General features: G+C 37.1%; 1 protein-coding gene across 1 annotated transcript; it reads right to left on the bottom strand.

Annotated features, from left to right (window-relative positions):
• Positions 1-73,263: 73,263 nt before the first annotated feature.
• On the bottom strand, positions 73,264-343,553 carry CNTN5 (contactin 5). The gene is made up of 23 exons (XM_072858415.1): positions 343,526-343,553; positions 342,853-343,119; positions 329,120-329,243; positions 323,637-323,812; positions 276,523-276,618; positions 254,538-254,741; positions 231,957-232,059; positions 216,583-216,764; positions 209,386-209,522; positions 207,303-207,432; positions 204,956-205,106; positions 141,881-142,008; positions 140,777-140,952; positions 126,925-127,045; positions 113,040-113,198; positions 112,465-112,614; positions 101,608-101,678; positions 98,235-98,469; positions 85,717-85,826; positions 77,272-77,458; positions 76,673-76,785; positions 75,083-75,251; positions 73,264-73,367 (listed from the first exon to the last, which is right to left on the bottom strand). The coding sequence occupies exons 1-23, from the start codon at positions 343,551-343,553 to the stop codon at positions 73,264-73,266; spliced, it is 3,321 nt and encodes a 1,106-aa protein (XP_072714516.1).
• Between the last annotated feature and the right edge of the window lie 233,163 nt (positions 343,554-576,716).

Consider the following 576,716-nt stretch of genomic DNA (forward strand, 5'->3'; position numbering starts at 1 on the left):
AGGACTTTGGGACCTCTTCTGTATTTCAAGAACAGATTTTGCTAAAATACTGCCCTGTTGATATGTCATCAGGAGCTATTTTACTGTGAAGACATGCCTTACTCTGACGCATGAAATCCCTGTGATGGCAAGAGCCTCTTGTGCAGTACAGGAAAAGTTCCAGCCTGTAGCTGTTGTCCTTTTTAACTCTCTTTATATGGGTTGTCTTTAAGTGAAAGCTCTCATATTAGCGTCTGCCATGTGGACTTGTTTTGCCAATTCCTGTCCTTTTTTAAAATGATCTGTTAATATTTTCAACAACTTTCTTTGCATATTTGAACTTTAAAAACCAAGGACTGTAAAGTTAGGAAATCCTTATTATTTCAGAAGTAGTGTTTGTCTCTGGAAAGGCAAACCCACTTTTTTTCCTTGAATGGATTTCATCTATTACTGGCAGCTGATTTCTTTTTTGAATGGTCTTCCTTTGTTGTTGTTGTTTTACTATAATCTATATACTTTTGCTTTGTACATTGGAATCCTGCCTCATCCTTAAGTGGAACATTTAATAAACACTTTGTGGTGCTGTTTTCTTTTTTTTCATCAGAATTAGTTCTCTTCCCTTGGAAATGCATTCGCCAGTGAAGGTCTAAAAGCAACAGATAGTTCTTCCATTGCGTCTGTCTTTTGCAAGTTTGGAGACCTAGACATCTAATTTTCAACTTGATTTATAAACTGTGCTGCTGGTAGTGAATTTATGGACATTGCCTCTTTTAGGCAATGTATTCTTGGATTCATCTTGCAAACTTCTCATTTTCAGAAATAGTACTTTTTTTCAAGATCCTTTGTGTTGCAAAGAAAGTTAACACTTTCCTCACAACGCAAGATGTGAAACTACAAGTGATCAATACTTTGATATGTTGTTTTGCTTTTTGTTTGCTTCTGCGCTTTTCCTCTCAATTCTTATGCCTGAGGAAAGACCTTACATATGAAAGTTCTCTGACTTTTTTTTTTTCAGGTCTATTATCAATACTGAGTTTGTCTCCTTCAAAATTAACTTCTTCATTGGGTTTTTCTGTGATGAAGTCAAGATTTTGTTTGTTTTCTTGATTTCTGACCTCATTTTTATTTACTGACTTGCTAAGAAAAGGCTGGGCTTAATGCTGGCCTAAAATTCTCTCTAGTTACAGTCTCTTCCTCAGTGTTTGGGGAGACAGTGTTGATGTTTTCCTCTCTTTGATGCTGGAATATCTGCCATAAATCTGTTGATAGATTAGTGGATATTCCCCTGTCAGTTAGAGAAGAGCATCTTTTCTTTTCTTTTTTTTTTTTTTCCTGAAACAGCAAGTTATTGCTTCTAAAATCTTCAGAACATAAAGTAAATCAGTGAAACAAGATTTTTTTTTCAATATAAAAACTTCAGATAAATCCCAGTGGAACTGGAGCAAATGAAGGGATTAACTATTAGGGATTAGCTATTTGCTAATTAGCTGTTAATAAGTGATAAATCTTCTCTGCCAGCATGTATATCATCTGCTTTGATAGCTTAGGGAGCACACTGGAACAAGTTGTTCAACCTGAATGATGTCATTGCTGAATAGTACTTGTATTGCAGCTAAGCTAGTTGAAGATTTTCAGGTATAATTCTTTTCTTTTAACAATGTACCTGGCTCTTACAAACATTAAAATTTTTAGTCAGAAGTGAAAATTTTGAAATATTTTGGAAAAAAAAAAAAAAAAGTGGAGGTGTCTAGGAAGAACCTTATGGCACAAGAATGTTTTGGTTTTCCATTTGAAATTATTTTATTTTGTGAATTATATATACAAAGTTGCAATCAATAAAATGTTTTGATTTTCCTGCTAGAAAATGAGTTGACCAAACTAAAGCCAGGAACTTTTTGTGGAGAACTGTAATTGCAATGATTTTATTTTTTTTTTTTTTCTTATTATCGTTGAAATATACCTGTTGCATAACATTCTGTATTGATGATCTCTATGTCTCAATCTTTGAAATAATTAAGAATGTATCAGGTCTCTCTCCTATATAATTGAAAGAACTGGTAGGAAAGTTGCTATTATAATGATTAAGAATTATGGAAATACAGACCAAGAACAAGCTTGCTTCTTAATTTACAATTAAATTTATGCATTTCAAACAGATTTGGGAGCATTTTCAATACACTGAGACTGAAACGACTTACACGGAGAATGGATTGCACTCTGGGGGATGTAGCTGGTAATCAGTGCTCAGTATTGTGAGAGGATGGATAGACGCAGAAGTTGATTGCTTACTCAACCAAAGTTCCTCTGGTGGTAATGTCCTCCTAGGTACAGGGAAAATTATCTTTTAAAAGAAGTAAATTAAAAGCCATGGTATGCTTTTGTCTGCCTCCTCTTACTATGCAGAATTAATACTTTCAAATAATTTTGCCAAAGTTCAAATGGTAAGTAGTGTCGGGACTGTCAATACAGTACACCACATCAGTTACGGAAAAACTTGAATGAAACTAAGTACCACAGTCTGTTTCTTTAAAACTTTGGCCCAGTTCAGGGAGAAATGTAAGCACATACACTGATGTAACTCCTGGTTGACCCACCCTTCCGCAATCTCCAGTTCTTCCTGTACGTGAGGAAAGCAAGGAAGGAAGTTTCACTGTCAGACTCTGTGTATACCACAGACATGTTGGTCAATGCAGCTAATAATCAGATCCCCAATAAACCTATTTTATCACTAGTGACCCTAATTTCCTAGTCCAAGGTTCACATTTTTCCCTTCTCATATGAGTTTTGGCAGAAATGTTTCTACCTAACAGCATATAACTTTATAAATTGAAAATTCCTCAGTCTTAGCCTGCTGTTTTGCTCTGAGCAACAGGGCAGTCAAATAAACAGGCAAAGCACTGGAAAACTGACAGACACAAGATTCATAAGGGCAAGTTCAAGTGCTCCTCTAAAACCAGTTTGAAAGCATCGTTAATCATGCTGGGCGCTGAGCCAGTATAAGCAACTAGTTGCAATTGTATTCCTCATTTTAACAGAAAAAGATGAACTTTTCTCTGCTTTCCTCTGCGTGGTTCTTTGCACTGAAAGTACACCCAGCCTCAGCTAGAAGTCTTCCGTAGTAGATTAGAAAAGGGAGACAGCAGGAGGTTTTAAAATGATAAAATGAACATATTTCAGTTGTTCCACCCTCCCCTTCATAATTGTTGAATTACAAAGGTATTCTTTCCTTAGAAATATATCCCTTGCTTTGATTGTAAAACTAATGGCAAGCCTTTCTTCTACTAAGGGATACTCTACACACTATGCACACAGGCAAAAGAAAACCAAAGTAGATCTCCAGATTATCCATTCCTCTACAGGAGGTTGCTAAAAGGACACACTGCCTCTACCAAAACTAAATTTAGAAGCATTTCTGTGCACAGCTTGCATTGTCCCCTAATGTTAGTTTACCAATGCCTCAAAGATCTCACCAATCAAAATTACACTGAACACTTGCAAAATGAAGTTGCCAATAGAAATTTCTTGTGTGGTCTTATTGCTCCTCCCTTGCTCACTGTAAAACGGGGGAGCAATAATTTTTTTCCCCCTATAACGTACTGCAGTGATCTGGGGATTAATTTATGCTAATCAAGTCCTTTGAAGATGAAAAATGCAATTCTTCAATTTTATGAATGTAGATTTCAACTTTATGGATGTAGGTTTAGAGGCCTTCACTTCTCAAGGACTTTCACGTCACAAAATTCAGGAAGGATGTACTTTGCCCTTTACGTAAATACTTATTTTATGCTCTTTTCATCCAAAGTAAAGATTAATTTTGAAGATTTGTATTTCAGTGCATAAATTTAAATAAACTTGGGATTAAACCTGGGATTCTAGGAGGACCATGTATGTCATCCTCATTTCTATGGGTTCTGAGTCTTGCTATTGCATGCTTCTTTGTTTAGTTCCTCAGCTACAGACAAGAACAAATGTGTTCAGTTTTCATCTTGAAATGAATACCAATCTCCTCAATTTAATGCAATTTTTATTTAGTTCAAGGTGAAGTTTCACAGTGGACATTTAATTAGATTATGAGGCATCTGTATTAATTTTTAACCTTTGCATCAGCAAAATATGTTTCATGGAAATTAGGAAGTATATCTTCAAGTCAAGATAAATGACGGAAAATGCCTCATTTTGTACCTGGAGGTGCTTGCTGGTGCATTATGATCCCAGTAAGAAAGGTGCTCAGACTCTGTAAGGTATCATTTAAAAAGCTATTTATTAGAGTTAAGACTACAAGAAGAGAATAGTATAGGTAGTCTTATGTCCCTTCAGATGCTTGAAACCCCAAGTGGCGTAGCATCAAATGGGCCTCCTGTCCTCGCACAGCACGCCGTACAGACACCATCCATAGAAGAGATTCTCCCTTTTTGGTCCTTTGAGCTACTCCTCGTTTTCTTACAAGGAAACAACTCCATTCATCATTTCTACTGTCAAACAGGAGGGATGTTCACATCAGGACTTATTGCTGCACTGTTAGGTAAAAGCAAGGCCAGGCAGGTGGTGTAATTGCTGATGCCGAGTGGGAGCTGCCTGCAGGCTCCTCGGTTAAAATCAGCCGGTTGTGTTTGTTCCGCAGCCAAAATTTGTGCAGCACAGGCCTGAGGGCTGTGCTGGTCGTGCAGGTATGTGGTCATGCCATGGACAATGGTCAAGCGGTCAGGACCACTACACCACTCCATCATGATATTTTACTAAGTAAGTTATATTTTAAAATTGAGTAAGGATGTGTTGATACCTCTGAACTCCAAGAGGCTTTTATTTTTCTCTGTTTCAGGGATAATAGGATAAATCAGGTTCCAAATGGGAAACCCCAGGGAAGCTGCTTGAATTCCTTGTGAAGTCCACAAGCGATTTGTTAGGTAAACAAACTGTAAGTGTTCTTAAATCAGTTATTCAAATACAAGGTGATTTGTAAAATTAAAAACTGCAAATAAACTGGTATCACAGAGCTGGTAAACCACATCATGTATGACCAACTTTGGCAGAACTCCTGTGACATGAATGCAATTACTTTATTTTACATTTCAAAAGCAAAAGAGAAAGAACGAGGCAGAGAAAGCAACTAAAATGAAGTGAATGAAATATAGTTAGAGCTGATTATTGCATTTTAATTTTTGGTGGCTTTTAAAATTGCAGCAATGGGGGCTCCTTCTTTGCCCTCCAATAACAAAACATCAGAAGTAAGATTATAGTAATTCATGACAAACAGCGGGTATGAACGTATAATGGAGAGTTAATGGAATATTTAGGAAATAAGGAGTACAATGCAAAAGTAGTAGTGCAATGAACACTTCCCATTTCAGAAAGAGTGTGGGCTGAACACTGAAGATGCACCTTAATTATGCAAAGTACATTTCATTAGTTGTTTCTTCTCTAATAAAAACACATACCAGTGTGTATATCTATCTAAAATCACAGTTTATCTTATGATGAGACCCTCTCACCAGGCCTTCTAGTACTGTGAGGTTCCCCCTTAATTCTATTCTGTGAATTCTCATCTAAAATTTGTTGTATGCACAAGATGTTGTTCTTTATTGTATAGAAATAATTCATATCATGTTCTCTCCCTCCATCGTTTCACACATGCAGAAGCAAGAGGTCTGTGGGGGGCATTAATGCTTTGTTGTTTTCCACACTACTCACTGCAAGTAAATTGCATTAACTTGTTATGTATTCTGCATAGAGTTCTGTATTGTGCTCCATACACCCAATGATAAGAACAAGATGACCACTGGTAGCTAGTCTAAACACTTCTCCATGTTTGACGTGGACGTAGTGAACATTTCTTTCTTTTCTCTTCCCTTTCTTCTGTATATAGCACATATGCAAATAATTGGTTTTCCTTTTCATTTCTGTAGTACTTTTAATAATATATTTAAGCACTGATCAATCAAAAATAATCTTTCTAAAAGCTCTATATACTGAAAATAAGACTGGATAGTTCTTCATTTTTTTCCCATAGCAAATTGCTAAACTGTATTGTGATGAGGCTACACTACAGTATGAGAAAACACCAAAATGAAACTCTGCATGCCTTATAGAGCTTTTTCCTGGGTAGAAGACAGGAATAATAAACCTTTCATAACTGACACTAGTGATTTTGCTGAATACTTTCTAGCATGCATGAGCCTAAAATATGGTTGAAAACAGACTAAACACCTACAAAGAATAGAATATATTAGAATGTAGTAGTCTTCTATACTCATACTTGGCTTTATGGGAAAAAGAATTGATAACATGTTCAAGATCAAATATGAAATAAAGGAATGAAAAATGGGTAAGCTCACAATATATTTAGACTTAAAATATGTACAATCTGAAGTATTTTTTTTCTCTTTACTTACATTTAGAAAAAAAATCATTCATCTTCAATTGGACTTGATCTGAATTTCTATATTTGTGTTGAGAGACAGCATCAAAACCCCATTAAGCCAGCCAGTTCTAATCATAATATTTAGAAAGCTTCAATGCTAGCAATGTAGAGATTCACCTCAGCCAGCTTTAAATATGTGAAAGATGGTGTTTAAATCTGAGCTTGTCACCCTAGTTGCCTTTGCAGTCAGTGGAAACTAATAGATGCCTCCAGAGAATGTCTCATCTGATCTATCGAGACCAGAGAGGGATGTCTTATATTATGTTGTGAATCACCCCCTGGAAGTGCCTCTTTCTTTCTGTGGCCCACAGAAGGAGCCTGCAGCGACTAGTTGAGATTTAAACCTCCAAGTTAGAGTGAATGGATCTCTTTCCACGTTACCTATCACTGCAGGACTATGATGTTGAAGCTTTCTGTGGAGTTCACAAGCTATTTAGAAAACAAAGAGCTGTTGACAGAATGACAGAGCTTGGGTTTTTAATGGATACAAAAGGGGAAGTAATTAAACAGAGCCTTCTGCCTTCTGTATCCACTCTTCCTTCCCAGTTGTACAGGACTGAAGCATATTAGTCATAGAGATTCCCTCCTGAACAACTTATCTCCCTTACTTCAGTGGCCAAGGAGGAGATAAAAGGGGAAACTTTGGTCTTCTATACCCTGTAAGCAGCTGGCAGCCTCAGGAGGCACTCTTTGTCTCCAACATGATATTTTGTAAAGTTTGATGTGGGTAATACATACTGCTTACAATATGAACCAATGAGAATTTTTTATAGATATGTAATATAACTACATATATTACATTAAAAACCTATTTTAAACTTTAACATCTTGGTATCTGGAATTTTAAATCCTTTTATGCAGAACAAGAAAGTGTTATATTTCTGTCAAAAGTATCACAAACAAAACAATGTGTGAGAAATTTCATGAGGAAACTCTCCAGATATAGTTTTGCTTGTCTAATTTTGTATTTTGGAATTGTTTGTTAGGTTATATAGATACTTTGGCCAGGATAGCTTCAGGTGTTTATGTAGGAAAGCATAGTTTAATATTTCTGACCGTGTTTACTATTTGTGTGATAAAAACTAGAAGTAGAAATAGTAGTTATTTGATGGCTTTTCCAAAGGTAAAATGCTTTGGAGTATATTCTGTGTTTAAGATTCTATTTATAAATATCATCTACAAGTCTGATAGATATATAATGACTGTTTTAATTCATGGTACTATGATGTTGGTGAGGCCATCCATTTAATAGTTGCCTTTAAACCTCCAAATATCAGTGTCATACCTGTCCGTAAAATTGTGTTGCCCATGATTAGTAACCCTTCTGAACTATTTTCAAATGGACCTCTAGGTACAGCCTCCTTGTTAACAGCGGAATACCAGTGTAACAAACTCATGCTAACTAATAAATAAATTGCATCAGATTAAATTCTGGATTAGCAATGCTGAAAGGGTTAAAGTCGTGGTGAACTTAATGAGCTGCAAAGAGAAAAATCTGTGTATTCTCTTAACTACTTTCAGAACAACATACAAACAATTCTTCCCAGGACACCAGAAGTAACATGGGCACAAGAAAAGCTCTAATGTCCTTGGATGACCTTTGTGGTTATTTGTGCTGTTAGTCACTCTGCCTGAAATTTCCAGCACTTTAGTGTTATCCAACACCTGTCACAGAAGGTGATTTGGCTTTACCTGCTGACAACCTTCTCATGTTTCTGTCTTCTCTGAATTTTAGAATGAGGTGGAGATGTCTGGGACAATTCTGCATTTGTTAGATTTATATCTACAAATTTTCTCAAATATTTTCTTTCAGAGGCTTTTCGGCACCTGGCTCTTCTTCTGGAAGATTTTCGGCTTACAAATGTATATGCTAAGAGCAAAAATAAAATTTGAATTAAAGATGTGGAATTTGGTCCTTAAGTTGGAGGTTTTTTTAAGCAAAACTGTTATTAACTATTAAGATTCCATCTTGCAGATTTAATATAATTTCCTTGTTGATGTCCCTACGTGCTTGCATGTTACAGCCAAAATAGGTAAATTCACTTAATTCTCATGTTCCTTGTCTTTTAAGGTTATGTTGAGTTCTGATTTGAAGAAGTCCTCATCAGACTTTTGTGTTTTAATTTTGTTTTGGGATGGTCTACTATTTTTTGTTCCTTGCTTGCATGTTGGTTAAGCTGTTACTTCCAAGAGCTATTTTATTAGCCACAATTACATCTTCCGTGCTCCTCCTGTGGAGCAACACAATGCTGTTGTTGTGTCCAAGTAGGATTTTTCTTAAAATTAAGTGAGTGGCAATGTCAAGCAAGAAAGATGTGTTCTTGACACCACTTAACATTATGTTGAACCATTTGCTTAAGTCTGAGCTTAGTTTGAGGTTGCGATCTTAGCTGGGTGTAAGGTCTAAAGTCTTAATTATGTTAATTACTTACTGGCATATTACTATATTTCAGTGTGTTCTGCAATGAATTACAATGAAGGCAATGGGATGCATTTTCAAAATCTAATACTTTTATGGTAAGAGCTTTTTGCTATTTGCTTCACTCGTTGGTAATTGTGTTTAGGATTGATATCTGGTAAGCGTAGGGCCTGCTGGGTAGGAACACCGCTTGCTACTTCAGCTCCCACAGCTTCAACCTGACCTTTTTTTTATTTCGATAAGATAAAATGTCACTACACTTCATCAGTCAAACTCAATGTGTATTAGGTTATCACTATTCGGTTTGGTTTTAATTGTTTTTTTAAAATTAAATGGTATGTTATTCATTACTGAGTCAGACTTTCTTCCTTCATAATTTATTTAAAAATATGGTTTTTAAGAGGGGTTTTGTCGTGCCTACATATGCAGTGACCATGTTTTCATCTGCAAATATCCTTTGTGTTAGGTTTGCGGGTATGCTGTCACTTTGTATTATGCTGGGTATTCTAGTGTCATGTTTGTGCAATTCATTTATGATTTTCAGCTTTTCTTGTGCTGTGGTCCTTCCAAGACTTGTTAAGAGTTCTTTAGTTGCTACTCTCTTTATTTTTTTTAATCTGAGTTGAAGAAAGCTTTTCAAGGTTTTGGTGAAAAGAGTTTTTGAGCTGTGACTTAAACTTGTTTGTTGATGAATCCTTATATCACATTGGTTTTATAGCTTTTTCATTTCCCTATTATTTCTCAAAATTAAGTTAAAAAGAAAAGAAAAGATGCTTGACAAGTTTCTTTCTTGTCTTATTTATGCAAGTTTTAGATCTTCTTGTTGGGAACACTATTACAATTGTTGTAATCTATGATAATGTCATGCAGAAAATAATCCATATCGTGTTAATGGTGATTTCTTTGAATCCAAATGCTGTAGCTCTCTGAATTATGCTTTAGTTTCTCTGAAAATTGCTTTTGCTTTATATCAGCTTTCTATTATAGTGGAAAATTTATTTTTCTTGAGTTAGACTTTTAATCATATTGCACATAAATTAACATCACCTCCAGATGTTCTAAGGGGCAGATTTAAGTTTCCTTCAAGTGTCTAGAGCATTATCGCTTTTCTTCCGACTCCTGATTATTTTGAGGTGAGCATGTGGGAAGAATGCTCTTCCAAATGTAAGCCTGATGCTAGCCACAATTTCATTAGTGCTCTACTATTTTGATTTTGAAAATGTATGTCCATTTTTCCTTCTCTCTATATTTATCTATCTTGACAAAAGTCCCTCATTGCTGGCCTTAATGTTCTTGGGAATTTTGTCAGTCCAAGTTTGTAAGCAATTGTAGAATTAACCTTTGATCTCAACTGTGTGTCATCCTTAACTGTATAACATTGTATAATTACTGTTTTCATGTAGCGTGTTTAAAACCTGGCTCAGAGCAATTGCTGTTAACTGACGTTTGGTCTATCAGCAATTTTTTCTGCTTTAGAAGTCATAATTAATGCTACTTGCTTTGAGTGCTAATCCTCTAGCCTCCTTGAATATTTTATGACTCTGTTTTTGTTCTTAAATTGCTCTTTGTCTGCTCCTGGCCATTGACATGTGCCTATTACAGTGATTTAAAATTACATTCATCCAGTTCTTTTAGCAGCAGCATTGTATTGTTGCAGTTACGGTTGCTGTTCCAGAAATCTATTTTCACAGGTTGTTACACCATAATAAAGGGCTTTTTGGAGCCCTGGCATTCCAATCAGCAATGCTTGCCAAGGAGAGTAGGTTGCTTGGTATGCATTATTTTTAAGGGGTACCTTGTTATATTTCTGTAACTTAATTTTTTATTTTTTTTTATGTATGGCCTGTAGCACAACTCCAATTTGGATGGCCAATGCATTATTTTTAACTTTACTTTAAGATCTGTTCAGCCCTATCGCGAGATAGGACTCCTATAGGCAAAACTTAAAGTGTCATAGGATTCCCACCAGAGTACATCCAGAGAAGAAATGCACTATTATATTTTGAATTATTTTTGAAATATCATGACGATTTTTTTTTCCTTATTTTTCTGCTTTTTACTGTCTTGTAATTTCATTTGTGTTCTGCATCTTAAAGTCCTGAACTGATCTTCGAAATCAGTGCCCAGTGCAGCTGCACTGCCTTTTCAGCTCCCCAGCCCTGCTGCCAGCTAGGTACCTGTTTGTTATCTAGCTCAACTGCTCTAACTTTCATGCTGTTATCCGCTGAGTAGTGGGGTCATGACTTCTTTGCTTCAGACTTGTCCCATACATTCTCAGAATTCCCTATTGCTGGAATTCCTACTACACTGAGAAAAAAAAATAATTGCAAAAATAAGTAATGGTTCTGGTTTTCTACTGTATTACAGAGCAACTCGGAGGATTGAATGCCAGTCTATATCTGATAGCCCTCATATGTGACCAGTTAAATGACGAGCATTACAAGCCCATTATTTTTTGTAGCACAGCAAAGAAGAAGTATGGCCGATCGTGGTCATTGAATATCCTGAGCCAACACACCAACTCAGGCATTTCTCTTACCAGTGTCATCTGAGGTGAATATCTCATTTATCAGGGAAAGGCTGTAAAGGCAGGAAGTGATAGAAAACTGAAGACATTCTATATAAATAAGTACTTTAGATACCAGATATCTTGAATTTTCTGGGTTTGGAAAAATGAAATTGTTGTGTTAGCTAGCAGTTTGGTAATACTGAATGTTTTAAAGTTACCTACTATTCCATACTAAATTTGATACTGGAGGCCTGGAAAATTGTTAAACAAATTCTTCCCAAACTGTGCTGCAGAGAGGGTCTATCTTCTGGCACAGTTTTATAATAAAGTGTATGTTAATAATTCTACACTACTTTTTCACTGTTGACTAAACTGCATATTTGGATACTCTTTCTAATTAATATTTCTCAACCAGCATATTTAAGAAGGATTAAAAGAACAACTAACATGTCAAATACAGTGAGTTATGAAGACTTTAACTTCCATTCTAAGTTGCACCTCTTCTAGTCCCTAATGATGTCATATTTATACATTTCTTGATAAGCTCTGTGAGAAAAAAAAGATTAGTATATTTAAATGAAATGGAGAGGAAAGAAGATCAACAGAAAGGTTTTGAGTAAAAATGAAATATAATATATAACATTTTGTCCAACTTTAATGTCCCATTTTGCCTGCTGGATCTGTATGCTAAGCACAGTAACGTGGGACAGGCCTCTCTAACGTATGAGTTATTCAGATTTACATAATGAGATGCATGCGCCTGCAAGCTCATGTATCTATCATCTGGTCTAGCACAGAGTTAACAAGCCTACACTTAACAGTCCTGCTTCTCTGGTTCCACACACTGCATTGGGAACCTCAGATAGGGCCTGGATTGAGCTCCAAGAAAAAGGGGCCTAAAATGGAAGTGTACATCTTTAATTAATTAATTTCATTGGATTTACCACTGTTTTATGTTTGAGTGGGAGCAAAGTCATAACCTGACAGTTTGAAAATGATGTAAAATGGGAGTTCAATAAAGGCTTTTTCCTCTTGGCCACCAGCATTTAGAAACCCTGTTTCTCAAGTATTTTCCATTTTGCTTGTTCATGTCTCAGATTAGACAACCCCAATGGTGAAACAGAAATAAAAATGTCAACATTTTAAAAGCCTGAGTCCTTAAGAGATACATAGGTTTATATTTTGTGGTGCTAAAATGTTCAGACCGGCCAGGTAGTTTTATTGCTTTCTTCTTGGGGACAAATAAATCAGTAAGGAGAGCACTTATAAAAGCACTTTAAAGTAGGTAAGATCATAAAAAGGTAGATAGCTAGTTTTAGCATTTTATTTATTTTACAATAAACTTTTAATGGTTTCTGTTGGTTTAAGTTATTTTGAAAAATACCCATTTCACTCATCTCCCTTTTTGTTACTTTAGTTTAGTGACCTGAAGAACAGAAATAAGAACTACCAATTTAACAATTTTTAAGAAATATGACTCAATAAGACTAAGCATGTAGCATTTGCATGTCCACACAAATAAAAAGAAAGAAAAGAACCTTGTGGGAAAGAGAGACCTCCATCTATTTTATAATAAATTATATCTTTCCTGAAAAACTTTGCAATCTGCAGCAATTAGATGGGTTAATCACTTCTGATCTAGAGGCATCTACTGACATGATTAATTTGACTGTGATTAGCAGTGCTAGAAAGTGCACCATGAATAAAGTATATACATTCTGAGTGGTGTTGACTTAGGCTGTTTACCATTTTAATCCATTAGTAGTTGGTTTTCCTAATTATCTTGTGCATAATATTAAATACTCTAATTACTTGCTGAAATAGCTAGCTGAACTTTACTTCATAAAATCTAACATGCAGCGTCTAATGTATGTAACTATTTTGAAGACTTAATTGTATATATCCAGAGAAGTAGAAGTGGATACTGTATTTAAATATGGAAAGCGTACTAATAATCTGTGTACGTTCCAAACAAATGTTCTTGCTTATGAAAAGGTAGGACAGTTGTGGTGTGAGGAGCCATAACTTGATGTGTTGCAAACCTGCTTCTTCTAGGTAGGATCCTCAAATCTACCCATGTTGTAAGAGTTTTGAAAAGATTCTCTGTGCTGTGTCTTGTCTTTCTAATTGTTTCATATTGGATGTCAAGAAGACAAGTCTGATGTTACAGTAGAAGCCTTCATGACAGGGCAAATTAAAAAGACAGCTCTCATCAGAGATTCTTGTAGAGACCCAAGGTCCTCATCAGTTTACAGGTTTTGAAAGCTTTGTTTAAGTAGTGACTGACCTGAATCCTTTTCTCTGTTCAGCAGACTCTGATACCCTCAAAGAAACAAATTTTAACAACTGAATTGTCAAGACATAGGACAGTAGTCTCTGTCAGATTTCTTGCAGTGTTCCAGTTACCATTAACAAAAATATAGATTCAGTTTGCATAATTGCTCTTTAAGACTAAAAGGAGATATTCATTGCAGACGAAATGGGAATAGTTCATACAAAAGACCACAATTAACTAGTACTTGTAATTAAAGAACTTTAGTATTCACTGCCAACAACTGAACAAGCCTATTTGGTCTGCAGAACATAGGCCTTCAAAAGCTTTTTCCTTTCAAAAATCTGTATTCTTTCTCAAAAGCAGATAAGCCTTAAGATATCTGTGACCACAGCCTACAGACAGAATCAGTTCCTAAAATTTGGGTTGCTATGAACTTACTGGTTGCTGTATGACTGAAACAGATAGATCTCATTTAGCAATATAATATTCAAAGACAAGACTGAGGGCCATCAAGATTCACTAAGGACTAATTTGGTAAATATCCTGAGATGGAGTAAATCAGCAAATTCATTTAAATCATTGTTCAGGATCTGATCTTCCTTCTTTTAGCTTTGCCATTATGCTATGACCTAAATATTTTATGGGTTGTGTCCTAGTGGATGGCATGACTTCAGGGTACCTTGCTTGGACATAATGTTATTCATACAGAAGTCCAGATTCCTCCTAGTTATTTTGATTAAGTTAGCAAAAACTATAAAGAACAAATCATTGTTCTCAATCTGCAGTCATGTTCCATTAAAGGTTAAGGAATCAGAACCCTATGGTATGATTACTACCGAGATATTTACTCTCACGATGAATATACCTGCAGTGCATAGATCCACAACAAACCAGAAATAGAAGTGACCTTTTTATCAGTGTTGCCAAGGGTAACATTTCAAAACATTCACAGCAGGAACCTAAATGATCACATATTGCGTTATTGGGGAATTCAAATATTATTGTCCAACTCCCTACAACATGAAGATAGTCTTCATCGGATGAATCAGTTTCCTGTTTCTTTTTTTAAACTCCTTCTCTCCTTTTGCCTAGCAGCCTGCCAAGTTCTGAACACTAAAAATTACTATGTCTTTTGCTGAAAATGTTTTTCCTGCCTTTCCAATACGAGTCAGAATTAATAGTTTACCCTGAGTTAGCCTCAGTTAGCCTTATTTTCCTATGTTTAATTGGATAACAATCACAGTTTCTTTCAATATTGCAGCCTTCAAACCTGCTTTAAACTGTGGTTTAGAAATTCCTTCAGGATGAGTTCTGATGGCATAAAAATCAGATTGTCCAAATACCTTTGCCATGTACTTTAGATTTGCATGTCCCAGGAAGACTACCAATGTGTGCCAGAGCTGTTTGCCAGTATGTGTTGCCTTGTATTTGAAGTAAACATGTTTTTTGACTGGCTTATAAACAACTATTTTCAAAAATATGAATATACTCACTATTCTAAGATTATGCAAGGTTTGTATCTGTAGTCTTGCTTCTTGCATGTATAGAATGATAAAAAAACATGAAGAAACTGTAAAAGTCAATTGACTGCCTTCTGGATAGGACTGATCTTTTGAACCTCTGTTTCCTCCATTAAAAAAGGAGAATAGGAATAGTTAAAGAAATAGTTAAGTACAGGCAATGCTCCCAGAAATATTGCAAACTGTTCCCACCTGCTTTACATCCCTCCCTTAATTTAGACTGAGTTGAATGGGATCACAACTGGTATTTTTTAAAAGAAAATTGTGATCAGGGATTTGATTAGCAAGAGTTGTGTGTCTGAGGGTTTTTTTCCCAGAAAAAGGAAGCCTTTACATGATACATAGACTGTTTCTGGAGAACAGATGTGGGGCCTAGAGAGGTAACCCAGGAAAAAAAAGGTAGATGTGAATAGCTGTCTCAAGATCATGCCTGTGTTGCCTGTAGAGGTGCAAGCCATCTCTTGTTCTGTCCCTAAATCTAGTCTTCCCAGTTTTGGAAGCCTGTTGCCACATTCTGAGACAGAACGGAATTTATACTATGGATAAATGGCACTGATGAGATTTGTTTGGGCTTAAGAACTGAGATCCCTTGTGAGTTGTAATCAATTGTACATAGAAGTGTGAGTGTATGGCCTCATCATTATCATTCCAGTGATCTTTGTTTTTCCTAGTTATGTAGTTGGGAGTGATTTATTTCAAAATAATTGCTGAAAATGTTGTATAGAATTTGGATAAACACAATCCATCTTGTGTTCTACCACAAAATTGTCTGTTCCCTTTCAATTTAGCATTTCAAGTAGTTTTTGAAGTGTGACAGTTAGTTTTTAATATATATGTAGTCCATGTTTTAATAAAATTGTGTTTACCAATTCTGTAAATATTCTGCTAATTTTCTAAAGCAGGGTAGCATATACTAAGTCAAAGACTTTCTAAATGTCTATTATGTTCTATAAAACTACATTTATGAACCAACCTTGTAATTGCACCTAAGGATGAAATCAGTTTTGCTCTACAAGTTCTTTCTTCCATAAAATCATGCTGACTGGCATTAGAGATATCTTTGTCCTTCAGCTGGATTGTAAATTTGATGTCCATCAAGTTGCTAGGCTTGGGAGAAGAATAATTGGTCCTTTGCTACTTAGGCCATCCTGTTCACCTTCTATTAGCAGTTTCTTCATTAACATCAGAGATTGTATTTTTTTTTTTAACTTTCCAAGAATTCATTGGTTTAATAAAACACAATACTTTTAGTAATTGGCACTCACTGTCCAGACATTTTCTTGAACAATTATGAAGGATATTAAGGCAAATAACACAAAACAGCTGATTAAAAAGTGGCTGTTCCTAATGTAGGTGTTTAACAGTCTTCTTGGTTAGTATCTGTTGAATATTCTTTCTGTGTTATTATTTACTATTTTATTATCTCCATGGAGAATCAGAGAATCATAGAATCATAGAATGGTTTGGGTTGGAAGGGACCTTCAAAGATCCTCTAGTCCAACCCCCCCTGCCATGGGCAGGGACATCTTTCATTAGATCAGGTTGCTTAAAGTCCCATCCAACCTGACCTTTAACATTTCCAATTATGAGGCATCCACAGCTTCTCTGGGCAACCTAAGCCAGTGTCTCACCACTGTCATTGTAAAAAAAATTTTCTTTATGTGCAATCTAAATCTATCCTCTTTCAGTTTAAAACCATTGCTACTTGTCTTGTCACTACAGGCCTTGATAAAAAATCTCTCTCCGTCTTTCTTATAAGACCCTGTATATATTGAAAGGCTGCAATAAGGTGTCCTTGGAGCCTTCTCTTCTCCAGGCTGAACAACCCCAACTCTCTCAGCCTTTCTTCATAGGAAAGGTGTTCCATCCTTCTGATAATTTTTGTGGCCCTCCTCTGGCCCTGCTCCAACAGGCCCATGCCTTTCCTGTGCTGGGGACCCCAGAGCTGGATGCAGTACTGCAGGTGGGGTCTCATGAGAGCGGAATAGAGGGGCAGAATCACCTCCCTCGACCTGCTGGCCATGCTTCTTTTGATGCAGCCCAGGATACGGTTGGCTTTCTGTGCTGTGAGCGCACACTGCTAGCTCATGTCCAATTTTTCATCCACCAATATCCCCGAGTCCTTCTCTGCAGGGCTGCTCTCAATCAGTTCATCCCCCAGTTTGCATTGATATTGGGGATTGCCTGGACCCAGGTGCAGGACCTTGCACTTGGCCTTGTTGAACTTCATGAGGTTCACATGGTCCCACTCCTCAAGCCTGTCAAGGTCCCTCTGGATGGCATCCCTTCCCTGAAGTGTATCAACTGCACCGCTCAGCTTGGTGTCTTCTGTAAACTTGGTGAGGGTGCACTCAAATGTAATAATGGATATATTCTATAATTAGAATTTCTCATTACCAATATACTTTTAAAATGTTTATTTTCCCTCAAACTCTATCTTTAGATTCCTTTTTTCATATTTTATTTTGCTGCAATTCATGTTTTCATAATTGGGCAGACTTCGTGAAGGATCTTCAGAAAAACAATGGTTGTCTGAATATTTTTCTCAAAGCATTGTGGACTGTTAAGTTAAACCTGTTCAGTAAATGTTTTAACTTCTTGAGTTTATTCCATTTGTCAAGCATATTACAATGATCAACATTCTTTCCTTGTCAGACTTTTTGCACATCAAGTCCAAAGTATAAAATTAAAGTTGCATGAAGCCTTGATTATATTTCCTATCAATCACTCAGGCTGATTACAGATTCACTATTATATAAGGCCAGTCATTTTCTAGTCTAGAGTGAAAATAGGGATTTTGTATATGTAAATTCAAGTATGAATGAATGGTATTCTTCATCAGAAAGTCAATACCGTTGAAGTGTAAACTTTCATTATCTGTTTTGATTTTACATAGCTTGAAAACATGCCACCTTCTCTTCCCACTTAAGACTGGGTAATTTGTGCCAGCATTATGTGACAGCATTATTCATCAGAGCAAATTTAACACCAAATTGTTAATGAATTACAAAACACCCCTAAAATAGTAGAATAAAAATGAAAGTTTTATCTTGGATTGACTTTTGCCTTATCTAAGTGATTTTATTTTACTTTGTAATGAGCTTTAGTCTCATCTAATGTTTCAAATAAATAGTAGAATAGCATAAGGTAGCTGTTATCACAATAGAAATGCAAACTTGAGAGTGCGATAAGAAATGTATGGTAATTATTATGCTACAGTAACATAAGCCTGAATTTTAGGATTCATCATTTTTTTAGGTTCTTAGGTGAAACCCTTATTTAGTTAAATAGCTCCATTGATTTAATAAATATGAAGTACGTCTTGTACCAAGTTGACATCTTTTATACTTAGCTGACATTTTGTGTTAGGGAATGAAAGAAAGATCTTTTTAAAATCTCCGTAGATAAATAAGAGAGAAAGAGAATGAGAAACTGTCATAATTTCCTTTGCTTCACTCTTAATCTGACACTCTTAATCTTAATCTGACAAGCTGACATTCTGGCAGCTTCCTCAGGGATGTACTTGAAGCAAGAAAAGTTTACATTGTGTCAGGTGCTGTGCATAAAAAAAAGTTGACCCAATTCCTTTTAGCTTTATAGTATACTTTTTTTCTTGTAAAGAAAACAAACCAATTTTAATTGTGTGCATTAGCATGTCTCTCTATTCTTACTATATTTTATATTTCTAATGGATTGTCATATTTATCACTTCATTAAAAGGTTGAGATCATTGCTTAAAATAGAAAGGGAACCCGAATGATTGATTCAGGCATCCAGTGCTGAACAGACTTCTGCTAGATACAGATTTTACAGTGTTTGCTTAAATCTATCTATGGTAGCTGAGATGGAGCATACCCAGTCAACATTGCATAGCCTTTACCAAATCAGAAGAGAATTAAGATGTATTCCTCAGTTTTCCTGATGTCCTTCTTTTAATTGGGCATTGGCTGCAGCAGGAATTTATGACGGAAACCTTTGGAAAGAATGAGATTGCATTTATAAATTGCAAAGTGCAGATGCAGTGGGGACGTACTGTATTTCCTCAGAGACAGTGGCTGGTCTTATGGAGAGGCCTTGGACCGATGCTATAAGAAGCCCAGTGTCCTGCCCAGACCTTAGGCCTGTGGCATGGGTATTCTGTCTGCAGCCCCATTTGTTGCATGGACCTTGGACATATGTCATAGCCTTGTCTCTAGGTCTTTCTCTGGCTCGGTCTACTGCTTTTTCTGACTGGACTTTTTGGATGAACCCTGGACCACATTTAGTGCTTGATCGTGTCTGAAGTGCACTGCTGTCACGGATGGAGTGATGCACTTCACTCATAAGAGAGAAGCAAAAATATACTTTACTGATATAAAACAGTGAGTTAACAAGGTTCAGTGCTAAATGCAACAGTGGTTTAATAAGGTTCGATGGCAAGGTACACTTGATTATTTACTGCATAGAGGACAAGACAAAATTGTCAGGAAGACCATTCTGTTGAGTCATCATGAGATTCAGAAAGGACACCCTTGCTTTCTAAACTCCTTCTCAGAGAGGAGTCTAGGTGCACCTGGATCCAATCCTAGTCCCAGACTTGGGCAACGATCTATGTCTAAAGGATTATATTTGCACAATCAATCCTTTATATCACTTAGCTAAGATTTCAGTTTAACATGCTATTAGTCACTTACCGAGGATCTGTTGTGGCAAGGAATCTCTCAGACTCAAGGAGTAACCTTGAGAGATGTCCCTAGTCAAGGGGAGATCCTGGCATGCAGCCCGCTGCCATGCAGGAGAGCTCAAAGGGCTCTTGGGCTGCTCACTATTTATGGGGGTAAGATGATTGACCCATAGTCATATTTGCATTTTAGTTTCTTCACTGTGGTTAGGTGGGTGCATCGCACAATAGCCTTTGCCTATTGTGTTGTTATCTGTCTGCCAAATCCACTTTGAGCCAGATGCAGCCATCATGACCAGACGCATCCATTATGACCGCCACTGGTGGTTATCGCTTGAGCAGGGTTATGGGAGATGAAGGTCAGGTTGGTGGGGGGAAGCACACCGTCACAACTGCATTGGTGAAGAAACCTCTTGTTATCACCATGCGGCCTTGCTCAGGTCTTGCGGGACTGTGTCCTGGTCAGAGAGAGCACAGCTCTGACCCTCAGCTCCTGGGCTGCTCTCCTTCATGGAGCAGCTCTGCTCTTGCTTCCCCATGCCACCACCACCCACCAAATCCATATCTGGAGGGACAGACATCTGACAACATGGCTAGTGCTTAAGCAATATAAAGCACTTTTAACAGAGCTCTGTTAGTTTACAGCATTAGTGCATAGAGCAACATTATAAGATACAAAAAGATAATAGATATTCCATGGAAAGGTAGTGTCCTTCATAGCTGAGATTCAAAACAGAAAAGAAATTGGGGGGATCTCTTTGATATTTGATTATTCATATATATGATTTCTACAGTTAGGTGTGGTTGTCCATGCCACTGTGTTGACTGGTAAGAGTTATGCTCTCCCCCTCATAGAAAAGAGACCCACTGAAGAGATCTAGGTGTTGGTGTTATTATTTTCTTATTTCTAGCACAGCAGTGAGGTCATGAACATGAAGTTCTAGGCACAGATATGAAAATGCTCCATGTATCCAAGAGTTTATCATCTGTATATAGAAGGTACAGAAGTGTCCAATGTGTAAAGAATGAAAGCTGCTTCCTCAAGGTCACCTCAGATTAAATTCAGATGAAAAGAGACTACAGAATTCATTAAAGTTGTGCTTTATCTGCTGGGCCACGTTGCTTCACTCAGAAATGCATTGGAAGTATAGTACAACAATAGTGTGGGAAACAAGAAAATGAAGTTATTCAGCTAGTGGATATTTTAAAAGCATTTGAAATACATTAGTGACAGAATTGGGTTTAAAAGCATCAGTTTCTGTTTTACCTGCAGCATTTGCACAATCAGTGCTTGTCTGCCTGGATAATTAAAGAAGTGTTAATGGTACCAATTAAAAAGTGAGAATGTGATTTATTGCTCTTTGTTAATTTCCAGGTCAGAGGAGATGCAATAGGAAAATACATATCCAGCAATCTAAAGACAGTTTAAACTGAAATAGTTCTTTGCAATTTAGGCATTTAATTAAAAGCTTTAAAGTTTAATTAAAAAGTTAAATCATTTGTCTATTTCTGCGAAAAACCCCAGTGCTTTTGTGTTTGGATCAATTATATAACATAAAGCACAGTGAGATAAGTATACGATTTTCTGGTCTGAAGTTATAGCATTTTCATGCATAACAGCACAACACATAAAAATGTATTCAGGGTACTAGAAGCAAATAGATATATTGTTCTATTAAGCATAATGTGAGAGTAAGTTTTAATCTAAAAGGATATTTTTTCTTTATTTTTTGGGATGGTACAAAGACAAAAAGCCTTTTTTAACATAGTGAGAATAATGAAGAGGAAAATTAAGTCTTTTCTATTATACTTTAAACTTTCAAAATAACAACTGTTTGCATTTATATAGTGGTAATAAACATTCAGCCAAACATCAGAGAAGAATACTAAAGAATGAGACGTCAGTGGGAATTGTTTAAGTAGCCGTGTTTCTGAGGTCATATTTTAAACAATATTAAGTAGAAGGATTTAAAATTCAGAAATACGTGATTTCATCTCATAACTTATGCCTACCTTTTCAAAAGGGCTGGCAAATAGAGTAATAGACTTGTGAATGTCTCAGAAATTCAAAAATCCTCAGAACAAATACAGTGGGGAGTAGAAGTAAATAAACTGTGGCTAGAAGTAAATAAATGCCTACTCAACACTCCCCTTTGAAAATAACAGGAGCTGCTATATATTATTAAGAATAATTCTGTTCTTTAGGCATATAAATAAGAACAAAGTTCTTATAAACTTTTTTTTTCTGTGTCAATGAGGAAGTGTTCATTTTGATAAATACTCTCACTGATGCCACCTGGTCATGGAGACTGGACTCTTAACCTGAGCAGTGTAGATAAAACGTCTGATTGATAGAGTGCCTAGGCACTGAAATAGTGTGTGCTAGGGACCACTCCTGGTAGGCAGCGTGGACATGACTGATCCAGATTTAGTTCCTTCTACTCTATGTAATCCTCCAGTACTATCCCATCAGGCTGTATGCTCCTAGACTGTCTTGCTGCCTCATGTCATACTCCATTGTAATCAATACATAGCCTCACTTTCATCTTATAGAAACATTAATTTGATCAGTTGTCACACAACCTTCACATAATTTCAGACATTTTCAATTGACCCCCTCCCACCCACCCCCCAACAATAAAAATAATGTCTTCTGGTCACAGGGACTCCACAAGGGGTTCAGAGGAGACCTAGAGTCAAATGTGATGGAGCCAGGCTGTGCCACTGGCAGGGTCCGAGATCAGTCCCTGACCCTCTTTTGTTTATGAGAATACACATCTTCACAGGTAAGATTCTGGAATGCCATCCTAAAGATTTACATCTGATTCCTGCTATTTCCACAATCTTTTCTACATGACACTAGAAGTTACTTCATCCACTTCTTTCTCTACCTGCATTCTTTATTTTATGGCTGTCCAGCTAGAGTACTTTAGCTAGAGTATTTGAAAAAACTGTCATACCTGAGTATAGACAGCTGTTCTTTGAGCATCTAAAAATCAGTCTAATGTGTTTTTTGCTAATAGATGAGGCATGTGATAAAGTTCCCAAAGTAGGGCCTTCTTCATTTGTCTGTGCCCAATTTCTCCATTTATAAAATAGGATAATTCCCTTTTACCCTCTTCAAATGACATTATGAAAATGTAGTTTTATTAATAAAGAGCTCTATGTAGTATCATTAAGAGCTGTAGGAGCATTTGACAATACTTTTTTTTCAGAGCAAGGCTTGAATCATCTACAGTAATATGGCAAGGCAGTATGTATACACAAATTATTCAAGAACAATTCATTAAGTAATCACTGATAAAGGCTGGGAGAAAAAAAGTGCTGTATGGATGTCTGTGCCAAAATAATGCGTGTACATAAATTGGCTGAATTAGGACTGCTAACAACACCACTAATTGTGGCATATCCTAATTTTTAAATAAAGGTTGTTAACCATTATAACATTTACAAATGTAGTTTTGAGAACATAAAAAATATGTGCCTCCTACTTTTTTTGGAGAGTAGCACAGGTATTTTTCCATGGTCTTTTTATTTTTTTGTATCGCTCAGGCTCAGTGTAGAAGAAACTTCATATAAATTGCATTAAGAGTGCATACCTCAACTTGTAGAATATAATTATTAGGCTGTACTTCAAAAGAATGATAGTCCTACACTGGTGAAAATAAAAGGTAGAGTAATCAATGCCGATGATGACTTTTATATGCAAAAGCATAGAATCTACTCAGATATTGTTGACTATGAAATGCCATGAATAGGCTGTGAAATGTGTATCATAGGTGCTATGACAATAGTTCTCTTATCTGAAGGTGGTTGTAAAAATCTGAAACAAGTCTTACTATGTATAAGCTATAAGAATGAGATTGGATTTATATAGCAGTTCAAGAGTGCGTACATTTTATAGATGTTATAACAGAAACATGTATGAGGTAAAAATGAATCACCTGCTTAATTTTATCTACTGTCAACATCAAGATTAAAGTGTTGTTTTAAAATATTCATCTTCCCTGTAAAATCTGTGACTAAGTGACTGGAGTTATGTTTTATATATGCCTAATCCTAATTTCTCTGCCTTTTTCAAGCAGGTTAATTATATTCATGGACCTTTGTCACATTATTCACTTGGAAGGCCTTGATTATGCATTACGCATCAGCATTTCATAACTCAACATCCAAGATAAGCACTGTACTCAAATGTGAGATGGCATTAAGTCTTAAAGCTCTAAAAATATATGTGAATCATAATATGAGGGTTTTCTTAGTTCGAAATAACTTATCCAGCGTCGAGGTAGATTTTGCGTTCTATTGCATCGTTCAAAAATTGTTTTGCATAGAGTGCTCATGGCAGAGCTGATAATGAAAACAATGCTGGGGATATCACAGAGTCACAGAATCGTATAGGTTGGAAAAGACCTTTAAGATCATCAAATCCAACCATAAACCTAACACTACCAAGACCACCACTACACCATGTCCCTAAGCACCTCATCCAAACGTCTTTTAAATACCTCCAGGGATGGTCACTCAACCACTTCCCTGGGCAGCCTGTTCCAATGCTTGATAACCCTTTCAGTGGAGTAAAATTTCCTAATATCCAATCTAAACCTCCCCTGGCGCAACTTGAGGCCATTTCCTCTTGTCCTATCACTTGTTACCTGGGAGAAGAGACCGACCCCCACCTCTCTACAACCTCCTTTCAGGGAGTTGTAGAGAGCAATAAGGTCTCCCTTCAGCTTCCTTTTCTCCAGGCTAAACAACCCCAGTTCCCTCAGCCGCTCCTCATCAGACTTGTGCTCCAGACCCTTCACCAGCTTCTTTGCCCTTCTCTGGACACGCTCCAGCACCTCAATGTCTCTCTTGTAGTGAGGGGCCCAAAACCGAACACAGCATTCGAGGTGTGGCCTCACCAGTGCCGAGTACAGGGGCACAATCACTTCCCTACTCCTGCTGGCCACACTAATTTTTGATACCAGTCAGGATGCCATTGGCCTTCTTGGCCACCTGGGCACACTGCTGGCTCATATTCAGGTGGTTGTTGACCAACACCCCCAGGTCCTTCTCTGCTGGGCAGCTTTCCAGCCACTCTTTCCCAGGCCTGTAGCGTTGCATGGGATTGTTGTGGCCCAAGTGCAGGACCTTGCACTTGGCCTTGTTGAACCTCATACAATTGGCTCCAGCCCATCGATCCAGCCTGTCCAGGTCCCTCTGCAGAGCCTTCCTACCCTCAAGCAGATCAACACTCCCGCCCAACTTCTTGTTGTCTGCAAACTTACTGAGGGTGCACTCGATCCCCTTGTCCAGATCATTGATAAAGATATTAAACAGAACTGGCCCCAACACAGAGCCCTGGGGAACACCACTTGTGACAGGCTGTAATCTGTAATCAATAAATAGATTATTTTCCTAGGAGTTAAATTTAAGAGAACCTTTCTCAATTTATCACCTAACAGTAAGCCAAGCTAAATGTGTTTGGACACAATCATGTAGAGCACTCTATAGGTTAAACACTTTCTTTGTCTGCATGGCATTCCACTAACTTTGGTATAGACAAATTTAGTCCAGGGAAGTTGAGAGTTCCTTTCTGTTAGATAATAGCTAGATAAAAAATGACTGTGCTTGGATCTCTGTATAGAAAATAGCCTGCCAGTTTTCCCATTCCATATAACAGTTTACAGACTTATCAGGCTATATGCTAAGTGCTGGGGAAAAAAAAAGCTGGTGTGCAATAAGCAACTCACTGAACTTCTGGCTACTAGATTGGACACAGTAGTTTCTTTACTGTCATCATCTCTGTGAAATTTGTGTTGGCTGGTGTTTCATCATCTCTGTTGATCTCATGTCTTTACGTTCAGACAGTAGTATGGATATATTTCTCTAATTTCTCCTCTAAAGAGCAGAAGCCTTGAACTCTGCTGCTGCACTGAAAGAAGTCAGAAATGTGTGGATATTGGCACTTTACCCGATTTATTCCAGGGTTGGCCCTGGAATAGTTTACCTACTATTCAATATTATATCGATTGCTCCAAAGTTAAAATGTGCTCATTTAACTTCAACCATGGAATCCAAGATTAGGTTTGTAATGGGTGTCCCTTTACTGGATGTAAATGGCAAGGGGTTAATGTAAGACTGTTGTACTAGTGTTGCCATATTGTGGGGCTACCTGCTTAGTAGCTCAGACTAAAACACTCCAAATCCAAGACATATCTAATCTGTCTGTTTAGCATTTTTCTCTTGGTTATTATCTTCTGTCACATCTTTATCGCTTGCTTTTAAGGGCTGATTACTTTACCCATATGATAAGTACCTTCAAATTCCAACATTACCTGTGTTTTCAGTTAATGTCATACATTCTGGTGAACCTGTAACTGGATGTTTCCATGTCTGCAGTGCTTCAGGTGTCTTGTGTGGACCTTTATTAGTCCTTGGATGGCAAAAGAAGTCCTGCTCAGTGGCCTGTTGCTAATCTGCTGATCAAGTTGCTCGAGTACATCATTGTTTCCACTGCACAGTCACAATAGTTAGGCTGCCTTTCTAGCAGGAATGTTACTGCCGTTGTCTGCAACTGGGACTCCGGCTTTTCGCCGATGAAAGCAGTAGACATTGAACTTGGTCTAGAAGTAGATGCCAAATAGAGAGAAACACCTAAGTCAGGCAGATTGGATTACCTCCTACTGGTTTTCAGAAAAATCTTTAGATTCTGTGCATTATCACTGAAGCTATTTTCAGTAGACTGCATTGCCCCGCTGGGGCAAAGCTATTAAAATTTTCATTTAAAAAAGTACCTAAGTTAGAATGAAAGCCATACAAATGCTCCTTTTCTAACCAAATCCAATATATAAAATCATTATTAGCATATAGTAGAGTAGCATATCTTCCTATTAAAACAGAAATAAGAAATAACTTCCTTTTGGAAAGATAAGCTCCAGGGTTTACATGCATCTTGTGAATTGCTTTTTGTTGTTGTTCGTATTTGCTTTTTTTCTGCATTGTGACTCACAGTTAGAATAAATATATGTTTTGCATGCTGTGTTCTTGATTGTGCACTCAGCTTCCTAATAATAGACGGTATACCAGGATAATAATGGTAATGTACCAACACTCTAACACATTGTGTGTAGGTGCAATTAACCATCTACGCAGATGGGCTATCAAACTGCTGTTCTGCATGACTGTTGTATAATCAGATATCTTATAGGCTAACATGGCCTTAGCTCAGGTTAACAGTGACAAAGCAATCTTCTTAGCCATTGGGTCTCATAACAATGTTTGGGCATGTGGAGCAAACAGTAAAATGGGTTGTGTTATTAAGGGCTGGAACAGCATGAAAGGAAGAATATAGTGAGTTTCAGGGAACTGTAGGACAAATTATGGGAAGTTCTTTTGTGCATCCAACACTTAGGATGCCTCCAGGAGGTGACAAGATGATAGACAAAGGGTGGTAGGATGGGTAAAAGCAGAGAAGAGAAACATGCCTTTGTCCTTGCTGATATTAGTGTTCCCAGTAACTGGCCTCTTTCTTTGTATTCCATAGGATGGAATAGATGATTAAATTGCATGAAATTTCTCCTATCATGGGTTCAAACACGCCCTCAAATAAATAAATTGTGCCATTTATATATGGTCCTTGCCTTTATGTTGTTGGTTGTGCAAGTTCCTCTGCTGTATTTTTGATGGCCTTTTTTGAAAGCTGGTGCATGTAGTTGTGATCAGTCTGTTAAACTGTGTTTTGAAATAAATAGAAGAAATCATGAAAGGAACAAGTCTGAAAGACTTTTTTTCTGTTTGATTTTTGAATTTATAACTTTTTCCTCATAACATTTTGGTGACAGGGAAATGAAGGTAAGATTTATGAGTTTATTGCCAAACATAAATAAGAACAGCAGAGGGTCTGTTAACAAACTGAGTAGAGCATTCAGTGCTAAGCTTAACTGGTAAATTAGTGGCAGTAGCAGCAGAAAGTCACTGCTCTGTGCCACAATGAACTGAAGAATTAGTTACCCTTAATATGTGTACCACTTCTTAAGTACACCTCATGTAGAGAAAGAAAATTCTGTAATGGATAGCTTTCTCAAGAATTCAGTAATTGCTTAATAAAGAAAATTTTGTTATGGATTTTCCTGTGAAATTACCAATACTGTTATGTGCTAGAGTTAGAATACCAGATTAGATGGATCATTTCTTTAATTCAGCATACTACTGCTTCTGCTCTTTGAGAAGGTCTACACATCTTTGTTATATCTGTAAATCATTTAATCTTATGGCTTCAATTTTTACCCTCAAGAATATGCATGAATTTTTTATATCAAGTTCAGCCTCAAACACTCTATACAGATGTTACATAGTTACTTCAAACTGAAATGTGTTTTTGTATCCCTGAGGTATCAAGTGAAAAAGTCAGAATCTGCAGTTCTCTTTCTTTTCAAGAGAGAACTTCTCACCACCACCCTCACGGACTTTGCATCTGTGAATAAGGTCAGTTGAAGCTAGAATGTTAGCAGAATACATTTAACAGGAAGTGTCCTGATGGATTTCATAGGCTTCTTTTTATTCTGAAGTTGTGACTCAGTAACCTTCTTGTGACTGTGTCTATAGGAGCTATTTTATCCTCAGGTTTTCCTTTTTAATTAAAATAAACAGAATTATAAATAAAAATTTATATAAGAGTTTTGAAATGTATATTCATATATATTATAATACTTTACTGATAATTATAATCAAGAATACATTGGGATTTCAATCCAATGGAAATATATATCACCCTTCAGTATTATTTCTGTGTTTTCTGTAATACCAGATAAAGAGTAACAGCAGCCTTTTTTAGACAGGAGAGAACAGGAATGCAGTATTGTATCCTGACCCCAAAATAGACCTTAATATTGCTTTAATATTAATGAAAGTAAATAGCATTGTGAATACCTTTGCTTAGGTATTCTTAGAAAACCCCAATAAGGCTTAACGTGGTTTAACCCTGGTAGGCAGCTAACCCCGGTAGGCAGCTAACCCCCACAGAGCCATTGCTCACACTCCCCCAGTGGGATGGGGGAGAGAATCGGAAGGGCAAAAGTGAGAAACTCACAGGTTGAGATAAAGACAGTTTAATAGGGAAAGCAAAAGCCACGCACGCAGGCAAAGAAAACCAAGGAATCCATTCACTCCTTCCCATGGGCAGGCAGGTGTTCAGCCATCTCCAGGAAAGCAGGGCTCCATCACGCGTAACAGTTACTTGGGAAGACAAACGCCATCACTCCAAACATCCCTCCCTTCCCTCTTCTTCCCCAGCTTTATATGCTGAGCATGACATCGTATGGTGTGGGACATCCCTTTGGTCAGTTGGGGTCAGCTGTCCCAGCCATGTCCCCTCCCAACTCCTTGTGCACCCCCAGCCTCCTCGCTGGTGGGGTGGGGTGAGAAGCAGCAAAGGCCTTGACTCTGTGTAAGCACTGCTCAGCAATAATGAAAATATCCCTGTGTTATCCACACTGTTTCCAGAACAAATCCAAAACATAGCACCATACGAGTTGCTATGAAGAAAATTAACTCCATCCTAGCCAAAACCAGTACAATTCTGTATATGAAAAATAGTAAAATACCTTTTCCTCATCTCAGGCCACAGCTTGCTGTCTTTCTTTCCTAATGCTGTTCTTTGTAACATACAGATGATGGATTCCTTCTGCTGTAACGCTTCCTAAAAGGTCAGGCAGTGCCTCACGGCCTCCTTGAGGGGCCTGGTCAGTCAGGAGTTGTTAGTCTTTTTTAGATGTAGATAAAATGTTAAGCCAGTAGTATATACTGTGCTTTATACTTTTTAAGTTCTTCTGGGGAGGAAGCTGTGTTCACCTGGAGAGTATGTACAGATCTCAGAATAATCAGCCATGTTACTGTTTAGATTTCGTAACTAGTATAGGTTGTAATAACATCATACAAATTGACCTCAAAACTTTTGCTCTTCCTGAAAAAAACACATTTTCGGCACCCTGTTCTGGAATGACTTCTTCCTTCTTCCTGATTTCCCTGAAAATATTAAGGATTCCCTTTCAAATTACCTGGAGGGGAAAAAAATAAGGATTGTCTATTACAGCCGTTAATAGCCTAGTTTCCAGGGAAGCCTATGATTGTGTGTCTGACAGGTGCTGAGTTTCTCTTTCCATGTTTATAATGCAATGACTGGTGTGGAAAATTGTGTTCATAAGGGTTGATTCACTGTTTATACTTCTTTTACAAAATTCAGCAGTCATTCTAGGAAAGCATCATTGTTAAAGTGTTTAAGTGCCCAATTAACATTAAATTATACCTTTGCCTCTTTAAGTTGTTGAAGGAAAAGTTAAAATGTGTCTTGATGGCCCATAAATAAATATGTGGGGGAAAAAAAAAAGATTTCTGTCAGTGGTAGTCTCTTTAATCTGTAAACTAGAAGTGTAACAAAATCCCACAGCTGGAAGCTAGGTACAGACAAATCCTGACTTGAAATGAGTAAGGATGATTAATCATTGAAACACCTAGGGATGAGGGAATACTCTGTCACTTGTAATCTTCAGATCAATATTGGATATCTTTCTGAAACAAAAGCTTGAGTTTAGCTGAAAACTCTGGGCTTGATGCAAGAAATCCAGTAGTGGTCAGGCTATTTTGTATTTTCCTTTTTTCCTTAATTTTATGAATTTAAAGGATGTAATCAAAGCTAAATGGGTGCTTAAGTATATTTTTTTGGGGGATATAGGAGTTAAGCATAAATGTTTGAGTAGTTCTTCTGAATAAAGTCTTGTTCTTCTGGTATGGACAAATAAATGTCTTTATGCTGTTGTACAATTGTCAAAATAACCTTTTGAATCATATATTGATGCTGACACTACCGTCACCAGTACTCTAATGAATTTTCCTTTTGACTTTATTAACTGTGCTGTTTTGCTTCTCAGACACGGGGACTGTAGCTGTAGCTAGTTTTATTACAAGAACCAAGCTCAGACGTGATTTCAGTAAAGCTTAGCAGCATAGTCTTTCCACCTTTTACTAAGTTGTTTACTCCTTTCAATGTTTTATCATTTTTTTTTAAATTATATATTGGACACATTTGATAAAGATCCATCAGACAGCTAGAAACTCACACTGGCTACTTCCCATTATTTTGTTTTTCTTTCTCAGTACCCTGTACCTTTGATTTCATCAGAGCAACTGTTTTGTTTTTCTCCTCCTTTCAATAGAGGATTTCTCTGTGGATAGCACAATGTAATGTGTCCACATTGGAATTCTCTGATATTCTTTGCAAGCTGTTAATAAGATCTGCAAAATTTGTTTATGGCACAGAATATCTTTTGTGCCAGTGACACTCATTTCAAAGTCAGTAATATTTGCTCTTCGTTTATTACAAGCACAGAATTTTTTTTTATAAGCCAGGTTTGGAAGGGGGGAATACAGCTACACTGCAGTGGTCTTATGATCACAGAATCACAGAATCGATCAAATTGAATGGTGGGGGAGGGAAGAAGTAACTGAAGTTACTAAGAAATAGTCATAGAAAAGAGAGAGACAGGAATCTGGGGAAAAAAAAAGAAAAGAAATGAGACACTGATAGCAAAATTGGATAGCAAATGAGACACCTGGAAATGGAAAAGACCTATCAATATCATATTATTTCATTCCTCTGCTTGTAATATGATATTTTTTCTGAATATATAACGTAATATCCCCTCTAATATAATTTTAAACATAAAATTATGCTTCCATCTTTTACTGAAAATATTTGTACATTTTGCCCTAAACATATGAGTCATTTTTGCCATTTAATGACCTGCATGATGTTTATAAACCATTTCATAACAGGATTCATATCAGGAATGTTTCTTGCTTGCAATCATCCTGTAGTAATTCTTCTCACAGCATCTCCATCTTTATGTCAACATGAAGCCAAAGGCAAAACAAAAAGATATCTGTGAAAGCTGCTCTGAACTAGGTATGGTCCAGTAAGTTACATGTTTTGAATTGAGCTCTACTTTTATATATGTCTACCTGTTCCTCATCTGTAAAATGAGGTAACGGTATTGTCTGAGTTCATAAAGTGGACACCTATACATGAAAGACTGTTACATGCTCAGGTGTAGCAGTAATGAGAGCCAGATGAATGGGTGGGCTCTGATTGTATGGGCATGGGCGCTTGTATAGAGTCAGAGGATGCACGGTATGTTAGTGACATTAATGGGATGCACCTGAGTGCACGGCTGTCTTTGGACATCAGCTCTGAACCCATCATAGTGACAGTTCAATGACAGAATTCAGGCACTGAAATACTCCAAGGAAGAAACAAGCTGCTTTGGATGATCTCTGCAGATAGTCAGCCATTGCAGGGCTTTTTCCTTTTTTAGCTATTTGCATTTACAGTGAAAGTTACTAAATATATTAAAAATATGAATTTGAGAGTTTAAAAATTTGTAACTTTCCTTTTTATATCAGTTTATTGCAAACTTGAATTATGAATTCATTAAGAATTTAATTTTATACAAGCTTCTAAACATCTGAATGTTGATGCTTGAGGTATAGCCTTTTGTTTGTGATATTCGTAAAGTTACAGTTCTGCAGAAAGTCTCACTTTTATTGCTAAATAGTGTAAAAGTATCATTTTAAAGGATGTTTTAGAAATACAGAGGACAAATTTACCCCAAAATTTTGCTTATAAAGTGAATTGTTGTAACTCTACTTGAAAGAAAGTTCTTTGGGGGGAAAAAAAAGCCAGTACTTTGATCATACTGATGATATAATATTTACTGTCTCCTATCCTACTTTTCTAGTGCTAAAACGGACGAGAAGATAGTTTTAGTTTAACTTATAGCAACTGGTTGCATTCTAAGGATATTTGCATGTTGCTGAACATGACTATACAAAGGACAGAACAGAAAGATTTTCCCTTGGCGTAAAAAGTGATTTCCCTTTGCTGAAAGGCATGTTGTTTGAATAGTCCTGGGTCACATTCAGAGACTGTTTGTAACATTACGTATTATTCTATAATAAGTTTGGTGGAAGATTAATGATAAGTATTCCCAAGTCACTTAACATTATTTGAGAATCTGAAAGTGTGTTATACTTGATTTGTCCATGAACAGTGAAAAGCATTTCTTGAAACTGGGAATACTCAGGTTCAGTGTTAGGAATTCATCACTCCTATGTGACCCAAGAAACAAGCGTAATTTTAAGGGAGTGAGCACTAGCATGGCCCATTTCTTTTAGCTGTAGTAACTCTTAAACTAAGGGCAAAGATCTACTAACATGAATTAGCTTCCATTAGGAAGCTACACTATACATTACTGATGCTCTGATTTTATCTGAATGTCAAATATCATATCTTCACCTCCTTTTCACCTTTAACTTCTTCTTTTGTTATTTAATCACAAATCATTCATTCATTTCCTTGCAGAGGAAATCCTATTATCTTTCACTTGAATTGTAATTTTAGCAAATGATTAGTGAGGTCTGAAACTAAGGTATTGTTTTTGGAGGAAGAGTCACAGAGTGCCGTTCATACCACTAAGCTCAACACAAACATTTAGACATCTAAAGTCTAAACATCTGTATCTGAATTAGTTATCCAGACACTCTTTATATTCAAAAGAAAGATATAAGCATCTTTAAAGAGACAAACCACCTGGCTCATTTTATTCATCTACTGTAGCAGGAGATCATATCCTCCTTTTTTTTCTCTATTGACTGTAAGGGGAGTCTAGAAAATTCTCACTGCTTTAAATGTCTACAATATAGAAATACAAAGTTTGGTGACATGAATTTTGATCATTGTGTCTGAGAAATGCTACTTTCAGATGCATATACTTTCTTACAGAAAGGGTTTTAAAATTAGATCTTTATAGATGAAAATATTGTTTGATAATGGTTTGTAACCAAAGAAAATTATGAATATTCTTCAGTTGCTTGCTATGTTATATAAATATTGTGGTATTTTGGGTTAAATAGCATCTTCTCACCTAAATATTGTTCTAGCTCTTAGTTATGCCTTTGCTAATTTTTCTGAGTAATAAGAACGGAGAGCTTAGGAGGGCAAAGTAGGAAAATGCATAAACATTATTTTTAAGAATAAACAGAAAGAAGGCATACTGTCTCAGCAAGCATGTTACTAAGCCAGTGACAGTGAGTTAACTATTAGCTAAACACATCTATATAGATTCAGGATTTTAAGCTGAAGCATAGGAAATGTTGGCTTACACTTTTCAACTAAGATGTAGTAATTTTGAAATGTAATAGATATTTTTGTAGCATAGTAAATATTTCAAAACAGTTTTCAGTCACTAGAATCAGGTGCATGACTCATTAAGAACAAAACCAGTTAGGACTCAGTTGCTACATCCAATCAGTCTAGGTGTTCCTCGGAATAACTGTACCAGCCGTCCATGGCAAGGTGTTGGCAGCGAGGGGCTGCAGGGGCCTCTGTGAGGAGACCTGGTTCCATCCAGCTCCAACAGCCCCACTGCAGGACATGGCAGAGCCCCTCAGCCAAGATGGTGATGCCTCTGGGAAAACATATTTAAGAAAGGGCAAAACACTGCATGGTGGTATGAGGGGTGAGAAAAAATGAGAGAGAAACATCTGTGCAGACACCAAGGTCAGTGAAGAAGGAGGGGGAGGAGGTGCTCCAAGTGCCGGAGCAGAGATTCCCCTGCAGCCCGTGGTGAAGCCCATGGTGACACAGATATCCACCCTGCAGCCCCTGGAGGACCCCACGCCGGAGCAGGGGAGAAGTATGAGGAGGACATAGCAGCAGAGAGGAGCTGTTATGGACTGACCACAACCCCCCATTCCCCATCCCCTTATGCCACTTGGGGTAGGGGGGGTTGAGGAGACAGGAGTGAAGGGGTAAAGTTGAGCCTGGGAAAAAGGGGTGGGGGAAGGTGTTGTTTTAATTTCATCTTTGTTTCTCACTACCCAAATCTATTTTAATTGGCAATAAATAACATAAATTTTTCCCAAGTTGAGTCCGTTTTGCCCGTGTTGGTAGCTGATAAGCAATCTCCCTGTCTTTATCTCAATCCCTGAGCTTTTTCATCCCATTCTGGCCCCCTGTCCTTTGAGGAGGGGGAGTGAGCAAGCAGCTGGGTGGACTTTTGGCTCTTAGCCAAGATCAACCCACCACAGAGAAGATATGACTATCTCTTTGAATAGGATATAACAATTAAACAGGAGAGATTTTGTGGATAAGCCAAAGGAAGCAATCTGTTTGATGCAAGGTTCATGTTGTATTCTGGGTGTAGAAGACACAGAACCTGTGTTAAGGTTTGAGCGTGTTCAGAATTCTGCAAGAGGAAAGAACAATATTGATTGTGACAAAACAGAAGATTAGTTCTATTGTTATGTCAAGAGATGAGATACTGGATAGGAAGATGTTGCTAACAAAAAAGGAAGAAAAGATACAACCATGAAAAAGCCAAAGTATAAAATTGCACTGAATTTAACAGAAAAGAACAGACTGATGAAAATAATACCACACTGTAAATGAGATTGTTTGCTTAAGACAGCTGGAACAACTTATTTGTATCGCAGGATTTGTTGAGCATGAGCAGCAGCTCTGCCCAGTCCTGGCTGTCCTCTAAACTATTGGTACTGTCTCATTTTTATCAGTCTATCACAGAAGGTTCATTTCAAATTGTTTCCCCATCCTTCACAATGTCTTTTTCCTCCATTGATTTGAGATCAATTTGGCACTTGGTCTGCTGATTCCTATGAGGCCAAATCTGTGGCAAAAAAACATTTTAATTATATCTTTCTAATCGGTGAACTGGCAGGAGGTTGTTCAACTTGTCTTCTCACTTCTGTTAGTCATCCATCTTTACTTTCCAAAGGACTGGTGTAACTCTCTTGAGACACCTAGTCTCAAATCAGTCAATATGCTGCATCATTGCTTTCTTAAATCTACCATACACTCTGTACCTTTCAACAAGATTGATAGGGCATGAGCATGATAGTTTTGGACTTTGGCTGTTCTTGAGGGCTATAAATAAAGGAAACAACAACCTATTATGTTCACCTCTTCTGTGTGTAAATACAAAGAAGCAGAAGAAGACAAGTATCTACAATGCAAATGCATACGCATATATTTCTATGTGTGGGCGGAAAGCTATGCAGTGACTTAATTTATGAGACCTAGGTATTTACCTTGTGGGCTGCAGCAGGCTAGATGGTCTTATATATAAAGATCAGCACTTGAAAACATGTGTTTAGTCTTTACCCTACTGTGGATTTTCTAGGTGGCCTTAGGTAAATAACTTTTGGTCCAGTTTCTTGGGTGTAGATAGCTAAGTAAAAGCCTGACTTTGAGATGTGTTTGTTGCTCCCAAATTCAGTGGGAGATTTGGTAGTATAAATGAAAAGGCTACCTAATTATGCCTAAATATGCATATGTGTGTCAGTTTTAAATTATTAGCTTTACATTTCTGTGCTTCACTTTTGTTAGCTGAAAAATGACATAATAATAATAATAATAATACTTACAACACAATATAAACATGAAGCTTTTTTTCAGTAATATTTCTAAACTGCTTTGAATCATATGGAACAGATACGTAAAAATAGATAAACAGAGAGATATAACCTACAAATCATACTGATCCTATTGCCCTGGTACTGTTTACTGCCCTGGTCCCTGTCCCACTGGCCTGGTCCTGGTTATCCCACCTACTTGGTCATGGTTACCTTTTCTAGAACAGGCTGTTGAGCAAAATAATTGGGTAGCACTGGAATAGGCCTGAACAACTTTAGTGCTCTGAAACATAGCTGGTTATCATTCTGAGAGCAATTTTGGATTTTGTAATTTTTAGGATATTAATCCCTTTACCTCCATTAAAACTCATAAGAGGACTGTGAACAATGAAGTGACCCAAAGTGTGTAATACATCCACAAGATAAATCTGATCTTGTATAGAACTGTTCCAGTCACTTAGGTGGAACCAGAATATGCATCCACATGACCTTCTGATGAAAAGCATGTTTTAAAGTTTTTATTAAAGCAAAATATCTGCTGCAGTTCTTCAGGCCAAATGGCAATGTTCTTTTAGTAAGCTACTGTCTGGTAACTGGCCTTGTTGACTTAAAAGACAGTTCACAGCCTCATCACCACTTGGTTCTTAATGACATTCCTACTCTGCTTTCTTACACAGCTGATTTCCCAGGAACAATTAAGTAATTATTTTACTACTCTGTACTATGCCTTCTGTGCTGTGGTAATAGACAACAGGCTTCCTCTTTCTCCGCAGTGTATGGGATTGTATCTTGCATATTGTGCAGTCCAACAAGTAAGGAACTATGGATAGATTTGACTGTGAAAATAAGACCCAGGATCTCTCCCTGGGATCATCAAGGTTTCAGACTCTCATCTTTACAACTCAGTATGTTCCCATACGTTCCCGCACAGTTGCCATTGAATTATGGCAACTCAAGTGCTCCAACTCACATACTCTTTAAAATCGCCTCTGGTCTTTTCCTTCTTGCTCAACAATAACTCCACTCTGCTTTGCAGTCTGTTTTGTAGGTCCCCTATCCAGTAGGAACTGTCCATCAGACTTTCCTTCAGATCTCCTATTTCATTGCAAGTCAGAGCTTCTTTAGCATTTTGCACCAGGCTGAGAAAGAAGTCGGGCAGCCCTCCTCGGAGGTCCAAAGGGTGTGTTGTTTCTAATCCTTTCACCCCGATCCATGCCATTCTCTGTTCTCAGGAGGAAAGGAGGTCTGCCAAAAAGTCTGCAGTTGCCAAACTAAGCAGTTGGTTTTGGTTACTGTGATATACCTGTATAAAAGAGAAAATAATAATTTCTTAAACATCCAATGGATACAAAACCAGAGCTATGAAAGAAAGAGCTGCTGCCTTAATGCAAAAATGGAATAATTTATTAAGACATAGTCTTAATTCTCTATAAACTCACAGATCTTGCTGTATGAACATTGTGACAACTGTGTCTCAGCAACATTTTTTCGAGGCAGTAATGTGAGCTCTGATAATTGATCTTGAACAGATATAGGTGTGGTGATTTAAGATGTTATCGCTACAGTTGTCCATCTTGTTTTTCTGCCAGAGGAGACTGTCTACACAGCAGGGCAACAACTGAATGGATTCAGCTTTTCCAGTTCATGGGCTTAGTATGTGAACACAAACCAGCCTCACCTGCTGAAGTCTGCTAGAGCTTGCCAGTCAGAGCATGAGATCCTTGCCTCAAATGCCATGAGAAAAATCAACATGAGTTTGGCTTTGTGGAAGAGTAAAAGTGACATGATCAGTGGCCACGAACCATTAAAGCCTAATTTATCTGTGAAGCAGTCCTGTAGGATTCCTGGCAGGAAGCCATCTCATGCATTGACTTCAGTGGAGATTTAGCAGGCATAAATTTGGTACTCCAGGAGCACTTTTGTGTTTGGGATGCTAAAATATTAATGTTTCTAGTATGAGTACTTAAGGTCTACTAAGCACTGTAATTGAACCACCCTAGTTTGAAAATTAGGCTCACAGTAAAACAATTACTTATAGATAGTGAAAAAACTAATGATATCTTAGATTTCATGCAGTAATATAGCTATGCTTACAATGAACTTTAAAAACATTACAAATAATGAGCTACTACACCATCTTATTTCTGGGCAATGAAACCAAGATAAACGTATTTATTTTCTTTTGCCAGTGCCTCCAAAATCAAGCGTAGACAAATTGTCTTTAAATCTCTCTCCAAGTACATTCTGGATACTCTAATTTTTTTACAGTATGGTTAATCCATAAATTTTAAGCAATAAAATATAAAATGAACTGGCTTTCTGAAAAAGGTGTCTGACAGGCCAAACTGCAGCAGATTGCGGGCTGGCAGATGTGGGCACATAGGCAGGTCTACATCAAACAGTTATAATATGCTTGCTTTTGTGTCCTCATCTGAAGCTAGATTCACAGGGAGACAACTGATGTCATTCCTAATTAATCTGGCTGATTTACTTAGAACAAGGAGATTGTTCAGAAAGATGATTCACTGCATTGGCAGTATTAGTACAAAAAGCCCTCTTGCTATACAGAGAAATCTCTCTGAGCTATCATAATATGTGGCCAAATTGTGAAATTTGCTTGTTTTGAGGGTACAGCATGACCTGCAGATCAACGTACTTTACTGATTTTCTCTCATATGTTGAAAACAATCTGTGAAACTCTGCATTGACCTATTGGCTATCTCATAGCATCAAACCTGCTGGGTGGACCTCAGTTCCTTCATCAAGGCTCTGGATTAGGAAAATTACCTTCTGTTGAAAACACAAAGTTAACTTCAAAAACATGATTAACACACAAACAGATTTGAGGAGCTGCTGACACACTTAGGCATTTCATATATAGTAGTACACAGTGGGAGACGTGATGTAATCCTGCTGCCTGAAAGCTATATATTTTTCATATCTTTTTCACAACATAATTTCTCGCACCATGCCATCATTTTTTAATGTAAAGGAAGTGTTATCACATATTTCACATGTACAGCCTGCAAGTTAACAATACAAAGACTTGTCATTCAGCAGCAATGTGGGTCTTTGTATGCCAAGGCATTATAAGACAAAGTTAATTCTGGGGGCCCCTTATCCATAGTCTCCGTGCCTGTGATTTTCCAGGTCTCTAATTCTCATTTGCTGTGGTTAACTGTCAATTAAGAATTAAGAAGGCTTAATTTTCAGTGTATTTGTGAACAGAACTTTTTGTTTAAATCTGGGTATTTTCGACTCGTAAGAAAGGAAGCCTAGTACCATGTGTACATTTAATAAGTCTCTGTTTAAGTAAGTGGCTACAACTTGATCATCTCCAAGTGTGTTGCTTAATTAAAATTGTTACTTTGGAGTCATTTATACTAAAAAATTCAGGAATAGCGACTCCTATGTCTCATTCTTGCATTTATGTGACTTAACCTTTCTTTTTAACTCTAGTGGGCAAAGAGAAAGTAAAAAAAATATTTTGCCATTTATTCTTTATAGGTCTTGCCATAAATACTTCAGAATTTTATAGTGGAAGAGTATTTGTTGATATTGTTGGATTGTTCAAGTTTGAGGTCTATGATTACTTTTCTGATGGACATATAGATTGTACTCCAGGGCATGCAGCAGTATAAATTAATTTAAGTTTATATTCAATACGTATTAAAGCTTTCATTCAATATGTATTAAAGCTTTGACTACTCTTCTATTGCAAGTCACAAGTTTAGCTTAAAATCCAATTATTGCTAAGGAATTTCTTCCTTAAGTAACAAGTTTTAATTGCAGTAAACTTATGCTGTGATATTTCTATTTTAATAGAAAGTTATTTTGGAAAATACCACATCAATATGGTTTTCCTATTCTGGGATGCTTTTTCTGTCATGTGGCAGATGACTCAGTGCAGTTTGTGGAGTCTTACAAGATATACCCAAATGCTTAGACTTCTCAGGAATGCAGTGAACTGACCTAGTAGTAACTGGAATCCTAGTAAACCCCGCTTGTTTGCGAATGTTAAACTAACGTGAACCTTGACCACATTTTCATATCATGTGCTTTCATTTCATCTGGAAAAGCCTGTGAGTGATGTGATCAGTCTAAAGGTTGTTCTCTGGTGTACAAAGATTTTATCACAGTCAGGAAGAGGAAATATTACTTTCTCACTTTTAATTCCAACAGCAAGAGAATTTTGTACAAGAAATATAGTGTGTGTAGCTGCAAGGCATACTTCATTATTCCTTCTATACTTACATTTCTCCCTCTACCCCAATAAAAAATGCAGGGCCTGCCAGCGTGCACATTCCTTTGTGAGCAGCTGTGCCTTTCGCAGCATCACGGAAAAGACTCCGCGCTCCCTAGAACTTAACAGAAAACAACTAGCTCTCTGCAGAAAACAACCATCTTGCCTCATCATTTCATTATATCCTGACGCAACAGGAAAAGAATCAAAGTTTTCCTCTTGAGTTTTGACTTTTGCAAAACTAAGTAGTTGGGTAATGCCCACACAGATGGTGATATTTCTTTGCAAAGTGCAGTCTGCATATCTGTGAGGATGTCAGAATTATGAGAGCTGAGTATTACATTTTATTTGGAAATCTGTGGGCTGATTCCCCCTATATTTGTCTGTGTGGCTCTTGGAAAATAGCTTCTTCTGGAAGAAGGTGCTTTTCTGGCCGTGATTTTTCTTCTGCAGAAGTTGTTTTGCAGTCGATGCAAATGTATATCAATGTATATCACTGAGATTGAGGTGCCTGCCTGGATATATATCTGGATGTGGCACATGAAAGGTTTTATTTGTACTTGCATATTTTTGTCAAGTGGAGAATATGGATGGAGGTCTCACAGAAAAAACCTGTTACAATCTTCACACTCTGTTCAGTGGGGTGGTGAGGCTGTTCCTTTTACGTGGCAGGAGGCAGAGGAGCTTGGAGGCACCAGTGCCTGTGGAGAATACTAGAGATCACTTTTTCCTCTTTTGCAAACAAGTTTGAAGGAAAAGCATGCTTCCCTGAAATGTAATCTCTTCCAGCCCCTGAGGCGATAGCGGTTTGCTGCACCTTCATACGGATTGCTGTCTAAAAACTACAGTATTGTTTTAAACATGAAGAAGCTGATTTTTGTTTGTTTAGTTTTCAAAACACTGAAACAAATTCACCTTAGTGTTAACAGACTAAAGTAGGCAGAGCTCCAGGAATTTTCATCAAGGCTGAATTTAGCTTTGTGGGAAATTCTCAAAATATGTTCAGAGGAACACAGCAGGTGTGGAGTACTTATCTCTCACTGGCTTTCCCTGGTTTTACTCAGAAAGTCTTCTTTCTTGTCTGAAAGTAGCTCTGAGAAATCTTCATACAGTGTGAGTGTGGTATATTGTGAACGTGGTATATTTCTTTCCATTTTCTGAACGCCCATCAGTTGTTTCAGGCCATAAAGTGTAACTCTTGTTAGAACTACTTTAAAATGAATGGCAATTATTTTTCATCAAACATGTAAGAAATACTAAGATACATTCCAGCGTGGGGGTAAGTAGAGAGGAAATGTTGATTAGTAAAGTATTCTAAATTGACCAGACATGAGCGGGACCTCACAAATGGAAGCAGGTGAGTATTAGCAAAGCTACAATGCTACAAAACGTGATTGGAATTAGGGCATCAGCCTCACAGACAACTTCCCAGGATTTACATTTCACAGGACTTCAGCTTTTCAGTTCTCCATTCAGAGGTATGTAACTGTCAGCAGACAGCACTTATTTATAATGTGTAAACGGGCTTTCTATAGAAAATAGGAAAAATGAGGTTTAAAGTCAGGTGCAGAAGAGATTAAGGGGACTACTTTAAATCAGTGTAATAGGTGGGGTGGAGTCTAATCTAACTAAACTTAATAAAAAGAAAGCTGAGGGCAAGGGTATGACAACCCCTTCCCTATTCTGGTTTTAAGCACCTCCTGCAGTGCTGTCATCAGTCTTTCCCATCTACTGTGGGAGTCAGTGCTCAGTGGCTATTGCAGTCACTCACAACATGGCAAAATTGTGGTTCAAGTGCTTTCCTTTCAGAAGCAACAAATTAGGCTCTTATTAGCCACGACGCTAATAGTTTTGGTGGAAAAAGATGAAAATTCTGATCTTCATCAGTGAATTTGCTGCACTTAATGGAAAAAAAAAATCATCCTCTCTCCCCCCTGGCAATATTCTGGTCCTGAAGCCACAGAACTCCGCTCCCCCGTGCAGTTCTGCCTGGCATGTAATGAGTCTTTGCCTCTTCTGAAGAGCCGAGTCACTCCAATAACACAGATGGATTCACGGCATCTACTTTATGTGTTTAGTTGTATATATTTAACTTTGGAACATAATCATTCTGTACAGGCTTCTCTAGAGATTGTTCAAAATAAGAGTCTGTTTCTGTGTCCAGATCAAGCACATGTAGAAAATTGAGGGAAAAAATTCAACCTCAGTGATACTAAGGTGCTTTGGAGTGTGTGCCATGTTAGCAGAGTTTTAGAACTTGTAAAACTCTGCAGTCCTAATCATAGAATGTTTATGTCAAAAAATGAGCTATAGCTAGCTTTAAATGTTTGATTTTCAATGAAAAATGCTTTTTTTTTTTTTCACTTGCACCAGTTTTGTACTGGTATAACAGCACTGTGGTGGGTTGATCTTGGCTGGCTGCTAGGTAGGTGACCACCAAGCTGCTCTGTTACTCCCTCTCCTCAACAGCACAGGGGGAGAAAATATGATGGAAGAGCTCAGGGGCTGAGATAAGGACAGGGAGCTCACTTACCAATTACAGTCATGGGCAAAACACACTTGACTTTGGGGACATGAATTTAATTTATTGTCAATTAATAACACAGTAGGATAGTGAGAAATAAAACAAAACTAAAAGCACCTTCCCCCCGCCCACCTACTTCTTCCCAGGCTCAACTTCACTCCTGACTCTTCTACCTCCTCCTCCTGAGCGGCACAGGGGGATGGGGGTTGGGGGTGGTGGTCAGTTCATAATGCTTCGTCTCCGCTGCTCTTTCCTCCTCACGCGCTTCCCCTGCTCCAGCGTGGGGTCCCTACAACAGGATACAGTCCTTTGTGAACTTCTCAAGTGTGGGTCCTTCCCACAGGCTGCAGTTCTTCATGAACTGCTCCAGCATGGGTCCTTTCCACAAAGTGCAGTCCTTCAGGAATGGACTGCTCCTGTGTGGACTCCCCTCTGTGGGCCACAGTTCCTGCCAGAAAAGCTGCTTCAGTGTGGGCTCTCCATGGGCTGCGGCTTCCTTCAGGGCATGTCCACCTGCTCTGGCGTGGGGTCCTCCATGGGCTGCAGGGAGACAGCCTGCCTCACCATGGTCTTCTCCACGAGTTGCAGGGGAATCTCTGCTCTGGCGCCTGGAGCACCTCCTCCCCCTCCTTCTTCACTGACCTTGGTGTCTGCAGGGCTGTTTCTCTCACATATTCTCGCTCCTCTCTCACAGCTGCTGCACGTCGTTTTTTTACCCTTTCTTAAATATGTTATCACAGAGGCACCACCAGCATTGCTGATGGGCTCAGCTTTGGGCAGTGGCGGGTCCAGCTTGCAGCTGCCTGGAACTGGCTCTGCCCAACACGGGGGCAGCCCCTGGTGTCTTCTCACAGAGGCCACCCCTGCAGCCCCCCTGCTACCAAAACCTTGCCCTGTAAACCCAATACACAGCATTTACTTTCATACAATTTCATCAGGTGAGAAACTAAGATAGAGAAGATGAGAATCAAGTCATAAATATTTTTATGATAAAGCTCCCAATTTTTAACCTCCATTAAACCCTTGACATTTTATTTTGTGAAATTGTTTTATGATTGCTAATGTCTTTAATGGCTATTTGCCATTTTTCTGGAGTCTGACTTGTCCAAATTTATTTCTCTGTCCATAATTTTAACTGCTAGTTACTTAGAGCAAACCCTGTGAAACATAGAAGGTCGTTTTATAGATCCACTGTTCAGTTTGTTTGTGAAAGTGATTGGCCTGGTTACGAGTGAGAGGTAGGAAATTGTTCTCCTGATGTAAAGTGTTATCAAATGACCATTTACAAGTTGTGGGAATATACATTTTTATTTGATTTTCTACTGTTAATCATGAATGATCAGGGGAAACCTTGATTAATTTCACAAGTGCACAAGTGTTAAGTGGGGGAGAAATATTAAGAAAATGTGTTTAAGGGACATATATACATTATAAACAAAAGGATTAAAATTATATTGTGGTGATATCATCACTATATTTGTTGCTGGGCTTTACTTACTGGGTAATTTATTTCTCACATGTTGTAGTGCCTATATGCTTATGCATGAGGAAAAACAGGGAGAGAAGAGGTACTCAGATGAATGAATTGGACGTACTGTATTCATCTTCACTGATGATTCAAATCAATCTAGGAATGCCTATTTGAGATGAATGGTCACGTCACATTATTGTGGGCTTTCTAACCTGCCAGGTGTGTGCATTTTGTTTGGGCACTAATAATTAAAATAGACTGCAACCTCTGAAATTCTGGCTACAGAAACAAGCTATTGTAAGATAAGCTATTGAGTAGATACAGCTATTAGATGTTGACTTCTATTGTGCATGGTTTTATCACATAGAACTGTATGACCTATGGTAACATAAGTCCCTTTTATTTATGCAAAAGCTATCTGGCAGCTAATATTAGGCAACAGAGCTCCTGTGAGTAATTCTCACTCAGTGGCTAATGTCCTGTAAGTTTCCAGCCTAGCTGATGTCACGGCAATGTCCTCATACAACCACAGTAATTTCTTTGTATAACCAAATCAATGTTTCTTCTCCAGTCTCCTTTAGGTTCAGTTACCTCTTTCCCTCTTCACAGTGACATTGTTATGTCCTCCATTTATGTCTTCCATTTATGTCCCACAGCTACACAGGTACATGCCCCCCCCCTTCTTTCTAAAAAAAAAAAATTTCGTTACTGCATCGTTAATTGTGTCTCGTAATAGTTTGTATTGTTCTAGGACGTTGAGCATACAACGCTTTCCAGAAGAGAACTCAGAACAATACAGCGAGAAACTAAAATCTGAAAGGAACAGGAAAATAGTTAATCTTAACTAGCTGTTTTGGGGTTATTGTCCAGTGAACTCCACCCTGCCTGTAACACTCTGCCAGGATGTAATATCCATTCATTAGAGATCTGTCACACTGAGTCCTCATTAAGATAATTTTTTGAAAGGATTTTCTCTGGAACAGTGTTGCTAAGTATCTCACTTGCGGTGTAGTGTTATGCTTGCTGTCCTTAGGTTTGCCCTGATGATATGACAAAAAATCAGGCCTCTGTCTGATGTTAAAAGTAAAAAAGAAGTTGCTATTTTTGATCCTAATTACGTGAAAGAGACAGGGAAAGGATAAAAAACCCTGGTAGACTTCTCTGACAACTTGAGTGTCTAGGGGAGGCAGTACCTGCTGGCATTACCATTAGCAGATGAACCCAAACCCAGAGTGATGAGTTTACTCATCTTTTCCAAGTGTCTGAAAAAATGAGAAAAAAAAATTTGGGTGTGTTATCATCTTATCTGCCACAATTGCTAAAGGTTTCCCAAGCAAGAACAGATTAGAGTTCTATGCTTGCACAACATGGGGAGTTGAGCATGAATATGATGGGTCTAAAGTTTCTCTGTTATATGTCTTTCCAGACTCCAGCAGGAGCTATGACAATGTGCTACAATTATACATAGAAATATGAGTGTAAAATCATTTAATCTCTGCTCAAGTCTATATTTTGCCCCTACTGGAGATAAAGACAGATAGGAGTTCATATACTTACAATTCTGTGCAGTACAATATGCCATATAAAACAGCATGTTTCTTAAATGTTTCCTCATATTTGCTTGTTCTGGGCCTGAGATTTACATGAAGTTGTGGATACGGTGTGGTTGACTGGTAGTTCTTAATTTCAGCTTTAAGCATAATTACATTGGGTACTATGTACCCAATAGTCTTATGTACAGAGACTTTTGTTCCAATTTCCACCTCTCCTATCCTTGCCCTTTTCTTTTTCTTTTTTTTTTTTTTTTTTTTTTTACCATGTATGTGGTGTTGTGTGTTGGAGAATGAGTAATGATTGTGTAAATGCTGTGTTAAAAATTCTTATGAAAAAATATTGTTGTATATAATGGCCTTTGACATCTGAACAACAACTGATTAAATGTGACATAGGACTAAGGTTAAAGATTCAATTATTTTACCCATGAATAGCTGAAGCATTCATGTGATAGTTATTAATTAGAACTGAACCTAGACCTTCAGTTAAAAAATGACAGGTTCAAATATTAGAATAAAAAAGCCAACTTATCTGTAAGATGGTGGTAACCCATGGGGATCACACTTTCAAAGGACATACATCAGGACTTCACAAACATCAATGTATTATAAGGGCATCCTGGCTTTAAATATGAAACAATAGCTTTTTGCTCTTGAGTGTGTGTGTGTGAGAGTCTCTTTTCACTGTCACATATTTTTCTAGCTGATCCGTTTCAATTCTTTGGTGTTTCAGCTGTATAAGGCTGCACCCTGTATGCATGTCTACATGGCAGATGCTTTTTTTGATACTTTCTTCCAGAGCCTGCTAAGTCAATGTCTTTCATTTCACACTCCTGTGTGCTAGCTAGTCCCCCTGGATGCTTCTGCATGCCCTTTTGACTTTATTTTAGGACTTACTGTTTCAGCTCTTATTTCATCTTTTTCTGCTCCCCAGAGAGGCTTGGTTTCTTTTCTCTCTCTCAGTATCTTTGTACTCATCAGCTCTAGTCCCTGTGGCATTTGCTACATCTGATAAGGCATTATTTCCATGGAGCTACTATATGGGATTTGGAAATGTATCATCACAAAGCACAATAATGAAGCTGACTGTTTAATGCTCTTTACAATGACAGCAGTTGGCTTCATGTAGTTTTCTATGAAATTAAACAACAAAATAACATAGAAAAAAGGAAAATACAGTAGAGGATTATCAGAATAACACAGAAACAGCTGAATTTTAGATCTGTATTCCTGGTGTTGGAAAGATTAATTGAAAGGTGATTATAGGTAATTGTATATGTTGTTCATATGTTTGGGAATTAGATGTTCTCTCTTTAATTATGAGTACAATAACAGCCTAGTGACATATGTTTTCCCTGTTTTCCCTTACATATCCACTTAAATATGTAACAAACATATTTCAAAACAGCAGCTAGTACTTATACAGCATAGACCAACTATTGCCCCCGCAGACGTGCAAACAGAACATGCTGCATTTCATCATACTTCTGTACTGACTGCTTTCCAGACCTTTGTACTGTAGACCAGCTCTAGTGCTTCATCTTAAATTGTGAGAACAATCTTACAATCTACCTGAACCCCATAAAAACCTGAAAAGTTGTCAGACTGTAGTTGAAAATGTTACCAATGGGCACTAAGCATGCTTGCTTGGAAAAGGGAAGGGCTTCGGTTCATCCTGAGTAGAGAAGAACCTGACTCTGATTCAATGGGCTGCAGTAAATAATAGTTCTTTGTGCCTCTTGAAATAGCCATATAACCAGGAGTGAGTGTCCTGGAAGCCTGATAAAAAAGCAGGCAAAGAGGAAGTTGGTTCTGCTGGATGAGCTCACAGGGCAAAGATTAGTCTGTAGAAAATTAAGTTACACATTTTTTACTTTGAACTAGCTCTAGTCTGGCCACATAGCCTGTGTTAGTGGAGGGAGCATATTTGGGTCAGTCCTGAAGTGCAAATTCTGATTTAGTTACATCTGAAGGGAGTTTAATTTGTGAGCTTTGAGCCTGCTCCAGGGCGAGAACTGAAGAGCATTAAATCAGCATGATCAGGAGATTCACTTCAGAAGTGCACTCCCAATCCAGACTAAAATGCTAATGTAGATATACCCTTGGACTCCTAAATAAGGTGGTCTGGGTTGTCATGCTGGTGGCTAATTTCTGTGGGTTATAATGCACATATTATGCATAAGATGTAGATGGTCTGGATCTGAAGATATGCCTTTATCTCTGCTTTGATACTGTGAAGCAGAATAAGACTCTAATCCCAAAGGAAGCCTCAAAGCAAGTGAAATGTCAATTCTAAATAATAACAGTAAAACAATTTTGATATGAATTATTTAAATTACAGTGTTGTAAATAGAATCCAGAATGTGGAAAATAGAACTGTAATTGGGTCTAGCCAAGCAGACATCAAGATCTGATACTTACTCATCTGCCTGAAGAACTGGAATTGGTGTTGTCAGTGTTTTTAATAGTGGACAAAGATCCACCTCTCAAAGAACATCAATACAAATGGAGCAAGATGGCAGTCATGTCAGAGAGTTTACCACAGAATTTAATTTGAATAGTAAGGAAATCTCCACTTCCTACATTAGCTCTGGAAATGATACCAAACTTCAATTTTAATTCTATCTTAATGCCACTCATTTGCTTAGTTCATATTTTTTAAGTAGCAGAGAATTGACTTTGTGAATGAAATTTTTGATTTGCCATTTTTTTATTTGTATGGATGAAAAGATGAATCTTGGGAACCCACATATACCTGTAAGAGTGGCTTTCAACAACTTTTTCTATATTGTAAATTTCTGTAAATCATATTTTCATATTTTTAAAATATTTTATGTTTTTAAGCAGTTCTGTCCCAAAAGCTCTGGATTAAGCAAAATTATATTAATCTGAGCAATTTAAATGGAACTAGAAGACCAATGGATTAAATTATACAGTACAAATGTTTATACAAGAACAACACATAATACAGCAAAGCACGTGAATGCTACTAACTTCTCTTTTTACAGAAGTACTGTCCAGGGACCGCATCTCATTGACGTCAGAAACATCAACACCGTAAAATGCAAGTGTATCATGCATTTTTATGACCATATTTGACATAATAAGTTTTTAGGTCTGGCTTCTGTGAGAAAGGGTTAGTCTATATTTGTAATTATTTTGGTTTTTTTCTTCCCAGTTTGTTCACTCTTTGGTACTGCAGGGGACATATTTGTCTTGTATAGGTGATTGAAGATGATTGTCTGCTTGGACAGCAGACCTAATTAATTTCTGACACCAAGGCCATTTACAGTATATAGAAAAAGTTGAACACAAATAGACCACAGGTTATTGTTGAGGACAAGAACAATATATTTCCTGAGCCAGGGCTTAATGCTGTGAAACAGAGTTATAGTATATTGGCATTTTCCAATTCTTCCCTTGAATTTTTATTCTACAGACTCAACTTTCTTTGCTGAACTCCCTGCAGGAAGCTGCAGCTGGGGTACGCATTGAGCAAAACGTAAGACTGCAGACTTTTTAGTTTGAGTTGAGTAATAGCACATGGCTGTAGTTTAGACAGGAATGATAATGTAATGGAAAAGTGGAATCAGACATACCAGTGGAAAAAGCTCAGTTATACAATTACTACAGAATTTTATTTGATGCACGGTAACTCACAGGTAACTATTTTATTACAGTTAGCCACAGATAAAGAAACATTAAGCAAAATGTTACCTCACCATTATTTAAATATATATGGCTATCTTCCAGGTGGAATCTCCTTAATTTAGCTTTATATAGATTTTAAATTATCTTTCTAGGGCAGAGACCACTTGGTCAATAATTGCTTGGTGACCTTTCTAACCTTAACTCTAGGGACTATTTTGTTGCTATCATTTTGTGAGGAAGCAGATTTTCTACGATGAACAGTAGAAATGCATAAATTCAAATACATAGGCAGATTTGTCTCTAATCCTTCCTGAGTAAACTCTTTGCTAGAATTTTTCACATCTAAAGATAGGTGCAATAATGCCTCCAAAATAGGGACATTTCAGTGGTTGTTTAAATTGATCACATATTTAACATTTTAAATTACCAATAATTAAACATTTAAGATCTCCTTATTAGTATTTATTTGTCTGTAATATTTTCATATTTTCAAATGATTATTTATAAGTATCTACAGTCTGTGTGTAGAAGCGATATGTTTAATCTCTCATCCTCTGTAAGACTACCCTAAAAGAAAAATTGCATTTTTATAGGTATAAATATGAGAAATTATGTCAACAGGTAGCAGTTTAGAGTACGCAGTATCACTAATAGGGTTCATAGGATTCATTAAAAATGTCATGCCTTGAAAGTGGCTCCTGGTATGTGACTTTAACTCCAGTAAAATTAAAGCCTCTGGCATGATATTCTGCAGCTGTTTAACAATATTCAGTAAGACTATAAAAGTTTAAGATTGGAAAGAAAAGAGGATGTTATGCCAATAACTGATTTTTATATTTGTTAGCTGAATAAAAAATATTTTAGGGCTTCTGCAGAATTAATTTCTTACCTTCCTTAATGAAATGAGAGATTGAAGTGTTTTGTTTGATGAAAAAGAATTCCGTTTAATCTTTCCTCAACTCCATATATATTAATTTTAAAACAGATTTTCAAACTCTTGTAATGAAAAAGTGAATTATTATATTTAAAAAGTGCTGAAATGAAAGGTCTTCATTCTTTGTTGTATATGTCTATTTTGCTGAATCTGTGAAGTTTTTGTAGGTGTTGTGGTTTAACCCCGGTAGGCAGGTGAGCCCCACACAGCTGCTCATTCAATTTCCCCCAGTGGGATGGGGGCAAAACTGGAAGGGCAAAAGTGAGAAACTCGTGGGTTGAGATAGACAGTCTAATAGGTAAAGCAAAAGCCGCGCACACAAGCAAAGCAAAACAAGGAATTCCTTCACTCCTTCCCACGGGCAGGCAGGTGTTCAGCCATCTCCAGGAAAGCAGGGCTCCATCACGTGTAGTGGTTACTTGGGAAGACAAACGCCATCACTCTGAATGTCCTCCCCTTCCTTCTTCTTCCCCCAGCTTTTATTCCTGAACATGAAGTCATATGGTATTGTGCTGGTTTTGGCAGGGATAGAGTTAATTTTCTTCACAGTAGCTAGTATGGGGCTATGGTTTGGATTTTGTCAGTTGGGGTCAGCTGTCCCAGCCGTGTCCCCTCCCAACTCCTTGTGCACCCCCACCCTACTCGCTGGTGGGGTGGGTGAGAAGCAGCAAAGGCCTTGACTCTGTGTAAGCCCTGCTCAGCAATAATGAAAACATCCCTGTGTTACCAACACTGTTTTCAGCACAAATCCAAAACAGCACCATACAAGTTGCTATGAAGAAATTTAACTCTGTTCCAGCCCAAACAGTACAGCAGGCACAACAGTCACTTTCCACTATGCTCAAGACTTTGTGACTCTCCTCATGTTTGTGCCGTCTCCAATCCCAACCTTGTGCAGAGTATGCAAAGCACTTAAAAAGTTTATTTCGTTGGATCTGTGCCCTGTCACTTTGTTCCTCGAAGTTTCAGCAATAGAAGTGACTGATAGAATAGCAGAAAATGCAGTTCTTTTCCACTGTTGCATACTAGGGTGATTGTTGATTAGAAGGCCGTGGGCTGGACAGTCTTAAACACTGTATGTGGTGTAATGGGGCAGGTGCCTGCTGGACAACCCCTCCCAGCTCTCTCAGTGGTGCAGTTCAAGTGTGTAGCATCTTCTGTGCCTGTGACAGTCTAGAATTTATCTAGCAATCTGTGTGCTATCACGTTCCTTGTCAGTGATAATAAAACCTGTCTTGCCTATAGAGGATTTCCTAATGAAGCACGGAAGGCAATACAAGCAAAGCCTCTGTGCATTGGTGATCATTCAATAAATCACAATCATAAAAGGCGAGGAGGTAGCTCGATTTAAACATAGAGAATTCAAGACTTTTATTCTGCTGTCACTAATGCAGTAATTCCATGTGCATGCAAAGGTGCCATGATGCTTCACATTGTTAATTTAATGCTACCATTTAATGAATAATGTAATAGTATTGTACAAAACAGTGTAAATTGCCATAATGTCAGGCAAATTGCTTCAGGCTGATCTGGTTTACACATGCCAAACTTCATGAAATTCTTTTTTTCCCCATCCTTAAACTTGATATATTTATGCATGGATAGAGTATTCCTTGTATTGTGCTTTTTGTGATATTTTAGTGAGGGTTTTTTGCGTTGTTTCCCTCACTCCAACCTACTTCATAGAAATATCTCAAAACAAACTGTAAATATGAAGGTGCCTGCATAATGCTCCTCCTGATGTCTTATGTATGGAGGCAGAAGTCCTATAATTCCTGGCAGGATTTATAAAACTTAAGCAAACCCATTTCCAATACGTCAGCTGAGGACTAGCTATGGCATTCCTATCTTTCAGTGACATTGGAAGTATTTTCCAAAGTCTGATGGGGTATTCTGCACAGTGCAAGCAAAGCACAAGGTAGGGGTGCTACAAACAAGCATTTTCCCATCTGTGAGTTCCGTAGTAGCCTGCTCTGACAGATGTACAGGCTATTTTTTCTTTAGACTTTCATGCCCATTAAAAGTGAAGGGGAAGGATTACTAATTGCACTGAAATATGATGAAAAGACTTTAAGAACAGCAATTTCATTATGTTTTTATAAGAAAAATAAATTGAAGTCCAAAATGAGTAGAAAAAGATTGATCCTGACAGGAGATTGTTTCTGGAGAGTGCTTCTTACGAGTGCATTTGGGATCCCAAAACTTCCATCCTTACATTTTTCCAGAAAGGCAAGTAATAATGGAGGAGTTTTGTATATGTTGTATATTTTCCATTATTACTCCAACTCGTGTTCCAGGAAACCTGTACAGGACTTGGATGTAGTGCTAACAGAAACGGAGAATTTGCACAGTGTGAGTAAAGATCTCAGGATTTGGCCCATGGTCTGAAAGAAACCTCGTAGCTTTGTGTACTTTAGCTGAAGGATATCTTTCTAAGAGCACAGCTTACCTTTGGGTATAATGACACCATTTAGCTACTAGCTTGTCTTGGGCCTGCTGCAAAATTCTCCTTTGTAGAGCTTAGGAAAGGATGGAGGGATTTAGAGGGCAAATGGGTAGTACAGTGTGCTTTGTATCAGCCTCAGTGTATTTTTATATGCTGTACACTGTGGGAGAAGAGCAATGGATGTCATCTTTGCTTGTGACAACTCTTTCCTGAAATAAAACGACTAGAAGACACCAATGCACAGTGGACATTCACCCTGTTGGGTATAGTTTATCCACATGGTTTGTCTGGGCTCTCGTTCTCCCTGGCAGATGCAGGCAGCCACTTTTTCAAGAGGGAAATTCTCCTCTACAGTAATTTCTGCAAGCCACTAGGAACCATGCTTTTACCTAGTTTACTCATCAGAACAAGTGCTTATAGGAGCTACTTTGCGGGGTAATCCTCACTGCCTGTGGGGATGCCAAGTCGCAAGGAGAAGTTGTAAAGGATCCAGAGAAGAGATTTCAAATCTTTTAATTTAATTCAAGACTTCCAGCCTGCTAGGAGCAGAAAGAAAAGGACATTGTCTGAACATTCTTTAAAATGTGTTTTCTGTCTTGAAGCATAACTTTTCTACTTAACAACAGTGGGACATGTAAGAAGTTTGACTCTCCCACTGATGTATGGCTAGCAAGCTCATCCTTCAAAAGCTTAGTTTTCATGTTAGTCTGGGCTGCCTTTTCAAAGTGTGCCACTTCATCATCACCTGCTGATTTGCAAAACTTGTCTGGTTGAAATGCTTTCTTTAACAAAAAGGAACCTGTATTCCCTAGCAATGGCCTAACGTGTGTTTGCAGTTGATGATATTTATAGAAAAGGTTGAGAAGTCTTTGAGAATATTCTCATACATTTTCTGTAAGAGACAGATGAGAAAATTTGGTACTTAACCAAAACTCAAGCTGTTTAAACTCATTTGAGCTAATGCCACCTACTCCTCACCCCTGAGCTTGTGTATGCTCACACATACATATATATTTTGCTCATTTATTTAGATCTAATGTTACTTTTTTGCAGACTTATCTCTTGCAGAGCAGTATTCTAGTTCTGATAACACTTGAAATAAATGAAGGCTGTTCCCTTAGCAACTGCCAGCTGAATTACCTTAAAATGCAGTGGGAATAAATAGAGTAACTAATATTTGTTGAACGTCTGGGGTTTGTGAAATATTCCTTTTCATAAATCTAGTAAATGGGCTTTTGCTGAATGAAGGGTGGGTTTTAAAATGATGTGTTATTATTTTGATGTGCAGTGTAATTTGTTCACTTGGATTGGGATGTCCTGCCACTTTGCAGCTGAGTATACTGAGAAAAATTCTAAAAGCCAATTTAATTTTTTCTCCCATTTATTTGTGATTTATGTTTGTTTTTTAAACAGCTCCTTATACCTGAAGCCATTCACTTTAGAGATAACTGCTTATATTACACTTACACGCTAGCTTCATTCTCTTTCCTCACTTTCTATTAATTTACATGAAAATTATATTTACGTTACTTGGAGGCCAGATCCAAAAGAAAATACCTCCATCTTTTGAAGCGTGTTAATTGGGACTGTGAACTCTTATTTGACTTCCAAATTCTTTGGACATGTAGTGAATCTTACTCTATTGTTTGCACAAAGGCCTTGTAAAATGAAACCTTTTTTTGGTTGTTCTTTGACACTTGCATAATGAAAATAAATAATTATGAAACAGTTCAGTTTAGGGGGGAGGTTTCCTCTGACTCCCAGACTGCCGGTCAGTTGGATGTTGCTTGGCTTTCTGCCTCCTGGAAGGCAACACAAAATCTTTCTGTTGCTGTGTTCTAGTTAAATGTGGCCAAGGCAATGGTCGGCATGTTTATTCCTCTGTCAAAAAATCCTAGTAAATTCTGACTGGAGGGAAAAAATGATCAAAACATCATGATGCAATACAATAACTGCCACTAAGTAATTTTTAATATTAAACAATTTTTAGAAAATAGGTGGGAGGTACAAAATGCTTGAAAAACCTTACAGATGGAACTTCTTGGGGAATCTTTCTTGTATAGCTGAAAGACCACTGAAAGGACAAGGGCAGTACTGCTATGCTATAAAACTAATCCCAGTAGTTATTATACATCAGTATGTTGCATTCCCTGGGAACAGAATAAGAGGAAAAATATGGTAAGCTGGTACTTTAGAGTGATAAAAGTAGGTATATACCAAGCTGCTCTGAGTTTATTGTTGTGAAAGCAAGTAAGAAATGTGCAATTAGAACAGAGATGATGAGGCTACCTGTGCTCTAGTTCTTTTAGAATTTCAATCCCTGCTTCAGAAAATTCTCAGAGGATGTCCGTCATGAGCAACGAGCCCTGCTTTTATGGTAGAAAGGCTTTTTTGGGTTGTGGGTTTTTTTTTCCTCCTGAGAAATACAGCTGTTCACAACTATTTTTCCTCAGAAGTGTTGGATGACTTTTTAAATATAAAGATATACATGTACACAGTGGACCCAGGTGATCAATAATCTTGAAAATAAGACCAAAAGCATTAAAGTGAACCTGAGAATCTAGGGAAATCTAGTATAGAAGTGTAAGAACAGTTCAGATGTGTTCTCCAAAGGGTTGAGGGTTTCATGCCTATGTATATTGCTTTATTGCAGTCTAGGTGGAATATTTCAAAGCCAAGAGCTGGATGAGACAGAGGCTCCCAGCCAGCTTAGAATGGAAATTGCTGTGTGAGAGGCTATCTCCTGGCAAAGAAAGCTAATGCTCTGATGGGTCCAGATTTCCTTAAGTGATATTAAATTGGGAGTTTCACAACAATAAGTACTAGTATTATGTTGCTGGTGGGTCTGAGTTACATGACATGAATGCAGGCAAAAGCTGTTTTATAGAAATAGGCATAAGAGTTAATTTATTTTGCTCCGAAAAAGCTTTATCTTAATTAGGCTGCAAAACTCACTCCCAGTTAGAATAATTTTCAGTTATTAAATGAAAAAGCAGAAAACATTCATCTATTTGAATGACTAAATTTAAAAGCAGAGTAATACTCTCTTTAGTAAAGTGTTGCTGCAGAATACCAACAACTGTACTGACTGTGTCCATAACAATCATCTGCACTACTGATCATTAACTTCACAATGAGTAACAGTGCTGATTTATTTAATGAACCTGCAGGTAATTGTTGTTTCCTTTACTAATTACATCAGAGAAATGAGACCTGTTAGCACTGAAATGGCTTGAAATGCTTAAGCAAACCTTTCTGAAGGGTAAAATGTCTGGCTATTTTTGTCTTACTTTCTGCCCTGAGATAAGTTTTTTGTTATTCCTCTGCTGTTCTAATTAGTAAGAAAACCTCTTTTTCATCCTTTAAATAGTGAACCTTGGATATATCATATGCTTTAGTATTCTGGGAAATTCCCCCACATAATTAGAACATACTGCTTATAAAAACTAGAACACTTCTACTGTGTTTACAAGGTAAAATTGTATAGGAAAATATTTAAAGTCAGTCTTAAATCCTGAAATTGTTGAAGCTGTATTTTCAAAAGCTCAGCCTAGTGCAGTACAGCTCTGCTGTTCCCACTGGTGAGGCAGGTCTGTGGTGAGACCTGCTGGGCTTCTTTCTCACCTCAGAGCTCTGCACATGGAAACAGGGCTCTTGCAACTTTTCTTGGCTTACACAGATTATGGGTTGTAGAGATGAGAAGACCATGGCCACTTAATCTTAACTTTCTGAGAAGAACAAATCATAATATTTGCTCCAGAATTTCCTGTGCAGAAACCTCAACTTCTGACTGTACCTGAGTACTGTACAACTGTACCTGAGTACTTACCGGTAGGCTTCTAAGCAAGCTGCTTCTCTCTTGTGGAGAGTCCATGAGACGGCAATTGTTCTAGTGTTTATTCTTGCTTTTAGAAATGTATATCTTGCTCATAATCTGATTTTGTTTAACTTCAGCTTCCAACCACTGAATCATTTTATGTTCTTGCCTGTTTTATCTAACATCACAAATTGCATTTCCTCTCAAGTCCCCTTGTACTTAACCTACTAAAGTGCCAATGAGGATACAACCAATTTTACCTCATCCTTGTTCAGGAATAACTTACTATGAGGACAGGCTCTTCTGTTATAGTGGCTATACCAAAAATTCCTTAGGTCAAAGAGAAGTGACCTAATTGCCAGGGAGTAGGAATGACTGTGAGTTGAAATGTTTACATTATGTGCGATATTGGTTTCAGTTCCTGCTATCACAAATACTTGATTTAATTGATTGTTGATTATTGGCAGGGCCTAACATCAGGACTTAATTCTTCCTGTCTGAGCTATTAGCATTGAGAGTCATGCAACAATAGCTTAATTCCCTTGTAAAAATGTGTCATGCATAGTACACTTTATGCAGAAGGGCTTTTTGAGCAAATGCCAGGCTGTTCTGCCTACATCATCAGAAGGGAAAAAAGTCCTTGCAAAATTAGATGTCCTCATGATTTGAATTTGTTAACTTCCAAAAGATGAGGAAGTTCACAAACAAAGGGTGGAAACACAAAAATCAGAACATGTGGTTGAGGGGAGGGAAAAATCAATAGAATACATTTCCAGAAGGCCTCTAAGTTCAGTTACCATCCATATCAGGGCAAATGGCAGGATCCTACTTTCTGGGCAAGCGTCTCATGCGAAAGTCTACATTCCCTGATGTCGCTGTGCCATAGCTCCAAAGCCAAACCGCAAAAAAATGTCCAAGCACTTATTTTACAACTGTAAAATACCTGGTAGCAGAGAGGAGAGTAGAAGTCATCTTCCCAAGGCAGAGTTTCATTATGCAGGAAGCTATTCTACCACATAATGAGAGCCATCTCTTGGAAAAAGAGCACTGACCACAAAGGTCTTAGCAACCTGCTGCTGGTATTATAATTGAAACAGGGCAAGCTTCTTTTCCACATTAGTGATAACTTTGATGTGAAAGGACAGAATGATCTTAACTTTCTCTTGCAATTTATAAAGATTTTAAGTTGAATGAACAGGTCGTGTTAGTCTTTTCATTTGTCCCCTGTTGTCTTTCCATGCTCTGAAAAAACAATCACTTTAATTGAGTTGTTGGCTCTCAGAGCTCCTTCTGCTAACCCAAGCGAACACTCAGTCACTACTCTCACCTTGCCTTGGTCTAAAACTGCTACATTTTGCCAATTATTTTCTTAAGGACTACAATACATCTTTTCATTTCATTATATCAGGTGTCTGGAATGCAATTTAACTTTAAAATATGATCATTACTGAATCTAGTTTTCTCTGAGCTGTGAATTGACTTAACTGTAAGTTTTAAAGAGTTATGTTTTTGAAAAAACTTGTCTTTGTACTAAATTGAACTAAAATATTTTTAACTTGAAAAGAAAAGTAATTGCAGTAGAAATGAAATAAAAGATTTGAATAAGCATAAAGCTATGGGATTAAAAAATTGAAAAAATGTCTGACTGCACATCTACATTAAACAGCATGAGACTGGCATGACTCATTTCAAGGCATCTAAGATCTAATGAGCATCGAGTTCTGAGGTGAATATTAACAGCTCAGCAATACTTGTGGGAATGAATAAATGTACATTATACTTTTAATCTAAAACTCTCAAACAGCATTACAAATAAATACTTCCTCTTTTGCAAAAGTGATGCACAGAAAACTGCATATATTTTTAAGTAGACCATTATTTAATCAGTCACTATAGATGGTGATCCTGATATCTTCTTAAGAGTCTTACAAGGTAAAATACCTGTCTTTTACACAGACTGTGCTATAATCACGTTGGGCTAGTTCCTGGATAAGATGCTATTTTTTCCCCCATTTTAATGACAGAATTCTGGAGGAGTGGTTTTACATACTGCTGTGACTACCTGGAAATATTTCCTTCCCCTATCCTCTGCCCTTGTGTGTGTTTTTGAGGGGAATATTACTATAACAGTTCTGCCTTCTTATATAGAAACAGCTGAAGGTAAGCTCATCTCTCTCTCAACATGGAGCTGGTCACTTCACTCAAGGGGAAGAAATAAATTCTTCCTGTGATACTCATTTAGAAATAGAGAGCTATACCAACCAAGAACATCCCAACATGAATTTCTCATAATCTTTCATAAATTTACAATCTCATGTGCTTTATATAGTAAATATAATTTCTACACTCCATACCTTCTCTGTGTGCCACCAGAATTTGATGTTACAGAAAACTACATGTTCAAAGGAGAGGTGGAAAGGTACAAAAAGGCCAGGAAATAAATTCCTGTGTGTTGAATTTCCAGGCTTCTGCCTTAAGGAGAATAATTTTTTTCTCATCATCACACGTAACTCTCTTCCCTCTCTTAAACCTCCCAGCAATAAAACAAAGCAGTAGAGCTTGAATAATTAGGAAAGAAGAGTAATCTTTTTTTTAAAAAGAGAAATGAACTTTACCCTGATATGTAAAACCATAAAATTTCCTCTTGAACTGATTTTATATGCTAGGAACCTGTTTGCTGTTACCTATGCATCAGAAGTCTTTGCACCCAATTATAGGATATAGACTTAGGATCTTTGCAAGGTCAGTGTGAAAGATGCGTTAAAGACAGATAATTTAAAATTTTCTTCTGTGTGAAAAATCATCTCTGCCTAAAATGGGTTCATTGTTACTCAGAATTGGGCCTTACTTGAAAACTTTACAGAGCTCACTGACATTTCCTTTGAAGTAGAACTATTTTTCAAGTTAATAACACAACGCAGTGATACACAAATCGCAGCTTATTTTACATATCTTTCTGAATATTTCACTTTTCTAGTAGAATTGTCTCTCTATACCTGGAGTGCACTTATAATAGGTATTCTTATAAATGATGCTGAGTATATTGCCTTATAAATTTTGTCACATTCAGCAAAATCATTAATATTGTACAAGGATTATACCATTAAAAACATACTTTCATGGAATGAAAAGGTTATGAAAATGAAATGTCACACACTATGATTTTGCCTTAAAGATCCTAGTCGTTTACACAGCACTCTAGAATGGTAGTATAAAAGAGAACAGTCTTTCTTTTTGATAGGTTTCCTTCAGAAGCTGGAGTTTCACATTTCATACAGCATGTTATGTACGGAAATCACTTGGAAAAGGTCACCATCTATCCTAGTCACTTCTTGCTTAATTAGGCACTGTAATTTCATGCATTAAGCAATGCTGTTTTAAAGGAATTTAGGGAGACATAAGAACCCCTAATGACAATGTCAACTGGTATTTATTTAGGTACATCAGACATGTGCACAGACCTGCATGTGTGCTTGACAATGAATGCGAATTGTATATACAACCACTACATCACAGAAAAAGAAGTTTTAGACTCCTACTTCTTTGCTGCTATAATATATGGAGGAACCCTTGGGCTGAAATACAGACACTAGAAAACCGAATGGGACACTCCTTTTAGCTAGAATAGGTACAGATCTTAACTGAAAAATACAATGGCAAATATGCCCAGTTTGAACTTGAGTACCAGAGAGAAGCATCAGTCTGAAGGTGTGAGACATGCCGACATGATTGCTGAGTGTTGGAGCAAATAAATGATTTCAGCTTAATGTTTCACTCGATGAGTGCTATAAAAACTACAGGTTTATACAAGTTAAGGATGAAAGAGGCCACAAGTATTTTAGACTATTCTGTAACTTCACTTTGGAAAATTTGTTTGACCTGAAACATGCCAAATTATTCAGAAAACTGCATAGAATACTTTTGGAAAGCCTGAAGAGAAGTGATCTTCTTTTTTTGCAGTGGAAAATTATATTTCTTTGAACTTTGGACAATAAGAATTTTTATTCTTTGCTTTGCTTTTATTCTCGTTTCAATCTGTTGGGTTTTATACATATCTGTCTGGGCATCAGACTGTCAGCTTTATGTGATGTTGCAATACAGTTTATTTATTTTTTTAATATAATTTCAAATGTTTACTGGTATGGGAAGGCCACTTTGGAAGACCATTTTATGCATAATTTATTTCTTTGTTAGAATGAATGCTCTGGTATGTAGTCTTTGCCATGGCTTTGTCCTTAGTATACTGACTTTTCCCTTTAAGATAACTATCTCACTGATGGATTCTTCCACTCTCCAGATAGAATTAACTCTTTTCCATCTCTGCTTCTGCTGAGTTCCTTACAAGCATTCAAGTCAAAAAGTATCATTTAGGTAAATTAGTAAAATTGTAGAATTAATTTTAAACTTAAACATTACCCAAATTTTGTGTAGTTTCGGCTCTTTAAGATATACTAACATTTCAAATGTAATGAATGCCTTTGTGCATATACGGAGAGCTTTTTTAATTCAGTGGCAGCTTTTCACTGTTTTGGACAATTTTATAAATGTTGGCTAAGTGAGAAGTAGTGTAGCACATCTCTCTTTTGCATGCCTGCATAATGTAAACACAAATATATTTAGGTTGCACATGGACCATTCTGAGATATTCAGTGGACAGTCAGGGAAGCTGCTGTTCAAGCAACACATCTGAAGCTGTTTTCCAGGGTTGCGTTGAAAGTAAAACCTTCTAAGATATTTATTCTCTATTATGAAAAATGAACCCTTCAAAACAGGTTCAGTATTCACAAGCCTTTGAAGCCCACCTCTACAGTGTGCTTTAGGTGGGGTGGGCATTTTTATTCCCAAAGCAGGTCATGCAAGGCTATGCAGGAGCTATACAGCTAAAATGGAAGCAGCTGCTCCTCAGCAGTTGCTCAGGTTAGTACAGTTACTGAGGGCCAGAATGAAGGTCAGGGTTTTGGCTTCAGTCGGTTCAGGATTACTGGTGGGTGAAGAAGTCTTCAGGCACGGAAGAGGCCATGAACAGAGGGAGACTTTTATTGGCATCTCCTTCCTATGATCAACAGTTTAGAGTGAGATGTACAGGCGACAAGGGCAGGAGAGCTGGCAGGCAGGATCCCGTAGGAATTCTGTGTGTCTTCCATTAATATTTAATAATGGAAGAATGGCCAAGAAACATTTCAAATTCACCAGATAGACAGGAAATTCAAGTGAATTTCTTCTTTGCTGGAACTTTTTTTTTCAGGCAATATTATGCAGTTTCCGAGATTCACAATTTTGTGCTTTGGTAGAGTGGGGTTTTTAAGTTTCTTTTATTGTACTTTCCTGCATTCATTTTTCACTCTTGTTTCCACCATATTTATGATCAGTGAGATTCCATTTTCCTATTTGGGTTACCCTTAATTGACAATTTGCATTTATATTTAGGTGCTGCTGCGGAGATAACCCAGTTTTTGAAAACACTGAATGCAATATTTTTATTTATATATGGTGCTTCCTGGGAATGATAGCTCAGTGCCTGTCCTTAGGGGCTCAGGGAACAGTTCAAACACTTTTTCTTTTTTTTTAGCCCTTCTGCACCTATGCTAGCTTGAGAGGTTATTTCCTTCCCTCCTGGTTTTCACTGTGCCTCTCTGGAAGCTGTTCCTCCTTTAAATTTATAGGGTAAGTTGAATATATGAGTTGCTCGTTTTCCCTAAGCAGTTAATTCAAGATTTTCATATTAACTTGCAGAATTTAAATAGAATTTATTTGTAACTCAACTCTTGTGGGCTGAAGTGAACCCATACAGATGCAAGATGGAAGAAACACTCAACGCAGCTCTATTGACCAAGTCTGAGATGGTGGCCCAAGATCCTGCAGTCCAGGAGGAGCTTTGCCCACAGTTCAGTCAATTCTGTGACAGGCATGGCAGCCTCCTGCAAAGCCTCCCAGGTTTATTTTGTATCTGAAGGGGATTTTCTCTGATATTGAACAAGCTAATATGTTAAAAATATGGACCAATATACTAAAGCAGAGTCCTAACTGGAACTGAAACTAAGGAACTAAAAAGAGTAGCTGAATTGCCCATTTTTCACATATAGATATTCTGTGCTCTGTTAGTAGCATTTCAAATTACCTCAAGTGATTCAAAATATCATCCATTTTTTTAATCCAGGGGATCATCAAATGTATTTAATTTCTGAATGTCTCTACAGCCCAGTTAGTTGAGGTATACAATGGCTCTAAAAACTTCCAGAGCAGACCACACAGCCTCCAAAGTCACTAGGTTGCTTAACTGTGAGTCAGCAACAGCTTTTCTGAGGCTAGTTTAGCTCAGCTATAATGCTTGGAACATCTGGGACCACTAAAAATAAATTTGGGTTTTTTTAATGGAATGAGCCAAACATACATTTTATGTGAAAACACCCGGAACAGTTTGAAAAATATGATTCATTTTCTTATAAACAGAAATGTAAAAGTTTAAAACGAAAATGTCAGTCATCAGATCGAGAAAGATGTCTTCCTATTTAAATAAGCTGCAAGTTGAATGCAAAGCACAGCAAGACTTGTATCAATCCTTAAAAAGTGCTAGTGAGAGCTGAATGCCAAATAGCTTCCCAGGAGGCACGTTATGCTAATCACTATGGCAATCAGTTATTTATCATTCTTGCAGACATGTATTTTCCATTTACGCTAACAGGGTGGTTGATTGCATTTTGTTCATTAAATGGGCAGAGTCAAAACTGGTCTTATAAACTGCTGTTCAAGTTAATTAGTGAGTATGTGTGTAAACTAAGTTTTAAAATTATAACCTGCTTCAATAAGGCATCTTTTCTACAGGTCATGGTTTAACCCCAGCCGGCAACTAAGCACCACACAGCCGTTCACTCACTCCCCCCCCAGTGGGATGGGGGAGAGAATCAGAAAAGTGAGAAAACTTGTGGGTTGAGATAAAGACAGTCTAATAGGTAAAGCAAAAGCCACGCACAGAAGCAAAGCAAAGCAAGGAATTCCTTCACTCCTTCCCACGGGCAGGCAGGTGTTCAGCCATCTCCAGGAAAGCAGGGCTCCATCACGCGTAGTGGTTACTTGGGAAGATAAACGCCATCACTCCGAATGTCCCCCCTTCCTCCTTCCCCAGCTTTTATTCCTGAACATGACATCGTATGGTATGGGATGTCCCTTTGGTCAGTTGGGGTCAGCTGTCCCAGCCATGTCCCCTTCCAACTCCTTGTGCACCTCCAGCCTACTCACTGGTGGGGTGGGATGAGAAGCAGCAAAGGCCTTGACTCTGTGTAAGCACTGCTCAGCAGTAATGAAAACATCCCTGTATTATCCACGCTGTTTCTAGCACAAATCCAAAACATAGCCCTGTACTAGCTACTGTGAAGAAAATTAAGTCTATCCCAGCCAAAACCAGCACACTACATTATACCAAAATCATTCCACTTATTCAGCATAAAAGAGAAAGTAAAAATGCTGCATTTTCATTTCCTCCATTCTCTGATGGTCTGGCAGTAAATGTGATGTTGTTACTCATGCAAGAGCAAGAACAGATATTTGCTTTTGCTCTGCTGTCTTACCTAAAACTCTCCCAGGCTCTGTGTCTAGCTTAAGAGATGGTGCAGGGATAGGAAGATCCTTAGTAGAGTTTTGTGTTCGTTCTTTTACAGTCTTCGGTTGATTAGTTATTAGCAGGTAAGAAAGATGGCCTGCAAGCACTACCATGAGTTTACAACCTAAACAGTAATAATTAAAACAATAATAATAATAATAATAATAATAATAATAATAATAATAATAAGGTTTTAAAGGCAATCAGTGTTGGAAATGCTGAACTTTGATTCTGGAGATCCAGTTTCAGCTCCTACATTTTATTTCCATGTGGGAGGGGTGGTTTCATTATCCTGGCTACGTTCACAAGTTTCCCATGCATGTTTGTGAGTGTCCCTTTGTAAAATAGAGGCAGACATGTTTTTTCTTCTGTCTACCACAAATGATTTAAAGATCCAGCTGAGAATTTCACAGATCTCAAACACCTTTTCTTTCTGACTTGTATCATGTCTCTGGGAGCAGATTTGATTGCTCTGGCCCTGGGAATAGGGGATATTCTGAAATAGCATCTTTTCGATATTGGAGCTTTTTGTGTGAGTAGTTCAATATTCATTGGACAGATAAAGTAGCATCTTTAACTTGAATTTAAAGCACTGGGTTCCACAGTTTCCAAACAGGAAGAGGAGGAGGTCTGGGAGTCAGTCTTTCACAGACCTTTTAGTGCTTCGTCCATTGCACAGGAGACAACAAGAGAAGAAAAAGGTGGGGTGTGATAGCTTGTTATCCATTGCCCACTTGTCTCCAAACTGAGGAGTCCTAGTTCTTTTAGCCTCTTCCCAGATGGCAGATGCTCTAGATGATACCCTTGATCATTTTAGTTGTCTTTCTCTTTGCTATCTCTATTATGTCCTTTTTGTGCTGTGGAGATCTCAAGTGCACACCATTACCAGTACTGTGATAAAACCAAAGCTTTGTCTTGCAGACACGTGTTGTTTCACCTTGCTCTCAATAACCTTCCTGAGGATACCCAACTTTTACTGCATTCTAGCAGCTGCTATATGGTGAGCCTTGAGTTTCTGACTCCCTTTGAGATTATTCCAAGTCCCCTTTCCTGAGTTTCACCTGTCAGTTCCACACTCGGCATGATGTAAGCACAGTTTAGATTTTCTTCACCTCACATTCATTGGCATTGAAACATACTTGCTGCCTTTTTCCTCCCTCACTCTGTTTTGTGCAGGCCTTCTGGAGTGCTTCAACATTATCTGCCATTTAATTACCTGGAAGGGCTTACTATCATCATGATTTTGAGATTTAGGTGTCCGAAGGAGATACAAGGTGGCCAGACATCTCTCACCTTACTTCTGAGCTCTGTAAAAATGGCAGCATCAACCACAAAACAGACAGAAAGCTTGTTACTCCCTTTTCCCAGCTGGTATTCCTCCTCTATAGCATCTTGCCAAGAGCCTTGTGAAAAGTCGTTGTGGCACTACAGATCCTACTGTACTGAAATTCAACAAATTAAGGTGGGGGTGCAGGGGAACAGACGTCCCACCTCCCCACATCATCTGGATGGGGAGGGTTATGTGAGTCCCATACCTTCATTTTGGGTTTGGCTTGTTTGCTGGTCTATACAAGAAGACCTACTGGCTTCTGGGACTTTTTTCCCCATATTTTTCTCACCTTTTTTAGATGTTTACAGTATCTTAACAGCTGTACTCATTGACTAGAAGTAAGAAAGAGTTCAGCAGCCATTTAAGAACAGAAATGCCTCACCACCTCACTGTAGTTCAGGAAGGTAAATATTTTCTTGGTGGAGGGAAGAGTTGTGGGAGTAGCTATGCCTTGAGCAAACAGAGTATGTCTGCCAATATGCTGTCACGTGAAGGTTTAAGGTGCTGCAGGTCTCTTGTGCTGAAGAACTTTCAGTGTCGTAGCTCTTAGTAAATCAGAAACTTTCAAGAAATGTTTGGGTCTAATAAAAAATGATCCAAAAGGAAAGACTCTACCATTCTGCAAAGCAGACTTGCAGAGATCCAGTAATATTCAAGCCATTTATGATCTAGAAATCTGATGAAATTTTTGCCACTGCAAGCCTGTTTCTCATGCTGCAATAATACGTTCAGTCAGCAACCTGCCAGCTTTATCTCCTGCATTTAATGGCCACAGCTTTTGTGAAGAGCATTAAAGACTGATATTTTCTTTTGTGGGTACTCTGGGTACTCAAATGCTTTTTTTATGAGAAATTTGTAGCGATGAAATTCCTTTCACTTCCCATTCAAAAGCTGTGGGATTAGCTTTTATTCCCTGAGAAAGTCAGAAAATGTTGACAGATAGCAAACCAACACAATGGAGACCTAGCTTAGATTTTTGGGTAATCTAATGTAATCATTCTCAGATCGGGAAAAATGCTTCCTCTCCTGTATGATTGGAAGGGAAAAGGCTTACCCTTTCAGATGGCTTGTTGGAAGGCAAACACTGCTAGGTCAAGATGCTGGGTGAACTCCAGGCCATCCTCGTGGGGAACTGTGCCAATGGATTTCCTCCTCCTTTTGTCTCTCCTCCCCACCCCACCCCATACACACACGTACCTTTTTGCACTTTGTCACAGGACAAGGCAGGGGGAGGAAGAAGGGGCTGCCCAGGGACTTGTAGGGCAGGGTGAAGTGCTTTTTCATCTCTGTAACAGCGACAGGAGATACACTCATTGTACCCTGGATTATTTCTGTTTTCCTAATAGAACTTAAAATAAATGTAGTATAATCAGAAAACATCAAAACTTTACTTTTGAGCCTTCTCCATGCTAGAAAAGGAGTAATAGCAGGCTTACGCATTACCTCCGCTGATCATCTGACAGCCCATGTATTACAAATTAATGGTCACAGCAGAGTGGGCATTCATTTTTTTCACCTAAAGCACATGTGAAACTTCTTAATTTGAACAAACATACATATAAAATGTTGTCATCACCTAGAGTGACTCTCTCCAAAATAATGATAGATTTGGATGTATATATTACTGTCCTGGTTTTGGCTGGGATAGAGTTAATTTTCTTCCTAGCAGCTGGTATAGTGCTGCGTTTTGGATTTAGTATGAGAATAATGTTGATACCACACTGATGTTTTGGCTGTTGCTAAGTGGTGTTTACACTGGTCAAGGACTTTTCAGCTTCCCATGCTCTGCCAGGTGACAAGAAGCTGGGAGGGGGCACAGCCAAGATAGTTGATCCAAACTGGCCAAAGGGCTATTCCATACCATATGGCGTCATGCCCAGTATAGAAACTGGGGGAGTTGGCCGGGGGGCAGCGACTGCTGTTCGGGGACTGGCTGGGCGTCTGTCGGCAGGTGGTGAGCGGTTGCATCACTTGGAATTTTTTTGTTTTTCCCTGGGTTTTGTTCCTCTCTCTTTCTTGTTATTTTCCTTTCCTTTTCATTACTATTATTATTATTGTTATTATTATTATTGTTATTATTATATTTCAGTTATTAAACTGTTCTTATCTCAGACCACGAGTTTTCTTACTTGTGCTTTTCCGATTCTCTCTTTCTCTTTCTTTCTTTCTCTTTCTCTTTCTCTTTCTCTTTCTCTTTCTCTTTCTCTTTCTCTTTCTCTTTCTCTTTCTCTTTCTCTTTCTCTTTCTTTCTCTTTCTCTTTCTCTTTCTCCTCTTTCTCTTTCTCTTTCTCTTTCTCTTTCTCTTCCTCTTCCTCTTCCTCTTCCTCTTCCTCTTCCTCTTCCTCTTCCTCTTCCTCTTTCTCTTCCTCTTTCTCTTCCTCTTCCTCTTCCTCTTTCTCCTTCTCTTTCTCCTTCTCTTTCTCTTTCTCTTTCTGAGTGAGCGGCTGCGTGGTGCTTAGTTGTTGACTGGGATTAAACCATGACAATTACTAAAAATAAGGGATTGAGTTATACAAAATTAAGCAACTGAATTGAGGCTTCTTTTCTAAGTCAGCCAGTCACTCCACATGGTGAAGTTTTAAAGGAATATCAGAAGGACTACCCTGTTTTACTATCCTGTCTTAAAAAGTCCTTTTTGTAGAAGATAAGAGATGGTGTCAGTATGAAATGGAAATGCTTGCTCAGCCAGGCATCAGAGCAATGCAGCTTAGAGTAAAATTGTACTTGCTAAAGCTCTGACCCAGATATGTTTCAGATACTTTCAGTGTCTTTTTATTCATGTTTTCTGTTACTGAAAGGAAATTGATGCATTTTCCCATCCTATTTTCTGTATGAAAATCAAAATATGCTGAATACCTTTATTTGTGATTAACATGTATAGTGCCTGCTTTTGCTATTCATCTTGATAACTGTCTCTTTCAGGAAGACTCTCTTATGTTTTCATTCTACATTTTTTTAAAATTGATGAGTTTGAGCTTAAAAGTGAAGAAAAAAAAACAAACCACATACCAAACAAGAGGATATTTTTCTCTAGCCAGACATATCTATTTCATCATAGTAAAAGATGAACCAAGACGCATCACAGATTTCTTTATCAGTTTCTTCTGATGACGAGGTAGGTTTCTTATACAAGCTGGGGTGCTCAGTTAATAGTCTGACAGTAGAAAAGGAGCACAGGAAGGAAGAATAGCTGTGCATCTAAACATCTGTGCCAGTTTGCTTAAGCAGCTGACCCCTCTAATAAGTAATGCGAATATTGAAATTTCTAGCGTACAATTTTCCACAGACTTTTATTCTAGGCTTATGAGTCTTTAAGATATATATACACTATCATTATCTTGTTTAAAGATAATGTATTAAAAAGATGTACCGCAATAAAGGCAAAGTCAGTGCTCACGTCTACCTTTATTGGAATTGAGAAAAAAGTCTTAAAGCAAACTCAGGGACTGTATTTTTGGAAGCCGCCTGTGTGAAGGCATGCTTAGGGAGGCTGTTTGTAATAGCTTAAACCCAACTAACCTCCTGTAATAAAGTGCTGTTCATTTTCTCTTATCCCTGACATTGTTTTGCTCAAAAGCGTAGGAAGTAATTAAGAAGGAAAATGTCTTTCATCTTCAGAGGAACTGGGATGATGGCCATAAAAGGGCAAGAGTGGGTTGCAGTTTGGTAGAAGTTCTGATAGGATATGGATTTTCAATATGCACAGTTCTCCATGTCAGCAAAAATAGGTCATTACAGTTTTCTGTGACATTCATAACTAATTTAATGGAAGTCCTGATATAATATGCTATTTAAGCCATACCCATTTTGTAATTGAAGTCTCAGTTCAAATGGTGACTGTGGCAATCAATTTTTATTTCCAAAATGGGCTTTTTGACTTCGTACTGTGTTGCAAAGTCATTACCCCTATAAATATGCATTTCATAAAGAAGTGATTGGGGATTCTTAAAAGCTCAAATAAAACTATGAAAAAAGAAAAATATTTGCTATAATTGGGTCATCCATTATTGCATTTTTTCCTCCAAAAGGGTATGTATATTTTTGAAAGCTTTTTTGTTGTGATTTATCACACAAAGTATTTCAAGTAGAAGGCAAAGCAACTAAACTTTTCAATGGAACATGAAATGGCCACGCTGTTCTTTTGTGCCTGCATGGCCATGGGGTATCAGTGACACCTGAAAGAACGTTATACATGCCAGAGAGGTCCCAGAAACTATATAATACTTCAGGTGGCTTCCTTATAAAGCACTTCTTTTCATGATTCTTTTTTTAAAATGCAGAGAGCTTTTATCTCTGAAGCTAATTTGCAGACTTACAATTTTTATCAGGTATAGTTTCATGTTAAGAGTTCCAGCTTTCTTGCACCTTTCAGTTACTTAATTATAAAAGTAATATCTACCCAGGGAAACCAACACATATGTGAAATTCGAAAGATGCAAAAAATTTTTTTGATTTTAATGGCTGCATTGTCCACATTCACTATTGCAGATTCATCATTTTCTTCTTGAAAGTCAGGTAATTAAAAGGTTGGTGCTGTTGGAATCCAAAATGTTTGTGTCACCCTGTCCTCTATGAATACAATTCAGGAGCTGACAGGAGATAAGATAAAAGTCAATAAAAAGAGAATTATTTATTAAAAAGATCTAATGTTACAAGAACAGTACACAGGAACTATTAGATTACTGTGTCTTCCACATCGTATATACCATTATATATAGCATATATACAGATTGTATACAATATATCTAACATTTTGATATGGGCCGTGACAGTACCTTTCTTTTGGTCTGCAAAACAGATTCTTTCTAATTATTTTTTTCCAAACAGGTCTTGTGGCATTATACAAAAATACAGTCTCCTCAGTGACACTAGACTGCACTATTACAATCTTTTACATGAAAAAGGAAAGAGCTCTCCATTGCAACTAAAAATAATATGTCATGATAAGGAAACATCTTCTTCTACAAAGTAACAAATAGGTAATACATAGGTACTTAAACATTTAAAACATGTTTATTAATATATTTAAGATGCAAAATACATATTCTGTTCATGTTGAATATAAAACATACCCCTTTTTGTCCCTGCAATACAACTACATTACCTGATGGTATGTTCAGTATTTCTATCTGTATCTTGACACTAGAGATCGCGATATAACTAGATGCAGCTCTGTCTCCTTATCAGACTTTAATTCTTCTTATAAAGCATAGCCATTTATTGTATTCAGACAGTTGTTTGACCAAAACGCCACCAGCAGTGACTGTAGCCTTTTTGAATACTCTGAAATAAACTGCATTGGCAAGCAACTGTGTAAAAAATGGAGGAAATTATGCTTAACTAATTTATAAAATAGCCATTTTGCTTTTTGGTTCATCACTTTATTCTTGTTTATTTTAACCTTTTGAAAAACGATGGTTTGCTAATGCAATTTCTCTGCACAGTAGCAATGCTGTTGTTTTACAAACCATAGCATGTAGTTATTTTCTATGAGTTTGCTCTATCAGCAAGGTACATTCCACCTTCCTTTCTTTGATCGCAAAGGCTTTTCCAGAAGCAGAGATATAGAAGGTCTCCTTCTGGCTGTATCTACAGTCTATGCTCAGCTAGCTATCCTGCCTTTGTTTTCCTAGCAACATGGTCACTAAGTAAATTTAAAACCCATTTTTTAGAAAATTATTTAAAATATTAGTGGGTAATAAAGATTTGAGTTGAACCATCTCTGAAAAATTTTACTGATAAAATATTCAAAAGAAAAATTTTAGTCCTCAGTCAGCTTTTTACCTGCCAAGCACTTGATCTGTGTTGTGCTTTCTTGGCTACTATTTTAAAGCTGCAAAGAAAGGGCACAGTTAGCATGTACTAGCTAAATGCCAAGTACTGTTTTGCTAGTGAGCTGGCAAAATAACAGCGTTTTAGACCCAGAACCCATCAACTAAAATAGATTTGCATCAAAACTTTTAGAGGGATGGACAGCTAGAAGAACTATGCTATTAGGACTTGCCTGTTAAACTCTTTTGACTTGATTTTTCCCAGGCAAGGGAATGTTCATCCTAAGTGCGATCCCTAGAGACATCGTAGTAAAACAGCCTCTCTCATAACACCATGCACACCGTAACTGTACAAACACGCACACCATATACACTGGGGATCATTCTGATTCAGGTGCCAATATGCAGAAAGGCCTTCCAATGTAGAAAAATTGGCCAAATTGTCTATTGAGTGAAAAATTGTTTGGTACAGCAAAAAGTGGGGATTAAAACTGATAGCACACAGTTGCTACAAGAATAATCTCTAGTGAGCTATAGAAATAGAGCCAATTAGCTAAATAACTGGTATGATGCTCAGTAGCACTTATCCCAGTATTTTTTTCAGACACGGCATTCTCCAAAATATATCCTACTGGAGTCTGTATATATGTGAATGATTACATTTCAAAAAATGCTAATATTCTCTCCATAATATGCTTTCATATATACTTCAACTTGATTACTAAATATATAAAGCACACAAAGTTACTAAAAAATGGACCCAGAGGAAAAAAAACAGTTACAACTGAGAAGTGGTTCGAAAAAGTAGGTTTATCTCCTTGCATTGCTTTATTTGTCTACTTAGCAGCCTAACGTATACCATGTTTAAATGTCCAGTGGAGTTTTCATTGCCATATGCATTAGGAATAGATTTTCATTTCCTATTGAAAATAAATTTTTGATTCATTTGACATTAAATCATGTGTTATTTGATGAAATAACTTGTTTCCTTTTAAGTTTGTGTTTAATCATTTTCCGTTTACCTTGCAATAAAATAAATGGCTTCTTTTCTGCTCCATTTTGCCACTTTCTGAGTGTGCTGTCTAGTATTGTATTGACAATTCTTTTTGCTAATTAAATACATATTCATACATTTTCAGAACAAATTTTCTATACTTTTGCAGTGGGCTGGGTATCTAAACTATATTTTTCTCTCTTGTCAGTTGGAACAGCCAGCCATAGGGGATGCAAGAAAAGTATTTGACAAAGCTGTATCAAACTTTGTTCTATATTTTAAAAAGAATTTTTTTCCAAGCCAAACAGATGTACTGTACTAAACACCACTGTTTAAACACCTAATGATACATGACTGGGGTCACTAAAATCAAACATATTAAAAAAGTAAAGTACATTTGACAGAAATTATGTTTCCTTACAAAAGTTTATTACATACAATCTGCATATTTTTGGGCCAAGAAGTGTCCCCTCCCCAGAGGACTTTTACAAAAAATTAAGAGAAAAAAACCTGATGAATTATTGACCGTGTCTCCAACACTCCTCTAAGTGCACCACAGGCATTTCTATGGGTCTTTAAGCAATAGCTTGGGTTTCCAGTTTCTCCACGCACATAAAACTCCATCCCTTGGTGTCATCAAGCTAAAGCAAACAAATAACAACAACAACAAAGTCTGCAGTCTTCACCATGAGGCTGAAGGAACCATCAGTGCCAAAAGCAATGTTACAGAGGACGAGGAAGTGGACAACACATGTAAGGTGGATTGAGCACTTGTTACTTTCCCTCCTGAAATGAAAAGCAAAGGAATTAAGGCACAAACGATGCAAACAGTTCTCAGTACATTTAGGTACTAGATTTTGCCCCAAATTTGTATTCTATTATGCTCAGCAAAAGCCTAACTTTTAGGCAATGGATTACCTTGTGAGAACTGCAATAGCAAAATAGGCTCCCTATACAGACATGAGGAAATTGGGGATTTTATGATGATATCTACAGAAACTCACATGCTGAATCCTCATATTCAGTCTGAAAATGAATAGGAAATTCCAAAAGGGTATGTGGTTTTATGCCTTAATCCTCAAAAAGAATTAGGCTGCAGAAGATGCCCTGAGTCACAATCATAAATGTTCTTCGTGAAACAAGGAATAAAAGCTAGCCCTTGATCTTGACGTTTGTCCAGAGGAAAAAGTGGTCTTTTGCCCAGTGATGTTTTTAGATCACAGCAGTCCCTTAAAAAGCCGTGCTAAGGGGAAATATTCTATGGGCTGGCACTGGCAACAGATCACAGGAGGCGAAGGAAACCAGACCGGGTTTCTTTGGACCACAGTTGTCCTAAGTGGAACTGATCTCTTGTGTATAGTCTAATCAAAAATATCAAGTTAGAGGGAATGAAAGATTTTGTGGCCTAGAGTTATGGCTCAAAAGTTACATGAAACAAATATTCCATGGAGTAGGGGTTGGTGTCTTCTGCATTCTGATCATAGCACTGTAGTTTGTGACTAGATGAGAGCTGAAATTTTAGGTCTAGATTGAAGTTTCAGGCTCACACCTTTTGGATAGTACTCCTTAAGGACTAAAAGCAATGTTTAGTAGAATTGTAAAGTGTTAGCAGAAAGTTAGAATTAAGATGCCTCATTGTGTTTAGGCAAAAGACAATCTTATTTTCTGGTTGTTCTTGCCACTAATCTTTCTATCCCTTTCTTACCTGTGTAATAATGATACTTTAAACTCCCTTTCTTACCTGTGTAATAATGATACTTTAAACTCTTTCAACATATTGCAGTAACTGAGGAAGTAGAAGCTATACATCATCATTTACTTCATGATAATACATTAATACTGTAATACTTTAATAATTTAATAAAGTAATATCTACTCAAGGGAGTCAATGGAGTAAGCTGACCAATTCAGCTTATTCTAAAGCAGGCACCGACACAGGGTTCAGCTGCCTAAATGGATGCCATTTTAGCTGGGTTAGATAACACACCCCTGGCTGGTGATCCAGAATGATGTGCGTATCCTCTAAGATCTGCATCATATCTGCCAGCTCTGTGCAAATGTTTGGGATACCTTAGGACATCTCAGATGTCCTTATGTGCCTATGTCTGAATATTTAAATTCAGAAGATCAGCTGAATTGCTGTCTAGGCTCCACTGTTGGTCTGTATGGATTACATCTCAGCTGACTATAACGCTATTTGAGACACCTTGTGCACGTATAGACATCTACAGCTCAATTAGTTTTCCAGGTGTTACCTTAGAAAGGGAGAGGTTTCCTGTAAATCCTCTGTTTTGTTCATCAGCCCCACATGGATGCCTCAGATACTCTTGAGCATCTCAAATGGCATTAGATACCTTTGTTTCAGCATAGAACTGAAAACTCTGATTAATGATTTTATCTAATAGCTAGAGAATTGTGAGAACTTTTTTTCAGGTAGAGAATAATAGAGTTAATGAGCACTACTATAATCACCACTCTTCCAAATATAAGTGTAACCTTACCTGAAAAAGATGGAACTCTGATCTGGGGACTCGCAGTCCCATCCCCTCCTTCACTGACTGCACAGACCTCAATGATGTAGACACCAACATCAGGAAGAAGTACCACCGCAGAGGTTTTCTGTGTTTCTATAACTTGACTGTTGCTCTGGCCTTCTTGCCTAAATAATACCTATGGTCAATAAAGTAGACAGCGGTCATTTGAGTTATATACCAGACATTTTGTGTAGATAACACAGTCACTGAAATGTTAACTGTTTCATGCTTTCATTAAGGATTTCTTGACATTACATCTGAACAGTCATCTGCTTTTACTCTCCCCTCCCCCCAATGGCTTCAAAACATTAATAGCAAAGTCTATCAGCAATTAATGAACGTGAAAGGACATTGATTATAATCCAGAGAGAAGATATGGCATTTGCCCACTCCAGCATTAGGTGTTACACAATTTTTTCCTCCAAACTTTCTTCTAAACGCATTTTGGGTTCTGTTTGATTTGAATTATTTTCCCCAAATTCATGTAGATATTCACATTTTTGGCTCAAGAACCCAATTTCAAATGTAAAGAAAATGCCCTAAATAATGTCCTTAGTGTGTTTACCTTAGCTGGCTAAGTCAACTGAGAATAGCTCAGATCTGTCCCTGCATCTCAGTATTGAAATATGCATCTCATTTGAAACTCAGTACAAGCTTATGGCACGTGGGAGGAAAGCAAGTGAGTACATAGCTGTCTTTTTGGTACCTCTGCGTAAGTTTCTGTTCCCAGGCAAAATTGAAAAGGTCAGAGAGGTGTAAAAAAGCAAAGTAGTCAACTGAACTTTTTCAGAATCTCAGCTATTCTGATAGAAGTTAGAGCAGTTTCTGGTTTATTTGAAACATTTGACACTTTCTGGGTGATATTTCCTGATGTATCAGAGGGAATATCAGATTGTAGTCTATAGAAATGATTGTATATATGCTTCAAAAAAAAAAAAACCCCAACAACCACACCTCTGTAAAAACATTTAAATAATTCTGTTTTGTTTTAAAAGATTGCAGTGAATTCCACTGCTTTTTATGACGTGTTATTTAAGAGTTAATCTGGATTTTACCCTTTAAAACTTCAAAATTTTAAATACCAGATGTTACCGTCACTGATTGTTGAACATCACCAACATGATCACAAAACAAAATGAAGTATTTGTGTTTCTGCTCCATAAAAATATTAATTTTAATGTCATTTTAAGATGCCTCATTCTTCTGTATTTCTCTAAATCCTACTGCAAACACAGTTAAATTGAAGTGTTAGTAGGAATTTCATTGCGGGCTGGTCTTATTAATAGCCACTTCTGAGTCAGATATTATGAACTGATCCCCTGAGATACAGCTTACTCAGTTTATAATCAGTAGTTGAAAATCACAACACAGAAAATGTTGGGACACTTCACTCTTTTCAATTTTATTTATTGCTTTTCATGGTGAAAACTGATTGCAGACAGTCTGTATAGCATACTTTACTTACACAGAAAAACAAGAAAGGGAAAAAAACCCAGTAGGGAAGACGAGCAGTCATTTGGAAGAGAGAAAGGTGAGCAAGGAAGGGGAAGCACTGACCTTGTATCCCATTACATCAGATTCATTAGCTAGAGGTCTGACTGGCTCCCACCCAAGAGACACATGAGAGCCATCCTGTATCCACATAATATTGCTGGGTGCTTGGCTGGGAGCTGAGGAGAAAAAATAACAACATGTACATAAATACAGTTTATAGGTAGTTTCTTTAAAATCAAAAGAAAAGTATTTCAGTCTTTTCTTTCTGAAAGAAAAATCTTTCAGTCTTCAGTACATTTACAACTGGTTGTGTTAGCAGGCTCCCAACTCTAGCTGGAATTTTAAAAGAGGTTTTTTTGCACCAGAATTGTCATTTAATAGATTGTGGTGTATTTACTCAGCCTGCCCCATAAACTCCACAGAGATTATGAACTTGAATTCTTTTCTGTCCCTTCTTTGTCAAAATGCCTTGTTTTCTGGGAAGATAACCTTTGTTATGAATGCAAAGTCATATGAATTCATGTCTAAATATCAAAGCAAAGCCATGAATCAAAACTATACATGATTACTGATTATTATACACTCTTCTTAAAGGAAAACCCAAGAGGGTAGAGGTTGCTCCCTGACTTCTCCCTTTGAGCAAAAGTACTGAGATCACTTACGGGACTTCTTGGTTGCTGCACGCACAGCAGTGCTAGGTGGTCCATACCCTGCAGCATTGTACGCCCTCACCGTTAGGTGATATAATGTGTTTCCTTCTAATCCTGTCAGGAGGATGGATGACTCATTTCCCTCAGTTTTGACCTTTTCTGCTGCTTCTTCCTGCTCCATGTCCTTCCAGTAACCAACCTGCCAACAAGTGACCAAATGAAGGATTAACATAGGCATCTGGGAAGCTCATACTTCCACATGCTCATACTTGTTATGCTGTGGAGGGTCTTTTTGTCATTTCTGCCTTTTGTCTGATCATCAAGCCCTTTTAAACACGTGGGACTTGCAGCCTCACCTCAGAGCCGAGCAATGCTCACTTCTCCAAAATGGTGAGACTCAGAATATCGTGGTATTACCTGAAGCATGTTGAATTTCTGTGTACTGGCATGAGGAGACGCAACTACAAGACAGAAGAGCAGAGGATGAACATTGGCAGGAATTCAAAAGTATTTCAGAGAATTCAAGGAGAGCTCATCCTCTGCTAGGTCACCCTGGAAAGCTCTGACTGCATCAGTTAAGAAGTGTTGTGAGAAATACTCCTTTTCTGGCCCTGTGCAACTCAGAGCCGCTAGATACCTTATCAGTGTAATGAATAGGAAATGACAGAACACTGAAGGAAATCTTTCATTCATCTCAAAAATCTTATCTGAAGAAAAAGAAGGAAGTAGATTCAGTTTTAGTTCTTGGATATGAACAGGTTTCTGGTAAATGCAATTTTGATAGTATGTTTATGCCCTTCCTTTTCAGACATAAAAACCCGAAATGATCTTTCGTGATTCTTAGTCCATATTCCTGGTATCTGCACTGAGTTTATCATGATCTCAAAGAGGTTAGAGGGCTGAGCTAGGAATTTGACTAGTCTCTTTCCTCAGAGACCAAGTATTTGCAGGGCATAACTGGAAAAAAGGAGTACTGCCTCTTTTTAATGTATCTAGGTGACCTACACAAGTAAGGTAATTCTCATGGGGCCCTCTTTTCCCTAACGGGAGATGTCGCTAGTATGCTATTCAAAAACCTATATTCAGCTTACCATTATTCATGCTGAGACCTACTTGCATTTATTCCACATTTTGACCTTTTCTGTGAAGTTGGTTATTTCATAGTAAGTTATTCATATTATATCTGGATAACTTTTCCTCTGAGAAAAAGGTCATGGACAATACAGCACTCTTGTGCATGTATCCCAGAAAATGGCGATCCAAAAAAACCAAGGGGTTCATAGGAAAATAAGTCCAAGCAGTACAATGCTGACCTTTTATAATTGCACTAGGACTGCCATTTAAAAAAAAAAAATCTAGAAAGACCTGGCTGCAAAAATATACATTTGAGGTCATATCTTCACTTGATTAAAGTGGCTCTGTTAACTTTGATCGAGGATACATCAGTTTGTGCCAACTCAAAGTCTACTCTTTCAATTGTAAAATTCATGTAAATATCTTTTTTGTGTGCCTGCATTATCTCATGTTAAAATGTTGATGCTTTAATTCTTAGGTTAATTACAGCTCAGATGATAGCAAATCTAGCTGTAGTCACCACTTGTTGTTGAAATAAGTGTGATTCACTGAGGTATTTTGCTAGCTGAATGCTTGACCAACCCTGTTGGTATCTGAAGTAACACCTAGTCACATCTTTCTCGGAAAGAAAAAAGAATCAACAACCATTTATTCACACACTAGGATTGAACCTCCAATGCTTATTATCTCTTGGGCAGTCAGATTCCTTTCATTTTACCTGCAATGCATCTTTACAAACTTGAAGCTACAGGGATGAGAGCCACATAGTATTAAGCACTGTATGAACAGGTAGTGAGAGGCAGCACATGTCCTGGAGACCCTATCATCCAGTTAGTGAAGTCTGCTGAGCATCCAACAGGGAAATGGTCAGAAAGGAAAAGTGCCCAAGGTTACACAGGTGGACAGTAGCAAGGGTGGAAATGCAACTGAAGTAGTGAAATCCTGGTTCTAGAAAACCAGGAGCAAAATTATAAGTAGCTCAATAGGTCTCATTGTGGTAGTTTATTCACAGGGCACACCATGCCTCATGTGAATGCAATGCACAAGACAGTAGATAGCCCCCAGCTTTTGCACTGAAGCTTTTTTTTAGTATAAACGAGTTGTGAAAACCTGATTTTCCAAATACTGGTATTAGGACTAAATAGATATTAAAACCTGATGAGTGTGGAAGAAAGCTAGGAGCATAACTCGGCCCTTTTGATATTTTTCATGTGTTTGGAAATGCTCTTCACCACTACTTATGTGGCATTATCAATTTAGATACTAATTATATTTTGCACATGTTAGGTCTGCAAAAATAACTATATGGCATGGTCCCTACCAGTTCTGCTGCACCACATGACAAAGGTGTTCTCCCTTGGCAAAGGGTATTCTTGTGGGAATTAATATACTGTATTAAGCAGCGAAGGCATGAAATGCAATTTGGCAGTGCTTCTATTTCAGTTTCTCCTGTACTTCAAAGACCTTAAGTGTTTGGTCCCTGCTTTTAAAATTCCCCTTAAAGTTTTGCCAGGTGAGTTTGGACTTTGATCTCAAAATATGCCTTTCCCTTTCTTTCTTAATGCACACATCCATTTGTTGATGGCTAAATGAACTAAAGGAAAAAGTGGTTATAAGAAAAAAGAACTCCAATGACTATTGACTGAGGTTGATGGTGGGGGAACTTACGTCAGTTTGAACCGAAATGAAGATACTTCTGATGTTTAAAAGTGCCGGACATATTTCTTAACACAGAAGGTTTGTTTATTTACACTTCTATGTATTTGTTGTTTTTTTTTTTAAATCTTGCTATTTTCTGTAACCTTAATTTATAGTGCTCAGAAGTGTTTTACCACACTTAGAGTAGGGTTCATTAATGATAACTTTGAATCTTGATACAGCATGAAGAATAAATCACAAAAGAGTAGCCTATATTTTTAAAATTAAAGAATAAGGCGGGGGGGGAGGAAGCATTTGGTCTGTTTAATGTATTATTGTTTGTAAGGTTTTAATTTTTGCTGGGCTTTCTGTGTTTTTTATATGATTTCCACAAACCCATCTCTTTGAGCTGGAGAGAAAGCAATAATGATATTTAAACAGCTGAATAGAGGAGGTGCAGGAACATACAAGCTGCTTTGTCCTGATCGTGGGTTAAGCAATTGTAAAAGTAAACCATCACGTTAAAAATACGTTTCCATCTAAAATTTTTATACCTCTAATATTTACAGACTACTTCCTTGAAGTTTCATGTTAAAAGGTATCTTAAATCGTATTACCCTTTTTCCCAAATTGGTTTCTAGGGCATGCATAATAACACTTTTGTATAAATTAATGTGATCTAGTTGCAGGCCCTCTTCTCTAAATTCAGGAGAGTCAGAGTTATTGTCTGGATACTCTTTCTGTTGGCCACAGAGAATTAAAGCTACAAATCAGGCATTTCAAGTAAGAGCCTAAATTAGATAGGATGAATCAAAGTGGACAAACCCACAAACTTTCCTGTGCTCTCTGAGTCTTTACCAACATCAACAGTACTGGCATAACTGAAAATGAACTTGAAGAAATATCAGAATACAGAAAGTACTAGGGGAGAAAGAGCGGTGAGATGAAAGAACTGCTGCTATCCCTAAAAAAAAGATTCCAATTTCATAAAAACTGTTTTAATTATCATTATCAGAAAACCTATAAGCTCCTTGAACTGACACACTGCAGTCATGCAAATGTTAGTGCTGGCACAACTGCAACAGTAGAACCAAGCACTTGGGACAGGAGAAGAGGTGCTTTTTGTATCACCTGCTGCTGCTTTTTGTATCATGTCAAGATATTGGTGTGACTGTCCTTCAGAAAAGATGAGAGATTCCTGCAAAAAGCTCAATCAACCTCAGTTCCCTCCGTCTCACCAAAACAATTGCTGACTGAAAAGAAGAAAACACTGTTCAGTACTCCTAAATTCTGGGGTCTTCTCTGGACTAGCTTGCATCCTCCTCCTCTTTTCTCAGATACTCTCTTCTCCCACATAGTCCTGCATGCACACGGGACGAAGACTGGTATTGTACCTCAACCTTGAGGACTACATAAAATATCTAGTCATATTTTCTTATGAAAAATCAATAATTATCTAGGTTTCTGATTTTAGGTAATAGAAAGCCAGTAGTCTTATAACAAACGATTCGCGACACAGATATTGCAAAGGGTATGGCTCTCCTGAGGCCCTCATGAGAGATCTAGAGTGTGATCCATACCTTAAGGACTTGAGAAGCGGTAGTGCTGCTGTGCTATAAAATGCTGCTTACAGTCTTCAGGATTGTAGAGTGGTTTGAATTAGCATATGAGTAACTTTGTAGGCAAAATTGACTCACATATGAAACTATCCAATTGCTAATTTTCTGTTTAGGAAAATTCATTCATTCCAAAAGTGAAGTCTGGTAAATTGGTATTCAGGCTGGTGAAACACCAATTCCTCTTTTTTCTGTCTCGCTTTACCAGCCTCTGGTAGAAACATCCATATATTCTTTCTAAATTACTTCAAGGTATACTTCACTAAATTAAAAAAACCCACATTCCAGTACCTTGTAGACATTATTTTCTGTTCCATTGTAAAAACAGATAAAGTACATCCAAGAAACAGCAAAAACTCTGAATATTTCTCTTTGAAAAGACAGAATATGACATAAACAAGTTATTATGTCAAGTAATCCTCTCTGAAAATGGCATTCAAGAATTTATATTTTTTATACTTTTTTTAGGTTGCAAGTTGATCTTTTGATTAGGTTAGTTAAGCTCCTATTCCTTGAGGGAATTCCAATGAAAAAGACATGAGCTTTGTGATCTGTACTTAAGTATAAGCCCTGGTTTTCTGGAAAAGAAAAAAGAAAAAAAAAAAAAAATCTGTTCTTCCAGCCAGTAATTCTTTCCCTTCCCTACCACTAGTGAGTGACAAAGAAAATACTGCCTGGGGCTGAAATAGATTTTATAACCTTCAGGTTATGGATTCCAAACAATAAGTATGAACTACACACTGTATTTTTCTACCATTCTGACAAAGTTTTGAAGCTACTTCTACTTTATCAGAGTGTTGCTGACATATATTTAGTAAGGTCGGGTGGACAGCTGACAAATCTGTACTGAAGTCAGGAATAATATGTGCTTTGGAAGATGCAAATGAGTACAGCAAACCTTGCATAAAACTCATGTGACATAACAGTTAACGCTGCCTTTCAGGGATGACAATGTGAAATTGGACAAGTTACTTTGCCTTTCATTACTCCTTAGTACGAAGTGCAAACAGGGCCGGAGTGAAACTGGGTCACTGCAAACTTGTCCATATGTAGTAAATATTCTGTCACTTTTGTTGATTAGAGCCCAAACATAAAAAAATATCCCCCCCTTTTATAATGCTATTGCTAAAAAGCCAGGAAACGTGAAGACCGTGTAGGTGGTTGTCACTGCTGCAGTGACCACAGGCAGAATACAAATTGAGAGATGAAAAAAGAGTGGCTAGGCAAATTATTTTGCATTCAATTTGAATTGAAGGCAACATTTTATTTCTGGTCCACAATAATTCTACATTAGGAAAAAATTGTTAAAAAAAAGATAAATAATTCAGTTTTTTATCAAAGTCACTGGATTTCTTCTGTGCATTATCTATTTGCTATTTGTGGATTAAGGGAGTACTACAGGCTATGTTCTGCACTGTACTACATATGATAAAACTTTCAAAATCAGTTTTTAAATTAAAATAGTGTTCACAGAAGCTGAAGAAAGATTTTGTTTTTTGGGGGGGCAGTTTAGCCCCACAGTCTTGCTATACAGAGTCCTTCCTTTTTGCACTGAGGGGATGCTTTAAAGAGAAACTGTCAGTATGTTAGCATAATTGGGCTGGTAGTGTGGACTTAGTGTTCCTAAGTGAATACTGTAATGCACTGACTCACTCTACTGATCCTATAAGTCATTATCTCCTTTTTGATGAAATCCTTCCCAAAAGTGGAACTGAAAAGATCTAGCAATACCATCCTCGGATTGCGTTCTGTCCTGCTGAATCATGCAGGACAGCAGCATTTACTCTTCTGTTTATTGAGTAAGGGCTGCTCTGATCATAGTTCTTCCTGGGAATGAGGACAGAAAAGAGCAAACCACTCCCTGAAAGATTCATCTGTCAGAAAGCAGGCAGAGAAATTCTGTCTAAATGAACAAAGAGGGAGAAATGGCGAGGGGGAGAAAAAAAGCACCCTCCTCTCTCCAGATAATAGTACCTCAGAAGGCTCCTCGAATTCCCTCATGGGACAAGGTAGAAAGGAGCGGTGAAATATTTTTATTTTTGTATTTAATTTTTTTTTTCTGTCAGCTGCAGGTCCCTGGCTTGAGATATTTACTCTGTAATCTTCACAGTAGAGTCTTAAAATTGGTGTACAGCACAGTGAGGAGCCAAGTTATTAATAAGGTTCAATGTTAACAACCCCTGTTGTATCAATAACAATTTCCAAATTCATTCCTAAGAAGTCTAAGAGAGAAGTAGAGCAGGTGAGTGTTACAGTTGGGGTCAGAGTATGCTGAACTCCGAGGGTCTAAACACTTTCCAAGACAGGAAGACCACCTCTGATACAAAGAGAGCCCACTGTCCTACCTGTAACAGCCACCTATCACTGGGACACATCTGTAGAACTAAGGGAAGTGTTATATGACAAGCAGGAAAATGCCAAATACATTCAAGTTATGAAAGAATAAGTTTCTAGAGAAATAATTTTCACTTTTAGACAGAAAATGTATTTTTGTTTAAAAAATATGTAAAACAAAGTTAATAGAACATTTTGAGAATCAATGTGATCGATGAAATGAAGATAAGAGTAAAAATAGTAGGTGTAATTTTAAAGACATCAAGATATCTGAGAGGGTGTAACAAAACAGCCACCTTTCTGAAGAGAAAAAGAGAGGGTGCAGTGAGTTAAGTTATTTCAGAGGATAAAAGACTGGCCTGGAAATTGAAGACAAAGGTTAGTAGCAAGTGGAACGCTTCAATGTGGAGAGGGATAGCATTTGCAAGGTGAATATCATCTCTATCAGACACAGTTTTGTTCTCTTTATATATGGCAGTTCTAAAGGTAAAACAGTTAGATATCACTTGCTGCATGAAGCAAGCCATGTGCAAAGAGGTAAAAACATGTTTAAGGTAAGGAAGAAGTGGGGATAAAGTATAAGAGAGCTCGCAGAGTTCAGCATGGAGATGTATATGGGAAAGAGACCTGGACAAATGTGAGACCTGAGGGGACACATCATGGTCACAGCCTGCTTGGACTGCGCTGGAGAGCAATATGGGAATATCTAAGTATCAAGAAGCTACAGCAAATCAGGTAAAAAATACTAACTGACTGTGTCTAAGCTGTGGGGTAAACATGCTGTCCTGGTCAAGGCCATCCAGCCTGAGGCTGTGCTGGAGAGTGTGGTGGCTCTAGTGCTGCCTGGGCAGTTATGTTTACTTCCTAAGGCCATCAGTGATGGTCACTAGCCCCCAGGTCTTGTCTGGGCAGGGAGACACTGTGCTAGTAGGTCACAAGATGTCTTTAGACATCCATATCATTGGTATCTACCTCAGATCTACATCAACTTGATTGCCTCAGATCATCATTACTGTAGAGAATCAGGAAAGAATCAGCACTCTCTAAAGGACTAAAGCATGTCAAATAACTTGCACCCCAAAATCAGTAAATTGAGTCTAGCTGAGCTATTTCATGAGGAGCAGCATAGCCTAAACCACAAGGTCAGGATAGGTCGTGGTGACCCCAAAGGATAGGTTTAGTCCTAGATCTAATCTGTTCCTGGAGGTTTGGATTGTAAACTGGATCCAAAGCTACAAATGGATCCAAAAGTGCAAGAAGGTCCATTGCCAGGGCCCATTCTCTTTCCCAGGTCAGGAAGGGCTGTCTCTAAGCAGAACTTTATTTGCGGACGGTATGGCTGCTGCTTCCCCTCCTGACATCCAACCTTTTATGATCCGCCCAGCAGATGTCCCCCGGCCACTGCCGGATGAGAGCACATGGGTGGCAGAGGCTCTTTCCTTTCTCGGTGTTGATTGCTCTCAGTAAATAACTAGTTTGAACTGGTCACTTAGAGCTGGAAACAGTCAATACCTAATCTTCCCTAGCCTATGAAAGAGGCATGCTGGGTCACTTGAATTTTTTCAGCTCTTTTTGAAGTGTCAAAGAGATGTTATAAGAACTGGTGTTGAACAGTTTTCAAGCACAAATAAATAAAAGATGTTCCGGTGCTACAGCTGTGACCGTTGTTCTACAGCTAGTCATATATATGCTAAACCGAGCATAATTTCTGTTGAAGTTTCACTACTGCACGTTAACAGAATGCAATGCTAGCAAAAGCAACAAGACTTCTCATTATGATATTCTGTGTTCATACCTCAAATCCCTGTGGTCTTCCTAGACTTTCTTTAATATGTTTCCACGCAACAAGAATCTCTGATACAGACAAACTCGTAGCTTTGACATCGATGGGAGCAGCAGTGGGTTCTGTATTAAGAAAAATTGAAACAATAAACCTCCACTGTAACAGCTTGTATTTATCAAAAACACTCCATCTGAAACTGTCATTTACTTCCTTTATTCTACTTTAATACTCACAAGAAGGTATGACACTTACGGGGAACATGAAAAACTGAACAAGATGAAGAGATTATTATTGTTGTATTTCTTTATTTGTGTCATGCTACATCAATATCTCATCACTGATGACGGGCGCAGCAAACTGTGACAGAATCTCTTGTTTATGATTCTTAAAAAAAAACTTTAACATTTGCAAATGCCCCCCTCCACACTTCCCTTTCATAGCCCTTGATTAGCCTAACTTCAGCAGTAAATGGAGCATTCATTCTCTTCCTGGCTTTTTAGTGCCATTCTGTCAGCTCAGGATGAGCGATACCTTGCTAGGGTGCTCAGTCAGTCCTGCTCCGGGGTTATAACGAGTAACAAGTGATACCCAGAGCTGTAGTGAAATGCTACGTAAAAGAAATTTTAGAAATTTAAGTTATGTCCTTGAAGTCACAGGCACCAGTGTCTGGGGCATGCCATGTTCTCTCTGATGTGAAGCATTTACCGATTTAGGCCTGGGATGCACACTTTTCTAAAGAAGGCATTAAGACCTAGGCTTTGTCCCTCTGGTTAGCTGTGTTGTTACTGTTGGCCCTATGTCCATGTTTCTATCTCCATGCTATTCATAGGACACTCTGCAGTCCTGGCCTTCTGGTTATCTGGAGCAGAGGACCCTCCCTGCCCTCCGACCAGGGCGGGTGTCCTTCGGTGCTGCTGGGCGATGGCCAGGGTGCACACTGGAGGCGTAGGGCTGCAGGATGCTTTACGTATCACACCTGCACAGAAGTGTTGCCACAGGAACCTTTTACTTTGCACTTTCATATCATTGAACACTTTACAGAGGTCCAACTTCTTTCGGTGGCTGGGAAGTAATCTGGGTAAACGTACATAGAAATCTGCCATGACAGGCCATTGAGCATACCACCAATTTGTATCACCAGCTAGTGCATTGGGAGTGAAGAGTGTCCAAAAATTGTCACATATCAAACTCAGACATGAGTTAAGGAATCCTTTGGATCTTTTGCTTTATTACCTAAATATTACTGACAATTTGCTAACGACAAGCTGTGGAGACAAGCCTTGAACACAGATACAGTAGTGGTATTTCTCCACCATTCTGGTGTAATTCACTTGCTCAGCAGAAAGGTGAATTCACATTCCCCTGCGGTCGCAGAGCCTGTGATTTCTTCCTTGGCCTGATGTTCCTCATTACATTTCTAATGTGTTGATCTGCTCTTGAAGGGCAGGCAGAGGTCCTGGCTTTTATGTTATAGAGAGGCACATCAAAGAGCTTTCTAAAATAATGTTTTTTGGGGGGCTCATTTAACAGGGTTACAGAAAAGGCGTTTCCTTATGAAACAGCCTGAGTTAAAATGATACATTTTTCTCAGTGGTCAAACTGCCTTAGTAAGATGCCTAGTATCAGTCTTGACTCATTAGCTACCCTCCTTTCTCTGATCATATTGCAGGCATTGTTCTGGCACTGCTGCCCTACACTTTGTCTCTGACATGGCTCGTATGAATTTTTCATCCTTTTTGATGTCAGATTTTTAATGTTTGCAGCTCTTTTTGATCTTCTTTTTTATTTACTTCTAAAGAAAAGAAGCATTTCTGATGTGATGCAAAATGGTGTTCACCAACAATGAATATTTCTAATAAGTATAAAATATATATGGAACTTTTCAAGTAACAAAGAATAAAAAAATATCTCCAGGAATAAGTGAAATGATATTCTGTATTCAATACTGAAAAAATTGTGCTATGAAGAAATATATTCCTCATAATATGATTTTCTGTTCGATAGTTACACCCTGCTTTCTATTTTATGTACTACTAAGATTTTTGTGACAAAAGCTATTTTCTAGTTTTTCTATTGTTGAAGCAATTACCTTGTTGTCAGAAAAGATTGCAGTGGCATAAATAATTTTAGATGTACACAGAATGTTGGTTGGCAGCCTTTACACTTTCTATAAATGTAGAAATCATTTCCTCTTCATAGTGTTCACTAGGGGTGGTTTATGTATTGCTCAGAATAGAAACACAGAATATTTTCTGATGTTTTTAAAAATTGTTTTCAACAAATGCAGTAGAAATAGTTTGGATTTTTTTATGTGAAGAAAATGTGTTTCTTACATATCCAGAAATTATTCACTGCAGTTTCACTGATATTAGAAATTGACAATGTAAGTGTTCAGCAAAAGAACAGAAATTATATATTTAGGAATAAGTTATACTATAACTGTCTGAAAGTTTATGGAGACTAAATAGCATTTTTTATTGATTCAGATAAGATGAGGACCATATAATTTCTGGTGATATAATACAGTCCATGGTTCACTCCAATGTCATGCTTTATTCTGTGTGTCTAAAACTAATGGTAAGTTTGACAGGTTCATTAGGTTTTTCTATAACGGTCACTGATGTTACAATCATATTATTTTCTTAATATCTTGGCATTATGCTAAAGCTATTGGTGTCTGCCTGAGGTCATACTGATTTGAAAAAAAAGGGCCAGCGTCTTTAATGGTCCCTTTAATATTCCCTGATTGAATTAAAGATGCAGTGCAGCAAGTTCTCAAAAGGCTGTATGTAATGTCCACAAAACATTGCCTTTCCATGTGCTGCAATCACACTTTAAGGAAACATGTTCAATCTGTAGGTCTTTGGGATGGCTATAATAAAGCAGGACAAGGAATTACACTAATTACATTGATCTGATGTTCAGAGAGGGGATCCTGAATTTTGATACTGGTTAGTTACTAGCCTCATTGTGTTCTCCCTATTTATGACCCTAAACTGATCTGTTTTTCTGAAATATTCATCCTTAAAGATTTCCACATGAATTAACTTAAAAAAAAAAGTTCAAGGGCCTATTCATGTTTATGTTGTTTTAACTCTCCTGTGGAACAGAGCCTCAGTCAGGACTCCTCATCCAATCACTTAATATCCATTCACTTCTCATTTTGTCTCCAGAAAGGATTTTTACACACTGCCCTAATTCAAAATCTGAGCTCTCATTTGAAGCTAAAAACCTCAGCCTGGGTAATTGCATTATAACTCCAGGCAATGCCACATAGTTGAGATTTCGGGCCTTCAGTCAGGACCCATGACTGTGATAATTCCTTTCTGTGAAAAATGCACAAGAGATCTATCAGAAGGAAAATCATGAGGAGTCATCCCTCTGGTGTCAACCTGTAGGTAAAGAAAGTGGTAGCATTTGCTCCCTTGCTGGAAATAGCCAAAATCTTCCAAATCAGGGGACCTCCAGTAAACTGTTTCCATTCCTGAGAAAAGCCAAGAGTCATTATGCTCAGCTCCACCTCTCAGCCTGTTTGATGTGTGTCCCTGGTTTGGGACTCCACCAGATCTGTGGTGGCATGGCTTCTTGCAGACTTTCTCCAGAATCTTGTGCTAGAAAGGGAAAAGTTGTCTGATTTCCAAAAATGAGATGACTGGTTGTTTCCTGGACAGGCCCTTGGACTTCTCACTTTTCCTCAAGTCCTTTCTATTTTCACCTTCTCTCTGACCAGGGTCTTTGCAGAGGACTTTAAAACAGAGAAAAATTAGAAGGATGAGGAAATGAGCTAGCAGTGAAGCAGTGATCAGGCCTGCAGTGCTGGACCTGGACCTCTTTTATGTAGTGGTGAAGTACCCTTACTTGTCAGGTAGAGCTTCTGAAGCCTAGTCCTGTAATGCTGCTCTGCTGCACGCTTGCTCATGGTATACATCCTGCTGTGGCTCTGCCTTCTCCATGGAATAACCCAGGTTTATTACACAGTGGAGCGTCAAGTGGGAATAAGGAGCTGCCTTATTCCACGAAGGCTTTGCCTACACGTCACCTACACATGGCTCGCTCACCTTGGCATGCAAGTAGAAGTTGTACAAGTAGACTGATAAAATTCAGGCTGTGTTAGATTAAAAGTTCAGAGGATCATTGCCATCTTCATGAATATAAGTGGTACATTTCCACCAAGTGATGTGGCAGCCAGAGTTATCCTCAGCACGGGAGGAGGGGATATGCCTATTATATTGATTGCACATCTGACTTCCTATGGGGACTAGTGGCATCAATAAAAGGAATGCTTAATAAACTCTTACATGTCAGGACTGTGATTTCATTCTTTAAAAAATCAGTGGAGACAGCTCTAGCTGAACTTTTACAGGATCTAATCCAGATGGATCAGCTGGCAGAAACAGGAAATAATCCACTGTAGTTTACAGCTAATATGCCAATTTATTAATTTTCAGGTTCGCCTAAACACCAAGGAGCTCAGCTTTAGCTATGAAATGAACCACAGGACTTCACTTCATGAATGTAAGATTTTAATTAAAGACATAGAGGCTATATTTAGAAGTGTGTAATTGCATATTCTTTCCTCTAAATGAAAAGGAAAAGGTAATTTATTTGTTTAAATAAGGGCCCAGGGTGAAAAGTGAGGGGAGATGGGCCTAACCAGAACAGTCCTTCACTCTGCAGTGTCTTCTTTAATATCACATCATCCACTAGCTGGCCTGATGCAAAACTTCTTAAAGTTATGAAGGAACAAAATTGCAAAGGCTGTTATATGGCCCTTTGCCTTTCAGATAACTGAGAGCTTTGGTTCTCCATTGGCTCAATGAATTAGTACAAATCCATACAAAGCAAGAACAAAAGCTCTGTGCAGTATCTTTGCGTCTTGTATGTATTAAAGAAGTGCATCTGGGGTCCCTCAAGAGGTTTTAAACAGCAAGACTGAGAGTCTTCAGGTTTTACCTTGTACTGCTCAGGGCTTTCTTTTTCATATCTAGAAGTTTTTAGTAGTACTCACTACACTGTTTATCAAAATTATAGAACTTTCAATTTTCGTGAAGGTAATTTCGTCAGGTGCCTGAAGGAGAAGATAGATACTGAAACTAACAGAAATGATTCTGTTTCTCCCATTGTGGCAATCATTAAAAAAACCTTTATAAAAGACCTAATTCATCTTGAAAGCAGTTGAGTTCCCTGTTTCTCCCAGAAACTTATTTCTATTTCCTTTTATATTCTCACCTATTTCTATACTACATGTATTCTAATTCGTACTTCTTGTGCTGATAGGCTGTGCCTATACTTGTAAACTAAACAGGGACAGGGAGACAAGGCACCAGCCTGAGCATGGACATATAGTTGTCCATAGCATGAAATAGGTAGCATGATCCATGGTGAAGTACTGACTGTGGCCAATTAGTGCTGCCCCAAAATACGCCCAGGAATATGCTGGTGCCTGGCCAGGGATGGAGAAGGGATGGTTCCCAGAACATGTATGGATGCAGCCACAGTCTGGAGAGTGACTGTTCAAGTGTGCAGATGTGAACCCTTTTTGTCCAGTTGGCTTCAAGTATAAAGAATGGCTGGCTTGTTTTATTTGCTAAAAAAAAAAAGATGCTGCATCATTGTCCTTTACCTTTAAAAACTCTTCATCCCTAATAATTTCCCTGATTTGCAGACAGCATCTTATCCAAATGCAGCTTTTTTTTACTAGGACGAAAGAAACAAGCTCTTCTAGTTTCTGCTCATTTCCTGATGATCCTGTTAGTTCTTTGTACCTGGATAATCTTGAATTCTTTGTTGAGCATGAGCAACCAGAACTGTAGATAAGATTTTAGCAAAGCTTTGTGATAGTCTTATCAGAATGATACTGTCCTGGTTTCGGCTGGGATAGAGTTAATTTTCTTCCCAGTAGCTGGTATAGTGCTGTGCTTTGGATTTTAGTATGAAAATAATATTGATAACACGCTGATGTTTTGGCTGTCGCTAAGCGGTGTTTACACTGGTCAAGGACTTTTTTTTTTTTCCGCTTCCCATGCTCTGCCAGGTGCCCAAGAAATGGGAGGGGGCACAGCCAGGATAGTTGATCCAAACTGACCAAAGGGCTATTCCATACCATATGATGTCATGCCCAGTATAGAAACTGGGGGAGTTGGCTGGGGGTTAGCAATCGCTGCTTGGGGACTGGCTGGGTGTCGGTCGGCGGGTGGTGAGCAGTTGTATAATTTTTTTTGTTTGTTTTCCCCTTTTTTCCCTCCCTTGGGTTTGTTCCTCTCTCTCTCTCATTGTTTTCCTTCTCATTACAATTCATCATTATTAATACTATTATTTTGTTCTAATTATTAAACTGTTCTTATGTCAACCCACGAGTTTTCTTACTTTTGCTCTTCCGATTCTCTCCCCCATCCCACCGGGGGGGGAGTGAGCGAGCGGCTGTGTGGTGCTTAGCTGCCGGCTGGGGCTAAACCACGACAGTCCTGATACAAGTTAAAACGTTTGAGTCTTTCTTGTGTGTAGGTTTTAGCTACTAGGTTCCCATATTGTAATGGACTGGCTTGTTACTACTCCTTATGTATTTGACCTAGCACTTGTATGTCATTCATGTTCCTTTTCCTCAAGTCCTCTAATTCACATTTTCCCTATGTATTGACAGTGCATCCTGAAGTTGTAATAATAGCAATATCATAACCAGCTCTTCTATTAGCATTATGAATATTAAATATATATGATTTAAGACTGATCCTTAAGAAATTCTGCCAGTAACCTTCCAAGCCTTTTGCAAGTCTGGTGGTAAAGGTATTTTTTTTCTGCACTTGTACAGAAATACTTTTTTTCTGGATAGATAAATTAATTTTTTTTTGCCAACTATTATTTGTATTCATTATTTTGGGATGGAAAAGATCTTGCCCCAGGTCCTTGAGCATATAAAGAGGACTAGCTCTCACCATCCATGGCAGTCATTAATAGAAAAACAGATTAAATTTCATTTATGGTACATTTTAACAGCAAATTCTGCATTGCTCAAATTGGAAAGGGTTGAATTTCTGAGCACTTGACAATACCAGAAGTTTTCACTACAGATGTAAAAATTTGCACTTTCAGATTCTTATTAGCTATCCTGTTTATATCATCTTATTTATTCAAAATAAATTATAAATTATTTCATTATTGTTGTTCCATTCCTTGGTTATCTTTAAGATCAATCCCTTATTTACTTTACATTTTTTTCCTGCTTTATATACTTTCCTAACTTTTAAAAAATCTTTTTTCACCTTTATTTTTGGCAATACTTGTGTTATTCTTACCCTTTACATTATTCGGATTTTATTATGTATGCTTTTTACTTATTCTGAATATCTTTTAGTGGGTACATGTCTAGATCCTCAGATGTAATGTACTACCTTAGAAATATACCATTTCTTGCAGTATAAAGTTCAGGTAGATTTTACAACTTTGGCTCAGAGACATTCCAAAACACTTTCATTTCTAGTCTCAACTGTTAATTCCGTCTTATTAAATAATTTCCTGCTATTTAATGACGACTTATTCCACTTTTATTTGTTATGATCAGCTTTTCTGTAGTGTCTTAATTATTCATCAAAACTAGACTATAGTACCATTATGTCTTCTCTGTTAGTCAGTACTGGATAAAGATCTGCTAATTATCACAGCCGGAACACAAGGACATTAGTTGTATTTACTATCCAAGCTACTCTGAGCAGCTAAATTCTCTCATAAATAACAGTGTCCTGTAATATTTATCTAAAATTGGAAAGGTCTTTCTCAGCATCCAAATTTATCAGGGCCATCAGCAACTGACCTCTAGTTGAACTCCCAGTTTCTTTAATTGTCTTTTTCCAAAATGACGTGGAACCAAAGGGTATTGGGTTTTATCCAAACACTGGTTTTGTATTTCCTGATGTGTTATCACATCATCAGCATGTTATGACATCCAACCATTTTTACTTTTGTTTTGTCTTTCCTATGTGGCTCATACTTTGTCTAGTTGTGCTTGCTAAAGCAAGCCTACCTGGCCATCACTCTTATCAGTACAGCCTTTTCCGTCTTCTTGCAATCATAACTTTACGCTCTCATATTTCCTTCTCCATTGCTATATTTCTGATTTTCCCAGTTTTCCTCTTCCAGTGAATTAAAACCACACACAGAGATTGCATATGATTTCCCTGATACTGAAAGCTTGTATTAGTAGTCTTGGCATTCTTAGTCCCTCAGGTTTTAAGTGGAATGTAGCCATCAAGAAAAATCTTCAAAGAATATATAAATGTTAAAACAAACAGTGCTTAACACTGCTTTTGTTCATTGTTTTGTTTTCAATATCTTGTGCCTTTACAATTTTTATTCTCTATAGATCAAAATCATCTGTGCCTGCACTGAAGTTCAGTGCTTTGTTTCAGTATGTTCTAGCATGAATCTGATACCATTTCCTGGCAGAAAGTACAGAAGATTTCTCCCTGCTCTCTTCATGTTCCTTTTCAGGCTCAGGCCTGCACATGACAACCTTTCTTCTGGCAGGCAGCCTAACTTGCTGTGCTCTCCATGTGCTCTGGTGTCTCTTTCTCTTATTAAAGGGTTCCTTTATGAAAGGCTCAGGCTTGTGTTTCCCTGGTGCTGGAACATGTCTGTTGTGTCCTTCTGTTCTGCCTTCTTATTGAAGATAGTTGTGCATCTTTTTTTCTATCCTGCATCTTCTGTGTATCATCCTCATTCCCTCTTCAGAACTGGTCCCTGGCTCTCATCATCTCTTTTACTTCACTAAAACATCTGACCTCTCTTTTTCTTCTTCTCTCCTTGATTGTTTGCTTTCTTCCTTTCCCAAGATCTCCAGGAAAGACTCCTTCAAACTTTTCTACTGCATTAAGCCATCTTTTCCAGAGGGTCACATTTGCTTTTTTTCCTCCTGGGTTATCCAGCTAGTTTTGTACAGCCTTTTTATCTGCTTCTCCATTCTATTCTCTATTCCTCCGTTACAGTCATCTGCAACTTTAGCTCCCGGATAGTCTCTCCCATGAGCTCTATCCTGGTGATGTTTCCTATGAAGTCAAAAGGCCAATGAAGGAGAAGAAATGTCTTAAATTATCTATAACCAGTCAGGCTTTTTCCCCCCTTCAACTTTGGGTTATCAATCACCGTCATTGATCCTTCAGCAACCATTGGTATCATATTATCTTCTAAATATCTGACTTAGAGACAGAAGGATTAGCCCCTCTACTTATGAAAAAGAGCTCAGTGATTTGCTCATGTTTTCTGAGATTCTTTACTCACTGGAAGGTCATTTTTTTAAGCCTTTTGCCTCTGTCAGAGACACTTCATGTAATCAGAGGGCAGTCAGTTGTGTTCACAAAGGGGAACATCTTACTCAATACCACCTGCCAAGCTGCTTGCCTAGGCACAGCTCAGAGCCACCACAAATGGGCTCTGAGTATAGATCAGAGAGTACACAATATGCAGTCACAGTCACACAGAAAAGAGAGATGCATTCATTCTTAATAAATGAGAAATGTCTTCCTTGTTCAGAACCTGTCCTATTGAAACTCCTGTTTTTTTCTGTGTGCTTAGCAGAGGCAACAGGTTTTAGACTTCCTTAGACAAATTTGTTATGTCAGTAAACAATTGTAGATCCATCTGTAGATGTGGGGAGCCTTTCAATATGTAACATAAAGTTTCTTTAACTTTTAATAATTTTATCTTAGACCTTTATTCTAGATGTTTGCAGAACTGAGTGTGTGAGGAAAAGCAAGTCAGCTAAGGGTTTGCTGGATCAGCCCTAGGACCATAATATATTGTACTGTCAATCTTTATTTAATATCTCCTCTTCTTCAATAGAAATCCTTGAAAAAATGTGTCTTCAGTTGTTTAGTTCCTTAAGTGTGAAAGTCCATGCCTCTTTCAAAACCAGTTCCCCCGTTTTTCATAGCAAGCTGAAATGTCTATTGTCCTCAGTCTCCCTATGGCCCAGAATTTAGCTGTAATAAACTGTTTCATTATTCCTTTAAATTTTCAGTATATCACCTAGGGTTATTCTGGAGAAAAGCTTTTTATAAATTAATTTTGCACTGTATTGTTACAGCATCGCATATTTTTTCCTCAAATATAAGTCTTATAAAGTATTTCGCCCCATAGAATTCCTCTTACCAAAGGAAAGTCTAATGTACAGACACATACAGAGACTGAATTAGGAAAGCTATGATGGGTGGGGACTTTCAAGTAACTGAATTATAATCAGAAAAGTTGGTGTCTAGAGATGGTCCTTGGGAGCATAGAGAGAAAGTTAATTTTCATAATTCTATTAAGATGATTTGTAAAGTTCATATTTTAAAAGAAATGTTAGAAAAATTGATTTATATATTACTGATTATTCCATTTCCAGTCTTGTCCAAATAACAAGCAAAGGACTACTTATTACAGTTCAGCGTTCAGCTTTTGTTAAAATAGCTTTTGCTATTTCAAAAAAAATCCATTAAGGTTTTGTCTCCCTTCCCTTACAAAACTCTATTTTTATTGAACTTTCTGATTAGAGCATGAAATTGTTAAATAATAAAAACATCACCATCGGTCTCACAGTATCATTTTCCATTGTGGAAAAGGGAAGTCAACTGTAAAAATGTCCTAGTTGTACTGGGCAATTTTTAAATTTTAAAATGTAATTGTTTTTATAATAATATGAATAGTTGGTAATGCTGTTCCAAACAGTGGAACACAAACAAATTACTGGAACTGCTTTTAGCAAAAACATCATTTCCAACCTCTATAATTACTGTGAGAGAATATTAGTAGATAAAGTCTGCTATATCATGGCTCCAAAGTTACACATTTATTGTGGGCTAATATGGAAGAGCATTTAATGTTTTCCAGATTCACATGAAATACCATTATCTTCATACTACATTTTTGTAGAGATAGCATGACATTCCTCCCATCTGTACTAGGACTGTACTTTTTTTATTCTCTTAACAGGAGATAGTGGGATAACTCAAAGATAATATAGTAAAGAAGAACTGAAGTATAGGACTTCCAGTAATGGAGCTGCTCAAAATATTCCCGTGGATAACATTTATTTACCTTTTGCGTGTATGGAAATTTCCATACACCGGCTCCTGTCAATACAGAACAACTTCTTTTACTAGTACAAATTAGTCTTTTTTTTTTTTCCCCACAAAATACTGTTGAGAGTTATATCAAGTTGACATAGAAATTTTCAAGAAACATTTTTCATTTGTTCTTCTGAACTAGTCCTATAATTCACATTGAATATTTGGACATTAACATAAATTCAGAACTTTTATACTAATAAACTAAAAAAGAGAGAAAATAATAGAAAAAACTGAATAAAAATAAGAACAAAATTGCATTCTGTGCACTTTTAATGTTCATAAACCAGGAAATGAATATTCATAAGTGAATTTATTTAGTCTTTGACCTGTTGTCTGATTGACCCGTTAAAAAAGTATCATAAACCTCAGAAACATTAGAAAATATCAGCCTTTCTTTGCTCATTGTTAAAGCAGCTCAACTTAAAGTTAAGACTACATATTTCATATTAGGGATGAACCTTCATTAAAAGAGATTTTTTTTGATCAGGACTGAGGTATCTTGAAGTCTATTCCTAAACTTTGTAATTGCTTTCTGGGTAACCTTGGCAAGTTAGTTGACCTCCTTCTCTGCAAAACATGTTTAATGTTACTTAGCACTTCTGCAAAGAATTTTGAAATTTAAGATTGAAAAAGCATGGTATAGCTTGTGTACATGAAAAAGCATGTGCAGCAGTACAGCAATAAAATCAATCTAATCTAGCACATTCCAATCAAATTTGTCATTATCTTGAACCCTTCGAGCCCCATGTTGGGCACCAAAAAGGACTGTCGTGGTTTAACCCCAGCCAGCAGCTAAGCACCACACAGCCGCTCTCTCCCTGCCCCCCAGTGGGATGGGGAAGAGAATCAGAAGTGTTAAAGTGAGAAAACTCGTGGGTTGAGATAAAGACGGTCTAATAGGTAAAGCAAAACCTGTGCACACAAGCAAAGCAAAACAAGGAATTCATGCACTCCTTCCCATGGGCAGGCAGGTGTTCAGCCACCTCCAGGAAAGCAGGGCTCCATCATGCATAGTGGTTACTTGGGAAGACAAACGCCATCGCTCCGAACGTCCCCCCCTTACTTCTTCTTCCCCCAGCTTTCTATACTGACCATGACGCCATATGGTATGGAATATCCCTTTGGTCAGTTGGGGTCAGCTGTCCCAGCCGTGTCCCCTCCCAACTCCTTGTGCACCCCCACCCTACTCGCTGGTGGGGTGGGGTGAGAAGCAGAAAAGGCCTTGACTCTGTGTAAGCACTGCTCAGCAGTAACTAAACCATCCCTGTATTATCAACACTGTTTCCCGCACAAATCCAAAACACAGCCCCATACTAGCTACTGTGAAGAAAATTAACTCTATCCCAGCCAAAACCAGCACAATAGGACACATTATATAAAAATAGCTTAATATAGTTCATAATATACAAGTTAACTTCATGTTGAACTGACCTCCTTCAGCTGAGCAGATGACCACAATAGGGCTGAAGGGGCCATCTCCTTTGTTGTTGTAAACACCAACTTTCACCTCAAAAGGAGTCAGAGGTGGCACACTTTCATCTCTGTAGATGAACTTTGAGGCATCTGAAGATGTCACCATTTTTTCCTTCCAGCCACGTGTTCCATTGGGTCTGAAGGCTACAATATATCCAAATCCTTCTCCATTCTGAAACTCTTCTGACACTGGCTAAAAAATAAAGTTCAGGTAATGATCAGATGTGGTTTTACTAATTTAGAAAGCAGTCACTCAGTGGCTGACCATAATCTGGTTGCTTGTGTGAGGGTGATCCCTTATATTTGCATTATAGGATTTTACTTATCATGCCTGGGAACACATAGGGACAATTGCTTCTGAAGAGGAACCTTGTAAGAGAGTTTCTTCACCTGATCACCATAGTTAGGTCACTGTCCTAGGACTGAATAAGCTCTTGGGCTAGAAAGATTTTTTCTTCTATATCTCCCACTTTCTGGTTAATGCTTTAACCAGTGGTCTATTAATAGAATAGACCAGTGACCTTGTTAAAAATATAGAGCAACGTATTGTTAAGGGCTCCTAAAATATGATGTGAGTGACACTTACTACAGTGGGACTCTCTTAGGTTTTAGGTGCCAGCCTGTCTAATTCCTGTATCCAAATGGGGTGTCAAGTCTTAAGGGTGAAAGTCTAGGGCTCAATCTGAGACTTAGGATATAATGTTCTAAATCTCAAACAGTCTTGGTGAAAAAAAAAATTTCATTTGCTTTTCTCTTCTCAGAGGATCTATGAAATTACCCACTTAAATTGGGACACATCTGCCATAAGCTGGCAGTCAGCAAAGGGATTTATCTGTTGAGAGGCTGAGCACTGCAAAAGCTAAATCTTACATGTCCAGCTCAAGGAATGGAATTTTTCGTGCTAATTTACTGCCTACATTTCTTATAAAGTCAATGGACTACTTTGGGAATTAGGTTATGTTTAACAGCTGTCAGCATATTAGGCCTATGGGAAATGCCAAAAAAAGGGTGTCTAAACTCCCTCTCTTGAAGTGCTCATCCTAGATCAGCAGCTAATGAACATGTGAATCAGAGGAGGGGCACAGGGGACACCGAATCCTCTCCCCTCCACGTTGCAAGTGAATGTCTCAACACCAGGCACCTCACTTGCAGACACCATTTTCTACCCATCCTTCTGAAGCTGTGCACTGCACATCCAAGAAAAAAAATATCAGGACTCCAAGGACAGAGGAGGCAAAAACAAGACAGGCTTTGTAATCTGGTGATTTGAGTTGGAAAGGAGGAGCCTTGCATCTCTTTGCAATAATTATGGAGTTGGCAGTAGAGAGTTGCTATAAAAAAAGCCAGAAATACAAGAGAAGTAGCAGAACCCTTGTATTTCACTGCAAATGCTACATACAGAATCTGTGAATTAAAGTTGTGTGAATAAAATTTTTTTGAACCTGCTGAGTGTAATTCAGGAGCCTAGGTAGGTTAGGCTTTTCCTGAATTCCCAGAGACCCATATACCATCTCAGTATCTCTTCAGACTTCAAAGTACTTTGTTGAATTCCTATTGCCTGTGTAAGTCCAGTAAGACTTTTTTGGATCCTGCAAAAGCACAGACTGACTGTGCTGGAGCTATGCTAACTTACACTGTGGTTGTTCCTTGTGGAAATGCAGTGGCTACACCAGAAAGCACAGTAGTCTGTAGTGAGTTGTTGGAGTGTTACCCAGTGTGCTAGGATTAATTCTTTAACAGAAATTTCAACACTGACTTTTAATTGCATGTTTTTGTGTGTTTTGTTCTCTTTTTACCATTTCTTGAAGAGACAGTGACTATTATTAGAAATGGTAGCAATCTTTCAAACAATTAAAAAATGTAAATATGCCCCCTTCACAATTTATATTCGACACAGATGAAATGCCATGTTGTTTTTGTAATCTTAATTTGATTAATGACTTTATGCAGTTTAAGAGGTATGTGAAACAATAGCGTGTTGAAAGTTTTAACATCAGGAAGAACAGCACTAGGTGTTGATAGAAACAATGAGTTAATCAGAAACAAGGGGGAAGGATTGACACCTTCTGCCTTAATGGCCGTTTGCACTCCTTAGCTATAAGTGAAGAAGCATCAGCTGGCTTTTCTGGAAAACCAGTCAATGTATACTGAAGGTTATGTTATGGTAATTCTAATTCTTAACTGTCTGTTGCATCCGTACTGCAGGATGGGACACCCATGGGTCTCTGGTTTCTTTTGGAAGAAAACTTCCACTCTTGACAGAGAGGGAGATAGAACACACTCCAGTAGTCCCCCACTCCAGTCACCTGGGGTACACTATAAACACACTTAATATGAATACTACATACTAATATATCATATTAGGGACTGGGATTAGGCCAGTTTACATCAGATACAGTTCTAGCCACCTGATGTTTTTGTTTGGGATTCAGCAAATTCTCTCCCAATAGGAGAGATGTTGCTGTTCATAGTTATAAACTATAAAGCAAACTGAAATGAGCTCTGTCTCAGCTGTCTCAAGTAGCTGGTGTTGGAGAAGGCAGATGTGCCAACAGAAGATAGCCTCTTCAGATGTCCTAAAATTTGCCATTTTAAGCAGTTAGTCAGAATTCTGTATGTCTCTTACCATCTGAATCTCTCCTCAAGTTGCCTAGGCTAAAACTTTTTTCATTAAAACCCCATGTCTTTATCAGACAGAATTTTTCTTCATTTTTTATATATGTATGTGTGTGTGTGTATATTTTCTGAATCTGAAACTCTTCATGATGAATCTAGAAGTTTTGAAAACTCCTCAAGAAAAGTCTCTGTTCTACTTTGTTTATGATTAGGAGAGAAAGCAACTCCCACTCCTCCAATTGCCCACTGGCATGGTTATCTTGCAGCACAAATATCTTAAAATAAAGGTCTATTTCACGTCTTTAGTTTTATATTTTTATGAAATACTTAAAAAAATAATTATTTCTTAATTTAAGATTAAAAAAAGTTACCAGGCTTTCCTTCTCTTCCCTTAGCTATTATTTCATCTGGTGTAGCATTTACATAAGATCCAGAAGAGTCAAATCAACCCAAGCAGTAGATCAGGAAGAAAAGACTGATGAATTAGCACAACTTTTGAGCTGCTGCTAGGTGGGTTAGATTCACCATAATGCCCTCTACTCAAACCACATGAAAATGCACATTACTTTGAAACTTTAGAACATATTTAAAGAACAGTATTTTGTGTTCATGTCTTGCCAAGATTTGCTGTAAGGAAACCCCAGTACAGTACTCTTTACTTTGCCCTCAAAGAAGTAAGCATGAAACAAAACCTTTAATCAGAAAAGTCCCTTACCTCCCACGCTATTACTAATTCATGTCGCCTTCCACTTCTGCCACTTACATTAGCTGGAGGTGTCTTTGGAACTGTGAGCAAAAAGGAAAAAAAAAAACCAAAACAGAATGTCCAAGTTATTGAAGTTTTCCCCATAGTAATAAGTTGCCGCAGAAGACATGAGGCTGTTAAATCAGAACAGAAATAACAAACATAGCACTCTGTGGTAACGAAAAATTGCTCAAGTTTCATTTCAGAGAATTCCACAGTCAAGCTGGTAAACTCAAACAAAGCTTAAGCTGAGAAGAAAAATAATATTGGAATAAAAAGCTGCTTAAGCACTATGTCTTTTGCAGATTAGTCAAAATTTCAAGGCACAGATCATCTAAGAGATAAAACAGGGATTATCTTGTTAACATTTGTATTTTTCAAATAGACAAAATCAAATGCCAGGAAACCTGACATATTTCGGACTTCAGGTAAAATCTTAGGACATAAATAATATGTCTCTACTATTTCCCAGGTCAGTAGTGATTTAGTATGTTTTAGTTCTTGTAAATCTATTCTTGTATGCTTTATCAGGGAGGCAATTTTCAGAAATTTTAAAGTAACCATCCTTAAACACCCCTTATTATTTCTTGCAAAATGCTGAAAGCAGTACTACCCACAGTTCTTTAAAAACTGAGGCCACCATTATAGCTTTAAAAGCACATACGAGCAGCTGATGAAATTCCTTAAAAGAAATTATAACTATCATAATCAGTGTGAATTGGGTTATCATATTTTGTAAAACATCAGAAATCTTAAATGTTCCATTGTAATTGTATAATTTTTTTATCTTACTTAGTGCCTCTAATGAAGATCCTAAAATGACTAATATCTTGAGTTTATTTACTGTGAGCAGGTAACGTTTACATTCTCTATTTGATTAAATATGTCCTAAGATATACACTTTCTCTTTTCTTCCATACAGCAGTACATAGGTCATTGGTAGAAATGTACTGTGAGGCATTAACTGTTAAGGCCTTATTACATGCTGTTTAGCTTATTTATTGAGTTGCACTGTGCCTTTGAACTATACAAAGAAAAATACATTTAAATAAATGTACACAGTCCTCTCTATTTCCTGTGTTGATCATTAACAGCTTAAGTTCAATGAAAGTGCAGTTTTTACTAGATCCTGGAAGTTCACATAAAATTTCAGAATTCGTTTGTGTAGTGTCTTTTTGAACTCTGAACTCCCTTTTAAAGAACATAAGCCCAATTCTGGTTTTTCTCATAAATGATGCAAACCCACAAAGCTTATGAATGGCTTCTGATTTACACTGTTGGAAATGGGGTAAGAGCCCTTTTATCTGTGGTTCTTACCAGACTGATAGGAGAGATTTCTAATGTGTGAAACATCTCTCTCCAATAAAGCTGGGTTCATCTGGCAAACATGATGCCTTCGACTTTCTCCTTCCTTCCTTCCTTCCTTCCTTCCTTCCTTCCTTCCTTCCTTCCTTCCTTCCTTCCTTCCTCCCTCCCTCCCTTCCTTCCTTCCTTCCTTCCTTCCTTCCTTCCTTCCTTCCTTCCTTCCTTCCTTCCTTCCCACTATACACTATCTTTCATAGTTACTCTCTGCTGAAAGCTCTTGACTTCTGTATAATCAGATGATCGAATTGCTTTGCAGTTTAACTTTAGGTAGTGGGAAACCAGGTATCCAGGCGGAGCTTGTAGCCCAGGCTCCTCCAGTGAATGAGAGCTTTGGGGTGGTTCATCCCATCCAAAGGTAACTGTCTAAACAATGGGCAGGATTGTTTAGACTTTAATGACTAGAGACATGAACTAGTTTAAACTAAGACTTAAGTCTTTACATGGCAAAAAGTTACTCAGATTTTCCTTTCAGAAACAGAATTATACAATACTGAATGCTGAGGAATTGTCCTCTGGTTAAAAAAAAAAGAAATAAAAGAATAAAACCAATTAGCGTGTAATGCTGGGATGGATGTTCCACAGTGAAAAGATGCAGATGAAGAATCATCTGCCAGTTAATTAACATGCAAAAATTATAATGCTATCTCTAATGGAGCATATTTAAACCTTGTTTAGCACCCATTTTTCTCTTGCCTTTCTAAGGTATATTTTGGTTAAGTTATAAAGATAAATGAAGTTTTTATGTAGGTGCCATGTTAGTGATGAGAAAGTATGCTGTACTGCTTTGAAGCATCCAATGTGATGGACTTATTTAACCAGCAATGTCCTCTTTCTAGAGTTTTCTTGTTAACAGCTTTGCAGACTGAAACCCTATTTAAATGAATAAATGTTAGAACAATAAAACTGTCAAAGCGATGAATTTCTTTTGCACCAAACTAAAATGTACATGCACACAGCAAAACTCTCTCAAATGAATAACCATTAAAAGAATAATTGTGTCAAAGGAATAAATTTCCTTTGCACTGCACCAAAGCAGAGCATACACAGTTAGAGGGGGACATTTTGAAATGAGTAACTGTTAAGTGAAGAAAACTATTAAAAGAAAACATTTTTTGCCAGGCACTGAGGTTATATATTAGCAACCCTTTCAGCAGCATCACCTTTATATCAGTGTTATATCTGAATTTACTCACTCATAGCCTAAGTTTATTGCCATGCAATTAGTGACTGCCCAATCTTTAAGCTGTTAATTCTCGGCAGTGACACTCATGGAGATGCACTTGCACCAAATACGCAAGTATGATGACTAAACTTGGCTCCCGGACACAAGATCCATGTGCCTGGGGGACAAGGACATTAGGACCTCTTTTCTTTAGTGTTTATCAAAGCTGAGAAATTCAGTATTGATTCTTCTGAATAAAACCACCCCAACTAGTAACAAAGAGCTCTTTGCTGTGTTAATATGTCTCATTTAACAAGAAGATGAGAGAATGTCACCTACTGGAAAATGAATCACTCCTTGGCTTAACACTGGTTCCTTAGGATCATAAAACGTGACTATGCTTAGCTTGATCATAAGTCTGTAACTCTGATCAAAGCCTTCTCATTAGCCCCTTTGCCAGCTACCTATTCTCACTTGTCTTCTGGTTTATTCTTAGGCGATAAGCTCTTTGGGATCAGGTCAACTCTTCTTTTCTTTTGTTTCTTCAGCCACTAGTAAGGTTGGGAGTTAAAAGCCAGGTCTCTCTGTCGTTCTGGTAATGCAAACAACAAATTGTACTAAAAATGTGTTCTGAAAGACATGGTGACTAGGTGTGGGTCACAGTAAATAATGGGTGTATGCTGGCACACGTTGATGTTGAAATCTCCACTTAAAGCAAACAAACAGAAATCTTGAAAAGACTTTACCAGGAGTTTGATTTGAACAGAAACAGCAGGATTTGTTTCTTATTGTTTTCCATTTTCATGGAAGTACTGTGATATGCTGAAAATGAAAATGAAATTAAACACTATTAAAACTTATCTCCCCTAAACCAAACAAAAAAAACCTTTAACATTTTCTCTAAGAGCAGGCACAAAGAATGTAGCCTTCAGCAGCCCTATGAAACATTTGACAATATGCTTAAAATATAAATGAAGAAAAGGTGATACGGAAAGGTAAAGCTTATACATGAAGCCACGGCCAATTGTTTAATAATTCATGTGTATCTTATCATCACCAGCTAAATATGCATGAAAAGCTGTGTTATTTGTTTAGGACAAAATGTATGCCCAGAACTGATGTTGCTGAGGGCTTTCTGTATGGGAGCAGTGGTTATAACGTGCTGAAAAGTGCCGACAGTGCCACCTACATATTTTAAATCTGTATTTAAATGTAAAGTTTGGGGAAGCTTTTGGAAGTGGTAGGTAATACCATAGCTATGAAACCATGAGCATTTGGGGTAGATGTTAGCTTTCCTTCCAGAGTTCCACTGTGTCCAACATTTTGAAAACTACTCTGTGCTTTAGAGTGCTTAAATAAGGTTTTTTTGTTCATAGTTTTAAGAATTCCTCTCTCTTCACTCTGCATGTCTGATGGATTTGCTGGGGTTTTTTTAAAATGAAAACTGTGGATTCTGGTAGACTGTAAAAGTGAGCCCATTCAAAGATTTTGGGTACTCACTTTTGGGCAAAATATTGAAAATTATTAAATATTTCACTTCAACAGTATAACAAAAGAAACATAGCCATTTGTGTTTTAAAAAGAAGTATAATTTGAATTTTACTTCAGTTTTATTTAAAAATAGAAAAATTAAAACTGGAAAGATAAATGGGAATATTTTGTTTTGAGTTGACAGATTTTTAATTTTTATCCAAAATTATTATTTTACTTCTAATTTGTTAAAGAAAATAAATTCTGCATTTTTTTAAAAATCAGTTTTATTCTCCCCATTTTTACTTCAGTGAATGAACTGAAAAAATCTTTTAAACTGCTTTAGCTCTAGATTCCTTTCCTTATAGAAAGGAAAATAAAATGTCACAATGAACCTAGAAAAACTGAAAGTACTTGAAAAACAGTTCATCCTCTTTTTAACATTCCAATTTTGTAAATAAATTTTAAAAAATGTTACTGAATGGATAATTAATCATTTAAAAGTGTTTCTGGTTTGTCTTTTTTTCAAGGAAATGTCGAGTGGCTTTTTTCAGTTCTGTGTGCTTTGTTTATTGTGAAGAGAAATGACAGATTCTTAATTTTGTAGTGTGTCTTAATTTTTGTGCAGGACAAAAGTATTTAGCAGCCAAGATTATAATTGATTATAGTATCGTTGTAGAAACATGTAGCTAGATTTAGTCCCTATCCTTCAATTTTGCAATCTGAATAGGTGAGATAGAGGGAAGACAAAAAGAAGCAAGAGCCTTACTAGCCTCCTGTTTTTAGAGTAAGAAATGCTAACATGAGCTGCCCAAATTTCCAGAGAGTTTTCTGATAAGCAGTTGAGTCCAAATTTCCCAAATCCCAATTCCATAGTTTAATTACAAGTTCTTTCTTATTCTGCTTGAATCCTGTATTCATGGAGATATTTTCCACATGGATATTTTTTGTATAAATTCTGAAACATCTTGTCAAATAAAGCAAAATTAAACAAAATGTTGATATTGCTACACTTTTTGGGGAGATGAATTATTAAACTTGGCTTTAGTCCTTAAGAAAATGTTTGCTCAAGGTACAGTTGCAGTTATTTATTTCGTTTAGGTCTTTTTATACCTTTCAAGATACAGATGTACTTTAAAAACCAACTCTTCTTAGCTGTGAAAAGGTATGGGGAGGGGGAAGAGTTTGTCGCCAGCTCGACAGAACTTCCTAATGTGAGGACCAAAGCAACAACACATTCAGCAGATTTCTCTTCTCAGTTGTTTTCCTCTGTCTGTCTGTCTGTCTATCTATCTTTCTGTCTGTCTGTCTATCTATCTATCTATCTATCTATCTCCTGCAGTACACATCTGGGAAACAGAGGGATGTTAAGTGAAAACCCTTTCACTATGTGAAAGGCCAGCCCTCGAGTTCTTGCCCTCCCAGGAAAACATTTCACATCTCATCTCTTCAGGAATGAAATGCAAAATGTGCCAGCATCTCAGAAGCGGATGATACACTGCATTTGACTATTGGAAAACAAGGATGCCCCAACTGGTCTCAGGATCTGCGCTTCTGTTATTCTCATTTCCTCTGTATTTTTAATACTTGTAATTTAGTAGGAGATGGAATTCAGTTCTGTTCACTGATAATGGTGTCATGCATGTCTGTGGGACTCAGTCTGAATAGCCTCCAAATCACCACATATAGGGCTGAAATCTCAAATGCTGTGGCATATATGCCAGAGAACCAATTCCTTAGCTTTCCTGTTATGTATGTGTTTTAGTAGCACACACATTTGGATTCTTTGTCAATATATACTGCCTATTAGTTAGAGCCTGCAATATTATGTGTTAGTAGCCTACTTGTTCTAAATATACACATGCAGTCAATGATTACTGTCTACATTCTCTTATTTTCTTTTTCCCTATGGAAAAGCACATTTTCTACAAAGGCTTTAGTAGCCCAGGTAATCATCTCCAAACGTCACAGATACAGCAGGTTATTCATTTTTTCTAGAGCAAAAATAGTTATGATAATGGGAAAAGCTGAAACTTCTTTTATACAGGTCACAAACAAATAAAACACCACCCCCACCAACAAGAAAATATGAAAACAAAGCCAGTAGAAAACAGGTAACTTTTTTCCTGGGACAGGGGCATTTCTTGTTATGCTATGAAGAAATTCTAGCTGAGAATAAGGGCGACTTAATGGAAAATAAGTAGTTATTAAAAATAAAACCTGTGTACAATCTGCTACTAATAGAGTGCATTACATTGTTACCTCATAAAATCAAGTTTGCATGCATGATTAGCAGGTTAAACTTTGACTCTACTCAATTTCTCTCTCCCCATGTTTCCCCATGAATAGATAATGTAATTGATGCTTTGCCCCCAGGCTTCAAATGCCCGACTGCCTTAGTGGAATGCCAGACATGTTTAAATTCATGTTATTGGCTCTTTTCACCTTGTGGACCTGTAAAATATGTATCAAGGCTAGAACTGACAGAAATGCAGCAGCTGGCTATAAGTTAGATGTGCCAGAAAATTGCGGTATTATCCATTCCGATGAAAGTAGCTATGAAAAGCAATCATGTTAAATAAATATGAACTAAGTAACAAGATTAGGATTTAATTAGAAAATTAAAGCAAGTGGAAACCTGTTTATTTTTCTGTTGATTTCCTTATACCATCCCAAGTATTGCTTCCATGGGTATTTTTAGATAATGGACTAATATAAAATGTTGTTACTATCTTGGGGAAGAAGTGATAAAATAAGTGAGGTGTGGGGAGAGAAGACTTTAGTCTCCAGTCAAATTAGCTTGTGCCATTAAACTACAGATGCCGATTTCCATTTAAGTATAAAATAATGGAAGCAGAATGACACATTTGCTGCATCTGTAGGTTGTCTACACAGCTATCCTTCAGCCTTGTGGATCTCAACTCTCATCTGAGCATGAGCCAGTCACCTTCTCTGCTGGGAGACTGATCTTTCTGGAGTTTTACCCAGTGCAGGGGCAGCCTGACTGTTTCCACTTGTGGGGCACATCTAACGTCACTGCAAATAGCCAGGTTACTCTGCCTGGGTCATGAGTAGAGAGGTTTATGCCATGTTCTTTCTGAAACACAATGTCCTTTCACATACATGCCTTTTAAGAATTGAGATCTATGATATTAGAACTGGAACCCATATTAATAGAGATTTTACCTTGAAGCTTTCACATTAAAAATTAGTAATAGAGAGATTCTGAAAAAGAATACATCACTGGGTAATACATAAAGATAGATATTAATGTGCTGATTTGGAAAACCATATACGAAACCCAATGACTACTATTACTAGCTTTCCTGTCTCTTTGACTTTGGCATCTGAAAACTATACCAAGGGTGATAATTCACGCATTCACTGAAAGAGCTGTGTCAGAGGACAGAGGTAAACAGGCTCGGGACTTTAGGAATATCTGGAGACCAGGAAAAAGTGGCTGCCCGAGTGAACCAGATTGTGAAGCCTCTGGCATTTCAAGAGTGCCACAAAAATTATAAGCAGCATGCCCTTTTGCAAAGAAGTATATCTGTAACAGGGGGTTTTTTTGTTTGATTTTTTTTTGTTTAAAGCAGAGTCCATTGTGTTATTGTTCCCACCTTACAGCTCTCTGCAGGTTCTAACAAATTGGGAAGTTATATCTTATTGTAACTCCTGTCTTCTCACTCCCTCTATAGAATAAAAAGATGAGACTGCATCTATCATTTTTATTAAAAAAAAACCCAACAAAACACAAAACCCAAAACCATTCACAACTGAAACAGTAACCAAACTTTTTCTTAAACAAAGGTTTTTTGAAATTGAGGTGATGACAACAGACTTCTGCTGTACCATGCTGTGTTAAGCAGGCATACCAAATAAATTCAGCTTAAATTTCTCTGAAGGCTGTTAAGTTGTTTTACTGGCACCTGTCTGGATTTTGATGTCGTGCTACAAAACACTCCCTTCTACGCACGACATTTGTGCAGCTGTAACTCTGGTAGCAAAAAGGTATTCCTAACTGGGAAGCTGAAAGTGCAAGTAAACATCTAGTGTGGCCTTTTTCCTATTTGAACTAATATGTTACTGATTTATTATTCAAGATGACCTGCATTGTTACCAGCTACAGCGCTGTTTATCAGGAGGAGCCCCATGTACTGGAGTATTTGGGGGAGATGGGAGTACCCATCATTGCTACTTGAGTTAAAGACTCTGTTCCTTCCGATGGCAGCAGCAGTGGAGTATTACCCAGAAACAAATACCAATCACCGGGTGAAAATACACCGCACACTGCATGCTTTGTCTGTCCCACAATTTTTTTTTAACTGATCATTATTATGATTTATTAATTCATTTTTGCAGAGGTAAAGCTGCAATGATTGTCCAAAGGAATATTGAAAACGGATGTGCATGAAGAAGTCTTTCACTAGAGTTGTAGGAATATGTTTTAGTAAATACAGCCTTTGTTTGGGGAACATTGGGAAAGAAGAAGAAGAAACCTAAAAAACATGACAGCTAGATGAAATCTAATATTTTAAAACTTCAGTTTGTGAGAAAAACATTTGCTCACAGCTTAAAAACATCTGGTTGATTAAAATCCTGAACCATCCTTTCAAAAACAGGGAACATATTCATAAATCTGAAAGAACATAATCCCACGGGTGCAACCTATTACAGGATAAACTTTTTCCAGAATGGTTGTGTCCTCTCTGATTTGTACCACCTGAATAAATAGAGAAGTCGTTCAAACATTTGGGTCCAGCAGAATTTTCACTGCCAATGAAATATGGTACAAAATCAAGGAAAGAATAACGGTGGTTGAAAAAAGTTTTTTTTTTAAATTATTTGAGATTAAAGTAGCTCATGTTTTTTTATTTCATTTTCCCTTCCTCCTCTTAATGGAACAAAGTATATAGCATCTGAAGCTTCTGCTATAAAGTTATCGAGTTTCACAATGTGTGGGGAGTTTGCAGAAGATGAAGGGCAGAGTTGACAAGGAAGCATCCTTCAACATGCGTGAATGAGAATCAAATCACTTCAGTGCAGTTCTGTGATTGCACAGTGAAATTTAGTATCAGGTAGCAACTACACAGTTGTTTAAAGCAGAAAAAAATAAATATGTCTTATTAAAACTGAACATAGGTTTGTTAGACTTCATCTGAAATAGTGCATCCAGTTTTGGGTGCCACAATGAGAAAGACATTGATCAACTAGAGCAAGTCCAGGGGAGGCCACTGGGATGGTGGGGCTGGAGCACTTGCCTTGTGAAGAGAGGCTGGAGGAGCTTGGCTTGTTCAGCCTGGAGCAGAGATGGCTTTGGGGGACCTAACAGGAGCCCTCAGTGCCTATGGGGAGGTCATTGAGGAGACAGAGATGGGCTCTTCACAGGGTGGGAGGGCAAGAGAAAGTGGTCATAAACTGAAACAGGGGGAGTTCTGGCTGGATATATTGAAAGAAAAATCACAATGAGATTAGTTAACTGCTGGCACAGATCTGCAATCTCCCTCCTTGGAGGTTTCGAAGACTCAACTGGACAAAGCTCTGAGCAACCTCCTCTGAAGTCAGTTTACCCAGCTTTGAGCAGGAGGCTGGACTAGAGATCTCCCCAGATCCCCTCCAGCCCCAATTATTCAGTTGATTCTGTGGTTCTGTCTAAGAAAATCAGCCTGAACGTTCTGGTGTGCGTGTTTATGGGTGGCATATACACAGACCGGTGAACTATGGAGCTGAGGCACAGGATTAACATATCTTAAAAGATAAGAATTTTATTTCAGAATGAGAGAGGTAGACACATTTTGGCATTGCCACTTGTAATTCTTATAATCTCCCTTCATGAGAAGACAGAGTGCAACACAACTGCTGTATTCCTCCAGAATATTTATAACTACAAAATCAGTTATACTTTCAAATTGAAGTGGAATCTTTGAATTTGGCACTCTTTTATTCTGTATGATTAATAAATTACTTACAAATTATTGAGCTGAAGAAACATCAAACCAAAATCAAAACTCTCTAGGCCTCCTAAATAACAAAAAAGAACGAAGAATAATCTGAAAGTGTTCTGAGATGCAGTTCTCTTCTGAGGCTTTGTTCAAACCCTATCTCAATCTCTTTCTACCTCTTAAAACGTGTCTCTCTATCTGCCCAGGGATTTTTCTCAGATTCCTAATCCTTCTTTACCTCCCTTCATTCTGCCCAAGTTACTGTCAATGATTCCAAACTTTGAGAGACCACTGCAATTTTCAAGAGACCCAAATAAAATATACAACGTTTTTCCTGGGCTCCCACAGTACCATCCCAGTCAGAAATATAATGAAATTTCTTTAAATACACTAACAGTTCATGGTAGAGTGTGAATGACAAAGAAACACTTAGAGGACAAGGTATTTCAAATTAAGCAGCTTCCCATGGCTTCCCTATCTTGCTGAAAAAAATTCTGTGCACCTTCAAGGAGAGAAGTTATGAAGAATAAGGGGGGCGATGCTGCTTGGGAGTGGTTGTGTGAAGAGACTGAGAAGCAGCCTACAATCGAAGAGCAGTGTAAGCCTGCCAAAGGGTAGGCAGCAATGGCTTAAGTGTAAGACGAAGAGTAAGGCAGCCCGGATGGAGTAAGACAGCAGGGAATGGGTTTGTTTGAAATTTCTGTAAATTAAACAATATTCCTGTAATTAAAACAAACTGGCTCCCCATTACAAAGAATATCACCCTGGAACAGTGACGACTGAACACACAGATGTGTTTCAGGGAGAAGAGAATAGTTCTATTATTATATTAAAACAGTTCTTTTCTCTGGTAGTCCTGGAAAATTAACCTTTTAATCCTCTTCTTACCTGCTTCATTGGTTCTGATCACTCGTGATGGTGCACTTGGGTCTCCGGTTCCAATTTTGTTGGTTGCTACAACTCTGAACTCATACTCCACCCAAGGGTTCAGTTCGACAGCCATAGCAGACTCCATGTCACCACTTATCACATCTGGAACTGCAGACAGTAAAGAAATGTGGAAGTCACTCAGAAATCTGAAGGTCACATGCAGTGTCTCAATGGCAAGTGGACTTTGTGATACAACACGACCATTAGAAATGATAGACATCAAGGATCTAGTATGTCAGAAATCACAGCTGGGTTTTTGGCACTGTGGTACTCCTGAAAAGACACAGATTGAAGGATATAGGGGAGAGCTTTCTGCTTATTCACAGATGCATCATGGCAGGTGTCTTTGTGTTGTCCTTTCAGAGCTGTTGCTAAGTAACACGAAAGGAATGAAAAAGAAATATAAAAAATCAGTGCTTTTAATTTATCATTGTTCTCTTAAGAGTGTCCGTTTCTGCAGTTGCCAGTGGTTACTATTGTGATGAGCAGGAGTTTTGAACAGTCTACTTGTGCTGTTTGAAAGTTTTTCTCACCTGTTTTTACGGTCTGCCAGCCAAGAGAAAATGGACTGCGTGCTTGCAGGTTGTAGAGGGAGATAGGGCTGTGATTGTCTGCCCCAGGACTCCAGGAGAGTGTTGCTGTGGTGTCTGTAATTTCCTCCACTATTACAACCCCTGGGGGACCAGGAGGACCTAGAAATAAAGTGGAATAATCAAACAGACCACACCATCATCACGGATGAGCAGCTATAATACAGGAGACACATTCTGTAGGGACCCGGTGGAGTTCAATATCCATGAAATACAAGGGTTAAAATGCGCACTACTACATCACGGAGATACCTTATTTCCATGATTTCTGCTGGTAAATTGTGATTGTTTCTACTCTTTAAATGCTGCGTGGGTGAGTATCAATTAACGTGTCAGAGTGACAGCGGAAGAACTAGAAATAGAAACAGATTAAAAAAAATCTTCCATTATAATTGTTCTGAACCTAAAATTAAAGGAAAAAAAGAGCAACTTCAAGAAGCATCCAGGCTAGACTTAGCAGCAGCAATCACATCTTCTCTTTGTGTGAGACTTGTCAGCAGGAAAGACAAATAGTGATCAAAATGAAGCACAGGTGGATGTGCTTCTTGAAGAACAATAATATTACTAATAACTGAATCAAGAACACAGCATTCATCCTTTTTCTCAAATTCACTCATTCAGGGAAACCGCCTGGATTACTATCCTGCTGGAAGTCCATTAACTGTTTGATTGAAAGCTATTAAAACCAAAACAAAACCCAAACCCAAATATTTTGAAAGCTGATAATTACTATGCTTCCATTAAAAATAAACAAAACCCCACAACTTCTCACTTGAGAAATGAAAGGATTATTTATTCCACTTAGCTGCACCAAATGAGAAAATGTTAATCACCATTTGTATAGGCCATGTGACTGATCCAATAAGTGAGGTCTCTGGTAGCAAACATGACTTTGTAAAGAAAAATGTGGCTATAACGTCCCACTCCCACCCCCAGTTTTCTTCTTTAATTCTTCCTGATATTGATATTACTGGTGTTTGAAAACATTTGCACTTGCCAAACTAAATTGGAGGCAAGGTTCTCCTGGTTCAGGACCCTCTTCCACAGTTGTTGTAACCAGATGTTTAGGAGAAAATGTGCATCTCTGTCATGGGTAAATGCAGAATAAACATCTCTCTTGTGGTTTCTTATGCTTAAAAGCTTATATAAGTCTTGAAGGACAAGACACAATACTTCTGTAAAATATTAATATTATTAATAGCTATAATTATTTATGACAAATCTGGATTTTCTTGGCATCCAAGACCCTTCTGATTCTTTTCCATCCTCCTGTTGTTGAAGGCTGACATTTTCCTTCTGCTCCTATACAGATGGAGGTCTGTGAAATCAGAAATGCGCTACTGGGCACTTTCTCCCAAAATGAAACTGCAGGAAGGGTGATGATGGAAAAACTTTATTAATAGAAAGCAACTGCTGCTACACTTTTGTGGGAGCCCAGTGCTGTTTGCATGTATCATGAGCTGTAGTGGAGCAGGTCCTTTGGATACCTCCATTCCCATGAGCGGTGGCGGGTGGTGCGGTCCCACTTGCTGAACTGTCAGAGTTCAGCACCTGCGGATCAGGGTGGCAAACACTCAGGTCTGGTGCCTCCATTTGAAGTGGCAGTTGTAGCCAGGATTTCTGCATTACCAAGCTCAGCATTATTCCATTTTAGTGCTACTTCTTGCAATTAAATCTTTTGCTGGCTAGAATCCTTAGCCCATGAGTAGAAACAAATTTATCTGAATATCAAAGGCTAAAAAAACCCATTAACTGAAATACTTTTAGTTGCTGGGATTTTTTGTAATTTTCAGCTGCAAACAGCTTTATATTTCCTTTGATATGCCTTCAACAAAAGCATGTTTGCATGAACTATGACAACAGTATGATCAGAGTTTTGTAATAGTTGAGCTCAATAGCTTCAGAGTGAAAGAGACATTGAATCCTTTAAATAAGAAAGCAATTTACGCTATTCACTTGCCTCTGCTTGGCAATGATCTACAAGCAACTAATTGACATTAACATGTTGAAAATATATGTCATTTAGAAATAATAGCAACAAAAAAAGACAAATGAATGTTTGAAATTCAAGGGATTCAATTCCTTCAATTCCAGGAATGGAAGGAATTCAGTAAAGATAGTATTATGGATGTATGATGGAAGAAGATTGTCTCCACAACACACTGCGGTCCTCTTCACAGGAGCCCAGGGTACAGCTCTGAGCTATAGGAAGAACAAGGTTTTCCCCTTCCATGGGTGGTGAGCAGCTTCACTGCTGGGAGTCTCTCCTCTTCCCTTGTTCTGCCTGCTCAGCAGGCTTGACTTTGCCGCTGCCAGTGCCTTCATTGAGTCACAAACAGTGCTGGGATAAGATGGTGCCCACCCTTGGACACCTTGTGACTCTTGGCCTTCTGGAGTCCCATCTTCATTTGCAGTTGAAAGGTCTTGCTTTTCTTCCTGGGAGAAAACATGGCAGAAAGATGTGTCCTCTGCATTCCTGCCTTCCTGACAAGTGTTTGCTGTTCTCTGGTGGGAAGCACCAGGTCAGGCCTTCGTCTTAGAATAGCAAGTCCTGGGGCTAATTTAATAAGAGGGTGATCTTCAATCTCCATCATCTATTGTTTCAGGCTATCTGTTGATGTAGGAAAATACTAGTGAAATTTTTATTTGTAGCCATGAGGGAAAGTTTAAAGGAAAGCTGGGATCTTGATACAATCATATGCTTTTACTGGGTTGGAGCCCTAGGCCCAGAATTATATCATGGTCCCAAGCACAAACAAAATTAAAGGGAAATATTTTAGTACTTTTCCTCTCAACAATATTTCTCCCATGCACACCAAATGTTATTAAAGAGTTTCTGGCCACTGTATTATAGGCAAAAGAACAAGCATCTTGCTTATATAAAAATATGTAAAATATATTTATGCAGACGTCTCCTGCTAAATTCTCAATATATTTTGTTGTTGGAGTTGTCTCATGTTTTTTAAACCTTTTAAATGCATTCCTAGTCATGACAATGTGTCATTATGCTTTCTGAGATGTGTGCTCTTACACAGTCTGCAAGATGACTGCGAAAAAGCATTTCCATTTCCAACAGCAGGCATTCTTGAAAGCGGATTAATAAAGGACAAAAGCCTCAGTGATGACAAATGTATGACAGTTAGCCAGGACCTGAGTGCTATGCAGATGTCACTCATTTTTGTAGAAATCTCATTAAATTTTATGCTTGGATGTAATCATTCATGGTGTCAGCCGTATGGCTAATGCAAAGAAGCTTTTCTCCCAAGGGCTGTGTTATTGTTCAGGATCTCTAAAACAATTTTTTAGTTCAGAATAGCCAATTGAGGAAAAAATGCACAGTCTGCTCAAATGCTTCTCTGGAAACTACACAAAAATGACTGGTCATAAATGCACTACAGTGCAGTCGACCTTCATAGAGAAGACATTTGGGGGCTGCGATAGACTCTTATGCAGGTCTAGGAGCACTGGAAACCCAGCGTTAAGGATATTAGTCAGTTATCTTCTTTCAGAGCAATTCCATAGATTGATACTTCATTTCAGGACATGCGTGACTGCATTTTGGCAAACTTGTTTTATGTGTCTTTTTATTGTTGGAATGATCATCCTGAGAGGTACTTTAGATTACTTGCTATGGTACAATGTTAATGTGAGAGTTCTTGAAAGAATATTACCAATAAGAGCTGTAGTCATTCAGTGAGGCAGTGCCCTTTCCCTGTATCCCAGAATGTGTGCTGATTTACTTCACTGCAGCCTGACCAGGATAATTCTTAATTTTACCAAACAACTAAGAAGCCTAATATGTAGCAGTTCATGAACACAGATTTCTTGACCTGAAGATTTTTCTTTCTGAATGACACGCTGTACTGGCTTGTCATCAAGAAGATGAGAGGTCAATAAAAAGAGGAAAAGAAAGAGGCAGTAACTACAGAATGATGGAAAAGGTGCTTGAGAAAACAGGAGCTTGATTGTTTCTTGTAGTGTAAGTCCCTTTTGCTGTGCCTACCTACAGCAGATGAAGTGTTTGCACAAGGTGGGGAACAAGAGGATGGAGAGAAAGTTTGATGTATAGTGAATGCAATGGTTACCATGTCTTTAGTGGATACATCCGTATCCCCATTCCCTCCACGTCTGGTGTACCCAAGTGGTTTCTGTAAGGTAACTACATAAGGGCCCTGGGCAGATGGGAGAGGTTATACCTCAACCAGTGGCAGGACAGATAGGGAGGTTAGACTCAGGGTTGAAAGGTAAGAAAGAGAAGACATTGATGTTCCAGTCTGAATAGTCTTAACTCATTCCAGGGATGAGGGTCACGAGAAATCGTTGGTGTCCCGCCTGAGAAAGCCTTTGGTGGTACATATGTAATTTTGTGCTCCTTTGCCCTGATGACTTCTCTGCCTTGTACAAACCTAAAAAGAGGGGTTTTGAGCAAGACAACCTTGATAGCTGCTGAGCGTTGTGAGCTCAGATGCCAGACTCCAGTACAGAGCCTCTGAGCTGGATCTTTGTGTAGTGGCAGTTGTGACTTGACACAAAATGTATGGACAGTGCAGGGAACATGAACTGAAATTTCACCTTAGGAGAAAAAACACCAGTAGCCTATGAATTGCATTGTGAATGACGTAACTAGCAGAATAGAATAAGAAACTGAGTTTTAGACATGCCTCTTTCATTGGCATGTCCTACTGACCACATTTAGCACTGTAGGGCATCACTTGCCAGTTGTCCCAATTCTGGTCCGCGCTGCCTCCTTCACTCTTTGCAATCACAGTGTCGGCACCAGCACTCCCAGAACTGCATGGGTCTCTTTCGGGCACTGAGTTTGTGAACATCACCACATCGGATTTGTATTTTTGTACTTGTTTCTAGGCACTTTTTTTGACTAAAGTTATAGGTATGAGTTAAGTTGACGTTTGTAAAAAAGTTTCTTAGACAGAACAAAGGGTCTTTTTTAAACTCTTAAAAAAAACATTTTTAAAGATATAAATCTCTTTCCCTTTCACACCACTGAAGATATTATCACAAAGGTCCTGTTGCAAGATCCGATTGCTGGAAGTGTTTTGGTCTGGAATCTGTGGGTTAAGGACTGATGCTCCAGCTACAGTAATATACTATCTTCTAATATTGTAAATGTTTCAGCTACACTGATATACTGAAAAGGGCCAAAGCACAGATCTGAACTCTAGCACTGATCCTATGCAGTATTATGTCATCAGCCAGTCCCTATCCTTATTTCAACCTTGTGCAGTTATGACTTTCCCAGGCAATGCCTTGGCACAATTAATGGACTACCATGGGCTGGGGCAGATCCCAACAGGCAGTTTGTCATGCCCATCCTTTTCTGAGAGGGGAGGGGGACCGGGAATGTAGCTGTGTGGATGGGAACTCTGCTGCACCCATTGGCCTCAGGGAGCAGTTTACTATTATGGACATATTCTGTCAGTCCAATTAATGGGGTCTGTGCTTAGGGCATCTTCCTGGCCTTTGCTACAGCTCAAATGTAATTTCAAGGACCAGCAAGAATCTGCTGACCTTGTTTACGTTCCATTTAATAATGTTGTGTCTGATGGCCTTTAAACCCAAGTGCTTGTCTTTAAGTTTTATTGGCAATATCACAACTGAAAGGAGCAGTGTGGTCAACCTAACCAGCAGTTCCTGCCTTATATTTGCTCCAGGTCAGTGGAGTTCAGAGGAAACATTACTTCTCCAAAAATATATCATAAGAGTGGATTTCTTGCTTAGATTGGTAGTTTTGCCAGTCTACAAGATGAATAGCTTTAGCCTCTTTTATTTTTAGACCGCAAAATGTGTACTCTTAAACTAGAGTTTGTAGTCACAAAGGCTTTCATCCTTTCACACTACGGGATTGCTCTCTGCTCCATTTCAAGATCCTACAGCATCCAGGTAGCTGTCTGATCTTAAAGCTCATTTTACTTACAGTAGGCATGCATGGAGCATTTGGTTAGCTTTCAGTGCACAGTCTTACAATACATGTTATACATTGTAGAAGAAAGCTGATTTTAATCTTATTTTTAAGGAATCTTCCTACCATGAATGTTGTACTAATATTTGTATAGTTCAAAGGATTTTAATTAGTTTTGTATATGCTAATAAGTTTCCAAGGGTGTACAGCATTGATGCAGAGAATTAAGAATACTGGACATTATTTTTTTCTTCCTCTAGAAAAGCACAATTTCTATGGACATCCATAACAATAAAAAACACATTTTGAGCAGTAAGAGTGAAAAAGATAATAAAAGCAAACAACAGCGAACAAACTATTACTAAAATACCCAGAAAATATCTGGCATCTAAATCTACTAAAATCCTTAAGTATAGACCAATGAGATAGTACTGGAAACAAAGTTAACTGTATTAATGCTTAGAGAGGATAGATCAATTTGTAACAGAATTGAGACCAAAAAATTATTTATCTTCGAGTTTCTCTTAAAACATATTTTATATTATGTATAAATACATAAATTTTATATAAATATATTTATTTTTTATTTTTATATAAATATATAAAGTATTAAAATTACTAGATGTGCTGAAACAATCTTTTACGTGATCACTGATGAATACAAGGAAACACACAGAACTAATTTCTCTGCGTTTTATTTATTCAACCTCTTTTTTTACAGAAGATGGCACTTTTTGTTAGCACCTCAAATTAAAAAATTAAGCAAACTTGCCTGGCTACTGCATTACTGTAGTTCCCTTGCAAAGAGCTAATGGTCTTTTTCTTTGCTATGCTCTCCCAGACTTAGTTACCTTGTAGTGTCAACCTTTGCTACAGGTTACGGTTTACACTGTTTACGTTGCAGAAAGTCAAACATTGAATAAATCATTTTGGGACTAGTACCCTTTGCTCCTGTGCAAAACCAGAGATCAGGCTGCGCTGTATCTACAACAAGTAAGTGGAGCAATCTGAAAGAAAGTTTGGTAATTTGGAGATGAGCTGGCTGCTCCATAAACTGTTGTAAGGCAGCATGCAATGCAGCATCCAGCATCTATCGGAGTAGTTTGCAATTAATGCTACTTACTCTCTTGGGTATAACGTATTGTAAACCAGCCTTGCAAGGGTAATTTACAAATAGGACTTAAATGATGGATTTATTTGACAACTTAAAGTTACTGAACCCAATCATTTATTATGATAAAAAGCTTTCATTTATTAAATAAATATTAAAATACTGGAGACTTGGTACCGTTGATTAGGCACTGAAGCTTTCACAGATGTAAAAAAATCCTTCAGCTTCATAACCTTGTATTCCTAACTCAGTCATGATGATCCTAAAAAGAAATGTGATGCAAATAACCTACATCAGTGTTTGTGGTGTCACTACATCTCTAACAATATAGAAGTTTATATAGGAAAAATCACTCACTCAATTCTAAATGTTTGAAGCACTGTCCCACACATCAGATAATAGTATCATGGTAAATTTGGCAGTGATCCTCTAATCTGCAAGAAACTCCCTGGTGTTCTTGGAAACTGCTGCTGCACCAGGAGTACCACTCACCTCAGTGCAGGCGACAGGGATCTCTACTCTTAACAGAATATAGGGAGCCTCACACTGATCTTTATGAAAGCATGTTAGACTCCTGTGTGATGTCCCCAACTCCCACTGTTTTTCTTTGCTGAACTGTACAGATGCTTTTCTAAGCCAGCTCTCCAAATTTGCAGAAGAAAGAGCAAGGAATATACAATAACTAGTTTTGGTAGGAGATTTTTTACTCAAGCTTTTCCTTATTGCAGCCTATGGCAAACCAACACTTCAAATGAGTTTGTTAGAAACTGTGTGTTTCAAGAGCAAAGGGATACCTTTTGCCAAAAGTGAATGTAAGAAGTAGCCTTCTGCTCTTAGCTATAAGTTCTGCTGGTGTTCTTCAAAACCTCCCTGTCTATGAGTAACAGATTTTGTACTGATGAATTAAATAAACACAAAGTGAAAACCACTATTGACCTTTTTTAATGTAGTTGATTAGACCAACATAAGGTAATAAAGTTTAGCCTCTTCACGGTGTCAACATTTTTTATGACAGAAGCATTTGGTGTTTTAAATGTCTCTACAGTGAAACATGGTGGAAGCACAGGATCATGAAGGACCTTTGTAATGAAAATATGAATGCACAGATTGCTTCAAATTTCTACAGCATAATGGGGAAATAAGAATATAATAAGCCTTTTTTGGAAGACAGGCTTTAAAAACCAAATTAACTTACCAAGCAGGCATTGTCTTGAGGAAACCTGACACATTGCTGGCTACAAGATCACCTGAGACATCTGTGAGATGCAAGTCTCCTGGCTGGTACTTGGGTGTTTGGTAACCATGTTTGTGATCATACCATTAGTGTCAGAACATGACATGCATATTTATCCTGTATTAGAGCCTTCTGCTATGGTAATCACTTCTTTGTGAAAAATCAGTATAGAGACAGCTCGACTACTGGTGTGCCAATGATAGATGGAAAACTAGCCAAGCTGAAACATTCTGCTATTCTGCTTCTCTGCTCCTTAATATTCACTGGAAGTTGAAGATCTGGGTGGAGAAGTAAAGGCTGGTAGCCAGACAAATCACGTGGCATGGGAAAACTATTCTTGGACTGATATCAAGAACAGGATTGACATTCATAAAAATCATAAATCACTTCCTCTTCTTAAATGGCTGATGACTTCTTGTGCTGGGGTAAACATTCGTTGACTGTGTAGCAAATAGCTATATTCTCCTGTAAACACCCTTGTTTGCGTGGCAAACGGCTATTCCGCACATATTTTCCTTGGGTGAGTAAACAACACAAGGCATAAATGAAGTGAAATCAGGCAATGAGTTGGGTGTCAGGAATGTAAGTTCATAGCTGTGATTTTTGTTATATTAATTCACTTCACTAAAACCGTTTCTTTGACCATCAGACATACGTAATTCCTGTTATGGGATTCCTCTGAAGTAGCACATTTGTGCGGGCCGGGTGCCAGAATAGTTACTACCCTATGTGAAAAGCTATTTTCTCTTCTGGATGTCCTTGAGCTGTATCAGCCTGCCCTATATGTCGCCTTCTGCTGCTACGGGCTCTGATGACTGTCTTCCAGAAAGTCTTAAGGCTTTATCACTATCTGCCTCATTGCCCTGCTGCAGGGCAAATCCAGTGCAGAGGGTGCATGCCCGTTATTTAGCTTTTCCCTTTCCCAATACACACTTCAGTGTATTGGCTTAAGCTGTTGACAGTGGTTCCCCTGAGGACTATGCTCATTTTTGGGCAGTAGGCAACTCAATGAAAGAAGCAAATATTCGGGTTGTTGGAGGTATCCTAAAGTGTGCCCTACACAGTCAGGCTCTCATTTCTTTGTCTCCTGACTTCTGTGTTCCTGGCTACTTTGCCTCAGAAAGGGGGTTGAATGCATCTTGATCCCACCTAAACTACTGTCTGTAGATACGGCATGCTCTTGAGGAGAGGCAAGAGTGATTTTGAGGCTGGGTCTAAGGCAGCTAAAAAGAAATATCCTACCTTGTACATGAGCACTACAGTTACTAAACTAATTGTAAGTGGTTGGCATCGCCTTTTCTGCCTTAAATCAATCCTGGACTTTGAGCTGAATCCTCTCTCTCATCCTCCCCATACTCAGAGTGTAAAGAACCTCTGCTGACTTCCACAGAGTCAAGGTGTGTATCTAGAGGGGATGGTGGATCTCAGATGGATGAATAAAAGGTCATGACTTACTTCTTCAGGTACCTAATAAAAAGAACAACTTGTGATGATGAATTGCAGAGAATTTTGTAGAACATGTTTTGGAAAGGAAATGCTTTTGCAAGTTAGGTAGTAGCCTACCTGAATATAAACAAATGATGTCAGGTACATCAGGACAGCAGTCCTCTGAAGGTCACTGGTGACTAGCATGAGACTACTGAAATACTTCTTATTCATAACCCATTCCAAGACTAAAATGGAAGACACTTAAGCTGGAAAGCTAATGTACTGCCTGACAGGTCTAGCTGCCAGCAGAACATCTCTTCCTAATGAAATCCGCATTATTGGTAGCATTAGAAAAATGAAACAGAAAGGGAAAAATAAATAACTTGGGCTGGAAAAACAGCATTTTGGAAGCAGAGAAATTACTAGGCACCACTAAAAAGTTATTTCTTACTTTAATATACATAATTTAATGACATTTTCAAAGCACTTAGAAAAAGTATTTAAGTTTTGTTTTGAGTAGCTGGTGCTGACAGAATTTGAAGCTTGGTTTTGTCCAAACATGGTCTACACTATCTTTTCATATATAGTTTTAAAGTGTTCCTGGAAGAGATTCACTAGATAAAAACCACTATGGAAATAACATTCGACATGTATTTCACTGCAACTTACCTAAAGTCAAGAACTCTGAGGTAGTGAATTTGAAAATGGTTTTAAAAAATCTATAAACCACTGTAGAAAGTTACAGAATAGAAACCTGCCGCTGCCTTCATTTCTTTGGTTGTTCACACACACATATATGTATGCATGTAGTAATCAATTCAGAAATCTTGCAGCATTAATTACCTCCTTGTAAGTAATTACACTCAAAAGAATTGAGATTTACTTGGCACTATTAATTCTCTGTTCTTCAGATTGTCTTTCGTTGGTGACATTTTTGAAATGTAACTTCTACTGTATAATGCAGGGCAAGGAAGAACAAGGGCAAAAATAATGACACAATTAATTCCCTGGGCTATATTCAAGGGATCTTCCAATAGAGCAACTAGCAAGTATGGTTTCAAAAAAGATAAAAACGGTTTCAGGATACTCCATGCCTTCTCCGTAATAAATGATACTGAGACATTGGAATTGCCTGGAAATGCAGTGGTGAGTGTCTGTCTGTTGAAGATCAGCATGTTAGTTATGAGCAATAGGAGTCCGCAAAGAGTTTGTTTCTCTTTCCCTCATCTGAAGAGGCTGCAACAAGGTATAGTAGTCTTCCAAGTCCCTTGTAATAAAGTTCTAGAAAACTGCCCTTTGACTTAAAAATAATGCACCAGTTGAATATATAATTCAGTATAAATTTAGGCATTTTGCTAATAGCAATAATTCTGATATTCATGAATATCTAAAGGAGGGAAAATTAGATTATTTTAATTTAATTTATTTGGTATGTCCAATTTATTTCCTGTAACAATGGTGCAAGCAGAACGATTTTTTGAGTAAAAATTACAAGGATATATTAAAATATCAGATGAACCTTACAATATAACTAATGATTGAAATGCTGTTGTATGCTGGTATGATATTATCAGCATTCAAGACTGGCATTTTCTGCAGAGGCAAAAGGAGAGAGAGTAAGGTCAGAACAAGGATGTGCTGGAACTTTGCTCATATCAGTACTTCTAAGAGTTCATAACAAAGCGTCTGCTATCTCAGTTTGGCCATGGACTGTAACATTTAAAACACAAGGATGTTTTGTAATATGAATAAAATTAAATTCTTTTACCTAGAAACTATACAGGAAATAAAGAATAATATAGCTTTGGATTTCAGACTTTACTGCATAGTGGCAATGAGTTTTCTTCATAGATGATGACTTCCTCTGTCAGGTGGAATTCTTCAGAGTTTACTGAAATATTTATTGAAATATCTGTTGCTGCTGGTCTGTTCTCTTAAGCAATGTCCGGTATCTCCAAAAGCTAAACCTAAAGTTTGAAAGATGCTGCAATTTGGGAACATCAGACAGTGTCAAACTGCAGACGCCTGAGAGCACTCTATAGACTGGGACAGGTGAAGAAAAAAGAATTAGAGGTACTGAAATGAAAATTAAATGCCTGTAACAGTATAAGGAGAGATAAATTAGATTCTACTAAATATTTTGGATTTTTGAAATGCTGAGGTCTATAAAAGAGTAATCATTAGCAACTTTGCACTGAATGTGCTTTAAACATTTTCTGCAATACAAAAGAAAACCATCCTACATTTTTTGGTGAAAGCAATACTGACACTGTAGGATCTTATTGCCTTCATTTGCATAAGTTTTACAGATATCTTAAGGAAATTAATGACTTCAGCAAACCAACCATATCCTATAATTTCATGAAAACTGAATTTTACATCAGGACAAAAGCAGTCACACAGTATAAAGCATTTTGTGAAAGCGATGCAAACATTTCTTACTGTATCCTATAATTATCCAATCATAGAAACAAGAAAAAGAGAACATTGTAAGCAAAGTATGTTTGAATTTAAATTCCATTATAAAGCAGTCATAGTTTTCTTTTCATCAGCAAGTTGGCATGGTAATTAGACACCCACATACATACATTCTGATACTGCTTACAATGCCCTTTTTTTTTTTCATCTCAGACCTCTTCCTCAGAGAAGTATTTATCTCCTACATCAAATTCAATAAACTCATTTACACAACTGGTATTCTTAAAAAAATAATTTTGTGGCCAGTCTGCAGTGTCCTTGATAGTAGTAAGCTAAGAGATTTGGTCACTTAATAAGTTCAATGGTATTAAAGTTGAGATTGCCTTGCCTATCCATAGAGCCTCCAGCTCCTGTCTGAGAGAGGTAAAGGTAACACATAAGGCCTTGTGTAACCCACAAGGATGACTCAGATTTCATAAGGCAGCTAAAATGGCATTATATGACTGTATTGAGGCAACTGAATACCACCATCCCAATAGTGCAATAGCTCATAGAAATCTGATGGTCCTCAAAGTGACTTTATGGAAATATTTAACAGCTACTTTCATGAAAATGTGAAGAGCCCTGCAGTCAGCCAGAAACATTCTTTATAATTTAAAGCATATATTTGTCCTAAAAGTGATGGATATGAACTTATCAAATCTAAAGAAGTGGTGGAATGTGGTAGAATAAGTATTTTTGAAAGATTATAATAGCTGAATAGCTTTGATTTTTTTTTTTTTAATCTGGAGTTTTTCAAATACTAATAAAATATCTACCTTGATTTATTCTTTCAAAAATTGTATAATCCGCAGTGAACCTACCCAGCTGTGCTACCTAGCAGGGATCCATCTATTTTGACATAGCAGCACCCACTGGTTGTATTGCCGGTAAGGGGCCCCTAACTCCCATCAGCTGCTGAACACACATGTGCATGCACACACCCAGAAGTAGTGCAGAACGCAGCAATACTCTGCTTAAGGGAATGCACATGTGGTGCTAACACCCTGCTTCACTGTAAGCTAACTGGTGTCCTAGATAGGATCTGGGATCCTGCAGGACAATGACTCTGTGTTCATGTGCATAATCAGGAACACTGAATGGCAGGTAAAGCAACTCAACAGGTTACAGGACTGGGCCTAAAGATGCAGTAAAAATTTGGTCACAATTCCATGTGGGAAAAACAAATTCCTGTCATATTAGGGGGCTTTTGGTTCATTGTTCATATCTATCATTTTACAAAATGCTGCATGGTCCCTCCTTATAGGAAGGGAATGAATATTCCTAAACTACTACACCTGAGAGAATGGCTTGGCCATAAGATAAAATGTAAAGCATCATATAAAAAAGCACAGAATCCATCATACCTACCTTACTCAGGCCTGTGAATGCTAATTGTCTACATTTTGACTAATCTGGTATACCTTTTGTGCTATTACCTCTCTTAAGACTGTACATCCATTAACCAACTGTCTTTAGTTTCTCATTGCCATATCTGCAGGTCAGTTTATGGTGAAACTGCTTTCAAAGACAGTAGGTTAATCCTAAATGTTTTCAATAGTATCAAATCTGAAGAATAATGCATAGCACAGATGTCCCCAAAGCCCACATATCTAAATTCCCTGGTACAATAGTTTCTGGTGATTGTGTTTTCAGGTGGCACCGCGAGCGTACTCACCCCTAACAAGCAGCTCTGTCTCATCTGACACGGTGTCCGCTGCAGTCTGAACCCTGCAGCCGTATCTCCCGGCGTGCATCAGGAGGATGTTCCTGATCATTAAATCTGCAGAGGACGCTTGCTGAAACAGGGATGAAGTGCCAGTTTAAAATTCAGTAAATCTACGTTCAAGGTAGTTCACGAAAGTGTTTTGTACAGTGTGAGAAACTCGTGACTGCAGCTTTCATCTTACAACATCTATGTGCCCTAATACCCTCTTTTGAGGATTATCAGAATACTGCATTTATACAATTATTAACAGGGATTAAAGGAGAGGATTTCAGGTTTTTCATAACTTTGACTTTGCTTAAAGCACACTGTGCTTATTTGCATGCTCAGAGAAAATGATTCCAAACTAGCACAAAGAAATTAATTAAGGAGATGGAGAGAAATATTTTGGATGCAATCCCTGGTATTAGAAAAGTCCTCTTAGAAATGAAGGGCTCTTTCTTCCTCTTCCTCTTCCCTACAATGCAGTGACATTTAGAGTATGTCTTGCTACTGTAATGAAATTAAGATAACTGGAAAGAGAATGTTGATTGATTTTTATTAACGCAGAGGAAATTAATACTAAATATGATTGAGGAAATATGAACAGATTCTCATTTTTCCTGTTGAAATCTGTATATATTTAAATCTGAAACATGCAATCCCTGAATGAGTGTGCACAGAGAACCAGGTCAAATTTTTATTTTTTAGTATTCTAGCCAACAGTAATGACAGTGCCCCAAAATTATGAGCAGAAAAGAGAAAATTGGGGATTAGACCGGCCTTTTGGAGGTTAAATGGCTTTTGCTAAGAATCTCTGTACTATTTCATAAATTCAAGAGATAATATTAGATTTTGCATGAAAAACCATTGTTATATCCAAACTTACTGGAGTCAATGAATGTTGCTCCATCAGATTTAGTGAGCCCAACTCCATAGATATTGTTGAGTTAATGTAGTCACTACTCAGGGACAGAACAGGTAAATGTGAACAAAAGTCACCCTGACCACATGGTGTAGCAATTGCAGTTTACTTTCTCAATTCTGTGTCCTAAAAATGCTTGCAACCTTTTGATTTAATGTAAGCACCAACAATCTTAGAAAATTACCATAAGAATTTTTGTTCCTTTCAAAGCATTTTTTTTCTCTTAATAGTCAAATGGAAATAATTTTAATGTATTAACCGAGGATAGACAAAATGTCCTGCAAATGTCTCTGAATTTCCTTATTATTTCTGTTTTGTACGATATGTGAACATACCATGTTATGTTTTTTCAACTTTAATGTAGAGTTTCTATAACATTATGTTATAGATTACATATAATTAATATTTTGGATATAATTATATAATATATAACATACAATTATTACACCTATACAATCTATAATATATAATGCATAATTTTAATAATTACACAAACAATAATATAGGATTTATAATATATAATAATGTATATAATATATTGTTGTATTATATAAAACACTGTTATATTATTCCACTATTCACTATTATATTCTCTAGAGTTTATATAATACTATAGATATAAAATATATATAAAATATATTATATCATGTATAGTACATTTTATACAATAATATAATATGACATAATGTAATGTAATAAATATGATACAATATGGTATACAACATATTATATATTTCTTATATTAAGTTATATTTACCATATATCATATATTGTATAGTGTATTTACATATTAATAATTAGTATATAGCTAATATAATATAATATAAATTACTGAATGTTATATATTATATACAAGTGTTTATATGCACCTCCTCAGTGTTTCACTTTAAGAAACATTTATTGAGTATAGGCAATTCCCTTCTCAGATTTTATTTACTTTGCTAACTTTGTCAAAGATCGACAGTCTTTCCTTGAATGACGTTCCCTATGTCATAATATTCCTGTGCAGTGGTTCTAATTTGAGTCATTTCGATCCTGAATAAGTAGAATTGTACCCTGCATTCAAAATAAATTCTTACTACGGGTCTACATATTGATAATTCTCTAACTGTGCTGGAAATAAGTCACTGACTTCACCTAGATTCATATTTGTCTGTTTTTTTGGCACATACTTATTCTGTGCTCAGGTAGTTGCACTCAGGTCTTTATCCTTCTCAGTCATTTGCAAGCTATGAGCTCCCACTTTATAACCAGTCATCCATATGTGCATGACCTTGTGCTTTGAAGTATTACATTTCTTGTCAGTTCCCATGTGTTATTTTCATCATCTGCTGTATTGGTGGTGTGTCTGATTTTGTACCATACAATTTTCATTTGCATACTTTTATCTCTTATGTTAAGGTCATTAAAGACAAGATGAAATAGAATTGGTTCCAAGATCCAATCTTCTATAATTTAGGGTTTTTTTTCTGGGTGGAAGAATTCCTTTTCAGCACATCTTGGCACACCTTCTTCAGCCAGTCTTCTCTTCATTTACATTTTTGGAATGGAACTTGTCATAATATTCCATCTAGCACCAAGGCAAAATCTTTACTGAAGCATATTCACATGCAAAGAAGGAAAAGAGAGATGGGACATCAAGGTTGCCACTGAGACCAAAGTGAACATGGGCATGATCTATAGCTTAATAACCCTGTAGATCTAAGAGTGTGAATACAGTGGTAGTGTTTTGCATTCTGAAGTGGCTTCGTTAATGATGTTGCTGGAGGGAAGATACTCAGACCAGTCAGGCCATAATGCAATTCCTATATTCTTGCTCTGGCGTATCAGAAATCACAGCAATGGAAAAGAATATCTGAGTACTCTGCAACTCTAAATGCAAAAGAAGAGCACTTCTACCAGGAATCAACTTCAGGATACAAATTTTGTAAGTTGTCTAGCACAGCAGCATTTACTAGCCATTGAAACATGGGTTGCTCAAGATGATTAGTGATTCTGGTACAAAGCCTTTGCTATTAGAAGGATAAGACCAGAATCAGTCCACATTTGTCCTCTCTTGAGGGTAATTTACATTTAATGTGTGTTTTGTTGTTAAGTGGGAGGAAAAGCATAATGGATAGCAACTGTCTGGTTTCATTGCTCAGGAGCTGTTAAAAATCTTGGCCGTCACTCTAACTTCCAGAGGGTTCATGACTGTGTGAATCCTAATGTCCTTATCAGGAAAAATATATGTATTTCATCTGCACACCTGTGTAACTGGGCAAACAAGCAGCAATTTAAAGAATCATTGCTCTAAGTGGAGAGCAGTGCAGTACAATAGATCCCCATGAAACACTTACATTTATTATAGCATAACAGGATGTGCAGCCAGCACTGCTCAGGCTTTGTGAGTGGAAAGAAATTAAACTCACTATGTTTAATACTGATGGATATATACTCAGACATTAGATGCTTGATCATGGGAAATAATGAGACATTTTAGCTTCCATTTAGATAAATAAGTAGGAGCTATGTTTGACCAGGACCTCTAAAAATACCATATTATTTACTGTATTTATAAAGTGGTGTTTATGAATTTTACAGACTATTCCAAGTCTTGGAAGATAGATTATTTTGTTGATCAGTTTATCCTGTAATCAGACGTTCAAGGCCACAACATGGCCTGGGAGGGTTAAACTCATGTACTGGCCTTCCAAATCTTAAGAAAATCTCTGCACCATGTCATTGCAGCTGCTGCTTAAATTTGAGCAATTACAATCCAGTTTAAAAAAAATGCTAAGCGGGAGTGCAGCAGAGACTCCATAAAGAAAAGTATCTAAGGTCAGAAACTTTGTCTTGTGCCTGTAGTCTTCACTCAGCAGAAAAAGACATAATGCTTAGCAAAAGCAGAGACATACCCTCCCCTTTGGGGAAGACAAAAACTGGGTGACATGGATGCAAACAGTGTAGAAAGATCTGTCATCTGGGCTAACATGAGTTGGAACAGCCTGGTGTATCAGCAACCATGTGGTCCCAATATTATTCAAAGCTGAAATTAGTGGTATTTAAATTTCTTTGTCTACATCTAAATTTCAACTTTATTAACAGTGTGTTTTTAAAATCTGCTTTTTATTCCACTAATTTTATGCTTTTCTGTGACAGGGCATATTTTGCAGCAAGTGCACTATTTCAAAGTAGCATTTTATTAGAAAAATCTATATTGCTTGGTGTTCTGAATATCACATATTACCCATTTAGCCAAGTATCAAAAGTATCCATATTTGTTCAGTATAAACTTCTACTGTGTGGAATATATCTTGTACTTTATCGAAGCTAAGGCTTAAAAAAAAAAAAAAACAAAACCAAAACAGATAGGTTTAACAGCCAACTTGTAATGATTTTAAGGAAAGCTAAATGTAACCTTCTAACCTTCAAGGCCAGAATCAGCTATGGACCTACTGTAACACTGAACACACTCCTGGTCTTCATTAAGCAGCAAATAAATAATAATACAGCTATCAATGCTATCTGTCATGACTAATGGTTCTCTCTAGGGCAACAAATTATTGTGCAATTCATATTATGCTCCTGAGTATCCCATTCATCAGGTTCTGGGCAGCTCCAGTGCTGAGTGCTGTGTCAATCTATTGTTCTCTTTGCTCCAGTGTGGCACGTTATCTGAGGTTATAGTTGTGTCTGCAACGCATCTAATTAGCTTTACCTGTAAGCTATTACTTGAAGTAATTTTGCACAGGAATCGGTGCCACCTATACATAGCATTTGCTTTTGATGTGGAGATACTTCCCCAGACTCAAAAAAGCTCCAAGGAACATGTAATATGCATGCTTTACTCAATGAGAATTACCTTGTTGGATTTGTCTTTTGCATCCATTGCCCTAATGCTGGGGATTTGCAGAGGAAAAAAAAAAGCCAACTTGCAGAGAACTTACTGTTAGTGTATTAATACTTCTTCAGCCATCCCACATCCCCACAGAGAGGAAGTTGTATGTGGATTTTTTCTTTTCCCTTTCATAAATCCTAAGAGGTTGTGAGTTGCTTTGCAGTAAAGTAACTTTTACGTATGGTTCTTCAAGTGAAGAGAATTACACTTATTCTTCCTGTGAGAGTGAGTTCATTATCTTGAGCCAGTTGCTAGGAAACCTCCCTGTTAATCTGTCCATTCATTTGCTGAGTTTTTATCTCTAAACCAAGGTGGTTCGTGCAGTATCCAACCTTTTCTTTTGAAGGCTTTGCAGAAGAACAATCTATAATCTGCCTGCATTTGAAATGGAGCTCACAGTTACACCGTAAAGCACTTTTTAAACATCTAGTAAGTCTCTTGTTTACTTCCCCCTACCTCTTCCATGGAAGAATTAAACAGTGGTTTGATTATTACACAGTTTATCACATATGTTCAGACTACAGAATCATATGGGGAAAATATATATGAATCCTAGGAACCTTAAATCATTCTCTTATCACTGTATCAATCCTAGCTTTCATTTAATCTGTTTCTAATGCTGCTCATTTTCCACATTGATCGTCATACTTCACTTCCACACTCCAACTGCAGTTCTGTGAACGTAGCTCTGATTTATCTTGGAAAGAGGGACAAAAAGGCAAGGAAGTTCAAAATACTGGGTAGTCAATAGAGATGATGTGCCCCTTGCAGCTCTCAGCTGCTGCACTGCAAAGGCCTGGGGTCTAGAAAGGCTGCCTATTATTGTACTGAGGATTCAGGTTGGGAACTCAACCTGGACAACATGCAGTGAAAATTGTCTCTCTGCTTGGGAAGAATATGTCTAAAAAGGGTAGTGAGACTGTCATAAATGATAATGATTCAACAAAAGCTTAAATCAATGGGAAAAAAAGAGTAGGCAAACACTGACTGCCATTGCAGGAAAACTTTTATGATGAAAGACTAAGGGGTGTTTAAGTCCTTTCTTTACTATGACTACAGGTGTTTACCGAGGCTTGCTGGCTGTCATCTAAATCTCTTGACAGTGAGAGGTGAAGATGCTTTCCTACAAAGTGGTTTCTATACAGAAGAGAATGCTTGAGAGGTACAAAAAGCTTGAAAAGTACCTAAACATTTTGTAAGGTCATATTCTGTGTAAACTGAGAACAGTAAAACAACGGTCTATAATTAAATGGGACTGAGATTTGATCCTAAACAAGAATGACCTGGGTTGTTAATGCTATCTTATTCGTCTTGAATGATTATTTAAAATATATGCATGTTTTTACAGATAACACACAAGTTAGGTGAATTCTTGACTCATACATTATTTGACTTAGCAAAATAGCCTTTATTAATAACATTCAGTCAGATTAAATTGAAAAATGATTTCACAGTTGAATTTTGATTGTTTGACATATTTGATTAGCGATGGAGTTTATTTTTGGTGAATATATCTGAAGCAAACTAATGATCTTACAGAATAACCTCATGGCAATTTTAGCTTTGTACCATCAACAGTAAGTGAAAAATAGCAATACAATAATTTTCTTTTAAATTATGCTGACAATTTATATGTGCATTATGATGGATTGTTGGCTTCAAGCCAACTTCTGTTCATAATACATTTAGGACAATTTAAGTGCCATTTCATGCAAATTCTCAGGTTTGAACACATCAACCACTTGCCTGTTTACTGCTTATGATGTTTACATATTGCAAATATTTAATCTTTTAAAAAGCAGCAGATTTCTCTGTTGATATAGTGATAATGGAAAATTATATTCTGAGTTCTGTCTTTTAATTATAGATGCACATTTGGAACAAAGAAGATTAAATTATTGTTATTGGTTTTGTTGTGATTAATGGTATGTGGTAGTATAATAATGGTAGTATAATAGTATCCAGGCTGATGCAGGTTGACTGAGGGATACCTGATAATACACAAGTTGCATTTTCCCCATCTATGAGAAGTAAAAAAGATGGTTTTCAAGGTTTTCAGGTTTGTGGATCCATAAGAATTATCCAGGGGAAGTGTGGACCCTTCCAGTGGCAGTATTTTTGAGCAGTTTGCATAGAGAAAGCAAGAATAATTAAAACAGTTGTTTTGGGTGAGCACTGGTGGTTGGGAGCAGATGCCAGAGGGCGTTGGGGTTTTGGGAGTGGATAGGGAAGACTTCAAAGTGCAGCTTGAATTGCTGCAAATGAGTTTGATTCATTTTATTGAGAGAAGGCAGAGGAAGAGATTAAGTTAAATGAGTATCAGATGTCAGGTAGTATGTCATGTACTGGAGTAGTTTTGTGAAATCTAGGGACTAAAGAAAACATAGAAAAAGTATTGAAAATGGGAAGGGATGAGAAAAAATAAGGGATATTTAATGGCAAGCTTCAGGACAGAGAAGCCCACTACACTCATGTTGCTAAATTCATGTTCTGTATCTGAATTGTCATTACCAGGAGAAAAAAGGAAGAAAAGACCAAATAATATGGGGTACCTGTGCTCCTGTTTAAAGATGCAGAAAGAGGGAAAAAGAGAGCATGGAGCTACACATATGATTTGAGTGGATGGGTGGTGATAGTGATGGATGATGACAGAAATGAAAGCAAAACCCATCTGGGACAAGTGTGTCACTTTGAGAAGACATCAAAACAGGAAGCATGAAGAGCAGACACGTGACTGAGATTTAATTAGTGTGCTGCATGAAGAATGTTGTCACAGCCTTACATGAACAGAGATTTATTAGCAGGGTCCATAGATGATGGAACACATCAACTCTAGCAAAGAAAGCTACCTAGGTGAGAAATAAAAAAAGCAAAGAGGAGAGAGAGAGAGAAAAGGAAAATGGAAAACTCTTCCCGGTGGCCAGCCAGAAAGAGTATTCTCCTCTTGAGGCTCTCCTCAGTGCAGTAGATGGTGATGAGGAAGATGATGATGAGGATTAATTTTGCCTTTTTTTTTCCTAGTGGTGTAACCTTTTCTTTGGGACCTACTCAAACTTCCTATATGTTAATGTTGATTGGAATATGTTAATTAAGAGCAGTTGTTGTTGCGGTTGATTGTTAAGCTTCTGAGCACATATATTGTTGGATAATATTTATTAAGTATTTACATGACCATTATCTACTTCACTGCACACTGTGATTTGGTTTACAAAACAAGAGACAAAGAAAGGGGGCAGGAGGGAGGGGTGAGTTTCAGGCCAGTAGGAACTTCTTCCCGTGAGACCCCACCATAAAAACACGATTGGGGTTTGCAGGTGCAAGGCCACAAGAACAAAACCAGGAGATCAGCAGTGTAAGAACTGCAAAGGAGAAATACTGCCAGGAAGGCTCTGGAAAACACTGCTACAACAGCTCGGGAGAAAGGTTGCAGAGCTGCAAGTGCAAAATAGACAGCAGACCTGCAAAAGGAAGGCCATAGTGTTAGGAAGGCTGATATTGATCAGGTGTTCAAACAATTGGCTGTGCTGTTATAAGCCAGATTAACACTATGCCAAGCAGTTAATGATGCATCAGCTGCAAGTAAACGGGAAAGAATGGACTGTCACGAAATATCTTTTATTTACCCCAAGATTTTTCTCTTTAGAATGTTTCTTGCAAACAAAGGTACAAAATACCTTAATAGAATAAACTAGTGTAAAAATTATCTGACTGTATTTCATGACTTTTTTATTACAATCTTTTTTAATAGTAATTGGTATTCAGGAATGTTAAGAGACTCACATTTTCCAAAATGCTCAGTTATCTCCTTCCTCCAAAGTAAAATTAAATAGGGGAGATGTTACTTATCATCTCTCTCCCTTACTCTCTATTCATAGCTAAAGGCACAAGCACTTGGGCACACCAGTTTACGTACTTGATTGATTCTAGGAAATGTTTAGAGTGTCCCGTTCTAATGCAGCATGCAAGTATGTCTATAAATTCAGTCAGTTCACTGGGACTGTTTATATCCTGGAAGTAACACATGGTAAAGTGCATTACTAGACCGTGGTCTTCACTGTGTTCAAATTTTGGTTTGTAGTTACCAGTCATGAAACACGCATTTCAAAGTTTTTTGACTAGAAATTCTTATTCCATTTTGTATCCTCCCTAGTTTACAAGAAATTTGTGTTACCAAAGACAAGATAAATTTTTTATTTTGAAACTGCTTCTGATCACACAAGTATTTAACTGCTGTAGCATGACAAATAGGCAAAACCTGGTAATGAGCATAGCACTGAAAAATCTGGAGATTTGAGTTGATGGTAATGGCTGTGTTCAGCCTCTTCCATCAGCAGGAAAGTATTGCAACAAACAGTGAAACAAATTGATAGCAATGAGGTTGATATAGCAACATTACTCTGAACAGAAATTCTCTGTGCATAAAGCACGTATCTTCTACAAGACTTTTGATAACTATTACTGTTTTCCTCAGTGTGGGGAGGAGGGAGGGTGTTAAATAAAACCCCTGTTTAATTAGCCTTGTTTGGTTTTATGTCCAGTAAAGAGGAAAGACATTATTATTAACAGCCTGCTGTTTTAATTGATTTCATGTAGTGTAGAACTTAGTGCTGCCTACTTAGAAAATGCTTAGGAAATTTTAATCTTAACTTCTAAAATATGATTAAAGTACTATAACAAACTAAGGAGAGACTTGAAAACGTAAGGGAAGGTGCAAAGTTATGCTCTCTCACAGGTTCTAGGTTATCAGATTGAAGTCTCCAGTGCTAGACAGTAGTTAATGTATTGTCTGGTTTGTATCTACCGGCCTTTTCTAAGTGAAACAGTAGATTTCAATTCAATTCCATGTGAACAAATGACCACTGTAAAATATAACATGACAAGTTGTGCTTATTACTTCCCGTGGTGGCAGTTTCAGTTAAGATCAAAGACCAAGAAGATATTGAGACTAAATCACTTTCCTGAGTCTGAAAGGTACTCATGCAGGTCAAGGTGAGGGACACTAAGGGCAATGCTGCTGCCTACCAGTCTGTGGATAATCACAATAAATCATTTTGCTTGGCTGTCATTATAACAGTATTGGCTTTCAAACACAAAGTTAGAATGATGATAGCTGGAGGAAAATCTACTCACAAAGTAAGTCAGATGTCTTTAGCTAGAAAAGGGATAGAACCAGGGCAAAATTAAGGTCAGTGGAGATCTTAGAAAAGAAAATTCTGAATAGAATTTTGAACAAGACTTCTGGATTTGGCACAAAGGACACAAAATCAAAGTTACCCTAATAAAAGCAAGCAGGTCTATATTTTCTGTCCTCAAGTGCTCACTGGTGTTGCTAGAATCTTGGCAATTCAGACTTCCATGCAAAATTGTTCCTATTAATTACACAGATTACACCTCACAGACCCTAAAATGTTATTGAGTCTTTTGGTAGACAAAGTAAAACTTTTCTAATGCCAAAAGATTCTTGCTATATGTAACTCTTTGCATTATTGTTCTGCTACCAAGTGTACTGTGGAATTATGCATACACAACATTTGGGATGTTTTCCTTTCCTAGAGTGCAGTCTGCAGCTGTCACTCCAGTGGAGTTTGGTCTCTTTTCTTTAATATTCCCTTCATTCACAGCTTTGTTCAACTTGACATCTTACCACACTTATCCTCTTGCCAGGCAAGTCCCTAAAGTACTTAAATTGCTATAGGTACTAAATCCTTGATAGCTCAGCAAATAACAGCAAAACCACTTTCAATTTGTATAAAAATTAGTTCTCAGTATGAAAAATGATAACACTTATTTTTTTGGTACCAAAGCTACAGATATAATTTAAAAACAAGGAAAGCAATATATATTATTAAGAGAAACTTTTCCTTTTCCTTTTAATTGTAATTGCTAGGGAGCATGCAATTTTAGCAAGCAGAAATTTATCTACAGCCAAAACAAATGTTACTTTGGTGATAGCTTTTATAACACTGCATTAAGCATCAGAATGTTCATCATACCTAACACCTGGGTCTGCCACAGTGAAAGTATGAGCAATGCAACCAGTGGTGAGAGGTTGACAATGGTTTTGTTATTAACAAAACCCATTTAAACAAATAAACAAAACCCAAACAAACCTGAACATTTTTTAATCTGATGAAGTATCAGTGGGTGCAGAACAAAATGGATGTATAATTCTATAACTTCATGCACACAAAGGATATTATTTTTCTTAAACGTACTGCATTAAAAAGCATTTTGTTTGGGATCAACTCATGCAATTTAAAAAAATATTTCATTCAGAAATGCAAAATAAGGGATATAGATGGAAGTCTATCAGATTTCAAGTTTTCTTCAAGTTCCTTTTTTCTGCATTCTTAAACCTGTGTCTTTATCACATTGTGTATCACTCCTTTGAAACTGGATAGGTTAATGGAGATTGCATGATAGGAAAACCAGAAGAGTTTTATTTTATCTTGCTTTCCCCTAGTACTTGGACATGCTTTAGGTTTTAATGAAGTAAAGAAATACATTTTCATCCTTTTGATTAATTTCACATGCTTATGTGGTTAACAGAAATGATAATGAGATACAATTGACAACATTCCACAAATGAGTAGTTACAGGAGTTATAGAGTTTTTATGTCAAAACACAAAAAAACTCCTGTATTACCACAATCGCTACTTTAGAGTTTTGCATGTCTCAACTGATCCATCTTCATTTCAGGACAATGCAAAAATCAAGATATGCCTTTTGGTGAATGGAGATCTAAGTATATTTTAACTTCTACTTCCAAAGAGGGAGAAGGATGTGTCATATTATGTTTCCAACAGCACTCAGAAAATGTCAGCGAGGATTGTCCTAACGAGGTTATGTTTTGGTATTTCTGTTCCGAAAAGGAGTGTTTCCCCCCATCCTGCCTGTAACATGTTAACAGGTATTTTCAGCCCTCTTCCAGTGGATCCAAGCCTACCCTTCCATTCTCTCTTTAGAGTGAAAACTGGAAAAGAAATGTCTTGACATTTAAATGAGTTAGGAATGCAAGTAAATGAAGCATGGCCTGACCATCTCTTATGTGAGCAATCTTGTAAAGGCAAATGAAGCTAGTCCAGTCTAAAAATATCAGGGTCTGATGCTTCATTTTGGTATTTCTTTAGAGTTGCATAGTATTTCACTATTTCAACACTGGTGTAACAGTGAAAAGGTAGGATCTAACTTTGCAATATTTTGCAATATATGCAATGCTTTCTTTTCAGCCTGATTTTATTTTCTGATCAGCTGAAGTTTGCTGTTTGTAAAAAAAGTGTGTTTTAGGAAAAAAAAAACCTGCTTGTGTGCCTCTGAAAAGAAAGATGTCAGATTTTTACTTAATAAACAACTTTTTTTTAATCCACTTAGTAATTTAGACATTGAGCATGGACTTCATTATGAGCGATTAATACAATTTTCACTTAGTAAAGTAGCAGTGACTCTTTAGCAACACAGTGAGAAGGAGGTCATAAACTCATACTAAAATAGCTGGTTAAATCTACTAGGTTTTGGCAAAATTTTAGTCATGCCAGGACAATAAAAGGAATCAGTAATTTCAGTGAGTTTTGCATGAATATTTGCCTGAAAATAGTCTCAGTATGTCATCTACCATGTTCTCACTTTTTGAATGAGCCTCACTATCAGTTTGAGGGCTTTCTTTGGTAGAAATGAAATTAATGAAGAATTCTTGTTGAAAGATCTACAAAATTCTGTTTTCATAAACCAAATGAAATTACATTAAATCAGCTTTACTTTGATAGGAGAAATTACTTTGGAAATTTCCTAGCCTGAGGATTTTTCCCAGTGATTAAAAATTCCCTTCAGCACAGAAGACGCTGAAATACACTGAGGGAACCATGTAGCACACTTTAGATTTCAAATTTTTGGAAATGACTTGAAGTTAAATTGTATTCACAGGATGTTTTCTTGAATCAAAGAATGTTTTAAAAAAAGAATGATAGTTTTCCTTCCTATATATTTAGTGCTGGATTTTGAGTATTGGACTTCCTCAGTTGAAGGTAAGCATGCTAAGAACCTTCACACTAAGATATACTTTACTAATGTTTTTCAATTAAAAAGCTTATTGAAGTAAACCCAAATTTTTAAAAAAAACCCACACCACAAAGTGAATATAGTATGCCTTCCATAAAGGCAAGCAGAAGAATAAATTGATTGCAGCTGACAGGATTTTTTAATGTAAAGTTAACTTCACTACATTGTACTTAAATTAGATACATTAACTTTTCAAATTTCCTGACCTTTGTGAGCTTCATTTTTCTCTGTTAACATAGCATGGACATTTGATTTACATTTCATTAGTGGGAAGATTGAGTTAAATGACTGTAGATTCTATTTCCAAACTTGTTCACATTAGGAGATCTCTTTCTACTTACAAAAGTTCAAACCATTTTACATGGGACAGGTTTGTATTACTTTATCATACTGTTTGCTCATATTAAATTGTTTTTGAATCAAGGGGTAATATTTGAAATTGGTATGCATATTTTTTCCATATGATTCTTATTGACTTAAATAACAGTTGCACAGCTAGAACCTACCTCATGCAGGGGAGTTGGAAAAGAAAGTCTACTCCTTGCTATTCAGATACTAAAATATGCTAGGCAAGTAAAAGCATTGGGAGGTGAGGGCATTCCAACAGCCATGTTATCTGAGAAGGACATCAATGCTTATAGCAGCATCCTTTCTATACCAAAATCAGCAGAAGAATGTAAGGAGGATTTGATTCAAACTACTTTCTGTTCCCTCACAAAGATCATCAGATGCCTCACTAATAATAGGTTGTATAAGTTTACATTTAATATCTTCTTGATTAAAACTACTTGAAGTAATTCTAGTGACCTGCAGTTTGCACCTCCTCTAGCTAACATTTCTTTCCAACATTAGTGAAATCAGTCATCTTTCAGTTTGGTCAGAATTTGGTAAATGGGAGACATGTAAAAGCATGCAAGTTTCTATCAGTTCACAGCACACAGATGACAAACGCATGGTCACTTACCGCCTTGATGCTTTCAAAGTGTCCACCTTCTTTTTCAAAGTCAATTGGCTGCCCATTGAGTGTCCAATAGAAAGTGACATCTAGTGTGCTGTCATGAAGGGCTTTGCAACTGAGGACAATGCTTTCTCCAACTGTTAACTCTATCTTCTTGGGAGTCAGCTCTATTCTTGTAGGTTCTTGAAATATAGAAAGATTAGAGACATTTAGATGGAAGCCTAGTTATAGTGTAAGGCCAAAATAATATGATTGAGTTCTGCTTAGTCTACTCAGAGCTTACATTTACTGTTTGTTTCAAATACAGTGTCAAATACTGAAATATATTCATAATGCACACTAAGACATGACAGTGGTGAACAGAAAGTACAGCCAGTTTCATGGAAGCAATAAGGCAGGATCCTAAACAACAACCTATAGGACGTCGGAGATGGATTAATTAATTTTATTAGTCTCAGAAAAAGCTATTATTTTTTTTTAAGGCTGCAGCACCTGGAATCTTGTGATTGCATGAAAATCTCAGTTTTGTCACTTAAAATAAAAAAAGATGTTTCCAGGCATACTAAATATAGAAAGAAGATTGAAAAATGAAGTCAAAAGACTTGAACACCTAAAAACAAAAACCACAATCATATAAGAATTCAGCTGAAAAGTGACAAAAAGGTGGTTTAGAAATTAATTGCAGCTCAGTGATTTGATTATTATTACTGTTCTAAGGAACTATCTTTCCTTAGATTTTATATTGATACAACATTACTTTAATCCTAAGATTTGTTCCCATGTGGAAAGAGGTAGGGGTAAGTGAGTTCCCAAAGCTAAAATATCTTTAAAGGGATATTGATTCTTTTACTTATAGAATTATTTATAATCTGAGTGATTTAATATATATACTAATTCTTCTGACATACTTGTACAATATAACAGCTGGAGTATGCAATCTGATGCAGGAATACAATGTTTGACCAGATGGAGGTTAGCCCCCCTAGCTTGTTGGAAATGCTTTTTTATTCTGCCTGTACAATGCTGTTGTATGGTTGGCTGGGGATTCTAAGCAATAATGAAATATTAGTAAAGAGAAATCATCATTATCATCAAAGTATTTTTTCATACCTTTAACAGATACTGATGCAATGATTTCTGCAGATCCAAATACATTTACACCTTGGCATAAGTACCGTCCTTCATCAGACTTGGAAGCATTCAGGATTCGCAGGCTCCCATGTGGAAGAATAGTTATCCTGAAAAGGATAAATACATAAATATATAAATATATCTCCCATCCTAGCAGCCAAATTCCATGATGATACCTTTTAGAGATAATAAATAGGATTAAGGACTGCTGCCTCTGTAGTAAGGGATGATAAAGATGATAACTGAATTTTCTTCTGTTTCAAAAAGGTTGTAATAAACCCATTTTACTCCTTCTACTTCCTTAATTCAAAAAGTTGTAGGGAGGCATCAATGGATTAGTATCCTTTGACACTTATCAGTGGTGAATTTTAACGAACTGTTACTGAAAAGTAAAAAAGGTGATTCTTCATAATTTGTCTTTAAAGTTTCACTGCTATATTATTGTCAAATCACATTTCAATATCAAGCACAGGGTATTCCATTTAGAAAAAAATGACCTTAAAAATCAAATCTGAGAAGAATGGGAAGTAAAATGTAAAAGAGGACTAGAAAAAAACATAAAATTAATTGTATCTGGTCAAAATATGATTTATGGTGTCACTACACTGTGTAGCATAGGGACTTAAATAATCTCTGCTTTTTTGTAGCTCAGCTCTTATTTTTTTTCTTGAGTCTTGTATGATTGCAGCTCCACTACATCTCTAGATAAGTAACCCCACTGAAGCATACTCATGAGAAATATTGTTCAACCATTTACATTTAGGAGTTTCAAATTTAGGCTTTTCTTGCACAGTATTAATCATAAAGTCCATGAAGCTACATAGAAGTGAAAATTAACACATTTTTGCTGTTCTAAAATGACAAAGCCCCTGAATTTATTGTATGTTAAAGCTGCAGCCCTGGAATAGCAGTAAATAATCATTGCTCCTTTCCTGACAGAGAACTACAAGCCTGAATGGAACACGACAACTCTTACATGCCATTTAAGCCAAGCCTTGCTTGCATATGTTGTATATCCTTTCCCAGGTTGGGTAGTGGTTATGGTTGTCTCAAAGGCCATGGGAGATGTAGGTTGGAATCCCTCCAGCAGGCACGGACACTGAAAGAAGATAGTCCTCAGCAAGTGCTTTCAGGTATCACATAGAAGTGGAGGAGGAGATGAAGGAGTGCTTCCTTCTCCTGTATTTTGGAAGTAAGGTAAGACCTCTCTTTGTGTTAAAGAGTCTAACTAAGTAGGTGGGTGGCTCTTCCCCAGCGATGGTTGGATTTTTAGATATACCTCTCCAGAGAGGGCTTTCTGTCTGTCAATGTCATGACTAGCACTCCTTCTGCTGGGAGTCCCCTATTGAGGCTATGATCAGAAATCATGGAGGGTACAATGTTGTGGTTTACTCCTGAGCAGTGTTTAACCAGGAGTAAGAGGCTTTGATCATCCTGATTAACAGGTCTGGGTTGGGCTCTTCAGCAGCCAAAAAAGGGAAGGAATTCCCTTTCTAGGCTGGACGTGTTAAAATGCAAAGCTGAGTTACCTTTGATTTAAACTAGGAGTGATTTACCAAAGGCTTAAGATTCAATAATGTGCTCAAACTAAATCACTAATATGAGATTGCATATCTTTTTTTTTTTTCTGGAAAAAGAATAATATCCCCTATTCTCTGTTTGTGAAAAATGGTGTTTTATTATCCAAGGTTTATAAACATTGTGGTGGAGAAAACAGAATTTCATTCCAGTGAAAAATGTACTTCTATTTACTTCAGATGTGAAACCACTCACTGCTCTCAGCAGAGACAGAAGAAAATAATAGCTTCAAAAGTGAATGGGGCAGAGGAAGGACACGTCAACTCTCAAATTCCCTAGTGCAATCTGATGATGTATCTCCCATCTTGCTCTAAAGAAATATGTATCAATATTTGAGTCACATTATTTGTCTAAAGGTAATTTTATAGAAAACATAATTATATTAAGCAAATGCCTCTGTATCAGAGTTTTGAGGTTTGGGTTTTGTTTCCAACAAATAAGAAGGCCCTGAAAGTTTATTATAATATGTCACACTTGCTTTAGGAACTGACAGGGATGTAAGCTTCCTTCCTTTCCTCTTGGTGTAAGTTTTGTTTTCCTATCAAGATGCTCCGTGATCAATGCTCTGAGGACATCGTATCATTAGTATGACAATAGCCTTTGCAGAACAGTAATAGTTTTCATCAAGATACTGTCAGCATCAGACAAATGAAAGGACACTCCTACAGTGTTTACAAATTATAAAAGCTTACACGCAGCGTATGTCCTGATATAAAACTGTTTTTCATTCTGAGCTTGGAGAAAAAGAAAGTTAGATGCATATGGAAGATTATCTAATGAATCTTATACATATTATCAGCTACATTTCTATTTAGCTAAAAGCTCTTGCTATCCATGAGGAAACAAGTAATGGCTCAATCGAAGGAATTGCAAACACATTTGCTGGTGAATTATTTGGCTCAGAAATTAATACTTTCCTTAAAATGCCTAGCATTCACCCATTCTCCCTTTTTTGTGATTGGGAAAAATGTGAGAGGCTGGTTATGATGGAAACTGAAATGCTTTATTTATTCACATAACGCTTGCTGAACACAGCAGGAACATAGACTTCTCCTCCTTCCCTGCCAATATCTCTCAGTCACGGAGACCGCCTGCGTAGTATGTCTACATATTTTAATAAGAAAATACTATAGCAAAAGGTTTTTTATCTTCATAAATAAAAGGGAAGCAAAGAGAGAAGAAATTGGGTTGGGGTAGAGTTAAGGATAATTCAGGAAAAAAACCCTGAATTATTAAATTAAATTATTATTATGAATAAATACATTATTAATTTATTGGAAACTGAGGGAAAGATGATGACAGATGAACAGATAGAGAAAGGATGGATGAGAGATCAAAGTGATAGTTTGGAGATTATTGTATTTATGTATAAGAAAAACTCATTGTAATCATATAAAGGAGACAGATGTTGTCCATCCAAGGACTGTTAAAAAATTGGCACATAGACTTAGTGTCTCTGTAGAAAAAAGTTTTCAATTGTCTAATGACATGGAGAAAAAGAGATGAGCATTAATGTCTTGGAGTCAATAAGCATGTTGGCTTAAGATCAATAGCAACAAAGATTTGAGCAGGACTTATTAGGAAAGAATAATCAAGATATGACAGGAAATGGACATGAGATAAAATTCAACATGATTTAACTAAAGTAAACTGAATGAGACTAAATTGTTATAATATTTAATAAGAAGAAGCATCTTCTAGAGACAATAAATGCAGATTTGATCTCCATGGGTTTCAAGCATGATTTTCATGCTGAAATTCACATGATTGGTTAAACAGGTTTAATACAGAAATTAAAGATGCTTAATAAACCGGTTAAACAGAAGAGAAAAAATATTTTTTTTGAAAGAGAAATGGTTCTTTGTACTATTATCTTACTTTTCATAATGACCGGGATACAAAAAGAAGGATGCTAGAAGTTTGATTAAATAAACAGTTCATTGACACAGCAAGATCAGCATGTCAAACAGGAGGTCTTTGATGACTCTGAGCACCAGGCTCATAGAAAAGTAGTGAATGTGGCTCAGAACTAACAGTACCATGCAGCAAAGGCAAATGCAACCCTAGAATATATCAGATACTATCCTGCAGCTCATTATGGAAGTATTAATACATAAGGTGTTAAGGAAACATAATATGGAATATAGGACAATTTTCTCATCAGTATTCAGAAAGATTAATTCTAATCGAGCTGGCACTCAGGAGGATCATCAAGATGACCAGGGAGGAAATAAAACCTTTTGTTCTAGAGGCTGTTTGTAAAATGAAAGCTAAGGTGTCTGCATGTGAGTTTCTATTTTACAAGTTAATTCATGGATCTTGTCAGTAGCCAGTGGAACCTCTATTAATAGTAAAAAAGTTTAGATGTCTAATTCACATTTTAGATATCTACACTCAGATATCTCAACCTGGAACTGAATCTCACCCTCAAATCTTGATTTAGTTCCCCAGATGTAAGTGCTTGTTGTGACCTGACATCATTTGAGGGACAAAATCCCAGCTGCCGTTCACATCAAGAGCATGACTTGGAAATTATTCTCCCCATTGTCCCCACTTGCTGTGGCGTTGGTTTGTAAAATGAAGCAGTCTGAGCACATGAACTTCAGCTGATACTAAACTGAGAGGGGTGCTTGAGGAGTGCATTGCTTTTCAGCTACAAATATGCATCCAGTCTGTGGAATGGGACTGGAACTATTCCAAAGAAAAACTCAGAATTAAGCAGTGTGGACAGTGTCAACCTTTTGCTGCTCCTATTGATCCATACTACCTACTCATATAGAAATAGCCATAAGGTATCCAAGACACCTGCACAGGGCTGACAAATGTGACAGGAAACCTATGACAGGACTTAACTGCTTACAGCACAGACACAGAGATTGCCAGCAGGTGTAAGTGTCTCTTTCTGAAGTTTAGATGTGAGCCAGGATGATTCTGTAGGACTCTCAAAGGGCAGCGGGAGTTTGTGTGGGGGTAGCTGAATCAAGCCCATAGTGTATTGTTAGAGACAGTCTAAAGAATGAAGGAATATAAAGTCTACTAATGATGGTGGTGGTGAGCACCAAGTGTGATGCTGGTCTTTGAACTTAAAACACCCACTTTCTCAGGTATCAATTAACCACAAGCTTCCCTGCATACTGTATGCCCATGAAGCTATAAAAGTCCAACAAATTAATAATGAAAAGAGCTAAATTGAAATAAAACGTGAATTTCAAAGTGTATCTGATATCTGTGTGTATTATATTTTTCCACTATGGTTTTATCTGAAATAGTGCAGCTGTTGGATGCCCAGCTTGCAATGCCTGTGGTTTTCTTGTCTAGAATATCAGCAAGTTTGGAAATACATATTAGTAGCATTTCTGTAATGTCAATTTTGTAATGACAGCACAACCCACTAAACTGGGTTGAGAATTGTTACAAAACCATAGAAGCATGAATGAGACAGTAAATTTTCTTCTTTAAGGCTTCAGGACTGGACTTAGATTGACATTAGAAGGCTGCAAAATACTCAGTAATTATAGTTTTCAGACAATATTTCCAAGTGATTGTTTTCACTGTAAAAATATTTGCAATCTATTCAAAGCTATTGTTCAGCAGTAACACTTAAGATTGGAAACATTCTTAGTACACTTGTTTAAACAAAAATGCATTAGCTCACACAGATCAGTCATTTCGTCAGTTTTGTTCTTTCACCAATAAAGGATGTGCCAGGGAGAGTAAGATCCCTGATAAAGAATGTGCTGTTTTATCTAGAAGGATGAAAGTTCATAGTGTTTTCATATGGGATGTTGATGTGAACAGAAAGGTGTTCTTTGAGACCAAGTGTCTGCTGAGAAGCTGATGGATGGAAGTTAAGCTCATAGAAAATGCTGGATTTTTGCTTTTATAGATGGCATTTGGAAGTCCTTTATTTGGCAGTCAGAAATGCCTTCTCTTAATCAGTGTTGACTGACAGAGAGGTAAGGAAAAGTGCTGATGGAGATGAACAGGGTGGAAGGTCCCCACAAATGTGAATAACAAAATTCAGATTTCTTTAAGCTTCATGTGATTTAGAGAAGAGGACTGAGTAGAATATGATACCTAAGAGTTGCTCATATGGGGAGTTTGGCAGGATTTTAAAGAAGTATCCTTTATTTTACAGTATTCTGATTAAAAAATAGCAAGCTTTCTCCTTCCTGCTGTTTTATGCACAGAAAACTTGTGCGAGTGACCGTAATCTTTGGCCTTATTTTGAGAGGAAGGATAAAGAAGTAGGAAATACAGTCATCACTGTTTTGGTATAAAAAAGCGAGGTCTGTTCTGCCCACCATATTGTTGTGGTTATTTTCCCTTTCATTAATTCTTAAGGAGAAATGAAATGTATTAGTAGTCCGGATACTTTAACTGCTCTACTGTCTTACAGACAAAATATTAATTCATTAATATCTGGTACCACCCACCATGGAAGTTCTCAGATGTTATTTACAGCCAGTAGAGGACATACTGGTTTAGATGGTGAAAATTCTCAGCTCTGTTTATCACCAGGGACAGTTTTACCTCGACCCCCCAGGGTCAGCATGTGCATTTATTCTTCCTATCACATGTAAAATCCGTGAGCAGACAGTTCCATCAAGATTAAGATAGTGAGAAGGGGAAACTCTGATTTTCATTCTGTTGCATCATTCATAGCAGATTCTCACAAACAGATGTCTTGGTGCTGTGGCTAGTAATTGTTTAAAAATTCTGCAATGGAGCCTGGAGTCTGGATGCTGAAGGAGCTGAGCAGTTGAGGCAGCAAAAGTTACAATTGCTACACAACCTTTGGGATTTTACTGAGGACTTGTAGCAGAGACAGTAACACAGTATCTGTATCTTAATAGAAATGAATGCCAGACAGCTTACACTTGGAGCTTTATATTCTTTAAATAACAATTACAGAATAAGAAAAAATAGAAGTCAATTGTGTGGCCATTTTTGGTGCAGAGGAAGAATTAGCAATGAGTAGTTTGATTAGGCTATACACACTTTCACCTTTCTCTGTTTTCAATTCATTTTTTCTGTATGGCATTTTAAATTTAAGTTTCATATCAAAGTCAATTTTTATAGGACTTTAGAAAAATCATCACAGCAATCAGGGAAGCATTACAGTTAGTTAAAAGCTTTGCAAACTTTAACACCTAGTAACTGGGTAAAAGAAAAGTGTAAGTTATTGAAGTGGTTAGAAGTTTTTCCCCTGCATTTCTCATTGGGGTCTAAAACCAGGAGTATGAAATTGGTTTGTGTGCATGTTGGAAATAAGAACTTTAAAAATGCAAATGGGGAGAATCTGCACTGACTCATTTAGCCTGTGGCTGCTCACAGTGTTCTGATCTGAGCAATCTGTCATTTCACATTAGCTTGGGTATGGGACCTGTCAGTATCTTTTAATGTAGATTACAAGGAATCGGGACAAGTATTTGTAAATAGTTGAAACCTTTATTTCTCCTTGAATGGCTGTGGGCTGTCTCATTTCCCCTTGCTTTCTCTTGCTCTTTCATAATAGATGTACAAGCCTAACTCTCACAGAAAATGGATGAGTTATTGCTATAGTAAAACCACTTAAGTAAGCAGAATGCCATCTACTTTATATACATTTTTTATATTATCACCCTAGATAGAGTCTTTTTATTTAAATATTGTTGACCTAATTAGAAATAAGACTATGTTTGGCCCAGTCCCTTGGCAAAACACAAAATCATTTGGATTTTCTTCACTTCAGATTTTCAAACATTTATAACGGTGCAATTCCTGTGTGTGATAGCTCAGGTCATTGGAATATGCTAAGACTTATCATTAATGTACTGCAAAATACTTCCAGCTCTATTTTAGTTAATCTATGCAAACTGTCTTAGGGCAGGTTTTTTCAAAGGAGCCACAACCATGCCTCTGATTTTGTCCTTGCCGTTTGCCGCACAGTAACATTTGTGCATGAAAATACACAGCTCTGGCCAGTGCAAATGGTGTCCACATATGTAAATATAATTTCAAGTGGCTGACACTAAAAGTCAGGTTTTGTTAACAGATGTAGCTTCTGTTCTAAGCACAGGGAATAAGTATGATTTCTGCAGTGTTGCTGAGCAGTAAAGGCTGGAAACTACTGATATGTCAGAATTAACATGGGCTCTTGGAGTGCTTTTTTCTTTGTACAAGTAGGCTGGTCATTATTGGTTTTAACGGTGCTTCATATTAATGACTTTATTCAGACCAGTACTTAAGCACATAGTTTGCTTTAAAGACTCTGTTAATAACATTAATGTCAATGATGATATAAAGGTCCTAAAATTTAAACATCTGCTAAGGTATTAAACTGAATCAGAGCTGAACTGTAAATGGAACAGTGGTTCAAATCACTAATCTATTACATACAGAAATTCAACAAACAAGAAGACTTTTCATTTATTCTATATTTTCACTGGTACACTCAAGTAAGAGAGATCATTCGGTACATTTTGAAAATTTAGCATCACTTTGCTAATTGGCACCTTGCCATTCTGCTCAAATATTTTGCCCCAAAATGTGTTTGGTCTTGTGTAAAGAATTAAAACTGGAAGAATTCCTCAGAAGATATCTCAGGTTAAGTGTCCTAGAGGATAGGAAAGGCCATTTAATGGAAAGGTCCATAGGAAAGGTCTTTTATGGTCTGCATTGTAGTCCAAAAGTTCTTTTAAAAGCTTGTATAAAATATGTTGCGTTTAGGACAATATATCTCTAAACATGCTGAAATTACTAAAAAATGATGAAAATATTCTTTTATATTTTTTACAATCCATATTGTATTCTTGATCACTTTAAAATTAACATCTATTTTAATATTTTAATATTTTTAATAATTAAGTGTATTTCCTCTTTTTTACACACTATTTCAATGTCAGAAATATTCTGCTACTTAGAAAAGGTTCCTGCTTTTCAAGGAAAAGTCTTTTATCACAATAATTTTTTCCATGTTCCTAAGTGACAGCAATGAATTATTAACTTATTCTATTTTCCTCAGAAGATTTAGAAATAATAAAGTGCTTGTAGGACTTCATAATTCCCTCAGGAAAAGAAAAATACATGAGAAAACTTTAGTTACTTTAAGATATTTCTGTGTTTCACTTGTTAGTTAGCAAAGCAACATTAGTACTCAAAGGCAGACTTGGTATGCAAGAGGTAAAATTCAAAAAGACCAGGTGCTTGAGGGGGCAGATCTTTAGCCACTGAAAAATACATAATTTCATTCAACTACATGGATCTATTTTGATTTATCCTAGATGAAGACACAGCTCAAAACATCCAAACTATGCTATGCTTGTAGTGTTAACATTAACTTCAGCAGTATAATATGAACAGCAGAAACTTTAATTTCATTGAAATGAGATTCTTGTAAATTTAAGACTGTTAATTAGATGTTTACATGGGAAGTTTTCATATGCTCAGGGCAGCAGTCATCTAGCTAAAGCATTATTATTGTAAGCTCTGTAATAACGTCCAGTCAGATGGAACCTGCTTTCCAACGATGATTCATCTTCTATAGCAACACTACTAGAATATTAACTGCAAGTGGTATTTCCATGTTACACAGCAATGAAATTTAATCTTTCCCATCTCCCTGAAAAACTATTTTGTTAGAGATACTGTTACTGCTTTCATGTGAATAGAAGAGTTGGGTAGATGAGAACAATTGACCATTTTTGCATTAGACCCCTGCTCTCAAAAAGAAAAAAAAAAAAAAAGAGAAGAAAACAATGTAGTTTGTAATAAATTAATTGCATCGTTTAAGACCACCCTGATGGAGCTGTTTTCTACTTTTTAGTGCTCTATCCCTTGCATACATAACAGTCAGTTATTTAAGTGTCAGTGGGAGCTGGATGCCATAATCCCAAGCAAGATGGCAAGGTACCAGCAGACAAAGTGTCTGCTGACTGCTTGCAAGGGAGGCTGACAGTTAAGAATCAAATCAGTGAGAGGGCTGTGAATCCATCCAAATTAGCCAGCATGGAGGTCTGAAAAGGATTAGGGCTTAAATACATGCTTTCTATGTCCCATTGATATAATGCATCAAAAAAACCCAAAATATGCATCCTCTTGTCTGTCATTTCTGGAAATAGACAGTAGAATGAGATGAATCTGCTCACAATATGTGAGGGCTGAGATAATTTTAATGATCTACTGATACATGCTCATTGTTAACATGCTCATGTTAATTTCTTACTTAATGCCTTTGAGTGCATTTTGCAAAACTGTGGTTTCAACCACCTCATATGTGTAATCTCAGTGTAGTTCAAAGATGGGACAGATGAAGATGGTAATGGCTGCCACATCCTCAGATCAAACTGACTTTGTTGTCAACTGGAGAAGCTCTAATTATATTTCTATCATACGGTAGGTACTACTAGATCCTGAAAGAATGAAGACTGATTGCTTTCGTCAGTCCCCTGCCTCTGGAAGAGTGTGCAAAGCCTACACTTACTGCATGTTTGCCCAGGTAGAAACCCTTTGGGTGGAGACTCCATGAGCATGATGAACATTTTGCTTGGATCAATAGCTACAAGTTTACTAGCTGTTTAGAAATTTCTTTATAAGATGCAATGCTCCTCAGAACTGCTGGCCTTCTAACCATTTCTGTTGTGAAATGGCCCCTATTTTCTCCTCTTCTAATAACTAGAAGGTCTCAGTTGGAGTACAGCCTAGTTTGAAACACTGTTTTTCATGAATGATACAGATCTAGAAGGGATAGAGTAAGGAAATTGAGTAAAAGAGGTTTTTAGTACAAAAATTACTGCTGAAAATGGGAAAGGAATAATTTTACCATGTTAGGTTTAGATCATTTTAGCTCTCAAAATAAATTTCCTGAGATGTTTGTGGAACTGTCAACATTGAGAAGCTTGGTAGACTGTATGTGACAAAAATGGCATAGAATAATACAGTGATAGAAATGATAGAATAGTATAATTGGTCCTGCTTTGTAGTAAGAGGTCGCCACCAGCTCTCTGGTTATTCAAATCAGAGATCACCATACTGTTAGCAATAAAGCGCAGTCCTTACTTGTTTGCTCAGTTCTGCAACAATTCTGAGTTTACCCTTGGAAATTCCAGCACTTCTTTCTTCTATCATCTTCACTGATAGATCTAGTGGGAAAGATCTAAATAATCTGTCACTACATCCAGAAAGAAAGCAAAGGATAGAGGCTAAAAGCTGTCTCATGGCTCCATATTCACTCCAGACTACTTCACACCTTGAGACAGGAGCATTTAAGTGGAGAAATCTGCGTGATAGAACAGACTTCACAAAAAATGTGAAAGTGAATGTGCACACCTGACAAGCAACCTTCCCTCTCTAGTCCCATGATGCTGCCCTAATCTAGCTCTGTGATGTAGTGACATTACCTATAGATTTCTACATTGTTTGCATCCAACACACTTCCTGACCGCGTCCTCAACGAGTGGTGTGCTTAAAAGTCAGTACCTCTTGTGAACATGTGGTTGTTTGTTAAGATGTTGGTGCAAGCCATGGATTCAGAAACCTCCATTATGAATAGCAGTGCAGACTAAAGGCTGTACTGTTTCTTCAATACATACAAAATTATCACAGGAACATTTGATCTGGAAGACAGCTTTTCTAAAATACTACCTTGTTTCTTATAATTGACAATTCTCTCTAATTGTGTTTCTCTTTTGATAGTAAACCTATGGGTTAACGATCATACTGACAGGGTCCTGCAATGTTTAAACTTTTACGAGGGATTATAAAAATATATCTAACTAAACTGTAAAGCTGACTGAGCTACATTAGCTTTCTTACATTTTGTGAAAGAACCAGTCTGACCTGAGGATGCAGACATCTTGCCGAAGGAGAGACAATCAGTTCAGTGGAGATGCAGTTTAAAAGCATTGACTCAGCACAAAAATACTTCTCGACTGTAGGAATTGTAAATGGGATTTTGACCATAATGGACTAGGATCTTACTGACACCAGTTTTCAGGTCAGTTGAGTTCATTCTGCATTCTGGAAGAGAATCTGGTACTATGGCTGGAAAACTAGGTGAAACAAGATCTATTTTTTCTAGAGTCACAAGGTGAAATACAGTCTTTTAACTGGGAAAAGGCAGTTAAAAAGACACATGTTCCCTCCAGAGAACTGTATTGCCACTAATACTAAGGGTGAAAAGGGTAAAAAGTTCTTACTGACAAACAATCTATTGATTAGGGTTGTTTGAACCTTAAAAGCTTTAGTTTACTTTGGAGTACCTTGCACTTCAGCCACGACTCAAAAGATTTTGATTACAAGTTGTAATAACAGTTCAGTAGGAAGTGCTTCTCTTTAAAACTGACATATCTATCTACAGCTGTATCACTGCGCATGAAAGAGAAGAGATGGAATTACCCTGGTGACATAAGTTATGTTCAATAGAGCATAAGAGCAATAATAATGATACAAGGAAAAAAATTCAGTGACGGTATCTGTGCTACTCTGCCAGGCTGCTCGCAAAGATGGTTCTTGTTTTAGACTGGGGTGCCCCATCATGCACAATGAGATGGTCATAGACCTCTTTGGGAGAAACACTGTGAAAAATAGGGTGCCCTCAGGCTCAGCTCATTTTGCTTTATGCACAAACCATCCATGCACAGCTTCTACCTCCTTCTCCCGATGTCTGTATTGCTTTTGCAATGATGGTAAGTTGTGATAGTCACACACTCTGGAGAGGACTAGGGAGCCAGCAAGAACCACAGAGAAGCTCTTGGGGCAAAGATGCAATTGCTAATGTCGTGATGCTGGATGCCCACATAATTTCAAGGATTTGTATTGCTCTTGCATTGCTCTTCCTGCTGACAGCCACAAGCTCTCTGATGGATGTGTTGTAGTGCCCCTGAGCTCATATTTATTTATCATGGTAAGTCTGGGTACACATCATTACATCCCACTGGTGAGACCACATACTCCCAGATGATACAGATGATCAGTTGTGGATTGCTAATTTCAAGATATAAACTGTCACGGTTTGCTGTGCCACACCACCAATTGACAGCGGGCATTGGAGAGGATCCCATATTGGTCTAGATGCAGCAGTGAATTGTTGTGTGGCATCGGCTGTGTCACACCTACAGACTGTGGCACAGCAGCAGTGCAATCATTCTCAGGTCTCTGCTGCTGTAATTGTAATGGAAAACTCTAATGCCAAAAACTGGCTCTTGTTTGCTATTTGAGAGTCAAAGCAGCATTGGGGCATTCATGTGGCACACAACTCCAAGACTTCCTGACCCTCTTCATACCAACAGCCTCAATAAATATGCATCTTCTCTCACCAGCACTGAAACCAGAACATGATACTTCTTCAGTGACATAATCTTCCCTATTTTCCTAAATTCTATTTGCTTTCTTCAACCTTTTTTTCTCTTCAATCTTTCTTCCCTAAATGTCTTTTCCTGCACAAAACAGCATGCTATGGCCTTCTTAACTGTTGTCCCACCTCCCTTCTTCTCTAACCTTATGTACAAAGTGCATTATCAATGACATTGGCATGGAGCTAGGAACACAGTATAGAAAATAGAATGAAAAAGTTACTGTGTCACTGGGGATAACCCACTGCCAGACATGCAGTTGTGTCATATAATTATACAGCTAGACTAATCAGAAAAACCCATTTAAGTTTGTATAACTGTAGCAAGCTCCCTTCTCAGGATGGCAGAGAGGAGTACTGAATCAACTCTCTGCTCACTATATAATTACATCTCACTTTTGCATATGGAATTATTTTCTATAACCATTCAAAAGTACTTTTATCTCTTTTTAATGACTTTACTTGTATACTCTGAATCTATTAGACCAGGTGACTACTTCCCAGGGACCTGGCAAGGCTAAGCTAAGTATCTAAAGCCAGTAGTGTGAATGTGTCCTTAAAGCAGATAGTGACAGATGGCATCAGTTTTGCCTGTCATTTTGTAGTTCACTATGTTGGTATCTCTCTTTCCCTCTCTTCTGAGGTCTGGGAACAGACACAGTCAGGGATCAGAGGCGATGAAAAGAAAGATATTTTTCCTAGGGATACAGAGAGGACTACACACCGAGTTTCTTGAAACCTGATGAAAGATCACTGAACTAAGAGCAAAACTGAAGGGCAGGATGAGCCTTCCAAGGACACAGTGGATGGGAATAATCTGTTTATAGCTTCACTTTTCTGTTGCCAAGTTTGCTTCATTTAAAAAATGTTTCTCGATTTTATTTCAATTTAAGAAAACATAGCTCCTGTGGTTCAAAGATTTTTGGTGCTTTAGGGGTGCTCACTTTGATGAAAAGTTGCAGACAAATCCTCAAAACTCTGGTTGACTCATACTCCTGTCACACTTGTGTGCATTCCTGCTGAACTGAGATTACACTTGTAACCTCATCCATCATTTTTTTCCTTAATTTTTGAGTGTTTGAACTTGGAACCTTTGCAGTGCTCTTCACATAGTTGCTTGGATATGATTATAGAGTTATTTATGAACTGCACAAAAGTAGAAGAATGTAAAGAGCAAATGACCTTTCTTTTAATTCAAGATTTCATAGCTTCTTCCAGGCAAAATCAGTAAAAGCAAAGACCTTTTTTATAAGATTATTTTATTTACTGCTTTTATTGAATGTGGAAACCTAAGCTGCCATTTAGCAGCAGGGTTGTGGAAGGGAACACAGTAAGACGGAGTCTTTGCTACAAGGATCAGGTAAAAATATCCGTTTGAGAGTGGGGTGTAGTTTAGAACCTAAAAAAAGGGGGAGGGGGATTGATCTTGATAAGGCTTAACATGTGATACACAGAAATATCTGTATATTCAAGGTGCTGCTTGACAGGTTCGAAGATCACATATGGACTTTTATTTATGGACATTTATAAAACACTCCAACCTCTGGGCTTATCTTTATTATGGAGTTATTTTGATTTATAACTTCAAATACTGAATCTAATAAGATTCCTACTCAAATACAAACTGTTGGTATGAATTGGAAGATATTTGAGCTAAAGCAAATTAGCTCAATTCAGCATCATTTTATAACTCAGTAACATTACCTTTTTGAGTCCTCTACTACCAATCTTCCACAGCTATTCCTCATACCCAGAAAAGCGGCCTTTCAATACTTAAAGGGGGCTTATAAGAAAGATGAGGACAGACTTTTTAATAGGGCCTGTAGTGATAGGACAAGGGGTAATGGTTTTAAACTAAAAGAGTGTAGATTTAGACTAGATATAAGGAAGAAATCTTTTACAATGAGGGTGGTGAAACACTGGAACAGGTTGCCCAGAGAGGTGGTAGATGCCCCATCCCTGGAAACATTCAAGGTCAGGTTGGACAGGGCTCTGAGCAACCTAATCTGGTTGAAGATAGAATCATAGAATCATTTAGGTTGGAAAAGACCTTTAAGAGCATTGAGTCTGACTGTAAACAACGGCTGGATGTTGTCCCTGCTCATTGCAGGAAGGTTGGACTAGATGACCTTTAAAGGTCCCTTCCAACCCAAACCATTCTATGATTTTATGATTCTATGAAAATAGGAACAGTTAGTGGAAAAAAAGAAAACAGAGTTAATTTAATGACAATGTAAAGGGCCATGGGTTTTTTCTCATACAAAAGGAGATGCAACGAATGCAGAATCAATGCTCAGTAATTTGAGTGTAGCTACTTTTGTAATCCAAGCAGGGAAGACACGTTCTATGCCTGTAGTCTGTAGCAGAACAAATGGACAGCCTGCCTCTTCAGTTGTTCAGCAGTGACACAAGCAGTAGATAAATCAGTTTGTTAATCAGTTGGTCCTAGTGCCAAACATGAAATAAGTATGGATTTGCAGTAATTATACTTGCAAAGGGGACATTAGTGATCACTATACCTGTGTGAAGAGTTTGGGACCTCTGAGTCATTTATGAACCGTGGTCCATTGACTGCTCTTTCACAGACTACTGTTTCTACCTAATTGGAATTTGCATCTAAAAGCTTTTCTTGGTCAGGCTGGAATTAGTTGTATTTATAATTTGTCTCTCCACATTTAGTATTTATTTAATCAACAAAGTAATGATCATCTAAATTACTAAGCATGTCTTACCTCAAGGCTTGATGACGGTTAAACAAAGGAATTCATTAAGAGGGAGATTATTGCCATCCTTGCAAAGATATGCAAATAACAGTGAAGGTACAAGAAAACTTTCTTATTACTTTCTGAGCAGTTTCTTGCAAGGACCAGGCACTTTTGTGAGTTTTGCATGGGGAGGACAGCAGATATTAGAAAAGAGTGGGGAAGGACAATCTGGGATGGAGAAGGTGACAGTGGTTCTTTTGCAGCCTGTACTTCCTCAGGAGGAATTCCAGCTCTTTTCTGAACTACTCTAAAATCTGGGCACTGTGATTCCAAAGTCACAATCAGGTTGTAAACTAGGAAGAGTATCAATGACTAAGTAGTGTTGAAATTAACAAAGAATAAAGTACTACACACTGGAGCCCTTAGGCAATGCTATCATAAAAAAAAAAACAAACCAAAGGGTGACATGAAAGATTAGTGTTTACTTTGACTATAAAGGAACCTTATAGCTGCAAGCTAATATCACATCTTCTACAATTATTTTAATCGCAAAATGAAATGTTTATGTTGTTGATATTATGCATCGTTATAAACTCAAAGCCCAAAGTTCATCGGAAAGCAAGGGTTTTTGAATCAAGGTATAGGCTTAATCCCATTAGACATTTTTCCGGTCTGGTTTCACATCTGACAGTTTGAAGATACAGTGTTTGAGATCTTGGTCAGGCTCACCTATGCTTTAATTCTTACAATTATGTGATCATTCAAGTTTTTTATTTTCTCTTCTTTTTTAGGTTCGCTTTAATCCAATTCTTTTTTTTCCCTTTAAAGATGAAATCGTCTAACTCTAAGAATACTTACAGAAGGCTAGTCTTTCCTGGAACACACATTAATGACAAAACCTTTGCTTCTGCTTTGCTTCTGCTTTGACTATAGAAATCTAACCAGGCTGTAGGCAGCACAGAAGCCTAACAGACCACTGGAGACGTTAATTTCCATGTTCACTTTTCGGGATAGGTACATTATGAAGGAAATTTTTGGCTGATGCTCTGCCTGAATTTCAAACTCAATCAGAATTCTGTAGCCCACTACTTGCTTGTTCATTATCACGATAAATTCTCAGATGCAACACTGGCCTTGCACCATATTCTTAGCTGTCATGGTACAAATGTGTGTTTAAAGTATAAATTATACTGGTTTCCTTTCCATGTGTGTGACAATTTGCATGACAGAAAAAGAGACAATATTATAGGATAATATTCTAGATATTCTAGATAATTAAGGTTTAGATGGTATTGAAGTATTCTAGAGATAACATTCTGGTAGATAACTCCATAGAATTAGCCATGGTTGTGGAAGGTTCAAATTTGCTACAGGATGTTATTTTTTTTCCCAGATTTCCAGAATTCCATGGGTTTTGAAAAAAATTTGAGTATATTTAGAACTGAATATGTCAAAAAACAGTTTTAATATTCAACTTTCTACATTGCTAGACATATAAAAAAAGTAAAATATCTAAGTTCTGGAACAGTCTAAGACCTAAAGTACAGTTTGGACATTCAGTCTAAGTACTCACTATGAGAATGGCATGAATGGAAAAGAATAAAGTTTGTGATCAAAGATAGGGACTTTAAAAATTAATTTGATAGGTTTTATCTGACCAAGCTTTGTAGCAAGTCACAAAATGGACTTCCAAATAAATAATGCCAAGCCTTACCTCCTCCCCTTTATAACTTTTACAGATCAATATTCCTATGTATGGAAATTTGTTTAAATAATTCATAGCTGCTTGGACAGAAATGCTAAAGTGCTATTGGAGTATTATTTTCATGGGCAAAAGGTCACCTGTTGGGCAAAAATCACCATCTTCATCAGAAAATATCAAATATTAGAAATTTAAAAGAATTCCATTTAGATTAAGTCTGTGTTCATTTTGATTTACAGATTGAGTCTTGTTTCATTCACGGCAATATGCCTCTCTCTAATTACTTTATTATAGAATTACCATTTTCATCTTTGTAAATGCCAAATGAATTAATCACCATGTCTAAACAATGAATATCTTGGCAATTAAATAATGACTTGCATTTCACTGTGTGTTGTTACAGTAGTTCTTGGTGTTCATGTTGGGACACTAGCCATAAGATTTCATTTCATTTGATTTAATTAATAGGAAACTGTTAAAATGAAATTCACAAATGTAGAAATTCAATTTGAAGGTTCATACGCCTGATCGAAGACAGCTAAGACATAGATAACTGCACATGAAAACAGATATGCTTAAAATGGAAACAGGGTGGATTGCTAAAAATATCTCACAAAGCAGAAGTATATTTAATCAAAATTTACTACCAGTAAAGGTTTTTTTACTATTTCACAACAGTCTTTTTTGGTGCCCAATGTGGGGCATGAACCCGTGACTCTGGGATTAAGAGTCAGGAATAGAGAGCTCGGATAGGAAACCCCAATCACCCAGGAATCTTGGAAGCAATTATGGACTGGCCAGAAGGCAAAGATTTTGGAATATCAAAAAAGGACTATTGTGGTTTAGCCCCAGTCAGCAATTAAGCACCACACAGCTGCTCGCTCACCCTCCCCGCCCCAGTGGGATGGGGGAGAGAATCGGAAGAACAAAAGTAAGAAAACTCAAGGGTTGACATAAGAACAGTTTAATAACTGGAACACACAAAATAATAATAATAATAAATTGTAATGAGAAGGAAAACAAGAGAGCGAGAGAGGAACAAAACCCAGGGGAGGAAAAAAACCCAAACCAGTGATACAAACACTCACCACCCGCCGACCGATGCCCAGCCAGTCCCCGAGCAGCGATTGCTGCCCCTCAGCCAACTCCCCCCAGCTTCTATACTGGGCATTACGCCATATGGTATGGAATAGCCCTTGGGCCAGTTGGGGTCAGCTGTCCTGGCTGTGCCCCCTCCCAGCTTCTTGCGCACCCGGCAGAGCATGGGAAGCTGAAAAGTCCTTGACCAGTGTAAACACCACTTAGCAACAACTAAAACATCAGTGTGTTATCAATATTATTCTCATACTAAAATCCAGAACACAGCACTATACCAGCTACTGGGAAGAAAATTAACTCTATCCCAGCTGAAACCAGGACACCATCCAATTAGCCAAAACTCAATATTAAGAGTTCATGACCGTCTTCTGTTTTTATTGGCTTTCCAATGGCATGGGAGGACAGACTACTTAATTCACACAAAGTTTACTGAGAGTTTAATTTTTTTTTTTTAAACAATTCTGAATCAGCAGATAGCTTTTGTGCTGGCTTCAGTGTTTTCTTACATAGCTTCAGCATGTTTGGTTTCAGAACAAGTAATCTAAAAGTGGATTTACTTTCTTGTGAATCAGCCATAGGAGGAGTTTCTGCAAAGCAAGAAAATTTCACCAGTGTAGGACACAGCACTTCCACAGGGTAGGCTCTATGCTGTGCATTTGACAGACCTTCTAATCTTAACAGAATAGGTTTGAACTCAGTGCATGTAAGGAGTGAAATTACTCATGTATCACAGCACAGGAATTTGGATGTATACATGTATTATTTAAAATCAATATATTAACATAAAAGAAAAATTATTTAATATTAACATACTAATAGAATTTTTCCCTAATGTATGCTTTTCAGATTTGATGTAAGATTAAGAGAGAAGTCTTCTCAGAAATAGCTGAAATATCTTAATTCATGAATGTAATAACTGCTTCCAATTTTTCTTTTATCTACCTGTCTTTGACACAGACATTTCCGCAGTTTCAAACTGGTAAAACACTGACAATTAAACCACTAGCATAACATCACTTTTTCATCATTACAACAACAAGTTCAATATTATAGTTTTATTATAAAAGAGCTTGATATGCAAAACGTCTGCAATATGTACAATGAAGATGCAGTCAGAATGAAGCACAGTGGGTAGCACAGTGGTAACGCATTAACCTGAGTGCTATAGACTGCTCTGTGACTCTCTCTGGAACTGGACAATCACCCTGTTAATTAATATAAAAATCTGGTTCTGGGTTGTTGTTATAGACAATTGATTACTTTTGATATTACAGAAAGCTCTGCTTCCAGCCCCCATAGTATTTCTTCTTTAATTTATATCTACGAGAATTCCTTAATGCTACTTTTGGGAGGAAATGTAAAATATTTCCCCTTTGACCCTGCCCATTCTGTCAAAACTGGTACTATTACATCTGTAGTTCAGCCAGACCACATGCATGGCATCCTGCTTCTATTTAATAGTCTTGATATTAGATCTTGAACTCAATGCATATGCCCTGGAAAAACTGCTGATGGAAAAACATTATGATCTTCATGTTCTTTATTGTCTTTCTACCAAATAGAGAATCCTGTGAATGTAGCTTAAATGTTTTTTGTAATCCATCATGTGGCAGCACCTGGTTCTATTTAAACATGACTTCTTGTAATAACTATTAATCTGAAACAATTCAACAGCTGATCAATGTGCAGAGACCCATGAATTTGGAAGACAAAAAAGACAAAACTCTTGCAGTAGCTGGCTGTGGATTTAGAACATCTGAAGAAAGTAATCCCAAAACTTTATTTGATTTTCAACTGTATTGTTTGGCTAACTAAAGATAGTCCTTTTCCTTTCCCTTGCCTTATTTCTATCCTTAGACCTTCATTGTGCAGCAACTCTGGATGAAGAATTCAGTCATGCAATAACTAAGAATGTCTTACAATACTTTCATAACTATTTGTTAAAAATATATTGTTTTTTCTTATTTTTCTTTTAATTAATGTATTATAGGTAACATACAAAGCCATCCATTTTCTCATTTAAACAAACAAAATCTTATGCACTTTATTATGAAAAAGGGAAGGAAGATAGAGATGGGGTTTACCATCATTCTTAGTTTTAAATATTTGTGATTAATGCAGATATATGGGGTGTGATCATATAAATAGAAATAAATTTCTACATTTATTAAACCTATTTTATCTCTATAAAGCACTGGAGCATTTTGATTCCAAGGCAGCTGTCTAGTTCAAGCTCAAAATAAGAGGAAAAGAAAAAATTGTCTGCAGAATTCCAATGTCTCCAATGCACAGATGAGTAAGAGCTGTACTATTGCATAAGAAATAAAAAAAATACCTCTGTAAGAAACTGATGAAGTGTATGCTCAAACATGAAAATAGAAGTGTCATCTTCATTTATTATTTTGAATAAAAAAGAAGTAATATTCAAAGACTAAGTGACCTAATTCAAATTCCCAACAGTTGTGTATAGATGATTTTGCCAGATCCAGCTGAGTAAACTGAATAAATCGTTTCTATAAAGTTAATTCAGTAACTGAGAAATCTGTGGGTACAGAACAGTGTATTTGTAACTGTACAGATAATGGTGACAAATAAGTCACATACTGAAATAAAATAAATCATGAGCAGTAATGAACAAAGGACTAAATCTTATAGCACATTAAGGGATATATCCAACAAAGTGGATGAGAAGCCATTCTGTTAGACATAATTGATCTAAACCCAAACAGATGACCATGAACCCAAAAGGTCGAAGCTAATAACAACATGCTGTGAAAAGAAAAGGTGCAGAAACATCAGGAAAAGGTACCTATTGCTTCTAGATTGGATCTTTACAAAACATTCATTAGCAAATGTGAATTGTTCTCTTTCTCTTCCTCACTTTCTGTATTTTCTAAATCGAGACATATAGTTAAGTATCACAGAGCTCTTAAAATCAGAATATCTCTCAAGATTTGACAATTAATGAAAATTCTACTATCATTCATTATCAAAAACCAAGACTCAAAGCTGGGTATGTGATTATTTATTTCTGTCTATAAAATACACAAGATCACCTATATTATTGTTTGTTCTGAGGTCTCAGAAATTAGAACATGTATGTTACAAATTTGTGTAGTAACTTAAATTCCTCCTGATACATAAAGTTAAATCCCACCCTTCTGGAGCTGGTTGGATTTTTTCTAATAACCATTGTGCAGCCAAATAAAGAAAAAAGGAAAAAAAAGGAAAAGGGAAAGGGAAAGGGAAAGGGAAAGGGAAAGGGAAAGGAAAAGGAAAAGGAAAAGGAAAAGGAAAAGGAAAAGGAAAAGGAAAAGGAAAAGGAAAAAAGGAAAAAAAAAAAGAAAAAAAAAAGTGATTTTCAAGTGCAGATTTCCATACATTTACAACTGAAGATAAACTGCCCTGAGTATGGCAAGATTTAGACAAGACTAGGCAACGCCAGTGACAGCCTTACTTGGACGTTCAAGGCTGCCTTTGGTCCTTCATCAGCTTTCAACAATTTGTCTCCTCTTGAAGTTTTGGGAACTCATGTCCCCATCTCAGTAGTGCAGGTTTTCCATACTTTTTCAACACTACACAGGTGGCAAGGACCCAGAGAAAGCATAAGAATATTATGCACAGCCAGTGATAGCTTGTTTTTCCTTTTGCTGCCACCTGAACTCAAAGGAATGTACCCCTGCCATGTGCTGTCATGCAGAAGACAGGTGGCCCAAAAATCCCTTGAACCAGCAGGTAATGGGTATACTAATGGAACAGCAAATACCATAATAATCCTATGATACTTCACTTTATTTTTTGTTTCATAAGTTATTTGTATTAGTCTACCTTTTGCATTTCATTTGTCTCCATTAATAAAAAGTGATAGAAGAAATCTAAAACCTGAAGTCCAGGTGTGATTTGTTCTGTACTCAATGGGAGTGACCTGTCAAAACCTTGCACACCAGTGCAAGCTGGTGATGATGTATCATTTGAAAACCACTCCCATAAAATGAACACTAGTACTCTTAAACTTTAATATTTTAAAAAGATAAATTAAAAACATCTTAGCAAGATTTGAGTGCAGCTTTGTGTTTCGATGTCTAACACAGCAGCAGGACAGCTGGGACAGCAGTGGAGTATATCCTGAAGGTAAAGGAGAGAAGCCTCAGTTAAATTTGTGTTTTTCTCCTGATTCCTTTCTTGTTTGCCTCCTTCTTCCCCTTTTGAAACTTATTTCATGTTTGACTGCCAGTGGAGGGGTGCAACTCTTCCTCTAAATTCATGGGTACTGGCTTCTTAAACATAAGGGGCAGGTTGAAAAACATTTCAGAAGGGAAAGAAATGGACAGTTTGAAGTTCAGGAAGGAGTGGTGGGCTGAAATGAAGAATTTTGGAGCAAACCAAAGACTGCTCATGGGTAGCTAGACAGACAGATGGGCAGACTGTCATTTATACTGTACTATATGTACCTGTAAATATAAAGAAGGAAAAAAAAGACTGGGGGCCTCTATGAGAAGTTTGAGAATAGCTGTCCAAACTTGGTACTCATTCATGCAACTAATATGACTGCCTCAGTGCTGGCATATCCTGAAACTTTCTCTGACTTCTGCCACTAAAAAAGATAAAGAGAAAACACACTGTGTTATTACCTCCCTCACCAGCCAGTGAAGTTTGTATGAATGTTGTGCTATCTAGGTGTGAATCCTCTCCTAAAAAACTCTCCATTATATATTCTGTGTTGTTCTAAAACCCTGGCTTGGACTTTTGGCCCCTTGCCACCCCCAAGAAAGAAAAGATTGCATAAAACACTGTATTCAGCTCTTTTTCTTTTCACAGTGTGCTTACATAGTACAGAAGCCTGTAACTTTGCCAGAGCTATCATTATACAATGTTGCTAGAAACAGCTCATGCAAAAGCAAACTGGGAAGAACTTCATTTTTTAACTTGAGACTTGGGGGAAATACCTTCTTTTGGTGAGCTCCACTGAGCTTATGGAACCTTTTCCCAATGACGAATCAACAAAACATGAAAAAGAGCATAGCCTCAGGCTCCAGAGAAACATATCAGAATCTCAGCCTGTAAGATTTTGAAGCTAGTTTTGAGCTGTGTACATAGAATATAACCTAATAGGAAAAAAAAAAAAAAAAGGTAGTTTCAGCCTGCCTTATTTGCAGTAACTTAAAAAAAATGCCATCTATATTGGGGCTAGGATTAGATGTAGACAATATTTATTTAAGGTAAGATTTTTGAAAAAAAAAGGTCTTATTAAATAATTAAACACTCCTCACAGAAAAACCTGAATAATCCACACAATTTGGCGCTATCAGTAATAACAATGGGAGTATGATACCCTTAGTACTCATATACCTCTCAGTCCAATCGACAAGGGAAAAATTGCTTCTCTTCTAACATGCCTAAATCCTTGATGAACAACAGATAATATCACAAGAAGTTCAATGCTATTTGACTGTAAATAGTTCCTTGTTATTCCAGTCAGAAAAGTTGAAGGAGGGGGGCTCAGCACATACAGGACAATGCTGCTGACTCCATTGCTTTAAGAAGATAGAAACTGGTAGATGAGACCACAGGCCTGCCTAGAGCAATAGTTCGTCTCTAATGGTAGTGTTTGATAAATGCTTTAGAATAAAAGCAAACAAATCTATCACAGTCTATTTCTAAAATCCACATGAGAGATTAAGCCCCGAAGCTCTTTTAAAAGTTAATAAATATAATATTTTCTTACAATTCAGATATTGTTATTCAATTAAATGTCTAATCCTTCACTGAATCTTGTTAAAACCTTAGTTTCTGTGATGGTCTGTTGTGATAAACTCTACAATGAGAAAATCTGGAATGGAACTACCACTATTTACCACAGATGACAATGGGCATGTTTATGAACTGCTTTTTCATCATGAAAGATAACTATACCAGATTGCATTCTGAACACAGCTGAACAGCTTGAACCAGAACATTTTGACTCCACTTTTGTACATATGACCAGAATTTAAAAAAAATGTTGACTCTCTAGGAATCTCAAAAATTACATTCCCAGTAAATTAATTTATATCTGTTTATCTAGACACATTTGTGCCCATGGGTACATTTTTTATAAAACTACCTTTTGAAGGAAAGAGAAATCAAATCATTCAGTGTTTTTGATAACAAAGCAAAGACAAGGACATCAGACAGGTGGTCATGCTTATAGTTCCCTTAATCCTTTCTTGAATGGCAGTTTAGTGCACATTCATTGTTGGCAAGATATTTCATGCAGAGAAAATCTACATCCCAACAGTAGTCGGCCAGCTGGACAGCTGAAGTGAAAAATGATAGACGTTGAGCTAAATGTTTAATGACTTCATGAGTACGTACTTAATCCAGTCAAGTGAACTTTGCCCAGCATCTTTTAAGGCAAAGCCATTGCAGAAGTCTGCCTGTGGTTTTAACTTTGCTACAATATAGTACTGTCCATGTGAGGAAAGTGAGTAGATCATCCAGGATTTTAAGAAAGAAATGTGAGAGCTAAAGTGTCTGAAGAGGTGTCTCTAATTTAGATGCTGCAAATATATGCCCAACTTCAATCCTGACTTTTTGAGATGACAGAGTTAGACAGATAGGCTTCCCATACTACCATATCAACAATTTTTAGCCAATACTTTATGTCACTCCATTAAAAACCCAATAATACCTCACTTCATATGATAAACGTTAGGAGAGAGAATGGGAAGAAAAAAACACGCCAAATCCAAAACTTTTTTCCATAGTCTTTCAGACTGATGCTTAGGTAAGAAATCCTACCCTATCAAATCAGTAGAGAGAGTTTTGGTTGGCAACCGAAAGAGACTACAAGAAGTAGTGAGCCACAGATAGTCAATAAAAAATGCTAGCCAGGGAATTTTATTAGAAAGTTGTCAAAGCCTTGGCACCTAACTCAGGTCTATGTTATTACTTTTCATATTCAGCAAAATACTAGAACTTCTAAATTCATATGAAAATTCAAGAACCAAAGTATTAGGAACGTTTTCCTTTGAGGTTAGGCACAAAACTGGAAGGTGCCTTTTTAACAATTAGGTTCGTAAACTAATCCAAAAAGCAAAGTTGTTTGTTCTAATCCTGCTTGACCCTAATGGTACTCATATTTCTGACACTTCTATAATGGCAAGACTCTAGAAAAAAAAAAAGAGGTGGTCAGCTCTGCAGTCTTCCCTGGAAGTCAAGGGACAGAAGAAATAATAGATATTAACACTGTAGCCTTTACAGTGTTAGCTAAGGCATTCTTAGTTGGTGAAATTTTGTTCTATATTCTGTGCAAAAAAGTTGTTCAGGACCGTTGAATCAATACGTCAACAGCTGATGTGGTTTGTGTCAGACTCAACATTGTGTTAAGTGTGTGAAGAGGACCTCTCAGCTTCTCTGTAGGTTCCAGAACCTCCTCTTCATGTTGAAACTTGATTTCTAGATCTTCAGTGTGGGGCAGTTTAGAAACAGTATCTCCAAGGAAATTCTACCCACACTCAGAGGGGCCTAATGAGATTTCTCTAGCTCAGTATAAGATTTTGAGATTGTTTCCTAGGGCTTGGTGCTTAAATTCGTATAGTTATATTCATATCACAGAATCACAGAATCACAGAATCGTATAGGTTGGAAAAGACCTTTAAGATCATCGAGTCCAACCATAAACTTAACACTATCAAGACCACCACTATACCATGTCCCTAAGCACCTCATCCAAATGTCTTTTAAATACCTCCAGGGATGGCGACTCCACCACTTCCCTGGGCAGCCTGTTCCAATGCTTGATAACCCTTTCAGTGAAGTAAAATTTCCTAATATCCAGTCTAAACCTCCCCTGGTGCAACTTGAGGCCATTTCCTCTCGTCCTATCACTTGTTACCTGGGAGAAGAGACCGACCCCCAGCTCTCTACAACCTCCTTTCAGGGAGTTGTAGAGAGCGAGAAGGTCTCCCCTGAGCCTCCTTTTCTCCAGGCTAAACAACCCCAGTTCCCTCAGCCGCTCCTCATCAGACTTGTCCTCTAGACCCTTCACCAGCTTCGTTGCCCTTCTCTGGACACGCTCCAGCACCTCAATGTCTCTCTTGTAGTGAGGGGCCCAAAACTGAACACAGGATTCGAGGTGAGGCCTCAGTGAGGCACAAAACCTGTGCCTCACAGGTTTTGTGAGGCACAAAACCTCATATATCAGTGAGGCACAAAACCTGTACTGCCAGTATGAGCTTCAGGGCTATGGTAACTCAACTCCATAGTTTTTGAAAGGTCTGGACCACAGGCAGAACACAGGTTCATCTGTCTGTTATGTAGATGAACTTTTGCTTTTGTTTTGTTTGACCCTGTTAAAACACAGGACATGTGTGTTCCAGGTCTTCTGAAACTCAGCCTGAGTGTGCTGGCTAGCATCTATTTTTTAGCTCTACACAAACCTTCTTTTGAGACCCTTCCACTGAACTTGGTTCCTTTATGACTGGTTTTTTCCCTTTATCACCAATATTTTATTTTGAGATCATTTTTTATTTGCTTATCTAATTGCTTCCTTCATTTCGTTTAACTGTGGTTATGACTTAGGCTTTCAAATATAACCTAATGGATTCAATGAAATAAACCAAAATCCTTTATCATGCATTGTTCACTTTGACCCCACTGTGCAGTACACTGGTTCATTTTTTATTCTCTAAGGTTCGCATTCCTGTTAAGTGATGTAGCAAAAATCAGTGAAGAATATAGTAATTATCTTCATTTGAATATGCACATTAATGACTGACAATTTATTCTTGTTCACTAGTAGCAAATGAGTATAGCTAACATTAAAACACTGCATTATTGCATTAAATCTGTGATTTTTCACAGAAACTCATTATATTCCTGTGTATTCCACCTAGAAGGTTTAGATTTATTATTTATGAATTTGATTCCTCCTTCAACATAAAATATTAAGAGTAGTTCTATAAGCCACTGAGGGAAAGAATTCATTTTACTCCAAGATGTGTACAATAGTAAAAAAAAAAAGAAAAGTAAAATAAAACAGTGGCAAAATCTACTTTTTGCTTTGAGGGCTGAAATCATTCCTTATTTCTCAGCAAGAACTTTAAAAAGAAACATATTTAGTTAGGTTTATCTAGCCACTAAATTATTAAATTGCTAAAATAGACTGACAGCTAAAAGCAGCATTTTTCAAGGTTTCTCTGTTTTCCCACTTCCATTATCAAGGTCATGGAGTGGATTTTGCTGCTGTTTGTCATGCTTCAGAAACACAGCGATTGCCTGATGAATAAAATCAGAAGAATGACAGGTGCACGGAGTCGGACCTTTGGAAAGGCGTGCGTACTTCATTTAGTAAGGCTATCAGCTATGCCCAAGGCTCAGATGACTGCAATGGAATTTGTCTTTGATCCAGAGTAGAGAATTGAAAGGACTTAAAAGCAGCATGCTTCAGTGCTGTCTTGCTGTCTGAAACTGCCACTCAACTCCAGCTCTTCCACATTCACGGTAATGACAAAGATAGTGCAACGTTTCACTAGCGTCTCCCTTCCAGTCTACAAGGAAGAGGATTGAACAGCGCTTTCAGTTAAATACCTCCTGGTAAAAAGTAAGGCGCATTACAGGAAAAAAAGCTCTGACTCCTTTATAGTCCGTGCCGTGTGTCTAGCAGCTCCATTTCTGCTTTATCAAAATTAATTCATCTGCTCACAGAGGTACAAAGGGGGAAAACCTTGTAAAAGGATTAACATAATCATATTCAAATGGAACTCAATTATAGACTTTGGCATTTATGGCCAAGTAAGTTCAAGGAAAACAAAAATGAACAGTTAAGACTGGAGGTAGCAGCACTAGGTAGTATCTTCCACTTCTGTCAGTATTGGTGTATGTTAGCGTCACAGGCTGCATCAGCTTAACAGGTAGTGAAGAACCAGTGAATGCTTTGAACCTCTGGTTATTTCTTAGACTAATTCTTTAAGTAGTCTCAGTGCCAACCTGATGCCTATCGTGCCCATGCAGGTAGCCTGAGCTCAGTCAGCCCCCGAGACCCCAGCTGTTGCACTATACGGCAAAATCAATGTCACATATTGTCCTGCGCTGTGCCAGTCACTACAGTTCTGAAAATAAACGCTACTACTGCACGCACAAACACTTTTGAAAGTAATTGTACATCTTTGACTTTGAATGGAAGGGCTCAAAGTAGAAGAAACTTAGGAGGCCCTGCCTGATCTTGTCTTCCTTTTCACATGCCTACAGTTCTGTGGATTCGTAGGGTACCACACCGACATCTCCTTATCTGCACCATGTCAGAGGGCTATCAATCTAACAGTATCACTTATGTCAAAAGTAATTATGTGCTTATGTAGTTATGCAAGGAGAGATGCAAGAACAGAGTTGCAATTAGAAATAAGCTTATAATAATGTCAATATCTATCATTAAACAGATTTATTAATATATATTGGTATTATTAGCATACATTTAGCCATACAGTACTCAAGACTAACCCTCTCTAGTCACAGAAATCAGTGGCTTAATTACTCTTAATATACTTAGGGCCAGGATTTTACTTTTTATAACATATTTGATTGCTCATTGTCTAATACTTCCTTTCAGGAACATTTAAATAAACTCTTTATAGACCTATAATTTCAATTACAGTCTACATAGGAAATTTTCATATGAATATGAAAACATATGAAATTATATGACTATAATTTCAATTATAGTCATAAAATACTGAGACAAGATGGGTCTGAGAAAATATCTAATGCCAAAATCTGTTATGAACTCTCTTCAGAAGAATAAATTAATAAGAATTTTTTTTCGTTGTATCACCTCTCATAAAGCATTTCAAAAAGACAGAAACAAGCTGTTCTATCTAGAGCTCCTCAACTGCCGTCAGGTAATTTTGAAAGTGATAAAATATGACATTAATGTGATTAATGCATGCATTTTGTAGACAAAACAATTAAAAATAAAGCTAAGTATTAGCTAAAATTCATGGTAATTGCAAACCTTCATTAACATTGCACAGCTGAGGACATTAGATAAAAGCCTTAAGAACTGCTTGCTTTTCAATCAAGCCCCTGCTATTGCATGTTTTGTAAATAATACTTTATTATCAACTCACAGGATAGTTCCTAATGTCCTTAAATCACTTAAAATTTTAATCTAGGCTGTTTTCCTTAGTTTGTTTTTCCATTAAATATAAGAACAACAGAGGTGCTATCTGTTGAGAAGTGCTATATTTCAATGGCGATAGAGAAATCTGAAATGGTTATTATTCCTAAGAAAACTGATAACATCAAAACAGAAGCAATCTTGTTGCCACACTACTTTAGCATAATGAAAACTGGCAGAGCATCATGTGTTGTGTTTTAGAGCCTGAGTGGAAAGATTTCCCTGCTACCTCTGATTGATACTGGAGATCCATCACTCAGTACAGAGGCTGAGCACAGCTCATGTATTTTACTGGTATCTTATTCCATCCTTATTTGACAAGGGGTGAGATAAACACAGTGACACATGAACATAGTACAAAACTTGAAAGTATGCTCTGTGGTTTTTAGGAGTTTGTGTTCATTTGTCTTTCCCTGCCCCCCCCCCACCCCCCCCCCACCCCGAAGGTGTCCTGGTTTCAGCTGGGATAGAGTTAATTTCCTTCCTAGTAGCTGGTATAGTGCAGTGTTTTGGATTTAGTATGAGAATAATGTTGATAACACACTGATGTTTTAGTTGTTGCTAAGCAGTGCTTACACTGGTCAAGGACTTTTTCAGCTTCCCATGCTCTGCCAGGTGCACAAGAAGCTGGGAGGGGGCACAGCCAGGACAGCTGACCCCAGCTGGCCCAAGGGCTATTCCATACCATATGGCGTCATGCCCAGTATAGAAACTGGGGGGAGTTGGCCGGGGGGCAGCGATCGCTGCTCGGGGACTGGCTGGGCATCGGTCGGCAGGTGGTGAGTGGTTGTATCACTTGTTTTTTTCCTGGGTTTTGTTCCTCTCTCGCTCTCTTCTTGTTTTCCTTCTCATTACAGTTGATTATTGTTATTTCTGTGTGTGTTCCAATTTTTAAACTGTTCTTATGTCAACCCACGAGTTTTCTTACTTTTGCTCTTCCGATTCTCTCCCCCATCCCACCAGGGGGGAGGGTGAGTGAGCGGCTGTGTGGTACTTAATTGCCAACTGGGGCTAAAGCACAACAGAGGGCATGATTATTTAAGAAAAATAAAATAGGACAATTAAATAATTTTGAATGGACAGTTTAATAATCTGTTAATATCACTCACCAATGCATGGTGTTCTCTCCTATATCATACGACAAAGTACAGCTTCACATGTCCCTCCATTTTCATTTGAACAGCAATCATCTGTGGCACTATGTTACAACCCTTAAAAGGTAGCTAGGAGTTTGCTAGAGTATTTGGAAGTACAAGCATTTCCCAGCCTTGAACAAAACAAGTCTGAATCTGGATGGTACTGCTGCTGCAGAATGCAGACCTCCTCTGAAATAACAGTTAATTCTTTACTTACTTCTGAATTTCACTAATTCTTTTTGGATTCTCAGGATAATTAGTCAGAGAAAGAAGAGAGTGGTGATTTTACTTTGATAGGTCACACTTATGAAAATGACACTGGAGTACTGCATACATCTTATGTTTCTACATTGTATTGTAAAAAGACAATTTTTGGAAAGAATTCAGAAAAAAAATTCAAGTGAAACAAGAGCTAGGGAAAGCATTATATCTTGAAAAACTTGGAGTTCCATCTGCTTGGTTATTTTAAAAGACTTATTTCATAAATCTTTTGGGGGCAAGTGAATACTAGGTCCCAAAGAGTCATAACCTAGAATGGAAAGGAATTAAAAGTGCAAATAGCAAGAAGCTACAGACAAATAAATTAAAATTAGAAGAATTAGAAGAATACATTTCAAACTGTGAGAGAGATTAGCTGCTGGAAGAAAACCCCAAAAACTACCAAGGGAAGAGCCAGTTTCCCATCTTTTTATGAATTTGTTTTAAATCTAGGTTCCTTTCTAAAAGAAGACATGCTATAGTCAAACATGCTATTTGGCAGGGAATTAGGAGGCTCTGAGGTGTAAAGCAATTCAGACTAGATTATCTAGCTGCCCATTACAGTTCTAACCTCTATAAAACTAAGAAATATTCAGTTATTGTGTTCTTTTTGGCTCTTCTCACTAGCATTGACAAAAGAGCATATGGCTGGCTGCCGTTAGATGTTACACTGCATCCAGCAACACACTTTGGAACGGGACATCATTCCAACTATGCAGCTTCTTGTTTGAAATGGATCATCTCCTGGAAGTGATGTGAGGCATGTGAAATATAAGTTGCTTCTTTCATGTTTCCATGAATGCAGAAGATCCCTCTTGTCTGTCTGTTGCCACTGGATTTACGATACAGAACGCATTGAGCTATTGTAGAACCTGTCCTGAGGTAGCAGAAATTATAATTCCTTGGATCTGATAGTTTCTATCTACCTGTATAGTAAATAGCTCCTTTGATACATTACAAAGTAGAGTACAGCAAGGTTTGTTCGATGTTTTGAATTACCAGAAAAGCAGATCTGGACTGAGCTGATAAAAGCTCTTTGTTCTATTTCTCTTTGCAGTAAATCACAATACAATACTCAAGACAGTAACTGTGTCTGATGTCAGCATGTTTTGCCTTCTTTCATAAATATATAGTGTGCTAAAATTTGCTGAATAGGCTAATTTGGTCTATCTAATATTTGGTTGTATACAAAAAACAAATACATCTAATAAAAAAATACAAAAAGAAAATCGTATTTGATAACTAACACAGCCATTTCACTAAACAACAACAACATCAACAACAAATCAGAAGGTTAAACTCAGCCTTACCTAGCTTGGAGTGAGGTAACTGAAGACATTGAGGCTGTATTTATACCAGGCCTGGGCATGGACATTAATGTCTGATACTACATGATAAAGCATTTGCAGGTTTTCTGACTGATAGAAGGATAATATAGTTGTGCCTGCTCATGTTTCTTATAGACATTGTGGAAGGTTTTTATATTTAGGTAGTGAGAACATATACAACATTTAAAGGAAAGGCAAGATACATTAAGGTATTATGGAACATATTTCATTCTCATCTCAGTGGAATCAACTGTTTATCTTCTGACGGAAACAAAAATGTGTATAGGTAGGATATATAGTACTAGAAAGCTATTTAACTGAAGGTAGCCTTGTTACATATGTTTCCTTTTTCTTTCAAAGGGACTTTGATGGTTGTTGTGGTTTAGCCCCAGTCGGCAATTAAGCACCACACAGCCGCTCGCTCACCTTCCCCCCTGGTGGGATGGGGGAGAGAATCGGAAGAGCAAAAGTAAGAAAACTCGTGGGCTGAGATAAGAACAGTTTAATAATTGGAACACACAAAAAAATAATAATAATGAGAAGGATAGAAGAATAATGAGAAGGAAAACAACAAGAGAGCGAGAGAAGAACAAAACCCAGGAAAAAAACAAGTGATACAACCGCTCACCACCTGCCGACAGATGCCCAGCCAGTCCTCAAGCAGCGATCGCTGCCCCCCGGCCAGCTCCCCCAGTTTCTATACTGAGCATGACGCCATATGGTATGGAATAGCCCTTGGGCCAGTTGGGGTCAGCTGTCCTGGCTGTGCCCCCTCCCAGCTTCTTGGGTGCCCAGCAGAGCATGGGAAGCTGAAAAGTCCTTGACTTGTATAAACATTACTTAGCAACAACTAAAACATCAGTGTGTTATCAATATATCAATATAATATTATTCTCATACTAAATCCAAAACATAGCACTATACCAGCTACTAGGAAGGAAATTAACTCTATCGCAGCTGAAACCAGCACAAAGGTTTATCAGTAAAATGGATAAAAGGAAAAGACCCTAACGTTGTTGACCATCCAAGCCAACAAGAAGTTAATATATGCTATTTCAAGTTACTAATATTTTTTAAAAAAAGAATGCCTTTATAAAGTACTATATTTACTGGGCAAGAAGGATTCCATTGATGAAAACCAGCATTTCTGTTCTATTCAACAAGGAACTTTAAGCTTTTGAGAAATTGATAGTTTTCAGGATATACATGTCCTCTTTTCCAGTTATCTCTATTTATTATATGTAGTTTGATTGCATCCATTGTCTGGTAGTATCCATCATGTGCTATATATACCTTTTCTAAGAGTATATATCACTGCTATCTTGGGCACAAATCATCACTGATATAAGAGGAAAAGCAGAAAGTAAAAAGCAGGAAGGGAAAGCTAGAACGTATAGCATACACTGTGTTCTCAGCTGTTGACTTGAAAATAACCTTAGAAGACGAGGAAGATACTAGCAACGCTAAAAGGAAGAAGACACTAAGAATTTCTATTCTTTTAAGGTAAGAAACTTATAATCAAAATGAAACCCCATTTGTACACAGAACTTCAAATAAACTCTGATTTTTTAAGTAAAATTAACCAATGTATTAAAATACTATTTTAATTTAATTGTAGGCAACATGCAGAATGAGAGAAAGTATATTGCTGTGGTATTATCTCTTTTGAGTATGACTTGTATTGGCAACAGCAGTATGACAAGTATTGCTATGATATGATTTTTTTTTTTTTTTGGAAAAGACATAGAAACAATGAAAGTTTCCAACATTTATGGTAGTTTCCCTTTAGCATGATGTTTATCAGAACATCAATTTGAATCATATTTTGTCTATGACTGTGATCAGATTTGTTTGCCGATGATAGCAAACTGAGTGAGGAAGTAGACACTTTGGAAGGGAGAGCCACCCTGCAGGAAGATCTGGACAGGCTGGATGAGTGGGCTAACAAGAACCTTATGAAGTTCAACAAGGACAAGTGTAAGGTCTTGCAGCTGGGAAAACATAATCCAGAAGTGTAGCACAGGCTGGGATCTACCCGGCTGGGGAGCAGCTCTGTGGAAAGGGACCTGGGGGTCCTGGTGGACAAGCAGCTCAATATGAGTGAACAGTGTGCTGCTGCGGCAAAGAAAGCCAACAGGATGCTGGGTTGCATCAACAAGGACATCACCAGCAGAGATAAAGAAGTCATTGTCCCACTCTACTCAGCACTTGTCAGGCCATACCTGGAATACTGTGTTCAGTTTTGGTCCCTGCTATACAAAAAAGATGTGAACAGGCTGGAGAGGGTCCAGAGAAGGGCCACAAAGATGACCAAAGGACTGGGAAGCCTGCCATATGAGGAAAGGCCGAGAGAAATGGGGTTTTCAGCCTTGAGAAAAGAAGGCTTAGGGGAGACCTTATCACCATGTTCCAGTATGTAAAGGGTGGCCACAAAGAAGATGGAAACTCCCTTTTTTACAAGGAGTCACATGGAAAAGACAAGGGGTATTGGGTACAAGTTGCTCCTGGGGAGATTTGGATTTGACACAAGAGGCAAATTTTTCACAATGAGAACAATCAGCCATTGGAGTAATCTCCCCAGGGAAGTGGTGGATTCCCCAGCATTGGACGCTTTTAAGGTATGGCTGGACAGGGTGCTGGGCCATCTTGTCTAGATGGTGCTTTTGCCAAGAAAGTTTAGACGAGATGATCCTTGAGTTATTTTCCAATCTGGTATTTTATGATTCTATGATATATTTTATTTTAAAGTTAATTTGAATTAGTGCCTCTTTAAAGCAGTCAGTGCATACTGTCACTTCTTTGCAAGCATCAAGAACTATTGAAGAGTCTATTGCCTTTATGTGTATTTGCAACCATGCCATTTGTGACAATACAAGTGTTTATTCACAAATGTAAAATCTTCTTTTGATCATTCAAGATGGGCCACGATGAGTTCAGATGACACTAAGCACTCCATCTCCTCTGTCACAGAACTGTGCCATTCAGGAGCACAGTATTTTTCTTGACACTTGAAAGCATTTTTTTGCAGAGATTATTAAGATATCTGTACACTGTAAGAAAAGAAGAGACAAGGTTCACAGACATATTTGGCTTCTCTCAGCTGAAGTGAAGCATCAAATGCGTGAAGATGAGTGCAGTTTTCCATGTTTGTAAGAGCAAGAACTGCCTACAGGCTCGCCACACACAGGAAATCCCCCGTCAGTCAAAGCACCAGGGGAGATAATGAACCGTGAGAAAACCATCCAGACAAAACTTATGACTTAACTTGCTCACTTGCCCTGAGAAATGTGCTGAAGGGGCACAAGTGTGCTGCTCTGCAACATGCTGTGCAGTGGCCTTTTACAAGCGGGTCAGAGGACAAATTTTGGTCGTGTTATTTCCAGGATAGGAAATACAGGAAAAGATAATGAGGAAAAACAAGCATCGACTTGTAACCATAACAAAATTGTGTGTGGAAGGCAATGCCCGTGGTTTACCAACACTATAAGAAACAGAAAATGTAAGGATTATTGCCTCAAGAATGCTGCTACTTAGAATGCCTAATTTTGTTTTCTAATAACCTTCTTGTAATAATTCACAACAGTCTAGGGTCCACAAGCTACAGAAGGAGATTGTATCCTTTTTAGAAGATAAATGAGTGGACATATTTTGGGCTAATATGTTACCCAATTCTAAGTCTATTTACTGCATTTACAGTTCCTATTATAGCTTTGAACATAGATAAAATCAGGCAGGAACAATCCCAGCATATTAACTCACAAATTAGGGCCAACGACACAATCAGTGAGCTATCAGAACAAAGCTCTCCATCTCCTCAGTGGAATCCCACATGATTTCAGGATATTTTAAATCAGATATATATTTTTTTTCTGCAGCAGTTTAAAAAAATAATTAGAAACAGAGTTGTCTTATAGTTCAGGAAAACAGGAATTTTCTGCCACATATCCTGGTATAAGGTTGCACTAGAAACACTTGAATCACTTGAAAATAAATACCTTTAAGTTGAAAATGAATACTTTTAAAACTTTTTTTTAATTAAAGTAATGAAAAATATAAAGTTTAAATATTTTTTATCCGGCTCAAAATACCATAATGCCATAGTCTTTTTCGTCATATTTCATCCAATACAAAATAGAACTAATCTGTCCTGTGCTAGGTAGCTGTAACTTCTTGTTTGCACTACATGTAGGGACATTAGCCGAACTCTGAAAATATGATCTCAAACTGATTTTTATTTTGATGATGCTCTTTCCCAAACTCAGTTTATTCCGTTTTGGCAACATTAAGCCATACTTTTTTTTTCCTAAATGTTTGCTATTAATTTTATTATGTATTGAAAATTAATTTATAAAAGTACATGAAAGTACCGTGACAGCCTGGTCTGATTAAGTTTTTACTCCGCTTTGATCAGGAGTGACTAGGACTAGTGACCTTCCAGGGTCCCCTCCAACTGGAATGATGCTCTGATTCTATGAGTGATTAATCCTGAAAACCTCTGCAGAGTAAATTAGAAACATTATTCCCATTGCACTAGTCAAGATGAGGAATCCAAAGAGTTAAGTGACTTAGCATAATGGCAGTCCTTGTCAAAGTCAGGTTTTAGTCTGCAAAGTTCCCCTCTGTTCATTCAGAGACACAACAACACACACTGACACTTTAAGAATGTTTTACATAAAACTCAAAGAAATTAAGACTGTTTCAGATGATTACCCAGAAGTTTTGATCTCTATTGGACTGAAACTTTGGAATATGATATGTATTGAACAAGAAATAATTATAAGAGACTCTTGCAAGATCAAAGTTCCAAAAAAATAACTGAAAATATTCAGAGAGACATAGAAACACAGTGAGCTGACATCTTTCCTTTGCTGGAGTTCTGTTCCTAAATTTAGGTTGACTTTCTGTGGCAGAATCCCTGAAAGTAGTAGAAAGGTACATACCTCCTCCCCTCCCTTACGAGATTATCAAACAATCATCTCAGTGATTCTTGCTATAGGAAGATGCTTTCTGACTGGCACAGGGCATTTCAGCAATACCTAATCTAGTGTATACCTGTTTTATTAACCTTTCTTTTTTGTTTCAGTTTAAGAGCTGTTCTCTATGAACAGTGTAAAATAAACCTTGAAGACAGGTAAAGGGGCATTGGATTGCCTGAAATAGGTAGTTATTCTGTATCATCTGCTGTGTATTGCTCGTTCAACTCCACAGAAAAAAAGAAGAAAAAAGAAACCTTGATGGTATTTACCAAAAATAGTACATGCATCTCTTCTATTATAGTAGCAAGAAATAAAACCCCATTATTAGATGCATATAATAACGTATGTATATATACAATTAAAATATGCATAAATTAATAGGCATACTTATTATACATATTTATTATATAAATATAATATAGTTTATAAATATATATCATATAGTGTGTATGTAGTACATATATAATAATATGTACCCCATAACAAATACCGCAGAGTTTGCCACAGAGTGTACAGAAAACATTCTTTGTGGTTAACATACATTGCAGGTGTTTCATGTTGTAATACATGTGGGTGAGGATTTCTTATCTCTTAAAGTTTTTAATGAAAATTACTGTTTTGCTTCCTGTATTCCTGTATATACCACATAAGAGGAGATTTTCTGTAGTTTAAGGGTTAAGCTCCTTAGAAGACAGTTTTGTGGCACTTCTAATTAGTTCTGTATTTTTTGGTCATTCTGATTGTGGTTGACAGAGGTACCAGATGATTCCTGCTTTGTGCTCCTTCAGTAATTGTTGAAGTCAGTGATCTTACAGAGACCTTACCTCATTACTCCAACTGGAGGTCACATTACTGTTTTTCTACACTAAAGATCAGTACTGTACAGCTCAACATCTTAGAAATACTTCTATCGTATTCTAATTAGAAAATTGAGGAAATTAAACATATTGAGCCTGAATCTGGTAACATAGGAGGGAACTTGAAGGTAATTGGAAGAAGGTAGCACTACCACCAAAATATTCTCATTTTAACAAATGCCAATTAAAATCAAAGATATTATAAGCTAAAAGATATTTTTTCTTTAAAGTCCAGCAGCCTATGATTCTTTGTTGATGAACTTGGCTCAGTACCTAGAAGAAAAACAATCTCCAAATTAGACTAAAAGTATTCTGAACCCTTAAATAAACATATTTACATTCTATTTCAGCCTATAGATATTCAATCCCCACTTAATTAGGATAATGGTTGTGAAAATTTTTAGAACAATTTTATGTTGTGGCTATATACAGTTCTTAGCATTAACAGAAGGAAGGGAATATAAACAAAAAGAAGCTAAAACAACAGCAATGACAAAATCCATTAACTTCATACTAAGGCATGTCTCCATATCCAAAGGAGCAGTTGAATATGGTTGAAAGCAGTGTAATAGCTGGATTGGAGTCAGGAAATTTAGATCAGTGCCAAATCAATTACAGGTTGCAGGTGTCCAGAATTAATTAAAATAAATTGCTATAAATCAGGCATTAGCTATCTGCCATGAGTGGAGAAAAGCAAAAAAGAAAGCTAAAATAAAAAAGTGTTTTGTTTATAGCGAAATGTTGAAAAATATTAGAAAATAAATGTCAGAAAGAAATTTGTACATCGTTTGGCAGAGTTTTCATTCTAAAATCTGTTTGAAGGTCTCTTCTCAAACTGCACTAAATTGTGCTTCATTTTTAGAAAGGCATTTATACCAAATGACTTTGTTGTATCTGTTGTTTATACTTTCTGTGTTTAAGATTAGAGATAATACAGCTAACAGACATAAAAATAACCTGAATTCTGTATTGCACAGACAGAAGCTTCAGTGCAGGTAAATAAATATTGATTTATACTTGCAAGTACATAGAAAAAAAAAATTATATGAACAAATATTTAAGGATCCTAAATGTTAGCAACTGTATATATAAAAGTTATATTATGTAAATATGTATGAACATTTTTCAATATTATCCTTCTTTGTCATTAAAAATTGTTAATTTGTGAAATCATATCAAACAGATGGTTCAAAGGTCAGAAAAATTGCTGTCCTATAAAAATCCCTACAAAACCGTAGAAGTCCAATAACAAAAACAATATGTGGTGTGTTTTTCTAAATCTTAGAAAAACGATTGGGCAAAGTCAACTTCTACATCCACAAGGTTCCAAGGACAATGAAGTTGCAATGTACATGACACAAGTCACAGCAATGTTGTTTTCATAGGAGACTTTCCAAACTAAAAATGGTGAAATATATCAGTTTCCAGTGGTTCAAAGATCTGTCTTAACATCCAATACATCAGAGCCTTGCTTCTTCCTTTCTCTGAAGCTAAATTAAAATTTAAACTATAACTAAAAAAAGATAAAAGAAGAGCAGATAAAATTCCAGGAAGACAGAACAGAGAAAGAGAGAAGAAGCAGAACTCCAGACAAGTGTACACACTCTGCTATAAATACAGCAGGATGAAGAACATAGTATTAGGGAGTGAATAAATCTGGTTCTGTAAGCTTGCAGCCATGAAAATGAAGGTCTGTTTGAGTAACTGGGGCAGGAAAGTTGCTGCAATTTGGAAAGCTCTTCAAATAGAAAGATCTGTGCCCAAAACTATGTGGATTTATTCTCACAGAAAACTGCATTTGGTGGTGAGGTCTTGAAGATAGGATTTGTCTTATCTCAGCTACTTAAAAGCATTGGGCCTTGTCTAAACTACATGTCTGGTTCTCTCTCCCTATAGTGAGCAGACAGGAATAAGCATATCAGGGGACAATTCACATCACTAATCTTGGATGGGTATTTGGGGCTGAGTGCAGCACTCTCACCAGCTCTTGCTTTACTGCTTACCAAAAGACCAGATGACTGGCTTAGAAAAAGAACACATCTTCTGGATTACTAAAGCCTGGTGTGACTCAAACCCTCAATCTCTGGTGAGATAAGGGAAGCAAAACCTGTTTTGCCCAAAGTGGAGTGCGAGGCAACGCAATAGTCAGACACATGGCAGTTCCTGTGCTGATAAAGTCACATGTGCAGGAGACGTTGTGACCATTAAGCTCATGAGATTGCAGCTCAATATAGCTGTTCCTCCAAGGACACTCTCCTGCAGTCTGGGCAGAGACTGAGGGGGAAGCAATCACGAAGCTGCTGCTGCTGCTGATTACTTGCGTAAAACACATGAATACACTCAAATCTTTATGATAGGGCCACATAATGTCTGAATGAAAAGCTGGGCTGACAGTGGATATCACAATGAATCCAATGAATCCAATGCACTTTCTGATTTTAATGGACTTTTGGTTCTGATCCTTACTAGCATTTAAATAAGGAAATGGAAAAAAGTATATATATATAAAAGCACATAATATATATAAGGCTGTGTATCTACATATAATGTGCCTAGCATTTTATTAAAACAATTGTTGTGCTGTATTTTAGTCTTGATTGCAGACTACTCAGATGGGTATTCTATCAATAAAAACTATAGGGTTTTTTTACATCCTGTGATATTTAGTGAAATGTATTTTCTTAATTGATAGAGTTTATGAATGCAAAAGGGACACCTACTAGACAGGGCTTTTAATCCAAGATAACTGAAATGGAGAAAAATAACAAAAGAATTTGATGGAGAGGAGAGGATGGAAATTTGTGTTGTGCACAGGTGCAGAGGGTGAGAGAAAAAGACACTGGAGTCAAGAAAAATGAGGTGGCACTAGATACAACACCCCCAATGCTCACGAAAGCATCTCAAAACACAGTGTGGAAACTTGATGTGTTTGTGAATTGCATGCAGGGATGGTACAGGTCTGTAAACTCCCTCTGGCTTTTCCTGTGTCATACATTACACATGCAGTGCCTTCTGCCTGACAGAAGTGTCAATAAATTTAGTTACCTGTGTTATCTCGCAGAGAAGGGATGAGAAGAAAGCATTGTAAAAAGAGAGCTACCAAAAGCAGTAAGTCTAGTCAAGAAGCTATTAGCAATGAACTTCTTTAGTTACCTGTACTACAAATCAAGAGCCCAGCTTTTGAACTGGCTTTTCAAGTAACTTAACTAAAAACACATACACTTGTAAAACAAGGGGCTGACAGCTGAGAATGTGAGAAATCTGTAAAAGAGATGATGGAGGGAAGACTAACAACTCAACATTATAAAACGCCAGCTAGTAGACTGTCTCACTGAATCAGTTTAGTGGAGACACAAAATACTAGAAACCTTGTGACCGGGGACATGACTCTGGCCAATCTGGGGGTTTGTGTACTGTAAAACATCTATGAGTTTCATTTGCTTCTAGGTTTCTGGTTTGAAAGAGGAAACATTATATGACTCAATCCTGGGTACCAGACAGTCTGAGTTACAGCCTCATTTTTCTGCTAGCTTGTTTCACACAGCTCCCATTCACACCCCATCTGTTTCTCAGGGCATAATTTGGCCTCAGATCTTGTCCACCAAATCAAAGCTTCTTATTGTTTTTTAGAGACAACACACACAGAGGCAGATAGATAAAAAACCTGCATCGTAGTTACAACCTGCGCCTGAAGATTTTAATAAAATGTTGCAGACTAAAATGACTGTTCTCATATATCACCATTAATGTGGTAAATGGCTCCCATGACCCTTTGCCTGTCTGTAAATCACAAACTATGAAGATATACCAGGACGATCAGATCAGTCAGTGGACGTTTAATTAAGCACACAGTTTTTCAAGCTGCTATTTATAAACAAGCAGAAGTAATTTTTCTCCTGCAGTAGAAAATTAGACTCTAGATGAAGGTTTACAAATTAGATTAAGATATACTTTTTCTGGATTATACGTTTAACCAAGAAATGCACTTACGTTACCTCACTGAAAAAGCGCATATCAAATCCTACACTCTTTTATCGACAGTGTTTTGCATTTAAAGAGGATCTGATGAGAGCTTCAGCATGTATTGCAGAATTTATATTGTTTTCATGTGCAATATTGAATATCAATCTCACTAATCCCGCTAATAATACTTCAAAGTCTTTTATTATGCTGTATTTGTGTCTCACGACAAACAATGTGTCCCGGGACAAACTCCCAGTGCCAACTTTTCTACATGGGAAATATAAGCTTTTTATCTTGACTTCTGGAGTTTAAGTAACGAATTGCATTTCTTCCACAAAGAATGAAACCTGCTTACATAAGCATCATTCGTTGTACCAACTTGCATCCTCACCTGGGAACTGCATATGCTTGAGCAGTGCCTAGCACAACGGACGCTAAGACAACATTCATATCGAGTGTATTATTTGCAGATTTTTGGTAGCTGAATTGTTACAACAACAAAAATTTGTTGGGAAAGAACAAATGCAATTTTATTTGTTCCCTTCCTTTCCATTCAATTTTCTGCCTTTGTTTGCATCATGAAATAACCTTTTATGAAAATGTTGATCTCAATTCAGATGTTAGTAGATGAAGTTAAAGGACTATATATAGATCAGTCAGGTTATGTTCCGATGCCTTTTGGCTAAAAACTAATGAACCCAAGAAATGACAAGCAAGGTGGCTGTTCAACATTTGTGATCCTCTGATTTTACCTGAATTTAATTTTTCACCTTCTTTGATCTTTCTCTCATGGCTTTGAATAATTTGCATTCATTGAAATATAACATTTTTTTGCTATATAGACGTGGGATAGAAATCCCCTGGGATAGTTTTAAATGCTAAAAATAATCAGCTTGGATAATATTCAGTCAGACATTTCAGTTTCTTCATCATGTTTTGGGCTCAGCCTATGAGTCTTTCAATGGGAAACTGATATTTCCTACAAAATGAAAAAGGTGCCAGTTTGCAGTGCTTTAACTGTTTCTCGTTTTGGCTTTCTCTGATGGCACTTCTTTGCTCACGGACAGTTTATTGCTAAGAATGTGACAAGAGCAGCAGCTTGTAATTTGTCAAGACTCCCTGAGACTTCTTTTAGTTGCTTCAGTAAGTTTAATGCCTATCCACAGAGTCCCTTGTGTAGAATCCTTCCTATTGATCAAAATCCTCCACTTGCTAAGTGCAAAATCTAACTTAACAGTACATGGATAATAATGCTACAGAGCAATCTACTGCAGAGCTCCACAGAGTGCTGTTAAGAACCTGGGGCATTGATACTCATTTTTTCAATCACCTTGCTATGAGAACAATAGCAGCTGCAGAGAAATTTCTAAGCTTCCAGAATGAGCATTAAAAGTGTGGCAGGTGTTTCTTTTTTCCTAGCAAGGTTTCAACATCGTACTAAAGAACATTAAGCCACAATCTAGAATAAGAAGTTCCTGTCCTCAACATCTAAGGAGAAGGAAACTGCTTCTGAAGCCCAGAATCAAGAGCTTGAAAGCAGAGTACATTTGCCTGCACTTTTTGTTCACTGAAGAGCCACTTCTTTTGTTGGATGAGCAATTCTTGATCAATCTCAACATTCTTTTACCTTTTCCTCCATTTTTTGCTTGAAATGTGTATTGTGGAAATGTGAATGCAAATTTTGCTGTTTACAATATCACCAGTGAAATGCTTCAGTTGCTTCTGTAATTAAACTGTTAATTTTGTACTACAGTGAAGGCTCAGCTAGTTCAATAGATGACAGCAATTTTGTCACCAAATATTTCCTTTTTCAGATGCCTCTAAAACACAATTAATTATATAGTTTTGATACTTTCCTCTCCCTTAGGAAAGTATCTGCCTGATTTTCTTTTGGCTTCCGCATAAAAGTTAAGCAGAATTTTAATGTAATTATCTGTGTCCAGAGTATCCTTCCCTTCGAATCCTTCTCCGGTCTACCCTCCAGCTGTTCTCTTACCCAAGCACTTCCCAGATGGGGCTGATGGGGCAGTCTGTCTGTCTGCAGCCTCCTTGCTGTAATAAGGTCTGACTCTTCGTTACTGTGCATACTGTTACTGTGCATACTGTGCATACTGTCAGCATAGTGCAGACTGCTACTTTAAGAACTACTAGGAAGTCCCAAACAGAGAGAAATTTAATTGTCAGTGTTACGTTCTGATAATGCTTAAGTACTGAAAATATTAGGCATGATATTTAAAAATCATAAACTTCTCAGAGCTCATTTCTTTTTCAGTTTGATCAGTTAAGGAAGTCTGTAAGTCTGAAACAGTTGCAGGAAGAATCAGGTTTGGTTTTGGGCAGACATCTTAGAAATATTAGCAAACCAGCAAATGTCTCCTAAAATCATGTCACAGTTGGAGACTATAGTGTGGATTGAATAATAAATACTAATCATGGTTAATGTAGTTATTCCTGAACATGATAGACAACTGACTCTTTTTTCAACCTTTTTTTTTCACTGTCTTGATCATTCTGAATACAGGACCTGGGAGCAAAAGCAGAAGCTCAGTGACTTGATTGCAGATGAAACCTTAGGAAGCTACTCACTGGACAAAGGACCTGAATGTAGAGAAAACTGATTTTTATTAAGTCAAAGGTGCAAAAATTATAAGGAATTTGTATCTCCAGCAAAACTTGAGAAAAACTTACTGGTGGGAAAGGGCTCCAGAACTAAACTGGATAAATAAACAGTTTGAAAATTATCACAGAAATTGGAAAAGAGGTTATGATGGAGGCAAAAGGGAATATACAGAAAGGTAAACTACGTTTTGCTACACACTGAAAACCAAATGTTGTATTGCATAGGGAATTAAAGCAGGGAGAAAAAACAGCTATTTGGGTCATTTGAAAGGAAGACAAAATTAAGTCTCTAAACTACAGTATTTTCTCACTTAATGTCCTTCAATTCATATTGAATAGTGTCCTGGTTTTGGCTGGGATAGAGTTAATTTTCTTCCTAGTAGCTGGTATAGTGCTGTGTTTTGGGTTTATTATGAGAATAATGTTGATAACACACTGATGTTTGAGTTGTTGCAAAGTAGTGCTTATACTAAATCAAGGACTTTTTAGCTTCCCATGCTCTGCCAGGTGCACAAGAAGCTGGGAGGGGGCACAGCCAGGACAGCTGACCCCAACTGGCCCAAGGGCTATTCCATACCATATGGCGTCATGCCCAGTATAGAAACTGGGGGGAGTTGGCTGGGGGGCAGCGATCGCTGCTTGGGGCTGGGCTGGGCATCGGTTGGCGGGTGGTGAGCGGTTGTATCACTTTTTTTTTCCTCCCTTGGGTTTTGTTCCTCTCTCTCGTTGTTTTCCTTCTCATTACAATTCATTATTATTATTACTATTATTTTGTTCCAATTATTAAACTGTTCTTATGTCAACCCACGAGTTTTCTTACTTTTACTCTTCTGATTCTCTCCCCCATCCCACTGTGGGGGGAGTGAGTGAGTGGCTGCGTGGTGCTTAGTTGCCAGATGGGGCTAAACCACGACAAAGAGAATGAATCAAAGTATAAAAATGAGTGTTACTCTGAATAAAAGAGCCCTTGGAGTATAGGAGATAAAACCCGAAGTTACCCTTTTGGCTTTTCTCGGCTGACCTCACATCACTGAGAAGTTAACCATATGTACTACTAAGGAACATGCCTGGCTCTGAAGAGAAATGTATTCTCCATGGAAAGAAAAGCAACTGAAGACTGGTCCTCTGAAAGTGAAATCAGGTGATATGTTGAGGTAAACAGAAACATCTTTTTTGTGTATTTACAAAAATGATGAGCTGAAAAGGGGAATAGGACTTCCTCTCTGCAGTAACCTGGAGAGGAGCTGCCAGCAAGGTAGAGCTACCTATTGCTAGGCCATTGGTGCAATCAAGCATTTTGAGACCAAATGGATGACAGGGTGAGAATATGGTGCCACAAGTTCAAGACTTTTTAATATAGGCAATATGCTTTTTATGTGTTCACAAAGCTGTGTGAATGGTAGTACAGTAGATGTCACATAACTGTCATAAAAAAAGCACCACAATAATTCCCATGTGTGAGTTTAATTCCAATGACTTGGTAAAAGTATTTATTTTTTTTTAATTTTATGTCATTTTTCCTAAAATGATGCTCCGTTCCTGAAAGCAAATTATCTACATTTTAAAAAACCCACAAAAATCAACACACACTCGCAAGCAAAAAGTAACAGGCAGATAGGGGTTAAATTAAAATGGCCTAATTACAGAATTAAAAGTTAAAAAATTGAGGATATGATCTGCAAATGAACAGTGTTGCCAGTTTTATTACCCGGCCTATGTACAGTCAGTTTTATTACACAGTTCTCTACACTCTGCGGTCCTGTTGAAAGTGTCTGAATGAGTTTGTTTCAAAATTATGTTTATGCAGTGACAATTTTTTCATTAATATTATAAGGCAAATTACATTCAACAGAACAGGAAACCCCTTTCTAAGGAATAAATGAATTTTAATAAATAAGGATTCATTTACTGCTGTAGTTGCAAGTATTTCTTTTTATAGGAGTTTGTATGAGACACAAGGGATTCTCTTCAATACAAAATCTGGATTACACTTTCTGGTATATGCTTTTATCTGAGTGTCACATGAAAGTGCAGTTGAGCCATAATACAGAAGTCAAACATCAAGCAGGAATCATGTCTTAAAGGAAAAAGCACATGTGCTTAAATTCAACAGTCTGAATCGCGTGAGTCTTTTAAGCTGACATGAGAGTTTAGAAACCGCTGTGTATTAATGGAATATCAAAGAGGATGTGCGTTATCCCTGAGTGGGTATTCAGTGGACAACAAAGAACTACTGTATTGGCCTTGATCCTGAAAAGGGGGACAGAATCAAAACCCCAAACAAAACAAAACCACAACTACAATAATACTCTGTGCCTTGCATGCGAAAGTGATGAAGAGTTGAAAAACTGATTCAAGATAAAATGAATCACCACTAAGGGGAATATGGCAATAAAAACTTCAACTGATATACCTTTCTGAATGCTGCACTTAGCTCTTGAAGTACTAGGAATTTTAAGTCCCCATAAATGCTACTTTTCATCTGAAGGATATTCAGTACAGAGATGAAGTATATGGTGCCATTTATGGCTAATTGCCATTAAAACCAAGAACTCACAGTGAAAAACAGCATCTCTGTTGTCATATAACCCAGGCAATGTAAACACAGACGGTCTTTTACTTCCCTTGTTTTTACCTAGAAAAAAATGTAGTAAGTATTATAATTCCCATTACAAGGTTGTCAGAGCAAAATTAGTGCATGGTGTGCTCCAAGACATGGATTGTTCAGAGCTTACTGACACATGAAATCAGAATGAGGAGAAATGCTAGAACGAGGAGATAGGCTGAGAAAGATTCATCTGCAGCTACACAGATGTCAGTCATAAAGTCTGAACTGTTTAGTGTAATTTCTCCTGAATCCACTTAAGGTCTAAGGTAAATTAAAGGTACATTAATGTTAATAATTTTTTTAGCTTTATTTATTGGGAAGTTTACTTACAATATCAGCGATTTTCGTTTCTGAGTTGTAAAAGATTCTGTATATGACTGAGATAAATAGCATGTTATTTTCAATATGTCTGCTAGCAGCTTACGAACACATGGCTTTGGCACCTTGTTTTACTTTTCTATGAGAATGTAGGCTGCCTTTGTTTTGCAAAGAAAATAAGAGTTATCCATTATAGATTCTAAAAGAAGATTTTTAACATCTAAATTATATTTGTTATTTAGATTGTTGAAACAACCACAGTAGCATTTGTGCTGCAGAGAAAATAGAGTTCTTCAAAGAAATGCCCTGTTTTTTTAAGTTCAATACCTTTAGAATCCAAAAATGTTATTCATCAAAAGGTAAACTTTATGCAGAAATGAAAATTTTTGGATGGAGAAGAACAACTGGACCCACACTTCAGCCACAAGAGAGTCACTGATTATTAAACCTATATAAAGAGAGAAATCCAGGGTAATGCATGTCATTTGTTGCAGTGCAGGGTTTTGAGTCTTCATGTCCTACAGTCTTGTTTGTCTCTCCCATCAGCCTGCTGCAGGGCAGCCACTACCCTGCACAAACCTCTGTCCAAGTCCATATACTGCCTGATGCAGATTCAAGCTTCAGGTCAAACATTTACCAGAGGTGGTAAACTCTCTTCAGCACTGAGCTATTGCTGGCTTCACAGTAAAGGGATTTCTTTCCTTTCTTCCCCGATGAAAGAATTGCAAAGTCTTAGTTTAGCTTGGATTTATAACACGGGGTAATTATAAAAGATGATTTTATTTTTAACTTATCTTTTCTTTAGAAATATGAGGTGGACATGAAATGAAGTGATCAGGAAAGTATTGAGAAAGAAGTAAGTTGAGAGTATCTTCCCATCCCATAAGAAAAAAATACAAATGGACAATGAAAAAATCAGCTATAGAACAAACACAGTTCCCAAAGCACAGCAAGCAGGAACTAGCTGTTATTGCTATAGTTCCCATCTTCTTCTGAGAGCTCTTTCTGGCATCTTCTGGTGGCTTGCCATTGCTGGTGAGGGTTGGCTTCTGGAGACTTTTGCTTCTATCAGCTAACAGGAGGCTTCTGTTGGCTGTTTTCTGATTAGGGGCAGTCTGTGCTTTCTGTCTTCAGCTGACTGCTGTCAAGAAGTGACCCAAGCACCTCTTCAGCTGGTGCTTGAGGGGCAGCCATGTAACTGTTAGGCTGGAGTGCCACTAACAGAGACCTGGCAGTTGTTAGTGCAGCCGTGCATGCAGACTGTGAGACATCAGGGAGGACAGACAGGATATTGACAGGGTCTTCTCAGAGGCCCTGAAGAGACAAAAGCCCAAGCTATGTGAAACAAGAAATGAGGGTCAGGTAGAGACTACAGTCAAAGGAACAGTCGATGGAAACTCTTAAGATGGGGGAGACCGGAAAAGCATGACTTCATGCAACAGCAGGTCAATCTTGACCTGTAGATCATTTACACCTGTAGATCTGCAACTGCAGGACAGGCATAGTGCCCTGGGAGCAGCTGAGGAGGAGGAAGACTCATCAGAGAAGGCATCAAAGCCAGCTGACCCTGGACCAAGCGTTTGTGTAAAGAGGAAAAGTTGTGTGATCATCACTAGAGTCTTCTTTGTGTGTGTGTGGGCAATGAATTGGTTGCACTGTCTGTTTCAAAAGTCTGTAATCAGTGATATAAAATTCAGCTGGTGGCTGGCCACTAGTTGGCACCTCTCAGGGACTTATAGAGGGGCCACAGATGTTTACCAGTCTTATAAATGGCCTGTAGAATGGCAGGAAGTGCACTCAGCAGATTCACAGATGATACCAAATTGAGAGGGTGATAGATATGCTGTAGAGCAGGGTTGTTATTCAGGTGGACCTCAACAGGTGGAGAAAAGGACTGAGACAAACCTCAGGATCTTTAGTAAAGGTCTAAATCTGTAAAGAATAGCTGTGTGCACAAATACAGACTCAGCATGACTAGATAAAAGCAGGTCTGCAGAGAGGACCTGGGGTCCTGATTGATCCCAAGCTGAATATGAGTCAGCACTGTGTCCTTGCAGTAAAGAATGTCAGCCACCTTCTGAGCTGTATTAGTACAAATGCAGATGGCAGGTTGAGAGAGGCAATTCTTCCCCTCTATCTGGCACTTTTTCTTTTGGGATTGTGTCTGGGGCACCGAGTACAAGAAGGGCACTGACATACTCGAGTGAGTCCAGAAGAGAGCTACAGAGATGGTCATGGGGTGGAAGCACATGACATATGAGTAGAGGCTGAGAAATGTTTTTTGTTTCAACCTGGAGAAAAGAAAGCTAAGGGTAGATCTTTCTTTCTGTGTATATGCACCTATTGGAGAGTATTGGGAAGACAGAGCTGGACTTGAAGATGCATAGAATAAGAGGTAACAGACACAAATTAGAATATCTGACTAAATATAAGGAAAAAAATAATACCTTGAAGGTGTCCAAATACTGGAACAAGTTGACCAGAGAAGTTGTAGAATCTCCATCCATGGAGATATTCAAGACTGGACTGGACAAAGTCCTGAGAAACCTGATGCAGTTAGTCCTGTTTTGAATGGAGTGTTGGATTGGATGGTTTCTAGATATCCTATCCAATCTCAGTTATTCTATAACAGTCATGCTTTCCAGGAGCACTGCAATGTAACAAAAAAATACAAAATAGAAGAAAGAAAAGGAAAATAAAGAAAAGATCAATGAAAAAAAAGTGATATTTTGTTTATAATAAGTCTTTACTAACTAGCTCCTCATGGATACATATTTTGCTTTGGACTGGACTGTGAAAGACTTGGATTTGGCATTGTTAGTAAAGGATATAAGGATCCATTCACAGCAAAGAGGTACCAGAGATGTAGAAAGAAAACTTAAAAATATTGCTGATAAAAAAAAAAAGAGTAGAAAAGTAAAGGTGCTTCAAAGTTGTGTGTTACTATATCAGGAAAATAGAAGTTGTTGATGAGTCAAAGAAATTTGTGGATGTTCATTTCTGTAGATAGAGGGATAAGGAGATCAAGATAGGCTAAGATTATTTGTAGATTTGTTTGGGTTTTTTCTAGTCTGGAACCTATTTTTGCATTTTTTGGTGGGGGGAGAGCTGTCTTTTGATTTTTACTAGACAAGAAGCTTTGAGGAAAGACTCATTAGTTTTTGTATTATGATAACTTTCCAGTCAAGCTACAGAAAACCTTTTCAGTTCAAAAGAATGAAGAGTTAATGTTCTGTGGGTGAAAGGGCTTCTTTAGAAAAAACAAATATATATTATCACTTAGTATATGTCACTTGGCCTAGTAGTGACAAATGAACTACACCAGAGGATGTTCTTGGGGTTAGGTAGCTGCTGTACATATTGAACGGTAAAGAAAATTTTGAAGAGGAAAGGGAAGATGGTATGAAATTACAAAAAAACAATGATAAAAATATAACATTCATAAACAGTCACTAAACAGTCAAAAGTCTGAGAGATTCCTTTGAATAATGGTAGTTGTTCTTGCCAAAGAATCAGTAATGCATAGATCCGAAAATGTTGAAAGAGATCGTTCCTACAAAAACAGCAAAAAGGGGGAAGTGAAAGGTCTTTCTGCTCTATGGTTTGAGAGCTTTGTAAAACTGAAAGGCTTATGGAAGCTACATCAAACACTTAGCAGCTTCAGAAGGTGCGTTTTCAGATTCCTACGTAATCATACTTCTATCATACCATATCACCTCATTATATTGGTACAATACCATATCGTCACTTTCCACCAATATTAGACTATGTAATGAGGGGATTTTATGCATTGTGACCTTAAGTCACACATATTAAAATAACACACTTTTCTCATAGGTCTTCCCGAGTTTTTAACTAGAAACTGTAAATTTTTAATCCTTTAAGGATATTTCAATGGCTTTAGCACAGTTAATTTAATGACACTGTGGTAAAATTTAAATTATAGATTTCCCAACTTTAGGCTGATTATGTCTGCTGTGAACATAGGCAAAGAGATAATAGCCAATGAGCATAATACAAAAAGCATATTAGTGACTGTGTACAGAGACGACAGGCTATGGCGGCAGGGGAAGAAAAAAAGCATAGTATTATATTAGGTCCAGTGAAGTGCTACAGATACTAATGTTGGTGCTAGTTTTACTGAATAGTTTTTAATAATCTGATAAAAATGGCATATTAATTAACTTGGAAGATATTACTTGTTAAAGTTTAAAAACAGAAACTGCAGAAATAATTTTTAGAAAGGATTTAGCAAGATGAAGGCAGAAGGGAAGAGCAAGGTTGAGGAATGCTGGTTAAAAGTCTTCACGAATATCAAACGCCTCGATTGTTTGCTCTTACTAGAATGTTTTCTCTTTTTCCAGGGCTAGCCTACTAAGCAGAAGTCTCGGTACATTTTTAACCTTCCTGTGTGCATTACACTTATGATTCTTTTCCCTCTGAATTTCTTTTCATTTATTTGCTGTAGGGACAGTAGCTGTATTCAGCCACTGAAAAGAAAATGAGAAATACAGGAATCCCAGATAAGTATGTAATAAATCTGCTTCTATGGCAGTCACTAATGTCAGAATAATCTGATTTTCACTGATTTTACTACAAATTATGCTAGTAATTTGCCATGGCAAAATTGGTGTTATACACAACTAGATCATATTAGAAATAGTTTCTTTCACAGTGGTAAATGGGTTTACAATTTACAAGCAGTGAGGGACCATTCATGTTGTTGTTTTTCATAAATATTCTTAAATTCTCCCCTCTCTATCATTTATTAAAGAGAAATATTTAATTTAAAGTTCTTTTAAATTAACCCCTTGCCCAAAGGAGAACATGAGATTGATAGTGTTGAGGACAAGGAATGTTAGTTGTAATCAGTAATAGCATGATACTAATTTGTGAGACTAATCGCCATATTACTTAAAAAAAGGAATACCTTGGCTTTCCTTATAGATAAATTGGTATAAAATTTTAATGAGGAAATATGATGTTTTTTTTTTTCCACAGTGAAGCAAATCTGAATCTGCACAACTGCAAAGACTGATGTTCTACAATACTTGAAAATATGCAAAAGTGCAAACATGACAGATATCCCTTGTTCTGACCTAAAGTGTCTTTTTTGCTGGATAAGATGTAGTTTCATTGCTATATGTTGCTTAGAAATACGCCATTGAGACTGCTGATTGGATAGTAAGTTTATGGTTGTTTATGTATTGACATCTGTTCATAGAGTTAGACGGAGGCCTGAAAATCATTGATCTTGAGAGAGTCATTTTTTTATCATTGCTATGTGGATTAATTGTAGCTTGTTGTTTTCTAGACTAATGTAATTCTTTTTTGATACTAATCCCATTAGAAAGACAGTTTCCACCATACTTTTTTTTCTAGATATCAAATAACTTGTTTAAGTTTTTGTATACAATTTAATTTTCTGCAAAGCATATCTAACTTTTTAAAAAATATGCGTAGACTTCTTCTTCTTCTCTGGGAGAAATTAGCATATAAATACTGACAGTCCATGGATTTTCAAGACTGACAGACTGGAGAATGTCAGAATATAATGTGAGAGAAGATGCCAAATACATCACAAATTCCCTTTAAATTTTGAAATTTAATAATAAATTTCATAATATAGCTACAAAGATCACTAAATCTTGATGCAATAGGTGATAATCTGTTGAAAAGCCACCTTAACTAGTTTAGATTTATGACAGATAAGGAAGAATATTCCCTGGGAAGGTGGCTTTCTGGGGCAAAATTAATTTTAGCAGCCTGCATGTAGAAGATCTTTGTAGTCTCCACACAGATCATGAATGCTGACTACTAGATCTAACAAAATATTGAGCATCACTTAAAACGCAGTTTGCCCTTTACGGTGCTATAAATTAAAAGATACACTCGAAGTATATGCTCATATTTAGGAGTCTGACAAGATTTCTCAATCCAAACAATCGGGGTTCATTTCACAAATTTCCCACAATGCCTTGGGAAATTCTTCTTTAACATTCTGTTTCTTCGTAATTTAAAAATAGACTTGGTGCTTACAAACTTTAAACATTTTATTGCTATATGTTAACATGTCACTGAGCAACAGTAATTATTATTTATCTTCTCACTATTTCAGTGTGACTAATTCAGTGAAAATGCCCAGAGATTCTGGCTGAGGGAAGACTCTCATGTGCTGCACAACTCAAACAGTGATTATTTCTCTATCAGGGAAATAAATAGACATACTCAGTCCATATATTGAAGCCAGCTATCACAGAACTGTTTCCATCCTATTAAATGCTGTTAGCCTTTAAAACATGGTGGCAGCACGCAGACAGCTTAGCAGCAATGGCTTTTGGCATGCACAGACCCCTAAGATGCCTAAGAACTACTTGAGGACAGCTACTTGATGGAGGCTAACATCCAGCCAGGAACTAACTGCTTAATAACATAGCTGATTGCATCCCAGTGCAATCTCAGGCAACATTACAAGGCAGCTTTTAGTTTGCTTGTGTAGGTAAATCATCTGCCCTAACTGGTATACAGCATATATAGGCAGGAAAATGTGAGACTTGCTTTGTGTTCTGTCCTGGACACTCCTCTGCTGCGAGCACCTGTCTCGGTCCATGGCCAGTCCCTCCGATCCTTCCTGGGCTGCTCCGGCACATGCATGTCTGCATCTGTGTGACCAGCTGACAAGGGAAATGATCTAGCAAAAAACCAGCCCAGGTGAAATAAAGGTGCTATTTTTCATCTGAATCAGATCCCTAAATCTTTTGATTGTAAAGCAAGAGGCCTGAGATGAGGGAAGGAAATTTCAGCAATTTAGCTTTGTCACTGAAACCAGATCCGGCTGCACCCATAGGTACAGAAAAGCAAACCTCTTGTCTAAGGTCCACAAAGCAGGAAATGTTTCAGGCATGATGGGTACTCGACTGTTTCTTTAATCTTGTTCTCTGTAAGAGAACACGAGTAAAGAGTAAGAGTTGTTTAGGAGTGTGGCCAAAATCATTGTGTTGTCAAAACTCATGTTGTGTAATACGATCAATTAGCAAACGAGTGCTGCTTTTGAACAAAGATCCTTTTTTGTGAAGGGATGATCTTGCCATTTGTTTTTATTATTTAGTCAAGGTTATCATTGTTTCCCTTTTCTACTTTATAACCAGATCTTTAATTCCCATTATGAGCCTGCCATAGCTAAATTAGACCATGATTTATGCACAAATTGAAAAGAAGTGACTTGCGGAAGTCTCTCAGGAAGATAAGAGTTTCTGTCATGAAGTTTCTCTTTCTTAATGTCCTCAGCATTTTCTCTCTTCACTACTTTTTGATCATTAAAGTGCCACTTGGGAATCTGGGGATCAGCTGTTGGCATGAAGTTAAGTGTTTAAATTCCCAAGAACTTTAGATGAGGTTTCTATTAGGGACAAATTATGCTGAAAGTCATAGTCTGAAGAGCCTTAAGCAAAGGAAAACCTTTAGGCGTCTGATGACTTGTCATATTCTGCCTGTGTGGTGCACAAGTGGGCAGCTATTTATAACAACAGCAAAGAAATGAATCATAGTTAGAATCACAATTCATGAACTGTTTGCTCAACTGATAATTAGTTGAGTTGTGTAAGCAGATATTCAAATTCAAGGCATATACAGCAGATCAACTGTCTTGTGGTTGTTAGCAACTTAAAAAGGTTGAGCTCTTCAGCTTTTTCTTTTCAGCAGGGCTATGGGATATATATATATATATATGGGACACTTACAGTTCAGCAAAGAAATTCAATTGTATGGAAATACCAAAAAGCAAGGTCATACAGGGTGGGACTCAGCTCCCTAAGTATTAGTGTCTAGTCTGGAGCTGCCTGAAGAGGTCCAAAACATCCACATGTGCTTGATGGACACTACAGAGTAATTATATGAGACTCGCACTCTGCTGACAAAGCAGATGGAGGCCAGGGGGGTTATTGTAGGGAACTGCATATCTGTTTTTACACAATTGAATCCCATTTGAATTGAAAATTGGTAAGATATGGTGGAATACTTCTTCAAATATCAATCCAACGAGTGAAGAAGAGAATGTTTTTCTAAAATAATGTATACTTCAATGCACTGTTACCTAGACATACACTTCTGTATCAGAATCATGCATTATTTCACTAAAAAGAGTCAGTGAGTGCCTAAATAGCTGTATAGCAGTATATGAAGTACTGTATTAAGGAGAAAAAATATAAAGTATTGTCTTGAATACCATTCCTGGGAAGACTGGGATGTTTCAGTTCAGAGAAGTCATTTAGGATCTTGTAGATAACAATTTCCTTGAATATAACCACAGAATTCATTTGGTAGCCTGTGGGAAATGCTATTTGAAACTCATGAGTGGCCATTCTCTTTGGATATTTAACCGGGGACACAAAGTAAAATCTTCAAACTGCTTAATAATCTGCTCCTATAGTTGGTTTAATTCTGAAGATCTTTCTTTATTACCAGGAAAAAAATTTATGGTATTTTCACCAAAAAGTGGAAGGGTAGTAGACTGAGCTACTGTGCTGTCTGGGTGGCTGATCACACAGATGCAGAAAAGCTTGTGCCAGATACAAGTTGAGCCTGGTGCAACTTAGGGACCAATTGAAAATTACAGTTCAGAATAATTTTTCATCCATTTTACATACATACTTTCTTTTGTCTTCACAGGGAACAGTTTTCAGTTTAAACAAACGTTACATACCACAGTTAAATGGAACTGAAATTCTTTTGGAAAGCTACCACCATGATTATGAAGAAAACATATAATATATACCTCTGTTACACGCAAATACATGTTCATATTTAAAAACATAACACATGTACTAACAAAAGCACTTTATAAAATTGAATACAAATTTCACCTGCAAACTCAAATAATTTTTTTCTTGTTTCTGCTCTGAAACACCCTTCTTTTTCTTTTCTTCTTTGATTTTTTTCATAGCAATTGAGCTATAAAGCCATTAAAATAGGAATTTACAATGGGAACACTGACAGATCCTTAAATATAGTAGAGTGAAGAGCAAAACTGTAATAAGAACCTGTCAAAACTGAAAATGAAGGAATCCGAGACACCAGAAGAATATAAAAACATGTCCATTTCTAAGTTTTTGAATGATGATATTTTTAGATTTAAGTGCTCTATGTGTTTCCACTAATTGCAAGCAAAGTGTGACAGATGAAATATCTAGGCATACAGGACCACTACTTCTGTAGTTCAAAGACTTCAGTATTAACCTGAAGGTAGGTAAAAGGCAATAGTCTCAGGCTTCCCTGTGTCTGTTTAGCAACACTGTAGCCATCCTATATTAGTATTTGGAATTTAATGTCGCCATACACGATCTCTTTCTTCTCTTTCTTTTCTCTGATTTCTTTCACAGCTGCTGAATGTTAGAGAAACATAACTGAAAGAACACAAAATGATGCAAACTTAAGTAAAGGCAAAATTTCAGCAGCCTCAATTCACTCCCTCGTGTATTATGTTACACACAGCTTGAACACTTTGTCCCCTCCCGTGGATTTATTCTTCATTTAGTACCTATAGACGATGATTCTCAGTTAATGGGTACTGTTTAGTGTTTTCCTGTTCTTCATGGGTCAATGTGTGGCTTGAAATTTTATATCCACATGACTATGAAGACAGAATTTCCTCATTAATATTTTCCCATGTTTTTAATGCCTGATAGTTTCACAAATATTAATGTCTCCCTATTTTCAGTATCCACTAGTTTTATTTGTGGTATTTAAAGACTGACTGTCAGAGCACTTGCTATTAATATCCAGTACTTCATTGTTCAGTGTACAGCTTCTACAGGTTTCTCTATGGCTGCAAATCAGTCCCAATGACCTCAAGTGAGGCACACAGTAAATGAAGAACATGTCAGGCAGACAGTAACTTTGCTACATGGCAATACACAGTGGGCAGGTATGAGTTACTTGTATACTTACTTACTTGTATGAGTAAGTGAGTATGAGTAAGTAAGTATACTTAGGTGTATGAGTAAGTAAGTATACTTACTTGTATGAGGAAGTGACATCTCAATTTTATGAATTTTGGTGGTCAAGCAGGTTTGGGGCAGATCTGAATGGAGAATTTCATGTGTCATGGAAGAAGCATTGATGTTAATTCAGTATATGGCCATATTTATTATAGATCAGAGCCTCCCAGCTGGTTGACACACTGACTGACTGATACACATACTGATGGGAGGGAGTAAGCAGACAGAACCAGACTCTTCTCAGTGGCAATAGGCACAAACTGAAATACAGGCAATTCCATTTAAACATCAATTCCACTGAAACATAAGAATATCTTTCTTTCTTACTGTAGGGGTGATTAACTGGAACAACTTTCCCAGATAGGCTGTGGTGTCTCCATCCTTGGAGATACTCAAAACCTGACTGAACATGACCTTGAGCAACCTGTTATAGCTGACCCTGCTCTGATAAGGGGTGTTGGACCCCGTGATATGCAGAGGTCCCTGCCACTCCCAGCTCTTCTGTGATTCCTTGATATCATTCAGAGAATACAGAATAAAAAGGTTTTACCCACTTGCAATCAATAAAAAACCACCATGATGTCTACTGCAGGAATAGGGATGTTGAAGTTTGTGTCCTGGCCAAACCCAGGCCAGGCTATTGCATTCAAACTATCTAAAATTCCCTCTGCTACTTAACCTGCTAAAAGTTCCTCACCTTATCTCCAGAACTCCTTCAAACAGAAGTGGAATGCAGGAAACTAATTGCTCCATAGGAAAAGTGGCTGAATTGAAGTGGCAGGTGGAGTATTGTTACCATTCCTTTTCCTCACAGAAATGCTTAATATATTTAGGTCCTCAGGCAAAGTTAACCTTGGACCTAGGTAGATGAATGTGAGCAATTATACAATGGCCACAGAGAGATTGGCACTGTTGTTCTGCTCATGGTGATCTACTGTGAATCTGACCTTCGGAGACTATTAATGTTTTTCTGCAAAGCTTGTTCTGTCATGTGAAGGAGAAAGCTTAAACTGTGCCATACGGAAAGGGAGCAGTCAATAAATGCAGAACTATGTTACCAATGCATACATATATGTTTAGACATCACTGTATTTAGATTTTTTTAGATTAAATATTAATCTGCACACAAATTGAGATACACAAGAAACGTTGATAAAATAAACATTATTATTTGAGAAGCTTCAAAAGAAAAAGGAACAAAAGCAAAATAAAGCAACACAAAATTGGCACTATAAAAATCCTGCTTCCTCAGTTACCCATTTGTTGGTTAAATTGTGCTTTTTTTTTTATTTCTTGGTAGTCTGAATGGAGAAGAAAAAATAGGGACTGAATAGAGCTCTTTGCACTGCTAGTGTGCTTTTGAATGATTGTATTTTAACTATAATTAATGGATATGTAATGGAAATAATGAGCTAGAGTGACAATTCAATATAAGTTTAATGAGAAGAATATTTTAGATGTAAGAGAAAGAACAAAAACAGATGAACAAAGACTTATACTGCTTTTTAATACCTATGATTCCTCAAGCATATCTGTTTAAACATCAGCTATAGTCAGTACTAGAGGGGAATCTAGACAAGAAAGGTAGGTGACTTTAAGAAAGTGATGAAACAGAGATTACAGCTCATGGATTAATGGCTCATGAAAATTTGTGCAGTGGTAAATCATTAGAAAATACCTGCAATTTACAAAAGCCTGAACACAGGAACTGAAAGAATTTATAAGAAATGTTTGTCCAGAATTTAATCATTGACTTTGTTAGCATTACTCATGATTTATATTGATGTAACTGACAGCAGATTCTAGTCTATTCTACTGTGTATTATAAAGTTTACTGTCTACATAAAATAATGTTATTAAACATCACTTTTGTTTGATTACAGATTAGGAAGTATCTGATTGGAATATTTCAGAAGCTTCACAAAAATGTTTGTTGATCACCATACTCTTGCCCAGGGGCCCAATTCTTCCTATTTAGGACCTAAATCAAAGTTCCAACCAAACATTTTCTTACAAATCAAAGCGTAAACTTATTTTTTCAGACTTGGATCCCAATATAATTGACTTTTCTATAAAACCAAAACTACTTGTGAACTAAAAGATTCAAAAGTTCTTTACAAAATTCTTATGGACTAAAAAACTCAATGTTCAAATCAATAACCAGAGTACACATTATCACAGGCTGCCATAAATTACACACAGTCATCTATCAGCCTATGAGACAATAGAGAAACAAGTGGATAGGAAAGATCATTAACAATTTTAATTATTGTGAGATGACTAATGAAAATATGTAGCTTAAATGTGTTTCTCTACCTACACGACTCCCATTGCTATTGTGCTCAGGTATGTTTTAATTCCAAAATAGAAGTATCACAATAGCTTTTTTTTCCCCTCCTCTTAACTTTTAAGTGAAAATGCTGATGAACTTATATTTGTTTGACTGTATTAACAACTCACTGAGATAATGATATATGAAAGAGATTTGAATTTTACATGTAGTTCCTTTCAAATGTTGATAGTGATCATTAAATGTCCTGTATCAGTAAGCTTCACAGACTATGCCTTGTTCTTTGGAAGTTTTAATCTTCTGCATAGTAGATCTCCGAGACCATATATTTTATTTCATTAAAATGTGGCTTTTGCAGCAGGTCTTGGTCTTTACATCTGATTAATAGAATGAATTGTGAATACTTTGGAATCTTTATTAAATAAGTATGTTTCTATAGGAGTAATTTCATCAAATTTAAAAACATTTATGAGATTGTAACACTCAAAATGATACTTTTTGTCAGCAAATAGTTGTGAATATCCACTTTTTTTGCTCTATCTTATAAACTGGCCACTCATTCAGAACCCAGTTCAAAAGAGCTGTTATAATATACAGATGATTTCCAAGTGGAATCAAATGATCTGACTTCTCAAAATAATGATTGTTCACCAGGGAGAGCAAACCTAACATAGAAAGACTGTAAAGATGAAGACCTTGATTTGGATAATTTTTTCTAAGGTAAAAACCGACCAAGAGATGGAGCTCATGAAGGCTCTTTCCACAGTTATGTTGCCAAGTGAGTGGCTTTTGCCTTTTGAATGCATCTGAAACATCTGAGGCTTTCAGACTGCATTAAATTCCAGGAGCTAGAGTCAAGGTCTGACTGCAGTGAGAACTGTACCCAGCCATGAGTCCCACAGGAACAAACTCAGCCTTCTGCTCAGTTACAAACAGAAATGTCACTTGAGGTATTTCTGTCAACCAGCTTTTGGTTGTATGGAGGAACACCTAAGGAGGCAACACAGCTTGGAAGAGGTGGACCAGATGATAGCAGACCCACTAGTCAAGTGGAATTTCTCCTTCTCCGTAGAGAGGAAGGTCTCTTTTGTTTGGAGACTTTTCTAACAGATGTGGCTAAATGGAGCAAGTTCCTTTTCTTGGCTGGCAGATTTGGAAAAAATAAAACACAACATGCACTTGGTACAAGACTCTAGAAGAGGAATAAGCTGTGGCAGAAAAGAAAACAATATATTCTGCTGTTCTATCCTTGCCCTTCCTTATTATTTAATCAATGCTTTTTAAAAAAAAAAAAAATCTTTGATGGTTTAACTTTCTATGCAAACGCATTACATGACAGTTCCTAATTGTTTTTTGCTGGGACTTTAATCAGCAGTCTATGAAGAAAGCCAATTTTTAAAGTATATAGATGTTCTCATCATGTCAGATTATTCCTTTTTTAAAATGTTTTACACAGTTCCCTTCCAACAGTTCCTTCTCAGAGTACCCAAAACATGGAAACACACATACTACTTCCATTGATTTACACTTCCTTTCCAAAAATCACGATAGGCTTCCTCATCTCCTCTTCAAACAGACCCTGTTGTTGTTGTTTAAAGCATACCATACGTAGAGGGAGAACTGAATTCCCTTGAAACTGATATTCCCCTCACCCCCATCCCTCTATAAACAGTAGATGCAGGGGAACTGCTCTGAATGACACAAGATACTCCCTGAACAGCTGACTAAAAATTAAGTTGAACACAACCCAAGTCTTTCAAAGATTTGAGGTAGTTCAACCAGCTTTTTATATTCCATGTTTCATAATTTTCCATTCCAGCCTCTGTCAAAACAAGCAAGTATCAAAAGCTGCAAATGGCAAAAATGTAGTTCCAGATCTTATTTTTATGAGATTTTAACTTCAGAGTTAGGCTATGTTTGGACAGACATCAAGTAATTACCAAAATGCTTTACTGGTCTTGGATTAAAATGTGATTTACATGTGGTGATCAGAGAAACCACAGTGAGTTTTGTGGAGACGAGAGGAAAAGGTCATGTAGTGAAAACAGTTAACTGTGTAGCTACAGCATAGAGGCATCAGTCTCAGAATATTTGATATTATCAGCATATTTGCAATATCATTCTGTCATATCTTGTCAATATGTACTATACAACTCATACCTGTTAGTAAAATGTTGTATATCATGGTCTTTCGCTCTGCCCCCACAAAGATCCAATATGGCATGAAAAGTTACCCGTTTTTCCTTCTCAGAACAAAATGAATGGCATGAGATGAAACTAAAACTCACCTGAATGAAATGGCTTTTGCAGCTAATGAGGGCAGATGCGCTCTACTGCCTTCATCACTATTGTACAAATGAACAAAAAGGCCTTGCTTTTATCTTTTTGACTAATGCCATACAAGTCAGTTTAAGTGGTTTATTCACATACATTACCAGAAAGAAGATAAGATTGCTCTGTGTACTTAAAGACCATGTGCAGGGTGGCAAAACTATTCTAGTGTACAGACATGCAATCTTGTAAAGTGCAATTACAGCTGGCATTTAACCTGCAGTGCTTAAACTATGTTTAACGTACAGAGCTGGACGGAACTTATTTAATCAAACATATTCTGTTAAACAGATGTGCTGCTGAGTGGAGAAATTATTTGTGTAATTAAATCCCATAATGGAATCGTATTTTTCTTCTCTGAATCATTTTAAAGCTATTCTTAGACAGACTTCCATTGTGATCAAGCTGCAAATCTGCCTTATTAAAATTATTTCAAATGAATAAGCACATTTGATATTTTATGTGGTCCTGACTACTTCAGCCTCTATGCTTTTAGTACCCTCATACACTAAATGTGTAGTATCTCTACAGTATAACTGAAGCATTTTTGAAAGGAGTAACAGAAAATAGAGAAAAAACCAAAATAATAACTTCTTTTCATTTGTCTGCATCTCTGAACAATTTTAAGATTTTTCATTTCAATATTGTGGAAACAATAAAGTCACTACTGTCAGACAAATCAGCTTGACAAAATAAATATACCATACCCATGCTAACATGTTCTTGTCACTTGCTATATTTTCATATCATATCACAGAATCAAACATGCAAACACAGTATTTAGTTTACCGAACAGGCTTCTGACCTCTTACTCTCCCTTAACGCTTTGTCTCCTTTCTTCCAAGTGATAGTTGGCTTTGGAGAGGCTTGTGGCTTGCACTCAATGACAACTTCTTGGCCCTTGGTAATAATTATTGTTTTCCTCATTTGATTTAGTGGGAAAGTGGGAGCTGAAGCTGTTAAAAAGAAATACGTTAACTCTACAGAGAACAATCACAGCTTCCTGTTTCATTACATTCTACTAGAAGATTAGAATAACAGATTTGGTTTGGGGGATAGAATCTTCATTTTTGGCTTAGAAATTATTACACTGCGAATTAGATGGAATTTTACAAAATATTTGAAATCAGCAGCCAAGACTAGTGGCAGGTCTATAACTTAATCCAGTGGTGAATTAGTGAGATGTCCTTCACATCAGCATACTAAAGTAAGATTGCTTGTGAAATCCAACAGCTTTAGAGATTAAATACTACAGTTGATTTAACTACACCTTTTCCAAAATTTTTGGATTTCATAGATAACTTTTTAGAAGTAACTAGTTCAAAATGAAAAGAAGTTTAAATTCCACAACTATCCAAAATGAACTCTCTGGAGTTAATTCTTACAAAAAGTATTACTGTTAGAGAAATTTTATTGCTTTCCCTTTTTGTAGTCAGCTGAATGTTGAGAATTGAAAAGTGAGAACTTCTTAGAAGATATTTAACCACGTGCTGTTCTTAGTACTTCACTTTTCAAGAAGTCCCATTGATTACAATACATCAGCTAAGGCAATACATGTATCACAAAATGACACTAATTACTGTAATTTCACACCAGGAAAGGACAGTTGTTCTCAAATAATCTCATTTGCTTGTGTTTTTCTTAAACCAGTTTTGCAAAGCCAAAGCCCCCCCGCAACTATCTCAGCTACACATATAGGAACATATTACACTCCATTACCTCAAATATGTAGGAATTTCCTACCATTATTTTGGGTAATTTCCATACCAGAGCTATTTATATGGACAATTTATTCTGTTCTTTTCCCTTTAATAATCCAGAAAATTAAACACAACTGCTTCTTTAATGCAACATTATGGTTAAAATTTAACAGGGGTACAGTTTCACAAGTGACAAAATGAAAGGCTGATTTTACTGCAGCAACAGATAATGGCCGTTTCCAATATTAGAGAATATCAAAGAAAGTGTACAACTACCTGATATAATAGGTATATCTATTTTATAATAGATAGAAAAAACAGAGCAAGAGAACACTGTAACCAGCAGGGATCTCTTTGCTGACTGAATCACAAGTGACAAAGGAAAGTGATGGAAAGAGAGCAACCACTGACCGTGGGTTTTAATTTATGGCTAGACAGAAATATTTTCAAGAGTTATCAGTGAAATTCTAATGTTGGCCAGCTAGGAAATAGTGGAAATGTACTAGATAGATTATTCTTCAGAAGAACCAAATCTTAGCTCAAATGTAGTGTATTATTTCAGTAACTTCAGCTTTATTATTCATTTGACTGGGAGTTTACAAGAATGATTCCCAGGTGTAGGTTTTGAAATCGGCAAGGTTTGAGCGATGCAGAGACCTCTAATCTCTGATATGGCCATTGACTTACTGTGACAGAGACCTCTCTTCCAGCTATACCATACTCTAATAAAGATCATGAGACTCTTACAAGTCTGTCTCACTTAACCCCGTGGAATTCTTCTTATCAGTATTGTGCCATTGTGTGTTACCATAGTTTGCTTTAAGGAAAACTAGAGTGTTGGAAAGACATGCTTCAAGTTTTTCTCCACTAACTCTCCACTTCAACTTTTGAATAATGAAATTTTCATTGTATTTCCAGGTAACACTATGTAGTGTATTTGCTTTACTATGGGATGGTATTAGCTTAAGTATCTAATTTCCAGTATTCAATCAGTTCTGGTGACTTCATAGGAAATTTTTACATCTTTAAAACTAAGATCATGCTTAATTACCTTTGAATAATAGCCTTGGTAGAAATAATAATCTAGTTTTAACAGAGACTAAAATATATTTACTTTCTCTAAGTTTCTTCTCCTGCACTTATTTTTAAAGGAGTAAAAAATATTTTTCCATGTATTTGAACTGAAATAGCCTTATTTGAGAAATAGTCACAAAATGTAACTATGTCAGTAATTTATGAAGGAAAATTTTCAGTTAACAGAAGGACCTGTGCTCTCTTGAGCAACAAAGGACCCACTCACACATAAATAATAATAAGAAAAAGGAACCCACTTTTAACTGCTCTGCTAAGTTTGGAATGGCAGAAGCTGTTCCTTATCACAACAGAGCAAGAACAAATGTAATTATCAAAGGGAAAAAAAGGAACAGTCTGTCCTTTTTTGATAATACTCACCTAAAATCTTCAGCTCGGCACTGACATAAATGGTGCCATACTTATTTTCTGCTAAGCACTGATACATTCCAGCATCTGAGAGATTCACATTGTGGATCATCAGAACACCATTAACCATCTCAATCCTGCTCTGTAATGGAATAAAAAAAGAATAATTCTATAAAAGCAAACAGGCACTGGAAATTTGCTGTGCTATGAGCTTAAGGCAAAGGGACAAAAGACATTATTAAGCAAAAATAAAACTGAGCAACAAATTTCCTTGGGCTTACTTTTTTCTTGTTATATAACAAATGACAAGGATAAAGTGGATGGGGGAGGGCAGAAAAAACTCCAAAAATATTTAAAGGCAAATATTTTTCAGTGCAAGTTCACTATCTCCAAGGCTTGCTTTTGTTTGCTTGTTTGTGTGTTATTACCATTACATGATTTTTAAAAGCAGTTCATCCTGGGAACTTTGATGAGGCAAGAAGTCAGTGGTGGGTGTAACATATCTGATGATCTTCATGTCTCTAGCAAATATTTGGTTTCAGTCATGGTACTATTTTCACAAAAGTAGATGTAAAAGATTGCTTGCATGAGTAAGAGTGAAAGGGTCTAATCGCCTTCATCATTAGTGCAAATTTCTTATTTGAAAGGTCCACTAGTACAAAATAATTACCACAGCTGGAAGAGAAGGGGCATTAATAGCTGTTTATGGAAATGTATACTTCATGGAGCTGTATAATGAATAATTTGAACTGCTATAAAATATCTCTAAGTTTCATTATTACGGTTGTTGTAGGTTTAATTAAAAATTGATAAAGAACAGAGTGTTTGGGAATGCAGAGGAAACTGTGAAAAAAGTTCTCTCTTTTGTAAGCTCCCAGTTTAAACCAAAATTTAATTTGAAATTTCAGAGCCTGGTGCAACTAATGGTTTGGAAAATCAGAAACCCCAAAAGTACAGATGTTTAAATTGCTTCAATTTCAGGACTAATAGCTCCATCTAAAAAGGCAGAAATGGATAAAGTAAAGGCATATAACCTTATTTTCAATGCCTCACAGCCTCAAAAGTAAACTGTGTTTATGTTTCCTTTCTCATTGTTTGAATAATTGGATGATGTTCACAGATAGAAGCAACATTCTCTGAAAAGAAAGACATTACATCTTTTATATTCATAAATCTATTCTGTGAATTCATTTACAAATGGAGACATTTTGTCCCAGAACTGAGCAGCTGTATTTTAATCTGGAAAAATGCATGAAATAAATTTACAAAACTTTTCTGTACTCTAAATAATTTGAGACTATAAAAATGGTAACGTGCTGGGCAAAGCCCACATGATGTGGGCTGACACGTTGACGGTTCAATGAGAGAAATAGTACAAAGTGAAATAAAAGGCAGGCCACGCCATGAGTGGTCTTTTAAAAGGAGGAGAGTTTTATCTAGGTCTAATTCTAAAATATATCAGGTGAATGTAGCTAAGGACTTTACATTCTAGGGGTCTTAAATAGAGCATTTTTTAATGGTCTTGATGGTGAGTTCTGTTACGTGCAGGGAATTAACTGAGCTTAAAACTGATGAAAATATAATAGTCATTGTGCCTCTTATATTACCCTGCTAGCGTTTTGAAGAGTATGATTATGTACAAACAAAATGTGGTAAATAACATAACACTAGGGGAAATATAAAGGAATCTAATTCAGCAAACACAGCACTTCTCTGAGTTGTTATTATCTTTTATACAGAAAAAAATAGATACAAATAGCATAATACCACTATCTAAAAGAAAAAAAACCAGACATACTGGAGGTTGCTTAGATGTACATTATAGTACAATGGCAGATGCTGTTGCATACACAGCTCAGAAGGTCCCGTCTCCCAAATATTTCTGAACTACAGAGAATTACTGATGAATGCAATTTTACATTGCTTGAGATGGCTCAGAGGGGACATGCATAGAAAACCTGTCATATACTAATACTTAAGAAACTAACACAGAAAACAGTCATTTCTGAAGTACTTTTCAGTACTTTCTTTAACTGACTTTATCTGAATGAAAGGAGAAACATGAAACATACTGGTGACTCCTCGTCTAATGTACCTGTGGCCAGAGAGGAACTCCATTTTTCAGCCAACGATATGTGGGCCTTGGCTTTCCAGTGGCTTTACATTCCCATCGGAGCTGATCTCCACTGTCTAATTGAGTATCATTAAGTTTCTCCACCCAATGTGGGTAGGCTGCAAGAAAAAAAATACCATGCTATATACAAAGCATATAAACTGGTAAGTCTCTAGCTGATATGCAAAGACCTAATCAATTAAAGAGCTTAAATTATGGCCTTTACAAAGCTTAACTTACTCTCAGAAAGAAGCACATTTAAACAAACAATCAAAACCAAAAGAGGAAGTAATATAATTAACAAAACTCCATAACTTTAAAGGAAATGCTGTAATGGCACCGGGCAGTGAGCAGTATCATGACCAGGAATAGAAATCTGCCTGATTTAATAAAGGCCAATGGATTAAATTACAGTACTATATATCAATGCATTCATTATTACTGAATTTAAGAGCATATGCTTGGTAGTCACAATAGAATATTTAGTAACTTTTCAAGACCTAAGCTATTTAAATTTTGGCAAGGAGGTCAATCATCATAGACTCTGTTTCATGTAGTTTTCTCAGTTTACTATTTATTCAGCTAGGAATGACTGGGCATTTGGTAAGGTATTTGCCCATATTTTTGTTAAAGTGTCTTGGATTTCATTCATAGGTCAAGGGAGAAAATGATTTTAATGTTTTTAAGCACAGAACTCATGAGATTTCCAGCATTCATCAGGAACATAAATTACACAGTAAGTCAATGTTAAAACAGTCTTTTTTTAAAGGTAGACAGTTGTTAGGTGTATATGTTATCATTAGTACCTAAATTTCATGTAATATTCTGTTAAAAAGCAGGGAATGTTTTTTGCAGAGAAGCAGATCTTTAATGCAGCAGTCAATCAGATAGCTATGTGTAGGATCTTAGAAATCTGGAAAACCTTGTATGACTCAGTGAGGAACTGAGCGCTCACATGCAGAAATGAAAATGTATGTTTAAAAGCCAGCTTTTGGGTTTTCATACTGTAGCCATATCAATTTGTATAGCAAAAAGCATGATAGATGAAATTAATTAACTTAATGATATTAAATGTTGGGGTTTTTTTTTCAAATAGTAGAGAATAAGTACCTAAAAGGCCTTCACTGCTAAAGGAATGTAACATTTTTCTGCTTGGTATGAATAGAAGTCCAGATCTGTCACAACAAAGTCTCTGCTTCAAATGTTGGATAATTGATAACGTACTTAAACATGGGGAACCAAGTTTAAAAATAAATCTTTGAATCTAGCTGGTGTTTGACAGGTCACCAATCAAAGACGTGAGAAGATATGAAAAGGCATGACAGGTGACTAACTGCTTCTAGCTTACATCTCGTGCATGGATGATAAATAAAGAAAGTGAATGAGGTGTCTATCATTCCTAGGCAGAGAATAGTCTGCTTCAGAGTCCCTGACCAGACAGTTGTCAGAAGCTGGAAACTTAACAGAAAAAAAATCACTCATTTCCCTTTTAGTAGAGGAAAACAGATAAGATTGACCCAACCTCAATCCCAAACCCAAGACCGAAAACATCTGCTCCCTTATTCTTTTTATTACAGTCAAGGCAATGCATGACATGCTCCATATGTGCTTCTCTGTGCTGAATCACTTGATTCTTCAGTTATATCAGAGGGTCCCATTAAATCCTCAGAAGCAGTTTGCAGGAGTCTCTGCTCTCTTGTTGTCTACTAATTGTCCTAAAAATGTAATTCGATTGCATTGTATAGTTGATGTTGTTTTCTTTTTGAGTGTTCTGCTATGCACAACAGAAGCATGCTGAGAAGCAATTGCTTCCTTTGAAAATGAGTACGCTAATATGACTTTGGAAGATGTGACAGTTAAATGTGTAACTAAAAATTCATAAAAGTTAGCCAGTGGTGCCGTAAAATCATGCAGTTTCAAAGAAGTGCTAAACTGTTCCTATTTATATTTCATTCTTTTTATTATTTTGCTTTTCTGAAAATTCTACTATATGGCCCAAAGCATATCTAGTCTCATTTTTATATGTTGAATTTGATCTCATCATGAACCAGTGTTCAGAATTAGAGTGTGCACCTGTTTACACCAAAATAAAATTGTGTCCCCAAGCCTGGCTGCAGAGGTGTTCTCCTCAGTACACAACTGCTATTCCCTACCTTCTGTCTGTGGCTGTCTTGATAGCATAGTCATGGCATGGGTTTTCCTCTGTGACCACAAACTTGCAAATCACAGTGGTATGACTGATTGGTATTAACAAGCTTTTTTCATTAGTTGGGGTATTTCTACCCTAAATTTTCTCCTCATAGCCTAAATGGCCTTTGGATTCATAATTTTCAAGCTGTTGAACGTGCCATCAGCCAAGGCAATGACTCAGATTCCCACCCCTTTGAGAACAAGGTAGCAAAGCAATAGGTAGATGTAGCAGGAATAGAGCTAAATGCATGATTCAGAGAAATATTTTCATCACTTTTTGGCTTCCTTTCCTCTCTCTATATACTCCTTACTTTGCCACAGAGAGTTCCCTCTCTGCTCATTAGCACGGGACACTTGCCATAATATCATAACACTTGTTCTTAAACTCTGTCATTAATTTAAAAAGCGAAAAGTTTAACTGGATGTACAACCTCTGACTCAATGTATTATTTTCTTTATTTTAACAAAAATGTGTTAACATCATTCTGATATACATGTGGGCAAGGAAACTTCATTCCATAATTGCACTTAATTTTAATTAGAAAATATAAATTCTAAGAAGCATTTAAACAGATTTCAAAAGTAACAGGTCCTTTTTTCTTTTTATAAATGCAATATTCATCCTGGGGAAAAATGGGTGTTTGCCTGGTTTTTATCTGTCCAGTGAAGAGTTTTGGGGTGAATGTAAGAATAGAAGAATGTGTTTTATTATTCAGTAGTCTTTATGGATATTGTGCTATAGCTTTATACAGTGCTCCCGAGATTTTAAAATCACCGTCCAATTCCTGATTTATTTTATGCTGCATTTCTGCACCTGTTTATTCAAGGATGTCAAAATGTTTTACAAACACAAACTGGCAATAAATCTGCAAGCTTACAGGCCGGTTTTTATATCCTCTGTGCAAAATGAAATTCAGATGCCGAAAACTCAGCCTACTTTCTCAAATTATTAAGCAACTTTTTGACTGAAAGGAAATTAAGGACAAAATTTTCCATAGACAAATGACTTTGGATAGTGTCCTAACATGTGAATGAGAACAGAGTTTGGGGTGAATAAAATTCATTTTCTGGACACGAAGCCAATTGGGAAGTATACAGTAGGAGAAGAATAGGTAGCTATCACAGTGAGAAAGATAGCAAATTTCAACTGAAGCTGCAATTCTCACCACAAAAATCTCTTCCGCTCTAGCCAGTTTTACTACATGTATTTGGGGCTAACCTGTAGTGGCAGCAGTGGATTTTATTCCATACAGTTTTTATAAGGAAGTTATTAAAATGTTTTTAACATCAGGATGGTCTGTTACACTGCATTCCAGAATATTCCTGCCCTCAGCTGCTTGTTCCACTTCAGTGTTATGGCAAACCTCCCCTCCTGCTCTGGGTCCGGGAACTGATCCAGCCAAAAGAAAAATGGCCAAAAAAGTGGTTTTGTAGTCTGGTTCACACCACCACCCACTGCTGAACTGACACTAGTGAGTAGGTAACACAGAAGCAAACCCAAAAGGTTCAGAGTAAGAGAGGAGCAGGAATTACACAAACCAGAACTTACCATTGGGAAAATGTTGCTAGTCAGGATTTGTGGAGGAACTGTGATTACAAAAGGTTAATGACCAATTTCTCCACCCAAATTTTAATTTTTGTGCTGTCTTCTATTAATCAATTTGAGCTTGAATAGAAACTTACAGGATGAGGAGATCACTTGGTGAAAAATCACACCTCTCAAAATAGGTTGCAGTGCATATGAGGAGGTCTTGCATTATCAAAATTTTGGTTTTAATGCCTTTGTCACTTCTACAGCTGGATTTCCACTAAGTGCTGAGACTACAACAATCTGAAATTGTCAGCATCCAAAATACCACTTTCTGAACAACATCCAAAGTGTCAGCTGCATCAGACAGTCGTTGGATTGCAGCACCAGGTAAGAAATGAAAAATCACTAGTTTGTGATTAAATGTGACCAGACAGGCAGACTGGGTGTCCTGGGCTTTCTCCAAAATGCTCTGTGGTGACCCAGATCAGATGCAACTGATGAAGTGAAGAAGATTTAAACAGACAGTGAGTGAGTTCCTACAGAGATATGCAAATTGTAAGAGTGCAGTATGACACAGCTGGTCCTACAGCCTGCTCTGAAATTTTACAAGAAACCCCTGGTAAGGAATGATGGCCTACATCTGAATTTCTGAGCCAAAATAATAATTTTCTCCTGGAGGAATAAGAAGTCAGTGAAAAGACAATGAGCGTAAAGGTAAATAATTCATGTTGACTGTTGTTATGAATAAGAGGTACAGCAGGAAATGCTGTTTCAAGTAGTGCCCCCAAATCCTACCACATCAGCTGTCAGCGAAGGAAGCTGAGCATTTTGTAAAGTAACATTTGGCTAACCTTTGCGTTGCTCAAAACCTTCTTACCCGAATCCTCTTACACCCCTGGAAAGGGTTGTCAAGGTTTGTAGGCCAATGAGACACTAATGCTGTCTTCAGGAGCACTGAAGGCTGTGAGAGGCTCACTGGGGAATATTTCATCTCAGGGCCAAGAAAAGGCACTTGTAGGGGGCTAGTAACAGTTTGTGCTTCTTGTTCTGCTCTACTGGAGGTCATTGCTGGTCTCCTCCGTCTGGAAGCCCTCTGTTACCTGCTCTGACCTCGCTCCCTGCTAACGCAGATAGGTGAAACTCTGACTCAGATGTGGTTTTGACTTATCTGTAAGTCTAAGGTATAATAATAGACTTAAGAGAAACATAATAATATACTAGTCTCACATATCTGTTAATCAGAGGAATGAGACAATCTGAAGTAGACCCCCTTTCTATAATGTCAAAGGAGTTGTTCTAATATTATTGCAAAAAATGCCAATTAGCACAAATTGTGCACTATCCATAAAGACAGCGACTGTAAAAAATATAATTTTGACAATGGTGGAGAACTAAAAATTAATATTTCTGTCTGGACAGGGTAGAACAAAACTGACATAGAAAATGTTTCTGTGGACTCCTAGATTTGAGTACTATCTTTATTTCTGCTCAAAACAAAAATATGTCCAGGCTGATGAGAGAGGCAAAGTTGTGTAGAACACTGCATCATGTTTGCTGTGATTTTATGCCACAGGTCTGCAGGGTGCTCTTGAGGAAAAAACTTAATTTTCCAGCATCTTAGTTTCTCTCTTGAAAAGCACCTTTTATATTCCTTTAACTCTTAAAGAGGGAGGCAGAGATGGTTGCAACTCCTTTATAAGGTTCCTTTATAACTCCTTTATAAGCACCCAGTAGTTTCACAGCCCTAGAAAACAGCTAATAAGTGTATGAGCTGGGATACACCTTATAACTCAAATTAAATTTTTTTTAATTTCAGACATTTTAAGAAATGTCAAAAGAGACCAGGCATGCAGCTAAATGCTCCTGGTCCCCAGGTCCCTAGCAGGAGCTGCTATACTTTCATGGAAGTAATTGACAGTAACAATTTTTAATACTGGAGAAATATCGCTGGGGTATTGGCGGCACCCAGGAGGCACCCAGTAGGAGGCACCAAGTAGTTCCTGGGCTTCGACTGCTGTTTTCAGTAAAACCCTTATAAACCCTTTGCTGCAAGTGCAGTGTGGATGGCCTGTCCAAAACGAAAGGTGCAAACTACCACCTTTGCTGTCACACATTTTTTCCAACATACACCAAAAAAAATTGAAGACAAAAGCCTGCCCTTGGCTCTAGATGGATGAGAATGAAAAGCAAGGAGAGAAGCATCATCCAGAGATATGCTGATACTCACCAAAAACAAGGGAGCTAAGATAAAGACTTTGGAAAGCTGGAGGAGACAGGAAAATTGATTATGGACCTGGAAATATTGACATATGTGGAAAATAAACTACATATATGATGCCAGTCTACACTTATTTGATGAAACTGTGTAAGAAAGACAGAGAACTGTGTATAGTTAGTAATGGGGAGAAAGCACTAGGACCCATGGGCTGAAATCAAGAAAAGAAAAATAAAATTGATTAACACGAGAGACTCCTTCTTAAAGGTATCTATTAGCCTGAGGACCTGTCTAAACTGCAGCAGTTGGAATTCCACTGACTGAGATATCTGAAGACAGAAAACAATTCAGAGTCTGAAAGATTTGTTGCATGATCTCCTGCAGTAGACTTTTCCTGCTAAGTATTTAAGTTTGTAGGATTCATGGAATGATAGCAAGTGATGTAGTTTTAATTGATAAGAAGTAGGTGCGCCTCAAGCATACATTCAATATAAGGAAAACTTTGACTTGTAAACATTCAGGGCATGTCTTATATAAGCTTTTGTTTCTAGCCTCTAGGATGCAGTAACAATATTATATAAAATTCATGATTTTTGCTAAATATTTTTAATTTCAGGTTGTGTTTTTTCTTTTCAATGTGATGCGTGATTCAATTTTTTTCATGCTCACTCAAAAAACTTCTAGAAAGACAAACCCTTAAGAGAAAAATGTTCAGCACTTTCTGAAAATTAGAACCTTCAGAAATTCTGCATACCTAGATTGAGAATTTTTTACAAAAACAGAAGCACTTCTCCAGCTCTGATTCCTGTACAATGAATATGACAGAACTCAGCACCCAGGCATGGCAAGGGTGAAACATTAATAAAACTGTGATAAAAATCCTAAGATATTTCTAATATTGTCTTCTGACAGATACATCGTGTTTAGGTTGCATGTCATTGTTACATATCATATCAGGAGAAAAAAAAATAAACTTTTAAAATTATAGTGATACCCTTTAAAAAACATCAAATATGAAATTGCATTTAAGCCAGTTCTTGAAGGGAGTCAACTTTATTTATATTTCAGACTTTAATGTATTAATAAGGAGTACAAATATATGGCTTAATTCAGTAATAATTGTATTAGTATTTCAGAAGAAAGATATTTCATTTCTACTGGACCTTAGCATCTTTCACATGCAGTTAAAGCCTTAAGCGTGGACGAAGCATTACTGGATAATACTGTATGTAATTACACTTACTGTACACTTGTAGTTGTCCTCTGAAGACATTTCTTCCACGAGAGTTTTCAGCCTTACATTCGTACATGCCTGCATCCTCTAGCTGCACATTAGGTATTTCAAGCACAGCTTGGGATTTTCTCAGGCGGGCTTTACTTGGATTATGACCATTAACTTTCCTCCAAGAGATTGTTGGAACAGGGCTGAAATATTTAGTAAAATTACTGTTAGCACTCTTCCACTATTGAGAATATAGATTCTGTTATCTGGTAGTTTAAACACTTAATAATCTAAGTAGCAATAAAATATAACCACAATTAAGGTTCATATAATGCTTGATATACCTCACTTTCTGTAGGGAATCCTTAATAAATGGTTTGTTACATGGAATGTGTCTCTTTCATCCACAAGGGAGGCCAAGTTTTTATTGAGATCAAGTAAATCACTTGAAATACTCTCTCTAGAGCTTCTTTAGCACTCTATGCTTTACTCCTGAACACTTTCACTCAATAGGTAAAAGAAAATAATGACTTCAAAACCTGGATGAATTTAGCAAATTCCAACACATCCCAATTTCTCTGCAATGAAACTGCAGTTCAGGAGATCAGTAAGTGATACGTCCATCTAGGCGGGGGATTTCAGTACCACTGGATAAAATAAGTTGACCAAGGTTTTGGAGACCTTTTCTGTTGCAATATTCTTTAAGTTACAAAACTGATTGTGTAAGAAATATTTATTAATGGCACTACCATTTCTGACTCACAGCATTACATGCCTGCTCACAGGAGTGGAAGGGCTTTTCACTGTAGCTTGCTATCCCACACAGGTCTATGTGGAAACATTTACATTCGTACTAAGGGAAGAAATGGATTAGATAGTGTTTGCACTCATTCAATTTTCTTTTCAGCCCAAACACTCATCAGTCATTGTGCACCCATTGGGCTTTTTGGTACAGACATACATTTATCTAAATATGGCAGTGGATACTTAGGGAGGAAGAAAAGAAAAAAGAAAAAAAAGAACTGTAGTTATAAAATGTTTGATTGTGAGCTGAAAACTAGACTGTTCCAGGTATTCCAAAAGAAGCTTGGAGGACATCATAAAAGAAAATGTAACTGTTACATGCTGATAATTTTTCAAAAAATACTTTGTATTTATTTGAGTTGCTTTCAAGTCTAAGCTTAGATATAAACACAGTGGGATCTTGAGGAAGTTTAGGTGGGGAAAAGTACTTCATAGCACAGATTCAAATTCAAAGCTTCTATTAATTTCTGCCATTGTTTGCTAACTTCCACTTGCTGTAACTAGATAAAGTTGCTTTAAAAAACACCTCTCTCTCAGTATTTCAGGGTGTCCAATTTGAGACACAACAAATACATACATGGCAAGCAACCATGGGTGAAGCTCTAGCTATTCTTCAGCCAGTTAAAATCAGGCTGTGAGTTACTGCAGTTGTACTTAAACTTCCAGACAAGATGCTCCAAATTCTAGTACTTTACAGAGATTCAGAAAATTCCCAGACTTGTAGTTGGATGTCAGAAGGTTTCTCTAATCTTTTCTCCTGAATGTCACAAATCACTGAATTTCATTGAGCCTATTAACATAATTACTTTCACAGTTTATTTCTTGGCCAACATATAGTCCCATATGGAATGGTATCCACTGTTTATTTGAATATATCGGAAAGAAAAAATCATTGTTTCCCTTATCACTTTGCTGCACTGATTACTTAACCTGACAAAAGATACTTTATTTTGAGTGTGTGTGGATTCACCTCTGAGGCATAGTCCCTACAATACCTTTCTATTCTTTATCACTGCTCCCCCCAGAAGAAATACATGTATGGAAATCAAATCACCTCTTTTTTTCCTTAGTAAACAAAACAGACTGATGTCTTTTTCTTCAGTACTCCACTCATTAATATCTTTTTCTTTTTATAGATGGTTGTGGATCATATGAGCTCTTTTTTTTCCCCTACTGTATCACCATAGAAGCTTAATGCCTTGCTCATTATTAATCTTAAATTACTTTCTGTCTGACTGATTTCAAATTTTTGTGTCCTGTAGGTTTGGTTTGAGGACTCTTCTGTGCAGCTTGTATGGGTCTAATTTATAAGGTTTGCTTCCTATTAGAAGGTATTTTACATATTTTTCAATTAGAAGATTGAAAGAACTTCCCATTCTTATCTGACACAAGTACTTCAACCTGTTCAGTTCTAAATATGAAGAATAAACAGGATATTTCTGTCTCTGATGCACTAATAAAACTTACTGTCTTTAGCACTACCACTTATGATATTCCTTTCACATCCTTAGCTGCATATTTTGATTTGCTATACTTTGATAGCTATTTGTATATATTAGAAGTAGTACAAATAACAATATTAGTTTCTTTTTTTCCCCATTTATTAGCTCTCATATTTTATCTCTAATTGCACACTTCACTTTGATATTCAAATTTATACTCTTTCTTGAGTGACTTTCTGGAGATTTTGTAAGTCTTGTTTTGAGTTCAGCTTTAAGTGTAAACTCCTTAAATGCTTGTCCTCTTTCTATATGCAATATAATTATGTCATGATTGCTGGCTGCAAAACAGCCACCATGGCAGGCAAGTATTTAATTAGTCATTATTGAGCACAGGTCCACAGTAGGAATACTTTATGCTGGTACAGTGCAATACTACTCTGCAACTGCTGTTTTATGAATGAGATAGGTGTGCAGGTACACTGTTTGGCAAGGGTGCCATGCTTGTTGCCCATTATTGCTTATTTGCCCTTCAGCCGTACTTCCAGTAAAATCAGTGACAAAGATGCGTTTGCTCTATTGTCATGGAAGAAAGCTGGTTCTACTGAATAGAACTGATAAGCAGAATTTTTTCATAGTGTATATTTCTGAGAAACAATAAAGACATTACAAACTCTGAAAGTTGTCTCATTTAGCTGATTTAGCGGCTATGAGATTACTATGAAATTCATGTATTTAGAAAATTTCCTTTAAATTGCATTTAACCAATTTTTTTTTTAAATTTGCTTTCGTGTATGCTACACAAAGTAAATGTGTATAACGTGGCAAATACAGAGGAAACGTTCTCCGGGTCATTAGGAAACATATTTTAAAAAAATCACTTTTTTCTTCATCAGTATGAGGTAGTAAGTGGACTTTTTCAAGGAGATAAAATTGCTTTAGCTGTGTAGATTTAACGATTTCAAAGGAAAGTACTCCCAAACTGCAAATCACTATTCACAGACAACTTGTAGTTCTGTTTAATGAAGCTTCTTATTTTCCTTGCATAACTTACAAGTGAGGTATGAATTTTACATCTGAAATAAAAATATATCTATACCTATTTCTCCTCTGTGACTTGTGTGAGAATGAAATGAAAGAATGAAATATATCTGAGTGAGGATGTGAAAGAATAAAATTGTGTGACTGTTCTAGAAAACTCATAAAATCCACCATAAAAGCTAACTAACATATGCACATATTGTTCATCTTTTCAAATGATCCATGGCTTTTTAAAAAATAGAGCAATAACAGAAGTATCTCTAACATTAATATGAGTTTAATGTAATATGCATAATTGTTAAGTCTTATAATCATTATAATCCTTTTTTTTTTGTCTCAGCAGACTTCTTTGGGAATATAGTTTCCTTGTTTATTATAACCCTGTTCACATTCAACTCCTATGAGTAACTTTACTCAAGTTTCAATTGAGTTTGAAGATAAGTTTTCTCCTCACTTTTGGAAATAATCTGTTGAATATTACTGGTAAATCTTAGCAACGCTGACAAAAAAAATCCTATTTGATTTCAGAATTACCACCATTAAACTTCTCATTCATCTGAGCTGAAATAAAAGTTCTAAGAGGTCACTGGTGACTGTGATAGACATTACTGTGGGTTTGTTAATTTTGAATTTGAAGAAAATATGAGTTCTAGTTTTATTTACATCTAGAAGAGATTATAAGAGTAAATTTTCAGCAGTATATTATTTGGCACAAGTGCTATTGAATTTGTTGGGAATTATTCACAAGTTTCATTGGAAATAAAGTTTTGAAAAAACAATTGGAAGCAATTTTATACTTTTTTTTTTTGCAATTTCATCTGAAAAATAATTTAATTATATCTATAAAGCATACATTTATTTCAGCAAAGGGGTGAGGTGGAAATTAAAGTAATATCTGTATTTTAGAATACCTTTTCCATGGATCTGAGCTCCTAGTTTTTCAGCAATCTCTTAAGAATGCACAGGTTACTTCTTCTATTTTTGGTTGGTACAAATTGATGTGCTCTTTTGAAATATTTTACCTTCTACTGTAATTTCCATTCCTCTCCACACTATTTCTCTTTACCATGCATCACTGTTCTGAGCTGTGCCTTCAAACCCACAGGTTCACATCATAATATACCTTGAAAACGTCTGCATGCCTGTGCTTTTGAGACTAGAAAAAGACCTTTCTCCTTGTGCCCTCCAGCCTTGCAACTGTGTTAAATATCTTCTAATTATTACAGGATAATTTTGTAGGATTAAAATGTCGAGGAGCATCATGAAATTCTCTCCATCAGATACTTTCCAGATACGCCCATCAGCCATTCACATGATTCTACCTTTAGAACATCCCATATAAATCTGTTCTGGTCAGATGCAGAGATTTAGGAGACAAGATAATAACTTTTACTTTCATTTGGTTATTAAAAAATAGTTAGTAGTCATGAAATATAGCAGCTGTGAGTACTGGTGATTTAAGAATAGAAATAGAATAGAAGGAAATGGTGATGAGTTTGAAGCCTGTGTGCAGGAACAAGTCCAGGTCTGCAAGTCACGTCAACACACATCTATGACTGTCCTAAAAAGGTCTGATGCATGTATCAGTGTCATATACTAAGGTGGATGTGCTTTCCCACCACTGCTGGCTTGTTCTTTATGGCACAGAGCAAGGACAGCGTGTCTTTGCTTGGCTGCATGTCCAGCTCCATGTAATTTTCTTCACACTTTAAATCCTAACATGTTAGAACATCTCTAACATCTAAAATAGTGCTATGGATAATGATTCATTATCTATAATGATTCATTATTCATAGTCAATTATACTCAAGAGGCTTTCCTCTACTGATTGATCAGAGCCTAAACTGTTAGCTCAAACTTGATCCTTAACTGTTTGATAGCTAAAGTTAGGTAACATAACTGACACTTCTGGTGATTTCAAAGATTTTTCCAAATTCTTAAATTCAAGTTAATCATGAACACAAGAATCATTTGATTAAGGTGTAATCAAACAAGAGAACAGAAGATCCACAATAGGCAATGTATTGGTTTCACAAGCAGTGAGTAAAGGGGAAAAGCTATTCTACAACCTTTTGTTTCTCAATTTAAAAGTTAGATAATGGTATTTACTCTTAATGAAATCACAACAGCACAGCTAGATGATGAAGAATTTAATAGAAAAGAGCTGAACATCTCCTGTGGATTCAGTGTTGGCCACATTGCAAAATTCCATATTATATTTTTGTCATCATAGTGTACTGGATGCTATATTATGCGATGGAGGAGGTGTTGAGCTACTATCATTGTTAAATAAGGACAGAAGTAAGTTCTGTTTTTTCCTCATCCACCCAGTGACCCATTTTTTCTAGTCTCTATATCACACCCTACCTCAGCTTGCTGGCTGGGGGCACTCTGCAATAAGTGGACATTCTTCTAAAAAGTATTAAGACATAACAGGTAAATTGTCACCAGCCTGTGACTTGATCAAGGCTGTTGAGAAGAGAATCTGAAGCAACTTGAAAAGCGAAAGACATACATGACATCTGCTTTGTTAGTATGGGAGATAATACATGAAGAATCCACAAATTTAAGTTAGAGGAGACAAATGCTTTGAAGCAGAAAATTTGCCTGAAAAGTTGACATGCTTTTGGCAGGTGTTTGTATAGATTCCTGGGGCCGCAGTACTACAGTAGCAGTGTGCTTACTTGCCTTGTTTAAAGCTATTTTATAACTGGACTTTCTGTCATGTAATTTTGCTCTGTTTCAAACTTTTTCCAGGCAGAATTTCTGTAGCTGGCACATTAATCTAGGATTTCGTACCTCTGCTGTACAGATGTGGCCAGTGTATGTGTACAGATCAGTTCCAGAGGACTAGTTACAATGAGCCCAGGACTTCCAGAAACAACAGATCTATCATCAATCATGACACAAACAAGCACCACGTGTAAATCCAGTAAGTCTGGGATGTGCAAGATGGCTTTGAACCTGCTGATCAGCTACAGAGTTTGAAGACAGTGAGCGTGACGATTTCTGGAAGTGCTCGATTTGAGGCTCTTGTACCATACAGTATTATATGCATTTATTTCTTTGTGGGAAATACAACAATGGTAACTCTGGGGACCTACTATTGACAATTGCCAGAATTTGTTTCCTTGTGATGCTCTCAGCCTCTGATACAGAGAGAGAGCCTACATATGTGATCCTGGGTAATAAGTTTGGAATGCAAAAAAATGCTCCTCCATCTTTAAACCTAAAGCAAAGCTGTGTAAATTACTGAACCAAGTTTTTAGTAGCATTTACGAGTTTTCTTTGATGGTTGTGAGAGAGAAAGGGAAGGGATTGGTAATATTGCTTCTTCAGGAATGATGTTCTACTGACAGGGACTTGCAGTTTGGTGGGGTTTTTTCCCACTTTCCCTATGCCATATGGTAAAAGGAATTAACTCTAAATTTTTAGGTGTAAGTATGAAGCATTTAGTTAGATTGAGGCAGAATGAGCCCTGGGACTGCTACTTGAGATTTACCAAAGAATCTTTATTACATTACTATGAATGATCGCAGTATTTTTAACAAACAGAATTATAAAGTCTATGCAAGAACGAGTCCACTTTAAGGAAGGCAGAAATCAATCCAGCCTGAAAAATAGGAACAAAATCCAATCCTTGTCTAGCACCTTAAGACATAAATTCTTATTCAGTATGAGCTAAAAATGAACTTTAGACTGATGAAAGTCTTAGAAAGATTTATTTGACATAAACAATATGTGCTATCAAAGGAAAAAAAATCCTGGATCTATTCCTATCTTATATAACCAAACTCAGCTTGAGGATGCCATGTTCATGTTTAAAAAGGTTCCTTCCTCTCATCACAAGTTTATCTCCAGGGGAAAGGACATCCCTACCTATAACACTGACAAATGCTGTTCTACTGAGAGTGTTCATTTCCCTCTTGGATTGTTTAGTTATCAGTAAACTTTAAGAATATCTTCCACAGCTTCCAGGTCTGGCATCTGATAGAATTAACAAAATCTTTTTTCTAAAGTGAGAAGTGGTGTGAAGGGGCATGGAGGAACATGATTTTTTGTCCTATGGGACTTAGAAACATATATTTCTATACCAGTTTTTTTCTCTATCCTGCAGTTTGATTTTTGGCAAATAATTCTGTTTTAATACCCTGTGCCATGATTTCCCTGTTTTAAAAAGAGAAAACCACCATTTTATGTCTCTGTGACCTGTAGATTAAAAATAGAATATCTTGATAAGAATTTTTTTTGAGGGTGAAGGCAAATTACTACCTGTGGAGTTCTACTCTGTGAATTTGCTTAATACTCGACGATGCTAAGATGCTAGCACTCCTTGTTCCCCTTGTAATTATCCTGTATGTAGGAAAAACACTGAATATTTGAATCCCTAGTTCCAACAGGGAATTGGATGTATAGCACCTAGAATGATTTGCTCCATTTAATGCAAGCCAGGGATCTTGGCATGTCATTAAATTGTGAGTATCATAATACATTTAAAAGACAACTCAAAATTAGCTTCCTCTTTGCCTGTAAATGGTATATTAAATCTGGTTAGAATTCCTCAAACCTCCAACCTTCATTTATCAATGCAGTGATTCATCATGTCCTTTCTTACTTTGTTTTGACCAGCAGTTCCCACATAGGGGATAAAAATGTATGCGCTACTGTCACAGGATTCAGTGGAAATGAGGGCTATTAACATGCTCTGAATGTCCCTAGTACAGAATCAGGTTATCTGTAATATCAAAGGTGTTTCTGTGTGTCACCGTTATTGTGGGAAGAGGCAAGAACTGGTTTGTGTTCATGGAAAAGTACAAGGAGGCTTAATCATTACTGAAAGAGAATACTTAGAAAGAAGCAGCTGCTGGGACGAAATGGCCATTCCATGAGCTGCCTCTTGACTGCCACCACACTGTAAAGATCTGCTGGCATATCCCACAGAAATGGCCAACAGAACTGTCATACTTGGCCCTAAAAACAGTGAAGCCTGTTTTATATCACAGATGTTAGTATCATTTTATGCTCATGTTATATTCCCATGTTTATACCAAATAATACTCAGCTGCTGCTTGCCACCTTGACCCCTCACTCATCTCGATGCCCCTGCGATGTAGGTGCAGTTAACAGAGGTTAACTTTAAGTTTGTTTTAAACTGTGATCAGTGCATTAAGTTTGCTACTCTTTAGCATAATACCAGGGCTGGAGTGAGAGGTGGATTCACGGATTTGTATTAAGATTTATGTCAGAAAAGAATTTGATCTCAGAATAGAAATCCTCATGAGACCTTTTTTGACACTGGTTAGTGGGAAGGGGTCAGGTTATGGGAAGGTCTTGTCTGCTTCTCTTGACAGTTTATAGCAAGAGATGCCTCCTGCCAGGTCTGAAGCCAGGAAGAATCTTGCTGTCTACAAACAACACGAATACCATTTCTGAAACATTCTGGACCAGTATAAAATAGGTAATATTAGATTTGCCAAGATCAGCCAACAGAAGGATAAAAGTCAGGGAGAAAGGTATGGAAGACCTGGGGCGTAGTTTTAGCTGGTGGACTGAAAGGAAAAGCCATATTTTACAAATTTGAAGAGCAGAGGGGGTTAAGTTTTGTCCTTTGCAGTTAAGAAACAATATGGTGCAATGCTGGAAACTTCTGTTCACCTATGTTGAGGGACCAGATGGATAACTGCATGTATGAGTCAGAGAAGTGTGCAACCTGGATCTGTGAATCATTATAGGATTATTGTTTGTGAATTTTGTGTTCCTGGCAAAAAACACATATAGCTGAAGTTCAGAGGAAGAAAAGAAAGGAACCAGGTACTATAAAACCTTTGACCAAAGGTGCACTTCTTGGGTGCCTTTAACCTTCCTTCTCTTCTGAAATTACTCTCTTCCTCATTACATGGTTAGCCAAACACTGTCCAGACCTCACAGAAACATCCTTTTAACATGTGGACTTTCAAAGTCTATTACACCTGCGAAAAGATTTGCAATATCTAGAATCCTTCTTTATAGCCATTACCCTATGTCATTGTCTTAATGAACGACACCAACAAAAATAACTTCTTCAGATACTTCATGCAATTCTCCACAGTTACAGTCAAATGCCCTTCACCGGATCATAAACATTTTTTGTATCAATCACCAGCCTATCTTTGCTTAGATATCATATTCACTTATCCAAACACTTTTTGCTTTTATTTCTACATATTGAAAAATCTTCAGTAAGCTCTATCTACATGTACATAGTCTGGAATGAAAATATTGATAGTGACATAAAATAAATAATAGTATTTTTAATAAAAGCTTGAAGAACAATTATAAAAGTCTGTTAAAAGAAAATCAGGTCAAGGAGATAAAATAAAATCCTATATTCCATGGATGTAAAACTTTCAGATATGTATTAATCAGAATTGATTCAGAGTTCCTTGTTTCAAGAGAAGACTTTAGAACATTTCCTAGATTATGAATCACTAAATTTCATTCACTTGTGTGACTTAAATATATGTAACTTCACCTTATTTTTATTTTATTTTATTTTATTTCATTTAGAAAGCAAGATTTAAAAATGGACTATCAGCTGAGTTCTTGCAAGCCATATTACAGATGGGATGAATGTTTATGACTGAGCTATAAATCTCTTCAAAACAAAGTTTACAATAGAATTATTAAAGCAACATTAAATATAACAGCATGAACAATGCTTCTATCATAACAGCCTCATCATAATTCAGTAACAAACAGAAGTCAATATCTCTATTTTATTCTTATCTTTAACTAAGAATACTTCACAATAAAAACATACTCTTGACATTACTAAAGTGAAGTAAGCTAGCATTTAGAAAGAATATGGATATACTGTGTAGATGTTACTATCATACAGAAATAGCACAAGCATAAAACAGTCTCTCAAAAATACAGAAAAACAAGCATATGGGTTGTAAGAAAAATTGTCTGTCAGCACTGTTCTCTATTGATTCTTTTGATTAAAATCTCTATGTGTTGATCTATGTGGTCAAAAAGTAACCATAGTGAAAAAAAGGTTGCATAAAACTTAATTTTTTTAGCAAAACAATCCTTTTGGCAGTCTACATGGCCCAGGGACCCTATTTTAAAAGCAAAGATTGAAAACTTTGGTAGCCTACAAGTACAGCAATAACCCACATCCTCTAATTTGTTCTAATGAGAAATAAAATATGATTAGTCACTCAAAATTGGCTGTTAGCACTATCATAATACAAACTGTATATTTTTTTTTTCTCGCTGGAGCCAGAAAACCAATGAAGTATGAGGTTTATATGGAGAATAAAATAGAAGCTGCTGTATGGTGTCATGCACGACCAAAAATGCAGTGAGGAAAAGACTGAAGTGTGAGGGTCAGGTAGAGTGTGTGCATTATACACAATTTGACATTAAAAAATTCTGTGTGAAAGAGTGGGTGTAGAAGAATTATTTGAAAGGGAAAAAAGAAGTCAACTTAGAGTTATATGCCAGAAAAAAAAAAAAAAAAAAAGAGCAATATATTTCTGACACTTCTTTTTTCTTGCTTTCCTCTGAGGGCAAGGATTTGTGCTCATTGAGGAGGGTTGTAACATACAGGTTTTCATGCAAGCTCGGACAAACCAGTCCTATATCATTGTTCGAACTATGAAAACTTGTTCATTTTGAGGCTTTTAAACACCCCATATATTTCCATCTATGCCTGCTTTTAAGTCCCATGTTAAAATATTAGTATTAAAATCACTTATGAGACAGCTACACTCCAAATTCAGGATGTGTTAAAGAACGCTTGGATGGCAGTTGCTGGAAGTGCTTCATTAATGAATATGTTGCGTGGTCAGGACAGAACTTAAAGTCCTTTTACCTATCAATCAGCACCATTACTTTCATATTGTTTTAATGGGGAGCTAAATGAAGACATCAGAATTCTTCCTTTTAAAAAAGTACATGAAAAAAGAAATGAAAGAATTAACCAGTTGCCTCCAGATGTGCTTGAAGGAAAGTCAGTAATATTTGAGAGAAAATGCAAATGGCAACCTGCTGTGACAAAGCAACGCCTGAGAAATTGCATTTCTGGAGCAGCAAAAGCCAGGAATGCTGTCATCTGTGCAAGAGTGTCAGCTGGGAAAATCATGGCTTCTTCACCAGAACTTACCCAAAGAACAGGGTCATGATCTATCTTCCTGATTTACATAATAAACTTAAGTTCTGACATTGAAATGATGGACTTGTTAGAAAACCAGGATTATCTGGACTACAAACAACCACTTCATGTCCAATAAACTATTTTTTTTAATGTAGATGTTTTGAATTCTCCATTCAGTAAGTTTTAAAGGAGATTTTTTTTGTTTTTAAAATTATTATTTTATTATTCTAATAATGCTTAATGTAAATCTTAATCAGGATTTAACAATTATCTAAAAGAAAAAGATGTAGTTCTGTTCTCATGAAAAGTTGAAAAAATAGAAGATGTTAATACTTTGTTATTGCCAGTGTTTTTTTTAATTATTCTTTAAAAAAAAAAAATGTTCCTCTGTCTTCTTAGGAAACAAACAAAAATTCAAGTGTTCCTAATAAAAATGACAAAATTAAATGGGTGGCAGAAAACATATCTGTATGCTGTATATACAGATATGTATGAAACACAGATGTAATTGAAATACAAGTTGTGTGGATGTGACAGTGAATATGGCTATAAAAACAACCTTTCAACAAAAGTGGGCCAGCATAAATATCCAACACAAATCACAAAACATCATTAATTGCAAAATGCACACTCTGATATATAATACAGTAAATTTTATTTGACTCTTCTGTCTGTCATGTCTCCTGTTGTACATCAGCAGTAAATCATGGATACATGCAGTGATTTCTTAGCCAATAACTGATGTTCATTATAAGCAGCATTATCTAATACAATTAACATAATTTTGAGGAATTTCACTCCTGTATTACTTTGAATTCTTTAGCAACAACAAAGTGTATTTATAAGTGGCATCAGGTAACACAATATTTTCACCTGTAACTGGACCAGCTACATATTGCTTGGGTCAGAACAAAATCCTTCTCAGAGAATTTCTGTCTATCAAGCAATTAAGACATTTGATTTTAGTTTGGAGACAAAAGCTGCACAGCTCCAATTTATTTAATTCCTACAGCCATAATGACTGGCAGTTCTAAATAAACACTATTAATAAATCATTAATCTGTAACTAAAGTCTAGGCTCTTTCTGGAATGTTTGCCAAATGCCTACTTCAGGAAATCTCGCTGGAACATCTGTCATTCTCACAATTACAGCGGAGAGAGAAGAACGAGCATTTCAGACAGCTAAATTAAAGCATGAGAAAAACAGCAGCACGTTGGTTTTGAGACTGTAATAACTTCTGTTATTTACAATAAGAATTCAAAATGCCAAATCTCAAAATGTTAAATAAAGAAGGAACAAAATAGTTGCTCATTCAGTTTGGTAATGGGGACCCATGGAAGTGTAACAAGAAAAGATCCTTACAAGTTATCAGGAATAAGAGATGGGGACAAAAAATGAAAACGATGAATATGAATAGGAAATCTGATGCATTTCTACCTCCCACCTCAGCCTCCAGGTTTCAAACGAGGCCTGAAATGTCATTCATGTAATTATTACCATATCAGGTTAAAAGCAATTTCAACTCAGCTGATTTGATTGTGCATTAATGGCTGCAAAAAAAAGATAAGGAATGTGCATGGTAAAAATAGCTGCCCATTACAATAGCAACAAATGGGGTCAACTTATTAGATAACCTTAAATTCTTTGATGGTTCGGATATTTTTGGGTTTTTTTGTTTATTGAAGGTTAACGCCAAATATGAACGTGGAAATAAGCTAATTGAAGCCTTTCCTGTCAACCTTCACCTTCCTTATGTGGCTGTTTGAGTAATGACTGACTCTTTTTGAGAGGGTTTACTAAATCTCTGGGTGCTGATGATGGAAGGTATCAGTAGCTGCGTTTCTTGCCTGTCAGTGGTGGCTGCGAAGGACAGACCTCCTCTTCACCGGAAAGTGACAGTTGACTTGTAATCTGTCAGCAACTGCAATTTAATTCTAGCAAAATGAAGAAAACAGAAGCTAACACATTGGTTACTGCTTCAGCCATAGCCAAGTGTCTAAAAGGGCCTTGTTGCCAACTATTGACCTGGCAGAAAATTGTTAGGGTTGCTGACAGGAGAGAGCCTGGAGCCACCAGCCTCTACAGAAGAGCTCTTTTCTTCCTATATTTCAGCATTTCAGAGTGTTTCTCCATTTATTGCTTTTCTGTCCTCTCTCATGTACCTCTTTCCTTATCTTTACTATATAAGACATAAGACTTGTGTTTTACCCTACAGGAGTTCTTCCCTCACATTTGCTTTCTAAACTACTGCTTACATTTATGTTGGGAATGAATTTGCAAAAGCCGCTGTCACTGTTTAATGGCTCCCTGTATGTGGGCTGTGGTTTCCTACATTTTGTTTGGACTGGTTTGGCTATGTCCTGCCTCTCTTTCAACTTCACTGGGCCTAAATAGATACAATTAAAGTACTTTGTCAGAATTTCTCTGTAATTATTTATGAATACTTTCTGCTGACCTGCTCACTGAGAGTATCTGGATCTTAGTCAAACAAGAAAAACAGGCAAGAAGGGAAGCAAATTTAAGGCATATCTCATCCAGCCAGTAAATAGGAACTGTTAAGAGAAAAATCTGAACAAAAAAAACCAGTGACCAGTGACACATGAAGGTCATTTTGACTATAAAAACATTTTAAAAGCCCTCTCAGGTAGTAGAGACAGACTTTGAAAGGTTGCTCTGGGAAACCAGACCTGCCAAGCAAGCTGGAGTGGTGATCCTCAGGAAAATAGACTACTGTCTTAAAACTCCTTTCCTCTTATGTTTTGTTCCTACTTAAGTAAATAAGTAAGAAGAATTGGTATGGAAGATACAGTACTCCTCACACTAATTGATTTGTGAAGTTCCTCCACAGGAGTTACAAAGACAAATCCTTCCACTATTTCTTAATCAAAGCCAGGCTGCAAGGAACCTGTATGTGCCTTGAAAAGCTATGAATGAGAAAACCAAGCAGGATATATGAATTGAACAGCATGACTTTGGGTGGTGGTGGGGATATGTCCAAAAGCAAAACCGCTATAAAAAGGAACTGAAAAGAATTTAATACAGTGAGATTTCTTTCAACACACCCCCCACCCCGAATTTGATGGGGTATTTTTGAAAAAAACCTACCCTTTATATTTGTTTATATCTCTCTAGTGAAACATCACTGAAGGAACACTTGTTTTTAGCTACATACATATATAGAAGAAAGAATAATTTATTTGAATCACTAAAATTGTTTCTTTGTTCTGTCTGACTATATACTACCCTTGCCACCCTTATTCTTGGCAACAATAATAATAGTGTCTGCCACAACAAAATTAAAATGTTATCAATTTCATCCTATATTCTGTAATCTGAACAGTGTATAGAAGTAATTTCACTTCTTATTTAATTTGTATGAAATAGCAAAGAAGTATTTCTAAAACCTTTCTCTCCCTAAACTCATTTATCAATAAACATATAAAAACCCCCTTGACATGACTATTAAATACCTGTTGTCTAGTAGTGCTATTAGGTCAGGTAGAAACTAGAGAATTGGCACTGCCACAAAGTGTGTTAAGACATGTTTAAAACATTGTGCTCTTAGCTTCATATATAAACTATGCATTTGGGGGAAAAAAAAAGCTACTAATCTTGTTTATTCTCCAACTATGATATTTTTGCAGGATAAACTCTAATTTACTGATTTATAGTATCACAGTGAATAAATGGGTGAGTCTGGTAAAATTTTCAATAAAAAAACTTTCCTTTTTTTGTTTATAAGAACGTTACTTTTCATTTTGACAGAGAGTCTTTTAAGTTGAATGAATTACTGTCCACAGAAATGTCTGGGCAGGGAATTCATAATTGGCTACTTAGTCAATTGGTTACTTTGAGTGTGCAGTAAGGACTGTCTGTGAAAATGAAATCCAGCAAAATAATGAAACCACAAATTAGGCATGTCACATCTTAATAAACAATGATGTCTGATTATGAAAGAATCTGTACTTACTTGCCAAGTGCAAAACACTCCATCTTAACAGTAGTTCCCCTTGCAGCTGTAACTGTGTAAGGAAAATGGACTTCAATTTTTGGTTCATATTCTCCCATCACACCTGGAAAATAAGGAATGTTTAAAATATGAAATATCATCAGTTTTCCATTTGTTGAGATTATCACAGGAAAACCCTGCGGCTTGCTTTTTGAACCTGCCCATCAGTAAAGCTAAGTAATTGATGGAGATGATAGCCTTGTTTGATCTGATATGCTCTGCTCAGGTCCAGTACATATTCTAAAATGCTCTTCAGGGTTACCAGCAGCACAACAGTGAGCTTAAGAAAAAGGATTTATTTTCTCAAAACCAAGTTAATATTTACATTTGGAAAGATTAAAGCAGGCAATCAATTTTATAAGGGTGAGAATTTTCACAGACCAAAGATTTGTTTAGCAGTGCAGTGACAATTATGACAAATAAATCATCATGTCATGCTGTGTTCAACTGAGCTTCTAAGCTCAGCAAGAAAAACTCAAATGATGTAAGAACATTTGTGTACCCAAATACAAACAAGAGATATGCAGACACATACAAAGTTCAGTTATTTCATTTCCAGTGACCCTTTTAATCTGGGAGACGATTAATTTTATCAGGACAACACACTTAGTACTGTAAGATTCAACTAGAAAAACATTCAGGAATGTGAAAAATGTAAACATTTAAATCAATAGAGTTATCTGGAATTTGCTGTGGAGTGACTGACAGGTTTGGAGAATCACAAGAGCTGAGGAAATTATAAATGAGCAGGGAAGGGAGACAGGTTTTATAAGGCCAGGTGAGAGGTTTGTATTTGATGTGACTTAGAGGAAATGTCATAATCAGAATGGCAGGAGAAGAATATGACTCTAACAGCTGTGTTCGGTTAGACAGAAGATGGAATACTGGGGTAAGTGATACTCAGGAACTAAAAGCTGTATTAAAGTAAGAATTGTTCAGATATTTACATGAGGAAAACGGAATAAAATCTGACTTGTGGGCACAGTAGCAATAAGACAAGTCTAGTCTAAATCTGTAAAAATCCGTCAAGAGTCTCCGAAGAATTCTAGAGCAAGCAAATAGGAACAAGAGAGGAAAAGAAAGGAGAGAAAAGAGATATCTTACGCAACAAAGAGAAAAGAAAAGAGCATAAGGAGGAACATGGAAGTAGGGGAATATGAGATTTGCAGCTGAGAGAAGACCAGCTGGCAGAGATAGATGGAAAAACAATCCACAACCTATTAGAGCAAAATATAATATATAAGGCTGAAATGGTAGAACATATACTTCTAGCTCTTCAAATGTTCCTCATGGGACTCAGGAGTTTCCAGTGGAGCTGTGTTCTCTTCCTCCTGTTGTCCCACAGGCTCCTGCAGCTTGGTTCTGGGAGGAAGTCTAAACATATATGCATTTAAACATGTCTTTGGGGGCTTAAGTTTAGTTAGAAAACCTAAATGTGTCTGATATGTGAATCAAATAACAGAAGTAGAAAGTGTAAAATGCTTTTAATTCAAACAATGTAATTCCATAAATAATGTGGCTTTGTAAGTAGCAGTAGATTTATTTTTAAAAAACATAATCATGCAAGTATTACATATACCAGCAATAGTGATCCATTTTTCCTCAAAAACATGACTAAATCAATGCTTTGACATTGCTTTATGAATTTGTGGAGAAATACTGCCCTTTGTATGAAAAGGCAAATTCTGAACCAGTTCTGCCATTAAAACTTAAAAGGTATTTTTTTGTAGAAAAAAGAAAATTAACCTTTGTGTCCTGGGTATTAAAATAAAGTCAGAGCATCAACCAAATTGTAGTCAATTAAAATTTTCCCTAGCCTAGACAGAAACCATTCCTAGTCTAATCTGTCACAAAAAATATATTCCCACTGGCTTGTACTATGTCAATAAATTTCATAATTTAATTACAGTCCTTGTGACTTCTTTTACTGCTTTCTGGCTTTTTTTTGTGATTATGCATACAAGTTTCTGATTCATCTCAGTTGAGTCATTCATGATTTTACAAGATATCTGTCAAATCCCCTTTTAGCTGTGTCTTTTACAGACTGAAAAATCCCAGACTATTAATCCTCCCTTACAGTGAATTTTTAATAAATGTGTGATCATTCCTAGTGCCCATGTTGCACCGTTTCAAATTCCAATCTATCATTTTGAGATAGGAAGATGAGAACCGCACAGTAATATCGAAGCTATAGATCTTTCTATCACAGGTTGTTTGGGGTTTTTTTTGTTTGTTTGGTTGTTGGTTTTTTTTCCTTATTGCTTTCCTGATGATTCAGTTCCATTTGCCTTTTTGCACTTCAGCTGATGTTCATCCACAATGGCACCCTAATCTCTTTACTGATAATATCTAACAAAGGTATTATATTTCTTAGGTTTAGGTATTATATAAATTTGTACTGGGTGGCATTATTTATCATCTATCCACTCTATTACCACAATATCCTTTTGCACCTCTTCACAGTTAGGTTTAATTTTAACTATCCTTAATAATTTTATATTAACAAGATTCTCTGCCTCCATGTTCATTTCCAGATGATTTATGTGTTGAATGGTGAAGTCCCAGAAAAGTATTCTGTGGCTTCACTGACAATCTCCCAGTTCTCCAAACTGATCAGATACTCCTACAACAGGTGGAAGATACTCCTACAACAGGTGGATTTTTTTTATCTATTGTTAACTCAAAATGGGGCTGTCCTTCAGCCCTTCTGAGAATTTAATTTCTTTGACAGCCTTTGATGAGTGACCTTGTCAAGAGCTATTTGGGATGAAAGTAGACAGTGTTACCTTGACCATTCCTATTCATATTCTCTCAGACTCTTCAGGAAGTTGTATACAGATTGAAGCATGACTTCCTCTTTAAAAGCTGTGTTCACGGTATATGACTGTATGGTAAGATTACTGTATGGCAATGTGATAAATACAATCCTACTAATTGTACTTCTCTATGTATTTTCTATCAAAGCACTTGACACAGAAGTCAGACTTACTGGTCTGTAGTTCCTCAGATGTTCCTAGGAGTCTCTTTTTTAAGAAAAGCACCTTTTCTACCTACAGTCCTTCGAGGCCTGAGGCCCAGTGAAGGAAAATGGTACATCCCGCTTCCTTCTGTATATGAGTTTGGCCTTGGAATTGGTTAGTACTTGTAATGTTAATATTTCTTCCAAAATTCCTTCTATTGAAACTTCAATTATGAGAACGTCAGTCTTGATAGGGGATCCTCCCTACGTTCCCTTGTAGTGAACACTACTGAAAATAGTTCATTTAGGTTTTGTGATGCAGCCTTATACTCCTGAGGTGTTCCTTTTAAATCTCTGGCATCTGTTGACTGTGCATACTTGCTAACACGTTTTGTGATTCAATGAATTTAAAATTTTTTTTTTTGCTTTTGTGTAAGACTTTGTTCCTGAAAATCATTGTGTTGAATTGTCATATGCTATTAAACATTTGCAATTTTTAGCCCTGAAAAAAATGCAACTTAAAATAGGATTAAATTATTCTTGCTTTTAAAATAATACAGTACTTATGAACACATCCGAGGGACAATATTATCTTTCAGATCTTATGTTTTTAACTTACATTAGCTCCCTTTAGTAGGTGCAATTTCTACAAGTATTGAATGGTCTTTGCAAGTCATGCCATCATTTCATATTCCTAATGAAATGCCAATCTACTAATGCTTTCTACCAGGTCCTGTTCTTCTGGGTTATTGTTACACTAGCAATTGACATGCCTGCAGCAACTGGCAGAAAAATGTAGAAAAATTACTGAGCAATTGCTTGATGTCCCTATGAAAATTAGGAAACAAAAGTCTATTATTGCAAAGGAATATTTTTCATCCTTATTATTTATGATCTTTGAGACCAAGGGGGCCATTACAGTTTCATAGACATCGAGGGAATTATCAAAGCCCTACCTTCCCACGTTACACTATAATCGCTTTGCTATGGCTGTTGTACCTCAAGGCTCTTTATCTTTCCCAGTTTCTGTTTTGGTCACTATGAGTCAGTAATGGTAAAAGAACCTCTATCTTCATTTTCATCAAGACTTTTGTTCACTTGTATCATCAGGTGCTAAAAGGAACCTGAACTTTTAAGAAATATCGAGGCCTTGAGTTATGTGCATTAGAATCAATCTCTCAGACTTACATACATGACTCAGAGGTTTGGTTAAGGCCATAAAAAATTCTCTCAGTCATTTTTTATTTCCAGTTATCAAACATGAAATATAACAATAAATAAAATTGATCAGCACAGAATAAAAACATAATATACGATTTTCAAGTGGCTAAGAAATCACAGAGCACACATGGTCTGAGCACTATAGAGGAATGGAGAGCCATTCTGAACGCTCCCATGCTCTGCCTTCCCATGAAAATACCTCCTTTTGGACAATATTTTACCTTCCCAGAGATGACCCCCATGATTCAGTCTTCTTTAGGCTAATTAGTTAGTTTACTACACTCCCTACTTCACAACCTCTGCCTTTCAGCTGAGTTAAGAACTGGGTATGAAAGTGCTGAATTTGTGATTGGTATGAAACACACCGCTTCAAAATAAATCTAATTAACCAGATCTTGATATTTAGTCTGAGATTAAAAAAGGGGTTAAAATCCAAACTTTCCTATTTAAGTAAATCTTACCCCAGGCTTTATTCTGAAACAAGTCTTCCCACCTTACATTTCCCAGTCTCTGGGTCTCCGCCCTTTCAGTGTGTATGAGAAGGAGAGCTCTCCACATCTCTATCCAGCCAGGGTCTTTCCTGACTGGGTGAAGTTGAACTGAGATGAAGCGCTAATAACCCTTCTGTTATATCTCTGATTACCAAAAAAGGCACTGATTCTAATGACTGAACATATCACAGGACTAAGCACAGACTGACCTTGTTAGAATTAATGGCTTGTTAGCCACACGGACAAAAATGGAGCTTAATATTGAGAAAAGAGATTATTTCCCTACCCCCTCCTTCAGATATTTTTTTACAACAATGCAATTATCACAAAGCAACTATTACATAATGTCCAACTCAGGTAAGGAAAAATCTTCATAAAATCAGGTTTAATTTTAATAAGTGTTTTCATTTAACAAGTTATTCCTCTGACTTGGCTGCAAATCTGTGACTTGGGCTCAAATCTCTGCTACCCAAAGTGTCCTATGAACCCTTAGCTACACTGTTTGTCTGCATTTTAGTTTTCCATCAAAAAATAGAGATGACATAATTCACTAAATCACAATAATGTGATAAACACTGATTGTGAGGTCTTCACATACCACAGGAATAGATGTAACAGGATTTCGAACATTAATAGATATTACTACACCTGAAAGTGTTTACATTATCCCCTGTGGGCCATTTAATGGAAATGGAGAATGGAATAAAGTAGCAAGATCAATTTCTGATTGTCAGTCCTTTCAGCTAGACACAACTGAAAGAGCTACAGACAGGATATCAGTCATTATCACTTTGAAAAGGACTGCTCTACCTCTTCCTTTAGCCTACCACTCCATTACTTTTACAACCTCAAATGAAGAATGTAGAAAAATTGTGGGTCTATGACTGTATCCACACAAGAAAAAATTTTGCCTTCATGGGGGAAAAAAAATCAGACTTCTGAGAAATCATGACACATCATCTTACTCCAGCTGTGGAGAGGCTAATGCTTCTGTTCCATTAGTCTTCCAGATATTAACTACTGTCTTGAATCTCCCAGAACATAAGCTTCCATGATGGCTCCTTAAATGCTTTCAGCTAAAATGATTTGGGTTTGTTTCAAACTGTTTAAGTAATAGCTCTTTAACTTACTTCAAAAACTATTTTTGAATGGAACAGATTACAGGAAATACTTGAATAAGTGGCTGATAAGCTTTCAAGACAGTAGCTAGAAAAAAATACAAGATTCCTGGCTAAACATCATCAGAGTGCTAGGGAGAAAATGAAAGCCAAAGATTTCCTATAATCAGGAGAAAGATTAGGCACAGATTTATACTTGCCATTATTTTTTTATTAGCAAAAGATACAACCCCCATAGTTCAGTGATTAAGAGTGTTTGCCTGAGAGCTTTGGGTGAAGTCCCTGATCTTAATCAGATGGTGTAGGAATGTTAATCCATTTCCTCTTACTGCCTGGATAGTGCTCTAATCACAAAATTATGGGGGATTCTCATTGGTTTGGATGTTTCTCTCAATTTCTGGGAAACCTCCTGAGGAGTGATGAACTTGTACTGATGCATAAGAATTTTCTAATAATTTTGCAGATCAGAAATTGAGTTCCCTACCACATTGTAATTATGATCTGTTGTGTGAATATGTATCCAAACACAAGAAAATTTTCACTAAGAAAATATGGCAGGAATATTCATGTATAATTTCTTCTCCTATCAATAATCTGTGATGCAAACTAGGGTTATCTATTGTGTGGGCCTTTTGGTGACAAATGAATATTTAGAATTTCCCTGAAGACCTGCACCATTAAATTTCCCCAGATATTTATTTGGAAGAGAGAGCCGTGAATACACACATTTACAATGACAGTAAATTCACAGCACAGACTGAATTAATTCAAATATAATGATGATATACTGATTGATATATTAATTAAAATATAATGATGATATATCAGGTGGACTATCTACTCTGCCTGGTGGCAGAGCTAAGAGAGGATGTAGGTAGACTAAGGAGCATCAGGGAGTCTAAGCAAGAGACAGGCTGGTGGAACTGCACTCTGACCTCCCAGAAACATGAACAGAGACAGCCACCAGAAAAAGCCCCTGATCAAAGGGATTCAGTATCCTTCCCCCACCAGGATGTAGGCAGGGACTTAAGGGGAAGCAGTGAGTGGAAGCAAGTCCACAAGCAGGGCAGCAAGCAAATGCCCTCCTTGCCCACCACGCCTCCCCAGTGCTTCTGCACAATAGATATAAGGCTCTAGAGGTGCAGGACCAGCCAGGGGACAATGAGGATTTCAGTCCATCTACACCAGAGGAGCAGCCAAGACCAGAAAGACATACCCCCTGTATTACTACAACCTCCACAAGGCAGAAAAGATGCATCATAGTTGGAGACACCCTGCTGAGGGGAACAGAGGGTCCAATATGTCGGGCAGACCCTTCTCATAGGGAAGTCTGCTGCCTCCCAGGAGCCCGGATTAGAGATATCACTAGGAAACTTCCTAGCCTGGTACAGCCCTCTGAATACTACCCATTACTGTTCTTCCACGTGGGAGGTAATGAAATTGCAGTACGTGGCCCAGGGAGATTAAAAGAGACTTCAGGGCCTTGGTATGGTTAGTGAGGGAATCTGAGGCACAGGTGATTTTTTCCTCCCTCCTTCCAGTTGTGGGAAGTGACATTTGAAGGAACAGGCGGACCCAGTCTATTAATACATGGCTCCGTGACTGGAGTCAACATCACAATTTTGGGTTTTTTGACAATGAGGTGGCCAACACGGCACCAGGTTTGATGGCGTCAAATGGGAGCTACTTTTCTTAAAGGAGAAAGAGGGTCTTTGCCCAGGAGCTTGCGGGGCTCATTGCCAGGGCTTTAAAATAGATGTGAAGGGGGAGGGGGAACATATCAGGCTTGCCTGCGGCAAGCCGCAGGAGGACACACAATGGTTAGAGGGACGGGGTGCCAGTATGGGCCCTCAACCTGTTGCCCAGGGGTGTGCTGGGGACACTGCACCACAATCAAAGTCTTGTGGAGATGAGCTGGGGGCTCCTGAGGTAGTAGGAGACAACAAGAAAACTTCCGTGGAACACCTTAAGGGAAACAAGGGCTGTTCCACTAGGAAGGTGATGTGGCTGACAGCCCAGCTGAAGTGTCTCTACACGAATGCACGCAGCATGGGCAACAAACAGGAGGAGCTGGAAGCTACCGTGCTGCTAGAAAGCTATGACCTAGTTGCCATTACTGAAACCTGGTGGGACAAATCCCATGACTGGAGTGTGGCTATCAATGGCTACAGGCTGTTCAGAAGGGACAGGCGGGGAAGAGGGGCCGGGATGTTGCCCTCTATATCAGGAAATGGATAGAGTGTGAAGAGCTGTCCCTGAAGAATAGCCATGATCAGGCTGAAAGCTTATGGGTAAGAATTAGAGACTGAGGCAACAAAGGGAACCTTATGGTTAGTGTCTACTACAGGCCACCTGATCAAAGGGAGCCTACTGACGAAGCCTTCTTCCTCCAGCTACAGGAGGCATCGTGCTTGCAAGCTCTTGTCCTGCTGGGGGACTTCAACCACCCCAACATCTGCTGGAAAAGTAGCACAGTGAGCTGTAGGCAATCCAGGAGACTCCTGGAGTGCATTGAGGATAACTTCTTAACCCAGGTAATAGACACCCCTACCCGAGGGGATGCGATACTGGACCTGTTGGTCACCAATGCAAGTGAGCTCATCAGTGACGTCAAGATTGGAGGCAGTCTGGGCTGCAGTGATCATGCATTGGTGGAGTTCACAGTCCTGAGGGATATGGGATGGGTAGGAGTATAGTCAGGACCCTAAATTTTAGGAAAGCAAACTTCCAGTTCTTCAAGGAGTTAGTCAGTAGGACCCCCTGGGAAATGGTCCTCAGGGACAGGGGAGCAGAACAGAGCTGGCAGATCTTTAAGGATGCTTTGCATAAAGTGCAAGAGCTCTCAGTCCCCAGATGCAGGAAATCAGGAAAGGGAGACAAGAGACCAGCATGGCTGAGTCGAGACATGCTGGTCAAACTGAAGAGCAAGAGGCAACTGCACAGGCAGTGGAAGGAGGGACAGGTAACCTGGGAAGAGCATAGGGATGCTGCCTGGTTGTGTAGGGATGGGGTCAGGAAGGCCAAGGCTCAGCGGGAGCTAAACTTGGCAAGGGATGCAAAGAATAACAAGAAGGGCTTCTACAGGTATGTCAACCAGAAAAGGAAAGTTAAAGAAAGCGTACCTCCACTGAACAAGAACGGTGACCTAGCATCAACAGACGAGGAGAGGGCTGAAGTACTCAACAACTTTTTTGCTTCAGTCTCCTCTGGCAGCCGCTCTCCTCACCCCTCCCGAGTCAATGGACAACATGTTTGGGACCAGGGGGTAAAGCCCCTCCCATTGTAAGGGAAGATCAGGTTCATGACCACCTGAGGAACCTGAACATATATAAGTCTATGGGACCTGATGAGATGCATCCCAGAGTCCTGAGGGAATTGGCTGATGTAGCTGCCAAGCCACTCTCCATGATATTTGAAAAGTCATGGCAGTCAGATGAAGTCCCTGGTGACTGGAAGAAGGGAAACATTGTGCCCATTTTTAAAAAGGGTAGAAAGGATGACCCTGGGAACTACTGACCTGTCAGCCTCACCTCTGTGCCTGGGAAGGTAATGGAACAGATCCTTCTAGAAGCTATGCTAGAGCACATGGAGGACAGGGAAGTGATTCGAGACAGCCAACATGGCTTCTCCAAGGGCAAGTCCTGCCTCACCAACCTAGTGGCTTTCTACGAGGGAGTTACCACATCAGTGGACAAGGGAAAAGCAATGGATGTCATCTATCTGGACTTCTTTAAAGCCTTTGACACGGTCCCCCACAACATCCTTCTCTCTAAATTGGAGAGATATGGATTTGATGGGTGGACTGTTCAGTGGATAAGGAATTGGTTGGATGGTCACATCCAGAGGGTAGCGGTCAACGGCTCAAGGTCCAGATGGAGATCAGTGACAAGTGGTGTCCCTCAGGGGTCCATACTGGGACCAGTGCTGTTCAATATTTTAATCAATGACATTGACAGCGAGATTGAGTGCACCCTCAGCAAGTTTGCAGATGACACCAAGCTGAGTGGTGCAGCTGACACGCCAGAAGGACGTGATGTCATTCAGAGGGACCTGGACAAGCTGGAGAAGTGGGCCTGTGTGAACCTCATGAGGTTCAGCAAGGCCAAGTGCAGGGTCCTACACCTGGGTTGGGGCAAGCCTCGGTTTCAATACAGGCTGGGGGACGATGTGATCAAGAGCAGCCCTGCGGAAAAGGATTTGAGGGTACTGATGGACAAAAAGTTGGACATGAGCCAACAACGTGTGCTTGCAGCCCCGAAGGCCAACCATATCCTGGCTGCATCAAAAGAAGAGTGGCCAGCAGGTCCAGGGAGGTGATTCTGCCCCTCTACTCTGCTCTGGTGAGACCTCGCCTGCAGTACTGCGTCCAGCTCTGGAGCCCTCAGCAGAGAAAAGACATGGAGCTGTTGGAGTGGGTCCAGAGGAGGGCCATGAAAATGATCCGAGGGCCGGAGCACCTCTCCTATGAGGACAGGCTGAGAGAGTTGGGGTTGCTCAGCCTGGAGAAGAGAAGGCTCTGGGGAGACCTTATAGCAACCTTCCAGTACTTAAAGGGGGCCTATAGGAAAGATGGGGACAGACTTTTTAGCAAGGCCTGTTGTGATGGGACAATAAGCAATGGTTTTAAACTAAGGGAAGGCAGATTTAGACTGGATTTAAGAAAGAAATTTTTTACAATGAGGGTGGTGAGGCACTGAGAGGTTGCCCACAGAGGTAGTGGAGGCCCCATCCCTGGAAACTTTCAAGGTCAGGTTGGATGGGGCTCTGAGCAACTTAATCTAGTTGAAGATGTCCCTGCTCTTGCAGGGGGGTTGGACTAGATGACCTTTAAACGTCCCTTCCAAGCCAAAGCATTCTATGATTCTATGATTCTATGATACCCACCACTACGTCCCGACTGCAGCAGAAATTTTCAGTGCATTGGGAAGACTTTATTGACTCCGCTGCCATTAATCTTATTCTAAATGGAAGGACCAGCACCTGCTGTAAGTCTCTAAAAATTTACTGTGGGAATGTTTATTTTATGATAACTGTCCACAATATTCCTTCCACTTAGAGATCTCTCAGCCTAGTTTTGAGCTATAAATTTATCCTTTGAGAAGCCCTAAAAATGGTAATGTGAAATTGCATTCTGCAACGCACTGAACACTAAAGTACCAACAATGTTTTCATATGTTACTCAGAGAGCAAATCCTATCACATATCACTGGATAGAAAGAAGTTTTTACTAGAATTTATCCTAATATCAAAGAAAATTTAGTAATTCAGTTTCTGGGAAAAAATACCTTAATGAATACAGCACAAGAAGGGAACAAACTCTTCTTTAGTTTACAACTAGGGGATAAGATGTTCATGCATTTCTAATTATGGAGGTATAAATGTAGAAGAAGGTCACATTTAACCAAAACAAAATGTTTAACTAAAGCTTAAACAAAACTTTCCTCTTCCCACTTTAAAATCCATCTTTATATTATACTCCATTTCACTAGTCCAGCAGTTACTCTCTGAACTCTGTCTAGAAAGCCCTTTCTAGAATAGTACTCCTATCTTGAAATATTTTAAAAATTAGTTATTTACAACTAATAAATGTTGTGTATGTATGTCATACATACACGAGAGCTTTCTACCTCTCTGAAACAGCGAATACAACTAAAAGCACTTCATTTTCAATTGAAAGCGGGTGTGTTATGACTGAAGTAAAGGGAACTGGGGCCAAACCCTAAGGACAGAAAAGCAATGAGGTAAGCTCAGAATAAGCAATGAGGGGAGCAGTGGTATTTTCTCTAGTTCTTCAAACTAGAGGCCAAAATTTCTAGTCTACAGTTTGGGCTGCAGAGATCTCTGTTTACCTGTGTTTGAAAACATCAAGCAGTAATTATGAGCAAGATTGCTGGCTCTCTCTATGTAGAAGAGTCTTTACTGAGTCATAGCCTAGACTTCAGTCCATCAAATTTCTCACATATATGTAATTTAGCATCTAAGCTCTTCTGCTAAACCCAGCACATCTGGCATTGGATGAAACCAAACGTCACCCTTCAGACATTCAGAGGTGAGTGAGGGCATCTGAACGGCTTGTATACAACATTCCACTATGAAGATTTGTGCCTATATAGTTGTATGGAAACATGATATCCTGATTCCATGATTTCACTGACTATGTATATAGATAATTTTCCTGAGCAGCCATACACATCAAGAAAAATCAGGACTCCACTACACTAAACAACATGCCCTCTTGCTTGAGAGGCCTAAGAATATGAGTCATCAAAAAGCCAAAAGAACTATCATTGCTTTTTTTGTTCCATTTTGTTTTTACAGGGGAGGAGATCGTGCTGAACTTGGCACAAGATACCTGTGGCAGATTTCTCTTAGGCATCACTGGCCAATGTTTATTGTTCCTACTTTCCAGTTGCCTGCTGTTCATCCAGGTCAGGCTCACAAAAGCTATTCAGAAACCTGGAAAATATTATTTAATTTAAATGATTAGGAGGAGGATCTAATTTTCACAGGGTTTTTAATTATCTTCCTGATGGCATGCTCATTGTTCTCGAAGAACCTCATTTCTCCTATAGTAAATGAAATAATTGTTTGTACTTCAAATATGACCTTAAGCTCAATTTTTCTTGCAACCTACATTGTTCTTTTACAGGATGAAAACAAAATATCCCCTTTCCAGTTAGGTACCAAAAGTGTCAAAATCGTTGCAGTGTCCAGAGGGGAATTTTTCATTTGGTTCTGATCAATTAGGACACAAAGTAGTGTTGCTCTAATATTTATTGCTATCTAATTAACTGGAAAGAGCTTCCTAAATGGGAAATGTTTTCAGTTGAGGCTCCTCATATAACCATGCAAATACAAGTACCTATTGTTTCCTCGATAAGAAAGTTCAAACTAACACTAACATTTCTCATCCATTAGCAACAGCTATTGAAATACCCGTTGTTTTAGACCCAACAGCAACAAATCATCCTTATTATAAACTTACTGCAGTCTTAACCTCAAGCAAAACTCCTGCTGTTCACAATCAAATTATTTCACTATGTTGACAAGAACACCAAACTGACAAGTCATTCTTATTTGAACATTATGCCATACCCTATGATTATAAAGCAAGCAGTCATTTGTGAATTTGTATCTAGGATCCTGAGACAGTAAGATACATAACATTAGGTATGACCATTCTTAATAATCTGAAACCATTTGCAACTATAAAGGTTATTTTCATTATCAATTTGCATGAAGTTTAATTTTGTCACCATTAATTAAAATATTACCAACACACTTCTGTCTGAAATCTTAATAGCTACAGTTTGATGCAATAGCATTCCTAATCCTGAGATGAATTTAGAGGAACATTTTTTCTCCAGTTCATTTATTTTATGCTTTGTATACTCTCTATATGGATCAGTTAACTCTTTCCTTTGTGTAATAGTTTCATAAATCATCAGGAGGAGAAGCAAAACAAGAAAACATGAGTGCAGAAGATGTGCAAGATGATACATGTCTAGAATCTTAAATTACTGTAGCTAATTAAAAAAAGCAACAACTTCATTTCCAGCAGATAGTGTTTCTATAAAATAGTGGGAAAACTTAGCAATTAATACTCCTTGAAAGAGGTTATCTTAACGGACCTCAAAGTAAACTAAACTCAAAGCAAACTGTTTCACAGTGTAAGAGCTCTTGTTCTACATTGAATGTTGGAACCTAATCTTTTCCAAACCTTTCCCATTTTCCTCCTGAAATGCTCCCCTGGGTTCAGCCCTTTTATATTGGCAAAAGACCACCCAGGATGCTTTATCTGTCCTTTTTTTAGGCTAAATCTTTTACAAATAGTGTCTTTGAACTTTTGTGTGCTGTTTGATAGTGCACTTGAGCCAGCTACAATCCCTATAAAACACTCTGTAAAGGATTATTGTATAAGAGCCCTCCATAAAACTTCCTGCCTACCTATAGATTTTAACTGAGAATTTTAGGTGGAAGGACCTATTACCTCAGACTATTACCCCCTACTGCTCTTCCATGTGGGGGGCGATGAAGCTGCATCACAAAGTCCTAGGGCAATCAAAAGAGACTTCAGGGCCTTGGGACGGCTAGTAAGGGACTCTGGAGCACAGGTCATTTTCTCCTCTCTCCTTCCAGTTGTGGGCAGTGACACTAGAACGAACAGAGGCACCCAATCTATCAACTCATGGCTCCGTGGCTGGTGTCATCGCCACGGATTTGGTTTTTTTGACAACGGGATGGCCTACACAGCAGCAGGTTTGCTGGCATCTGATAGGATTCATCTTTCTCAAAGGGGAAAGAGAATCTTTGCTCAGGAACTTGTGGGGCTCATCGACAGAGCTTTAAACTAGACTCGAAGGGGAGGGGGATAATATCAGGCTTGCCCGAGGGAAGCTGAGGGACGACGTGCCACGGTTAGAGGGAGCGGGTGCCAGTGAGGGCACTCAGCCTGTGTCTCTGAGATGTGCGGGGTACGCTGGGGCACAGCTGAAGTCGAACAGAGTTGAGCTAGGGGATACTGAGGCAGTAGGAGCCAAGAGGGAAATGCCAGTGAAACACCTCAGAGCACACAAGGGGCCTTCTTCTATGAAGGAGACACGGACAACAGCCCAGCTGAAGTGCCTCTACACCAATGCACGCAGCATGGGCAACAAGCAGGAGGAGTTGGAAGCCATTGTACATCAGGAAAACTATGATATGGTTGCCATCACGGAAACATGGTGGGATGACTCGCACAACTGGAGTGCGGCGATGAATGGCTATAAACTCTTCAGGAGGGATAGGCGAGGCAGGAGAGGTGGTGGCGTAGCCCTGTACGTCAAGGAGTATCTGGATAGTTTAGAGCTTGATGATGGTGATGATAGGGTGGTGTGTCTATGGGTAAGAATCAGGGGGAAGGCCAACGAGGCAGATATTGTGGTGGGAGTCTGTTACAGACCACCCAACCAGGATGAGGAGACTGACGAATTATTCTATAAGCATCTGGGAGAAGCCTCACGACCGGTAGCCCTTGTTCTTGTGGGGGACTTCAACCTACCAGATGTCTGCTGGAAATACAATACAGCAGAGAGGAAACAGTCTAGGAAGTTCCTAGAGTGTGTGGCAGATAACTTCCTGACACAGCTGGTGAGTGAGCCAACTAGGGAAGGTGCCCCGCTGGACCTCTTGTTCAAAAAGAAGGACTTGTGAGCCATGTGATGGTTGGAGGCCGTCTTGGGCAGAGTGATCACGAAATAATAGAGTTTTTGATACGTGGAGAAGCGGCGAGGGGGGTCAGCAAAACTGCCACCTTAGACTTCCGGAGGGTAGACTTCGGCCTGTTTAGGAGACTGGTCGACAGAGTCCCCTGGGAGGCAGCCCTAAAGGGCAAAGGAGTCCAGGAAGGCTGGACATTCTTTAAGGAGGAAGTCCTAAAGGCACAAGAGCAGGCTGTCCCCAGGTGCCGAAAGACGAGCCGGTGGGGAAGAAGACTGGCCTGGCTGAATTGAGAGCTCTGGCTCAAACTCAGGAAAAAGTGGAGAGTCTATGACCTCTGGAAGAAGGGGCAGGCAACTCAGGAGGACTACAAAGGTGTAGCGAGGTTGTGCAGGGAGAAAATGAGAAGGGCCAAAGCCGAGCTAGAGCTCAATCTGGCTGCTGCTGTAAAAGACAACAAAAAATACTTCTTCAAATACATTAGCAGCAAAAGGAGAGCTAAGGAGAATCTCCAGCCCCTAGTAGACAGGGGAGGGAACACAGTGACCAAGGATGAGGAAAAGGCTGAGGTACTTAATGCCTTCTTTGCCTCAGTCTTTAATAGCAGGGCCAATTGTTCTCTGGATACCCAGCCCCCGGAGTTGGGAGATAGGGATGGGGACCAGAATGGAGCCCCCATAATCCAGGGGGAAATGGTTAGTGACCTGCTGCACCACTTAGACACTCACAAGTCTATGGGGTCTGATGAGATCCACCCAAGAGTACTGAAGAAACTGGCAGATGTGCTCACCAAGCCCCTTTCCATCATTTACCAGCAGTCCTGGCTAACGGGGGAGGTCCCAGTTGACTGGAGATTAGCAAATGTGACGCCCATCTTCAAGAAGGGCCAGAAGGAGGACCCGGGGAACTACGGGCCTGTCAGCCTGACCTCGGTACCGGGGAAGCTGATGGAGCAGATCATCCTGAGTGCCATCACACAGCATGTAGAAGATAACCAAGGGATCAAGCACAGCCAGCATGGGTTCAGGAAAGGCACGTCCTGCTTGACCAACCTGATCTCCTTCTACAACAAGGTGACCCACCTAGTGGATGAGGGAAAGGCTGTGGATGTTGTCTATCTGGACTTCAGTAAAGCCTTTGACATGGTTTCCCACAGCATTCTCCTGGAGAAACTGGCTGCTCATGGCTTGGATGGGTGTACTCTTCGCTGGGTAAAGAACTGGCTGGATGGCCGGGCCCAAAGAGTGGTGGTGAATGGAGTTTACTCCAGTTGGCGGCCGGTCACAAGCGGTGTTCCCCAGGGCTCTGTGCTGGGGCCAGTTCTGTTTAATATCTTTATCAATGATCTGGACAAAGGGATCGAGTGCACCCTCAGTAAGTTTGCAGATGACACCAAGTTGTGCGGGAGTGTTGATCTGCTTGAGGGTAGGAAGGCTCTGCAGAGGGACCTGGACAGGCTGGATCGCTGGGACGAGGTCACTTGTATGGGGTTCAACAAGGCTAAGTGCAAGGTCCTGCACTTGGGCCACAGCAACCCCATGCAACGCTACAGGCTTGGGGAAGAGTGGCTGGAAAGCTGCCAGGCAGAAAAGGACCTTGGGGTGTTGGTTGACAGCTGCCTGAATATGAGCCAGCAGTGTGCCCAGGTGGCCAGGAAAGCCAATGGCATCCTGGCTTGTATCAGAAATAGTGTGGCCAGCAGGAGTAGGGAAGTGATCGTGCCCCTGTACTCGGCACTGGTGAGGCCACACCTCGAATCCTGTGTTCGGTTTTGGGCCCCCCACTACAAGAGAGACCTTGAGGTGCTGGAGCGTGTCCAGAGAAGGGCAACGAAGCTGGTGAAGGGTCTAGAGCACAAGTCTGATGAGGAGCGGCTGAGGGAACTGGGGTTGTTTAGCCTGGAGAAAAGGAGGCTGAGGGGAGACCTTATTGCTCTCTACAACTCCCTGAAAGGAGGTTGTAGAGAGGTGGGGGTCGGTCTCTTCTCCCAGGTAACAAGTGATAGGACGAGAGGAAATGGCCTCAAGTTGCGCCAGGGGAGGTTTAGACTGGATATTAGGAAATTTTACTTCACTGAAAGGGTTATCAAGCATTGGAAGGGGCTGCCCAGGGAAGTGGTTGAGTCACCATCCCTGGAGGTATTTAAAAGACGTTTGGATGAGGTGCTTAGAGACACGGTATAGTGGTGGTCTTGGTAGTGTTAGGTTTATGGTTGGACTCGATGATCTTAAAGGTCTTTTCCAACCTATACGATTCTGTGATTCTGTGACCACTGGTGCTGACAGCAACAGATTTTCTAAATGGAAAGAAACACTACTATTTTGGGAAAAAAAAAAAAAGAACAAAACCAACAACCCCCTCCTGTCCTATTATATATATATATATCTCCTTGTTTTCTTTTTTAATTAAAATAAGATTATACTGGGGTTTTTTAATCCTGACTTTCATCCTATTATTTTTTACAATGTTGCAGTGCGATCTAGGCACAAGAGCCAGACGAAACCAGATAAAAAGTGTTTCTTCAAAATACCTGTAACCCACGAAGGATGTATTTTTATTAGAGAAAAGCAGAGATTGTGGGAAGTCTTTTATTTTCAGTTTCATAATTACCCATCATTAAAATATCTTACTACAGTTTCAGAGGAGAAACAACATGTTTACTACAGGAGTAATGGCTGTCCAGGGACATTGCCATTTTATTAGCCTTCCCCTGGAGCAGCCCTCGTGTACTTTGATGTCTCTGTCAGTGCTATCAGTCTATGTATACCGCTAGAGATCAAACTTGATTTTGCCCAGACAGTTTGGCTCTGCTTGAAAAAAATCAAAGTAGGATTATTTCAGGTTTGAGTTCTGTCCTGGAGCATTAGGAGGAGTTCCCACAGTTTCCACCCAGTCTTGCATAGTTTTTATGGACTTGCACAATTCAAATATGAGATGTGACTGGGCATTTAAAAATATAAGTTAAAGATGTTACAATATAAGCCACATGAAAGAGGCAGCCTACAAGGTCGGAAACTCCAGAAAACCTGGCAGGATTAAGTCACAGCTGGATAAGTATTTTCAACTCCCATTACAATCCAGGTATGCTTTGTGTCTTCTAGAATTCAGCTCCATACGAATAAACACATTAGAAGACAAAACTAATAATGCAAGTAGGAAAAAAAAAAAAATCTGTGCATTTCTGGAAGGGGAAAACTGACATCATAAACATTAGGGTTAATCTTTAAGCAACTCTTTTTAATGCTAATTATCAGTTAATTAACAACTATCAGCATTCTTCAGGGATGGAAATAGTCTACGTCTGTGAAACTGTTGATTTTGCTCTGTCTTTATTTTTATGTATTATTTATTACCTTATTATCCTATACTGGTCCTTTTTATTGCTTAATTTCCACCATTGGATAAATTATTATGACTTCTTCCAAACTTTTCTTAATGTTGGGAAAGAGATCTTTAGATAACCCAGTGATGTTCAAAACAACGTATCTCAGAGTTCAACCTGAATAAGCACATTCAGAACAGATTCTTTCATGGAAAAGTAGAAATGAGCATCCTTAATGCCTTGATAACTATACATCCTATTATTATGTGAGAATATTAATCACATAGAATTAATCAATAGGACAGACAAGATTCAGTTCACAGAACTATGATGACATGGAAAAAACATTTGAAGGTCAAGGTCTGCATTCAGTTACATGAGAATATGTCTGGTCAGATACACTGACTTCTGTTGAGGTATAAACTAATTTGCTCTAGTGGAACAGAGTAGAAAGTATCCTCTGATGTCTGAAATTGTACAGGTTCTCTTTTTTTCTGGAAATTTCACAATAGCAAAGCCACTAGGCAGTATCTACACAGAGACAAAATGAAGAATTACTTAATTCTCTCCTGTACAGTAATAATGTTAAAGTTAACATCTTTTCAAGAGAAATAAAAAAAATAAGAAAAGGAAGAAAAACTAGAATGAAAATGTATGAACTTTAAATAAGTGCCTTATGCTATCAAGCATAAAATATTTTATACTCCCCAGGTTTCTATTTCCTAAATTTGAAGAGGTTTTCTGTTGTTTTTATTGGTCAGGATAATTTACTGCTCCCAATCAGCATCCAAGCCTGCAAAGAACCATTTTAACAACCCTGTTTATTATTTGTAAACAGTTATGAAATAATTCCTCAAAGTTTCTAATGTATTATAAAGGCAGTTAATGAAATTATGCATAATTTTTTTTCCTGCTAAAACTTTTTATCTCCTCGGATAGAATTTTAGAGTGTTTTTATAACCCAGCTTGAAGTGAAATTGAGTTGTATGAAATGACTGATTGTCAAGGGCATCTGAACAAATGAGGTATTCATTTTATTCAGAATCCATTGAAGGATTTCTTGATGTTTTTATTTAATTTGCTTCATATCAAGGAGCTAATTTCCCCTTTGAGACACATCACATAAGAAATAAAAGATTAATAAAAGCCCAGGAAGTTCCTACATTCTTGCAGAGTTTGACAGAAAGCCTTAATATTATTCCGTTTCTTCCTTATAGATAAATAGAGACCAATTTTGTCACAGGAGTGTTTTTCGTCACAAGCTGTCCAGTCACCTGGGTACAGATACTGTTTAAATATCAGAATACAAGAATGATGATAAATATGTCAAGTAGAATATTTTTGAGTTAATGATACATATGTCCAGAGAATACAGACTATATAAATTGTTTTATTTATATAGCGCCATTTGTAAAAGCTGTTTAAAACCACAAGCTCTTCCTGTGGTTTCTGACAAATGTGCTGACTGAGTAGAATAATGTCAGTTGTGATGCCAACCATTAGAACTCAGAAAGCTGTATGATTTTTAAACTTAAGCAAACATTTGAAAAGTTGAAAGTGATTCAGTTCATTTTATAATCAAAAAGCTTAAAAAGCCATATTTGAAATCATATAACAAAACTCAGTAACATAGTGTCAAGTAAATTTTCAGGTACTTGGTTGTTTGTTTTAATGCCATGCTTAATTTCTCACTTCCTTATTAGAGGCCATCCTCAGCTGCTTCTTTCTCCACAAATTAGTCTAATTTTCTTTAACTCTAATGAGCACCTCTTTTTAGCAGCTATATTATCCCATATTGTGGAGTATAATGTATATATATTTTTAAAATTCTGTCATCACCCTTTAATATTTGTCAACGGACAAGGCAATATAACCTAAAGCAATTTCTATATAGCAAGCAATATATATTCTATAAAGCAATATAACCTAAAGCAAAATCAAAAAGAAAAAGTACAGTACCATTAATGGAATATTTTAATTGTGATCCCAGATAGTTTTTAAAAAGCCCATATTACTGCATTCTGTGGAGGAGGTAAAACAAGGCAGATATCCTAAATAATAAATATGATTTAGCAACCAGAATTTTCCTGAATATGTTTTCAAGGTAGGTTTACGGAGACTGCAAGGTTAGGCAGAAAGTCTGGGTCTCTTAACTGAGAAACTTGCTCAGTCATACAGGAAAACAAGCAATTTACTAAGAAATACTAAGAACTCCACTACAGTAAAGGGGCTTTTCAGAAATCCCAACAGATAAAAATTAAGGCATGGAAGCCTGGTAGAAATTCATGCATGTGAAAAAATGAATCGGGAAATTGTTGAGGAGCAGTTCATCTATGTGCAAATGCCTCCCCAATACTCCAGCACAGTTCAGAAGGTTGGATTATCACAGTTGTATGACAGCCAGCCGTGAAACACAGATTTGCTTGAGGCTGGTATATACTACCCACTTGACATTTAAGAAAATCCGTAGTTTCCTTTCAAAATCCACAGATTTTGTTTCTTAGCTAGTGATGTAGACTGCTGCATTTATCCTTATTTACTCTCTCCATTTCTTATACTGTATTGTGTGCCTATGTACTGTTAGCACGATATGGATAATTAATCTGTTGAATTTCTGCACAAAACTGGAACCCAATAAAAGCAAGAAAAAATGTCATAAAGTAACAATAGAGCAAGATACGAATAACAAATACGACAATAAAATTCTATCTTTTTTTGTCAGAGTTCGAACTGGTTAAAAAGACAGTCAATGTTTGGGGTTTTTTAATTTTCAAAGGTTGATATTGAACAGATCAGGTCTGCTATGTTAATTCAGTAAAACTAAACACCTGAAACTCAATAATTAGCATAGGTACTAAACCAGCAAAAGAAAATAGGAAAAGATACAGTAAAACATGCAGCTTTTTGCTGCAGAGGCTGCATGCTGTGCAGACACAAATTTCAACTTGTTACGATGAATAAACATTAACTTAATTCCATTCTAATCTGTGAACACAATTTTTACTTACTATGTTAAACTAAGTCATCTGTGTTTAAGTCCAGCTTTTGTAATACTTCTACAACACAGGACTAGTCTTAGTCCTAGAAAAAGCTATAAGCAAGACAAAAGCCTCAGAGTCTCTTTCTCTCTCTCTCTTCCTCTCTTTCTGATTTATGTAAGTATGGATTCACATATGCTGAATTGCTGAAATATATTTCTGAAGAACTTAGAAAGCATCATTAAATGTGGAACATCTTGGAAAAAAGGAAAATATAGGCACTTATGGAATCATTAATTATTATTCTCCAAACCCCCATTATTTTGAAAGAAAACAAAACCAAAAAGCAATTATAATGTAATAAATATGAATCTTTTTGCTGCAAAAGAGCAAATAACATAGTTGCTTCTATAGGCAGATATTCCAACAGAATCAGAGTTACATATCATTTATATTGAAATGTCATACTGCTCCATAAGAAATATTGGAAGGTGTTTTATTTTGATTTTTGGGAAAAAATCCTAAGCCACTTTTTGATAATAAGATTTAGGTACTTATTTACAGAAAAAATACTGCAGTTATATGCCTTGATGAAATTCAAAACCACCTGGGTAACTAACTATCATTGTAATCAAAGCTATTGTAGTGTTCTTGGTGGTACGTAATCAGTGCATTGAATTGGAGCCTGGAAGTGTAACAGGTCTTTAGTACAGCAACAGGTAAAGTTTTAAGCAGTACGATGTCTGTTCAGTTGTCTAACCATGTGTGTCCTGTGTCATCTGAGATGCATGAATGTATATCTCCTGACATCCTGCTGCTGGTCTGTATGCCCTATGTGATATTTGCCAGTCCCCTGTGGATGCCTCAGATGCCCGAGGGTATCTCAGTGTGGCAGTGGCCACTTGCATTGAGGCAACTGAACTGAGCCCTAAAGAAAAGACATTACTGAGAAAGGAGATTTGCTTCTTTCTGTCAGTGACAGAGCACCAGAATAGCCAGAAGGAGTAACCGTTCTAAACAAAATACATCAGGAGGTGTCAGATTGCACCTCAGCCTTCGGATGTCTAAATATTCTCACTACTGTTAGATGTTTTAAAAGAAACTGTCTCCTTGAACACCTTTCCTTTGCTGATTGCTGCAGTAAATGCATGCATATATTGAAAAACAATAAAATCATGGTTCTTAAATTAACTAGAGTATTTTTGGCTTAGTATTTTTGCTTCCATGTGGTACCCAGAAATAATGCCTTTCTTACCATCGTTTCTCAGTGTCAGAGGTGTAGGAGGACTCAAAACTCTGGCATTTGTCACTGTGTTTTTTACCAGGCATATATAGCTGCCAACATCAGATGTTTGCACCTTGGAGATGTAGAGATTGCCTGTCTCCTGAGAGATGAAGCGTCTGCTATCTTCTGCCACAAAAGATGGGAATTCATTAAATACCCAGCTATAGATGATCTCTGAAAGAAAACAGAAAAAATAAGAGAAAGCAATTACGGAAATAATACTATGTAATGTTAATGGTTACACTCAATAAATGTTCATTACCTTTATTTAAATAATCTAGAAAAAAACAAAAGCTAAAGGCTTTTAAACTTTTTGTTTGGTTGAGTTTCTGTGTGTTTGTTTTAGAAGTCAAGAGAAGAATTTTTTTTCTCTCCTTGGAATTTTGGAACAACATAAGCATTGAGTCCACAGGACAGATTTAGTTCGAGAAAATTAATTAAGTTATTCAACAGACTCAGAAATCACCCATAAAATATTAGATAATTCCCTTTTCTAATCTTTCAGGTCAAGCCAGAAATAATATATAAAGCATTCTTTTCTGTACTTGTTCAAAATTTTAGTGAACTATAGGAAGATGCATCCTATAGAGCTAGGGATGACTCTGCCATGTGTGTGTATAAACAGTTTTTAATTCTGAACATCTGTTTTTAAAATCAGCAGATTCTAATAACTCTTCAACCTACCTTGCAGGTGTATTACCACACTACACTTCTATCTTCTTCTACATCTGATTCACTAAAGAATCTCAGAACCTTTTCTATATGCAGCTTAAATCCCTATGATCAATGAATAATTCCTTAAACCAAAGCTACCAACTGCTTTGCCTCATAATCTGATGGATCAAAGACTAATCAAAGTGATTTTTAATAAAGGTAATTAAAGCCAGTGCCTTGGTTCTCATTTTTATCCCACAAATCATTCTGTTCACCTGAAAAGTATATACTTTTCCCTTTATACTCATAATAATTGGCTGGGAAAAAAGATTATTTCCTATTATTCTGTATGAGATTATATAATGATTTATTAAAAACCTAGATGCATTAATGTCTCTGCATTAGAAGTATCAGTATAGTTAATGAGATTCTGATTTAGCAGGGAATTCCTTGCAGGGAATTATTCATGTGGAGTTCCACCAATTGAGACTTTAAAACCTTAACCCTATGTATACTTTTTACATGTTGTTCTCCTTTCAATCTTATCTTCCACTGTTTCATTTTGTCTTCACACTTTAAAAAAATATTCTTCACTACTTAAACTGGCACGTTAGCTGTAAGGCAATTTCTTCTCTAATCTCCCCTGTGTGATAGTCTTTAAAGAACTGTCTCCAAAATCAGAAAAGCCAAAGCTAGTTCAGGTATATAAAATCCCTGCTACTGCTCCAAGATGCAAACCACTCTATTGGTATAGCAAGTTCTAAGTTTTTAGATTCAAATTTCTTAGGGGACTACTCTCAGCTTCAGCAGTGATATGAAGACAGTAATTGCACCTATGTCAGTCTGGTCAGTCAGTCATACTTTTATCCCCACTACAGTAAAAATGTTTTCTTGATATGAAGTTAGTTGGAAAAGGAAAGGGTCAAAGGGGTGAGAGGAAAGGCCTCAAAATTTAAATTTTTCTGTGTGCTTTTCTGCTAATGATAGGAGAGGAACTGGTATAGCTGTTCATGGTACAAAAAGTGTGAAACACTAACATCCTAGCTAAATATATGCCATACCCAGGTGGGCAGTCTGACTTTAACAGTACAGAAAGCATTAGAAATTCCAACTGATCTGTCCTTTCTATCCCTGTGTTGTACCGTTCCCTGACATGGTTGTCAGAAAGGAATGGAAAAGCACAATGACTAGTTTTTTAACTGATATAAGCCAACAGTGCAAGTAGTGATGCAGAGATGCAGGATGTTCATGTTCCGGGTTAATTTTGAAGAAGTTCAGTCTAGTTTTGAAGTCAGATGAAAGTTTTCTTGTGAAAAACCAATGGTATCAGTACACAAATGCTATGTTAAAGGACTAAACATTTACCTGACAGTAGGGGAAGACTTCTCCAAAACAAGGAATTAAGCTGCACACATTGGCTTTTTGCTTAAAACCTTTTTTACATTTAATTGTAATTCTGAGTGGTTACACAGGACCCTGAGGAGTTCAGGGCTCAGAGAGTTCTCCGAGTGTTCAAAATTTCCTTCCTCTTCTGTTACATTTCAGGCAAAATACTAATTAGCCCAAAATATTTCTCTCTGAAAATTTCATTGCCACATTTTGCTATGATGTCTTATCTGACAGAAATGATTCATAGCGGTATAAAATTCTACAAAGTGATGATGCACATACAAGTTCAAGGAAAATGCAGAGGCTTTAATTGAAGACACCTGATACTAATTCAAATGAAAGCAATCAGTCTCACTAATTGCTTTGGCTTAAAAGTAGTTCAAACCAAATGTAAAGTAATCATCATTGTGGGTTCATTGGTAGTTCATGTAGAATAGAATTTTCTCCATTTATACCCTAAAAACACACACAGTTAATTATTCATTTATTAATTAGAACTACTACTAAGGAACGGATTTCAGGCAATAAATTTTTGTGCCTCTAAGGAAATAGAGTACTTAGTCTTTGCTGGTGCTGAATCTGGGGGAGAATACTGTCATTTTGTCACCTTCTAAATGATTTTTCTGTTAAAAATGGAGTGATGGATGAATGGGTACTGGGATAGGGTACTGAGAAAAAAGTAACAGAACTTCTGCCAGATCTAAGGGTCAGATCATTTATGCTATTAAGCTGCAGTTAATGCTTTTATTTGTGCATACCTACAGCATCTGTATTCCAGCCAGGAGCCCAAACTCTAAAGCACAGACAAAAGTGCTAACAGTTTACTTCTTGATCATTGTCAGCCCATTGACACTGAAGGAATTACTCCTATTTTTCATTTCTAAGAAGCAAAACCCTGGGAATACACTTTCAAATACCTGAAGACTTTGCACTTGAATGCTCAAATCTGGAATTGATCTGGAATTCTGAAGTTTTTTTGCAGATGAAAAGCCCCTTACACACTTTATGAAGTTTCTCTCCTATTAGACCTGGTTAATGAGTTCATCAGATTCTTAAATATAATTTTGAGGGTTATGATCATACAGTATGCATAGGCTTCAGTGGAAATATCTCAGGGAAACTCTGCGATTTCCAATGCATGCTATGCAGAACAGTCAGAAACAACCACAGCTGGCTTGGGATCTGGGGACCCAACAGTTTTCAGCTGACAGAAATAGATGGATGATCTTGCAGAAGTGATTTTACAAAAGGGTGTTAAGAGAATGACTACAATTATGGGAAAATGGGTGTACCTTGACATTGATCCATAGTACAAATGTCTCACACTTCTAAATTTGAAGCCATGTTAGAGGATGAAACATGCATTGGTGTTCATATTCTGGGGCTCTGAATGTTCCCAGTTTGTATGCCAGCAAAATTAAAACTTAGGGTTCTTAAATCACAGAATTCCTAATGAAGGCTGTCCAAGTACAAAACCTGGGGTTTTGTTTTGTTTTTTTCTTGTGGCAGCATCATGCATAAGAGAATACCCAAATGATTGCAATGACATATAAAAATAACTAATATTTTTAATATAGTCATTTTTATTTAAAGAGAGAATGATGGAGAATCAACATTTAAAACATTGCTGTCTATCTATAGACAAGTCTGTCATCTATAGTACACGCACAGTAAAATATTCTAAAACAACAGTGAATACGGTTACATTCCAGAAGTCCCACAGCAGTTCAGCACAGGAGCACATGTAATCTACAAGAAGGGAGGTTTGCATTTAAATATTATCTGAAATCCCAGTCTTACAAAATGGTAAACTGCTGAGTGAACTTTCTGAATTTCAGAACAAGAAGCCTCGGCCCAAACAGATGACACTAGGCCTATATGTACAGAGCTCACTGCAGTTGTTAGTGAACTTCAAGCCTCTATTTTCCTACAATGGTTTAGGTTAAAAGATTTTAGAACCAGCATCATTTGGCTAAGCACAAAGCACAAGTGTCATTGTATTAACTTTTTATTAGGAGACTAAATCCAGAGATGCATCTCAAGCCTGACAGGTAAATAATGATGACCTTCAAGAGATTTTGAAGCTAAACGTCAGTGCTACCAAAATCTAAATAAACCAAAATACAGCTGTAAAATCAGGAAGTAATTACCCCAGATATGAACCTTCTGAAGTCATCTCCTTTTGAGAAAAGACTGATTAAATGGTTTCTCCATGCTGTACTCATTTTGCTTTCAATAGCAAAAAAAAGTTGAAGTGAAAATAGGAAACTGTGAATACTGCATTATGCAGAAGTTTAGAGTATTTTTACAGAATATGTGCTGAGCTTATTTTTTATTTTTATGCCCATCTTTTTTAGTTTTAATATGACACCTATGCCAAAACCAGAAAGATGATGCAGAGCCCTTCCTGGAAATTACAGTTGACTGCCAACACAAAAGAAACTTTTACGTAGATAGTATTCATCAACACAAACAGAAACAAAGAGTAAAAAGACAGAGAAATTATGAATTATAGACACAGTTGCAAATTGGCATTCTCCTGTGGCTGGAGGACTCTTCTGCTGTTAAGTTTTGTTATAAGCAAAGTCTTGGTGTGGAAATGATTTAAGTAGTTTTGGTAACTGCAAAACTGGTATTTCCTTTTATGAATGACCAGCCTTGTTTACAGAAAAATGTCTCCAAGGAGTTTTGTATCTGTTTTCTGAAGGTCATTTGGAAAGCCTTCCAAATGTCCAATTTGTTTCTGTGTTTTATTAAGTACTTTTTAGTGGGCTATGTAGGTGAGACTCTGTGTCACTTAGTGATAAAGTAGTGAGAAGAGAGCATCTATGTCCCACCGAAACAAATTTATGGTGTGAAATTTTGTTTACTATAATTTCTTAAATGATTTTTGTAGATCTATTTCTCCGTTTCACAACACTAATTCCTAAACTGTCACAACATGGCGTACTTCCCATAATGGATGAAGCTGGAATACTGACATATCAGCATTTATGTTAGTGCTGTATTGTGCTTTTGGAGATATCATTCTAATGCAGAAAATGTCAGTACTATGGTAATGCAAAAGTCTTTCTGTCATTGTGGGTCAGTAAGAAATAACCCCTTAAGTATTGTAACGAGAGCTGTGCTGGAGGCATTCAGATAGCACCACATATTCACTCCTGTGTTTGTTAGTGCCTGAATGTTTCCCAAATTTGCTTCAAGGCTTTTCTCCTGAGAAATTGCTTGTTTCGTCCTTTTAACATGCAGTTTCTGGACAGCCTGTTCATCAGTCCTGTCAGCTAAGTGATATTTCAGGTGGCAAGTGAAGACATAACAAGAAAGTCGCCACACAAAGCCCTTGAAGGCCACCTAAAACACAAATGTGCAGTCCATACAATGGTTAAATATTGCATCTTCAAGGGCAAAGCATGCAAATACACATTCCACAATTGCATTTCTGTGGAGTTATGGTGTTCGTACAAGAAATAAGTCTGGTTTGTGTCTTCTTTCTGTGATGCAGTGGGAGATAGTACTCCATCTCGTCCAGTATTCTGTTGAGAAAATATGTTTCTCTTCCTCTGTTTCGAATTTCTTCTGATTACCCCAATTCCACAAGATGGCAGTACTTGATGAATAAATGGTACTGATGCCTGATGACAGCCAAAATCTGAGATAATCTGGGAGTTTTAGCAAGTCTGGAGAAGTTGCTGCTTCTCTTTTTTTTATTGATTAAAAAAGCAGCAAAAAGGGCATGCAAGATTACAGGCTGAATTTACTATACATAGCTATAAACCATGAAATTTCCATGATGGCTTTGCTTTACCATTCAGAGATATTTCATTTACGTACAATAAACTATCAGGAAAAATATATGCCTAAATCTCCCCTGCTGAAAATAGGAAACCTTGTTTTATCTCAAGCCCACTTTTAACCTTTATCATCACACTTGCTGTTTGGATATTCTGTGTGCCAACCACAAAATAAGGGTGCAATATGCGTCACTCTCTAATGATGGAGAACACTTCACATTCAGAAGGGGAAGGCTTCTTTTTAGCTAAGATGAATGATAAGTATGGGTTGTTCATCCAGCCTGCCACCACAACCAGATAAATAATTTTGGTGCATTTCTTTGTGCTCCTGTGGCTTATTATCAGTGCTCATTAATCCTCCAAGAAAATATTTAATGAAGGTAATTTATTTGTTGCATTGTAATGCACCCACATAGAGCAAACAGATATTGTCGATTTATCAGCTAGCAATGAAATTGCTTCTCTTCTGCTCTGGGGGCTCTGTATCTACTGCTCACTTACCTGAAACACAGTTCTACCAATCACATATTTGTCTTTGTTCAGATTTAATTACAGTGATAAATCTTCAAATATTTTCTTTCTATAACCATTCACACAGCCAATAACTAAAAGTTTGGTAGAAAAGGTAAGTGTACTGTCAGGACTGATCTTGTACTGGAGGATACAAATATTATATTGTCATTACCACTATAGTGTCCACAGCCAATATAGTCTCATTTGTACATTTGACATGTATGAAATGTAGCCAGTCATTGAAACGTGTAAAGACCGATGAAACCTCTTTCTTATGCATATGCTCTTTAAAGAGACCATATAGCATACAACAAAAATATGGCTTCTGGGAAAGGATGCTAGATTATTATGTGTATTTGATTGTCACTGGCATGATTTTCATATTAGAAAAAAAAAACCTGTTCCAGAAAGAATCAAAATATTGTGATCAAAAGGAACTCAAGAATACATGTCCTTCAGGCTCTTCTTTTGCCCTCAGACAAGATCAGATATTATCAGCCCAGTCTTTAAAAATGTCCAGTGAGCTAAATTCCTAAATTTAGATCTTCAGAATAAGCTATTTCATTGCTCAGTTAATAATTAGACAGTTTTCCTTAATATTTGTGTATATTTCCTTTTTTTTGCAATACTTTTTATTATTTATTCAAGTTACCATATTGAAAGTATTGAAAACACTTTATTGATGACCTATATTGAACTTTTACAGTTACAACAGAAGACCATTATCCTCGTCTGTATCAGGCTTCTGTTCTTGAAGCTAGATCAACCAAATCTCTTCAACTTTTCCTTAAGTCATGGTTTCAAATCCTCTACTTACATCTTATAATGTAGGACCCAAAGCTGGACATGGTATTCTATTTGAGACATTAATGCTATTGCTAATGGGAATAATAGTCTCACATACTCTATAGGTAGCAGTCATCTTAGTATGTCCTAGAACAGAAGTGTGCAATTTTCCATTCTATTAAGTATCCCATTTTCTGTAATAGCAGTATTTTTCTAAGGAAGAATGCTGTTTAATCCCTTATTTCCTTTTATTCTATCTGTAAATTTGATCTTCAGTAAATATAGTAATCTGCATTTTGCTGAATTTTGTGTTACTTGTTGCAAGCCATTTCTACAATGTAGTGATCCTTTTGGATTTTCATTCTGTACTCTGCAGTAACTGTAACCTCTTGCAGTTAGGAGTCATTCACAAATACTAAATATACCTTTCTTTTCACTAGGCTGCTCACACTTTCAAAGAAAAAAAAATTAAATTTGATAGGATTTGTTCTTGAAAAATCCGTATTGGCTGTTTCTTAACACCTCATTATCATCTTATTGCCTACAAATTCAATGTTTAATATTATGTCACAGTAACTTTGCAGGACTCAAACTCAGCTTGACTATGGGCCCTCGTGTATTTAAAAAAAAAAAAAGACATTTGATTTTCTTGACATATTCTGAAATAATTTTTGAGATACCATATTCTCAGTAACTTTTTCGTGTAAAGGAATTTTTAGACATACTGTAATTTCAGAATTTAAGGCCATTTTATCAATATATATTGTTGTCTTATGTAAGTAAAGAAAATGTGAAAATGATGTAAATTTATGGAAAAAAAGCTGATGGTGGAAACAAATTTGTGGGTAGGATTGAAAGAAGTTTTTCAAGGACGAAAAAAAACTGGGAAGAGAAAACTCTGACCACAAGGCAGACAAATGACAAATGGGAAGTTTTAAAAATCTTTTGAAAGCATATAAAAGAATTCTAACAACAGCTTTACTATTGATAGTCATCTATTATTAGGTAGGAATAGAAATTAATACTTATGTAGAAAAATCCTGAATGCTCCCTATAAATTGATGTTCTATGTTTTATAACATACCAGGTAATGCAGACGTCACTGTATAATGCTATTTTCTATGAAAAGCAGAAAAAAGCAGATGGTAAAAAGCAATGAAGTTAAACAGTAAACAATGAAGTAAAAATAGTTAAATAGTAAAAAATGAAGTAATACCAGAGGACTTGATTCAGAATTTAAGCATTAGCATTGCAGCTCTTTTAATCAATACTACCGACTTTTTATAGAACTATTTAAACATGTACGGCTAGCAGGAGTAGGGAAGTGATCATTCCCCTGTACTCGGCACTGGTGAGGCCACACCTCAAATCCTGTGTTCAGCTTTGGGCCCCCCACTACAAGAGAGACATTGAGGTGCTGGAGCGTGTCCAGAGAAGGGCAATGAAGCTGGTGAAGGGTCTGGAGCACAAGGCTGACGAGGAGCAGCTGAGGGAACTGGGGTTGTTTAGCCTGGAGAAAAGGAGGCTGAGGGGAGACCTTATTGCTCTCTACAACCACCTGAAAGGAGGGTGTAGCGAGGTGGGGGTCAGTCTCTTTTCCCAAGTAGCAAGTGATAGGATGAGAGGAACCGGCCTCAAGTTGTGCCAGGGCAGGTTTAGATTGGATATTAGGAAAAAATTATTCACCAAAAGGATTATCAAGCATTGGAACAGGATGCGCAGGCAAGTGGTTGAGTCACCATCCCTGAAGGTATTTAGAGGATATATAGACGTGGTGCTTAGGGGGGACGTTGGGTTTGATGATCTTAAGAGTCTTTTCCAACCTAAATGATTCTATGATTAGTAATTTCCAAAGACAAGAATTAGAGATAATTTTGTTCCAGCATTAGAAAGGGTAATCAGGAAGACCCACATTATTGTAAGTTCATCAGCTTCAATCTTAGATGAAATAATTCAATGACTGATAAGCAACTCGATTAATATCCAATTTAAAAAGTAAGATATAATTAACAATATTGGAAGAAAATAAATCTAGTCAAACTAACTCTATATTTTTATTGTTCTTTTTATTGACAAAGACAGCAAAGCTTCTGTAATGTATCTAAAATTCATATTTTATAAAAGAACATGCTGATTAAAAAGAATTGGAATAACCTCAAGATTAATTTACTGTGCATTGAAAGGATTAAAAACTGACTGCAAAGCATGATCAAAAGGATCAGTTCTGGAATTCTTTGTCCTCTGATGCTGAACATTTTAACAGTTAAAAACAAACCTATGCAGTTGTAATCACTGACCTACAGGAGATATAAAACTTGGCAGTGACAAATGTGCAGGACAAGTCACTGGTAAACTCTGATTTGGATAGCTTATTTTTATTAGAACCTTTTTTAATGACGGAAATATGTTGAATGTACAGTAACACAAGCTGATTATTTCTTATTAATTTGAATGAACAAGAATTCTGTGGTAATGACTAACTAACTATTGTACTCATATGAAAAGTGTGGCATTGGAAAAATAATGAGGATATTGTTTAATGCTCAGGAAAACACATGACTGTACAGAATATTTATATATGGAAATTATTTTCTCTGGCAAAATGTTCAACAGAATTTAAAGGATTTTTTTTTTCTCCTTTTTTCTCTTTCACACTTTACATCTCTCTTGTTCTCTGATCATGCTATGATACTTGATTTTCTCCACATTTTAATTACACTGGTGTGATAGTTACTGCAGCATGGTCTACTTCTACCTAAGTCTGCTTTAGGGGTGAGCACAATGAAAAGTCATACTCCAGAGCAGTGTTACCTGTAGTGAATCCCAGAATCCTGCACCCAAGTGGGCTGCTGCATTACATGGAAATTTCATTTTCTGACTAGTGCAACGATACCAATAGATTAATGCATTTCGAAGGCATAATGAGGACATTCATCACAACAAACAAAAAACCGAAGTAACGATAGGATGATGATTATCCAAATTGGTGGAATATTGCTCTGTCAATTGCAAGAGTGACATTATCTCTTTTTCAGCTGAGAGGTGAAAAATCTCTGCATCCCTAGCTTTCCTCTACTCATCATTTAGCAACAGAAGCTCTGTTAAGCAAATTCTGTAATTTGGCTGAAAATACTCACTGGTACTCCAGTTATGAGAGTATCAGTCTCTCAAGAAGTTTATATGTATGTTTCAGTTTGGCTTTTTGTACTTCTGAGAAAGAAAGCAACTTAAATTTGTCACTTTATCCCTCATTCACCTGGATTCCTAATGCCAGGAAGGATTAATAGTAGCAGAAAGATTTATTTAACAAGATTTAATTTCAGGCTTCTGGGTGTAGAAACTAAAAAAAAAAGGTACTGCAGTTCTAGTTTATACTTCAAAAACTCTTTTCTAACAGCCTTCACCACTCTTTACATGCAGTTGTTGTCATAGGAATTGTATTGGCAAAAACTGTGTACTTGGAGTCCATAGAGTCACCTTTGTATGGCTGCACATATTGAAGTTACGATACACCCCACTGCCTCTCTGCTTTATATTCTCTTGGTGCTAGGTGTTTTAATATAAATTTAAAGGCTTTTGCTGGGTCTATCTGCAGGTCAGTGTTTGGTGAATTCCACCATGGCCATGGCACAATATGATTGATGGGTCTTCCTTAGGCCTGCTCCTTTGTTCCTATGGTATTTATTATCCTAAGATCTCAGATCAAGGGCAGTACCATTACCATCACTTTTACATGGGAAAACTGAAGAAGGTGGAAGGAAGTGACTTCCCAGCAGTCATGAATCAGGCCATAGTCCAAGTGAAATCTCCACTAATACATATTTTTTTAAATTTCTAACATTCTTTCCTCTCCTCACCAGCTCTTTGTACATCTACAAGAAATGCCAAAACACACACACGAAAAGTTATAGTCAATGAATCCTTAGGAGCTGCGTAGATGAACATCGGAGATGGGTAGCTACCCCCTCATCCTCCCTCTGAATTTGATTTTCAAATGTAAAAAAAAAAAATTAGCAGTATACATCACATAATCTCCCAGATGCTCAAGGTCTAGTGCTCAGCTCCTTCTTGGTATATTTTCTAAGCTTAAATGCACCAAGGAATGGATCCTCCATTACATATTTCTGCACACAATGGAACATGTGAACATATGCTTCAGAGAATAACATAAAACCAAATTCATAGTCCCCAAAAGACAATTTTAAGTATTAAGAATGACAGTGACAGATGATTTTTTTCACCTTAATTAAAAAATAACTCAAAGTGCAGATGAAGAGGAAGATACATGTCATATTAGCAAACTGCCCTAGAATGCTGATAATGCTGTTCAACCATGTTGTACAAATAAATCACTACAAATAACCTCAGCAACAATCAATCATTTAAAATTTAACAATGTAGAGACTGTAACTCTTATCTGTTTCTACACAGAGACAATACACTGTTGAGTCCCTGTGCACATTGTTCTGCACTACTGGAAACCCAGTGAACTGCTTCCATCCATTTTTTATGTCACATAATTGTTATTTAGAGATTATACATAGCCTTCTGTTTTACTTTCAGCCTAGGGCAGTGTCCCATGATTATAATCTCTCCTCCTCAACCCCTTACAATAGCAGTCAAAGTGACACCTGATCTATCACATTATATATACATATCATATGGAAAAAGAAGATATTTTTCCAACTCTCCCTGATTTTTTTTTCCTAAAAGAAATATCATTATTAAAGTAATGCAAATAACAGGCAATTCTGCTCCCTCCCGTTCTAAGTACATACATAGTTTTCAGAAGACTAATTACGTTTTTCAAAGCCCTTTTCCTTTTAGGCATGTAGCATGACTTTGTAAAGTCACAAGATCTAGACTGTAAATCAGTACAATTTTATTATTTTATTGAAATTTTCTTTATAGATCATCCTCTGTTATGCTCTGTAAAATGGGTAGTGCTCCTTCCTTCCACATTGCATTTGGCAGAGCTGAAAATAGACTCTTCAGGATTGAAACTACATGGTAGTTTGCTGAACTTCTAAAGGACCTTGTGGTTCTGCAGGAAAAGCCAAACTGAGAAAAACTCTTCATCAGTATTATTTATATCCTTCTTTCCATTTTTCCCTTCTTCTTCCTGAATTTTTATCCCTTCATTCTCCAATGGAAGACTTAATTATTGAAAGAGGAAAATACCCTGAAAACTAACACTTCAATAAACCAATAAATGAAGTGAAATTTTCCAGTTACCGGTTCTCCACTCTAGGGTAATAGCATCAACACAACAGGAATTGTATTAGATGGCTAATGAAGTCATCAGCAATAATTTTAACAATATTGGAACATAGCATGAGAACACAGGAGATAGAAGTGGGCAATCAAATTATCAGAATTAAGTGTGGTATTAATTATTACATTGTTAAAAAGATGGCATTATGATCAAAAAGAAGTCTCTTTTCCACTGTTATTGCTCTGGAAAACATCTTTTGTCGTCAGAAGATAAAGGATGCACATGTGCTGCTGCACAGGGGTTTTGATTTGGCTGTAATCATTCAGATTTTTGTCTGAACTCTATGATATTATATCTATTCAGTCATTTTCTCCTTGAAAAATCCAAGCAATTGCCTTTAACGTATTTACTGTTAAGTTATAACTACCTTCATGCCAGTTACAATTGTATCTAGGAAAAAAGACCATAAATACAGCCAGGTATATATTTCTAAATAATTTCTACTTTCCCCTTAGAAAAAGAAAAATGAAAAATAGATATCCCAACTAGAATTGTTTTCATACCGCTTCATTTATTTGGAACAATCTTCCTGAACTGACTAAATAAGGCTATATGAAAATCTATGTCTCATTAAGCATTGTATCACCTCAAATGCTTGTAAGTTCACTTTCATATCGTACTTACAAAATAAGGAATAACTGACTCAGATCAGTTCAGCCCAAAGTTTTCTCCTTCTGAATCAAGACTGGCCTCCTAACATTTTCAGTAGTCATCTCTACCAGAATCACCGTTGAATTCAGTTAATCATGCTTAGTCTGGGAAGAGTTGCATTTTCTGAAAATTCCACTGTTTTCATCATTTTTTTAATCCTTTAAGATTTCCCCACAATGGTGATGCAGAGAAAAAGCTAGACTCCAGACCCTTAGAAATGAATAATTTCTCATCTCTTCCTCCTTCTTATGTTTCTTCTTGTTTCAGCTGTCTGATCAGCATTGTATTTCTGGCTTCTTCTCCTTAGCTACACTAATTAACGTGCACTCTCACTCTATTTTTTTCTGTGGTATGAAGTGGAGAGGTAATTGGGATTAATTAGGAATTTTCTATCTTAAACAAAATGGGCTTTCTGACATTTAACTAACTGACATGTTTGTAAAACAGTATTTTTCCAGCCACCAACTTAGTAAAACATCAGAACTAAATAGCAAATGGGTTCTAATAGGAAGGTTATTATGAGAGGGTCAGTTTTGTGAGGGCCCTGTACCTCTGTAACTAACTGCTGTATGCTACTCCAGTCTTAAATCTGTTAATGTTGGGCTCCTGCTATTTTAGAAGTTACATAGCCTGTGCCACAGAAAAAGTTCCTGCAACACCGTTTCCTACTTTAATTGGTACCTTTACAAGACTAGTTGCAGAAATATGGTTGCAGTACCATGAACATACATTTCTATTAAACCTGGCAGGACAATGCTGTCTTTTTTAATCACTAGACTGAGGGGTTCCTGATAGTTATGTCTAATTTGTTGGGACATCTCAGTAACAGGCTAGTAACTTGTCTCTAGGGAAGAGGAGCTTGCCCACTACAGAAACGTTTCATCATTATTGTCCCATTTGTCAAGCTGTAGACAAATAGCCACATAAGGCTGGTGCCTGAAAGGCAATAGAGCACGAGCCTGAGGGCCAGCATACTCAATGCATTTTTTAAATTAATTAATCTCCCATGCTTCCTCCCTCTTCTCTTGGTATCTCCTTTCACTTTGATTCTCCTGAACTGGCAGCTGGGGTAATAGCTGTTGACAATAGTGTTGCTGTGAAACTACAGCACGTGTCCTTTAAGCAGAGCCCTGTCAGGGCTACCCCTTCATCCGATATTGTGCGCTGCCTTAATTGGCCAAGGTCAACCAGCTTTCTCTCACTACATTTTCATGTAGAGGGGAAGAACAGCTCCATTGAGTGATCCAGTGGGTCTAGGGACATTAAACTTTCAGTTTCTAGTGTAGCTTAGTGTATTTTTTGAAAGACTTATTAGTGTTTTTAAGGGGGTGGGGATGATTTATAAACAGTGATAACATTTGGAAAAGTTTTTAAAAAAAAAAAAAAAAAAATTACAAGTTCCTTGGGAGAATTTAGTACGGTTGGACCAGTAATGCATTTCTGTTCATTTATTACTTTTCATATTATTTAAAAAAATAAAAATAAGAGAAAGTCTAGACTTCTATGTCAAGAAAGTTTAAATCAATAATAATTATGTATCCATATGCCTCTTATATAGACATTGCCTAGAATTTGGGGCACATGCAGGTCATTAAAATGTAATTAAAATCTAATAACAACACATTGCCAACAGACTGAGAGTGACTCCTCATTGGCAAACATAGCTTGTTACAATGCTACCCTACAGAAAATTCTATCATTTCCAAACTCTTAAATTTCATATCCTCAGATGCATGACTTCAACAAGATTGAGGAAGGAAAGCCTATAAAGTGCTCCAGGGAAGTCAGCAGCAAAATTACTGGTCATGTATTGAGTAATGAAAAGACCATAGAAGAAAAAAAAAGAAGTTAATTGTGTTTGTTCATTCCATAATGAAAACTACAGGCATAGTCATCAATCAGTTGCACAGATAAAGAATACAGATTCCTATATTGAGCCATGTCAGGGGCCATGGACATTCACTTTAATGATAACACCCATGGGAATTAGCATTACTAGACAAGAAAGTTTGAAAAGCAGTCTAGTAAAAGTGATAAAGTAGGGGATGCAGGAGGTAAACATCTTTATAATTCTTCCAGGGAAAAATGTGAGTGAAGAGACGAGATAATCCTATGGAATTAATCCAGAACTAGGACAGGAATATAGAGTTTAAAGGACTGTGAACCTGTCTTGTAACACTTTTTTTTCTCCCATTATTGAAAAGCAAAGTTCAAGCTTCGTTAGCATTCAGTTATACTCAAATAAACACAAAAATATAGTAAAGCCTAAGAGGGAAGTGCAGGAACCCTCAACTTATGATAGATAACTCATTCAGTTGATATGTGTGGCTCTCAAAACAGTGTTTTTAAAACATTTTACATGTACATTATGATAATTTATATTTTATGGACATGTAAAGAAGTGATAGAGAAGTCGTGCCATCTTGTCTTCTATATATGACATATTAAGGGTTTATTAAAGAAACTTTTCTGTCCTGTACAGTTAGCAATCATTTTCTAATTACATTACTTAACTGGGCTGTTTCTGTTACTCAGCATCATGCTCCCACAACGAATTAAAGTGAGTGAAGAACAAACCATGGCATGCAATTACAAGAGAAACAAAACAGTTAAGATGTCCTGTATGTCTTCATATAGATTCCCTTACTACAGGTCAACTGTTCATTAAGTCTAGGACACATATTTGGCTTCCATTTTAACATTAATGTAAATCTTAAGGAAGAAAAACCCCAACCCCCAAACTTCAGTGTTCCTCTAAATCACTTTTGCTAGTAGAAGGAGAAGCATCAGGGTATTGGACAGTTCTACCTTCCAAGCAAGCCTAGCAGTTAGGAAGAAATGATAGTTATGTCCAGTGAATGTGAAATGTTATATTTGCCATCTCCAATTTCATACATATTAATCTCTACAAACTACTAATAGAAAGTACTGACTGATTAATACATTCTGCTTAGCTTAAGGGAGCGTGATGTTTGAAGGCATGACCTGTCCAGCTGTTGTTTTGGGAATACTGCGAGTGGCCAGCGCTTTGATAGGAACCAGCGAAACAGTCCTCCTTGTTCTCAAAGTGAGAGGAGAAATGTATCTTTCACCTGCACATTTGTGCTGGTTTTGTCTGGGATAGAGTTAATTTTCTTTATAGTAGCTAGTACGGGGCTATGTTTTGGATTTGTGCTGAAAACAGGGTTGATAATACAGAGATATTTTAGTTGTTGCTAAGTAGTGCTTATACTAAATCAAGGACTTTTCAGCTTCCCATGCTCTGCCAGGTGCACAAGAAGCTGGGAGGGGACACAGCTGGGACAGCTGACCCCAACTGACCAAAGGGCTATTCCACACCATATGATGTCATGCTCAGCATACAAAGCTGGAGAAGAAGAAGGAAGGGGGGGACATTTGGAGTGATGGCGTTTGTCTTCCCAAGTAATCGTTATGTGTGATGGAGCCCTGCTTTCCTGGAGATGGCTGAACACCTGCCTGCCTATGGGAAGGAGTGAATGAATTCCTTGCTTTGCTTTGCTTGCGTGCACGGCTTTTGCTTTACCTATTAAACTGTCTTTATCTCAACCCATGAGTTTTCTCACTTTTACTCTTCTGATTCTCTCCCCCATCCCACTGCAGGGGGAGTCAGTGAGTGGCTGGGTGGTGCTTAGCTGCTGGCTGGGGTTAAACCATGACAACATTGGTCTCTCCTGGAAGCAAATTATATAGCTTTCTATGCTAAAGTTGATTTGAAAAGTCAGACTTGAAAAAATATATCATAGAAAAAACCTGGATGTTACTTTACTGTTTAATACATACAGAACTATATTGATATTACAAATCATGGTCAGGAAGAAATCTCACCTGTAGTGACAGGTTAGCATGATGAAGTAGCATCCAGTCATGTCTAGAGAGAGATGGAGATTCAGAGATCTAAGTTCATGCAGGCTTCCTATGATTTTGAAGAAACTGGTAATGGCTAGATACACATAAATGCAGAAGTTCTCTAATGTTATGCACTGAAATGCCACTGTTAGGTGCCTGGATCCTGGGACTGAATCCACAGCCTTAAGATAACCTTGTGACCTTCATATATAAAGTTAGATATCTGTGAATTGCATTCACAAGAGCCAGCTTAGTAAACAGAGAGCCAGAGGGTATATGGATGCCTTCAAAACAGAATTTGCTGTGTCCTGCATGCAGATACCAGAGCCAATTGCCTGTAAACAAGCTAATGAGTATACCGATGGCAGGCCAGCCCAAACATAACAATCTTGTTATCATAACTAATTTGCCTGGAGAAGTCTACTCCTAACAATTCTGTACCTGAATGAGGTCATTTAGAGCCTGCCTCATTATTTCTGTGTATAATTTGTGCAGTATGGGCCTAACCAGGGGAGTTCTGACTAGAGAGCTACTGCACTTCAGTTGGACTTGGTTTCCTACTTGTAGTGGAGCTGCAGTCCAAAGCTGCAGTTTTAACGCAAATGCAGCTTTCAGATTCCTTTTGCAGACCCTGAGCAGTGAGAAGTGATTGGTTTGTGTTTACTTCCAAAGTGGTTTTCTCTGTATGTCCAAAGTACACACAAACAGCAGCACAAAAAACCTTAAAAAGCCATTATTTTCTGTGACTTTCTCCAGTTAATACGAGGACTAGGAAAGCTGTGTAGGAAGTAGAAGAACAGGGCAAAACCTCTTGGACCTTGGTAGAAAGAGTTTTGTTTCAGCAGCTTGCCAGTTTAGCAGCACACTATACAGACATCCAGAAGATGCATGTGAAGGACTGTGATCCCCAGAGCACTGGCATTAATCATTTTTGGTGACACATTTCTCATGAAAACTACAGTTTTATAACACTAAAGGGGAAGCATAAAAGATGCAGCCTATAACACAGCTTCCAAACGGGGTAAGATTAGCTTTGTCCTTTAGAAAGAGATAAAAAAAAGTTATAGTTTAACATCTGTACAGATGTTACATGTTGTGGAAAGATTATGTAGCAGTGCTCCCTCCAGACGGCAGCGTCCCTTTGAGGCAGGAGGGAGCACGCATCTGCCTTCCCTTGCGTGCATCAGCGCTGTTCTCATTCTAACAATGGGAATCGTCGTTCTCCATTAAGCTCATACTGAAAGCTTTGAATAAAAGCCTTAAAAAGCTCAGCTGAAAGTATTAATTCTGAGGGAAACATGTAAATCTGGATGAAATCTTCCATTCATTTTTAATCTCGCTATGGTAAACCTTGTAATTAAGATGATTAAATGACTGAATAAACCCCTATATTTACATCTTTTAGAATATCACAATGAAAAGCCATAATCCTGTTTATGGAAAAAAGCAGTAGAGGCCTTTTAAAATGGAGACATCAAACAAAGCTTGTTATTTACGCAGTTGGTAATTAATGAACCTCACTTAGCAAAGGTACCTAAGGGTTACATGTCTAGGAAACCCATCTTGGAGAAAAAACTCACGGGCAGTGAGGAAGAATCAAATTATATGCTTATGTAAGGAAAAAAAAAGGATAAAATGTTATGTTTATGGATGATCAAGTTATCCACTATTAATATATTTCACAAGGGGCAACTTAAGGATTTGCAACAAAAAAGTATTAGTGGAAAACCTTCTAGAGTAGACACATTAAAATGATACAGGACTCCCAATGAAGTCAGAGGCAGCATTTTTTTTGAGTGATCATCCAGGAAAAGCAGGAGGTGAGAATCTGCTGGTGGCTGTTTGTCATAAGGAATCTGCACAAAATCCTTTTTGCTGAACTTATTTTCCTTCACAATTCTGAAAAAGGGGATAGTGTCTCTCCCAAAAAACTCTCTCATTTTGCTGCTCAGCTATTTCTCAGAAAAAGTGACAATAACTTAACAAACTCATTTATTAAAACCAAGAAATAATTCTCTCTGAATCTGCACTGCAAATATTCTGAATATATTTCAGGTGTGCTTTTTTTTTCCTTATTCCCTCTGTAAAATATTTGGACAACAATCTAATGAAAACCTACATGAATAATCTATATAAATCACAAGTTTGTGCTTATTTGTTTGTTTATTGCATTACCTCTTGATAATATATCACAGCATTAATAAACAGAAATCAAGTCTGTATAGATATGAAACTTGTTTTCTGATTAAATTCTTGTCAGAAGAAATTGGTGTAGTATTTTTTCAGTCAGTGGTGCTTTGTAAAGACTTTCAGATTTTTCTAGAATTGTGTTCTGTAAGAATGGAATGTAGGCATTATTAAAACAAAAGTATTTACTTTATCTTCTATTTGAAAACATGTTAATAAACCTCTATCTCTTTTAATATAGTGTTCTTTCACTGTCATCTTTCTTTTCCCACAATGATATTGTCATTTTCTAAAAAGACTCAAACCTGAAATTCTTAGGCAAGTTTATAAGTAGTTATTGACTTTAGAGATTGAGGAATGGGGTTCTGTTGAAGGACGAATTGCTTACAAGGTTGTGGGGAATGATTAGGTTTGATATTGTATCATGGATTTATCTCCTGGGATAAGTAAGTGAAAATTATTTCTAAAGGTGCTGATCAATGTGAATAAACCAATATAGCAGAGCTTGCGGTATTCATCCACAAAAAATTCTCTGTCATCAAAAACACCCCCATAACTCATGGTCTTGTTAATGCTAGATGTTCACATATTTCAAACATGCTTTAAATAGTCTTTAGCTTAGATATATCCACTACAATAGCTTAATATTCACTTGAAAGTTTGTCTCCCAGGTGATTTTAAGGGTCAAAATTTCTTAGGACAATTTAGAAGAAAATACCATCTTTGCAAATCACACACAGAAACTAAAACAGAGTATCCAGAAACTGAATGCTTTAAAAAAAATAATTTAAAAATGTATTTTAGATGTTCCTGCACACAAATCCTTGAAGTTCCTCAGCTCTGCAAAAGAGTTTTGTAGCTGGAAGAGAAGTTCCATATTCGCTGCTTAATTTCAGAATTGAATACACACACTTCCCCCTTAAAGTTCTGCTTTTTCCAAAATTATTTATAACAAACTGACTCTGATCTGGCAGTCATCTTTCGTAATGTCTTGTACCTTATTGCCAGAGCTTCATGGAATGATTTATTGTTGAAATATCACCAGGTGTGGAATTTTTTGGAAGGCCCATGGAGGTAGCTCTTCTCCCCTTTCCCAGGAGACTCCAGCCACTGTACTAATAACATTTGCAGTCCCATTGAAGTACCACAAGGACTTACAGCCCCTCAGTACTTTGCAAATAGGGAGCTGGAGGGAAATTGCATGCGATTCTACATTAGGTGGTGAACAAAAGAAAGGGAGGCCAAGTCCCCTTCCCATTCAGATGAGGTTGTGTTTACATCTGCATATCAATGCAATTTTTCAGCTTTCAGTGATTACTCCTCTACACTGCAGAACCTTTCTTGGCATAGCTATGGTGACAAAATTATGCCAACAGGGGCTCAAAATATTTTTCTAGAAGTAATTTTCCTGCTGGCATAGCATACCAGTGCTCAAACAGTATAAACTAAACCAACTGAATGCTGTCTGTGAGCACAGTAGTTTCCACAGCAGGGGTTTTACTGGCCCACTGATGAAAATGAAAGATACCAGTTTTTCACCATCAAGGCAATGTGTGTATTACAGTAGAACATTGCATTGGAATTTGTCTAAATATAAGTTTAAAAGCGTAATTTTAGGGAAAAATTTATAAACAGTTTGATGACATATAATGTGCATTTTGTGGAATGATGGCTCTTACAAGGCGTATGACTACTTTGCTATTGATGCCCATCTATCCTTACACTCTCAGTTTGTTTGGGGAAATCAAATTCAGCTGTGGTGTTGAAACTATCTCTCACTTTTTCTGCCTACGTCTTTTCCCTCCCAGTTTACTTATCATAATAAAGCCTTAACATCACGCACTCAATTCCATCACATAGAAACTGTAGTGTTAACCTCAGAAATAGATTATAAAGGCAACCATAACAAAAGAATGTACTCAGAATAGGGACAAGCATAGTGATGGCCAGAAGATAACAAGTGTTAATTACATTGATAATTGTAATACAGCAATAACAATAATTCCAGAATAAATAGAAACTGAACACATTTCTCTAACAGAAACTCAGAGATTTTATTTTCTGCATCTCTTCCCTCTGCAATGTGACTTTTTCCAGGACTCAGATTTGGATGAACACCCCCCCCCCCCCTCAGAACACACCTCATTTCCCAAAGAGGAAAAGGATAGGCTATACTGCATCTCTTGAAAAACAAGATATTCTGTGTAGCATTGTGTCTCCAGGTGTTATATGGTATGCAAATAGAAAGACGTACTTAGCTATCTGCAGACATTGCAGGAGTGCCAGTTTGAAAAGCAAAAATGTAACCTCTCTGGAATACCTACACTTTCATTTGGGAATTCACAGGCATTTAATGGGATTTATGATATTTCTGACTTCTCGCAATGATGCAGTTGTACTGGAAACTTGGCTATACAGCACAAGGAAGCACTCAAAATCATGGCTGTACTACTGAAAACAAAAGACAATTTGTATTCAACAAATGTGTCTTGACACTGACATTTGGAACAATTTCTGAAGGCTTCTAAACTCTCAGAGAAATCTTCTGTGACCTCAAGGCAGCATATTCACCACCAGTAGCACAGAGACTATTGTTGTTATATTCAAGTTTTATACTGGGAATAAGACAATCTTGTAACAGAAATTCTGCTGCTATTCAGTGGCGTTTGCAGTATACAAGCTAAAATTACTCCTTTAGTACTCCAAAAACTGTCCTCAGAACAGTGGATATTCCCTTTTTGAAGTTCTGTGATCAAATACTCGTTGTATCTAAAATACTGAGCATCCAATAATGAGCATACCGTAAAGGACCAGTGTGCAAACAAGCTGCAGCCTACTGTACCTGGTGAATGAAGTGGAGGGGAGCACATCAGAACAACTCCTTGGCCTTCACGTACAGAGACAGCACTTCTTGTCCGACCGCTAAAATTCCCCAGATCTATCAAAAGAACAGAGCATTTTAGTTACATACCAAAGATTTTAAATTTTTTGGCTACTGTGACTTACATTTTATTTCCTCCTGTAAAGCTGACAGTTCCTTTTTTCATATCTTAATCTATAATAGGAGGGCCTTTAAAAATAAATCTATTTCCATTACAAAAAAATCCATGTTGCATCAGCACTTTATTACTCTTTTTAGTGCACTTGGATACAGTACCAAAGGAAAAGCAACAGACAATATATATACCATATACAAAAACATGTAATAGTGCTTTTATTTCTTTTTGCCATAGCCTGTTTGTTTTTTTTCACCAATAGAAGTGATTCATGCACTCTGAAAAAGAGAAATGGAAGTGGAGAGAACACCTTGGCTAACATCCAGACCGATGATGTTGCTAACATCATCTGGACAGTGCATGGCACCTTGTGATGAGAACAAGGGAAAATCAGCCACATCATTGGTTCTAAACCCAAATCTGGTCTACAGAACATTTATTATTCTTAAATACTTTCCTTCTGATTTCTCCGGTGTTATAAACACAATCCAGTTGTGGGTAAATATATTTTCCCTACAAAAGTTTCCCTCCAGCAGATGAATAAGGAACATTTAACTTTTTGTACAAAAACTTTTGAATAAGGCTCTAGGGCGTTGCTAAGAACAGTTCATTGTGTTTATTTAGAGACTCTCACCAGAAGATCCGATTACTCCATTTACCACAGGGAACACGACCTGGATTCACATTTGAGGTGGATAGCTGTGCTCTAGCATGCATATCTGTAGCAGAACAGATGTGACAGCTCAGTTTTGACATCAGACTGGTGCCTTCATCCATTCCTCAGTGCCAGCGATGCCATGTAAAGCCTTTATTCATTCACAGGTTTTCTAGAGATATTTCTCTGTGATGTGCATCAAGGGGAAGAGAGCTGCAATAAGGGTACCCAAAGATATCTTTGAAAAGGACACTGAAGCTTCAGCAGGGACTAAATGAGGATCTGAAATATGAATAGATGGGGCCAGTGGGAGCACCTCTCATTGACATTCAATGACCTATAGCTGTACCTGTTCATTTCTGCATACAGACCAAGGTGCTGGTATGAGCCAGACAGCACCGAACAGTTTGAATAGGTTGAGTAGAATTATTACTTTCCTAACTGCACTCAGCTGACAGTTCTCTGTCAGATGCTGAAGCTCCACATCTTACTCCATGCCTAGTAGTGCATAAAACTGAAGTTCAATGATTTTCAAAAGTAATATGAGTTGATCTTTGATGGATTTCATAATGTGTTTAGGTGCACTTTTTTAAGTAAAAAGAGACTTATAACCGTTCCAAATGTTTTTTCACATTTCTAAAAGATGTCTTGGGCATAGGCAGAAGCCTAAAATTTAAATGTATCTAAATTTGCACTGTCTCTGGTGAAAACAAATCAGTGTTCTCATTTCAACAATAGATAACATGTTTGAACAGAAAAAAGGTGGATGGGCTACAGTAGAATTTTAACAAATAATAGGGCAATATTCCTAAATTATACAAACTTTTGCTAGGCTATAGTTAATGAAATATTATATTGCATTTTAAAATAAGCCTACCATGGGTTATAATACAATCTGGTGTAATTTCACTTAAAAGCGTCACCTAGCGAATGTTACCTGATAGTATATTCTGCAGCAATGTAATTATTATTATTTTATGTCTAGAAAGTAGTGGGCTGGTATATCCCTGCATAATCAGTTGTTTTGGATGGGAGAACAGCTTGCAATGAAAAGTTTTCTTAGTTAAGAATGTCTGGATTTCACTTGCATGCAACTTTGGGTCTACAACTTTATGTATGCTTTGTGTTAAGTCCTGTATTTTTCTAAAAGGAAGCTGATATATCAACCAATATTGTCTGCAATCTATTGAGAAACGAATGCTTAGCTTTCATTTTGATGCACAATTTAGGAATACGATCATCTTTTTTAGAGCATTATAGCTGAGTCCTTGTAAAAACATTGTGTGTTTTTTTCAAGGCCAATTTTTCAGGCAAGAATGACACTGAATTTCCATTACATTGTTCTTGTAGCCTTCCTTCTCAAAAAAATGTGATGAATCTTCTCTGTATGGGTGTCCTAAAACATGCAGTTTGTTTTACTACTCAAATGCCTTCAAAGCTCCAGACTGTATGCACGAACAAACCTCAGTGAATTTCAAATGTGGACAAAACTTGAACTGGGGTGCCATGGCTTCAACATGTTTTGAGAAGGTGTTCTGAAACCAGAATAGCAACTCTGTGAGAAATACATAGGCCATTCCTCTGTGTATTGGAATAGATATTATCATAGCAGTACTTCCTTATCCAGAATTTGGAGGAAAAAACCAACCGATGTTGCAGACATCAGAAAAAGAGCTTTAATACTACTGACTACCTGAAACCCATACTGCAAGTCTGCTACATGCAATATAAAAGGAGATATATTTTTTTTTTTAGAAAACATTTGTATCAGGGAATCAAATAGCTGAATAAACGAAAATATTGTGAGTTCAATATTAAAAATTCATACCAGTGTGAGGAGAGATTCTCTGCAATTTAAAATCTCTGTGGGACAAGGAAGAAATCTTTTCTATTTCTAAAAAAAGTCTCTGAGATTTGTTTTCAGACTGTTTCTGCAATTTCTTGTAAGCCTGAAAATAAGTAATCAGAATTTTCAGAAACATTTTTATTTTTTTAAAAATTAAGAACTTCAGTCTTTTGATTTCAATTCCAAACTCAATTTGAAAGATTGAATTATTTTTAAAAAATCTTTAATTTTGGAAAATATTAATTATCTTGAAAAAACTTATAATTTACATATCTCTCCTGGAGGATAAAATATTTTAATTTTAGTGGAGATTCCTGTGTCTCCTAGGGTTATATATTTTCATCCTTGACATTAAGTTTTTAGTATCTGTGATGCACAACCTGGAAGCCAGTCAAGACAAAAAAAGGGAAATTTGTGACATCTCAGTTGTGACCTCTATAAGCAGAAGTAAAAGTTTTATAGTTTTTGCTATTTTTTTTCCTCAGGTGAATAAATGCTGTTTTCCAATTAGCTATAATAACTTCAGGATTTATTTTTCAAATTTCATGTTTTGTATGTGCACTGTGATGGAAAAATATTCTTTGTTTTTCTCCAAATGAAAAACAAGGAACTTTTTTAGTTAAAAATAAAAGTACTATGTGTGACTCAAGTTTCTATTTGTTCAAACCAATTAATTTCAAACTAAAGAAGGAAGGTAACAAAGAGCTTTGAATTTCAGCTCTTTTTGGCTATCTGTTTTTCTGAATTGGATTTCTTGTTAGCATACAGTCAAAAAAAGGATTAACAGGTACAAAGAAGGGATTTAGCTATAAAACAAATGAATGTAGGAAAGCTTAAAAGGAAGGAAAGGTGAAGGATCATGCTTGCAGTTCCCCCACGTTAAAATAGTAAGTCCAATATGGAAGAATCAAATGAAAGAGAAATTTAATTAATTTCCTGCAAATCTCAGACATTTCATATCTAGCCATATTGAAAGAAGAAAGACGGCTACTAAGAAAGTACTCAAAACCCTATCATTTTACTTTAAAAACTCTAAAAAAAATAGATTATAAAAGAAATTGTGGACACAATACAGCTTTAGTTTTTTAGGGGACTGTAACCTCTCACACAGCAATGTTGGCCATCAGTTCAGTATTCTTGCTGCAGTATAAACCTGTAACATGTGTGACATGTCAGACAGCCCCACACAGAATGAGTCTATCCTTCATATTATGATGATGTATATGGTTGATTGATAAGAAAATGCCTTTTTGTACTCCATAGGTGTTCATCTTATGCCCTGAAAGATTAGATTTCTTTACCTTTATCTCAGTGCTAGGGGCAAAGATGATACCTATTATATTATTTTCAAAGCAGTTCCTGGGGTTTTAGCTACATGACTTCCATACTCTTTAACAGGAGGCACAGCCTTGACCAATTTGAAAATGTATAGTTGTCAGTCACCATTTCTAATGTAAACATAGTGTTAGCAATATATATGCAAAACCTGCAAAGAACGTTTAGGATGGAGTGTGTGTGGCAGGAGTAGCTTTATTGCTAAAAAAATATTAAATTCAACAAATATTTTAAAGTGTCACTAGAGAACAACTTGTGACACAGGAGTGGTCTCCACTATGAAAGGGAAACAGTAGAGAAATTCCAGAGCTAGTGAAGACGCAAGACATTAAATCCAGTGGGTTTGGTGCAATGCTTTCTGGATGTCCTACTTATACTTCAAGTGTAATTAGCTCAGTGTAGTACTTGATCTTTGACAGAAGTTATAAGCTTGTGAAAAGCGTTCAGATCTCTGATCCAAAGCAGCTGCCAGGTAGTATGGCTGTCTCTGCAGTGGCTATCCCCATTCTTCTGAAAGGAGTTTCTTCTGAAGTACGGGTTTCTCAGAACACATATGTACGTATTGATGTGCATTGTGGAAGAACGACACTCACCACCACAAGAGTATCAGTTTAAATAAGACCCAACAGAAAACAAAACACTTCTGCAGAAGGTGAAAGGAGTAATGGAAAATAAATGAGAAAAATCTCAAGGCAGTCAAAGTAACAGAAAAGCTTTGCAGGACTAGCAACAAAATAAACAACTAAATAAAGGGGGAAATATACTGCCATTGACAGAAGGACTTGTTCAAAAGTTGGAGCAGTTTTTATCACTTAACAAACTTCCAATTTGCCTTCACTGTAGCTTGCCTTTTAGGCATGCACAGGAGGGATCATCCATTCTCTGTGTTCATCAGTTGGCTGCAGCTGATGGGGGCAACAGTGAAGGGGCAGGTTTTTGTGACCCAGACAACAGTCCACTGATGGTTGATATGAAATTAGGATCAAATTAAAAATGAAAAACAGATGTTGCTTTTATTTTAGGCAATTACAGCTTGGTAACCTAAGCATAGAAGCTGTGGAAGGCTCTGTAGTTCATTATCAGTGACTTAAACCAGCCAATTCAGTTTTAAAGTAGAAATTAGATTGGTGCAGAGAAACATCTTCTGCCAGCCCAATTCTGTGAGTTTAAACTATTTTATGTGCAAATTTATTATGGAGTTTAAAATGGACATCATGTGATATGTATTAAAATATTTAAAGACATATGCTGGAGATATCTAAAGTATAAAGGAGGTGATATTTTTTCTAATAAGGTAAAAATAGCTCACACAAGGTAAAATTGTTCTGTCAGGCCAAGGACAAACTTATGCATTGCATTGTCATTACAGAGAGGGTAGCCTTCCTCTCCTTGTATTTGAAAGACAAGGATAAGAAATAGACCTTGAGCTGGAATTGTAGCTCTTTAAAAAAGGTAAGATTTACAGGGGAAAGAATTTAATTAAAAATATGTTTTTCAAAATTCCATTGTAACCTAAATCAAAAACATGGTTTGACTGTACACTCTAAACAATGGGAAATACAAACGTTGTGTTTAATAGCCCATAAACATGGGCTATAGAAGAATGAAAGGTAGGTATTAAAAAGAAATTACATGTATGATTGTATGGGGAACTTTTAAATTGGATGAATTAAATACAATACTCACAGAATATCAGGATGTCCAAAGAAATTAATGGATCATTTTGTATCGACATACACCTATTTTCTAGGAATACCAGATTAAATAGGTGGAGTCGTATTATTAGAGTCACTCATTGGACCTAAGGTTAACTTCTTATACTGAAAACGTTAACTAGAAAAGGTGTGAAAGGAAGCTCAGACAAAAAGATTTCTGCCATGACAGAAACACCATCTCACCATAGTTAATGGGAAAGTATACATCTTGAACTTTTAAGAATCACATTACCATATGACTTCTAGGTGACAAAATAAGAGCAAGATTCAAGTACTTTAGAATGTATCATGCTTATTATCATTACTGCTGTTATTATTTATTACCAGAAAGCTTTTGAATCCTTCATGGATCATCAGTCTGGCATGACCAGAAAAAGGTAATTTTTTATCTCAAAGAAGTTACTATGCAAGTATATGACGAGACACAACAGAAAGAGAGAAAGTACAGAGAAGCATAGATGTATTCTAAGCCTGTACGCCAGCCACCCTGTGTCTCTGTACATCTGCAGACCCAGTGAAGTTTCAAGGAAAGGGGGTGGTTATACAGATGTTTTCAGGGAGTGCCAACCAAAGATGACAAGGAGCACAGGAGAAAGCTTAAAGATTCCTGCCTGAAAATGTAAAAAATTAAGAAAAGAAGACACAACACACTGTATTTTCTTATATTTAGATCAGCACCTTCCAGAATCTCTGTCAGATACTACGAAGCAGTTTTTTTCTCAGAAAAATAAAGAAGTCATTAAGGAATCTTTGAACAATGGTGGTCCTTGAGTGTGTCCTTGTAAAAAGAAAAGAATTTGCTTTCTACCATGCTGTCAGCATGAACTATAATGTATACACTATTGATTCATTAGCCTTGAACTAAATTTTCACTAGGAAATGCAGAGGAGTAGTTAACTAAAGAAACATTGTTTTTTCTGTCCTTAATAACATATTTTTATATATATGATTTTTATATATTATAACACTTCAAAAATACCTGGTCCTCTGCAGTCAGTAGTATTATCCTGTTTATTGTCCATCTTCATCTAGCTGTCTATGTCTAGCTGTTTTATCTTGTAAGTAGAGAACATCTTTTTGTACTTTCTACATTTCCTATGACAGAGAAGTCATGAATCCATAAATGCGGCTAATAGATGCTACCATAATACTACCATAATACTTAGCTTAAAAGTAATGATTAACTATTCTGGTGAAGATAAGAAATATATAGAACTATTTCCTAAAATGATTTATTGATTCTTGTATGAAATATAGCATAATAATTTTTCCTTTTTCATTTCCTTCACAAATTAGGTTATTATTTATAATTAATTAGTTCTTTTTAATTAGAACTTTTTATAAAAGGCAAAAACTAGAATTTGCCTCTATTTACTATGCCATACTTGTTAAAAGGGAATACTACTTTTCAATTAAAATATTCACTGTGATCCTACACAGATTTTATATAAAATATAAATTGATGTGCTTCTTCCACAGTTTTCTCTTGACCAGCTACTCATTTTTTTATATAATCTAACCGTTCATGGAAGGCTATCCCAGGAGTCTTATGTATATTGGGAGCTTTGAAGAATTTTTTTATTTTGTTACACCTAGTTTCAATACCATCAACAAATACCATTAGTATCATCAATAAAGCTTAATTCTTCCCAGAGCCTTGAAGAAGAAAGGGAATTTGTAGATACCAAAATCTCCCTGAACTTCACTAGGATTTCTGCAATCATAAATCCTGAAGTACTGGATCAAAGTGAATTAGAAGAAGAAATATTTACATGCAGAATAAAATAACAAGATTATGTTGAAAATTATGGAGCTGCTATATAATTCAACTTGCCATGTTAATTGCACGATGTCTGGGATGTTTGCGGTTAGAGTTGTTGATGGTTATGATTAATTAACTACAATCATTCTGTGTCTGTCAGGTTTCATCTACTCTCACAAGAATTATTTCAGCATGCTTCTCAGCTGTCTTTCATATCTGCATACTGCAATATCAAGGCAAAACACAGAACCAAGTGGAAATATTATAGGTAAGACTTTTTCATCCTTTCATTCCCTTCATGATCTGTCATTTAGGAGCAACAGCTAAAACCAAACAAATAAACAACCACCCTTAAGTAACCAATAAGAGGAAAGATTTTCAAATACAGTTGCCAACATTTAATCACCAAAATAAAGTGGGTCAATAAATGGTAATATTTCCAGAGCTTCTGAGCAAACAGATTTTCACTTGAGTAATATATGCAATGTATTTTTTTGTAAACACATTGTTTTACATAATGCTATCTGCATCTTGAGAAACACACATTTCTATTTGCATCCTTTTTAATACACCTTCCTGGCACTGAGTGGTATACTAACCTGTATGAATTCTGTATACGTGATATTGATAATTCTACTTTCTTAGTTCTTTCCTTTGTACTTATCAGTGCTTCTTCCCTTTTCTTTGTTTGCTCTTTTAGTCACTTTTTTCAACTAAATTAATTCCAAACATTCAAGGGTATATTGCGAACACCATTTAATTTGTTGTAACTTTCTTCAACTAGATGTGACTTTTCCTTCCTTTAATTAGTGACTAAAGATAGCAATGCCAGTTAGGATTTTGCATGATTAAACATGGAATGACTAGCACAGTACACTTTCTTATCATACAATGTCATATAAAATTGACAGCGATTAATCTCCTCCCTATAGTTTATTGGAAAATCACTACATAGGTGTTGTGGTTCAAGGAGGCATATATGTAACAGTGTTAGTAATACAGATTAAAAAACTTTTCTGACCACTCTGTGTGAACAAGTCATTAAGGATAAAATATTCTGTATTTCATTGAGCTAATTCATAGTAGAGAGTAAAACATTGCTTATATATATTTAATACTTTTAGTTCATGGGTTCTGGTCCCAAAGATAACATAATGGCTTCACTTCCATATGTACAGGACAATGTTGCAAACGTTTGCCTCAAGGATCCTTTCTCCTACATCTCTTAAGTTCAACCTCCGGCTTTGCCAAAGCTGCAATTTATCAGAAGAAAGGGTATAAACAGTTAAGAAATATGAAATTATTCTCATCAGGGAAAAGTGGCAAAGGAAGTAAGCTTTCCCAGGCTTAGAAGAGTGTGCTGAGCTCACCTAAATTAAAATCTTTACAACTTCCACAGCTTCTGCATTCAAGGCTATCTTGCTTCTTTTATACTACACTGACAGAATACCACTGTATTTCCATGACTTGTTTCATCTGACCTAGTTTAGATATCTAATTTAAGAACAGATTAATCCTACCCAAGAATTGATTATTTCTCTTTACTGACTACAAAGGGGACCTAGATTTACAAATTCAGGCAAAAACTTTTTTAACTTCATGGATATTTTTATTCAGTGGCATAAATCCAGCAAAGGTGGTACAGACAAAGACTCTGCAAAAAATAAAAGAAAAGCTTGCCCTACCAGCGTAGCTATTCTGAGGATAACAATGTAGAGATGTTTGATAATGTTTTGGTTGTTATTATTTTTTTTCTGACTAAATGATATTTTGCGTAAATGGAGGTTTTGTTTCAGAATTGCAAGTTATATGTGCATGAACTAGGACAAATATAATATCTGAGAACTGCTGTTCAGATCTAAGGCTTGGAGAATGGCATGACTGTCCAGATTACAGTAACAGCTGGAGGCTTGCAGACACCATTTCTGTAAGGTATGACATATCCAATTCTGACTCCACTCTAGACAAGTCATTTCACAGGGTTGACTTTTCACTAGACTATTGTGTATAAATGCCTCTATACTTCACTTCTGGTCTGTCATAAAGAAAAGGTCATAATCTCCCAGAAATTATTTATTTGCTCTTCTCTAAGAGTTGTGGTGCCCAATATGACCTACAAGTCAATTGTGACAAGATAACTAAGTGCTTGGACACATCCAAGGAGTAAATCTAGAAGACCTTGGTCTTAGCTGAACAGCTCAACTGGAAATGAAGGCCTTACAAACAGAGTGTTTCCTAGGTAGCAGCTGGTTGTTACATATGATGCCAGGTAATGTTTTTAATAAGGCAGTTTGTATTGGAGCATGTTATTCTGCTTAATATCAAGGTGATACAAGTCACTGCAAATCACAGTTTAGGATATAAGCATGTAATTGAACACCTAAGAGTCATCGAAGATAAATAAATTGTCAACAGTCAGCTGAGCTACTATAAATTACTGTCTATGTACTTTAACCTTTTCAATCTGTAAGCTAGAACACATCAATTAAAAGGCCTGTGAAGGTGGTTTGACCATTCATTTAACGATCTAATCTGTGGCCAATGAATGGCACACTATTTATTTATTTGTCATATCAGTAAAGTTAAACCTTCATAGAAGGTTTCATAATTTCATGAGATCTTGGCTAAAGCCATTTCATATGCTCTCTATATGCTCTCCCCTCCCCTCCCTTTCCTTCCCCTCCCCTCCCCTCCCTTTCCTTCCCCTCCCCTCCCCTCCCCTCCCCTCCCCTCCCCTCCCCTCCCCTTCCCTTCCCTTCCCTTCCCTTCCCTTCCCTTCCCTTCCCTTCCCTTCCCTTCCCTTCCCTTCCCTTCCCTTCCCTTCCCTTCCCTTCCCTTCCCTTCCCTTCCCTTCCCTTCCCTTCCCTTCCCTTCCCTTCCCTTCCCTTCCCTTCCCTTCCCTTCCCTTCCCTTCCCTTCCCTTCCCTTCCCTTCCCTTCCCTTCCCTTCCCTTCCCTTCCCTTCCCTTCCCTTCCCTTCCCTTCCCTTCCCTTCCCTTCCCTCCCCTCCCTCCCTCCTCCCTCCCTCCCTCCCTCCCTCTCCTCTCCTCTCCTCTCCTCTCCTCTCCTCTCCTCTCCTCTCCTCTCCTCTCCTCTCCTCTCCTCTCCTCTCCTCTCCTCTCCTCTCCTCTCCTCTTTGTTCTCAAGACTGTTATGCTTCTTATGAAAATGATATCCTACCTAAGATATGTATATAAGAAACTGAATTAAGACACAGATACATCAGTAGTACTACGCAGGTTGCCATGTAGTGACAAGGTTGCACAAAGAAGTAATCACAGTCTTTGTTTTAGGAATGTACATCAGGCAGCAATCCCTCAGTAGTTCATCTGATCATTTAAACTCCTTTATCATTTGTCACAATTATATATTATTGCCCATTGATCAATAGAAATAAAAGTAAAATATATTTTCTGAACTAAGTCAGTTAGATGCTCTGCAATATGGATTGATTTCTTTAAGCAATCTAATAATTGTTTCTCTTTTTAACTGACCTTCCTAGGGCAAAGCAAGTTACGACCAAGTATGTCCCAGCTGTAACAGTGACACAGACTTCTGACACTGAAACTATGCACAATCAAAACTGTGAAATCTGTTGGTTTGGAAGTTATGGGTAATTGGGTAGTATTACTACTGCAGCGGGGAAGAATAGCAGGACAGTTTCTCTTCTCATATGGACTGCTGACCATATAACATATGAGAGAGAACCAAATGTTAGACCATGCTATCTAAGCCTGCAGCCATACCTAACCATAGTAGTATGCAATCCTTTAAAAAAAAATCCTGAAAAGCAGATATTTCCATTTAAGTCAACTGAACTTGTTCACAGGACAGGTCTGGGTGTCCTACCGAGGAACCATACTTCCTCCTACATTACTACTAATGAATTACACAGCATTAGTAAGCCTTAAAGCCATGATTGACCATAATCACAGGCTTACATTTAGACAAAGATTTGCCACAAGAAAACACTGGGTTCTGTGATACAGGTATTGAGTAGCGTGGGCAAAATCAACCCCTGAGAGGTAAAAAAAAAAATAAATTTCAGGCTGGAGAGGTTTTGAGCACTGAATACATGAATTCTCCATGTAATAGGAAAACTTCTGTTAGAGGAACCTTCTGTTAGGAACTGCCTTTGTAGCAAGCTACCATAAAGCAGTTGCAACAGTTATTTGGAGAGAGTCAGACATAAAAGAGGACACGGGGGAAAAATGTTAAAAAGAAGTTTAGCCATTTCAAACATATGGTGTGCATTTGGTAGAGCAGACTAAATACATAATATGTTTCTACCACCAAGGAAAGAATCCAAGCTTCTGTAGTGAACATGCTGTATGAAAGAATTGAAAATTCACTTCAGAAAAACAGCAGTGTCAATGTGTCAAAAATAATGTCTGGATTTTATACTGAAGTGGACCAAATAATTAGAGACCGTGAAATGAAGACTATAAAGATAGCTGGTCAGATTTTAATATCATGAAATTATGTAAAGAATGATTTAGATATTAATGAATAACAAAGGGAAAAACAGAAAAAAATCTACAGATGAAGTACTTACAGAAAAACAGTTTTGGCAGCAATATTGCCAGATGATCACCAAATGGCTTAGAACAAACAGAGCAGTAACCTCAGAGGTGCTGAAAGGATTGTTCCTGAATATAAGGTATTAATTTAGAAAGGACTTGACACAACTGAAGAATCTTACTAACAAAAAATAATGAGTGAAATTCTGCATATGTGAGTCTGCAATGTTTCAGGAGGAATACCTTATTCATACCTGTCGGGTTCTAGATAGTTAACATTATATATTATAAAAGTAGTTTGTTTTCCCCTACTCCAGTGAGAGTTATAGTTGTTTTTACCAAAAAGGGCTGAATTTTTTGCTGTCTGAAAATCAGGTCCTTTGAAAATTTCTCTGTCACATAAGTATGATATGTTGTTCTGATGCCATACTTGTAAAAAGAGGTTGACAACTCTGAAAGGTTTAGAGAAAAGTTATGAGATTAATTTGCATTACTGAAAACATCTTACAGTGATAAATGCCTAAATCTAAGAAAAAATATTCTGATGAAGTTAAAGGTGAGAAAAAGAAAAAGGCTTTTCCATCATTTCCTTTTGTTACGGGAAAATATCTGAGCTTCTGAATCGGTCTCCTAGTGAGTCCAGCTGATCCTACAAATAAACATTATGTGATTGTTTAAGTTCACTCCTAGAAATGGTCCCCTTGAACTCAGTGGGTATACTCAACTGTTTTAAACATGTGCATAAATGTTTGTATACATTGGAATATTATTTTTAACATAGATTTCATACATAAATTGGTTGCATAAAAAATAATAGTAAACTAAGAGATACTCTTAGAAAAGGTGAAGAAGAAAAATAGTGAAGGCTTTTCAGTGATTTGTGGGAAAGAACAGGAAAATTATACCAGATTATTGCAGTGTTATCACTTTAATAATGATTGAAGAAATCTCATTTGAAGGACTGACGTTTAAGGAGATGGTACCTAAATACCTGAGGAGAATTGCATCCATGCTATCACTGTAATTTAATATAAACAATTTTGTTTAATTCATTGTAACCCATTTTACATGTTTCACACTCTAAGGAGATGAAATGGGATTTTTATCAGCGTAATTGCAAATTATTGACAAGAACAACTACAGTGGTAGCATACATTCATTTTATCCAAGTCAGTTAGTACTAAATATTACATGTTTCCAGTTAGCAATGCAAGCATGGATTGTAGGTTAAAATTAACTGTGGTTAAGCTCATTCCAAGTAAAAACATAATGTTAGAATATTTACGCTTACTGATTCAGATAAAATCATATCATAAATGTCTATGGCCTACCAAATATGAATCAAATGTGAGCAAACCTAAAATGAATGGTAGTGTGACTAAGTAATGGTGACTAGTCATTGAGGAGATTCCTATGTGATTATACTTTAAGGTAACAGTATAAAGTTAATGCTAAGAAAGCCTTTTCTTATTGATTTTTATGCAAATGATTTTGAATGTAATAGAACAACATTTCAATTTGTTATTCCTTTTATTTGAGAAATTTTTTTGCTTGGAATATAGATGAGTTCTTTCCTTCTAACACAGCACCACAAAAGCAATATTTGTGTGTGCGAAATTTTATTCTCAGTGTGGGGTTCAGTTGCCTGATAGCTACATCTGTGCCAGTCACCTGATCTTCCTTTAAAGACAATGCAAAGAAATAGACACTTCAAGGGCCTGATTCATTTGACCTATTTTAGATGTCAACTTGACATGAATGAATTGCATCCTAGTAGTGCAATAGATTAAGTAGGGAATCTAAACAATTAGATTGGTTGCAGCTGCCTATAGTGTAGGTATCTGACATTAAAGGAGAACAAATAAAGTGCATTTAGAGGCACTTTATTATTTCCTTGATCTTCAGATTGTTTTCTCAATATCATTATTTTGTCTACAATGCCTTGACAAAATGAATTAGAAGATGGCAAAGGATTCCTCTGATATATGTAAGAAAAGTAATAAAAGGCAAGTATAAAATCTCTTAACTGTGTTGGCCCTTTGTTAGTAAAAGGTGAAGCAACAGTTTTTTACTCTTATTAGTACAGCAGTGAACTAACTAAATTTTTAAAAGGTACACAGGAGATTAGGATATGAGTATGGTACTTTTCCAAACAATTTCCAAATAAAGGCAAATTCAGCCTTTAACCTCATAGACTTTCTTATTGTGGCGCTAATTGTATTGTAAGATACTGCTCCAGAAGGACAAAGATGAGAGCTTTAAATTTAAAACAACTTGGATATACACATTTAATTTTACACCTAATGTGTTTCTTAGCATTCTGCAGTATAGAAAATCTAAAAGTTACATGTATTAAATTTTACACTGACCTTTAAAAGAACTTTACAATGTGGTGAACCCCATCTTTTGCTTACCTGTTTTGTGATTAATGTACATATGCAGGAAAACCTTCAGGTCAATTTGCTGAGCCTGAGTGATACTTAGACAACCTAATCTTCTGCATCTTGGGAAGACACTTATTGGAGAAAAGAGGGTGGCAGAAGTGCCACCATCATAATGCTGCATTAAATGTCCAGGTTCAGATGACTAGCAGACTGAATCCAGCATGCATAAAAGCAGCTAGCACTTCATATTTATTGCTTGTAATTTCAGTGGAAGCAAAAGGCTTTCAAAATAACAAGGAAGGAATGGAAGTGCCTTTGTTATGCATCTACTTTACTGCATTGACTTTATAAAGAGTGTAGGAAACTATTTCTCTCTCTAGAAACACATGTAATGTCAGAGAAGCAATGCTTTTGGGTAAGTATTGATCTTAAGTAGACAACACAAAAGACAATTGCTATCATGTAAACCTGCTCCTCAGCCTCACAAAAGCAGCTTGAGTATTTCTGCCTGTTAAATCCTTCCTCTTAAACGACACCGTTATTTAAACACTTCCAAGTTATTTGAGTGCTTCTTAGTTCTCTTAAGTCAGAGTTGAAAAGGAACTTAATAGATACATATGATGGCATATATGTACAAAGGCTAGAAAAGCTTCCTAATTAAAAGTGGAAGGAGGATCGATACTTTTTTCTCGTAACACTAATTTCAAATGTACAAATAGTGAGAGTGATGGAAGATACAAGCAAGTTCTAAACTCTCAAAAGAATTTTTCCTAGTCGTGCTCTATTGAATTGCAATTCCATCAGTATGGTTTTTTGGACATGCCTTAGAAAATTGAAATACTCTCATATATTTCAGTGTCTATAATCAAACTATACAAACAGCAGCTGTTGATATACATACCTATCATAAATAATGTGAAATCTATTGCATGTGAAAGGATCTTATTTGTGTTTCACCACTTCACTTAACCCAACTATCTTATTATTTAATACATGAGGTTGCACTGCAGTATTGTTTAAGTTCTCGATGTCTTGTTAGACAGTATTAAATCTCTACTCCTTTGAATGCACTCTTATTGCTGGTCTGTTAGAAAGAAATTATTTTGCTCTCCTGTCTGCACTTGTCCTCTAAAATAATAGGTGAACGGGACTATGATATAATAAATATGATAAAGAAAATCCAAACTGTTGAACAAATACAGATTTGGCAAGTAAAGCAGTGAAACAGTGATTTCTGACCAACAGTCCTGGAATCCTCAGTGGGTCATGAAGAGATGTTACAGAAATGTGTAGCTGGTCAATAGAAGCCTATTGCTTTTACAAGCATTTGAATTAAACGCTTGAGGCTGAAGATGCAAGGTGGTCTATAACAACCTCTGAGAGATGGCACAAATTAATGCTCTGAAGTTTGGAAATAACATTATAGAAAAAAACCCAAACACCTGTTTGGTTTTTGCAGATTCAAGAGGCCAAAGGCAAAGGAAGTAGATACAATGTAAAATAATGTGACAATGGAGAATAATGTAACAGAGTGACCTCTCATCAGAGAACAGAAATCAGTTCTTTCAAAATGTTTAGTTTGAAAATTATTAGTCTTAATACAACATAAATAAGGTTAAGTCCATCAGCAGACCAAACAGAACACATTCACTGAAAATAAAACTATACCCATTTATGCCAAAAATTTATTTTTTTGTTCATTAGTTTGACATTACTTTTGTTTATCCCAGCCTTGATTTAGGTGCATTGTTTTATTGTTAACTTAACGGTTGTGTTCTTGGTCACTGGGATCACTGGGAAAATCAATGAAATTCCAGATTTATTTTCTCTACAGTTTTTCTTAAGTGTCATTTTGTCTTCTTATATTACTGCAGTGAAATTCTCCAGAAGACTTGTAAACCTTTCCTGAAGCATTTTGTAGACAAAGACAATGACTGGTCAGTCTTCTTATATCTTATAGACACTGCCTTTCAGTAGAGCTGGCATAGATGCCTATGGCACAGTGCCTGTAGAGAAAGCATGTCCAATACATCAGTTGTGAAGGGGATGCAAGTTCTGTTTGCCTCCAGCAGATTGCTCAATAGCTGTTTGGTAAAATAGCTGTTGTCCTGCCTTTTTCTTATATAATGTGAAATGTAATCTCCAGAATCATTAACTTTATGTAATCTTGGGGGAGGGGGTGAGAGAAAAAGAAGGCGGCGTTTGAATGTTTACATAGATCTTGGTTAAAGGCAAGTGTCTATGGCTCAGCTAGCCTCATCCTAAGCATCCACCTTAATGTATCTCAAGTATGAAAAGTCTCAGTGAAGGTTCACAGATCTTACTGTGTCTTTGTTTTTTTTAATCTTCATGTGTAAACAAGAAAAAGCAAAAAAGTGATGTGTTCAAGGATATACATATGTATGTATCTAAGAATGATAGTCTACACTAGTCAATTATATCAATGATGAGAAAATGCATACAGTTTTTGTAAGCATTCTGAGAAGAGCTCTGGTACACTTGCAGTGTGTAAGTGGTCGGCACACATCTTTACGATGGAATTATGGCTTGTCATTCAGAAAGCACAGAGCCAAACAACCTTTCAGGAGTTGTCATTCAGACCAATTCTGAAACTGGGTTCTTTCTCATTTGATTATGCAATATGAATATTTTTATGTGCAGATGATTCCAGCAAGCTCTCACAAGACTCTTAAAAACGTAAGTTTTCTGCAGATGAATTCTAGCCCATATATGGCCTCAAATTGCTGAGCTAGATGTGGAAGGTCAAGCTTAGTATGTCTTCAGATCTGAGAGAAAGGTTTCAAGTATGGCTCACAACAGCAAAAACTGGTGGAACAATGTAGGGCTCTTCTCTCCAGAAGGAAGAGCAGGACATCCTCTGTAGGTGCAACTCACAACCTTATTGTTAACATACAAATGTAAATTTGAAATGCAGTTTAACTACAGTGGCTAAAATAATTTCCATTTTCTCCATACTCTCTCTTACAGTAAAGAAATTTGCCCACACTTTCTGTATAGTGTGCAATGTTTCCACAAGGTATGCCTATTCTTACTGGTTGAATCACAGAAACAGTATCAAAAGGGGGACATAGCAATTCCTTTGCAATTCTTAATATAAGTAACTTCTGAAAGAACAAATGCAATAGACAAATACTATTTATTAGGTTCCCCTGTATGTTCTCTTATCCCCCAAACCTTGTCTGTGGCATTAATGTGTTCTTTTGTAAGTGAAGGATGGGATGTGCAGAAGGAGATAGATCTGAATCTTGTCATCCAGACGATATGTAGCAATCATGGTCAGGTGCTAAGCAGGGGAGAACATGTTCTCCCTAGATGACAGACATCAAGGTTTAGAAGGGGAAAATCAGGAGGACTCTGACTGCTTTTCGTTTGAGCCTGGGTGTCCTTCCATACCTCTACTGGTAAGCAGAGTGTTTGTGCCGGATCCAAAGATGGAGTGGCAGAGCTGCTTTCATCTTTTGTCCCCCTACAAGGAACTGTGGCTGATGGAGCCGGAGCTTTCATTGCAATTTGACCTTCAAATGCCACAGTGCTACACAACCAGATGACGCAAGTCCCAGTTTGTAGCTGTTTGTTTCTTTCCTCTTGCATCATATAAACTTATAAATCTGTCTTTCATTTTTTCGGGGCACATGTAAAACCACTTTTTTAAAACTAAAGCTGATATTTCTTGAGGATACTTTATGTCTTCTACCCGTTAACTATACATTCAGCCAAATTCTGTGAACCTGAAGAGACAACTTGTCATTTAGATACTCTGTCATACCAACAAGCTCACAGTACTGGGGGAAAAATCCCTTACTGTTCTCCTGCTTTATTTTGACTTTTTCCCATAAATAAATATCAGTTGCTGAAATTCCTAAACTAACAGCAAACCCCCCTTAATAATAACTTCAAAAATCTAAAGGTAGGTGTTTAATGTTTATTTTATGTTCTTCCTACAGTGAAGGACTCAAGTCATCCTTAAATGAATTTTCTGTATTTAAATCAATACAAAGAGGGTTTGTTTTTTTCTTCTAGTTTCTCTGTGTAATCCAAATTAGTGTCAAAGGGCTTTCTGTCAGTCCTGTCTCTCAGAACATGGAAATACATGTCTTTGCTGGCCTTCTGAATAAACTGAAAATACTGCGCTTCACAGCACTAACCCTACAGTAAATTTCACTTAAGTGCAGCAATATAGACATGTGGTGCTTATTGCAATACCAAAGTCAAAGTTATTTAACAGATGTAGGGACATATAGAAGCTGGAAGTCAGAGAGATCATAGGGTCAGAAGATAATTCAGATCAGAGGGGGCCTCAGGAGGTTGCTGGTCCAATCACCTGTCTAAGCAAGGTCATCCGGAGGGTTAGACCAGGTTGCTTGGAGCTTCATCTATTTGGGTTTGAAAACCTCCAAGGATGGACACTGTGCAACCTCTCTGGGGCACCTGTGCTACTGCCTAGCTGTCCTCATGGGGAAAATGTTTCTCTTTATAACTCTCACTCCAGTTTGTGCCTGTTTTCTCTTTTCCTCCTGGCAGTCACCATTTTGAAAAGTCTGGATCCATCTCCGTGTTAACCTCCCTATAGGCACTGGGGAGATGCTGTTAGGTCCCATGAAGCTGTCTCTGCTCCAGGATGAATAAACCCAGCTCTCCCAGTCTCTCCTCACAGGGCAAGTGCTCCATCCCCACAACCTTGGTGGATCTCCCTCGAACTCACTCTAGTTTATCAATGTTTTTTCTCTACTGGTGGGCCTGAAACTGGACACAGTATCAATTCGTCATCTCATGGAATAAATGGATCTTATCAGCAGGGACTGTTTCCTGCTAAGCCCTTAATTTTCATCTCTTAAACTTTACCCTATTACCACTGTAATTACTTAAAGAACATTTAAAATAATTCGACATTATTATTAAAACAATTGAAATAATTGAAATAATTTAAATTGAAATGCCTTGCCTCCATGTTTATAAAGAGGCTGCAATTTAGGTACCATGACAGAGTCAGTCAGAATCTCTTAAGGCTAAAAGCATGAGCCTCTACACTTGAGTAAATGGGCACCCTTTAACATTGACAAATATAAGGGTCTCAGGGGACAGCTGTGACATTCAACGCACTCTGGTGACAAGTTTCATTTCTATCAGACAAATTATCTAATATAGTCACTGTGTGGTCCCCGTTAGAGGCGGGAAGACACTATTTATCTTTGTAAGTTTAGATTTTTCTCTCATTTACATCAGCGAGGATTTTTATCAATATTATCTCCTCAGAAATCACGCTTGCAGTAGTCCATTTATTTTGTTGTCATGTTTTTGTCTAAATCCTTTCTGGGCATTCAACTCTTTCTACTGAATTAGTACCAAGAAATTAAAAACCCCAGGTACAGTAATACCAGAACGACATAGGCCCTCCACATGGACTGTCTCTCTAGAAGGTTCTGACAGTTCAATAGGTAATTACATTAAATCCTTTATGTACCAGGTCTCTATGAGCTGATTCTCTCATATACTTTGTGTCACTGAAATAAATGGAGTTATGCAAATATAACTCCACATGCAGATCAGTTTCCTTGTGCCTTTGTTATCTAAATAGGCAAAGCCCAGAGGGACAGAAGGTTAACGTGGGATATAAATATTTTCCAACAGCCTAATGCTATGTAAAGCACAGCGTAAGACAGACAAAAATGTATTTAATGAAAAGTGCTGGTGATAAAGAAAATAAACTACAATTATTAATCTGTTGAAACTGTAGATAAAAGGGGTCAAATTAATCCCTTATATCATTCCATTAACTTCACAGAGTATCACAAAGGGTAAATTTAACAATTGTATATTCAGCTGAGAACTGAATATCTAATTTATTACTTCGTGACTCTACTTTTGTGTCAGAATCAGTATTACTGAAGAGTAGCAAGAGAGTATAAAATACCCCTTTGTGAATGATGCATATATATGCAATGCTTACAAGGGGGAAAATATTTTCAGAGAATAATAATTCACCAAAAAATACTTTCTGGGTTTCAGATCTGAGTGCCAGCCAGACAAGTTACTGTGAAGGGACTTAGCTGATCACCAATATCTGAAGTCTGTCCTGAGTCAGCTACTGTTCTGTCCTGGTTTCAGCTGGGATAGAGTTAATTTTCTTCCTAGTAGCTGGTATAGTGCAGTGTTTTGGGTTTAGTATGAGAATAATGTTGATTGATAACACACTGGTGTTTTGGTTGTTGCTAAGCAGTGTTTAGACTAAGTCAAAGACTTTTCAGCTTCCCACACTCTGCCAGCAAGACGCTGGGAGGGGGGACAGCCAGGATAGTTGATCCAAACTGGCCCAAGGGCTATTCCATACCATATGACATCATGCCCAGTATAGAAACTGGGGGGAGTTGGCCGGGGGGCAGCGATCGCTGCTTGGGGACTGGCTGGGCGTCAGTCAGTGGGTGGTGAGCAGTTGTATCACTCATTTTTTTCCTTCGGTTTTGTTTCTCTCTCTCATTGTTTTCCTTTTCATTATATCATTATTATTATTATTATTATTATTATTATTATTATTATTATTATTTTTATTTTATTTTATTTTATTTTATTTTATTTTATTTTATTTCAGTTATCAAACTGTTCTTATCTCAGCCCACGAGTCTTCTTACTTTTGCTCTTCAGATTCTCTCCTCCATCCCACCGGGGGCGGGGGGGAGCAAGCGGCTGTGTGGTGCTTGGTTGCCAGCTGGGGCTAAACCACGTCATGTTCTTAAACACACGTAAATTAATCTTACTTTTTACAGCATGCAATGTACAGGAATAAGTAGTCCTACAATATACACAAGTTTTGTGCAGGGGGCTTAAAAGGTTTTCTATGGGCATTCTGGCTGGAGAGCACTTCTGCATTTTCCATTGGGTAAAGTATACTGACAGGAAGATCGTAAGTAATTTTGTGAAATAACTTGTTTATGTATTCAAACACTCTCTCACCAAAAACAGTGTTTAAAATATGTAGGCATGTAAAGGTATGCAATCAGCATTAGCACTACAGAGGAAAACAGCTCAGGAGCTGCTGCTCTGCACTGTATGCACCTGTGAGATGCAGCAGCTCCAGGTTTTGACCGCCCTCAGAGGCTGGAAATGAAGAAGAGCTTTACTTTGTACAGAGGCATGGCTCCAGCTTCTCTCTGCACATGGCAGCACCTTCCACATCTGCATACTTTACTTACAGAAATAATATACCACCAACCAGTATCTTCCATCCACCTAGGAAAGAGGAATTATAGTCACATTTTTCCCTGGCTTTGACCATTGTATGTATGCGTACAATTATCAGAAGGAGCTCAAGCAATTTCCATCTTTTATTCTTTCAATCCTCATCAAAGAGAAAAATGACAGCTTATGCTGCAGCCAGATCTTTTGCATTGTTTTTCTGTTTGGCGTACAGTACGTGTGGACAGCCAAATTTGAGTCACAGGTATCCAGCCTACTATTCATAGCAAATTAATTTGAATTCAGACAGTTAGGACTGGAGTCTGACTTTGGCCAAGAAACTTTTCCTTTCTCCTCCATAAAACTGTCGTAGAATAATTTAGGTTGGAAGGGACCTCTGGAGATCATTACAACCCTCTACTAAAGGCAGGGACCAGCTTTGATCAGGCTGCCCTGTCTGATCAAGTTTTGAATCTCTCCAAGGAGCCTCTCTGCCAGAAGAGTAGAGTTAGCAAACTGCCTCTTGGGGCCAGACAATTTAGGACTAAAATATTTGGAAAATAAAAATATATTACTAATAATTTTGGTTACATTAATGGCCACTTACTTCATGTCTAAATGTCTGAATTTATTTTATATGGTTAGACATGGCAAGGTTAGTACAATGATTGTCACAGAGAATAAATCAGGTATCTCATATGTAGTTGACTGGAGAAGAGCAAAAGTGCAAAAGTAAATTTCAGAGATCCCGTGAGTAAAAAGATGGTATGTCAAAGTCAAGCAGCTAATCAGACTACATACCTTAAGGTATACCAATAAATCAAGTTGTCATGAGTGCTCCTAATGAAGGACCATTTGTGAAAGTTTTACCTTTACTGTCTTCAGGTAGTATTCAGCAAGTGAATAACTGCCATGTTGCTCCCAACAGAAAATGCAAGAGAGACAAAAATATAGAATCCAATTTTTAAACATCTCTAGATACATTAAGAAGTGATAAATACAGAAATGACCATTGCAATCATCTACTGTAACTCCTGTGCAACATGAACTATAGGATTTCTCTAAATTAACTGCTGTTTAAGATAGACATCTCTTCCAGAAAAAAAAAAAAAGAAAGATTTGCACTACTTTCCTAGCCAAGTTCTTCCAGTGGTTATTTTTTTCTGCAACTGTGAAGTTGCAGCTTATTCCCAATAAAAAGTTTAGCTTTAAGTTTCAAATGCTGAATTTTGTTACTGTTTCACCTGCTAGATTGCAGAGGCCACTATGATTGTATTTTTATTGCCTATGTATCAGCGCATCAGTAGCCTTCCTTTGAAGAGCTAAACAAAAGAAATTCCATTTTTTTAGAACAAATTCTTGTTTTCTACTCAATCCTCCTAATCCTCTCCCATTCATCAACATCTTGATAACTTGCAGGCCACAGAAGGTAGAATAGAGAGATAGGGCAGGCCCCAGAAATGACAGGGTGGAGAGGAAGATCAGGAATCTTCACACTGTCAGCATGGACAGAATAACCTTGATTTTTGATTAGGAGCTCCAATAAAATGGACCCTGGAATAACTCAAAATAGTCATTCCCTTAGATGAGAAGTGTCATGGTCAAGGGGAGGCACACTGACATCAGAGGCTGATCCATAGGGTAATGTGAGCCACAAAGGAACAACAAAGAACATCACCCCAGGAAACCTTGTACAAAATCCTAAAGCTAATCAGTGCCAATAATACAAGATCTCTTTCACCTTATTAGACAAAGGAGCTCAAAAGTCCTGACCCTGCTAAGATTCAGATGTGAAATCCTACAGCTAAACAGAGAAAAGAAAATAAACTGCTGCTGAAAACTTACAATAAATTTTTTCTTGTGATTTTTTTTTTTTTTAAATCCAAAGGAGCTCTATGTGAGCAATTGAACTCCACGGGAAGATCTGTCTTCTGCTCACAGGTTATGTCGACTTCATGCAAGGTGGCAGAAGCTATGTGTCAGTCCAGTTCTTTGGTAATTTCTATAATTTTCCAGCAGACTTAAGCAGTTGTGATGACAGGCACAGAGTAAGCAGATTGCTCTGTAGCAGGAATAGGTGGGCTTTTCTTGATATTGCTCTCACAGGAATAGAAAGAAGACATTACATCCACTAATTCTTGGGGCATTTTTAATATCATTCTTAAAATCTTCATAAGAATTGCAGCTTTTTAACTCATCTAGCTGAACGTGGCAGGAGACAGTCTACTAAATTCAACATTTTATATCTGTTTTTAAGTCTAGATTCTAAACGAGTCACTGGTTTGTTTTCCAACAGTAAAGCAGTTTGTGGTCAAATTTGTGTAGAAGGAACCAGTCCCTTGGAAGTTCAGAGTAACCTCAAGATGCAATTGCAAAAAATTTCTTATGAGTTTCGTTTGTGAATTTCTTGAGGAGGACAAATCATTTAAGTTCACAAAAGCAAATTTGGAAACTAACAGTAGGAAATGACTGTTACAAGACTGCATATTCTGTGGTTCAAATCTCCCTCACATTACACGGTCTTCTACCAAAAGATATTGATGTGCTTCTCAGCCTTGGAATCTGCCCCTATTATCTGGCTCAGCTGCTGCTTTATAAAACCTTGGGCAAACATGGTCCAATGGACCTAGAGACACTAATAGCATAAAGAGATGGCAAATAAACCAGTCCTATATAGAGTGGCATTAAGTACCATTTAAAATCTCTCTCTATATGTAGATGTGTATATATATATGCATGTGTGTGTGTCTGTATTCATATTTATCAGCTAGATAAATATAAAGCATATGATTGTATTTTAAATACACATGTATGCATATATATGGCTTTTGTGACATTTAATTAGTTGATTAGCAACAATTTCAACAGGAAGACTGTTCACACTAATGTGAGCTCACATTTTGAGATCCAGACCTACGTGCATACAATATGATGTAGAAAAGAAAGGCAGTAAAATGCCAGTTTTAGGCTTCCTAACAAATTATAGCAGAGCTGAAAAAGTGGTGTTACACCATTGCACAAATATCTTTTACAGGTAGGCTGAAAAATCTGAGTTCAGACTCGGAGGAGCTGCAGGGAAGAGAATGAAATGATACATGTGGTATGGTTGCTACAGAGAGGTGAATTATCAGCTGCTTGCATTCTTTTAAGGAAGAATTTGAGATATGGAGCTCAAGATCATGGAAACAAAAATCCACTGGTATAAACCCAGGAAACATTAAGTTGTGCAAATTCTTGCAAACAGAATGGGGGTTCACACTCCTTATGACTAGCAGAGCTTGCTTTCTCATGATAGTTATGACAACAATGCATAGAAGTTCAGGATGAAAGGAAAATTATTGCAAAATACATTAAGAGACTGCCTAGTGTTACTTTAATGCTCCCAATACTGCTATATTTATTTAATACTTGGGGAAAAGCACAGTATGTACTGACATTGCTTGAAAGAATGAACAGCTGAAAAGTATGTAAGAATAGTGCTTTCGTTGTTAATTGGGGTTATTAGAAACATTTTTGCCTCAAGCTTCCTTTAATATTTTCTGGTGCCTCTGAATATGAATGGAAAGAGTGATAGAAGAGGTGGGAAAGGATCATAATGTGGTGAAGTAATGATGCAACTTTTTCTCTCTAGTCGTATTTGTAAGGGTATGTGGAAGGAGACTGTCTGCTTCTTTAAGGGTATCTAGTCAAAGACCTTTTTCAATGCAAAATGGGATAATAAGAAAAGGAGTAAGCCATAAACAAAACATACAGGGCAGTGATAAGAACCAAACCTGGTCAGTCACACTGATTGATGAGGGCAAGTGAGATTGTGAGACCATTTATTCCAGCAAGGTTATCTGATGGGGGACCTTGTCAACTGGGAAACTAAATGAAAAGGGGGAAACCAGAAACAACATCTACAGAGACACAGACCTGACCAAACAAATGTGGAGACAATGACAGGAAACAAACCTCACTAGTTACAGTAATTGATGGGCTATCAAGAAACCACAGGCATTACTTCCAGGAAGATCAACCTGGACTTTGCAACTGATAAGATTGTAAACCATGAGGACCCAGGCAGGGAGGGGTGCAGGAATGGGTAGAGCTGTACAAACCCATGGGGAGCGTGCAGGGGAATGGGGAACAAGGAGGAACAAAGATGAAGTAGACAGAAAGGGGTATAAAAGGGGTTGGTCACACATAAAACAGGGCTGCTCAATACGCTTGTCTGGCTGAGCCCTGTGCCTGATCACTGCAGTCTCTCTTAACTTCTTATAGCTTCTTATCAAACTTTTTCTTAACTATCTCTCTGCATAATCTTTCTCTCTCTCTGTCATGCATATGTGTGCTGCAAGGACTAAGTGCCCGCTACTGGTGAGACCTGTGTGTGTGTGAGTGAAAACTGGTGTCAGCTACTGGAGCCAGTGGGGTCTTTAACCTCCAGCCACTGGGGTGGCAGTGGTGTGTGTTCCCAAAACCAGTTACTGAGGGGTCTGGGGTAAGTGAGGTGAGTGAGGGGCTCTGCGCTGGCAGCTGGAGTGGGACCGTGGGTCACAGCCTGAGTCCCTGATGCCGGCTGCTAGGGGAGCAAGTCTCTGTATCTTCCTCAAACCTGGTGTGCATGGAGTGTGCATGGGTATTTACTAGGGACTAGTCGGGTCTGGACCAGGGTATCAGGAGGGTAGGGGGTCCATCCTGGTTCACCCAGGGGGACGTGTGAATGTGCAGTGCCTGAGGGATGAGTGTATGAGTGCTGCATGTTTGCCAGTGAGCATCAAGCTGGACCAGATAGCTAGTAGGGGACCTGTGAAATGGGAAAGAGTGCCTGGGATCTGAGCAGGTGTGGCGAGTGGACAGAAAAGCCATGCTGGTGCTTAAGGGATCTGAAAATGTGAGTGTGCTTGTGAATGTAGAGGATGTCGTGTGTGTGCCTGCACTAGTGACCTTCTATCTCTACCAGCTGAAGAGGAGGAGGAGACTTGCCTGTCTGTGTTTGTTTTATGTGAGTCCTGTGTGTAGGTGCTGTTGAAGGCAGTGCCTTGTCTGTGGCAATCTGTGTGACCAGCTGTGTCCATGTCCTCTGTGTTTCTGGGCACCAGGCTGGGCTCCAGCAGCCGGGCAGGACGGTCCTGGGCTGGAGCAGCTGGAGGAGGCGGCCACATTCTTAACATCCCTTAACAATATTATTTTCTCTATTCCTACCTTTGATGCCAAAAATAGGAATAGGATTGCATTTTTGCATTAAAAGAATATTTAAGCTTTTAACTCCTGGGAATGAGAAGTTAGGTAATAATTTGAGCAGAAGTCATGCAGATTAAATGCTAGGATGGCGCTAATATGAGCACAATACTCTTTTAAATGTGCCTTAGCTTTGCAAATAAAGAAAAAGAAGCCAGAATGATCAAGGAAGAAGTCACTTCTCTTACTCTGTTTGCTATGGCTACAAAGCAGAATTCTGGTATCATGTCAGTATCAGGCTAGTTCAAACAGCTCAGAGTTCACACACATTGCAAATCATGTTCAAGATGATGGATAAATATTGGTCAGTACTTTCCACTGAGCTATTTGCTCCCACAGTCTACAGCATAGAAACACTTGGATGTGGGACACTTTGCACATACTCTGTGTATGTAAGCCAAGGAATGTGATCTCCTATTTAGAAGCCTCTGCTGACTGTGCAGATCTTTGCTGCTTGCTAGGTCCATTCAATCGTTTTTCCATATTATCTCATACAATCTTTAAGCATTAGAAAAGCCCATACAAATTCCACTCCCCATTACATTGCCTATCTTCACATTTTGCATAATGTCCATTTCTGTTGAGTTTTTTTCAAAACATTCCATAGTGCTCTAGTGAGCCAGAATACCTATCACTTAAAGCACTAATCCTAACTTTTGCATGCTGTCTTTCTGAGATTTTTATTGCCCTGTTATCTCCTAACTTTAATTTGTCTTGTAAATCTTTCAATTGTTAATGATGTTTTCATAGAATCATAGAATGGTTTGGGTTGGAAGGGGCCTTCAAAGATCACAGAATCGTATAGGTTGGAAAAGACCTTTAAGATCATCAAGTCCAACCGTAAACCTAACACTACCAAGACCACCACTACACCATGTCCCTAAGTACCTCATCCAAACGTCTTTTAAATACTTCCAGGGATGGCAACTCAACCACTTCCCTGGGCAGCCTGTTCCAATGCTTGATAACCCTTTCGGTGAAGTAAAATTTCCTAATATCCAGTCTAAACCTCGCCTGGCGCAACTTGAGGCCATTTCCTCTCGTCCTATCAGACGAGAGGAATCAGATCATCTAGTTCAAACCCCTGCCATGGACAGGGACATCTTTCACTGGAACGGGTTGCTTAAAGCCCTGTCCAACCTGACTTTGAACACTTCCAATGATGGGGCATCCACAAATTCTCTGGGCAACCTGTTCCAATCTCACCACTCTCATAGTAAAGAATTTCTTCCTTATATCTAATCTAAATCTACCGTCTTTCTGTTTCCCCTTGTCCTATGACAACGAGCCCGGGTAAAAACTCTCTCTCCATCTTTCTTATAAGCCCCCTTGATATATTGAAAGGCTGCAGTAAGGTCTTACTGGAGCCTTCTGTTCTCTAGGCTGAACAACCTCAGCTCTCTCCGCCTTTCTTCATAGGAGGAGTGTTCCAGCCCTTTGATCACTTTCATGGCCTTTCCTCTGGCACCGCTCTAACACGTCCATATCTTTCTTGTGCTGGGGGCCCCAGACCTGGATGCAGTACTCCAAGTGGGGTCTCACGAGAGCGGAGTAGAGAGGAAGAATCACCTCCTTCAACCTGTTCACCATGCTTCTTTTTATGCAGCTCAGGACACAACTGGCTTTCTGGGCTGCAGGCGCACATTGCCAGCTCATGTCCAATTTTTCATTCACCAATCAAGTTTGATGATGATACCAAACTGGGAGGTGCTGTTGACGCTCTTGAGGAAAAGAGGCCTCGCAGAGGGATCTAGATAGATCACTGGACAATGATTAATGGGATGAAATTTAACAAGTCCAAATGCCGGATTCTGCACCTAGGTAACTGCACCAGAGTAACACTGGGCACAAGCATAAACTGGGATAGCAGTGGCTGGAGAGCAGCCCTGCAGAAAGGGATCTGGGGGTGCTGGTCGACAGCAGGCTCAATATGAGTCAGCAGTGTGCCCTGGCAGCCAAGAGGGCAAACCAAATCCTGGGGTGCATCAAACACAGTGTAACCAGCCAGTCAAATGAGGTTACCCTGCTGTATTGAGCATTGGTGCAGCCTCACCTCGAATATTACGTGCAGTTCTGGGCCCCATAATTTAAGACGGATGTGAAGGTCCTTGAATGTGTCCAGAGAAGGGCAACAAAACTGGTGAAAGGACTGGAAGGAATGTCCTATGAGGAATGGCTAAGGACTTCAGGCTTGTCTAGTTTGGAGAAAAGGAGGCTGAGGGGCAACCTCATTGCTCTCTACAGCTTCCTGAGGAGGGGAGGTGGAGAGGGAGGTGCTGATCTTTTCTCCCTGGTATCCAGTGATAGGATGTGTGGGAATGGTTGAAAGCTGTGCCAGGGGAGGTTTAGACTGGACATTAGGAAGCCCTTCTTTACCACGAGGGTGGTCAAACACTGGAACAGGCTTCCTAGAGAGGTGGTCAGTGCCCCAAGCCTGTCAGTGTTTCAGAGGCATTGGGACAATGCCCTTAATAACATGCTTTAACTTTTGGTCAGCCCTGAAGTGGCCAGGCAGTTGGACTAGGTGATCATTGTAGGTCCCTTCCAACTGAACTAGTTCTGTTCTGTTCTATTCTATTCTATTCTATTCTATTCTATTCTATTCTATTCTATTCTATTCTATTCTATTCTGTTCTATTCTATTCTATTCCCTTCCGTTCCATTCCGTTCCATTCCATTCCATTCCATTCCGTTCCATTCCGTTCTATTCTATTCTCCTGTGATGAGTGGGACTTTATTGCTCCAGTTCCTGCCTTGAGATTCAGGGACTCAAGAGGTGTGAGAAGAGCAGCTGCAAGTGTAAAACCAAGGCAAAAAAGTTGTTGAGTACCTCAGCTTTCTCCATGTCAATTGTCACCAGATACCCTGTCTCATTTATCGTGTTTATACAGTATCTCAAACAATTAGCCCTTAGTTTGTTGTGTTTGGCCTCTTCATTATTACAGAAAAGGTAGCAGCGTAAAATAATATTCTTCCATCTCCTCCAAATCTAGAACATGCTAGCATTTGGGAACAGTTACATAAGTGGTAATCTGTTTTCTGTTATACTTCAGTTATAAATGATACAGACCTTCAGTATCTTACTCAAAGTTCTCATGGGTAACAATCACTGGAAATCTAGATGACAGCTAAGCTGTCCTAGGTAATACTTCAGCACTATTGTGTTTAACAATGTGTATACAGAAGACAGAAAAATCACCTAGCAAGAAGTTCAGTGTGAATATCCTGGAACTGCCAGATCAGACCACACTGTTTCAAAGAGGAGCCATTTTTTTTTGCCAGTCTTACATTCCTCCAGGCAACTCTAGCTTCTGCACTTCATTGTAAAATGTTTCCACTATTTTTCTTTAACTAAAATATATTGCAGTACAATCTACTTATCGAGTCTGAGATTACTACAGTTCTTTCACACTTTCAACCTCTTTTTGTCTTAATGTGCATTCTTGAGATGAGAATGATGCAGTAGCATCAACAAGAGTTTCCATGAAAAAGGAAAAGAAAAATATAATTTATGTAAACTAGAAGTGTTCTACTTTTACCAAGTAAACTATGCAAAGAACCTGCATAAAAGTAAATAGAAGTTTTATAAATCAAACCTTAAATGCCTAAATGCATTCCCATTTCAAGCAGTAATTTAAAGAGATGAAGCAGAAACATCGTCTTTGCAGCTATTATAATTCAAACGTTGAAACTTGTAAACCTTTTATTATAGCCCTTTTTCAAAATGCCTATGCTTAATGTAAGAAAGGTATTTCTACTTCTGGTAATTTGTGCTATCAGAGGTACAAATGGTGAATGTAATGTTACTCCCTGTAGGTATTTTACCTGTAGGCTATGTCTATAAAATATAGAAAAAATAGCATTTTTGTAACTACTTCAAACTTAATTCCAGGTATCATATCATGTAACTCTTTCCCAGCCTGAGTGTTTATTCACAAACTGATGTGCACCTCAGATAACTTATATGAAGTCAGCAAATGAGAACCTTCTAATGGCAAAACAACCCATGGATACAAATTCCAGACTGCATGTCCCATAGATGTGATAACGCAGATCACATTGAGGTGTGAGATGCTCACTAATGATTTAGTTTGGGAACCAAGTCTCAAGATGTTGCCTTTTGGCTTCCGTCTTGAAAATCAATGTCACTGGTTTCAGCTGTCTCCTTCACACAGAGACAATAACTATTATCACTGAAAAGAGAGAAATGTCTTTAATATACAAATTACCAAATTTCCTGTGTTTAAATCTCTGCCTATTTATTTATTTTTACCAGAGTATTGCCAGGAATTTGTGTCAGCAAATTACTTAAATGAAAAAAAATCAAATTAAGAGAAGATAGATGTACAGGTAACCATAATGAGAAGATATTTGGAAAAGTTTTTTCAAAAAGCCACGTTACAGTTTCTGTGATATTTTTTTCCTGTTCTTGAGTTCTACAGCAATTTTTTTTTTTCAGTTCAGGATCAAAGTCTGATACTACTATTTTACCCGCACTGGTTTATGAGAATGTGCTTTCCAGCTGCTTTGAGACTGTTATAGTCTTGGCCCATGTGTGCCAATATCGCGGTGCTCACAATGATCAGTATATCAAAACCTCGTATGAGTTTGCAGCTCACAAACTGTTAATTCCCCAAAAGGTGACCCAATTTGTCAAACAAAATGTCTGCTTGATTGAACTAACTCCAGTATAAATATTTCATCTCAGTATTAAGGTAGATTTGAGCAAAAACAGAAGCAGAATCCTCTGGAATCTAAACCATTTACCAAATGAAGACTTATCTTCCAGCATATTGCAGCACTGACCTAGTTTGCATGCATTTTCATAGCAACAACAGACATATCATTAGTCTTTAGTTAAAAGATATAAATCATAATTGCAATCTGGAAACAGTATCTGCTAAAGTGGGTGAAAGCATTTTAAGACCATTAAGAGTGAAAGCATGGAGCTACATGACAGACATCATTTACAGATTTTTCAGCTCTTAAATCACAAACAGTATTTCTTGCTTTTAGAAAGCATTTGGTTTGCGTTTTTTACATCAGTGACTGATTCACTTGCCTTGACTGTTTTTCATTAACTGAGGTAAGAATAAACAAGAACATATATGCAATGTACTAGAAAACCCATCATATTTCAGGATACTCAATAACATTAAAATAAAAAAAAAGGAATAAAACTTGGCAGCCCTGACTCACTGAAGTAGACTGCTGAACACTGCCTTCATTACAATACACTGTCACAGAGTGCTCGGCTCTAAATTAATAAAGTCTGAAGACAAGAATTCTTTGTAACTGATCTGGAAAGCTTGGCTATTTAAAAATAGAAACCATTATGTATTTTACTGATCTCCAAAAATTTTTGTAGGAAGCAAAAGGACTGCAAAGCAAGCTTATTAGATAGGGTTGCGAAACAATTTATTGGATGTACAAAACAACTGATGTGAGGATTCATTATTATTTTCAAATGGAACATCTCCTAAAAAGATGAGATGAGCAATTTTAGGCACTGGTATGTGTCTAAATGTCTTACCTAGAAAAACACATGTACTCTCCAAAAAATACTCTGTCTGGTAAGGATCTCTCCATCTTTCTCTGCATACCATGTAATTTCTTTACACAAACACTATGTTACTTCAGAAGATAATATATGACTGCTTTGAAAATGAATGATAAGAGGCCTCCAGGAAAGATGGGGAGGGACTCAGGGAGTGTAGTGATAGGACAAGGGGTAAAGGTTTTCAACTGGAAGGGGGTAGATTTAGATTAGATATTAGGAAGAAATTCTGTACTGTGAGGGTGGTGAGACACTGGAACAGGTTGCCCACAGAAATTGTGGATGCCCCTTCCCAGGAAATGTTCAAGGCCAGGTTGGATGAGGCTTTGAACAACCTGATCTAGTGGAAGGTGTCCCTGCCCATGGCAGGGGGGGGTTGGAACTACATGATCTTTAATGTCCCTTCCAACTCAAACCATTCTATGATATGATTGTATCAAATCTTAAAAATATGCAATTTTCATTATTCTTATTACCTCAATTCATAGAATCATAGAATATCATGAGTTGGAAGGTACCTATAAGGGTCACTGAGTCCAATTCCCAGGATTTATTTTATTTAAATTTATTTCAGTAAACATTTTGTTTAAATCAGATAAAGTACCTGTGATGCTACAAAAGTAAACATTTGAATTTTATTCCCTTTCCTTCAAGTTTGAACAAATTTTATCCATGCTTTAGATCTATGTCACTTAAAAATACTCAGTTGAGTTTGCTCCCAAATAATGTGGGAATAATTTTATATGCTAGTTTACTGTCTGTCTTAAAAGGTCTTTGTAAAGTATGTTCCTTTTGACATTATTGGTCTGATACAAAGTTCATTTAAAACAGTCAGAAAACCCACAGATTTTAGGTCTGGATAGTTTTTCCATTGTCTCTTCCATTTCTAGTCTCTTTACCCACTTTTATGTAAATATTTTCCCCAGGGAAAAATATGTATATGTGCGATAGTCACACATTTAGGAGTGTATATGACACAACAGCAAATAAAGGTAAGCTTCTGGGCTGCAAGTGAGTCTCACTTTAGGTCTAGGTGACGAGGCAGAATGTGCATGCCTTTGTCATCAGGTAGGTACACTGAACAAGGATGATTTATTGGCTGTGGATCAGGTCGTTTAAGGAGAAGCTGTATGGGAGAGCTTGGGATGGAAGAAAAGGAAGGAGTTTAGACAAAATAGCACTGCAACACTGTCAGTTTCACTACAACTTCATCTGTGGCCTTACCTTCCTCATCAGATTATTTTCTTATAACTCCACTTCAACAACTGAATAACTATAACAGAATATTAAAGACCTAGTGACATAGCTTTCAGAAAAAAACAGTAAGATCTTTATAATGGCATTTCAGTCTTGGTACTGTAAGTGTTTTGTAATTTTGCAAATTTATCAGTATAGATATATTTTGTAAGAACAGTCTTATGCATAAAAAAAGTAATTTAGACTTTTTGTTTTCACAATGCTGAGTCAAGTTTTACCATGTCTAAGTAGGTATTACATATACATATGAATTGCATATATTTTTAGTATAATACAAAGCCAAACTTGAAGTATTCGGTGTAGTAAAAATTATTGTACTTCACTATAATAAGATTTTCTTAACCAAACTGTACAAAACAATTTGATATTATTAAAAAAACGTATTTCATTGACTCCAAAACATATTGCTTTGGAATTTTATTGTGAAAGAAATAATAAAAAGATCAAATTTGTATTTTAAAAATATGAAGTGCTTAAATGTCCTGTGGAACTAGTATCCCAGTTTTTAAACATCCTTTGTTCACATAGTACACAACTCTGTACATTTCAGAGAACTTTGACCAAAATATGCGGCAAACATCTTTATCCTGAATGCAATGCCAGTGACTTAGAGTGAACTGCTGGTGATTGTGTTTTGCAGGATGAAGTACTTAAAGGATTGGCTCCTCTGTTGAGATTGCCACAAGGCAATCTCGACTTGAGAATACTTAGTGTCTTTTGTTCAGCTAGCTATGATTTTCTTACCAATATTCCAGTTCAACTTTTACATTCACTGACAGATTTTATCTATGAAGCTTCCACTTTTTTTAGCAGATATGATTTTAATGAGGTAACAATAGTTTTAAGAGTTAAGTAAAAATTAAAAGAGGTGCCACTTCCAATATCACATTAGTACACATTACCAGACCTTATATACCAGCAGTGAAACAAGCAAAGAAAAATCTTAAAAGAGTTCTTATCCATATTTATAGTTTGTCATGGCTAGTGATGATCATAAATTAAGATTTTCTATATTTCCTATGCTCCAGTTTAGATGGATCAATAGCCTTTCATTTGTAAACTGTAAAGGAACATAGTAGGCAAGGACAGGAAATGGAGAAGACAGTAGCACAGTAAAATGGCAGTGGAATTCAGATGATGTGACTGAATAAAGGCTATCTTAAAATCTCAAAATTTTTCATTCACCAACCAGAACACAGGTCACAGTTAATCACTGTTATGTTAATGAGGAGTGAGGCAGATGGTTGGGACCTCATAGTAAAGACAATGTTGATAAATGGCAAGTATTTAAGTAGAAATGCCTTTCCAGGCAGAAATTTATCCAAGGAGCACTTGTTTCATTATAGTGTGTTCTGCAGTAATGATTTAATAATTTAAAAGAGAAAGTACCAGCTACTGAATCATCAGTAGAACTTCCTACTCAACGTACTGTAACAGTTTGCCATTCAAAGCCTTGACCTACTTTGCTTATGAGAGCTAATGGAGTAACAATTTAAGTTATTTAGCCTGAAGATATATTGAATTTTTCTAATTAAAAAATTCATTCTGTCAATGGATATTTGTACTGTCAAGAAATCCATCCATTATTATAAACACAACATGTAGCAACTACTGTGATTAAGGTGGCCAACACTTTCCATTAGAAGATCCTGTTTCAGTTACTCCCAGTTTTAGTTAAAAAATAACTAAATGTTCATTTACTCTCTTAAGGATGCAGAAGGTTATGGATGGAAAAAGCACACTATAGAAGGTATTGAATAAGGACAGGGAAGGAAACCGAGCTTAGGAGTCTGGAATTGGGAAATATGAGATAGAGAAACTGCAGGCAATGAAACAAAATGAGCACATGGAGACTAAAAGAGAGCTAGAAATATGTTACTATCCTTTTTAGTCAAATAGATGCTTTCAGTAAGTAAGGAAACCACAAATGGGATCAGCGGCCTAATCGATAGTAGGAGAGAGATCAGAAACCAGATGCAGGATTGAGATATGACTGATACAAAGTCTGAGAAAAAGATTGGTCAGTGATGAATAGGAAAGCGATCAGTTCTGGCTCTGCTAAGCACTTGGGAAAAGCAGCTCCTCCTGAGCTCACGTACAGCTCCCCAGACTACTGGATATTTTACATTAATCTCTTATGTCTTAGTTTTCCATTTATAAAAAGGAGATAGTAATAACTATTCACTGCACAGGGACACTGTAAAAATAAATGTATTAATGTTCATGAAGCACTTGGATGCTGTAATGATGAGCACCATAAAAAGCTTCTGAGGAAATTAATTTTGTCTTCAGAGTAGGTTTTGAATAGTCTGAATTAATGAAGGTGGGGGGCTGTGAACTGAACAATAGAAAATAGAACACTGTTCTGTAAGTGAGCAGTAATTTTTCTGTGACCTGAAAGAGTCTAGGGGGTCTAATGTAAAAAAAAAAGTGATCGTGTGACAAATCTGTATTGTAGGACTCCTGCATGCAAGGTGAAATTCAGATTGCATAGACAACGATAAATCCCTCATCTCGTAGCTTGGATGTTTGACCTTGCAACTCTAATAAAATTCAGTGTAATATTTAATGTGTAGTTAGACACACAGTGTATAAGTTTCTGACTTAATGCATTGTCTTTTAATTAGTGTGGTGTATGGAGTGGGTAGGTGGGTGGGCTCAGGATTTACATATTTATAGAATCCTGAGGGCATTTTTACATATTTCCATGCTTGATGAGATATAGGGCTGAAACCTAATTAAAGGGTTTGTTTTGGTTTTTTATTGTTTAGCTGTGTGTGTGCATTTGTATACAGAGACAGGTTACAATATATTTTATAGAGAGGATTTGCTCCTTTTTATGTATGTACCATGTTCTATGAAACCAACTTCTGTTATCTGACTTTTAAAATGAGTACAGAAGAAATTATGAACTTCTGGGTCCTGGTGTGCAGATGTAACACATCTACCCAGTGTCACTGAATTTAAGACTATCATGTTTGGGGACTTGACATTATCATCACATGGTGGTCATCAGAGGATGCTTTTAATGTTACCATTGTCACTGGTGAGAAATTATGCTTTGAGCTTCTTTTGATTTAATCCTCAAAATAATTACAAGAAATGCTATGCAAAATGACAGTGATATTACCACGTTCATGACTTTGAATGCAAAACATTACAAATAAAATGTGTAATTATTACAGTTGAGAATACAACTTCTATGTTGGCAATACTTCCCATCTTCGTAGCATTAGATAATTTAATTAATTTTATAATTGTGCTCTGAACACTAGTGAAAAGATCAAGAAGAACAAAGGACAAATTGGCCCTGGAACTGCACACTGTTCTGAAGTTATATCTCTGAAGTACTAAACTTTATTAATAGAACTCCTAGATGTTGTAGGAGCTTCAGCTTTTATCCACTAGTACGTTTTAAGTGTGGATTGACTTTTACCTTTCTTGTCTTCTCCCATCCCCAAACTGACTACATATCTTTCCTTTTCTCGTATCTCATGCTTCATATGGAATCAGCTATATAAGCTATTCTGTCCTTATGGAAAACCAAAGAAAGGCAACCATTGAATTTGGGGTCATATGTAGAGTAACTTTACTTCTGTCCCATCATCTTTTCTTATTAATTTTTATTAAGCTAGCTAAAAAGCTTACTGTATTTCTTTTAATTTCCTTTGTCAGTCTAACTCAGCTTGACTTCTGCTAATTCTCACTTTATCCATATGTTTCACAACCTTCCAGATGTTGTTTTCTTTGATGATCGATCTCCTTCATTCATTGTAGGCTTTTCTTAAACTTAATACCGCCTCTGCAGTGTTATTAACTCAGCTAGAACTTAACTCTGTCCTAGAAATTTCCCCCCCTGAGTTCCAAAAGTATTATCAAAAGTGACTCCACTGCTTTTATATTCAGTGTTGTTCTGAGTACGTCAGCTTAAATGCCCTGTCCACTTCTCTCTTCTTCCCTTCCAGCCTTGTGCTGTTCTCTCCCTTGTGCTATCACAAGTGCCTGTGCACCTGCATTTATGTACAGAAGAATAACCTGTCAGACAAGTTTATTTCTCATCCAGATCAGGAGCCTGATCTGCTTCTCAGGAAAGCCACAATACAGCTGTGTCAGGATAATGGAGGGAGCATAGTGAGGGCACGAATGCCACAGTAGTATTACAAATACCATGCAATAAATTTCAAGTAAAACTACACCTTCAATTTGAAAGAAGTAGAGTACTGCTCACCACAATCTGAAACACCTGGAAGGCTGTAAGTAGAGAGATGACATGATAATTGCAAAAGTCAATCTGAGTTAGAGCTTGCAAAGGAAATTTAGAAAGTGTTGTCTGGTCTTGGCACAGAATTCTCCTTCAGCCTTTTAAAATTTCTCCTATTTAGTAATGCTACTCTTAATTATTGTCATCTATATTTAAATGCCAAGACTAATGGTTCATTAGCATGATAGATTAGATTGTGAAAGATAGGTAAGTAGGTTATAGGCAGGTTAAACACCCAGCCTTCCAGTCCTGCAGAGAAATGCACAATGCTAAAATGAGAAGTCAGTAGATGTACGATGCATCTTTAAATGATTGCTGTAATTCTATTTCAAACTGTGTCTCCCTACATAGCTGATTTCTATTAGTGCTTCCACAGAGCACAAAATATAAAATGTATTGTTTAAAGTACATTTTCAGAGTTGAAGACTGAGCAGAACTTAAACCTCAGAATACTTTTTTGTCATCAAAACTTACGTAGCAATAAGTGAACTTGACAAGATTAATAAATCTCATTTCCATTTGAATACTTTGAAATAATCATAACTTTTTTGGTGTTTGATGGATATGACGATCAATGAGGTTGAAGTTATGCCTAGGTGCAATTCAAATGGAATGAGATAATAAATGTTGCTCAATGAAGTACATCCAGAATTGATACCCTTTCTTAACTAGTAACTTATTATAAAGAGAGTCAAATTTGCACTGTATTGATGTATAATCCCTAATTAGGGATCTGACCTTAACTTTTCAAGCTGCCTTCATTCTAATACTACCATGCAAAAGAACAAATGTTTCTGGGTTGCTGCTTTAGAGCTTCCTGAGTTTTGTCTCTCAGCTTTGTAAAAATGCCCCTCTCAGGCTGAGGTAGTGTGTGATTTCACCACAGAAAAGCCAAATGGATGATGTGAAGGAATGACTTAGTTGTTTTTAAGGACACACTCAGAGTAACCAGCTTCTTTCAGGAGAAAAGGAAAGTCTAATATTTTTGCCTTACAGAATACCTCTGGAACACAGTGCTGGTTAGTACGGTCTTCTCATATTCCTGAGTGTCACCCTACAGAAAGACTTCATGTGTAGCTGGGATTCTTCAGACTTAATCTCCTATCTGAAGATGTCTTTCCCAAGTATTTTATAACTGAAGCATCAAGATGCAGACTGAGAATTAAGGAAGGATGGACACAGACTAGACCAAAAATTGAGTAGCTTTGTTTAGTGCTTTTTAGGATTAAAATTTTTCTTAATTTTCTTCACATAGTAAAAGTCAAAAAATTACATTATTTCAGACAACTATGGCATGTCTGATTCACATATTATAGATGCAGTGTATGCATTTCCCCTCCTATGCTGAAGAGTCTCCATTCAAGATACTCAGACTTTGTCTATACTAGTATAGTGAAAAGTATCAAGAAATACTCTCCTGCACTGGACTTTCATCACAGACACTGTCACAGTGTTAGAAGTGTCCACAGGATTCTTTGGTGGGACCACAATCTTCTCCAAGACAATTCTTGTCATATTTTGGGTGTTAGCAGGAGTGACTAGGGGCCATTCCCAAAAGACATCTGTGTCTTGGAAGATAAAAGAGTTTAGAAGTATGGATGCAGACCTTTCCATATGATTTGTTCTCAGTGCAAGGGAATGTTTAATTTACTAGCATAGACAAAGAACCCCTTTTGGAACTGACAAGATATTGATTCAAGGCAGCAGAGAGAAGATAAAGAAGAATTTCCCCACCCTCCTCTTGTCTTCAAGGAAAGAAAGCATTTGCTTTTGTAGGTAGAAAAGAATTGGGTTTCCTCTGCTCTTTAAGTGATCTAATACAGGGGGAAGGCAGTTGTTCTTTGAATGCTGATGTAGCAATGGGAAAATAGAATCTTACTGCCGTTCTCAGACAGCTTCCAAAGCAGAACCAAAGGGACAGAAATACACATAGCAAGTCTACCAGAACTCTTAGGTGGTCTTACGCTATTATAGACAAGTCACTGTAGATAGGGTCAGGAGACCACTTCTGAAGACATGCTGCATGCTTTGTGTGGAAGGGGAGTTCCAGGAGACAAGGTGTGTATTTTTTTTTCCTGAAGCTTTCAGTGGATATCCCTCCTGAATACAGTTGAAATCCCATAAGGTTTACTGTCTGGCAATACTCATTAATGGTCTGTTGGGAAATTTGAACAACAGATAAACATTCATTCATTTTGCCATTCCTGTCAAAAACAGTGGATGCTGTCTTCACAGTTTTAGGTGACCTCTCAAGTGCTGATTTTATTTATTTTTCCAGACTTTCTTTCTGACTTGGATGAAAGATTCACCTATGTAAAGCAAGGTCAAAGGCAGGTTTTCATCAAAGATTCACCATAGCCACAATGATGAACCCAGATCTATCTTTTCCAACAGGAAAGCTTCTTTGAGAACTGCTGGATAAAAGGAGTTGTAATGAGCTCTGCTATTTTTAAGGCATGAAGTTCATTATTCTAAGCTATTTATTCACTTTAAGAATGAAAGGATCAAGAAATGAATGGCAGAAGGCTTAATTAAACCTATTATGTGTCTGTCATGATGACACTACGGTAACAAATCCATACAGACTGTTTCAACTCTTGCTTTAGAAATCCTCATGTTTAACAACAACAAAGAGTTTAAGCATGTGCTTAATTTTAAACACGTACATCATCCCATCAACTTCAAAAAGATGATGCAAATATTTTAAGATGAAATTTTTTTTAGACTAGGGCCAAAGTTCTTAGCATCTTGCACCATTGAACTTAGTTGTATAAGCTGAATATTTGTATAAACAACAAAGCAAGTATCACTACAGCTAAAATTCAAATAACTTGGTTTTCCAAAGTTGAAATTAAACAACAAGTTCTAATTTGACTCAAAGCTTTGTTTTTTCACTATTTTTATATGAAAAAATACATATCTTTCAGTTTTAAATCCCTTCTGATTCTCTTAACAAAAGAAAGAGCTAGATTTGCAGAATTGTAAAGTAGATATGTGTAAGTGGTTTGAACATTTATGTGGAAAACTGTGGCCCGGGGGTTTGATACAAGTCCTACAGTCACTGAAGACCTTAGCCTTGAAATCTCATTTTGTAAGAAGGATCTCACAGTCTTTCCTTGTGAAATTGTCCCACCTTGCACAAATAATGGAAGAGATAGGAAGCAGAGGCTCCACATCTGAACTAGAAGTCAGATCCTTTCCTTCAGTAAGATAACACAATTTCCTCAGTCTTCATTTAGCTGAAATTCTTTGTGGAGTGTGACACAAATTCATATTCATCTCAGGTTCACTGCATTATATTCTTCAATTAATAAACTATTTATGAATAAAATGCAACCAGTCCTATATACAATGAACTTTTTCTGTCATATACACCTGGTTTGCAGGTGTATCTTGAGCATGCATTTCCCTCAAACAGCAACTTGGAATTATGCAGAAAAAAATCCCAAAGTTTTATAGTGCAAATCGCTATTGGAGCTGTAGCTATTCTTAACCAACATAGTAATATTCTTCACATTGCTATGATGGTTTCAGAGCAAAGCAATGCCCAACTTGGGCTGTATTACAGGATGATCAGGGACATTTTAAAAAATTAAAGTATGACTAGTTGCATTCTGATTTCTTTTCCTACTTCAGCTTGTTCTCATTTTTCTTTTATAGTATTTAATACTGTTTAGCTTTGTAAGGTTTAGAAGCAAATATTGATATTGTAATGCAATCAAACATTTTGTTACATTGCATGTTCTCGAATTAACATGAGAAATCAAGGTTTTTCTCATGTCTAGAGGGTTGTAATTAAATCAACTCTTTACAAATTAATGCTAGGAAATTATGGAGTGAACTGACAAAGATGTCCAGGGAGCATGATGGCAAAAAAGAAAACATGGATCAGTAAGCTCATTTCTTAGGACATGAACTCGTTAACAGGCTGTCAGAATTGTGCCATGATGGAATGGGCAGTGCACAGGCTGTCTCCCCAGAAAACTATTGATTTATATGTCTGTATCATGGCTGACTTCTTATTCTGTACATCACTGGACAGTCATGGTAGCTCATCAATTTGAAAAGGACTTTTAAATTGTATCTAATCAATACCCTTCTCGCAGATTAAATGAGAAAATAGATTTAATAAAAAAAAAGGAAAATGATACAAAGAAGCTAGTGACAATCAGATTAATAAAATTGCAGTGAGGAGTTCCATAAATGACAGGTGAGATGTTATTTCCCCCTACCACTTCTGTATTTTTTTTAGCCCAGGCTGTAAATATCACGGAGATGGTAGGCTTGTGAAAGGTTGAATAATCCACAGATAGAGAAAAGCAATTTTGTTTTGTGACCTAATGGAATACAGAGATTGTACATGGCAAAGGTAAGCACGAAATACATGCACTGCTGTAGCCAAAGTTGTAGCACACTGTTCCAAAGAGAGGCTGTGGAACCCAGCACAAAAATATGCAGCTGTTGTGCAGTAAGGCAAGTAGATTTAGTCAATTTGGAATCTCTGTATTTTTTTCAATTTCCCATCAGGTTCAAGTCACTTATTCTTTTTTATCTCATGTACAGATGCCGAAAGTAGCCAACAATGAGAAATTAATATTAAAGTTTAATTTTTAAATCCTCCCTTTAGGTTACAGAAATTTCTAACAACAGAAATGAGAGGAGATAAGAGACCAAACTAAAACCATCTAACAATGTATGTGTACTTAGTGCGTAAGTTACTTCATAAAATTTTTACACTTTGTTATTAAGTTCCATATCCTCAGAACAGTTTTGATGTGCACTTCTTTAAAATTCCTAGATGTTCAACAAAGTTAGGTTTCTGCTTGCAGCAACTGTAAGTTTGCTATGGTTGCTTTGTTTGGCTGATGCTCTTGCCTTCATATATACACATTTTTTCTTAATGCAGTAAAAACTTAAGCTAGAAAAACTATCTTTCCCTTTTCTGTTTCCATTGACTGCAGAATCTTTAAAGATGTGTTTGTGATTTGAATAACTCTTTCATAGAGCTAGCCATACACAGAACTACAAAATTCATTAACATTAAGATGGGCTAAAGGAATTCAGTAATTATTCCTCTAATGCTCTTACATTTTAATGAGCTGATTAGAATCTTGTTAAGAAAACAATATACTTCGTATATGAACTATTCCTTGTGATTGTGGAGTATAAATGACATTTGAAGCTGTAGCAAACTGATAGCTTTTTATCTTTTTAACAACTTGCTATGAGCAAACTTCTGAAATGTGACTTTAAACATACGATTTTTGTGAATCAAGATTCTGATTTGCCTGACATTTTGTCAGTGTTATCTTTGGGATTTTTTCCCCAATTTTTCTGGTAAAATTCTATTGAAAAGAAATTCCTGGCAAATATTTGCTTTTATTGAAAAACATATTTCTCCTTAATTTCTGTTACAGCATGGGGGGTTTTTATCTTTTTTTTTTCCCCTTACTTTCTTAAAATAGCATAAAACAGCATGACCTTGGGCATGAGAGATCATAGGAAATGCAAAGAAGAGAGAAAAATATAACTTCTTCTGTGTTTAAATCTTCATAAATATTTGCTAGTTAATAATTCGATATTTGATAGTTTAAAGTTTTGAGCAGACCTTTAACTGCACATAACTGGTCTTTCCACTTTGCTCCGTAAAAATAGCCAGTGATATAGGAGGCTATTTCAAATGTTATATTTCTGAAGATGTATAAAATAATGTTCATTTTATATCTCTTTCTCTTTCAAATCCAAAGACATTGTATAAGTATTTCAAAGTCCTATTGTAATTATGCACACATATTTAAATGATATAGTACATAAACACTTATATTTGTAATGCATCACCAATGCTGAACTACATGATAATAACCATAGCAACTGGGCTTTTGGCCATGCATTTGCGAGAAAACTAAGAGCCAATGCAATAAACATGTTCTCCTTTTTCAAGTTTCGTGATATTTTGCATAGGCACATTACAGCACATGCTTTTTCCTGTAACACAGTGTCAAAGGCTTTGTTTAATGGTCCCTGTTGTTTCCCTTTGAGCTGTATGCCATTTCTCTCTTTAATTAGAACAGCTCTTACAGCTGCAAAGATGTAACTATTTTGCACAGCAGTACAAACCATGCATTCAAGCAAGTCCATAAACTTAATTTTTTAAATTTTTCTCTGAAAGTGGTAAGTTTTTAAGCTTCTGAAGTCCATGTCTTTCAGTGAAAAAAGAGAAACTGAATGCCATTATGTGTAGCTCTGTATCTCATAATCAGAAATGCCTTGGTTTATCTTTGGGATTATAAACTACCCTTCAAGCCATTAGAGCCCAGTAAAATTGCAGGGCACCAATTACTTTAATTACTTTAAGGTTAAGACCTTTCCTTACAAAAATCTTTTTCAAGGCTTTACTTTCTGTCTTACTGAAAATAACTGGAGACTTGCAAGTCTGCTGTTAACAAGCAGTACTATAAAATGTCCTACTTCAACTATACTGAAATTTTATCTGACAGTATTTCATCACAAGCATGACATTTAAAAAATTCTTATATTTATTTCAGCGTAATGTAAGCTAATCTCTGTCAAGCCCATCTCTACCTATCTATATAATGCTTTAGAGCTCAATGCTAATTACTGTATGAACATAGTCTATTCTAAAGACCATTTAATTGTATACTACCTCACCCAAGGTTGTTTTCAGGTAATTAATGAATTTAAATGCAAGAAAAAGAGATATTAATAAATGAGATGTTATATATTACTTGGTTAAAATATCTTAATATGGAAAATTTCCTAATTTCTTTCAGAAAGATTGTGATTACACAACAGAAGTTTTTCTAGATACGAAGTAAGAGATCTGCAAAATACTATGTTTTAAATCATAAAACCATCCTTCATGCTGTAAAGATCTTCCCTTTAAGCATCAGAAAAGCACATTTCAGTTTCCTGAAGGAAATAAAGAGTATTAGCACTTTGGGAACCAGTGTAAACTTTATATAACCCAAGATATCAGGACAAAAGTATTGTGTTCTTTGCTTCAAGAAAATTTATCTGAATAATCTGGTCAAATTCAGGACAGTGTCTTAGATATTTTAAAGCTGAAAGTACAATGAAAATATTTTAAATTTACTTTGGATCTGACTTGTTAACACATTTCTGTGATATAAGCTTCTGATAGGTTGCTATGAGTTTACAGTATGGTGACACCAATTTATACTGTGAGTTGCTGCATGATGCAAATATTGTTTCAACAGGACCACATCAGCCATTTAATATCAGGGATTTGAAGAATTAAATTAAAGAGCAGAGGAGTGTCACGCTACAAAGAAGTTGAACTACAAATACACATTGAACTTGAAATTGCTCTTTTGAAGGGGTTGCTCACAAAATTCTAAAAGAACTTCAACAATTATGACTCCCTATCCTTTTTGAAAGATTTATATGTGCCTATAACAGCTTCTTCTCTGACAAGTTCTGCAGCAGTTTGCTACACCTCAGCGCTTCCAGCTAGTATTCCTCCATTAACCTTGACTGAGAAACTTTCATTACAATTCCCAAGTAAATACTTTAATGAACAGAAATCGTATTCAAGCCATTGTAGTATAACAACTTTGATACCTGCAAAAGCAGGTGTGTAAGCTAATAATAATTTTTAAATCCAATAAAAATAAACCCAGCAAACACAACCTCTTCTGTCTTATTCTTTTTTTTACAACCTTATCTAAATTTGTTTTATGGAAGGAGATAATATTGTAACTAGAAGCACATGGGTCCTGAATGAACTATGGATATAGCTACTGAAACTCATAGGCTTTCTCTTGTTTGAGCTTCAGCTCTCACTTTCTTTTTATTTTTTTTTCAGATGGAGGTCAAATGGCCACCTGTTAGCCATGCTCCTGAAATGAGAACAGAAATCTGGGGTTCAGAGCTCTGGATCTACCTATATTTACCAGTTGTCAGGTTCTCTAACCAAGTGATTTGTTTTATGACAGTTTTCTTGTCTAAAAGATAAAATGTAGCAGAATTTTCTGAGAGCTATGTTTTAAGACTGAGTTCTGATAACACTGTGATAAGACCACTTGTACAATGTTTAGAGTTTTAAACATACTGCCCTGGCATGAGGAGACTTTGACAAATGTCAGTATTGTTCCCAGCTCAGAAGTAGGTGGACACTGCCATGATTTTGCTAACAAATACTTTGATAGGCTCTTGATAGATAAGTCTAAAGCTATAGATTTGAGAGGTCTGACTTTACCAGGGAGGGGTGGATAAAGGGAGAATTTCAGACCCCACACTATCTCTGCTGAGTTCTCCGCACCACCAGATGTGTTAGTAGACATGCAGGTAGGCAACTTGTCCTTAACCCCACTGTTTTCCAGTTGTGGGTATATGAAGATCTGCCACATGTTTCATGGTAATGTCCTATTTTCAGCAGGATCTGAGAAATTAGGATGGAGTTCTTTTTGCATCCCTGCCTCTTAAAAATGCCTCATGGTAGGATTTAACTAGATAAAGCACTAAAAAGGTGTTGGTTGCCTTCCTGTACAGTGCTGAAGGGAAGTCAGGGTTGGAGGTAGAATATCTGAAATTCTGGCCCTGTTTTTCCTGATACTATGTTTGAAAAAGAGCATGCTAGAGATAGAGCACATGCCTTTACTCGGGATCATGAATTGTTGATAACTTCTGGAAAGCATGTTGTAGTGAAGCATTTCAATAGCTGTGACATTTTCAGTTTCCATTAACAACTACAAAAAAAATCTCGGTCTCATATGAATGCATGCATGATACATATGCATAAACATGGACATAAAACATGTATATTTATATACATATATACATACAAAACTATGCTCACACACACATAGTTGTAGGTGGAGACTATCCTACAGATATATAGGCAGTTTATCCCACTCTGTTCCTAAGTTTACAGTTCTTTGTCTCCTGCACAGGCACTGTGGCAAAATTATACATGTTTCAGGTAACTAGCAATGAGTGAAATATATCATTGCGAAGTATTCAAGTACATCATTAATGGATAGCATTTGGCATCACGTACTGGAGTTATTTTCCCTGATAGTTAGTTCTATTTTAAAAGTAAAAAGGCCATAGAAAACCACTTTCCCACTAAGCATTTTATTTCTAATTTGGAGATCATAGTCCAACAAAGTCAGTGGACAGTGTAACTTGTATAATGTATTCAAATTACAATTTAGAGCCTTATCAAGCAATGTAAAGATCTGATTTAATCATGTTAAAAAAATCGTTACTCACATGCAAACTGAAGAACAGCCTCTCTGCTTAAAATACTGCCAAACGTGTTGGTGGTTAAACACTGATACTGTCCAGAATCCTTCATTTCACTGGGGTTGTTGATGATCAAACTTCCTTCTATTAAACTGAAGCGATAATCACTTTCAGTGTCGATTTCAGTTCCATTTCGAAGCCATCTTAGGAAAAAAGAAAGAAACTCCTTGAGCATTTTATGGCCAAAGGAACCCATCAAGCTTAGTATACAGAACCTGACAGCCCGGGATGCTGCTAAGGAGGACAGCTACTCAAAGATACCCTCTGCAGTAACCCGTCACTTTGGCAAAGCTTTGGATGGACGTGGTCCTCAATGCGTGCCTGACAAAAGCTAAGCTTTGCTGAAAAAACACAAGTAAAACAGATCTTCAGTCTCTGAAGAGAAAGCATATACTTTGCTTTGCCTATGCTGAATCAAATTAGTAACTTCTTTTTTTTTCTTTTTTTTTTTCCCCCCAAAAAACTATCATCCACAAAGGCTTCAGACTTGAAACCTGGAGAACAGATACAGCCTTTCTGTCAAAAATACGACTTTGACCTTGCTTATGATAATCACAGTTTCCATTCATGTTTTATCATTAAAGCCTTAGGCCCAGATGAGCTTAGAGAATTCGTAGAGCTGAGTCTGCACTGCAGGAGAGCAAGGAACCCTGCTTTTCCCTTCTTGCACCATTTGTTCTTCGCGGCCCAAGAAATGGAGAAACCGGATTTAAAGACACAAAGTAGAAGAGCAAGGCCTGTGAAGAGCAGGGAGCCAGCCTGATGTGCACAGGCTCTTATGAAATAAAGGATGTTGGCAATGGACAGAGGCACAATAATATCAGCTGGGCCAGGATACACAGACTGGGACAGGAGAGACTGGAATTAGCTGGCAGCTGGTCAAGGGTAATGGTTGGCAGCTACCAGGTAAATGGAAACTAAGATCAAATGAGGAGTTGGCAGAGGGAATGCTAAGTCTGGGAGGTGTTTGGGAGTGAAATGAGAAGCCTCAACAGTAAAGACAGGGATGGGAGTGAAGATAAGGTGGAACAAGCCAGGCTGTAGGAAATACATTAGAAAGTATCACCTGAGCCAAAGCATTGAATAATTCCCGAATGAACTCTTCTTTTTCTGAGGTTTCAGAAGTAACCTAAGAGTTTCATGATTTTTCTGCTGTGTGAGTGGGCTTTAGGGCTTGTTTTGTTTTTTTGCCCTGGATATTCTCTGCCAAAAAGCCTCACCCCTCTCATTCGTCTCCAAAGACTGAAACAACAAACCCTGCAATAGTTCACTGGCTGCAAGAGAAGATTGTGTGTGGTAGATTAATAGACTCCAGCGCTTTGGAATAACCTCTGAGGGGGTGCAATATCTCAATTAAAGAATAATAAATAATCCACATAAGAAGACTTTTTAGATTTGCTTTTGTGTCAAACTATATAGAACATGAAATTGTTACAAGAATGCAAAGAAGAGATAAGCAGTGTAAACAGGTATGGCACAGTTATTATGACGCACAGATATTTAATTCATTGCTGGTTCGCAGTCATTCTGCAATTTCACAGTTGCCTCAGGAAATTGCCAGGCACTTCCAAGCTTTGCCAGGGTTTAGCAAAGACTGGAAGATCTTGGCAACATCTAGATTCCAGAGGCAACTTTAATGAAGCAAAATGATTATTAGTTCACCCTATCTTGTTAAAATTCATGATGAATGAGGTACAGACAGCAGAATTCAGCTGAAGTAGCTCCAAATTTCTCTTAATCCAAAGGTCAGAATTGCCAGAATTAAGATGAACTGTGAAACTATTATTTTTCCCTTTTTTTAATGATTGGACTTTTGATTGCAGAGGACCCCTGCTTCACTTAATATAAGAAATGAAACACTGTTGACAATATCTTTATATTGCAAAAGATATTAGGGAAATGTTGTGAGATTCAGTACACTTTTAAAGAGATTCATACATAGCAAAGCTAAAAAGAAGAGGAAGTTTTCATCTTGAACAATTTATTAATGATTTAAGATTTGAATGAAATCAAAATGAAAGTTAACTTTTACATATATATTCTTATATATATATATGAGAAATAAAAATGCAAAATTAATTGATCCAGAAATGACGGGAGATTTAGATAAGGAAAAAGTCAAAATTACATGTTTTGGCATTTCCAAATAGGAATGGACACAAAATTCAGTTTGCTTTAATTAGCTGCCTTCACTTAGTTTCATTTTCAGCTAAATTCAATGCAAAAATATGTTTTTATAATGCTGCCCCAGAACTTTGGATCTTGATGGCTGCCTGCCTATATAACTTGGTGTCCATCCTGAATGACTGTATTCCCGTCATATAGTCCAAGCGCATTAGAGGAAAAGCAACATGAATTGTGTGACATGTTTTCTTCTAGGTACCCTGACTGACCTGGGAGGACAGAAACTCAAACAGAATACTTAAAAGGTAACGAACTGAAAGGGAAAATCAGCTACATTTTTCTTGAAGGCAAGTGACAGATAACATTTTAAAATATTCCAATTTGGCTTAAGCAGACAGAAAGTAATTTTTAAAAATTTTTTCCACTGCCTTTTCTATCAGGAAATGATACTGACAAAAAATTTATAACCAGCTTATATGTGTCGTAAGTAAAATAGGAAACGCAGTGTTTCACAATCAGTGAAAGCAGTGTAGTGAAGCAGCATCTCAGGGAATTCTGCACCTGCCTTTAACTCAGTGGCAGTGGTGACCTGTGAGATCCCACAGGAAGCTTGTGAATATCTGTATTCCTCATGAAAGGTGTCTCAGTTATGTTCTTCATTGTACGGGTCCTGACTTGTGATACTAAAGTATGATTTGCAGAAATGCTGAGCAAATGGAATCAGTTTATCTCAGGGGCTGATTCCCTAAATCAATGCATCTAGATACCTTAATAACTGGAACCCAAGAAGTTAAAAATTGTTATTTCAGGGTAGAGCTTGAACTAGGGGAAAAAAGCTCTTTGCAAGGAAGAAGAAAATCTGAAGTGATGTGAGTATTCTCCGTTCTGCTAAAATGAAGTAATGTCCTAGCAAAAAAAAGAATTTGTAAACATATGTCATAAGTTATACAGACTAAGGAAATGAATTAAAATGGCAGAGACAACTTAATTTTAGAATTTTTGAGTGCTTTAAATGTTCTTTTAATGTATTTTTTTTTAAAAAGAAGAGTTGTACTGTGCTTTGGTTTTGGCTGAAAATAATTTTTAGTAGCATGGGTCTCACAGCCCATGTAAATAAAGATCTCTGTTGTCCAGTGCTTGCAGATAATAAGACAGGGTCTTTGGTGATACGGAAATATCCCTTCTCCTCACTATTTCATATGCCAAAGGTTGGGCAGTGACATACAACAACCTTTGTCTATCTATAGCCTATTTTGAGGCTAAATTCCCTCTGCACCTGCCCTGGAGAACAGTATATTCCTCACAAAGTAATTTATATTGCTTTTCCCTTCTCCTGAATAGTAGTGTGTATTGCATATGCTGTACAGGCAAGTGGCAGGAACAGGAGGAGGAGAAGTTAAACTGTTAGAAGCTAAGCTGTTAGAATTAGGCCTTTCGGATCAAAGCTTTCCTTGCATGAACAGCAGTCAGGACAGTTTGTTTATGAGGCTGATGAAACCAATTAATCTCTGGAGACCTGAAGGAATGGATATCACAAAATCATAAAACAGCCCAGGTCGGAAGGGACCTCGAAAGATCATTTGGTCCAATCTTTCATGGGAAAGGGGGCCTAGATGAGATCATTTAGCATCTTGTTCAATTGCATCTTGAAAACCTTCAGTGATGGGGACTCTGCCACGTCCCTGAGGAGGTTGTTCCAGTGAATGGTTGTTCTCACAGTAAAAAATTTCTTTCTTATATTGAGATGAAACCTCTCTTGTATGAAACCTCTCTTGTATCTGTTGCCCCTTGCCTTCTCCATGTGGCTCCTTGTGAAGAGAGAGCCTCTATCCTCTTTGTAGCCGCCCTTTAAGATATGCTGAAAGTCTGTATTTCTTGATTGCATTTCCACTGGGAAAATACAAAAAATGGTTGGACCAAGAAAGAAAGGAGATGACATCGGTTCTCCAAAGAGAAAATCTCCAGAAGAATAATGAGTTTGTCTGGGAGGGCTGAACATAGGGTTCCCCTCTTTTGGTGGGAATTTGTGCCTTTTCCCTATGGTTGCATGCTATGTTTAATGGACTGATAGCACTTTAACAGTGTGTGGAACTAATATACATATTTTTTAATCAACAAAGTAAAAAATATGTAATAGAAATTACACAAGGAATGTAATTAAGGAAGAACATAACTTTCATCCCACATGGTGAGGAGTTCATGCAATTTGTTTGACGAATTTCTAGCCGCTTATTCCTTATCCCATGTTACATGTTTTAGTCATGCCTGTGCTGTTTGGGAAGGTTGTGCCATGCATCAGATCCATTTAATGGCTCACATCTGTTGCAAAGAGACAGATTCAGTGCTATTGTGATGGGGATATCTAAAGATCGTACTGCCTCTGAATTTCTTCCAGCCATAGAAATGCAGGCTTTGTGATTCAAATAAGTCTAAGGAGAATTCATCCAGAATGCTAAAGAATGCACAAGTGAAATAAGTGTAATATAGGTAAAAAATAAAATGCAAAGTTGATGATTGTCACCTATGACAAAACACAATGATAACAGTCCTTATGTTCCCTTTGTAATTGAAGAATGACTCTATGAAAAAAGATAAAGGGTGTATGGAAAAAATAGTCAACCATATGTTCCCCCAGCCCTCCTACATCACTTGTAATTTGTATAAAATACAAGCAGAGTCAGATATAGCAAATGGATAAGGTGACTGCAACATACTGTTCCCACCTGTAAGTAGGCACCATTAATAACTGAACTCTCAGACTCACAGGTGTGTCATAACAGATCTGTAGAGTAGATATCTGTGGCATAATAGTCCGTATGGAAAAACAGGCAACAGGCAATGGTTGCAAAGGAATAAAATGGTGGACTTGGGAGTGAAAAGACACCAGATTTGGCTCAGCCACAGTGCAATACAGTATCCTGTATTGCACAGTCATGTAATTTAATGTACCTGTTCTTTACTGCTTTCCCCATAAAATGGGATAGTATTTTGTAGCTTTATAGATGTTTAGAAAAAAAATCAATTAAAGATTTTGATCTTGTCAGCTGTTACAGACACAAGTCAAAAAACTGGACAAAAGGAGTCCCTCCACATGGATAGATATGACGCACAGAGAACACAATTTGAGACCACATATCGCTTTGCTTTTATTCACTACTACTTATGTTTCTTGCTTATTGAGAATCAGAAAAAGCATTCAATCAGGAAAGCCATTTGTGTCATGGAGCTGTTTCTGTTATGTTGTTCTCCAAAGCACACTGACTCTCAGAGTGGGATTGCAGTGGCTAATATTCTGAAAACTAAAACCAATTTTCTAAAACAGGTACCTGTATGTGGGAGTAGGATTTCCACGAGCTTGACAATTCAGAGATACTTTCTTCTCCTCAGAATCAGTTGGAAAAATCACATCATCTGGCTCTTGTACAAACACCGGCCCATAATCAACACTTTCTGTGGAAATAGAAGTGCTACAGTTTAGGAAGTCTGGATAAATGTAAGTGTATTATAGCTTTTATAAAGTGAGCTTAAAGTATGCAAAATTATGTTTGTTTTCCAGAGGTTCATATCACATTACTTCAGATGCTATATTAAAAAGCAATAGTTAAAAGAAAAAAAAAGATAAGGAAGAAATATTACTAAGCTAACAATAAAATATTTAGTATGATTTAAATGTTCATCATGCCTTAAAATGGCTTTCTCATCAGACATATTTTGGCCTGGAGTCTAATGAGCATCTCGAGAGAATTAAGCCAGCAAGAGGAGTTAAATCTGCTTATAGAGAGCAAGGTAAACAAAAATTTTCCTGCTGCTTGCAGCAGCTTATCTCACAAAGAAATAAGACACAATTTTCCCCTTTATGTCAAGGAGTTGCTAAGAAAAAACACTCGTAAAATTAATGGCAGCAACTGGTGGGTACTATTAAAAAATAGATAGCAAAATCTGACTTTTCATTTTCCTCTACTGTCTTCTCTAATTTTGGCATGTATCTATATCTTCATATGAGTTTACATTTCTGAACAAGAAAAGCTGGATAGACCCATAGAATACATCTATGATTCCAATTCATTCGTATTGTGAAGAGGAAAATGTAACCTTCAGAAAAGTAAAAGGTTCCTGATCATGTAGCTCTGAGCAACTAAAATGCTCACTGTGCACTAGAAGACTGTGGAATTTTAATCAACTTAGACTTGCTCCAAACTCTTGAATTATTTAGTCCCATACTGCTCTTAGAGCACAAGCCTAATGATTTGGGTGAGGGGAGATAGCTACATTGTCCTACTACTTGCAATGAAACATATGGGAGCAGTGTTTTCTCTGTCAGTTTTATGGTTTCATATGTTCATGTTATAAAAGTCTTCCAACTGGTAATGAGGACAGCATGACGCCTTAAGCAGTTTATAATCTCCTGATATATTTGTCCTATCAATACCAGCTTGAAGTAAGAAAGGTGCATCTGAAGACTTTGGGTTTTGGTCACTGACTTATAAAAATTATTTACTGCATTGTTCTACCAAGTCCACACAACTTCAACTGCATGTTATGGGTTCACAGTTTTGGAAACTATGACCTTGTTCATACTGCTAATAGTTTCAGAAAGTTTGGGTGGACAGGCAAAGGAGCACAGGACTATGAGTCTTGGTACAGAGAGGAAAGTCGTGGAGCCTGAAAAAGGATGAGAAACATGGGAGACATAGGTCATAGTAATCTAGTTTTGCAATGCAAATTTCCATGTCCTCAAATTCGGTGACATTTTGGGTTTCTCAATTCTTTTATTATCATACAGTGAAAAGACCACTTGAAAACCCATTATGCTATTCAACCTTCCTTTTTAGTGACTGTATACTTATTACACACTTAGTTTTTTGTCTTTTTACACTGCTATTCAAATGCAGATTTTGAAAACACCTTTATTTTCAGGTATGTATGCTTCTACTGAAATAGATTCAAATAATTAGCCTGCCAGTTTGTAAAGGCAACAAATAAGAGCAGCAGCAATTAGTAGTTTCTGTTTTGCATCATTTTCAAGTTTATTAGCCTTTTTTGTAGGACTGTGTAAAGGAGTGTGGATTGCTGTTCTGCATATTTACATTACTTCCATGTTTAGGTACATTACTTTAGTTGGGTGTATCGGCAGAAATATATTTTCTGGGACAGATATCTGCATTATTTAAAAAAACTCAACCACAATAAGTGATTTCTGATATGTGCTTATATTATTGAATTTAAAATAACTCCAGTACTAAGTTTTGAGCACTACAGCTGAGGCTGCCACAGGGGCAATGGAATCAGCTGGCAAAACTTATTTTAAGAAAGGAAAATGTGGGTACAAAAACATTGTATGGATTGTTTCTTGTAATTTGGTTACCTGCTTCTTACATTGTAAAAGAGAAAATATTAATCAATGTAGGCGTAAACAATCAGAGCTCTCATCAAGCTAGAGTGTATCAAACCCAAGAATTAATTAATGAATGCAAAGCTAAATCATGGGTTTAGATTTAGGTTATTATTCCATGCAGATTAGGTGTATGGATAGGGAGTATATTCATGAAGATTAATGATTTTATCTTCTCCCTAGGAGTGACTCTGTGGATAAAATATAATGTCATGGTCTAGGATTGTTGGAAAGAAAAGAAAAAGATGCAATGCTAGGTAGGTGCTGGTGTCACTAGCAGTACAGGTGTTCTTTCTACTGGTACTATCTGCAACAGTAATATTGAAATATTGTATTGCACTTTCATTTTGGAAAAATAACCTGAACTCTTTAGGTGGAGGCTGGCATTCTTAAAGGTAGTGGCCAAATGGATATATGTGCTATGTGGAATAAGAAGAACAGGTGTTACTTCTTGTCCTGGTTTCAGCTGGGATAGAGTTAATTTTCTTCCTAGTAGCTGGTATAGTGCTGTGTTTTGGATTTAGTATGAGAATAATGTTGATAACACACTGATGTTTTAGTTGTTGCTAAGCAGTGTTTACACTGGTCAAGGACTTTTCAGCTTCCCATACAGCTGACCCAAACTGGCCAAAGGGCTATTCATACCATATGACGTCATGCTCAGTATAGAAACTGGGGGGAGTTGGCCGGAGGGTAGCAATGGCTGCTCAGGGATGGGATGGGCATCGATCAGTGGGTGGTGAGCAATTGCATTGTGCAACACTTGTTTTGTACATTCTTTTATCATTATTATTATTATTGTTGTTGTTGTTATTATTTTTACTATTATTTTATCTTCCTCTTCTATCCTATTAAACTGTCTTTATCTCAACTCACAGGTTTTACTTTTTTTCTGATTTTCTCCCGCATCCCACCGGGGAGCAGGAGGGTGAGCGAGCGACTGTGTGGTGCTTAGTTGCTGACTGGGGTTAAACCACAATGCTTCTGCCTGCAGTGAAGACAATGGTAACGGAGAAAGTTCAGTGCATGCAAGTCATGTTCCTAAAAGATGAAAAGATGTAGTTAGCTGCTTATCTGCATTTCAGATGGAGTGTGGAGTACCAGCAGAAATTATTTGGAGACTCAGAAGCAACACAATAATGAATGAGAAGAATGTTCATTTGTTTGTAGCTAAATTGACTAAATGAATTCTTAGTTAGATCATCTGGACTGCAACAGAATAATTGAAGAAAAATATCTACTCTGAAGAGACCAAAGCACTTGCTGAAAAGACAAGACTATATGTTTATAAAGTATTAGGCTTAATAATGAGGTGATTAAATAAAATGCAATGGGGTATGATATGTGATATGCAAGAAATCATAACAGATCACCTAATGATAATATCTTCATTTAAACTCCAGTGACAAATTTGAAACTGAAAATCTTAAGTGTTCTATGCCTCCTCTCTTTATTTCAAAAGCAATGAAAGAAACACACTGCAGACACAAATATTTCATTTAAATATTTTAAAAAATATTTTAAAACAATTTTTTCAAATTAAAACACAGGCTGGATTATAACTAAAGAGAAAACTTTTAATTTTCTTATACATAAGGTTAATAAAAGCTCAAATAAAATGAAGCCTTGTGAAGGCTTCAGTAGTTGTATCAATGATGGGCACATAGTTTAGCCAGCACTTAACATCCCGTTAAAGGTAATGGAAAGTCCTGGACTCTTCCAAAATTGACCTGGAACTCCTCTGGAGGCTTACTGTATTCTTCTTTCTATGTAGGGAGTTTAAAGCTACATTGAAACTGTAGGACTTGAGAACATTCCCCAGAAGCCAGCACACACTCTGCTACTGGTGCTGTTTCATGGTGGGATGAGACTCAAGGGTGCAGACCTCATTTCACTTCCCCTAATACAGATGACGGAGGTAAAGTCAGTTGTGAGGCACGCAGAGTCATAGTATGAGACTGCAGATCTGCAAGACTAGTCAGTCATGGAGCCAGGACCGAGGAGTGAATTGGACTGAATGGTGACCCCACAGCCTGAAATCTCTGAAACTGAGCGATGTGAATAATCACTCTAAATTTAAGTAATTAATCCATTTTCCTAGAACAAATTAAAAACCCAAAGGTGTATGTGCATGGCACCACTCATAATACAGAGACTTCTAACATTGCAGGATAAAAGCATGAACTTTCAGGAAAAAGTTTAATAGAATCTTGGCTGTCTTCTGCCATCTTACCAACTTATCAGCTGTTATTTAAAGTCACAATTACTTATTAGCACTTTTCAACATTTGCATATCAAAGAAGACACTTAAGGAACCATAACCTTAATTTATAATTTAAAACATTCAGTTCAGTGGTAAATGAATTGAGTTGATATTCAGCATTCAGATAAATAGCTTCAAATTTCTCCTGGAAATTCTGTAATCACCATACTGCTTCACAATTTTCAATTTGTCCATACTGTTTAATTTTGATTCTTGAATAACACCATGTCTTCTTCACCTTTTATTCTGCATGTATTGTTTCTGAGGCAGACATGCCCCCTGAGAGAACAATGTGCACACTAAAACCTGAAGTGCTTGGAGAAAACATGTATCTAATGATCAGTATGGGATTTAATAAGCCTTCTGAGGAACAGGTGATTCTCATCTATCACTGCTTTTAGGGACCGGAGATTTTAAGTAGGTGGCAATGAAGTTCAACAGTTGAAAAGTAGACACGGGTTAAAAGTTCACTTTTCAATAACTTTGGTGTCATTGCCAATCTTGGTACATTACTTGATTCAGGAATTCCAGGCTGTATCTGTGTTAATATCAGCAGCGAATGCTTAGGAGAGCTTGATGTTGTTTTGCTTGAGGATTCCCAGTCTGAAGTGGGTGACCACGTGAATTTCACCTGATTATAACTGGGAATTTATTAATTTCTCTTTCAAGAGTATTGCATCACTTATTAAACACATATTTAGTCACCATCAAAAACCTAGATACAATTTCTTCAGTGTACAGCATAACTGCACATAACTGCATCAGTCTCCTCTTTCTGATGAGGGTCTTCCTTGAAAAATTAATCTCTGGGCCTTACCACAGTTTGATCACGAGCAGTTGTAGCAGTATGTTCTTTGAGACCTTATGCTAGACGCACAAGTAACCAAGGTGAGGGTTAGATTTTTAGATGACAGTAGACATGGATGATTGCCAAGGAAAAAGAGAAAAAAAGGGCCTGATTATAAAATCCACTTGAGCAGCTTTACACATATGAACTACTCCACAGAAGCAAACAGGCTTATATATGTGTTCAAATTTTTACACGATTAGAAACACTAACCATTTCAGAACCACATAGCAGAAGAGTTCATAGCTAAAATGACCACCACTTGCCCTGTATAGCTACAGTACGTACAGTTCAAACAGCATTACTGCAGTACATTACATACTGGGGCAGGTTAACCTTGGCCGGCTGCCAGGCACCCACCAGCCACTCACTCACTCCCCCAGGGGAGAAAATGGGACGATAAAGCTCCTGGGTTGAGAGAAAGACAGGGAGATCCCTTACAAGTTACTGTCATGGGCAAAACAGGTTCAACTTGGGAAAACTTATTTCCAGTTAAAATAGACTTGGGTAGTGAGAAACAAAGACAAAAATTAAAGCAACGCCTTCCCCCCACCCCACTGCCTTTTTCCAGACTCAGCTTCCCTCCTCCACCCTGACTCCTCCTGGCCATAGAGCCGTCATGTATGACGCAGGATCCATGTATGACGCAGGGAGGTCTCTGAAGTGGCCTCTTGGGATCAGGCCAGACACCCCAGGGTGTCTGAAGTGCACTGGAGACCCAACTTAAAGCACACGAATTAATCTGTACAGGGTGCGCAGTTCCTAACAGATAAATACCCAGTGCCATTTGGGAGGCTGTGGGGTGCCCGAGGACCCCAGGCAGAGCAGACCAGCACGGTGCCACGTTCACACCAGCCCTGCCCTGTCCTGGTGTGGCGGCCGCAGGCCAGGAGAGGCTCCTCGCAGCGCCTGAAGTGACACTGCGGAGACTGCTCCCAGACACCTGAACCCTGCTCTCTGCAGCCAGGTGTGAGCTAACCGTCCGTGCACGGAGCCAGCGGACTTCTAGGTGTTACAACTGGGATTAAAATAAGCATTTAGTGCATTTTTCCCAGGTCCCGGGTCCTATCTGCCAGTTTCATGTATATCCATAGGATATTGGGCTGTAAGACACCCCAAGCGGCACTAGTATGTAAAACGTGAATTGCTCCCTAGTGTTTAGATATCACATTTATTTGTCTGCACCCTCATGCTGAGCTCCACCTGCCTTTACCCCAGCCCTGACAGCAAGGAGGAGGCCCGGAGGAGGCCCAGAGGAGGTGGGGTGGGACAGGACGGTGAGGGGCTGTGAGGTGACTGCAGCCTCGGGTCAAGAGGCTGTCCACAGACAGACAGGGGTGACAGTGGGCTCTCTATGTCGGCCATTTATCCCATGGGCCTAAGTTGTGGGGTTTGTCCATCCCACTGCGTTTGAACAAGGCTGAAGAGTGACAGCCCTTTTTCCCTGGGCAGCCAAGGGCTGGGCCTCCCATCAGCCCTGGCTCCCTCCACTGATGCGGTGGCCGTGTAACAGTGGGCAGAACGCTGCTGCCGGCCGTGTCACAGGGGGTTGGTGACACAGCCGCCCAGGACCGGTAGAGAAAGGGCTGTGTGGTCAGACGGCCCAGGCTGCAGGCGTGTGAGCGAGGGCTGAGGCGAGAGGCCAGGCAGGGAGGAGGGCAGGGAGGGGAGGGGAGGGCTGCTGGGCCCGGGTTGCCCGTGGCGCGACAGATGCCGGCTGCTCCTCCTTTGTCTTCCAGGGCTGCAGGCTCACACAAGGACAGGAACACACCATGGCGCGCTCCCGTCCTCGGCCATGCAGCCAGAGACGTTCGCTACCTTCTACAAGGACGATGACACTAAGTTAAGGCCTCAAGACTCTGGCAGAGCCCTGGGCAGCCCTTGCCCACGGTGAGCCGGGGTGCCTGCCCCTTCGCTTCTTATCCTGCCTTTTACAGACGCAGGCCCAGACAGCAACAGGACCACACCATGGCGCACTCCCGTCCCCTCCCTCCGCAGACACTCAGCCAGAGATTTCTGCAGCTTTCCACAAAGCCATGGACCTAAGCGCAACCAAGCACACACAGCCCCAGTCTGCACCGTGCCAGGGTCCCACAGGCAGCTTGAGGCTCCCCACAGCCATGGACGAGGGCAGCCCCACACCACCCACCCTCTCTTGTCTGAAACAGTCCTTGAAATAAAATTTTCTGATTCATGAACCATTGCCTGGTTCTTCTGGTTTGTGTGGTCTTTTGGGGGAAACCTCCTGGGCCTTTCCTTATTATATTTAATTTATATATCTTTGTATATGTGCATATATATGCTATATATAAATACACATCTTTATACACGTGTATGTTTTCTGATCCCTTCAGGGGATCAATTTATATCCAAAAGCATCAGGTTTGCTTGCACCCATGTTTTAACTAACAGTGACCCAAGCTCTTAAACAAGACAGTCCTGTGTGAGTTTTTTCTTTTGAACTTAAGCAGGAGCATAAAAGGAGATGAATACTTAACATACATATTAAGCATATGCATATTTCAATTTACTATTTCAATTTCTCAAGGGAAATATTTTTGTTTCTCACACAGGCTTTTACTAAAACAACAGTTTTCTGTATCTAAGTGCAATGAGACCAGTGATTTATTATTGAGAGGCACGTATGTCTTGGGATTACAGGTATGCATTGCAACCAAGCAATGTAACAGCTAGTTTGTGGTCCCTTTACAAATTGTAAATTGCCATTTTCAGTCTAGGCCATTGAAAGCACTAAGCACTCTCATTAGGATTTACTATTTAAACTGGTATTGCCCAGAAAGGCCAGGATCTGGAAAACATTCCAAATATTACTAAAATCCCTCTTTTTAAATTCTTGAGTATTCTTGAAAGTAGTACTCAAATATTCTTTGAATTGCAAGGTTGTCCTTGCAGCAGATTTGCACTTAGAACATACCGGAGTGTATGACTTAGTAACAAGTATTTAAATCCCCACAGGAATGGAAACTGGAATCTGTGTATCCTGCACCTCAGACAGTAGGCAACATGTGGTTTCTCTCTCTTACATACAGAGATACTTTCGTTCTCTCCTTCAGTTACTGATGAAAAAAAGATCAGATGTTCTTTAGTTCTTGCTCAGCAATGCAAATACCATGAGAACAAACTGCAGATGAGAATGAAGTTTCCTGTACTTTCAATTCTGTAGTAACTGAAATAGTGTCATTCCTCAACACTCAGCTTTCTTGCCGTGATCCTTGATATAATTCCAGATCAATAAACACACTGTGAAAAAGAATGAATTCCTGGAACCCTGGGAACACAGAGGTGGGCAGGAAGGAAATATGACTGTGTTCAAAGACCTCCACTGAAGCTGCATTGGCAATATTATTTTTAGTCTCTGATAGTTCTGTGTGCTGTACTTTTAAAGAATAAAAGAAATAATGTTTTTTAAAGTGTTTTCTTAAATCATATTTTAAAAATATAATTGTCTGCAGAAGGAGAAGGTGTAGCAAATTCTACACTGCACTGTCATTAGTGTAGTTTGACCGCTGTCTGCAATGTTACAGTGCCATTCAAGCTATATGACTGGCATAAATAGTCTTCTTGGTGCCATCTTCTCAGTCTGAGGTACTGGTGGGAGGAAACAGCTCTTTTCATTCTGGTATTTTTCACCCAGCAGACAAGGTATCTGAGGGGATATGCTCAGGCAGCATGTGAATATGGGGGAAGGAGGTATTGCTTGAGGTCTTCTCCATTTCAACTGCTCATGTCCCTTTAGCAGCACTGTTTTTAACTGCAGGTGATAGTGGTAGATGGCTTTGCTAATCCCTCTGAAGGTGGACTAGAGAGATCTTTAGAGAAACTATTTGTTTTCAGCTGTTATTCTGACACATTGACAAAATTTGTCCAAATGGCAGTTGGAAAAAGGGTGATGGCAATTCTTTTTTGAAAGCAGAGTAACTCAGCAAAATTTAAAAACCACAAATTTTTACAGGACTGGGAAAACAATGCTGTCTTATCTCTCTACATTTTTTTTTGCCCATTTTTCAAAGGCCTGTTGAACCCATGTGGAGATAGAAGATTTTTCTAAAGAAAAGCTACAAGATACTGTAAAATGATAGAACTTCTAAAGTAGCCTAAAAGCAGGGGTCACTAACTGATCCTCCATCCTAAAATATACATTGAAGTCTGTATACAGACCCTACCCAGAAAAGTACCTGCTTGACCAAACCATATTCCATGGACCAAACCATATCCCAATGATCTGTCAGTCCTAGTCCTATTAATATGTTCAGGATATATTAAGAAAGTTGCAGGAGCTGCTGATAAGGCTATATATGTTGCTGAAATGTGCATATCATCAGAATTTATTAAAATAAAACAAAGGTGTTTCATTTCAAATTGGTCTGACAAAGTGAAAGACTTTTTGGTAAAGGTGGATCAGGTTTTAGTGCTGCTCATTATCAAACTCACTTTTGAATGCCTTTCTTTCCTGGTTTGTTTTCAGTTTGTGCTTGTTGCATGCATTTGAGGTGATGACTCTAGAGGATCTTCTGATTAACCTTTGTTACCATGGAAACAAACAGTGTAACCTGTTCAATATATTCAGAAAACATTGTAGATGTACAAATAATCACCCTGCTTTCAAAGAAAACATATTGCTTTCTTCAACTAAAAGCTAGAAACCCTCCTTTTTTCAGCTTAAACACTGAAAAAATGTATTAACTTCACTGCTAATATTGATTTTACAAGTAGGTTCTATAATATAACGTTTCACTTAACACCTAAGAAATAAAGAATGACTATCCATTTTAATATCCCTATAATCTGTCAAAATATAAAATTTCCTTTAATATAATGAAAAAGAAAAAACCCACTATTTCATCACAGCAAAATATGTTCCAATGATTAAATCTGTGTGCAACAGATTTTAACATTAACAAAGGTGGCTTCAATTTACAATAATTATTTTGCATATATAGAAGCAGAAACACATATATGTATATGTATGTATGTATATACACACATGCATATACAAAACCCATTTATTTTTAAAACTATGTTTCAGTTAACTTAAAAGTCAAGAGACTTTGAGGACACTTTCCTTTTGACAGATAAGTTCGGACAGATACACACGCCCTGAGGTATGTACATTGATTCTAGTATGCTGCATGCTGGAACAGTGTACAGTACATGTGTGATTGAGTTTACACTGCAAAGGAGATAAAATTATTTTCTCATATTTTCAGAATTATCTTTTCTGAAGCAGATATGTTTATCTGCTTATTAGGCAAGCTAGGACAAGTTTTTCCTGTTGCTTGAAAATGGTTTCTCTGTTCTGTGGCCTGAAACAAACATATCTGTTCTAAACTTAGTTTATATTACCTAAATGTCATGCCACACTAATCAATATTGCCCAATATTTTTTGTCAATGAAAAATTTTTAGTAGTTTGTGTCTTTAATTCAGACTGGTAAATGCTGGATCTAGCAGATGTTGTGGAATCAGGAATTCTCATTCAACAAAAATTAGATTCGGATCTTGCACATCTTGAGGTTCATTGATTCAACACTTTCAGCTGTGAACTGGACCCTGTTCTTTATTTTCTTCTAAAAGATATCAAACCAAAGATGGAAGGATAAAAAGAGTCTTTATTCAACGTGAAGTTAAATTATCTTTACTGCAGCATTTCCAAAAGTTTTTGGAACAGTAAGAAAGTATGAGTTTGCAGTTTTATGATTCTTCAAGAGTATTTCATTAATAATTCACTTTCTATGCACATTCTTTCGTCATGACTTCACACATTGATACATAGCTTGAAGAGAAGGACTGTACTGCCTTAACTGCATGTTTACACTAAGTAATTCTATACAGTTTAAATTAAGCAGTGAGCTACAGCATAGTTCTTTTATTTTGAGATATCAGGAAACACATGATGAATTAAGAGTGCAAATTAAATGGCATAAAGTCAGTATAAGCAGATCTTTATTAGAAGCCACGTCAGGCCTCTGAGCATGGCTGCTGGGAAATCAAGAAGTCGCTTGAGAACCTGCACACTTAGGCAGCTAATAAAAGTATTTTGTTTTTTCTTATGGCAAACCTGGCTCCTGAGTGTATGCCATATAGTAGATGTTTGACTTATGCAAGTTCTCAATCGTAATAACATAAAACATGTTTCCCCCCCTCTTGTTAATGTGCTCTCACTTGTAGCAGTGGTCATCCATGAACACACATGAGCACAGAGTGCTGTAGCATTTTCTCATTTAGGAGGCCCTGGCATATAAACACAATCACTTAACTCTATCACTTATCACATACCAGTTGTAGGAAGATAACTAAAATATCTTTCTTTTGAGAGCTCTAAAAACTGAAAAGAAGCCTTAAGGCCAAACCAAAATCAAGAAATGTAGTAATTTAAGTAAGTGGAATCCCAGATGATTGAGACAGTGAACTTATTTCTGGTTTCTAAATATCAAAGATATTATCTTAAAGTTATTAATAGAACTGAGAGAGGTTTAGAAAATAAGTTGTGTTCAGCTGCCATAGCAGATGTGTTCTTGCCCTCTTGGATGATGCAGAATATCCTACCTGGTCTCCTGCCATGGAGTCCTGAATCCTCCCATGCCAGAAGTATGCTGGTCTTTTCTAAGTCTTGTTTCATATCTGTGTTTGTGCCATGCAGGTGCTTCAGATAATCAAGGGCTTTTAAAATATAACTCAGGTGCCTCAGATTTACTTGTTTCTGCAACTGTCTACACAGCTGGATGTACAGAGACCTGTAAGTGGTAGAGTAACTCTCCTAGGACTGTTTTATGCAGTCCTTGGAAGAAAAAGTTGCAGTCCTTCTCTTCTGAGTCAAGTGCACTGTTCATTGTGGCTTATGAGTTATGGCCCTTTTGAAATTTTGTCTCCAGTCAGTGGTTCTTTACTTCCTGCTGCAAAACAGAATAAGCTCAACTGCAGAGCTGGAATGTGGCCCCCATGTTTTGAGGAGATTTCATGATTGCTGACCTATATCAGGTATGATCTCAGCATACCTCCTGGAAATGCCAAGGATTTAGGTGGTGGAATGCTTACCCTGAGGATCCCCATCCCATATCTCATTTTCTTAGAATGAGACAGGCATAAAATTTTCTCAGCCTTCTCAAAGTAAGGATATAAGCACAACAGTCAAACTTCACATCAAATTTAAACACAGTAAGCTGCCTTTTTGCCAGCTGGTTTTTTCCCAATAAAACATGATGGAAAAATCAAGGTCAATCAGGGAGAAGATGCTTTATAGTTCCAGCTTGTACTATATTATTCATAAAGTCTGTATTCTTTTGCCTTGCAGCTACCACTTTCTTCTCCTTCAGTCTCTAGACATTCATGCAGTTGAAGACCAGGATAATACACTCTGGTTCTAATCCTGAACTTTGATTTTCACCTGCACATATCAGGTTGCCTGGGAGGAGTTATCAGTGTCTGGTGCATTGGTGATAACTGAGTTTAGTCTAGTCACCGCTTACAAAGAATATTGCAGAGGACGGACAAATATAGAAACCTGGCCCAGTTCCAGAAATGCTATCAAACAGAATTTATCTGCTTGCATGATTCAAATTGTTTGTGTTCTAGATCAACCTTAATTCAAGGAACATATTTACACTTGTATATAAGCCATTTTTGTTCACAAAAACACATGCATACACCATTAGTTTTCAATACATGCAAAGTATTTTCCAGGGGAAAAAAAAAGACTTTACTGAGAGGAGCAGTAATCCTGTAATCACAGTTATTATACTGCATGAATGTTGTTGAACTGTGAGGTATTAATGATGATTTTTTTCTCTGTTACTTCCTTAGACTATGATGTTTAAATATCCTCTAACCTCTTCTTCCCTTCCTCTCCTTCCTTCCTCCTTTTCTTTCCTTCTGTTTTTCTTTCCATCTTTCTTTGAACGTAATTCAGATAAACATTATCACTAAAGAAATGGTATCAGAAATGTGGCTCCTTTAAATGTAACCAAATATGAGAAAATGCGTATTGTTACTATGAATTATTGCATTTAAAGGTAGATGACACCATATCACACTGGTATGTCTATCCATGCATACATGTGTGCATGCACGACAGAGTTGACTATACAGAGTAGGTAATTTAGAGAAAAAGTAGTTTTATAAGATCTACTATTCATGTTTAATTTACATTACTATCATTCATGATTAAATTAGAAAAACTCCAAAGAGAAAAAAAATATATATAGAAGAGGGACTGACATTTTACTGCTTTGCTTTTCAAATATGCAGACATTAGTTGAATAGATGAAATTGTGCTGTAATGGAATTTCAAACCACTAGTTTGCTATTTTCATGTAGCAAACGCTGTATAAAACTATTCTGCATAGGAACCTTTAAGAAAGAATGTTTTAACTGGTGACTTTAAGGTTAATCTGAAGAATCTAAAGGGAAAGAGGCCCGTTTCTACTTTGTGATGTTTAATAAAATTCAAAATTATGCCTGAGAAATACTGAAGTAAGCTGATAAAAACTTACTGCTTTTGAAAAAATTTTCAAAGATTCAGAGAGGGAAACTCAACTTACCATCATGTTTGAAGGCCTCTGAAAAGTGGTAGAGGTTTGTTGGGGAGTGATAATGTTGTGCAGCTCCTCTCCAGCCTGGTGAAGATACGCTTCCTAATGAAGGACTGCTTAATCGTGGTCTGTTCTTTGAATTAAATGAGGCTAAAGATGAACTACCAGATTTGATTCTTAGAATAGCAGCATATGAAGTGGGGAGACCAGGAACAGCTTCTGAATACTCTGAAAAAAACCCAAGAAGTGAACACTGAATAAAGATAAAATCTATCACTTTTCAAAAGAATATTTAGTTATGCAGTAGAAAGTAGAAAAGTTTTATTTGTAAAAGGAGTGTCAGAGATGCCCCAGACTCCACGAGGGACTCGGCTTCCAGACAGAACTGGGTAGCAGCATAGACCTCTGAGGCAGAAAATTCCCCTGTAGTTTCAACACAATATAAAATCAGGTGGTTATTAGATTTCTTACTTATAGTAATATGAGTTTTCAATATTTTAAATTCTATTTCTATGACCCTAAGTCACAGCAGAAAAGTGTCTGCCAAGCCATCTTCTTTCCTTCACAGCCTTACATTACTTTGTATATGCAGTGCAGAAACACTGGTTGAAGCTAAATATGGTCCTCATTTCAACACTACTCTGCAAATCAAGTGGGCTAGCTCAAAAGCCCAAGAGCCCACTATGCACAAATATCTTTCCCAAAGACATGTACGTGCCAAAGTCACCTCCTTTTCTGTCTCTGCAGCTTCCCTTTTTTTCCTTTTCTGCCTGTACTTAAAATTTCAGTGTCTACAAATAAAAAATAGTGCCCAAATTTTTGGTCCCTGTACAATACCAAATATAAGAGAAATAAATAAACCATATTATTATAATAGATTAAAAATATTACTCAGGAGCTGCAAAGGAGGTGAGAAGAATATTTAAAAATACATTGATATAGATGAGCAAAGGGAGTCAGACTGCATATCAAGTGCCTATGAAGGAACTGATTTTTTAGGGCACAGTGGAAGTGGCTGGCAGAAAAAAGATCATTGTTCTGTCATCTCCACTGATGATAAATATTTATAAATTGGACATTCTTCACATTGACATAACATGAACAATGAAAAACTATGAGTGTTCAAAAGCTTTGAATAGCAGCACACTCAATTGAAATAAAATCTCTTTAAAATATTAGGTCGTGGCCTTGCTGGAGAGCTTTTGGAAAAATATTCTAACCATAAATATAGTTTGAACTATTTTATATTTCAAATGGTTTAAAATTAGAGAAATATGCATTTTACTCTACGAAGACTGTGACAGTGAACGCTTAGAGTCTTTCAGGTTTAGGAAAAGGTCATTTCAGTACACTATTTATTGTCTCTGATCCGATGTTAAAAATGCACCTCCTACCTTTTAGAAGAAGCTGGAATTTGGCAAAAGCAGACGATCAGTATTTTAAAATTACCATTTTCATCTATGCAAACTCTAAATATACAGATTATGTGATGATGCCGTATCTCATTTAAAATTTGGATTTAAATACAAGTTTTGTCAATCAGATGGCAAAGGCACAAATAAGGAGAACTCTGCTTTAAGTCGTTTTTCACTCTGGTCTCAGAAACCATCTACCTTATTATTTGCATCATGCTGTTTTGTATATCATATACATAATATCAACTTTCCTGGCCCACAAAGAGAGGGGAAATAGAACATCATCATGATAAATTAAAATGTTGTATGAAAATATCTCTTATAGGACCTCTTGAAACATTACCATTGGAATATAAATGTGATTTCATAAAAAGTATCTTTGATTGTCTTTCAATACATTCCTTCAACATTTTGCAATATTAATGTATTTTAGTTCTTTTAAAGTAATTTTTTTCGGTAGGGTGAAAGTAAAGTAAAATTTTTCCAATTCCAGGGGAATATTGAAAAAAATCTTTAAAATTTCATATTAAAATCTATTGCCATTAAAATAACTTTTTTTTCATTCTGATTTCCCTGAGGTCAGAATCTCAAGGTCATTGAGGTTTCTTGAAGAAATTTTTGTATTTTCGACTTATTTTGGTCTCACAAAATGCTAATTTATCTTTTGAACAAAAATATTTTTGGCCTTACAAATATAAATGATTAGAGATAAATGAGCTGCGGTGGAAATGTCCATGTTTAAACTTATCACATTAAATGCTTAATGAAGAATGGACATCTTCCTCGTGAGCAGAGAAGGAAGATGTTCCCTGGGGAATATGGACATAAAGGAAAGGGACAAAACTCTCTCTAACATAGTCTACATCAGAGGATGGAAATGCTCGGTGATGAACGTAGCAGTTCTGGTGGCAGGATAGCTAATTAGTTGTACTGTAAGTGGGCATTGGGCACTGTGGAGCTCCTCAGATCCTCACAGCTCAGATCCTCTGATATCCCCAGGGGTGCCGATACCCTCCCTGGAAATGCTGCAGGAAATTTGGAAATGGGCAGATTGGGACACAGTCTTGTTTTTCTCACATGGAGCTGGGATGTGGACAGATTGTAGCTGGTAAGAAGGATGCAAGGCACCATGCACTCTTGCTTTGAAAAGACACCACATCCCTCTGTCTTTTAAATACACACATGTCCTTCTGCTTCTCACCCAAGGTGAACAAATGATCTGTAATCTACATGAGATAGATGAGGAAGCAGAAAGAAAATGCTAAATTAAAAAGTGTGGTGTCACAGAACTATTCCTGTGTATATTTTTATACATAACTAATCTATTTTGTAATTCTAACTATAATTCTACATACTCTGTTTTACAGGATCCATTTCTACAGCTTTTAAAAAAAAAAAAAGTGTAAACAGTGGTGATTGCTGTTGGGAAGACATTCCTCCAGTGTGCACACAGACATAGAAGAAATACACACTGGAAGGAATTTTACTTTATAATAAGAAAAATGCAGACCTGCCTTTGGTCCAAACTTTACAACACAGCATAATAAACCTTAATAAGATTTCCAAAGGAATCATGATTGCAATCACATATATAATGAATGTACTGTTTCTTGAGTATTTTCTGCAGATACAGGCACTTTTTTATTTTCAGCATGCTATTTTAGCTCTATGCTATTTTCCCTATGGCAAAGGACATGGATTTGGGACAACTTTATGTCAGTACTTTTTCAGCAAATGATAAATACTTTGTGTGACTGAAATATAGTATTACTAGGATGTTAAATGTACTATATGCCACACAGTAGTAAAACTCTAATGTCTGAAGACCTTTTGAACTATGTAGTCTGTTTGTTGACAACAGAAGGTAGTTGCTTAGATGATGTTCCTGAGTATATCAGCTATTCTAGCTTGAGAAGATTCAAATAATTATTCTTATGTCATTTCACTGGGAAAATTATGAAACAGTCTTCCTTGATGGGTAGACAGAAAGGCTTCCTTGCAAGCTGGAGCGTCTGAGCTGTATACTGCTTCTTTTGCAAAGAAATGGAGATTAGCAATCAGAAATTAAATACTAATACGAATAATCCTGATTCTTAGATAGACCATTTAATATAGCTTCTATAATCCTATTGCCCTGTATTGTCAACTTGGAAAGTGGGTGGAGCAAGCACATGCTCTGAGTGTTTCTACATAAACATAGTATATTATAATTCTTCCTTTTGTTTTCACTATTAAATTTTTCAGTTCAATGACACACTGAGAACAAAATGCAGCCAGGCCCCTGCTCCTCTAGCAAGTCTGCCACTTAGCTCTCCTCCTTGCTGTGTCTCTCATTCTCTGCCATTCCCACCTGCTTCCATAAAAGTCTCTCAAACGATCTTGCTCACAGGAGAGGAACATCCTTCTACTGGGTTCTGCCAGATCTATCACCCAGCAAGCAAGTTAAGACAAATAAGCATCCTTCCTCCCTGCTGCCCAGGCACACAAGAGGAAGAAAAAGTAGTACGCATATATAAAGTTACAAACAAACACATAAAAAATTGTATCCTTCATTACACTTAATTCATTTACCACCAGGCCAAATTGCAGATTATACAAACATGGGAAAGCAAAATAACCATTAATCCTTTCAAAATTGTACTATGAAATACTTTTTCTTTTTACTCTTTTTAATTGGAAGGGCATGCCAGCTTACGAGACAAGGCATACTACAGTTCCTAGTAAGCTTGAGCTAACAAGTGCTCCTGACCTAATTAGTTTGGGATCAGACTTTATGTCATTAGGGTGAGTGCCTGGAACAGCTTCCAGGCAGAGGAATGCATCTGGAGGGGAAGGAGGTTTGAGGAGGTGCAGGAGCCAAACGTGAAGGGCTAAGCAGTAAGTGGGACTGGAAAAAGGAGAAAGTACAATAGAGAGACTCGCTCCAGGCTGCCTAAGTTTTGCCAACATACCACACTGCTATACAAAAGTAAATAGAAGACATACTGAAATCTCCAGTGGTATGCATCCTCCCTTTCTGCAGTAGTTTGAATCAAACTGCAGTTTTTGCTAATGTAATATTTCTCATTTTTAGGCTATGACTCTCCTGTTTCTTTGCATACATAACACAATAAGCTAATCCAGTAAATAGGATTCAACAACCCCAAAATAGTTTTAACAACTTCTTTTTGCCGAAATAGTACGTGTAGGCAGCTTGGTGAAATGAACTTGTTCTGTGCTGCCTCATCAAGTCAAGAAGACTGTAACTCTTTTCCCACTTAAAAAGAAAAATTATTTTAAAATTCTTTGTTATCTAGTTGAATGGGGAACACTTGTTCCACAGTGGTAAATCCCGTGTTTGAAAGAACAAAAGAATCAACATCTCAGATGGCATGAATGTAAAGTACCATGGGAAGAAAGAGAAGGAAAGGATACAAAAGTCACTCTACAGGCTGAAAAGGTCCTGCAGTAATGTCAGTATTACGCAAGCTGGTTTCTGACCTTTCGTGGTATAATTGTTTTGTTTGGCTGGGATTAGTGATCAATGTGAAATTTCATCCTGACTCTTGTTGCTCTGTCATGCTCATGGGGATGCTGTATCTGAGTAAAGTTTCTCTTGTAAGACATAACTAGAAATGGTTAATAAATTATACATAAGCAAATATTTCTTGTTTTGTTTACTGAAAGCCTGTAGCCTGTGATCATTACTGACAAGTAGAGAAGAAAGCATGCTTACCTAAAAACAAAACCTACTTCCTAGTCCAAACATTCACCTCCAGAGATTTAGACTTCTGAACTGCCAAGTTGCAGTGGCTTAATTAGAATATATTTTTATTGGAGTAATATTTACAATAAAATTATTCCTTGAATTTGGTTTAGATGAGACTTCTGAGACTTGGGAGCATAAATTTATTTTCCATTACTTAAGTACATAATTAAACTGCTGGAGAGTAGATGTTACTCTCTAATGTGTTTTTTAGCTTTACCAGTCTACCCTTTAAAATCCTTGAGAAATTCCATCAAACACCTATGGGTAGCTCTCAAAACTCTGCTGTACTTGAGCTTCACAATAAAATTATATTTTCCCTAACCTCATTCTTAGAAATAACTTAACTATTTGGAATGAAACATACAAAGGTTTTTCAGCTGCAAGCAGACACAGATAAGGATTGTATAGGCCCAAATGGTAAAGATATAAAGCAGCTAGAAACCAGACACAATAAAGTCAGCAGCTTGGATTAGCCTTCATAGTTCTTTGCACTAGAGCTACCAGATTTATAGTCATTTTAACAACAGTATGACAGTTTTAAGATAGACTATATATTTTTTTCCAAGTGCACATTTTCTTAAATGTGATTTCCAACAGCAAACTATGATTTGAATTAGTTTTGGTAACTTTTTAATGAATCTGTGCCAACTCATTAAATTATTCATGCATCTTTTATTATTTTCAGCACATGCTGCTCTTCAGCCTTTCTTTGGTCAGATTAAACACAACAAGGAAAAACTGCGCCACAGGTAATAGAAAAACTGTCTTCTGCTGATTGCTGAGGTTTTTTTCTTTTAGAAAAAACAGGAATATTAATTTCAAGATGATTTGAAAGAAGTTTACTCCTATAATTTGTAATAGCTATGTCAGGTTATAAATTTGACTTAATTTCATGTGTTCTGTGGGAGAACTAAGCTGACTCTGAGGGAAAGGGGATCTTTTCCCACAGGATGGCATATGCTTATACATGTTCCTTACACACAGTCCATGGGTACAAATATAAACCACAAATACTATCCTGTTATATTTTATCTGTCAGATTTGTTCCAAAAGGCACAACATACGTCAACATAGTTCCAACAATGGTACTATGTAATTTGACCAAAACACAATCTTTTTTCAAACAGAGAAACATGACAAAGCAAATTCACCATCCCCAAAACTGCTTTGAAACTGTCTTTGTAGTGTTTAAAATCTATGGAGAGTAAAGGATTCTGACTCTTGGGGTGATGTTTTGTTTACCTTCATTCCTTTTTTTTTTAAGTGACTCCTGGTCAGTTACTAATGCATTGACATTTCTCAACTATCTAATTAAAATGTAGTCTATCTTATAATACTTGCAAATGTGACCTTCATTTGTATATTTGTGCTAGCTAGCATGTTTAATCAAATGTCACTAAGAATGCTAACCCCTTTTTTTCATTGTAACTTTTAATTACGTTGTTTCAGTGGAAGTGTTCAGTCTTCCAAGCTTATGAAAATATGTGCCTTCATTCTGTAAACTGGATTGTACCACTGTTGCTCCTCAATTTTTTAAACAGAAATATATTTTCTCTCTTGTTCTGTGCCTGCACATCAGTTTCCTTTTAGACCGCTCGATAACTTATCGCTCGGCAATAAGCTGAGAGAGATGTAAGAATAGTAGGAAACTGTGTTGATAAGGTGTCCATCTAGGGCACCTCTTTATGAGAACTAGGATTACTACTAAAACACAGCAAAATGTCAATAAATTATGTTTTCCTGGTGAAATGAGATTAACTGTAACACACACACAAAAAAAGGGCAAAAACCAGTACAAAATAAAGAAAAAAGTGGAAGCCAGCAGATTTTCTCAAGAACTGGTTAGTGCATCTGATCCTCCTCTGCACAATTCCCATTGTGTGTGGTTTAGTTTATGTGTCAGAGATTTCATTTTAAATATGCTATTATATACCGATTATTACTCAAAACAACAGGCAATGAAACAACATATTCAGACAATCATCAAAACCAAACCAAAACAAACAAAAAGACTGAAACCTTCAATGGGAACCTCATTTTAAGCATCTGGAATCTAGATGTCTACATGTGCACTAGTGAGGCTGGGTTCACTTTACAAGTAGTGAAGAGGAAGAGGAACGTGGCATGTGATGTGGTGGACATGATCAGTAAATGGCTACTTTTTGCCACAGACTTTAAAAGGAAAGTAAGGTGAGTAGCTGAGATGTCAACATTTCAACTTGTTCAGATGTCCATTGTCTTAGTCCTCTCATCATAAATCAGTCAAGCTTCATTCGTGTCTTTTCTGCTCAAAATGTTCAGTTGTTCTGTGGAGGAGTAAAGATCAAGAGATTTGAATTATTTTCCAAAGTAGCAGTGGGGGATTATTTAAAAGCTGGAAGTTCTCAAGGAAAATATGCTGGTGGTCTTCATCAACCTTTTTCACCACAGATTTGATAGTATGGGAAAAGGAGAAAATTCATCTATTTAAGATGGTCTTTCCTTGGGGAAAGAAATTATTTTTGCCAGGTCTTTGGCCAAAATAAGTAAACCTTCAATCCAAAAATTGTTCTGTTGAACTCTTCAGTAGTCCAGTGTTCAAGGAAGGTGCACAATAATTTCATTTGAAAATCCAAAATAACCTCTCACTTTATGGAATTTGTTTTCTCTTAGAAACCTGGTCATACAAGGCAGCAAATTTGAGAACATAGAATACTATGGACAGATACGGAAAAAAAAAATAGGGGGTATGTTTTGTTTTCCTTTAAAGTAACAAAGGGAAAGTGCTTTGAAGACTTAAAGCATTGACTGAAAGATAGTAAAGAATATTTCCAGCAGCTATTAGCAAATGAATCAGCATATTTGGAATATTATGCTGTTAGAGCTAATCTAAATGTCATGAATTTTTATGAGGAATTATTTTGAATAATATAAAGATGCTTTTGTAGAGTTAGTCATTGTTTCCCTTCCTACTGAAAAAACAATCTATTTTCCATCTTACCTCCACTTCATACTCATAATGCAGCAAATAGATGACTCAATATCCGTTCAATTATTCCCACTTTGCATCCAACACATAACATCCACCAGATCAAGCAAAATACACTTTAAAATAGAACACTTTCAGCTACAGAATGCTTACAACTGCAGTAACAAAAATAATAAAAGTAATAATATATTCCAGTTATGGAAGAACATTCATCCAAAGTAAAGTAATTTTAAACTGAGAAAAGTGCTTTGAGATTATTGTCATATTTTTTCTATCAAAACACTTAATATTTTCTCTTTCAAAACATGCTAATATAATATACAGATTACAACTAGTTAGGGTATGTTTCCACCATAGCATAGGCTTCAAACACAGTGATTATATTCAGTAAGTGCTTTGCGCCTTTTTCAAATTCACTGAAGTCATGTAATGAAAAGTGCTTTTCAGATGTAAAAAATATAAAATTCTTCTTTGAAAACTCTTCTCATGGACTTATTGAAGGAAAATTTAACTTCAGATAACATCAACAAAACTTTATAATTTAAGGTATTCCGTCTAGCTCAATATTTATTACTTCTGTTTTGTGCACTCTGTTTTTGTGACCACAGATATGTCTGACGCTTTACCAATGTGTGGATTTTTTCTGCCTGTTTGTCTAATAAAAAGGAGTTTTAGGCCAGCTTTGTCTGAAAAATAACACTGAGGGCAGACAGCGTAGGTAGCTGAAGGCATCACTACCCTCATGCCATCCAAGAAAGAGAATGTAGAAATTAGCTTCTTCTACATGTCTTATGATCTTTGGCATGAAGGAGTAGTGTTACTTACTAGGTGTAATTTGTAGACATACATGAAGAAGTGCCCTAAGACTCCTAAGCAGTTTTTGTTTGTCATATTTTAGATATATTTATTGTCCTAATTCTTCAAGTATGTTTCATACAATATTTTTCAGCTCAAACGTGACATGTATTCTCTAGCAGGAAAGTATGGAGCGTTACTAATGTGAGATCCATAGATTAGCCTACACTGCATGCTTTTAATTGAAATCTTAACTTATTTTCCCCGTGGCTGATGATCATCAGAGTGAGCTGTCAATTCTGAATGTGAAGGGAGAACCAACTACCAAAGGTCAACTATTTCAGCACAAATCAATTAAAGTAATTAGATGGATAGAAATCCTTATTTATAGCCCTTCCTTCCTACAACGATATGCATATCAGTGTTAGGTGGACAATAATAGATCAAGCCACAGCAAAAGAGAAATTTGTAATTGACATTGTTAATATAAAATGCTTGATTAAATTATTAATACCATCATGAAAACTGAAGCAGTCAAAATCTTAATAATCAGTGTGCAAAGGAAACTACTTGCTGATTTTCCTGTCAATGGAAATGTGTTTACATTTGTAAAACCATGTTTATTTAAGAGATCAAATAGCTACTTAGCCAGAAAACATAATCTAGGATGTTTCTCACTTTTCAGAAAGGTTTTGAAACACATCCTGAACTAACTTGAAAATACCAGTTTGTCTGCTGCTGCTCAAACACAAGCTCTGGTACTGCCTTAAAACTACCAGATGTTGCTTTGAAAAGCCACTTTTCTGCTTTCTCCTATGTCCTTCAAACAAGGAATTAGCTTCCCATAAACATCTTTATTGCTATCTTATCATATTCCCCCAAAACTACACCTGAAAACTTGCTTTTTTGGTGATGCCAGTGCATCCAGGCCAGCTGGATAGCTGGTATGAGAGTTGTTATTGCTTTGTACTTTCTCACGTGCTCATCAGACTTCTTTGGTCTGTTGTACACAGTAACCTTGCTAGTGAGGACTATGTCTCATTGCTTGCACTTTTACTGTCAGTAAAACAGGACCCCCTGCAACCACGGATCTTATCCCAGCAGAAGCAGCACTGACTCCAGACTGGTGTCCTGTGGTGTTACTGGGGCAGTGACTGGGCTGAAATGGGGTCCTGGGCTGTGGGCAGGGTGGGGGAAAACCACAGGGTTGCTCAAGCCTAGCAGAGCCCTCAGGGCCCTGACAGCAGCCTCCCTTCCCAGCAAGGAGTGCCTTGCCCTGCGGAGACCTCAGCAAGGACCTGCTGTGGAGTGGTTTAGCTGCCGGGGGGTGGCACAGGGCTGTTTTAAGGGACACAGAACCAGAGCAGGGACAGGGACTGATACAGGGACATGGCAGGAGAGGCTTGGGACTGTGCGGGTGGATGCAGGCCACCCACGAGGAGTCCTGCCAGGATGGGGAGGGGATCTGGGAGCGGGGTCCAAGCCTGACCAACAACTCCCGTGGTTTATATGTTAGAAAGAGAAGCACAATTCAGCCTATGATCTTCACCATTAGAATGCAGATTTACTGACAAAATACTGAAACCAAAAAAGTTATTAGAGTATATGTATATGAAGGAAAACTGTGTTCATCTGAAAAGAAAGGAGGGTACTGCTTCAGGCTCACATCGCCAGGCAGAGCTTTTGTCAGGGCACAAGCACACTTCACTATTCAAACACCTTCCCTGTCTTCAAACCTAGGTGGACAGAAGAAACTGAAAGTTAAGAGAAATTAGCCACTTATTTAAGAGAAACTGCTGGAAATAATTTTAAGAGCATATTAGTATTTTTTATACATCATAACAAGTGTAGACATCTTTTCATCTATGGATGAAAGAATCTGTGGCATTTTTATCAAGCTATGGAAGTACCATTAACAATAAAGTCATAAGGGTTTCCTGAAGTAATGAAAGATGAATATAGCTTTCTGAGAAGAGATCATGTATTAATAAGACAGAAAAACTAGAATTTGACATGTTTATGTAATCTACAAATTAAGATTAGTTTGGAGAGGTAACAGTTGTACGCTGTATGACTTGTTTAAAGAATTTTGCAAAATTTCCTTTTATTATAAGGGAATGTCCAAGTAAACATAGCTGTACAAGTAAACATAGATCAAATGAACATTCAATGCAATGAGTACAAAAGCAAGAAATTCTAACAGTGCTTAATTAAAATAATAAAATAATCCACTAAAAGTTTGTCAATTAACATTTAGTTTTTGACAAGGATCAATTTTACGCTGACATAGAAATTTGTGGATAAGCTTTTGATTAGCACAGAGACATTTATGATTCACAGCTAAAGTAAAGCTTTCTTTAAATTGCAAAGTTAATTAAAGGTTACCTAGGATAATGTAAGTTTTTCTGTTCTCTGTAATACACATTCTTACATATTATCCCAGTTATGTGTGTTTATGTGTCCAGTGGAAGCAGACAGTCTTTCATCCCCTTTAAAATATCCATCTCCTGGTTCAAAGCATTTATTTATTTTTGAGGCAGCTAATGTATTCTTCCCTACCCTTGGGTCCTTCTCTACTGCTCTGTGGTTTGCTTTAGTGTTCACTAAATATTTTACAGTGCACTCTCCACCTTGGCTTGCATCTTTGAGACCTTTATGTGGCTTAGTCTTCCCTTAGGAATCCTATGAATTAATCACTGGATGTATTGTCAGTGTAAACAGCTATTGCTAGCAACTAAACAATCCTTACACACACACAGTGAAATTCATTCTGGTGCTCTGGACAAATACACTGGCAAAGCACTTCTTAAGCATTTTTGAGTATTTAAAATGGCACATAGGTCTACAGACTGTTAAGGGGGTAAGATTTTATGTTCCTTCTGAAGTGTTTTCAAAAATAAAAAGCAAATAAAAAACCCCCACCTTGTTATGATAGACATTATTCCACTGTTTTCCTGCATGGAAACAACAGTTCTATGAAAAGATGCATGTTGAAGCTTGTCTCTTGTCTTCTTTGTCTGAGATGTACTAATAGAGGTGAGTACACAAACCTTTGAAAACATCCCAAATTCTTCCAGTCTTTGCAATGAAATAAATTAGAGTGCACTGTGCAGGGATTTGTATTTGCATAGGGTAAATCCATAACACAAACGCATCTGCACACTATTTTCCTAAATTGGAAATAACTTTGTTGTACTAAACCCTTAATATTCCACAGTCTTTTGAGGTGATTCTTAATTCTTCTCCTCTGTATTCATAGTGGTTGTTTTTAACCACAGGATCTGGTGCCTGCTTGTGTGCATTTCCAACTATAAGCCTATAGTTGGTGAGCCTGGCACCTCAATGAAGTATTTGCAAATTCAAAGGAAAGCCATCAAAAGGATGCAGCCATAGAGACAGACTAGCAGCTCCTTGAAGGACACAGACCTGAGCTGTTCATACAGATCTTTATAATGGAAAAAAGAGAAGCTGTACAGCTGATCTCCAACAAAGTGCAAATTATTTAAAAAAATATTAAGAGTACTGAGATATTTCCCCAACACAACTGTTTTGTTACCCAGACAAAGCAAAAAGTGCAGTTTAATAAGGAGCTACCTAGTGGTTTCCTAAACTTTAGAAACATGATGATTTTAATTTTCAAGTTCAGCAATAGATTTTATGGATTTGGGGCAAAAAAATCAAATTATCAAAGTTTATCTCACCTAGAACTTCAGCAAACTAGTCCTAAATAGTGCTTCCATCAAATGCTTGTAGAAGCTACAGTCTGAAAAGACTTAACTTTGGCATAACGATGCCATATAAAGGTGAAAAAAAGGACTTGTAAGTTATGACAAGATGAAATATTAAGGTAATATTTATGGTTCTGTTTGCATGCAGAGAGATAACTTTCGAAGTTTGATTAATTACTACAGGTAAGAAAGAGCAGAAAATTGCCTATAAACTCAAAATAATATTTTAAAATATTTGATAAGATTTTTAAAGGAATATAGATGTCCAGGGTTTAGTCACATTTTCAAAATAATATTTAAGCACCCAGAATCTCATCTTAAAGTGCTGCTGTATACAATGGGTTTGGGACTCGGGGGATTTCTCCATTCCAGTCCCCTGGAGCCAGGCTGCTGTTGTCCTGTGACATGAGGTCCAGCCACTAGCAAGGCTGAGCATTTATCCCCGGTACAGACAAACGCACACATGCAAGCTACACAGTCAATGCTGGACATCAGTGGATCAACACAAACAGGGCAGTGCCTTTAGGGGCAGCACCTACACACCAGCAGAACAGATGTTACCCTCACCTAGGAAAACAGTTTGGAATAGGGTTTAATGGGAAGGCAGTACAGCAGCTGCCCCTTTTATCACAGAATCATAGAATGGTTGAGGTTGGAAGGGACCTCTGGAGGTCATCGGTCCAACCCCTCTGTTACAGCAGGGTCACCTAGAGCCGGTTGTTCAGGACCACGTCCAGATGGCTTTTCAAAGTCTCCAAGGAGGGAGACTCTGGGGAACCTGTCCTTGGTCACCCTCACAGTAAAAAAGTGTTTCCTGATGTTCAGAGGGAAACTCCTATGTTTCAGTTTATGCCCATTGCCTCTGGTCCTGCCAGTGGGCACCACTGAAGAGAGCTTGGCTCCATACTCTTTGCACCCTCCCTTCAGATATTTATAGACATTGATGGGATCCCCCCGAGCCTTCTCTTCTCCAGGCTGAACAGTCACAGCTCTCTCAGCCCTTCCTCACAGGAGGGATGCCTCAGACCCCTCATCATCTTCATGACACTTTGTAGAACTCTTTCCAGTATGTCCATGTCTCTCGTACTGGGGAGCCCAGGACTGGACACAGCACTCCAGCTGTGGCCTCACCAGTGCTGAGTAGAGGGCAAGGATCACTTCCCTCCACCTGATAGCAATGCTTTGCCTAGTGCAGCCCAGGATGCCATGGGCCTTCTTTGTGGTAAGAGCCCATTGCTGGCTCATGTTCAACCTAGTGTCCACCAGGACCCTCAGGTCCTTTTCTTCCACGCTGCTTTCCACCGGTGTGCCCCCCAGCATGTAGAGTAATGGTACCCTAATTGAAAGTCTACATTTCTCAGATCTTCTGAGAATTCAGTAAGAACATGCAGCTAGATATTAAAACTTAATCCTAGAATAAACACATGTATACAGAATACTTTGCTGTCAAAGATCAAAAGCATCAGTGTTTTGTGTAATGGGATTTAACATAAGGCAGAAAGGATTTTTTCACCATGGTAATAATATTAATTAATATTAGAAGTTTAATTAGCTCCTTAATTAATATTAGCTGCTTTCTGGCTGTGTTGCCCCCAACATATGTTGATGTCTGGGGTTTTTCCTCCCTAAGTGCAGGACTTTGCACTTCCCCTTGTTGAAGTTCCTGTCAGCCCATTTCTCCAGCCTGTTGAGGTCCCTCTGGATGGCAGCATGACCCTCTGGTATTATCAGCCACTCCCCCTGATTTTATGTCATGTGCAAACTTGCTGAGGGTACACTCTTGAGTCATCATCCAGATCATTAAAGAAGATGTAGAACAGGACTGGAAACAGTACTGATCCTTGGGGTACACTGCTAGTTACTGTCCTCCAACTAGACTTCATGCTTCTGATCACCACCCTCTGGGCCCAGCCATTCAGCCACTTTTCAACCCACCTCACTGTCTGCTTATCCAGCCCATACATCAACAGCTTCTCTAGAAGGATCTTATGGGACACAGTGTCAAAGTCTTCCAGAAGTCCAGACAGACAATAGCCACTGGTCTCTTCTCATCTACCAGCCATGATCCCTGGCATTAGCTCCTGTCCTCTCTATTTTCCCAGGTTTGTTCCTCCCCAACCTCCCCAACCTACCTCCATCCCTTCCTTTTTCTGCATTTGGCCCTTCTCAGAAACATCTTGTAACAGCTATACCTCCAATCCTGCTCAAACATCCCATAGTTTTGCTCTTTCCCATGAGACCCATGATGATCTTGTTTTGCTCCTTATCAGTTACAGTGTGCTGGCTGAGCCTCTCCATGGATACCCCTGAGAGGTTCCTTCAGTGGCCTATCAGTCAGTGACTTGAGACCCTGGGTCTTTGACATTGCTTCTGTTATCTACCTCCTCTTCATTAAGGTTTGTGTATCTAGGTATTTAATTTTATACTTTTCCTGCCTCTTGTCCTAGTGTTTTAAGGGTAGACCAGATAGCCTTACATTCCACATGTCATTACAGCTCATGTAAGTGCAGTGTATTTCCCTGGCAAGCATCTGAGAGTAATAGCCCAACCAATGTTTTTTGGGTGGGTTTCTCTTCTTCATTCACTATAGTGGGGCCTAGGAAGACTAGGCTTCCCAAATGTATCCTTTGGGAATATTAGCTTTATTCTCGGTGAAAGGCACGTATGTACCTCAATTAGGTTTAGAAGTTAGACTTAGATCAGCCTCAGGCTATTTATAATCATTTTATCTTTCCAATAACTTTCAGAAAACGGAAGGATCCATATTATAGGTGTCATAAATGTCAATAGCATATAGGTGTCATATATATTTATGGTAATTTATCATTATTATTTTTATTAAAATTACAGATTGATAGTATAAAGAGGTTAGCCTCTTTGAGCAAACTGGACAAGATATTGTATAGATTTCCAGTGACTGAGAGCAATAGTTAACAGATGAGAAGGCAAATATTAAATAAGTTACACAAAAAAGTTGGCAGATTATAACTGCTTTACAGATTATACATACAACTAAAAGATCATTACAAATAGACCTCACAATTTTTTCCTACAGGGTGTTTGAAGGAGGATGGAGGTCTGAAGTCTCTAATAAAGACTTACAGTCAAAATTATTTGACAATTAATATCATAACGCAGCCCAATGAAATCACAGAATCACAGAATCGTATAAGTCGGAAAAGACCTTTAAGATCATCGAGTCGAACTGTAAACCTAACACTACCAAGACCACCACTATACCGTGTCCCTAAGCACCTCATCCAAACGTCTTTTAAATACTTCCACGGATGGCAACTCAACCACTTCCCTGGGCAGCCTGTTCCAATGCTTGATAACCCTTTCAGTGAAGTAAAATTTCCTAATATCCAGTCTAAACCTCCCCTGGTGCAACTTGAGGCCATTTCCTCTCGTCCTATCACTTGTTACCTGGGAGAAGAGACCGACCCCCACCTCTCTACAACCTCCTTTCAGGGAGTTGTAGAGAGCGATAAGGTCTCCCCTCAGCCTCTGCTTCTCCAAGCTAAACAACCCCAGTTCCCTCAGCCGCTCCTCATCAGGCTTGTGCTCTAGACCCTTCACCAGCTTCGTTGTCCTTCTCTGGACACACTCCAGCACCTCAAGGTCTCTCTTGTAGTGAGGGGCCCAAAACTGAACACAGGATTTGAGGTGTGGCCTCACCAGTGCCGAGTACAGGGGCACGATCACTTCCCTAGTCCTGCTGGCCACATTATTTTTGATACAAGCCAGGATGCCATTGGCTTTCCTGGCCACCTGGGCACACTGCTGGCTCATATTCAGGCAGATGTCAACCAACACCCCCAGGTCCTTTTCTGCCTGGCAGCTTTCCAGCCACTCTTCCCCAAGCCTGTAGCGTTGCATGGGGTTGCTGTGGCCCAAGTGCAGGACCTTGCACTTAGCCTTGTTGAACCCCATACAAGTGACCTCGGCCCATTGATCCAGCCTGTCCAGATCCCTCTGCAGAGCCTTCCTCCCCTCAAGCAGATCAACACTCCCGCACAACTTGGTGTCATCTGCAAACTTACTGAGGGTGCACTCGATCCCTTCGTCCAGATCATTGATAAAGATATTAAACAGAACTGGCCCCAGCACAGAGCCCTGGGGAACACCACTCGTGACCGGCCGCCAACTGGAGTAAACTCCATTCACCACCACTCTTTGGGCCCGGCCATCCAGCCAGTTCTTTACCCAGCGAAGAGTACACCTGTCCAAGCCATGAGCAGCCAGTTTCTCCAGGAGAATGCTGTGGGAAACCATGTCAAAGGCTTTACTGAAGTCCAGATAGACAACATCCACAGCCTTTTCCTCATCCACTAGGCAGGTCACCTTGTCGTAGAAGGAGATCAGGTTGGTCAAGCAGGACCTGCCTCTCCTGAACCCATACTGGCTGGGCTTGATCCCTTGGTTATTCTCTACATGCCATGTGATGGCACTCAGGATGATCTGCTCCATCAGCTTCCCCGGTACCGAGGTCAGGCTGACAGGCCTGTAGTTCCCTGGGTCCTCCTTCCAGCCCTTCTTGAAGATGGGCATCACATTTGCTAATCTCCAGTCAACTGGGACCTCCCCCGTTAGCCAGGACTGCTGGTAAATGATGGAAAGGGGCTTGGTGAGCACATCTGCCAGTTTCTTCAGTACTCTTGGGTGGATCTCATCAGACCCCATAGACTTGTGAGTGTCTAAGTGGTGCAGCAGGTCACTAACCATTTCCCCTTGGATTATGGGGGCTCCATTCTGGTCCCCATCCCTATCTTCCAACTCAGGAGGCTGGGTACCCAGAGAACAATTGGCCCTACTATTAAAGACTGAGGCAAAGAAGGCATTAAGTACCTCAGCCTTTTCCTCATCCTTGGTCACTGTGTTCCCTCCCCTGTCTACTAGGGGCTGGAGATTCTCCTTAGCTCTCCTTTTGCTGCTAATGTATTTGAAGAAGTATTTTTTGTTGTCTTTTACAGCAGCAGCCAGATTGAGCTCTAGCTCAGCTTTGGCCCTTCTCATTTTCTCCCTGCACAGCCTCGCTACACCTTTGTAGTCCTCCTGAGTTGCCTGCCCCTTCTTCCAGAGGTCATAGACTCTCCACTTTTTCCTGAGTTTGAGCCAGAGCTCTCAATTCAGCCAGGCCAGTCTTCTTCCCCACCAGCTCGTCTTTCGGCACCTGGGGACAGCCTGCTCTTGTGCCTTTAGGACTTCCTCCTTAAAGAATGTCCAGCCTTCCTGGACTCCTTTGCCCTTTAGGGCTGCCTCCCAGGGGACTCTGTCGACCAGTCTCCTAAACAGGCCGAAGTCTACCCTCCGGAAGTCTAAGGTGGCAGTTTTGCTGACCCCCCTCGCCGCTTCTCCACGTATCAAAAACTCTATTATTTCGTGATCACTCTGCCCAAGACGGCCTCCAACCATCACATGGCTCACAAGTCCTTCTTTGTTTGTGAACAAGAGGTCCAGTGGGGCACCTTCCCTAGTTGGCTCACTCACCAGCTGTGTCAGGAAGTTATCTGCCACACACTCTAGGAACTTCCTAGACTGTTTCCTCTCTGCTGTATTGTATTTCCAGCAGACATCTGGTAGGTTGAAGTCCCCCACAAGAACAAGGGCTACCGGTCGTGAGGCTTCTCCCAGATGCTTATAGAATAATTCGTCAGTCTCCTCATCCTGGTTGGGTGGTCTGTAACAGACTCCCACCACAATATCTGCCTCGTTGGCCTTCCCCCTGATTCTTACCCATAGACACACCACCCTATCATCACCATCATCAACCTCTAAACTATCCAGATACTCCCTGACGTATAGGGCTACGCCACCACCTCTCCTGCCTCGCCTATCCATCCTGAAGAGTTTATAGCCATTCATCGCCGCACTCCAGTTGTGCGAGTCATCCCACCATGTTTCCGTGATGGCAACCATATCATAGTTTTCCTGATGTACAATGGCTTCCAGCTCCTCCTGCTTGTTGCCCATGCTGCGTGCATTGGTGTAGAGGCACTTCAGCTGGGCTGTCGTCCGTGTCTCCTTCATAGAAGAACACCCCTTATGTGCTTTGATGTGTTTCACTGGCATTTCCCTCTTGGCTCCTACTGCCTCAGTATCCCCTAGCTCAATTCTGTTCGACTTCGGCTGTGCCCCAGCGTACCCCGCACATCCCAGAGGCACAGGCCCTGTAACATCAAATGCCCTGTAACATCATCCCATCCAGCAGTGGGCAGTCACACGCCTCTTTGTAGACTAGTCAATGAATTATTACAGCCCCAAAGAAATTATCCTGAGTGCTTTGCCTAGTCTTTTCATAAAGTCATCGGGAAGAATTCCTATTAGGAATTAACAAGAATAAATACATGATATGATAATTATAAAGCTAGAACCAAAGCATGTTTTCTTATTACTAACAGCAACAACAAGTCTAAAGAGAAAATTATACCAGCAAGCAACGCTATTATAAATTTGCACGCAGGATTCTACTAAAATGTATAAATGCATTAGAGCCATCTATGTGGGAAACAAGTCTGCTGCTTGCTGCTGCAAGCATTGGCACTGTAACAGATGTAATGGGATTACAGTTGGAACCAGCACTGAAACACCATGAGAGACAAACTTAGTCCCCATATGTACATCAAGTGAATAAGCAATGAAAACGTAAAATACAGCAGAGAAAAATCAGCACAATTGATTATAGAAGTCACCACAAAGGACTTTTCTAAGGCAATCAGAAACATCTATTACATTTCAAATAGCATTAGTTTGCCAAGCACTTAGGGGAGTACACATGGGCAACAATAAGAAAAGACTTGTCATGTCTTGAATTGTTTTGGCTTTAGTGCTGATTTCCATTTCAAAAAGTAGTTGCCATTTTATAGACATGGAATATAGCAGGAATTTTTAAGTAAGGAATATTTTGGGATCAATTAAGGCTATCTAAAATGTAGATACCTTTCCAGGAGAATTTATAATAGTTCTTTTTGCTACAATGTAATTTAGTGCTGTCATTTAAGTAAATTTTTATGTATGAATAGTACAGAACAGAAAGATTTATTCTAAGTCATCTAGTTGGTATACAGAACTTCACTGTAAACACAGTCAGTGTGACTGTTTTGAAGACTGAGGTTATAGCTTTCATTTCAAAAACCTCTCTACAAAGAAAAGATATTGAATCAATAAGCCTTGTCATTTCAAGGGAATTTGCATTCCGTGGGTTTTATGTTCCCATCTATGGTTTTGCATTACTAAATGACAATGAATGTCAATCATGACAATAGAGAAAATATATTTGCTTACCTGAAATTTCCCTTACTTTGAAATAGTAAAGTTCATAGAACTGTTATTCTGGGAGGTTTCAGCCAGTGTAACACAGAGTCAGACAAGACCTATCAGTCACAAGGAGGAAGGGCATATTTTGGGATACACTTCCAAGCACATGGCTTCCAGAGCCAAAATATTTCTACCCAGTTTTGATGGAAAATAGCTTGAGAGAAAAAGGGTACAATATCTACTAATGAAGCATGTGGGAAATTCAACTTTGCAATAACATACCAAAATCTTTTTAAGTCAGTGCCTATCTCTGTCTCCAAAGCAGGTTGGATTTGTGGACCTCATTAGTCAAGAAAGTCAATTTCATGTAATTCTATTTTATTTGCCTTCAGACTGGAGTCCACAGATCTGTGACAATGGAGCCTCCACCATACTGCACACACTGGTCACCTAGGGCAACATTCTGACACTTTGGCTTCCTAATTTTAGCAAGAAAAACCTATGTTTCTATTACATAATTCTTGCATGTGTGTAATTTAGAATTGGTGTTGTCTTCTAAAAACACAGAGATTTCTATTTTGAGACCTTTGAACATTTACACAGCCCATAGATAAATTTCGGAATTGTCATCATTGCTCTGTGTATTCAGATTTCAAAATTTTGCAAACTCTCCTAGAACAAGGTTTTAACTCAAAGGTCAAGCAATGTTTAAATTACTAAGTTGCCTTGCATAAGGCACACAGAGACTTCCTAGGCATACTTTAAAAATTTTACTCTTGTCTGAAGGAAGTTTACATTTTTGACAGTTACTATTTTAATATTTGATTCTTAAACTCTATTTGAGCTGCTGGCCTTCCTATCCTACAGGGAAATACCATAAAGGCACATCTGGAAGGATTAGAGTATATTTTTGGCCTGGTCTCTTTTGTATTAATTTCACATTCCTTCCATATAAATGAGCAGAGCTAGGTCCTGAGGATTATCTCCCTACAGCTTTCCATGAGGATGAACAACAGAAACATTGAAATTTTATTATTAATTTGTTTACATTTTTATAATCTCCTCTAGAGGGAGCGAACTTGAGCAGACAAATGGCTCTAAAAATCTTCGAGAGCATGCAGCCCTCTCATTGTTCCCAAGGCTGAACTTTTTTGTCTCCGTTCTTGCAATTTAGCACCAACAGGCTCTCTCAAAGGAGGAAGGGATTTTCCAAAAGCTCTGATCCTTGTTGCTGCATGGGATCTGTGTGGATCAGATATTTCTATGCTTCTGCTTTTAGCTGTCAGTACGGAATACAAATTGAGTTTCTGAAAGCTATAGCAAGTGGCAGCAGGGAAGGGCTGTTTCTTTCAAAAGTCTTCTGAGAACAACTGATGCTGGATTTCTCCATTCTCCATTCTTTGTTTTCTGTCACTGAGCTTCTGAGAAGCAGAAAGTTAGTGAGAATAAACTTTGTGGCCTGATGTTGTGGGCAGCAGTATCAAGGAGGCTCATCCATTTCCTGTGCTGTTTAATGAGATTTACATTTACCCAACTTTTGCAATCTCCATTACTTCTTCAAAGGAAAAAGCAAGAAGGCCCTCTGAAAGTGAAAATTGTTCTTGACTCTGCCTAAGCTCTGAGGTTTGAAAATTCAGCTTTTTAAAATGGGAGAGTTTCTTACATTTATGCTCATTATTAGCCAGTGGAACCATATTTGAAGGCAAATCCTCTGCAGAAAGTGTGGAATTTTAAACTCCAGTATTACTTTCTTTTTTTTTTTTTTCCACATACATTCCCCATAGATGATTGACACCGAACAGCATTGGAACCAGGAAAAGAAAGAGAATACATAAACACAGGAGAGAAACTGTCAAATTTCAGGTTATGGAAGATACATAAATTTAAGAAGAAACTGAAAGTGAGTCAGTTATATCTCTTCCCTCTGTGCTTCACAATCACTTTATTCATGGCAATGGGGTAGAGCAGAAGAGAATATGGAAGGTGCAAAGAGAATCACAAAGTCTGATATAATGAAACCAGAGAAGTTAAAAGAATCACAGTATATTGCTGATAGTAGCAATAAGGATTAAAATCTGTCTGGTTCCATTTGTAACTTTGATATCACTGGTAACAACAGAAACAGGAAAAAAATACACAGTCACCACCATAATATTCCTGGAGCTAGTAAAGGATAATATAGACAAGATTGCACCCAGACCAAAAATAGAGGTGAAATGAAGAATTCTAAAAACAATCGAAACTCTACACCAGCAGGTACACGGCATGGTACTTGGCCAAAGCACCTGTTTTTTTGTAGAATCAGAACTGTCCATTACGTTATTGATGAGCATTCACTAACACAGCAAAAACAAATATCAGCTGCTGCTATTACTTTAACCTCTAAAAAGAGATGGTTCAGACTAAAAAAATAGCACCAACTCTCTTGTGCTTAGTCATTTAAAACGTTGCTTGACCTTTGAGTGAAACCCTTGCTCGAGGAGAGTTTGCAAAATTTTGAAATCTGAATACACAGAGCGACGGTGACAATTCTGAAATTTACTGATGGGCTGTGTAAATGTTCAAAGGTCTCAAAACAGAAATCTCTGTCTGTTTAGAAGACAACACCAATTCTTCAGCATAGAGATTGCAGAGGAAAAGAAAGGTTTCATGTACTCTTCTATGTTTGTAGTAGGATTTTCCATCACTTTCTTAGGCAATTCTCTTTGCAAAGATTTCTGCACCACGTTATTTATACAGTCACAGTGAGATAGCTGTGATTATGGCCACCACATGGCTACTGAGTTGATTGAGCACACAAATGACCAACGATGACCTTTACTATGTGTGGGAACTTACTTCTATAGAGCCTATAGCGTAAAACTCTGTTCATCTCTTACTTCTTGTCCAGCTATCTCCTTTCTCCGCACCTCATCACTAGCTGTGAAGCCCCATGGCAGGGGCATTGCAACTAGATTATGTTTAAAGGTCCCTCCCAACCCAAACCATTCTATGATTCTAGAAGCAGAAGATGGTCAAAGGAGATTCAAGGATTTCTGATCAGATGGGCAGATGCCAAAGAAGAATCACACATGACACTATTGATTGTCTCAGACTTCCAGAAGAGCCAACCAATGCTAATTTTGCTGGAGATTTTGGCATATATACCAGTGTCTTCTAGAGACTACACTGATCCCAGACAAAAACTGAGGGCCAGGATGACATGGAGGAAGTCTATAGAAAGCCATCCCATTTTTAACAGAAGTTATTGAAGGCATCATTAATTTCTCTGAAATAACAAGCTTTTGTGTTCATTAATACCAGCTGATAGCTATTCAAGCTTGCATGGGCTACAGGAAAAACTTTCTGCTAAAAGGGCATCATAACTAAAATCTTTGCACTGCTAATGCCAGTTTATTCTAGCTTCATTTTCCATAGCTATAGGAAAAGAGATATTTTTTTTACTGTTCAAATGCAATTGGAGTTCGTCTTCTACAGTTATGCTGTAGGTCTTCAGTTCTATCTGTAGTAATCCAGATTGCTCATGGTTTAGTAAGTTATGTGTTTGTCAGTAGTACCAATATTTGTGAAGAGTAACAGCCCAATATATCACAGGACATGGTTTTTCATTTCCTCTGCACTGTTCCTGCAAGTCAGGTTTTAGATGCTGTAAAGAGAATGTTAAGAACTTGCTGTGGCAATAAAGGTTCAAGCTGAAAAAGATAAAATAAAAAAAAATAGTTTGAAGTAAATAAATCTTAAAACTTTCCCTTTCAGGGTATGAATTGTAGCAGGTAGGGCTGTCATCATGTAAGGAGCTGTTCATAAAAAACTGAGGTCAACTTTTCTGTAGAAAATGTTCCTAAGAAAGGATATAACAGATTCCATCTAGAAGAAAAAGGTTTCCTTTTGTATCATATTATTCAGCTTTCCACTAGATGTTCACATGTTTTCACTGGGTTTTTTTGTTGTTTTCTTTAAAAATATTGTTCTATCAGAAAATATCTATTTATCAAAGTGAAAAAAAAAAAAACCGCAAGAACATATCAATTTGGACAGATGTTTTACTGAAATAACTTCTTAAATACTGATATAATCAGAGAGTGGAAAGCATCCTAGAATACCGGGAAGCTTAGCTATATGTGTCATTCACATAAGATATGGGAGATAAGTATTCATGCCCCTGTTCTTTTTAATTTTCAGATAAATATTTACTAAGCATAAAAGAAAGACTGATTCTAGAAGTCAACAGTGAGAGCATTCCCTTGCGCTGTAGAAGTCACTGGTTAAAGGCCTGGCTCCAATTTGTATTTTGTTATTTACAGAGGTGGAAGAGGTAATGGGAACATCAAGACAACCAAGAGTCCACTTGTAAACTACCCTGGTGTTTAGAAAACTCATCTGTGATTGCGAAGATTGAGGATCAGACTGTGGAAAAGCATAAACTGAATCTGAGTGACACACCCTCGATATGCATTTTAAACACTAAGTTACCAAATATTACCAGAGCGGACTTCCCACTTGGTTTTGTTCTCACATTGCTTTTCATAGACACAGTCAGGCAGTGTATGTCCTCATCTTAATATTAAAATGTCTAAGAAATGCTTAATTGAATTCATTCTAAAACAAGGACCTCTGAAAGCATTTATTTACTCAGACACTTACTTTAAGATGAAAATAATCATATCTCAAACACGTACTGTACATGTTAACAAAAAAATCCTGTGGTACAGGATTTTGTAGAGGGTGGTAGAGAATACTGAATCCACACCCAGTGAGTACTAACCTAGTGTTTACCCAAACTGTACCTTCCTTTTGGAGAAGAGACTTTCACCTTGTGGCACTGATGCGTATATGCCGTGAACCTCTGAACCTCTTCAGAGCTTTCTGAACATAATATTTTTTTCTGCCTGCAGCTGATGTAATAGGCTGCTGGGTTATGGCACTGCTCTGGAAGGGGCTGGTTCACAGCAGCATGTTTCTGACTCTCTGGGTTGATAAGGTTCTCTGCAGGGCAAAGAGGAATCTCCAGCCACCAAGGATCAAAAGCAGCCACCAAGGACCAGAAATTTTTCTCAGCCTTAAAGACAAGCTGAAGGCATTTGAAACATGCTGTCTCAAAGGAACATTTTGAAAAGTCTAGTTAGGTATTAAAGGTATTTTATTTAGGCAGCATAGATAAATGAAAATATAATGTAAATAAGCAAATATTTATCTCACATAAAGAATACTACTGACTATATCTTTCTGAATTTTGATCTTATACACATATGTAAATACCTTAAATATACAGTTTTGTGAGATAACGACAATGTAAGAGCATGTTACAACTGCTAAACAAATATAACGAGCAAATCATCCTTTTCCAGTCCTGTAGTAACTGCAAAAATCTAGAGTTTATGATTTTTTTTGCACTTTTTCTTGTTCAGCCCACTGTATAAAACAACATTTTGTTCATCTCAGATAATGCTTATTTCCCAGTTAAACACATCTTGTTATTCCATATGCCCACATAACATCATTTTCACATCACAGTTGCACTTCAGTCCCTAATGGTTTTGAATGGGTTTGAAAATAACCAATACATACAACCAACTTAAACAAAAAAAGTAAAATAAAGAGTACATTTGTGTATTTTTGAGCATGAGATTTTTACAGTCCTTGGAAAAAAGAAAGGAAGTAATTTACTTCTCTTAGCTTCCAAAATCAGAACCAGAGACACCTTATGACCCATTCACTTCTGCAGTATAAAGTCAAACAAATAGTACTGAAGTCACTGCAGGCTATTTTAAGTGTCATAAGTGGACAAACTACACAGAAAGGACTTTCTCAGAAATTTATGGCATAGCAGGCCTGTTTCACTAGTGCAATTATGAGAGCTTGATGTCACACACAGAATTAATAGAAACTTCTTTTCCTGGATGCGTAACAGTTTTGAGGTTTTAATGTGTAATTTGTTTGATAAAATATTAGATGCCATGATACTATTGAAACAATTAAATGCATCCACCTTTTCCAAATGGGTTTTGTTTCAAGAGAACAGAAATTGACCTTTCCCCAGCCAGCAGTAATTCCAATGTGTAAACTGAAAATAGGCTTCATAATTAGAAGGCGAAGTAATACTGTTTGCTGATGCAAATGCAAATCCTTTTTAAAGTCGTTGAAACAAAGCCTGGTTGTCCCTGAACGGTCCCTGCTACAGCTCTTTGGGGTGAGTCCACCCTTTCTTAGGCAAAGGACAGCAGTCTTCCCTCAGCTCAGTGCCTCATGATCTTGTAGTATCTTTGTGTCTGTTGCAGAGATCTTCCAGCCACGCCGTCCTTTTCTGCCCTACTAGGATCCTCCTACACTGAAACGGTCCTTCTAACATCTGCTGAATTAGCATTATAACAAATTGCTCCTCCTAATTCTAATCATATACTAAGCACTCCAGAGACAGTCCAGAATAAAATTTGGTAATATGCTTCATTTTAAAGAAACACTCACATTTAAAGTTAAGTTTAATAGAAAAGAATATCCTAGACCAAGGCCAGAGGGCTCATTATTTTATCGATACAAATCATAAGGCACTACATTAAATAATAAATGGATGATGGGATGAATTTTTTAACCATATAAATAGACAGTAATCCATTGCACTCAACAGCATTTATTTACACCAAGGGAAAATATATTTCTTCTAGCTTTTGTGACTTTCAATTATTTCATTTAGTAAACTTTTTTCTGGTTTAGCGGCATTGTTATTAGTAATTTACATTAGAAAGACCTATACTCCAAGTTCAGCTCCACTCTAGACCATATGCTCCAGTCTGCCTATATAAATATTTAATGAGGAAAATTCACTGAAACACCAGGTAAAAACTCTGTGAATTACTTTTTTCCCTCCTCACAGAAGATCAGTAAAACTACTTGGAAAGATTGATGTCTATTTATAAGAAGTAGACGTAAAGAAAAATAAATGAAAAAGTGAATAGAAAATTGAGCTGACTGTTCAAACTCCAGTGTTTTACTTGTAAATGCTTTCTTCTCTGGATACCACAGTAAAAAGTACAATACAAATACCCAGAGACAGAAGATGGATCATATATCTACATTAACCAAGAAAGTAGATCTGGGATAATAGACCTTGTGGAAGTACAGTAGTTCTATGTACAATAATGTGTTGTTAAACTGCAATTCCTTCTTCTGGTAACTTTTACATTGCAAATTTTGTGTTTGCAGCTGGACAGGCTGCTGAAGACCACACCTGTACTGCCTGCTGCTGAGTGCCTTGTGAAATATATTTGTGGCTAATTCCATATTCAACATTTTGAAACTAATAACCAGGATCAAACCTGCCAAAGAGATTTTTAAAGGCTTGTAGGACATGGCATGCTACTGCTGCTTATACATTTGCAGACCCCCCTCATCCCATATATCATCAAAATATCTGCATATGATGTAATACAGCACACATTTTATAAATGTTAAGACCAAGGGAAATCTTGATCACTCTCTGGCCTGACTTCCTATATAATTTCCACCAAAGATCTTCATTGAACAAGTCCTACTTGAGCTCCTGAACATCATACAAAACAAATCCAAAACATACTCAAAAATTTTCATTGTTTTCATCTCACTGTTCAACTTTTATATATTTCTACAGTTTCAGCTCCCAACAAGTAATCCTCATTATGGATATATCTTGTAAACTGAAGTGACCATCCGCTACTGGAAAATGTTCCAATGTACCTGTACACAGATAATATGCAAGCATTTTTTATACTTTACTTTAGAACAATTTTTTTTTAATTTATTATCCTCAAATAAGAATGTTATGCAGCCAAAAGCTTTTTTTATAAACGTTTTCTTTGATAACACAAGCTTCCCTTCAAGATTTTCTTCATATTCACATTTCAAAAGCATTTTTAATTGAAAAAATACTGGAAGGATGCATAGTGTACTAACTTAAAACTACTCTATGGGTATATATAATTGTGAGAAAGCAGGACAGATCTGCAATTGCTTCCAATTTGGACTTTGCTATGAGTTTGTGATTGTGCCCAATACAGAAAGGCCCACATACTAATTTATTCACTGACAAAGAGCCCAAACCAGTCTTTTGTTGCACTTTTGCAAAAACTGGTGAAATAAGGATTGCTGAAAGTGGATGCTTATTTGAGAATATACACTCCATGAATGTGGGGTCCTGAAGGGAGTGCTTCAGGCTAACGGAGAGAAGGTGTAGAGGTAGAGCAAGGTGCAAAAACTAAGCCAGAGAACCTTTAGAAAAAGTATGGCGCAGCTGCTGCCTTACTGAATTAGCAGACAATAAGATAATAACGGTCTGAACAAGATTTTGAAGTAGAAAGATTGTTTGGATTGGTTTGGTTTGGTTTGGTTTTTTTTAATAGATATTCTTTGACTCAACAAGGATATCGGAGTGTATTTACAGTGTTCTTAGAATAAGTGCAAGTCATTGCTATGTATGCTGATAGTATAGAAGACAGTGCAGAATTAATTGAAGACAATGCTAGAGGCAAGAATCTGAAGGACTGGCTAATGCTTTGTCGTTGGTTAAGCACTAAGAGGTATTGCATGTGTGTTTTGTACAACAAAAGGATATGTTCTATGTAGAGAGACTCAACAGCAGGGAATGGCATCCCCAGAGAGAATGCCGAGAGGCAAACCAGAACAAGAAAAACATGCATTTTCCTTGCCTACATCTTCCTCTTAGTTTCCTTCTGCACCCGTCATGACTGACTGGCCTAACAGTCATTCACATTCACTGGTGCAGGTATTGGGCTGCAATCTCCCCAAACTCCCCAGAAATGCCTGAATTCTGCTGTTTTACACAGGCAAAGGTTTTTTTTATTATTATTTGTTTCATGTCACCCTACTCAGTAAGCTAGGAACTTCATGACTGTCATGGACATCAAATTTTTACAACAGCAAGGTCAATGAAAAATGAAGCAACAGGAAAAGGTAATCACAGAGTCAAACACCTTTAAAACATAGAAGCCTCATTTTTTGCCACATTTTTTGCCCCAGGTGATGGATCTCACACATGCACACACAGACACCTCCTCTACACACTTCTCCCACACAGACACAAACAGGTCACCATAAAAAAATCCCTTCTTTCTGCAAGCTGGAAAGTCTGTTATTGTTCCTTCTAATTTTAACTATTGTTTCGTGTGTGTCCACATAATGCACATACAGAAAGTTTCTGAAAGAACCTAGAATGCCACAAAAACCTGGTATACAGTCTAATATACTGGCATGGGTTCTCTGTTACCCATTCTGTTTCTGTGTCTCAGAAGTCATGTTTATACAATGATTTGTGGTTTTTTTCTGGACACAAAATGATACACTGCCCTCAGCCTGTGCAGCCTAACCCTTCTGAGGAGGGAGTATGATACTTCCAACAGTAATGGCTCTCGTGTTGATTCACTATCATGATATAAACTTAGGGAAAGCCAAATGCAGTGAACCAGGCTGGATGCTAGTTCATCTGAACCAGCTCTTCTGTCCACATTGACATGTGAATTTCTGTGTTGTAATCCCTCCTGAAGGAGGAAGAGAAGGGGGAAAGATAACTCCCGGCTCTGTGTGCCAGCTCGCAATATGGAGCAGTTGTCTATCGGTGGGTTTATGTCATGCTTGGTTTTCACGTCATGATTCAGGTAGTCTGTCTCCATGTTAGAAATTATTTCTCTTTTATAACAGTATCCTTCATATTGGAAGACCCAATAACTTTTCTGACAAATGCAATGAAAAATCTTGTTTCAAAAGTGCTGAACGGAGATTGTCTCTGAAGTGGAATGTGACGACAGCCGAGAAGCATAAACCAGGACTAATGTCAAAATGTTAGGGCAGGAAGAAAAAGATGTATTGGTTCTTTGGCTAAGCATAGTCTTCTGTATTGGAAACATTGCATAGAGATGGGCAACCTTCCAGAGTCTGGCTTTTCATCCCTGAAAGAAATTCCTCATGTAAATTTGACAAAAGGCTGGCATTTCAGAGAAGAAGCATTCCATAAAAAAAAATCTTTTATAGCTATTTTCAGAACACTTGATTATGCCAAAAAGAATATTTTGGCTGACAGGCAAGTAAAGAGATATGGAAATTTAAAATATGATTATTTTAAAATTATTACAGCTGTTCATCAGGTGATAGTCAGTTTGCTCACTGACAGTTTAAAATTGATCAGTGGTTATTTTAAAAAGAAAAATAAATCTGCAGGAAATCTATCAAGAAAACATTTTGAGTGCCTGTATTTTGCTTGCAAGTCTGTTTTATGTGAAACAGTTTTCATAAATTTTACAGTGAATAAAAATGCAAAGCCAGATAAATTTAGATATAGGGACTAGTTGAAACCTACTCTCAAGTCTAACACTGATCTCTTTTTGTGACACTGGGTGAGTCCCTCTACATATTTCTGCCTCAATCTACAAAACAAAACAATGATTCTCTAGGATCTTTACCTATGTGCTTACACCAAAAATATCAAAAGAGGTTTAGTCCGAGGATTAAGTCAATAAATCTTACTAAATTCCAAGGTCAACTGGAAACTACACTTCTTTGGACACCAATGAACACCCTCCGTACTATTTCCATTTAACAAACTCTTGATAAATTGCATGCAAGCAGACTGGATATTCAACACTGCAGAGCTTTGTTTCTCTTTCAAGGCAAATTCTGGTATTTTATGCAGACAAAGGTCCAAAAATGTAATTTACTTCAAAGAAAGATGTGTTATTCTTTAGTAACTCCCGTAGAGTAGTGTCTTCTTATTGTGTGACTAGCTTGTGTTCAAACTCTTACTGTACTTTTTGACTAAGAATCTGTAAAATAAATGTTCCATAAGTGTGAAATATTGCGTGTATTTGAGGGTTCTTCATGGGTCACTACTGCTGCACTAGGCTTACAAGATTTTCCAGGAGGTAAAATGGAGAAAGTTGGATTGGTCCTCATAAAACCTGGCTACACTCGATGTCATATTTAACATCTAATATTATAGGTAGTTATAGAAATTTACCCTAGGTGACTACTAAACTCACTTTAGTGAGATCAGAGAAATTCCAGCTGAAGATCAGATAACAGATATAGGACATTACCAGCAGAAGAAACAAAACTTGAGCCATGCAGGTCAGTCCTAAAGTACATGGGCTAAAGGAAAAAAGGTTTGAGATTGTTTTTGTCTGAACTCTGATGTGCTGTAAAGGGCATTAACAATCTGCCATATTGTACATATTAAAAGTAGACGTAATTAGAATGAGACTATGTTTTCATTCTTCAAGCTTCTATTTTTTTCTTATTTTATCTGCTTTTAGAATACATTGTTTTTAAAACAGATTTTATAAACTTTTAAATCTTTTTCATTCAAATCTGCACTGAGGTCATTATGAGTAAGTATTTTATAATCACATTTCACTGAAAACAGTAGACTTGTCAGAAATTCATGGTTATTAAAGGAAGGAGTGTCATACTGTACATCATCTGTAGTTAGTCCTCAGCAAATAGTTTATTCAAACAACACAACTTCTCTTTTTGGCTTGGAAAAACTCTGCAAGCAAATATTAATTTCCTTATGGTTGTTTTTCAGGTTTTGTATTTTATGGATATGATTAAGAGAAGGCTATTGTTTACATTTGATCTTGGGGTTTGGGAAGTTCAGTGAGATAATTCAGCTGGGACTGATCAGATGAGTCATGCATACATGTTTCTTTTCCCTGGCTAGATACAGAAATAGATGATTTCAGAATTTTGACAGTACTGCATGGAGCTAGAATTCTGCTTTCTGGACTATTCGGCATGTAGCATTTTGAATTTTCCTCGGTGCAGATTTCTAGGCTAGTAACAGTCAGACACTTAACTATTCACCAGATAGGCACAGCAAAAGACAGTGTTACTGCAGCTTGTAAATCTCCACCTTTTGGAAATTACACTGTCAGGTTTTCATTACACAAAATTCTTTTCTTCATTAAGAACATACTTAATAATAAGCCAATGGACAAACAGAAATTTATATGATTCTTCTCATGTACTGACTGTATTATCTGCCAAAATTTATGACAAAAACACAGAGGAGAAAATAAGCAGCGTTATGAGAAGAACTAATTAATTCTCATTTCTTATAGATTTGTATATTATGTCTGATAGGTGTCGACACATAAACTCTGAATGCCTGTTTGTGCAGGTGTGTCCTCTACTCTCTCATAAGTACGACCTCAGATCCCAACACTTTTTTTCTGTTGGTACATGTTTGCAGCCCTTCTTGAACTTCTGCCTGGACATCTACTGTCATAGACCTTGGAGAAACTCAGTGCTCTTTGAGACTTCTCTTTCTCTGTCCAGCCTGGCAGAAATCAGTCAACTGGTGAATGTGCTATTATGGAAAGAGATAAAATTATGATAAACTAAATCACCAAATAATAAAGAAAGAAATTGTGACCAAATGATTTCTTTGCTTTGTTCCTTAGGGGCCCATGCCTTAAATCCACCCACCATTTTATTTCCAGCAGGGGCACACTGGATTTTTACAACACTTAACTCTAGAAGAGGTAACTATACTTTTAGAAATGAAGGAAAAAAAATATGATTATGAACTTGCTAAAGCTGTTTTTTTAAATTTTTAAAATCTGCTTTAAAATCTGGTTTAAAGGGACTCTTTCCCCTGCTTACATCACTTAAAGTTTTTGTATTTGTCATGACATGTATGAGGTGAGTGAAAAGCTTAGCATTAGACAGTCTGAATAATCCAAGTACAAAACAATTTCCATAAATTGAACAATTTCAAAATTGAGAGCAACCAGATAAAATGAGAAATTATATATTCTTGTGAAGGTCATATGCTCAGTAATAACACACAGAAATTTAGGCATCTTTATTAAATTTACTACTATAAATTGTAGAAATAAGATAGAATAAAGATCAGAGAGGCCTCAAGAGACCTTATCATCCAATCACATGCTTGATATGTTTGTATTACCTACCACTTAAATAACACATGAGCTACAGTACAATATTGTTTTAAGGTAAAATAAGCAATTTGGAATAAAAGCTTTAACCTTACAGCTATTTAAATATAACGATACAAACATAACATCTGTCTTGCCTTTCCACTCTCTTTATATAACAAGAGCTCCACTCTGTAAAATTATGCCAGAAATAGAGCAAATTTTCAACGTAAATTTCCAGAGTTCACCTCTCTAATCACCCTCCTGAAGAAGAGGTGCCCCAGGTGTCTAACAAAGTGACATCCATTTCATTATGCTGATATGCCAGTTCTTTTTCTTTTTCTGGGAAAGCTAATTATAATTATATTTATTAAAACATGATCCTTGTCTTGGAAGGAACTTGTAATACAATGACAGGTTCATACCTCAGTATGGGATGATCTGTTCAACAAAATACAGAGGAGTAGAAAGGATTTCTGTGATGTTATAGTGCTTGGACTTCAGAAAATGAGGATTACTGATACATCATCAGCAGGGGTAAAGATAACTTCTAATATAACCCATGAGCCCCCATGGAAATTAGTAAAAAGGAGTACATGTCCCTTTAAAAAGGAGTAAATATGCCTTGTGTGTAAATATATCCATCTGAACGAAGGCATCTTGCAGAAGACAAAAGAACTTCAGAGGGAAGAGAAAGAAGGCATCAATAGCATAGATGTCTCACCTGTGAAAACACAAAAATTGTCCATACTGGTATTCACAAGCTCCCTGAACCTCCTGTGCTTGGGAAAAATTTCTTATGGACTTCAGTTTCAGGAAGAAAGGTTCAATGAATCTACTTTCCTTCAGTGATGGCAGTATTAGATTGTGGTGGGCAGAGGAAAAGAGGAGGGCATCATCATCCTCACTGCTCAAATGCAGACCTCAAGACTATGTGAGTGTTTAAGCTGCATGTTTTACACAGTGAAGAAGTAATAGTTTCAGGTTGAATACATATTTTTTCCTGTGTGTAGGACAGGTGAAATGAAGAGTGTAAGAAGAATGAGTTTTTCAAGACTACTTAGAGCAGAGTGTTCAAGGAATCCTGGATGACACTTCAATATTTCATTTAGATAATAAGTTAAGGTTTCACTAAATTCAAGTATTACACATTGATTCTTGTCACATTTTAAAAAACAGAAGGGTCTTTTGAAGTAACCACAGAAGTCATTATCATTATATTTGCACTGAAAAGTTTGAGTAGTTCTTGTATTATGTGTTATGCAAACTATGTACCCTGGGGCTGTGCAGATGCATTTATAAAATAGCTATTGTTTCCTATTATTTTGTTATGATTGGAACCTAGAGATCCATGATCGTTCTCAGGAATTCAGTGTAAGAAGCTCACTGCGTACTTTTCCTTATGAGTTACGTATTATGTAGGCAAAAACAGTCTCTAGAAGTCTAGAACATCTCATTAAATCTCTGACTGTGTAGAATAAGTGTGTTTGCTGCTCTAAGGTGTGATTCAGTAATGAACGGTGTAGAAATTTCTGGAGGAATGCAGTTCAGAAAGTGCATCCCCCCCAACTCCCGTGATCTTCAAAAGGTCTCTTTGTGAGTAACCACCTATCCAGATTTTTATTGCTAATAAAAGAAACTGGACAAGAGAAATGAGAATGTCATTAAACCTGAGCTCATACAGTATATGAGACCCAACTTTACTACTTCAGGCATTTTTTTCAACTACTGCCAATTGCAAAACAAAACCAGTAATTTTGTACTTTAAAGGAAGTAACAGCAGCAACTGCTTTTTTAAGTCATGTCATTTTTCATGTCATGTCAATGACATGTCATGTAATTTCATTTTCAAGGTTTTTTCTTTGAAATCCATTTATTTTTTCAAAAGTAGACTTGCCATGAGAAAGCCTTTTTTATCAGACTAATGTCATCCTAATTATTTAAAATTTGACACTGACTACAACTATGATTACATATTTATTCAAATGCCTATTACCAGTACTTATGGGCATCAATAACCCACCATCTAAAATTTTATTCAGTCAACAAATATCCTTCTTTATTTAAAGGTAGTAATTTTAAGTATGTGTATATAGAAGGTGTTGACTCTCTGAAATTACCCTTATAGCTGGCCTTCAATTTTTCAATATCATTTTTTATTGAATAATGAAGTATTTTATTGAATAATTCAAGTATCTATGTCATATTAAATTAGCATCACTATGTGCTGCAGTCTCTTAACATTATGCATGAAATAACATTTCTGATTTACAAAGACACAGTAACCTGGATTTCTTAATAAAAAAGAAAAGACTCTTAACTCCAAACATACTGCTTTCTTACCTAAGCATGCACCCCTTTTTCCTCAAACTCTAGACATTTAGCAAGATGGATAAACCTTACTAGACTAATTTTAGAGATGAAGTAGCATAAATGGTCTTCAACATATTAATGCACTTCTCCATATTCAAGGATTTGAATATTCAGGGACCTCAAGGAGACCAGAGACCACTGCTAGTGCCAAATATCCATACTTTTAGTGGCTATTGAATGAAAAGCTTGAGAAAGGAGCAAAAACAATAGCAATCCAACAACCAAGCAAGAAATAACACAGATCTACCAGTAAGAAACAAAACTTGTTCCAAAGTTTTTAAGATTAGTCACACTACATTAAAGTCTTCCTTCTTTAGTTTTCCTTTTTTTTTGGGGGGGGGAAGATCCTAGCTCAATATTACTAAACTATTTGAGTATGTACAAGAAAGCATAAAAGACTGTAACCTCACTTACTGGAGGAACTAAAAAGAAGAAAGTACAATAAGCTTCAGAGTGGTATTGCACTTTTTCTTAAGAATTACCCACTGCTACTATAAAAACATTGTCCTTGGTGTCCTAGCTTTGCCTTGTAGAAATTTTCATGGCTTTTTTTCCAATTTTCAGCACCAACAGTTTCTGTAAAAAAGTGTTTAAATGCACTCTATGATCAGCACTGAATACTGAAATAATGACTGGGTTTTATGACTAATTTTAGAGACAAGAAAATCCATTAGTCCCTCTCTGCTTCAGCTTCACCATTTGTAATATTGGGATAATCTTCAAATTTTTCACAAGAAAATGTGTTAACCTCCATTAATCTCCAAGGAAAAACAAATAAAATATGTCTGCCACACTGAGAGTAACTGTATGCTTAATCCTTGTACCAAATATCACAAACAGACCAATGTAGCTTAGTCTGGTTTGGGCTCTGCTGAGACCAGTGTAAACACTGAGTGAAATACAATCTTTTGATTTCAACTATAAATACAACAGTTCTTAAATATCTATTTCTCCATTTTTAGCTTCACAAATCTTTACAGTAAACTGACAGACTACACTAAATGAGGTGCTAAGAGTGCCATCTATATCACAGGTGGAGTTTTTTTAATGATGTTTTTGACCCACTGTGTATATTGTTAGAATAGAATAGAATAGAATAGAATAGAATAGAATAGAATAGAATAGAACAGAACTAGTTCAGTTGGAAGGGACCTACAATGATCACCTAGTCCAACTGCCTGGCCACTTCAGGGCTGACCAAAAGTTAAAGCATGTTATTAAGGGCATTGTCCCAATGCCTCTGAAACACTGACAGGCTTGGGGCACTGACCACCTCTCTAGGAAGCCTGTTCCAGTGTTTGACCACCCTCGTGGTAAAGAAAGGCTTCCTAATGTCCAGTCTAAACCTCCCCTGGCACAGCTTTCAACCATTCCCACACATCCTATCACTGGATACCAGGGAGAAGACACCAGCACCTCCCTCTCCACCTCCCCTCCTCAGGAAGCTGTAGAGAGCAATGAGGTTGCCCCTCAGCCTCCTTTTCTCCAAACTAGACAAGCCTGAAGTCCTTAGCCATTCCCTCATAGGACATTCCTTCCAGTCCTTTCACCAGTTTTGTTGCCCTTCTCTGGACACATTCAAGGACCTTCACATCCGTCTTAAATTATGGGGCCCAGAACTGCATGTAATATTCGAGGTGAGGCTGCACCAATGCTCAATACAGCAGGGTAACCTCTTTTGACTGGCTGGTTACACTGTGTTTGATGCACCCCAGGATTTGGTTTGCCCTCTTGGCTGCCAGGGCACACTGCTGACTCATATTGAGCCTGCTGTCGACCAGCACCCCCAGATCCCTTTCTGCAGGGCTGCTCTCCAGCCACTGCTATCCCAGTTTATGCTTGTGCCCAGTGTTACTCTGTCCTCGGTGCAGAATCCGGCATTTGGACTTGTTAAATTTCATCCCATTAATCTTAGTCCAATACTCCAATCTATCTAGATCCCTTTGCGAGGCCTCTTGTCCTCAAGAGCATCAACAGCACCTCCCAGTTTGGTATCATCAGCGCACTTGCTCATGGTGTATTCAACTCCTGCATCCAGATCGTTGATAAATATATTGAACAGAACTGGCCCTAGAACTGAATCCTGAGGAACACCGCTGGTGACTGGTCACCAGCCAGATGTAGCCCCATTCACTACAACCCTTTGAGGCCTCCCTTCAGCCAGTTCTTCACCCAGTGCACCATGAACCCACTCATCCCACAGTTGGACAATCTGTCCAGAAGGATGCTGTGAGGGACAGGATCAAAAGCCTTACTAAAATCGAGAAAAACTTCATCCAATAGGTGAGTGGCACTATCATAGAAGGATATCAAATTAGTTAAACAGGACTTTCCCTTTGTGAACCCATGTTCCATAGTCCATACATATCAAAGAGTTACAGTGGGTTTTGTTGTGGAAGTATGCTTACTGTCATTGCATCAGCTTTAAAGACCTGATCAGCAAAATTATTATAGGCGTTAGAATAACTTATGGCCTATGGGAAGAGTCTGGCCTGGTCCCACAGTGGGATGTTTTCCTCTCACAAAGAAATTGTAGAACTCTGCTTCAGTAAACTATAGTAATGCTCAGCCATCTGTCCCTGTGGTGCTGAGTTTGGGGGTCCAAACAGGAAAATTAAAATTAAAATCTTGGGAGTTCAGGGGATAATGATTTACACCTTTAGACCTCCTAAAGCAGGTGTGCAGCCTGCTGTTGAAGTTAATTACCAACCATTATCAGTGAAGCTGGCATATTGCCACTTTTCTAAAAGTAATTTTTTCTCCTAGTGTAGGCTGAAAATGCTCTTCCTTTTCATTTCAGTCTTCCTCCCATTTATGTAAGTATGTCCCAGATTTCACCTTCAAATTAATCACCTTCAAATAAAAATAAACTTTAGGTAATTACCAGTTCAGAAAGCATTTAGAAACACCAAATGGGGCAAAAAAACCCAGTACCCTACAGTTTAATTTATTTACTTTTGCTAGGAACTATGATGAACTGAGTGGGTAATGAAAATATTCAATTCAAGTATTGTTATTTGTAAAGTCTGTTAACAGTTTTGCATACATATGTATAAATGAAATGATAGCAATAATATTCAGAAATCAAAATACAGACTTATTCAGTCTTTTGTTCCAGGCCCTGTTACTGCAACAGTGTAACTAGCTGGCACACCACAGTTTGAACAGAAATATGATGTTTCTGGATCAGAAATGTGCTGTCATACAATGCATAGTGGACGGATTTGAGATTTTCTATGGCATTATGGCAGATCTGCTACTGGTAAATCTTGTCCCACTTATATAAATATCAGAGAAATGTACAAAACTCTCAAATTTCACCTTGAAAAATTTCAGGGAGGAAGAAAAAAAAAATGTCACTGAAACATGGTTATGCCATTAAGCTTTTTTACAGCATGGTCAGAAAGCAGATAGCTAAAATTAGCTGATCAACTGAAAAATCTAATAGCTAATTAGCTATTTTAATTTTAAACCTATTAAAGAACTCCAACAGGGGAAGTGACAAACTGTTTTGCATTACCATTTTCTTTGATCAAAATTCTACCCTCAAATGCATCTTCATATCTCTGTTTACTTTTGAGGGAACTGTAAATGCTACCTGCAATGTGGGAATTATAGATAAGTGTGGAATTCAGAAAACTACATTTCATGATAAAGTGCATCCCCTGTAATATTAAAAACACTTGAACTGACAACACATCACTCCTATAGTAAAAAAGTAATAGGATGGGACTCACACAACCAAATGCAGGTGCCTACATTATGCAAGTGATTCAGAGACATTTTATAGTGAGTGAAGAAAAATAAATATATCTCGGGTGAAGAGCATAATTAATCTCCCACCAAAGTGGATGAATTCTATTCTCAAAGTGCTTTTCTTTCCCAAGATGATGAGCAGAACTGAAGGTGACTAGTCCAGAAGTGGAAACCTAAAGATGGGTAAAATAAATCCCACATAATATACCTAGTTCTGAAATCAGAAGCAAAACATGAGTTTTGTCCTTTTTTAAAAAAACATGAATTGTGCTAAAAAATGGTATCTAAGTTAAGATTGTGTTTATCATATGATATTTTAGAATATTTTGAGTACTTTGTTCTTTATAAACTAGCATCAGATTATGTTTAATTTAATAAAGGGATTCTTGCCAATGACAAGTTTATGGAGTTCTGATTATATGATCTCAGCCATGATAATAAAAGGAAACCATTTCTGAAGTTGCCTCTCCATCAGATTCAAAAATGCTTTAGTAGTATCCATCAAACCAGACCATTTTAGAGAAAAATATGTTCTCACTTTTTTCATGTTTCCAGAGAATATACCATTAGGATGGTAATATAAACCAGTAAGACCTGATATAATGCATATAACAATAGAAAATTTTTAAAATAGTGTTGGGATAACTTGTTAAAATAGTCTTGGTAAATTTTGTGTTCTTTTTAAAAACAAAGGGAGAGCTCAGTGTGTAATGCAAATTGTATTATAGTCAATGGAACAGCACGACTACTATAATACTACATCATTTTGACAGGTCCTGAAAGACCAAGAAAAATCTACATAGAAAAATATTTAAAGATGGTCTTTGGGGGTTCAGAAATGTCTATAGTATAACACTTTCAAAATGTAGTTCCTTGAAGCACACAGCAGATCTTATTTCTTCATCAGTACCAAATATATAAGCCATGTTACTTCATACTACTCTGATTAATGTATATGTAATACACATAAAGCCAAATAATGTATTTAATGTTCATAGCAAAATACAGAGTGTAAGGGTACGTGGAAGCTGAGAACATCTGCTTCATTAAGGTCATCCAGTCAAGGTCCTTTGCAATGCAGAAGGGAATAATATGTAAAGAGAGAAGCAATGAACAAGAGCAGCTGGAGACACAAACCTGATAGACAGAGGATAACAGAGATGATGACAAAGACCAGTCTCCAGTCAGTAACTGATGGGCCATTAAGAAGCTCCAGGCATAGCTTTGGATGGGGTCATCTAGACTTTGTAGCTGATAAGAGGGGGTAAACAAGAGGAACTTGAGGACTTGTTTGCTAGTGAGCCCCAAGGTAGGCTAGCAGGTGAGGAGGAGACCCACCCAATGTGGCAGTAAGAGGGTTCAGGGTATGGGCAGAGGTATTGGACAGACGGAAGGCCCATGCCAGTACTTGGGGATCTGCAAATGTGTGTGCGCTTGTGCATCTACAGTGTCGTGTGTGTGCTTGCACCAGTGAACTTCAATCGTGACCAGCTGAAGAGGAGGAAGAGTGCATGGCTGGTTGTGCTTACATTTCCTGTGAGTGCTGGTAGTGTTGCACGAGGGTGCAGATCAGTACAGTGCCTTCTGCATGGCAGCCTGTGTAAGCGTTCATGTCAGCACCCTTTGTGTGTCCTCTGTGTGTGTGTGTCTCTGTGATACACATTCAGCCTTGCTACTGGTTGAACCTGCAAAGGGGGAAGCAGCAGCCACGTACATTGGCCTGGGTTGGAGAACCCTGGGTCCTTGGGTGCACCATGCAGCGGGAACCCCCCCAGGCTCCAGAGCTGCCAGAGACTGCGACCGCTTGTAACATCCCTTAACACAGAGGATCACAGTACTGTATGATCAAAATTTTTTAGCAATCTGTCTGAAAAAAAAAAGTACCTTAAAAAAAAAAGATATGCCAGAAAAATAAGTGAATGTATTTTTAAAATATAGAATGCTGTCAGTGAAGAGAACAGCTCTCCTTTAGTTAAGTGAAACTGTAATCCCTCCTAAGTATAGCCTTTGACAAAACAGCTATTGTACACTTAGACACAGAAGGTTTTAGTGTCCTGAGAGGTTCCACTGAATCACAGGTCACTTGTATCCTATTGATGTACCTTTCTGGAGTAGCTTATTTTTCAAATGTGCAAAATTCAAAGACCAATTTAGAGAACAACATTGTTCTGAGTGACAATGGTAGCACAGAGAGAAAAGATCCTGACTTTGTTTCACTTAGAAGGAATGACAGAAGCCTGTGAAGCTGGAGTGCAGCAAGGATGACATAGGGGGGTATGGAAATGGATGGCATCTCTGTGCATATAGTTCTATTAAAGCTTGCTGAATTTAATTTATTATTCCTGCATATCTCTCTAACACATTTAGATCATATCGGGCTAAATGCACACAGGCCTTCACATGCCTTAACAATCATGTATTAAATTGAGTCATGTAATTCTGTGTCTGCAGACTCTCTTGTTCTGTTAGCGTGCATAATTGCAAGACTAACATTTAAGTTTAATGGTTTTAGAAGAATGGTCTGAGGTTAGAGCCGCTTCAGAAAGAGCAAGATCATCTATTTCTTTTATCACAATTGTTACAAAAATGGATTGTATTTTTTTCTTTTTTTAATTAGGCAAATTAGGACTGTCCTATCAGTCTGTTATTTGAACTTGTTTGCCTTTACTTCTTCAAAGTGAAGATGAAAAATAGGAGGGTTTTGTTTTGTTTTGTTTTTAATTCTCCACTGATATACTTTGATTACAAAAGCTGCTGCTGCAGACCTACAGATTGGGGAGCAGGTCTGCAGTTAAAGCCCTCAGGTAACCGTGAGCCGACACTGTGCCCTGGTAGTAAAAAGGCCAAAAGCACCATGGGCTCTAGGAATAGGGGCAGAGCCAGGAGACCCAGGGAAGTGGTTTTCCACCTCTCCTCAGCACATGTAAGAACTCATCTAGATACTGTGTCCAGTTTTGGACCCTCCACTACAAGAAAGATAGTGACTGACTGGAGGGATATCAGGGTAGGCTGCCGAGATGGTGGTGGCCGGAGCACTTGCCCTGTGAGGAGAGGCTGGGGGAGCTGGGCTTGTTCAGCCTGGAGCAGAGAAAGCTTTGGGGGGACCCAACAGTAGCCCCAGTGACTATGGCAGGTCCTTGAGGAGATGGAGCCGGGCTTTTCACAGTGCAGCCAGGTGGGAGGGTGAGAGACAGTGGATGTAAATTGGTAAGACAGAAGTTCAGACTGGAAGGGAGAAACTTTTTCCCAATGAAGAAGGTCCAGCAGCGACACAGGTTGCCCAAAATCGCAGTGCAATCTCTGTCCTTGGAGGCTGTCAAGACCTGGCTGGATAAAATGTCCTGAGTAACCTGGTTTGTTCCTATAGCTGACCCTACTGTGAGCAGGAGGTTGGACTGGAGACCTCCCGAGATCCCTTCCAGCCTGAATGACTCTGATTCTGTGATTCTGTGATGATATTTAACTCTCTATTGTTTGCAGCATCAGTCATGCTTTTAATCAAATAAGTACCATACCTGCTTACTGTTCACGTTCATTTACAGCCACTGATGAAATTACACATGGACATTCCTTAAGCAGTTATTCCAACCTTTTTTTCAAATCATCAAGTTGATTAAGGGTATTGGAGAAAATAATTAGTCTACTTTGTACAGGGATTTTTTTTTCCAAATTTTTTTTTTAATATAGTCTGTTATTTCTGCTTGCATGTCCAAAGTTGACCTTCACTGAGATCAGTAGGTAATCTTTTCATGATCTGAAAGAGTAGGATGAAGTGTAAAATTGTTTATGATACAACAATAACTTGTAAAAACAGCTGTCTGGGTTCACTGCCTTTTAATATTCATTTTTTTCTCCTCAACGAAAGCATAACATTTAAAGCTGTATGTAGCAGACGGTACTTTCACTAATGGTGGCCACACAGGTTTTGCTGCTGCAGTGAGGAAAGACAGCAGAGTAACAGGACAAGCAGGTGGAGTGAACAAAAATACAGGTGCATGCTTTGTCACCTCAGCTTTTATTGAAATAACATAGCATTGGATATTTTAATCCCAGGACAGGAGAGCAACTGGCACAGCAGATCAACAGCGGGAATGATGCAGGTGTGTGTTCTGTGGACTCAGCTTTTTGAACAGCATTAGTGGTTAGCAGGCTGACACGGAAAGGACAACAGGTAACACAATTACAGAAAACACTATTACCTTTTATTATGCGGTGACGTAAAGAAAAGTGCAGAGCTGGTGGCATGCTTTAATAAAAATTTTTAGACAGGCAGTATTTTAGGGTTGAAGACAAGCCAAATCTACCTGTGAATATGATGAATAGTTTCAAATTTCCTGGCTTTCTGATTCAGAGTTAAGTCCAGAAATTGATTCTATTTGGTGAGACAGTCGAAATATGAGGCCCATATTTTTCTTGGGACTGGTTCCCTCAGGTCTTCTGGTCAACTCTTCTCTAGCTAATTAACTGAGAATTCTTCAGGCAGAGGAGATAATACAAGAGAGCTTAATGATAATGGCATTAATGTGGAAATGCAGGACTCTAGATTATTCTCAATACTTGGTTAAATACAAAGATTTTGTTGCGTAGCTCAGTTTCTCACTTATTCAGGAAATTCTGAAATTATTTGTATTTTTTCACATTCACATAATGTTCTTCATAGAAATTAACAGTTTAAGAGCAAAATTTAGCACTCCTTTATTCTCTCTGCAAGTTCCATGATGACGGACAGTCTACAGGCTATTTTTCTGTACAGATCTGAGTGGTAGTTTCTGAGCATGCTATAGGTGGTTTGAGGGTCTAAACCTACAGTTCTTTCTGCTTGCTTGTTGCAAACCTTTAGGATCCTTTAGTACACCAAATCCTCTTTCCTCTATCTCCAGCTAAAGACAGATGATCTGTATTTTGAAAGTCCAAGGTGAAACTATTACCTGAAAGTTGTTTATAAGGCATTAGGAAGATACTGTGGGTAAAGACATTTTGCTGCTAAAGAAACAGTCTTTGAATTGATCCCTTTCATTCCAAAGATTTTCCACAGGCAATAGTATCCCCTCTTATGTGTGACTCTGCTTGCTTGACAATTAAATAGTACATATTTAGAATTATAATTGTTCTGCATATTGCTTAGTTTGGTTAAGCTACCTTATATGTAATTTGAAGCAAATGAATGCAATAAATTGAAGCAAGTGCTAGAAGCCTTCACATTTTTCATGCAAATTAAGGCAGTCAGTGTATGAAAAGACCTTTAATAATTAAAACTCTTCAAATTTAAAACTTTAAAACACTTCTTTTCCCTGCTTCCAACAGTGGTTAACACTGATTTGATACTAAAAACATAATTTATCATGCTCTGCAGGTAGAGTGATGTCAAACCAGAGGAAGGATTTCCATGGTCAGCTCTCAGCAACCAAACAGCCAAAAGATATTAGAGAAGAAAACAAAATCACCTTCATGTGCAATTAAACACTGTCATTAAAGACAGTTACACTTGAGATTAAGAATGTGTTTAGTCACAATATCAGTCTAGCTCTTTATGCAAATATCAACACATGCACCTAACTAGCTGGGGGTGCCCAGTTACTTTGCTGTGATCTATTCAGTCTGAAATCTAACACTGATCAGAGACCTGACAACTCTTAGCATCACCATGGATTATTTCAGTTTTTAAATACCCACAAGTAATCAAATAATAATTTATGGATATCATATGGATAAATGGAGAGGACTGGCTAGCTGTCTGGGAGGGACATAAAATCTATATTTCATAGTAATTTGTATAAAAATTATAAAGTTGTGATTTCACTTACCTATGACCAGATCTGAAGACCCTGTGTAGTTTTCATTCTCTATTACATTAGGCACTTGGTCTGCTCTTCTGCTGACTGTGTTTTTTTCGGTGATAAATTCCTTGCAGAAGTTATTTGTTCCAAATTTGTAAAATGCCCAGCACAACAGGCTCCTAGGCACTGCTACATTATTGACAAAAACCCCACAATATTATACCCCTCCTGGTATTTTATGTCAGTGAATGCATAAGGTTGGATGGCTTTTGCTGGTTTTTGTTTTCCTTATTTCTATTGCCTAAGAGAAGCAGCACTTCTCTAGGGGATTAATGTACTTCTTAGGTAAAGCATTTGACCTCAGGACTTACAGCATATTTCTTATTCTTGTTTGTGTGTCTCTGGAGGGTGCTCAGCAGTTACCCAGCTGTATGGTGTCTGATTTGTCTTGATGCATTTTGCCTCTTTCTTTGATATACTTTGAAACATTAGCAGCAATTTGTAACTGATAATGGGATATATTTCATACGAAGGTTTGCAAAAGATAAACAACAATAAATCCAAACAATTCCCTCAGATTGTGATGGACTTGTAATGTAAAGTTTCCTAAATGCTTCCATTCCTTGTAATGTAATATTTCCTAAAATAGTGTTTAGGAAAAATTTAAAATGGACCACTACTGTTATACAGAATTCAATGTACCAGGGAGCACGCATTACGAAATGCAACTTGAAAATTATATCAGTCACATTTGCAATATATGGCACAATCAGCTGATTTTTTTTTTACTAGGGCATATGTAATGCATAAACAAGTGTCATTTCCCAATAGATTTTTCTTTATCTCCATCATTTCTATATATTTAAACTGTACCCTTGAAATTATGCTGCTGAATATATACATAATCATCAACTGGCACTAAATTTTTAAACATGCATTTATTTTTCTGCTGTCTTGCAATAATATCATTCTTATCTCTATAATTTTAAATCCTTAAACCAAATTTATTTTAACATAATTATTGAGTAACTGGTAGACCTGAAGGACAACTGAAAGTTCTGAAAGCAGAAGCATTCTGACTACATTTTCTGTCAGTCTGCATATACATTTGAATAAGAGAAAGATTTTTAAAGGAAAATTGTGCATAAATAGGATGTTTTGAAGAGTCTATTTATACAGCCTATGTTTTTTATGTAAAGTTATGAATTCCCTATATGGTCCTTAGCAAAACTCCAGATTACGCTTGGAGCATCTAGCCCCCCTCCTTCTCCACTGCCTCCCTACCTCCTTCGAGCACCGAAATTCCAAGAAGCACACACCAACACTAAAAGGTCAGCGAAGATGCTACTGAAATGTAGCTGCTCTAAAACACAGTTTTTATTCATTAAAAAGGATTGAGCAATCAGGCTGTAAATCACCAGAAGAGCAGTTTCATCTGTCAAGAATCTGTGAGCACTGAACAGGGGCTTTTCAGGCATTTACCCGACAGAAAGCCTGGAAAGTTGTGAAAGGGCAGGGACTGGGCCCATCAATCCCACCAGGCAGCTGGAGCCGCCTCTACCAGAGGCCTATGAGACAAAAGGTGCTTGTTGAATGCAGATAGACCTTGACGCACTCCCATGGGAATGAGGAGTTAGATTAAGGAGCAGTGCATTAGGAAAATAATAAACATGCTAATCTCTTGTACTTCCTTTAAGTAAAGCATCGTCACATTTAGCAATTCTGTGCAAAGCTTATTTGCTTGCAGCTGTACGCTTTAACTCTTCTGATGGCCCGTTAAACCAAAGATATCTTTTAAGTGAGGTTCTGAGAAAAAAGTCTGCTTGTTCTTTACTGCAAATCCCAGGCATTACTGCAGCAATTGTATTGAGGGCTACAGGGAGTTAAACAGAAATTTTGCCTTTTAAAAGTATGGGGCATGAAGTGTAGCATCAGTTGCCTTTACAGACTCAAGAGACTTGAAACTCTGAGATTCAGTGTCTGGATCTTCTGCTAATAGTCTACTGATCGGATGGAAAGTGTTTTATCCTAGGATGTAATTAGTAAAATGACAATGCTAAATCAATTTCTAGGCCAACTGAGCTTACTGGAGTTACTCCAGATTTAAAAAGTTTCACTGTAAAATGGAATTTAGTCCTTAATGTATGACTAACGGTATGAACCTAAATTAATGCAGGTTTTCTCACTTAAGCTTTTACTTGAAATGATAAAAAATGAATAAAGTTAATATAATCATATTCTTCTATCAATCCTTCCAGAATATATCATTTACCAAGTTCTGTCTTCATTACAGTCTGTGCTCTATAGATTTTCAGGTATATCAGAACAAAGAAAAGGACCCAAGAAAAAATCACTTGCCCATAAAAAAGAAATGTAAACTAGTTTTGAATGCACATCATGCTTTTTCATCTTTGACAGCAGCAGTATTTCAGAAGATACCAGATATGAGGTATTTATGGCAGGTGCATTACTACTTAGAAACTAATCTCACACACATGGCTGTTAACGTGAAATATGGATTTTAATAATCCAGCCTGGTGAGATATGTGAGCCTGCCTGGTGGGGATGTGATTAGCCACAGTCTGCAAGATTAATTGAGATACACAGCACAAGATTACATTTAGTGAACTCCAAGCCAGTCTGATTATGCAAGAGACCACTTAGTTAAGGCTGTATCTTTATGGATATAAAAACGGATAAATCACAAACTCTACTGTGACAGGAGAGTCAGAATGGAGACTGTTTAAGTCAGTGAGCCCAGTGAGCCCAGATCATCAAAATAAAATATACGGATATTTTGTAAGCAGGAAAAATAAACCGCCAAGAACAAAAAAATATGCCATGTAGTTCAAACAGAGCAAAAAACATATAAGGAATGAGATTTAAAATGTCTGCCATCATAATTATTTTAAATTGATGGTATGAAATTTACTTTTTGCTTAAACATGGTGGTACTCATTCAGGAGAGTACTGTTTTTAAATGGTAATTTTCTTTTTAGTTTGGAGTCTGAAATTGCATCAAGATCAGCACTACATGAGATACTAGCTTGAAGGATTAGATAACTTCAGAATGGCATTATCAGGAAAACTTTAAGTAGTTTTAATCCAGTACCATTATTTTTCCATAATGAGTGTATCTACCAACCCACCGCAATTTGTAATGCAGAAGCAAAAAGTACAGGGTAGTACTTGCAGAAACCAGCGCAGCCTGGGCTCAATACCTTTTTCTACAGGCTATCAGTAATTTGGATAATTTACTTACTCACTCCTTGACTCAGTTGTCCTGTCTGTGAACTCATTAGTAGCTGACAGAGATACTGAAGGGTATTCAGATACTATTGTTTTACTTTTAAAGCCATGGGAGTACCAAATGTAGAGAGTGCTTTCAGAGAAAATTCATTGTTACACCTGGTAATAACTTCAGAGGACCAAAGTCCTGAACAAAACACTTGTAATCATTCATGTAAAAGTGTAGATTTTCTTTACATGCCATTAATTTTTCTAATTGGTACATGTGCTGCTAGCTGCTTTGCAGTAACTAGTAACTTCTAGAGTCATCTAACAGATATTTTTGCTCATTCTCTCAAATCACAGCGAACCTAGCACAGATTATTCAGTCTTCTGAATTAGAGTTGAAGTAAACACACACAATAAGAAATGCCAGAATAAGGCACTGTGAATTGTACTTCGTTCATTTACTTTGACAGGTATGGTTTAGTTTAAATTATTAGTGGGAATACTTTGCACTTACTAGTAAATGTCGTATTTTATACGTAAAAATACTCAGCTTTTAGTAATGAAATAACTTTGTTACTAAAGGATTTTCTTAATAAGAAAATACTTGTATGTGTGTATGTACATGTCCCAGGGAAACACTACAGCAGTAACGTGCAGAATAAACGGACACTGAACTCACTGCTACTCCAGTTCAGCAAGTACATCATGCCGACCCTGGATTTAGCAATCCTCTACAATGTGACAGTCTGATATTCAGTGCTACAGCGCAGGTTCCATTACCTCTTTATTGTTTTTGCCTTCCTCAAGCTATGTCCCCTGAAGCTCTTCAGGAAACTTTCTCCTCACTTAAGGTCACTAAATAAGCTGATATAAGCAAAACAGGAGCAGCGATAGCCGTGGATAACGCTGGGGAAAGGATGAAGGAGAATGATCAAATTTCAGACCCTGTCATTTGATTTCCAGATGGTGACTGGCCACCAGGAAGAAAAAGCAGAACCTTGAAACACCCAGAGACCAACATACAGTGCAGAAGGACATCCCAGTCAAATGGGACTAGACTATGCCTGTTTTGGTAAGGTTTTAATCTTCGCAATATATTAAGTCACAGAATCGTAGAATCATAGAATATCTCAAGTTGGAAGGGACCCCTAAGGATCATCGAGTCCAACTCCAAGTTCTTCAGGGATTCTGTTACTGCCATAGATTTTTGAGCAAAAACATTTATTAGTTTGTGTGATGTACAGAAAGTTGCACTGTTCAGACAAAAAGAAGCTTGACATTCTATTAGAAATGGATATTATCTTTGGGTTTTGATGCAATTGAGAAAAAAAAATGTGTGCAGTAGAATCAGGGTAGAAACTTTAATATTACTACCATGGTGAAAAACTCCTTTCTGCCCTATGTTAAATCTCATTACACAAAACACTGATGCTTTTGATCTTTGACAGCAAAGTATTCTGTATACATGTGTTTATTCTAGGATTAAGTTTTAATATCTAGCTGCATGTTCTTACTGAATTCTCAGAAGATCTGAGAAATGTAGACTTTCAATTAAGGTACCATTACTCTACATGCTGGGGGGCACACCGGTGGAAAGCAGCGTGGAAGAAAAGGACCTGAGGGTCCTGGTGGACACTAGGTTGAACATGAGCCAGCAATGGGCTCTTACCACAAAGAAGGCCCATGGCATCCTGGGCTGCACTAGGCAAAGCATTGCTATCAGGTGGAGGGAAGTGATCCTTGCCCTCTACTTGGCACTGGTGAGGCCACAGCTGGAGTGCTGTGTCCAGTCCTGGGCTCCCCAGTACGAGAGACATGGACATACTGGAGAGAGTTCTACAAAGTGTCATGAAGATGATGAGGGGTCTGAGGCATCCCTCCTGTGAGGAAGGGCTGAGAGAGCTGTGACTGTTCAGCCTGGAGAAGAGAAGGCTCGGGGGGATCCCATCAATGTCTATAAATATCTGAAGGGAGGGTGCAAAGAGTATGGAGCCAAGCTCTCTTCAGTGGTGCCCACTGGCAGGACCAGAGGCAATGGGCATAAACTGAAACATAGGAGTTTCCCTCTGAACATCAGGAAACACTTTTTTACTGTGAGGGTGACCGAGCACTGGCACAGGTTGCCCAGAGACATTGTGGAGTTTCCATCCTCGGAGATATTCAAAAGCTTCCTGGACATGGTCCTGGGCAATGAGCTCTGGATGGCCCTGCTGTAGCAGGGGAGTTGGACCAGATGACCTCCAGAGGTCCTTTCTAACCTCAACTCTTCTGTGATTCTGTGAAGATCTTACTATTACTTGAAGAAAGTGACAGTATGACTACATTAATCAAAGTAATAGCTGCTGTATTGGTGAGGCAGATTCCAACATTCTATGCAAGTGTTTGCTTTTGGCTTCTATTAAAAAGGTCAGCCAAAGTAATTTTGTCAAATACATCTTTGGTTTACATTAAAGGACAGGATTCTCAGAAACATCTCAGTAACTTAGGAGTAAAAGTTTCATGGACAGATAATTAACACTTTTTTTTTTTCTTTTCGTAGATCACCACAATTCTTTAAAGCTGGATGTTTAAAATTAAAACCAAATAGTTCACCCATCAGCAAATCACATACAGACAGTTAAAATGCCTTTTAATTTTAGTGAAGTTTCGCTGACTACTTTGAAAAATCAGACGAGTTTGAAAATTTTATGTGAAAGAGAAGAAAAATGTAGGCTGTAATATTACTGTGCCATAAAACTTCAGTCAATGAAAGAACTCTTACAGTTCACAAGCATTCCATTCACATTACTACATCTAAACAAAGAAAAATAATTTGGTTTGCATTTCAGCCCTTAAAAGTATTACTTGAATATCTGACCAATGTTGACATAGGCTTTAGGTTTGCAAGACTAAATGACTTATCCTTCACTTCCATTTATACTCCCTGTCTTACTTCTAGAAAGTCTGTAGAACATCATTATATAATACTCAGTGTTTTATACTTTGAATTTACTGAATTTAAATTGTGCCTGGGTTTTGCAGTTATTTGTTGTAGAAGAAAGAGGTTATATAAGAAATTAATTTGCATATATAGGAATGTGTAATTAATGAAATAAATTATATGTTCGGGATAGCCTAGTTTAGAATCTTATTTTTCCATTAATACAGACACTGATCTAAAGAAACATTAGAAACTCCTCAGAAGTACCTAGGTAGTTCTTCAGTGCTTAGTATGTGAGAAATGATGCCAGGCATCTTCCATAATAAGAGGTAAACTTCTTAACAATAAATAATAAAATACTTCTTCCCTTAATGATGTGGTTTTTTTGAGATTTCTTCTTTCCATGCAGATAAAAAAGATGCAGATATCTGCACAAATTTTCAAAGGAAATTCAGAAATATTCTGAAGTATGACAACTTTCCCATGAGTCTTTTGCTTATTTGTATTTTTCCATGTATATCAAATCTAAATCTTGTGCTCTTAGTGATGTCTATAACAAAACCATTATCTTTGAAACTATCTGAATGTAGAACCAGTTTACAAAGTAAAAATAAGCCTATGCAAATACAACCACTATGTAATTTGAATAATGAAGGTGATGTGTTGCCCATGAAGTAACATCCTTGGGAGTATGGTGGGGGGGCCTTCCCAATTATGGCTTTTGATACTGCTGACATAAGAACTTTGCATAAAATAATGTAAAAATAATGATGAAACAGTGGCAAAGTGTCTGGTTTCCCTCATGTCTAAATCAATTTTTTTCTCACAGCTATTCCTTTTAAAGTGGTATAAGAGTACAAGTTCTAGTCTCTCTTTTCTTTAGGATAAAAGTCATATTTAATGACAAGAAAAAAATATCCTTTAAACTATATAATGTACAAAAGTGTATGTTCACAGGAACATACATGTAAACACACAGATGTATTTTAAATTTTAGAGAAGGCATACTGGATATAATGAAGGTGATATTTCAGGTTTTAATATGCTTTGAAAAAACAGTGCTTCATTTTTGAATGTTTTGAGATATCTTTATTTTGATATCCTAAGCATTCTTTATAGTACATTGACAGCAACTCTGAAGAAGGTACACAGAATTCATAATGCAATTACACCTAAGTTATGCTTTCTTTTATGTGTAATTACAATTTAATTCATAGAGCCAAATGCTTAATTACATGACGAAGATGAATTACAACATGTATTAAATATAATAGGTCTGGTTTATGAACAAGAAACTGTGAAATTAGAAAAGGAAGAAGTTATTCATTTTATTAATAATGGAAGGGGAATAATAAGTAAGACTTGCTCTTTATTAACTTTGTTTTGTTTCATTACTAGAATGGGTTCGTTTTGACTTCATCTTGTATGGAGAAGCTTTCTGTTTCTGCTTGACCATTTGATTTTTATGGTATTCTTAAAAATACCATTAAAGGAGAATATAATTCCTTTCTCTTTCATTTAGCAAAGGTGAAAAATCACATCCATTTGACCTGTCCCTTTAGTTTTGATTTGAATTTTGGACTTAAGAATTAACTACATTCAGTGTTTGAGAAATCACATAATTCTGTTTTCTTCTTTAGCAGTTCATTAGAGGGTAGTGTTTTTTCCCTCAGAAGACATAAAAGTTAGAACCCTAACTGCATTGTTAATAACAAAAGAATAACAGTTCTACTAAGCACTTTTTAATGCATTTTTTAATGTCTATGTACATATTCTAGCAAAACAATAAATCCATATCAAATAATATTAAAATACTCCACATGTGGAGTGGAATCATTCTTAAAGATTTTTCAGAATAGCTCTATGTCTTGCACCTTTTATTAGCAACAGGTACACCGAAACGATAAAATAGTTACAACTCTTCAGATGTTATTTAGACAGCTATGTAAAGAATTAATGCACAGCTGGTCAGGGCTTGGTTTCTGTGAGTGACGGCATGTATAAAAACAGTAATAGATTGTGTCATAACTTCATTTGATCTAAGCAGTTTGTTTCTTGCATTACATAAAATGAACTGATACTATCTGTACATAATTTCCGTAGTAAGGGCTTGTCAGCATGCATATGCTGTACTTCTTCATACTATACAGGTAAAACAATTTTTGTAGAGCCCCCTTTACATTGTCAACAACATGTGGAGTTACATCAAAGGAAGATGGTTAGAAAATCAGAAAAAAAAGGCTAGAAGGGACCTCTATGATCCATCTAGGCTAGTCCCCCATGCCTGCAGCAAGTTCAACTGCTTCTAACCATTCCTGACAGCATTTGGCACCGATATATATTCCACAATGTCCCACAGCAATTTTTCCAATGTTTAAGTATCCATATAAAATTAAATTAAATATAAAATTAAAAAAATGTCCTTAATGTCTATCCTAAATCTCTTCTGTTGCAATTTATTCCTCATATTTCTTATGTTGTTCTCAGTGGATATTTTATTTGATTTCTTCTTTGCAATTACCTTTTATTTACTTAAAAAAAAACCAGCCAAACCCAACTGCTCTATCCTTTCTTCTTAAAGTTTTATCTGCTTTAGAACAAGCAATCCAAATAAGCAATCTTTCTACCATTCTCTATATGCTTGCTTGCTTGTTTGTTTCTGCTGTTGTGGTTTTCTGATCCTTTTTCAGCTAAGCATGTGGCAATACTCCAGGCTGAACCCTTACCTTGGAAGCAAAGGTTTAGTTCCCACCTAGCGAACAGTGTTCACACATGGCACTGTAAGGTCTACCTGCTTCCGCCTGTATGACAGCAGTTAACTCTGGCTTTTGATCCTTCTAGTTCTTTCTGAAGGACTACTGCACCTACATGTGCATCTACTTTACTAGAGGAATGGCCACACTGGGACAGGACAAAGGTCCATTTAACCCAGTAACTCCAACAATGGCCATAAATGGATGCCTAGGGATGAGTAAAACTGAGGCAAGTGTACACGCTGCTTTCCATGCCAATTTTTCCCACTCCCAATCTCATTATTTTCAGATTGTGTTAGTTACGTGCCGTCTCCTGAAACCTCTCTTTTTTCATTTGAATGCAAAAAGATATTAAATATTTAAGATTTTACAGAGCAATTTGTTGCTGCCTTTCCTGTCTGCTGAATTGCAGACTACCATTTTCTTTGTTCCTTCTCTTAATGCTTATATACATATGGAATTACTTCTTTTTATACTTGCTATTCCTTGCTAGTTGTTTCTGATTTTATGCCGTATTCTTACTGATTCTGCCCATGTATACATTTTTATACTTAGCCTAATGTACTATGCCCATTTCCACATTCCGCACACTCACTTTTTGTGTTTGAGATCAATGAAGAAAAGCTCATGGACCAGCAGGTTGTTTTTTTACTGCACATCCTATTATTTGTCTGCATAAGAATAGTTTTGTTTTTGTGGATTTGCTTCACTACTTTAGTCCTTTGGACTTTCTTCTGATAAGACCTAGGCTCTGGATTTATTGAAGGATGCCATAGTGAAGTTCAGTGTCATTACTTTGTTGCTCTTCCCCCTTTTCTCCATAATAATGAACTTACCCAATTCCTGATCACCTTACCCAAGCTGCCTTCTACCCTCACATGCTCCACAAATTCCTCTCTGTGATTACAAAGTCTAGAAGCACTTTCCCTCTGACTGCTTTCTTCACAACAAAATTCAGGAAGTTATTGTAAAGATTTCACAGGTTTAAAATAATTTAATTTCTATAACACAGGTTTCTCATCAGATGTTCCCCATTGCCACTAAGTGTCTTTCTTCTAACAGCCCTACTAACTAGTCACAAAAAACCCTCATTAATCTTCCTGGTAGGTATCTGTACTAAAAGTCCATCATGACTAAATGTTTGCTTATATCTATTTTATTATTGATAGAGTCTTTCAACAGACATATTTTCCTGTGCACTTTATAAACCTGAGAACATCAACATGCATCTTTCACATGTAGGGCAACACTTCCTCTCTTTTCTGTCTACATCTCCCTACTGAAAAAAAGTAAATAATAAATCTGTATCGATATTACTGCCATGAGAATTACCACAAGTCTTTGTCACGCCAATCAAGTCACAAGTTAAGCTTGTAACATTACTACGTCAAGACTCTCAACTTCTGTTTATTCTCCGTATTTACAGCAGATGCACACACATATGCACACATGTGCACACAGACAACTTCTTCCAAAACTGCTGCTGCCTTGTCACGTGTGTGTGTCCACTGGCTGAAATTTCCTTGAAACAGTGGGAATTTTGGAACTTTCTGGATTAGGTCAAAAGAGGGGAAAGATTTTGAATTAAAAGTAACAAGCTATAGAAAATTATGACACTGCAGGTATTTCATTTGAAATATGCCTGGCTCCTGAGGATTCAATGAATTTATAATGTTTGCTTCAGGTGCTTCTTATAGCACAAAATAATAAGAGAGGAAAGGAAGTGTGTTCTTACATACCAGTGAAAATTTAAAGATTAACAAAAAACCCTATGTAGATTCAATGCAGGTTTGGATGAAAACCGGAAAGAGTAATAAATTAATAAGGATGTTCTGAAAACAACTGGAACAGACAAGACTTAGCAATGAAATAGATTTAACTCATGTGCCTATGTTAAGTTTGTGAAACAAATCTACAAAAGGCAAAAATCAAAGTTACTGCACATACAATACTTGGTCTCTGGTTAATGCAACTTTAATAAGGAAGCTAAATTAAATTTAAAAGAGAAAGAAAAATATACAAGTCACTTCACTAGAGTTTGATTTCCTGCTGGTTACTGATATAGGTTATAATTTCAGTAATCAAAGCATCTGTCACTGTACTCTGTCAGAACCATCACAATTTTTTATGAAAATGCATATATTTATTTATTAATGATGGAACACAGAGAAAAAAAAAAGGTGGGAGGAACTTTTAGTTTAGATGTCCCAGGTGTGCTGCAGTCCTGCAACCATCAGCTCAGCCAGCTGTGACTCCAGCCCAGCGGCAGTGCCTGCTAAATACAGCAGTACCCACTTGGTGCCGACTCCTGCTAAAGGGAGAGGCACATACAGCTGCTATGGAGTCGTTTCATTCTGCTGGGTATTGCTCATCTAAACTTGGAAGGTTAATGACCGGATGAACTATCATGCAACAGAAAGGATAGAGAGATTTTGCGCATGCTGGGCTAATGGTGTTCTCAGGGGCACGCACTACGGGGAGCCATGAGTGCCTTTACATTCAGCAGACCTCAGTTCAGCCTCACAGAGAAATTGATAGATCTGGCTGGGACCAAAGAAGAAAAGAAGGACAACTGACTTTGACTTTCCCTCAAGAGAAAGAAATTTTGGGGACTCCACAAGTGATGAACTTTGAGGTGCCATAGAGGAGATACAAGAGAGGAAAGCTGCAAGCCACCATTGAGGGGACAGATTTGGGGATTTCTATGGAAATGTTTCTACTTCCTCAAAGAGAGGAGCTTCTTAGAGAACTAAAGTGTTAAAGGGATTGATCTGTATTATAATATTAAGTCTACTTTGTATGATTTTTAAATAGACTACATTAACTCCCTTTAAAGAAAGACTAATGCACAGTTAAGAGGTATCTTATTATAAATGAGATAATTTGGGAGATAATTATTTGCCTGGGCTGCTTGACAGCAACCTGTTGAAATGATTTCGTGATGGTAGTACTTTTCATTAAATATGTCTGTTTCCTATGGATAACTTTCACACTAAAAAAAAGTGGGTTTTTTTGTTTGGTTTTTGGGTTTGTTTTTTTTGGTAGGGAGAATAAAAAAGGAAAAGAGCAATGTTCAACCAAAAAATAATTTTCATTATTTACTGAATAAATGAGTTTCTGAAGAGCATGTTCATGGACAAAGCAAGGTGATTCTCTTGTGATCTAATTGTAAATAAGTTTTTTGAGTAACTGCAGTACCTTCTGTTGATGTTTTGAGCATTGTGCAATGCACGCTACTATTATCTGTAATACAACCATTTTTTCATTCACAGTTTGAGTGAACATGTGGATTTTATCAGGATATTGGAAATTCATGTGTTGCAAAAAATCTGTTATAAATGTAGGTGGTGACATGAGAAACTACGCAGGTAAAAGTCACAAGGGCTAAAGCACACTGATTCAGTTGCAAAATAGAGAGACAACTAAATTAAAAGGAAAAGAAAGTAGCCTTCGACTTTGAGGAACAAAACTGGAAAAAGTGCCTGAAATTCCAGGGCAACAAATCATCAGCAATATGACAGAGTGGCCCATATAAGACAAGGGGTGATGGTTTTAAACTAAAAGAGGGTAGATTCAGACTAGGTATAAGGAAGAAATGTTTTACAATGAGGGTGGTGAAACACGGGAACAGGTTGCCCAGAGAGGTGGTAGATGCCCCATCCCTGGAAACATTCAAGGTCAGGTTGGACAGGGCTCTGAGCAACCTGATCTAGTGGAAGATGTCCCTGCCCATGGCAGGGGCGGTGGACTAGGTGGCCATTAAAGGTCCCTTCCAACCGAAACCATTCTATGATTCTGTGATTCTACATTCTCAGAGAAATTCTCCAAATACTGAGTGAAAACAGATATTTAGAAGACTTTCAGTAGTGTCACAGTTACATGGATATAGTAATTATATATCTTATTAGTTAATTGAAATTACCAAATTTCAAATTTTTGAAAACCTGTTTCATGTGTTATGTTTTAAATCATTCACCAAGTATTTGATAACTCAGTGCTTCTTTTTAGAAAATAAGACAATTGTTTAGCTGTTTCCTATATTGATGAAAGAGATTTAGACACATGGATCACAACATCTTGTAAGGTAAATTTTCCATTCATCCAATTTCTTAGATAATTTCAGTATGTACACAGATGAAGAAAGACAGTGTGTACCTCTGTACATATACCATGAACAATCATTTGCTTTATGGCCCCTAACCCAAATGGCAGATCTTATAAACAGTGTGGCCTGTCCTAACATAAATTGCTGCAGCATCAAAGGCTAATATGAAACTATTTTATAATTTAAATAAATAGAATTCATTGCCAACCTGTATAATATAATTTATGAACTTTTTTTCTTTTGCTGCAGAAACAGTAAGTCCATTTTATTTCTTCTTTACTGTGAAAAAGGAAAAAGAAAGTTGTATCTGAAGAAGGACAATGTTGCAGACATGAAATACAGTTTTAAGTAAAAATGTAACACAAAGGAATTTATGAAGATTATGTGATGAATGCATATAACAGTCATCATACTTTGCAAGGCCTGTGAACTTGTCAGGTTTTGCCTAAACTTGTCTTGGCCTGGCTAAAGCTTTATTTTAGTTGACTGAGCTGCAACAGATAAAAGAAGGAGGAATTTTTAATTAATTTGTTTTGCTTATCATTAATGAAGTATGTGATATGACCATATTTTTTATATAGATAGCAAAAAGTAGTTGCCCTGTGTAGAATTAAATATTTATGACCCTAGCATAATGGTGTACCATAGAGGAGTACAGACATTGAATGGTAGCAGAGGCCTCGATAGAGGATTCCATGCAGAGCAATGCTGGCATGGGGTGATAAGAAAAGGGACACAGGACAACATTGGAGACCCCAGAACTATAAACTATTGATCTATACTCAGTTAAAGAAATGCAGACCTGAGAAATGGGCAAAACCAGTTTTAGGTGTAAGAAAGACAGCAAAGAGCAAGTATCCAGCGTAGTGAGACACTCCGTATTAAAAAATGTGGATGTAACCTGCAGCTGAAGATCAACAAAGAGCAAGATCTAAAAGCAGGATAGAAAACATAGAAAAAAAGATTAGTCTCAAGTGGACCTCAGAGCTGGAGAAACAGACTATCTGCATCACACTCCTTCTGGGCAAGAGACTGGTGACTCGCTGTAACGCGCTGCTCAGACTGACCCCAGGAACACTGTAGGACCCAGAGGGGCCAGGGACGGTGAGCGCAACAGCAGAGCATGGGGTAAATAGTAGGAACTGTTGTGTAACCATTTCCACTGTGTCACTATTGAGACCTTTTCTGCAACAACACTCTTTACTGTATTTTTTGTTTCTCTCTTTTTCCACAACCATGAGACCTGGACTAATGTTTTTTTTTGTTTGTTTTGGTTTTGTTTTTTTTTTAATTATTAGATTGTTCAAATTTCAGTTATATTAACAATACATTCTTGATTTTACATATAAGGTGTGTTTCCTTTTGCCTTCCAGATCTTGAGTGCCACACTAGATCTTAATAGATGAAATGCTGTAGTGGGATATTAGTAAGGTGCTTAGCATAATGTGATTAGCACAAGACAAGGTGTCTTGGCTAAAAAATTCTGTGTGCCTTAGTAACAGATGCATTGTTTATGATAACTTGTATTTAAGAATTTCCAGTAGCTACTCAGCTGGGTAATATTTCTGATCAGTGTGAACATGAACAAGCCACAGTGCTTTAAGCAATTCTTTCTTGGTGGTGTTGTACAATATGTTTGAAATCATCTCTGCTTTCACAAAATAATAATAATTTAAAAAGGAACAATGTAATACTACCAAAAAGAAACACATATTCAAAGTCTTCATTGTATGACATTTTATAGAGGCTTTTGTAATGCAATTGTACATCAGAGGTACACTGACTGTGGAGGCATGAAAGAAGACCTGTCACAGAGATGTGTGATTCTTCTTAGGCAAACACTAGAGTCTGAATATAGCTGGAGAATGTAACTGCATCAATACTATTAATTTTCCATATATGTACGAATTCACCCATTTTATCTAGTATCTAATCTTGTCTAGTGTCTTCAAGCTTTTTGTCTTACTGTTATTTTCAACTTTATTTCCCTTGCATATCAACTTTCTCCCTACAGGCAGTATTCTTGTCTTTTATATCAGTATATTGGACCATCACATTAGCCTTTACACACATTACCTGGTCCACGTCAGCCTTGAAAATTAGAAGAGAATGCTTGCCTTAAATCCCAAATTTTGAGTTCTTTTGGACAAAGTTCAGGAAAACATATAGTACTGTAAATTACAGAGACATCAAGTGAGTGGAAAAGGTGGGGAAAAGTTGCATCCTTCGTTAATCAAACATTGTTTTGTACTGAAAATATAATGGAAGTGTTAATAATACTAGAGAATAATTTACAGAACCAAAATTGATATATATATGAGCAGAGATTTCTTAATATAGAGGACTGGCTAGGCAAATAAGATATATGTGCAAACTTTAGTTAATGAGCTATGTTTCCTTAGTGAACAACTTCTGCAACACAACTGAAAACAGTGCTGCCAAATAATTCTAGTAGATTGATAAGAAAGTTAAGTGTTAAATGCTCATTCAATACTACATATGAAAGAGAATATAAAAAGCATTTAATAGTCCTAATGACACATGATTTGGGAGTTCTTATTACTATTTTCAGTTAATTACTTATAGCAATTACAGGCTACAGCTTTGTTACAAATACATGGACATCCTTAACCCCTTTCATATTAGGTCTAATTTTTTCCATATCACAAAACATTCTTTTTGACATTAGGCATACTGTATTTAGCTAAATTTTTCAAAAGTGATAGAAATAGCACCACCTGAAGAATAAGATGAATATGTACCATAATTATATACTGTAATTATATATCTAGAAATAGCTTTAAGAAGTAATGGATGCACCCAGACTGAGTTCATTGTCAAGTGACACATTTTTTCAGTAGCCTAACATGAGCACCAATCCATTGCATTCTCATTCTCCACTTTTTACAAGCTTTATACTGAAATGGATTTCCTAGTGAGATTCATATCTGTCTGAGTGCTATTCATACCGTTATTCACTGTAAATATCTCCAGCAGCCCTATTAACTTTAATGCATTAGCTCTTCTGCTATTTATTGCAACTTAATGAATGCATAATAATTTTAGTTTAGGACACCATTAGCAGGATAGATTTTCCAAGCTCCTGTAGCTCAGCAGATGCACTATCATAAATTACCACAAAACTACGTGCTTTTTTTATGATGGTCATAAGACAAAATTATTAGAAAACCATTTTTCTATTCTCCTGCAGACTTGGCATTCAGAAAGGCTACAGGTTTAGTAAAAGCATCATGTCTGTGTGGTATAATCAGCATATGTTCCACAAGGAACCAGGATTTAAGCAGAAACGAGGATATAAAACCAGGCCCTACAGCGTTCCCTGAGGTAAGGCAAGAAGACAAGAATCCAGAGGATATACCATCAAACACCAGAGAGCTGCTCGTGTCTGACAATTGGGACTATTAATTTGCATTCTATCCATAACAGGAGTTCTTTCCCTTCCCTATTATTTGGAACAACACTCAATAAAAATGAACCATATCTTTGAGGGCTTGTTGACGGCGTACATGAGCAAATGAAATACATTTGTGTCATTCACTTCACATCTATAAAGATAAAGCAATAAAACAGACATGGCTGAGTGGATTTCAGGGAAATTTTGATGTATAAAATATTTTCCGAAAACCTCCCATACTTGAAAGCAATGCTTGAACCCCTGGAGAGCAGTTTAAGTAGCTGTAATATACACTTGGGTAATTAATGGAAATCCTACATATAAAGTGTTAGTATGACAAACAAATCAGCTTGCTTTGATCTAATTTTAGACTATTAAAAATACTAACCCAGCTGCAAGATGCAGATTATAAATCCTACAGACATCAAAATAAGTTAAAACAAATAGAGATACACAAGAAAGACCATCGCTTCCTAGTATGAAACATATGATGAGCATTGGATGACAATGGCTTAACAACTTGTGCTATATTTGGAAGTACAAATATAAATTAAAAGAAAAAATAGTATTAGTTTTACATATTCATTAAAGTAAAAATAGCTATATGGAGCTGCAGCTCAGTTACACCCAAGAAAGGTTTCTGGAGTTGCATACTGACTCGCTGAAGAAGTAAGATATCCTTACAGACCACAGAGAAAAATGCAATGTTTTCCACAACAAAGTTGAATTCTGTTGGTAAAATGACCAATCTTATTTAATCTTTCAGAGCGTTTTGGCTCTTTCATCAACCTGTTTGAAATACATTGCAAGACAGAGCCAAATCTAAAGTCTTCAAGTTTTCACGTTTTTCCTTTTTCTCTATGTGGCCAATAAGAAATGTTTCTTAGAACTCCCTGTTATATCTCAACATATCCACACATCATTTGTGATCTGGAATGCTTGCCTGAGGCATGGTTCTTGAACCATGCTAATTTATGTGTGTGTAAAACCTTGCAATGTCTGAAATAAACTCAATTATTTAAAGATTTTGGTACCTATCATTATATCAAAAAATCCTGAAAATATTCATTTGTACTCCTTTTTTCTAAACTGCTGGTGCAGGACTGAAATACACAAACTTCTCTGGAAATCCTGGGACACGTCAGCTTGATGTGCTACAGGTGACAGAGCAGACAGCCTGCCCACCATCGAACAGATGTTTCTTTTGCATTACTGTTTCTTGCAATAAACTGCTATTGATAGAACAAAGACGCAACTGTGAGGAGTCTCACATTTACTTAAGATTATTATATTTTGTCATAGGATAAATGTATACTTTTAATATACTCTTACACCCTACTCCAGAAAGTATCCTTCATAAGCAGAGCAAAGTTCAGCTTCTTTCCTGTTAGCTGGACGAAGACTTTCTGGATCAGGACTTTCTGACCTCCATGGGACCCTGAACTAACAGTTCAATACTACATGTATTTCTCTAGAAATCACAGGGAGAGACACAAGGACATATCATACCTTCTATTCTCAAACAGAAATCGGAAATCCTATTGAAATCACTACATTCAGTTCTGACTAAAAGTTCACATGTGTGAGCAGTTATTTTAAGTCTCTTTGAGTTGCATTTCACACTGAACACAGCATGTTAGCAGCTGGAAACTCTTGCACATGACTCATATAAATGGGACATACATATTCCATGTTACATTTAGTGAGATATGCCAAGCTGCATGGAGTAAATTTCCAAGAACCATCTTTCAGGGCAGATAGCTTTGCACTGCATGTAATCAGCTCTTCTTTGTATGGCATACAATGATGGTAATGACATCATCACAGGTGTGCTAAATCAGGGCTGAGACATCTTGGAAGTGTTTTTTTTAAATAACATTTTCTCAAGGGAACAGTACCTTCCAAATATGCCAAACAAGGGTTAAACTGTATTCTACTTTGTAATAAAGGTAAAGCTAAACATTGCAACATTTATAATTCTTTATAATTTGCTGGCCAAGGACTTTCCCTTGGTTTAATTTATCTAGCTTTCTCTGTGTTTATATATATATATATATATATGTATATATATATAGTGTGGAATGTGTGGAACCTCAGCAATTACACTATCTAATTACCGTCTCTCTGGTTACTAAGGAAAGATTAGAGAAACCTGTAATTCTGTTTATTTACTTAATTCCATTGGATTTGAAAACATAATGGGATAATTTTTCAATTTAGTTCAATATGTTTTATGCATAAGTAATAAACATTAAATCAAATTATTCTTGTTTACACCTTAAAAATAATATTCTGGGTGAACTAACAACATAAAGAGTTATTGGTTTTGAATATGTCATCTTCTGCAAGGAATTTCTCTCTTTAAATAAGTTGTAACCTTTCTTTTAAACAGGAATCTAGAGTTACACGAGACCTTGCTGTATTACTGCCTTTCCACATTATGCAGACATTTTGCAGTGTATATTAGTACTGTTGTATTTGCCTGAGTAACAGTTACACCCAAGTTAAATCATCAGTCCTGAATTCACACCCCCTAATTAAGTTAATGTTAAAAAGTTCATTCCAGCTTTAGAATTACTTCAGTTTTCCTGGTTTTAGTGTTAGTGTATAGGTCAGTATGCAACCTTATCTAGACATATGTGTACCCTGGATCTGGAAGATCACTAGCACAACTAGTGCGGAGTCACTGCTGAACCCATAGGAATGACCTTGAGCATTTGCAGAGTCCAGGTCTCAAAATGGTAAGCGTACACCCTGTGCCTCCCAGCACCACACCATAACTGAGAAGATCGGAGGAGGACCAAGAAAGGAAAGAGGATGGGTATTCCTTAGCTAGCACTGAGCAGTAGATGAGTGAGATTTCATGTAAACATGTGATGGCCAAGCTCTTGTTTGGAAAAGTAAAACTGAGTGTGGGAAAGGGCTAAGGGAGAAGATATCTGTAACTGTAATTCAGATGAATACAATATTTTTTCATCACAGAAATCACCATTTCTGAAGCTGATCAAATAATAATAATAATTAAAAAACAAAATCAGAAACCAACAGAAAGAGAGCGAGAGACTTAACTGTTTTCCTGACAGTTCTTCTGTCAGCTGCTTTTTTTATGCAACAAATGCTGAAAAGGTAAGTTGTTGTGTAATCAATTATGCTTTTTTAAGCAGGAATGGTCAGTATAAAAAACAAGAGAAAAGTATGCAAAGACTAAAGTTAGTGGACTAATATTTTCTTGTTAGGAAATTAAGGAATACACATAAATGCTTTCTTTTCTACAAAGAGTGGGATTAGTATGGCAGAGCTAATAAGGGTGATTTTATGGATCAGTGCTTGACTTGGGCTCCAAACATCTGGATGGGTTCCCAGGTGTTATTCATAATACTGTCACAGACATAATTCTAGATTTAGCATGTCTTCTCTCATTATTCTTGGTTTCCTTTGTAGATAATAGAGAGAGGCAGGCACCCTTCTGTTGGTATCCTACTTCTACGTAGTACTTCCTCTGAAGTCTTCTTTAGGAATGTAGATGTGTTAAGTACAAAGATTCACCAGAATTCACTGTCCCTGTATAGTAAATACATATTATTCTGCACAAATGAAGCACTAGGCTATGACTCCATGTAAGAGAACATCAGAGTTTGCAAATGAATTTAAGCCCCTAAGATAAGTCAATTTCCTGAAGAAGCCTCTGTTATTTAATAAATACTCCTTTCTCTAAAGGTATTTATGACTGCTGTCTGACTTGATGGTGACCTAACAAACTGCACATGACTGCTTCCCTCCAGGGAAGGTGTTCTGCTGAAAGAGGCAGAATAACTCAGGCAGCAGAAGTGCAGAAGCAACTGAAGAACAAGGTGCTTATAATCAAATGCTGCATTGGGGCCCAAAGTAGCCTGACATAAGCCTTGACTAATGATTTAATTCAGCCCTTCAGCATGCAGGTGTGTCTGTTCTATCATCTAGAGGACATGCAAATCACTAACACATGCAAAGAAGGAGCTGATGTTACAAGATAATGGTAATGTGCACCTGTGATTTAGAAGGCAAATCAAGGCCTTAGAACAGTAAGCTACATTAATTATTATAAAACCTATTTGACTCTAGAAATCATGAGGCTTGCTGTATGTAACACAATAGTTTAGCACTTATATTTTGATATCTTACCAAAGACTTAAATCTAACTACAAACAAAAATCTCCATATTAAGGTTTATAAAAAATCCCAGATATTCATAATTTATGACTGGTTTATGCATAATTGTCAAGATAATTTTGCTGGAACAGAGAAAGGGGGTGATGTCAACAGACAGTAGCTGACTACCTGCCTTCTCTTTCTTTGAGTTAGCATTTCAGATTTGGAAATGTCTAACCTACTTACAGCAAAGTAAATTACTGATAGTACTTCATGTTTTCATCCTTTCACTCTAAAATTAATTACTTTGCAGCCACTTTACAGAATTTTGGTTTGCCTTTCTTTGTATGAGAGTGTATTCACATATAAAGACGAATGAGGGATTGAGACTAGGAAATTGCTTTCATTTCCTCCTACCACTAAATAACCTGTCTTCTCAATATCAGGCTAAAAGGTCAATATCTAATTTAGGATCCTGTTTCTATAATCCTTGAGATGAGTAACTCTTGACTTCAGGCGAGGTGGCCTTGTGATTTAATGCTTTTTTAAGGTGAGAAAAAGCTGAGGAATTTGGCCCACGCTTAAAGGCAGTCATTGAAAAACGCACAGTGGAGACTTTTTTTCTTTTTTCCCCCCCTGAATATCGACTTGCTGCAAATTCCTCAAAACTCTTGGGACAGTTGCCACAGCTTTGACAAAGCTCTCTGAGCTAGTGCTTTTCAAGTGGCTGTGTCTGGGTATATCAGCGGTCCAAAACAAAAGGGATTAAAGAATGAGTTTGATCATTCTGGATTATCCACACTGCTTAACTGCCCACAGTTCCAATGTTCTGGGCACACAACTTTTAACTTCATACCCTACCTCTGTTTTGGGCAACCCAACTCTCTCTCAACAAATCTGATGGTGGAAGAGCTAGCCCTAACCATTTTTCCCTTTGGCCAAATGACCGTTTGCTGCCATTTGTCCCCCCAGCCTGGAACTGATCTCTGATATACTTCTATTTAACATTTTAGACACAGCTTTTGAGCCCACTTCTCTGGAATAGGTTCTGCTGCCTATTAAGTCTCAGATTTTTCTTTGTCTGAGAAGGTTCCATTAGATATCACAGAAAAACCATAACCTCTCTGTCCTTTAGTCCTTTCATAGGTGTGAGACCTACCAGGTTCCCACAGTTTCGGTGCTGTGGGCACAAAAGTTTTAAGTTCATTCACATAAAATGTACATTTAACTTTGTACAATAGAGAAAATAATTTATTCCTTCTTTAGAAAAAGATGGGTATCCAAACAAAGCAATAAAACCATCTGTACATATCTGTATTTTCCCCTCAATTTCTTCTTACAGTCTTGAGAATTTGGGGGGGTGTAAGTCAGACCATTCCTTGGAATTTCAGAGTATTCTGTTGCACATGGCTTTTCTTTCAAATCAAGGTATACTCATCTCACTCCTGAAATCAGGTTTGTTTTTTTCTTAAGTGGCACTTCTGTTAAGATGAACCTCTCTTTAGCAAACAGAACCCTTCCACCATTTTTCTTTGCTATTTTTTCTCCATCTTGGTGAATGCTGGTGAAATTATTTATATATATATATATATATATATATATAAAAAATATAGGTATAACTGAGAACCAGCAACTTGAAAACCATGCTTTATCTGAGGGATTTTCCACCCTGGACCTTTCTCTTTTTTACTCAGAAAGTCTTTCCCAGTTCATGTTGCCTTCTTAGCTTAACTGTTGTTTGGCCACAGTCCAGTCTGTCAGGTTAATGGCTGACACTGTTTGTTCTGTAGCTTCATCTAGACAAGCAGATTGATTTCTGGTAGAGAATTTGTCAGTCTGTGATGGACTTACTTAATAATCCTTGAGGCATTCAGTAATATAGTGATTTAGGAGTTAACTAGCATTCTTCAGTGATACACAGACAGATGCCCCAAATCATTCCAGCAGCTATATTAAACTATAAACTTCCCTGATTGTAGGAATGGAATGTGAAGCATTTACTACAGTATCATACATGCCTGTTACTTAAAAGAGTTTGTCTTACTATAGCATGCATTTTAAGTTCACAAATTCCCCTTTACAGAGTCTTCCTTTATTTCCTCCTTATGGTTAATAAGCTACACATTCTCTCACAACACTACAAATACATACTGAACAAATATTTAAAGAAATTCAAACTTATTCTAACTGCCCTGCAAAAGGCTAATTTATTATACTTCATATACAGAAAGTTACTATTTCCATTTTAATATACAAAGCAGAGCAAAAAAGGAGGATGAAATCTATAGCAAGAGACTACTCAATGACATTTTAATGGATACAGGCCTGCAGCAATCTGAACTGTGGCAGAAAAGCATTGTTTGTTGGACACTCGCATGCCATTGGCCTTTAGCAAAGAAGGATGTCTTTTGATCTCTTTCTAGTTCTGTCTCTGACTTTGTGTGACCTTTGGCAAGTCACATTAGTTGGGTGTGCAGCATCCATAAAAATTAGTAAACTATTGCTTTACTTGTTCTCTTGAGGTTTGTGAGGCTTAATTAGTGAATTTTATAAATCTTTTCTAGACTCACAAATGCAAAGTGCTATAAGGACAAAGTTTTATTGTCACTATTCCTTTGGGAAATGAGTTTCTTAGAGCTGTGGGAGATAATTAGTCACATTTCGCAGGCTGTGCTGCAGCTAAAACCACCATTAAAGTAATCTCTTATATAATATGAACACCACTTGTTCTCACAAGTTTGGCAAAATCAGATGTGGGTTCTGGGTTTGTGACTTGGCCTTTTCCTTCCCTTCCACAATTTGAAAACTATTAGGATGTTAGGATTTGTTCCATTTCCTTTTGTTTTTAAATGTTCATAAATTTTCCTTTCATTTCTAGCAAACTGCTCATATTGAATGTTTAAGAAATATGTTTTGCCTAAAAATTCTGCTTGATTAATGTCATGGTTTAGCCCCAGCCAGCAACTAAGCACCACGCAGCTGCTCGCTCACTCCCCCCTGGTGGGATGGGGGAGAGAATCGGAAGAGCAAAAGTAAGAAAACTCGAGGGTTGAGATAAAAGCAGTTTAATAGGTAAAGCAAAAGCTGTGCATGCAAGTGAAGCAAAGCAAGGAGTTAATTCACTACTTCCCACGGGCAGGCAGGTGTTCAGGTGTTCAGCCACCTCCAGGAAAGCAGGGCTCCATCATGTGTAACTGTGACTTGGGAAGACAAATGCCATCACTCCAAACATCCCTCCTTCCTTCTTCTTCCCCAGCTTTATATACTGAGCATGACGCCATATGGTATGGAATAGCCCTTTGGTCAGTTTGGATCAACTATCCTGGCTGTGTCCCCTCCCAGCTTCTTCTGCACCTGGCAGAGCACGGGAAGATGAAAAGTCCTTGACTAGTGCAGCAACAACTAAAACATCTCTGTATTATCAATCAACACTGTTTTCAGCACAAATCCAAAACATAGCGCCATACCAGCCACTATAAAGAAAATTAACTCTATCTCAGCTGAAGCCAGGACAATTAAGGATCACATTGCCCAGGTCCTTGCAATTGTTCACAATTGTAGCCATAGAAACTATAATCATCTTTCTCAAAATACTTGGAATAGCCACAAACTATTTTTGCTAAGAAATCTTGTATTTTAAATAAAATAATTGGCTGTGGGTTTTCTTGTACAGGCTGTGACCGATGGCACTAAGCCTACCACAAGCTGCCTCTCACCTGGTCATTTGCAAATGGACGGATTCTGGTTTTGAGCAGCCAATGTCACCTTTCTTCATCATTTGGAGAAAGAGCACATCAACTGTCTGAGAGCCAGCGTTGTTTAGTGGAATTACAGTAGCCTGACTCTCTTTGTGATATTAGTAAAGGCATTAAGGCACTTCTGAAAAGTTTATCTTATGGGCCAGATTTTTTAAAGTAGATGCATGAAGGTACACATACACTTTTCATGTTTTTATTCTACTGATGTCTCTATCTCCTTTATCAAACTTTGTGAATTTTCTTTCTTAATGTTTATCTAAGTTGCTTGATAATTTCATTTTTTCAGACAGATCCACTTAGAGAAAACCATCAGGTTATAGACAAAACTAGATACACCTTCCCTCCACTTATTTTGTCCTTTAACTGTTTTTTAAAAAAATATGACCAACATATTCCAAAACTTGCTTGTCAATCTGGATTGTACTGTGGTTTTTTTCTGAATGGTTGTCCAGGTGGTTTAAATCTTTCACTGCATCTAAGATCTGTGCTTTGGGGAACTCCACTAATTGCTCACAAAAAATCCTTATCCATATGATCATTCTCATTTAGCAGCGACCTCAATCACAGTACCCATGTTCTTCTCCCATTTTATTATCACACACAGACTTTCAGCAGGTACAATTTCTTAGGTAACTCGAAGAAAGTGCTTACATCACTCATAAACTGTGCCATGCCTCCTTTTTCACTAGCCAATCCTTCCTAAGCAAGGAATACTGTTCAAGTTGCTGTTCCAGTCATGTGACTTCACCAAATTTCTGTTATGCCAACTAAGTTGTATATGTGATCATAATCATAATATAAAATGCTGCTGTTTACATTTCTTGCATTAATAAATATTCATATAAGATGTTCATCAATTTGATTTACTACTCGCTTTCTTCTCCCTCCTTTCGTTATGATATGAATAATCCTCTCACCTTTGGTTCACAGACCTTCTGCCAAGTTGATTAAAAAGGTAATAATAATGCTATGACCTAATTTAAAATTCTCAGTTAGCAAGTCAGTATGGAAAGGTTGTCTGTTTTTATTCTTCTTCATGAGGCAGCTATCACTTGGCAAGCTCATGGAACTTCATCCTGTGGTGTAGGAAGCCACTATCTGGAAATACCACCCACACAGCTAGGCCTTAACCTCCAGAATATCCCTGTCCCTTCCAGACCCTTGACCTTCAGCTAGGAAACTGACAATAATGCTATCTATGCCTTGAGGATCCAACTCTAGCAGTATCTGTAGTACCTCTGTAAATGAGAATCATGGAGTAGTGGCCTGTGTGAAAGATAGGCCACAGCGTACTTTCAGTAACAGCTTGAATTTGGTCTCCCTATACTTGCTGTGCCTTACAGACTAGCAACCAGAGCAACCTGGCATCCCTGAAGTTCACCACTATTGCTCATCAAAAGAGCTGGGCATCCTGAAGAGTCTGGCCATGACATAAAGAGTCTATATCTAGGGCCCTACTCATTTGGGAAAGCATGCCATGGACTTACAAAAGTGTATCCTGACAAAAGAAACCATGACAGCAAGAAATTCCTCTCACTTTCTTTCGGTAGTCCAAATCATAGTCAAAAGACATATCTTGACATTTTTCTTAAATCTTTAACACTCCTAAGAAAGTTCATATAAAAGAAGGGCAGGTGCAAGACCATCTAAATGATGCTAGTATGGTAAACCCCAAAACAAGCCAAACTTATGTTGGTGGCATGAAGCATTTCAGCAGTTCTGATGTATTGAAGAGAGTTTGCTTTCCTCCTGACATTTATAGAGCATTACACACGAAACCTCCAGATCGTGCAAGGGGCCAACAGGGCTCAATCCCCTCTATAGTCCATTCAACAGTTACCTGCTGTCACATACTGAATATTCAGAAGGTGTCCTCTCAAGTGAAGCAACATATAAAAGGGAACATTTATACTCATTATGTGTAGTCACAATACCAGTACCATGACAGATAGGATGTGGAAATTAATTTTGACTTGTAGAGAACATCCACTACAGAGATTCATGTATTATAACATGTTCTCTCTCAAAAATAAATATGCTTCATGTTTTTATAATAATAATAAATGGCCACTTGTGCAGTGGGTGAAAACAGTATTCTAATCAGTCAGTGGAAACCAAAGTATAACATGTGTTGTGCTTCATTCCTGCAGTCTTACTAGATCATTCCCAGGAAGAAATCCTGCAGTGAGTTATAGCTATAGATTATATAACAACTTTTTTTTTCCTTCCAGTAACATGGTTCTTTGACTATTAAAGGTTTGAAAATCTTTCACCTGATGCTAGCAAAAAGCTTGCCAAACACTAACATCAAAAATCTTTTTGAAGATAGAATAAAAATAATGAACTCTGCAATCTAATTTATATACAGAGTTTATATTTTTCGGAGTAGAATAGTGTTTTTTGAACCTAGCTGTTTTACTTACATAATCACAGGAAGAATGGGCTCAATGCACTGCACAGAACAAAGGGACTATTATAGAAAGAAATACTGTGGACCTATGCAAAAAAGTGTGTTCCTATAATTTTTATTTCCTCTTTTACTAAATATTCATTCATGCATGTCATCCTGGTGCGAGAAAACAAGAGGGAAGAGATTTGAAATATGCTCATCCATCTCCTGCATAATCTTCTTTTCCTTGTTTTCTTCATGCAAACAGTATTAAATTCCACCTGAACAAGAATCCAGAGAGAAACAATTTAAGATATAGATGTAACATAGTGCTCACCTGTGTTTGGAAATGCCTCAGTCAAAAAGTGGCAGCATAGTTGTTTGCACATTTTGTGCTGATAGATGATATGTTACTGGCATCCCAAAGAGTGGCATTTTGATAGGCAGGCCCAGGCTGAACTAGACAGCTCTTTATGTGGATAACCATCTAAATGGGAAGCAACATAGTACGTGCTTTCTCCCCATTTGCTTTATAATTCTCATCAACTCCTGACAATTCCAGTTTACCTTTCAGCTTTGTAAGACAAAAATTAATTCTATACTTTTCCAGGTTTTTTTTTCTCAGAATCTGATTTTTTTCAGCACATTGGTATGAAATGATACTCCAAAGCAATAAGACAGTAAGTATAAGAGGTGGGCAAATTTTATTGTTTTCTTCTTCTTCTTTGTCATAGTGTTTCTCTTAACTTGATAACGTTACATGTCAGCAGCAGGTGCTGTTTGAATCAGTGCTGAACAGTTTGACTAATGCTTTACAATTTAGGCATGGCTTTTGAAAATATTGCTGAATACTGTCTGCCTATCTAAACTAATGAATGTTATGGTTATTTGCCATCATCATCAATAGAGTTAATGTTAAGAATTAATGCAGACAGTTTATAGGTTTCTAATTACTTTTCTTCTATGGGAAAACTCCAATCAAAATAGTGCTGAAAACACTGTGGCAAGCCTGCTAACACAGCACCTCTCGCAGTGTTGCCCTCACTGTTGTAACTAATGGGCAACATGTATTCCCAAAGAATTCTTAATATACTCAAAAGCTTGTAGCTGTAAGAGACTCTCTGTTGGCTCCATGCACCTGCTACTGATAGTCATTGATAGCCATCGTGACTTTCATTGGTTAGGCTTTTGTTGTAGCAGTTGACTAAAACCATCAACAAATCAGAACTGAAATGCTGAACAGCAACTTACCAATTTTGAAAAACATACTTCTGGGAAGGTCTTTCAAATACCTTTTTTTTTTTTTTTTTTTTTTTTTTTTTACTCTAAGATGAAGCTGCTAGACTATAGGACAAATATCTTAGCGCTGATATCCCACAGTTTCTCCTGATGAAGGTTTTATATTTTGGCTAAACCTGATCACACTGGGACATGAGATGGAGATATTCCAGAATGAATACTACTGAGTAGATTACTTGCCAAGTTTTGTGAAACTTGAAATCAGACGTATTAAATGTCTCCCACATATCATTCAATGCTTTAACAGTGTTTCACTTGCTATTTCGTTATTCTCTGGCTTGTACATTTTAAATTTAATTTTCATTCTGATCTATATTTTTCATCGCAAAAACTTGTAATTGTTTATGAACTGAAATTGTCGTTCCCTCTCCCGATAAACCTGGTTGCTAAGAAAGAAGCCTTAATCTCTTTGGAATAGGCTTTTGTGCTGTCAAGCACAATAGAATAATAAAATATAGTTGTAATCATTTATTTAGATTAAATGGCACTAAAGATTTTCCAGAAATTTCTGTACAAACTGCAAGGAAACTAGCTTTTAAGCTGATGCCTTGAACTTGATGAACAGAATGGGGAGATACTTCTCTAAAAAAAGGAGCTATAAAAGCCACCTCACAGAGTGCAAAACCCTTTAACATGAGAAGTAAAAAATTCCAGACAGAGGAAGGGCCCTTATTCTCAGTGTAAGAGATTCACTGGTGCATCTGGATATAGGTGTCTGTCTCTGGCTTGGGATAGAGCCATAAACTGTCTTCTGCAGAGCAGTGCTGAATCAGCTCTCTCTTGTGAAATGAGACAACGCGCAAGAAATAGATTCCTGTCTTTTATTCATTAGGAAAGATTCAAAATGCTTTTTGTACTCTGAGGGCACAAGAACTCCTATCACCTCTGACATAGCTGCTCTAAACAGTGTGGCAAAAACATTCAGGATGAAGCTATCTCAATCTCTGCTGCTACAGATACTCCAACTGCCATGGGATATTCCATTATCCCAGGAAGGACAGGGAAAGACTCCCTTGCTTTGTCACTGAGGATCACTCTGGGGAGTGAGGAGACCAGGGAAAAGTTCAGTTCTAGCCTATCTTATAACAATTTTAATTACTACAGTTTTACTTTTCATGCTTCATGTCAGGCTGACACTGTATCAATCCGGGAGGCAGGTCCTGAACTCTTCCAGCTCGGGCTCCAAAGGTAAGGGAGTCCTTATGGGGATGTGATGTGAGCGAGTTATTTCGCTGCTCCATTGCACGATGTGGATCATTGAGTGCACATCTACTGGCACAAACTTAAGCACAAGGGGAACATCTAAAAGAAAGTATATGCACTCAGAGTCTAAGTATTCAGAAGTTTAGGCAAAGACTGACCTGGGATTTTGAGGTTTATTTTTTTATATTGGGTATCCACAAACTATTATGAAATGAACCCTGAAGTACTTCACATTCCTTCCTCTGTTTTAAAAAACCTCACAAATTTTAATTGTATGAAGATATACGCTGCCCACACTGGAATAAACAAAAAAAGCAAAGCAACTGCTTTTACCTGCAAAAATTCCAGCTCCTTGCAATGTATTTCCCAGATCAAAAATCAATACTGAAAAATGGACTCAACAAAAACAAATTAACTGTGCAAGTGACTTGGACTTGCTCTGCAAATTTTTCTTCTGCTGTTTTTAACCCTTTAAGATATCAGATGACTGCTACACAAAGGAAGAGGTGCAGTTTTATGATTTCTTTGTTTATGATGTTTTAGCAAAATTTGTTAGCACAGCTTTCAAGGTGATTCTCAACATAAAGTTTTCCAGGTACATTCCGATCACTATGATAAAAGATGCTTTCTATTCAAAGATGGATTAAAGAATATATGGCACTTGTAGGACCTGTTTCAAATATCAACAAAGGAAAATCACATTTGATCACTCAGGCATGACTTTATATTCCTTACTGGTATATAGATATGAAATTTACATTCTTGGTGTATTTTATCTACTCTTTCTTCTTTCTTTTTTTTTCTCATGAAGATGCTTTTGTTTTGCAGTTTACTAAATGATGGCTGCATTCCAAAGAGATTTAGGAAAGTGATCAAACCAATATATCATAATATAATTTTCTAAGACTGACTGATTCAAATAGGCTGCTGACTAAGACTCCCAGAAAACAATGAATGTTCAAGATTACTCAGAATTTGCCTTCTGTCCCCTTAGTGTTAATTAAAATTAGAACAGACTCTTTCATCCTCTTTATCATTACAGCTTAAACAGCTTCTGACTGATATCTCAGCTGACTTATTTTCCTTCCTAACTTTTACACATATGCCAGCCTGGCTACAAATCTAGACGGTAATTTTTCTTCACATTATTTGCAAGTCTAAATAGTGTTGATGGATAGAAGGAACTGAGAATTCCCTCTACTTCCAAGGACAACCTTTTCCTTCATTCATTCCTTATGCATTGGAGAACTTAGACCTTTATGAAAAGGGAAGAGTAGATGTATATATCATCTAAATAGTTACAGAAGTAATGGCAACTGAGGATAAAAATAAAAGTACTAGTTTTGATTTTAAAAACGTATGGTAAATTGATAATACCATTAACTAGGTAGCATTAAGTGCTCTCTGTTACTTCAAGATATATTTAGAAGTATACAAATATTATATTCTATAATGTATTTCCTTTCCAAAATCTGCTCCTCAGCAGAATCACATCATGTACCTGTTATCACTTCTATGATGGAATTCAGCCAATACGTAACATGCTAGAAGGATTCCATACACCATTTAATTCCCAGTTAATGACTAGAAATACAGCTGAGAGGGAGTTTACCCATCAGGCATTTGCCTTTGATTATGAGGACTTTTCTAGACCAGTCTCAGTGCAGACTGCAGCTTCCAGGACTTTTTTAATAAGTGTTATTGAACTATAGCCTTTGCAGTGATTCCAGTCATGAATTTTCATAGTGCAATACACTATGAAAGCATGCCATCTAATTACAAATATTGTGTTGGTGTCTCCTTTTTCTTTAAGAGAGAACAGGCCAAGAGTTATAAAAATATGTCTTTAGTTCTTACGTTCTCTCTCTCTCCTGTCTGCTCTCTTATACCACCTCCCTGAATGCCAGGACAACTCTTAAAGTGAGAACAGTAAATTGCCTGTTCTTTGATACAGCTTTATAACAAAAACTAAGGCCTTAATACTTTTGGAAACATAGTAAAAGCTGTAATTAGGACAAGCCACTAATTCATTTTACATTGGCCACTGGAAAATAAAAAGTCATTCGCTGATTAGATGGGCTGGGAACAAAGCAGTGATCACAATGTGAATTAATAAATGCTGAGGTATACGGCTCCAGAAAAGCTCATTTACATCACAAGAATAACATGGCGAGATCTTCATAGATCTTCCTCTCTTTCTTTTGTGCCATGGGATGATTAATGGATTAGGTGTGTTTGTGTGTTTGTATTTTCCCATGTCTGGGATTCCCAACATAGACAAATGCCTCCCTGCTTCGGTATCACCACAATATTTATCCATTTTCTAAAAGTAGAAACAAGTAGAAAGAGCAAAAATAATTTTCAATTTAAATTCTTCATCCTTTCTTAAGGGTGATTTCACATTCTCTAGTAAAACAGAAGTTCTTTCTGTAAAATAAAACACACAAAAAAAGAGAAAACTTGTTTTGAGTTTTCATTTGAGATATTTTTTCATCTGTAGCTTTTGTACTTCTAAAGCCTCAGTACAAATGACTGCAGTGAAGTGAAATCTTCAAGCCCCTAAGTAACAGCTTGAGAGAAACAGCAAAACTGGCATTCACAGAAGTTATGCACATATTCCTTCAGTTAGCAGTGAGATACTTATCAGGGACATTGTCATTTGTAGAGCTTCCCTGCCTCCTCATCTGTTTTCACAGCTACACTGAATGCATTTGAAACTGAAGAATGATCAAAATCTAAACAGCTGTCACTTTGCAGGGTCTCCAGCCTCTGCATATGTGCTGCCACTCTGCCAAGGCCATGCCTCAATGCCAGTTATAACAAGGAGGACATGCATATTGTGTTATATTAGTTGCTACTAATTTTCCCAATTATTTGGGCTAGCACTATTGATTCTTCCATCAAAATGAACAAATTGGACAGGACAAAGCAGTGGAAAAATCTCTGTCTAATTATAAACACCCTCTAAACATCACCTCCATCAGGAATAATCATGCCCTTATCATCATTGCTACATATTCAAAATCCCAACCGAGGAAAAAACCCTATCTTTTCCTTATAGTTACTGCCTTATTGTCTACTTGTTCACACCAATTTTAAGTTCTGCAAAGTCTGGGGGATTTTTTGTCTCTCAGTGTTCAGAACCTGAGTTTGAAATTGGCAGGTCTCTATATGTACAAATGCCTCCCAGAAACTTTCAAGAATAAGAACAGCTAGGACCCAAAATCACAATTAAAAATCCAGAAAATACATATTAATGTTATTCATATGACTGAGGTACCCAGTATACCTAAGAGTTGTCTTCTCAATCATTTCTTTTTGTAATGTACCATTCCTAGACTGTAAGGTACTTCTGTAACATACCACCCCTTCACATACCTACCTCTAGCATTGCAACTTACAGCTCAGGCATGGCAGCTGCATCTAAAGCTTCCCGTTACTCTTTCTTGATCATATTTGCCTTTTTCCCTCAAGTCTTTTTAGACATTCTGATAGTCTACCAATGTCTTCCAAACTGATAGCATTTTAATAATAGCTTGATGTTTGGAAATGAATGCAACAGAAATGAAGGTTGTACAGCTAAAAGAAAGGAACAACAGATCCAGAGATAGCACCAATATAGAAGGATGTATATCTGTTGTATTAAAGTGAAATGAAACAAACCAAAACAAAACACTGAGGAAAAGAAAATGGTGAAAAATTCAGTTGAAAACCATGTAGTCCTGAGTCTCTCTGTATTATACAATGATTCTTGATTTTTGAAGTGAAAAGCCACAGTAATCATGACATGGATGAGAATTAAAATACTGATTATATAAATACATTAAAAAGGGAAATTGGGCATCTAGAGTGACTAGGACAGTTGCAGGGATGTATTTTGCTGGCTTGTATGTATATCACCATGCACTGAAAAGATGAAACTCATCATAGTTTTTAATTCTTAAAGAGACAAAGATAAACATAGAGACTTGCTTTCAAGTATTTTATTGCATGTATAAATCTATGTTAACAGTAGTTTTAATTAAATGTAATTCCTCTCTCTGTCTACATCACTTTCAGGATTGAGGCTAAGGAGAGAATTGTTGTCACTTTTCATACAAATATAGATAATATCATTAGTTTCCTGAAACAAACAAACAAAATGGCCTGCGTGTATTTACTTTCTGCCTAAGACCCTACAAAGCAGTTTCAAGTAGTGATATTCAATGCTGTACTGTTGCAATTGTTATTTGTCCATACTGGTCTTTACATGTAGACTACAGGATTTTAGCCTACCTTCTGGTAGGAGGCTGTTATCAATTAACAGCTATGGAAATTGCTGCCTGGAGGACAAGAGAAACCTGACCAGGCAGGATTTGACTCCATACTCTTCTCTTTTTACAATTTTTTGTCAGAAAACAGGTTCTCAAACAGTTTAGCCAGTAAGGTTAAACTAGCTTGTTAAATGAGCTAAGACTAGGACAGTAAGTAGAATTCCACTCTTCTTATAATACAGTTCCATAATTTTGTGGAGGCTGCTGTAATCTGAAGATAGGAACATTAGAAATACTTAGATAGATACTGAAATTCAATGTACATGTGAAGAGCTGCTACATTTCAGCAGTGAATTAAGTTACCTCTGAGTACTTTTCATACAGGCATGTTGAGTCTCTAAGCACATTTAGGACCCTCCATCACAAAATGCCCTATATAAGTGTAAATTTATACAAATAGCTACACAGTATCAAAGTTATTCCATAAACTACAAAGTGGCATGTGAACTAGAGTAAGAAATTAATCATTGTGAATCACAAAGCTACTTGCATACAAGTAGTTTATGACAAATAGTTTACATAATACGCTTCATCCAAGAAAGAAAGAGTCAACTTGCATACATAAACACAGACACATATTTGCACATACTGCAAACAGTGACGCTAAAACTCGGGTATATTGGAAATAACTGACTGAAGAAGTAAACTATCTTCCAGCCCCATTGCATTCATAGATGAAACGCCTTATTAATTTAATACAAGCTAAGGAGCACAATACTATGAAATAGCCTAGCCTTGTAAGTCTCCAGCTGATTTTCAAGCAGTTAATTTTGGGGGCAGTAAAGGGAAGCAAAACCAACAGAAACACTATTTTTTTGATTTGTGCATGCAGAGAGAATTTTTCAAATGGACCTTCTGGAACCAACCAAGTCTGGTCCTACAAATCCAGATTCACCCCACCTGACTTCAGCCACTTGACACACTTCAGAAATATAGTAACTACAGTTTCTCTTTCAAGTCAGGGGCAAGAAGAAAACACTCTAGATAGATAGCAGCATTACTTACTGAGGCCTAATCCAAGGCAACCAAACCTGATCCTTCATATCAAAATCTTCATATGGCTACACTCACAGGATTTGTAGTACATTTTTCAGGGGGAGGCAGGAAAGGCAAGTGATGTGCAGTTGATGGCCATTGTAAAAGTGCGATGACAACTCACCACCCTGTTTCAGCAAGGAACTGGATTGGGCGTGTCAAGACGTGACCCATGACATGGGTCAAGATCTTTCCCAGCTGTTTTTCTCCTGCATCTGTGGACTTAGCCTAGACAAAAGCTCTTGTCCCCGCTGTGGAACAATACAAGTCTCATGTGATAGACCAGAGGACATAAACTTGTACTGCCCATTAGCCATGTGCAGCCCAACAGTCAGTATTGTCCAGCTGGGAACTGGCTTTCAGAGAGACAAATAAGTCTGTAAATTCTAAACAACCTAGCAAATTCAAATTGTTCACCTCATCTTTTATCTATAGGCTTTAGAAAAAGGCAACTGCAGTATTAAAATGTCAAGTTGTTTGTTGTTAGTAACAAGGCCAAAAATAGATCTTTTAAGAATGTGAAAAATGAGGGCAGCAGTATTTAATACGATCTCTGATGACCTGAAAAAAGCCCATTTACAGTTCTTTTGCTATGTATTAGAACAAGCCAAAATAAAGCTCATTTATCTCCAAAACAGCAAATTGCTTTTTAGTAAACGGCCCACGAGAGGGCAATAAAAACATTAGAGAATCTTTAACATGGTAAATAATTAAGAGACTGGTCAAAACCTTGATAGAAAGTCCCCATTGCCTGCAAATGCCTGCAAATTACAAGACCTCAAGGGCACGCCTGCAGGAAAGGAAATGCACAGTAACACAGGAAATGACTCAAGTGCCAAGTCCAACACAATAGCATTAAATATTAAATATTAAGTAACAGTAAGCCCCAAAGGAAGGGAACTTTACATCATGATCTAATTTATGCCCTGTATCATGGGGACTTATATATGTTAATGGTTCAAGTGATAAATTCAAATAAAAAAACCAAGAGTGTAATAATCTACAAAAGGAAGTACATTAATAGGTCATGTATACAGTAATAACCTCTTAAATTGACCAATTAATTCATAAAAGACAAAATTAGGTACCATAATTAAGTATTCTATAAGCCATTTTCTTACAAATACTCAACATTTTCCCTTCATTTGACAAAATTTTAGAGTAGACCCATACTGAAATATTTTTGTTTCATTGAGCTACAGTAACTCCTGAGCAGGAGCAATTTAGATTCCCAAAGTGCTATGATGATTGTCACCAAAACCACCTTTGCTTTTAATAATCCAAGACCTGTGCTGCTTTAACTCAGTCAAATAATATCTCTGCCACAGATAAATAATAACTGCCACAGCAAAGTCAAGTACCCAGTCCTCCCTATAAAATACCAATATTGTTCCCCTGATGTCTACTTATTTTAATTGGGGATTAGCTAGGTTTGAAATGAGTCATAAACACAAAATCAATGAAAATCATGTCATAAAAAATGAGGTAACACACATTAGGCAGGAACAAAAACAGAGTTTCAGAATGTCAGTTACCCTACACTGTAAATGCAAAATAATATTTTGAGTTATTCTAAAAATCAAATAAATATAACAGAGTATAATCAGCTCTACTAGGTTAGCCTATATCAAAATGGAACCTCAAAATAATTTTATTACTGCACTTATTCCAGCCAATGATCCTTTTCCTTTTTTTCTCCTCTTTATACCAAAGTGCATGGCGATCTTGTGTGAACAAGTATTGCTCTGTGACTAGTTTAAAGCTAGAGACTCTTTGACCACTTGTAACTAAGCCATGCTTGAACATTGGTCACAAATTATGAAAAACTGTTATTGTCAGCAGGCCTTGGCTTATTAAAGAGGTAGAAATGAGCATACTTGTGTGTTGTCCTAATTCTTTTCAGATGGTGACAGTGTGCTTGGCACTATACAAAACTTAGAGCTGAAAAGAACCCTGTTAAGAGGCATATAAAATCCAGATATGGAGGGGCATCCCTTACATGTGCTTGCTAATCTTATCAGAAATTCAGGGTGAAATTTGATGAGCAAACATTATGATTTTAGGGGAATAGCAAGGTGCTATGTTACAGAAATCAATAATATAACAGTGCCCCTTTGGCTAATTGGAATTGATGGACTTGACAGAAACATTTAGCAGGAGCACTTTGAAATAGGAACCAGAGCATCAGAACAGGAAAACAGTCTGAAGCACAGGAAAAATAATGATGAGTATAAAAATAGAATGAGGACAAAGTAGTAATATAGACTGTTATGCACATTGCTTGAAGAAAATAAACGAGGAGCTTCATTTTTCCTAAGTAAGTCCAAAAATATCAAAATGACCTGAAAACCTAAATCACATTTTCAAACTAATTTAGGGCAATAATCTCATATGACTTTCAGGGAAAAAAAGGACTTATAAGCAAGTACAAGAATATCCCTCTGACCCTCTAAATCTCTCCCCACTGTTGCAGGACTTTCTAATTAAAACATTACACAGTGCTCACAAAGCAACATCATTTACAGACTGCAAACGAATTTGAATCTAATTGTGCAAGGGAGATGAGATCTATCTGTATGTGGTTGCACATCTGTATGTGAAACACAGAGGCTTCTAAATTATCTGTGTCATGTAGTCTTGCAACTGGTATGGAATAATGCCAGGCAACAGGACAGGCTGGGATCAACTGGTTGGAAAGCAACTTGGCAGCAGAGGACCTTGAAGTCCTGGTGCGTGACAAATTGACCATGAGCCAGCAATGTGTCCTCGTGGCAAAGGCGGCCAACAGCCTCCTGGGCTGCATTAGGTAGAGCATTGTCAGCAGGTCTAGAGAGGTGATCCTTCCCCTCTGCCCAGCACTGGTGAGACACACCTGGAGTGCTGTGTCCAGTGCTGGGCTCCCCAGTACAATAGAGACACTTGAGAGAATTGAGTCCAGAGAAGGGCCACAGAGGTGATTAAGGGCTTCAAGCATCTCTTTGATGAGGAGAGGCTGAGGGAGCTGGGACTGCTCAGTTTGGAGATGAGAAGTTGAAAAGGAAACCTTATTGCTATCCACAACCATCTGATCAGAAAAGATGAAGCCAGACTTCTCAAAGGTGCATAGTGGTAGGAGGAGAGGCAACAGACACAAGCTGAAACATAAGAAATTTGCATTGGATATAAAGAAAAAAAATTACCATATGAGTGGTCAAATACTGGAACATCTTTCCCAGGGAGGCTGTGGGATGCCTGTTTTCGGAAGTGTTTAAGACTCTAATGGACATAGCCCTGACTGAGCATCCTGATACAATTACCCCTGCTTTGAGCAGACGAGTGGACTAGATTACCTCCACAGGTCCCTTCCAATCTGAATTGCTCTATGATTCTACTGTTTTCTTCTGTCTCTGCATTTTCACTGGCAAGCCATTTTAAAAATTTAAAAGAAACCACCCAACCAGAAAAGAACATATGCTGTAATATGAAAAAATACTTTATGTCAAAACAACTAAACATCTTTGCCACATTTGGTATTGTTACTTGGGCTAATGGTGTCTGTATTCAAATAATTAAACCACAGAAAAATGTATAGCACATAGGGGCCATACTTTGAAAACAGCCCTTCTTTGTGCTAGTGGTTTTCCAGGTGGTGACAGCTCTTTGTATACAGACATGCATTTAGCAGCCACCCACCACAATCACCTAACGAGGAGAACTTGTTTCTGCAAAATTGTGTTTTGGAAATGATGAAAAACAGAAGAGGAAACCTGGTTAAAACCGATCTGAATTTTGACTCCATAGCCCTCTCTCTACATTTTTCTAAGAAATCATGCAACATCGAGGAGATAATAAAGACCTTTTTTTCAGTCGGTGTCATTTACAACTGACCAGCATTTGGTAACACAAACTTCTGTGAGCTCTCTATGTTCAGTGGGTTTACACTGAGACTTAAACAATCATATCTTATCCTGGGGAAATTCCTTTGGCAGTAGATCTAGAAAATGCCAGGGTCTGTAAAATTAAACTTCACATGGTCTTCTGCTACTGTGTCAAAAGATGGGAAAACTTTGAATATTTATTATGAATCAGTAGGGCACTGATATAACAGTTACGATAGTGCTTTATGTAGTTTTTTGTATAGCCTAAGAAAAAAGAACACTTATAGCAGAAGTGGAACTCAAAGCAAACTTATTATTTATTTATCTAGGTTCCTGAGAAAAAATTATTTGCACCATCAAGCACATTAATTTTAGCAGTACTTTTATAGTCTACTGAGGGCATTACAGTCCATCATCTGACTACAGTCCAGAATATATTCTTCTCTTTGTATAAGCACTGTCAAAGAAAGCTTTTAAACCTACTGTTGTGGGGTTTTTTAAAAGGACAATCAGGAATTATCAAGTAGAGAGGAGCTGAATTAAAAATCCAACCTATCCTTATGACTCAGAATAATGTATTAATTAAAGGCCAAACCATCTGTATTTCTTTGGCAGCAAGAGATTATTACGTCAAGGTGTTATGATACTGTATAACAACGTCACAATACCGATACTTTCATCTCTTTTTGATGGGTGATCATGTCATTACAAAGGATGTGAAACGCAACATCACACTAAATCAGCCACATAAATCTGTGTAACTCCTGATAACTTTGTGACACCATTTGTGCTGCAAAAGCTGTCTTGCTGAAGGTGTAATGGGTCCATAAGAATTAAGAATTGACAGCTCAATTCTTATTTTCATGTATTTGAAATTCTTGCATGTCTGTGAAACACAGAGATAAAATATTTTATTTGAAATCTACCAAAACTAGAACATATACACAAAATATACCACAAAACTCCCAAGAAAAACAAACTAAATCACATGCACACAAAACCACACACATATACACATACAAATTCTATCTAAAAATGATTAATGAAAAATAAACCTAAGAGACAAAGAAGAAATGGACATGCACTTTTTTTCCTTATAAAATAGGCTGCAGCAAAAAATGTCTAAATTCTAAACATTTGTATTCTGTGATTAATATTGTTAATACATAGATACAGAATTTATTTCCTTTCCTGTTCCTCTTGCTAAAAAAGGTCCAAAGCATCCACATGTATTTTTACGATCTCTTCAGGAAAAGTCCAAGAACAATGTAGATATCTGTGTAAATTGAATTTTTTTCTTCTTTCTGAACTCTGCTGAACAAGTAGAAAATAAATGTAAATGAGGAAGGAAAGCAGCCAGAGTTCCTCTGGGTTCCACTGGGAATGTAAAGAACATGCTGCTGGTGATATTTCTGCTGTTGTATTTAGTGCCAACAAATCTCCAAAGAATTTTTGTTTCACAACAGCAAACTGTTGCAAACTTCAGTTAATGCGCTCCGCATAATAGTACTTCTGAATTCATAGAATTATAGAATCATGGAATCATTTAGGTTGGAAAAGACCTTTAAGATCATCAAATCCAACCATTAACCTAGGACTGCCAAGTCCACCACTAAACCATGTCCCTAAGCACCACATCTACGTGTCTTTTAAATACCTCCAGGGATGGTGACTCCACCACTTCCCTGGGCAGCCTCTTCAAATGCTTGATAACACTTTCGGGGAAGAAATTTTTCCTAATATCCAGTCTAAACCTCCCCTGGCGCAACTGGAGGCCATTTCCTCTCGTCCTATCGCTTGTAACTTGGGAGAAGAGACCAGCCCCTACCTCTCTACAACCTCCTTTCAGGGAGTTGTAGAGAGCAATAAGGTCTCCCCTCAGCCTCCTTTTCTCCAGGCTAAACAACCCCAGTTCCCTCAGGCGCTCCTCATCAGACTTGTGCTCCAGACCCTTCACCAGCTTCGTTGCCCTTCTTTGGACACGCTCGAGCACCTCAATGTCTTTCTTGTAGTGAGAGACCCAAAACTGAACACAGGATTTGAGGTGTGGCCTCACTAGGGCCGAGTACAGGGGCACAATCACTTCCCTAGTCCTGCTGGCCACACTATTTCTGATACAAGCCCCAGTACTGAGCCCTGGGAAACACCACTTTTGACCGGCCACCAACTGGATTTAACTCCATTCACCACAAGTCTTTGGGCCCGGCCACCCAGCCAGTTTTTTACTCAGCGAAGCGTACGCCTTTCCAAGCCATGAGCAGCCAGTTTCTCCAGGAGAATGCTGTGGGAAACAGTGTCAAAGGCATACATACAAATTCATGCAAGGTTCCTTTCTGCTTTCTCAAGCTAAGCACCTAGAGCCCCCAGAGCAAGACAGGGAAAAATAACTGCTGCATACTTTAGAAAATACATAACTTCAAAGGCTTAGTCTGTAGAGTTACTAAGCTTTTTAGTATTCTACTTTACTGTCAGTACAAGGTATTTTACAAGCACCGAAGCCAACAAGTCAAATGGGTAGACTAATATAGCAGTATTAGGAAACATGTTTTGTCTAATAATGAGACAGTAAGAAAATGTATGAAAAAAGAAGACAGGAGAGAAGAAGTGAGAAAGAGAGAAGGAAATGGTAAAAAGTTGCTACACCTAATCTATCACATATATAAAGGTCAACTAACGAAAAGAAAAAAGGTTTTTCCCACTTTGCTTGGCAAAAGTAATGCCTCTCTAACTAGCAAACTTAATGCCCAACATCTGCTGACTTCTCTGAGAGCGGAGAAAGACCGAGAGCAAGAAATTACTATCCACAGAAGAAGACATGAGGCATAAGGAAGATTAAACCATAGGAAAATGGATCTATTGCATGCATCCTTCTGTTAAGGAAAACAACTTTGGCAAATGATTGCTGCTTCTTGGCAAAACCATTGGTGCCTACATTGATTTTTTGAAGCCTTTGACTGTCTTAACCTCCTCTAGTACTGATTAACTAGTTCACAGAATGGCTGAGGTTGGAAGGGACCTCCCTTCAGTTATTTATAGACATTGATAAGATCCCCCTGAGCCTTCTCTTCTCCAGGCCGAACAGTCCCAGCTCTCTCACCCTTTCTGCATAGGAGAGATATTCCACTTCATGGCCCTTCATTGGACTCCCTTCAGTACGTCCATTTCTCTCTTGTATTGTGGAGTGCAGAACTGGACACAGCACTCCAGGTGTGGCCTCACCAGTGCTGGCAATGCTTTGCCTAGTGCAGTCCAGGATATCGTTGACATTCTTTGTGGTCGTTGATGTTCTTTGTGGTAAAGTCCCATTGCTGGCTTATGTTCAACCTGGTGTTCACAAAGACCCGCAGGTCCTTTTCTGCCAAGCTGGTTTCCAGCTGGGTGGCCCCCAGCACATGTTGGTGCCTAGGGTTGTTCCTCCCTAGTGGGGGAGGAACACTCAACTCCATTTCCTGTTGTTGAACTTCATGACATTCCTGTCAGCCCATTTCTCCAGCCTGTCGAGGTCCCTCTAGATGGCAGCATGACCCTCTCAGTCACTCCTCCTGGTTTTGTGTCAACTGCAAACTTGCTAAGGGTACACTCTATCCCATCATCCAAACCATTGGTGAAGATATAAAACAGAACTGGTCCCAGTCTTGACCCCTGGGGTACACTGCTAATTACTGGCATCCAACTAGATGTTGCATTGCTGATCACCACCCTCTGGGCCTAGCCATTCAGCCAGTTTTCAACCCATGTCACTCTCTGCTTCTCCAGCCCACACATCAATAGCTTGCCTATGAGGATCTTACAGGGATGGTGTAGAAAGCCTCACTGAAGTCAAGGTTAACAATATCCACTGCTTTCCCCTCATCTACCAAGCCAGTAAAAGGTTCCTAAGCTTTCAGCATTGAAGGTTATCAGGTTGTTCAAGCATGACTTCTCCTTAGTGAATTCACACTGACTACTCCCAATCACCTTCATGCCCTTCATGTGCCTGGAAATGGTTTCCAGGGTTGGTTGTTCTATGCCCTACTGAGGGATTAAGGTGAGACTGACTGGCCTGTAGTTCCTTCTTGCACTTTTTGAAGATAAGAGTGGCATTTGCTTTCCATCAGACTCCAGGCACCTCTCCCAATCACCATGATTATTCAAACATAATCAAAAGTGGCCTCACAATGAAATTGGCCAGCTCCCTTAGTACTCGTGGGTGCATCCTATCAGGTCCCACAGACTTATGTATGTCCAGTTTGCTCAATTATTCTCTCACCTAAATTAAGCAGTTTGCTTAAGTATTCTCTAACCTGACCCCATTCTACTAAGGATACGTCTTCCTTCCAGACTTTCCCTCTCACCTCTGGCTCCTTGAATTTCTGAAGGCCAGTCTTACTAGTAAAGACTGAGATGAAGAAGGAATTTGTTTCCTGGTTTTGAGGAATTCTATGCTTGAGGAATTAGACTCCTAAGTTTATAGTTATTGTGAGAGACTGAAAGTTAATGTCTCAAACACTGTGGCGACTTGAGGCGCTATTTGCATGGCGACAGCAGGTCGGAGAGCACGGGGCGGGGGAGAGCGAGAGCAGGACGTGGAGAGCGCGTCGGTGGATGTGCGATTCTGGGTTCTGCCGGACCGTACCATGTATGGCCAGAGGTCACACAGTTCATCTGAGGAAGGGGCTTGCAACCACCCGAGAGACCCCTCGCGACCACCCCCCTCCCCCAGCGCCTGCCCAGAAGACTGAGAACTTTCTAGAACAAGAACCATGTAAGATCTGAAGGGGTGTACCTGGAGGCGGGGATTAGCCTGTAAAAGACATGCCCCCCCCCAGGGAAGTGCGCGCGCGCCCACCACTGGAGGATTGCCATGTCTGTCATCGTCATTGCGGGATCCAAGGGTGGTGATACTTTTTCTTTCTCTTTCCTCCTCTCTTTTCCTTTCCTTTTCTTACTTCTCTCTTCCTCTGCTCTTCCAATATATATGCAAGTTTGGGAAAAATTGTGACGGGTTGCCTGGAAAATAGCTCCATTGCCAAATCGCCTTTGTTCCTTCGTTAAGCTCGCCAGTTCGTTAAGTTTGTCCGTTTGTGGAATTCGTCAGTTAATAAAGTTGCTGGCCAGACTGTTCCTCTGGGTCATTGTCGTGACTCTACCGACCACGCGGCTCTGCCGAGCAGAGATCGGCTTTTGTTGGTACACAAACAGTTGGGGAATCGAAAAGATTCACCCCTCTCGCAACCCACCGAGTGGGACGAGACAGTTATATAAAAAAAATCCATCAGTAATAATCTCAATCTGGATTCCTGTACTTCTTCACCTGCTATTAGTCATTTGTGCATTAGAAGTAATGGACCTATAGGCTAATGCCTGGAATAAGCCCATCTCACTTTATTTTTCTAACTCATGTTTCTTATTTACATGACTAAACACTGTGCACACCCTTGACAGTGAGCAAAGAAAGACAGGTTGCCACAGGATAATTTTTGCATCTTAATTTGTGTTGAAGAACCTTCCTGAGGTGCCTTCTTTTCTTTTTTTGATAATACAGGGGGTCAAGGAAGACTATGCTCTTGCTTTTAAGCTCTTCAGTTAATTCCTAAAATCTGGTTGAAGGACTCCACTCCTATAAATATAACCCATTTAACAGCTTTTGCTTAGTCTGTCATTGTAACAAAGCTATGCTGCTCACTTTGAGAGTTCACACTTATAGACATGATGTGAAAAGAAATGTAAAAATTAACTGAATGACAAGAAGACATAAACCTGGGAAACAAGGTGAAACACCAGTTGGAAACTGTACATATACTAACATCCTATACTTCTGCTTTCCCTAAATATTCTCAATAACTGTGAAGTAACAGTGGGAGTGGCAGTGCCAGTTATAATACACTGGTAGATGATTTGATTTGCTGACTTATCAAAGATAGTGAATTGCATGCTTGATCTATCCAAACAGTCCCATGAAACTTTGGTATGCAGAAATTTGTGATGATGTTGTTGCCTTATCTCCTGGAACACTGTAAATGCTGTCATTGTTCTTGAATAAGGCAAGGTGGTTACAATATCTGAGAAAGTACGAAGAGGACAAACGGAAAAATATTCTTTAGCAGGTGTCTATCCAACATGTTAATACTATTTACACTTTTTTTAACCATTATCTAAATTCTGTCTGACAGAGATATGCTGAATCAATTCTGTTCTGATTTTTTTTTTTTTGAATTCCAAATGAAACAAGCGAAATATTCCTATTGTTTTGTCTGGAAAATAAATGACAGCTGAGGAGAATACTATTTATCTAAGCTTTGATAATGAAATAAAATAGAAGTATCAGTGCACTAAATATGCATTGTTAGGCACTTGCAGGTACAAAAAGTTGTGCTAATATTAAGTATTATGAGACTCTTTTATTGGAATAGATGGGAAAACCTAGAAAAGTGGTCTCAGGGTTTTAACACTTCCATCACATGAGAAAGTTCATGTTTCATAACTAAGAATTGTCTGATTTTGAGTAACTGTTTCTGAATGTCTCATTTTATGTAGAACAAGACTGAGTGAGACACCCATGAAAAGGAGAAGTATGTAAGAAAGTATGCACTAGAAGAACTACACTGCACTGTAAAAACACCCGTAAGAAAGTTTAATATGGGTTTGGGGCCAGGAAGCACACAAATGTGCACACACTAAATGAAATCATGGAATCAGGAAACAGATTGTCCTCTATGAATTAATTTAAACTGAAGTCAAAGTGAGAAATACTTATAGCCAGCTCGGCAGCTGCTAGTTCTACCTACTAGCTATGGATAATAAAAAAAGAAAGTGTTTTGGTATGCACATACCCCTTAAACTTATCAAGACCCTTTTATTTAGGAAGGGAAAAGGCTGTTTTCACAATAGGCAAGTGGCTGGAATATGGGAAATTTAGTATCCTATATATGAGATCAATTATGGTTACCTTGTAGATTAGTGATACAGCTTGGAAACAATCAATTGGTCAAAATAGGCACCAATTAGGCTTTCAACCTGGATCCTAAAATAATCTCTCAGGATTGTTATATTTGTCTTTGTTGATGATACACAGAGGATAGACTCCTAATTTAATGTGTCTGAATTGGATGCCTAGTATAGGTAGTAAAAGTACATCCACTTATTTACAAAACTCTTAAATAGAAGGATGATATACAGAACAAATATATGTATACCATTTTTATGAAGCAATAAATATTTTAGCAGATCTGCATCCTTCTTTAGATAAAATAATGCTTTTAAAAATTAAATTTCAAAAGCCTAATTGTTCTTCATCTTAATTAGAAAGCAAATAAAAACAAATCCTATACAACTTAGGACCATTTCTGAATAGGGCTTCAGTTTGGAAGATAGATTGATTTTGTTTGGTAGTCTACAATTAAACATAGCAGAGGTACAGTTTTACAAGGTATCTGCAAAACATCTGTTCAAAATGAAATCTCTATATCTCCACAGATGAGATAATTATAATTTTGTAGTTGGATGATTAACTGAGAATATACTATTCTAAATCTTCCCTTAGTGTTTTGAAAAATCTGCATTTCCACATGATCTGTTTGGATTTTTACACTTGTATCTCTTATGAATTCAGGCAAATAGCAAAGGACTTACTCTCCAGTCATACTCTGGATTTAATTTCATTAAAGCAAATTAATTGCAAGCTACTTTACTGTTAAGACAGCAGGGTGTTGTAAATTTTATTTTAACTGTTTGGAATGTATGATCCAACAAAATTAGCAGAAAAAAAAACCCTGCTGCTGTTATGAATCTCACTTGCCGGGGAGGGGGGGGGGGGGAGAAAAAAGTAAATTAGTTCGAATTTTAAAAAGCTTGGGAAAAGGCAACAGAAATTAGATTTGATCAGTGATTGGGCACAAATCTATCATGAGGATGAATGATCTTACAGAAATCTGCACTAATGCATTTGGATAAAATAGACGGCTTTGATTTAATCTTGCAAAAAAAGAACACTGTGTAACTGACATGCCTGATTTATGAGACTCAACTCACTCTATCATCAACAGAAAGAGAGAGAGCCATTTTCACGTGGTCACTCAGCTCATCCAAGATCTGATGCAGACTGCATTTAAGGACCAGTATCTATTTAACAATCATTTGGCTTTCTTTTTTATTTTCTTTTTTCTTTTCTTTCTTTTTAAGGGGCAAGAGAGGTACCTGAAATTCATACTCCTGCAAAATGAAGATCAAAGAATAGTTGGTAGTACATGCTGGTACAAGGATGCTCTTGCTTCTACATCATTTAAGACAAAAATATCACTGGGTGGCCCCACTTGTGAATTACAGGGATGGTCTTTGGGCCTGGTTGAGAGAATACAGAGATTAGAACAGTTGATTTGACTAACAGTTTTTGTAGTTGCAGGAGCTACAAGTCAAAATCCTCTAGCTTGTTTTAAAAGTCCAGATAGAACCACTTCTGATGATTTGATCTTACATTTATTAATCTGTGACATTTAAATGTTTCCTAAGAAGCTCATGGAGATATCTTGAAATAGGTTATATCAACATCCCTAAGTAGCACAATGCCTAATTTTCTGACTCTTCTCAGTGCATAATACTTTAACACAGTCCCTGAAATGTATTGTTTCTAACTTCAGTTTGAAGCAAGAATGAGGGCAATATAGCTTTGCTGCTAGGAGAATGGCATGTAGCATGTGAGGGACATGCAGAAACAGCTCTACTGGCAAATTCTGAAAGTTGCATGATGGAGAAAATTTTTTAAATAACTAATTATTTCCTAATATGACAAGGGGCTCCCTGCATTTTATTTATGAACTAACATATAAAGCAATTGTGTAGGTCAAGCACAAAACTGATTAAATAGCATATGCACGTAAATCAATAAATCCCATTAAAACCAATCCCTATTTGCATTTTGGCCTGTTTGACACCATTACAATGAAGCTACTAATCTATTAATTGCATCAATATCTAATACTCTGAGATTAGAAATAAGAGGGACTAATTATGAACTAATTAACAGAAATCTTTGCTTGCTGGCATAATAATATGTTGTTAATCTAAAATTTGACTTACAATCTTGCTATATTATTACATCAAGAACATAGGGGCTTGTTTATTTTAGCTAGCATATGGCCTTGAGTATTAATCATCTCTAAGTGTGTGATTCTTGGAATTCATAATAAAAGCTTGAAAGCAAAGTTAGCTATTTAGCCATTTGCAATTTAAATATAAGATGGAGGAAAACTGCTACTAGTATCACTGCCAGCTGTCGTCATGTCTCACCTGACAAGAACAAAACAACTTTCACACTAACAAAAACGTCTCTGCAAGGAATAAAACTCATTTGCTGGGTTCAACTGCAAGAATTTTCTAAAATTATGTCCAACTCTGTACCAGCAATGCAAACCCAACCCATTCCTAGAATACAGACTCTCAAAGACATGACAATCTTTCCGCAGCATTGTAGTAGCCTGGGCAGACAACTTAACATGCTGTAGATATGGTTTCACAACCAGAGCAAAAATAAGTTTCAAGGCTCCCAACCATGAATGAACTCATCAATTGTTACTTTTGGAGGTAATTTTTTTTTGTTGGTTACTCTTAGATAAATTAAGCCAAACGCTAGACAAATTTACTTTGAAATGAATTATGAGAATATTGTGATCAAAGCCCTGGAACACAGTTTTGATGAATTTCTCTGCAGATACATTGAAATTCTTTGTGGATTTAGAAACAGGACATAGATCTATTTTTAATCCTTTACTTTTATTTCATGCCACAAAATCTTCGTTAATAGCATGCTGGGACTAGAACTAGCTTTTTTATTTTACAATTTCTCATTTTTTAAACATCGAGAAAATACCACAAACACTGTGATTAATTCTGTCTTTAGTAAGACTTATCTCCCTTGAGCCAGTCTGATAAATTACTTACACCTCTATATATTTTACACAGATGAATAATATCTCTACCTGATACCTCCAAATATTGTAGGAATTAAGAGCTTTTTAGAATTCTGCAGCATTGCCCACACTGCTGAATGAAATAATATAGGGCTTCCCCATACCAGATGTTGTAGAAGGAAAACTGATGGATGTGTGTAAGAAAAAGAGGGAAAGGAGAAATTTAGTTAACAGTTCACAAGAACAGATATAATAAAAATGTTTCAGGAAGACTCAGGTCGGAAATGAGAAGCCTTTGTAGAATGGCATATGCTTTCTCTCTAGTTGGAAGACTAATTAGTATTTGGAAATGAACTTTTTCACTGACATGAGTAATGTAAAAATGAGAATAATTAAGAAAAGTTCATTACAGAACTCTATAATTTATGATGAAATATACTTTATTAATGTGGAAACTATTTTATTGGAACTCAATAATTTCCTTTTTAAAGTATTGCTAAGAATTAGAACTATTTTTAATCATAAATTTCTTAAGTCAGAAAATATTTCATTTAACCATTGTTAAGGTATTTTGCTTGTTATAAAAATTCCTACCACAGGTATTTTAAAACCTTAGCAGCAAATATAAGAACAGCTGACCAGAAGAAACCTAAAAGTAAAAAAGACCTTGTGGGTTACTTGGAAAGACTATTGAACTGAATGAACATTTTTTTCATCTATCACACAGAGGTAGAAGGCTAAATTTTTGCTTTAGATCTCATACTTAATTTTTCTTAGTTTTTTTTTTTAAATTATTTTAAAGGAATTTATCCTCCCTTATTGCTATAGAAGATATTTTAAAAATCCAAGCAGTTGTAATCGTTGAGAAGAGCAATACAAGTTACAACAAAAATGTTATTATTACTTCCAATTAATATATCCTGTGTTAAGCTCTGTGGATTTCTTCCACTGTCTGGAGAACTGAAGTTGTGACAGGTATAGCAAAACTCCACAAACCTTAAAAATGCTGCTAAGAAAAGGTAGTCTGGCATGTCCACTATACTGTCAGATTTCACTACAGTACACAGTAACCCTCTGTGCAAGTTGGAAGACATGCAAATTTATAGCCTTAACTACCACAAACTACGGTGTAAGTTATAGCAATTATTTAAGACTATGATGAACAGAACATAGAAGACTGAGAAAGAGTTTTAGAGGAAATTTCTTTTCTTTTTTTCACTGGTTCATACCTCTTTCCAGTCCTAAATCTACTCTAACAGAGGAAATTCTGAAATGCAATGGAGCACACATAGGATATCTTGCCAAACCAAGTGTTTGTAATTTCTTTTGACAACATTAAAGATGCAACTGAACATTTCTTAAACATTTAACGATGATACAACCTTAAAACTAAAGAACGCAATAGAATTCTAGAGGTACAAATTGGTCAGCTTTTAGATTTTTTTGTTTGTCTTGCACTCCTTCCTGATAGATAAGCTAAACTAAATGTAGACAAACTATACCAGGCGTTAGAGACAAACTAAATCAGATACTGGATTTCACCCAATGGGGTAAGCAAAGCCCAAATCAATGATGGAAATAACTTAAGGAAAGATCTGACATAGTATCTTGTTCATTTCACTATGGGTATTCCTGTTTGAGTTCCCCAATTTCTTCATTATTTAAGTCCATCACTACTTGTTGATAAAGTTTACATATTCACAGACTGTATCTTGCACTGTCTAATAAATTATTGTAACTCAATTGAAGAATTAATTCATAGATATATTTAGAATGTCCAAAAGGGAATATTATAACATTTAGAACAATGTTCTTGTATATCTAAATATCTGAGCTCACACGTAACAGAAGTGAATTTGTCTTTCAGATTATCAGTACCCAACATCTTCCCACAAGCTTAAAAAAATTCTACAAGTGAAGTTTTGAAATACAAAGAGCAAAAGGAACTAATCAAGAAAAAATGTATTGGCACCATTAATGGCCAAGATAGTTGGTTCTAGGTCATTTATTTCACATAAAAGAAATAATAGCTAATGGATAAGGAAAAGTACTTGGTAAACTTTTGTGATTTCTGCACATCCAGCTTTTTGTCTGTAGTTCTAAGGCACTAAGATGCTGTAAAATCCATTCTTCATAAATGAGTCAGATGATCTTCACCATTCTCTTTGGTGAAGCTTTACTGGATTACCAATTTACAGCTGAGTTGACTGGTCAAGTTTTTAAATTCTTGATATCTTAAAATAGAGATGTTATTCTACTCCATCCACAATGGTTTGTGTGGTATTTCTGCAAGTCACAAATTAGAGTTAAATCAATATTTTCTAAAATTCTGCAGCATTCCAATATTTTATTGAATAACAGCACTGTTAATTGAAAAGTGTCTTCTGGATTATGTAAAAAAATCATAATTGATTTGTAAATGCCATAGAACTCTACTACAGAGACAAAAGGAAAAATTATGATAATGTAACTTTTTATTTCCTATACGCCGTTTCCTTTTTAATACCAGTTTTATTGATTTTTTTTAAGTTTTCCAAGCTTCCACTTAAGTGAAGGAATTTGATGAATCACCATTAAAATGATGGTTTCTACTATCTTCAGTTTAGCTTAATTCTCACACTCATGGACTTAACTATCATTTATTTAACCTCTGTTATGAGTGTTAAATGTATTAAAGTGATAAATCCAACATAGCAGATTAGCTATTAAGAAGTGTTAAGAACTGTCCAGCAAATGGAAAACACAAATTCTATCTAAAATGATCACCAAACAACAAGTATTCAGTGAAGAAGAAATATACTACAAACAGCAAAATATGCTACTTTGAACAAGGATTGTGTTTGAACAAGGATTATGTTAGGCAAAATTTGATTATTCTACTATATTATAGAAAGCAAACTAATGGCACAGATGTAAACTCTACAGAAATGTGATGTTTCCTGTAGTCCCAGGTGAGTAAGGTCACCAAATCGGAGTACAGGTAAACAGCATCAGGGTGGGTTTATTTACCTGCAGATGTAATAATTTCACTTCTCCCCTTCTGCCCATCTGTGACGTAAGTAGATTTAGAATGGATTGTCACAAACCTCATTTTATAATATCTTAGGACAAATTAGCTATGAGACAAAAGATATTGATTTCTCTACTCTACTGTTTCAGCATGTTTTCATTCTACTTTTTATTCTTGTATACTTTGTATTCTAAAATCCTTTGAGAGAGATTTTACACTTCTAACTTTTTGAGCAGGTTAGTGCTTCAATGGCAAGTGAACAACAGTTGGAGAGTTAGAGAAGAATATTCACACCACTTCCTTTAGTCATCTAGCTCAAGCACCTCATTTAAGAGTAGGGCTTAGAGAAAAGCAGCATCTCCAGAGAGGGATTCAGAACTGCTAAGTTACACTGGTGCTCATGTCAGGAGATATTTATGAGTATACTCATCTTTTTCTTCTGAAATATGCTGACTCTGTGATCCATTATTCTTTTTTAATCACTTTAAAAATCAATGCTAAATTTCAATGATGCCGCATCCTCTTGCAGATGATGAGACTATATTCTTTCCTTACCTGACTGGCTTAAATCACAGGCTCAGTCAGAATGCCTGTCTTCACATTTCTTCCCGGACAAGATGAGAATGTTACCATTCACAGTGTTACAGGGAGTTTAAATACTATCACTTGCAATTCTGTGCTGAGCAAAGATGATACGGTTAATGGCTGTGTGGTGAGCCATAGCAAACCACCTACAGCTTTGTACGGAGCTAAATTGACACTACCTATAGTGCCGTGACTAAAACACTCCTTTTCACAGTTGCATACCGTATTAAGGGCAAACACTAGAAGCACAGGCCATGGTGCACTCACCACAGGGCTCACACCCCAGTGGACATCAATGGTACATGAACTGTTTAACCACTGAGTTCATGAGCTGCATTAGTTGTAGTGGTGCTAAGTTAAAAAAAAAATTAAACTACACAACCCCCTCATTCCCCCAACACAGAACCACACAATAATCCCAACCAAAATCAACTCTGGTAGACTATTTAACAAAATACTAGACAAAGCCTTTCTACTTGAATATCCAACATTAAGGTTAATAAATCCAATGGAGTAAACTAAAACCACTACTGAAAGTGGCCTCAGTACATAGCACAGCTAGCCATGCTGAATAAAAGCCAAAATCACAGGGTATGTTCTTCAGCATTATCAGCATTTTCACACTACTGCACTTAATAGGGAAAAACCTACCTATCAAAGCAGTCCACTGAGCAAAGCAGTTACCAGTCACGGTGCTGTACAGAGCTCAATAAACTCTGCCTCCTACAGTCTTAGCACTGAACAATACATGCACATTTCATACTTTTTGACAGAAGAGGTATTTATTTTTCAGACTTTATTTTCATTCAGTTTAGGATAGAGATTTAGTTACACCACAGTTAAGAAATTGCTCTCACTCACTAAACTGCTAGCAGCAATCTAAACAAAGACAGCTGTAGAGTTGACAAGTGCATTTTTAAGCTTGGAACAGCAAGAGGTTCACTCATAGCTACCTATGTTCATGTGCTCACATACATATGGAGTGTATTTATTCATTATTTGATAAGATATGTGACCTCTCCACATCAGCCAGCTTGCCTCCAATGTGGAGAAACTGACAGATTTTATTCTTGCATAATGTATTAATTTTTGCTAATATAAATCCGGTTCTCAACACAGGGGTTCTTGCCTACTTTTTCAGGGTGGCTCCAAAAAGGAGCAGTGTTTTCAAATGGTAATAAAACCATTTGATCAAAACATTATCAACTGATAAACAGAGAAACAAAACCCCACAAGACTTCTTCAGGTAAGATATAGGCAACAAACATTAACTTCATATTGGGTAAGATTGCTCAGAGTTTAACCTACTGCCACTACTCAGATGGGAAAATCTGAAAGAAAAAGATAGTTAACACTTAGGGAGCAGAGGATAATATTTGCAAGGAGACAGGTTATCTCATCACTACGTCTAACATAGGTAACTATCATATATAGAGAAGCTATGGACTTAAGCTGTGGGAAGAAAATTGTATAATTGCAGAAAGTTTATAACCTTAATAAGTACTTGACTTTTAATTACAGCACAGCAATGAGTTTAGCTCCCTGGATCATTCTGAAGGTGTTTTATACACATTCTGGTTTTTTTTTCCAAAAGTTAAATGAATACTTCCATCTTCTATTATCTAAATTTATTCAGTCCATGGTAGCAATTTGATTTCTCCCATATAGTTTTTGTGATGTTATTTGCAATAACAATCTTTTGCATTTGAATGAGCAAGGAGGTTTCATTTACCCCAAATGTGTGGTCTGTCGTTTGTCAGTTTAATCTCTTGTGGTCAAGTACATTTGACCATGCAAAATAAAAACTGAAGAGATCCCCATACACACTTGGCAGTATACCACCTGAAGAGTCCTGACTGGAAAGTTTAACCAAAGAAAAGTAAAGTCTGGAAGTCTGAAGGACACAGGGAAATTTTCCAATAATATGCTTGCTACCTAATGTTGGAATTGAGCAGTGAGAAATAAATATATAAAAACCCCTTAACGGTTGTTTTTTTTCTAAGATCTTAATGTACAGCATAGTATTTTTCTCAGCCATTTAGGGCAAAAATTATCAGCAATTAGAAGAAAGAAGGTTTTTCATACTGCTATATTGTATTTCTATAGGTAGGAGGCAGCCTGTAAACTAGATTCTATGAGGAGGTCTGAGCTTGGCATTTCTTAGGGTTAAAAGCACTAGGTGCTATTGCTTGAAATAGGAGCTGGACATGAACCAACAATCTGGTTGTTCTTCTGTCTTGCTCATCTGGTTGTATGACAGTAAAGCCAGAAAGATTCATGAACACATCTAGCCTGATAATTTGCTATCACATTGAGAAACTTCTGACCAGCCCTGTGGAAGAGAGCAATAGAGGGCTTGCTATGCTGTCAATGAACCCCTAAGGAGGGGGTGGGGGTGGGGTGGAATTTTAAAAAAAGAACATAGGGATTAATGCAATCAAAAATTATTTAGAAGGCAACCCAGTATTATTCTGTTCCAACACAGGCACACACACACACACACACACACATTCACTCACATCCTCCGTAGAATTTCTATTAGAAACTTGATAAAACATTTACTTTTTAAAGATATTTAATTTTGCTTCCTGACTTGAAGCATTGTCATATCTGCCAGCTCTCCTAGTAGAGCTGTTACAATATTGTTTTAACCTCATTACTAGAAAACGGCATCTAATTTCAAAGCTGAATTTGTCATCATTTCAAAGGTTTCACTGCCTTTTTATTGCATTCCTATTAGGAAAGGCCAGGCCAATGCTTAAGAAACATTGTTCTAGCCTCTAATCACTTTTTGAAATGAAGTTAATGACTTATTTTATTATGTATTTGTTATACTGTTAGTGCTGCATTGAAACTGGAAATTATTCTGCATTATGAGCTAACTATTCCTTGTAAATGTCTGGCACTAGAAGAAAGGGAAAACAGGCTCAGTTGCTTGTTGAGACCCAGTGTTACTGTTTTTATTACTTCTGATCATGAGAAGTGGTCATCTAGAAGTACATTTTGGGAAAATGATGGTCACCTCATAGAATAGATTACTTTTGCCAGCAAACCTATTACAAATATTCCTACAAAAACCTTATCACTGTTGCAATGTGTTCCACAACTGCTGAATTCCCAGTAGTATGGATGAAAGCAGCAGAGGTTCCTGGGGATAAGGACTTCTGGTGAAGTGTCGCCTGCTGCAGTAGTCAGAAAAGTAAGACATGCAGTATCTGGGGAAAGTACTAAGAACTACTTTGAACATCTTGCTGGCTGGCATTAGGAAACAGGCTTTATGAATGAAACCAGTGGGTCCTCAGTGCTGCCTTCAGTTGGCAGATGCCATCTTTCACTGTGCTGCATAGAGCTGAAAGGCTTTCCTCCATGATTCTGTTCAGCTGAGCTTTTGGCTGAAGGTAAGTATTTTCAATGGTAGCCGAGAGACAGGTTTGGCAGTTTGTTCTAGTGATTACGCTAAGTTAGCTCTACACAGACTCTGTGACTTTGTTTACAGTGGCTACAAATTTTGATGTTACTTTGGGGGGAAAAAAAGCAACATTTATCAAATAGAGCAGATAGATTGATTGTCCTAGTAACCAAAGTGCTTTGTTAAATATTAACTGCGTAAGCCTTTTTTAGTGACAGGAGAGAGACGTATTGCTTTGCCCACATATGGTACCTGACTGGAGGTGCTGGGTGTAAGGATAAAGTCCCTGAATATGCTCAGGAGAAAATAATGCAATTCACCACTTACTGTTATTCCTAAAGACACTCAAAGTCAGGAAGCTGCTTGGGGGTCAGGGATCTTTTCCTGACACCCCATGGCAGGAGCATTTTCCCTAACATGTGGCTGACTACGTTGAGGCATCCCACAGCCAGGATGAGGAGACAACCTGATGAAGTAGCATTCATGGTCTACCCATAGTCCGGGCACTTCTCACTGACCCAACACTCAAAACTGTTCATTTCTCCTCAGTCAAAGCTTTCATTGCTATTTTGGGATAGTTTTGTAGGTATAGCGTATACACTACCCTAGGACAAAAGATTTTTTTTTTTCATATCTGCCATTGTTACGATTATTTAATATCTGTTCAGAAATATGCTTTCTCTCTATGTTCTTTAATCACCCCAAAACTTGAAAGAGGTCTAACTCCATATCCTTAATGTTAGAAATTAGTCTGTTTCAGTGCAGAATTCCAGAAAGTAATTCCGATTTAGATGGGTTTAGCTACCTTTTACAAGTGGCTGTCTCTGTCCATTGACTATATAGGGAAGGAGAGCAATTATTCCCTAACTCAGACATTTCAGTTTAAACATTCAAGTTAAATGAGATGAATCTGGGCCTGCATGGTTGCTGTTTTGTCCGGGTCTTTGCGACAGCTTCTTAAAAGCAGACTTCTCCCCACTAGCAGGACTTTAAAAACATGTTTCTATAGCTTTACTACCATTATTTTCCTACTAGTCTGTTATAATTCCATTAGCCCATAAAAGTAAACAAGCAGTCTGAAATCTCTAAGAAATAAAAAATCAGGTAAAACATCAAGCCAAACAGAATGACTCAGTCCTTATTGTACTCTGATATAAATACTAGGTTATATGAGTGCTATAGACATCGGGCATCCTTAGCTTCAAATGATGGAGTTTTGAAGTTAAGAGAGATTTAGTCTTTAATATTTTAACCACAAAGATGGAGAGAGATGAACAAACACTTTAATCTAAACCACTATAAACTGGTAATGCTGACTGACATTTTGACTCCAGGTCAAGATGAGACTCCTAGAGTACAACATCAGGACTGAATCCCAACAGCATGTCATCTCCAATGTCATTCCAAAAACACGAAGTAGTAGAGCCATTATCCTATTGTGTAATCTTGAAATCAATAAATATTTCTGTGTAAACTGCCAGACAGAAAGGTAAAATCATTATCTTAACACAAAAACATTGCTTCATATTTTTGTATAATCCTATCAGTAAAAACCATGTGATTTACTATCATATCTAATGCAATAGAAAATATTTTAAAAGCATCAAATTGCAATAGGCTGACTCTAAACAGTTTGTCACATTAAGACTTACCCACCAAATAAGAGGAAATATAAAAATGAGGATAGATGTGCAGGTTAAGGTTTCTCCAGATTGATGGTAACAGTAGAATGGCTGGAATCTATTTTTCAGTGGGTACTACAAAATTTTTCTGGAGAAAGACATCTGTCATCACAGTTCCAAACTGGTGCTAATCTAAGTACCAGTTTGCTAGACAATTGTTTGTGTGATTGATAAGAGCTTGTTAGGAGGTAGGAACTTTGTAACGAACAAACCTAAGTGTACTAAACTGAGAAAGTATAGTTAGGTAGGTAATTAAAATATGTTATACTACGCTAATGATATTAACAGATGCGTTACTACTGTTATGTCACAAAATATCAATCATTATTTTAATTCTTGTATACATGACAATATTTTTGTTCTGATTCTAATTATTGCTCACATTTACTGTGGTCTCAGGTCTGAAAAGGCCTAGAACATCAATTACTTCCATGCTAAAAGCGAGGCATCTCGTGGTTGCCTAACATTTGGTACCCTGCAAGTTGAAGCATCACAGATCAACATATAAGCATATCATTACATAGCTCCAACCAGGTATAAAAACCCAAAGAGTTTATTCCATAAATTCTTAAAAGTAGAAAACATGGACACACACAAATCTATGCAAATGAGCAGAAGGGTTTCTCATAAAAATATTTCCTTCTGTGCATACTCAAATTGTCTCTTTTCATGACCACAACTTCTCCAGTTTTTAACACTCCTGATTGCTTAACATTAAACACACCTCAGGATTCTGGCAGCAGTAAATAATTTTTATCTTTCCATTCTTCTTTTGAATTAAGAACTACACAAAGTGCAACAATCAGCAGATAAGTGCTTTCCTCCCCAGTTCAATTAAGCACTGAATCCAGGAGTGAGAATGTGGGTAGCAGGCTACCTTGGATTTCAGCACTGCGACAAATTATTCTTCTCTTGCTTTGCACTGTCTGCAAACACAGTATTTCAGGATGGGCAGTAGAAAGGTTAAGTTTGTTCTGACTTTTCCATTTTACTTGGAAGGCTGAGAACATGAATGTCCCCAGGCACTAGTACTTATCTAGAGCTCTGTCTTTTATGCTCAGCTATCAAAGGTGACAAAGTTGCATGGTATTTGCTGTGAACAGTGTGGGGCTGGGGGCTGGGGTGGAAGGTTGGTAATTGTATAGGGTTATCAATGATAAACACTGGTCCTTCATGTATTCATCATTCATTTGGCAGAGAAGCATCCTTTCACATGCTGTCCACTCTGACGTAGGAAGGACATTGTCTAAAAGGGGGAGGAATAAAACCAAGAAATAGTCAGAGTGGTATGCATATTTTATATGATTCGGTTAATGAGTTTATGAACCTTAGGCTATGAATTTTAATCCTGGCAGTGGCTGCTGGAATTCTGAAAGTCACATATTGAGCAGGTTTGAGATGCATTTTGGAAGCTGATAAGTGCAGATGATAGAGACAATTCCTAAAAGCCTCCAAGTAGCCAGATGGAGAGGGATGGACATAATAAAAGACAGGAAGCACCTCAGATCACTTCCAGCTGTGGGTCAAAACTAGACAGGACACTTGTGTTTGTTTCACATATGCTCTCTTACTTAAGAGCATTTTTTTGTAAGTATCCATCTATATCATATTCTAGCAAGCAACTGTTCAGAAAAAGTCATGCTGTTTTTAATTTTGAGCACCATACTGAGGAATACAGAGAAAAAATCACTATATAGGGAGTCTTTGTTGGTAGTGAGAAAGTTTTATGTGAAAAGAAATGAACGGTACATAGAGATGAGGTTTAAGGACAAGTGTTTACCCACTTGGCACTATGAGCAGTGACCACTGGGTCTCAGAGGTACTGCCCCTATCTTGCAAAGCCTTGCTGCTTTCATTATACCCATAATTTTATTGACACCATGAATTATGAAGTCTTACAGAGAAAATGAGACTTGCTTTGACCTGATTAACATGCAGCAGGTAATAACATAGAAGTAGATAAATGGGCAGGGGAACAAAGAGGCATAAGGGATATATGTTAGATTAAAACAGAATCAGAACTCTATAAATGCCATTCACTCTATTATGTAATCTTTAGCATATATTTAAACTTTGAAACATCTTGTCACATGCAGCAATAATTATTAAAAAGAATGACAGGAGCCCTACTCTCAAGCTGGCTTTTGTCAAGTGTCTTACATCTGCAAATAAAAGCCACAGTCTTACTTTTTCTATTAACATGAGCTCATAATCTGATGTGATTTTGTTCTGCTTTAAAAATATTTCTCCTCTTCCTGAAACACAAAGAGACATACCTGTTTATCTCATTCCAAGGTTAGGGAGTGCTGTTTTAAAATAATGCCTTTCAGCAATATTCAATTCCAGCTTCTCTGAGAAATCAGTGCAAGAAAACCTTAGCAACTCTAGACAAAGAAAAGGTTCTCTGCTTAGCTGTTACTAGTGTGAACCAAAAATAAATAGCCTTTACTATTCACATAAAAGCAGACTGCAAAGTGATTATGGAGAACCAGGACAGTAAAACCTCGGGAAAATACCCCCAGTCCCATTGTACGTAGGACAGTGCAGTCCAAAACATAAGGTCATGATTACACATGAGGAACATACAGGTGACCAAATCATGCAGAAGACAAAATTGCTGATGCCATGGCCAGTATCATTCTATGGTTTTCCACTGAAAAATCACAATTACACCTGTTAAAATGCCCTGAACATATAATTTGTAACTATATTTATATATATAAGCTCTCAAGAAAGTTAAAAATTACCAACAGATTAAATTCTGACAAACCTGATTTAAATTTAAGCTGGCCACTTCTGAACTCACTTCAGGTATTATTGTAACTGAATCAGACACAAATGGCTCCTCTGAATTTCAGATTAACAGTTCCCCCTTGGTAACCTGTTCCCTTACAGGCTGAGGTCTTTCCTTACCGGAAAGTCTCATAGGAAGAAGAAGAAAAAAAACCAACAAAAAAAAACCCCAAACAAAAAAGAAGTATTTTTTCCAACTGTCAGTTCAGATGTGAGGCAGACCCTAGGTCTAAAGTGACAGCCTAATTCTTCTTCAATTCCAATTTAGCTTCAAGGGCAATAATGCATCATAAGAAAAGAAGCAACATATTATCAATCTTAAGACCTTCTTTGCATTTGTTAATTATCAATATTTCATAAATGTAAAGTTTCTGAGAATATAACTGTATAACTGTGAGCTGTAGTCTCAGACTACCTTTTGCTTTCACTAAAATAATTAAACTTGAGTAAGAGACATAATTCAGTCCTCAGTCTTGTATTCAGAAAATAACAGATTTTTCTCCACCCTCAAAAATATTTTCCACGTAGCTTAAGCACACTTGCATACATTCATGCATAAGCAAAACCCAAAATACCAGGGTCAGCTTTAAGATAAAAATAATATAAAAATAGACTCAACACAAACTAGAGAGGTCATCTATTCTCTTCTTGGATGATTTCCCTCACCACTGCAAAATCAATACAACAATGTAGTACTTTCTTCCAAACACTGGCTGCTGCTAAGAGTGATCCCATGATCTGATGATTTAATGGATAAGCACTGAATTTTAACACAGCCCAAAACAACAGGAATTGAATGAATTTTATCTTACCAAAGCAGCATCAATATCTACTGCTCTATCGTTAAGAACAGTGCATTCAGGCATCAAACTTACTAGGCTACCTTGAACTGCATCAGCTGTAGGAACTATTTGCAGTTGTAAACATATTCTAGTGAGTGCTGTAATATAAAACCAGCTCCAAATGCAGAATGATGTAATCAAATGTGAAAGATGTGGAGACAGTAAATTACCAGTTACACTGACAATATAATTAAAATAACTTTGAACCCAATTTTGTTATCTTTGGTTAATTTCAGCTCTTCTAGCATTAAGTTTTCTAGTGAATGATTATTATTAATGAAATAATTACAAAATTATCTTTGTGTATGAGAAAAATATATGTGTTATCACATTATATTCAACAGCATGTGAAAACAAGTACTGCAGTTAAAAATTATTTCTTACAGGAGTCTAAATCTACTCCAGTAATATGGAATAAACCTTTAAGAATCCTAAAGAATCACAATCAAAATGAAATGTAAAAAGAGGAATGCTTTAGAAACCATCAGATATAAGTAGCAAATTAACAGACGAGAGGAACAGTCACTTAATTTTAAACATGGTGCTGAATGACTGGCAAGAGTTTTCAGGGTATTATGTTATTTAAATAATATACTTCTGTAAATACTGACTTTCAGTTTAAATTCTAAAGTAGTTACGTATTTTAATGCTATATTAGAGTCACTGCTAATGCTCTACAGCCTTTGCAAGATGTTGGTTTAACATACGTACCTAAACAATGGCTGTGATAAACAGCTGAAACTCATTCCTGTATATGCAATTTTAGTACACAGAATTGCCAGCATATGAAATGTGTCTCAGAAATTTTGCAACATGTTATTGTGCTGTACGGAGTTAGATAATTCTATTTGGAGCAAACTCCACTACTTACAGGTATTCTGTTTAACAGCAGTTGAGGGTAAGGAGATTTTAGCTATGTGAAACCAGCTGCAGGCTCAGGTACATAAATTTCACTGTGTAATACATTCTGCCAGATGTTGACTTTTAAGTCTTAAAGTTTGCAAGGTAGAAGATATAATTCTTAAGAAGAAATTCTAGATTTGAATTTCTGAAATGCTTCTGAATTTTGCATCAAAGTTCTTGGAAATTGTAACAATAAAAATATAATTTTCAACTTAAAAAAATATATTAATAGATGGTGGTTGTAAGACACTACTACTAGAATCACCAAAATACAAATGTTACCAAGGTTGATAATGTGCCTGGCAATGCAAGCAAAAAAGAAAAATATTCCCTGTCTAAAAGTAATGGACTTAGATAATATAAGATAATGAAGCTACATGAGGAAAACCAGATTAGACCAGACTGTTTCATGTATGCATCCAAAACATGTACGCTGATACCCACAAGCACTTTCCTTTATTAAATTCCTGTGTCCAATATCACAGTATTATAACAAATTAAAATATTTTATTCATTGACTTTACTAAATTTCATCTTGTGATGACACAAAACCAATAAGTTTTGGAAGAATTTGAGAAAAGAGTAGCTTAGTAACTGTTAAGAAGCAGTATAAGGGGCAGCATTAAGAAAATGGGGCAGCCAAAAAAGATCAATTAGAGACAATATGCTATCAAATTACAAAAATTCTCCTGTGAGAAGCCTAAATGGTTATTGATTAACTCATTTTATTACTTGCAAAGGTAAAGACAACTAAGTTAATGCCAAGAGAAAAACCTGCAAAAGAAATACACTTACTACATGGACAAAAATCATAATGATCAATAAAACCTACAGAGAATTAAGAAAAAACAAAACAACCTAATAACTAGTTTCCAAAACCAGAACACGATCCCAAAGTGAAACATTCTGCAGCAGTTAGTCTTTAGGAAAGCACTGTGCTAATTAGTAATTTTCCAGGTTTTTTTCCCTTTTTTTTAATAATAAAGTTGTCATTGTCTTTTCAAATGAGATACATAGCTGTCTTCTCTCTTAAACGTTATTCAGATTTATGTACAAATTAAAGGCAGATGGACAGCACTTGTAAATCTCTTAATATAAATTTTTACAATTTCACCACTTAGGCAAATAGTTTTCATAATGATGTTGGTCTTCTCTGGCATGCTTTTACATCTTCCTATTTCTGTTTGCAGTTAAGAGCCTTGAAACAATAAGCGGAGTTTTCCTGGTTTTGTTTTGATTTACCTGAAAGACAGCCAGTGAGTGACAGAAACAGAAACAGTTTCCATGACAACCACATCATCGGTCGCAAAGGTCTTCAGTCCCTCTTTGTGCAGTTGTTAGCAACGCTGACGTTTCTTCATTAAAGTTTAGCCTAGTGAGACAAAGAGAAACGTCTGTTAGGAGAATTAAAAATATCTTGCAATAATATGATAGACAATTCAAAAGACAAAGCTGGTCCTACTGCAATTAAAAGTCTAGTTCCAAAGAACCCTGTATGCACAAGGGCAGGTAGCCTGACAGATACTCAGAGGGATCTTGTTCCAGTAGTTACTTGTGTTAATAGCTGAAATGTCTGTGGCAGTGCTTTGGAAATATATATATAGAGAGAGATATATATGGAGAGAGAGATATATATATATATGGATATCACCCTAAAGCTTTATGTGTATTGAAGCTTTGCATTTCCAAAAAGCCAAACTCAGATAGAACATGGTACACATATCTTTCACAGCAAACATATTCAAAGCATATAGCTTGGCATGTGTACTTCTTTTCCTGAAAGAAATATGTTGATATTCGGTATAAAGCATTTTAAAAAGCCCAAAACAAAATAATAATTTGCTCTAGGAAAATCCAGGCATTTGTACTACTTGCAGATTGGCTTGAAATAGATTTCGGTTTCTTCCAGTTTACTCATTGTGTGAAGAATCTACCAATACATTTGAAACAACCACCATTTATACAGAACAGATTCTTGATACTTATCTCCCTTCACCACTCCTCAGATTTTTGTTTCCTATCTGTTCTATGACTCGCACATACGTCTTGGCACACTACATCTTTGATCACTGTGTTCTTAGCTATCACTTTAACAGTATCAGTAACATTACCATATCTGAACTTAGAGATTTTGTGTTGCAATGACTGAAAACTCAGTCCAAAATATGAGACATTTCAACTGGTTATGTATGGACATGAGTGTACGTCTGGTCTTTGACTTGAAAAACATCAAGCTGCAAACATAAAGTTCATTCCCTACACTTAATTAGTCGTATCTGTTTAGGAAGCCTTTGAGATCCTCTTCTTGGAGCCCAAGGAATCTTCAACCACTATAGGCTGTGATCCACAACTACAAGAGCAATCTCACAGGGCAGAACAATAAGATAAAGGAGAATTTGGCTTTGTTCCCCTATCAAACCCCTTTTGGGGACAATATGACTCCTTCAGATTATAATCACCTTAGTTACATGCCACAGTTGCTGTTTTGGGGACCTATTCTGTATGTTAGAACATTCACAGTAAGAGAGCAGAGGCAAAGCTCAACACAGTTGCAAAAAGAAAAGAAAAAAATTCATAATGTAAGAGTAGGTTCCTGCTGGATTATTCCATTTCAACTGCTCTCTGAGCATTTCTAGTTGTAACCTATTTTGACAGTCTTTCCCTCATATAAATGGGCAAACATGTATGCATACACATAGAGAGAGAGACACACAGTGTGAGCACAAGACGCCAGCATCTGTTTTGGTGCTGGTAGTTATTCTTGCAACCATCTAAAGGTGTAACTTGTCAGCATTCATTTATACAGCACAGCAGGTACAGCTTTCAACAAAGATAAAATTTCGCAATTAGGATTGTACTTCCTTCCAGGTAACTCAGACCAGGCAAACTCAATATCAGGTGTACACCTTAATATGAGCGTCTCTGACATGAACATAACAATCTGCTAGTCAAGTGACTTTACACATAGTGCCTGTAGCTCATCTAAACCTCCACAGGAAACCTCCTCAATTAATTATTAATGTCAGCTGCCTTTGTTTTTCATTTCAGTGATAATCTGCTTTTCAATCACTGTGTTCCTTTGGTTAGTGAATTTTCTCGTTCAGCATTCTTTGCTGGCCAGGCCTTTGGGAAATAAGTATTTTCATTAATATTTAATTTTTTCCCTTATGGCCTTATCTGTTAAAGAGGGTAGAGCACAGCTTCCCCCCTCCCTCAACTTTATGACTCTTTCTTCTTTCTCTTTTCCTCACTTCTCTTCAGCTGCTTCTATAATGGTGCAATACAGAAATTATGTTAACTTGGTGATGTCTCTGTTGCATAAATAGGGAAAAATATACCAAAGTTTCCAGCATTAAAGTGTGAGATTGTTGTTGTTGTTATTATAATTATTATAATTAGGTATTATTGTGCCTATTGGGTCAGACTTAAAAAATAATATTAAAGGTTGTGGTTGGTAGAGCAGGAACAGGACGAGGAATAACCGGAACCAGGCAATGGGAACATGATAACAAAAGATGAATTTATTTCTCTTTGCATTCTGAAACACGATGATTTTAAGCTCCCTGGGAAAAGGATATATTTTTAATGAAAATTTCATTAAAGACAACAGTTATGACAACTTCTGCCAGATAAGGAGCCTATAGATAAATAGCTATAACAACTTTTAAGTGACAACTCTTAACTGTGACCTACATAACCTGACCCTTATCAATGTAAAACAAACTTCAGTCCTGTTAGACAGGCATATTAAAATGTAAAAGCAGAGTGCGATGACAGGGAAATGCTCTGAATTAAGTAATGAATGTTGGACACTGACCTTCCTATTAGGATATCTGCTGTATAAATATGTTGGTTTATCTCAGTAGGAGAATTACTAGCAAAACAAGCAAAGGGAAAACATGTAACTGTATATATTTTTAAAAATCTACCTAGAAATCTTGATTATTATAATAATTAAATGGTTTCACATCTTTACTTATTTTTTTCTATATTTCTTGTTTCTTCAGGGATACCTGGCAAACATTTTACTGGCCATATGGACTAATGGAATGCATAGCAATATGGTAGGGTTATCGTACATCTAAGAATTGAGGAGTACAGTTCTTACAGTCTGACAAAGACATTGATATTGCATATATGGGGCTACTACATGTCATGTGGGCTAATCGCAAAGGTGCTTTCTATGAAATAACACAGGCAAGAGCATGAAAATGCTATATTTAATAAATATAGGCATATAGCCAAATTTCTGCTCTAGATTTAATGAAGGGATGTACTCCCAGCTTTACTATCAATGGCTGTCATCTGATCTTTTGGATGACTAGGCTCTCACTTTTAGAGAGTCTTGGGTGATTGAGGAATTCTTTTATGCTTATAACAAAAAGACCAAAGCTGCACTAAATCCATTAAGAAGAGCATCTTCTTTTATTTAAAAAAAAAAAAAAGAGTGTTATTGCTTTAAAAACAGCTAATGAATATTCCTTTAAATCTTGTAAGAAGGTTCTCATTCTTAAAACTGGCTAATTCTTCAAGTAGTTGAAGGGCATACGTACAAGCAGTATTCAGTTGCTCTTGGTTTGAAAATCTGGTAAATTTTCTGGATTTTTTTTCCAGCCCTGACTATCTTCATCCCAGAATGAGGAATCTTTTAAAACAAGCATTTGTATTTTAATCCTAAGAATATAAAACAGAATATACAATCACTTACTATCGCAAAAGAATACAGCTGAAGATGCTGCTCAAAAGAACTTTAAAATCACTTCATCTGAACAGTATCTGTTTTTTTTTTCCCCTAAATATAAATTTGGACCCCACAAAAATCCAACTAGCTTGTCTAGAACAGTTTGTTGCCTTCACTGGTAATTCAGTGCAAGAAAAGAAAATGAAGTTGTCCAGAATATACTATGGTCTACAGATTTTTTTTGCATACTAGCATGATTTGACAAAGCTCTACAGTCTAGTTTTTAAAAGTAAGGATGGAATGTCTACCATTTGTTGAGTTTTTTTCCTGTCCTGTTCTTATTTTGGTTTCTTCAAAAAATATGCAGATTCAGTGAGTTTTGGTTTGTGTTTTTTTTTTTAATATAAAGAGGATATGAATTTTCCCTGATGGCAATTTGTAAAAATCAGTGATCTAAAATAAAGTTGATGTACATAATGTGCAGCAAGTAATTTATCTAACAAATTTAACTTCTTGTTCTGCACAAAGAATTAGCAGATGCAGTTTTCAATTTCCACATGGTACTATCCACACTTCTTTGTTTTCCCCAGAATTTCTGCCAAATTGCTTTGCAGTTTGTTTTAATTCTGTGTGCTGATTGTAGACAATTTATTAAAACATTCACTATTCAGTGTGTTTTAATGAATTGTTTTGGCTAGTAGTGACAGGGTGGATATTGTCTCATGGTTCTGACTCCCAAAAGAATTTGTGAATACTTGGAGCATAAGTACTTATGCAATATTGTCAACACTAATGTGCAAGAGGCTTGAACTAGATTCAGTAAAACTGTGGTCTTTTGAATAATAGTAGAGCCTACTATCATTAATGTTTATTTTCTGGCACTTAGGATAAATTTATATGCAACTGCAAAGATTTGTTATTTTTTTAATTAAAATAGTTAAGAAGTGAAGCTTTTAGCATAGATACTGTGATACTGATATCAAAGTGGTTTCCTCCATTATCAGTACCTCATTTCCCTTTTCCATCATATCCATATTTATCAGTTTATCTGTACCAGCATGAAAGGGATGATTACTTAAATCCACATCCTCTCTCAAAGCAGTGTAACACAAGTTTTTTTTCTCTACAGTGACTGTACTGCTCAGAGGACAGGATGTGACTTGTCAAAAGAAAAAGTTTTCTCTCTAATATTTCTTTTTCTTATATCACTATATATGAGAGGAAAGCACTTCAAATTATTTAATTTTCCCTTTCCTTTAGAAAAAGGAACATGCTTACAGGTAATGAAGAAATAACACCAGTGATAAGCAATTCTGATGTTCTACATGGACCTGGAAGAGCAGGGATTGAAGAGAGTAAGAAATTAAGTTATTGCCACCCACATGTCTGAATGGAAAGAAAAAAATAGCATATCCTAAGAAGAACAGATATACTTACATGGTTTTAGATAGTATTTTTAAGAAATATTTTTCTTCACATTTAGTAGGTGGGAGATGTTGGCCTAAGGTGCAACTAAACTGCTAATAAGATTTCTCAAGGTGGCAAACCTATGATCAATAAATGCAACGAGCTAAGCATCACTAACTAGGCTTTCTATAAAAGGCTTGTTATACTCTTGGAAAAAGGCAGAGGTCTAACTGAAGATCCAGTTTAAAGTACTGAAATAAAGCCTTCTAATCAACACCAAAGTCTCTGTCCCTCCCTGCACAACCTTTACTTCAATCAGGGCTTGGAAGACTTGAATTGAATTGCCACAGTCAGCAGTTCAGCCCGTCTTCCTTGCTCCCATGAGTATCAGGCCTGGTAATGCTCAGTCCATGGAGAATTAGAGGCTTTAGAAAAGCAAAGGCTCAGATGTTACAAAATTCATCATGAAAAGAGGAGATAGCTTGTCTGGAAATTTTTAAAAACAGCTTGCCTGTTCAGAGTTCCCTGATGATATATTTACATATAAAGTTAACCACTAGACCATGATTATGACAGACACTGGTTATACCGAATATAAATAACCCCTATTGAGTTCATGTTCCTGCTTGCTTTCAGTAAAGAATTAATTTGCTCAGTCCAAAGTCTTTTTGACAATACTATTTACAAAATGGTTTAAATTTAATAAAAACATATTAAGTTAATATTTGATAAAAGTCATACCATAGACACTTTTACAATGAAATGTCAGTGGAATTTGTTATAGGACAAATGAAAGTGAAATAATATTAAGCCAATGTAAACAGCAAGGCATCTTGTAGGATTGATTATCAACCCAAGGGAAGATCATTTATTTTCCAGGTTTAATAACAGTTCGACCTATTGTAAAGAAAATTTAATAAAGCACAAGTTTTAGCAGTTTCATAAAACAATTTCTGAGTTGTTTTATGAACACTTAATTTACTGCTAACAATATTAAAAGTTTATTCTGCAGTGGAACCTTTCCTTGTCAGGTTCCTCCTGGTAAGCAACCAGGACTTTCAGTATCTAAATTAATACTTGATGAGTTTTTTTTTATTCATGATGTTAACATAGCTTTCAAAGATACCAGTCAAGTTCTAGGAAGAAGCATAGAATGCTACTGTACAAATGAAGCAAATTGGCTATTTTTGAAATGTGGATCAATCACAATTTCTATATTGGTGAATGAACATCTGAACTACTGCTCTGAAAAACAAAACAAAATAAAATATTTGATTGCAAATGCTGAATAAGAATCCCAAAATGCCTATGAGTCCAAGAAGTTCTGACTTATTCAGACAAACTAAACCTTTTTTGAAAATTCTGCACAGTACCCATAAAATAAGAAATTAATATTGTATTAAACATTGATTATTTTCTAGTATTTGAATATATTTGTACATACATATTTAAAAAAAGAGCTTTTGAATGTAAGATGCAGAATGTCTCCCTTTCCAACACATGCATATCAAGCTGGTGGTGTGTCCTGGTTTCAGCTGAGATAGAGTTAATTTTCTTTATAGTGGCTGGTGTGGGGCTATGTTTTGGATTTTTGCTGAAAACAGTGTTGATAATACAGAGATGTTTGAGTTGTTGCTGCACTAGTCAAGGACTTTTCAGCTTCCCATGCTCTGCCAGGTGCAGAAGAAGCTGGGAGGGGACACAGCCAGGATAGTTGATCCAAACTGACCAAAGGGCTATTCCATACCATATGGCGTCATGCTCAGCATATAAAGCTGGGGAAGAAGAAGGAAGGGGGGGACATTTGGAGTGATGGCGTTTGTCTTCCCAAGTAACCACTATGTGGGATGGAGCCCTGCTTTCCTGGAGATGGCTGAACACCTGCCTGCCCATGGGAAGTGGTGAATGAATTCCTTGTTTTGCTTTGCCTGCGGGCACGGCTTTTGCTTTACCTATTAAACTGTCTTTATCTCAGCCCACGAGTTTTCTTACTTTTGCTCTTCCGATTCTCTCCCCCATCCCACCGGGGAGGAGTGAGCGAGCGGCTGCGTGGTGCTTAGTTGCCAGCTGGGGCTAAACCATGCCATGGTGAAAGCAAAGAAATGATAAGTTTTCAGCCAATTGACTGCGTTTTCATTGTGTTTAGTACTACTTTTTTACCAAATCAACCATTAATAAGTATTGTGGAGATTAACAAAATCATTTGACCAAGAAGGCTGGTTTAATGCTGAATTATTTCAATGTCAGTTGCTAGAGGAGCTAGATCCTCTTTGGTATTCTTACTGCAAATCAAACATAAAATGTCATCAGCTTGCTCTGGGAATGGAGAAGATGGCAGAAATAGTTCTCGGCTTCTCTAAACTAGCAATAGTGAGGTGCTGCTATTTGGCTGCATTCACCTGAATACAGCATCAAAAAAATAGGGCACTGCTCAGGCAAGTCAAGTGACTCAGGATATACTTTTAGGAACTGGGTGCTTAGAAGGGGTACAACCATGGACCCTTGTGCTGTTCCCAGGCACCGAGGCAGCTCCAACATGCTGCTCCCACTATAAAGCATGGATGTGTTCTCTGGTGAATAAATGCCTATTGGATGAAGCCTTCTGAGAAGGAAAGCAGTGGAATTAATTCTGTTTTTTTTCCCCCATCCATTTGTCAAACAGACTGCCAGTTTCTAAAATTCAACTCACATTTCAGAGAACAAGCAGCTGCTGGGGATGAAGCAGTTTAAAAAGCCTTGCTGCTCTTGCTTAGGCATGTGAATGAGCACTGCAACACAGATCAACCTCATCAGTGTGATTTTCCAGTTTCTCAGAGCCTGGACTGGAAGTAACATAGATTTGCTTACAATTACTACAGTTAAGCTCTCTGGTTTCTTGTATGAACTTTATGAACAGTTATTTCTTCAACTCCCACAAGCCCTTATGACACTCTCCTCAAATTTTTTGTAGTTGTGTCAATATTAATCACATGTAAGCAGTAGGAAATAAAGAATAAAGAGGAAAATTACGTATAATTTGACACTTTAGAAATTAGGTATATAAGCTCTCTTGTTAGTAAATAAAGAGAAATAGACAACCTGAAGGAAAATTAATTCAAACCATTTTTGACAGCTGTTTTGGAGTGAGATGAACAACCTTATTCTTTTTGCTAACTGTGATGGAAACCTGATTGCAGCAGAAGCCTAGACAGCTACCCTAATTCAATTCAATTAACTTTCAGACGGCTAAAACTGAGTGGCATCAGTCTTCATTTGTTTGTTCAAGCCTGTATGAAAGTTTCCACAAGACCTGAAAAATTGAACCGGTCATTTATCTCCTATCCCAGTGGTCTTGCAATAAAATCACCCTTCCTCTATGATAGACATTCCTCGGTATTTTCCTTTAATTATTCAGGAAATATATTCAAGCACTTTTATTAAGTCCTAGAGATGCCCTCAGAGACCTTGAGAAGTTCAGGGAGGAACAGCTATAGAATTGTGGGTCATGTTAATGGCCTACCCTCAACCTGCATTATTTGTATTAGACTCGATTAATTTACAGCCCAAAATTGCAGGAAAAAAGGTATATTCTTATGCTATTCTTTCCAGGCCCACTTATTTATTTCCAAATTCCCCTGGGAGATTGTAAGATGTGGCAGAGTAATCACATCTGGAAATTGTCTTTTCTCTGCCAAGCAGTGGATTAAGGACAACGATAGGACCAGCATGACACTGCTGTTGTTTTGTGTCTCAGCTGTACTCGATAGATCTACCTCTAACATATAAGAGGAGCAGCTCATCTTGGCCTCTCTTCTGCAGCAGCCAACTAGTGCCAAGAACGAAGATGACTCCAGTTAAATAAATATCCTTGACTGCTACTTGCATCTGGTATTATATCAGCCAGTATAAATAAGCATAGCTTAAGCCTTCCACTTAATGCAAGTGCCAGACTAACGATATTATGCATTTTAATAACACAAAACAGCATCACCACTCAGCTCTCTACAAGAATATAAATCCCTGCAGATTGTGTGTATATCACATTCTGAAGTAGTGGCCACAATCTCTCTGTGGACCTGTAAATTGAGTTCATTACTGTGCTCACTTCCAGACAAATCAGCTCTGGCATAACAGGGTGTATTGTGCACCAGGGTGTTCAATACTACATGTGAAAAGGATCGATAAATTTTCTGTGCCTAAGACATGAGATCCTATTCACTTTATAAAGCAGGTGCAGGGCAGGCTCCCAAAAGTGTGTTAAGGAAAAGTGGAAAAGTAAGATCCTTCAATACTCTGCTTACCTTCTGCATATGGGCCTTACATGAAGCTGTCTGCTTGTCAGAAGGATGTTGTACAAAAAGGATGTAGGCTACATGCAGTGAGTGGAAGAAGCTGTTTCATGCGTAGAGAGGATGGGAGATACAAAGAGGTTTGTGTGTAAGAAGTTGTATGTGAATGATCCATCAGTGAGTATATGTTACAGGTCTGCCTCAATGTCAGTCCACAAACTAGAAAAATGACAGTACTATATAGAAAACTTGTCTTGACGTCTCGTTCATGAGGTCCAGGTCAATACCTCTGTTAGTCACTGTGGAAGATTTCACATTAGTTGAGCCCTCAGTTTTAGGTGAGACCAGTTTTAGTCAATTATTTTATTTTAACATAATATATAATCAAATAAATACAAAATTTTAGCTAAAAAGATCCATCTAATCATAGAATCATAGAATCATTTAGGTTGGAAAAGGCCTTTAAGATCATCGAGTCCAACCATAAACCCAACACTGCCAAGTCCACCACTAAACCATGTCACTAAGTGCCACATGTATATGTCTTCTAAATACCTCCAGGGATGGTGACTCAACCACTTCCCTGGGTAGCTGTTCTAAGCAAAATACTATTCTGCTTTTCAAATATGAGGTGTCTTTCTGTAATTTTTGTATTGTCCTTTGAGAAAGAATAAAGCACGTGTTCTCCAAGTTGAGGTGATCTATGTATACAGACCCCATGACAAGGGGATTTCACCATTTTACAAGGATTTTGCATAAGCACAAAGGTTTTCTTGCTTATGTATTCAGATGAGAGGATTCTCCGCAAAAATGAAACAGGTCAAAAGCATTACATCTTCAATTCAAGATAGGATAAAATTTTCCGAAGCTTAAGAGACACAAGTCACTTTAGACACTTTTGGAAACAAGTCTTAACACTGAGTGTATTTTAGAAATACATACCTGATTGTGCTGGTTTTAGCTGGAATGGAGTTAATTTTCTTCACAGTAGCTAGTATGGGGCTATGTTTTGGATTTGTGGTGGAAACAGTGTTGATAACACAGGGATGTTTTCATTACTGCTGAGCAGGGCTTACACAGGGTCAAGGCCTTTTCTGCTCCTCACCCCACCCCACCAGCGAGTAGGCTGGGGGTGCACAAGGAGTTGGGAGGGGGCACAGCCAGGACAGCTGACCCCAACTGACCAAAGGGCTATTCCACACCATATGGTGTCATGCTCAAGCATATAAAAGCTGGGGAAGAAGAAGGAAGGGGGGACATTTGGAGTGATGGCGTTTGTCTTCCCAAGTCACTGTTACGCGTGATGGAGCCCTGCTTTCCTGGAGATGGCTGAACACCTGCCTGCCCATGGGAAGTGGTGAATGAATTCCTTGTTTTGCTTTGCCTGCGTGTGTGGATTTTGCTTTACCTACTAAACTGTCTTTATCTCAACCCGTGAGTTTTCTCACTTTTACTCTTCTGATTCTCTCCCCCATCCCACTGGGGGAGGGGGGGAGCGAGCCGCTGGGTGGGGCTTAGTTGACAGCTGGGGTTAAACCACAACACTAATTCAATTTCAAACTATACATATGAATAAGAAAAAAGGAATAAAATATTTTTTGTTTTATTTAAATGATTGGATTAGACTATCTCATTACAATTAATAGTTGTCACATCTCAGGATAGCAAAGAATTTATTTAATATGCAGTAAAAAGACATTATCTTTGGAACTTAGCTATTAGAGCTATAGATAAAGTAGAATTTGAAAATACATCTGTAAAAACAAAATTAGTTTGGAGAAGATACTTAAAACACTCACTTGTTGTTCTGAAACAGTTACGGTGGTTTAAATGGTAAAAATTTTGTTCTTAGCTATTTTCCACTTGAAACGCTGCCATACATTTTTAAACTGCCATACTGAAGAATATTAATGATGCAACAAATTGACTGGTGCTACAGAGATGTATCTGGTTTTTTTTATGAGCATATTTAATTGCACATGCTTCTTAAGTTTCTAATTACAACCAGTACTAAAAGTGTCTAGATGCTTAAGGATGCATTTTTATATTTAAACATACCTCATTATTATTACTTATATGGCAGATAGTTCACTAAGATATAATGGTAGGATATTAAAGTGGATTAGAAATCTCATTATTAAAACACAAGCTTGTCTGAATAGAAAGGAAAAAAAATAAAGTACTCTAAATGGAATAAGCACCTCTTCATTTTCTTTCACAAATCTCATTTTATTATGAGCTAAATGTCAGAGACATAAAGATGTAACTGGTGGCATGATCCCATCAGGAAGGTTTGTATCTGTTATCATACTGTATTTAACATTATTTTTCCAACAATTTTAAATAAAGCCAGTGAACTTTACTAAGGGCTCAGATTTCAACCAAATGTGTTTTAGCCTATCTGGGGGTGGATTGTTTATTTTTAAAGAGTAAGATATGACTGCAGTCAAATAACATCTCTTCCTGTATTTTAACTCAGTGTTAAGGCAGACACCAATTATGAAATTGTGCTGTCAGGTTACCTCTCTAAGGGCAGCCACACACTTCATGTTTTCAGTGGCAAATTGAATTTGACATCTAATTTGAAGCCCAGGATACCATAATGTAAAACCTTCTGCAGTATTAGTGATAAAGCAGGAGGGCAGACATCCTGGCTGCCTCTTTTAAATAGTCCTCTCCATATTACCACTGCCTTCATTATTTTCTATGGGGATTTTTTTCCTGATCTTTAAAGGAAAATTCCAGTAAATGTTTAGAATCACAGTAGCTCACAACTAGAGCATTTCAGGTTCCTTTATACATTCTAATAAATGATCTACTATAAATTTCATCCATACATGCTATCCAGACACCCTTGTAATTTCTGAGTTTAGATCAATCCTTTGCTAGCATAACTCTTAGTAGCTGGTGGTGGTGACACTTTCTCATTTGTTTATTCTTTGGACGATAATTTAATTTTACGTTGCACAAGAAAGTATGCTAATAGTGATTGCAAGCCTTTTATTGATTGAAGATTCATTTCTTGCAGAGATTTCTGTGCAAGACGGCAGCCCTTCTTTTAACGCACTTCAGACTAAAGTATTGGAATGTAGTATTTTCAAGAAGCAGCTAGAATTCCTCCTTGCTTGACAGAATAGACAGGTTTAGGGTCAGAAATTAAGAATGTAATAACCTGAAAGTGCAGAGGCTTGTTTGGTGCACATGCAAATTGAATTTAGCCAGGATACTGGGAGTCCTGGTTTCACTGGGATAGAGTTAATTTTCTTCCTAGTAGCTGGTATAGTGCTGTGTTTTGGATTTTAGTATGAGAATAATATTGATAACACGCTGATGTTTTGGTTGTTGCTAAGTGGTGTTTACACTGGTCAAGGACTTTTCAGCTTCCCATGCTCTGCCAGGTGCACAAGAAGCTGGGAGGGGGCACAGCCAGGACAGCTGACCCCAACTGGCCCAAGGGCTATTCCATACCATATGGCGTCATGCCCAGTATAGAAAGTGGGGGAGTTGGCCAGGGGGCAGCGATCGCTGCGCGGGGACGCGCTGGGCGTCGGTCAGCAGGTGGTGAGTGGTTGTATCACTGTTTTGTTTTTTTTTTTCCCCCCCTGGGTTTTTGTTCCTCTCTTGTTCCCTTGTTGTTTTCCTTCTCGTTGCAATTATTATTATTATTATTATTATTATTATTATTATTATTATTATTATTATTATATATTATAGTTTGTTTCAATTATTAAACTGGTCGTATCTCAACCCACAAGTTTTCTTACTTTTGCTTTTCCGATTCTCTCCCCCATCTCACTGGGGGCGGGGGGGAAGGGTGAGTGAGCGGCTGTGTGGTACTTAGTTGCCGACTGGGGGCTAAACCACAACACTGGGTTAACCATCACCTTGGAGGTTACCATTACATGAAAAAAAAAAAAAAAAAATTAGGACAGTTGCTTGTCTCTGTAAGCTGTCATAATACAACAGCCATGAATTAAGCTGTGAAATGTATAGTAGCTCAGAATCAGGCCCAGAGGCTCCAGCTGTAGAGCACTACATGAACTAACAACAAGCCTCTGTGCTATTCAATATTCGTACACAAATATAATCAAGGCCAAATAGTAGCATATTTCTGTGGAATTATCCAGCCCACACAACACGTTCATATCTACTTCAGCACAATGTTAATTTTGCATAAACTGGCACTATCTGATCTGCACAAAAGTCTGCAAAGACCAAGGTATTTCCCATTTTTTTCTACCCTTTCTGCATTCTGTGTCAAGTGGCTGAAGTGGTTTTAGTATCATTTTTGTATTGTTGACATTCTAAAATAGAGTTTACTGTCATGAAGATCAACAGCTTTAGCACTCCCTACGGAGCACCCATATTTCCCTAATTATACCAAGAAGTTGTCAGAGTTCTGTCAGAAGAACTAGAAGGATATCTCCTGATTTTTTCCTCATTCATTAGTTTTTATTTCTGAAAAAGTTTCTGAAATAATTTCTTATAGTTTCTGAAATAATCGTTTCTGAAATAATTTCTTAAAAGTTTTTCTGGGGAGAGGACATCCTCCTTAACCAAAAGTCATGAGCCTCTTACTGGTTTCCAGAGAGCAATGTCATTGATTGTGTTGACAGTACTTATTTCCATTGATCTCCCCCAGTTCTTCCCATGTCTATCAGAACTTGTCTTGCAACAATTTGTCACTTTTCTTTAGCTTGTGAGTTCCAACTGGTTGTAGGTTGTGTTCAATGACAGAGGACAATTTCTTTTTTATTTCTTTTCTCTGTTGCCATTCATGAAGGCAGATAATTTAGAATTTAGAAGCAAGAACACAAACTATACATAGCTTAAAGTTTTCAGCATGGCATTTTATTTGCTGTATAAGATGCTTCACTTTTTGGCAAATTCATATTGTCTCTAAAATGCAAACTAAGAACAACAATTCAGCAAAATGCAACAAAACATAATGAAGGAACTATGTACCTTTTGCTGACAGTGTCCTGAAATTCTGCTAGTGCATCAGCCAAAATCAGACAGTTAAATATAAGCCTGGGGCTACTGGATGTTCTGGTACATGCCGGACAAGAGCTGGGAAATCCTATTAATTACCCAGAGAAGGCTCTATCAGGACAGAGTTTCTGTCACTTGCTTGACAGGGAGTGAAGTATCAGGACCATCACTGCACCTACTTAAGATGACTTTTTATGTTTCTGGAAGATATGTGGAATGATGCCTACTTTTATTAAAAGTTTCATCATTCCCTTCCAAGAGACAGAAACCTCTTGGCACAATACCCATTAGTGGTATAAGGGAACCAATGTGGAATTGCGGTAGGAATTGAATGTGCTTCTCTTCCCTCCCTGATAATTAGTTGGAATCATAAGTGTTTTACAATTCAATCTCCAAACCCTGCTGCCAAACAAGAATAGCAGGATGGCTAATAGACAGAATGACACTTATATCTGATAATGAATGCTGTCTCTGGATGGCTTGTCACCTTTCTGCTCTTCACTAGAGGTTTCATGCAAAGCAGCAGAGGGAGAGAAGATGCCAAGAGAACACAGGGTTATGTAAAATAAGCTCTTAAAAATAGTCCGGTAATGCCTTTTGTTAAATGTCATTGATTGTGTTGACAGTACTTACTTCCATTGATGTCTCCCAGTTCTCATGTCTATCAAAACTTGTCTTGCAACAATTTGTCACTTTTCTTTAACTTGTGAGTTCCAACTGGTTGTAGGTTGTGTTCAATGAATTGTAGGTTGTGTTCAAGAATAGGAAGCATAACCATGCTTTCTACTTTTCTTATTTTGGGTGTTCCCTTAGGTTCTAGTGATGGTAGTTTATCCATAAAAATTAACATTATCTATCCGTAAAACTTCCTATTGTGACAGGTCCCGCCATAAAAATATTGTCCCACCATAAAAATATCTAAGTAATTGGAAAGATAAAGTAATCCCTGGCATATTAATTTCTTTTTTTTTCTACTTTCCATGTTATGTTGAAATATTTTAAAGTTATTAAAAATAAAAGAATGAGGCTATCATTAAATATGATTATGTAGATTACTGCTGAAAATGGAGAGGCAGGTATTGTCTGTGCTTTGAACACTGTTTCTAAGTGTGAGAACACTGTTTCTAAGTGTGAGTAGTGTATTACTTGCAGTCTTTCTATTTGTTTTATGGGACTCCTTGGCCCCACGTTAACAGGCCAAAGTTTTATATTAATTAAAGTAACAAATAAATAATGTAATAATTTAATTAAATAAAATAATCTGATTTGAATTTAAACTGATTATATAAATTGAACCAGACTTAAACAAGGACAAAGGGACATTAGAAATATGATAATCCCTCATAGTTTAATTATACAGGTAAGCAGTCATGTGTTAGCTTGGCCTAATTCCAGTAAATTGAAAGAGAAAGTTTCTAATTGTAGATCCTTCACTTCAGCACTGAAAGTATATAATAAAAGTTAATCTCCCAGCTAAGGAAAATCCAAAGATAAAAACACATGAGAGAGTTCAAACCAAATGGGTGGGAAACATCTCATTTATATCACTATTTAAAATTTTCAGTAAAGAAGACTTCATAATGCATCCAGAGGAAAAAAAAATCTCTAATTTGAAAATACTGCCACTGGTTTTACCACACCTCCATTTACATCTTATTAGTATTTCAGAAAATTTAGCTCGTGGAAGTACAATTAAAAAGAATTTCAGTTTCAACTTCACACTTAGATGTGTGGATCTCTTCTGACAATTTATTCACTAGGGAGGCAGACATTAAGAAATCAAACTAGGCTACACTCATTCAAAGGGCTTATAACTGTTATGCAGCCATAAAAAAAGAAAACTATTTAATACAAATATTACAGCTGAAAGTGGAGATTATAATCTGTTTTGAGCTTATTTTAATAAACTACAGGGTGGAGAATGTTTCCTGAACCAGAGAAAACTCATGACCTTCAGAAAAGACATAGCGCACTGATATTGTGAGGAATTAAATTATGATATAACTAATCCATTTAATAAAATAATTAATTTTCTCTATATATTCCTTGCTCCCAAACAAATTGTGGTGAGGGGGGAGTTGTGTAACAGTTTATATAGTAAGAGCAGGCAGCAGCTGATGAGACATGTAGAGCCTGGTTTCTCAGCTTCCCTGAGAAGGCAGAAGATGGCCATTCCTTCACATCCATCCACTTTATGGCAACAGAAATCAGTCTGATTATTCTGTTACACTAGGGACAGAGGGAAGGAATTACCCTTCTGATGGCTTGAAGACTCGCTAAACACATAGCAAAGGTGACACAGTTTTAAGGAGGACCATCCAATACGTTCAGTATTGCAAAAGGTGTGGGGAATAAGGAAAACAAAACACCTCTATGATCTGAATTTAGTGAAGTGGAGACATTATGCAGTAAAAGTAATCAAAAGACCAGAGGAGAATGTATGTTACCTTTTCTTATTTGTAAACTTCAGATTTGAATTAGTTGTTTTACTTTAATTCTTTTTTATTTTAATTTACCAAGTTTCCTCAGCTGTTCTTTTACAATGTAAATTGTATGTCACCATCAGTGACTGAGGTGAACGATTAAAGACAGATCATGGCATTGTGCCCCCAAATAACTTCTGTTTTCATAGCACAAGCAGATTAAATATTACAGGATAGCTACAAATCCAAAAATAAATCTGCTGTGTCTCCCATTCCTATATACACTGCTGTAGCACATCTTACCCCCAGCTGTCCTTGTTCGTTGGCCTCTACAGGCCAATCTTTGCCCTTTCCTATTTGCATATAATATCCTAGAAAGTTAATGCAGTATGAGTTGCTTCACTGTTTAGTATGTCTATTTTTTTTTCTTCCACAAAGAAAACATAAAATTTTGAGAAATCCTTTTTTCCCTTGTGAACACTAGATTTTTATCATTCCCCATCACCTTCAAGAGTCTTCAATCCAAAAAGACAGAAAGAAATAAAAAAAATAAAAATAAAACAGTCACACCTCCTTTCTATGGGTATTTTGATCAGAGTCTCTATCTCAGATAATCAAGGACAGGACTGAAAATTCTCTCCAGTGCACCATTTCCTGCTGTTGCTTCAGCCAATTTCCCTTGGCTACTGCCCACTAACAGCAACTCCAAACAGCCACTGGCAACTATGGCTTCCAAGCTGACAAAATCAATTTTCATTTTGAACAATATTTATAAAAACAATAATGCCCTTTTTTAACCTTTATCCATCAAACAAAAGGAGACATTTTCATTGTTCATAAAATTATAAGGTGTAGTTCTTTTGACAATGCAACAGGAAATGTAAACACACTATTCAGATATACAACGTAGCGTCACAAGTATTACAAATACCTGATGTGCCATTTTTTACATCTTGGTTTATACAGTAGTTTAAAATCAGGTGAGAAGAAATTAATAAAATCCTCAGACTACTAGAGATTTTAAGCTCCAGGCTCTCTCTCCTACAGGCATTGCAATGTTCATTACATTCCCCTGCATGCCCCTACTCCTCATGAAGATAAAACACCATGGTTCTTCACCCTTCACCATTGTTTATCCCTTCAGCTTTCCTAATGCAATAGCCATTAGGCCCAGGTTCCTGGCTGAGACATGCATCACTATGTTCGGTCACAACAGTACCAGTTGGCTGGGTTTGAGCAAGTTGGAAGACTAAATAAAATGCTTCAGAGCCTAAGTCAGTTACAGAAGTGAACATTTGTACACATATGTACATACAGATGTACATATATACATTCATTTAAACCTTACTTTATTGTCCTACACACCGACAAATTTAACTTAGCAAGAGTTTTATCAAACCTAAACATTTCAGTTTAATGTCTAGATGTCCATCTAATATAATATTTATAAAAATATTTTGTTCCATAGAGTTAAAAAAGCAAAATTTTTGGTATTGTTACTTTTATCATTTTTACCTAAACAGTAAAGATAGCAAAACTGTTAGATTTTTTTCAAAATGAGAAGGCTTTTATGGAAAATAAAGCTGTTGATGTTATTTCTTGTGTGGTATACCAAGAACAGGTTTGAGACTCACACCAAGAATAGTTTTGAGACTTAAATCTCATTTTTAAAGTTAAATACATTACTTTTAATTCCCCGAATTCTGTGATACAAAGACCTTCTGGAAATTGTTGCATGGTCTTTTAAAAAAAGAATTAATATACTAAAAGTGGTATTGGTATTTAAGGCAACATATTCTACGTACTAATGTGAGGAAAAGATCCAGAACAGTAAAAATGTTTGTTTGTTTATTAGAGAACAGATAGTATTATGTGCAAGTAAAAATATTTATTTTTCCATGTGTGAAGTTACTCATACATTCTGCTTTTTTACAGACAAACTTCTTGCATAGGTACGTAAACCTAAAATATTGGAAAGATTAAGACAAGCTTAGAGATAAAGGATATATTTGAGTACTTAGCTGTACATCAGTGCTTTGGCATATGGAATTAAAAAGTAAACAGTAGGTAATTCAGGAAGGCTTTGGTATGAAAACACAATCATAAGAAGCAAGAAAACAAGAAATATGTCACTATAAAACAAGGCACTTAAAACGCAGTTACTTGACTTTAAATGTTATGTACATTTAACAGAGGTTCAACTGGGCGGTCATGACCTTCAGCTAGGTAAATTCCTCTGTCTACCTGTTTAGCCTTTTTAAAAATGAGTGAAACAGAATGAGTTAAAGAGATGATATAATCCATCTTTCTCCTTTCTACAAAAGACAGTCCATAGAAAGTCACTGGACATGTTTATCACTCTCTGGGTATACCCCATGACAGCTGTAAACCCGAGTTATCATTAAGATTCAAACACTATTGTTATTTTCCACGTTGTTTGCAAGGTAGAGACCTTTCCGTGAAATACATCAATATTGCTGGTCTTATTTTTCAATTTTAACAATAAAGACAGCTGTTCAAACACAAATTTTCTCTGAGTCCACAATTTTTTGTTGTTGGAGTTACTGGAAATATAGGTGGACTATAAAAAGATCTGTCACTAAATTAAGTGACATGCAGACAGAGAAATAGAACTTACACAAACAAAAAAAAAAGTCTTAGAATAATTTCTTCTTCAGCTGGTACAAACTTGTGTGTGCAAATATATTTTTCTTCCCTTTAAAATAAAATGTTATTTTAACTTCATAACTTGCTGAGAGAAATTAACCCAGCATAATTCAAGTTAAAGTTGCTCATTTAAGAGCAGAGCAGTATAAAGTAGTTCAAACCGACTAGTTTAAAAATCAATTTAATTAACTCAGTGAAATGTACAAAGCAGCTCTAAAAATCAGTGAAATCAAGGACATATACAGTCTAAATTTAATTGGTGACTACGTGGCTACTTGACCACGTCATGGTCAGGTTTCGTGATCAGTGTGATGATCATCAGAGTTTTGAATGCTAGCACTCAAACTCACACAATTAACATTTAATGTTTCATGGTGTTTAGCCTTGCCAGAAGCTGAACTGGGCTTGCTCTTCCTATCATAAAACATGAAGAGACCGTAACTACTTAGTGGACTTCTAATTATTTATTTCTCTGTTAGCCTTCAGGCTTTTTAGATTCATCTTTCTAAAGAGTGACAAAATTACTGGAGTTGTTATAAAGAAAGGTTAAAATAAGGGGTTAAAATAAAACAAATTATGACGTAAATAACCACTAAACAATCCAAATTAGTTCCAGTAAAAATCATACAAAGACTCCTGTGCAGTAGAGAAAAAAAAAAGCAATCATAAAACACAAACAACAAGAGAGATGAAATATTTTACTGGGTGCCAGCTCCAAAACCTGCTCCTTCTTTGTTGCACATCAGATATTTTACTTATTCATAAATTAATTGTCATAATAATTTTAGTACATATTGTATTGATCATCTTCATTAACACACAATGGTGCCAAAGTGCTATTAAAACATTTTTAAAAGTATGCGAGAGACAGGAACTAATTTTTTGCTATCTTAACTACCCACTCACACTACCATGTCTGAACAACGCCTTTTCTATTAAGAGTGCCAAGGCCTTTGTATTGGGTCAAAACAAACTCTTGCTTAAAAATATTCCAGCCTTTTAAAAAAATTATTATTATTATTTTTATTTTCTAGAATATGTTATTCCTTAGGTGGGTTTCTAACTTTTCCACTTCTTTCCTAAAACCCTAAGATTTTCTCCATTTTATCAAATACTCAAGCTTTTATTTTTGCTCTCAACAGGGAGTGTTATAGACAAGCAATAAGCCTTGCTGGTTTTCTGGCTGCTCTGGCCAGTTCTCCTCATTCTTAAACAGAAGCAAGTATAATCTAGGCACCTCCTCTTCTCCACTATCTATAATAAATTCTTAATTCTTAGAAAACCTGATACCCTGTACTAATCACCACATCAGAAGCTCCTACTTTGAAAAGCATTTCATAAACCATGTACCTCAACAGGAATAGCTAAAGAGAAACAAAAATAAATGAGCCATTGAAATGAAATCACAATGTTGTCCTATCTTCTATTCTTATTAGTACATTAACAATGTTTTTTTCCTAATTGAGAGCAGCCATGGAGTGTTAGAGACAGATTTTGTAATCCATACCAGTCTCGTCTTGGATTTTTTTTCCTCTGCTAATCCTTCAGCAATAAATTATTAGAACTACAGAGAGATGAAAATCACATTAAATCAGAAAAGCATGAGAAAATGAAGAGAATCTGAAAAGGCTGTATTAAAAGAAAATAAAGCACTTTAAATATTATTTGGCCTCCAGTTTTATATGGCCTTTTGTCATTAAAAAGCAGGAGACCAGTTGCAAACATAGCTTCTGGAAGGAAACAAAACCAAACATGCTGAATCTTGAGCTATTCTGTCCACCACTGTTGGTTCACAGACAACAAGAGTTTTTGTAACTGCCATATATACACAATATTGTCTGTGAATAAATACTTCTCCTACACACCTTCCACTGCAGGGCTTCAAACACCCACAGCAGCAGCCGGCAGGAGTTGTGCATGTACCCTGGGAAACCTTCTGACGCTGCCACATTAACTACCTTTAGCAGAACTGCAGACGATTCTGTCTTTGGTTGACACAATCCCAGAGGAGGGCTGATTTTTAACTCGAGAAAATCCTCTATGTGTGGGGCTCTACCTCAAATGGACATCATATTATATTTTATGTTAGAGGGACAAGAATAATAATTTATTACTGCACTATGGCATCAATATTCTGGATTTTAGAATCCAGTTGTGAGAATGAACCCTGAGCAACCACCTATGTAAATGGACCCGACTAGCATAATTAGCATTGCAGAAGTTTTTCTGCATCAGCAACATTTTACAGGATTATACTTTAACTGAACATCTCTAATACGTCTTCACTCATTACACACATTCTTTTCTCTTTGAAGAATCAAAAATAGATGTATGGATTTTCTTCAAGCTACACATACATTTCTCTGATAACAAGTTTAAGAAGCTGCAGTCCAATGTCAATTTATGGGGAAGTTAAAAACTACTGAAAATCATGACATGAAATGAAAAATATTGCTCAGCAGCCTTAAAGAGGGAACAGCAGCAAAAACTAGAGAGAATTGCATCTTCAGTCTAGTAGGAGATATAAAGCATAGATCCAGAATCTAAGCATGCTGTTTAATCCTTAACTGATGTACTCATTCTCTGAAATCAGGTTACCAGGTGAAGATAATTTGCAAATGCCAAAACGTCTATTGCAACTAGAAAAGCTCGCTGACTGTTACCAGAACTAGCTATTTACTATTATCATAACTTGGTACTGATAACATGTTGGAAATATTTCTTGGAAAGCTGTCTTAAATGGAGAACTTTCCAAATGAAAAGTGAAATTCCTTATTTTTGTGGTTATGACTGTGTTAATGTATGTGACACTAATTTTTGTTCTTTTCTTTTGGCCAAGATTAAATAGATAAATCCAAGTCTCATTATACTACTTAATTGAAGATCTATTCAAGAGGCCTATTAAATAAATAAGAAAAAGATATATGACAAATTATAACTACCTCCAATTTGTAATAGGCCCCTGCCATTAGTTGATATTTGATCTGTGAATGAACAATAGAGGAGGTGGGAAACCAGACCAGTCAACACTTCAGTCTGAGAAAAATAAGCTGTTATATTAGGGCTTTCTGGAGGAATGTAATTGCCCTCATTCTGCTGATTATTAAGAGAGAGAACTAAACAGCAATTTTATAACATTACAGAAATGAAGTAGCTCTTCAAGGAAGCAGGAACAGATGGATTAACTTTTCATGTACTAACATTTGTTGGCAGAGAGATGCAAGAAGACTGAGACAAATTTATTCTCCCTCCCTAAGAAAATGTAAAAAATTTATCAGCGCTTTATAGGAGATAGCCTTTTCACTTTCGTAATCAATTTGAATACTGTACCCTAAACAAGCAAAATTACAGGCTTGAAAGTGTCATTCAAAAAATAATGATGATAACAAAAAAAGGTGCAAAATTTCATAGGGCATTTTCATAAACCTTTTCGATCAATCAAGGAAGATTTACTCACTTAATATTGTCATCACTGTATACAGATTTGAATGGCAGAATTCACATACATTAATCTTCTGGTATCAAAATGGAGATACTCCCCTTTTTCAAAGTAAAATTTATTAAAAGGGTTAAAAACAATTTTTAAAGAAATAAGTACATGTAGTAAAGCTCTAGGAAAAGTGAATGTACAGGACAACATTCTGCACACAGGAAAATCCATGCACCCAGTAAAAGTAAAGTAACATAAAGTAAAGCAAAGTAAAAGAGATACAAGATAGTATATCTTCTAACCAACACTTTCTCTGAGGAGTGGATTATATTGTCAAAGAAGAACAAGACAAACACTATCTAAGACTTAAAAAGCAAAGCCAAACCATGGAGTAATCAGTTTTGATAAAGAATACATCTTTTCATTTAAAGATAATTTAACTAATATCAGTAGATACTTTGAATATTAAAAATAAGTGACAAATTACAAAAATAGAATGTGCAAATTATAGGATTTCTAAACCAAAATTCTAGATTCCCTTGGGGGGTGCTGTAGTATTTTCATTAATAAGTAAAGAGATAAAGAGTTTATTTGAATGACAGTGCAAATAGGATTTTTCTAGTAGAGTTATATTTTTGATCCAGTAAGGAGTCGAGCAACACACCAATGAAATTGCTATCAGCAACAGGAAATACCCAGATTAGGATGGTGGAAGAAGAAGAGCTGCAATACTTGGAGGAGTACACTTTTCTCCAATCTCAGAAAATGTATTGCCAGAACTGCCTTTTTATGACAGAATACGAGGAATTTATAAAGACACTTGCAAAACCACTTTTTTATGGATACAGCTGACACGGATATATTACTGACAACTAGCAAAAGAACAGACTGATACTAAATGTTTGTAAATCTATCTGAAAAATAAAACAAAAAAATCAACAAGCTGAATGTTTTTTATGAAAGCTTGTACAGTACAAACAGCCAAAAAATACTGGACTTTAAAGCAAAGGACATTGAATAGTCTGCTACAGTTAATAGTCACCAGGAGAAGGGATTAATATTTTTACATTTAGGTCAATGGTGTTTTCATATTACATTTCCTTAAAGAAAATTAGTTCTCAGCTACTGAAAGTCTGAAAAAACTTTAAACAATTAAAACATTTCAGAATGTCAATGTTGGACATTATTGAAACTAATGAAATTGTTATTATAAAAGTTTGGGACTTTATTCATCTTCTGTCAATTCATGTATTATTACGTTTTACTACATTCACAGTAAAGTACCTACATGTCTAACATTTAATAATCAGCAGTTGTGTTGTCTGTATTGTTAGGATGTCAACTGCTAAGATTAAAAATGTGTCTAAAAAGTGTCATCATCTATTTTGTCCCATTTCCAAATACTGTAAAACAGAACCATGTTAGATTATATGTTTTCTGGAAAGGCAAGATGAGATAGTAGAAGCAGCAGAACAGATTATGAACCAGAGTTTCTGATGAGCATGAACATTTCCTTATTTATTAGTTCATTCTTTTTTCTTGTCAACAACAAGTGTTCAGTTCTCCAATATATGTGACCTATGCATGCTCTGCAAGGGCTATGGGTTTTATTATCAGTATTAGGTGAGATGTGGAAAACCCCAGAGAGAGTGCTAAATAGTTATTTTGTTGTTGCTGAGAAGGAAGGAAAGGAAAAGAAATATTTCTTTCCTATTACTAATATAAATACTCCTTGCTATCAATTGTCAGCAGCAAATGTTAAGAATGCGGGCTGCCAAAGGAGAGATCGACAGTGCAGAACTTCCTTTTGGACTGACTGTCAGCTAAAAAGATCAGTTGAACAGAAAACTAAAGTTAGCCTTTTGAATTTATTTGCAAACTAATAATAATTTTTAAAAAAGAGTTTGGAGTAAAATGAAATAATTTGCTGCTGTATTCTAAACCAGATTTTGTTTTTATTTTAAGTGGTTACTAAAATTACATTAACTTTTTGATATAAAGCTAATTGAATGAAGACATTTCATTTATGTTCCTTCACACTGTTTTTCTGTTGCACAAAAGTTATATTGTTCCCTGGGAAAGCAGTGAATTTAAAATTTCAGCTAGATTGATATGAACCACATTTCAAGCAATAAAATGAATTGTCTGAATCACAAGTTTTATGTCATTCAAGATTATCTTAACTATAGGCAATGGTGATGCTTCACAGCCCTGGAAACATGAAATTTAAGGACTGTAGCCATGCAAGCAATTGGAATCACAGAAAGCTGTAGGGTGCAATTAACAAGCACTTCATGTTAGAACAACGAGCAAGATGCCTGGTAGTATATCAAAAGACTGACCAATGCCTACAGAAGTTGATGTAGAGTAGCAATTTTTCAAACATGGCATTGCAAGGTACATAACATGCACTAAATGGATTGTGGTCCATGATGAGGACTTGCATGTGCATTTAGCAAAAGAATAACATGATTACCTAATTTGTAATGCGCAATGAGATGTCACTTAATAAGAGAACACAGGACATATGATATCCTATAAGGATATCCTTATAAGGATAACCTTTGCATCCTGTATCCTATAAGGATTACAGGATGCAAAGAGTGCATACAAAGATGAATCCTAATTTGAGACCACGGACTCAAACTGCTAAAAGGTGCGATCTCACTGTGTGCTACCTATCACCTGAGTAGAGAATCTAATTTGCTGTTGTATTGTAGCACCCTGAATAAAAGAAACTGTGGAGTCAACCTCTGAGTCTAGAAAAGTTTGAGTGAATTCAGCCTTTGAAAGAAGTGGAATTTGAGAGGCTCTGGATGAATCAGGGGCAGCTAGATGCTGAGTAGCTGTGTCTCTAAATGGCAGTACTGGGCACTCAAGGTAGCAGTCCCAGCTGTAGTTTGTAGACAAACTATACACTTGTCCTTCCACAGAATTGTAACCAGCATTATTTGAAGTTGTGAGTAGTCAGTCTCTATATAACTGACTTTAGTGTCTCTATAATAAAGTAATCGGCTATTGTGTCTGGAACTTGTAAGTTCCTAAATATCACCTTATATTGATTATTTATTTATTTATTTATTTATATGTTTTGGTTTTTGTTTTTTTTTTTTTCTAAGGTAGACACAAATGTATTTGGGGAAGGTCTGTGACACTGGCTGAGATTTTACATGTGTTCTGCTCCATACAGACCTTAAAAATCTTCTGAAGCATTTTGTATGCCTTGGGGAAAAGCTGAAATGAAATATAATTACAATCTTCACCCTTTCCTTTTCCTTTTTTCTTGCCAAGGATGATATATCAGGTTTTCAAGTGGAAGATTCATTCTGAATCATAGCAGCATTACACTTGTATTTTTCAGAAGACATCTACAGAGTGATTGTGATAGCAGAAAAAACAGCTCTGCAGAGTAATGGAAATACAGTGATACAGAACTATTTGAATCCTTGGAAGTTGTACTTTTCAACACATCGTTGATTATTTTTTCCATTGGAAACTCTCCGATGGGTGAGCTGCACATAGTATCCCTTTGGACAGGCATTCAGATTAAACTATAACGTGGTTTGACTCTGAGAGGAATAAAGGGGGAAAATACTAAACTGAAAGTTTAGTATTGCTTTTAGAGTACTGAATTAAATTTGAAGGGACACCTTGATCATTATTTAAGTCTTATGACCAACCAGACGAGCTGCAAATAAATGGCAATCTTTTTTCTTTATTTTGTCCTATAGATGGTCTCAGAGTTCCGGTATAATCTCCTGAATTCTCAGTTTAATATGTGGCTAGTCTAAAAAACTAGCTGATGTTTCTTTAATTGTCCATCTATTTTCTAGAACTCTAGATGCTTGCACTTGAAAACCAGGTAGGTCTTGCCTTTCCATATATAGTCATCAGGTCCTCTCCTCTCTTTAACTATTTGGAAAAAGAAAAATGCGCATTCACTTTAAATAGAATAGGGTATTTGCCCATTTTTAAAACTACATGTTCTACTTTAAGGGAATGAAAACCATTAACTAATACATCTCATCCTATACATATTTTCCATTTCAGGTTTCAAAAAGAAGAGGAGATTCCAAATTGTAAAGAATCCAGAAAAAGCTATTGTTCTTGACATTTCCTATATATGCAGAAAGTTCAGACAGAGGTATAATGAAAAAATCAAGAAGCTGGCAAGTCAAAAGTCAAAATATAAAAGACCTAAATGTCATAGAGTCTGATTTTCAGGTCTTTTGTCTAATGCAACTTTAAAAGCTTAAAGCAATGGTGCTTTCAAATTAAAAACTTATCTTTCTGTAAAGATAGATTTCTATGGTGCTTTCTAAAGGACGTAGGAAAAAGTCACAATGAATTAATGAAGAAACTAATTATATTCAAATAAATTATTACTTTTGTCTTGATATTTTAAACCTTGAATTACTTCTCTCATGGATGGTTGTATAGCCTCCCAATAATTTTGTATTTGCACTGTGATCCAGTGATACAGACTAGCAAATTCAAACACTGGTAGTGGCATAATGTTACAGCAAGAACTTCATAGCGAGATTTGATCTTGACTAAATACCCCTAGGTCAAAGCAGCTATCCATGTGGTGGTGCTAAGAACTCTTTTTGCCTTACTACTATTTTAGGGCTTGTATGAGAGTGTCTAGCTGTAAACATACCTTTAAATTGCTATAATAATTTCTAATACTTCAAACAATTACCTTCTTTGAACTGTTCCTCTTTGGTTACACCAGTCATTTTTTTTCTGTAAGGTTTCTTTTTTGTATGCAGTATACAAAAGAAGTATGCAGATCTTCATGTGATGTTCAAAATACACCCCACACTCTACGCTTCTGTCTAGAGTGTAAGACTTTCAGATGCAATTGGTCCATTTCTAAAATGAGACCCAGCATTGTACTAACTTTCCTCAAACTGTATGAAATTGCATACTTACTTGTAATTTGCTGTCCAAAATGAGACCTCCTAATGAAATTGCTTAGATCACACAGAAGTAAAAAAATGGACGTGACTTCTTCCTGTAGTTTTCGGTTCCCTCTACAATTTATGGAGTTATCAGTTCTCAGCTGCCCTTCTGCAGTAGCTCAGAGAAGGCTGGAGGTGAGACGGGGCAGAAGAACGGAGGTGAGTGCTAATGTCAGGTTGTGCAGAGACACCCTCCTTTTCTGAAGGATTGCTAGTGGGTAACACTGAAAGATGTTACAGCAAAAAGGCATGGAAATACCTAACTTGAGGAAATTCCAGTGAGCAGGAAATAGTGAGGATTTCCTCATGCTTCTTTTTTCAGGCTCTTACACAGTAAAATCCAAACAGCAACATGCAGAGTGATCCAGTTCTGTTCATTGCTTTTACCTGAAACTTTCCATTGGCACAAATTTGAAATTTCCATATTTAAGCAGTAAAGATCAGATCCGGTCTTTGTTATTCACCAATCAGACTGTGGTGGGAAGCAAATTACTCTTGAGTCCTCTAGAACTTTTTTGAGTTTTATAAGTAGTAACATTGTAAGTCTGCTTTAAAAACAAACTGTACTTGTCTCAGCAAAGGGCTTTGGAGGTGCCATGAGGAATGCTTTCACTCTCATCACTGAGACATGGAAAGTCATTTGGAAAGTTCTGTAAGTGACTCACATGGCTTATTGCCTACAGCATCTGCAAAAGCGTTGATAAGAACAATGCCTAAATTAAACTGTTACTGCCATATGCAAGAGGTTTTTCTGAGTTGCACATGGGTAAGAAGCAGCCTTACAAAGTGGAAGCACAAATGCCTTTCTTCTACACGCAGGGGATGGAGAACAACATTTCTTCTGACTGGCATTGGTCCAAATATTATTAATCACTTCCAGAGAATAACTTTATGCTTGTGATAGGTACAATGCGCAAAACCTACCTTGCAGTTTAAGATTTTGGGAGGGAGAAGGGTACTGGGGTAAAAGTTGGACAAACAACACCTACAGAAACTTGTATTTGCTTTCCCTCCTGTTTCTGGAGCTGTGAATCTCTTTTTAAGCATGTATGCAATGAAACCCCCCAATTTCTATTGATATCCAGTCCCCAAATCTTGTCACTTTGTCTTGTACATAGAAAAAGTCTTAGATAGTTATACTACACTGCCAATTTTAACACTACCCTTTTTTATCTCTTAAGAGGAATTGAGGATATAATCATATATGATGCTTGATATTTCTTCCTGAGTCAGTCTCGAATAATCTATCAAACATGAAGTGAAACTTGCTACCACAGGAAACCACTAAAACCAACATTTTACAGTCAAAACTGAAAATGTAGTTTTTACAGACACACACACAGAGGCACACACACATTAATCTCAGCTGGTTGATGCTTTTAAGCTAGAGACCATAAGCCCCCCAAACTTTTCACCTAATATGCTGTCTATATAGTTACTAAAGTAGTTTTACCAAGCCATTTTCAGTTACTTGTTGCCTGACTGCTCCATTTCTTTATCCATGTTGGGTAGGAATTTTTGCAATGGCCTTAAGGAGTCAGATACATGTCTGGCATCAACACTTCATAGGGATGAGTGGGTAACATTTGAGATTGCTCTGTCAATCATGTACTTGGGTGACTGCCTGCCAGATGCAAAATTGTGGACAGAAAAATTAGATTATCCTTTTCAAAAGCTACTATATAGTGATAACAGTAAAAGTTGCCTCAGGAATCATATTAAATGTTAGGCTTCCACATCAGAAACCTATGAAACGTTTGATTTTCAACTTTTTATAGTCTTGAGTACCGGGATTTTCTATGCCTTGCGAATCTCCAAATCCTTGGATTTAGCATGGACAAGTACATAAAACATACCCCCCCCCAAAAAAAAACCCATCTTTTTTCAAGTTTTTTTTACTCATCATCAAGCAAAAACAATACTATTTTTGAGCAATACAACTGTGTAAAACAGCTTACTGCAACTTCCACACATCCATAAACTTCTGTTTCAAGCACTAAACTATCGGCCTCTTCTGAAACCTACTGTTTCTCAAAGTGACTTCATGGAATTAGATCCTAGGACTCAAGATGTGAAGAAAGTTAGTTTATATTGAAGACATTTCTTCTTTCATTTAAGAAAAAGAGTAAACAGTTCAAAGTATATACCATCATGTCTAGATGTCTTATGCAAATGATATGCTGAAGAGCTAAAAATACTTAATCTTCAGTTGCACTTCACAATCTCGTGCAACAGAAATGCAAAAAGGGAAGGAGATTCCTTCACCTGCTTAGGTTAATCTATATGTTTACTGCCTCTTCCATTAAGTCAGTTGTGGGTACTGACCTCATGGAATTAACTGCCATGGAAAATGAGTTAATGCCATATATATCAAGCTCTTGTAATAGTAAAGCTAAAGAGTAAATCATTGAAACATTTCCAAGAACAGAGAATAATTAACCAAACCTTAGAAGAGTTAACACTATGCTGTTATTGCTTTCATCTCTAAAGATAAAAGAACTGTTTCTTTTTCACATCCATCTCCTGCAGACTTCAGTTTTCTTTTTACAAGCTGAAATGAAAGTTGACAGTGCTAAATTTACAAGTACACTAATGTATGCATATCACTGCTGTTCTAAGCGTAGCTTTGGCCCTTAAATATCTTTAGGTTTTCCAAGAAGTTAACAGTGTTTTGAAAATTTTCGTACTAATAAAAAATTATTTATGGAAGGAACCCAATGTGTATTTTAGTGATGAATGAACAGAATTCAACTGGGAAATGAAAGAACTTTCTGTTTTTTTTCCAAAGCATGTTCCTGACAATTGAAGTGATTCCCTTTCATAAAAGATCAGCTGACAGTCAACCTCATCAAAACATTTGATTACTAATACAGAACAATCACCCACAGCAATTTTCATAATAAGCACCTGAAAGAAAATCAAGATTAACATTTTCAGTTACCTGAAAGAAGCATTAGGCTGTATCTATTTAATAACTGTCTGAAAGAAATAAAGTACAATACAAAATGCATGTTATATGCATATTGCTTTAGGATTTGTATTCTTGCTTTGTGGGAATGGGAAATTACTGTTAGGACTACAAAGATGACATCAAACTTGACAGTTTCTGGAATCAAGTACCTGTTGAAAAAGAACTGCCCACCTATCTGCCAGCTGGTAATTTAAATACTTAAAATTAATTCCCTTGCCTTACTGTTGCAGAATGCTTGCTTCAGAGAATAAATCTTTCCCTAAACATAAATAACAACTTTAGGAAATAAGGTATATATTCCCCTTAAAGAAGATTCAGGATTTCTTTGAGCCACAAACCTAGGAGATCAGCATTGTAAGAGAGAACACAAGGAAATATGTATGTTCTTTTACAACCACAATAACATACCCTTTTCAACTAGTTTCCTGAGAAAGAATGTTAGAGCTAAGAATCACAAAATTGTTAATTAATAAATTTGAGTCTATTACTACAGGATTTTCAGGGTTGAAGTGCATACTAAGAGAAAGTTTTGTTCACGGAACACAAAAGTTTTATACTATGCATATGAACAAAATCTTCAAATCATCTAGTGGGCATTCTCCAAACAAGAATAGAACAAAGCATTGTTCAGTATTACAAATGAAGCAATACTTAAGGTGAGTAATTTCTGTCTGTTATGAATACCTCCGAAAGATGTATTTTACAGGATTAGATATGAGAACTTTGTAATAAACATTTTAAAATACAGTTATAACTGAAAGTTGAAAATGTATCTTCCTTTTATTGCAGCATAAGAAAAACTGGCTAGAACTACTAATGTGTGGTAAATTGCGATCCTCCAGTAGCACAGGTTTTTCTTTAAAACATAATCTAAGATGCCTCTCAGATATTAAATTCCTGCAAGAATGGGAAAAAAAATCACCTTGTTTTCGGATAAATACAAATGCAAATATTATTAGAATAAAAGAAAATAAGATTATAGCACTTGATAACAAAGGCATGCTTTGTAGTGCTTTGTAGTAAAATTACTTTTTTCTCAATGTAGTTGAAATGTGATTATTATTATTATTATTAAACCTAACACATCTAAGATATTATTAACATGCTAAACTAAAATTTTCCATTGTCTAAGAAATTCCTTGAGATCTGTGCTAGAAGGATAAACTAAGGAATTGTGTCTTGGGTAGAGACCTGTCAAGCAACAGTCTAGAAACAGAGCATTGCTGCTTCTACATGAAATAGAATTATACAGGCAGGTGGCGATGGATAGGAATTTAGTCTATGCATGCCAAGCAGAAAAGTGGCATGAACTTATGGCTTCCAGGCTAGAGTCAATTCATGATTTTGTGTTTATCTAAATGTACCCACAGGTACATTACAGATGACACCTACAAGTTAATATCAGAGTAGGTATTTCTCTTTTACTGGTAGTATAGCTAGCCATGTAAAACAGTGTGGCTTGCTCTGGGGAATTTCTATTATTACGTAGGAAACCTATGAATGAGCTCACAGCTCTTCAGGTTATTGTACTGGTATTGTATTTATTGTATTGGTCTAGCTTTATTGTATTTAAATTTTCATTTCAAAAGTTTAACAAGTTTTGAAATGAACTCTCACTACAGCTGTGGGAGAAACATGTGTACAAAACTCTGCAATATCTTTATGAAACTCATCACAGCTAGGAAAAATAGTTCTGGAAATTGTCATCTTAGTTCCCTGAGTCACCACCTCCAGATCCTAAACACAGAAGTATAAAGATGAAAACTGTTAATAATTTTATCTTCTAGTGTATCTGACAGAAATACTATATAACATGAAATAATCCTAAAGTCCCTCTTCAGATAGGCAGTGCCACATAACTGTCTTCATATCCATATGTTAAAGCTTGCCACTTTCCTCACAGAATTTTTTTGTATTGCACACCATATTATGTTATCAATATAAAGATGTGTCACAAAGAAAAGTTTATTTGTGGAGGCAGAACCTCAGAAGAGGAAGAAATGTAAGACAAAATCAATACCAAACAAAATCAATAAAACAAATTAGATCTACAGTATTGTTCATCCTATTCCTGTTTATATTTTATTTACCAAACCCTCAGCAGTTTTTTACTGTAAATTAAGTTTTTGCATTTCCTCCAGTGTACTACATGCAGTGTTACAGAAACCGTATCTAACTGTAAAACTCAGAAGGCATACGAGTCTTGCTTCTTCACTTACGGAAAAAAAAAAAAAGAATATGAAAATAAATAAATATTAAATAGTTATAGCAGATAAACTGAAAATAATTAATAGTCTGTAACTTGTGGGAATGTGTTTATCCTAGCAAGGATTTACCAACGGGTGTGTCAAAAAGGGGATATTCTGATCTCTTGCTGACATGAACCATTGTGGCGCATAAGTCCATGAACGTGGTGACTTTGCACTCATGAGACTACAGAAAGTCTTGTGCTATGGACTGGGACTAAATGTCTTTGAATTTAGCTCATGTGAACTTGGTGGACTGCTGCTTAAAGTAATGGTCAAGCACTGCAGTTCTTAAAATGGTAGCCATGTGGGCTAAGCAGCAATATTCAAAGTGATGGGTACCCACATTTAAGAATGCTACCTGTATTGGGTTTACATGGTAAGTTTTTGGTAGCTGGGGGAGCTGCAGGGGTGGCTTCTGTGAGAAGATGCCAGATACTGTCTCCATGTTGAACAGAGCAAGTTCCAGAGAGCTCCAAGATGGACTCGCTGCTGGCCATAGCTGAGCCCATCCGTGTCACTGGTGTCACCTCTGTGATAACATAGTTAAGAAAGGGTAACAAATGCTGTGCAACAGCATCTGGGAGAGAGGAGTGAGAATATGTGAGAGAAACAGCCTTGCAGACACCAAACTCAGTGAAGAAGGAGGAGGAGGAGGTGCTCTAGGTGCTGGAGCGGATGGTACCCTGCAGCCTGTGGTGAAGACCATAGGGACACAGGTTGTCCCCCTGCAGCCCATGGAGGGCCCCACGTTGAAGCCGGTGGATGTTCTCTGAAGGAAGCTGTGGCCCCGTGGAGAGGAGCCCACATCAGAGCAGGTTTGCTGGCAGGACCTGTGACCCCGTGGGGGATCCCCCCGTGTTCCCCCATGGGGGAACCTCCATTCCTTAAGGACTGCAGTCTGTGGAAGGGACCCATGCTAGAGCAGTTCGTGAAGAAATGCAGCCCGTGGGAAGGACCCACGCTGGAGAAATTCATGGAGGACTGTCTCCCATGGGTGGGACCCCACACTGGAGCAGGGGAAGAACGTGAAGAGGAAGGAGCAGCAGAGACATGATGTGATGAACTGATTGCAACCTCCATTCCCTGTCCCCCTGTGCCTCTTGGGGGAGGACGAGATAGAAGAATCAGGAGCAAAGTTGAGCCCAGGAAGAAGGAAGGGGTGGAGGGAAGGTGTTTTTAGATTTGTTCTTATTTCTTATTATCCTACTTTCTTATTAATTGGCAATAAATGAAATTAATTTTCCCCAAGTCAAGTCTGTCTTGCCTATGACGGTAATTTGTGAGTGATCTCCCTGTCCTTATCTCAACCCACGAGCTTTTCATTTTATTTTCTCCCCCCGACCTGGCTGAAGACGGGGAATGACAGAGTGGCTTGGTGTGCACCTGGTGGCTAGCCAAGGCCAACCCACCACACTAGCAAATGAAGTGTATATGAAAATAAGAATGGATCCTAAGGAAAAAAAAAATAAAAAATTGCTCCTCCATTAAGGTTACAACAGGGCTTTTCCTATGAATGACAATTGCTTTAATTAAAAAATAAGTAAATAAATAAATACATCCAAGTATGGATGAAGAATGAAGACTTGTACTTTTGTATCACCCCCAAATTTTGTTCATTTTCTTGTCTCGAAGAGTAATCAACAGCAGAAGCTTAAGGAGGGCTTAAGAGCAGGGCATGGAAAGTGGTCCAAAACCTGGTGTGAACAATTAAGATAATGCTGGTCTTTTGCAAGCAACAAACAGTACTAATGTTTCTAAGCACCAGACTAGATGACTAAGAAGAATCTCTAAAATACATTTAACTTGAACATGGCGAAAAACAGGTTGAAATTCACCTGAATAGGTGAAAAACAGAAGCAAGAACAAAATGTATCAGGAGAAGTAGGAGGATATTCAAACTTAAAGAAAATTAATTAGTCACCTCTACTGATCTCTGGAGTAAGTGCTCTTAAAAGCATGTTCCCGTAGCATTAGCTGATCCTTTCTAGATGTACTTTTCTAGCTATACTTATTCTATGCTGTGGACATCCCTAGTATCAATGGCAACTCCCATATTTTGTTTTCCAAATATAAATAAGATTTCACTACCACAAAATCCACCTGTTTTAATGTGCAGGAATTATAGCTGTCTAGAACAAAAGAAATTTGTGCTTGTCTTCTGATGTATGAAAATAACATGAGAAAAAAGAAAGCATTAGTTCACAAACATAAATCACCAGTATTTCTGGCATGACAGTTCAGGCTAAAATTAATTTTACCAAAAAAAACCCCAAATCAGCCAAACTCCCCCACATCTCAGGTCTGTGTTTGAAATAGGCATCTAGAGACAGCTCAGCTCATGTTTTCAGGCTAATCCCTCCCAAAAGTGATACAGAGCTTTAGCTTACTTTTCACAGTCAGCTTTAGCTTGCAAACACACTTTGTTAATGTAGCTGAAATAGCCTTTACATGTAGGAGGCATACTTTAAAATAACAATGCATGTGTGAAGCTTGAAAAGTGTTACAGTATAGTGGCTATGAGGAGGAGAAAATAAACTTGTTAGCTGTCTCTCTAAAGTGATCCATTCTCTACTTCAAGTGATGTGCTTGAGGCCACAATGAGACAAATTTACCCTCAGGAGAACGATGAGTATTTACTTCACTACAATAAATCAATCATCGCAAAAGCCAATGAAATATACTGGTATGAATTTGTCATACTATCTGCTTTGTCTGCTTACTGTCTAAAAAATTTTCAGCAACTCTAGCACTAGATTACCAGGACCTGATTTTCAGACAGAAGTCAGACCTGACGTCTCCTGTCTGTTTCTACGTTTACTTGAAGTGTAGCTATTGCACCAACGAGTCTACAAAGTTGTCACCTGGTCTTAGAACACTTCCTCGACAGTTAACTTTTTTTTTTATACGAGGGTGCACCTCAATATTCTGTGCATGCATGTGTACATGTCCCAAATGGATTATACAGTCAGTTTGGAAATCATGCTTAAGATTATTTTTTCATCAAATTCCATCCTGATTAGATATAAAAAAACTTTGAGATCCATTCACATTCACTGGTTTCTTTTACTGTTACTCTTTCTTCAGAGCTCTGTCATTCACATCGCAAAGGCTCAAAAGCTATACAGCTATATCAAATGTTACAGGAGTTTTCTCCAGACTTAACAATATGGTCAGCTTCAGTCCCACATCCATTTGCAATCTAGATTTCCCAACTGAAGGCACTGAAACCGCATAACTATCAGCAGAGTAATGACATCTCTCCGTCTGCCCTTAGACAGAAGGAAAACTATCCTTGAGGTCAACTCATTGCAAGCTTTATACATCTCAACTTTTGAAGTTATCTAATTCATTTATACTAGATCTGTCAATTAAGTGCTAGTTCCCTTACTGGTTGTGCCTATATCCATGCCTAACTGTATCACTAAACATTGCCTCCTTTTTCTTTAGAAAGTGTGGCTCTGTTTCCTTGGGAAAATATGTTCTCTGAACTGAGACATGATAAAATACCTTCCTTTAGAAAACAAACAAACAAACAAACAAACAAACCATATATTTATTCTTTCTGCTCTTACCACTAGGCTTCTTAACCCATATTTATTTTCTTCCAAAGCAAGAATTCTGAACACAGTTCATTTTTCTTCTGTCTCTACCTTTTTTGGAAATTATGTCTACTGCCACCTCCATAGTATTGCCAAACTCAGTCCCTACTTTCACCATGACTTTGTTGGCATTCTTATTGTTTCCTACTCTAGTGCTGCAGTCACTGCATTATTTATGATTTCCACGTATCCCTACTTCAGAGAACAAGAAAGTGATACAGCCTGATTATCATTCTACTCCAAGGCAGTATCAACCTCTTGAAAGAAATGAGGCAAAAATAAAGGAAATAAATACCTATGGAATAGGTAAATGACAACTAAAGAGGAATATAGTAAATAACAAATAATTTAAAAGTTTTAGATAAAAGTCTTGAGTTAATAAACTGACTGTTTATTATTATTGTTGACAGAGTATAACATGCAAGCTAAATATCATGGAAATGAGATTTCAGAATGTCATCTGACTCCATTGCTTTTTAAAAGATATTTGAAAACTACAACTTTCTGCATTTAGGTAGACGACACTCACTCCATTTATTTTCTTATGTTTATATTCATGACTATCTGAGGCAAGCCAATTTAGGGAAGATTTGAGTAAAATGGGTTTCAACATAATCTTTAAGAGCCCTGAATCAAGTAATTATTTTAGGAAGGTACTTAGGAAACCAGAGAGGTTGCCCTTAAGCATATTTAAAGAGCATCTAAGCAGCAAAGAAATATTTCAGTCCAGTTTGAAGGAGGTACATAATTTTCCCATTACTATCAATTTATAAATTTATATTTAAGGGATAGAATTATTCCGTTGACTATCTGGATTAGCTATAGTCCAGCAAAGAGCAGCTGCTATTCAAAATGCCTTCTTCAAGACATCATGTTGAGATAGGGTACTCCTGCATGTCAGGGTTTCACAGACGGTCAGGGTCCTGCAGAAGGCACATTCCCAGGACTGTTCAAAGCACAGTCACCCAGAACTAACCAAAAGCAAATATCAAGCACAGAGGTGTCTCTGAATTCTCATTTTGTTCTGATATTTAAGCATGACACTCAAGATTATGCCTCTGTCCGTGAAAATTTAGGATGCGGAATACTTTCCTGATGAAAGAATACGAAGTAGAAACCCCCCAAAACCTTAGTCTGTTTAGGAGCATCAAGGTGTGGAAGTGTCTGAGTTTTACATTTATTGTTAAAACACCAGTAGAGGAAATGGGTTATTCTTTCCTATCTCAGTTCAACTTCGAAAACTCAATGCCACGTTTCCCAGTTTCCAGTTCCTAAAATGCCAGAACACAAAATAGCGCACATGATTCTCATTCCCCATGCTGAAGCCAGTTTTGAAATACAAAATTATCAGACTGGACAGAAAGAAAAAATGAGATAATTTGATCTCTTCCATCCTTGGCAAACCTTCATTCCAGTTCCTGGTCTATGAATTGTTTCTGGGTTGAACTCAATGGATGTTTAATACAAAAATGTTCTAGTAATCTGCAGTGCAGAAATGAGGAATGAAGTCTCCTCACTGCCAAAAGATATAAGAGGAGAAGCTCCTGTTCAGTGCATTTAATGGCAGAAGGGGAGCATACCAAGATGCTATCAGAGTAATGACCAGTTCTGAGCTTCAATGAAAGACAGTTGTCTGAGGAGAAAGGAGGAGAGCTGCAGCTTAAAAACAACAAAAAAAGTCCATCTATTTAGCAGATGTCACTATGGTCTCGAAGGCTGTTTTGAACTGGATTGTGGCCATGAGCCTTGGAACTTTTCGTGCATATATAGCAACCAGGTCTTTTACAATTTTTTAGGTCACAACAATCATTTCTTAGATAGTTATAGAAACTGAAAAGGTTTAGAAACTGAGGGTAAATGCTAAAGGAGCAGCAAAGTCTAATATGTGATGCCTTTTCATTTCAAATAAGCTTTCTGACCTGCTCTTGAATTTAAGCACCTAAATTGTTGTTTAAATTCTATAAGCCCCTCACATAGGTACTACAGCAGGCAGTCTGTTCTTACCCTACAGCTCATTCTGCTTTTTCTCTCCTCTCTCATATTATATAGCTAAAATAGACCTTTCTAAGGATAAACTTGTTTTTATGAATTTACCGATAGCAATCTAAATATGTCTATAATTTTCTATAATATTTCTATAATTTCTATAATTCTATAATCTTTTCACAAAAGCAATGATGCAAACTGAGTTCTTTTTTCTAGCATTCCTTACAGAAAACAGTTATGTTATATGCATTCTATCTAACATTTGGTATGATAGAACACCTTGAACACATAGAATACATTCACATACAGAATTTCACATTGTACTACCATGAAAATGCAAACTGTTTCAGTGTGCTTTCTTAAGAATATATATCTAAATAGTCATTTAAAGCCAATTTAATTTTTTTAGCACTTTCCTTTTGGAAATAAAACTATAGGTACTCTTTGTGAAAATTCAGCGAGATTGTATTCTATTATTTTTGTAAAAACTGTGTCAGTTTGTATTCAAATTTAGTCCAACTGACAAAGTTTTTGTGCTTTGAATAATTGGATATTGGAATATCTTTGGATGGGGGATGGGGGTTTTTTTCTTTGTTTTGTTCTGTTTTTGTGAAGAAATGCAATTCTTTTTACTCTATACTAGAAACTCTAGTAAATGGCTTGGAGCTGGAAAAGGTTTCACCTTATCATAATAAACCAAGTTTTAGATGTCGTAACATTTTTAGCTCATTCATTTTCTTATAAAAGCAGAGATATTTTTATCTTAACAGGACTGGTACTGGTTTGCTACTCAAGTCTCATTTACTGCTTTGATTTTTTGCCCCCAAGTCTTGTTTTTCCTACCTGCTTCAGTGTCATGCAAGGCTCAGTCATTCTCAAAGAATCTATCCTGTGACCCACTGATCTTAGTTTTCCCCTTTGCCCTGACTTCCTTAAATTGAATCACTATGTTCTCCCTTTGCAGAGACAGAAGGCTGTGTGGCCCACACTAAGAAATCAGCAGAAAAAAAAGCTGAGCCTACTGTATAAAAAGGATTCCTACTCCTTCCGTGGGATTTTGTAGCTGCTAACATGCTTCTTTCTGTCCTCAGATCTTTACTGAGCCTTGGCTAGCTCTCAAAGGTGATAAACCTCTTTTCTCTGGAAAGCTCTCCTTCAACAGGCATTGCTCAAAAACTATGGCTCTTCCCTGTCCTCCATTCTGGAATGCTACCTTACAAGGCATTGTTTCTCATGGTAAAGTTAATTCCTGGAGACAAGAATAAATTTGTACACTGGATGATGTAGCAACAGCCAAGTGCTGTAGTTACACAGTGATACAGGAAGGAGCGCTCTGCATGGAAGCCAAAGCCAGCCAAGAGACTCATCACTCCATCTCCATCTGTAAGTGTGTGAAAAATCCTGGTGAAGGAACGAAGGCTCAGCTTGGCCATAGGAGAGCAGAAGCTGGACAGCTACATGGTGCCATAACCCAGTGAGATAGGAAAATTTATCACTATACTTCAGATCAGTCCCTCCCATGCACCAATATTTTGCTTTTCCCAGTTTCTGCCTATTTTTCTTCAACCTTCTCTGTTATTTCCAGTTCCCCTTTCTTTCTACACTTTTTCCTCTACCCTTCAGTCTTTCCCAGCACTTTTCCCCTAACTCTTGCCTCACAGTACCATCTATTACCCTATTACCTAAAAAGGCTTCTTCACCTTTGCTACACTATGTTTATAGTCAGCTGATAACGAGACACATCAAGCCTATAAACCTTTCCCTTACTATTTTTTAAGTTCAGTCTCCAAATGGCACTGATTAATATACCATACTCCTTATTATCACAAAAATGTTTGCTTCCTTAGACGTATTGGAGTTATACTTTATGGAAAATGTACCTGCTTTCACAGGCATCCACTGGCATTTGTTTACTCATCAAGTTGCCAAAACTGTTTGTGGATGACTTGCTAGAAGGTTCATAATGTACTTTTGCATATCCAAAGTCAATATTGTCACTGACAGTATTTCATTAGCAAGTTCTTCTAAGATGATAATTTGATTTGATTAATTATGAAGGCTGAGAATTTTAGGAACCCCCCAGTGAGCAGCAGCAGTCAATGGGAATCACAGTGACTGGCAATGAGGGGAGAAGACCTCCCAGGAGACAATGCTTGTTATCAAGTCTGTTGGTAATAAACACTGCTAGTAATGTTAAAACAAATAGTTCCTGAATAATTTCAATTCCTTGCATCTCTTCTCAGTGTTAGTAATAAGTTTCCGGTTTATGTCTTGTTAGAATAAAGAGGTGTTTACTTTTCCATTAAATTTCACTCAGAGTGGTCTGGCAAGTACCGGGAATGCCAGTCCTGGAGGACTGAAGAAAAGGACTGCTAGGTCACTCTTGGAGTTTCATGTATTTCATCCAAGCTGTCAGGATAAACAGGGACATCCTCCATCAGAGTGAAGGTGATGAGGGTGTTGATTCAGACAAGATGAGGGTGTTGATGCAGAGTATTTCTTCCTTTTGGGAAATATTACTAGGACAGACACCTATCAAACTGTGATGAATAAAATTGCTTGGTCAGAGATCTGAACGGTAGTAGATGACATTAAAATGTCATCCACATATATCTTTGAAAAAAAAAGTCTCATTAAGCTCCTTTAAAAATCAAACATCTTGCCCTTGATGCAATTATAAAATAACTAGAACAAATATTAATAAAAAAAGAAAATTTTCCACTAAAGTGACTATGTACCCTGTGGTCAATATAAGGACAGTACACAGCAGGGGCTAGTCCTGTTCTTTCAAAGGATGACAGAGGCTTCAGCTGATATCAAAAGAAGAGTCTTGCTATTAAAATAGCTTGACTACAATGTCCAGGGATATTCTTTTCCTAATCCTTCCATTTGTATGAATCTGTTAACTAACAGAAAGCTTGCAGTATGCACTGAATGCAAGACCAGCTATTCTCAGTTAAACCCAAGATGACAACAAGAGAATATCTATTCAAATTGGAAAGAATTATTTATCTAAAAAAAAAAAATCAGAAATTGTCCTATATGTCATGATTCCCCTCAAGCTCACCTTTAAAATCTGATTCAGATTTATACTGACTAGGTTAAAGCTTTAGAGTCTCCAGCACAAAAACATGAAAGGCATGGCACAATGTACTGAGAAGCCCACCCCAAACAATAACGGGCTTTACAATATTAATCTTAAAGATCCGCAGAAAGATCGCAAGTTTCCCACTTGGTTTTCTGTGTTCGGTGTTACCAGTAGGCTAGAATGCTTAATAATAAGCAGAATATCTGGATCTATGTCAGCTGCTGTTTGTGTATTGATTTAAAACAGAGTTTTCGATAAAACCTATTTCCATAATCTAATTTTGAGGTGACAAAAGCAGATGAGATTCAGTGATTAAAACTGCAAGATAACGCCTGCTTTAAAGGTACAGCTTCACTTACTCATACAGAATGTCAATTCCTAAATGAACAATTAAAGAAATAGACCTGAATGTCATTTGGCAAAATCAAGAAAAACATCTGCTCTGTGTGTAGCAAGTGTCTCAAAAAGTACTTGAAGCTTTTTTTCTGGAAATGACTAGGTATTACTATCCCTATACTATCTATTATTTTTTGGAAAGGACTAGGTGTTATTATTGCAATTAAATTTCCTTTTCCTTTTGAAGCCTGAGGTTACATTTTTTTTCCTTTATGTGTCTCCCTTTATTTTATTACAGAAAACAAATGACTGTCATTCCATGCATCATGTCTCAATGCTGAAAAAATATCCACTCCTGATCCACAGTACAATCTGTTGCTCACAGTTTTAACAAGCAGACACTAATGTTTGTTGCCTTATCTCACATTGTTGCTCATACTTAGGACAAATGCCTGACAGATAGACATCTACTCCGTACCTTTTTTTTTCAGAATTCAGAAAATAACATTTGTTATCTTTAGGACTCTTAAGTGCTAGCAGTATCAATGTAGACAGTTATTCCCCTCCACAAAAAATAAATCAAATAAATCCAAGTTTTCCAATAGCTAGCTTTGTACTAAATGATTCTTTTGTAGTAGTAACTTTTACAAGAGTGATGGATAGAAATTAATTTCAGTAAACTCTGATTTTCCTCTGTCCTAGTTGTCTAGAATGTCAGGTATTTTGGTTAATAAAGTGTCTTGCTTTCTGACTCCTGTCTTTCCTAATGAACTGTCAAGTCATCTGTTCTGCCCATGGTCATGATTTACTAACCATAACTGATGGTGATATTTTATGACATATATTTGCCTAATTTGGATGCCATTTCCATGTAGCAATTTTACCAGTGTGAACCATATGTTATTGGTAGACCAACAAAGATTTTGTAGTTTTAAACCAATTTTTCAAATCCATTTTAAAAAAATGCATTTTATTAAAAAAAAAGAAAGAACAACAAACAACCCTCTCCTGTACGCATACACAAGAATATTCAAGGCTGAGTTTTTCCTCTACAAAATCTGTGCAGCCACATTGCATAAACTCCCTGAGAAGAAAGCCAATATCAAGGAATCAGCCGCCTATGGGAACTAAGAATGTAGGTGAAGTCTCTTGACTCTCGAATACTAATCTGAGTTGTAAACAACAGCAAGCAAGCTTTCACTTTGCAGTAAACATTTTTAATATCATTATTTTTTCTGTACAAGAGCAGTCCATAAATCATAAAAAGTATGACATGATAATAAAGTCTGTTCTTAAATTCTTTCAAGTAACTTAAAAAGTTTTGTTTCTTTCTTGACATACGTAAGATTTGATAAAATTTACATTATATTCCTATTATAATTGGAGGCCTACTTCTCTACATTTAGCTTATATTCTGTAAGTTTTTAGCCAATACTACAGTTAAATGCATGAGAGAGAGAGACAACAGTTTTCTCTGATGGGTCAAACACCGTGTATGAACCAGAGACTGTCACTATTAAAACTGTAAATGTGTGTGTGTGTGTGTGCACATCTGTGTGTGAGAGAGAGAATGCCTCTTTGACTGAGTCATGGCAAGCTTTCAACATTCAGTTGTTCTAAGCTTACACTACTTACACAATGTATAGATCAATGCATTTTCAGCATAATATTTCACAGATGGCTTAGTTTAAAACTTTTAAAACTAGTTTGATGACAATTAAAAGCTATCCTAATTTTATTCTTATTTTGGGGGTTTATATTAAGTGCTTTTACAAGTACTTAATGATTTATCAAATGGTATTGTCAACAAAAAATAAAAGTCTTATTTCGATATGACCTATTTTATCTTTCTAACATGTAGAGTTCACCAAAAAGAGAATGACTCCCAAATATTATGCTAATAGTAGTTTTTTCCTAGCTTTGAATATATTTTACTTAAAAATCAACACAGACTACAAAAAAAAAAAATTAAATTACTATGTATCCTCATACTGATGACATAGCAAAAAGCTATTACTTCTGCCAACAGAAGGTTTTCTCTTATAGTGAAATCTACGATTATAGGATACTTAGCAATGTTAGCACTTTCCAATCTGAGCACCTTGATCAACATGAAGATAGTCTCACAGTGCTTCCATAGTGTTGTAAAAATCTGCAAATGACCAGCTACTGTAACAAAATAATTTATACAAAATAAATATAAATGGCATCTGCTGCTCAGAAAACTTTAGCCTTGCAGCTGGAATTTGAAAGGCATATTCTAAGCAAAAATGCTGCTGAACTAGCATTTTCTTAGAGGTTTGTGGGAAATTAGAGGTCTATCAATGACATGCATCATCATTTCAAATGAACTGTGGAATCCAATAATATAAGTGTGCAGATTCCACATACTTGGAAGTGGGCACAAAAAGTTCGTAATTTCTCATGATTTCATGCAATGACTTTTTCGTTATTATGTCATTTTTGGCACTTCTGAAATTGAAAATCTAATAAGTAAATAGACTAAAGCTTAAAATAGCTTAGTAGGAGGGGAAAATTACTTTGGAGGGCTGAGGACTAGGCCTGATGTATTACTTGGACCATGAAGTTCTATTTCAATGGTAGAAATACCGTCACAGCCTGACATGCTTAGCCAAGATGCAGAACCTATGCAAATGTATAGGAAAGGACATAGGGCAAAAACAAAGAAGAGCTCTGCCAAATGTCCTCTTGTAGAGGTGCTTTAGCATATTCCTGCCCCAGTGTGAACGTCCTGCCTAATACCAGAAACTTTCAGCCTTGTAAGAGAGAATTGCATGTCCTGGTCTAGCAAAGCCACACAAACCCCATCTGTTCATTAGCAGTTTAAATTAATGCATCAGAATGCAAACTGAAAATGCTGGAACATGTTTTCTTTTCATGACCTCCTCCACAGGGGTGGTAAACTTTGCTAGGAAAAAGGCAGGAGACCTGGAGATAGATGTGTCACATCAGGCTAGCAAGATTCACTAGAGGATGTGTATCAAAACCCAAAGCATTCTGTATTAAAGGGGTAGCCAACACTGATAAGGAGGAGGAAGGGAAATATTTTTTTAATCTGCTTAGCAAAGAAGGCAAAGAATATACACTGTTTTCTGGATCACCAAGATACAGACCAATGTGTTAGTACATCTGGAAAAACAAACCAAAAGTCTCTTTGGAGGCTGCAAAATTATTACCTGTTACTTTCCCAAAAGTATTTCCCACAGAAAACATTGCGTGCATATACGTACTGTCTATTCTGGCACCACTCCTGAAATGCAAAACAGATCCCTGCATATGTCTTTATGCACAATGTTTTCAATAATTTAAGATTGATAACCATTTCCATGATTCATCAATTTAGACATTCATCATGTAATTTTCCCTAATATTGATGTAATTCTGAGGCTACAGAATTAAAACAATTTCCATGTATTCCATAAGCACTTCTTTCTTTTCTATTAACTTGGTCATACTGCAAGCTAGTTGTAATTTCTAGATTTTTTTTCCTCATAAAATGAAAAGCATAATTCATTTTTTCTTTTATCATCTTTGCAGAGAAATATGTAGACTGCAGAATTCTGCCAAAGACATCTTAGAATAGAAGCTTCAGATGAAATCCTGACTGTACTGAAGTCAAATGCAAAAGCCAGATTTGGTCCTTAACTTTTGGCACATATGTTTTTCATCTGAGGTTACCAGATAATCAAATACCTTATACATCTTCCTTTTCAAAACAGTAAGCCTTCACTGAATGTTTCTGCTTTGATAAGAAACAAGACTAAAACAGTTTGTCAAAATTATTGCAACCAGACATATAGTTATTGATCCAAGGATGAGGAAAAGGCTGAGGTACTTAATGCCTTCTTTGCCTCAGTCTTTAATAGCAGGGCCAATTGTTCTCTGGGTACCCAGCCCCCTGAGTTGGAAGATAGGGACGGGGACCAGAATAGAGCCCCCATAATCCAAGGGGAAATGGTCAGTGACCTGCTGCACCACTTAGACACTCACAAGTCTATGGGGCCTCATAAGATCCACCTGAGAGTACTGAAGGAACTGGCAGATGTGCTCACCAAGCCCCTTTCCATCATTTACCAGCAGTCCTGGCTAACTGGGGAGGTCCCAGTTGACTGGAGATTAGCAAATGTGATGCCCATCTTCAAGAAGGGCCGGAAGGAGGACCCAGGGAACTACAGGCCTGGCAGCCTGACCTCGGTACTGGGGAAGCTGATGGAGCAGATCATCCTGAGTGTCATCACACAGCATGTAGAGAATAACCAAGGGATCAAGCCCAGCCAGCATGGGTTCAGGAGAGGCAGGTCCTGCTTGACCAACCTGATCTCCTTCTACGACAAGGTGACCCGCCTAGTGGATGAGGAAAAGGCTGTGGATGTTGTCTATCTAGACTTCAGTAAAGCCTTTGACACGGTTTCCCACAGCATTCTCCTGGAGAAACTGGCTGCTCATGGCTTGGACAGATGTACTTTTCGCTGGGTTAAGAACTGGCTGGATGGCCGGGCCCAAAGAGTGGTGGTGAATGGAGTTTACTCCAGTTGGCGGCCGGTCACAAGCGGTGTTCCCCAGGGCTCTGTGCTGGGGCAAGTTCTGTTAAATATCTTTATCAATGATCTGGACGAAGGGATCGAGTGCACCCTCAGTAAGTTTGCAGACAACAACAAGTTGTGCGGGATTGTTGATCTGCTTGAGGGTAGGAAGGCTCTGCAGAGGGACCTGGACAGGCTGGATTGATGGGCTGAGGTCAATTGTATGAGGTTCAACAAGGCTAAGTGCAAGGTCCTGCACTTGGGCCACAGCAACCCCATGCAACGCTACAGGCTTGGGGAAGAGTGGCTGGAAAGCTGCCAGGCAGAAAAGGACCTGGGGGCGTTGGTTGACAGCTGGCTGAACATGAGCCAGCAGTGTGCCCAGGTGGCCAAGAAAGCCAATGGCATCCTGGCTTGTATCAAAAATAATGTGGCCAGCAGGAGTAGGGAAGTGATCGTGCCCCTGTACTTGGCACTGGTGAGGCCGCACCTTGAATCCTGTGTTCAGTTTTGGGCCCCCCACTACAAGAGAGACCTTGAGGTGCTGGAGCGTGTCCAAAGAAGGGCAACAAAGCTGGTGAAGGCTCTAGAGCACAAGTCTGATGAGGAGCGGCTGAGGGAACTGGGGTTGTTTAGCCTGGAGAAAAGGAGGCTGAGGGGAGACCTTATTGCCCTCTACAACTCCCTGAAAGGAGGTTGTAGAGAGGTGGGGGTCGGTCTCTTCTCCCAGGTAACAAGTGATAGGACAAGAGGAAATGGCCTCAAGTTGCACCAGGGGAGGTTTAGACTGGATATTAGGAAATTTTACTTCACTGAAAGGGTTATCAAGCATTGGAACAGGCTGCCCAGGGAAGTGGTTGAGTCGCCATCCCTGGAAGTATTTAAAAGACGTTTGGATGAGGTGCTTAGGGACATGGTGTAGTGGTGGTCTTGGTAGTGTTAGGTTTATGGTTGGATTTGATGATCTTAAAGGTCTTTTCCAACCTATACGATTCTGTGGTAATACTAGAACATCATAATTATATGGTATTATCTTGAAACTACCCTTTACAAATGATTGAGAGGATATTATTAACATTAATGTGAAAGACTTCTGGAATAAACAACCTATAGAAATACACTAGAATGATTAAAGAACATGATATATTACACATAGAGATGAGAGGAAGAATAAACAGAGATGCAAAACAGAAGTAATTAATTCAGCACACTAAGAATAATGCATTTTTCAGACATCAGAATTGAAACACTTGCCTTGGAAAAATGAAAAAAGTTTTTCAGTATCATTAACTAATGAAAAGAACCTACTTTTTGCCTGAAATGGAATTTATGGTGGCTATTCTCCAAAGCCCCTAATGATAAGTGTATCTTTTGTTCTAACACAGACTGCTTATTTCTTTAGCTTTGGAATACCATGTGATTTTTAAATCCATTTCATAAGTTGTATGAAAGCCGCACATTTGTTTCAAAAGTCTCAAAAAATTGTTGCTTGGTTAATTTCAAGTAACTGAAATTATACAAGTTTTGGAAATATATTAGAATAGAAAGGATTGACTAAATGTAAACGGAGAGAAGACGTTGGCAGGTGAATAATTAAGTTTGAAAAATTGTCTTTTTTGCCTGGAAATTTTATATTTAGCACTAGAGCAAAATCCTGCCTGAGGCCTCATCTCTCAGGGGATCAGAGGTCTGTCCAAATCAACACAGTCTGTATAGTTCATAGATCAGTATAAGCATTCTGATGTGAGTATTTTTTTCCCTCCCACAATGGCTAGAATATAGGTTATAAATTGCAGAAATTCTGATTTTCAAATCAGGATACAGAAACTTTAGGAAAATAATGACAGTTCACTATTTGGACTAGCACATAATTTCACTGTTATAGTACTCAATGGAATAAAGAAACAGAAATTGAAAATGTTGCATAGTCACACCTTAGATCAAGAACTTGATTTAGGGCACACTGCATACAGGCATTCTAACAGATCGCTTCAGTAATCTCAATTGTCTCCTTGTTCTGACCAAAACCAGCCATCCTTATGAAACTCTAACTGTAGATAAAAGCTAATATGAAAGCAAGAATATCTTATGAAAACAAACAAACAAACAAACAAACAAAACATCTTTCATCAGAATATTCAAATGATGGTTCTTGGTCTTCCAGTTTTCTCTGTATTCCTCCATGGAAAACCATAAAAGGGCAGGATTACAAGAAGAGTTGATATGGTCAGTTTTAAGGATAACAATTGGCTGTATTTTTGAGAGATGATCTTTATTAGAATGTTAAATTAAATGTGTCATTCTAAGTCTCTTGAAACACATTCTTAGAAACATGTCAGAAAAGGTTTCAGAATAAATTCCAACAATTCTGTGCATAAGGGATTAATTTTTTTATATAATAATCTTCTTTTCTCTTTAGGCTTAACCCCCAAAGATAATTGTAATATTTAAAATGCATTTTTAGTATTGACATTTAAGATTAAATACAAACATTTTTTATTTTAAACATATATATATACACCAAATACAACAGTTCAAAAGTCATAAGGTTAGGTGTATTTGTGCTTTCTGAATTTATTTTTTCTGTATCAGATTATTTAAAGCCTTTATCGGGTACCTTAGAAGATTTTTCTTCTTGTTAGAACTGCTTTATTACCTAGCTGTTCTTTAAATAGTTCTTAAGAAAGCCATTTCAATTTAATCTCAATTTTCACTGAATTAATTATACCTTCTGTGTAGAAAGCATGATGCATGAGAGTGAAAAGGAATTCTAGCCAAGTGCCCCAATATTACAGAGAAGTACATTGTAGTATCACTTTCTGGCACTTGACAGGCCCAATTCTCAAATACGATCTTTTGCTCACACTATTATTATTGGAAAGACCTGCCATTACTTAATGGCTAAGGGCCACTGCATTTCTTGTGTTTTTTTACAGGATGTATCCTTTTTTTACATTTTATTTTATTTTTATTTGAGACAGTGTTAAGTATTTCTTCCTCTGATATGTGCTCTTTGTATCTATTCCTTTCCTGAACATAAACACCCACTCCTACGTAGTATTCCACACAAAATTTTAACAGTATCTGACAATACTTTGCTCATTGCTACTGAAAATATTTTTCTTAATGCATAAAATCATACTGGTCTCTTTCACAGCCACATCAAATAGGTAGCCCACAGGCAGTCACGGTACTACTAACACAGATAATTTCCTCTTTGGTTTCCAAGAACTGAGTTCCAAATTTATAAGATCATTCTCTTCTTTTTACTAATTCCCTTAGTGTTCTCTCATTCCTGAAATTAGATAACATTAGGAACTTGAAAGTCTATGTGATTTAGTCAAATAAAATTGTCCCTGATATTCAAAGCACAAGTGGACTTTCGACTATCATTCACAAAAGCTAGAGCATAAATAGTTCATGAGAGCTTCTACTGTCTGTAAAATGTGTTGCAGATCTATCTGACTTTACTAGCTAATACTACAAAGACTTTGCTTTTCAGTTCAACTTATAACAGTTGGTGGTTTTTAAACCAGCAGAGATCTTATTTCAAAAATCAGAGCATTGAAACAAGTGCGACTTTTGTACTTCTTAGACAGAAAAAAATAAATAAGTTGAGTCATCCCTGACTCAACTTAGTCTATGAATAACTGATATTCAGATTTTGCATTATGTAACTCAAATTTCCAACGACTTGCTTCAGAGAACTAAGGCTTCAGAACAGGTATTAACAAAAATAAAGGATATTGGTATGAAAGACTTTAAACAGAGTAAAGGTCACAGTGAACAATTCTGTGATCATCTCAGGAGCAAGACATTAGATAAATAAATCTTATTCCTGAAATTCATTCTTTACAGAATCTTCTCACCATGAAAATATAAGATAAGGCTAGTACATGGCCTCATTAAATAATGGATTTACTATGTTGTGTACTCTTTAGATTCACTGTGCTCAAAGAATTGTCTGGCTCATAAGACCGTCAGTATTTTTTTCGTTTTGTAATGAACAGATTAGTACAGAATGCTCACTTCTGACTTTAAAATAAGACAGACATATGGATGCTGACATACCTCCTCATCTGTTGCAAGTCAAACTTTGCCAGAAATAAGGACATAAGACAGCAGAGAGCAAAATCAATATAGTTTCTTAGAAAGTTGTAAAAGTATTCCTCACTTTAAGTATAAATCATAGTAATATTATTTTGCAGTAGTAGGTTGGCTCAAAGTGCTGGAATGACTGAAATAAAGATAAAAGCATAAATAAGCAAAAAGCTATTCCACATAAAACCACTGATAACACATGGTTTGTAGTTAGCAACTATGAACATAAGATTTCTCAGTGGTAAATGAACAATATATTTCAAACCAAATCAAAAAAATACATTTTGAACTTTTCACCCCATTTGTTACTTTAATTATGATATACCTTTAAATTAAAAATAGCAGTCAAAGGAAATGTTTCTAAAACATTAACAATGAAACATTTAGGAATACTTGCAGGAGCCTGTCAGTCTTATTATAAACAGTCTATTTTTAAAAAAATACAGACTAAAAATAGTAAAAGTCCCAAAATATTAAAAATCCTCCAAAGCTTTAGATTAATGTGCTCTATAGGTAAAAATGCCATTTTTAATAAAAAGAATGCAAATAAAATTGCTTCAGGAGGTCTGTTGAAATCCAGATAATGTACACTGGTACTCTAAAATTCAGGTTAAAGATTAAAAATTATGAAAATACAGGAAAAAAATAAAGACAGTAGTGTATGATTCATTGAGCGCAAGATTTACATTGGTGAAATAAGGGATTAAGCCCTAAAAACCAAACCAAAACAACTTCAATTATTTAGATGCAGAAATACATGCTTTTTATATAAAATAAAATTTCAGTAACTTTTATCTCTTTAGAAAGCATACTAACCTGAACACTATGGTGTTACATTAATAAAAACAAACAAAAAGCATGACCACAGAAAAACAGGTTAATAAACAATACTAATATTTCAGAAAAGTCAAGTTTTCCTCCTATTTGAAGCCCAGGAAATACATATTCTGAGTTAGTCTGCAATACCACACCATTTAAACATAGTTATAATTAATATAAACTCCAGAATGTATATTGACTACTCCTTACTGGTCCAGGCAAAAATTAAACTTCAGGGAGTGCCATTCTAGAGGCATCTCACAGTAAAGACAGGAAGGGTTTTTTTGTTTTGAAAAAAAAATTGGTTAATTTTTACCCTAGTAGTAAACAACTTAAAACCAGAGGGCAACTAGAAAGATAACTCACAGAGATTAATACTGTTCTGAGGAAGAGCAATTAAAAAACATGCTCCACTATTTTCCATGGGGATCATCAAAAAGTTTTAAGAATGCTTCCACTGGAACAGGTTCCCCAGAGAAGTTGTGGACACCCCATCCCTGGAAGTGTTCAAGGCCAGGTTGGATGGGGCATTGAGTGACCTGGTCTAGTGGAAGATACCCCTGCTCATGGCAGGGGGGTTGGAACTAGATGATCTTTCAAGTCCCTTCCAACCCAAACCATTCTATGATTCTATGATTCTGTTTCCAGAATTCAGCATTTTCAGACTTCACGAGCACTTGATACATTCATTTAATGCAGGATGCTTGCAGTTTGGGAGGAAGTTTATACACTGGAAAAAAAAATTAAATAGTATGTTCTAAGTTGAGTTTTATGGCTAATAATGATAGTTAAATTCACAAAATCTCAGAGGTGCCTTTGTATTAAGAAGAATACTCAGCAGTTTTAGTTGTAATATTAATATCTAATTCTCTTTCCACATATTTTTGGCATGGTTTTGGCTAGGAAAACTTAAGGTTGTATTCTTCAGGTGTTAATTTATTTGTGGTTAGGGTATCCCAGGCCTACGCAATAGGGGAAAAAAAAGTCCCTTGTCATGAAGAACAAGCATCCTGAACCAACAACTTGTCAACTTGTAATCAAATAAAGATATTTAAAGCTAAAATGAATAAAGCACACCTTAGACCTGGAATGATTCCTAAGGCAGTCTGGTTTTCTGCACTATTCCAAGACCATTCCTACCGCAGCCATTCTGTATCGATTGCCATAGATCATTTCTCATCCTTAAGTAGATTAATTTTCATTCCTGGTACATTAATACTGTTTCAACCTCAACCTGAATCACTGTTTAAGAAGATAAATAATCATAAGAAGTAATTACCCAACATTTAAGCTGATTTGTAGTTGTAGCTGTGAGGCTGCAAGTTTATCAGGAATATGATGTACCTATTTCTGTTCCTTTGTCTTCTATCTGAGAGAACAAATGGTTTTAAGTTGTCTAAACTTGGACTAAGAGAGAGGAAATTGCAAAATTTCTCACATAGTTTTAAATTTAAATACTTTATTTATCCTCAAGAAAGGAGGATATTTGGTATTTCTTGTTCAGTTCTCTCATCTATTAATTCAGTTCTCTCATCTCTCATCTATAATAAATATCTATTAATATCTATTTACATTGTGTTAAGGTCTAAAGATTGTGATCAAAGTATCAAAAAGCTGAGTGAATCCCTAGAGCCAATTACCCTGCCTCAATACAGCATCAATTGCACCTACATCATTTTTGACAAACATTTGTCTAATCTGCTGTTAATCCATCTTTAGTAAAAGAAATTCTGCAACTGCCTCATGCAATTTGCTCAAACTGCAATTAGAAATTTTTCCTTAATGGACTATCTACATCTTTATCTCTGCAACCTGAGCTGCAACTTCTTTTCTCATCCACTTTGCATAAGGAGAAAATGGTGTTTACTTGTCTGTGCCATAGCTTTTTATGTTTTGGAAGGTTTTACGTCCCACATGAGTTCTATCTCCTTCAAGGTAAACAGCCTTAAGGAGGTTAATCTATTTTCACAGATAAATTCACTAGGCCTCTGATTATTCTCATTGCTTTTCTCTGGACTCTCCAAGAACTGTACATATTTCTTAATCCGTCACACATGAAACATTACAGTTTTTTTCAACTGAGACCTACTATTGTAGAGTTTAGAAGAAACTTTATTTTAAATGTTTTTCTATATGCCTGCCATGTCCTAAACCTTCTGGTTGTACATCCCAGGATAGTGCTGTTTTGACAGTACCATGATATTTATGTTTCATTTTCTCCTTGTGATCTCTTGAGCTCTTTCTAGGAAGCCCCTACCAAAGCAGTTGCTCTCAAACCTGTGAAATCATTGTTTTTATGCAAAATAGTATTTTGAGTTTATACATGTTGATTTATAGCTTTTTCTCCCCTAAGTGATTGCTCCGGTTTGTCAGGATAATTTGAAATTCTGCATCTTCCAATATGCTGCAGTCCCAGTGAGGTAGATGTGATCTGGAATTCAATATGGAGCTCTCTGTTCCATCATTAGACCCTTAATGAAAATAGCAACTAGAAGTAGGCCTAGAATAAGCATTTTGGGTTTCAACAAAATAGACTTAGTGCACTCTTCCTACCTAACTAGTGACTACTGGCAGCTATTCCTTGAGTGTCGTTTTCTAGCTAATTTTGCATTCACCATCTAGTCCTATGCAGATCTTTTTTAGATTATTTTAAGAAAGCCCAAACCTAAGCAGAAAATCAAAATCTGTACTATATACTCCCTCTCTATCCATGGGAACACCTAACCATGTTGCAGAAAGATTATAAAATCTACAGTTAGATTTGTATGACAAAATTTGTTCTTCACTGATCCCACTGGCAGCCATTCATCTCTTTTTTACCTGTTAGGGGCTTAAAAAATGTGATTTATTCCAGAGTATTTTCTTGCCATTAATATTTACTTTTTCTAATTCCCTTCTCCATACAATGTTGCCTTTATCCCAAAGATTTTACAGCTTAGGTAAAATACTTGTAGGGGTTTCTTTGCTTTAAATGTATTGACAAATAAAATATCACTTAGCCTTCAGTCTATTGGGCTACATGAAAATTGAGGCTATTCAAGAATCTAAATTGTGACAGGATATAGCAGAAGGTTCTTTTTCAGACTTAAATCTCATTAAAGGGTATGAAGGTAAAGATTAATGATCAATTCTCAGTGTGGGAAAGAGTCATCAGTGGCATCCCCCCGTGTTGAAAATACCCAGCAGGTTCAAATAGCAATTAGAAAAATTCATGGACCACATCTCCAGGAACAGATATTAAAATGTGTGTTTACAGATGTATGCTTTAATACCTCTAAAGCAATGACTATAGATGCTGAAGCAGAGAAAAGGACTACAGAAATTACCTACTACATAGGGCTACAAAGGACTACACAAAATGGACAGGCTCCTGTGCTCTTCCCAGACAGCATCTTCTGTTGCCACTGATAGAGACAGGATGAACCATTGGTCTGAATCAGCAAACCATTTCCATCTTTTTAGGACAAAATCATTCCATAGATAATTACAAAAAGATGCACAAGAAGAAAATAAATCCTAACAATGTAAGATGATGGCCACATTACCACCCAGGAGCAAGCTCCTGGGGCTAAGATAGTTCACTGAAGATATTTGCTCCATACTCAGAAGTCTAAAGGGAAAACAAACATTGGCTAAAAGAAACAGCATAAAGAACAGAACCAAGAACGTCATAAAGCTATCATAGAAACTCATGATTTTCCCACATCTGAGATTCATTCTGGAACTGTAGTCCCTTTAGCTCAAAAAGAATACAGTATATTTGGAAGTGGTCCAAAGAAAACCAGCAGGGATGGTATGGAAAAACTTTTGTATGAGCAATGACTAAGTAAGCTAGAACAATTCAGTCTGGAAAAGAGATGGCTGAGGGAAGACATGCTGTATAAAATCATGAAGGCCGTAAGAGGCATTATATATCTCTTTCAAAATGTATGTCAGAAGTTATAAAATGTAACCAGCAAGAGCTAAGTCAAAAAGCAAATAAAGGATAGTAGTTTTTCCAGGCAGTGTGCATATGTTTGCCAGAGGATGTTGCAGATGTTCGAAGTTTATATGGGACAAGGGGAAGACTGGAGTAGTGCAGGGAATTGAGATCTACAGAGAGTTGCTAAATACATAAGAATTTCCTGAGATAAATGTGATTTCTGAACTGAAAGTGATTGGTGGCTAAAAGATTTTAGGGAAAAATATTTACCTGCCTTGTCCCAACCCTTCTCTAGGCATGCACTTTGGTCAGTGTTAGGGACAATGTATAGAGGAATATTTTCATGACCCAACATGCTTGGTCTTTTGCTCACTCCAATAACATCCTGAACCACTGCTATAAAGTGAAGCTAAGGAAGTGTTTGCTGTTGAAGAAATGTAAAATCATTTATTGGATTATTAGATTTTGCCAAATACTGCATTTAGGGTTTTTTTTAACTTACTAAAGAAGAACAGTTCTTTACAGTTATTGACTCAAAAAATAAAAAGACTTCTATTACATGCAAATGCAAGCCTGTGACAAAACAAACCCCACTAACTTAAAGTTCTAGTAATTAGGTTTTTTCCCCCAACAGCCTTTGATACTACTCATATTAATATAATGTGCCATAACACTGTCACACCAGTTGAAAAACTGTCCAAGACTAAAGATCACTTTTAGTAAGAAATCATGTTACTGTTGCACCATGGAGATCTTGAATACAAGTATACTCTCTGTTCATGAAATACTGCTGGAGGAAAGAGCCTGTTGGAGTACCAGACAATAATTTTGTTTTTTAAGTGTGCATCTGTTTTTCAGCACAGCTACACAATGTTGTTTCTCTGTTTTCTAAATTTCTAGCAAGGCTTCAGACTTGCCTGAAAGACAGTTGGCATCTGTGCAAGCTAGACAAAGTGGGAGGTAATAGAGATTGACAGAGGGAATTGTCTAAGGTTTTGGATAAGTCTGCAAGAGCTGTCTCAATTAAGGGAGTTTGTTAGCTTCTTAAAAACGAGTTCACTCCTTCAGGCCCTAAGTAGATCAAATACTGTTACTGGCTTTTCAGATTTACCATTTAGCATGGAAAGAAGTGTTTTTTCGTCTGATGCTTACCACTGGATTATGGTCTACCATGCTGGAGGAAAATTCCTGCACAGGAATACTCTAGCGTATTGAGGAGAATTCAGAAGTTACATTAGTGCAGGAGGCACTAAAATGAAGCAGACTCTTGATCATTTTGTACTCCCCAAAAGCTTTGTCTGGATGTTGAACTTCATCTCAATAACTAGTTTTGTACAAACTCAGATCGCACTTCCTCCCATCAGACTCTGGGTCAGCTCTGCTTCAGCTGTGTGTGAGGTTAACAGACATCACCTACTTGGAGATCTGTATCTCAATGGGAAGCTGAATTAGAGTGCTGAAGGGTTCATAGTTTCTAAAAATACCTCCTGAACCAAACTATATTAAACAACATACTTTTAAAGGACTAAAAATTGTCTCCTTTTGAGTTCAAGGGTTTAGACATTCAACTGGGATTGGTGAGAGCTAGGTCAAGTCTGTTTTCCCAGATGTTATTCTAGGAAGCATAGTAGGTTTCTTTCTTGCACTCTTTTACCACACCAGCGGTACCACTCCGCTTCTATTGTTATGTGTCTGGTAAAAGACAGAAGAGAACTCTAACAAAGAATGGAAGTTCAACAAAATAAAATGTTTTTACTGACAACCATTTTTGGTGGAAAAAATCCCAACCTGTGGAATTTGATGCTGATATGAAATATACTTCCTAGCACCATTATGTATCATGAACAGTAGAGTCTCCAAATTTTGGCCTATACTGCATAATTTAGCTTAATAAGATGCACTATACTCTACATAAGGATGCAGTTAATCAATAGCTCTGGTCAGGCACATGCAAAGTTGAAAATTGTTCCCAGATGTAGATTTATGTGCACAGGAGAACATATTTGGCCATGCTGGACTCTGAGGAGATAAAAGTAGAACTCCTCTGTCAGAGCAGCATTTGCTCCAAGTACCCTTCCCATCCCACCTCCATCTTCTCAGTCTCAGAGGCAGAAGTACATAAGCCATGGGCTTCTTTCAGCATCTTATTCTTGGGATAAGAAAAGTTACTGATGAGAAATCTTAACCGGCTCTGTCCCAATATAATTCTTAACAGAAAAAGTCAACAAGATAATTTATTCTGTTTAATAGAATTAGAGTGGTCTTATTCTGTTTAATAGAACTAGACTGGTCTTTAAAAATATCATTCCCTGATCCTTTTTATATTCAATAAAAAAAATAATATTTCAAAGTCCAGTATGCACTCTGGCATGTATCCTATTTTATGCAAAACATATAATGAATCCTTTTAAGCTGCTCATTAACTGAATAATTTTCAGCATGCCTATGTTCTCTGCTATTCATATCCAATTTTACCACATACTCCAAATGCGAACAGAAAGAACATATTTCAGACTTTTACTGAAGCTAAATATTTGCACAAAAGAAGGTGGAAAGTATTTAAAAGTTCAATGATTTTATTGAGATAACAGCAAGTGTCACAATTATGTGGTATTTCAAACAAAACCAGGAAATACTGATTTACAAACAAGTACATTGAATGTATCCTGCATACAAAATTTTCTGCCCTAAACCCATAGTAATTTGCATCTACCATACTCATTCTTTGTTTTAGCTTGCTGACCCTTAGAACACAGAGTCTAAAGACAACAGCACTTTTGTATTTGACCTAGATTTATGAAATATTTGTAAGTTCATAAGGCTCAGCACTTTGAAAATAAAAATTCTCTTTCATTTACATTTCTTTTCATATTTCTGAGATTTTATTGCTGTCAGCTATGGCTAACCATGTTGTATTAGGAAGTAGCCAGGACTTAGAATAAGATGTCCAGCATTAACCTTTTTACCTAATAAAACATCAGTACAGCTCAATTGCTCATGGCATTGTCTTCAGTCATTTAATTCACTTTCTATCTGCACTCAAGAGAAAGGATAGCAACATTTGCTGCTGCTCTGACTATCAAGTAATTCACCTCAGCCTGTGAGGGATTAAGAGGTAAGGCAGTTTCATGTCTTAAATTTTCAATCTCTTCCTATGAATAAGTGCTGACAACACAGTTTTCACATACCCATTTTCATCTCATGATCAAAGCTGCATTTCTATTGGTTGAGAAAAATGCATCTCTACACACATCATTTCAAGCCTAAGTTCTTAATAATCAAAAAGAAAAAGAAAAAACAGGACTACAATTTACAGTCATATTGCCAATATACTACGGCCCTTAAGTTAAAGTCTTCTCAAAAACTGTACAGCCTCTGATTAATATTCCAGCAGAACTCCCACAGAAACATTGCCCTGGTTGTGCTGGGCAGTATTCAGGCACACACATTCCTGTTCCAAAGAGCTCACAGTTTAATTTCGAGCAAGAAAATTTAACAGCAACAAGAGAGACCAATGGAGACAAATAAATTAAGCTCAGGCAGCTATTGAAGACAAGGTAAAAAATAGGAGTGAGGCATGGAGTAATTTCTTCCTTAGGAGGCTAATAAAGAAAATTTGCTTCTGTCTCATGGAAGCACCTGTAAATACCCATTTCTCCTTTTATTTTTCTAAAACCTTTATGTTTTCCACTTGTAAATGACAGAGCCGTGTACACACTGCTATGGTCTTATAATAGTGGTTCATCCACTTGAATGAAATGTGACTAACTGCCTTGAAGGAGCAGCAAGAAACCTCTTATAGCAGCCAACTGTGCATCCTGTGCATTCAGCCACAGTTAGTGTTTACCAGCAACAATTTCCTTTCAGTTACATGCAGAGCTTTGGTGAACCTACCTCATTTCCACACCATTAACTTCCAAACATTTTTTCTTCCCACTGTCACTCACCATGATCTCTTCTGTGTTTTTCTGTCAAATCCAATAGCTTCTCCAGCAGTCTCGCTCTGTCTATCTCAGAACAAACCCAGACCTTGCTTCTTCTAAAGAGCCTTTCATTCACATCTGTCTTTCTGAGTAATCTGGGCAGTACCTGGGAAATTGCTCGCCATCATTATTCTATGTTCACCCCAAAAGTATGAAGAGACCCATGATCCCAGGTGTGGTAGGCAGAGCCAATTTAACTGGGTTACTTAAAGGAGCAAGACACAATGCTTTACTTGCCCAGGCAGCAGAATTATTATGCCAAACACCAAGCAGTTCATGGTTGGCAGTGCTCTGAAGCATGGGGCTTTATCTCCTGTAAATAGGATTAGCAACTGAAAATATGTATTCTAGTTTCATACAGCAGGATTATCAGCTAACGAATGCATTCCTGGGATGTTCCTTTTAGCTCTATTTTCAGATGAATACTAAGACAGTCTTTGTTAACCTCTTCTGTGAAAAAATGCACATATTCTAACATGTTTAACATGTTAGACTGCAGATTCAGACTATAAATTTTAGATCACCTCTTTAATAAAAAAAATAGAAATGTCTCAGTCATAGATTTTCCTATTAGAAGAGGAAAAGTTGTGTCACAGAATCACTACAAATAACAGAGCAGCTTAATGCATCAAATATATAGCCACTCATTAGACCATTTGAAATATTGTGTGCTTCCAGTTTTAAGGTATCCATCTTATATATGTACCTTTTTAAAAACAAAAGGAAATACTGCTGTACAAGTTTTTCTTCCTAACTCTCCCAAAAGCGGATTCTGATAGTTACCTATTTTTGAGAAGTCACTGCAAATGGTAAATCACCTGCTCATGTTAATTCAATGCCAGTTCAAGAACACTGTATTTGTCATCTGAAGCTTCATAGTATGTCTCCAAAACAGGCTCATGAAAATTTATCATGCAGTCTCATACTGAAGCAACAGAAGAAAAACTTCCCTGAACTGTTTCCATATTTACTGTAAGTCCATCTTCATTACAAATTACTTAGTTTTATTTGCAATTTAAAATATAATGTAATACACTTATACACAAAAAAACCTAACTCTCTGAACTTTCACTGAACAGCAAAAGTAAATTTACCAGCCTGAGCATGGATTATCTCAGTTGATTCTACATGATGGTTGAAATATCTAGAGACTTACTTTCCAAAGAATGGATGGCATTTACTGTCTGTGGGACACACTTCCTGTTAAATATATGAGGGAAATAACAGCACAGCCAGAATTTGGATTTCCCTCTACAGCAGTCAGAAATAAAGACATCAGGTTACACAGAATGTAAATCTCATTTGTATTTAATGATTTCCTTAAAAACTAATACAAAGGATATCATTTAAAATGTATACACTTTATATACCATATAATGCAACAGTTTCTTCTCCATAACCAATTAACATGAATCACCCTGCTGATTTTTCTCCATTGACAAAATTTAGTTGTGTACATCTGGATAGCAAAATAACTTCTTAGGTACAGAAATAATAAATATTTGTACCCATTATGAAAAATATAAAAATATTTTAAAGCAACAGGGTGCTCCCCTGCCTGCTTCAATAAAAGGAAGAAAAAGTATTGCAAATAAGTATCTTCTGATCCTTCCTCACCATTTGTAAAACAAAAGCAAAACAGTCATTTTCTGTACAACTGAGGGGTACAATGCTGAAACTGTCAGCTAATACGCTAGACTATTGTTGCCTTCATTGCAGACAAAGTCAGATTGACAGAACAAGTAGAAAGATGCATACTAGAATAATAAACGGCATTTTAAGCTGTATCGCTGTCCAATCATTAACCAGGTGAAAGCAATTTCCAATACTGACCAAGACCTAGGATCTAAAGACCCAGGGCAAAAATCCAAGCTACTCAATTCATTGGTTTAAACAATTAACAGACACGGGGGAAGGAAAATAAAAAAGAAAAGAAATAGAGTTCCAAACTGATGCAATCATTCACAAAGGGAAACTATTTTCAAAGCTTGCAATTAGAAAATTCTCTCTTCAAGGACTTACACAATAACACCCTTCTTTTGGAGGAAAAAATCATAAATAGACATGGGCTTTAGCATCTTTAACAGCCATCTAATTTCACATAATCACATCATTTGAAATATCACTACAAACAAAGAAGCAGTAAAACACATGCAAATTCTCTTTATTAATTCTCCCCTCTAAAATATCTGTTCTGGTCTCTACCCTCCTCCCCCTTCTTTCTTCACCCTAGCAATGATTTCTGCCTCTCACAGACTTGATTGCTCTGATGACCTCAATCAAAAGGCAATTATCCAGTGAGGATGGAAGGTAATTATTCCCATCAAGGAGAGATTGAATGCACCTGAATAGACAGCTGCAGTTCTTCCAGGGATTACATTATTACTATAGAAATTGCCTCCATTAATTTGTGATGCATGTCAAATTTATGATAAAAAGTTGATTTGTTTGCAGGACAACTACTTTTCCCATTTCACTCAACACTCACTCTAAGGCAAGAGCAACAGTTGATTGTGAGTTACTTTAGTACATATGTGACAACTGTCAGCATGCAACCATCTGCTCAGGAGTGAATATGACATAAAACCAGGAAATGGGATTGAAGCTCTAGATAGATGTACCTTATATAATTCACAGACAGAGCAAAAAGCATGGATACTTCAGCCCAAGCTTGCCAAAATCCTGCTGTAGGGACAAAAGTATAGGGACAAAAGTATAGGGACAAAAACACTAGTAAAAGAAAAATGGCAAGGCTCAGCAAGAAAGTAAGTTTACTCAGCCTACTTACCTTCAACATTAGATGGGAAAATGTTTAATTCTAGAAGAGAAAGAATATCAATTCTGTAAGTTATTATGAAAGATTTGTACTTCAATATTTACAAAAATGCCCTATTTTTAAAAGAGGCTGACAACCTAACTGCTCTCAGATTGCTGAGGACTTGTAAGTCCTCAGACTTATAAGGTAGGTCTTAAATGCTGAGCCTTTTCTGGAAATTCTGGGTAAGGGCTCTAATCACTGTAATCACTCCGCATGCTAAAATTCTGCCTTCCTTAGGCAGAGTTATATGATTGAGAAGTGGGAATTCTAACATAAAAATTCAAATTTCAGTAGATTTGGATATACCTCTGTAAGTCACCTAGAAGTGATCAGATGCTTCAGAATTGCAGTGGGTAAAACTGGTCCCCCTTAGGGCTGGTGTTTGCCTTGAATTAAAATGGGCCATTTTCCTTAGCAATGCTTGTCTCCTAAAAGGCGTAAAGCATAGAAGGCTGAATAAGAATGCACTTCACTCGCTTACTGCTGAACTATAAGGAATTCTAATGGACAGTCAGCCAATAAACATGTTGTTGCATTTTATTAGAGGTTATTTTTCTGCACAGGCTACATCTGTAAATCTTGCATTTTAAAGCAGGCAAAATATGTAAAACTTACCATTCTAATGGTAATAAATTGTCATAAATCTCAGCAGTAAGGTCATACAATGTAATGTTAATTAGATATGTACATGGCATATTTAATTTAGAAATAGGGAATTTTCTATTGTAATCTTACATCCCTTCATTCTTGGAAGTATGCTATCTAGTCCCATTGACTTACTAATCTTGCATTTATCTTTTTTTTCTATAACCTTCTTCTGGGACACTAAAGTCTCCAAAACTGTTTGCATTCTTATTGTCTCAAAAACGTATCACACAACACTCCCTTTTAAAGTGTAGTCCAAAAGAACCAAATATTTTTCTCAGCATCTTCAACTTTTCACCATCATCTCCATCTTCTCTCTGTAGTTCACTGATATATGAGAGGGGAAGGGAGAGAAGGGAGTAAAGTGTAAGGAAAAAAAAAAAAGCTGAGAACGGAAGGGGGCAGGTATTTGCCCTGCCTATTTCAAAAGTCTTTTTTTACTTTCCAAAGTAAAAGACACAGCTAAATTTCCAGCCTCCAAATGATAGCTGTTCAGTCCAACTGGCTTTGCTCTTGCAACACATGTTTTTCGGCTTTCTTTCTTTGTTCTTTTATGTTACAGGAAGTTTAAAGTACGGTCAAAGTTCACTTCCTTAAGCCTATTTCACCACTGACTAAACGTATAAGTCCTGGTTTGGCTTGACTTCTTTTTTATCACTACTTAGAGCTGTGTGGTGGTCTCTATCTTGAAATTCTCAATGATCAATGTCAGTTCATACATAAAATAACTTTTCTTTTTACATGAAGAGAATAGCAGAAATGTACTGTAGAGTTTGGAATCTCTACTGACCAGTGTTTTATTAAGTTTGTGTGCATCAGATATGGATAAAAGAAAACATAAAACTGTATTTTTCTTCCAGGAGAACTTTTGATATATGTATGACTTCCATTCAAATTACCTTTAGATTCATGACTGTGGGTAAACCTAGCTTTTGGAAGTTGCTAAATAACCTTCAGTCCATACATTTTTAAAAGATTGTCAGTTTCTGATTTAATTACAGTCAGCTGCTTCTAGATATTGTGATACCCTATATAAAGATCCTAAGAATTCAGGCATGTTTTTCCGTATCTTAACGAGATGCCAGACAGCCTCTTGTGATTCTATGACACTTTTCTCTTTGGTCTTGACCCATATAACGCAAGCTCCTCACCAGGGTCATGCAATTTTTGTGCACAAAAATTCTCCAGTCCCTTTTGGGTATTTCAGAGAACATGGTGGAACTGGACAATCAAGAAGGCCAAGTGGCCAGGTTTCTGGATTTGCCTTACTCTTCACTGAGGAACATGTTATTGTGGGGTTATCTTAAGATCATTCTTATCTCAAATTAGGTTAAAGAAAAATGCAAATAAAATAAGTTCCTCAAAACATCTAAAATAGTTGACACAGTTACAAAAAAAGGGAGGGAAGTGGCATTTAATCTACTTGAACTATGATTAAATCAAAATTCCCTTTATTTAGCAGGTGTGATGTGGACTTCTCTGGCATCTGTGGATTTTATTTTTCTCCATACCTTGTACCCCAGGTTTTATGCCTGAAAGGAAATCTTGTCTTGGTAAGAAAGACTTGGTTTTAGAATTAATTTCTATTTTGGAGCCCTCCAGTGGGTCTAGATAATCCATTTTTCTAAATGAGTTTACTTCTCTTTCATTACTGTAATAGTCTGACCATCCATCTGAATCAAAATAAACTTTCTCTGACTTCCTTAGAAATGCAAATTGCTTCTTTGACCAGATCAGTTCTTATACTTGACAGACAAATTACCCATTCCTTGACTCAGTGAAGAGATGAACTTCCCCTATCTCTTTCTCTTTGGGTGATTCAGGGTGACTTTTTACATTACACATATTGCAGCAGAACTCAGGCCCTTGGCTGATAGTAGTGGTACAACTGTTTCTTCCCTCTCCCTTCCTGACATCATATCTAAGTGAGACCTAAGGTGACCTGAAGAGAAGCCTTTATTTTGGGTTGGGTAGAGAGGTCCTTTTCCAAACAATCTCTTGGTTGAACTTACTGTGAATTCACCTGTGAATAAATTGGTATTAAATCTGATGGAAAGGAGACAACAATGTCTGTCTGTGAGGCAGTGAAAAATGGGTGGAACAATTCTTCATGGCAGCAGCCTGCTATTAGTTGGACTATGCACAGCGATTACACCCACAGCACAAATGCTGTCGTATGAGATACCTTCTCCATGGAATCTTGCATGTCTACATTGATGAATACAGTGGAAACAAATACCTAAATGGGATATATGGTACATTACTTGTTCTTCACAAAGACACTGACATGAGTGTAATTAACCTCTCTGGCATGACAATGGGCCTGGCAATATCAAACCCCAACCCCAACATCCCTCCTAGGAGGGTGTTATAACACATAGCCTTTTTATTTAAATCCCTACTTGCAGTTTGCCAGTGAGGAGCTCCTCTTTCCTTACCATGCTTAGGCACTGAGGCAAGCTAGTTTGCAATCAGAAGAGTAATAAGAATAGCTGTTGCAGCAAATAACCCCTTTGAGAAACAGTGCAGTAAGAGGTTATCAGTTTGGAGCAAACAGACGAATTGTGCCCTGGGCCTCTGGATATATCTGCTATTGCATCCGGTACTTCATTGATTCACAAAGTTGAATATTCAGTTTGTTGCTGCAGAACAGTAATCAAGGTGTCTTGGGTAATCTAAACAACTGAATTAGTCATGGTCATTCTCTACTAATTATGGGTATGGATCAACTGCTTTTGATTCGCCAATAAGTTTATTAATAAGTCCAGAGTACAACGCCTTCCATGCAGAGACTAGCTTAAATCAGGGTAAGGTGACTTACAGGAAAGAGTACATTACCTGGTAGCACCAAACATATCGATTTTATATTGCCAAGAACTGCTGATAAGAAAATGTTATGGCATGCTGTGATATACAGCTTTAAATTATGGAGTTACCACTCACACTGTATATGCTTTACAAGAGATTTATCTGCATCTTTAAAGGTTTATACAATTAAATATTGCTTTAAAGAACTATACAAAATGTAGAATACTTTAAAAGATACACATCTAGAAATCATAAAAGCTCATAAATAATTTTAAATGAGAACATGTTAATATAAAAAGAAGCAAAAATTAATAATAAATCATGCTATCAGCAGACAAAGCCCAAATTACCATTTTAAGAGCCTTGGTTTTGTTTCTTATCACTACTAACTAAGCAGAGATAAATGGAAAGAAAAAAAAAAAGAAGAGGAAAACATGACAGCAGGTCAGCTCTGTTGAATCTGTAGCAGATAATAAGAGAAATGTGAACTTTCTACCATGCTTTGTATATTAACACATATGTTATTTTGGGACTGTAATGTGAGACTGTTAAAATACATGATGCTGCTCCATATTCATTGCTTTTCTAATAATAAACAGTGATGAACGACTGCAAATATATATTGCAGGAGTGGATGAGAGATGGATATAATGAACACACCAAGGGGGTATATTTTAAAGCCAGTATGTGATTGTAGTATGCACAAAACCAATTATATAAGTAATGCCCACATCACTCATGCTCTGTTTTGCAGATCAGCACACATTTTAAAGTTCCCAGTAATGAGAAATTTGCTGATTGTTACCCAGGGAGGGGATTTCAAGCAGCCCTTTTTGAAAAAAACAAAAGACCAATCAACATATTTTTATAGCTTTATTTCCTGCATTAGAAACTGATGACCTTTATGAAATTATGGAGGAGTACAGTACAAAAAGCACACTTCTTAGAAATACACTAATTCCTTGCTAGGGAGACCATCTGTAGCGGGAGATTAATCTTCAAACTCAGTCTCTCTCAGCTTAACTCTGAAGAGACTAATGCAGACAGTGAGTGCTAAATGGAAGGAGTTTGACTACCAGATATAATTCACTGTTTTATAGCGATCATGGTTTACACTAATCTGTTTTCCTTTGCTGTGAAGCCAGCTAGGAAAGCTAGCGAAGCCTGGCTTTAGCTGCAGAGCAGCCCACAGCCCACCTGACCATGGCCTGGCAAGCTCCTCTCTTGCCTCATCTTCCTCATATACATGGTCCTCTGCCTATCTGTCTCCAAATGCCTGCTTTTTTGACCCGGAATACAAAGTAAATATTTTACCAAACACTATTAGAAAAATGATGTAACTTCAGAGTTGTGTGGTAATTCAAAAAAAGTGTATTTAATGTACACTTTATGTATTCAGAATGACTTACAGAGTTTATGCCCTCTCCAGTTGCATTAATTCTGGTATCGATGTGACTCTTTGCAACCTCATTCCTTGTGCTAACCTCAGAGAAAACTCACCTGAAAGTTAGCAGTTTTCTGCAAGGTTAGTGTGTTAAAATGCCTCAGGAAAAGGGCTGAGGAGAAGAAAGGGAGGTGACAGGACTGCACAAAGGCAGGGAAGGAGGAGGGATGGCAGGTACCCCAAAGAAGCTGAGTTTAGGCTGCAGGGGAGCTCCAGGCTCCAGTGCCACATTTCTGCAGGGTTAGGGTTCTGTAGGGTTAGGTCAGAGAGGACACAGGTAGGACAAAAAGCATTTTACTTTTCTGTGGCTGCATTGAAAATGAACTTAAGACTTAGATGGCTAAAGAGACTTAGATGGCTAATGAACTGATATGTCTCACGGTTGCTAATATTCTCTAGTGTTTCCCCTCCCCCTTACAACATCCAAACGTGCTTTCCAGTCCCCATCTGTTGGATCTTGTCTCCAGCAACTAAAACTCATAAATATGCAGTGATCCCAAAACTACTCCCTGCCACATAACCTTAGTGAAGCAACGGCAGTCACCAAAAGTATGGATATAGGGTATGCTAGAAGTCAGCGGCAGAGACAGCTGGGTTGCTGTATTAGTAAACTCAGCATGCCCTGAGCACAGGGTGACCCACACAGAGGGACATTCAGCCTCAGAAAACACAGCATCAGGGCATGATAATTCTCACATTTTACAATAAGATAAAGAAAATATATATAATGCCTCTAAGACAGATGCATGGATGTCATCTCCCATCATAAAGGTTTTACACACATCTTTTATTTTGAATTTCTTCATGGAGAAGTCAGTAGAAATCAAGGATAAGTACAGAACTGCCATACCAAAAATTCTGGTCCATCATTGTGTGCATTTCAACATCCTAAAGTAGAGTTTCTCCTAAATAATTAATTGATTTCTGTGGACAGATACCATTAATTAGGGAAAGTGGAAGTTCTACAAAGACTGTAATGACACAACTTTTTTTCTCCTGACAAACATTTTAAAATTAACAAAAAATCCACATCATATTTGAATCCACATACATAGAAACTGTATTCAGAATAAAGATCATATCTTCTCTCTCCAAATACCTGTTTATTTGATGTGGTAAGTGAATTAAATATTCCACTGGACACCATTAAAAAAAAAGACTGATGTAACTGCAGAATTGTGTGCAAACTCAAAAAATACTTATTTCACACCTATTTCGTGTATACCAAATGATTTAAAGAATGTCAGCCATAACCATAACAACACAGAAAAAATGCATAGATATTTTCTGGAATGAATGCAGTTGTAAAAAAATAATGAAATAGCACTATCCAAAAGACTACTTATGAACACCACATTTAAATATTCTGTAAAAAAACCCCAGAAAATTAAATTTCTAAAAAATTAAATTTGTTCTACAGGAAGAAAATTTAATAAAGCCTGTTTATCTATAGATCTTTGTCCTGAAAACCATGCGTCCACAAATATAGTACCATTAGCTTCTCACAGCATCCCTACAGTATCAGTGCAGGTTAAGAGAAAGCATATTCTGTGCTCAGTCTACCACCATATATAGTGGTTTGCTCACCAGATGTATTGAACAGAATGTAGAAAATCCACATTCTACCTAAATTTCTCACAGTAAAGGATTTGGAGGGTTTTTTTCTCTGCTTAGATTTTTCACTAAATTTTGATGAACATCAACTTTGAATATTTTTTCAAATTTCTCTGGACTTGGCTACTGAGTTCTGCTATTACTGGGATGGAAGAGAAAGAATGTCCTCATAAACAAATGACAAAATGCATAAACCTTATCTCCTGTTGAAACTCTCTAAAGAATGCTATCAAGACTAAACATTCATTTTGTCTTTCTACATATTATCGTATGTATTCTACATTACTGTCACACCTTTCCATGCTATAACGAAGGTTGGCTTTGGTTCCCACCCTTCAATTACATTTGGGAAGAGAAACATGAACTGCGTTTCTTCCCACCAGAGAGAAAACAAAGAGAAAAAAACAAACACCCTTTATCTGCACTAAGCCTGCTTATCATAAACAGGAACGCATTGGGATAAAGGAGAAAAGAAAGGACGCTGTTAAGTGAATCATTTAAGTCATATATATTCAGAGAAGCCAAATGTGGAGGACTTCAAGACCCAAAGGATTTCTCCTGGCTTGGCCAGACAGAGTAAGGACCAGCCGTATGCTTACACTGAACTGGCCACTTTTACCCCCCTCCCCTCTATTTTCCCAAACCTGTTCCTCCCCATCCACTTTGATCCCCCCTTTTCCCCACCTTTAGCCCTTCCCCTAGACATCATATAGGTTTCATTATTTCCACAATCCCCTTAAAACTTCCCGTAACAAGATTTATACAATCCTACAAACCTCTCAGATATCCCGTAGTAAGTTTGCTCTTACCCATGAGACCCATGACGATCTTGTTTCTTCCCTTTTATCAGTTATGAAGCTCTGGCTGAAGTTCTCCAAGGCTATGCTCCACTGATCCTTTCAGTGTCCTGCAAGCTCTTGGCCTTTGGTGTTGTTTCTATTACATCTTAATCACTTAAGTTTCTGTATCTATATGTTTAACTTATTACTTCTCCTGATGCTTATTATTGTTTTTTTAAGTTCAACTGCCATTAATCAGATACCGTCACAATCCAGATGTCCTTACATTTCAGGTGTCCACATACCTTCTACCATCCACATATCCTTATAATATAAATTTTTCAAAGAGAGAAACACCTTAATTAAGGGATTATGACAACTGCCATTTAGTAGCCTCAAAACAACAAGAGTCTGATTGTGCAGGATTGTAACCTTACTTTCTGGATTATTTTCAAATTTACAATTCAAAATCACCGTATATATTGAAACAGGAGAGAAATACACTCTGTTTTAGACTTTTCTTGTCAATGAAAATATTTTGTTACTGATACACTGAGTCCTTTGTTCATCACACCAATGAATATTATCAATCTTTCCTTGCTTTCACCCCTCAATAATTGTATTGCTTTATTAACTGTAAGGAAGAACAACAATTTTATTTTCTTTTTTTCCTTCCACTGTGAAGTACATGGTATAGTGGAGTCCTGGTCCATGTCTGCTACTGCTGCCTCACCAACAGAAATAACAAAAATCCCCAGTGTTAAAGAACATGCCTATAGAGAATAGTTTAACTTCCCTCTGCAGCTTTGGCCTTTGGCTGCTGATGCCTCTCTCTAGTAATCTGCTGTCCTAATTCATTGCATCACTTCAATTTCCTGTATTAAGGGCTCTCAAGGTAGAGACCCTATCTTTCTCTATCTGGTGCAGGAGGGTTAATCTCCACTAGGCCACTATGAAGCAAATAATAAAACCCAACAATTATGAAAATGTCACTTTCCTTTTTCTGGCAGGACCTTATGTCACATCTTAGAAAAATGTCAGGATTTCCACAGGCCACAGCGTTGTTATTGATGTTGTTTGTACTGCACAGTAAAGCACATAGATTCAGAGTTTAATGATTTTACAACATTTTCTAGCAGAATGCAACAAATGATATCCCTAACGGTGATGTAAAAAGAAAAAAAGCCTGAGTTTTCAACATGACACAGAGTTCTGATTTTCAATGTAAAGATAAAATTTCATCATCCGTACAAAAAGTTCATAGTATGATAAAAAACCCCACCAGAACCAGAATACTTGATTCCAAGTTCTATAAGGCAAACTCCTTACTTCTCTTACTTACATTAAAGTTGAGTCATTCTGAACAACAAGTGAAGCCTGAGCAGTATGGATGTCTCCAGCTCTTTTAGTGACATGCCCTCGAGGAGTTATGCCTCATCATTCCTCACTAGACAAAATCTTTGAGGGTTTTCAAGGACAGCTCTAAAGAGAGCTTGTTGCGATATTCTAGCCCAAAGGCACAGAGCACTATGAGCAGGTTTGTGTCCATTATCATCTTTGAATATTTCAGAAATTAAAATGGCCATATAGATGTGATGTCTGAACATGTATGAGGCATTACTAGTCTACACTTTGATGTTATCGAATTTTACCAGAGACGTCATCTCTAAGTGAAACAAGGGGAAAATTGCCTGTATTCTTAAATAGAATTTGATGCAGAGAGAATATCTTAAGTTTCTGTAGCAACTGTAGAGGTGGAAAAGAGGAAAGGCAATCAAAATCAAGAGGAAAAATGGGAAGAATAATAGACAAGGAAACCAAGTTGGTGTTGTTACAAGGTACACATAATTCTGAAAAGGAAACCTATTCAGAAGGTGCTCTAATCTGCAGGATGTACTTTCTGAAGTTGTTTGAGGGTTGTTATTTATTCCATGGCACTAGATTACAAATTCAGTGAAAGGAGTTTACAGAAAGTTATGTATCATCAATTATTTATACAGTCAGATGTATCGTCATTGTTTAATTACACTACAAAGTTTTTATTTCTTTCTAACTTTCTTTAAGTTACTTTAAATAATTTAGATCTTTGGGTGTTCATAGATAGGGGATGTTCAATCTGGGGAATGTGATGCCTAACAACTAAACCTGCTTAAAAATATTTTTCTTTAACCTTTTATGAGATTTTTGAGGAAAACAAACAAACAAAGCAAACAAAGAAAACCCCCGGTCCAGTTCCCAGGTCCAGTTGAATATGTCCAAATTAAAGATATCCAAATAAACTAAAGTAAAAGAGAAATTCACAGCAAAACCAAAGTCACCTCAAAGTATTATTCACTATTTACTTAGTTTTTGCAGAACTAAAAATTAGAACCAAATTAAGTAATTAAAAATTAATAAAATAGTATAGGAATTAATGAGATGCTAAAATTGGAAAATGGAAAAAATCTTTCTTAAAGTATTGAAAATTACATTTTAGATAATTTTAAACATTTTTAGCTTTTTTTGGTAGCTCTTTATCGACACCAACCCTTTCTAATAAAGTAAAAATAATCCTGAATATGCCACTTAGATATTATGCTACATAGAGAAATAATTATGCAATTGAAATTATTAATCTAAAACGTACTATTTCAGTTGTCCTATCTTTTAGCATAGAAGCCTGCTCAGATGGAAGTGATGCAAACACCTGTTTACATCATCTAATTATCATCAGATTGTTCAAATATTATACCTATAGAATCTCTCAGGGAGATACTTGTTAACTTGAATTTTGACATGCCCAGTTTAAGAAATAGTTTTAGGAAAAGAATATGAAGTGGAACAACAGAAAAAGACAAACCACCAAACCCATGAATGATAGATCTCAGATACATGCTGAAAGGTGTGAGAGAGAAAGTTATTTCTGGCTACCTTGCTGCAAGGAAAACATAACTCAGAAACAGTTGTAACAGAACTTCTTTTCCCATTTCTTTATTTTATAGTGCATTGAGAGTTAACACTGATTTAGCATATGATTGTGAATACGTTCGGCCATTTATACTACGTGCAAAAACTTCTGTCTTCCATTACACATTGTAAAGCAGCATTTACAAGTAAAGAAGATATGCAGGAGAATAACCAACTCAGGTTTTTGAGGACTCTCAGGATTTTATTTTTTTGCTCCCTAAATAGTTTGCAAACTCAGAGAATGTTGAGATACTGTGAAAAATCGATGTAACACAGTCTTGCCGTGTGAACTCTCTATCTGGTAGTGGAAAAAAACAACTCTCATAAGATACTGGTTGCAAAAGATTCACTGGGTAATTCTACAGTTTTAAGAAGTTTGGTTAACCATCAAATACTTAACAAAATGCAACTCTGAAACTAAATAAAATCCACCTTTCTGAGATTTCTTCAGTGTTCAAAATATACCCAAACACAAATTAAATGTAGCATTGTATTGAAATTTTTATTAATGGGTGTTAGCTCTGGCCAAGACTTAAGACTGGTTTTACAGTTTTTGTAAGTATTATGAAATATTTATAATTATTTTCTAAAAATAATTGTCATAAAATGACAAACCTGCTACTTGCCTTTTCTCACGATTTTCATATTTCACTGCCATAACTGGCTGCAAGTTTTTCCTCACCTGCTAAATTATCAAGTGACAGCTTTGCTCAGAGCCCTTTTGAAATTAAAAATAATCAACTGAACTTGACTCACTAGGGGTTAAACAGCATTATAACAACTATCTCTGAAATTAAACTGTAGCTTGATTTCAAAAGTAATCAGACTTTTGGGCTGGATTAAGGAATGGCACTGTTCTTATAAATGTGACTTTATTAATTAAGAAATCATTAGGAATTTTTAAATGAAACCCTGCATCATGAGTGGCAAAAAGTCATTTCAGTTTCTAATCATAATCTGTTTAAACTCCTAGGGGCAAAAAGTAGTTTGTGATTTATATTTTCTTGCATTTTAAAATCATTAAGGAATATTCCACTTCTACAAATTTCATTTTAGATATGTCCTGTTTCTGATCTTTCAGATGTTTCCAGGGGAAAATTAATTTAATTGAATGAAGGATGGCCATGTGTCGTGGTTTAACTCCAGCCAGAAACTAAGCACCACACAGCCGCTTGCTCACTCCCTGCCTGGTGGGATGGGAGAGAGAATCAGGAGGGTAAAAGTGAGAAAACTCATGCATTAAGATAAAGACCGTCTAATAGGTAAAGCAAAAGCCACACATGCAAGCAAAGCAAAACAAGGAGTTCCTTTGCTACTTCCCATGGGCAGGCAGGTGTTCAGCCATCTCCAGGAAGGTAGGACTCCATCATGTGTAATGGCTACTTGGGAAGACAAATGCCATCACTCCGAACATCCCCCACTTCCTTCTTCTTCCCCAGCTTTATATGCTGAGCATGACATAATATGGTATGGAATAGCCCTTTGGTCAGTTGGGGTCAGCTGTCCCAGCTGTGCCCCCTCCCAGCTTCTTGGGCACCTGGCAGAGCATGGGAGGTTGAAAAGTCCTTGATTTAGTCTAAGCACTACATAGCAACAACTAAATCATCTCTGTATTATCAACACTGTTTCCAGCACAAATCCAAAACATAGCCCCATTCTAGCTACTATAAAGAAAATTAACTCTATCCCAGCCAAAACTAGCACACCGTTTAATGATTATTATTACTAAATTTATCCTTCTGAAGGACTTTAGATTTTATGAGCTTTTTTTAAAGGACTAGAGAAAGTTGCTACTGAATTGAACACGTAATTCAACAAGTTTTTATGACTACATCCAGATAAAAGGTAGTAAAGGTTGAGGAAATTCCAGAGTAGATCTGCCAAACTTACCTAGGTTCTTACAGGATGATTATCCAGTGGTATCTGCCTATTTAAAAGTATATGAAGATCTGCAGTGTGTCTTTGGAAATATTATTTAATTTATATCAGCAATAGAGCTAGCCAAAATGCTAAAATACTTAGCAAAATGTTCAAGCAAAATTTTTTTTTCTTTTTTTGAGAATCTCTTTTAGCTGAAATGGTATTTTTCATTAAAAACATAATCGATTACAAACATTTTGACAACATATTGATATTTTTCACAAGCAGGTGATTATACTATGTTCTTGTATGACTGCCACAGAGATATTTTTCTGCAGATGTTTGCAAGTGCTTCACAGAAAGAATTATGGCTGCTTCCTACAGAAGGAAAGAGAAGCTAGAATTTAAACAAAGAAGCAGTCATGGATGTGCACAGACTTTTTTTTCATTTTCATTGAGGAGTATTATCACACCAGGCAACAGGCAAATTATATAGCCATAAACTTCAAGTTAAGAAAGACTGGCAAGGATAAAAATGATAATTAAAGCTTAAGACTGGCAAGATTTTGAAATACTGCTTTTTTCAGCTTATTTCTTTGGACATTCTCAGCAATGCATAGCTGGTAAATTCCTGCTGATGTTGACTCCACCACTCAGGCAACAAAACCAAAAATTAAAGTGAAATGTTTCCATGAGTGTCACAGGTCAGATTTGTTGAGATCACTCTCATCACTTTCGCTGAGGTGCAATATATATCTTAGTCTCTACATATATACAGTTTTATCTAACAAATTTTCTGCTAGCACATGGAAGATGGTCTTTATCTCCCCTATTCTTTATACAGTTTTATGAAGTATTTGGTCCATTACTATTTAGGAATAAATTAATCATTAATTGTTCCAGTCTGTTGACTGGACTTTGCAGTGATCTTATGTTATCCTTTTCAGTCCTACAGTCTTCCTGGTTTAAAATCAAACACTATGCTCATACTTAAAGGTGAAGTAGGACAGGGTGGCCTAAACCCATCAGAACAAAAATAGGAAAAGTGATAGATAATGCTGAGGTGTAAAGAGAATGTTGTTGATTAAATCATATTAAAATAATAGTATTTAGTGATTGTATTACACCTTGTGTCTTGCTCATACCAAACTCATCACAAGTTTGAAGCTAGAAAATCAGCAAAATGGCCTTTAGCTTCCTCGGGTTTCCCAGACATTCTATAAACACAGGCAGCGCACAAACACCATGTCTTGCAGTCATCACCATCTCTTCAGCTAATATCATTCATTTTATGTTCAAATGATAGAATAATCCAATATTCCACAGAAAAAAAAAAACAAAACAAAACATACCCAAAAAGTATTATGGGATACTGCTTTTTATCTCTTTTTCCACTTAAATACAAGGTAATGACACTATGACACTAAAATACTTCATCGGCCTTTCATCTCTGCATAAACGGGTGCCTAAATGTCTTTTCAGATTTATCCTTAAATACCTTACCCCTAACTTCAGGGATCCTTTGATGTCTGGCAATCCAAGTGTTGTCTACGTTCAAGGAGCTAAACTCAGCTTCTGTTTCACAGATTTCCTGTGAACATCTAGGTGAAGGTGGTCTCAAGAATGAAAAGATTTGAAGCTGCATCTTCAGTGCTGCAAGACTCTAGTAACACAGTCTTCCTTACTCGCACTCAGTAAAATTCTTTGGCAGAGCTTCCTTATCAATCAGCTCTGCCAAAATAGTTGAACACACTCAAAATACTTGCCTACTAAGAAAGATGAACACCAATCAGATCATTAACCCTTTGATACTCTCTCTTTAACTCTCCTTAAAATGCTGCAAAAGTCTAAGTTTCCAGAGCATATTATAATTCAAACCAAAGTTGGTATGGAGAGGCAGAAGGACACGTTTCCGTACATCCTGGCTCTAAACTCAGCCAGAACAAACTCAGCCCTCTGGTGCAGATCACCCATGTAGCACACTGTGCAGCAAAGGGTTTCAGCCTTAGCATAAATGATCTCCACCCTAATTTTGTCAGCTTTAAGCATATAAGTTATAAAAGCAATCCTGTCATTAACTGTAAAACAGGGTTTGATGTGTAGGCCTGTATTTTAACAATGTTTTGCAAGAAGTTCTGGACAAGTGCTCAGCAGAGGACATTTTGCTTGGTATCACCTATGAAAGCATGGTGCCAATTCTTAATTGCTTTACATCTGAAATTTGCTTTGGTAGGATTGTTTACAATGTGGTAATATCTCCAGGTGCATTTGGAATTTTCCAAGAAATAAGTAGGATGCTTGCATTTAATCATTACCTGTTCACCTCAAAGATGCAGTACCTCTCCTGAAATAGAGTTTTTAATAAATCCAACAATGTCAGAAAAAAAATCTCCACCCTTTTGAGAGTCAGAAGGAGAGACTGTCTCAGTTTAATATATGTATAATTTTTAATATATGTATATTTTTTTGTATAATATATGTATAATTCTTTTAAGTTCATGAAAACTGAAAGAATTACTAGAAAATCCTACTATGTAGCAATATTCCATTAACTTGCTAGAATAAGGCAAAGTTCTTCCTTGTTCTTTCAACACTGTTTCCTGAAGAATGAATTTAAGCATTTTACTTTTTCATGTAAGGAATTAACATATATGATAAAGGATCAGGGCCAGCACCTGGGAACTGTGGTATTTATGCAGGTTTCCAGGCTCTCCAGAATCATACTTATCACTCCTGGAGATACATCCTTGTTGCTAAGAAATCCTATGAAAAAGCCTGCCTGAGTAAAATCACTGTTTTAAAACAACCTAAATTAAATATTTGAGCAGTTACAGAGAATTAAAACAATATTTGAAGAAATTACTGTTTCACAAGTGTACAACATTAAACACAGTGCTCTTGAAGCACTCTTTTTTTCTTTAAGAAAGCCTCCCAGTCAGTGATTACCTAGTTTGGGAAACTGTAATTTCCTATAAATATTTCATTGCCATTGGTGCACTGACTGTCACTTTGGCATTAGCAGTGTTACATGCTCTTTTAAAGGGTCACCATTACCAATTCCAGTCCAGGCTGGATAGGTTGACATGACAATAACAGGATGGAAAAGTTACTTCTTAAACATATTAGCCATGACACACAACACTATCTAACTCAAATGAAATTTGACAGGTTTTGGTGTGCAATTCCTTCAGTTTTAAAAATGGACTAATGATCTAATTAATTCATACTGCTGAGAAACATCATAATTTCAAGAATGAGCATTCTTTAATGATTTTTTATCCTAACACTTCTATAAATGTTTTAAGAAATACCTTAAGAAAAAATCAAGAAATAGTCAGTGCATTTTAAACCTATTGGACTGAACCAGTGACCTGCAACCACAGTAGTTTAGGTATGCTTCTATATGAACTGCTTCCCCTTTGGAAAAAGTCCCTTCGAATGCTTTCTACCTGCTCTGGAAATGATCTGTCAAAAGATGCTACTGCAGATGTTTCCATTGGAGAGGAACTTGGGAAAGAAGTAGAGAGAGAGGCACATCTCCTCCCAAACTGTGTGTCGGTCTTGTTCAAGAGCAGATCCAGAAACTAAAATGTATCCCTTTTGGCAGCAGAGACTGAAACATTTTTAAAAGAAGGTTTTCCATGAAAAAATATTTAATAAAGTGTCATAGCACTGGTGACAGAATAAGGATACACCCACTCAGAAAGCTTCATGTAAAATTTTTATCTTTCAGATCCTATTTTCACAGGAGGATGATATAAATATGTCACAATTTTTTGAGCAGGACCTTTCTAGTGTCTTGTTTATGTAGCATTCAGCAGTAAGCAGAGTGGGAACATTCTCATTACTTTGCAGATTATTAATTTGATTTCTGCAGATTCTCCTGTGACTCCCCACAGTCATCTACACCTATGAAGTCATGTACGATGACACTATGCTGACTTCTGTTCTTTTCAGAATCTTATAAATGGATTATTATTTCTGAATTGGGAACCTGACTACAGGGTACTATTTGTATGAATAACATTAAGATGTAAGGGCAATATGTAGACATACCCAGGCTGGCAAAAAAACCATAAAAAATCAACTGTCAGGAATCAGGAAATAAAATATCTCCACCTAATGAAAAGGAAATTTTTACCTGTACATTTTGCAATTAATTTTCCAACATTTATATCTTGATCAAGGTTAAATATCATGTTAGTTACCAAGATAGCAGAGAATAATGTTACTCTTGGCTAGAGGAAAAGGCAAAAGTACATTTCCTAAAAGGGAGCAATAAAAAGGCATTTCAGACAGTAGAAGTTATCTATGGAGAGACTCTGTATAGTTTGTTCAGGCATACAAATGTCATTAAAATAATTGTGATATCAGAGAGATCAGAAACATTTGAGAGATTTAAAATAATTGAATTTGGTTCCCAGAAGCTAGATGAAAAATTTACCTTTCTTAGATTATGAAGAAATATTTGCCATAGCAGTTATAAAGTAAGGAGACTGATAAACAAAAGTAATCATGATGTGCAGTTTTAAATCAGCAGTTTTAAAAGAGTTAGCCAAGGAGCAATCTGGTCTGCTGATGTCCTCTTTCAAGCCTTGAAACACTAGAAAGTCCAGAGCCATGGAACAAAGTTGATGCTGTGGCAATAAAAAGGAAAAGCTTCATCTGGATTAACCAAGTAATTACCAAGCTATCAACCGCATGCCAGTTTGTTGAAAAACGACAGGTAGGATTCAATTCATAAAGAAGGACAAGGCTGTGTTAACTGGCGCGAATTATACAAAAGCACTCATAGTGTACTTAATAATTAAAGGCAATTAATCCAGATCAGCATGGATTTATAGAAAGTAATTCTTAAGTTAGATCTTAGATATCTTGGAAGGATCTTTCTTTTTTTGTGCAGTTATAAATTTGGCTGATAAAAACAATATTGCCAATACAATACACTTAGATTTTAAAAAGGCATTTCTTTTGATACCACAACTATTGAAATTAAATTGTTCTCATTTCTTATTCACAATGTAAAGTACCCTGAACACTGAAATCAATGAAACACTGATTAGTTGATAATGTGAGTAAAAAGAAGGATTGTCTGTTACTAGGATGGTTGTCTACTGGGGTCCCAGATATGTAGTTGTGCCTAATACCTATTTCAATACCAATAATCTAAAAATGACCTTAAAAAACCTCTAGTCCTAAGAAATAAGATTTGTAAATGACACAATAATCAGACCACTAATCCTGGATTACCTGATGAGTCAGAAAAAAAAGCAACACCGTTCCCTGTCGTCCCCCCTCCCCAGTTTGTTTTTCAATGTCACTAAAGGCAAAATAGCATTGCTAAGTACCAAGAACATGGGCCACACTTCTAGGATGAAAGACTCTGAATAACGTCAAAATCAAATCACTACAAGCCAATGTCACAGGCAAAATAATAATAATAACAAAAAAAAAGCTCTGGTGGGTAAAATAATAAATATTGTCTATATATGTCAGTTCTCTTACACAACTCCTACTCAAATACTCCGTTTATAATTCACAGAGGGTGTGTCACAGCTGGAAAGATTTCAGAGAAGCACTATTATTTATTTAAAAGTGTGGAAATTATGCCTTCTAGTGAAAAATTCAAGTCCTTATACTAACGGAAATGTTAAAGGTGGCCTGTCCAGGAGTAAACTACATTTAGAATAGAGAATAGCCAATGGAGTGTTTTATACATTAACAGCATGATGTCACAAAATCAAAGGCTGAAAATTAAAGCTGGAAGCTCTTAGGCTGAAGTAAATACACATTTAATACTCTAACAGATTAAGCACTGGGTCAACTTTACCACACATTTTGCAAATGTGTTTTGTTTTAAAACTTGATTTTTTTTGTCCTCAAATATTTTCTATAGTTATAGAGATTTTATAAAGTCTATTGCCTGGTTTAGAGAGATCAGACTAGGTAATTGCAATAGTTCCTTTGGCGTTACTTAAGAATACTAGCTCACTCTATTACTTAAACATAGTTCTCATTGATCATTTCTCTGAAACAGTAAAAGGTGCACACCTTATAAGAATATCGTCTCCCTGATGATATTCTACAATATGGAATACAGATATTTAGGGGGTCAACAGAACAGCTTATCTGCAGTTTCCATTAATGTTGTTTTCAGTTTACTTTCTTATCAAAATTACATCTGTTCTTACAGCCTCATTCATTGCACTGAGAGAAAGAAAAAACCTTACAAATTCTGCTTAACTGTGATAAATTCTACTAAGCAAACTCCACAACTGACTGGCTTGAGGTTTTGCTAAGGCTGCTGATCAATATGCATCAGGAAGAAGTGCAAGTTTAAGAAATTCCAAGCACCACTTCAGAGCTCTTTTTCAATTTTCCCTTTTTGCAGATCCAAGTTCAAACAATTGTAGAGTACACACATATGCTGGAATGTATTCTGTATTTTTTTTAAATATTATGGATTCTCGAAAGCATCACTATTGAGAAAATACAGACATCCAAAAAATTTACATGTTTGGAAACATGTTGTATACAGCCAGTGTCTTCCATTCATTCAATGTACAGGCAGCATTAAGCTTTGTCTGAAATCCTGCTGTTCCAGGAAGACAGTTACTTGAATCAGGCATATATTTAAGGATCTGGTCCATGATACTTGTCTGTCATCTCCAAAAATCTCTAACATGGAAACAAAACCCCGCAGGTTCCTACTTACAGTGTTTGAATTGTCAGAGTTTCTTAAAGGAGACATTAAATTGACACACTAATAAATTATTATTATAATTGTATGGAACAGTTCAAGATCAGCTTTGAGTATGTCTTAGGAGAAAGCTACAGAAACCTTCTCAGCAGGCTGAAACTTGTTGACCTGATTTCTATTTTCATAACCCTTTAAGGGCCAATATATTTTGCTGATACCATCCCCTGAGCCACACTGATTAAAATTCTTTGTATCCATCCATATCTGCACTGCAGGATCATGTCTGGAAAGCTGTATTTTCATCTTCACAAAATAGATAGAATTATTCATAAATCTGTAAAGGAATTACTTTGCAATTACCCATATTTATATTACATTTTCACTTAGCCAATTGAGATCATTGGCCCAGTGACATGAATGCACATATTTCTGCATGAAAAAAAGGAACAACATGCTAATGAAATGTGGTGGAATATAGTGCTTCATGTCCTCATGTTAGATGAGAAGAATTCAAGGCCAGTGACACTGTTTTGGAATTAAGGATGTGGATACTTTAGACTGGAAAAAAAAAGGATGTTCTTTCATATCACATCTGAAAATTCTGAGGTATACTGAAGTTATGAATTATAAGCACTTTAACATTTATTGTACTCTATCTAATTACTATTAACTACAAAGCTGTTTCAAATCTGAACCTTTTTATATGTTTGCCTTTGGGACTAAACCTTGAAGTTCTAATTCAGGAAAAAGTATTTATATGACTTCCCCCCCCCCCTTAAAACCAGAGTTATTCATGATATAAATCAGTAAAGCATTAATTTTTATTATTTAATCTGTGAAAACTTAATATATTACCTTCAAAATAAATGATTTTTGTTTCCTTTGAAGCTCAATGTTACCAAATACTAAGGAGTAGCATGACAGTTGGATAATGTTGTACCTTTGTTTTGTTCCATCTCTGGAACATATATGTGGAAAAAAATATTTTACCCTAACTAGATACTGGCTTCCATATAGGACTATCAAAGTAAAACCTAAATGAAGTCTAGAGAATCTAATGATTTCTCCTGGCCCTTAATTCAGCCAAACTCTGCAAAATGGTTCCCTTAGTATTTTTTGAATCAGGAGAAAATAACAGGCTTTGAATTCATACGTGCAAGGGTGAATCAGTACTTGCTGAAATACACTGAATTCCTCTATTAATGATCAAACAGTGACTACAGCAAATACTCCTTCTCCTCCCAATATTTCCTTGGCAATGTATCCAGATCTCTTCAAGGCTATATAATGTCCAGCCACATCTCCACTTCCAAGTGGTCAAGCCATCATCATCTTAGCACCAATGTTCCTTATTCTGTAATGCATTACAATTTAAATGAAGTTTAATATCAATGCCAATTCAGTTTATATGAAACATTTGACTTCTATTGTCTTACAGCAGTAATGGTAGTCCAAGGCAATCAATATAGGACTCTTTGGCTCTGCATCTCAGGAAATAAACCTCAAATATGTAGTCCTCCAAAGTGCACAAAACAGCTCTGCCAGAGCTATCCCTTATAACTTAGACGACCATCAATTTCTCAGCTATTTCAGGCCAATCCTAATGAAGTATCAGTGCAATCCCTCTCTCTCTCTCTCAAATTCATCAAAATAAAAAAAGAATGATGTAAGGGTTTTACATCATGTCTTTGAAGTATAACTGCTTTTCTGTTTATTTGGTATCGTGGAATAACCTTCACCTTCACCAGCTCTCCCACTTTTGTTGACTGAATTCTGCTAACCCCAGGTGGCAAACAAACGATGATGTAAATTAAATTTGACATCTCTATTGACTGAGTCATGGAAAGACAAAAAGCAAGCACCAATGATTTCCTAAATGTTACTTTTGTATGGAAAAAAATTCCACCCTTATTTTTCTAACAAATAAAATTTATTCAGAAGAAATTATTTCCTCTTATGATAACTGGATTTACAATATAGGTGGCTCATGTGCCGCTTACTATTAAAGTGGCTGATTACTTTGAATAAACACTCCTTTGTTGCAGTTGCTCATAGTGTTTGATCATTCAGGCCACAATTTTACATGTTTGTTATGTTGCTATGTCCTTTTGTTGTTTTTCTGAAGTTTATTCTAAGTAATTTATGAGGCATTATTGCTGAAATTAAAAGAAAAGATTGTTCTGCTTGTGCTAAAACCCAAGGTGTTGCTATCATAAAAATCAGAAATACTAGCACATCTATCTCATGTATCTGGGACTTCGGTTTTGAGAAGTGTGTTGTCCAGATGCCATAGGTACTCTTTGCTCGTTCTTCTAAAAATATCTATACACTTTACCTTTTATAAATCTCTTCATTGCCAGTCCACACATGGTCAGATCTGTTAGGTCTCAGCAGCTAAATGCTCTGGGGACTCAGCATGTTTCACTTAACAGACTATATCCACTACTCATATTGAATCTTGTCTTTGTAGAGAAAGCAAGATTTTTTTCTCCAAATGCTTCTTCCAAGGCTAAGGACCATAATGGAATTTGGGACAAAACAAATAAGGAAGACCGCTGTACTTTTCTATAGTCAATAAGAAAGAAAAGAAGAAACAACTTCCTGAAATATGGAAAGAACAGGAAAAGGAGAAAAAAACAGAGGATAGAGCAAAGGAGCAAACGTGAGTAGCAGAAAGAAGAAAAAGAGAACATTTCTTGCAGCCTGTCAAAACCTCCTGAAAACCAGAGCGAACTACAAAGCTTCCCTAGAAGTAAGCACAAAACAAATGACTGCTTTCCAGTGTCTATCACTTACATGCATCCCTTGGTAAAGTACTTTTGAAAATCCCAGTCTGAAGATGAACAGGAAATTAACAGACAACAGGAAAAACTGTCAATAAAAAAAAAAGAAATGAAATATCCAACTAATTAAAACCAACACCCTCTGCCTTCCTCCAGCCCCTGCCCCATGCCAATCAAACAAAAATGCATCACAAGTATGGCAGGCTGTAAACAAAAAACTGAAAAGGTAGAACATGTGAGACTATATGTAACCTGAAATCACCCTGGCATATGTAGCCATTCTGATACAGTTTTTAGTTACATGATCACGTAGTATTTCCCAAAGGATCCCTACCTCATTTAGGTACTGTGTACTGGAAATAGTATTATATATTTCAGGCAGCTGAAGTTCAATTTGCAGGGGTCCTAAATGTTGACAGTCAAAACTGAAATCAGTGGGAGCTCTGCTCTGAATTAAAGTTCTGTGCAAGTGCTAAAAAAACTGGGAAAAAAGTCAGCCTCTTAGCTTCTTGGGTAAGCCATAAAAACTGCCCAGCACTTTTGGAGATGCTGCCTATCATTTGTGACCAAGTTCCCTCGTGAAGTGGGGACATATACCATCACCTCAGAAAACCACTGTAAGGATAAATTAGCTGACAGCCTGGAAGATTGAAAATATTCTGAATGAGTGTGCTGGTTTTGGCTGGGATAGAGTTAACTTTCTTCACAGTAGCTAGTATGGGGCTATGTTTTGGATTTGTGCTGGAAACAGTGTTGATAATACAGGGATGTTTTCGTTATTGCTGAGCAGGGCTTACACAGAGTCAAGGCCTTTTCTGCTTCTCACCTCCTCCCACCAGCGAGTAGGCTGGGGGTGCACAAGGAGTTGGGAGGGGACACAGCTTGGACAGCTGGCCCCAACTGACCAAAGGGATATTCCATACCATATGGCATCATGGCTTAGCATATAAAGCTGGGGAAGAAGGAAGCACGGAATGTTTGGAGCTATGGCATTTGTCTTCCCAAGTCACCATTACGTGTGATGGAGCCCGGCTTTCCTGGAGATGGCTGAACACCTGCCTGCCCATGGGAAGCAGTGAATGAATTCCTTCTTTTGCTTTGCTTGTGCACAGCTTTTGCTTTGCTTATTAAACTCTCTTAATCTCAACCTACGAGTTTCCTCACTTTTACTCTTCTGATTCTCTCCCCCATCCCATTAAGGGGAGTGAGCGAGCGGCTGTGTGGTTCTTAGTTACTGGTTAGGGTTAAACCACGACAATGAGGACTCCAGAGTCAAGCTCTTATGAAAACTAATTAATTCTTTGTTTGCTAAAGATTTGCTTGGTATAGAACAAACAGGACTAGACAGGACTGGTATAGAACAGGTAGGACTAGATAAGACTCCACAAATAATGAAACTAAATAATAATAATTTTTTAAGAAAAACACTAAATGCCTGTGTTTCAGCATTGCACAGAAATGACTGCAATCAACCATCCTGGACACAGACATAAGCAATTTCATTAGCTGCCTTCCATTTATATGATACATGGTCACTACCCTTTTAGAGCTAAGCATATGTCCATAGCATATGTCCATATGTCCATATTACTGCTGTCCAACACAGCAGTAATTTTCTCCATAGATATAATGTAGTCTGTTCAGGTCCTCGAGGACAATATAATAGGATCACAGAATCATACAATGGTTTTGGTTGGAACGGCCCTTTAAAGATTGTCTAGTACAACCCCCCTGCTATGGGCAGGGACATCTAGTTCAGGTTGCTCAAAGCCCCATCCAACCTGACCTTGAACACTTCTGGGGATGGGACATCCACAACCACATCCACAACTTCTGTGGGCAACCTGTTCCAGAGTCTCACCATAGTAAAGACTTTCTTCCTTATCTCCAATCTAAATCTACCTTCTTTCAGTTTGAAACCATTGCTGCTTTTCCTGTTACTACAGGCCCCGGTAAGAAGTCTCCATCTTTCTGATAAGCCCACTTTAAGTAGTGAAAGGCCACAATAAGGTCTCCCCAGAGCTTTCTCTTCTGCAGGCTGAACACCCCAACTCTCTCAGCCTTTCTTCATAAGAGAGGTGTTCCAGCCCTCTGATCATTTTCATGGCCCTCCTCTGGACCTGCTCTAACACATCCATGTCTTTCTTGTACTGGGGACCCCAGTACAGAATGCAGTACTACAGGTGGGGCCTCACAAGGGCAAAGTAGAAGGGGAGAGTCAACTCCCTCAACCTGCTGACCACGCTTCTTCTTATGCAGCCCAGGACACAATTGGCTTTCTGGGCTGCGAGCACACATTGCAATCTCATGTCCAATTTCACATCTGCCAATATCCCCAAGTCCTTCTCCACAGAGGTGCTCTCAATTCATTCATACCCCAGTCTGTATTGATACTGGGGATTGCCCCAAACCAGATGCAGGACCTTGCACATGGCCTTGTTGAACTGCATGAGGTTCACATGGATCCACTCCTCAAGCCTGTCAAGGTCCCTCTGGGAGGCACCCCTTCCCTGAAGCATATGAACTGCACCACTCAGTTTGGTGTCATCTGCAAACTTGCTGAGGGTAAAATTAATCCCACAGTCTGTGTCATTAATAAAGATATTGAACATTATTGGTCCCAATATGGATCCCTAAGGGGCACCACTTGTTACTGATCTCCACTTGGATATTGAGCCATTAACTGTAACTCTTTGGACGTGGCCATTCAGCCAATTCCTTATCCATTGAATAGTTCATCCAATAAACCCATATCTCTCCAATTTAGCTACAATGGTGTTGTGGGGGACCATGTCAAAGGTCTTACACAAGTCAAGATAGATGGCACCAGTTACTCTTCTCTTATCCACCAGTGCAGTCACTCCATCGTAGAAGGCCACTAGGTTAGTCAGGCACAATTTGCCCTTTGTGAAGCCATGTTGGCTGTCTCTAATCGCCTCCCTGTCATCCCTATGTCTTGACATGTCTTCCAGGAGGACCTGTTCCATGATCTCCCCAGGCACAGAGGTGAGCCTGACAGGTCAGTAGTTCCCAGGGTCCTCCTTTTTACCCTTTCTAAAAATGTATGTCGTGTTTCCCTTTTTCCGGTCACTGGGGACTTCACCTGACTGCCATGACTTTTCAAATACAATAGAGAGTTGCTTGGCAACTGTATCAGCCAATTCCCTCAGGAACCTGGGATGCATCTCATCAGGTCCCATGGACTTGTGTATGTTCAGGTTCCTCAGACAGTCTAGAACTTGATCTTCTCCTACAATGGGTGGGACTTCATTCCCCTATTCCCTTCCTTGAGATTCAGGGACTCGAGAGAGGTGGGAAGAGTAATTGCTGAGGCAAAAAAAAAAGTGAAGTACCTTAGCCTTCTCCATATCAGCTGTCACCAGACACCCTGTCTCATTTATCATGGGGGGTACAATTTATTTTGTCTTCCTTTTCTGACTAACATAACTGCAGATGCCCTTCTTACTATTCCTCACTTCACTCAATTTAGCTCCAGCTGTGCCTTAAAATCCATTGTTCAACTCCTTCTCAAATTAATTTTGGCTACTTGATGGTCTGAGAAAGATGAAAAAAAAAAGCCAAAAATTCCTCCAGGCTTCTCCCAGTTTGGGGCCAACACGGAAAAAAAAAATCTTCTTGAGCCTAAAGCAAACTGTCAGACTTTTAGCACTTGTAAAAACACCTAAAAGTACAGTAGAGGGAAGGAGGATGAGATAGTGACAATAAGCTTTGTAAAGTTTTTGGCAAGCATTATAATGAAGCAGGAAGGTGAGTGTACAGAGCCAGTATCTTTCCTCTCTCCATCTGGCAACTGAGGCAGAGAGACTCCATGCTATGAAGTGGCCTCCCCTTCATTTTCACATTATTTTCTCTCTTTTTTTGCACACCTTTCTCTATCTGTAATTTGGTCACTTCCACCATCTGTTAAAGTGGGCAGAATGGTGATAATGACTGATCAACAACTTCCCTGTGACTTCCAGGCAGATATTGCTTGCACAGACAAAAGAAGTTCAAATATTTTTTTCAATCAATGTCAATTAATTTGGCTAGCTGTTCATTTCAGCTGAATACTTAAAACAATATGCAGTTTTAAAAATAATTTATGGGATTTTTTTAATGATGATTCAGATTTTAACACTGTAGATCATAACTATGTACTCTATTTTTGTATCAAGGTAATAAAAATGTTGAAAAGCATATTAGAATTCTCAACACTGCTTTAATATATTTGTGCTTTATAAACACATATTAAAGACTGTTTATTCAAATTCCATCAGTGAAAGAGAATTATCAAATAAATGAGAATTAAATTGGGTCTCTTCAGCAAAGATCTATACAGAAAATGCCCTAATTTCAAACTACATTTATATCATCTGTATATTGATGTAGTTCCATTAACTTCCATGGATTTATCTGAAATTTTCACCTTTTCAGAGAAAAGGAGAATGAAGCTCAGGGTCTAGCCAAAAAAAGCAAGTAAGTGACAATCATCTGGAGAAAGGTTCCAGAGATTGCAACTTCACACTTTTTCATTCCAGACAATGTCAAAAATCCCACTGGCAGCACACTAAAGAAATGTCAAGGGGGAGGGAGGAACCAACCATTTCTTCTTGCTTCAGTAGATCTAGTAAATTACATGTTTATTTGCACACATACACAGTCTTGCTCTGTAACCAGACCTGAATATTTGCAAGAATCCCTTGACTTGCTTTATGCATACCTTTTCAATTTTTGCTTTTTGAAGAGTCAATTTGAGAGTTAAATTTGGAAACTACTCAATACAAGAAAAGCTTCATTTAATTGCACAGACATTATACCTTGAACTGGAATTTGTTTTCATATTTTGGGGATTTGTGAAGAACTGAGGTAGTGAGGACAGCACTAGCAAAGGAATCTACTGCCTGTGCATTCATCTAATCACAAAATTTAAGTAAAAGGCAGGAGAAATAAACTACAAACCTGAAAGCTCAAGTTGCAACCTATATGTTATCTAATTTTCATCAGATATATTTGCTATGAAGACTGAACGTGTTCTCTAAGCTTTGGAAAACTGATCAAGTTGTCTTGCAAATCTACAGGACTTCATAAAAATTTAGGGCATTCATTGTCTAGCAAAGTTAAGCTTACTTTCCTACATGCCATAATTTCAGATTATGCCATTCTGGAAGTTATTTACTTCTCTGAAAACATCTTATGCCATTCTGCAGTGTTTCTATAGTGCCTCAAATATCATATTTAATTTAAAATAACACAAACATAGCCATTTGTTTAAATACTAATTTTAATAGAAGCACTATAAATCCCTTTACGAAGCCAATTATTAAACATTCTAAATTTAGATGGCATTTGGTACCACTGCCAGGGAGGTGTTCTGAAAGATCAAGAAAACATAATTCAGGTCATTTATCTTCCTAAAGTGGTTATGTATCATGTGATTAAATGACTAAAACACATTTCTGAAATAGATTATTTACTTTTGTCAGGTAATTTTAAAATTTTCCCTACATAAGGCCTCAAAAATGTTAATACCCCCGATTTTCTTCATATTTTTTCAAATAGTGAATATATTAAGTCTTCCTCCAAATGGTATCTGTCAATATCACAATATGATAGCATTCAAACATTTGTTATTTGCAAATGCAGAACATCTGCTATTTTGTCACTTAGCAACACTGTGCAGTAATTTTGCCTTCCCCCCCCCACCCTATTATTATGCAAAATGTGTTCAGGACAAGAAATGCTTAGAGAAAAATTGTTCCTGCTCCTGCGGTGAGATATTTTGACACAAAAATCTTTTTTCATCAAAGGTGAAAAGCACCTTGTCATTCATTTCTAATTACAGCTTCCATTCTGTCAGTACAGAAAGATGCCAACTCCCCATGGTGATGTCATACATTGACATTTACAAAACTACATTGGACTTTGTCTACTCTCAGTGTTTGCCAAGATCAGTCAGTGTCAGCACTGATACACACTGATAAAGGGAATTTATAATTACGAGCGTTAATTGTGTTTAAAGTCAAGAAAAGGGCATTATGCTTTCTGATATCAATAGCTGCTGAATCATATTCTAAAACAATGGAAAAAGCTTCATTTCATATTCCTATTCTGAGATGCTAAGACGTTAAACTGCAATGACAACAGAGATTTCACACTCCAAGAATCAATTTTAAAAGATGTAAACTTATTAAAGATTAAAATGAACTATTTAGTGTTCTGCAATTAGTGTTAACATCCAGGCTAAAACTACCAGCGGGGAAATAGCTGAACGGAAGTGGTAACCATGTGAGAATGCAAAGCCTTTGAGAAATTCTAATCCTGGCCAAAACAGCATTAGACAGTCTAATTCAAACTACAGACGCACTCATATTAGCATAAATCAGGAGAAGAGATAAATAAATCCCCCTCATTAGTTCTACTTAACATAGTGGCTCTTATTAATTTTCTGAAAGTAATAGAAAATACTTGTAATTGTATGAGTGTAAGTTAGAAGTTTATTTTACATCTTATTAGGAATTATTTACAGTTGTCAAGATAACCACAATAGCAAAAACCTTGTAGCTCTTGACATAGTTGTCCAATAGGCGTTCTTGGTAGTTTCAAGATGTCATGATTTAGAAGTCCATTTATGAAATTATTATAGGGTCTCCAAGTTATTAATGAACACAGCACAGATATGAAACATTACTGAGTTACCTATGGTCCATAATATTTTCATAGAATCATAGAAAACCAGGTTAGAAGGGACCTCAAGGATCATCTGGTCTAACCTTTCTTGGCAAAAGCACAGTCCAGACAAGATGGCCCAGCACCCTGTCCAGCTGCATCTTAAAAGTGTCCAATGTTGGGGAAACCACCACTTCCCCGGGGAGATTATTCCAACGGCTGATTGTTCTCATTGTGAAAAAATTTCCTTATGTCCAATCGGAATCTCCCCAGGAGATTTTGCCTTCTTTAACATCAAGGAAGAAACTTTTCTCAAGAAGAGCATGATATACTATATTGCTTCTCATACCTTGCTCTGAACTAAGAATTGGATTTTCTTCTTCTTGAGCTAAGACTATTCTTAGTCTTTTTTTAGCTATGTATGCTCCTTCTTACAGAAAACTGCCCTTGGGAAAACCTGTCCCAAAAGGTTATGAAAGCATAACCTTGAAAGAAAAATAAAAGTGGGACAAAATCAAATTCCTATTGAAGGATCACATTTCTAAGAGAGAGTCCCTGCGAATTATTCTATTTTCAGTCTAAATATTCTTGCTCCAACAAGAAAATCAAACTAAAATGCACAAAATGTATTGAAACTGTTACATGGATGATGATCTCTATAGGAATGGCACTGAACAAGTCCCATTTTAACATACAGATATATAAAAGAAACACCTGTTTTATATATATATATTTATATTTATGGATATATTTATGGATATATATGGATATGGATATATATGGCAAATACTCTGCAGTGGCTGACTTATATACCTCACAAGATGGATATCAGACTCTACAGAGATGCTTATCATACAATATGTAATCACCATGGAACAACAGATTGGTTACTACTGATAACTTGCATGTAGGGAACAACTGCATGTAATCCCAGGGTCTTTTTTTTTTTTTTTTTATTAGTATTCTGCAGTTTTATTACATTAGTTTCACAAATGATTCCTTTGGCAAGGATTCAAGGTGAATCCACCCTCCCAGTGCACACGTGAATCTGCAGTGCAGGAGGGTGTCCTTGTTGAACAGTCACTTCTAGGGCTGTAGAGAGTGGGTTGAGATACGAGTTATCAATAGACTCCTGCTGTGATTCCCTTCTTTTGAAATTCACTGCAGTGTTCTCACACCTACTGTTGGTATTCCGGTGCTTTGAAGCTGTCCAGTTGACAGCTTCAGTAAAGCAAGTATTGTTGATAGCTGCAGGGGACCCAATGTAGACATATATTTATCAATAATTAAAATTATGCAGCGGAATATTTGCTACTGTAGTCATCTTAGGATGTATCCTTATTATAGAGGTTAAATGCTACAAAACCAGTGCTTATGTCCAATAAAGAATCAAAGACATTTTTATAGAGTGGAATTTTCCAAGCAGCTTGTGCAAGTTTAGTGTCTGGCCTTAGCTGGATTTTCAAAAGAGTTTGACAGAAACAGAAAAAAACAACTCTAATCTTCAGGAAAAAAACAACTACCTAGTACTCAAAAAGTTCAAGCCAGATATTCCAAATGAACTAGACACAATTACAAGAAACTTTATTTCTCAAAGATTTTAATTGTTTATGGCAGTGACAAAGTGACAATACACACCACCAGGAAGTGCTACGAATTTCACTCTGATGTTTCTGCAGAGCAAGATATCTCTAGACCTAAGCAAAACCAGGAATATTCATAAGGCACATGCAGTACCTAAATTAGATTTCATTCTTCACGTAGTCATTGAAAATAAAAGGCTGCTTTGTGTCACCCTCTGGAGATACCTCTGGAGATGCTCTGAAATTTCTGTTTGTAACTGTGGTTTTGAAATGAGGAAATGCCACAATATGAAGATAACCTTGAATTTCATATTTTAACTTAATAAATAAAGAAATAATAAAAACAAAACTTGAGGAAGCTGTGAAGAAGAAGGAAGTTTCACAAATACAGATCAGACTACCCATGTCACATATACCTGATACACATATGAAGGGAAACTTTTGCTGAGATTCATACAAACTGTAGCAGTTATGAACAAACGACACCTCGGGCACCATGAATGCATTCTCTTGGTGCAAATAGCAGTGAAAATACCATTACAGTGAAAATAAGGTTTTATTATCTCACAAAACCAATTCTGTTTTGTGAGTGTAAATGCAACATATTGCTTTTTCTAATCTTTGCAAACAAGCAACTCAACTGAGTTACAAGATATTTCATTTTAAAAATAAATACAATTATCACTTTAATTAAAATCTTACACTATCTAAAGCACTTCTATTCTACCAATGCTAACCAATTGGAAAGCTATATTAAATAGACTTCTTTCATTTTTAAATTTCTAACGAATGCCCATAAGGCACTAAATACCAAAACTTCTTAAAGACAAGTATCATAATTTTTAATTAGTTTTGTTTAAAAGAAGACTCCCAGAAGGGATGCTTATTGCATATCTACCTCAGCTGTGGAGACAAATGCCAAGAAATACATATCAATTTTACTTCTCACCCAAAATAATCAATAATGGCCATGAATTCAGTAGACAGTCTCTTGTTCCAGAGGTTACAAAGCTGGTCAGAACTGATTGTACTACAGGAAATGGAAACCTCTCAACTAGAACTAATGTAGGACAGTGAGTTCCCTTTTCCACCTTCATAAATTGACACCTGGTAAGTTCTACCTTCAAAACTCTTCTAAGATGAATGATAAATCAAGGTACAGATTATTCTAGGAAGTGAAATAAGGGTATGGACTACGCTAGGAAGGGAAAGGGACTGGAAGAACAATTCCTGAGAACTAACCTCTCTCGTGAACTCAGGCATATATTTTGTTTTCTGAACTAAAACAATAATCAGTGTAACTTAAATACATGACTCTTATCCAGACTTTTCATAGCATCAAAGCTCTGAAGCCACGTCCTTTTATGTGTCACATAAGAAGAAAACAGCCACACCTCTGGCAGTTTCTGGCCAAAAGCAAGGCTCTTTAAGGGTTACTTTAGCTAACACAATCATGGTAAAGAGAACTTTGCTCTTCATCTAGATGATAGGGCATTCAAATAGCCTGTGGAAATGTCAAATTTTGCCCCTAGTGTTAGGGTCTTGAAGGATTCACCATTGCATTTCATCAGAACATAAGTCTTGTTATTGATCCACATTTGTCTTCTGGATTGGACAACACCCAGATCCTGAGTGGGTTTCGAGGTGTAGAGGAGTGGAGAGGCAAAGTAGCAGTGGTGTGTTTGTCTAGAATTAGAATGCTAGAGAAAAAAAGGAAACATTAACTAAAAAAACCTAAGTGAAATTAGCTCCATGATTAAGTGGAAGTTCAGTGGGAAGGTGAACTGAGCCTACTTTCCTCAACTGTGCTTGTATCATACTTTAGGTGCCTGAACTTTTATGGGCTTCATACACAAACTTCTGCTCTGTTAAATATGACATAGCTGAGTCCATAAAAATTCTGAAGGCAATGATCATTTCCATTTGGCAAGATCTTTCCAAAGCTTGGGGTAAAACCTGACTGAGATTAGCATTACAAGGAATCCTCATAGCTTCTAAGGACAGAATAATAAAATGTCTTGTTGAATTTATTCTATAGTGAGAATTGGCTCATTCTTTTTAATAAAATTCAAATGTCATTTTTTTCAAAGAAATCTTCAAAGAAAATTTGTGAACAATTTCTTTACAGATTGGGGGTAGTGTAAGAAATCATACAAAAATCTTTTCAGAAACCAAGAGAAATTAAGAGTGTGGAATGCAAGCTCTCACTCTCTTTTCCTCACCATGATTTCATCTTCTGCTGAAATTTAACTGATACCAAATCAACATCTAATATTGTTTTACAAAGGGTACTTGGCAATCATTTCCACAGAATTTCCATTGGTTTACTCTGATGTATATAAAAGAGAATTTAGGCCACAGTGAGATGAAGTGAAGTTACTTTCCACAAATCCAAGTAGACTCTAAAGTTTCTAAAGGGAAAATACTGTTAAAACTAAATAAAGATTATAAGCATTTGCTTTTCCAAGTGCTGTCAAATTAAAAGCTTTTACATAACTCTGCTAATATAGAAAACTCTGGCCACATTACTTGCTCTTCAGTGCTCTTAGTGACATTAACCTATTACAATTTTAGTTTATAGTTCAAAACAGAATTATATTAGATGAACCTTAATTAATGTTTTATGCATTTTTAAAAGGCAATTTTAGATATAAAGAGGTTGACATTAGTCACATACAGTTATCCTAAAGTCAGCTGCAGTGTTTTAAAGGTGCTGTAAGTCTGTAACTGCTAAAAACTGTTTTTTTAAAACAAAAACAATAAATTCCACAAACTGAAAGATGTGAAAATGTACAAACATTCTGTTTCAATTTAGTAAAGCCAGTAGAGTTGACCATCTACCTATTATCTGTTTTTAAAAAAAATTAAATTAAAATCCTCCTTTGAAAATATACGGATTTAAATTTCAATATGTACGTAGGTAGCTGTATAGTCAATTGTATTTGATTTCTTGTTGGGTCCAAATCTCCAAATCCCTTGTCAAACACGCTATCCACAGTTACTAAAGAAAAAGTGTACTAAATCAAGTTCAGGATTTTTTATTATTATCAAACTAAAACATTGGCTAGATATTTATTACTCTGTTCTTGAGCTACATCCAATTACTTTTACAATGTATGGCATGTTTCAGTATTTGACAGAAAAATAAATTGCTGACAAAGAAATAAAAAATAAATAAAATGCTCTCTCACACCTCAAAGCACAAATGACATTAAATACCAATTCCATTCCAGAGTAAATACATTTGATTAGCACGATGAGTTAAAGGAATGCTTTGTTTCACAAGATGCAGTAAATCTGCCATTTATTCAAATATTGGTAATCACTCTAGTTGAATTGCATAAAGAACATGGAAATTAGAGGAAAGATAAACAAATGCAAATTGGTTATCACAAGGTAAATACTCTATAATGAATTCTCTATCCTATGTAAGCAGCATCATCCCCAGCAGCCTACTTTGTTCTTAAACCCGTAAATATATATACATAGAAGCTTAAGACTGACTTTAAGTCAAATCATTTACAGAACAGACTTTTAAGCTTCTCCTGTGTGGCTGTAAGAGATCCTGTAGCACCCAAATCAATATGCACTGCTTCTTATTTCTTGACTATGGTGTTAGGATTTCCCCCACACTCACTTTCAGCAGGTTCAGAGCCCTCCAACAAACCTGCCTGCACCCTGCAGCCCAGTGACTTTCTAGGCTCTTCTCTCCCTTGCAGGGTAGAAACAGAAGTCTGGTACAGAAGCAGCAGAAGACAATAACAGGTAAGTGGGATTGCTCCCATGCCAGGTTCCTACATGCTCCCCTTGCCATAGATAACAGGAGCTGGGAGAGTGGCAATGGGACTGCATGCCATGTGAATGGATTACCCAGCACAGTCCGAGAGCCTGTTTGCCCAAATGCTAACAACCCTGGAGAGGAAGATGCCAATGACTGCTAGATTAAATGGTAAACAGGGGATTACCAAGAGATTTTGGAAACAAGGAGTTGAGCTTGAAAAGAAATACAAAAAGACCATGGCAGTTTGAGAATGCCAGTCTCGCCCTGCTGTCATTGCAATCTCTGCCTAGGGCTGGCAGAGCATGCATCCTCGCCATCGGCGACCACATGGAGCCTTATGCAGCCAGGGCACCGTCAGTGCAGGTTGCAATGCAGGACCCACACCTCGGGTGTGCACCCGTGGGGGCCGTCTCACCAGCAGGTGGGCTGGTAGGGTGCAGGCAAAGCCAGAGCACACAGGCAACTGTGCAGGTGTGTGCAATTCACACTTCCGGGGATTAGTTATAAAAGGCTGTTTAGAAATTTGAAGGGGTTTCTTATAATTTTATATATGTCTAGCATTGTGGTTTATCTTTTGTATTGTTGATGTTGATCCTGAATATATGGTTCATTGACTGCTGGTTAATTATGTGTCATTAATAAATCAATAAACCACTTGGAAACAGATTTGATTTAAACCATCATAAGTTGAGCAGTTTTTCTGTCCAACGTTATAGATAGACTTCATGCTCAAAGAATATGTCTTCGAACAAGCTCTAAACATATGGCAGAGAAGGATCATCCAGGAGCCAGAAAAGTGAACACATTTCATACCCAAGTGTTAAGCGGGAGCTTTCAATGGTAGACTGAATTGTGGTAAGAGAATGAAGGGTGTTGAAATCAGGATATTGCAATAGAAGTGGCAAATAGAACTATGTATTAGTAGATATGGGTCAGAAGGTGACTACAGTCTTGACCATGTATGTATACTCTCTTAAAGTAGATGAAGGCTCTAACAGTTAAGTAAGATTCAGATTAGGCCAGTTGATTGAGGTATGTCAGTTGGGAGTAACTGCTCTTTAAAGAAAAGCCAAATGATAATAGAATGCTTTTATAATAAGAACTGTGAAGTTCTATTTTGATAACCATCAGGATATAAGTTCCTCAGAACTTCATAATAAAAGAGTTATATGATAAGGGTTGAATGCATAACACAAACGGCACATACTCTGAAGAAAACTATTTTGCACTAAACACAGGTTATATTTATTAAGGTTTACAGAGTTACAACATAAAATCCTGTTATACATTCTCTGCATACCCTATTTTGCAAAACCTTAACAAGATGACTTCTGTAACATGACACTGTAGTGTTGCCAAATGAAGTTTAATGTATAATAATGGGCTGATTCATCCCGACTAGGCATCCCAGGTTCCTTTTATTGACAGACACCCTGAGGATGATTTAGATGTTGGTTGAACTGAATTATGTTCTCTTATTTCTTTCCACTGATTACAGAGACTCAGCAATGAGGGTCAAAGCCAGCGTGCCTTAGGCCTGCACTAAAGTGTATGGAAGAAGAGTGACTCCTTTTTTTAATTAATCTTTTTAAAAATTAGTATCTTGGACCAGCTGTTTCACAAATGGCAAGTTTTGTATAAGCAAAGTTAAAGATAAATAAAGAAATCACGCTCTCTAATTCACGCATGCATTTCTAACCTTGTACAACTGGAATTGAAAAATGCACACTCATTTGTAAAAAGTGTATTTTAACTACATACAACTTACAATGTGTATGTTATTGGCTAAATAGACACTGCTGCATATGCATCCATTATTTCAGTTGCGAAGATCAGTACAGTTGCATTTATTTTAATGTGCAAGTTCCAGATTCTTGTTTAACTGAACATTAATTTGTCTGGAAGACTGAATTTATGTGGGCACTAATTTGTTATGGAAAATGAATGCACTATGCAAGAAAAACCACACATTTCTTCTTCATCAGCCAAATTATTTTTAAATTTAGCAGCATGACAGATTACTTATGTATGACAATTACCACATTTTCAAATAGGGCCATTTCATATTTACTTATACTAAGGTCTTAAGAATTATTAAGATTTTATTTGTTTTTACCATGAAAATCTATAAAGAAAAAATTATATTGATAGATTTCATACAAGCATAAAAATATTAAAGAAAAGCATTTGGGTTTAAAATGGAGTCATTCTTCATCCCCAGTTGAATTATTACTCTTTTGCTATGTTCACAAACAAGTCTCTTGTACAAATTATGATCTACATACTGGAGTTTTAATAATGCTGATGACTTGGTAGAAACTCAGTAGGATAATGGTATATGTTCATTTTCCTTTCTACGAAAGGGGAAATAAAAATAAGTAATAAAACCAATGTTTAAAAATCTCTCATTCTTCTGCTGCTCAATTATATATTCCATAGCAAAAGCAAAGGCAGAAATGGAAATTCAAGCCTGGTTCCTAATAATCCAATCTAATTCTCACACAATCCCTTATGTTTCCTGTATCACCTAGATGGTTATTTAGTCAGCAGTTACACTACCACCATCTATGCTATGGATTTTACTTAACAGTTAAAAACAGAAGCAGACAATGTTGGCCCCTTGGAGTTGTTCCGCTATAACATCTGTCTCACTAGGCTTTTTTTTTTTAAGTTGATGCAATTTTATGCAATGAATATTTTTGGTTGTCCTGTTTCTATTTATTTTTTGTGCTCTGGTCCCCACACCATTCAAGTGAGTTAGAAGGTTGCAAAGTGTGGCATGCCTTCTATTTGCTAAATGGTTTGGGTGATTATTTGACTGGCACAGCTGTCCATTTTTTTCCACTTTATCTTCACATAGTGTTTATACTGTGCCATTTGTTTCCCTATTGACATGATGGTGTCAGTCATTCTACAAGCTCTGTTGGGTTTGTCTTCAGAGAATGAATTGTTCATTTATCAACTGATATTGCTTTAATCAGATCCTCTTCTGAGGGTTTTCTACCACCCTCCCTTTCCTACTCCACTCCCAAATCCTAAAACCTATTTTAGCTATGAATGGGAAATTCTAATTGTAACTGCGTAACAGTGGTAATTTGTGACTGAGGAATGATCTGGCACAGAGGGCAAGAAGGCTCAACTACAAGGAGGGGTTAAACTGGCTGGAAGCAGAAATGCCAGAGACAGGACTCCTTGCAAGGGAGTGAAGTTTCCTTTCGTGGTGAGATAAGAAACAGTGTCAGCGTTGTCTTGCAGCCATCCTGGAATGGGAGCGCTCAGGGGCCCAAGCTCAGGGCCCACCACTGGGCAGCAGAGCTGGGCTGGTGGATGGACCCATGGCCCGGGCTGAGGTGCCACATGCCACCACTCTCAGGATTGGTGCTGGCGCAAGGGTATATAAGGAATATATATATAAGGAACTATAAGGAATCTGCTTGTGATGCATCTTTGCAGACTCCATGTAGAACCGTGTATTGTGGTAGGACTCTGCCTAATGCATTGTTGATTAATTTTTATTTTATATTTAAGCACAAATGTGTGTTTAGTTCATCTCGAGGGATACCATAAAAATTTCCTAACAGCTACCAAACTGATTAGTCACTGTAGAGTTTTTATGAGTTTTGTTTGTTTGTTTGTTGATTGTTGTTTTGGTTGGGGTTTTTTTTGGTAGTCTATTTGATACAGAAACACAAGAAGGGATATACTGCACCTTCAAGATCTAGTTCCATGCTACCTCAGGTTTTCTGGCTTTCCATGAATCCATATCTCCACCCAGTTCCTATACTATTCAGTTTGTATTAATTTGTGCTTTTTTAGTGAAAGTTAATATGCTTGCTTCAGATTTCCTGTGGTATCAATAGATATTTTGTCTTTGAAAATAATGCATGTATAGAATTTTTATAGGATTCTACTTCCCAGACAGACTGTATGCTGTTCTTCAAATTTCTATAAATTTCATGGACTTATGCAACCCTTGGCGCTACTGGAAGCCTTGCTATTAACTACAGTCTAATTTGAACTAGGTTTTTAGTTGATTGTTTTATAGGGTTTCTACTTTCTACTTTTATAATATGAAATCTAGTGATTCAGATTTTTCAGCTATATTGCCCCTTGTTCTACCTTTCCTTTTATTCCAACAATTTGGATCAAAGATTCTGTTTATACAAATAACATAATTAGCCTGTACAATATTTAAGATTCTTCATAAGCATTTTGTTAGATAGGTCATTGAACTGGGATAGTTATGTCAGTTGATTTATCAAAAGAAAGAGAAAGTGAAAGATTGTGGTTTGTAACTACACTGCAATGAGAAAAGCATAGTGCTACTTTACTATATTACTTACAATCTCTTGAGTTCCTTCTCAGCAATAGCTCTGTATTTCCAGTGAACAGTATTACTCACGGGACATAGCAAACTGATTTTCATATAACTGCATATGCTAGCTCGGACTTTAACGTGCAGAAGCCAGTGGAAACATGTTTCTGACTCCCTGAATGACAGAGAATAGCTTTTGTACTTCCACAGCTTCTGTACAGGGATTATTGTCCTGATCAAGCCCATCCCCAAAGTTAGCGAAATTTCATTTGTGTATGATTTACAGAGTAAAAGAGATTTTTAATGCAAAAAAAAAATCCATTTTATTTTTATTTTATGACTTGTTGCATTTATCTTAATAAGTACTATGAATTACTTTTCACCAAGTTTGTAAACTAAGCAATTCCTGCCTAGGGTAAAAATATAATACTCAGTGCCAGGTAAATTGAACTGAATAAATAATGCTAAATGTTCTCTACCCCAAGTATCAACCTAGCTTTCATTTTTAAACACAAGAAGGCAATGAAGTCGTATCTTTTTCCTAATCTATGGATAGTAGGACAGGAACCTATTTGAAAATTTGCATTACAAAAATAGTTAACTAAGATCTATGGATCAAAAGATATAGAAAACTGAATAACTCTCCTTAAGTACATGCTAATTATCAAAACCACATTTAATATATAAAAAAAGAGCAATTACTGATTTTATAAATGATCTTGGATAGAAACACTTATGTAAATTCTTGAGGGGTGAGACTAGTACGGATACACCAAAGTACTGCAGATACAAATTAAATGCTCAGAGGGTAGCCTTGAAACTGAGCTCAGAGACCATTTATTGAAGTTTGTGTAGCCAATTTTATCTTTACTAAAAGCTCCAGAATAACTATCAGCAAAAATGAAGATTTGCCTAAAGAAGAATAAGCTATATCCAACACATTTATATCTTTAGCAACTCCTACATAATAGGATGTTATCTGTACAGGGAAGTAGGTAAGCAAGTCTAGGGGATAAGAATGTATTTTCCCACACTGCAGAGTCCAGTCAATCATGCTACTGAAGATACATTCAGTTTATATACAGAAATTGAGATGTACCCCACCCTTCTTTTCCTAAATTTGAAAATAAAAAGAAGATTTATTTTACTTTGAACAAATAATTATTTAGCTCACATTCACTACAGAAAACTAAGCAAAGTTTTCTCTCAGTTTGAAGTTAGTTTTGCCAAGGAACTGCAGACACTTGCAGTGCCACTCTGTTCCCCTTCTACTTATAGTTTGGTGTCTTGAAACTGTATATGTTTGCAAAAATCAAGGTTTAAACAAGGGTTTCAGTTTAACTAACTTATGGTGAAGGATTTTCAGTATCTAATTCTGGAAATTGAATTTTGCTGCATAAAACATCTCAAGTGCTAACTAGTATTACTGTTATGACATTTAGATGCTGTGTTTTACTTACTAGAAATAGTTGTTTACCTAAATTTATTTTTATATTGCCTAGTGCTCATAAACAATTCAAGTGTAAGTTCTATAAAAGATTCCTTGCACTTTAAATCAGTTAAGATATCACTTTTATTTGGTTACTGTATTAAAAAAGTTATGCTGATTTTTTTTTTTCCTTTTCCATTCATGAAAGAGCTTTCTTCGACAACAGTGGCTTTGGCAGTCTATAAAAAATGGGGATAGAATCTCTATCAAAAGCCTTGTTCTACAGCATTCAAGAATACCTCTTTCTCTACTGCATGCAGCCACACAAAAGCTTTCCTGAAATCCAGAACATATTCAGCCCACCAGATAACATTTCTATCATGACTGTTCTTCAATATATGTGCTTCCTTCCACATTTTATTATTTAGTAAAGAAAACAGTTATTTCTTTCACCAGTACTGTTGAGACCTTGTGGTCATAATGGTTTTATTTGTCTATCTAGGTGTTAACACTTCATCACATAATTATGTTAGACTATTCTCAGTGATAACTAATTTGCTTGTTTTTTCTTAAATGAATGCAGACTCCAAATTTCACTTGCCATTTATAAATAAATAAATCACTAAATGTAACTTCTGAACTGGGATAATATTTGAACAAATATTCAATTACAATATGTTTGAGGCACCAGTATTAAAATTAAATTTTACTTTTAGTGTTTCAATAACTTAAATCCCAGATTTCCTAGTAATATTCCAGGAAAGGTGCAGTCCTCTTTCATTTTAAATTACGAATTTATTGAAAAGATTTTGGAGTAAAAGAAGAGAAACACTGAAAAAGCTATATGTTTATCCTCATTCTGCTACAATAAATGGTGACATACAACTTTCAGCTATTAAATCACAGAGACTACACACTATTTTTTTAACATAAAAGAGGCAGTCCATGCTTTTAAAGTTTCTTAAAAAATAATTTTAAAAAAAAACAACACAGAAAAAGAGTGTCAAAAAAAGTGCAGTCACTTATTCGTAAGATCCATTGGTTGTAACCCTTGTGTCCCATATAGACACACTGTTCTCCTTTTCCGGATAGAAATAAACTTAAGAGAAATCATCCTATAAATATTTCCCTTTATCAGATATTTGAATTAGTATGATACACATTCTTCCTCTGCATGTACATCCTTTTCTCTCTTGCCTCTAGAAGGAGTAGCAATGGGCAGCCCACACTTATATATCCTTTGGTATCTAAAAGCAGGAAAGCACAACCCCACCATGTGCAATGATCAAACAGGAGATAAAGCCATGAACTAACAGGAAAAGTCGTGCAACAACAAAAAAAAGTAAATATATACACTAATAACTAGATCTAATAAGAGACAAAAGGGATAAAATGAAAACATATCTATACTTAAGGGTGCCAAAGGAAAAAAAGATAATAAAGTTGGGAGTGATGTGTAAAACTGTGTCTTCCTTTTGCCAAATCACTCGTAGAATGTTAATTTCTACCAGTTTCTTAAGGAGTTCCTCAGTATGTTCACTGTCTTGAAAGCTGCTACTCTGATGACTGCCATGTTCTTGGTCTGAGGACAAGGCTGGTTTCCTGGGAAAGCAGAGGTGTGCATGAGCACCTGGTGTCAACCAGCATGAGTGGAGCAGCCCCATTCAGCTATTTTGTTTTGGAATAGGAACTGGGAGAGTTCCCACCTATTTTTAAACAAGTAAACAGGGATGTCTTTCACATCAGTTGAAAAGTTGTTCTTTCATTTTGCTCGCTCTCTCAAACGGAGAATGTGATGTTTACAAGAAATTGTAGCTGTGCAAATATCACCAAAAGAAGCAACTGAAGAATTCCCCTACAGAATCAAATTAGATCACTGTGGTTCTTACCTTATCTCTTGCCTCCTTCTGATGTTTCTGAATTCAGGAATTTTTAAGAGGAGTTACATAAGACCCTCTTTTTAAAGAAATTTTGCATCCCTTTGGATGCATGCGACTGAAGGCCAAATTCTGCTTTTGGTACGTCAGCAAGAGTCTGACTCATGCTACTGTAAATTAAAGTTGGTCTCAAATCAGAAAAAAGTGCCAATTCGGTCATGTTTCTGAATCTTATCTTATGAAGATAAAGAATGTCTTATTTCCCACTTCTCTGAGAATTTCCAGATCTAGAATACTGCATCTGGTTTTGGGCCACTCATTACAAGACAGATGGCAACCAGCTGGAGGGAGTACATGGCAAGCCACCAAGATGGTGGGGGCTGGAGCACTTGCTCCATGAGGAGAGGGGGAGCTGGGCTTGTTCAGCTTGCAACAGAGTTGGCTTCAGGGGGACCTAACAGCAGCCCCCAGTGCCTATGGGGAGGTCATTGAGGAGACAGAGCCAGGCTCTTCAGAGCAGTGCAAGTTGGGAAGATAAGAGACAACAGGTATAAAGTGAAATGAGAGAGGTTCAGCCTGAATATAAGGAGAAGCTTTTTCACCATAAGGACAGTCAGGCAGTGGTGCAAGCTGAGAGAGGTTGTACAGTCTCTGTCCTTGGATGATTTCAAGACCCAAATGGATGAAGACCTAAGCAGCCTGGTCTGACCTCAGAGCTGACATGCCATGAGCAGGAGATTGGACTGGAGACTGCCCAAGGTCCTTTTTCTATCTGAATACTACGATTTTATGAATTTTGCTTTTTATAAAGAACTACTTAATTTTACCAGATTTGGTCATTATCTAGTTTACTTCATGTGACAGAAAATCCAGGCAAACATCAGTTACAAGAACTGATTTTACAGTTGCACAATCAATAAATTTGAAGTCTATACTTTCAAAAAGCCCCAACACAATCCCATAAAAAGACATTATAACCAAGGTAAGAGCCAATTACGTGTGACTGCCAAATTCATTAACATTAACTAACAAGACTGTTGACTTCTAAAATTGCTTGTGTCAGGTGGCAATGACAAACTTGATAACACAGTACTTGCAAAATGTCATTAAATATTTTGCAGCTCATTTCTATCAGTACCAAATATTAGATTAAGACAATAACAATGTTCACATGAATTTGAAATAATTAATTACAAAACTTCTTTAGAAACCCCACTGCATATGCTATTAAATGGATGAAAATAGTTTTCATTCTGAGGACTTTAGATAGGAAAAATACTCCTGCTATAAGAAATAAATACCAATAATTAGTATAATGACAACAAATAATACGGAGCTTTGGTTCTTCTCATCCTGTCAAAGCAGAATTAATTATTTTTTTCCCAAAAAACTGATGATAAAGGAGTTGTGCTGCATATTAGGGATGTTTAATGCTTATTTTCAGAGTGTCTCTATTATTCATGTAACATTTTAATTTTTGTGTAAGGCTATGGATTTTCTACTATTTTTTTAAAAGCATTGCAAAACCCAGAAAAATATCCCTTTTGCCAAGACCTCCAGTTTACAGTCCAGTAAAGTAACCTTTTAAAGAAGTGTTTTATTTTGCTATTCGTAGCCCAGAACCCTTCTAAAAAAATCCACGTTATGCAAACAAAACTAATTTTAAGTCATGTGGATATTTGCAAGACTTGAGATATGAATGTGGATTCAGGTTTGAAAACCTGAGACAAAATCAAAGTGTATTGACAGCTTCTTTATCTCTCCTTCTAGTCATGTAAAAGGCAGCATGGTATAAGCATCTTTATGGCATTTTACCATATTTTTTTTAAGTCTAGGGAGATAAAACAAAACAATTATAAACATATGTTTTACAAGTACTTCTGAAAACTTGAAATGTATATGAATGTAATACAAAAACAGATACACACATGCTTATGGGAAGTTAGTAATTCTGAAATGTTGTGCCTGTATAAACTGTATAATGAAAAACCTACATAAGACTTAAGCTCTCTCAATGGCTTTTTTTTACCAATTTCAGTCCATCAGTTTTCTCTATTGAAAAAAAAAATCATGAAAAATATAGGCATATTCCAAAACTACCTCTAGCTCAGGGATTTCTGCAGCTGACTATCACCCAAGTATCTGAATTCCATATAAAATGGTAATAGTTATACAATACCTGAAAAGAAATGGTCAATAAGCTGTCTTCAAGATTCAGATGCTTGTCGCTTTGAACATTTGCACTCACTACTCAAAAAGTATGTATGGCTAACAATATAAAACTTTCTCCTGCTCATTTCTTAGGAAAGGATGGGTGGCTGTGCAGTATCTTCCCCAACATCCACCTGCCTGCATCTATTCTCATTGTGAATGAGTGGCTGCCTTAGGGCTGATCTCAGCCTGGCTGCTAGGAGACAGTGGTACAATGGGCACAGCTGGACGTGCCATGGCCAGGTTGGAGACTGGGCTTTCATATTCACTATGTGGAAAGTAGGCATATTTGGTCTTTATGAAAATTTTAGAGCTGTTTTTAACAAACACGGGAGCCTGCTTGGACCTTAATGCCTTGACAGGCTTTACCCATTGCTGCTTTCCTGAAGAGCATGGTGCCTCCCCAAAATCAGATAAGAAGTGGGGGTGAGGCCCTACCCTGCTTAGTTTTGTAAAAGTAGATAATCATTCAGCAGTGGCAAGTGGCACCCGCAGTGGAGTGGCTCTGCATGCAATTCACTTTTGTTCACATTGGGATTTCTGATGCTGTATCAGTGCAGGGATCTTCCCTGCTTCAGAAATTAAAGCATGGTTTCTGGCTTAGTGAGATAGCAAAGCAATCTGATAGCAAGCTGCTACAGAAAGTGGAAGTCTTGCTGCCTTGAAATTTCCCTAACATCTAGTATACTGGTTTAGCCACAAAACAAAATGAAACAAAATGAAACAAAACAAAAAACTTTTCCACAATCATGCATTGTCTATAGAGTCCATAGATCTGCTACAGAGAAGAGAGTGTAGAAGGAGAAAACTGAACCACAGGTTTTGCAGTGATTTGTCATTGGTTGGGCTTCATTGTAATGTCAAACTGAGCCTAAGTAACTATCTTAGGATAGTATCTTTTCTTCTTTAGATCACATTGAGATGTATAAAAAATGGCTTCTTGTAGGGAGAGAGATTTATAGCAGATCTGAAATCTGAATACATGCAATTACTTAAAATAGTATTTCTGTTTTCCCCATTTTGCTATAACAGAAGGCAGTGAACAACTATTAATATGTTACACATTAGATTCTTATTAGTCTGTAGTGAACTGTAAACATATATATCACAATTTAATCCATCAAGTTATGTACTCAGTATTAATGAAAATGATACTGATATTTGAATACTTCAGGACTATAGTCTAACAGGACTTCAGACATTAATCTGAAGACTTTCAAAAAATGTTTGTGTTAACATCAAGTCTTAATTTTATAGCATTTTAACCTTTGCAAACCTACGTAGCAGCAAAATATAAGAGTTCATCACAAAATTAAAATTAAGCAATTTGGTATAACATAAAATTGAAGTCTTAAAGTAAATGGGTACAAGGTCTAAACTCTCTGATATTCTAGTTATTTCTATTGCAAACGCATAGGTAGGAAAGTGGGGAATCACTATAGCCATTTCAGGCCTTGAAAACATGAATCTTCTCAGAATACAAGCATGCCCATTAGCAACAAGATATCAGACATACAAGTCCAAAACCTTTTAAACCTTCCTTTTAAAATTAGTGTGATGCAATTAACCCTACTACCTGTGATAACTCTCGTGATTCCCCAGTCTATGTTGCTCTCCCCACCTTGAGAAGGAACTTGTTATTCATGTGACATGATTCAGCTGCTAGCAAAGCAGCTGCTGAACTGCCACACTTTACATCCAGCAGGCAAAACTCTTTATGTAATATTGAAATTTGAGCCCTTCATGTGTGAAACAGACTCCAAAAGAAACCTTTTCTGCTTAGAGCATTTACATCTCAAATAGATTTGATGGCATTTTCCACCTCTAGTATTTCTAGTTCTATAATCTATAATTGAGGGAAAGCTATGCAGGTGACTTACGTGCTCAACACAAGCTTGTACATCAGTCCTAAGTTAGTAAACAAAGACTTATACGTGGAAAGCCTAACTGAATCATTGGTGTATAGTAAGTAACCTTTGGTAATACTCTTAACCTGAATTTTGCATTGATATGGAAAATGTATGATGTATCTAGAATTTCTATGGGAACTTAAATGTAGTTTAAAAAAACAGCAACAACAAAAAAGAAGATTTTATTTCAAATCTTTTTCAAACACTCACGATTAGGAATCAGTTTGAAAAAACAGTAAACATTTAAAATTGTAGATCCCTCTAGCTCTTCAAAATTAGGTAGAAGGAACATGCAAGAGCAAGGTATCTCAAAAGCAGAATTCCAAGGAAGAAATTCTTTTACAAAATTGTTTTGTTCTGATTGGAATGGAGAAACATTGAATATTCAAGCAGCCAATGGGCAGATTTCTATACATTTATTTAATTAAACTCATTAATTAAATGCAGGCTCAATTTTTCATGGCAAAAATCACATGGTGTATCTGATTTCAAGCTTCCCAGTCCTCAGAAAAGCTAGAGATACAAACAATTAGGGTAAAATCTAAAATGATCAATGTCTGAGACTGAATACCACTATAGGCACAGGTGGTGAGACTTTTTCCTTTGCACTTTTCTAAGCTCATGCACCCCAAAAGCAATCACAATTCCCAGGAAAAAGCTACATTCATCACCTTCAGAGCCACAGATATTTCTCTTTTAACAATGATAGAGTTAGTGTGGATAGCTTTAGCTGGCTATATGCTGAAAAAACAACCTTGTTAGATTGGGGAACTATCCCCATGGAACATGAACTGGCAGAAGGACAGAGTCTGCAAGGAAAATTCAAAACCAGCTGCAGCAGAGCAGCAACCCAGATCTAAAGTATCAATTTTCAAAATAATCAAATCATTACTTAACACATGAAGTACTCGATAATACAATATATTATTTTATTTGCCTTGAATACATTATAATAACCATTAGAAGTGAATTCAGTAAACACTTTTTTTCACCCATAGTTTTGAGTGAGTAGCATTTCTGGCAGCTACCCAAACAGGTCACCACGAACAGGATAATGTGGCAATCTGTTATCATTAGCTCTGTTGGAAAGGTTCTGAAGACACTACAGAGAATTAAATGACCTGGAAAACTCAGTCTATGGAAAAGTCTATTGTACTCATCTCCGTTATTTCCACCTCTACGCATCACTGGAACAGTGGAACAACATGATTTGCAGTGGTGACAAAGATAAAGGTCATTTTTCTGTTTTTCTTTTATCCAGCACAAGCTATTTAAGGATTGTTAAATTCCACACATACAGAAAATGACTAATTCATGTCAGGTCCTTCCACTCTCTCAGTATATTAATCTATTGAAATCTTCACATTTGGAAGACAATGCAGAGTTGTATTTTTGAAAATCACTGCTAGTTTGTTTCTGTCCATCACTGTTACAACTGTCAGAATTTCAGATTGTCTAAAATAACAATATACCAAACCCCTATATAGTCCATTTTAGCAACTGTTTTCCCTAACTGGTGCAATTTTTTCCAGCAAAATCTGAAAGAAAGAGCAGTCCTAAAAAGATCTATTAAATATAATCACTATGCCAACGTCCACATGGTAAAGATAGATAACTATAAAAAGACTGACATAGCCTATTCAAAAATATGCCTCAGAGAGATTTATTTTGTTTATGTAAGCTTTGCCACTGTTGTTCTACATTTATCTGAGTGATTAACTTAAAATGAAGAATCAGACTTTGACATGCACCAGCTATTCTGATTTAACAGTTGTGTATGTAAGCCTTATTCCTGGGAAATCCAACAAAAGACAAGTCCACAGAAATGAAAGAACAGAAACAGAGGAATTAGCAGAATCTTAGGCAAAAAACTGGAGATCTTGTGCATTTTGGGAAAGGAGGCATGAAAGTGTTCCTGGACCTCAGAGCTGAGAAAAAATTCAAGTGACTATAGTCAGGGGAGCTGAGTGTTTTCCCTAAATCTGTTTTATTTCACACTGCGTATTTACTGAGAGGTTGAGGGCATGGAGTACCAAAGATATTGTTTTGAGGGCATATCCTTCACCAGTAAATAAGGAGCTCCTGCTTAGGCATAAAATTGTGCCAAATCATCTTCCTTCTTTATAGAAGTGGAACAAAACACGTGATTTGTGTTTCACTGGCAATTTATGTTATTTTTTTACATAGGAATTTCTATAAGTGAACACTTCAACATTTATTAGGAATGAACCTCATGGATTTCAGAAACAGACACAAGACTCAGTTCTGCTCTCTTGCAACAGAGGATGAAGTTAACATCATGCACAAAGGCTGGCAGGCCAGAAGTTAGTTCTGTCACCTGATATTATAGACTTACGTAGAAAGCATATCTACATAAATGATCCTGGCATATTTGTCAAAATTGGACTATCAAAAGCCTCCAGCCTAAAGACTAACTGAATTCTGACACAGTATTCAGCCTATAAATAGTTATTATTTTGAGAAACTGAAATCTGTAGGAAGTTAAATTTTCAAACAAACTTATGGCTTAAATTTATCTTTGCTGCTCTTTGGCAAGAAAGATAAGAGAGAGTGATTTTTCATTTACAGCTTGGGAAAAACCTCTTCCCTCTTCTCTCCTCCTACCACCTCTTGCTCCTCAAGGACATTAAAGATACCTCTTAGATGCCAGAATGCCCGCTTTGCATGCACTCACAGACAAAATACTTTTTTATATAAAGAATATCTTTCAATAAATCTGCTACTCTAATAAGGCTTGTACAGAGAAAACAAGTTAAAAGTCACCTGTCAATCTTTCCTGTGCTTTTAGTGGTTGCAATACATTGTCAAGAGCAGGAAAATGAGTTAAACTGTGTTATATTTAAAATGACACTGTGAATCTACTCATATCAAGTTCATCAGTTCTAATTCAGTTATGTCTGTTTGGAGGTCACTGTCTGTCTCATTCATTACAATGGCTTTCTAGTTTTCTGATATGATTCTCAATTAGTTGGGTAGGCAGGTAAAACATCTGACATCCAACAATGAACTATGTGCTTCCAAATATGTTTGCACAGCCACACATTACACTTTAGCAAGCTCTTTATGTTGACCTATTAATAAACCATAGTTTGAGGTTGAGAATAAAGACTCAACTCAAAAATTAATTAGAGGTGTTCTGAACTACATGATCATAACTCATTCAGCTATTAAATGATGAGGCATACCAGTTAACAGATAACTGCAGACATTTACTGCATCTGATTTCCATCTGTGGCTGTATTCATGATAAATTTAAAGTGAATATCCATCGTTCATCTGGATAATGAATATCAGATTCAAATGACTCATACCTACAGCTGCTATATTGCACTGGTTTGTATCACAATAGGCTCTTAATGAGCACATCACTTTTGACATTCATCTGCTTCATTAACACAGATTTGTATTTATTCGAATAGACTAATAAAACATGAGTTACACAAACCACTTAATATTAGTTGGGAACCAACTCTGACTGCCTAACAGTGTGCATTATCCTTGATCTTTAGGTTTACCTTCATGAGAACTTGCCTGTGATTTCAGATTCCTGTAACAAACCCACCATATTCTAGAATACTAGACTAAGCCACATTGAAATACCCAGGAGGTTAGAAGTGCAATATAGACTTTGTTTCTAAATCTTGTCTACGGAGTTTTCCAGAACTAATCAGATGTTATTAAACATGAGACAAAAAATATCTTTAAAAAGTTATTCAGTGCACCCAGGTTAAGAGTATTGCAGTGATTATTTTAAAACATTTACAAGGAGTGGTAAACACTTTCAAGACAGAACCTTCTACAAACCCATGGTGAGAAACATACCAATATAATCCAGAAAACTGGATTTCTTTTTTTTAATCTATGTTCCATTTTTAAGCTTATTCAGGTTAAATTGCTGGTGAGAGCTTCTGTGTTTGATTTGAATTTTATAAACTAATAAATGCAAGCAATAAAGCTCATAAACATATTCCAAAAGCAGTTTAGTTTAAATATCCACTACCTCAGCTCTCCTATTGGCTGTACAGAAGTTGTCCTTCAAAACAGAAATGATCTCCACAGAATCGTTCTTGTATGAGTGAAAACCGATGATGATCAGGGGCCGAAGAACTGAATCAAAATGTATTAGGACTCCTTTTCGGTAATCTGTGGAACAACAACAACAAAAAGTTATATGTATCTGTAGAGCTGTATTTGAAACCTTAGATCACTCAAACCTTCTTGTATGTGGAGATCTGTTCATTTGACTCTCATGTTTCATTCCTTGTATGCTGCATAACATGGCAATGTTGGCTGGCTGTATGAATTAAATCAGAGATACGTTTCAGAATGGATACAGGATTCAGAAATACTTTTTTTAATGCTGTTAGGGGAAAAATGGTATTTCTTACAACAACAAAAAAAGAAACAAGAATGAAGAGTTCTTTTTTATTTGCTACCCTATAAACAAGGGTAGTACTGAGAAGTATATAAAAGTTACAAATCTACATAATTAGCCTTTTGCGTTTATGTATATTCATCTATAATGGAAAGAATATGAAATAATTTCTGTTGTTTGAATTTAAACCACCTCATGAGCATTTTTCTAAAGATGCTTTCTCATATTGTTATTTTTTAAAGTGACCTTTTCCAGATAACATGCAATTACAACTTTGTTGATTACTTCATTTTCAAATTACTCATTTGAAATTATGCTAGAGGCATGCGTCACCACTTGGCTTATCATCCTAAAAAATAAAGCATAAGACTTCCTTAAAATAATTATTGTTTGAATCAGAGTCTCTTCTACCTAGATATCCAATCATTATGTTAAATTGGCAACAACAGAGAAATCACAACATTTTCAGTAAATCTGAACAATTGTTAGCATCCTCAATTAGAAAAGCAAAAAAAACCCCAACCAACCAACCAAAAAAACACCGCTGTTGTGATGCTGTGTGAGCTTTTGGATTAATTAACTTTCACAAAGGCTGAAAACCAGTCTTTTTCCTGCAGAAGTCTTTATTAACCAAACAGTAAACACAGTTATATCATCTTAAAGCTTTCATTTTTCCCAGTTTTTCTTGTACCCAACCTATGTTCTCAGATGCTTCTTCCCTTGACTTTCGCAATACTTTATCCTGATTAAAGGAGTCACAAGAATGTATTCCTGTTCCAAATTATTCTCTAGTTAAGATATTTTCCTAGGAATCAGTCAACAGCTGGGAACTACATCTATTAAATAATTTTGGGCCTAGTAAAAAATAAACAAACAAATAAAAGCCAATTAACTGTCCTAGTCAGACCTGTCTGTGTCATTACCAGGAAACATATTAGATGTCTAAAGTTCTCCTACCAAAGGCACTGTGGTAGAACTAACTACCAATTAGCATACTACCAATTAGCATTAGCTAATGCACTTGAGAATTATGAACAATCTTTCTTCACTGTATTGGCCTTGAAGTTTGAATTGAAAAATTTACCTAGACTTTGCCTTTAGAAAGGCACTGAATTCAGGGACTGGAGAGTAGTTTTGATTTACATTGTGTATTAAATATATATATATATATCAGTACAAGGGAAAAATTCTGATGCTGTTCTCATTAACTTTTTGTAGGCCAGCCTAGTGGATAAGATTTTACCTAAGTGATATTACAGCTCAATCCCGTACTGCTTGAATGATTCAAAGCTGCGTCTGCAGTTCAGCAACCATTTAGATTTGTGAGGTAGAGGAAAGCAAACTGCTCACCTTTCTGTTAGAGCTGTCTCACCTTGTAGAAAACAGTGGAATTTTATAAAGATTATGAAGAGAAAGATTACGGAAAACCAGTGATGAAGCCACTATATTGGAAGAGAGAGAATTAGATGTCACTTCCTGTTCACTTACAGTATTTGTATGTTTTTAATCACTAATGATAATTATCTATGTGAGTAAGTATCCATGTGAATAAGCCTACAAATACACTCTTCTCCCGGTCTAGTTGTTACCCAAATCACCAAGTGGGAAAAATTCATGATCTAATACACCTTCAAAGTTGCACTTTCATGGCACACCTTCGGCACCTTTAGTAAGGAAAGTCATCCCTCCCTCCTGTCTTTTAAGCACCTGTTTGTTAGCACCCATTTAGAGACACATCCTGAAAGGGGTGAACTCATCTTTGAGAGGAACAGCTTCAGCTCCCACCTCTGCCAGAAGCACTTCCACACAACCACGATTTATTTCCTTTCACTAAAATATGAGATTCTCCAGTCAGCACCTGGATATTGCAGACCTCAGCCATGAAGCATCTCATTTACCGAAAAGGTAGAAAAGGCACTAGATGATACTTCTCTGAATGGAATGGATTCTGTAGCCCAGTGAATAAGATATTGCCACTGCTATTATCAGGCCACGGTCTTTGTACTAACTCTGCAAGGTCTCAAGACTGGGGTTTGTCAAGTTTACGTTGTCTGAACTTGTCTTACCTAGCTAAACATTGTTGTAGGTGTTAGAGCTGTAACAGCAATTTTCGAAATGATCAGGTCAATGACCAGGTGAACTAGGTCCATTTCATTTTGCTTATCCTTTAATGGTACAATTTTTATATAGGTAGTAGTAACAAGTAGTTATTCTGTGTATAATCTAATATTTATGACTCTAACATAATGACATAGCATAGAGGAATATAGCCATGGTATGACAAAAGAGACCTTGAAAGTGGGGATGCAGGATGCAGTGTAGAGAGGGGCTGGCACGCAATGACAAGAGAAAGGACACAGGCTGATGATAGAGACCCAATGGCTATACACAACCCACTAATGGTCAGCTAAGGAGGTGCAGACCTGGCAAAATCAGTTTTAAAGGCAACAAAGAGAACAAAGAACACGTATCTAACATATGTAAAGTGTGCCATAAATAGTAAATACAGATGAAGCATGCACTTGAAAACCAGTGAACAAATAGCAAGTTGTGAGCATGTTGGCAAACATATAAAAATGTCGCTATGTGAGTTTTAGATGAGGAGGAATAAATCATCCACATGAGTCCCACTGAAGGACTCAGGATGCTGACAACTAGCTGTACCCTCTCCCCAGACTGAAGCCAACCTTTGGATCCAGAACGTGTTGGAAAATCAAACTTAACACCATAAAAGTGGTAAACATCAGGAGTGTGTGTATGGAAATTTCAACTTCTTCTGCAATAGTATTATTTTCTTTATTTTCTATTTCTTTCTTTTTTCTGCAATAATAAGAACTGAACCAATAAGAATTCTTCAAGTAGACAGTTAGGATTTCAATTATACTAACAATAAATTATTGAATTTACATATAAGGTGTGTTTCTTTTTTGGCCATAAAAATATCTTGAGCATAAAAATTCCACTTCCTCACATCAACTTTTGGAACTAATTCCTAGATGTTATTAAGCTTATCAATCATTTGCCTGCAGGGTTTACAGCCACACTTGGGAAAGGAAGACATTGCCCTTAAGAATCATGTAATCCTGTAGCGTTTCATATGTGTGTGTGTGTGTGTGTGTGTGTATACATGTTGGGGGTTTTTTTTGTAGTGGAAATTAGAAACAGAGATAGAAATTCTCTGTTGAAATAATGCCAAATCACTTATCTTAGGTATGATTTGCACTTAACTTTTCTGTTTCCTTGAGTTTCTTTCTCTTGCATAAGCTACGGAGGTATATATCCATGATCTGTCTGAGTGTGTGTGTACAATATAAGCTATTACTGTGTATTCATACATATCCATACCCCTATATATTAATATTTTTTTATTTTTAGACTGATTTAACATGTAGTAACAGGAATAATTCATCTGGGTTTTTTACTACTTATGGTCACAGATTTCATTTTTTAAATGATGTTTTGTTTTTAAAATAAAAACAAATCTGTATTATTTTCAGCTTTGAACTGCATGTCAAAAAATAACTGTGCAAAAAAGGTTGCACAATAACATGTAAGTACGATACATTAAAAGGAGAAGAACCACAATTTATTCAATCTTCTTATTAGATAGAAACATCTGCAGATCACTGAATTCCACAGAAGGTGGGATAGCCATTAGGTTTCAGTAACTGAAGAAACAATAAATCACAGCTTTTACTTTTACAGCCCATTACACCCAAAGGTCTAAAACCTTTCTGTGGTTATTTGCAAGCCTCAGAGTACTCCAGCTGCAGAGTCTTATACTTTCCAACTTTCTGTGACTAATAGATGCTATACTATAGAGTGAACAGGAAATTAGAGTAGAAGAGAGGTGTAAAATCAGTATCCAGAGAAAGGCTGTGCAGGAAGGCTGTGAAGAATAGCTCACTGTGTGTCTGACATGCTCACATGCAGTCTATATAGGTAATAGCTCACATGCAGTCTCCCAGTGAACCTCAGACAGGACAGATTACATTCTCATTAATGACCGTTTAAGAATCTGTGAATTTTTATATGTTACAAAGGGGAAGCAGTGATAAAGTTATTAAATATTGTGGAAGGGCAAGGTAGGCAAGGGAAATAGAGAGGTCATAGGTTTGGGGATATATTTCATTGAGACTTGCTGTAGTTAGCTAGCAAAAATAGTTTGAGAGATGTATAGGTCTTTCTCCTGCTTTTGACCTATCACAGGAAAGTTATGCCCTTTTAAAGTTTCATTCTGTGTAGAAGCGCAGTATCTTTCATATTTCCTTAAAACATCCTGGCAATTGACTTGCCCTTCTGCATTTATTAAACAAATCTACTGCTTCTGATGCAGCACGGTTCAGAAAATAGTTACCTTTTGCTCACCTGCCTATTCAGTAATGCCACTTTTCTTCTTGAAGTGGCTAATCAGATCTTCCTCCCACTTCATTTAGCCTCTTTCCTATTATGTCAAATGGGCCCACAGTTCCTAGCTAATTTGAAAACCTGTCAGGGCAACATCAGCTGTATGGAAGAAAGAAGCTTCTCTAAGAAATGTAATGCCTCCCATACTGAAATGGAGGAAACTCCAGGCAACTTTAGACTGTTGAAACAGGTCTCGCTATCTGTGTCTATACCAAAGGCATGAGGTTCCTGCTGTGCAACCAGGCTACCTGGTGACTGCAAGGCAGACAGCACCATCCTCAGCAAACATAGTCTCCATTAAAATCAAAGGCAATTGTGTTCTTAAATGTTCTCTGGGAGGCCTTGTACTGTAGGTTGCACTGAAGAATATGCTTGCTATAAAAAAACCAAGTATTTCCACTGTGTATGTGTGTTTCAAGACTGCTTTTGAATTCTTAGTGCAATGTTTTCCATTTAGCATCTTTTTCTTCTGCTTTTCTGCTTCAATCTGTTTCTAGTACTGTACAGTCTTCACAGGTGAACATTAAAAGGGAAAATGAGAAGAGACACAGAGGGTAGGTATACTATGAAATATTAAAGGCAAGAAATTGCTCCTCAGGCTCTTTATCAAGTGTACTGGTCATTACACAGGTTGTCACATTTCAGCCCAAGCCTTTTAAAAGACAAGATAATTTATAATAGAGCTTAAACACTTACAACTACTCCATGAGTTAGTAATTTCTCCCATCTCACATTACCCTTTAATTTCTGTTTTTAATTTATCCATATAGGAATCAAAGATATAACACATACCTTAATAGAACATAAGCAAAGATTTCTACTAATTTATCTGGAAGTATAAAAGCACTTCTGTACTTGTGTATTGGGCAATAGTTTGGTCAGCTCAAGGGAAGCTGAGTCTAATTCCGAACTTAAATGAAGAAGAAAATTATTCCACTTAGAAACTAAAAGCCAAATCCTGCAGTGGTGAGAAATTTTTATTTACAGGCACAAGGCAAGCAGGCACAAGGTAATGATACATATCACACAGTGAGTGGCAGGTTATGATTCTCAGAGTGATTTTTAGCTTGTTCACTGCACTTAATAGACTCGACCTACAGGAAAATTTATACAAAGTCTGTGAATCTAAGAATTTGTTTCAAATATATGCATACGCTCTGGAGCTCAATCATTTTAAAAAAAAATTCTTAACAAATTTTTAGTCTGGTAGACAGAGGTGGAGAGTGTTATTCAAGTCTTTAAATATATAGCAACAGGTCCATCTTTAAATTTAAAGGATGTCTTCATATTCACAAATACTTTTGTACTGACTACTGACATACACCTTCATTCCACAAGATTCAGAAACAGTAAGCATGATCCCAGAAGAGTCCTTCTTCCCCCCCTGCATTATAATAAAAATAATAATGGTGACTGTAATATCTGTAACACCTAGAACTGGTGTTGTCTGCAGTGTATCACAATTTTTTTACAATAGAAGTAAATGTCCATTTTCCAGAGGGAAAAATATGGAGAGATGAACTGGCAAGTGAAAGGTCACCAGTGGCCAATACCAATAAAGATGAAGGTTATAATGAGCATTTCCAGCAAACCATAGAGTTTAGTAACGGAAGAACCCGATTGCTTAGATGCAGATTTTGACAGAGCAAAATTCTACGGCAGGAGATAACTCCTAGCCTTATATATGAAACTTTGAGGACACACACTCAGCTCCAAAAGAAGATCATTTGCCCAGTGGGCAAATGTTTGTAGGTGGTGTAATATTTAGCTTCTGTTTCCTGTTTCTCTAGCATCAGCAGAGAAGCCTGGAAAAGGTGAATAACACAATGCTGTATGCCTTAGTTTGGGATTTTACTCTAAATCATAACTAATACTATAACTTTGTGATGTGAGCAGCCAAAAAGGTAGCCTGATTAGAAAGGGGAAAATTACTAACAAAAGAAAATGCCTACTGGTCTGGGAGCTGTGAGCCTGGAACTAGGCCTTGGGACCAGAAACATCCTTGAAAAGTGCAGCTGGCCTCTTTGAAGTACAGGTGGGGAACCTAAAAACAGGTGACATCCTGAGATACCATCAGTAAGTGCAAAACCCAAGAAACTGTAATGGCAACTTACTGTCTGAAAAAGTGGAAGCAGTCTGGGAAAATAAAATTGGGCTGAAAGAACAGAAACATCATCACCTAGTGGCTGTTCCAGGTGAAGAATAGACATTAGCAGCATCTATTGGCTGCTCAAAGTGGTGGTGTCCTATGCCCTCTTATGTCTCTACGATAAAAAAAGGATTTAATATTTATCCAAAATGGAGCCTCTCTCTCTGAGAACTCCCCATGCTGTACATACTTTTACTTTCCTAAAGAAGTTGAATTCCACACAAACTTTCTACAAGATCTTGGACTCTCAGTGGGGATGCCTGGCTGACTCCAGACTCCATGGCATGGATCATTTTTGAAGTGAGACTCGCTCTGTTACCTTATTAGTCCCCACTTTGGGCCCACTTTTGGGGTGTTCAGTTTGTCCTCCCACCTCTGGGATGGTTGGGTCCCTCTTGGTGATTGGTTTGTCCTCCCCTTTGGGATGGTTTGGGCCTTTCTGAAATCTAATTCACTTGACACCGGTATTATATATCCATATCTGTAATCTATCATGAGTGTATCTGCTGTTGTATTGGTGAGAAGTTGCTTCATTAATCATAAATTTGTGGTAACCTGTAATAGTTATTGTTTGTTATCATATTGATTGTTCCTATACGATTGATTGCTGCTAATATTGACTGCTGCCATACTATATTATTGATTGCTCATAGTAATTTGTAATAGCTGGAGATATATATATATTTACTTTATTAATCATAGGTATACTTGCTAGTGGTGATTTTTGTGGTAGTATTCTTGCTAGTGGTGATTTGTATGGTATTTGTGATTATCTGTAATAGAGAAATTTAGAGGATAAAAGCCTCAATCTCCTTGTGTATTATGGAATCCTAGAAACCCACAGTAGTGATCTCTATACACCCACAGGTTGGGCAACCCTTTAGATCGTGACACTTGGCTACTGAGCTTAGTCTCACTTTTTTTTCATGCATATTGTCTTGTCATAGTGTAATCTCCCCTAAGTGCCCTGTCATGCAGCTAGGCTTGCTTCAACGCAGTAAAACATAGGCACGTTGATGGGAGAAGGAAACTGTGAGCAAGCTCATTGGTCAAAGCTGTTATCAAACTCCACTCCAACTGTATCTTCGTGTTCAGACAGGCACGGGTTGCTGCACCTTTCTTCCAGAAAGGTAGTTACTGCTGGCACTGCTGTTGCTGTTACTGTCAGTAAAATAATACCTTTTGGAAACCAGCACACTGTCATTGCTGATTGCCAATGCAAGTAATCATCTCATGATTAACTCCTCTGAGTTCAACTTCTGTTACATCTGTTTGCTCAGATTCTTTTTAATTGTGGCAAAGTACTTATTTTTGAGTCTAATTAACGGGATGCGTTCTTTCACCTTTGTAACCACAGATGATTTTTCACAGATGTATGTCACTTTCTAGGAGGAAAGACAGGATTATGACTAATTTTTTTTTTCTTTCTTGACTCATAAGGTACCCAATAATGTGGATCAGCGTGCAGTGAAGACTGACTGAATCTTGTTTATCAGAAGTCCTGGCGAATAGTCACAGTCTAGCAAACTGAGTCTAAGTTTCAGCTGGGTTATTTCCATCTGGTCTTGTTTGTAACACTTCCAGTATGTGTAACATAATAATACTAACATGGATGAGTAAATGTCTTGTTCTATAACACAAGGAATCCTAAAAAATTTTATAAACAATTCCAATCAACAGACCTCGTGAAGGCTATTATTTTCTATTTGCAGATAGGAAAATCAAGGAACAGTATTTTTCAAGGCAACATTAAAAAAATGCTTGAAATCACCTGGGGTTTTAAGATGTTGACTTTGAAACACTTTAATAGTATCTTGATTTTTGAATATGTCAAGGACCTGCAGCTCTCACTGCCTTTAACTGCTGTTCTCTGTGTTGAGCGCCTCTCAGAACAAAACTCTGTGGTAGGTAACGAAGACACCCAAACTTTGTGCAGATGCTTGTAAATTTGGACCTCCTAAGTGATTTGCACGAAGTCAAACAGTGAGTCACTGTCTAAACAGTAAAAGAAATTAAGTCTCCTGCCTGTCACTGTACTTTACTTTGGAAACATGCTGCTTCTCAGATAGCAGAGTTCCTTCAATTAGAGAAGAGTGGTCTATTAAAGCTGCAAGGAAAATAGCATTACTTAATCAGTCACTACAAGAGAAGAGGTAATGCAGGAGTAAAGGTCAGACAATACACAGCGCCTGTAACTGAAAAACAGTAAGGACAAAAGGTAACTGAACTGTTCTCTAATCCAGACAAAGGTACTGAGGTGTAGCATCATGATAACTGCAGAGTGAAGAGGGCTCAGCTGCTAAATAGTGGCCACTGTGGCTTTGCTACATCATTCAGAGCTTTTTCTACTCAAGCTGTTGTAAGGGTAAGTTACACTGGGAATTGACACATAGATGCTACAGTTCTGTGCAAATTAAATATAGGTGGAGTAAATAAGATAAAAATCAGAGATACATTTTAGGGCCAGTCATATAAGAATTTAAGGAAGATCAGCAGAGTACATTTGTTTGTTTATGAAGTGGATGTTCAGGGGCAGATATGTGATTTGAATACTTTAAACATAGTAAAATTCCTTTCTAAAAATATCAGTTTAGTTAAAGCCATGTTGAAATTGTGATAGACAAAGTGTGCTGGTTTGGACCAGATCCCAGGTTTAGAACTATTGAAGGATGAATGCCGAAGACATTAGTTTCTATTAAATATGTTACTGCAACACACATGAATGTCTGCACACAGACATTGCTTCCATTGCCTCCTTAATGGGAGCCCATGACTGGGCTAATGACTGAAGCCCCCTCCATCACCGTGAGACCATTAAGTGCCCACAGTTGTCCTCTTGCTCCCCTTTCCACATCACCCTGTGCTTCTCGTCCCAGGTAGGTTGCAGCTAGTGCAACTGTCTGTTCCAGAGACCCCATTAGGTCTTTCTTTCTCCTCATTCCTGGTGTTCTGAATATTTTCCTTTCTGCCCTCCTTCCCTTCCTCCATTTCCCCTTTCCTTGCTTCTCTCCATCAATCTTAGAAGTTCACCTCTGATAGAGGCTAAAGTAAAATGGGGGGAATACTGCTACATCTGGAAAGAATTCTTTATAGATTCAGAAGAAGGCTCATGCCTTCTTCTCTAAGCATATGCCAGCATCTCTGTGTGCTTTTCATGCTTTATCCTTTTTTTTTTTTTTTTTAATCTCTCAGTAGTTTCCAAACCAATAATGCTTTTCCTATTAGTGCTGGAACACTCCCGAATATTCAGACTTGCTTCGATATGTTATTGAAAAAGTCATCATGTTACTAGTGCATGGAGAAATATTATCAAGTAAAAAGATCTCTTCAGCTCATCTTGTGACACAAGTCATAACAATATTTATATTATTAATCTCCTAACAATGTACAAACCACTCAGGGAACTCCAGGCTGGTCAGCCTCACCTCTATCTCTGGGAAGGTAATGGAACAGCTAATCCTGGAAACCATTTCCAGGCACATGAAGGACAAGAAAATCATCAGGAACAGTCAGCATAGCTTCACCAAAGGGAAGTCATGGTTGACCAGCTTGATAAACTTCTATGATGAAACGACTGGCCTAGTAGAGGTGGGGAGAGCAGTGGATATTTTCTACCTGGACTTCAGTAACACCTTTGACACTGTCTGCTGTTAAGATCCTCATAGACAACCTGTTGATGTATGGGCTGGATGAGCAGACATTGAGGTGGATTGTAAACTGGAAGAACGGCTGGGACCAGAGGGTGGTGACCACTGGTGCAATGTCTAGTTGGAGGCCAGAAACTGGTGGTGTACCCCAGGGGCCAATACTGGGTCCAGTCTGTTTCAGAAAACTTTCATTAATGATTTGTATGATGGCACAGAGTGTACTCTCAGCAAGTTTGCAGATGACACAATACCAGGAGGAATGGCTGATATGCCAGAGGGTCATGCTGCCATCCAGAGGGACCTCGAAGGGCTGGAGAAATTGGCTGACAGGAACCTGGGGTCAGTTGGGGTGAGCTGTCCCAGCTGTGTCCCCTCTCAACTTCTTGTGCATCCCCAGCCTACTCGCTGGTGGGGTGGTGTGAGAAGCAAAAAAGGCCTCCACTCTGTGTAAGCACTGCTCAGCAATAACTAAACCATCCCAGTATTATCAACACTGTTTTCAGCACAAATCCAAAACATAGCCCCATACTAGCACTATGAAGAAAATTGACTCTATCCCAACCCAAAACCAGTACAATCAGTTAGCCCAATATGGTTTTTTAGGCTTCCTTATAGTTAACAAAGGCAAAGTAGAGAGTAATTTACATTAGGAACTAGTTCAGCACAGTAGGATGAGATCAGTATATCAAAGACTTAGTTGAGTTCCCTACATGAATACATATGGGCCACAAGGTTTACTATGGGGTAGGTTAGTCTGTACTGAACATCCCTACCATGCATGTGCTTTGAAGCTCTCCAAAGGACCGGCTGTTGGTCTTTGTGTCCCCCATTAGGGGCTGAAGAGCCTTTGCTGCACTCCTGGAGTGGAATTTCCCATTTTATGTCCTTAAAAAGAAATCTGTTTTGGATATAACAAAACCACACTGTAAACCAAATACAGACACAGAGAAGAAGGATGATCAGGGTATTTACATCAAAACTGCACTAGTGCTTTGAATAAAAATGCTGATGTGTTCCCTTTTTCCTCCCTTCCTCTTCCTTTTGTTTTTCCATTTCCCCTCCCATTTTACCCTTCCCCTCTCCTCTCCTCAACAAGGGACCTCTCATGACTGATAGACATTTCCCAAGGAAGAGAATGATCTCCTGAGTAGCTGAGCTGTTAACATGAAACACTATATCATGCTTAACAATTATTATCAATATTTATAACACTTTTATGTACAACAAGTTGAGTCACATTAACAGACAGGAATGAAACTACATAGATTAATTGTAAGAATTGTGAAGCAGCAGCAGCAGGTCATCTGCTTAAAATTCGAGTTGCATCCCTCTTGAAAGGAATTGCCTCTTTAACCAGTTTCTCCTTTTTGAATGACAGACTCACTGGCTTTTTAAAATGTCATCCTGTTACTCTGGATACATGAATACAAAATTTTCCACATTTTGATTTTGACTTTGATAAGGAAGGAGAATGGAGAAATAAGTTAGATTTGGTTTTGAATATGCTCAAGGGTGGGGTGGGGGAGCTAACATTTAATGTATTTGATTATTGGACTTGGGGAATTTTCTAGTAAAGTTTGCCATGAGAACATTGAAGAAAATACTGTAGGAAGAAAAGACTTACAATTGTATAAAAGGACTCTTAAAGATGCAGCAATTAATATATTTATGTAAATAATATAAATATTTGCAGCATATTAATTTCAGCATGTAAACTGGAATGCACCTGCCCCTAGACAAAATTGCCAGAAGCCACCTTAGCAAATTAGTGTTCCTTATACGCATACTTGTCCTTAACTTTTTTAAAGATATTGATCCCTCATTGTTGCATAGCATGAACACACATCTCTTTTTCTCCTATATAAGTGAAGAAGCATTTTGTTATGAAAAATTAAAATAATTTGAATTTATGTTGACAACACATAGTAACAGTTACAAAGTGAGCAGATATAGAAGTTAGTTTAGGTGTGTGCTCATGAAGGTACAAAACTAAAAAAACTCCTGTAGTTATTTCTCAACTGAAAATTAGTAATAGTAAAAAAAAGGAAAAAGCTATAATAAAGGATTTTCTGTACAGATCTTTCTACAAACCCCAGAATAACCATTAATCACCAGAAAAATGAACCTGTTCTTGAGAACACATTTCATCTAAACAAATTGTTCTATCTAGCCATGACTTTTTGTATTAATGAGTATTTTTCTAAAATCACTATTATTTAAATAAACATGCTATTTATTATCACAAACCAAAAACATAGTATTATATGAATTTTCATTATTGCAATACCAGTACATAAACCATACTACCACACAGGTTACAAGGCAGTTAATAATAGCTGTGGGCTGAGTCAATGAATGATCCTGTGTTCAGAAAGGGATGACCTTTTTCTTAAGAAAACATTGTAGTTATGGATTTTAGCAAATAACAACAATTTAATACACACATATGAAGTTAAATGGAAGCAGTTAAGAATCTCAAAGACATGCTAAAAGGGGAATTGATTTTAGTATACCTTCAAAAGCAATCTAAATTTTGTACTACTGTCTTTTATTAACCCTTCCTGAATTAAGATCTTTTCATTAGAGTTGCAACAGTATAAGGACTGTCTTTGGATGGAATATAACACAAAATAGCACTAATACTTGGATGAAAACATGATTTGCTCAAAATTACCCCCATAAATCTATATTAAGATTACTGTGACCTTTGTAATGTGTGAAGAATTGCTTTTTTCTCTACTTACTGTACTTGTATAAATAGAACTAACTGGAATTTGGGTATCATCCATATTCAGTACTGGATAAGTACTGTGGATCTAACCGAACAACTACCAGATTTGAACCATGTATCTTCTTTTGATCAAGCCAGTTCTAATTTGAAAGCAGGCTTGTTTTGCCTTGTCACATATATTGATCATCTTTCACTCCATCAATTGCCATATGAAATTTTCTGAATTCATAACACTTCTCATTCCTTAGATTCATCGCGGGCAGAGATGTTAAAATACCTACAGTTGCATAAAATTCTTTCTTGTTTTAAATTTGAAATATGCACCATATATCCATTATCGTTTTTTTCTCTTTCAGAATGTCCTGAGATTATTTGATTTTTATATAATAGTTTTCTTAATTAATGGCAGAATACTAAGAATATGAGATGAAATTTTATATGGCTATACATTTTGAATAAAACACCTTTGTGTTTAGACAGGTAATCTTAACATTGCATTCAATTTGTTACTTCTCATGCATTTATTTCTTCAGCTGTTTTTGAAAGTCAAAAGGAAAGAAAAAGAAATTAAAGTCTCTCAAATCTGACCCTTCAATCACAGCCAATCAACATAAACACTGAATTCGTCTTTTCTGACATTAACTGAGTTGAAGGGTGGTTTGTAACAGGTGCTTCATGCTTTTTCAACTCAGTCTCAAAACACTTCAGAAAAAAGGGGTAAGTCTTCAAAAATTCATTTTCCAGTTAGCCAAAACAAACTGACTTGATTATTTTTATGGGAAGTTTTAGAAATGAATATGCATTTAAAGATGGTGAGAGCATTATATCCTGACAGGTTATCACCTTTCAGCTCCAATCGGGGAACTGGTCGTATGATCATTTTTAGTCCCTAAATGGAAATGCACTTAATTAGAGCAGGCTCAATGTATATATGCTGACAGTTATCTGGAATATAAATTTTGAGGTTTAAGTCCATGGAAAACATAAAACTTAAGTAGAAAATCACTTCTGAGTTTCAGGAAATTGTAGGAACATTAACTAAGCTTAGTTTTTCAATTAGATGAAATCTTAATAACCTGTAATACTTATTTTCTTCAATTTTCTTGAAACTTTGCAAAACTTTGCCTATGGCAGTAAATGTGCCAGTTTTTAGGTCAAAGGAACTTGCAAAGACAAAGGAAATGCAAGTAAAAGTAGAAAGTAACAATGTTTAAAACTGGCAATTGTGAAAACTTAAATATAGACCCAGTGCATTTATGTAGTAATGCTAAAACTTTATAGCAGAACAGGTATATTTATTGCACACTGTTATATAGACATCCATCTATTTATTCATACACCTATCCTCTCTTCCTCTTTCTCTATATGTCTTCTAAGACTCTGAACCAGTATTTATTGCCCAATAAAATGAATGTACTGTAAAAGTTTCTGTGGAGTCAGCTAATTAACTGATTCCTAAGGAATTTCAATTCCTTTTAATATTTTCAGAAATAACCTAGAATTCCACTGCAATATGTGTTTTCAGACAAAAACACTGTTAAGGAAAAGCTTGAGGATATTCTTATAAACTGAATAATGATATTGCAAAACAACTTAATGAAAATGGGACTTAAATATTTTAAATAAAAGCATTCTACTAAATTCTGAAACAAAGATATTTCAGTGTAATACCTAAGAAAGCTAAGCC

Source organism: Ciconia boyciana, chromosome 1 (genome assembly GCF_034638445.1).
Source record: "Ciconia boyciana chromosome 1, ASM3463844v1, whole genome shotgun sequence".
Taxonomy (NCBI): Eukaryota; Metazoa; Chordata; class Aves; order Ciconiiformes; family Ciconiidae; genus Ciconia; species Ciconia boyciana.

Coding starts and splice junctions, on each gene's coding strand:
- CNTN5 (XM_072858415.1), bottom strand. CDS start 343,553: ATGTCTTTGGGAAAGATATTTGTGCATA. Junction 205,107..207,302: donor TGCCGAGCTGAAGATTTTAG/GTGAGTATTATC, acceptor TCTTTTTAACAG/CTTCAGCTCCCACTTTCCCA. Junction 75,252..76,672: donor CTGATGTAATGGGATACAAG/GTCAGTGCTTCC, acceptor TATTGACCATAG/GTATTATTTAGGCAAGAAGG.